Source organism: Manis javanica, chromosome 1, assembly GCF_040802235.1.
Source record: "Manis javanica isolate MJ-LG chromosome 1, MJ_LKY, whole genome shotgun sequence".
NCBI classification, from domain to species: domain Eukaryota; kingdom Metazoa; phylum Chordata; class Mammalia; order Pholidota; family Manidae; genus Manis; species Manis javanica.
In genome coordinates this window covers 41,457,959-42,034,674 of record NC_133156.1, presented here as the reverse complement: position 1 = coordinate 42,034,674, position 576,716 = coordinate 41,457,959, and the positions used below count along the sequence as shown (strand labels likewise).

The 576,716-nt window shown below is 40.5% G+C and overlaps 1 protein-coding gene and 1 long non-coding RNA gene across 7 annotated transcripts; one reads left to right on the top strand and one right to left on the bottom strand.

The window, feature by feature from the left end:
• Positions 1-288,365: 288,365 nt before the first annotated feature.
• ATP10B (ATPase phospholipid transporting 10B (putative)) lies at positions 288,366-567,224 on the top strand. Of its 6 annotated transcripts, none has more exons than XM_073231730.1 (24): positions 288,366-288,566; positions 326,993-327,054; positions 466,072-466,384; positions 467,293-467,487; positions 483,948-484,152; positions 501,231-501,316; positions 505,206-505,312; positions 508,890-509,021; positions 512,127-512,254; positions 513,841-514,093; positions 515,118-515,356; positions 523,677-523,868; positions 525,333-525,933; positions 528,287-528,396; positions 530,449-530,575; positions 533,081-533,265; positions 537,330-537,651; positions 540,490-540,566; positions 541,880-542,005; positions 546,435-546,635; positions 548,029-548,109; positions 549,152-549,256; positions 559,457-559,644; positions 564,469-567,224. In XM_073231730.1, exons 3-24 carry the CDS (start codon positions 466,110-466,112, stop codon positions 564,923-564,925), a joined length of 4,392 nt encoding a protein of 1,463 aa, XP_073087831.1. In that variant the 5' UTR covers positions 288,366-288,566; positions 326,993-327,054; positions 466,072-466,109; the 3' UTR covers positions 564,926-567,224. The 6 variants fall into 6 exon arrangements, with proteins under 6 accessions (XP_073087831.1, XP_073087868.1, XP_073087842.1 ...); XM_073231741.1 differs by lacking the exon at positions 288,366-288,566 and adding an exon at positions 324,788-324,894; XM_073231752.1 differs by lacking the exons at positions 288,366-288,566; positions 326,993-327,054 and adding an exon at positions 334,707-334,995.
• On the bottom strand, positions 515,376-517,315 carry LOC140848407 (uncharacterized). The gene is made up of 3 exons (XR_012129232.1): positions 517,226-517,315; positions 515,563-515,692; positions 515,376-515,422 (listed from the first exon to the last, which is right to left on the bottom strand). It is a non-coding gene; the product is annotated as an uncharacterized lncRNA (long non-coding RNA).
• Positions 567,225-576,716: the final 9,492 nt, after the last annotated feature.

Genomic DNA, 576,716 nt, shown 5'->3' with positions numbered 1-576,716 from the left:
CCTTTTAGGTTCTTTCCATGAGTTCTATTCTCACCACCTTACTCAGTATCATTACCTGCCCTCTACTCCTAACCCCACCCACTCAGGTGCTCCCTACCCCCTACCTTGCTCTGCTTTTTCTTTTCTCCATCCATAATATTATACAGTTAACTTATTTATTGTTTTCTTTGTCCACCCTCTGTCTCCTGTTAAAATGTGTATCTCTAAGTGTATGTGCCCTATCTTTTTTTTTCACCGATACATCCCAATATAGAAAAGTATACCTAGCAGGTATTTTATAAGTAGTAAATGAACAAATGAATGATTTTAACTAAATACTTTTCTGGGGCATGGAGCCCAGTTTGGACAAGCTTATTAAAAAGTATTGCCTTAGCCACAACCAAAGACTATAATTTAGCAAATTTGGGGGTTGGATCCAGTGACCCATGTTTTCCAAAACAATCTAGGTATTGTCATGACCATCAAAGTTTTTGAACATTGCTAAAAATATTATCAGAGTCATGATTCAGCCTGACAGTGTCACTGCCCCTTTAAATTTTCTGAGTTATCACTTTAGGGCTCTGGCTAAAGATTTTACTTTATCCATAAGCCACTAGCTATCCCAAGGGTGTCCTAGGCAGAGGAAACAAAGAAGTTTCTTGATCTGTTCTTCTCTTAAATAATAATAATAAAAGTCATGTGTGAATATGTGCAAAGCTTAATGGGGAAGCTATGTATGCATTTAGTTGGATAGAGATGATCCTCATTTCTCTCAGAAAATGGAGATTCTTCCATTATGGGGACTTTTATCCTGATACTGATTGACCACATACCTCACCTTTCCATGTGCTATATTTATTTTTAATTCATTATTTTTATTTTCTTCTGCCCCTAACACTTGTTAGAAGTAATGGGCTGACAATAAAAGTGAGACCGTGATGTTTGATCTAGAGTATAAATAGTAAAGCCCAAATCTTAGAGAAACTGGCTATAGCTCTTAACTTGCTATCTGACCTCAGGAACTCACTGAAGCTTGGTTTCCTCATCTATGAAACAGAAGGGATCATCTTTGGTATGTATGCAAAAGCACTGTGTATCAAGTGCTGTATGTACTAGGATACTTTTATATTATTAAATAGTCATCGTCATTTTCTGCATCTACATTTGTAATAGACATTGGTTATATTTTCCTGTCTATATGTTCTTAGGGACAATGGTTTACCAAAAACAGTAAGGGTTAGACATGAGAGCAATTCTTCTTGCCTGTAGGTAATAAATGGATACATTGTCTGAAAAAAAAGATTGAAATGATAATAAAACTGACCAAAAGTTGGTTTACAGTTATTATTGTCACCATCAGTCTGCAATGCCTCCACCTGGGGAGTCACCCAGGTCTACTCATAATCCCTGTGATTTACTAGGATTCACCCTGCTGTAGATTCCAGAGAGGATGACTCAGTCCTGACCAACTGCTCGGTTCTCCCCCACCTGGCCGCGGTGACTTTTGGAAGGTTAATAAGTGACCAAGTCAGTGCTATCAATGGCATGCAACCTGGGGTCTCTTGTGTGTGGTGGGAGGAATACCTCTTTAAATCAGCTGGACTTGAGGACAGGGCAAGATATAGTGTGACACTACTGGCAGCCACCCTGCCAGCACGAGATAGTCTGCCGGGGTGTCAGGCCAATACAAATGAAAGCGGAGACAAGACAGAGGGAGAGTGAGGCCATGTCCCAGTGTGCCACTGGGTTCTGCGCAGACACCTTTACCCAGTGTCTAGAACCAGGAAGGCCTGTGTGCGTTTGATTTGAGTTTTTACCACTTACATCCTGAAAATCACTAAGACAAAGTCTTTGTTAAAAGGAGTTTGATTTATACTGGGGGACATGTGAATGGGGGATTAGCTCATGTCAGAACGTAAGTGTGTACTGTGGGCCAGTCACTGAAAGAATCCTGCATTCTGGTGCCAAACACTTCTGAGCCTCAGTTTCACCACCTACAAAGTGAGAAACAGGAAGGTAGAATAGATGATTGCTGGATAATGAAAAGTCTCCAAATACCAGAAGTTTCTAAGCATAGCTCAGTCATACCTTGGTACACAAGGGAAATTTTGGTAACTGGTCCAGATTTAAAAGGACTCTGAATCACCTGCTAAAACATAAAACTAACCATATAAAACATTCTTTCTGTAGCATATGGAAAGATTCTATGGACACTCAAAGGTAATTAACACAACTTGGGCTGCGCAGTATCTCATTTGTTCTTGCTGCTTGTACAACTACATTTTGATGTCAAAAGCACATGAGGCTTCTGTATTTACAGTTGTTCTGTTAATACATTATAATTACAGATGTAATCAAAAAGAGAAGTTTGAAGTTTTGTCCAAATGACACCTTTAATCACTTGTGAATGAGGCATGACTCCACTTAGAGATATAATCAGAAAATCACACCTAATAGCATATTTATTAGAATTCTAAATAGGAGCTCTTTATTTCAATGCCATTTCCCTTTGATGTGTTTTTGTAAGGAAGGGCATGGTTTCTTGCCCTTTACGGCAGAGGGGGAAATTCTTCTGACTGGAGTTCAGGATAGCTGATCCTACACCATAAAAAGCACAGAGCAATTTTTGGTCTCAATTAAATAAACTCAGCAGACAGTTTTGACTACCCACCAAATGCCCAGTAGTATAGAGAAGTGTGGAAGAGAGCAAGTCTTCAAGCCTGTCCACAATAGTTTTAGAATGTAATGGAAGATGCTATTGTGTGAGGGAAGCCCTGGAGCAGCAGGTGACAAGCAGCAGAAGGGAGTGTGTTTCCCACCAGAGGGAGGCCAGAGTGACTCTGGCATCGGAGAGGGGGTGAAGGGACGTTATGTGTAAAATGTAATCAGTTACCGTGAGACCGTACTGGGTTAGGATGGACCTAATCCAATGACTGATGTCCTTCTAAGGAGAAATTTGGACACAGAAACACCAAAGAAGAAGGTCATGTTAAGATGAAGGCAGAGATTGGAGTTATAATGCTGTGAGGCAAGAAATGCTATGGATTGCTGGCAACCACTAGAAGATAGGAAGAAAAGATCCTCCCTAAAGCCCTCAGAGAGCATGACCCCGCTATCCACCATGAGAATAGGATGCCCTTAGAAGTCACTAATACCCAAAAAAGGGGCAAAAACAAACAAAATTAGCTGTAGCAGTTACCTCAGCAGATTAACAAAGACCCTTAGTGAAGAACAAATGGTTGCCACCAATATTTGAGAGTACTTTCTTATAGCACATTATTGCATAAAAAAAACCTATTATGTTGAATTAGTATTTTCCCTTGCTTTTAAGCTTATTTTCCCACACCAATAATCTATTTTTCAGTTTCCTCTGACATTCCAAGAAGAAGCGGCTTTATCTGATAGACAACTTTTTCTCCTTACCTGGTGCATCAACATCTTATTATAGATACTTTAAACAGTTCACAATCTCTGATTTCCAGACACTGAGGATGGAAGGAATTTTTCCTGAGGCTGTGTGCTAACATGCCCCATGAGAGAATTTCCCATAAGCTTCATTATTTCTTTTTTCATGGAAATGCAGTTCTCCCAAAGAGTAAGAACTTTGGCAGAAGTAACCATAGCAACAGTGAAAAAGGTCCAGGTTCTCAGTGTGCCCTTGGTACCTAACATTTATGCCTTGGGCAAGGCAGGAACTCCACCAGTATTCAATAGAGAAATATGTGGACGATAGAATGAGTATGTATTTGCTTTGATTTTAATGCAGGAAATACACAAAAATATCCCAGGTGTCCATTTTAGAAGTTAAATGAAAAAAATTTTTGAAAGGCTTAGAAAGTTAGGCTATTCAAATGTAATAGGATAAGCTCTATAGAACTGCCACAGCTTCAATGGCAAAGACAGGCAAGGGATATAAAATATCTAACAGAAATAAAGTGGCATGATTAAAAGTATGGATGTTAGCATCACAGGCCCTAAAATTGATGTCTAGCTTTGGTCCATGTTAGAGGAGTTTGGGGACAAATTTCCTAATCACTCCTTGCTTTCTTTTCCTTGTCTCTAAAAAGGAAATAATCAATAGCGTTACCAATCTCATGTCTTGCTTTGTGAGGGTGACATGATTTAATTCCTGTAGAATATTCAGCACACAAAATGGGCATGGAGGAAATTTTAGCTACTATAAATGTTGTTATTTATCGTCGCATCACAGTTCAGACACATTCTTTTTCTTTTATTCTCATTAGCATACCTTTTATGACAATATTCTTCTAACAGCCTGATTTCTTGTTTATTCTTAGAGCTTTTGACAATCTGTTTGTTAGAGCTCTTTAGGATGCAAGTAATAGAAACCCAACTCAAATTATTTTGAGCCAAAAAAAGAGAATTTGTTTGCTTATATAGGTAATAGGAATAGATCCTTTTGTTCTCAGACATCTCTGGTGTCCAAACTGATTTTAGCTCACCTTCCATTTACCAAGAGAGACAGAAGTGCTAAAATAGTTGCTCACATTGGGAAAGTAAAAGGCTGTGTTTGTTGATGTGCAAGACTACTGTGCAGCAGCACCAGCTATATGGCTCCTCCCTAAACAGTGGGATGGGAATTTCCCACTATGAAGTATGTGGAAATAGTGGAAAGGATAAAGACAGACTAGAAGTAAAAGATGAAATGTGGTAAAACATGTTATAAATAGTCAAGAACCGAGATTGCTTGGTCAGAGTAGTAACATGCTGGCTTTATTTTACAGTTAACTTTGGAGATTTTTTTTTTTATCGCTAAGAGGATGCTAATCATTTGCCAACTCTCAACAGAGATAAAATAAATGACAACTTAATGAAAGCAAAAAGAAGTTCAATTAGAAAAGAATAGCCCAATTTTTGCCTTAAGAAAGTCTCAGAGTTTATTGCCAAAAGTGAATGAGGAATTTCTGACACTTGCAAATAATCAATAAATACATCATTGTTGTCATCACCACTATCATTTGCCAGGGACCATAAACTGAAAGGTGGACAGCCTCAGTTCTTTTCCCTGTCCTTGAGAAACTCACAGTCTAGAAGGAATCATTACCAATTGTATTCTTATAAAATGCCCTCCTCTAATGCATCTCAGAATTTCATTTTTTGCAGCTATGTAAAATAACAACTAATATGATAGAATTTGCCACATCACTGTGCTTGGGGAAACTCCCCCTCCTTTGTGGCATGATCTGGAGCCTGGGATCCAGCCACATGGTTGTCCAGAACCATTAACTTTAAAGTACTGAGCCAGAACTTGTTTCCATGTAGCTTTTCCATGAAGCTTTCCAGGGTGACAACTTTTTATCTGGTGGCACCTCAGCCTTTGCAAGATCAGTCTTGGACAAGTTAATGCTTACTCTCATCTGTAATACATCACTATAAAGAGAATCGCTAAGTGAAATTATTGAACATTTTTGAGAATTTTATATACATCATCACATTGTGTTTATTATCATCAGTAAATAAGAGTATCTGTTTCCCATTTTGTTCCAGGACTGTTATAATTTTTGCTCTTCTGAAAACATTTACCAACTTGTTATTCATGAAAAACAGCCATTCCATTTTGTATTTCTTTGATGGTTAGTGAGATCAAATATTTTCATATGTTTTTTTGGCCATTTTTACCCTTTTTGTGAGCTGCCTAGAAATGGAAAATTTGAAAATAGACCCGTTTGGAGGCTGTTGGATTAGCAGAACTGAACTCAATGAAATGGCAAGCAGCTTACAATGGAGCCAATACTCTCAAATCATCTTTCCTGAAAGATGTAAAAACATTGTATTGTTACTAATTGCCTATGAATAAGTCTTTTGGTTTTTTTTCTCCTACCAATAAATGACCAATAATACAGCATGCCTATCTTTATCAATAAGCATCCTTTATTCCTATTTTCCCAAAGATTATTATGTACATATTTGTTATAGGTATATATTTAAGAACACTGAAATCCCCATCGTGGTTTCTGAATAATGGAAGAAGCTGGGGAAATAGACCTATACTCAAAATTCTTTCAAAAGAAGTTCATGTAAGCCTGGGAACTATATCCTTCCTTGAGGAAAATAAGTTGCAAGGTTTACAAATGCTGTTCCACTGTAGAATAAAAGTTATGTTTAGAGCTCCTTGGTCAATTGCACCATTCTAGAAGCCAGCATCTCTGATATTCCTCAAGAAAATCTCTGAATTTATATAGTGCTTTAACTTTTCAAAGTGCTGTCACAAAATTTTTATAGTTGCAGAAACAAAGACCAAAAGAAAATTAGAACCCAGGTCTCCTGGCACTTAATCCAATCTGCTATCATTACATCATATCCTTTTCAATGTAATCCAGCAATGATAGATTATGATTACCAAACTTCAGTCTAGCAATGAAGCATGGGGAATGGGACCACACCAAACATGAATCATGTCAGTTCTTAAGTTGTTACACCAAGGTTTTCCGAAATGTTGCCTTCTAGTGCATCACTTTTATCTAAATCACCTGGACTGGTCCCACGCCAGAGCTACCAAAGTATGGTCTCTGTGACTGGAACCAAAAGGAGCTCCTTTTTTTAATGAACATCGGGAGGTTATTCTGGCACATATTGTCCTCTGAATTAATTATTGTCTCTCTTTTTGGAGCAGTTGTTAGGATGAATTCATTTCAGCTTCTCATAGATTTTGTTGATGTATTTATGCACTGATTATTTCAATTCACTAATTAATCTGAGGAGAGTGAAAGGGAAAAAGGATGTGAGGGATTCAAGATGCAGAAACAAATTAACTATTAATGATCCAGAAGATTTGGATGGACACTTTTCCAAAATCTCACCAAAAAAACAGAGCATTCTTTAAGAGGGCCTTCCCTTAGCTGTTTCAATAAGAGCTAGCCAGCTGAAAGAGATCTTTGAACAAATGACAAAGAAACACGGTGTCTCATGCATAAACAATGTCGTGTCTTGAGAGACGGTTGTGTGGGCCTAGAACCAGGAAGTTCTGGATATGAATCGCAGCTTCTCTCTTTATTAGCTCTGTGGTCTTGCTTGGACAATTTAAATGTTCTAATCCTTATTTTCATTGTCTCTAAAATGAGCCTAATACTTACTTTGCTTTACAAATTTGTAAGGTTTCTAGCATTAAGTATACAGTCAGAAAGGCCCAAGATGGGAAATGATTGATCAAAAATGTAGACTATAACCAGTGCCAAAGAATGTGGCATAACATGGAGTTGCTGGGTCTTGTAATGTAGCTTCTGCTTATTTAATATAGACCTTGCTGAGCAGTCTGTTTATGGTTTTATTGATCTGAGAGATGAAAAAAAACAAGAACCTACTTCAATTTCTTCATTTCAGATAACATGATAAGAAACAGAAGAAGCAAGCTTTTATCTTCAGATTGCTTTTTGTGTTACCAAAACTTCCTTTCCTTGGGAAGGATAGATCTGTTGATCCCAAAAAAAGGGAGGCCCCCATTCCTAATAAGTGGGCTCTAGGGGTAAATAAAACAGTTAGAAATGAGCTTCTACCTCTGATGTAACAAGCACAGGGGAGAAGGACAGGGGAATACCTTACTTTGTGTCATGGAAGTAAAAGAAAATACTCTGTGAGGATTGAGCCCTGGTTCTAGGTGGAAACCCTTCAGTACACATCCTGTTCACATGAAGCTGTGAACCCAACTCAACTCCTTCGCTTTCCTCCTTTGGATGAGCGACTGAATGGACTATCAGGAGCCCTATTTCATGTGGCCAGGTGGGACTACCAATCGAGGTGCCCCACATTCCCCACCTCCAGTGTGGGCTTTGTAAAGCAATCAGCCAGTCCTTCTAAACGCAATGATTTGTACTGGGGCAGGCATATCAACCACAGGACACATGGAGTCCTTGGGTGGGGAGATTGACTTGTGATTGAGAAGAGAGAGATCTTTTTTATTCTCAAGCAAAGGAAAGAAAGATTCCTGAGGAGATTGCTTAGTGCCTGTATCTAGCTATGACAAAAGCCCAGGACTTTTCAGTTACAAAAGTCAATAAATAAATGCCTTTTTTGTGCTTGAGCTGATTTGACTTGATAAGTTCATTGGTCTGACATTTGAGGTAGAAAGAACTGGTGCACCCTCCCACACCCCTGTATCTGCCAGCTAACTCTGTGATCTTCAGCAACGGTTTGTTGTTTTAAAGCATTGTAAGTAAATGCTCCAAGATATTGTCATTGCTGCTGCTGTTCTTGTTATTGTGTTAATATAAAACTTGAATGTCATAACTCTGTTTTTCATCCCACTAATTTTGACCTGACCCTGGAAGATGCAAACCTGCAGGCATATGTGTTCTTCTGATTCTGAAGCCTGGGTGAGCTTGACAGCATGCAGTCAGCTGGAAAGGCCATAAACAAGACTGGCTTTCCAAGGAAGAGCCTGCCAGGAATGCTGCTACAAGCATATTGTGTGAGCAGCTGGCCTCAGCAGCAGTGAGAATCTACCAAAAGAGAAGACAGAGAAATAGGTTTGCAGTCAACAGTCTGGGATCAAACTGGTTCAGAAGGAATATAGCCTTTACATGTATCCTCACTGCTTTTAGGATGGGGTTCTCAAGAAAGGAGCCTCAACTCATGGAATGGAGTAAGAGATTTGCTATAAAGCCCATCTACAATTTGAAGGGAATGTATCTTCTACCAAACTTACATGATGATTCTCTCTGCAGTTGGACCTCCTCCACTGAACAGGCTGCGCCATCTCCTAGGCTGCCTGGCCAAGTGGGCAGCTTCCAGGCAGCTTCTTTCCCCCTGCCACCACTCCCTCCATTCTTGAACCTCTTCCAATCAGAAGTGACTGCCTAGGTCACTGGGATCTAGCCCACAGTCCTCAGAGAGATTTGGATTGCAAGGCAGGATGACAATGGAGAGAGTAACTTTTGAAATCAGATAGACCTGGGGTTCAGCCTTGATTCTCCTTGTTCCCTCTTTCTTTCCCTCCCTTCATCATTTAAGGAGTACCTATTATATTCCAGACACTGTATAAGGTACTAGAGATACAGAGATGAACTAAAAAAAAAAAATTGTCTCTGCTTTCTTGAAATACAGAGAAATATTGAATGAGGAGACAACTTAAATAGCTTCTTCTTCAGGTCAAGTCATTTCCCCTGTCTTTGCCTTAGTTTCCTCATCTGTAAAATGGATAGTAAAGTGCCTACCCTGGAACACAGAACCTGGATGATCCTAGAGTGAAAAATGATACACATCTTAAAAGATTATTAAACTAATTAGTATTACCCAGAAACTTCTGTGTGTTTAACTTTGTGATAGGAGAGGCTAAATGGAAGAAAAACCATGAGTCTGTGGCTCAGTTGACCCCATCTGCTCTCAGTCTTGCAGAGCCTCTTCCATAAAACAAAACCGAAATAAAGGTATCTTATACCCCAATGTAAAACACTGTCTCATCCAAAGTTACTTTGGTTGCAAGTAATAAAAGCCCACTCAAACTAAGTCATGTATAAATAGTTCAGGTTTGTTATTGTTGTTGAGGTTTCAGGGTGTCTCTCAGAACCCAAGAGCAAGAAATGCTTCAGGATGAATTAGAGCAGAGGAATCTCTCGGGAAGCAGCACGCTCCCCCATGCTCCCCCTCTTTCTCTGGACACTTAGAAACTCACTGCTTCTTGTTTTATGCTTCTGCCTCATTCTTCTCTCTGTCTTTGTCACATTTTCTGCTGCTCTGTGAACATAATTCAAAAGGACCACACTCACAGCAGCCAAGTTTAAATGCTGAGTTCAAATACTACAAGACTCTCATACCTCTGAATACTAACTCCAAACCCCCCAAGAGAGAATGGGAGGGGCCCAGCTGGCCAGGGCTTCTCTCTGACTCTAGCCAGACGTGGTCAGAGGACCACTTCTAGCAACTGTCAGAGAGAACAGGGTTGAGGTGTCGACCCGATGGGTATCTGTTATCACACCGCATGATGGATTCTCTTTCTTACCTTCCTTTTTCAGAATAGTAGCCCAAACTTTCTTCTCGAAGCTTTTCAAAGAACCAGTGCCATTAGTGGCAGCCCTTCCCAGTACAAAAAGAGTCCTTGGCTTCTGCCAAGGATAGTGGGATGGGGAAGAGTCCATAGCAGTTTGTTGGGGGATCCAAGAGCCTGCAGACGGTCATGAGGCTCATTCACAGGACAGTAGAATGAAGTCTGCTCACCTATGGTGTTACTGATGAACAGAAATCTAGCTCCATTTGGTCCTGTAGCCTGGCAGTTCCCACACAGAAGTCACCACTATTAGTCCCTCTCGAAGCAGTGTCCAAATTATGTAATAACATTTCACAGTTATTAGTTTTTTTCTAAGTCACTGCACCTCGCTTAGTCCTGGCAAGAAACCCATGCTCTGGAGCAGAACTCAACTTTTACACACTATGGTGATTGTCCTTTTTAAATAATGGATTTGCCAATGGAGACAGAGGAATTTTATGATCCTTAAGGAATCATTCATTTATCTATTTTAAATGTTAGGGACTAAATGGTCTTGGTTGATTTAATTTAAGTCAGGGCAGTGATTTCTCTACAAGTGTCAGAATGGTAAAACCACATTTTTGCCTTTTGAGTTCACTGATCTATGAGAATCCAATAACCTAAAAGGAAAATGTTCCTCATAGTAGAAGATAGAGCTCTGGCAGTTACCTGGGAGGGTGTGTTGTAGGAAGGGAGCTTGTACTGTACTGAGAAAGGACAATTTCTGTTATCTTAAGTATCTTATTACTGCCCATAATGATATTAATTCTCTTCTGAATGGCCCAATCAGATCCATTTATATCTGAGTAATATTGGAAAATATCACTCACCTTTCCTAACTCCTTATTCTTGAATCTCAAAGGAGCTTTTGACTGTAGAGAGGTACTCTGTATGAAATATTTTAAGTTTCTCTCAAGGAATGTACTGTGCCTACCTAGGCTAGTGATGACAACCCTCTCTTCCTCACCCATACTTCTCTCCTGTAAAAAATGTCCCATCATGGTTTAGAGAACCAGCCTTTCCCACCTCTGACCCAGAGCCTCTGTCTACAACTGATGAAACACTGAGGTTAACATCTGAACTAACCTGAGTCCATCACATGCTCTCCCTTGGGAACTGGGAATTGCAGCAGAGACTGAAGCACTTAATCTAGGACAACCAAAAACAGGGCAACTGCACAGACTTGAGGGCTTCAGGGGCCACCTACGTGCATGAGCGGATAGAAGAGTTGGCCTTTAAGAGAAAAGAATTAAGCAGGTGTCTATAAAATACATGTGTTGAAGGGAAAGGGAAACAGAGAGAAAATCCCTGAAATCTTGGCAGCTGTCCTCATGAGGTGTGGCTGCACTTAGTAAGTTTTACAAGATACCCAGGATCCTTATAATACACTTCATTGTAGTGACTTAGCTTGAGTCGGCTTCTATTTCTTGCTATTGTTATCTTGAACATTTCCTCTTTATGCATTTTGATTGAGACACATTACATTAACTGGAGATTCATTAGAATAAAGAACAGAGATGTACTTGTATTAGCCAATTCAGGCCCGATCAGTCAAAATAAACTACACACAGAAGTGGTAATCAGAGCCAAAGGGTTCTCACTGACACTACAAAATTTAACCTTCATACTATTCTCTATAAGCAAAACTCATTTTGCCGATAAGAAAAAGGAGGCTCAGAAAGCTTAAATAACTTCTCCAAAACTGCATAAATCATATATGACAGAAACAGAATGAGACGGAAGTCTTCTGGCTTCCATACTCCTGCACATTCCACAGCCTAATATCTCCAGGTGAAGATAATTCTACACCCAAATTCCAGTTGTGTAAAAGGAATCCCTGGTGTCTTATTAGCTACAGTTGTTAATCAAGTCGTCCAACAGCATTCTAATTGTTCCCAGCTAAACCAGTCAGGAGCATATGTGGATTCGGGTGCTGAGTGGTGGTCTCCATCAACCCCAGTCCCCATTTCTAAGCTGCCAGCAAGGCCATGGTGAAGATTAGAGATAAATGAAAAAGACCCAGGACAGTGCCTGGTGCCCAAAAATGTTTTCCCTGACTGTCCTGACTGAGGGTTTCAGCCCTGGGCAAGTTCACTCTGGATGCAGTGAGACCAGAAAATGACAACGGAACATTCTTGGGGTAAAAGGTTTATACCCAGTTTTATTTTTGTGGTGGCAGGCCAAGCACTAGACACCCATCCACCTCAGGAGAAGTCTGCCTGCTGAGCAGGTCTGTGCCTCTGGGCTTCTCTGCCCCTTGCAGTCTAGAACATTGGGCGGAGCACTTTACAAAGAGTCAGTAATAACTTATTGCCCACACGTGTGCAAGCCTGCACCTGTGAGCATTGAACATGGGCAGTAGGCAAGCAGACCAGGGTCAGGCCAGGATCCTGACCATGGAATCTCCATTTTCTCTACACCAACACATTTCCATTATGATATAGAACTACTCGTTCAGGGTAAACGGAACAAGGTAGAAGTGGATCCAGAAGTGTCTGCCTCCTTCTCGTAGCAGATTGTCCAGCAAAGCAGGTAAGTGTTCATGGCCTTCAGAAAGGACTGTTTTTACCTGTGAGTGGGTCTTATGCACCCCTCAAGCTCAGGAATTGATTGTCTTAACTTTGAAGCCTTATCTTAACTATGTTTCTTTTCATAAATCCTCCTTTTTTGAGTCCTGGCTGGCTAATTCCTAACTTCTGTTTCTGCTCATTGTGCATGGCCTTACTTTGGTCTGACCCCCTGTCCTGAATGAATGTTCATCCTGAGGGACCAAGCAGGACTCTCCTCCCGACCTGCTCAAATTCTTCAGGCAGGAATTTCCTTGATTCTGCTCTCTAAGGGAGTCATTTTCGTGAACATATTTCTGTTCCTACTCAACAATCACTTTATCATAGCACCTTCTACACTTTATTTTGTGAAGTCATATTCTGATCACTTTCAATCCCAGCCAAAGTACATAGATATCATAGGTGTTTTCTCTGTCATTTTTAGAAGTTTTCCCTTCCATCCCCTAAATATTGTATGAGTAAACTAATACCAGGAAAACATTCCAAACCTGCCCAATACTTACAGTCTTCATTTCTCTCCTGCTCTATAAATTGCTTTGCCGATTTTTTCGAGTTTCTCCAGTGGTGAAGACTCCCAATTCCTGACCACCTTCATTTTATTTCTTCTCTTGCTCTGTAAAATGTTTGAAACGCTTTGTTTAAGAGACACTAGATGAAAATAAGTGGAATGGCATCTGCATAAATGGCATAGCAGCAAGCAACTTGGGTGTGTATGTAATATGGAAAGTGCTTAGCCTCTCACATCTTGTTTATTTCCTCAAACCCTTATGAAGGAGCAAATGAACATTGGGAAAGGGTAATTGAGATGCTCTACTTAATGCATTCTCATAATTTCTTATTAGGACTGCATTATCCCCTCCCTAGAAGAAAAAGGCAGAGTGTTACATCCTTTTTTGGAAAAATTAACCTCAGATGTCCAGGGTTTGTTCTGCTCCATTCTGGAATCAGTGCTTCCTTTCACCATCACCACAGACTTAATGGGATCTTCCCACTGGTTAAATCTGTCCTGGGAAGGAATGCCAGTTCCATTGCCTTGAGTCCAGCCTGAGAAACAGGTCTCAGGTTGAAGCCTCAACAAAGAAATTAAAAGTCATACTTTATTATGTCTTTGTGAGGCCCCCTGGAATCTTAAACTTAGTGTTAAAGGTCATATTTCTCTCATTTGGGGGGAAAATATGTCATCCAAAATATCTTGGTTTCTCAAAATCAAGCCGAGTGCCTCTACTGGAATGGAGAGATGGAGCTACAAGGGGCTGGAGTCTGTCTTCACTGGTGGCAGTGAATTATTTTGATTTTTAGGTTTTTTTTCTCTGTCCACAGGGGCTTATGGATGGGGTCAAGGAAGAGAGGGAGCAGTGTGTACATATCTTTTTAAAAAGTGGCAGGCCAACATAGAGGAGAAAGAAGTCTAGCTGGGAACCCCCTGAAAAATAGCTGAAGTCAGTAGACCCCAGGAATGGTTGTATTTGGTATCTAGTTGGAAAGGTTGAAGTTTTCCATTGCTGCATTTCAATTCCTGTATGTTATACTTAAGTCTTTAGTAAAATTTGGCCAACAATCATAACCTTCTTTCAGCCATGCTTATGGGAAAAATGATATTTGGTTCATAAGTAGAGTAAAGCAGATTGGAAGGGGGTTCACAATGCAAGGAGAGGCAGTCTCCAGTGGAAGAGCCCTCAGAGTGGCAGGAAACAGGAATAAGAAAGGATTTTAACAACATGTCATTCCTGGAGGATTCACAGAATTACATGCAAGAAATGGGGAGAAAAACTGATAGATTTTCTGCAGGTGTACAGGATGGGGCTCACACTACATTAGCCAATTATTGAAAAATGCTGGAGAAATGAGGACTTTTAGGTTGTATAAAGTCCTCTCTTTTTAAGGCAGCGGGTTTCCTTAGCTGATCTTCAGAATGTTGATAACTGAAGATGTATTACTCTTCCTTTACTCTTCTGATAATCCTGCTTATCTGCTTTACTCTCTTGCAGTCTCACCTCTAAGCAGCGTTTTTATCTGTTTCTGTCTGTTTCTATAATACATGTTTGGATTCAAGATCCATTAGTGGAATCCCTCAGGGAGAAATTCGAAGAAGAAAGGAGGAAGAAAGGTGGAGAAAGTAAGGGAAACTAAAGGCGGAGAGAGAGGGAAGCTGGGAGGTGGAGGAGAGTAGGAAGTACTGCTTAGGCTAAGCTACGCAGCACTGATTCGTCTTAGGATCATCCAGGGCTAAGACATCGCCATTGTCTGACTTAATCCACTGCTACCAACTGTACATGACAGTGATGTGAGCCTGAGAGTTGACCTTTATATGAGGCTGCATCATTATCCAGAAACCAGTGGGGACTGACCTGAAATATCACTCCAAAGATTCATGTTACTGTCAGACAAAGGATGCATGCGAATGGGCATAGGGAAAAGTGCCTTCACTCTGTGGCCTCAGCACAGCCTCTGCTCCTGCAGGGCCCTGGGGGTCATGGCACTGCACCATCACTCAGGTGGCTCGTATGTCCTAAGCACTTAATGAGCACCCAGCCTTGTTCTAAGTGCTTTACCTCCACCACCTGAACCCACCTTTAACCACAGAGGCAGGTCAGTGCTATGATTATCTGTATTTTAAATGAGAAAACTAAGATTTAGAGAGGTTCTGAAACTTGTTCTAGGTCCCAAATAACATAGTACATAGTACAATAACAAATAACATAGTACAGAATGGAGATATGCACATAGCCTGTGCTGCTGACCACTGCCTCCACGTTGTCTCCTGCCAGGCTGTCTTGCCAATGGGTTTCAGCCCCGGGCAAGTTCACTATGGATTCAGTGAGACCAACGAAATGAATGACCAATGAAAACCCCAAGTAGAACATTCTTGGGGTGAAAGGGTTACACCCAACTTTATTTCCATGGTGGCAGGTCAATCACTAAACTCTTGTCCACTCAGAGCGAGTCTGCATGCAGCAAGCCAGTCTCTGACTCTGAGCGGGACGTGTGCTTTACTCATCTCTGGTGACTCTAATTTTTTAAACACCCCCCGCCTACCTTGAGTGGCTACAGCAGAGGACATCATTCATAGCTATCCACATCTGAACTTAACTCTATCCTGCTGAGCTGTCAGCAGCTCTGAGGGGTTTCTCGGGGACACGCAGCAGGCTTCTGATCACCTCGCATCTCCCCTCAGTGGTGATATAGTCAGAGAATGAGAAGCCTTGGGAGTAGATCTGAAATCTGAAAAATCTAAGGATACTCCTCATATAGAAGATCTCCAGAAGGGCCAATTTGTTTAAATCTTTTGGGCCTCTATTTCCTCATCTGTAGCATGAAGCAGATTTAATGCCTACTTCATAAAACTATTGTATGGAACAGGTGAGGTGAAGTTCACAGATAAACACCTGATGTAAAACAGGTGCTCTAGAACTTTATGTCATTACTGTCATTGGTATTATGATTAACTAGGGAATTTTTTAAATCCTTATTTAGCAGAGGAAGATACTGAGACCCAAAAGTGAGATGTCTTGCCTCAAATTTTACAACTAGTCAATGGCAGGGGCAAAAGCCTCTTTCAGTAAGCTTTTACTGAACAGCTACTATGTGGCAGGCTCTGTGGTACATGCTGAGGATACTCAGATTAAAACGCACAATATGACCTTATATTAATTTCTCCCTTTCTAATACAGCACATTTTTCTAGATATTCATGAATAGTCTCAAAGGGAAAAATACTGAGGATACTTTAGTAACAAGTTGTCATCTCAAGGTCAAATGGTAGATGAGGTAGACAGTGGGTACAAAATAATAACTCAGCATCCTGACACCCACACCTGCTGCCCAGCCCCTTCCCCTGGGTTACCTTTAGCTGCATGTAATTAGGAAAATGTATCTTCAGAAAACTAACACCCATTATATAATGCATTCCAACATCAACTATAAATTACTCTCTCCATTAGTGCAGGAAATTGGGTGTTGACTGTGTTTAAGTTAGAGGGGAAAAAATGGTTGATTCAAATCTACATGAGAATATCATTTAGGGAAGGACACCTCAGTAAAAAACGCCAATGACTAAGAATTACAAAATTAGGTTCTAGTCCAGTTTGCTCCTGGTTGTGTTGCTTCCTCCTATGCTGAACTGACTGGGGTTTCATTGCTGGTGCAACTGGAATGTGCGTGTGGGCTGCATTAGGGGGCAGTGGGAAGTGGGTCAGAATGTTCATAAGCTGCCTTTTCTGCTGCCACTGTCTTTATATTCTTTAATTTCACTTTAGTTTTAGTTCTTGGAGAAATGACCACTTAATAGTTTTTAATCCCAAGGAACGTGAGAGGCTTCATTTCTATCCACTGGAAGAGGGTGTGGATAGTGGCCAGTGCCTTCCTGGCTTCAGGAGTCCATCAGCAGAAGGGAGGCTTTCTCCCTCCTGTTTGCACTTCTAGTTCTGGCTCTGCAGATCTCATCCTTGCCAGGCTTGGAAGGAGAGGGCAAGCAGAGGCGAGCTGGAAAAGATGACCCCAGGACATAGGAGGCTGCGAGAGAAGGGAGAGAGGACATGGAAATTTGCAGAGATTGCTATCCCAGGAGTGAGAGACTGATATTAGCAATAATAGTGGCTCCCATTTTCAGTGCTGACCAGATGCCAAGCATTGTTCATAAGTTGTTTCTAATATTTATAACAAGTTAAGTATGACATCTATATTTTAACGATGAGAAAGTGAAGACTAAGAGAGGATAAATAACTTACCCAAGGCTAAACAGTAAATGTTACAGTTTAGATTTAAACTCATCTCTTTCCAAAAGCTATTCACTTGCTACATGCTATGCTGGGATATGGCTGCAGGAGGAGAGAGAGAGAAAGCTGAGAATATTTCTATCTGGTATGCCGTATTCAAAACGAAAATCTCAGTTTCCTCTTCTGTAAAACAGAGATTGAGGACGCATCTGGAAGCATAATTTTGGACAAACAGAGCTTAACACCCTCTGACGTCTGCCTCGGCAAAAGCGCACACATTATAATAACTCAAAAGAAATCTCATCTAATTCACAGTAAATAAAATCCACTTTGGATAAATAGGATAAACAAGATAAGCATAGTAGCCATGTGAGATTCTGCAAGTGGAAATAAATAACTGTAACTAGGAGAGCAAGTTTCAGTTTCTTAAGATTTATGAAGCATAAGCAGTAAAATACAGATAGATGTATGTGTGTAGTGGCCTGACAATAAATCACAGACAGGATTGGTTGGGAGGATATTTTTAAGGTCACTTCTTCTAATGCATCGACTTTCCCTTTATACCCCCAAGTTATCTTCCAGGCTCTGCTTAAACATGTTCAGAAATGTGGAATGTGTCATTGTTTTTAGGAAATTTTTGCATTGAGCTCAACTCACTGCCATGGTAAATCATAGAGAATAGAATGCCTAAATTAATTATTTTCATTGAGAAGTGGTATTCATTTGGCACTGTCTTTGCACTCCTGGCAAACAAGCTGAAATAAAGGAAAGGAAAGGCTTAAACATTTGGTGAAATGTATTCAAGATAACACGCAGAATAACTATGCAAGTGCGAATGTGATATTAGTTTCTGGAAACATTCATCTTATGAAATGAATTGTAATTACAATGGCTTGGCATTAAAAGAAAGGGATGAAAATCTCTTTACAAATTCATCCCCCCTTTTTTTTCAGTAGGATCTAGGCAAATCACTTGGGGTCAGATGTTTCATGAGGTTTATAATCAAAGGTATTCTTTTCAGGCTCTCGCTTTTTTATAAGGCCCCTTTTCTTTGGTGAATTGGTTTGGTGGAAAGAGGGTATTGTATGTAGTCAAATGGCTGTTCTCATAAACAAAATGTGCTTGGGAAAAGTAGAAGGAATGAATTTCTTGGGTGCAATGAACTGAATTGTGCCATGTCCCCTAACCCCATTCCTATGTTGAAGCCTTAATCCCCAATGTGACTATATTTGGAGATAGGACCTTCAGGAAATAATTAAAGCTAAATGAGGTCATCATAAGAGCGGCACCTTGATCCAATGGGAATAGCATGTTTATAAGAAGAGATGCCAGAGAGCTTGTTCCCTCTCTCACACCCTACCCCACATACCCCAGGGAACGGCCTCGGCAAACCACGAGGATCCCTTATGAGAAACTGAACCCCTCTGGACCTTAATTTTGGACTTTCCAGCCTCTAGAATTATGAGGAAGTTAATTTCTGTTGCTGAAACCATGCAGTCTGTGGTATGTTGTCATGGCAGCCCATATCGTTGTCCATCATGGATATATCTTTTCTCATATGATTGCCATATACTGTATGACCTCCTCCTATTTCCCTCTCTAGCCTCACATCTTATCATTCTCTATCCATACTATTCTTGACTTCCAGTAAGACTGAATTATTTTTAATTCATACTTTCTCACTTCTGGCCACTGATAGGTTCTCCACAGTAGTCAGTATAATCTTTTTAGACATCAAATGGATGTCTAATCCTCAGAGGAACATAATTACACTTAGGTTCAACCCTAAATCTGTAATCTGCCCCTAAGGGTTTTTCCCTTATACTTGTCCTTCCTGGAACTCATCACTGTCTATCTGACACATTGATTATTCTTGGGCTTCCTCATTTGAGTGAAAGCTCAGAGACTGTGTGAATTGGTCATCTCTGTATCCTCAGTGTGTATCACAAAGCTTGGCACATAACCTTTCACTTAACAAATATATACCCTCAATTAACTGCTTTTACCTCATGTAATGTTTCTTCCCTACCTCAATCTCCCAAACATCCTTCAGGTCTTATCACAGAAAACATTCTTCCAAAGAGATCCATCCTTTTCCCAACCTTAAACTCATTTCCTGCACCTTAAGGTCTTCCTATCTACTTAACCCTCTCTTTTACTACATCATGATTTATCTAAGGGCACAAGCCATCTTTGTTTTCTCCTGATCATTGGGGCTGAGCAGTGTTTGGCACCAGAACTTCAATAATTTATGTACCTATGATTGAACTACACAGTGCTACCCAGTAGTTATTAGCCAGCCTGACAGTTTTTTTTTTTGTTTTTCATTTTGTTTTCTCATTGTCTTTTTTTTTATTAAGGTATCATTGATATATACTCTTATGAAAGTTTCACAGGAAAAACAATGTGGTTATTACATTCACCCTTATTATCGAGTTCCCCCCTATACACCATTGCAGTCACTGTCCATCAGTGTAGTAAGATGCCACAGAGTCAATACTTGTCTTCTCTGAGCTACACTATCTTCCCCATGACCCCCCACACACTATGTGCACCAATCATGATACCCCACAGTCCCCTTCTCCCTCCCTCCTCACCTACTCTGTCCCACCCCTCCACTTTGGTAACCACTAGTCCCTTCATTGGGTCTGTGAGTCTGCTGCTGTTTTGTTCCTTTCATTTAGCTTCGTTCTTATGGTCCACAAATGAGGAAAATCATTTGGTACTTGACTTTCTGCCTGGCTTATTTCACTGAGCATAATACCCTCTAGCTCCATACATGTTGTTGCAAATGGTAGGATGTTTCTTTGTTATGGCTGAAGGATATTCCATTGTGTATATGTACCCCATCTTTTTTATCCATTATCTACTGATAGACAGGTTGCTTCCATATCTTGGCTATTATAAATAGTGCTGCAATAAACATAGGGGTGCATATGTCTTTTTGAATCTGAGAAGTTGTTTTCTTTGGGTAAATTCCTAGGGGTGGAATTCCCAGATCAAATGGTATTTCTATTTTTAGTTTTTTGAGGAACCTCCGTACTGCTTTCCGCAATGGTTGAACTAGCTTACATTCCCACCAGCAGTGTAGGAGGGGTCCCCTTTCTCCACATCCTCTCCAGCATTTGTTGTTCCTAGTGTTTTCTATGTTGGCCATCCTAGACAGTTGTTTTTAAAAGTGAACAAAGTTCTACTTCTTTAAAAAATGCATCTGTGTGCGATGTATGTGTGCCAGAAGAAATGAAGACTGGGATGTGTCCTTGACATTTTCATGGTGTTGGCACAACTGTCTAAAAAGGCATAGGCAGTAAAGAGGATGCTCAGCATGTCTATGGTTTTGTTTTAACCAAACTGATTTCTTTGTTGGACATCACCTAGCTGTACAGACCTCTCAGAGATTAGCCATTGTGTCTTCATTTGGTTTTGAAAATATGAATAGCTTTAACATTGCTTGGCAGGAATTATCCTCTTCACATTCTCCCTTAGGTAACAAAAATGGGAAAATCTTTTTTAGGAAAGAATGTGGATGGGAAATAATCTTTTCAAAATGGAGAAAAGGATGGTAGATACCTTACAGAGAATGGTCTTCTCAGTCCACACCGCACTGTATATGCCTTCTACCTGCAGAGATCAGGGGAAGGCAGAGGGTGGGGCCTATTTTGTCATATAAATCCCCTCTCCCAGGCAGAAGTTATGGGATCAAGTACATGTTTGGCCCATGTGGGTTAATTCTAATTCCTCTCCAAGAAATTTGGAATAAGCATTTCCAGATGCTGGTCATCTTTTCTTCTTGCTTGAGTTGAGGAGATACAAGCCAGGGACTACAGCTTCCTCCTCCTGAGCAGGGGAGGAAGAGCAAGCAGGCTGCCAAGAGGAAAACCGGGAAGAGACAAAGGAGAGCCCCAGGGATGAATGGTGCTGTGGCTCCAGAGACAGGGACAGCAACCTGGACGAGGGTGGGCGTTGGCTGCCTCGGGGCCGGCACGTTTTCTGTGTCCACCCTTTTTAAGACTGAACTCTGGATGGCAGCTCATGCTTCTTGTGATACACTCGTGCTTCTCTACCTTCTAAAATTGCTCTCAGTATAATTTGAGGGGATTTCTGCTATTTGAAGCCAAAAGTACTTGACCAAGGCAAGAATTTTACACTAATATTGAGTCTCAAGGCATTGAAAAGTGACCTTTAAAAAAATGTAACAATTCCTTCCTAATTACAACCCTTAAATAGAATTCGTGCCTCATATTGAATTTACCGAGTATCATAATTCCTCCAAGTGGTAAAGATACCTCAAGACAAATGCTGGGCATAGAAGCCACAGGGCATAAATCTGCAAAGAAGTAAAAAGCTAATCTTTTCAAACAATATGGCTTCTCTCTCACTTACCAACTTTACATCTCCCTATATGGCCCCAGAAGATGACTGGTTAGCCAGAGGCGGGTAAGATTCCTCAAGGGAGGAACAACCTAAGACAGGCACAGTCGCAGGGGGGCCATCAGGTGAGAAATTGGGGATCAACAGTGGTGAGGCTTAGAACCTCACCCCCCCCTGTTTTGAGAGAAATCTTCTGCATCCGTGGATGTTTTAATGCCCTTGTCTAGCTTGGATTAATACTTAGTCCACAGGCACACACCTGATCATCTACATTTGCTCTCTTACAACACTAAACTATGTTTTCTACCTTTATCTTGCATCTACCTACCACTTCAGCATTTTATTAAAAATAAAAATAATAATAATAATAAAGGGAGAAATGTGGGATCCACATATAAATCAAGTATAAAAATCAAACGAATATTCATATTTGACCTGATTGTTTATAGTTCATGATGCGTGATCAAAACCGAAAGTTTCTGTGATGACCATGTAAGAACTTATTCACTATGTAAGAATTTGTTCACCACGTAAGAACTTGTTCATTATGCTTCAGAAGATTGGAGACTGATGAGAATTAGGCTTGGGGTGGATTAATGATTGTGCATTGAGCATTGACTCCCCTCTACAGAATTTTATTATTGTTAACAACCATTTAATCAATAAATATGGGAGATGCCCTCTCAAAAAAAAAAATGTAAGAAAAGAAAAAGAAAAAAGAAGTGAGACCTATAGGGAAGCGAAGGAAGGGGAAATTGCATGCTAAGGAGGCGATCTTTGGTTCAGCTGGACTGACAGAGGTGCGCAGACTGCCTGACTTGGTATTTGTCAATGCCAGTCCATGCTGTATGGTCTGTACCGTCATAGAGTCTGCGGGTGACCAGAAAGTAATGCTCCAAGTTATGTGGAAAACCATTGCTTACTAAATTATTTTGTTAGTTAAATTACTAAGAAGTTTTTGTCTCCAAAATGCTGTTTTCCTGGCTAATCCTCACCATTTTTGAGTCACAAATAATTTTTTGGGGGGGTTCTAAAGTCAAATGAGGGCACAAATGAGGTGTGAATAAACTGATACCACACGGACATAAAAATCATAATTGAAAAGCAGTAAACTGGCTTACCAGTTGAAAGAACTGGTTTATTAGTTGGTTCTATAGATTGGTCTCATATCTGTGTTGTAACATTTTGAGTAATAACAGCATCATTGGAGTAAGTATAGAACTAAGGTAATTATTTTAAAAAGAGTTATCCTTGAAGTATCTCCATGCTATGTTTAAAGAAGACATAAAGCAATTGCAGTTTATTTCTAGTTAATCTTGAAGTACACACATTTCCCTGTGAGGTTCTGTAAGCCTCATGTGTTAGTAGTTAATGCTGATAATGGCACAATAGCAACCATTTGGGGAGGTTACAGTCTGCTCAGCACTGTGTGAGGGGCTTAATGGATAGTTCATTCAAGACATTCAACAGCCTACGGTGGACATAATTTTGAGAAACAACAGTGGCTAGGTCAAGAGAGTTTATATTTAAATAATCTACATGTTCATGTAGATTCCAACCAGCCATCCTTCTTAACAAATCATTAAATATATAAAAGGCATGTAAAACCAAGCATAGGACGGCACCCAGTACATTTAAGCAGGTTTTGGTTAGAGGCCCTGATGATATATCTGAATGCAGTTATCAGAAAAAGATATTTTAAAGCCTAAAACCCCACATCTAGGTATTAAACACTAGGGAATTTTCAGGGCCTTCTGAAGCTTCAGTATTTTTTTCTTGAAAAGATCTATTATTGAGTATTTTATTGTGTCATTCGAAGTTTATCTCCTACAGAGGAGGAATTTTGCCCATGAAACGGTCCCCCAAATTATTCCCCTAAATTTACCTATTGTGATAATAAGCAAAAAGTAGCATTTATATGTAAACTACTTACAATGTTTCTCCTCTCTCAGTGCTTACAAGGCTCCCCTACTGGATGTGAGTGTGTGTGCACTAGATGGGAAAATGTCACAAAGACATAGGTCTAAATTATAGTTCTATGTTTGAATTTAATTTTCTAGGTATACCTTAACCGTCACTTAACTTCCATTTCCCCATTTTTCTCAGTGGTACAGTTAAATTTAAATGTGCCTGGTCTTGTCGTAAGAATAAAAACACAGAGTCATGGTATTATGCGCTTAATCTTGTGGATATTTTTTCCCTACATGGAGTGATGATCATTCACAAAACATGGGAAGTTTTCTATTAGGAGGTTTTTCCAAAGAGGTGTTGCTTTCTTTTTTTCTGCCCTTGCCTTAGACCCTTAGAAAACATTATTTGAAAGGGAAATGGTACTTTCTTTAGAGGGTTAATGGGAATTTTTGTAGCATAAAATTGTACAAATGTGATTGAAACAAATGGAGCATTTAAATCAATAACAACAAATCATTAGAACAGCTGGTAATTAACCTTTCATCTCTCTAAAGGATTATTTAGACAGCAATACAGTGCAGCATCTTGTATAAGTGCGGTGTTAGGAGAAAACCTGTTGGTCCAAACACTGTTTTAATCATGAGTTAGAATATGAAATAGAGCATAATTTGATTTTAAAACTGGTTTTCAGATGCAAAACTTCCAAGGGTGAATGAAGATAATAGTGCAGTGTTTTCCATTTACATAGCAGTTTTCATCTCTAGGTTACCATATATTTTTATAAACATAATTTATTCGTGCTCTGCATGACTGGAATAAGAAGGAATAGCTTCTGAGAAATAAGAAATATATCGAGAGAAAAGTACTCTTCTAAGCAAGGGATGGGGGCAAATGACTTTTCCTCAAGTCAAATCATGTTAAGAAAGATTACATTAGTTTTCATCCTTCTTAGCTATTCAGCATCAAGTACTTATTCATAATTCAAAGTGTATTATGCCACCAAACCATGGCACATTTCTTGGTATTTCAGACTCATTTGTCTGTCATCTTTAGGGAGATTTCCAAAGCATTCCAAGTTTTATGTGAAATAAACTAGGCTTCATGAAGACAATGGGTGATACCTCAGGAAGGCATAGCAACTGAGTCACCTTCTCAAGCAAATGGTAGAGCAGATCTTAATCTTTTGTCTTAATAAATTCTTAAGAAAAATTATTAAGACCTACCACATACATAGCACTTTGCAAGATATTGGGAGAACACAGTGACCAGTTAGCTTATTCTCTAAACTTCAGGAATACAAACACTAATAAAGGCATAGAGGCAACTCATAACAGCTAAAATAATCACTGGATAAAGTGGGAACACATAAAAAGAACATGCAATTCAGTCCTAGAGGCTGAGGGAGGGCCACCTGTAAAAAGCATCAGCTACGCCAAGATCTGAGAGATGAGTAGGAAGTTCCCTAGGGAGAAGGCGGGACTGGATCTGTGCTTAGAGAAACACCAGTGCAGCAGCCTAGAAATGGGAGAGAACTGTGGTAATGCAAGCATTTCAGTCTAGAAGGAGGTTATATTTCAGTGGAAGTAGAGGAGAAAGATAAAACTGAAGAGATACATAGTAAACATAAAGTTCCTGGTACCCCTACTAAAATTTTTAAGCGTAGCCTCACTGACATGATCTCCACATTCAAGTCTCTGCTTCCAGGCTACCTTGTGGGTTATTTGAGGTGAGTATTGAGGTTTCAGGTAATATTTTACAAAGCCATCTTCACTTCTTGTCCAGAGCCATACTAGCAAACTTTCTCAGCAATCCCAGTTTGCCACAGCATTACCATACATCAGCTCAGTACAAGCGTGCCCACGTGGTCTTATTTCCAGTGTTTTCCATTCTTGATCTGTTGGGGTAACCAAACCTTTCCTGCCTATGTATTGCTACATAAATATTGCTAGCTCATTACATAATGCATTGCTAGCTCATTAATATATCTATCTCACTGGAAGATTCTGTCCCAAGGGCCAGTGCACATCATCCATAAAAACGAGCCAAGAATTTACACTCTGCTGATAAAAGCCAAAAGACAGCCTTCCCTAAGGAAAACTTAACTGGTTCCTAAACTATCAGGGTGCAGAGTTCTTTCTGAGTGCAGAAGAACCTATGGTCATATCATTTTATGACTTATATAAACCAGTTTGACTGGTAGTCATTGAGGAGTTTGAATTAGAAGTATGATATTTTAGGGTAGTTTTTAACCATTCACAATTATGTGAAGGTTTGTGTAAATAGATATAATAGGAGTTCAAGTAACTAGCTTTAACCTGATGTTGATTTTGAAAAAATAATTTAGATCAGCAACTAGGAATGTCAAATTTTTTAAATCTTACCTAAAGGATTCAAAGCAAGTTAAAAATGGGGGAAGAAATTTTGACAAAAGCATCATGATTTCTCTCGAGATAGCCTCTTCACTGTGCCTGTTTTAGGTAGGTGATAAAAAACTCCAACCCAATTGCTCAAGCCTGCTTCATTCTTAGAATCGTAGGAAGGGTGTACTGCCTTAGGAATCTTAAAACTGCTCTTGCTCCTCTCGCATTTGATTTGAACATGACTAAATTCTACATCCGTTGGCACTACCATTTTCAAATTTCTTGCTTTTCTTGAATCCAGTGAGGGTAGGAGTGGAAGGGTCATTCATTCGAATACACTTTGAATTGTGAATAAGTATTTGATGTTGAGTAGCTAAGAAGAATGAAAACTAATGTAATCTTTCTCAACATAGAGGACATGTTCAATGAAATGTTATTATTAGCTACAATAGCCTCTACACCTGTCTGCAGGACTTGGTGATAAAGTCATTATAATAATCCAGAGGAGAGAGGTGTTTATAACTCCGTCTGCAGATGAGAAAAAATAATGCAGAGAGAGATTCGTATTGTGTAGGTTGCTCAGAGTGGTAGAGCCCGCCTATCTCATAGTCCAATCTATTTTCTCTTTTGCCTGGAGAGACACTCAGAGTCAATTTCCCTGCTCTCCTTTTCAGTTGGTTAAAGGCCATGTTCTAGCCTATGCATTGTGAGAGAAGTGAGGTGTGCCACTTCCTGGCTTGACGCACATAAAAATAATATCCCATACCTGATCCTCTGTACTTCCTTCCCCTTCTACCATAAAATTTGGAAGCCATGTTTAAGAATGGCAAAATCACAAGATAGAAGGGACCTTGAATCAGTACTTGGAGGACAACACTAACCAATCAGGAGTGCTTGTTCTGGTCTTTTCATAAGAGAATGAGACACGTCTGTTGTATTAAACAGCTGAGATTTGGGGATTGGTTTGTTGCAGCAGCTATAGCGTTATGCTAACCAATATGTGCAGCTTGCAATGGAGGAAACAGGATTTGAATCAAGGCATGCCTTGTCCCAAACATATGCTCTTAACCACTTCTCAGCTGTCAGACAATATAATGCCTCCAATATGTTGCCTCTGGGATTATTATAATGGGGACACTATGCTGGAAACTAATTACCCGAATCATATGCAAAATAGTCTCCAAGCCTCAAGCCCAGGGATGATTCCATCCAGAAAGTGCATTTATTTTTCCTTCTCTAGGAACTCAGAATCATATAAAATATTATATATTCCTAGTGGATTACAAAATGGGGCAATGGTGATAGCTGTGTACTTATTTATGACACCTTCTTTACTGATTCTGTGGTTTCATTGATTTAGATTATTTTTAACAACTGCATCCAAGAAACACACATTATTTGGGCTTCAGTGACTCAACACAAGCAATTATTTGTCATCTAGTACTATGGAACCTAGGAACTTAAATGTACATAGAATTTGGCAAAATAAAAGGGAAATAAATTCCTGGTTCTGGGTGCATTTATGATAATTGAGGATGATAAAAATCACTATCAATGTGAGATGACACAGCCCATTTATTCTACCTAGAATTTTGGCCTAAGAGACTTTTTGTGGAAATCCCCTCACCAGGAAGAAGAAATTGAGCTGTGATTGGACTCAATGCTTTCTCATATCACACAGTTAGTCCTCTTCTGCCACTCAATCCCTGTGAACTCTGAATAAAGCAATTTGCCGAAGGGTTAAGGAGTAAATTCTGTATTTACAAGGCCTTTGAAAAATCTGTTCTGTTAGGATTTGATCTACCTATTATTTCTCAAATAATGGTACAAAATAAGAAGACACTCTCTTGTCACTCTGAGTTAATATGTTGTTTTGAGCTGCAATATGAAAATTCCTTGGTTATAACAGCAAGACTAAAACCAGGTGAAGTAAGGGGCCCTTACCTTTCATCTAAATATCTTTGTTAGTAAGATCCTTCTAAGAAAATCTCCATCTGTGTTTTAGTACTTGAAGTTATTAATAAGCTACAAAGCCAAAAATCTCAAAAGACATAAAAAAAATACCCTTGGGGCAGGAAGTATAGGGGCCAAAATTTACACTACCTGAAAATTGCTTATTTAGAGCTTTTTCCAAGAGCAGATTTCAATCAGCAAGATGAAAGGCAGTAGTTCAATGCTAGAAAGAGGGCAAACAGTTCAGAAAAAAGAGACTGAGAGCACCCCAAACTTAATTTCTTTCACTTCTCTGCTCTGCCTGAGCCAGCTTGGTAATGAAATGTCATTTCCATGAATGTATGCAAAATGTAGTAATAAAATTCGATAGCATCTTTTGGACATGGCTATGTTGCCTGAACATATTTTTACATCCCTAATATACCTTTTAAAGCCAAGCAACCTAACAATAAAAGCTTTTAAAAAGCTTTAAATTGATAGTATTAATTCATTTACAAACTTAGTTGGTGGTTAACTGTCTCATTTAAAACTCATTTCCATGGTATATGTGTAGGCCTCATTTTTAATATGCAAAGCACTTTGTTTGAATTGAATTTCTGTGTGCTTATTAATCACATACAATATGGGGAATGGAACCTCAAAATAGCACTGCCTCTCAGAGAGTGGCTTTTTCACAGCTTCCCAGAGTACATTAAGTATTAAAATATAGCGTAAGAAATTATTCCTCCATGCTTACCTGTTACGTAAGATATTTCAAAATTTATAGCTTACTGCCTGAGATATTCTGTAATAGCCATGTTTTTATCAACATAATTCCTTTTACCATAGTAGAAGTGACTGAAAAACCAAATGATGAGACTAAATTAAGATGCATTTATCTTTGGTCACACACGTTTCAGATTCCTTATTTGTGCCAGACCACATGGAGGGCGACAGCAGAGGGGAGGGGAGGAGCCGGTAAGAGGCACTCTCTTCTTTCCCCTCAGTGAGATCCTCTCTCACACCCTTCCTTTCTAGACCAAGATGGGAAGATGATTTGGTCAGTTTCTGGAACATTTTTTGGGCATCATTCCTGAGGAAGGAGTGGTATCACCCTGTGCCTTTAGTGGAAGCCAGGTGCTGTCATTAAGCTTACTTACCAGAAAGTTCCACTTCCAGAGTCTCAGCACCATCTCAAAGGAATGCTTGGATTTCAGTATTGCCATTTGTAGTTCTATTCAGAACCTGATAAAGAAAAATGCAAGCTATCATGTGGGACAGAATTACAGTATTCCAGGACCCCTTCACAAAATACTACCTGATTTACTGCTTCTGTGCCAACGACTCACACAGGGCCACATTTGCCTCTTACCTTTCACATAAATAAGTGATACTGATGGCACTGATGAGGCCCAAATTTGACAAAGCAACAAAGAAAAAGGCCGTTATATTTTTAGCAGGTTAGACAGTTCAAGAAATAAATAATAAAGTCTACCTACAGGTTGTTACCTTGGATTTCAATGAGCTGAATTTCTAAAAAACATTTTTACTTGCAAATTCATTATTGTTCCAGAAGAAATCAGCAAGCTGCGTGTATTTCACTTAACTCCATTTCCATGTCCAGATAATACTACCAAAGCTCTCAGTTGGAAAAGTAAAGAGTGTATACACGGTTGAGGTAATTAGAACTGTTTCCTTTTCCTTTGGGCAGCTGTGCACCTACCTAGCTGTTTCATTATTGTGTTTTTTGGTGTTTTAGCAGAGCAGCAGTAAAAACCAAGGCGTTAGTGTTTCAGGTTACCAATGTCAATCTTACAGAATGGAAATTACTTTGAAAACTTTCTCTGGTCAAATCATTGCCACTTAAAACTAAAGGGACCAAAAAATTAGCAAGATGCTGCAAGTTCCCCTGCCTTCATGCTGAATCTCAAAAGAAAAAGTCTATTATATAAAGTTCATAGCAACATTTTGGGAAATTAAGGAAAATGTCTATGTTCCGTATTTGCTTAATGAAGATTACAGAAAAGGACTCATGAAACTAAGATAAAAAGAGACACATAAAGAAAAATATTCATGGAAGCAGAGATTTCCAAATAAGAGATAACCAGGAAAAACAAGATCCTTACAAGAAATCAAACAGTGAGGAAGACTTGAGTTTCTCACTGTACTTGGGATTCAGCCACATTAAAAAGCCAGTGATCAAGATCTCAGCAGTCCGACAGGCTTTGATGCTCCAGGTACCTGAAGTTAGGGTTACAGATACACCTCCCCAGGGCATTAGCTTAAGATCCTGCATAAAGGCAGACCGATTTCCACGTCATACCATAAAGGCAGTTGTCAGGAACGTGTGACTGCAGAGGAGAACAGGATCTAGATTCATGCAGATGATACTGCCCAGAGGTAAGAAAGCAAGTCTGAGGCCTGGCTTGAAGCTATCCCATCGTTACGTAGTTTTTGTGATTCATTTAGCACCTCTGTGCCTCAGTTTCCTTTCAAATGGGGCTCACAGTATCACTGCCACAGTGCGTTGCAGTGAGGGTGTGAGGTAATGCACAATGAGCACTCACTAAGTTGCTCGTACAGGGTTAGAACTCATGGCCGGGTTGCTGCCCTGCCCTGGGCTCTGTGGCACTGGGGACACGTGGAGGTTATCTCATCCACCCAGCTCCCATCGTGGAGATGGAAAACTGAGGCTCAAAACTAACCAGGCTTTTACAAGTAAGCTAGTGATTAAACAAGGAGTTCTAACCCTGTATCACCCAAAGGTCACATAGCCATGTAATGGAAATATGTGGCGCTAAGGAATGCAGTAGAATGATAAGGCAGGGTACACCACCTGCACCTGAAACTACTAACAATCGTTTTCGCAATACCCAAAGGGTAAGAGTGTCTGCTGGGGCCAGCAGGCCATGAGGGCAAAGACTTTCTTTCAAAGGTGAAGCAGAATGTTACTTCAAGCTGTCTGGCAAATCCCCAGGCTCTTCTCAGAGTGGGAAGCTGAGGAGATCTCCTATTTGATGCTCTAATTCTTAAGCAAAAAAAGAAAATTTCTAGGCTTCGTCATTGCTCAAGGTGAGCTGAAATAGGCCACCCCGTGTGCCGCTCCCAGGCAGCTGCACTTACTCGAGTGTGCTTGTCCCAGCTGCACGGTCATGTGTAGGGTTGGGGGGGGGGTGGTCTTGCTGTCTGCAGAGCAGAGGACACTCAGCGAGGCTCCCTTGGATTGTTAAAGCCCTCTCAGTATGGCTGGCAATGATCACCATTGCCAGGCATAAGAGTGTCTCTTTTTAAAACAGTGGAAACATATGACTGTTCTTTTCAACATGATGGTCTTCTGGCTCTGGGCCTGCAGATGGGGACCCTGGAGACTGCCAAAGACATCTTTGTATTCTTGTCCTGTATCTTTAAGAAGGAGATATTAGAGACATAATTAAATTTGTCTGAATTGATTAGACCATGAGCTGGCATCAGAACCCATTTCAGAACACAAAACTCTCTAATTTACATCTGAAATTTAGAATCTTTAGGACATTGAGGAGCTGTCTGTGAGTCCCCTGAAATGAAGCACAAACATATGCTTTGATCTTTTAGGAGAAAGGCTCCAAACTTGTCTCAAGTTTTAAAAGGGATCTGTATCACAAAAGCATCAGGAACCGCTCATGGCAGTCTGCCTCACAGAATACTGGGTGAATCTGAGTTCTGTTCCTGGTCTAGCCCCGTATTACAGGACAGCCAGCCCCTGGTTTGCTAGTGCCTCAAACCAGTTCAAACTCACTTAGGTTCAGGAGAGTATATTACTTCTTGTTATTAAAAAAACATCCAGGGCTATCTTCCTTCAGAAGTGGCTAGATACAGGCCTTTAAACAGATCACCAGGATGAATTGCTTTTCCTTCTCTCTCCATCTTTTGACTCCTCTTTTTCATTTCCAGGAAAGGCCTTGTCACATGATGATAAGATAACCATTGTAGCTCCAGTCTGAAAATCCCCTAGCTGAGCAAGCCCAGTGAAAAGGGTACTTCTCCTATCCAGTAATCCCAGTAATTAACTGTGATTGGACCCACTTGAGTCCTATGTCGTGTCCCTGAGATCACTGCTGTTGTCCAACGGATTTCAATTTTGCACATTTGGCAATGCCTGAAGACGATTTTAGTAGCATTCTACTGTCAGCTAGTGGACAGAGGACAGGGACACCGCTAACTATCCTGAAATGTTCAAGTCAGTCCCGCAAGATAAAGAATTGTCCAGCTCCAGAAGCAGTAGTCCGAAACCTGGAACTCCACTTTAGCCAATGTAATGGGAGGCTGACCAAGGCTGGAGCTCATACCTACCCCTAGAGTGGGACAGGAGGCTCCAAAACTAAAAAGTACAGGAGTGAGGTTCCAAAGGAAAATCAGAATATTTGAGGGTAAGGAGGAATGTGTTCTAGGCAGGCAAAATCTAAAATGTTGTCTGCTGAACAAGTATTTTTAACAGCTTTTGTCATTGAGGACTTATGATGAGTCAGGTACTACACTAAGTATATTCTGGGCTTAATATTTAATTCTCACAAAACAGCAAAGTAGTTATTTTTATTCTCATTTTATAAATAAAGCATTTAAGCCTCACTCAGCTAATAAGATGCAAAGATGTGTATCAAGCCCATCATTTCTGACTCCATAGTCTGAGCTCTCTTACATTATTCTGTGTGATAAGATTGTTTGGTATAGAAAGAGAATAAATGTTTTACTCTTTAAAAAAATAAGAACTGAAAGGATCTTGCCAATTGAAAACTCAGTCTTGTCTTGACTCCAGCAAAAAAGAATACTTGCCTTACAAAGACATGGTATGGGTTGTACATGTTCTGTATATGTGTGCATGTACTGGTTTTCACTTGTGTATCTTAAGTTATTGAGTCTTTTTCTTTTTGCATGCATGAATCGGGTTTATTAAAGAAAAAGAGTAGTGTTTTAGGGTATGTATTTCCTGACTTCTCATCTACTTTTTATCACAAATGTCAAGTTTCAAACTGATTGCCACAAGGCAGTTGTGATTTGCTCTCCCCCAACCTTGGTGAACCGGTAAAATCAGAAGTAATAAACATCCCTTAAAAAGAACATACAAGCAGAGGCAAGCACTGTGGCAGGGAAGCAGGAAACCACTCTGTCCTCCCAGCAGTCACCAGTGCCACTCACCTGCAAACCCTGCCATTGTTCCAGGCCAGCCAGAGAGCAGGGGATTAACCCAGAGGCTGCTCCCTGTGCACCGCTCACTGGCTGTGGCAGCAGAGGCAGGCACTGTGGCCAGGAAAGCAGGAAAGAGCTTGCTCTTTAGGGTAGGCACAGGCACCTCTCACCTGCAACCACTGCTATGGCTACAGGTAGGGAGTAGCTCAAAATAGCAGAGCCTCTGGGCACTAGAGGGCACTACCTACACAAATCTAATATTTCTCACTCTCCAAAAGGATTATGAAAAGGCAGAAGAACCTTCTTTGATCCAAAACCCCTCAAACACCAGAAAGATGGCTCAGTGAAACTGAAATCACCAATATTCCTGAAAAAGAATTAAAATAAAAGTCATAAGCATGTTAATAGAGTTACAGAAAAATATTTAAGAGCTAAGGGATGAATTCAGGAGGGAGATAGACACCTTAAAAATACAGTAGCTGAAATGAAACATATGATGAAGGGATTTAAAAGATTAGATAAGGTAAAGGAGATGGTAAATAGAATAGAAATTAGAGAACAAGAATACAAAGAAATTGAGGCAGAGAGATAAAAAAAGGATCTCTAGGAATGAAAGAATATTAAGAGAACTGTGTGACCAATCCAAATGGAACAATATTTGTATTATAGTGGTACCATTAAAAGAAGAGAGAAAAAGGGATAGAAAGTGTCTCTGAGGAAATTATTGCTGAAAAATTCCCAAATCTGGGAAAGGAAATAATATCTCTGCCCATGGAAGCCCACAGATCTCTGAACACAAGGGATCCAAGGAAAGCAACATCAAGACAAATCAAAATTCAAATGGCAAACTCAAGGACAAGGAAAGAGTATTAAAAGCATCCAGAGAGAGAAAAAAGTTCACCTACAAAGGAAAACCCATCAGGCTATCATCAGACTTCTCAGCAGAAAACTTACAGGCCAGAAGAAATAGCATGATATATTCAATGCAATGAAACATAAGGGCCTAGAACCAAAAATAGTTTACCCAGCAAGAATATCATTTAAATTTGAAAGAGGGATTAAACAATTACCAGATAAGCAAAAGTTGAGGGACTTTACTTCCCACAAACCATCTCTACAGTGTATATTAAAGGGACTGCTGTGGGTGGAAGTGCTCCTAAGGCTAAATATCTGCCACAATAACACCACAGTAAAGGCAGCAGACCAATTAATTACTAACAAAATGTGAAATTAAATCAGCTACACACAAAGTCAGTCAAGAGATATACAAAGAGTATAGAATATGACACCTAACATATGAAGAGTGGAGGAGGAAGGAAAAAGGAAAAAAAATCTTCAGATTGTGTTTATAATAGCATAATAAGGGGATTAAAGTAGACTGCTAGATAGTAAAGAAGCTATCCTTGAACCTTTGATAACCACAAATCAAAAGCCTGCAATGGCAATAAGTACATATCTATCGATAATCACCCTTAATGTAAATGGACTGAATGCACCAATCAAAAGATATAGAGTTAGAGAACAGATTAAAAAGCAAAACCCAACTATATGCTGCATTCAAGGGATTTCAAACACAAAGACATACACAGACTAAAAGTGAGGGGATGGAAAAAGATATTTCATGCAAATAATAGGGAGAAAAGAGCAGAAGTTGCAATACTTGTATCAGAAAAATGGACTTCAAAACAAAGAAAGTAACAAGAGACAAAGAAGGACATTACATAATGATAAATGGGTCAATCTAACAAGAGAATATAACCATCCTAAATATCTATGCACCCAAAACATGATCACCTACATATGTGAAACAAATACTAACAGAATTAAAGGGGGAAGTAGAATGCAATGCATTTATTTTAGGAGGCTTCAACATACCACTTACTACAAAGGGCAGATCAACCTGACAGAAAATAAGTACAGAAACAGAGGCACTGAACAACACATTAGAACAGACGGACCTAACAGATATCTACACAACACTCCACCCAAAAGCAACAGGATACACATTCTCCTCAAAGGCACATAGAACATTTTCCAGAATAGATCACGTACTAGGCCACAAAAAGAGCCTCAGCAAATTCGAAAAGATTGAAATTGTACCAACCAACTTCTCAGATCACAAAGGTATGAAACGAGAAATAAATTGTACAAAGAAAACAAAAAGGCTCACAAACAAATGAGGGCTTAACAACCTGCTTCTAAATAATCAATGAATCAATGACCAAATTAAAACAGAAATCAAGCAATATATGGGGACAAATGAAAACAACAGGTCAGTGCCTCAACTTCTGTGGGATACTGTGAAGACAGTTCTAAGAGGAAACTATTTATCAATTCAGGCTGATTTAAAGAAGGAAGAACAATCCCATATGAACAGTCTAAATTCACAATTATTGAGACTGGAAAAGGAAGAACAATGAGGCCCAAATTCAGTAGAAGGAAGGACATAATAAAGATAATTGAGAAGAAATAAATAAAATCGAGAAGAATGAAACAATAGAAAGAATTAATGAAACCAAGAGCTGGTTCTTTGAGAAAATAAACAAAACAGATAAACCCCTAGCCAAACTTATGAAGAAAAAAAGAGAGTGTACACAGATAAATAGCATCAGAAATGAGGAAGGAAAAATCACTACAGAAACCACCAAAATACAAAGACTTATTAGAGAATACTATGAAAAATTATATGCTAGCAAATTGGATAACCTAGAAGAAATGGAAAACTTTCTAGAGAAATATAACTTTTGAATACTGATCCAGTATGAAACAAAAAATCTGAACAGAACAATTACCAACAATGCAATTGAATCAGTAATCAAAAAATTACCCAAAAAAAAAACACCTGGTCCAGATGGCTTCACTGCTGAATTTTATCAGACATTTAGTGAAGATCTAATACCCATTCTCCTTAAAGTTTTCCAAAAAGTAGAAGAGGAGGGAATATTTCCAAATTAATTCTATGAAGGCAACATCACTTTAATACCAAAACCATGCAAAGAAACCACAAAAAAAGAAAACTACAGACCAATATCCCTGATGAACATAGATGCAAAAATACTCAACAAAATATTAGCAAACTGAATTAAAAGTACATCAAAAAGATCATACATCATGATCATGTGGGATTCATTCCAGGGAGGCTAAGATAGTACAACTTTAGAAAATCTGTCAAAATCATCCACTACATCACCAAAAAGGAGAAAAACCACATGATCATCTCCATAGATGACAAAAAAGCATTTGACAAAATTCACCATACATTCATGATAAAAACTCTCAGCAAAATGGGTATAGAGGGCAAGTACCTCAACATAATAAAGGCCATATATGACAAACCCACAGCAAACATCATACTTAACAGTGAAAAGCTGAAAGCTTTTCCTCTAAGATCAGAAACAAGACAAGTGTGCCCACTCTCACAACTTTTATTCAACGTAGTACTGGAGGTCCTAGCCATGGAAATCAGACAACACAAAGAAATAAAATGCATCCAGATTAGTAAGGAAGAAGTCAAACTGTCCCTGTTAGCAGATGACATGATAGTGTACATAAAAAAACCCTGAATACTCCACTCCAAAACTGCTAGAACTAATATCTGAATTCAGCAAAGTTGCAGGATACAAAATTAATATACAGAAATCTGTTGCATTCCTGTACACTAATGATGAACTAGCAGAGAGGCAGAGAGAGAAATCAGAAAAACAGTTCCATTCACAATTGCATCAAAAAGAATAAAATACATAGGAATAAACCTAACCAAGGAAGTGAAAGACCTATACCCTGAAAACTACAAGACACTCTTAAGAGAAATTAAAGGGGACACTAACAAATGGAAACTCATCCCGTGCTCTCGGCTAGGAAGAATTAATATTGTCAAAATGGCCATCCTGCCTAAAGCAATCTACAGATTCAATGAAATCCCTGTCAAAATCTGACAGCATTCTTCAATGAACTGGAACAAATACTTCTAAAATTCATAAAAGACCCCAAATAGGCAAAACAATCCTTAGAAGAATAAAGCAGGGGGAATTATGCTCCCAATTTCAAGCTCTACTACAAAGCCACAGTAATCAAGACAATTTGGTACTGGCACAAGAACAGACCATTGATCAATGGAATAGAATATAAATGCACACATATATGGCCAATTAATAAATGATAAAGGAGTCATGGACATACAATGGAGAAATGACATTCTCTTCAACAACTGGTGTTGGCATAATTAGATAACTACATGTAAGAGAATGAAATTGTATTACTCTCTAACTTCATACACAAAAGCAAACTCAAAATGTATCAAAGACCTGAATCTAAGTCATGAAACCATAAAACGCTTAGAAGAAAACATAGGCAAAACTCTCTTGAAAATAAATATGAGCAACTTTTTCATGAACATGTCTCCTTGGCCAAGGGAAACAAAAACAAAAGTGAACAAGTGATACTACATCAAACTAAAAAGCTTTTGTACAGCAAAGGAAACCATCAGTAGAGCAAAAGGCAACAAACTGTATGGGAGAATATATTCATAAATGACATATCCAAAAAGGAGTTGACATCCAAAATATAGAAAGAACTCACATGTCTCAACACCGAAAAAGCAAATAACCCAATTAAAAAATGGGCAGAGGATATGAACAGACACTTCTCCAAAGAAGAAATTCAGATGGCCAACAGGCACATGAAAGATGCTCCATGACACTAATCATCAGAGAAGTGCAAATAAAAACGACAGTGAGATATCAGCTCACACTAGTAAGGATGGCCACCATCCAAAAGACAACCAACAACAAATGCTGGTGAGGATGCGGAGAAAGGGGGTCCCTCCTACACTGTTGGTGGGAATGTAAATTAGTTCAACCATTGTGGAAAGCAGTATGGAGGTTCCTCAAAAAAAATAAAAATAGAAACATCATTTGACCCAGGAATCTCTCTCCTAGGAATTTGCCCTAAGAATACAGGCTCACAGATTCAAAAAGAGAGATGCACCCCTATGTTTACTGCAGCACTATTTACAATAGCCAAAAAATGGAAACAACCTAAGTGTCCATCAGTAGATGAATGGATGAAGAAGAGGTGGTACATATAAACAATGGAATATTATTCAGCCATAAGAAGAAAACAAATCCTACCATTTGCAACATGGATGGAGCTAGAGAGTATTATGCTCAGTGAAATAAGCCAGGTTCACTCATTTGTGGAGTATAACAACAAAGCAAAAACTGAAGGAACAAAACAGGAACAGACTCACAGAACCCAAGAATGGACTAGTGGTTACCAATGGGAAAGGGTTTGGAGAGTATAGGTTGAAAGGGAGGTATAATTAAGGGGTGTTATGATGAGCGTACATAATATGGGGGAGCACAGGCAATGATATAGCATGGAGAAGACAAATAGTGACTCTTTATTATCTTACTGCGCTGATGGACAGTGACTGTAATTGGGTATGTGGTGGGGACTTGATAATAGGGGGGAATGTAGTAACCATACTATTGCTCATGTGAAACCTGAGCATAATATTGTATATCAGTGATACCTTAATAGAAAAAAAAAACATACAGTCCTGGATTTGTATATGTGTATATATGTTTTAGGGACTAGATATACGGATTAGTGGCATTTTTAGCAAAGTGTTAAAGACTGATTTTTTATCTGTCTTACCTATTGTGGCTTGTTTGCAAATCACATGAGACAGATTTTATATTTCATTTATTTTTAAAACTCTTTATTCTGGAGATATCTAATCATATCCCAAAACAGAATATACAGCAACTTTTTCCTGAACACATCCTGAATATATGCCTTTTTGAATCTGCCCATCTACCAGTTACCCAACTCCAAAAATCATCAATATTTTTACATTCTTATTTCCTCTAATTTCCCAAGTTTTTTCTGGAATATTTTATAGACAAATATCAAATATACTATCCTTTAACACCCAGATATTTTAATCCGTATCTCAAAAATGACAGTTCTTATATATTCACAATGCCATTATCAACAGAAAACAAAATCAACTCCAATTCCTTTGGCCTAATATCAAATTTATACTCAAATTTTTCTAATGAAATTTGTTTGCATTTGGTTTGTGCAAATTAGTATTTAAGCAGGGTCCACTAATGGTATTAATTACGTTGTTAATGAAGCTGTCATTTAAGTCTCTTTTAAGATGGAACAGTGTCCCCTTTCTGCTCCCATTTTTTATGCCACTGATTTGTTAAAGAATACAGATAAGGTGTGCTGCTGTGCATTCTGGATCTAGCAGAGTGTTTCCTCATGGTGTAGTTGAATTTATTTATCATGACTGTATTTTCTGTAGACTGGAATATGGAACTTAAACTCTCATCAAATTCAGGGAAAATATGAATTTTCAAAAATTCATCATGGTGTTCTATGTAGAGACAGTGTCCAGTTTTTGTGATACTAAGATTGGTCTGTACTTGTAGGTAATGGCAGTCATCAAAGTTCCTCATTAAATTTCACTTTGTGGTTTACCATTATTTGATGACCGTTTACTCAGCTACATTTTTATGGATTGCAAAATTTCTAATATTGTCATCTCTTTTGTATTTATTCTGGAATTTTTTATAAAATATATTTCTCTCATTTACCAGAGCTGATTAATTCTCTTGAGGCAGGGTTCATAGGAAAGAGCAAGATAAGTACTTATTTATTTCCTCTTTAGTTATCAATGATCAGAGTAATGGTTAATATCCTAGCAATCTTTAGTGGTTGGTGCCCAGTGATGTGTATTTTGTGTATTTTGTTTCCATGTATTCTTATTTTGTGGGTAGGGGATACGTTTATGAACTCATGACTTTTAAAATGTATTTGATATCTCCTAATGAATTACAGCCATTATTCATTTTTGTAACCTTTTTATGTACACAATTAAACCTCAAATGTATACAATTACTGAGAAAATAGTAAATAATAGATTCATATATACATCACCCAGCTTCAACAATTAGCAATTTATAGTGATTCATTTTTTAAATAATAGTCACACACTTTGTGCCCCCTAATCCATATTTTAGAAGAATCTAGATATACATTTTTCTACATTTACAATGTATCTCTGATAAAAAAGAGACATTCAAAAATGAAATCATGTCCACAGTAACATTACAACCACCATTACAATTTCTCAAAATCATTGGATAACCAGGTAGTATTCACATTTCCCCAACTCTCTTACAAATGTATGTTATGTTTACATGTTTTTTTTGTTGAGCCAGGATCCAAATATGGACAATGCATTTTATTTGTTTGATATGTATCCTAATTTTCTTTTAATTTTGAGGTTTCCCCTTCATCTCTTTCCTTACTTTGCTGTTTTATTTTATTGCAGGAATTAGCTTTTAAGTCCTTTAGATTTTCCCGAAGCTTGGAGTTTGCCAATTTGATTGCTATTAAACAATTACAAAACAGAATTTCACCTATCATTCTTTTTAATGCTCAGCTATCCCATCTTTAGCCATTGGAAGGAAAAAGTAGTTGTTGATTAATTTCCTTATTCCTTATAGCAGAAAACTATAGAAAGCATTAAAACTAAGGGACTGTGGAAGATAAAAATGCAAACTTTCCTATTAAAATATTTTTTTCCAAAAGAGAATAAACTGCAGTGAAAACTGTGTATTCTAAATCATAAAAATATTCAGAACCAAGAACAAATATTATGTCATGAATATAGTTAATAGACTCATTTTTCCATCAAAATGAAAACATTCCCAATTTGGCTAAGAAAGCAAATATAATTTGACTAGGTATAAGATGCATAATTTGAAGGAGAGCCCAAAAGATAAAAATAAAGGGACAACAAAGATTTACCAAGCAAATTTATATGAAAAAAAAGCATGGGTCGTTATGTTGCTATCAAACAAGAAATGGATTAGGCCAAAAATAAAATCAGACAAAAAAAATATTTTATGATACAGAAAGCCACAAATACAAAGAAGATACAATAATTACTAATATCTATGTACTAAATAATACAGCCACAAATTTCATAAAGATTATAGGCACTGCAAAGAGACATAGACAAAAGATACAAATAATAGCTTACCCATCAGTCTAACATACCCATCAGTCTAAAACGGTTCAAGAAACTATCACTAATAATATAGAAGACCTAAACAACAAACCAATAAACATATGTAATAGATGTAAAATAAAAATATGTACCTTGAAAATAGACATGATAACTTTGCAACTACTTGTAGAATATTTGTGAAAATTGCATATTATGGCACAGTTAACTTCAATACATACTCACTAATGTGAAACCAACAATATTTGATCACAATGTAGTAGTTAGAAATCAATAACAGGATTAAAATCAAAACAAATCACAAAAGGCACTCCCATCTAGATTCAAAACAAACAAAAACCAAGCATAAAACAAAATTAAAATGTGTCCATTAAAACAGATCTGAGTTTAAGTGAAAATCCAAAATAACATTACAAAAGTTCTCTTTTTTTTCCTCTCATTCTCTCATCTGGAATTTCTTCTTGAATAACCACATTTTAATGATATTAATCCATTCTAATTTATTTTTGCTTTATTTTACTAGTTTCTGCTCTTGTATTTATCATTTCCATCTTTCTACTTATTCTGGGTTTAATTTGCTGTTTTGTGTTGACTTTTAATGGATGTTTAGCTTGTTGATTCCATCCTACATTCATGTACTAATATATACATTCAAAGTCATAATTTCCCTATATGCATGGCTTTTACTGTATCTCACAAGTTTTAGTTTGTGGTATATGTATTCTCATTTATTCTAAAATACATTTTCATTTCCATTGTCATTTATGCTTTGATACTTGGGTTATTTAGAAGAATATTTCTCAATTTCTGATATATGAAATATGGCCAGAAAAAATTAATATAAATTTCAATTCATTGAAATTTTTTGACTAATTTTTTTGGCTCAACATTCAGTCAGATTTGAAATTATACTTTTGTTTTTGAAATGAATGGGCATATATTGTTCTATATATGTCAAGTTGAGTTTTGTGGTTGTGCTATTCATATCCTATGGTCTTACTGATTTTTTTGTCTGCTTTTTCTATATATTATTGATACAAGTGATTACTTATTTCCCACAGGGATTGTATATTTGGCTATTTCTTTATTCAAATTTTAAGTATGATTTTTTAACTGTTATATTTTCCTCATGAATTAAAATTTTATTATTAAGAAATACCCCCTCTTTGAAATATACTCTTTTACAGTGCAACTGTATCAATTATTCAGTTAGTTCTGATGTGTGTACATATATATGTATACAGAGAGGGAGAGAGAACTGTATGAGTATATGGTTGACATGTTGAAAATAAAGTGTACACTACTGTAATCAAGGTAATGTTTCCACCATCCACAAAATCTTCTCATGCCCCTTTATAATCAATCTTTACCTCCATCTCTGTTTGTAACAATCACTGATCTGCTTTCTATCATTACAAATCTTTCAGTTTTCTACAGATTCATATTCTTCTTTGGGGGGGCCCAGCTTTTGTAGCTCAGATATGATTTGGGGACTAGTCCTTATTATTAATATCTATATTAATTGATAAATTAATATATCTATTTTTATATAGTTATATATTTATATATAAAGAGAGTGTGTATCTATAGTTCACTCCCTTTTTATTGCTTAGTAGTAGCATTCCACTGTAAGAATGTATCATAAATTATTTATCCACCTACCTATTTATGGAGTTTTAGGTATTTTTCTTTTCAGTTTAGGACTATTACAAAGTCTCATGAACATTTGAGTAGAAGTTGTATAGATGTATAATTCATTTCTCTTGGATTACTACCTTGGGCAAAAACCTTTTAAGATCTTTATCCTATTATGGCTTAATGTCCTCTTTGGCCACCATCATCTTTGCGAATATGGTTTTGTTCTATTCTCATCTTATCTCCTAGGGCATGGCACAGATAATTGACCTTCTCTTCTTTTCAATTTTACTAATCTTTTTGTCTCTGTAGTCCATTCTGGCTATTTTACATATTTATTTATTTATTTTTACATGTTTTCTGGTATGTTGATTTCTCCTTTGGTTGTTTTAATTCTGATTTTCATGTATCCTTTGAACCCTTCATTTCACATAATTTATTATTTAGCTCCTGAATTTTTATTTTTATAGTTTCTATTTGCAAAACCTGTCAATTTCTTATTTCTTTTTGTCTTGGGAGCAATATTTAGTAAATGTCTGTTTTTCAAGACTCCATCCATAACTGAAGGCTCTGTGTGTCTTTTTATATTGTCTGTTTTCCTGAAGCGTCATTAATGTATGGACTACTAACATGCTTTGTTATTTTATAATGTGTCCTAAGCATTGTATTTGAGAAAGTATATATACAAACGGTTTGCACTCAAGAAATATATTGTCTTCCTCTAGGAAGGACTTACATTTGGCCTATGAGAATTTATACTCCAGGATGTGGGGTTCAGGGGGTGGGCATTGGCACCCTGGGCTTACCTCAATGTAATTCCAGTGCAATAGCATAGAAATAAGACTGTGGAGCTGCAAGTACTTCATTCTATTCTGAGTTGCAGTATCTATGAAACTTGTGTAATTCTGCAGTTTCCTGGGGATCTTATTCAAAGTAAGGGAGTTTATCAGAGTAGTTACCTACACTTGGGAGAACTTGTACTCCAAATAACTGTCCTCCTAGCCCCCACTAGGCTGTCAAAAAGCATTTTTCAGCCTCTCACAGACATCTGAAGAATCAGAAAAACAAACCAGACCAAACAAAAGATCCCTGAGGAAGAATGACCCAAACGATTAGTCAATACGGAAAACATGTAGGTAGCAAAAGTGTACCAAGTTAAAATAACACTTTTCAAATTCTTTTAATCATGGAAACCATACATGTTTGGAGGATAAAACGACTGTTGGTGTTTAGGACATATTCTTGGCAAACGTAGCTTACGTTTGTCTTTTGTCTTTCCAGACAAGTAAGATATTTGCAGAAAGTCAAGAACTTCTTTGCTGAATGATGTGCGGTGGTTGCTGCCCACTCACTCAGAAACGAGGAGGTCTTCAGGGCCGCTTCTGAGTGGCGATGAGGAGTGACCCGCTGTGTATTGCTCTTCCAGGAGCTGGAATTGAAGGCTAGGAATACTGGGGGTGGCCACAAGGGGAGTGTTTATCCAGATTCAGAGTACAATTTCGTGGGAAATACAATTATTTACCAAACATTTCAAAAACTGTTACTACAGATTATGTTAAATCAATAATGAGTCTAATAATTTTAACTTTTTATGTAATTGATTAAATATCATTTCCCACTAAGAGTAGCTGTACAGTAGACATGTGATACTTCCTTTGCTGAATCTGTTAAATAATATTCTTCATAAATTATGGTTTCTAGTGAGGAGCCCCTTCCTGCCATGGGCTGCCACAGAAAAATTGCACTTATAGAGTACACAAAAGGTACTCTGCTGGATATTTACAATATGGTCCTGAAGGATGCAGGGACCAGGAAGCATCAGCCAGGCAGTGACAAAAAACAATTGCAAAGCAAGATTCAAGCAAACACGTGGTTAGTTTCTGCTGTCATTCATGTTCATGTCCAAGTATCATGGGTATATGCCATCTTCATTATTCCTAATCCTCAGCATTTTACTCAACATTTTCTTTTCTGGCTTTCCATAATTAGAAACTCTTTCCTGTGTTGTGGGAAATTCTCCTTTTTAGCCTCTGTGGGAGAAACGAGGTTCGATGAGAGCTTTCCCAGGTTCTTTGCAGCTAGACACAAATATGTGACCTAGGTTTCATTTGTTAAAAACAATAACCTAAAACAGAAACTAATGACTCAGAGAAAAAGGGACAAGGGAGCAGTAGCAATAACAGGTTTCCAGTGGAAAAATCACCATCGTCTCTGCTTTGCGGCCTCAAGGCAAGGCATGACATTGTGTTTTCAGTGCTGTCCCTACCAGCCAAAGGTTCTCCAGCATGATTTTGCTTAGGATGTTGGTGACCTAGTGTCTGGTTGCTCTTGCCTATTTTCAGAATCTTATTTTCTAGTCCTTCACCGTGTGCTTTTGTTAGTTGCCAAAATTGTTTTAGTCAATTTCTTTTCAGCTTAAGTCAGCCAGAAGTGATTTCTGTTGTTTATAATTAGGGCTTATAAGCAGTTGCAAAAAATAGCCATTATTACCTTCACTATTCTTAATAACCAAAGGTTAGTTCCATCTGAATTCATATAGCAGTTCAGACATTTCAGATGTTCTAGTGTGGGTAAAATTGTAATTTTTCCAGAATATCTCTCCTAGCTTTAGTACATTTGCATATCCTCAGGGGTTGAAAGAAGTTCATCTCCATATCAATGGGTAATTACCTGGGCAACCGAGGGTGTGTCTGAACCTGAGAGTCTAAAGGGAAGGGCTGGCTGGCTGGCTTGCTGGCTGGCTGGCTTCTTCCAGAGTAGAGGAGAAAGACTGCCTGGGACTGCAGTATGTGAGCAATAAATGGATTTTAAACTTTATTTCTCCCTTTGACTGATACCGGTTTTTAGAGGTATTTTGTCCGGGATTTCCTCCCCTGGACTAACAGCTAGGTACCCTGCTAAACATTCCATGGGCATTTTCTCAAATAAGTCTTTCTGTAAAAATGGTCTTTGAGCAATTCTGAGAGGTAGGTACCACAGTGAGCCTAATTTTAGCCTAATTTTTTTAAAAAACTGAAGCGTGAAGATGCTAAGGAATTTGGCCAAAGTTAATAAGTAGCTAATACTTGAATTTAAACATTTTTAATTCCAATACTGTACTGTTTCTGTTAATAGTAGTCATTTCATTGGTGTTACTACTGTACTTCCTCACTCCATAACAAACCTTATTATTTCTAATCATTTTATCTTATGCTATTTTACTGCTATAACAATGTTTCCAGTCCTCATGAAATAATCATGGAAGGTATTATTAGCCTCATTTTACAGATAAGAAAAGTTAGAGAATACCTGAGTTGTTGAAAGTCACAGGAAGTCAGTAGGTGGTAGAGACTGGGATTCAACCCAGATATTCTGACTCTAATTGAATCCAAATTTTATTATACTAGTAAAATCTTACAATAATTTTGCTCCCATTTCTAGTTAGGGATGACCCCTCTAATAATGGTAACTATGCTGTAAAACTGAGATCAGGGTCCATCTGTTTCTCAGTTAGGTTTGTATTTCTAAAGGATTTGTAATTCTAATTGGCTTTCAATAAATACTTGTTGGGGTGATAAATTGAATCAAGTGATACCATATCCCTCAACCTTAAAGATGACACTGTTGATATTTGTAGTTTTATTTATATATATATATATATGAATGAAGTATGGCTTCCCTGAAAAATACCTCCTTTACTTTAACCCCTTTAGAAAGAAATACTTAAAGCAAAATGCAAACTCCTAGAAAAGAAAAAAAATGGCATATTAAGTTGTGAACAGGGAAAAAAAAACAATGTATCCACAGACTAGGTTCATGGAAGGATTAATTTATAATAGTGAAAAATTGTAAATAACTTAAAATTTCTACATGAGCCAGAATAGCCTCACTTTAATCCATTTTTTAATATTCAGCATTTGTCTTTGGTCATTAAAAGTACTAGCTTATTTAACATTTGGAAGTCCTCCATCCACGTCCATGTAATCACAGGCACAGATCCTTAGCCAGCCTAAATCCTCCCCCAGTTGCCTCTCCCACCTTGTTTCCTAGAACCTTCCACCTGGTTCACCCCATTCCAGCCACACTAGCTTCTCAGTGCTCCTTGAATGTGTCAATCATGCTTCAGCTTCAGGACATTTGTGTTCAGTGAAGAAAGTTTGTTTGGTCTCACGTAAGCTCATTCTTGAATTCCTACGGGATGTTTGCAGATGTCTTACTGAAAAATAAACTCTCTCCTGTGAATAGAATAGCTGAGCCCTGGCTGGGCATCTCTAGGCTTTTTCTACGATTCCACAATGGGCATTCATTCTATTCCTTCTCATACTATGTTTGAATTCAGTGCTTCTTTCTTATACTTCTTGACTCTAGCCTGTGTTATTTGGTCTTCCTTATTAATCACTTCTAATGTTAGCAAGTAGAATGCCATGTATTATATAAAATGGATTTTATGACCCATAGATGAAAATAGGTAGAAAGACATTTTTTAAAAAAAGACTGTAATAACTGGAAGTAAAAGAAAAATGGTGGTTAAATAGCTTTACTTATCTTCTCTCCTATACTATTTAGAAGGAACTAGAATAAGATTAGTACCCATCCCAGTTGTCTTCCCTAGACAGGACTCCTTTCTGCCTTATCCAAGACTGAAAAAGAAATCTGAAAGCTTAACCAAAACTGATGCAAAGTTAGTCTTGAATAGGACTCATATGTAAGCCTATATATTACTTGAAAATGTGAAACTCAGAGCAGAATACAAAACAAAAATTAATTTCATAAACTCAAATTAATTTCATTCAATTCCCAAATCTAAAACCAATATAAGGGCCATAATTGTACACTAATCAGGTAAATGAATTTAAGCAAAACAGAAAAGTAGAATATTGGATTTATAAGCAGACAAACCTATGTGAGATGCGGTGCCTCACCATGTACCAGATGTATGACCTTGGGCAAGATTCCTGGCTGCTCTGAGCAACAGTTCTCATAAACATTGGGTTGCAAAAACAATAAATACCTGCAGAAGAATTAGGTTGTATTATAAAAATATTATTATTTATAAGAAATACGTGTTTGATCTTTGTCCCTATTCCTGGCACAAAGCCCCTAAAACCCTTGGTATTTCCTAAGGACGAGCATGATCAAGGTGTCTTTTTTTACATTAATGAGGTGATCTTCTGACCACATGGAAAAAGGGGGTTATCTGCCAGGAGAAGAACCATGTGACTAGAAGGTGGGAATTTTCAATCCCACACCCTGACTTCAGGGGTGGGGAGAGGGGTGAGGTTTGAATCAATTGCCAGTGACCAGTGATTTAATCAAGTTTGCCTAGGTAATGAAGCCTCAAAAAAACCCAAAAGCAGGGCGTTTGGAGAGCTTCAGAGTTGACAAATGTGTGTTGATACTGGGAAAGTGGGACTTCTGGAGAGAGCATGGGAGCTGCATGCCCTTTGCATACCTTGCCCTATGCATCTCTTCCATCTGGCATTTCCTGAGTCACATCCTTTTATAATAAACTGGTAACCTAGTAAGTAAAATGTTTCTCTGAGTTTTGGGCTGCTCTAGCAAATTAACCAAATCCAAGGAGGTCATAGTGTTAGAATAGCTAGATAGCCAGACATGACCAGGGAGGGGGAGGTGGACTTCAGCCCACTGGTTGTTTACATTCTAAATATTCCACGTAAGGTATTCTCAAGGGATGAGGGGAGTGAGAATACAGATAACAGACTGGCCAAAACTGGCTGGTACCAACATGGAGGAGAAGTTGACCCAAACTCCACCCCAAAAATCCATTATACATTCATTAACATAGTAAAAATCATGTTTTTATGTCATTTGCATGGTAAAAATCACACCTCTCCAGCCATGGTAGTTCAATGAGAGCCAAATATAACCAAAAGTCCCTTTGACTGATGTGAGAATGGAGCAAGTGCAAACTCTGAAAAACTCCACCTGTTCCCTTTGAAACCTAACTCCACTTAGTGAATATTCATCTCCCTTTACAAAGAAAGGCTCCCTATCTATCGATTCCTCAGAGGAATTCCCTCTTGATCTTCCGCACCCAACTCTCAGGCTTGTGCTGTTTTATTGCCTCTCTCTAAACTCTTTAATGGCTTTTTTTTGCATACATTTTTGAATTCTTTCTTGCAGTAAGACCAAGAACCCATATCTGGTAACAGAAACTCTGACCTGGGCTGTGACTGGCATCTGAAATGTGTGTAGGTGGGGTGGGCAGTTTTGCAGAACTGAGCCCTCACCCTGTGGAATTTGATGCTATCTTCCAGTAGTTAGTGTCAGAATTGAGTTTAACTATACAACACTCAGATGGTGTCCAAAAATTACTTCACAGTGTGGGGGCACCCCACCCCCCACCACCACCACCCAACAGTGGAATTGGGCCCTGGAATCCTTATTAGTTATTTATTCGCACATGATACATCCAAAGCATCTTCTCACCTGGTAGTTTGACCTTCCTGCATAGAAATCTGCTACCATAGATACTGACCTATACAACACTCTGTGATTTTAAATTTGTTTCATAAATAGGGCCCTTATAAATTGCCTTTATAATGCATATGTCAACAATCGTCAATCTTTAAAAGCACTCTCCCTCTGGATAAAAAAACGAATCTTATGTCCTCTACCATTGTTTGCAATTTCAAATATATAAAATATTTGATTACCTCAATAATGAGGGCAAAACTTATTGGATAGATTATCTGCCTATCTTCCTTCCTTGTATCCATACATTGTTTTCCTGTATCAGTTTCAGTAAGTTATGATTTTCTAAGAATTTTTCCCTTTCATCTAAATTTTCAAGTTCTTTATTTTATCTCCTTCGATTTTGTTTAATGTCTGTCAAATCTCTAATGAGGTCCCTTTTTCTGTTTTTCATAGTTACTGTGTGGTGTGTGTATGTGTGTGTGTGTGTAGTGCATGCATGTGTACACCTCAGTGGTTCTCCCCTGAAGTCTTATCAATTTTATGGTCTTTTCAAACAACTAACTCTTTGCTTTGTTGATCCTTATGTGATTCGGTTCTCTATTGAATTTCTGCTCATATCTTTACACTGTCCTTGTTATATGTACTTTGGGTTTAATTTGGTGTTATTTTTCTAAATTCTTATGATGGATACTTGGCTCATTAATTCTCAGCTTTTCTTTTGATCTATATGAACTTAAAGCTCATATTTCCCTAAGTACTACATTAGGTGCCTCCCACACATTTCTATATGTATTTTTACTATCTTGCTAAGTATTACATACAGTGTTAAACACTTTGTATAGATCATTTGATTCAATACAATTCTGTGAAATTAAAGAAAGGAAACCAAGACTCAGACGTGATGTAGTCGACCGTAGCCCCGCGTGGTGGTGGGATGGGTGGGGGATCCAAAACCAGTACTGGAATCCAATTCTGAAGTACTTGGAGTTTATACATTTATGGCATTGCCAAAAACCTCTTTAAGGAACAGTTTTATCATGTACATGGCAAATATGTTTTGGTTTTTTTTCCATCCATTTTTTGTTATGCAAAACCCTATGTGTTAATTTCTCCTTACCCAGGAATGATTCTGCATTGGTGTTGCAACTTTGTCCTACAGATCTGAAGAACTAGTGACTGTGTTGCGGTGTTCATAAAAAAAAAGTTGATTTCCTATATTTATTGGAGGAAAAACATCTGACTGGAAATGTGAATTGAGAAGAGATCCCCATTTGTTTGAAAGAGAAGGGAGGAGGAAAGGAAGGCAATAGAAAAAAAAAAATCACACTTGAAAATCATCCAACTCTGGAACACTTTCATTGCCCAGCAAGACGGAAATACTTGAGCAGTCTTACTTTCTAGTATGCTGGTGACTTCTCCACAGGGACTTTATCAAATTTGTTCATTGCTATATCTTTAACACTTAGTACAACATAGGTTCTCTGTAAATATTAATAAATGAATTAATAAACACATATGTAAATTATACTAGTGAAGGAATTACTGACTGGTTTTTATTTAAATCATATAAAGGTAGAAAGAGTAGACAAAACTTTGAGCTTTAAGACTAGTGAACTACAAAATGGACTTCTCTTCTTTGCTTCAAACTTGCTTTCGAACTCAGTTTCCAAGTCTCAGTGAATTAGCTGGTGTTACTGTGTGATAACAAGGCGACCTCACCCTCTGAAATTTCCAACTGGAAATTTATCTTCAGGGTTTCCTCCATAGTTTGCAATCCACAAATCACTTAAATTATACAGGTGCCACTGTGAACTTTAAATGGTCTCCAGAGAGAACCATCCTAATAGCCTTCTTGTACTGCTAGTACAACTCTAAGGAATTATGGTCAGTCCTTTATTGAAAAATGTATGAGACAAGATAATAAAAAGTGGGATTTGTACAATCAATAATTTTGACCAGGTATGGAAGGAATAAACATAGATCAACTAAAAGGCTAGCACATTGACCAACAGCACCATCATCAGTTATTTCTATGGAAACCGCCAGTTCATCTTTTTTGCTGAACATGTGCTATTGCGGAAAACAGAATCATTCTGTCTTATTTGTTGTTGCTTTATTATTATTTCTTTAAATCACAGAAGTTTGAGATTGGCTTGGTAATACAAAAAGCCCAACTTTGAAAGAAATGTAAATACAAATCCTGTGCAGTGACTCTGAAATAACTTTCCATTATTTAAATGATATTTATAATGCTTCAATCATTCAAATAACAGCATGTGAGAAATAAGTAGGTATTGTGCAAACTTTGATATTGAAAGCGTGGGATTTAAATTTAAATTGGCAAAGAACCTTATATAGGCATGAGGACTGAAAATGAAATTGCAGAAATATGTTTAACAACTTTTCAGATCCTTGCCAGTTTTCACTCCTCATATCAGTGAAAAAAGGGGAAGTCATTTAACTGAATAAAAAAACTTCTTAGAGGAGCTTACTGTAGTTGTGGGAAACTGCCTTATTAGATTCTCTAGGCAGCAGATAAATGGGATATCATGGACATTTTGAGCTCTTTTGTTCCCTTTATTAGTCCATATGCTGATTTAGAAGTTTCATTACTGAATCAAATGACAAGAGTTAGAAACATTCAGATTTGTGGTATCTGGAAGCACATAAATGATTCTTTAAAAAAAAAGCTTTATTAAGGTATAATTGTAATGCAGTACACTACACATATTTAAAGTTTATGATTCCATAAGTTTTGACTATACACCCATGAAACCTTAGCACAATCAGATATTTGAATATTTTCATCATCCACAAAAGTTGCCTTGTGCTCTCTTGCAAGCCTTCATGCTCTCCACCACCAGGCAGTAACTAATCTGTTTTCTGTCACTGCTTTGATATGCATTTCTAACTACAGTCATACAATCATACAGTATATATTCTTTGCTGCCTGACTTCTTTCATTCATCATAATTGAGATTCATTCATACTGCATGTATTAATAGTTCATTCCCTTTTATTGTGTTTTCCAAAGTGATTGTACCATTTTATAATCCCAGCAGCAGTATGTGAGTTCCAGATCTCACATATCTTGTCCATACTTGTATGGCCATTTTTTTATCCTTAGCCACCCTAAAAGATATTTATTGGTTTCCCATTGTGCTTTGAATTTGCATTTGCATAATGACTACTGGTATTGTGTATGTTTTCCTGTATTTGTTGATTCAAATTTTCTGTCCAGTTTTTTAAAAATGGGTCATTTCTTTTTTTATTGAGTTTTTAGAATTCTACATATATTCTGTATGCAAGTCCCTTATCAGATACATACTTTACAAATATTTTTCTTCCAGTAGCTTTACTTATCATTCTCTTAACAGATTCTTTTGAAGAGCAAAAAGTTTTTTTTTTAATTTTGATGTTCAAATTAAAAATTTAGCTTTTAATGGATCATGCTTTTTTGATGTTGTATCTAAGAAATCTGCATAACTCGGTCACATAAACTTTCTCCTATGTTTTCTTGTAAAGTTTTATAATTTTAGATTTTATATTTAGTTCTATAGTCCATTTCAAAATAAATGTCTGTATACAGTGTGAGGTATGGATCAAAGCTGTCTTTTTTGCATATGAATATCCAATTGTTCAAGTACAATTTGTTGAAAAATTATCCTTTTTCCACAGAATTGTCTTTTGCATCATTGCCAAAAGTTAGTTAATCATTTATGAGTGGTTTCATTTATGTGTGTTGCTGTTTTGTTCCATTGATCTATCTTAGTGCCCAAACCATACCATCTTGATTACTGTAGCTTTATAATAAGCCTTAAAATTAGATGGTGTCATTTGTCCAACATTTTGTTTTGAAGTTATTTTTTGTCTGTTATAGGTCCATTTTGAGTCAATAGTGATATTAGAATCAGTTTGTCAAATTCTAGAAAAAGTCTTCTGCTATTTTGATTGGAAATGAATCTATAGATTAATTTGCAGATAACTGACATCTAAACAATATTAACTCTTCTGACCTGTGAACAAGACATAGCTCCTTGTTCTTGCAAGTCTTTGTAAATTTTTCCCAGAAATGTCTATAGTTCTCATTATAACAAGGCTTTTACATAAAAAGTCAAATTCATCCCAAAGAATTTCATCTTTTTGTTATTATAAATAGTAATACTTTCTTAATTTCAATTTCTGATTGTTAATTGATTGTATATAGAAATATAATTGATCTTTGTTAATTGTTTTATCCAGCAGACTTGTTAAACTTAATTATTATTTCTGGTAGTTTTTTGTAACTTCCATCAGGTTTCCTACAAAGACTCTTATGTCAGTTGCAAACACAATTTTCCTTTTTCCCTTTCAATCCGAGTGCCTTTTTAAAAATTTTAACCTGATGTCACTGTATAGACCCTGCAATACAGTGTCTCAGTGAAGTGGTGAGAGCAGACATCCCTGTCTTATTGCAGATCTTAGTGGAAAAGCATTGAGTCTTTCATCATTGCATAAAATGTTAGCTATTGAGTTTTTTGTATAATGCCATCATCTTCTGCTGCTTTGCTGAGAATTTCTATCAGGAATGGATCTTGGATTCTGTTAAATCCTTTTCTTAGTCTGTTGAGATGATTGTATTATTTCTTTCTTTTATAGTTAATATAGTGAATTAGCTTGATTGATTTTTATGTTAAACCACCTTAGATTCCTGGGAAAAAAAAAACCCATTTGGTCACAATGGATTAAGCTTTAATGATATTGGACTCAAGTGGCTAAAATTTTGTTTAGAATGTTTGCATTTATGTTTATGAGGGCTATTGGTCTATAGATTTATTTAGGAGGTTTTTTGTCTGGTTTTGGTAACTAGTGTCATAGAATGAGTTGGGAAATATTCCACCCTTCTTCCATTTACTAGATGACTTGGTGTCAAATCCCAGTTAAAAAAACAAAAAAGAGTAAATGGCATGAATACAATTCACAGAAAAGAAATATAAACATTTTAAAAATATTTCATAGATTTTCACCATTACTCATCATTTAAGATACAAAATTCATATTATAAGCTACTGTCATCACCTGTAACATTAATGAAGACCAGAGTTGAATAAATTACTGTGTTAGTGAAGGTATGGGTCAACAGTGACATTCCTCTTTGATTGATGAGGTGGTAATTTGGTTCAACATACATGTAGGTCAATTTCACAATATTTCCTTATTTAAATATGCATATACCTTCACCAGCAATTCCACTCCTAGGATTTATCCAAAAGATGTACTCACAGGCATATTAGGTATAATTTTATCAAAGCATCCTAGTGATAATAAAAGATTAGAAACAGAAATATCCATAAATAAGCACCTGATTAAATAAATAATCCATAAGACAATAGGAAACAAGGAAATAGCTTAAAAGAACTGAACAATTTGCATGTATTAAGATATGACCTCTGTGATATATCAGAAAAGCATTATAAATAGCAATATTCATAGTACATTAATATTCATGTTAAACATTACAGGCATTTCATTTATATGTTTTCATGTATACATTGACAACCTCATCAATAACAATGATGGTCATTAGGTAGAGGTACTGGGTACCAGGGACCAGGGCTAAGAAGAAGGCTCAGTTTTCCTGGATGCCTTTTTTTAACTTCAGATTTACGTTTACATTCATCAAAAACTTATTCAAGTAAATGAAAAATCAAAAAAGAAAATAAGTAATGCATGTATGTATTAGTCATCTATGATCACTCAGGACTTAGAGCCAAATGTCAAGGAATTTATTCATGGGTTTTTTCTTCTATTTCAAGAAAATTGATCCCCGAATTCACTACACTGTGTATGTGTGTGTGAATTTATTTCTCTGCTTAAATAAAGCAGATGTTGTAGTTATTCAACTATATTCAAAGATTTCTTAATCATTGATTTTTCTCAATTAGTAATTCAGACATTTCAAATCAATTACCAACATCAAATCAAATTATTAATTTTGATTAATTATTTGATTAAAAACACCAAATTCCACTTAGTTTTTGTCATTTTATTCTCATGTTTTAGATTTGCTTTTCATTAAAATAAAATTACTTATAAAACTTATAATTAGTAATCAATTGACCAATAAACTACATATATTCAGTGTATAGTTTGATAAATTTTAATGTATGTACACCCATGTAAACATCACTGCTATCAAGATATTAACCATATCCATCATCCTTGAAAGTTTCCCTATCCCCCTTGTGATTCCTCTTTACTCTATGTCTCCTCATTCCCCAAGCAACCTTGATGTGCTTTCTGTCACCATAGATTAGTTTATATTTTCTAGAGTTAAATAGAAATAGAATTCTATTGTATGGGATTTTTTTTGTCTGGCTTCTTTATAGTTAATAATAATACAATTATTTTCAGAGTCTTCTGATGTTGCATGTGCCAATAATCCTTTCTTCTTTATTGTGGAATAATATTCCATTATATGGGTAACCACAATTTATTGATCTGTTCCCCTGTATACAGACATTTGGGTTTGGACCAGTTTTTAGCTATTGCAAACACAGATGCAATGCTGTGAGCATTCATGTCTAAATCTTTGCATGGATATATATGGACATATATTCTGAATGAAAGTCCTTTATAAGACATATATTAAACAAATATTTTACCCCTGTCTCTGGCTTTTTTTTTTCATTCAGCTTGCTTTTCTCATATATTGTGAAGGTTATATGTAAAGGTTATAAATACACAAAAGTCCTATTCTTTTAAGCTATTGCCTTGTTTTTACATCATTAAAAGTACAATGTTTATAGCATGTTAATATTTTCATAAAACATTAAAGGGCCCACATTCATTTGCTCTCATGTACGCACAGACTACCTTACCAGTAATATTGTTGGTCGTTGGGTAGAAGTACTGATACTGGGTGCCAGAACATTCATACCACCTGAAAAACAATATCCACTCCCATTAACAGGCATTGCCTATTACCGCCTCCCTCCAGCCACAGGCCACCATTAACCTACTTCCTACCTCTATATATTTGCCTATTCTGGACATTTCACATAAATGGAATTTTATAATATGTGGCACTCATGTCTGGCTTCTTTCACTTAAGTTAATCTTTTTAAGATTAATCCATGTAGTAGCATGTCTCATACTTAATTCCTTTTTATGGCTGAATAACATACCATTGTATAAATATACTATGTTTTACTTATCAGTTGACATTTATTTTTATTCCACTGTGAGATTTTTATGAATGATGCTTATATAAATACTTGTGTACAAATTTTTGTGTCATATGTTTTTTAGTTCTCTTGGGTATCAACTTAAGAATGAAACTGTAGGTATCCCTATGTTTAATATTTTGAGGAGCTATCAAACTGTTTCTTTCACATTGGCTTCATCATCATGTAACACTAGCAGCGTATGAGGTTTCCAGTCTAGCCGCATCATCTCCAGTACTTGTCATTGTATATGATGATGATGACAGCCATCCTAGTGAGGATGAAGTATTTCACTGTGGTTCGGAATTGTTTCCTTAATGGCTAATGATGTTCAGCATCTTTTGATGTGCTTATTGGTCATTTACGTATCTTCTTTGGAGTAATATCTGTTCAAATTATTTGCCCATTTTTTCATTGCATTGTCTTTTTATGGCTGAGTTGTAATAATACTGAGCATTAGACTCTTCTTATCAGATAAAGGATTTACAAGTATTTTTCCCCATTCTTTGGGCTACCTTTTCATTTTCTTAATAGTAAACTCTGAAGCACAAGTTTTTCATCTTGACGAAGTCCACTTTATTTTTTCTTTGCCTGTGCTTTTGGTGTCATATCTAAGAAATCAGAACCTATATCAAGGTCTTAAAGATGTGTGCCCAAGTTTTCAGACTCTTATACTTCTAGCACTTACTTTTAGGTCTTTGTCCCATTTTGAGGTAATTTTTAAATGTGGCATGATGTAGGGAGGTCCAACTTAAATATGTGGCATGAGACAATCTAGGCATTCCAGCATCATTTGTTGAAAAGACTATTCTTTTTCAGTTGAATTGATTTGGCACCCTCTTATGAAGTAATTTAACCATAAATAAATGGGTTATTTCTGTATTCTTTTCTATTTCATTGATCTATATATGTCTAGCCTTATGACAATACCCTCACAGTCTTGATTTCTGTAGCATTGTAAGTTTTGAAATTGGGAAGTATGACTCCTCCAACTTTGCTCTTTTTTCAAAATCATTTGGCTGCTCAGGGTCTTTTGAATTTCTGTACAAATTTTAGTGCCAGTTTACCAATTTCTGCAAATAAGCAAGATGAGATTTTGATAGGGATTACACTGAAACTGTGGATTAATTTGGGGAGTATTACCATTGTAGCAAGTCTTCCCATCTATGAACATGGGATGTCTTTACTTTAGACATCCCATGTCTAAATAACCCACACAGTAAAAACATTTAGTTTTTCCTTTACTATCTTTCAATGACAATTTGTATTTTTCATTGAACAAGTCTACACATTTGTGGTTATATTTCTAAGTACTTTATTCTGTTTGATTATGTTATAAATGGAATTATTTCATAATATTATTTTCAGAGTGCTATTGTTAGTGTATAGCTATACATTTGATTATTCTATATTTGAACTCATTATTCTATAAACTTGAATTGTTTCATAATAGTTTTCTGTGTTTATTCTTTAGGACTTTAAATATATAAGACCAAATGGAGATTATTTACTTCTTTCTTTCCAATTTGGGTACCTTTTAGTTTACTCATTACACTGGCTAGAACCTCCACTGAAATGTCAAGTAAAAGTGGCAAGAATGGACTTCCTGTCATGGTCCTTATTAAGGGGGAAAGTTGTCAGTCTTTCACCTTTAAGCATGATGCCATCTGTAGGCTTTTTCATAGGTGCCCTTTATCAGGTTGAGGAATTCCTGTTCCTAGTGTGTTGAGTGTTTTATCATGAAAGGGGGTTATGCTTTTCCAAATGCTTATTCTGCATTGACTGAGATGGTCATGTGGTTTTTGTACTTAATTCTGTTAATATGCTGTATTGCATTGGTTGATTTTCATATGCTGAGCCAGTCTTGCATATCTGAAATAAATCTTATTTGGTGGCAGTGTAAAAATCTTTTTTGTGTTGCTGGATTCTGTTTTTTATTACTTGTTGAGGATTTTTGAGTCTATATTCATGAGGGATATTGGTCCACAATGTAATTTCTTTTCTTGTATTGTTCACTGTCTGCTTTTAGTCTCAGGGTAGTAATGTCCTCATAGAATGAGATGGGAAGTATTCCCTACTCTTAGATCTTTTTGAAAGAATTTGTAAAGAACTAGGGTTAATTCATCCTTTTCAATATTTAGCAGAATTTACCACTGAAGCCTTCTGGTCATGGGCTTTTCTTTGTGGAAAATTTTTTTTACCAATTCGATCTCTTTTCTCATTATAGGTCTATTCAGATTTTTTGTCTTTTTTTTCCTAGAATATTTCAGTAATTTGCACCTTTCTAAGAATTTGTACATTTTCTCTAAGTTATCTAATATGTTGATAAACAATCATTCCCTTATAATTCTTTCTATAAAAGAATTTTTTGAAGATACTTTCATTAGGCATAGATTTCTCAGCTGATATTTTTACTTCCAGTACTTCAAATGTCTTTTCAGTTGAATGATTGTATAGTTTCTGCTGAGAAGTCTGCTATTATCTTTAACTTTGATGCATAAGATTTTTCTCTATTATTGGTTTCAAGCAACTTGATTGTGATATGTCTCAATATAGTTTTATGTTTCTTGTTAATTTTTTTTGTTTGTTGCCTGCATCTATGGGTTTATTGGTCCCATTAAATTTGGAAAGTTTTCAATCATAGTTTAATATAAGTTTTTTGCTCCTGACTCTTCCTCTCCTTCAGATGCCTCTACTTACTTAGGCCCCGTCGGTAGTCCCACAGCTCACTGACAGCCTTTGTTTCCTAGTCTTTCTTCTTGCTGTGTTCCATTATGGATGGGTTCCATAGATGCACCTTCAAATTCCCTAACCTGTGCTGAAATATTTAATCTGCCCTTAACAAGTAAGCTTAATGTATTTTTCATCTTAATCATTGTTGTTTTCATTTCTAGAAGTTCTGTTTGATTAGTTTTTGTATCTCCTATGTTTCTACTTAGCTTTTTTGAAAGTGTACACTATAATTATAATTTTAATGTCCTTGTCTGCTGATTCTAAAATCTGTGCCAGTTCTGTCCCTGCTTTTAACTCTGTGTGAGAGTCAGGCACCTTAACTTCTAAATCCTTTTGGTTGGTTCTTTCTCACATCTCAGGTAATATTCTTACATACATGCTCTGGTCAGTACTCTGCTGTATACTCTGTGAAGACCTTCCGCACATCTCTGTCATTGTCTCTCTGTACCATATTTTTTCTCTCTGGTACTCTGTCCTGTAAATTCTAATTGCCTTGGTTTATTTGGACTCTAAACTCTGTCCCCTCAACTCAGGGAATCTGTTGGGTTCTGCCTGAGTTTCTTCTCACTACACTATGGCCTAGAAACTCATCTTAAGGCAATAAGCTGAGTAAATCACAGGATTCACATTATTTGTTTCTTGATTCTCATGGATCACTGTTCCTCATCACGTGATGTTCAGTGTCTTGAAAACTGTTTTTATATATTTTCTGTGGTTATTTTTAAATATTTCAGGTGGGAGGATAAATATGATTCCTGCTATATAATATAGGCTAGAATCAGTTTAAAAAAATAGCTATTTTTGAATAGTATTTCAAACATATCATGGGACCAGGGCCTCCACATTTCAGAAACGTAACATAAACCAAATGCATTTTTATTCCTACAGTTGTATTATCTTTTATTCATCCAAGCATTCATCCATTCAATATTTAATAAACACTTGAGTGTCTATTAGTGTGAGGCCTTCTGATGGTCACTATGAATATAATGGGGGACAAAACCACATCTATCTTTTACCTTATTGAGGCTTATTGCCTAATGAAGGAGAAATATATTTCCAACTTCTAAGATAAATACTCTGAAAAACAGAATATGGTCCTATGAGCCTATTTGTAAAAAATGATTCCACTGTGATGACTTTGTAATGTGTCAATTTGACTAGAGTGAGCCACATTTCCTGCATTCACATGTCAAGCATCTACAGTTAGGGTGCACTACAGGGAAGATTCTGAGAAGGTTGAGGGTAAAAGAAAAGTAGTACCCATTATCGAGTTCTTGCACATATTTTTTTCTGATCTGCTGATTCTGTTTTTATGAAACAGGAGTTGGACCTGAAATTGTTCTGCCTTCCTCTGGATCCATTTTTGCTTCTCCAGCTTCTCAGCAAGGTATGTGTTTAGTTTTGTGCTGAAGGACCCAAGCTCAGACAAGAACTGATGGGGTTTTAGTCTGCCTTGTGTGGTTCCAGCTTAAGTTTGTGGTTTCCAACCTGCTGTACCTCCACTTTACATCCATCTTCCCTTCCCAGGAAACACAAAGACAACAGCCTTACAGAGGCTGCTTAACCGAGTTCCACAATTGCTTAAGGCCAATTCCTTGTTAAAAATCCCCTTATCCTCAACTTTGCCCTTATTAAAATTTCAGAATAACAGGAAAAATCCTTCTCAAGGTCTTGTTAAATTTTATCCTGAAGGCAAGATGGAGCTATTTTAGAAGGATTTGCATTTTAGAAAAATAGCTCTGCCCCCAGTAAGAAAGCCATAATGGAGACAAGTGCCAAGCTGTTTGGTTAAGATACTCTTAGAGCAATCCAGGGCACAATATGAAAAAAGGGCATAGAAAATTAAGAAGCTGTGATAGATGCTAGGAAGTAGACTATGGGTAAAATTGCAATATTTCCAGAATCTCTCACCTGGCCTTAGTGTATCTCCATATCAATAGGTGATTCCATGGGGGAGCGAGGGCCTATCTGGACCAGAGAGATTGGGTGGGACCCCTTTTTACAGCTGGGTTGAAAGAAACACAGGCAAGCGGAAGTGGATGACTGCTTGTGAGCCATAAATGGTTTCTCTCACTTTCTCCCTTTCACTGGTTTCAGTTTCAAAGATAGTTTGCCCTGGGCTGGGAACATATTTTCCCCCCAGAGTTACACAGACTCAACAGATTTTGGTAAACCTTAATGTATTTCAGCTCATGAAGTATTTGCATTTTGAAAGAGAAAATAAGAGGTTGTGGGTAAAATTAAAATATTTTAAGAATCTCTCGCCTCACCTTAGGCCATCTCCATATCAGTAGGTGCTTACAAGGGGCGGGGGAAAAGGCGAGAGTGCAGGTGGGGACCAGAGTGGGTTTTTTTGGTTCTTATTTTCAGCGAGGACAGTGAGAGATGCGGGCAAGCTGTTAGGCAGAAAAGTAGGTAAGGAGAATAGACCAGTAAAACCCACTAAAAGGGACTCAAAGAGTTAACCAGATAATACTAGCGAGCCAGAAAAGACTTACAAAGTTAATGAGTTAATAAGCTAACACTCCAAAGACCAGGAGTAACTTGGAATGCCCAAATATTCCTCAAATAAAGAAAAGGATCTGAGCACAGCCCATTCATTGTGTCAATTATATCATGCGATTGTAAGATTTACTTTATCCTGCTAAAAGGCCCAGCTTATTCTTTTTAACCTTATATGCTGTTTTTTTCCCCCCTCCTCCAGCCCCTAATCAAGTAATTTGCAACCTGGGCAGGAGACAAGCATCATGATTAATTTAGTGAACAAGCCCAGATATAAATAGCATAGTAAAAACAGAAAAGATTTCACATTAAGAGCTAAAATTGCATTTTAAAACCCAAGAAGTTAAGAAGTAAGATTCTTAACATATTCTTTAGCAAACAGACAATAACTCAGCCCCACCTTGAGGGCAAGGCAGGCAGTCTTGATTGATACTTTCCCAGATGGATGCTGCTATCTTGGGAAGGAACCAATCAGTAAATTTCTTGTGTTAATTTTGCAGAATTACCTGGAGGACTGATAATAGAAGAGAAGAGACCACTTAACACCTTAACAAGTCTAACCTCCTAGCCCTTTGTCACATTTCTGAAAAAATTTTTAAAAGGGGGGACTCCCAGCCCTTCAGTGCGACTCCTCTCTGAGGATGCCTGCACTTTCCCTCTCTTTAAGTGCATAACTTAAAACTTACTTTGCTTCACTACTGTGTCTCTGCCCTTCAAGTCTTTGTTATGGCAGGGACAATAACCGAGGAAAATAAACAACCGCCCCCCCCAACAAAGCGGGAGTGGACGAACAGAGCCAGGGTTCTTGTAAGCAATAAAAGGTGCTCTCCCCATAGGTTTTTCCTTTGACTGATTACAGTTCCAGTGGTTTGTGGTTTATTTGCCCCAGGCTGGGAACACATTCCCCTAACAACCTCCACCCTGAGTTACAGAGGTGAAAACATACCTTAGGGGCATGCAGGGCTCCAAGACTTCTAGATAGAAAAAACGTATTTAGGACACAGTTGTCTTACAAATATCACTCAACAGCTCTGCCTCACCCTAATTCTAAAACAGATTACATAGCTTCTAAGAAATTTTGGCTCTTGGACCAGCACCTTCTGCATCAACAACTTGTTAAAATGCAGAATGTCAGGCCCCACCTGTAACTTCCTGAAGCAAAATTGCATCTTAATGAGATCCCCAGATGAGTCACATGCACATTAGTTGGAAAGCTCTGCAAAGATCTTAGCAGGCTGCCATTTGCGACAACATGGATGGACCTTGAGGGCTTTATGCTAAGTGAAATAAGTCAGACAGAAAGACAAATATCCTATGATGCCATTTATATATGGAATCTTTTCAAAAAGCTCATTTTAGTGAGAACAATTTTGTGGTTATCAGATGCAGGGGGAGGTGATAAGTGAAATGGGTAAAAGGCATCAAAAGGTACACATTTCCATTTACAGAAAGATAAGTTCTGGGATGTAATGTATAACATGGTGACTATCGCTAATAGCATTGCATTGCATATTTAAAAGTTGCTGAAAGTAAATCTTTAAAGTTCTCATCACAAGAAAAATAATTTTATAACTATGTGTGGAGACAGATGTTAACTAGACTTACTGTGGTGATCATTTCACAATATATACTAATACCAAATCATTATGTTATACCCCTGAAACTAATAAAATGCTATATGCCTGTTATACCTCAATTAAAAATATAAGTGACATTAAAAAGATGAAAGATTCTAGCAGCCTGAAGAATCCTTTTCTAAATCATATTTTGCTCTCCCAACCACTTAAAATATAACATCCCAGACCAAAGGGGAAATGGCTGGCTATAGAAATGTTTAAAATATTCCCTCCCTACTCTCAGGGCATCAGGGAAAAGCTTCACGTTCTTCTTTACACTTATTATCCTTGAACTATTTTAGCTTCTTCTGACTTGTTGAAGCAGGTGGGACTCCTGCCTGTAATATCACTACTTGTAATTTCCAAACATCACAACAGCCATGGCTGTCAGTGGGATTTTCCAAAGCATTTGGCATCCAGCAGATTTAGCATAACTTTGGTAATGCTAATAATAAAAGCCCTCCCTTTGCAATCTCTCAGAAGCAGATGTAAAACATTACCTAATTATAGCTAGATTAAAGAAGTTTCTGCTGAAGGTGTTTTTCCCCCTTTTGTAATTTCCTTTTCCTAATAGTGAACAGAGACTAGATGAGGCTCCTTGTATCTCTGAATGCTGTTAAACAGACCACAAATGAGGACTGGGTTTAGGATTGAGGATGCTGTGTTGTTGGTCAAGCCCTGGGTCTCCCCTCCCAACTGATAGCAGTGATGCTGGAGTTCTTGTTTATGAAGCTGAAGAATGAGCTTCACAAACACTCAAGGTAGGAGAGCAAGGTACAGGCTTTTATTTAGAGATAAAGTGAAAGGACAGAGCTCCTGGCTCATGCCAGGAGGGGACAAGAGAATCCAGGGTTTTGCATTGTCTAGGGGTTTTATAGGCAGTTAAGGATTTTTGGGAACATGAAAAAAAACTTAGGGATGTGAACTTATTAAGTGGTCCCTGAATATTTAGAATTAACACAAGCAACTTTCTGCTCTGGTGATTTCTCCCTAAGATACCAGCATCTTGGTCTGGGAGCATATCAAACAAGGCTGCCTGCCCTACCCCCAAGGTGGGCTGAGGTATTGTTTGCTAAAGAGTAAGTTAAGAATTTCTAACTTCTTAACTTCTTGGGTATTAAAATGCAATCTTATCTTTAAGATGGAATCCTTCTTGCCTTTTACTATGTTGTTTATGCTTGGGCTTACTTGCTTAATTAGTTGCCCAGTTTGAAAATCACTTCATCAGATCTGAAGGAGGAAAGACAGCACATAGGCCTGGGCCTTTTAGCATGCTAAAGTGAATCTTACACATGATTACAAAAGATTAGCATAATAAAAACATGAGCTACTTTTCTTTATCTGGGGAATATTAACTGATCGCACTGAAGAATGACCCTAGAGCTTAATGTTTAACACAGAGTTTTGGTAGGGGGTTTCCTTGCATGTAGTTACCTCACCCTACTGTGTCTAAACCCAAGGCCCTGTTTCAGCAGCAGCCATTTCTGCAGTGCCCAGATGAGGCTGGCTTCCTTCCGCTGGCCCTGAAGAAGAGCCTCTTGCAGTGCCATCACTAATTCTTAACTGACTGAAATCTAAGTGAAAAAGAACTAAGCTATACCTGGTTAATCTTCAAGCTTACCCAGTGTCTTGCCAATGGTTTCAGCCCCCAGCAAGTTCGCTATGGATTCAGTGTGACCAAAGAAATGGCAGTAGAACATTTCTTTGGGGTGAAAGGGTTTATTACCCGGCTTGTTCTCTGGCGGTAGGTCAAGCACTAGCATCTCTGCCTCTGCCGAGAGCACTGGGCAGAGCCCTCTATATAGCACAATAACAGCTTATTGCCTACAGGTGTGGAAGCGGTAGCCTAGCAACAGGTCAGTTACGTCATCAGGTGGTTTAAGTTCAGTGAGGATCCTGGCCATAGGAACCCCAGCTTCCCCACACCCAGCTAAAAAACTCCATACAATTTCCTGCCAAGCTTTGCCTGACCAACCTGCATTTCCATACTCATCCCAGGCTCTTCTGTGCTCTTTATTCCAGACATGTGACTTTCTTTCATGGCTTCTGCCTTTCCTATGGAGTTCGCACATGTTTCCTCTGCTTGCATCCTCCCCATTGCCTTTCTGAGTGTCATTCCCTTGCTTTAGGTCTTGGCTTAAGTGTCATCCCCTCAGACAAGCCTTTCAAGGCCCTTTGTCCCTGCCTCCCACTTAAAAGTAGGCTGCCTACAATATTTTCTCATACTACCCTGTTCTTTTCTATCATAGTATTTATGAGTTTGTAATTATTTACCTTTTTACTTCTTGGTCCCCTCTGTTAAATAATAAGCTCCATGAGATTAGTTCGGTTTTATCCACCCAGTCCTAGTATTTTATTATTACTCAAATGCAAATATTAGTTGCACAAATATTGCAGGTTATCCTACCACCAAAAATAAGCTCTTGTTCCTATGGATGTCCATAGCTCCCTTTATGTTCTGTTTATTTATGTACTTAACTCTGTACATACTTTGTAACTATCTTGTGCTCATCCAAAATGTATCATTACATTATCAGCTCCTGGAGAAGAAACATGTCTTTGTTCTTTTTTGTATCATCCTATTTGAAATAGTTCCTTGCCTATGGTAGGTTTTAAAAAAGGTTAGCTTAAATTAATAAACTGGTCTACTACACTATAGCTAGTTCGTATCCTACAGGAGAGTTTAACTATTTCAAAACTCAAAGTTTCTTTGTAAAGCAGACCAAGTATTTGCAAAATTTAAGTTAAGCTGAAGGATTTCATTTTCTTTAGACTCTTTTCCTAGTCCAGAAAAATTAAATATTTCTTTTTGACTATGAGATTTGGGAAAGAGAACAGCAGAATATTTATACTTATTAGTTGAATTAAATTATTCTAATAGGTGATTTTTATACTCTGAGTGCTGTCTTTCACTGGAAAGCCAATCAAGAATAGTAGCATGATTTGGGTTGGGGAGTGGAGAGAAGACCTGCAGAGGAATTTAACTTTTGACATTTTTAATTGAATTATCCCTCCAGCATCAAGTGGTGTTGTCCAAAATGGACAAAGAGATACTGATCTGTAGCTTCTGACACTGAAAAAAGTTATAATATCTGCTGTTCTTTTCATGAACTCATTCAACATTTGAGTCTGTATGTCAGGTACTGTTCTAGGCCCTAAAGGCACAGAGACTAAGGAAATCAAGGTCCCTGTCTGCACAGTTATCAGACGGGAGACATGGGTATTCAAGCACCTCAACAAGAACACTTAAATTAAACAGGCATATCTTTTGTTGATGTATTGATTTAATATACTTTCTTTTATTTAGACATTTAAACCTATGCCTTTCTATATATGTGTCCAGGAAGTGACAGCAGTTAAATGCTGTTAAACAACTTAACCATTGTGCCCCTACCTCTTGTGTTTTTCATTTAATATCAGGCCCTGGGCTTAGCAGAGGAATAATGACATTTTATGATCCATAAGTGTGGTATACTCCATAGCTCCTCACTTTTTAAACTTCAGTGGTATCTTTAATGTCACCTAAGAAGAATCAGTAAAAACTTTTCAGAAGTGACAGAAAGATAAGAAGAATGTTTATAAAATTTCTAGTACTTTTCTCATAAGAACCTACAAATAGGTGAACTAGTCAGGATCTCAACTAATTAGCAAATTAGGTGGATTCCTGTGTTTGGCTTTCTTCTTAGCATTCACTCATTTAATAAATATTTGAGTATACAATAACAATTTATATGTAAGAATAGGGAGAACTGGACACTGTTCTGGGTGCTGAGGAAAAGCTAAAGGGATTCTCAGTGTGCCAAAAGGGTATTTTCAGACCTCTTGACTTCTAAACTATTAGTAACAGTAAGAAAATCAACACAATTTTAAGAATAATAACATTTGAGAATGATAACATTTAGTGAGCATATGTTTGTTGCCAAGCTTAAGTTATGTGTTTTCACATTTGAACCTTACAACAACCTCACAAGTGACTACTCTTGTCCCCACTATAATGATGGAAAGTTCTAGAAAGAAATTACCATACTCTTTATCACCATACTCAGTGTAACAGACTTTGATGTAACCTCACTGAGAATCACAGCATTCAGGCTGAAAACTGCCACATAGGACTGATGGATAATAGAGTTAGGTAACATTTCCCATGAATCTGAACTTGACATCAGGTTCTCTAGGCTATGCAATATGTCAGTTCTCCAGTATCAAACATGAGAAAACTTAATGTTGCCTTCAAAGAAAGAGGCAGACAGTCACCTCCAATTATGCAGCAGATAGGTGAGCTTAGCAGGTATACTTTCCTTTTCCAGAAATCAGTCCTCAGTTAAAGAGTTCTTCCACTATTCCACTAGTTCTTAGTTTTATTGCCATTTTTCACATTGTCTCTGAAACCATAGCCACTAATGAGATGAAAGGTCAGAGATTAAGTGTATTTATTATTATAACTAATCTCAGCAAGTGTTTAATCATATTCTCATAACTGGGACCTACTTTCAAAGATTCTGATTTCATTAATCTGGTATGTAGCCTAGGCAATGGGATTTTGTAAAGTTCCACAACAAACATGTAGATTTTAGATTTTGCTTTTGGATTGAGAAGTATTTCCTTATAAAGTCCTGAAAGGAAGTTGAGAATAAAGACAGGCCATCTCAGAAGATTGCTTGGCTCACTTCCTTTATTTGTAGAAGGAGGCCCATTTAAATAATATTTCTTTTCAAATAACATTTAAGGAGCAGATTCTGAGGAGTAAAGAATTTATAAAGCTGGTTAGGTTATGGCTGACCTAATCCTCAGGTTAAAAGTGGGGACAAACAGCCATTGGGGAGGGAAGGAGGATTACTTCAGCCCCAAACCTCCTTTCATAAGCCTGAGCCAAGCTTAAGGCAGCCTTTTCACTTCTGGGCACTAGGAATTGATACACTTGTGCAGTTCACTGAGGCGAATGGACAGGCGGCTGGCAGGATGGGTTGAAAGCTCGTAGAGTGGGGTTTCGGCTGCCACTCCAAGGCTGAAGGGGTGATGATTTGGGCACATCTGAGGCTAATTGATGGCACCCTGCTTGGAAATCACCTCTGCCTTAAGATACAGACATCAGACCAAGGCCTCCTCAGCCATCTTTGGGGCCTGAGAGTGTGTGGCCCAGCACACAACAAATACATATTGATTCATTCATTCATGCAATAAATATGTTTTGATGATCTACAGTGAGAGATATCATAGATGCTGGAGGGACATGGATGAGCAAAACAAACCTCATTCTTGGTCTCAAGGAATTTTCAGTCTGTAACTCCTGGGGGAAACTGTTTTCTCCTATTTTCCCAGCCCAGGGAAAATTACATTTGAAACCAAAATCAGTCATAAGGAGAAGTAAAGTGGTAGAACCATTTATTGCTCACAATCTGTTGTCCACTTCTGCTTGCCAGTGTCTCTTGCCACCCAGCTGCAAAAAGAGACCCCACCCAATCTCTCTGGTCCAGATAGGCCCTCACTTCCCCATGGAATCACCTATTGATATGGAGATGCACTAAGGCCAGGTGAGAGATTCTGGAAATATTGCAATTTTACCCACACATGGTCTAACGGGGAAGAGTACCTAGGGCCAGATCACACTGGGTTTCAGTGTCATGATGAAAGTTTTTAACTCTCTCCTAAGAACATAGAAAGTCATTGGAGGATGAAGACATGTGATATAATTTTAAAGGCTATGGTCACTTTACAGCATGATGGGCAAATTGGAGCGGAATAAGAGTGAAAACAAGAGGTCCATTTAGGTTATCTATTGCAGGAGCCCAAGGAGAGAATTGTGGCTTCTTCTAGGGTTCTGACTTGGATGGAAAGAGGGGGGAGGATTTGAAATTCCCTTTGAGAGCTGAATCCAAAATAATTACCTTAAGGGAAGAGTAAGATAAGAAAACATGCATGAATCCTTCAGTCCCACTATCAAATTTGAAGAGGCACTGAGAAAAAGCCCCATTGACTGCAAGTATCATCCAGTCCCATTATTAGCCTCTGAGAACCACTGATGGAGAACCTGATGGATCTGGATTTTAATCTCCTAATCTGTCTGGAAAGTTGGTATACTTTCAATCCTGATTACATGGGATTATTGGGGAAAAAAAATAGAATCACCCCCATAGGAAGCCTTGATGCAAATATCCAATACAATGGAAATTTCGAAGTGCCAGCTATAGTAATGTCCTAACAGTGGAAGTCACTGGCCTCAATTTCAAAAATTGTCAAGGGTAAATGGACAGATAATATTATACTGAGTTTCAATATCTAGACTATTTACTTCCCAATCAGTATTGATGTCTGGGCCCAGCTCTGTGATTTATTAGCTTGGTAACCTTCAAAATGCCAATATTATCAGGTCACATATTATGAGCCAAATAATATGCTTAGTAAGCACTTTACACATCTTACCTGATTTACGCCTTGAAACAGTAGGTGTGTAGGACATGTTGTCCACATTTAATAGATAAGGAATCTATAGCCCAATGACATTAGGGTCCTTGACCTCATATAGTAACTGGAAGGGGTCTGCAGTAAAGCCAGAACTCTCAGGTTCTCAGTACCAAGCGCAGCTCTCCATGTTTCAATTTCCACATCCTGACACAAATATAATTCTGCCAGGTTTACATGTTGGTTGGAAGAGTAAATTAAATGGCACTGTAGTACATTTTAGCAAATATATGAAGTTTAATACAGGTTATAAACCCATGCTTTCCTCTGCAAGATGGCCATGGATTGGATGGTTAGAAATCTGAGTATCCAGGGTCCTTCTCCTAAGACCTGAAGGCATGCTTTTTCTTTAGTATCTTTGCATACTTTTATGTTTGTCGTTTATTTTATAATCTGTGTTTCCTCTCCTTGGTCCTGTGTAAGATGATCTGCTTGGGAACACATTTTTGTCTGCCTCTGAGTCTGTTATTTTATAGCTGCCATTGATGAACTCACAGCTTTTTAGGCTCTTGAAGTGATATACTTTGAGATTAAGGTCTGTGCCAGCAGCCAATAACTGGAACTTCAAAATTTCTTCATGGATACAAAGTGTCAGTTAAAATAACACCCTATAGGAATTTGTGGGGATAGTTTTTCTCACTTGTGACTGTGTTCAAAAAAGAAAAACAGTTTAGAAAATAGAGAATTACCCAGATAATCCAGGACCAAAGAATTCCCTACTCTTACTGAAAATAGGCAAGGGAAAACAGATTCATTTAAATGAAGCATATAATTAATGCAAAGAGTTAACAAATAAGGCTGTCTTTTCAGATTTAGACATGCAAATAACATCCCTGAGCATTTTCAGATATGTTTGATTGATTGGTAAATGCTACAAAAATGTGCAAACACCCTAATTTATGTTTAGTCCAATCAAGGATATAAAAACTCAACAGCACATGTAGACACAGAATATTTCATCCTAGTTTTCACTGGGTGAGCGGAAGGCTTAGATGTTGATGGCACTTCTTGCAGGGTAAGCCATGTTGGACTTTAAAAAACAACTAATTTGTCACCATTTAGGAAGAACTTGAATTAGTTGTCTGCTACGTCCATTTAAAGGACTATTGACACATTCTAGGCTTTTCTGGTTCTTGAGTTGTGATCAGGTAAGCAAGGGCAAATCCTCATCCATGAAAGAAAACAGTCAATGTTCAGATTTCTTTGGACGAAATCTCTTCCTATGTATCTTCTCTACTCCAAGAAGCTGAACCATAGTCATTTATAAACTGTTCAGATACTTTGGGAAGCCTGACAACAACTGAACTGAAGTTTTCATCAGCAATCAAAATCTCAAGTGAATAAACCTTTTACATGCAAAACTCTCTAACCGGGAGTCTTATACGGTGGCTTTGAGTTATGTAAACTTGAGAATCATACAATGGAGCTTAAGGTAGACATAGTGATTCCAAAGACATCAGTGCCCTTCAACAAAACTCTGCCCAGCTGTAATCATATCTACCACCCACCTAGTCACTAGCAAAAGGTTAATGTCTAACAGTAATCTCTGCACATATGCAGTGTGAAGCAGAAATGGACACAGATCCTGTCCTCAAGATTCTTGAGACCCATCTGCAGAGAGAAGACATGTGCACAAATTAAATCAAGGCAGCATGCAATTAACAAACAAGTGATACAATAAATTCTACTCAATATGAGCTACTCAGTTTACTCTGCTCAATTACTATAAATAGGTGCCTTTTAGTGAGCAGCTTCACAATAACCTTGGACAAACAGAAGTAAGATCAGTTAGAAAAGAAAGCCAACTTCTCACCAAAGCAGATTGTGCTGGCATGATTCTTTCTGGGATGGATGGGAGGAATTGGGTAGAGGGAAAGTAGAAGCAACTTCTCAATAAGAGATTAATTGAAGAAATGAGAGTTTGAGCTCAGGCCAACAGCTTAGAACTAGGACTTAGTTCTAGTGCCTGAACAGACTAGAAGGGGGGGAGTGTGTGATTAGAATGATCTAATCTGTTTTCTCTTGTACGATTTAATATTTGATTTTTCAAAGACATATCAATTTCTCAGTTTTCCTCAGAGAATGATTGTAGCACTATTCTTGCTGGAGCCTGGTCCACACTCGATGCTAATATTTAGACACTGGTGTATCTAGTGAGGTGGGTCTGACAAGTCTCTGCCTGAGATCTAGTAACCTTCAGGAGGTTCTGAGTGAGCATTTGGCTGTCAGGTAGGCCTGACTTCAAATCCTGGCACTACCAAATCCTTGAGCAAGTTACTATACTTTGCTCAACTTCAGTTTTCTCATAAATGAAATGGAGATTTATTCACCTAATATTTATTGAAGAATTACTCTGTTCCAGTCTCTGTTCTGGGTGTTGGGATTATAGCATGGAACAAAACAGACAAAACCATCTACCCTCCAGTAGATAATGACAGTTATCTGTCTTGCAGAATTAAGCTGATATTAAAAGACATAAAGCATTTAGCACAGTGCCACACACACTGATAGCACTCTAAATGTTAGTAGCTCTTATGAGTCAGCAGATATACATGGCTCAATAAGGAGGATTTAGTCATTGGGGGAGGAGTGCAATTATTACTACAATTATTACTCGCATATAGATGCCACTCTGCATTTGTGCAAAAAATCTGAATAGAGGTGAGGATCAGGAAACTTGAGTGAAATCAGAAGCAACTAACTCACCAGGAAACTCTGGAAGACACTAGCCTCTTGGTTGGAGGCCATGTAGCAATGTGGAATCCTAGAAAAGGAGAATCAGTCCTTCTGCCTCTGCCTGAAACCGCATAGCTCTGTCACCTTGCGGGCTATGGTGGGCAGTGGCACTGTTAAACCAGAGTGACAGTGGAGATAGCAGCAGTCTATGGTAGTGCTCAGAGAAAGCCAGAAGATGTGAAGATGCAGAGATAGAACATTCCCTAGCAGGGGAGAAAGAACAAGTGGAGAAAACATGGTTCTTTTTGTGATAACAGAGCAAACTTCTCCAAAAGTTACTGCTGTGGCTTGTGGATCTCTATGAGGGAGAATGTCTCTCTATAAATGGAAGACCTGCAAAGCAGGTAGAAGAAAGAGTGAATTATGCTTGTCTTGATTTCTGCATTACACTACTATAATTTCTTGATTGAACTGCTAAAGCCTTAGTGATGTATGATATCTTCATACAAAATTATATGATAAGCAGCATAAAAATCCCAAACAGTGTTGTACACTGTTTATCTTGTTTAAAATAACTGTGCAGAGAAGAGATATTCATTAGAAGAAATGGCAAGTCCTACAATAAAAATTACCAAATACATTCATTTGGGTGTATTTGGAGCTACAGTATAACAAAATGAACAATAAAAATGATTACAGTGAATATAGAGGTCAGTGTTTGCTGCTACGTGAATGTCTAGTAAATAGTAAATGTCTAAAATGAATGAGATCAATTGTGGAGAAAAATCAATATGACCAGGCTGTGTGAGGCCATTAACTTTAATGGTTCTCATTTTTATGTATAAATTCTACTTTAAAAAGAGCAAAGGAGCAATAAAACAACTAGGCTGGCCTTTTGCTATTTTTCTTACATGGCAGCTATATTTTTGTGGCTCAACCTAATTCTTGGCCGTGTGGAATCAGAAAAACAACAGTATCACGTCATGATTCCAAATAACTGGTTTGATTTCTTTTTATTATGAATTGACCGTTTTAAAATCAAATTATCCATAATCATCCTTGATTTGATGGTTAAGATTAAATTCATCCATTCATCAAATATTTATTGAATTCTTTCTATCTATCTAGCAAGCATTGTTATAGGCACTGAAGATACAGGGGTGAGCAAGGCAGATAAGGTCCCTTCTCCCATGAAGATCATATTTTATGATGTGAGACAGACCATAAAGAAAAAAACAAATAAATAATCCAATGGCTTCATAAATTAGTAAAGCTATAAATAATAAATGTGAAGTAATGCACTAAACAGAGTTTATGTGTAGTAGGATGGTACTCATGCATGTATTATATGAAGTAGGAAGATCCAGGAAATGTTCTTTGAAAAGGTGATAAGCTTTTGAGATCTGAATAATGAGGAACCAGCCATGTGAACAGCTGTAGGAAAAACATTCTAGGCAGAGTCACTGTCAAGTGAAAAGCTCTGGGTCAAAAAGAAAAAAGCTTGGAAAGAATAAATTATTAAAGCAGAAGGCCAGTGAACTGAAGCGTGATGGAAAAAGTGAGAGGCTAGTAAGAAATAAGATTAGAAAGAGGAATAGTCTAGAACATGGTGTACTTTCTAGACATTGGAAATGTATAGCATATAGCAATTTTAACTTCACATGTTTATATTAAAAAAGAAGAAGGGTATGAAATTAATGGTTGAAATTTCTATCTTGTGAAGTTAGAAAAACAGTAAAATTCAACTCAAGAAGCAAGGAAAACTTAACAGAAATTAATAAAACATAATTATGTGTCATGATAGAGGTACTAATTATCACTACAATGGCAATCATATTACAATATATAAAGGTACCAAATATTATACACCTTAAATTTACACAATGTTATATGTCAATATGTTTTAATAAAACATGAAAACGAGACAGAAAATTAGCAGAGAATAAAGCAGCTTTCTAAATTCTACTTTTTATCTTCCCATTAAGGTAAAAAATAAGTGAACTGTAATAAAGATACATGTGTTAACTTATTTTTGCCAGGCACCTAAAATGTTCACGGACAGACTTAAAATAAATTCACAACTTCAGGCTTTTCGAACTATCCAAGTAACATTAATTTGAGCTTCAAAGCCATTCTGGGAAGGCTTACTGTTCCACAGTTCAGAGATTCCTACACTGTAGTTAGCACCAGGAAATATTCACTATTGGAGGTTGAAAGGTTGAAGGAGCCATTTATTTCTGATTCATGACTTACACTAAAGGCATTGCTCTTTTGTCTGCAAGATTTATACAGTGAAATCTATTACAACCTCCTTTTTCAGTTTTGCCAGCAAGATCCTGGAAAATGGAAGCTCAAATTCACCAATTTCAAAATACCCTTAGGTCAGAAGCAGTCTCTGTTTTTCCTACCACTCTGGGTTCTAGCCTGCACTAAAGCAGAAGTCAGCAAACATTTTTTGTAAAGAGTGATATAGTAAGTATTTTACACATTGATTGCAAGTCATAGAGAGTCTCTGACACAACTACTCAGCCCTCACATAATAGCACAAAAGTAGCCACGAACCATAGGTAAATGAATGAGCAGGCTGTGTTTCAATAAAACTTCATTTGTAGAGGTTGAAATTTGAGTTTCACATAAATTTTGTGTTACATTTTTTTCCCTCTATTTAAAACTATTTAAAACTATAAAAATCATTCTTAGCTTAGAGACCATACAAAAACAGGCAGCAGCCCAGATTTGTCTCACAGGATATAGTTGGCCAATCTCTGATTTGCCTGATAAATTTTTGCTTCTTTGTTACTCTTCACTGGTATGTGTATACATATACATATACATATATATACACACTAACACGTATACACATAGCAGAAAGCTATGATCAAATACCTAGGAAACCATGTTAAAGTTGAAGTGTATGCAGAAAAATTTACACTTAGATATACTTACAAATTCCGTTAATTTCCTTACATTGTTCGCAATACTTTGAGATAGTAGGTCCTCATGTATTTAGAACCATATGTTTATTAGAGTTGGAATTAAGAACAGAGTCTGTAGGCCACATTTAATAAAGTATAAATTTAAACAGGCATTTGTGTTTAGTATGAGACTTTAAGTTGAAGATAATCCATTTTATCTTATAAAACAATATATATAAAGTATCAAAATATATCAATTTTAGTATAAAGTTTAAAAATATACAGAAAAATGTTAGATATTTAACATGTTCAGAATATTCAATATTAAAGGTATTTCCCAGACCCCTTTTAAGAACTGTTTTATCGTAACTAATATACATGGAGGATGTTGTAAGTATATTCTTTGGCCTTTAATAAAATGTAAGAACCACGGTAGCAGATAGGGTCCTAAGTCCATTAATAAGTTGGGCTTCTTTGGAAAAAGCCATGATTTTATAATGAAAATAATGAATGGTAGAAAAAAAACACAAGTATATAGTAGTACAGAATTTCAATATTTTACTCAAAAAAGTAAAATGCAGAGGTTGGATTGGTCTCTAAAAACAAAGTATGAAAATTAAATATACCTTTTTTCCATTATCCAAGAACAAAGTAACATTTAGAATATAAAAACATTGGTGAACAAGAATGCATTAGTCCTATACACTTGGGGCCAATTGATTTTTGACAAACATGGAAAGGTCATTCAATGGGGAAAGAATAGTCTCTTTAACAAATGGTGCTTCAATAGTGAATATGTATATGCCAAAGGCTGCAGTTAGGCTCATTCCTCTCTCCATATACACAAATATTAATTCAAAATGGATCAAAATCCAAAATACATAAGCCAAAGCTAAAAATTTTAGAAGACATAGGTTTGGATCTTTATAAACTTGGTTTTAGCAATGGCTACTTAGATATGACACCAAAAACACAAGCAACAAAAGAAAAATAGATGAATTGGACTTCACCAAAATTAAAACTTATGTGCATCAACTGGCACCATGAAGAAAGTAAGGCAACATACAGAAAGGGAGAAAATACTGCAAATAATATATATGATAAATGTCATATATATATATAAACTTTTACAAGTCAACTACAAGGTGGACAACCCATTTTTTTAAATAGGAAAAATCATTGAATAGATATTTCTCCAAAGATGTACAAATAGCCAACAAGCACATGAAATATTCCTCAATATCAAAAGGCATGAAGGAAATGCAAATAAAATTTAATTGACATATCACTTCACATTTACTGGGCTTTAATTTTTAAAATAATAAAATGCAAAATAACAAGTTTGGGTCAAGATATGGAGATAATGGAGTGTACATACTACTGTTTGTAGGAATGTGAAATGGGAGAGCTACTGTGAGAAACATTTTGGTAAATCATCCAAATATTAAATATAGGATTACCATATGACTGGCAATTCCATTCCTAGGTATATATCCAAGATAATTGAAAACATGTATGCAAACAAAAACTTGTACACAATATTCATAATAGTACTATTCACAATAGCCAAAAAGTAGAAACAGATGAAGGATAAACAAATTGTGGTATATACAGTTGACCCTTGAACAATGTAGGGTTTAGGGGCACCAACCCCCATCCAGTTGAAAATGCACATATAACTCTTGACTCCCCTAAAACTTAACTAATAACCTATTGTTGACTAGAAGCTTTATCAATAACATAAACAATCAACAAACACATATTTTGTATGTTATATATATTATATGCTGTATTCTTAGGATAAAGCCAGAGAAATGTTTTTTCAAATTGTCATAAATCTCTAAAAAAATTCCAATATGTTTACATGAAAAAACATCTGTATGCAAGTAGACCCACACAGTTCATACCTGTGTTACTCAAGAGTCAACTCTACATAAAACAGAATATTATTCAGCCATATAAAGGAATGCCCTGCTTATACATGCCACAGTGTGAAAGAAGCCAAACATAAAAGCTTATATATTGTATAATTGATTCCATTTATGTGTAAAATCCCAAACAGGTAACTCCATAGATACTAAAAGCCATTTAGGGCTTGAGGTGAGGGGAGGAAATGAATGGAAATGACTTCTTAATGAGTATGAGTTTTCCTTTTGTGGTGATGAAAGGATTTTGGAACTAAATAGAGGTGATAGCTGTGAATGTATTAAATTTCACTGAATCATACACATTGAAATGGTTATTTAGTTGCATTTTACCACAATAAAAAAAGGTGATGTATTGAATAAAGTTATAAATCCTTATGCTGACATGTTTACAGCACACTTTATCTTTCTTTAGTTCCTATAAAACAAGTGTAAATGAGAAAAAAAATAGAACACATTAGGCCCATTTTTATTACACTTTCCATTTTCATTTATTAACTAAATCTACAAAAATAAATAAGTATATGCCAACAAGTCAGATTTATTCAGTCCTAACTAAAATGAAAGCTGGAATCAGAGACATTTTTAGGGTGGTAATTGAATTCTTTGATTCTGTATTCATGAGATGTAAAAAGGTACTTCTCCCTAACTGTGAAGAGGAGAGAAGAAAAGTTTTTCAAAAAATCTAATTCATTCATCTCACCTACATCTTCCAGAGGGCTTTAATCCATAGGTATATGCATCCATAGCTCCAATCTTGAAACCCAAGTGAAGTGACAAAAGTGCTTTGGGAAAAAAGTGGCATTTTTTTTCTTGCTTAGGAAACTGCATTTGGTGAGGTTAATGGGGTACTCCCAGAACAGAAAAGAGATCTCCAGTTTCTTTCAATCCCTTATAAATCATGGATGGATCTGATATAGATGGTCAGACTCAGAGCAGCTTAACTAAATAAAGACAAAATATCTGGAGATGACAGAAAAAAGTAAGCTAATTTAAAGGTAGATTAATAGAAATTACCTAATTTGAAGAAAGGAGAGAACAAAATTAAATAAAACAGACCTTGAGGACCTGTTAAATAATAACAAGTGGTCGAACGTACATGTAATTGGAATCCCAAAAAGAGAAGAGATAAAAAAATTATGATAGCAAAAGTATTTTTAAAATAATGGCCAAAACTTCTTAAAAGAATTATTTACCAGTAAACATGGTTAAGGTAATTCTATAGACTGAAAAGAAATGATACCACATGGAAATTCAGATACTAATATAACAATGAAGAACATTGCAAATGGTAGATATCTGAAAATACAAAAAAATATTCTTTTTTTACTTTTCCTCGTAATTTCTTTGTAACTTTGTGTAACTGTTTAAAGCAAAATTTAACATTCTTGTAGTATTTATAACATATAGACATACATAAAGGATTATTGTAACAAAGGCTTGGGGATAAAGATGTGTAAAATTACAAAGTTCTGTATTTTGTGTAAAGAAGTACTATATTATCTCTGAGTGGCTATAAAAAAATAAGGATGTATATTGTTTCCCCTAAGGCAACAACTTTAACAAAATGCAATGAAGTATAAAAAGCATTTGAAGTGGCTGCAGGATGCTGAAGAATTCCTTAGGAGATTTTAGGGCTAAACAATAACATGTGAGAAAAGGATTGGAGAACCTCTAATGCATTACTGTAGCTGCCACAGAGGTGTACCATTTGTATCTCCTCTCATGAAATAACTCACAATTCAATTGCAAGGAGTGCAAATAAACTGACAGCTTCCAGCTTTCAGTCTGAAATCATGCTGTTCCTAGGCACCTCCAACCACAGACAAAGCATGGTGGGGTACTAAGGACTGGATGTTTCTTTCCAACACAAGACTCCTCTGATGAAATATTTGCTCCATAGATCCTCCATTGGGTTGGCCAAGAGTTTTGTCATACATCATGGTTGGAAGCTTTCTCTGCTTGGTATTTCTTCTTTTCCATTTATCTTTATCACACAGTAAACCTCTAGTATTCCTAATTCCATCTCTGCATCTGCTTTCAGAGGACTCAATTATTATAGCTCCATTTCAAAGCTGGGATCATGCCTACCTGCTCGGACAGCTTTCCAGAAACCTTTGATTTATCTAAAGCAGAAAAAGGACAGAGTGAAGCACTGCTTTTGCCTGAAGATTATGAGAAGGGATATTTTGCCACATTCTCATACACATGCTTCTCTCCCAAGAAGTTCACGAGCGGTGTAAAAACATGTAGTGTCTACATGCTATAATTGCCAAAGTAAAGGTCATATCTTTTATCCAGCCTTTGCCTGCCCAATAGGGGATATCAGTATTCAAACATTTATAATAAATATTCTCAATGGGTACTCACTGAAATAGACATATGACACATGGAATAAATTCAACTTATTTATACTTACTGTCATAACACATCATTCATGGTAAAGAAGAGAATTTAATGCTATTTTTTTCATTCCTACCCTAGAAGAAGTATGCAACCATTATGCAAAGGTAAAAGTGATAGGAATAAAAATGTGAGAATGAGGCAAATAGGTGTCATGGGTCTAGAGAGAACACTGAAATCAAGAAGTGGTTCTTTGCCTGTTCTGATAAGAAAGAAAATGATAATTTTGAGAGTAGAAACAGGTTTTTAGCAATTTGCATCATTTCAGAAGGCTTGTGATGAGCTCCAAAGAGGAGTTAGTGATTTAATACTTCACTGATCAGAAAGTTGAAACAGGGAGGAGAGTGGTAAGTTGCTCAATATGAAAGAAAGAACAAAGGCCTGAATGTGCTACATATTAACTGTAGTCATAGGTTTGAACTTAATGCTCCCATCTGCAAAATGGACAGAATAACACTTAGGCAGGAAAATGATTGCAGATAAGAGAAAATGGTAAAATAATCTATCACAATTTCTGGCTTCCAAAGGATTCTTAAATGATCATATTATCAATTATATTAGTAACAAATTGATTATTGCAGCCCCTCTACTATTCCCACCTGGAACATTAGAGATAAAGAAGGAAGCAACAGCGATTTGCAGCACTTGAACCAAATTGATGGACTGAAAGAGCAAAGTAAACCACCTGAAAAGAATAACAGCTGAAGTACAACAGCAGAACTAGTGACTTTCCTCTAAGGAGAGGATGTTGAAGGTAGTAGTTCATCTTTGAAACAAAAGCAGAGAAAGAATAAGAAAACAAAAAAAGAACCAGACAAAAGGAATGCTGGACTGTGACAGATTTTACTTTAGAGAGCTGAAAATCACTTAGAGTCTGGGAGAACCATGCACTCTTTGCAGTTCTCAGAGACTGACTGTCCATCCATATATCCACTTATCCATCCTTTCATTTAATATTCATTTTTAACTCTTAAAAAAACCCTTAATTGGGGAGCCTAGTAAACAATGTCCTTCATGTAATTGTAGATTAATGATACCAAAATAAAAAAAAAAAAACAACCCTTAACTGTGGAACTTGTATGAAGAATCCAAAAACAGTCAGTTTCCCTTGAATAGTTCAGGCCTTATAAAATATGGTGACCAGGTAATTAAAGAGCATAGATACTGTTATCAGACTCCTGGGGTTCAAGCTCTAGCTTCAACAGCATGACTTTCGTTAGGTTAGTTAACCTTTCTGTGCCTCATTTCCCTCATAATAACAGTGCCTCATTCAGAGAGTGGAGGTTTAAATGCGATTTTCTTGTGAAGTGCTTAGATCACAATTCTGTAGTGAGCCCAAATTATCTGCTATTGCTATTATCTCACTGATGGTCACCCTCAGTAGGGTGACTGCTACTTTGCCAGAGAAAAAAGATGCTACATGCTTAAGAATTGTTATTGAGGAGGAAACTAACTCTTATATAGTTTCCCTTCCACCAACTATAAACTCAGTCTTGCTTGCTTAGTGGTCTTGAGAGGTAAAGTAAAAGAATTGGAGAAAGCAGGCAGAACAGAAGGAAGAGAGACAATGATTTAAACTTTATTGAGAGCACACTTTCTGCCTAGCAGTATAAGACTTTCCATTTTTAGCTTTTTTTAATCCTTGAAGTCCTGTGTATTAAATGCAGTAATGCCAAGTTTACACATTAGACAACAAAGCCTCAAAAAGTCTCAAAACTGGGGCCATACAACTGGATGTGGCAGAATGGTTTGTCAACCCTATGGCTTGAAACACAGCCTAAGGGAAGAGGGACAGAAAAGAATGCCTCATTGTGTAATAATTCACGGTTTACAGAGTGCTTCCCATATGTGATTTTATTTCAACTTCACAGTTTTGTGAGGAAGTAAATCTGGCAGGTTGGATTTTATAGATGAGGAAAATGGAATCTCAGCAAGGTTACAACATACCCAAGGTTACACAACAAAGCAGAAGAGGTGGGAGTACACAGCAGGCCTTGGGGTCCCCATCTACCTTCGTTCCCTTGCTCCGTTCTGGGTGAATGGAGGACAGGGAGGAAGGTGGAGAGATGTCTGCAACTATCCCAAGGAGGAAGAGTGTATTTGTATCTTCTGACAAGAGACTTGACAATGTCCCTCCCCTTATACAATCTCAATTATAACAAATTGTAAGCTCCATGGGTGCAAGAAAAGAATCTGAATTTATACCACTGTGGCCCCAATACTTGTCACAATGCTGGCATTGGGTGAACAGTTGATACATATTTGTTGAACAAATAAATGAATGAAGTAGACGCAAGGAGAGTGTCAAGGCCTCAATTCCCTTATAATAATGATTTGCTGCTTTGTCAGAGGAAGGCTCACCTATGAAAGCCTTTATCCTCAAGTAAGCTGTGGTACAAATGCTTCTTGAATGCATTTATTATGTTTTCAGTATCTTCGTGGTTTCTATGTATAGCATTTTTCACCTCTAGAAATGAATCTAGATTTGTACTGGCCCCTAACATCCCACATCTCCTTACAGGAAGAAACAGAATATCCCATCAAGCACATGCCCCTTTGGCCTCCTGAGTAAGCCCCACCCCGCAGCATCTGACCTGCAGCCAAAGGACCACAATTTGGAAGTCTGGTGGATGTCTGTGACCACCCGACAGGTAGGATGACTGAGAATGAGAATTTGCTTTTCAGAGTTTAATCGCACAAAGAGTTAAATTCTTCTTCTTCTTTAGCATCAACTTAAAATCAGGTTTGTGTGACTCCTAAGGCTAGAATAATAGCATGAAACAGGTAATAAATAGTGCAAATGTACAATTTTCTTATCAGAGAAAGAGTATGTGAGAGAATCCAATCCATGACAGGGCAAAAATACTTGTTCCTTTAGCTTGCCAGATGGGGAACTGAGGTCCCCAGGGTAGGGATTGAACTGTGGGGGGCCTTCTCCCACTAATGAGGTTTGCCCTAGAATCTGAGGAGACAGATGGATCTGCAGGTGGGAACCCCTCAGCAGTCTCGCTGGGAGTTGGCCTGAGTTAGCTTTCTCTGCCCTCTCTCTTCCACCTCCTCTTCTTGTATTTTATTTGTAGCTTTGGTAATGCTCTTTGCCCCAGGAAATATTCTCCCCTGTGAATATTTCCCTCTGAATCTCACTGACCGACTGCTTTCCTAGCCTCATACATTTTTTTCTCTCCCTCCTTCATTTTTGTCCCCTTTCCTCCCCTGCTCCCCACCCCCAACCTATATTTAGGTCTGTAACAACTCTGTTTTGATCCTTCCTGACCCCATTACATTCTTGTTTATTCACAAGTGTTCTATAAAGAGGTCATGCATGAATTAATGAGAAGGAAAGGAAGATACTATTAGAAATTCTCATTTCTGTTTCTGGTATTCAATTTAAGGATTTTTTTTCTGCTGGAAAAAAATGGAAGAAAATGTTTTGGTCATTTGAAGAAATGTAAGGATCTTCCTTCCCCTTGCTAGCTAGCCTTTAGAATTCTTAAGACCTCAGCTAATATGAATGATCTGATATCACACAATGAGATAGGAGTAAACTTGCATGAACCTTAGCAGATTCACCAAAGAGGATAATTCCCGGGCACCAAGCCTCATGCTGAAAGCATGAGGTACATGAGTTTGGGGAACTGTGGTTAACTGGCCTTTCATATGCAAATGTCTGGACTACAAGGACCACTCTCACTGGTGTAGTTTGCACATCATAGGCCTTCTGTGGACTATTTCATCTCCCTCCAAACTCCACCAATAGCAGCAAGAGTGCTCTTACCAAAATAAAAGTGTACCTTAAGAATACTTAAAGTCATATGGTATATATATATTCAATAGAACGTTAATCAGCCTTAAATAGGAAGGAAATTCTGTCACATGCACTAACGTGGATGAACCTTGATATAAGATATAATGCTAAGTGTATGCAGCTCTAGGGGGAAGGGTGTTCCCAGCTCAGGGCGAGTCCCTCTGTGAGGCAAACCTCATTAGTGGGAAAAGGCCCCCCACAGTTCAATCCCTACCCTGGGGACCTCAGTTCCCCATCTGGCAAGCTAAAGGAACAAGTGTTTTTGCCCTGTCATATGATATGGCTGCTGGCCATATCCTGGTTTCAATAACTCCTCCTCGGTTTGCATGTGTAGTTGTATAGGAGAGGCATCAATGTGTGTTAGCATGTCCACAGCGCTCAATGCCCCCTTCCAGGAAACTGAAATAAGTCAAGAGAAAGGGTAGGTTGGGAGGAAGGCTTTTATTCCTTACAGTCGCTAGCTTGCATCTGTAGATGGCACCATCCATCTCTGGCTGCTGCTCCCATTCTGATTCCCCCACCCGCAGCTTCTGGCAGGAACTCCATGGGCAGGTCCTTGGTGTCTGGCAGGTCCTTCATTATGTACCAGGAATGAAGGGGAGGAGAGAATGGCTGTTTTCTCTCCACCCCTTGCCCCAGAGGCTGCGGGAGGCTGCAGTGGTAAACACCTATTGGTATGTAAATGGACTAAGGTCAGTCAGGAGATTCTGGAAATTCTGCCATTTACCCCACAATCCACCCCTCCAGAATTCTCGCCGCACAATCTTCCACAATGGCCCTCGTGTGAGAAAGCTAGAGCACTGTAACAAGACTAATAACATACAGTAACAACAGAAATACAGGTAACAATAAAGTCATGACAGTCCTCAAGCCTGAGGATCCAGCTGGGTTCAAAGTCCTACTCATATTAAGTCCATACCTTGCCCACAGGAGGCCAGCAGCTGAACTGGTAGGGAACTCCATGCACACTCAGCAAGCAGCAGCCATGGCAAGGAGGCAGGCCCAATCTTCAAGGACTGCAGAAGAAAATAATATTAATGGCAATAAGATCCATGTTTTAATGACACCTTCACAGGAAAATCCTGTCTACCAGGTAGGATGCATGCAATAGAGTGGTCCTGTGATAGGACAATAGCAGGAAGGGGGTCTCATCCTGGTCTAGCACCCCAGACCTTCACCCCTTTTCTCTGTGGGAGTTATGGATAGGTCAATATGTAGGGCTATGGGAGGCACATGAACTGGCCATAAAGACAAAACAAAATTTCTCCATAATATGCTTGTACCTCCCAGCCGTTCTGGATACATTACCATGATCTTTGGGGGTCATTCTGCTGTTACTCCAGGAACACACAGGAGCCTAGCTTCTAGGCCTTAACCCAAAGACACCAGAAATACCAGCCATCACTTGTCCATGTGTTGAAATGTCCAGGGCCACGTCCACTCAACAGAGTCTGCAGGGTTTAGCATGGTTGGTGCTGGCCGCAAGATGTTGCTGCTGGCCATATCCTGGTTTCAATAACTCCTCCTCGGTTTGCATGTGTAGTTGTATAGAAGAGGCATCAATGTGTGTTAGCATGTCCACAGGACTCAATGCCCCCTTCCAGGGCTTCTCATTCAAACTCCATAGCACTGTCCATAAGTGGACTGACCAGCTGTAGACTATTGGTGTCTGGCTTCAGGCTAGATTTCAACAAACCATTATACCTCTCTGTCATGCCTTCCCTGATAGAGTTATATGGAACATGAAACTTTCACTTTATCCCTAATTGTTGCACCCGTTCTTGTAACACATGTCCAGTGGAGTGGGTGCCGTGGTCACTCTCAGTTACCTGTGGTCAGCCATAGGTAGCAAAATGACATTCTAGGCCCCTTTGGGTCATTTGCTGATCTGCACAATGTGCAGGAAAAGCAACCAGTAGTCCAGTAGCTGCATCCACACAAGTCATGGCATCTGATGCCTTCTGATATGGGCAAAGGCCCAATACAGGCTATCTGTTACCTGATGAGGGGTATCAGTCCTTCACTATGGTCTCATGTTGCTGTGGGACTCAGTGTAAGTCACTCTTAGAGCACACAAGGCATTCTTTCCAGGCTCTGCTGACTTCTTTGAAGGTCAAAGGCAAGTCCCACCAATAGGCTATTTTTTCTTTTGCCCACACTGTCTTTTGCCCCACATACAACAAGCACTGATATAACCATTGGCAACATCAGAGGCAGGCTTTCCTTCTACCAGCGCACCTGAGCCAGTGTGTCTGCTTCATCATTCCCTGGGGATGCCAAAGGTAAATGACCAGTCACATGATATATGGTGACTGTTTTAGTCTGACCAGAGGCCCATAGGTCTTGCCATAACTCTTTCCCCCAAAGAGGCCAGTGACCAGCCATACAGTTGGCATGGTACCATGTCAGTAGCCACAGGGTCAAGCCCTGATAGATGCCCCAGCTATCAGTGCAGACGACTGTAGGGGAGGGCTCTTGGGTGATCATGAGTCATACTGCCCATGATTCTGTCCATTGACTGCTCTTTCCCTATGCATCCTCAATCCATATTGTCTCACTCTTAGTATGGAAAGCCACAGCCCTCCACTTAGGGGGCTTCCCATGACTGGAGCCATCTGTATACCAAGTATCTTCAGATATAGGGGCTCTTCCCTCTTGATAGGGCTCTCTGTTACTAATGGCTCGAAAGTAAGATCTTCCTGCTTTTCACTGGCCCCAATATGTCACTGGCCCCAATAAGCACTGGAGTTCTCCAGAGGCTAGTGGAGAGGGCACTACACTGCTGTAGGTATGCACCCCATTTGGCCAGTGTAGGCATCTGTGCCACGGCACTCCGTGGCTTTTGAGTCCAGTTTCACACCCACTCTGGGATGGGATATATGGTCGTTACCTTGGCCAGGGCTGTTCCAGTGATGGGCTCCATGACCAGAAAAGTGTGGTACACAGCAGCCAGTTGCTTCTCTACCAAGGTGTACTGGATGTCCCTTCTGCTCCTTTCCAGAGTCATGACCAGAATCCAATAGGTTGGAGGGTCTGTTCAGACCACTGCCAGAGGCTCCATCTATATAACCATCTTTGGTTACCTAAACATCTAGCTCACAGGACTTTGATGTGTCCATTACACTCAAGACCTGCATGGCCTTGACTGCTGTAGCAGTGGTTAAGACAGATGCACATGTTTCATCCCAGTCCCACCTGATTCCCTTTTGTACCAACCAGTATAAGGAACTCAGAATTTGTGCCCAGTGCAGGATAAACACTCTTCAGTAGCCCAAAAGACTCAAAAACGTTTGTAATATTGCCACAATGTTGGGGTAGGGAAAGCCTGAACCTTATCTATGACTGCTTCCAGGATTACTTTACTCTTACCCAACCAGACAACCCCCAAGAAATTTACAAACCAGGTTCATGAACCTTGGTGCTATTCACAGCCCATCCTTTCTCCTGTAGATATTGCAGCAGTCTAGGAGCTTCTAAATCTGCAAGAGAACCAGGTGTAAGTATAATTTCATCAATATAATGATGCAGCTACACTGTTTGCAATTTCTCCCATGCTGCCAAGTCCTGGGCTACAAGTCTAAGACAGAAGGTAGGATTGTTGAGATATCCCTGTGAAAGAACAGTGAATGTCCACTGCTGACCTTCCCATGTGAAGGCAAACTGTTCCTGACTTTCCTGTGCTATGTCAATAGAGAAGAAAGCATTAGCAAAGTCCACAACATAATGATGCATCCCTAGTTCATGACTGAGGGTATCCATAGGCTACTACAGATGGTACAGCAGCAGAGAGGGTGTGACTTTATTCAATTCTCTGTAATCCAATCATATGCCAGGAGCCATCTGGCTTTTGCACTGGCCACCCAGGAGAATTAAAAGGTCTATGAATGGGCTTAATGATACCTACCTTCTCCAGCTCCTGTAGAGTTTCTCCAATTTCTTTGTGCCCCGCAGGCAATTTATATTACTTAGTATTTGCCACTAACCAAGGTATAGGCAGAGCTACAGGCAAGTGCTTAGCATGTCCCTTCCAAACTGCCACTACCACATGTACCCTCAGTCTGAACTCACCTGCAGTGGTCTGTAACCACAGGCCATGCAGGATACCCAACCCCAAAACTTATTCAGGGATGGGAGAAATGTACATGGTATACTCCTTTGGGGGTAACTGCCCTATTCTTGATGGGACTTGGGCTTTCTCCATTCTAATTGGCTTATCCCCATAGCCATCTATCACAGCAGGGGTCCCAGGAAACCATTCAGGGTTGCCATAAATCAGAGAACATTCAGCTCCTGTTTCTACCAGCACCAGGACATGTTTTACATTTATGGGGGACAAATGAGTTGCTAATTCTATATGTGGCTTCCAGTCCCTACCACCTCCCCCAAGGTGGGGGCCTTGACCACCCCCGCCCAGTCAAATTGCAATGTGCAATCATCTTACTGTGGGAATGGGGGCCCAGGCATTGGGGGCCCAGTGTAAGTATTCTCCCCCAGGCAGTACTGCAGACACACAGGTGGGATATGGGGCTTTGTATTCAGCTTCCGTATCTTGGACCTCAGTGGCTGGAACCGCTGCCCCAGCATTAAATGATATCTGAGCTCTAGCAGGATTCTTTTGGGCTGTCCATCAAGTTTTGCTTTCACTGCCCCTGTCTTTATCAAATCAACCCACATCTGGGTCCTTGAGACCTTCACAGGGTCTTTTGACCATCTTCTTTTAGTCATAGCCTATACTTCCTCTTGTGCTCTTATTATTTCAACCTCCCCTAAGTCTGTTAAAGTGCAAGTAGCCTCACTTATGGGTTTCCCTACACTGGGGGCAAGAATAGTCACTAGAGACCCAAAGAGAGAGAGGGTAGCTTTGTGGAGCACCAGATTTCTCATCCCCACAGTGAACAACTCCTCATTGGGGCCCTGACAGTTACATATTGTAGATGATATTTTTCATGCCCAACTCCTGTAAAACCTTCTGGAGCTCTGCATTCATTTGCCAGCTAGTGGGAGAGTGTGGTAAATCACTCTGATTAGGCCACACTGCTTTGATAGCTGCTTTCAGCCAATCCAAAGATGCATGATTCCTTGGGGTCTGATGGGCATTTTGTAACCTTGATGGAGAGAGGGATGAGTCATTTCTCTACTCCTCAATCCCCAAGACACAAAAACTATCCACCAGTGGCTGATTGACATACTAGTTCCTCCTGTGTGGAGACCTCCACAACCTGGGGAGAGGGCTGCTTCTTTCACTGAGAAACCCACAGCTGTTGTGGCTTTATTTTCTTAATTACAACCAGGCAGGCTTTCCATATGGGAGCAGCTGGTGCCTCAGGGGGCAGCCTCAGCAATAGCTCTGCCCTCAGTTTCACCCCCACATCCTCCCTGACATCTCCTCTACCATCTCCAGGGCTGAAGGTAACCAGCCTTTCCTTCACCTCCCCAGTGGCCTCTTGAAACTTGTATTTTTTTTGCTGCTGCTAGTATGTCTCTCAGCCACACAATGTCATTCTCACTTTCAAAGCATCCCACAACTCACTCCCATTCTTCCAGTTGATGCTAATGTGTGTCTCTCTCCTTTGTAACCCTTTCCAATGCTGTAAGAAATAGTCACCCCACATTTCCTACCACCCCATGGCCATTCAGTCCCCCTAAGGAGTCCCCTATTTTGTGGAGGGCCAACTCCACTGCCACCAACTTCCCCACCTTTCCCCAGTTCTGGGGAAGGGCCCGCTCCTTTAGGGGGCACCTTACCCTAGACCAAATCCCCACTGGGAAATCTCTAGGTGATTCACCACCACCCACAGGGGGATCCCCAGGTGAAGCCACACTGTACCCACAGGGGGTTCGTCAGTGTCTCCCCACCACCCACAGGTGAGTCCAAGGGTATAGCCTCACCACAGAGGCAGTCCACCCAAACATCGCACCCATGAGGACAGATTTTGGGTCCACCAGATCCTGCCAACTATGCCAATGTAGCTCCAGGGGGAGGGGTGTTTGGGGCATGGGGAAAATTTCCCCTCCATTAAACTGGTGAAACTAAAATAAGTCAAGGGAAAGAGTAGGTTGGGAGAAAGGCTTTTATCGCCTACAGTCACTAGCAAGGCTCAGCACCGTCTGTCTCCTCTGGCCGTGGCTCCCGCTCTGCTTCCCGCACATACCCCTTCAAGCAGGAACTCATGGGCAGGTCCTTGGTCACTGGCAGACACCAGACCAATTATGTATCAAGAATGGAGAGGAGGAGAGAATGGCCATATTCTCTTCACCCCTTGCCCTGCAGGCTGTGGGAAGCTACAGTACTAAACACCTATTAATATGTAAATAGACTAAGCCCAGGCAGGAGAGTCTGGAAATTCTGCCATTTACCCCACAGTTTAATAAGCTGGTCACAGAAAGACTAATATTATGTATTCCACTAATATGAGGTATCGAAAGCAGACAAAATCATAGAAACACAAAGTAGAGCGGGATTGACAGGAGTAGCATGTTGGGAAAAATGGAGGGGCTGTCAAATTTAATATATATACTGGGTATAATTTCAGTTTTGCAAGATAAAAAGGTACTGGAGATCTGTGTTACAACAACATGAATATATTTAACACTACTGAGCTATACAATTAATAGTGGGTAAGCTGGTAAATTTCATGTTTTTCGCCACAATTAAAAAAATTTTTTAAAGAATACGTATAGTTGTAAAACTGTAAACAGAAAAGAAAAAAACAAGAGAAGGAAAAACTGAATTTAGGGTAATGATTACTTAAGTTGAGAAGGATGGGGCATGGGCCAGGGAAGTTGGAGGAAACCATGTAAACAGATGAAGGCTGTTATCAGAGCCTCATAGTTTTCATACTGGGTGGTGAGTCCAAAAGTGTTCCTATGTTCTTTAAAAATGACTGAAAAATCAATAAAAGAAGGCTGTATAGAGTTCAACAATGAGACTATGGAAATATGCCAAATATGGAAGAGACCGATTTTATTCAGAAAAAAAAGAAAATAGGTAAAATTTGGTGACATTAATTTCCACTTTAAAATACTTGATTACTCCCTATTTTTCTAAATTGAAAACAATTTCCTTAGATTAACTTTCAAGGCCCCCGTGATATCCCCCTTCATCTTTCTGCCTCATTATGCTCATTATGCACCCTTTGCCCTACACTCTATTCATGCTAAATTTGTTTCAGTTCCTCCTATGCTCTGCATCGTATTGCCTCTGGGGCTTTCGATACGCTGCCCTGCTGCCCAGAACACTGTTTCCCCTGCTCATAATCTGGCTGACTTCCACTCCTTGATATCTTGACTCCAATTCCCCCCTCAGGGAGGCCCTCTCTGACCTCCCAGAAGAAGGTAGTCCTACATCCCTACGAAGCACTGACCACAGTTGCTGTGATGGCCTGTGGAATTGCTCCTCTCCACTGCTGGCAGCAAGGACAAGCCTGTCTTGCTTACCACTTTATCTACAGCCCCTAGCACAGATTTGGGAACTTTATGAATAGTAAAACATGAGGGAAAAATGTGGACCTTGGAGGAAAACTCAGATCACCTTCCCCACGAAGTCACAAACCTCTACTTTGTTGAATACCTGATACTCCTCCCCCCACCCCCAGCTTTGTGAGATTTCAAAAGGGCAAATATACTGATTTTCTTCCTGTAACAGGCATGTTCCCACCATTAGGTCTGTTTAGCCATTCCTTTGCTTAAAATGGTGCCTTCCTCCCAGTTACCTGTTTTGCTAACTCATTCATTTGTTTCAAAGTTTTGCCCAAATACGACCTTTAATCGAGTTTTTATATCCCATTAATCCAGAACTTCCCTCTGCAGCCCTTCAAATCTTCCCCTATTTTACCATTGACTTTTCTCAAAGTGCTTATTGTCTTCTAACATCTGTGTGATTTATTTACTGTATTTCTTGTTGTAGAGGGAGGTGTAAGTTTTAGGAACTCTCTCAATGCAGGTTCTTTGCCTACTTGCAGAGGATAAAGTGAGTCTCGGTCTTTGTCTTCTACAGATAGGGACTCTAGCTGCTGCTAGGGAAAAGGGGCGATGACCGCTCTGGCTGCTTCGTGCTGAGAAGGGGGTGCAGTAAAGGGTGCAGCTAGGTCTCTATTACTGGTCAGTTGAGAGGGCTTCAGAAGGCTGGCGCTTCTATTACTATTTGCAGTTTTGTGGCTTCTAGGCAAGATAAAACAAATTGTGTTATTAGGTTATGTAGCAACATCTGGAGTTGGATTTTCTATTCTGGAGGCTGCAGTTATTGAAACAATACTTTTCTCTAAAATCACCCTCATTTTTATTAGAAGTAACCAGATTAAGAAAATAATTAACAGCTGGCTTGATCATTTGCACAAGTGCAGCAAGAAGAGCAATTGATTACACAGGCTCTTTTAAATATGCTTTGCTGGAACTTTTTATAAGGAATTTCAGATTGAACTTTTAAAGGCCTCTTGAGGCCAGACAGCCAAGCTAGACTCGCCATCAGGCTTTGCCTGCAGTACCTGTAGATTTGGATGAATTCTTCTCTTCTCGAGGTCTCTGAACCTGCCAGGAAGTGACCTTCTTTACTCACCTGGTAAGGCTGCTGGGAACTCTGTAAGCAAGGTACCAGGCCAGTTCTTCCAAGGGGCTTTGTTGGCTTTATAAAGTCAATCTTAGTTCCTTAAAGTTGTTCACATCTGAGTCCATGCACATGTCTCTCAGGTATGACATTCCAGTCAAAGCCCTGGCAGTATAACCAGTGTTCTTAAGTAGTCTTCTCACAAGGAAAGCAGATTCTTATTGAACTCATGCAAATAAACATACTGCCATGGAATACAAAAACAGTCACTGAAAGTTTTTAAACTCTGGAGGGATCAGGTAGAGAGAAGGAAGTTTCAATTCTGCTCATAAAGATAGTCATTTACTAAACTGTTGTCAGTTTAAGAGAACAAGGTTAAAACACTTTATCAGCAACATTTGAAACAAAAAGACACAAAATCATTTTCTTTAGTTTATGTAATCTTATGTAACTAATACCTGTTCTGCTGAAATCTAGTTCTTTACCAGTTTAGGGATAATACTATAAATGACAAAAGACTTACAAATGACAATGGTTAAAGATCTGATGAGAGCTTACTGTAAGACAGTTGACATAAGGAAATTCTGTTATTTCTGTAATACAAAACATTTAGTAACAAAGTTTAGCATCATTCTCTTTGACAGTGCTTTCCTGGTAAATAAATAAATATATATCAGATAAATAAGCCAAATTAGTCAAATACTTTCTCTAATGAGAAAAAAATTCTTCTGACATGTTCCAGGGGCCCTCTGGAAAATATCAGAGTTAACTAGAGGTAAAAGCACTTTTTTTTTGAACTTAGCATAAGTGTCCAAGACCAGATACAAAAAAAGCAGAGAAAGTGCTTAAGTCTACAGGTCTTCTCTGAAAGCTTCAAGAATGTTTTACTCTTTAATAGTAGATATAAGCTGCTATGCAAATTCTATTAAAAGCTCTAAGATCATTTGCATTTAAAAAATATGAAGAGTCCTCTGAAGGACTACTACTAGTAAGATGGCAAACCTCCGGCTTCTCTTCGGGGGTCCTTGGTTTCCGCCGGCGCCACCTGAAGCCCAATCACCTCTCGCTCCCCTCCCAATCCCAGCACCTAGCCAACAGCCACTAGCTCCGTAGAAGTGACACCTCAATCAATTCATGCCCCTTCCTATATAACCTAGCACTTTTCCCTAATAAAGCGGAACTCTCCGGTTAATTGCTGCTATGTGTCGCTCCTTTCCTTTCATCCCCCATGTTTTTTTTTTTTTAAAACATACAGCATATAAATTAAACAAGAAGACCTGGTGGTTGTCAAAAAAATCTATTACAACCTTTCTCAAAAGTGGTCACACGTTTGTCCATTTAAACTTTTACAGTGAAACTTGTTTTTCTGGGAGAAACATAATCTTGTCTAGATTCTAGTTTAATTTTTAAGAATAAATTTTGGTTTGTTAACTAAGTGCATTTAATCAGCTGAAAAAAGCTTTGTTACCATTCTGCTTAGGAGGATAAATTAAGAAAACAAATAATCAGTAACAACTTTAATCATTTGTTGGTTAGAGATTTTTCCACTTATAAAAATATATGGAATAAATAATTCAATTTCTCAGGCCATGCAATCGTTTTCAATAACAAAATATTTCAAAGGCAAATAAAGCTTATACAGTTGTTAACAAACTTTAGCTTTTAGTCTTTTTAATATTACGATTTCATACAGTTGTTAACAAACTTTAGCTTTTAGTCTTTTTAATATTACGATTTCATTTTTTTTTTTTTTTTAATATTCTGGCAACTCACTGAGACTTTAAGCATGAGAAACTGCTTTGATCTTTCAACATTAAGAGCAGACTAACAGTTAAAGAAAACTGTTTAACTAGAAACAAGATTCTAATTTTGCTGTGCACTTGATATCAAGACTCACTTGCTTTAATTTCACTAGGCACGACTATATCTGTAAGAATATAGTAATTTATTCTTCATTTGCCCTATGGTCCCAAGCACATAAGCCGGTGAGAATTAGCCTGGGCTTGCCTGCGGCTTGACTGGGTTTATCTCACTTAATCTCTAAACATCCTGACCCTCCCCCCCAAAGCAACAGGCTGAGCGGGTCTTCTACAACAAAAGGCACCACGCTGTTTTCTCTCTTTAAACAAATAGCTGTACTTTAGAACAAAGTTACTTTCTTTATCACAAAACACATTCTTTAGCATGCAGAAGACTTTTCATTCTTTATACTTTTTCTTATTAAAACATACATTTTTTTAGCATAGAGAAATGTTTTATTACTTTAAATAGTTTTAATTAAAACTTAAAACCATTAGAAACTTTAATTTCCAGTGAACACCAAGAAGCAGGCCATTGTAAACTGTTAAACTAACATTCTTTAGATTGACAAATTTATGAACACATTTTATAATTTCTGTAACCATGAGCTTTACAGCACAATCTCTCATAGAGTATATCTTCTTAACTTAGCAAAACTTTAAGGTTTTAGGTTTCTACAAAGATTCTCAGGCAGTAGGTAGGTATACACACTGTAACACACAATTAAAAAGAGGTTCACTTGCTTCAGTCATTTAGTTCACTCATTCGTAACAACTATTCTAGATTACTTACAAGACCTTTACTGAATATTAGACAAAGCCAAGCCTTTAAGCATTTTATTTTTAAAAGATTTAGCAGATAACATGACTTAAATGACCTCAGGTAAATTTAGGCAGCTGATAACTACAAGGACATGCCTGCCTCAGGCAAACTCAAATTAGCATTAATGCTTAACACTTTTTATCAGGTTTTCTGGAAGTTTTAGAATACCCAATTTTCACAAGCGCTTGTCTTTAAATCAATTTCATTAATACCATCCGGAGGTAGAAAGATATATTCATTTACACACTTAGGGGGTCGTCTGAGTCTGTCTCATGGTGAGAAAGAAGGAAAAAGAATATGAGGGAGACAAAGGCGAAGGATGAAGATGCCACTTCAAACAAAATGACTGTTGTATGTGCTTGTGAACGAGTGCCTGTCGTTGCACAGTTTTCCTTCCACGGGGGACGCGAATTTATCTGGGATTCGCGGCTGTGACCCCCTTATCCTGTCACGGGAGTCTTCTAGCGGCGGGCGCCCTAATGGCTCTTAATTGCCCGACCCGTGCCCGCGGGGAATGATGTAGTGGCAGAAAGGAGGAACGGAGAGAGCAGGAGAACCTTAGAACAAGGAAACTTAAAATGAGAAGCGCAAAAAAATATAAACTGAAACCAAAACACAGTAAAACAGTCAATGATAACACTAAGCACACACACACCACATCTGATCGCACTCATTCGGACCGGTCCTTCTCTCACTCTGGTGCGCACCACACTCACCACTTTCAGGGTCTTCTATTATATATTGACAGTCCCACCACATGCCTCATCTCACTAGAATATAAGCTCACAAGGCAGGAATTTTTTTTAATGGTAAAAAACATGTAACATTTATTATCTTATCTATTTTTAACTATACAGTTCAGTAGTGTTAATATTTACATGGGTTGTGGAACAGATCTCCATGAGTTTTCATCTTGTAGAACTGAAACTCTATCCCCATTTAACAACTCCCGTTTACTCTCTCTGCCCACCCCTGGTTAGCAACATTTAATTCCTACTTCTATGAATTTGGCAATTTTAGATACCTTATATAAGTGGAAACATGCAATGTTTGTCCTTCAGTGTCTAGCTTATTTAATTTAATTTAATGTCCTCAAGGTCCATCCACATTAGGCCTTCCATTTTAAGGCTGATAATATCCCATTGCATGTATATATCACATGTTGTTTACTCATTCTTCCACTGATAAATAGTTGGGTTGATTTCACCTCCTGGATTTTGTGAACAGGAGGCAAGGATTTTTATCAGTTTACTTCATTGATATGTCCCAAGTACCTAGAACAGTGCCTCTTGTGTAGTAGACATTCAATAAAAATTTGTTAGATAAATGAAATATAGGCAGCAAAGTGCAGGCTATTTCTTAATATGATGTATTTCTTAATAAATGACTGAAGTCCTTCAGTAAGCAAGGTAGTTAGGGAGTTTCTAGCTATCCAGACATTTTTTACCAAAGAGCTGCCTAAACAGATAGGTCTTTGGGATGGGCCTGATCCCTATAAAATTACTGGTATGATGTCATTGTATTAACTGGGTGATTATATATACTCTAAGATGTATAAGCATTATATGCGTTCTTGGCCTCTAAAGAGGAAAAGACCTACTGCAGGTGGGTTCTAAGAGGAGGAGAAGAGGCTGGAACAGGTACAAAGGGTTCATAGTGTGGTGGCTCTTCCCAATTTAAGGAGGCTTTAACTGTTGGTACTGGAGGCTGTAATTTTGTTATTTCCTACAACCAGTTCCAACTCCAGTGAGCAGCTAGAGATCAGTATCTGCTATTTCTTTGGAAATTCAGGAAAAGATCCCTTTCCACCCAATGGCCTCACCCCAACTTGACATTTCCCTTTAGAAAGAAAAATCTCCCCAATGTTTTGATGCCTCCAAGACCTTAGCACCAGATCTAAGTTTTTTATGCTTAGCCTCTACAGAGACATTCTGCAGCAGTTGCTACACGCATTCTTGGCTGAAGAACCACTCACCTGTTTAACACCTCCCTGCTACAAACCACTTTTATAGTGCACACAAGAAGGTGCCTTCACAAAATTAAAATGAAGAATCATGGGATATTGGGAGTTCTTAAAACTAATCAAAACCTTGATTGTTAAATCAATGAAGGTCAAGGGTCTATGGCACAGCCTGAAGCAATAAATAAAATAAGCAGAAGCATCAGAGTTATTTGGATGCAAGTTCAAATCCACTCAGTCCTCCTTCCACTCTGTATCCCATTGATTCGACTTATTAACTCAACAGTTCTCATCATGAAATGTAATTATCTTGATAACTTCGAAATGTAATTATCTTGATAATTTGTTTTCTTATCTATTGTCTTTCTCTCCCAGCTAGTATATAACTAAGCTATCTTTTCTGCATGGTTCCATGAATCCCCACTTGTGCTTGACAAATAGTACATGCTCAAGAAATGCTGGTTGACTGGATGGATAGATGGATGGATGAATAAGGATTATGCTACCTACCAGTTGTTGCATTGTATGCACTGTATATGGTAATGCTGTGGTAGAAAAATTATGCCAATCTACATGACAAAGAAAACATCACAAAAAGATAGATGTAATCTCCTTAGGCTGTTCAAAGAAGATGCAACATGAGCTGACCATTAAAAGATGAATGGAATTGTGGTATAGAGAGGAACTTTTAGGAAGTTGTTTAATCTCCAAATATTTGAGATTTTCTTCTTGTCTCTTAAGGGTGGAGAAAGGCTTGCCCCTCATTTATGGGGATGTTCTGGAGCCAGAGATAAAGTAGAAGAGCTGCTGAGTGCTAATTAGCTGTATCTGTCAGGGTGCAGGGAATTCAGCAGGTCTGAGAGGCTGATTGCAAGGTCTGTAGCTGAAAATACTTCTTGCCATCTGTCTGGAGGGGCTGATAAGGAAAATGACTACATTCTGTAAATTAACATATTCTAAGCAGGTCAGAAGGCCCAGCTGTAGATAACAGTGGTAAAGACAGAGGTGAAACCACTCCCGTTTTAGTTACCATACTTGAGTAATGAAGCTGTGAATGCCTTGATGAAGATACTGCCTTGGACTCAGCAGTGTGTGGCAGCTGCAGTTTCATTTTTGGAGGTAGCTACTGGCAAACTAGAAATGAAGCATACTTGTATCCATTGTGCCCCCTTCTTAGCTCTCATCATTTAGCCCTTTCCTATGAGTGATCAGTTCCACACTTCCTCTTCCTCTTCTATTTAAAAGTAGAGTATTGCCTTCTCTGGATAATTTCTCAAGCACCAGATTTCCCCAGACATCGTGGTTTAGGAGAAATCGCCCTGGAGCAGACATCACAAAAGACCAGAACTCTCATTCTGGTCCCTGTTCTGTACGTGTACTAGTCATGACTTCTTTGGTCGGAAGTTAGAGAAACCCAGGTTAAAACAGTTTAAGAAAGAAAACCATTGGTTTACATACTGATGCTGGGGGTTCTTATTTGCGGAGCCGAAGAATGAGCTTCACAAACAGCCAAGGTAGGAGAGCAAGGTACAGGCTTTTATTTAGAGATACAGTGAAAGGACAGAGCTCCCGGCTCACGCCAGGAGAGGACAAGAGAGTCCGTCGTTGGTGCGTTGTCTAGGGGGTTTTATAGGCAGTTGAGCATTTTTTAGAGAATATGAGAACACTTAGGGGTGGGGACTTGTTAAGTGGTCCCTGAATATTAAAAATTAACTTAACTGTAAGGAATTTCCTGTTTTGATTTCTCTCTGGGACACTGGTGCCTGGGTCCGGGAGCATATCAAAAGGCTGCCTGCCCAGCCCCCAAGGTGGGCTGAGGTATTGTCTACTTGTTAAAGAATCTTGCCTCTTGAACTTCCTGGGTGTTAAAATGCAATTTATCTTTAAGATGGAATTCTTCCTGCCTTTTACTATGTCGTCTACAGCTGGGTCCGCATGCTAAGTTAGTTGCTCAGTTTGCAAAATCACCTTGTCAGATCTGAAGGAGGAAAGACAGCACATAGGCCTGGGCCTTTTAGCATGCTAAAGTGAATCTTACACGTGGTTACAAATGATTAGCATAATAAAACATGTGCTACTCTATCTGGGGAACATTAACTGATCTCACTGAAGAATGATTCTAGAGCTCAATGTTTAACACAGAGTTTTAGTAGGGGGGTTTCCTTGCATGTAGTTACATTCCTCTGACTGTAAATATCCCGCCCTGCCCCCTCTGGAGGCCCTCACCCTACTCTGACTACATCCGTGGTCCCTGTCTCAATACCTGAAGTCCCAAGGTGGTGAAGACTTCAGGCATTGGGGGATCCAAGGGCTTATCAGTAACAACAAGTTCAGTCTCTTCTCCTTTTCTCAACCCTCCTTCTTTTGACCTAACCCAGTTAAAATACTTTTGAATTAGGCATTCATCTCATATTGCCTCTTTCCATGTAGTAACAAATAAATAGCTATTGGTAGCTCCAGGCTTTTTGCCTTAACTCACTGTCCAAAAGGAGGGGGAATGTCTCTATTTCTCCCTGGTCCACATACCAAGGAGCCAGGGGTATGGGACCCTCTGAGAACTCAGGCTGATAACATGCACAGCCCAGTGTGTTGGCAGAGTGACAGAGCACAGCAGCTTCTCATGAGTACCATGACCGACGTCCCCCAGAGCACATGAAAAGGGCAAGGAGATATTCACCCAAGGAAAGGATACTTGGCAGAGGGACAACCACCGTTCCTGCTTTTTTATCATCTTTAAAATGTATGCACTAAGATAATAGACGTGGGCATGATTTAAAAACCACAAATCCTAGCACAAATGAATGCTAGTATTGCCATATAAACCTTTCCTCTGCCTTGTGATTCCAAAACCTTTGCTCTGCCAGGCATGAGTTGCTTGTAAAGCTGTTGGAAAGATTCAGTGGGACAACGTATATGAGAGCTTTTCACAGAATACCTGGCAGGAAGTCATTGCCCATTATTAATTTCTCTCCCTCATGCCAGATAATGTGTGATTTGCCAAAAGTTTTACCTGAAGACGAGAATCTAATGGTTAGAATTAGTCATTACTTCTTTTGAGTGGCAAAGACATTTAGGAATGAAGGCTAAAATTGCCAGTATTATTTATATATATATTTTTTCATTTTCTGTCTCTATCTCCCTTCCTACACAATTTTTTTTTTTTTTTTTGGACAGGGAAGGAGTGGGGAGAACTGTGCAGAATTGAATTCATGCATATTAAGTAAGAATATATGTATATGCTATTAGACCATTTGAATTCTTTACCATGTGATGTGTCTGGCACACATTAATGTTAGTTGCGTGGGTTCTGCTGGTAACTTTAATACTAACAACAAGGAGGATAACAGGTGCCAGTTTCATGGCACAAAGCCTTTCGAGTGGAGCCTTTCTAGATATGAGCTACAGCCCCAGATTCAGTGTGTTGATCTCTGCAGTGCCTCCTCGCCGCAGGAGGGGATACTGACTGATATGCTGGTCACTGAGGTCCTGGGACCTCTGGTATGGCTCTCTCACTTGTGTGTTTTATAATCAGTGAGAAATGGGTTCTTTATCAGGAGCTTCCAGAAGGAGACTAGTGGCCTTTCGGACAGCAGCATAAAGCTTCAGTCCACGGATGCCTTGATGCAGTCAGAAGAACATGGGACTAAAAACTGAGAGACCCATGCCCTCACCTCAGCTCTCTTGCTAGCTTGTTTCATCACCTTGGAGAAGACGCTTCCCTCTTTTGGATGTGGAACCTTGTTAATCTAGGAGGTGACCTTTGTTAGCTTTGGAGAACTGGCCCCTATAGAGAAAGTATATAGGGCAAGTTTGTGGATGTTGTTTCCTCTTTTGAAGTCCCCCTAACCTTCACATTGGGATATTTGTCACTTAAGCTTCAGAACAGAAAGTTCAACACAAGTTTGTGGAGCGCTCCTTTCCAACAGATACATATATATATATATATACCAAATATCTCTACCTCTGGGAGGGTATCCACCACTTGAATTGATATATCAAAACTACCTAAGTAGGAGGAATTTTGGACATTACTGTGGGCAGAGCTGTGCTAACTCCACAAAAGGTAATCATTGTAGATCTAGAGAACAGAGATGAAGAATACTAAAAATTATCAGCTTTAGTCTCATGAAAATACAAACTTCTCTTTTTCTATTATCTTTTTCTCTACCTGATCCTTTTACTGTCTCCCATAGTCTACATAGTGACTCAAATTTAATTTCCACCTATAGACACTAACTTACTGGAATATCACTAACCTTCATTCTCAAGGACTTGTTCTGTCTTTCTGTCCACATGCATAGAATAGCATGGTTCTACCACTAGACTACCAGCTCTGTGAGAGCAGGTGTCCTCTTTTATTCATTGCTAAAACCCCAGCTCACACACACTGTATGACATATAATAAATAAATAAATGAACAGATTAGTGAATGAATAAGTGATTGACTGAATGAGTTCTGATGATGAACATGTTAGAAGAAGTATTTCTGGAACTTACCTTTGATATTTCGTGTGGGCTCCCATTGGTTGGAATGCCAATTGCTATGAATTTGGAAGGCCATCTACTATGAAATTCTACATTAGTTGCTACCTTACTGATTTGCACGTATATACAGGAGAACATCTGTTGTGAATTGTTCAAAACTCAACTTCTTAGGCACAACTGGACTGTAAGCTCTTAGCATGCAGGTATATGGATAGACAACTCTCCACATTCAACATTTGTTTCAAAATGGTTTGAGAGTTCCTGGTATAATCTTTCCCATTTTGCAGTTAAGGAACATACAGATCAGAGAAGTTAGGTCACTTGTCTGTATCATAGAAGTAATCTGGGACTTTGATCCCAAATTCAAAAACAGTCAGGTGTGCAGTCTTCCCAAGTGAGAAGTAGTCAGAGACCAGAATAAAAGGTCTTGCATATGAATGAAGGGACAGTATGACCTCAGAGAATTCTCAGAGATCTTGGATTTTACCTTCTACCTAGCTTTTATCTCTGAGTCCACACTAAGAAAGATCAGCTCCTTCAAATGTCCCATCAAGGTCTTCAGTTTCTTATTTACATTTCCTCATCTCCAAATCATCAGATCTTTGCATCTAGAGACTATAAATACCTTTGAGTGAATGACTGTAGTTGTTTCTATTGTCTGAACTCCTTGTAGAAGAATTCTTATGAAGCTGAGTTGGTCCAAAGCAGTGTTTCTCAAACCACAATGGATTAAACTTATCTTTAGAATTTAAGAAAATAAAAAATAAAGATTCCTGCCAGTAATTCTGATAAATTAGGTAAAGTAGACATGTGCCTGGAGTATGCATTTTGATAAGACACCTAGGAGACTCTCAGGCAGGTGTCCATAGACTACACTTAGGAAAAACTAATGGCTTAGGAGCAAAAGAAGAGAAAGGCCCAAACAAGATCCACAGCCATAAATGTGCAGTTCCTGATTGAGCTACACTTAGTGTAGGTGCTCAGTAAATATTCATAGATCACTAGGTGGCTGGGCAGATGGATGGAGAGATGGGTGGGTAGGTGGATGGATAGATAGATGGAATATAATGATGGATAAATATTTGGATATATAGTTGAAGGAACTTGTTTTCTTCTTTTTTTAAACAAACTAAATAGTGACCTTACCATATCACCAACACAGCTCTCCTCAAGTAAGGTGAGATTCATTACCCTGTGTGAAGACATTAGAATATACAATAAGTGGACATTTGTTCTTCCAGATTTTTGTTGCACATTGAGTGGATCTCTATAACTGATAATATTACTTATGTGCTAATTTTTGAGGTGGTAATGGGGTAATGTAAATATCAGTGCTATTTTGCTTGCCCTGAGTATTCAGTGTTCTGGGTTCTAGACAACACATTATGTTTCTATTATTTACAAATCACTATGATACTACAGCTATTGCCCTTTCTGGGTGAGATCACATAAAAACACAAGTTGTTGTGTAAGGTTGTTAATTATGAGGCTAAAGCATACCCATTAAAGGCATTTACCTTGTAATTTTTGATAAGAGACTGAGTGAATTAGAGCGTGGAAAATTATTATTATGACTGAAGATATAAGGATATAGAGTCACTTATTTATTTTAGGACTGGGAATTAATTTAGCATGATGTGTTCACTTTAGAAAGAGGACTGCCACAGAGCAAAGCTCTTTCTGCCACCTCTTCTGAACCAGGGGTATTTGTCTAGCCTCTTAACTGCCCTGTCCCACCTCCTTCCCTCTCTCTCCCTTATCTTAGACCTAGAAACTCTAATGCTCTGGACTTCTTTCTCTCACTAGATTCAACCATTCAAAAGCAGACTATTGGAGGTGTTCAATGTATGGTCTCTGGAAAAAGAATGCCTGGCTTTAAATCCTGATTCTGCCACTTACTAGTATTAACCTCTAAGGTACTCAGTTCCCTTATCTGGGAAATAACAATAGCAATGAATTCACAAGACTGCTTAGGAATTAAATGATCTAACTGCACATGAAGTATTTCGACCTCAATGGTAAGTTTTCAATAAATATTGTATAATTTTTTTCATCACAAATGCAATTAATAACATTACAGAAAGCATAAAAATAGAAAAAAAAAAGAAAATGCACTCATAACGCTAACAGTGCAACCCATGCCTGGTATTTTTTATTTTAATGCACTAGCTTTTGAAAGTGAAGTTTGGTCTTCTGGATCCTTCTCACGCTTTGGGGAAACCACAAACATGATCATTGCTTTTCACACTTTTCTCTTACAAAAAAGCTTTATTACACATCTAACTAAAAGCTAAAAACTCACTTCCCAATTTGAGATCTCTGTAGTTCAATAGTGTTTGTTATGATTTAAGTACATTGCCAGAGAGAAGTTCTTTATTAAGCCAGTAGCTAATCTTTGAATAGGATTTTAAGTCAAGTTATTTCCGTATTCTGTAAAGTTTTGTCTGCTCCATAGGACACATAGGAATTTACTGTATTAGAATCATAGGCTTGTGCTTTGAGATCAGCCAAACCTTGATTCAGATCCTGAATCTGGACCTGTGATCTTGGGCACATGAATGAGCTTCTCAGTGCCTCATCCTGAGAATTAAGTTAATGACACTATATAGCATTGTGAGAATTACAATCAGAATATGGAATAATCCTTGGTTTAGCTATCACAGTGGAAGACAACGGACTTTCCCTGAGGGAATAGTAGTACAAGGAGATGGACTTTCCTGGAGGGAAAAAAGCTGCAAGCAGAGATATTCATCAGGGACTCTGGGCAGTGACTGCGCTTTTTCAAGGATGGCACTGATGTTAGAGAACAAGCAGTGCTGTGTTTGTTGAGTTTTCCTTAAACCAGAAGTACTAAATAACAGAATCCTAAGTGTTAAAAGAGAGTGACATGGCAAGACTGGAGCCTTCAGACCCAGCAAGATCCCTTGTGTATGGACAGGCCACTGTCAGCTGCAGTTCCATCACAGACCTTCAGGGCTGCTTAGCCTGCTGGGGCTCCTCTGACAGGCTACCACAGACTGGGTGATTGAGCAACAGAAATTTATTTCTCACAGTTCCAGAAGCTAGTTAGTCCAAGATCAAGGTGCCAGCCTATTTAGTATCTGATGAGAGCCCTCTTCCTGGCTTGTACATGGCCACCTTCTTCCTGTGTCCTCATGCAACCTTTCCTAGGTGTGGGTGTGGGTACTGGTGTGGGAACATGTAAACTCACTGATGTCTCTTCTTATAAGGACACTAATCCCATTGGGATCAGAGACCCACACTTATCATCTCTGCTCAACTTTACTACTGCTTTATAGGCTCTATCTCCAAATGCAGTCACATTGGGGGTTAGAGCTTCAATGTATGAATTTGAGTGGGGGGACACAATTCAGTGTCTAGCAGGGGCCCAGGGAGGAGATACTGAGCTACGTTGCATCTGCTCTTCCCTATGAGAGTTACGTCAGGGTCAGCTTAATAGGGGTGTTTGTATGTGTATGTGTCCCTCCTACCAAACTATAAGCCCTGGGTGCTGCTGCGGGGGTCTGTTACTTCCCCTCCCTACCAATGTTTGAATCTAAGAAGTCCAAGTGAGCAGTCTTACCTTATTGGAGTCAAGGGCTGGAACTAAAGTGATGGAAGGAGAGGCCATGGCCCTAGTTTCTCTCTACAACCACCAAGATAATTCAGTAGTGCCAGGCAGAAGCCACACCTGCTTGTTTTCTGTTAAATGTGCCTCTGGAAAGCTATAGTAACCCAGGATGTTGGAGTTACTGAGAGGCATATTATGCATTGAGATTTCTAATCACAAGTCCTTTTAAGAGTTTGCAAAGTGACTTTCCTGCCTGTGTCTTGATGACTTGTGTTCTTCAAAATCACTTCTTGCTAATGTATGACACCACACTTGGCTTCCTGGAGAGAAGTGATCAAGGAGTACATGCCCCTTGCTGAGAAACACATTAGCACAATTTCTAAAATATGTCCTTTGAACTCATTTGATCTATGATTCATGTTATCATTTAATAAATATTGGGCTATGTTCTGCCTTCATGTTGTAGAAACCTTTGTTGCCATGCTCTTTTAAGCAAGACAAAATAGTTACTCTGGGAATTGCTTCCAAGTTTTTGTTGTTTTTTTTCCAAATTAAGCTGTGATTCAAGAAACTTAAATGACATAAATACAAACTGTGCATTGAGAATGAGTTCATTCCTCCTTAAAAGTATTAATTGGGTCCTTCTTAATCTCTATCACAGATCTTATTTTGAACTTGTTTTCTTCCAACTGCCTCTTTGATTATGCATAAAGAGGATGTAATTTCATATGGGGGGAAGGTTATTATATACAAATATGTTCAGAAATTATGTGAATAAAATGCACAATAGGCTTTAGTATTCTTATAAAATGATACAGATTAGGAACAAATAAGCAATTTGCTCTCTTAGTATCCACCTCGTCTACTCCTTTTTTATATTTCTGCTGTGGGGCATGTTAGGGAATAGAAAGAAAACAATTAGTCATTTTGACCTCTGAAAGAAAATTTGGTTGCTTTGCATATTTTCTTAATAGGTGAGCTCACTCACCTATTGCTATTATCTCTATCTGCTTTGCAACTTCTGTCAGCAATTCAGTTTGAACATTAAGATGTATCTCTAAACCTAAATTCTATTTTCAAGGGAAGAGTGAAAGAAAGAATGTTTAAGGGACAGTTGAAAATATTACCATTTTTAGTAATGCTTGTCCATACAATAAATATTTTTTTCCTTGAAAAGTTTCACAATACAATTTTAAGAACATTCTACAAATTGATTTCCTTTCCTTATGCTATTGCAGCAAGAGGACTCCAGCTTGAAACTGTGTGTGGATGTGTGTATGTGTGATAAACAGCTAATTACCCATCACTTCCCATAGCAGTGTTTGTAGGAAGACTAAGAAGCTCACATAGCTCTGTTACCCAGTGTGAGAGAGGAAACCCTGTGTAATTTCTTCCTTTCAATCCCAACTGGAGTTTCTGGCAGCAATGTTTGAATGTCTTCACTTGTAAGTTCTTATGTGACCCATGTAGCTTCTTTCCTTAGAGACTGTATTGATTCGAGTGAAAGGCAGAGAGAATCAACTTTGAAGAGGCTTTGAAATGCTAACAAAATATGCCCATGACTTAGCTCTGTAGAGTTCTGCTAGAAACAGTTGGTATAGTACTGGCTCAGCATGGGGCCTTCTTCAGAGCTCTGCCTAGCCTCATGAATTCTCAAAAAAAAATAAATAAATCCTCTATAGATCACCAGGAAAGCACAGTACTTTATTCTCCCAACAATACTTCTGAGCACCTACTGTAGGTCAACACAGTACTAGTCTCAGGCGATATCGTAGTGAGCTGGGTATTAATGTCCCTAATTTGGGAGAGACAGCCATTTACTCAACACACAGTTGTTCTTGAGCATTTACCATGTGCCAAGAACAATGCTGGGTGATCTGGAAATGAAAAGAGAAAGGCACAACCCAGATTTAGAAAAGAGGTAAGCAGTAGGGAAAATTACGTAGGAGGAAATTAGCTAGGAAAGATGAGGAGGATGGGAGAAAGTAATGGGGAAGTATATTGGGGGAAGGAATGTCAATGGGCCATAATAGGTGGTCCCATGAACAAGATCAAAGGCAAGTAAATATGGTAGGGGCAAGAGGCTACCCTGGAGAGCAGAGTTCAAATCAGGTCAGAGCAATGCTACAGAGATGTGAGCAGGATCAAATTCTGAAATACCTTAAGGAAATTGTGGCAGATTGTGTTTTCAAAAGATGACTACAATATCTCCCATTCCGCATGCTCTTCTAAAATGTGAGTTTTCTGTGTATCTTCTTCTCCCCTGGAACCTGGGTGGACAGTTTGATTTCTGAGAATAGATTATATCATGTAACACACTTCTATCTTATCCTCTGAGGACTTCTGCTTTTGATATTCAGCCACCATACAGTGAGGAAGCCCTATATACTCTATGCAAATAGAACATAAAGAGAAGTCACACATAAGCATTTTGGGAAATTTCTGACTTTGATGTCCAGCCAACAGCTCTCATTAGTCACCAGACATATGAGTGGATTCTCCTCTTGATGATACCAGTCCTCAGCTGTTGAGTTATTCCCAGTCTTCAAGTATGCCCAGATAAGATCCCAGACATTTTGGAGCACAGACAAGCTGTCACCATTGTGCCCTATCTGAAATCCTAACCTTGGGTGGTTTGTTATGCATCAGTACTAATTTGACACTTCATAAGGAGTTTGTCCCTTTTTTTCTGAGGCAATGGAGATCCAGGGAAGTGTTTTAAGCAGATAACTGATAGGAAAAGATTAGCATAGTAGAAAGATCATTCTAGTTCTGATGTGTGAGACACATTACTGAGGGTAGACTCTGAAGTCAGGGAGGCTGTTTGGGAAGATACTGCATAAATTCAGGCAATATGACTGAAGTGATGGTCAGAAGGATTAAAAGACTTAGTCAAGAGTTATACAGTTACATAGGCTTGGTGCTAGATTGGATATGGAGGTAGAGGGGAAGAACAAAGGAAAACAGATTGTGGTAGGGTAACTGTCTTGATAACAGAGTGCCTGATGGTCCCTTTTACTATGATGGGAAACAGGACAAGGAGTTGCACATTTAGGTGAAGGGACATACTGGGGAATCACAAAGTGGGAGATGATTCATTCTTTGGGTTCCCTATGGATCTCTCATACTCACAGCAACAACTGAAAATGTCTAGGAAGGATTAGCCAATGCATGGCATTCAAGATGTCTTCTTCTGTTCTCCTGAGGGAAATAGCAAAAAGTGGAGCATCCTCTCTCAAATTACTAAAAATTAGTTAGAGGCCAATGACTGGCAAGCTCATGTGTAAAGCCTGCCTGGTTTTAAGGCCCTGTACTGACAACTATGGGGACCACACTGACGAATTAGATTGAATTCCAAATCCAGTCCTAGATCCAGGAGTCTGGTAGGAAGGTAAAACTTGCAATGATAATACATGTAAGGAATGATATATCATTTAAAAGGGTAAGAACAGGGGAAAGATGGCACCATGAGTAGAGTGGTGGAAATCTCCTTCCAAAACCACATATATTTTGAAAATACAGTAAATACAACTATTCCTAAAAGAGTGACCAGAAATAATAGTACACCAGCCATTCTACATCTGGGAGAAGTTAACTTCTCATGAAAAAGGGTAAAGTTAAGAGCTGTGACCTGGCAGGCCCTGAGCACTCCCCTCACCCCAGCTCACCAGCAGGAGGAAGAGAATCAGAGCAGGGAGGGAGTGGAAGCACAGGGCTGCTAACTACCCAGCCCTAGTAATCTGCATGAGGAGCACAGACACACATTGCATGGTGCTCTAGAGATTAGAGTTGCTGAAAAGCGAAGTCTGAGACTAAGACTGTGAACAAGTTCCCACAATCAGCTGCCCTGAGACAAAAGTAAAGCAGGTGCTTTAAAAGTCTTAAAGGTGCAAGAGTTTAAGAGAAGGAACAGGTGGACAAAATTATCCTGGCACACTCAGCCCAGTAGGCTGGGAACTTTCAGGAGCTTCAGGTGCCCTAACCCCCAGGTTGGCAATGCAGTCCCGAGGCCCCTCACCACCATAAGCAGCCTGCAGTTCCTTCCTCCCGGCCAGCACCTGTATGCAAACTGGCCTTCCCCACCATTACTGCAGACCAGCTGAAGGACAGTCCCACCTACAGCAGCTACACAGCTTAATTCAAAGGCTTCTCCCTGTGCACGGCTAACCAGCCTAGACCCAGAGGCTGCTCCCTGTGTGTGGTTGACCAGCACAGATAGCAGAGATGGGAGCTGAGACTGGGAGCCACTAAGGGGCTTTATTCTTGTGGCAGAATCGATGCCACTAATCTGTGATGCTCACCAACACCCTAGGCAATCCAGAGGGCCACCCACCCACAACAGCTTAGGGGATTAACCTAGAGGCTTCTCTCAGCATGTGGTAAACTGGCACAGACAGCAGAGACAGGTGCTGAGACCAGGAGGCACGAAAGGGATTTGTCCTCGTGGCAGACACGTGTGCTACTTGCCTGCAACCCTTGCCAGCACCCTAGCCTATCCTGAGGGCCACCCCACCCATGAAAGTTTAGGAGATCAACCCAGAGGCCACTCCATGTGTATGGTTAACCAGCACAGACAGTGGAGACAGGCACAGCAACCGCAAGCAGGAAGGGACTTTCTCCTCCCAGCTGATACCCGTGCCACTTGCCGGCGACCACTCCCATCACTCCAGGACTATGAAAAGGCAGAAGAACCTTGTTCAGTCCAAAATTCCTCAAATATCAGAAAGAGGGCTTGCTGAGACTGAAATCACCAATTTTCCTGAAAAATATTTCAAAATAAAAGTCATAAGCATACTGATGGAGCTACAGGAAACTATTCAAGAGCTAAGGGATGAATTCAGGTGGGAGATAACAAAAATGAAACAAACAATGGAGGGATTTAAGAGCAGAGTGGATGAAGTGGAAGAGACTATTAATGGAATAGAAATCAGAGAACAGGAATACAGAAAAGCTGAGGCAGAGATAGAAAAAAGGATTGCTAGGAATGAAAGAATATTAAGAGAACTGGGGGACCAATCCATACAAAACACTATTCACATTATAGGGGTACCAGAAGAAGAAGAAGAGAGTAAAAGGGATAGAAAGTGTCTTTGAAGGAAATAATTGCTGAAAAATTCCCATATCTGGGGAAGGAAATAGTCTTTCAGGCCATGGAGGTAAACAGATCTCCCAACACAAGGGACCCAAGAAGGACAACACCAAGACATAATAATTAAAATGGCAAGGACCAAAGACAAGGACAGAGAGAGAGAAAAGAAAAACCCATCAGGCTATCAGACTTCTCAGGAGAAACCTTACAGGCTAAAAGGGAGTGGCAAGATAAATTCAATGCAGTGAAAGAGAAGGGCCTCAGACCAAGAATACTCTACCCAGCAAGATTATCATTTATATTTAAAAGAGGGATTCAACAATTTCCAGATAAGCAAAAGTTGAGGGAATTTACCTCCCACAAACAATCTCTACAGTGTATTTTAAAGAGGCTTCTCTAGATAGGAGGGTGCCTAAGGCTAAAAAGCTGTCCTCAGAAAAAATAAAACCATAGCAAAGGAAGCAGACCAACTAAATACTAACCAAATGCAAAATTAAATCAATTACCCACAAAATCAGTCAAGGGATACACAAAGAGTACAGAATATGACACCTAACATATGAAGAGTGGAGGAGGAAGAAAAGGAAGGGAGATAAAAAAGAATCATCAGACTTTGTTTATAATAGCGTAATAAGTGAGTTAAGGTAGAGTGCTAGATAGTAAAGAGTTGCCCTTGAACCTTCGGTAACCATGAATCCAAAGCCTGCAATGGCAATAAGTGCATATATATTGATAATCACCCTAAATGTAAATGGACTTAATGCACCAATCAAAAGACATGCAATTAGGGAATGGATTAAAAAAGTAAAACCCATCTATAATCTGCCTACAAGAGACTCACTTCAAACCCAAACACATACACAGATTAAAAGTGAAGAGATGAAAAAAGATATTTCATGCAAACAATAGGGAGAAAAAAATCAAGAGTTGCAATACTTGTATCAGACAAAATAGACTTCAAAACAGAGACAGTCACAAGAGACAAAGAAGGACATTACATAATGATAAAGGGGTCAATCTAACAATATAATGGAGATAACCAATAAATATCTATGCATCCAACACAGGGACACCTACATATGTGAAACAAATACTAACAGAATGAAAGGGGGAAATAAAGTGCAATGCATTCATTTTAGGAGACTTCAACACACCACTCACTCCAAAGGACAAATCAACCAGACAGAAAATAAGTAAGGACACAGAGGCACTGAAAAACACACTAGAACAGATGGACCTAACAGGCATCTACAGAACTCTACATCCAAAAGCAGCAGGATACACATTCTTCTCAAGTGCACATGGAACATTTTCCAGAATAGACCACATACTAGACCACAAAAAGAGCCTCAGTAAACTCAAAACAATTGAAATTGTACCAACCAACTTCTCAGATCAGAAAGGTATGAAACTGGAAATAAATTGTACAAAGAAAACAAAAAGGTGCATAAACACATGGAGGCTTAACAACATGCTCCTGAATAATTAATCAATCAATGACCAAATTAAAACAGATCAAGCAATATATGGAGACAAATGAATGAAAACAACAGTGCAACACCCCAACCTCTGTGGAATGCAACGAAGGCAGTCCTAAGAGGAAAGTATATAGCAATCCAGGCTTATTTAAAGAAGGAACAGTCCCAAAAGAATAATCTAAATTCACAATTATTGAAAATGGAAAAAGAACAAATGAGGCCCAAAGTCAGTAGAAGGAGGGACATAATAAAAATCAGAGAAGAAATAAACAAAATTGAGAAGAATAAAACAATAGAAAAAATTGATGAAACCGATAGCTGGTTCTTTGAGAAAATAAACAAAATAGATAAACCCCTAGCCAGAGGTATCAACAAAAAAGAATCTACACACATAAACAAAATTAGAAATGAGAAAGGAAAAATCACTATGGGCACCACAGAAATATAAAGAATATAGAGAATACTATGAAAATTTATATGCTAACAAACTGGATAACCTAGAAGAAATGGCAACTCTCTAGAAAAATACAACCTTCCCAGACTGACCCAGGAAGAAACAGAAAATCTAAACAGACCAATTGTCAACAATGAATTTGAATTGGTAATCAAAAAACTACCCAAGAACAAAATACCCAGACCAAATGTCTTCACCACTGAATTTTATCAGACATTTAGAGAAGACATAATATCCATCCTCCTTAAAGTTTTCAAAAAATAGAAGAGGGAATACTTCCAAACACATTCTATGAAGTCAGCATCAGTCTAATACCAAAACCAGGCAAAGACACCATAAAAAAAGAAAACTACAGACCAATATCCCTGCTGAACATAGATGCAAAAATACTCAACAAAATATTAGCAAAACCATTAAACTCTTAGAAGAAAACACTGGTAAAACTCTCTTGAATATAAACATGAGCAAATTCTTCATGAACATATCTCCCTGGGCAAGGGAAATGAAAGCAAAAATGAACAAATGGGCACTATCCAACTAAAAAGCTTCTGTACAGCAAAGGACACCATCAGTAGAACAAAAAGGCATCCTACAATATGGGAGAACATATTTATAAATTACATATCTGATAAGAGATCGACATCCAAAATATACAAAGAGCTCATGTGCCTCAACAACCAAAAAGCAAATAATCCAATTAAAAAATGGGCAGAGGATCTGAACAGACATTTCTCCAAAGAAGAAATTCAGATGACCAATAGGCACATGAAAAGATATTCCACATAGCTAATCATTAGAGAAATGCAAATTAAAACTACAATGAGATATCACCTCACACCAGGTAGGATGGCCAACATCCAAAAGACAAACAACAACAAATGTTGGCGAGGCTGTGGAGAAAGGGGAACCCTCCTACACTGCTGGTGGGAATGTAAATGAGTTCAACCATTGTGGAAAGCAGTATGGAGGTTCCTCAGAATGCTCAAAATAGAAATATCATTTGACCCAGGAATTCCACTCCTAGGAATTTACCCTAAGAATGCAGGAACCCAGATTCAAAAAGATATATGCACCCCTATGTTTATCACAACACTATTCACAATAGCCAAGATATGGAAGCAACCTATGTGTCCATCAGTAGATGAATGGATAAAGAAGATGTGGTACATATACACAATGGAATATTATTCAGCCATAAGAAGAAAACAAATCCTACCATTTGCAACAACATGGATGGAGCTAGAGGGTATTATGCTCAGTGAAATACAGGCAGAGAAAGACAAGTACCAAATGATATTCATCTGTGTAGCATAACAACAAAGCAAAAACTGAAGGAACAAAGCAGCAGCAGACTCACAGAACCAAAGAATGGACTAACAGTTACCAATGGGAAAGGGACTGGGGAGGGTGTGTGGGCAGGGAGGGATAAGGGGACTAGGGTCATATGATTAGCACATATAATGTAGGGGGGTCATGGGGAAGGCAGTATAGCACAGAGAAGACAAGTAGTGACACTTAGTATGCTGATGGATAGTCACTGTATAGGGGTATATGTTGGGAACGTGATAATGGGGGGAGTCTAGTAACTACAGTGTTGCTCATGTGATTATACATTAATGACACCATAATAATAATTTTAAAACAGGGCAAGAACAAAGTTTTAAAAAGACATCAGTGCTGAACTTAGGTCTTCAAAACTTCAGTGCCAGATAGTTGTTAGAATTTGGTGTCAGTCGTCATAATAAAGAAGGGGAAAGTGAGACCATGGAAGGCTGGACAACTTACCTGGGAAGTGCAGAGGCTAGATTTATTGTGGTCCTAGGACCGTGCCAAATTGCGGTAACATTTGGAGAGTATGAATCTTTTCTTCTTGGAATAGACATCGACTTTTTTGAAAAGGAAAAGCCATTTGCAAATAATGTTGATTCACTAGGCTAAGAATTGCTTCAATCTGTGTATTTATTAGAAAATGATATCAAAAATCTGTACCATCTCCCATCTTTGTTGGAAAACGAACAAGAGGGATGCATCCCAGAGTCGTGGGAGAGAGAAGGAAGAGGATACTATCATTGGGCCTATAAATTTGATCATTTGGCTTAACAAATAGAACAATATTTATGTCTGTATATCTATACATACATGAATACATTTTTAAGTATTTTTATTTAGACACTTCACAAAGTAGATAGGGTTAATCACAATTTTTATAAGAGAGGTAGGATAGTGAAGTCATTAAGAACTTGAGTTTCGAATTTAAATGATCCTGTGTTCAAATTCCCACTCTGCTACTATGCGGCCATATAACTTCACAAGTGTGTACAGTGAGGACACTAACGGCCTTCTCATAGCTTCCTTACGGGAATTCCTGCATACGTACATGAGAAAACGCTGACCGTGATGTTTGGCACAGTAGAACTGTGGGGGCATGGCCCTCCGTTCTGCTACACCCATCCCATCACGTGGCTTGTCTGTGTCTTCTCTGCAAATATCATCCTATTACTGCCTTGTTTCCTGACCTCCTGTCAACCAGCAGTTATTTTTTGAATACTTAACATATGCACAGATTTTTGCTAGATTTTGAAGAAAATGGAAGAGATAGATTATCCCCTTGGTAAATAAAAAAGTTTCTTATATTTAGTAATCCAGGAAGGAATTTGAATATTTTCCCATTTTTTTACCAGATAAAGAAACTTTTCAATAAAAAGTTTACCCTTCACTTTGGGCTATGTCATGTTTTTTCAGCAGGTGACACGCCTCACCCCCAAACAGACATTTTTTAAAGGAAATATAATGGTTATGTATTTAATTAAAATAATTCAAAGAGGAGGATAAGGTCATGAGTAGAGACCCAACTTGTAAAAATTCTGAGGCTATAGCGATAATTCTGGAGAGGAAAACTGAACCAATGCAAAATAGTCACCTATCTTGTTAAAAGCCTATAAACTACCCCAATCCATTGCTTCAGATGTACAGCTCTCTAGGGGCCAAATGCGTCAGTTCATTACCACATAGAAAGAATTAGAAAATGCTATTTTTCTACTAAATGATTGCAGATTTTAACTCATAAATGCTTCTATTACTGCCACATACTGAAAATTAGTCTACAATGTAATATGCCGGGATTCTGTGCTGATTGATATTCCCACTGCTTTCTGCCCTGGGCAGCCCTTTAGATTATACTCACCAGCTCATCTATTGTCCCTGAGCTTGCCCTGAATGCTAGAACACTGGTCTCAAAAACCACCTTTTCTCTGCCTGAGTTAGCTGTCCCATCATGACTGCTAGATTTCCCTTTCCTTGTGAATTCCCTTTTGAGGTATTATTTGATAGAAAACCTTTTTTAAAACTGTTTTAATATATCAGAGAATTTCTAATGGGTTTCCATCCTCTTTCTCCCACAAGGCCCATTCAAAGCTACAGAAATCAACCAGCTTGCTCCCTAGCTGGGCTCAAGCGCTATCAATATCATGTTAAACAGTTTCCGTAAGTACTATGGACCACACCTTCTAGCTTTCCCTCAGATGAGCCAGTCAGATTCTTCCCAGAACAAAGGAAACTGCTCTAAGAAGATCTGACATCATCATGGAAAGCCACTGGAAACTTCAAAATGGCAGTTTTTCTTTTAAACCAAATAAACACTTTATAACAATTAAGACCAGCAGGGATTTAATGAAGCTTACAAACAGGAGGTTTTGAACAAGTGAAAGGTTTTTCTGGTTTTCAAACTGGGAATTAAATATACGGAATTTTCTTGAAGCTGAGCCTCTAAGTTGAAATCATGTTCAAGAAGACAGACTCCAAATGGAGATGAGCTAGGCTTCTGGGAAATGGTTTCACACTGACTGAAACTGAAAGGGACAATCCACATCACCAACAGACAGAATGTTAGACTGAATGTGATCCAAATTGAGTTAATATTATTGAGACAGACTTGGCACAAGTTCTGTCCCAGGCACTGGGCCCAAATAAAGACAGCAGAAACGCCATGCTAGTGAGCCTTACGGAGTCAGCATTGGATAATTCCAGTAACTAAGTAAATAAAACTGCAGAGACTCTGCAAAAAGAAGGGAACTGTCTTTCTCAAAGTTTATTGTCGATTGTTATAATGTTAGCAAAGTAATTTTAGGTACTTTGGATTTAGCAAAAGTAAACAGGTTTCTTTACTGTGAGGCTTTGTAATACATTTTGCAAATCTCCAAGTTAAATGTAGAGTGCAAAGTTTTCTGCATGTACTGAGAAATTGTTTTATCTTTGGAGCGTCCCTCAGCTCTGGGAAGTGATCTGCAGAACCCTCTTTAGGAATTGCTGGAGTCGTGTCTTTCTCCCCAGCTCTAACATCCTGGGACAGAGAGGATGGCACTGGTACAGACCCTGAGCTTGTTACTCATGCCTGTAAAGAGAGTGTACAGCAATATGCTCATATCCATTAACTTCTTTGCCTCATTATGCAGTTACTTCCAGGTTTTGATTAATGGAAGCATTATTGGAAACAACAGTACTTGGTTCTTTCTCAGGCAGGCAGCCCATTATTCCTGAAGGTGGGCACATTAATCTTCCTTATTTTGTTTACTTTTACCGTCCTTCTTCTTTATAAATGGCTACCTGTACTATTTTTGGAATATCTTACATATGGATGAATTTGACCTCAAGAAAATACCCTTTAGTAAGGAAGGATTTATGATTAGTACCTATGACTTCCTCATGTGTATACATGTACTCCTAACATACTTCTCTAGCTATGAGATCCACCTTGTATAAAGCAAGCGATTTCAAATTTGGGTTTAAAAGAGATGGAACTGAGAAGTTAAGTAGCTTGAAGACTATGAAATTAAAGTATACAAACTGTTGTTTGGTTTGTTGCCTGAAAAGGGCAGGAAAATGCAAGATAATAATGTTAAAGTGAGAGGACAAGGAATAGAACCCCAGGTCTGACTTCAGGAACCAGGACTACTCTTCTTGTGGGAAAACAGGAGCCTAGAGGTGTCGGACTGTGGAGAAGCAGGTGTTACTGTAAGTCAGAAAGTGAAAAACTGGGAAGAAACTTAGAAACAATCTAGGCTAAACCATTCACCTAATGAATGAAAAATGTACAACTTCTTTGGGCACATTTAGGGAGAATGTCTGGGATCATTTGTATACTCAACAAGACACTTAGGGGTAGACATATGTTCTCCTAATGCACAGCGAATTGTTCTTTTGCCTTCACTACAACTACCTGAAAGGATTTGCTACCCCATTTCCCTGCAACTAGAGACTCTGGTCTTTCTCCAGTCAGTTCCACCCAGTACTTTCTCACTTTGGTAAATGTCATCACCATCCACTTTGTTGAACAAATCTGAAACCAATGACATTTACTTGGTTTCTCTATTTTCCTCAGTACTGTCCCTCAATCCATCCTCAAGTCCTATTAGCTCACCTTTCAAAACAGGTCCTTCAAAATATAGTCATTTCTATGGATGACACCATGCTTCTTGGACTATTTCTAGCCGGTCTCCTTCCTTCCATATGTGATCCTGCCAATCTATATACCCAGCAATCAGACTGATATTTTCAAATATAAATATCATGTCACACCACTACTTAAAATTACCATTGGCTTTCCATAGCCCTTAGAATATAATAAAACTTTCTTATTGTTCATAGAGTTTATGATCTGGCCCCTGACTACCTCTCTGACATCATTTTGATGTCAGAGCCACATTGATCTTCTTTCTTTTCCTCAGAAAAACCAAACACATTCTTGAGTCAGGGACTTCACCCTCAGTTTCCCTCTGCTTGGAATGTTCTCTCCCTCCAGGACTTTGAACCGCTCTTTCCTTATCATGAAACCTCAGTCCAAAAGCCTCCTCTTTAGAGAAGTCTTCCATGATTATACAGCCCTACTCCCCAAAGTCATCTGTACCACATAAACCTGTTTCATTTTTTATAAACAGCTTCCCACTATGCACAGTTCGGTTTATTCCATTTCTTCATTGTCTGTGTTCTCCCCACTCTTCATTAAACTACAAGCTCCGTAAGACCAGAGACTCGTCTGGCTTGTTCACCACTGTACCTTCAGAGACTAGAAGATTATCTGCCTAATAAAGTATCCTCAATAAATATTGGCTGATTGAATGTGTACTCAGAAAATTACACCATAAAAAGCAATGCTATTCATTGTTAAACATCGTAAATCATAATAAGAAAACAAGAAAAAGTTCATAGAAGATTATTAGCTTGTGGGTTGTTAGCAATAAGATTTAAATTTGGCAAGGGAGCAAATAAGCCCCAGGATAGTTAAAGATCCTACCTAAAGTTGTTCATCTAGTGATGGTAAATAGTCATTAAACAACATAAAAATATTTCCATGGTAGAAAAAGTATTTCTTAAAAATGTTCCTTAAAAGAGATGAGTCTAGAGGTCTAGAGGTTCATGAAGGGGAAAAAAAGGCTGAGATTTGAGTTGGAAGATCTTAATTTTCCAATACTAGTGGCCAAGTCTACTAATAGCCAGCCTCAGTTTCCTTACATATTATGAAATTGTTTGACATAGCAAACCATGAGGAGGAATGTCATGACAGATGTCTGCCTGAATCTTTCTGAAATAAGGAAGAAATTTATTTTAGCATGTGAGTATCTGTGTGTGTGTGTATAATATATATATATAGTGTATATATTATATATATATATGTTCTAAATGTATATCAATATAAACATTTCAAAAATTTTATAATCAAGAGAATTTGTTTCTAGAATTTTTTATGAATTCACAGCAAATATGAGTTGAGTACCTACCACATCTATTCAGTATATATAAAAACAACAATGCTTTGTTTATTTTTTTAAACATGGGTTGACCAATAAGAGGGGGAGAAAAATGGAGAAATTTTGGGATATTTAGCCTGGAAATATATGGAGATGGAGAGTAACAGAGAGGATGATGTACAAAGAGTTGTACTCAAATATTGGGGGTTAATCACAGAGAAGAGTGACTAGAATAGGTCTGTGTTGCTGCAGCGAGGAGAATGATAACCAAAAAGTGAAATGCTTTGGGAGGCAAACTGCAGAAGCTGTACTGTGACTAAGAACTCACAGTGGTGACAGCTGGGCCACACTGGCTGAGGCCGGTTTAGAGGTCAGGGAGAGCCCCTTTCCTGGAACTATTCAAATAGCTGTAGATACACAGTGGTACACTGGGAATCATTTAAATCTAGCTCTCCAGGGAGGTTCCAAAAAAAGGCCCTGTTTGTTGAGTTTGCCAATTGCCTTGGTGTAAATATTCCCATCATGCCGAACTTCAAATGAAGATTACAAGTAGAAATAAGCACATTCTGTTCTCACAAGCTAGTGTAAGACAGCTCTAGCTAAAGTCAGAACTCTTTCATCTGCAAGGTGCAGGAAATTAAACTCAAATGTAAGTTTAAAGGAGATGATTTTTTTGGTTCATGGAACTGAGAAGTTGGATTCAGGTACTCCAAAGTTGTATCAGGAATTTTATAATTTTCATTGACTCAGGTGTTCATTGATTTGTTCAAATATTTTTATTGAATTCCAGTCTTTGTCAGACGCTATTCTGAGCGCTAAGTATACAGTGGAAAGATAGACATAGTTCGGCTTTGATGAAATTCTAGTAATAGAGACAATCAACCAATAAATATGTAATATCATAGGGAGTGATAAGTGCTCTGAAGAAAACACAAGCCCTAAGAGTATGGCATGATGGTGGGGTTTGAGGAGCGACTCTAACGGGTCAGTGGTCAGGGAGGTGACAATGATCAGGAGGTGAGCTATATGAATACCCACTGCAGCACATTTCACTAGAGCAAACAGCAAGTTCTTAGGTGCTGAGACTGGAGCATGCTTCTGTATTTGAGTCTAGGAGTGTCAGGAAGTTCTGCAGTGTTGGAGTCATGTGAGTGAGAGTATGAAGGGAGCAAGACACACTAAGAAGCAGGGCACCAGTGAGGGGACTCTGGTTATGATCCAAGTGAGAGTGGCTTGGACTAAGGTAAAGCTGTAAAGGTGGAGAGAGGTGGTCAGGTTTGTCACCAACATGATTTAATGATGAACTATTTATGTGGTGTAAATAAATGAAAGGAATAAAGAATGACTTGAGTATTTTAGAGCCTGTGCAGAAAAACATTCATGCACGTAAATTTTGAGACTCACAGAGATGCATATAAGGCCTTCTCAAGGGAGAAGTAAGGGCTAAAGTTAAAGCTACCCATTAGTAAGATGATATTTAAAGCCATGCACAGCAAGTGTATGTGGAGAAGAGAGGATCTGGAACTGAGCTCTATTCTAACAGAAGAAGATCCAGCCACAAAAAGGAGAAAGCAATAGCCAATGACAAGGGAAAAACAGATGTTCTCAAAGTCTGGAGGTGGGAGTGATCTAACACTGGTGAGTACTGAGACATTGAGGCAGGTGAGAACATGATAAAAACACTTTTAGTGTGAAGATGGGATCATAATCCTGATTGTTGTGGGTCAAAAGGAGATGAGAGAGAAAAGACAGAGAGCAGAGATGATACTCTGAATTCACTATAAGGAATGATTGAGAATAGGGCAGAACATGAAGGAAGACATGAAAGTAAGGATGAAATGGTTTTCGTTTGTGTTTTTGTTTTCAAGTTGGGAACAGTCAGAGAGTTTATAAATTGGTGGCAATAACATAGTAAAGAGAAGAACTTTGATTAATGATGGAGAGCAAGGGGGAAACACCAAACAAGCTCCTTGAGCCATAGGTGCTAAGTAGGGTTTGGTGCACACAGCAGGGGTTGTTAACAGAGGGGCACAGGGACAGGTCACTATTATAATGAAGAAAAATATGTGGCTACAAAAGCTGGAAGGTTGATAGTTTTGTCAGTGGAAATTCTCATCTGACTGTTTGTATTTTCTCACTGAAATAAAAAGCAGGATTGTTAGATGCAGATGGATGGTGAGGGGAACATGTTGGAAGTCTGAAGAGGAAGGAGAAGTTTTGAGGTGGACCTCTCAGAAAACAAGTAGCTTGACCAGGAAGATATATTACGTTGTCAGACTTGACAAAAATGTATTGTCAAGCATTGCCAATGGCTCACTTGAGGTTTGCATATTTCTGGAGTTTGCCTTCCATTGGCCCTATGTCCTACCATCTTAGCAAATGCATTGGAAAGAAAGAGCCTCTTTGCCAAGAGTTGCAGTAAAAATTGAAGTGAGCTCTGGTGTGTCGGGCTTCAGCCCTTGCTGAGGCTTGGCCTCCTTGCTGGGGTTGCATTGATCTCAGTGCTGTGTTCCAACTAGCTGGGTCAAGCGCCCTCCCAGGAGCCTGGTGTCAGGGTGGATTCAGCCCCAGTCAAACACAAGGATATGATGGGGGAGGATGGCTTACAGGAGAAAATCTTAGTGCACATTAGCATATGAAGGAGGAATAGAAACTGAAGGAAAACAGCCAATACCCACCACTGTATATTAGTGGCATATCATTTAATGGAAAATTTAGGGGAAAGTCAGCCATCATAAATGACCTCTAAAAGCTCTTTCTATACTAATAGTCTTTCATTCTCTAACTTTGAAACTCCCAAATTGGGCACATTTAGCTGGGGAAGGAAATTATCCAGCAATTACCATATGGATGATTTTTATCAGTCCTTTGAAATTTTCACCAGCTACTCCTATTAGGTACATTTTTTACCTGCTTCTAATATGCAAACGATTCCTGCAGCCCTCTGTCTTACATTGCTATACAAGTACTATTTTCTTCAGGATATTTTTATACCTGTCACATTGCATTGAATTTTCCTTACAGAGTTTCTCATATTTAAAAAATAAAATAAGATTCATTTTTAATACTTTATGCACCATCACCTCAAAAAACACAATTATGTTTTTATTGAATTCTAGCTATATATGTGTTAAAAAAAAGTTTCCTTCCCAACAATTTTGTTGTGGATTTATGTTCTCAGTATCTGTGCAATCACAGAAGTTGCTATGGTAATATAAAATTATTCCAAATCACGAGGCTTCCCTGAAACCACGCATGCTGGATTTGGAAATAACACTGCTGAGAAACCCTGTATTTCAGATAAGAAAGCCCCAGATAAGCAGAGACTCAACTAGGTTTACTGTCCTGATTTTTCTCCTTAACTTTACCATTAAGTTCTTGGTTTTGTAGAGGAAAAATGATCCACTGCTCACCAAAAAATAAATTAGTCTTGAAAGAGAGCTATGTCAGTATTTAGAAGTAATCCTGTTAACCAAACATAAGGTAGATTTTATTTCTTCTTCTGCCATATACATGCTTACAGAAGCCCAGGCAAATCACCTGCCTTGCTTTAGGTTGCTCATTTATACAATGAGGATGAAAATATCAAACTTCCTTTTAGGCTTATTAGAATGTATTTCTTTTTTTGTGGTAAGAAAATATGAGATCTACACTCTTAATAAATTTTAAGTGTGCAGTAGAGTATTGTTAACTACGGGCATAATGATGTACAGGGTCTCTAGAATTTACTCATGTAGCATAAATGAAACTTTATACCCATTGAACAACTCCCCATTTCTCTCTCCTTACTTCCTCTAGCAACTACCATTCTATTTACTCTTTCTATGGGATTGATTATTTTAGATACTTCATGTAAGTGAAATCATGAATTGTTTTCCTTCTGGGACTAGCTTGTTTCATTTAACATAGAGTCCTCTGGATTCACTTAGCAGTATTCACAATAGCGAAGACAGGGACACCACCTAATGTCCACCAGTGGATGAATGGATAAAGAAAATGTGGTATATATCCATACAATGGAATATTACACAGCTTTGAAAAAGAAGGAACAATATCATATGCAACAAATGGATGAACATGGAGGACATATGCTAGGCTTATTAGAATTTAAATAGGATAAGGTATACATAGGTTTGAACATAGTATCTGAGACTGAGACTAAACGAGATTGAGTTCCCTCCTTCTCTATTTCCCCATCCCTACAGCCTTGAGACCTCATAGCCAGCTACAAAAGGTTCACTCTGTGCTCTTGGCCATTCATTCTCCAATCTGTCAGCTGAAAGCAAAAACACATTGTTGATTCTGGACTAGCCCTCTAAGCTAAGAGGCAGGACATGGGGAGGGCATTTGTCATGACTGGTTGTTATCTTAGGTCAGATTCTTTGGAAGCAGAGCCTTAGATGGCAGTTCTTATATAGGTGAGTCACTCAGGAAAGGCTGTCAAGTGCAATCAGTTTGGGGGTGAGGAAGCAGGACCAGGCAGAGGCAGAGGCTTGGCCTGTTCCCCAGGGAGCTGCATGCAGCAAAGGCACCACCAGAGCTCCCACCATGGAACAAGAGAGCCAGGCTTTTATTCTTCCATATCGGTCAGCTGAGAGCTGCTGCTGTGGTTGGGGCAGGCTGGGAGAGCACTGGCCTATCCTCTCAGTCCTCCCAAGCATGGCGGCTGCCACTGGGCGAGTCTCGTCCCATGGCAAGCTTCTGAGAAAAGAGCCATTCGCAGCCAACACACACAGCAACTGGATCCAGTAACAGAGGATCTGGGCTGAACTTTTAACTTCTCCTTCATATTCTTACTCATCAAATGATTTTTCCCCTTAAGAATCGGTCCCCACTTTCCCTCCCACAGAGGTACAGTTTCCTGTCTCCACAGTGGAAAGGAGAATGTTCTTTGGTAGGAATTACTATTAAGCTTGGGGTAATTGAAGGCTAAAATGTGGTAATGCCATGCTGCCCAAGGACCAAGGTAATGAGAGTTTTTGCCAGAAAGATTTCGGTTTAAAACTTTGTTGGAATCACTACCAGGACCACCATTTACTTATGAGCAGCAATCATAGGTCAAAACTGCTTTTTTATGTTCGTTATTATATATAATTACTTAATATTGTATACAATTTCATATGCAATACTGCATATAAACATTATGTCATTCCATCTTCACAGTACTACCGTGGGGTTGGTATCACTGAGCACATTGTTCAAGACCACAAAGCTATTGAGACAGAGCCGGAGTCCCAGCCCCAGCCTCAGCGAGGACTCTGGGGTTGCAGTTCTGACCACTGTCCTGACCCCCTTGCTTCCTGAGGACCAGGGGTGAAGTGTCTGCGTTGCCCCCCGCCCCAGCACTCACAGAGTAAGCACTCACATTTGTTCATTGGAGAGGAATGGAGAAAAAGGGCATAACATTGGTTAAAACTATCAGAAGAACTACCACCAAAAAGACAAACACTTTCCTGAGATCAGGGACACCACAGAGTGGTCAAGAGCCTTGACTACAGGTTCTTAACTAAGTGATTACCATCTGGGACGGAAGTATCTCTATTCGATGACCTTCTCACACTCTGGATTTGGAAAGTGGCATTGTCCTTGCTTCTTACCCCCAAGCCCCAGCTCATTCAGAGAAAATTTTACTCAATGCAACAAGGCCACTCCAGGCCATCCCGCTCTGTGGCAGGACGAGGGGGGTGCGACCCTCCTTTACCCAAGCTTGTCTGTCCGGAAGCAAAATTTTGAAGTTGAACTGGAGAGCCAGAGCAGATGGGTGGAAGCGTTTCGATCCTGGAGAGGCTCTGCTCAAGCTCTGCACCAGACACCCTCCACTTTCTTTTCTCCTCTTGAACAATAAGAGACCTAATCAGTCTCCTCAGACAGGCCTGTTGGAGGAGACTGTCTCCCCCTCTGACTCACCTCACTTCAATCTCATCTCCAGTCCTTTCACAGTATGTGGAAATTACTTTCAATTTGAGGATTCAAAAGGAAAAATTTGACAGATAGTTTTCCCCACTGAGGCAGCCCTCCCACTCCCACCCCCTCCTCCACCTCCACCATCCTTAACTGCAGCTTTTGCCTGATCACTGACAGAAATGATAAGAAAAAAAAAAAGACTTCATGGATGGGTTCGAAGGATCTGGTTGGACTTTTAGTTTGGTAATTTTTGAGAAACGAATTTTCAGTATGGTACATTAGGATGAAGGGATGAAGAAATATTTTTCTGACAAATAGAAACCAAGGATATTTATAAACCATTACCAAAGCCTCCAATAGACTATCACTGATATGGAGCTCCAAGTCAACTAAGCACTCTTGGTACTTAGGAATTTGTAGGTAGGAAAGCTTTCTCTGCTTTTTTTGTTTCTCTGCTTGTTAGTGATGAATTACTGATGTAACTCTGATGTACCAAGGAGGATTTCTGAGGTCTTCATGCTTCCTCTCCAGGGGCACTGCTGCTGAGATGAGCTTGCCTAATGAGATCTCATCTGATCATTTATGCATTTATTGAACACTTACTATCTATCAAGCTATAAGAGAATATAGCCATAGAAAACCCAGTGCTTGCCCTCAAAGAACAGTAGACAAGAATCAATAACAATGCCCTGTGTTAAATGATAGAGGAGCAAAGTGCTCCCAGAGATGGAGGACAGAGCCCTGAGTATCTCACCCAGGCTGGCTAGAGGCACAGACCAGGGATCTGGGCAAAAGTTTTGAAAAAGAGAAGAACTCTAGGTGGTCTGTAAAGTGTAGGTGAGATTCAGTAGGTCGAGAGGAGTAGGGCTTTAAAAACCTGAGAAAGAGCATTGTGGTGGGAATGGAAGCAAAAAATGCCATAAACCATAAAGGGAATGTCCTGGTTAGAATAATGTTGGATGCAAGTTATTGAATACTTTATAAGTACCAGATATTAGGCATAGCTCCATGTATACGCTGACTCATTTAACTGCATGCAAACTATTATCACTTAGGAATAGTTAGGTAGCAAGTGACAGAAAAAAGTCTAGCTCCGAAAGACTTAATTACAATAGGGAATTTATGGATTTGTGTAATTCAGTAGTCCAAAGTTATATCTTGGGTGTGAGAAGGCTGATTCACTCTTGTAAGCAACTGGAGAAGGGATCCTGATATACCTTCCATCTAGAATGATAAAGCTTTATTTTCTCTATTATCTTTAAACACCTTGGCTGGTTTTATATCCTGGCTCTTCCACAAGCCAGCTGTGTGACCTTAGGAAAGTTGCTTAACTTCTCCATGCCTTAGTTTCTTCACTGGCAAAATGAGAATAATAATAGAACCTACTTTACCAGGTAGCCTTGAGTATTTCATGAATTAATTCACATAAAGCACTTTGAAAAGTGTTTGGCACAAAGTAAGTACAAAGTAAATATTAGCAGCTATTAACTGTATTGCCTCAGATGTCCTGGCCACATCTCAAACCAGAGGTATTTTCACTGACCCAGAGAAACATATCAAGCTCCCTGTCACCTGACATTCTTGCCTACTATTAACTGGCACATCTTGCCCTGAGAATTATCATGACTGTCAAGGACCCATAAAAATCACAAGAACTTGCATGTCTGGAGAAGAACTGAGAAAAGATTCTATTATATTTACTGTGATTGTATTGTTAAATATATTCTCTTCAGTTTTGGTGTTTATGAACAGAACACCAGTACTGTAGACCAAATTAATCACTCCTGAATGAGATAATTATTCAAATGCTTAGTTAGCTGTACTGCAGTTTCTTCATGTATACAATTAAAGAGTTAAACTAGAAAAACCTCAAGAAATCCTCTCCAGTGGTAATGTCTTTTACCCCTACTCACTGATTACTTATGTGTCCAGGCTATGGGAACAAGAATAGCTCTATATACTTTGATATTTCCATAACTCAACTAATTTATTCCATTTATTGATTTTTTCTTGAGTAGTGATTTCTTCTTATTGATTAAAGTCACTGGAGTAGGTGCCAGGGATACATTAATGAACACAAAAGCCTAGTGCTTGCCTTTAGGGATGGGAGTATACAGGCTACTGTAACACCCCGCGCACTGAAAGTCGGGACAGTGAAGAACTCTTGACTCTTTGACCTGGATGGAAAGTTTGTAGAATGTTAGCAGAATCAGGAAATATCTTGTTCCAACACCATAATTTAGAAACAGAAGCCAGAGAAAAATTGGGGGAGAGCTTAAATAGCAAACAGATAAGGATCTATTGGAACTGGGGGTTATAATGGGCTCCCTTTCCAAGTGGTGACAAGTCTACTCTGATGAAAATTCTCTTCTCTTTGTTCTTCAGGACCAAGGTACTGCTCTAAGTGATGTTTCTCTCTCTTTTCTTGCCTGTGAGACTTGTGTGGGATGCCTAGCAATAGTCTGCACTCCATTATTATCCTAGGGTGCTTTTAAACTTACCCCCAGCTGATATGTAGGATCTATAAAATTTGGCATTCAGATGACATATTAAAGCTGAACATGAAGATCCAACCTATGATTTAGGAATCAAGATATCTAGGTAAGCCCAATCCTTCTGTGCATATCAGCAAGTGCTAAAAATCAGAAGATGCAAGAGGCAAAGTGAAAAACCAGAAAAAAAGCACTGAAAGACCAACACCTCTGAACTGGTGGCAAAGACTTCCCCCTGGAATGCTCTGACAAGGTTCCACCTCATTCTTATAATCTATAGGTAATTATGGTGGTGTGTTAGGAGTGGATTAGAATATATATGTTGGAAAAAATGTAAACATTTCATTCATGCATGCATTCAGCAAACAGCAACAGAACAAGAGCTATGGACCAGTCAATGTATTGTACCAGGCGACATAACGTAAGACATGATGGACAAAGTCCTTACCCTCAGGGAGTTTACAATCCAGTGAAAAAATAGGTAATAAATGAGGAAACAATAAGTAAATTGGTTGCATATTGTGATTCATGATTTATAAGATACTTTCAGACTTTTGTGATAGAGAATATCGAAGATCTGTTTAGGCCACATAGTCACTCACAAGTCAGATCTGGATCTCACTTTTCCTGCTTTACTGTGTGCTTCTTTATCTTCATAAGAAAAATAAATGACTAAAATCCATGGTGATTTTTTTCTGTAGCTCATCCCTGATAAAAACACATCCTAAAATTTGTAATAAAGTTACTTGCACAGCCAGTTAATGGCAGAGGGGAGATAAGAATCTAGGCCTCTTTTCTTGCATCTATTTGTAAGACGGCAGAGGGTTGACCTTTGCAGTTAGAATCCAAAAGCTGCCTGGCCCTCTCATTTCACAGAAGTGAATTCCTTCTAGAAATGGACTCCCGAGTTGTCTACTTTTTAATAAGGTGCTCTTCATTTATGCATTGTCCTGCAAATGTTTGGAAGGGCTATCCTTGCGAGCAAAAACGCAATATGCTGGGAATGTGGCTTGGTGTTTCATGATGAAAGATCCTACAGTCTTTTTGTAGGAATGTTGACCCATAAGAGTGACAGAATGAAATATCTTTTCAAGGGGCATCCAGTGTGACTCTAAGGACTGTGGTAATTCAGAGGAAGGATCAGTTTCTGAGTGAGAAGCAAAAAGGGCTTCATGGGAGATGAGCAAAAAGAGGAAGATGAAAATGAGGAGGAAGAAGAGAAGAGAAGGAGGAGAGAGGAAAAAAACAGGAGGAGACAGGGAGAGGGAGCCTTTGAAGCAAGGGTAGAAGTTAGGTACCATTAGCAACTTCTCTGGGGCTTGATTTCCTCCCCTATAAAATGGCATGGCTGAATACATGGCCTCCCAAATCCCTTTGAGCTCTGATAACCTATGAGTCATAGCCAAGCTACAATGATATATTGTCTGGAATATTGCCAAAGATTCTTTACAGATTCTCTGAGATCTAGTCTTGCCAATTTTCGTTCATCTCCCAAGTCAGCTGGTGTGGTTGTTCAAAAAGAGACATATGACCATGTCCCCTACCCTGTTTATAACCCCAGCATGGTTTGCCATTTCTCTAAAGAAATAGTCAAAAACTAAATACGACATACAAAGCTGTATAGGATCTGGGCCCTGATTCCTTCTCAGTCTTCTTAAGCATCTGACCCCATCTTATTCCTTATGTACCAACTACATTGATTGTATTTCATTTTCTCAAACAAGTATTTCATTTCACATCTCCCCCAAACACACCCAAACACACACACAGACACACACTCACATACATCCTTCATATCACCCAGTCTGAGTTCTTCATACCCATTACACCTCAACTAAAATGGTCTTATATTGGATAAACCTTTGATACCTTAATTGAGATTCATTTCTTATTTAATCTCTCTCATAAATCCCTGTATGTTCACCACACTGATCACAGTTTGTCAATTTTTATGTTTGACTGTTTAATTAATATTTGCCTCATGCATTAGACTTCAAATTCCATTAAGAGAGAAATGTGTTTTGTTTATCATCGTATCTATTGTGTCTCCCCCACTACGTGGAACCTGGTAACTATTCAACAAAAAAAAAGAATTAATTCATAACTTCAAGACTTATTATAAAGCTACAGTAATCAAAACAGTGTGGCACTGGCAAAAGTCTAGACAAATAGATCAATAGAACAGAAAAAAGCCACACAAATACAGTCAACTGACCTTTGGCAAAGGAGCAAAGATAGTCTTTTCACAAATTGTGCTAGAATGAATGGACCTCCATGTGCAAAAAAATGAGTTGACATAGACCTTACACTCCTAACAAAAATTAATTCAAAATGGATTATAGACCTAAATGTAAAACACAAAAGCATAAAACTCCTAGAAGACCACATCAAAGAAAACCTAAATTATCCTGTGTATGGTGATACCTTTTTAGATATAACACCAGAGACATGATCTCTGAAAGAAATAATTGATTAGCTGTACTTCATTCAAGTTAAAAACTGTGCAAAAGACAATGTCAAGAGAATGAGATGACAAGCCACTGACTGAGAGAAAATATTTGCAAAAGATATATCTGATAAAGGGTTTTGTTATCCAAAATATAAAAGACCTTTTAAATGTAATAAGAAAAAGTAACGATTAAAAAATAGGCCAAAGACCTTGACAGACAGCTCCATAAAGAATATATACACATGGCATATAGTGAGCATATGAAAAGATGTTCCACATGATACACCATCAGGGAAATGCAAATTAAAACAGCGAGATACCACTACATACCTATTAGAATGGCCAGGTCTGAAACACTGACAGCACCAAATGCTGGGGAGGATGTGGAGCAATAGGAACTTTTGTACATGGCTAATGGAAATGGACAATAATGCAGCCACTTTAGAAGACAATTAGCAATTTCTTGCAAAGCTGAACATATTCTAGCCCCACAATCCAGCAGTCATGCTCCTTGTTATTTGCCCAAATGAATTGAAAACGTATGCCCACACAAAAACCTGCACACAGAGTTTTACATCAGATTTATTCATGATTATCAAAACTTGGAAGCAACTAAGATATGCATTAATAGGTGAGTGGATAAACATAAACTGTGGAATATTATTTAGTGCAAAAAAGAAGTGAGCAATCAATTCATGAAAAGATATGGAGGAAACAAATGTATATTACTAAGTGAAAGAAGCCAGTGTAAAAAGGCTACAATACTATACAGTCCCAACTATTTGGCATCCTGGAAAAGGCAAAACTATGGGGAAAGTAAAAAGATCAGTGGTCATCAAGGGTTGTGGGGAAAGGAGGAGATAAATAAGCAGAGCACAGAGGATTTTTAGGGCGCTGAAACTATTTTGTTTGATACTCTAATGGTAAAACCATGTCATTATTCATTTGTCAGAAAACATAAATGGTGTAACACCAAGGGTGAACTGTAATCTAAACTATAGACTTTGGATGGAAATAAGATGTTAGTGTAGGTTCATTGACTATAACAGATGCCACACCATGGTGGGGGATGTTGATAGTGAAGGAAACTGTGCATGTGTCCAGGCGGGGGGTACACGGGGAATCTGTATTTTCCGCTCAGTTTTGCTGTGAACCTAACGCTACTATAAAAAAATAAGCTTTCTTAATTAAAAAAAGGGACAAATCATTTATCTGTAAATGAATCAGAGAGGACATGATGTTAGAAAAGGCTCAGATGTAGGAATATGTGTTTTAAGAAACAGGAAAAACAATTTGGCTGGAGTAGAAGCTATTCTAGGGTAAGAGTGAAAAATGAGAACGTCGACAGAGTACTTTTGCTTTCTCCAGTGAGCGCAGGGAACTACCTAATATTCTCGAAGAGGAGGGAGCCTAGAGCGATGCACTGCTGTAGAGAGGTCTTATCAGCCAGGGCATAGAGCATGGACTGAAAACTCCGTTTGGGTTGTCACAACAAAGAAAAACCACGTGGTTATTCGTATTCTTACCCCTGCCAGTGGATGAAGCAGCACATGCTTGCTCCTTGTGTCAGACCTGCTCACAATTTCAGGCCCTGGAAAAGTGGGTTCTGGGTCAGCTCCTAAAGTGGCAGCTGCATAGCAAGGTGTTGCTAACAATAAATTTGCTGCATTTAGAGCTAGTTCTAAGATGTGATGTGACCACCTGAGTAAGAAAGAAGTTTGTTTTTTGCCCTTGGAATAGGGACTCTTAAGCTGGATCCATAAACATTGGGTTCATGGCTTGGCTTCAGGGAGTTCTCTGAGCCATTTGAAATGATGTGCAAAAATTTGTGAGTGTATAGTTTTTGGTAGGCTTTTACGTGATTCTCAATGAAATGTGCAATCCCCTCAAAGCTTAAGTGTTCCAGATCTAGAGGAAGGAATTATATCTATTGTGGCAGGAATATAGGATCCTCTGAACTATCATCCATCCACCTGAAGGCTGAGAAGGTAAATACAATCTTTTTTGCCGACTTGCACTGACATTGAAAGACAAACCAATAATGCAATCATTTCTTCATTCTTCACATCTTTCTCAGAATTTCCTTGACTTATTATTCTTCCTAAATAACTATGTACATGACCTAACCTAAGCAATGAAATACTACCCAAATTCAGACTAACTTCTCTACCTGTATTAGTTTCCTATTGCTGCTGTAACAAATCCCCGCAAGCTTGTGGGGTACAATGACATGTATTTATTCTTCCAGTTCTGGCTGTCAGAAGTTGAAGAGCAGTCTCGTTAAGCTGAAGTCAATTATTGATAGAGCTGGTTTCCTCCTGGAGGCCCCAGTGCAGAAACTATTTCCTTGCCTCTTCCAGCTTTTGGAAAACACCTGAATTCCTGGCCTCATGGCCATCTCCTCTACCTCACAGTCAGCAGAGTAACATCATCCAATCTCTCTGCTTCTGCTACCACATTACCATCTATCTGACTCAAAAACTAATGCTTCCCCCTGATAAGGACACTTGGGATTACACTGGGATCACCCAGATAATCTTGGTTAATGTCCCATTTTATAATCCTCATTTTAGTCACATCTATGAAACCCCCTTTGCCAAGCAAATTAATATAACCACAGATTCTATGGATTATGACATGGACATATTTGGAGTCCATTGTTCAGTTGGCCACATACCCAACTGGACATAAAATTCTTTGATTTAAGATATGGAATATTCTGTTAATCTTGATGCCTTTAGAGAAATAGCAAACTGTGTTACAACTGATCTTGGGAGTCAGTTAGCTTTTGTGATAGCCCTAAAGTGATGTTGAAGAAATGGGACACTGGACAGTTAAAATTTTGTATTAAAAAAATGTTTGTATTTTCTTTTAATTGTGAGTGTACTCCTTTCAAATTTTGTAAAATTACCAAAGAGTATTTTTTAAAATGAAGTTAACATAATTTTCTCACCCAGAGGCAACCACAATTAATATTTTAGTGTATTTCCTTAGTCTTTCTACCATGAGTAGGTGAGTACATATATATTCAAATTATACACATATAAACACACACTTTTTTTCCTACACATTTGATATCATAGGATAAAGAATTCAGCATCTTCTTTTTTCCCACTTAACATTTTATCATAAGCACTTCCATGTCACCAAATATTTATTGATAGCACAACTTGAAAGCCATAATATTCTTTAATATAACTACCCCAAATTGTTAACCAGTCTGCTATTTTAAAAAGCTCTTTATTAAATGCTAATAGAGCTTTATAGAGCTATGGTTAAGTAAATGCACAAATATTAACTTATTGACCTCCATAAACATTCAGACTAAGGTGTAGGACATTTCTGTCATTCTAAAAAGCTCCCCTTTGCTTCTTTCCAGTCAATCCCCCATCCCAAGACAAGAAGCATTCTTATTTTTATCACTATAGGTTAGTTTTGCATGTTCTTGAGCTGCATATAAATTACTTCATACTGAATGTACAATGTGTTTCTTTTCTGGCTCTTCTAATCAACAGACTGATTTTGAAATTAGTTCATATTGTCCCATGAATCACTGTTTTTTTAAAAATTGCTGAGAAGTATTCCATTATATAAATTGCCACAATTTTGATGTTGAACACTGTTGATGGATATTTGAATTTTTTTCTCATTTGGAGCTGCTATGAATAAAGTACTTTTGAATATTCTGGTAGATATTTTCTATGGCCATGTGCACTCATTTCTCTTTCATATATACCTAGGGATGGAACTGCTAGGCTACTGAGTTGCTTTCAATTTACTAAAAACTGCCAAGTAGTCTTCTAAGTGGTTGTACCATTTCACATACTCAGTAATAATATATGAGTTTTCGTTGCTCCACATCCTCACCAATACAGGATCTTTTTCATTTTAGCTATTCTAATAGGTGTAGTAGCATCTCATTGTGCTTTTAAGAGGCATTTACCTACTATTAATGATTTTCAAATGCTTTTTGATCATTCAAAAGTCGTCTTCTGTGGGGTGATTGGTAAAAGTCCTTTGTTCTGGGTATGAATTCTTTGTCAGACATATATATATATTACAAGTATTTCTTATCAGTATGTGGCTTGTTTTTTCACTTTGTTAATGGTATCTTCTGATGAGCAAAAGTTCTAAATTTTGGTGAAGTCCAATCGTGATTTTTTTTTGTTTATAGTTAGTTTTGTTTGTATTCTCCTTAAAAATTTTTGACTGCCTCACATTCATAAATATATTCTCATAAGTTTGTTTTTAAGAAAGCTTATAGCTCTAACTTTCACTTTTAGGTCTATGATCCATCTTATATTAAGATAATTTTGTTTTACATGACTATCCACTTGTTTCAGGATCATTTATTGGAAAGACATTCCTTTTGCTATTGAACCATATTGGTGTCTTTGTCAAATATCAGTTGATCATATTTTAAAACATAATTATTTCCAAATTTTAAAATAAATTATTCACAACTATTTTATTATCTGATTTTATTCTTTTTAAAATTTTTGTTTATTTTATTAAAGGATAGCTGACACTATATTAGGTTCAGATGTACAACATACTGATTTAACATTTATATACATTACAAAATGCTCACCACAATACATACAGTTACCATGTGTCACCACACAAAATTATTACAATATTATGGACTATATTCCCCATGCTGTACCATTCATTCCCCATCTTTAATTTATTTTATAACTGAAAGTTTGTATCTCTCTATCTCCTTCACCTATATATCCTATGTCCCCCACCCTCAAGGTTGCTTTGACTATTTGGGGTCTTTTGTGGTACCATACAAATTTTAGGATCATTTGTTCTGGTTCTGTGAAAAATGTCCATTAGTGTTCTGATAGGCAGTACACTGAATCTGTCAATAGCTTTGGGTAGTATGGACAATTTAGCAATATTAATTCCTTCAATCCATGAGCATAATATATCTTTACATTTTTTATGCCCTCTTCAGTTTCTCTCATCAATGTCTTACAGTTTTTAGGGTACAGGTCTTTTACCTCCGTGGTTATTCTTAGATATTTTATGATTTTTGATGCAATTATAAACAGAATTGTTTTCTTAATTTCTCTGATATTTGGTTTTTAGTATATAGAAACAATGGGTATCTGTATACTGATTTTGTATCCTGCAGCTTTACTGAATTCATTTATTAGTTCTAATAGTTTTTTGGGTGAAGTCTTTAGGACTCTATTTATTATCATATAATCTACAAATAGTGACAATTTTACTTTCTTAAAATTTGGATGCCTTTTACTTATTTTTCTTGTCTGATTGCTATGCTAGGATTTCTAGTATTAAACAGGAGTGGTGACAGTGGATATCCATCTTGCTCCTGATCTTAGAGGAAAAGCTTTTTTGCCACTGAGTATGTTAACTATAGGTTTGTCATATATGACCTTTATTATCTTAAGGTATTACATTCCCTCTATACCCACTTTATTGAGAGTTTTTATAATGAATAGATACTGAACTTTGTCAGATGATTTTTCTGCACCTATTGAGATGATCCTTCCTCCTGTTAATGTAGCATACTATGTTGATTGATTTGCAAATATTGAACCATACTTATATCCTTAAAATAAATTGTACTTGATCATGGTGAATAATCCTTTTAATGTATTTTTGAATTCCATTTGTGAATATTTTATGGAGAATTTTTGCATCTATGTTCATCAAAGATATTGGTCTATAATTTTCTTTTCTTGTAGTATCTTTGCTTTTGATATCAGAATAGTTGTGGTTTCCTAGAATGAATTTGGAAGCACTCACCCCTCTTCTATTTTTTGGAATAGTTTGGGACAGGTGGATATTAGCTTCTCTTCAAATATTTGAAAGAATTCACCTGTGAAAGGAACCACCAGGTCCTGGACTTTTGTGTTTTGGGAGTTGTTTTGATTATTGGTTCAATTTCATTACTGGTAACTGGTCTGTTCAGATTTTCTATTTCTTTCAGGTTCAGTCTTGGAAGAGTTTATGTTTCTAGGGATAAAAAAAATAAAAATAAAACTTCAGCTACTTCAAAAACTTGGCTTGAGGCAGTCTTAGAAATATCTACAAATCTCATTTGAAGCAATGCTTCTTAACCTGAAATTCTAGGCAATATTTTCAAGACCATTCATACGCACACATGCATTTTCTAGAAAGAAGAACAACACTTTTTTTAGAGTCTCTAAAAGGCAGTTTTACTTTACTTGTAAAAGCCTTTGTTGCAGCTACTCTTTAAATTAAAGGGTCAGCTATCATGGTTTTCTTTTGGGAAGCCCTTGGACATGAAACATTAGCCCTGAGTGGTCATTTAAAAGTTCTCTACTATACAGTTTACATGAAGGTAAACTGAGGAGAGAAAGGACTAGCTGAAATGTATAGAGCTGCTTAATGGTAGACCCGGCATTAAAACATGTAGTCGTTGCTTCCTGTTGAGTAACTTCTTTTGTTATACCGAGCCAATGTCTCCCCAGGCAAATCCTGCAGCTTCCAGCAGCGGCACATTTCCCACTGATGGCCCATAAAGGTTATGGTCATTAACAACTTATTTTCGAAGTAGAAGAGTCATGGGTTAAAGCAAAGTGTGATTGTGAAAGAAAAAAAAATAGGCATCGAAAATGATGAGAACATACACTTTATTTCTTTGATAAATAGTTCTTGAGCCCTAAACCTAACAGACACTCTGCTAGGCATTGATGTAGCAGTGGTTCATAAGATACCCATAGACTTTGGCCTCACTGAAATTACAGTAGAGCAGGGAAAATGATGTTAAATGAGAGTTAAAATGGCAATGAATATCATAAAGATATGTGGTATGTGAATGAAATCATAAAACAGAGTTCTAACCTAGAATAAGAGATTTTAGAAAGCTTCTGGAATAAGTAATATTTAAGATGAAATTTGAAGTATGGATAGGAATCAGCTAATGAAAGATGGTGGACCAGTGTTTTAGTCAGAGGGAACAACATGTGTAAAGGACATGAGGAGGACACTCATGTTACTTCTAGAGATATCGAGGAAGTCTGGTGTGGCTCAAGTGCAATACTTGAGAGGAGAGTAGCAGAGATGAGCCTAAGAGAGGCAGACTGAGTTCAGCTCATTCAAGGCCTTTGAAGCCATATTAGAGGTATTGCGTGTTACTAGTAAGAAGATACTGAAGGATTTGAAACAGAAGTAGCATGATCACAGCTGTACCCTTCAAATGGACAGCTGCAAGGGTGGAGAAATGGGGGCTAGACTGTTGCAGTTATCCAAGTTAGAGATGGGTTGTGGCCACATGAAAGGGAAATGAACAGATTTTAGGGATGTTTTAGAGTGAAAAATCAATATGATTTGGTATTGAATTGAATGTGAGGGCATAAGTAGAAAGAGAAAAATCAACGGTGATCCCTGGGTCCTGTCAAAGGCAAGAGGAAGGGCTGCTTGACAGCTGGGCACTCTATCTAGATATGTGGTAAGCAAGGATCTGAAAACACGCTGCTGCTTATTGTGTAGACTTTGAGCACTCTTTGAAGACAGTTACACCCAGAACTCCTAGTCTAACATACAGATACTCCTTGCTAAAAGGAGAAAAAGTGATAGCCCTTGGCCCTAGGGATGCTCAGGTTTTTTGCCACAGGTCTTTGGAGGGCTGTTTCCAGGTGACATCAAGAAGCTGATGATATTTTTGGTGAGCTTGATAACTCCCTATACATTACCCAATATCCTTCCAGAGGAGACAGTCTATCCTTAGATAGTACACACACTTAAAAGTGACACTGAATGAAAACATTCATTCATTCATTTCATTCATTGAACAAGTATTTATTGATCTCTGCTATGTTCCTGGCCATGTCTGAATCTAGAAATACAGATAGCACACAGCTAAAGTATTTGGGTTTTAATCTAAAGTCAACAGCTCTTGGAGCTTATTCAACACATCTGGACTGTAGAAATTTAACAGAAAAAGTAATGGTTTATATCTATGCAACAATTACTAGCTGAATAAACACGTAGAAGTTTTCCTGGAGGGCCTTTATATTTCTGCTTTCCTCTTTTTGAAGGATGGGGATGGCAAACTCAATATAAACTGTCCATGGAATGGATGACAGGTCCTCAAAGACTTAATTTCAATTAAAACCAAGGTAAGGGAAAAAGGCTTGTATTGCTAGGTGGATAGAATATTCCCTACTGGCTCATTTACTATGTGCCTTATAAATCTTGCCTAAGAAAAGCTATCTGTCAAACCTACTCAAAGTTATGTCGTATCCCTTTTAGGTATGCAACAGTTGAGTAGCTTGAAAATGTGAACAATGAATTCCTTTTACATAACAATTTGATTATTTCAAGGAACAATTGGATTATTTCAATAAATACTCATAGAGCATCTCCTTTATGTAAACCAAAGTATGAGTGGAAGATACTGAAAAGAATAAGTTTTTCTATATCCCAGGATCTTATTACCTTTTCAGTAAAAGCGGAATTAGAAATAACTAACTCTAAAGTAAGGCTGAGTATATAGTATACTGGAGTAGGTAGAGAGAAGTGTTTCTCTGTTCATAGGTGGAAGGTGCATCTAATCCATTCATTCTCTGAAAGATAGCAATATTGGAATGAACAACTTTAGCCCATCTCTCCATCTTATTATTCATTTCTCCCCACAGAGAAAGAAGTATTTATCCATTGGTGATCTCAGAGAAATCTAGGTATATAGGGAGGAAAAGGCTACTGCTTTGAAAAGTCCATGGTAAACCAATATAATTTCCTGGTTTTGTTATTGTACTATAATTAAAGAAGACATCAATATTAAGAGAGACAAGGTGAAGCACTCATGGAAACTTATTTTCATTTCTTTGGAATTACTTGTCAATCTATTATTACTTCAAAATAAAGATTTGTTTTTAAAAGGTAATAATGGCCTCTATTTTTCTAAGGCTTTGCTATCTAATATAAATAGCCATTAGCTACATGTAGCTACTGAGCACTTGAGGTGTCTTTTAAGTATAAAATACATAGCAGATTTAATATGACAGAAAAGGCAAAATATCAGTAATTTTTATATTGATGCTGTGCTGCAATGATAATTTTTTGGGTATATTGGCTTAAATAAAATATATTACTAAAATTAGTTTTGCCCTTGTAATTTTTTATGTGGTTACTGAGAAATTTAAATTGTGTATGTGGCTAATACTATACTTATTTGCACAGTGCTGTTCTAAGTCATTTTCTCAAATGAGATTGTGAAGAAAGCTACAGTTTTGCTATAAATTTGTCTCTATAAGCATCTTTTCAGTAGACTCAACTTTTCTCATATGAGATGTAGACCTGGGAAAGAGTGGAGGAAGCAGGGAATCCCTTAGGTCTAAGCCATGTTTAACAATCCTGGATTTGTCATTTATAAGATTTTAAGCCTCATTTGCTAATTATTCCTTTGGGCTTCTTGGGTCCGTTTCAATGGCTAGAACTGAGACAGAGGACAAGGGTGATGAGATTTCTCTAAACCTCCAGCATAAAGGGATGAATGAACTTAGATGAACTACTAAGATCACATAGAAGAGGAAGAGACCATTTTTAATCCAGGGTATATAAAAAACACTAATAACAAAATGGCATTTATGTTAACCTATGCATGTAGAAATATTCTAGGAAAAGAGCATATTAGAGATAAAATTTGGAAATGTGGGAGAGGTTTAGGAGATAGCTAATCATCCCATTTGGTTGGATATTAGGATATTTGTTTGGTCAGTGCATGGTGTTTTAAGGTTTCTTAGGACAGATTATGGAGGGGCTTGAATAAAACCTGAGTTTTAGGATTACTCGACAGGCAATGAGGAGTCAAATAATAATTTTTTGGGAGACCAAGTACCCAATTGTCCAATATTCTATATGTAAAGAATATAATTTAATTATATTTATAAATTAACTCTGGACATCAAAGGTGAAGAAAGTCAAATTGGTATCTATAATTTTTCTATCTGAATTCTGTTAGTATTTGTTGAAAATATTCTCAAACCCAGCCCTGTATAAGGAAAATGGGTTACCTGTCCTCATCAAGCATATAGCCTACTGGGGAAAATAGACATTGAATAAATATTTAAAAGTGTGTTAGTGAGAATTATGAAAGTCAAGTGCAAAGTACTTCTAGCACATTAAATCTCAGAGTTCAAACCTAACTTAACCTGGGAATCAGTAAGTGACATTTTAACTGAGCCCAGCAAAATAAATCACCAGTGGGGACTTGGTGAATCAGGGAGGAAGGAGAGTGAGTATGTCAGACTGCAGAAGCATAAATGCAAAGAAGCTGAGATGAGAAAGAACATGAGGCTTTTAAAGAACATAAAGTCTGCCTAGAATGTGAGCACAGCATGGAAGAGAGGGAGGGGTCAAGTGTGAGAGCATGCACAGCTGATGTCCTGAGACTGCAGTCCATGTCCTAACAAAAAGTTCCAAGGCACTGGAGGGTCTCATACAGGGGTTGGAGACAATTAGGAACAAATGCAGTATCAGAACGGGAAGGTAGGTGGAATCCACCTAACCACATGGTTGAGAGGTCAGGAGGAGAGATGTGCTACTGTGTATAGAAAACACTATACACAGAACGCAGGAAAATCCAAAGCTAAATCTGCAAGATCATTCTTTATAGCCAGAAGACAAATACATTTATTTTCCTTTTTCCTTTATGTAGCTCAGCACCATAAATCTCAATTCTGTGTTAAGTAAAAAGAACTATTCCTGGCCATGCCAGGAGGCTGCTTTTATTATTTTGAAAAAGAAAGGTTAAAAATCTCAGCTCCTTTTCCCATGACAGAAGGTGTAATTGATTATAGCCATGAGCTCAAAATACATTCAATCTATTTTTAACGACTTAAATTGCTCTTAAGGATAAAGATAACATAAGTTGATCCCTTAGATGTTGCTGGCTTTGTAACTCATCCTTGATGCCAATCTGATTAATTCCAGACAGACCTCTTGTTCCCAATTATTTGTATGGGGAAAGAACATGTTCTTTGCTCTCAGAAGCGATGGATACAGTTCTGCTGTTCTGTACAAGTCTTCAGGATATTTAAATGGTTTTCATAGAAACTGTTTTGATTTACATTCAGATCAAATTTTTCAGACTCAGGTGATTGGTTCATTCTTTAATCTAGGCATAGAAGTAGGATAAACTTTTGTTATCTGTTTCCATATCTTGCCCCCCCACCACCCCAGTAAAATATGACTTCCTTTCCTTTCCTCTTATAATTTCCTTCTTAAAAACTCTAACTGAGAGGTGGGTGGAGCCAGGATGGCGGCGTGAGTAGAGCAGAGGAACTCTCCTCCCAAAACCACATAGAATTATGAAAATGAAACAAAGACAACTTCCTAAAATAGACACCAGAGGACACAGGACAACATCCAGACCACATCCACACCTGCGAGAACCCAGCGCCTTGCGAAGGGGGTAAGATACAAGCCCTGGCCCGGTGGGACCCGAGCACCCCTCCCCCCAGCTCCCGGCGGGTGGAAAGAAACCGGAGCGGTTTTTTCCTTTTCTTTGGCGAGTGCTTTTTGGAAGCCTTAAAGGGACAGGGACCCCAATACTAGGGAAACAGGGCACCAAGACTGGTGAGCAGGTGCCTGAGACCAGCGCCTGTGGACAAAGAAAATCACACGTTTTTTCCTTTTTTTTTTTTCTTTTCCTCTTTCGTTGTTGCTGTTGTTGTTTTGGTTTGGAGAGTGCTTTTTGGAAGTCTTAAAGGGGCAGGACAGGCCACTTAGCCCAGAGGCAGGGAACCTGGGGATCTCTGGGCACTCTAACACCCTGGGCAACAGGGAGCACAGAGGCCCATTACAGAGATAAATAGCCTCCCGGCCGCTCCCCCTCCAACAGGGCTCCATGATTTTGGAGGAGCAGCCCCAGTCAGGCCACCCCCCTGGCAAGAGTGGATATAAACTCCATAGCAACCGGGCAGGTAGCAGAAGCCCTGTCTGCGCACAGCTGCCAAGCATAAGCTACTAGAGGTCGCTATTCTCCCAGGAGAGGAAGGCCACAAACCAACAAGAAGGGAAGCTCTTCCAGCTGTCACTCGTACCAGCTCTGCAAACTATCTCTATCACCATGAAAAGGCAAAACTACAGGCAGACAAAGATCACAGAGACAACACCTGAGAAGGAGACAGACCTAAACAGTCCTCCTGAAAAAGAATTCAAAATAAAAATCATGAACATGCTGACAGACATGCAGAGAAAAATGCAAGAACAATGGGATGAAGTCCGGAGGGAGATCACAGATGTCAGGAAGGAGATCACAGAAGTGAAACAATCCCTGGAAGGATTTATAAGCAGAATGGATAAGATGCAAGAGGCCATTGAAGGAATAGAAACCAGAGAACAGGAATGTATAGAAGCTGACATAGAGAGAGATAAAAGGATCTCCAGGAATGAAACAACACTAAGAGAACTATGTGACCAATCCAAAAGGAATAATATTCATATTATAGGGGTACCAGAAGAAGAAGAAAGAGGAAAAGGGATAGAAAGTCTCTTTGAAGAAATAATTGCTGAAAACTTCCCCAAATGGGGGAGGAAATAATCGAACAGACCACGGAAATACACAGAACCCCCAACAGAAAGGATCCAAGGAGGACAACACCAAGACACATAGTAATTAAAATGGCAAGGATCAAGGACAAGGAAAGAGTTTTAAAGGCAGCTAGAGAGAAAAAGGTCACCTATAAAGGAAAACCCATCAGGCTAACATCAGACTTCTCAACAGAAACCCTACAGGCCAGAAGAGAATGGCATGATATACTTAATGCAATGAAACAGAAGGGCCTTGAACCAAGGATACTGTATCCAGCATGACTATCATTTAAATATGATGGTGGGATTAAACAATTCCCAGACATGCAAAAGCTGAGGGAATTTTGCTTCCCACAAACCACCTCTACAGGGCATCTTGCAGGGACTGCTCTAGATGGGAGCACCCCTAAAAAGAGCACAGAACAAAACACACAACATATGAAGAATGGAGGAGGAGGAATAAGAAGGGAGAGAAGAAAAGAATCTCCAGACAGTGTATATAACAGCTCAATAAGCGAGCTAAGTTAGGCAGTAAGATACTAAAGAAGTTAACCTTGAACCTTTGGTAACCACGAATCTAAAGCCTGCAATGGCAATAAGCACATATTTCTCAATAGTCACCCTAAATTAAATAGACTTAATGCACCAATCAAAAGACACAGAGTAATAGAATGGATAAAAAAGCAAGACCCATCTATATGCTGCTTACAAGAAACTCACCTCAAACCCAAAGACAAGCACAGACTAAAAGTCAAAGGATGGAAAAACATATTTCAGGCAAACAACAGTGAGAAGAAAGCAGGGGTTGCAGTACTAATATCAGACAAAATAGACTTCAAAACAGAGAAAGTAACAAGAGATAAAGAAGGACACCACATAATGATAGAGGGCTCAGTCCAACAAGAGGATATAACCATTCTAAATATATATGCACCCAACACAGGAGCACCAGCATTTGTGAAACAAAAACTAACAGAACTAAAGAGGGAAATAGACTGCAATGCATTTATCTTAGGAGACTTCAACACAGCACTTACCCCAAAGGATAGATCCACTGGGCAGAAAATAAGTAAGGACACACAGGCATTGAAGAACACCCTAGAACAGATGGACCTAACAGACATCTATAGAACTCTACATCCAAAAGCAACAGGATATACATTCTTCTCAAGTGCACATGGAACATACTCCAGAATAGACCACATACTAGCTCACAAAAAGAGCCTCAGTAAATTCCAAAATATTGAATTCTACCAAGCAATTTTTCAGACCACAAAGGTATAAAAGTAGAAATAAATTCTACAAAGAAAACAAAAAGGCTCACAAACACATGGAAGCTTAACAACATGCTTCTAAATAATCAATGAATCAATGAACAAATCAAATTATTAAGAGAAAAAGAGAATCAACACAGATCAACAAAATCAGAAATGAGAATGGAAAAATCACGACAGACCCCACAGAAATACAAAGAATTATTAAAGACTACTATGAAAACCGATATGCCAACAAGCGGGAAAACCTAGAAGAAATGGACAACTTCCTAGAAAAATACAACCTCCCAAGACTGACCAAGGAAGAAACACAAAAGTTAAACAAACCAATTATGAGCAAAGAAATTGAAACGGTAATCAAAAAACTACCCAAGAACAAAACCCTGGGGCCAGACGGATTTACCTCGGAATTTTATCAGACACACAGAGACATAATACCCATTCTCCTTAAAGTGTTCCAAAAAATAGAAAAGGAGGGAATACTCCCAAACTCATTCTATGAAGCCAACATCACCCTAATACCAAAACCAGGCAAAAACCCCCCAAAAAAAGAAAATTACAGACCAATATCCCTGATGAATGTAGATGCAAAAATACTCAATAAAATATTAGCAAACAGAATTCAATTCAACAGTATATCAAAAGGATCATACACCATGACCAAGTGGGATTCATTCCAGGGATGCAAGGATGGTACAACATTCGAAAATCCATCAACATCATCCACCACATCAACAAAAAGAAAGACAAAAACCACATGATCGTCTCCATAGATGCTGAAAAAGCATTTGACAAAATTCAACATCCATGATAAAAACACTCAGCAAAATGGGAATAGAGGGCAAGTACTTCAACATAATAAAGGCCATATATGATAAACCCACAGCCAGCATTATACTGAACAGCAAGAAGCTGAAAGCATTTCCTCTGAGATCGGGAACCAGACAGGGATGCCCACTCTCCCCATTGTTATTTAACATAGTACTGGAGGTCCTAGCCACGGCAATCAGACAAAACAAAGAAATACAAGGAATCCAGATTGGTAAAGAAGAAGTTAAACTGTCACTATTTGCAGATGACATGATATTGTACGTAAAAAACCCTAAAGACTGCACTCCAAAACTGCTAGAACTGATATCGGAATACAGCAAAGTTGCAGGATACAAAATTAACACACAGAAATCTGTAGCTTTCCTATACACTAACAATGAACCAATAGAAAGAGAAATCAGGAAAACAATTCCATTCACAATTGCATCAAAAAGAATGAAATACCTAGGAATAAACCTAACCAAAGAAGTGAAAGACTTAATACTCTGAAACTACAAGTCACTCTTAAGAGAAATTAAAGGGGACACTAACAAATGGAAACTCATCCCATGCTCATGGCTAGGATGAATTAATATCATCAAAATGGCCATCCTGCCTAAAGCAACATACAGATTTGATGCAATCCCTATCAAATTACCAGCAACATTCTTCAGTGAATTGGAACAAATAGTTCAAAAATTCATATGGAAACACCAAAGACCCCGAATAGTCAAAGCAATCCTGAGAAAGAAGAATAAAGTAGGGGGATCTCACTCCCCAACTTCAAGCTCTACTACAAAGCCATAGTAATCAAGACAATTTGGTACTGGCACAAGAACAGAGCCACAGACCAGTGGAACAGATTAGAGACTCCAGAAATTAACCCAAACATATATGGTCAATTAATATTTGATAAAAGAGCCATGGACATAAAATGGCAAAATTACAGTCTCTTCAACAGATGGTGCTGGCAAAACTGGACAGCTACATGTAGGAGAATGAAATTGGACCTTTGTCTAATCCCATATATAAAGGTAAACTCAAAATGGATCAAAGACCTGAATGTAAGTCATGAAACCATTAAACTCTTAGAAAAAAACATAGGCAAAGACCTCTTAGACATAAACATGAGTGACGCCTTCTTGAACATATCTCCCTGGGCAAGGAAAACAACAGCAAAAATGAGCAAGTGGGACTACATTAAGCTGAAAAGTTTCTGTACAGCGAAAGACACCATCAATAGAACAAAAAGGAACCCTACAGTATGGGAGAATATATTTGAAAATGACAGATCCGATAAAGGCTTGACGTCCAGAATATATAAAGAGCTCACACGCCTCAACAAACAAAAAACAAATAACCCAATTAAAAAATGGGCAGAGGAACTGAACAGACAGTTCTCTAAAAAAGAAGTACAGATGGCCAACAGACACATGAAAAGATGCTCCACATCGCTAATTATCATAGAAATGCAAATTAAAACTACAATGAGGTATCACCTCACACCAGTAAGGATAGCTGCCATCCAAAAGACAAACAACAACAAATGTTGGCGAGGCTGTGGAGAAAGGGGAACCCTCCTACACTGCTGGTGGGAACGTAAATTAGTTCAACCATTGTGGAAAGCAGTATGGAGGTTCATCAAAATGCTCAAAACAGACCTACCATTTGACCCAGGAATTCCACTCCTAGGAATTCACCCTAAGAACACAGCAATCAAGTTTGAGAACGACAGATGCACCCCTATGTTTATCACAGCGCTATTTACAATAGCCAAGAATTGGAAGCAATCTAAATGTCCATCGGTAGATGAATGGATAAAGAAGATTTGGTACATATACACAATGGAATACTACTCAGCCATAAGAAGAGGAAAAATCCTACCATCTGCAGCAACATGGATGGAGCTGGAGAGTATTATGCTCAGTGAAATAAGCCAAGCGGAGAAAGAGAAATACCAAATGATTTCACTCATCTGAGGAGTATAAGAACAAAGGAAAAACTGAAGGAACAAAACAGCAGCGGAATTACAGAACCCAAAAATGGACTAACAGGTACCAAAGGGAAAGGAACTGGGGAGGATGGGTGGGCAGGGGGGGATAAGGGAGGGAAGAAGAAGGGGGGTATTAAGATTAGCATGCATAGTGGGGGGAGGGAGAAAGGGGAGGGAGGGCTGTACAACACAGAGAGGACAAGTAGTGTTTCTACATTTTGCTATGCTGATGGACAGTGACCGTAATGTGGTTGTTAGGGGGGACCTGATATAGGGGAGAGCATAGTAAACATAGTATTCTTCATGTAAGTGTAGATTAAAGATAAAAAAAAAAAGCAGTTCCTGTGTGCTGACCTCCAATGAGTTCTACACAGTGGTATAGAGGGCATGTCAAAGTGTGGGCAAAGGGTCTGTTTGTTTCTATGCAGAAGATCAAGGCCTAGCTTGGCTACCCAGAAAATGAACTAAGATACGATATGAGGAGGAGCTTCCAGCATCAGCACTCTCTGGAGGACTCATGCTGGGGGATGATCATCAGAAAGCCTCCACAGGGATCCGGACGATGCTGCGGTTGTGGCTGCATCCACCCCACCGTTCCCTGGACTTGCCATTGGAATGAGGAGTGAGATGTCTAGGCTGGCATGTGCATACAGTGAGACAACGAATTTGACCGGATCTGTACTGTTGGAACTCAATCAGGAGTTGGGAGGGGTGCAAGTTGTAGTGCTCCAAAATCTTACGACTATAGACTATCTACGGTTAAAAGAACATATGGGATGTGAACAGATCCCAGAAATGGGTTGCTTTAATTTGTCTGACTTCTGTCAGACTGTTCAAGTACAGTTGGACAATATCCATCATATCATAGACTAATTTTCACAAATGCCTAGGGTGCCTAAATGGTTTTCTTGGCTTCACTGGAGATGGCTGGTAATTATAGATTTGCTTTGTTTATGCCACCGTATTCCTATTATATTAATATGTATGTGCAAGTTAGTTAGTAGTTTAAAACCTATACATACTTAAGGTACTCTACAAGAAGATATGTCAAAGAAATAATCAGTCCTCCCATGTTTTCTTCCATATCCTACCTCTATAGCTTTTCTTCTTCCTTCCTAATTACAACCCTTAAATAGAATTCGTGCCTCATATCGAATTTACCGAGTATCATAATTCCTCCAGGTGTTAAAGATACCTCGAGACAAGTGCTGGGCATAGAAGCCACAGGGCATAAATCTGCAAAGAAGTAAAAAGCTAACCTTTTCAAACAATATGGCTTCTCTCTCACTTACCAACTTTACATTTACCTGTATGGCCCCGGAAGATGACTGGTTAGCAAGAGACAGGTAAGATTCCTCAAGGGAGGAACAACCTAAGACAGACACAGTCGCAGGGGGGCCATCAGGTGAGAATTTGGGGATCAACAGAGGTGAGGCTCAGAACCTTACCCCCCCTGCTTTGAGAGAAATCTTCTGCATCTGTGGATGTTTTGCTGCCCTTGTCTAGCCTGGATTAATACTTAGTCCATAGGCACACACCTGATCATCTGATCATCTACATTTGCCCTCTTACATCACTAAACTATGTTTTTTACCTTTATCTTGCATCTACCTACCACTTCAGCATTTTATTAAAAATAAAAATAATAATAATAATAAAGGGAGAAATGTGGGATCAACATATAAGTCAAGTACAAAAATCAGACGAATATTCATATTTGACCTGATTGTTTATAGTTCATAACGTATGATCAAAACCAAAAGTTTCTGTGATGAATGCCCTTGTACTGTTCACCATGTAAGAACTTATTCACTATGTAAGAATTCGTTCACCATGTAAGAACTTGTTCATTATGCTTCAGAAGATTGGAGACTGAAGAGAATTAGGCTTGAGCTGGATTAATGATTGTACATTGAGCATTGACCCCCCTATACTGAATTTTATTGTTGTTAACAACCATTTGATCAATAAATATGAGAGATGCCCTCTCAAAAAAAATAAATAAATAAATAAATATAAAAATAAAAAAAAAATAATAATAAAGGGAGAAATGTGGGATCCACATATAAATCAAGTATAAAAATCAAACGAATATTCATATTTGACCTGATTGTTTATAGTTCATAATGCGTGATCAAAACCAAAAGTTTCTGTGATGAATGCCCTTGTACTGTTCACCATGTAAGAACTTATTCACTGTGTAAGAATTCGTTCACCATGTAAGAACTTGTTCGTTGTGCTTCAGAAGATTGGAGACTGGTGAGAACTAGGCTTGAGATGGATTAATGACTGTGCATTGAGCATTGACCCCCCCTATACAGAATTTTACTGTTGTTAACACCCATTTGATCAATAAATATGAGAGATGCCCTCTCAAAAAAAAAAAAAACCTCTAACTCAGTCCATTTCTTCTAGTGCTCCAGTTTCTTACCTGAAAGAAACCAGGTCTTCATTCAACCTGCAACACAGAGCTTGTATTTCCAAAACATAGGGAGTCTTCTGAAAGCAGAGCGTGGTCTTATTTGTTTTGGTTCCTCAGAACCTGCACGGTGTATTTTCATTCTACAAATTCCCCTGAAAAGAAGTGACAGAAAGAAACCCAAACCAAACAGGCTTAAGCATTAATTTACAAAGCCAAAAAGTCCAGATTATGTTCTGAATTGAGGGAAAACCTTGATTCAGTTTGAACCCACTGAAATCACCAAAGCCCAGGTATCTTCTCTTCACAACATAATGGCTTCATTAGTTCAGGGCTCCGCATCTTCACATCACACCATCAGAGAAGGACAGAGAATCTGATCTAGTTGGTCTCCTGGAATAAAGAGGTAACTGCTGTTTCCAAGAGGCCCAGTAGCTTCTTCTCGTTTTTTAACTGGCTGTGGTGTGCCTCCCCCTGAATCCACCATGGTGTCAAGGGCTGTGGACGATGTTGATTGGCTTAAGCCAACCTAGGGCACTCATGAAGTTAGGGGGCTGTGATAGAGGCCACCTGGGTATGTGTACCAGTGAGGCTACGTATACTACAGTCAAATTTCAAAGATGGGCCATGGAGTAGGGCAGGAAACTAAACATTTCTATTTGTTGAATAAATAAATGAAGAGTTGAATTCGTATTGATTTTAAATGCCTTACCACAGAACCCCACCTTAAAATGCAATCCAAGTGGTAAAGATTCTTTCTTGGATAATTTCTAAGAGGGTAGAATAGTATCAAAATTCTTTTAGTACTCAAATTATCCATATTTCTATACTTCTTCATATTAATTTATCCTCTCCTGATCTCTCTTGCCCTCTACATGCAGATCTTCTTTTTCTAGAAGATCATCCCCTGTGGTTCTGTTCTGGTCACAATGTGACTGAATCCTGCCACTCACTAACTTTGCTGTTGTTCTGAGATTTGGGGTTTATTCACTTTCAGCTCAAAACTAATCTCAAATGCCATTTCATTATTAGTTTATCTTTCTTTCTCTTCAAAAGCCAAAGATTAAATATCACAGGAGCAATCTCCTTATTTCTTCATTTGCCTTCATGCTCTCTGTTCTACAGCTGAACTCATTCATGTGGCATCAGTTATAGACTACCATCCCAGCTGTGTATCCCTTTGGTCTGGCAGTACATCAGTTCAACATGGATTGAGGCACCATCTATTAGAAATTCAATAACAATGGTTTGTCAACTTAGATTTGTGGCCCTTCCTCTTTATCGTTATCTTTCTTTAAGTTAGTGGTTAAAACTTGCTATCACTTACAGTTCTCAAAAATAGCTTCCTAGAGCCTTGACATAGGTCCTGGCAATGATTTTTTTAATCTGACACCAAAATCAAAAACAATAAAGGTAAAAATAAACAAGTGGAACTACATCAAACTAAGAAACTTCTTCATAACAAATTCAGCCATCTACAAAGTGAGTAAGGCAACCTACTGAAAGAGAGAAAATATTTGTAAATCATGTATCTGATAAGGGCTAATACCCGAAATATATAAAGAACTTATATAACTCAATAGCAAAAATACCCAACCTAATTAAAAAAATGGGCAGAAGGTCTGAACAGACATTTTCCCAAAGTGATCATACAGATAGCTAAATACATGAAAAGATGGTCACCATCATTAATCATCAAGGAAATGCCAATCGATGAGATATCACTGCACACCTGTTAGAATGGCTGTTATCAAAAAGACTAGAAGTAAGAAGTGTTGATGAGAATGTGGAGAAAAGGTAACCCTCATGCTCTGTTGGTGGGAATGGGAACTACTGCAGCTACCATGGAAAACAGTTTGGGAGTTCCTCAAAAAATTAAGAATAGAAATATTACATGATCCAACAATCAACTTCTGGGTATTTATCAGAAGACAGTGAAGACACTAATTCAAAAATATATATGTAACCCCATGTTCACTGCAGCATTAGTACAATAGCCAAGATATGGAAACAACCTATTGGTCCATTGATGGATAAAGAATTTGTCACACACACACACACACACACACACACACACACACACACACACACACATACACACCAGAATATTAGTCAGCCATAAAAAAAAGAATATTATCTTGCTATTTGTGAAAACGTGTATGGACCTCAAGGGCATTATGCTAAGTGAATAAGTCAGAGAAAGACAAATACCATATGAACTCTCTTATATGTGAAATCTAAAGCAAAACAAAACAAAAACAAAAATAAAATGCTCATTGATACAGAAAACAGGTGGTTGCCAGAAGCAGGGAGTATAGAGTAGGAAAAATGGGTGAACTATTGTTTTTAGTTTAAGTAAATTGAATTATTTTGATACCATAAAAATAGCTTGTTGTTATTTAGCTGGATAATACATATCCTTTATACCTTTCTAAAGAACTAGTATGAAATTACATATGAAGGTGAGTCCTCTTAACAGAGCAGAACTCTGGATTGCCATTTTGTTGTTTTTTAAATTTGTTGCCCTTCTAATTAGCTGCTGTTTCAGTAACAGTTGCCAACTGCTATAAATATACTGTGAGTTTGAATATAAATTATTTAAATGTCCATATATGAAATTTCATGCTTTGCTTCATTCTTGGACCATTCCCAAAGAACTAATAATGAAAATCCAATTTTAAAAATTACTACAGCATACTAAGACTGTGTTCTACATGATGGTACTAACATATTTGGGATATATGTAAGATTGTGGAATTTGCCCTTTACTCCAAAAACTTGCTGAATATTTTGACAGAGAATGGTAGATACGATCTCTTTAGACAACCACACTAGTATTTCCTCCACTCCTGACTTAGACTCCATATACTGATATGTAACATGCTATGCCATAGAAGAGAATTGTGGTCCTAAGAGGATATACTTTGGAGATGGGTTTGAATTCAATTCTCAAGTGCAACTTACTTTCTGGGAGGATGTAGGCAGATTATCTAGACTTTGTAACCTCAGTCTCTGAAAAATAAATAAGCGAATGCAGAACACTTAAGTAAAGGCCAGCAACATAGTAGGCATTCATGAATGCTATTATTAGCCCACAAGTCCTCAGACATTTATCTTGAGCCCTTCCTAGAATCAGTGTATTTCAGTCTGCATGGGGAGGGGAGCAGGGGTGAGGAGAGAAGAAAGAATAGAAATATATGGAGACATATTTGGTTATTGTAAAGTAAATGTTTTGAGAGAAGCATCACTAGAGAGTAAAATTAGGATTAATAACTTTTTAACGTGTGCCTGGAAAATGTCTAAAATTACATATTATATCTTTATTGCAAGCCTACACCTGCCACATGTAAAATAAAGACTTATTGAAACATGGCCACACCCCTTCTTTTACTTTGTCACCTTTGACTGCTTCCATGCTACAGCGGTGCAGTCAGGGGCTTGCAGCATAGATCACCTGGGCTGCAAAGCCTGAAATATTTACTATCAGTCCCTTCACAGGAAAAGTTTGCTGACAGCTGGGCTAAGATATCAATTCTGAGCTAGGATATATATTGATTAGATGACTACAGAATATATCATTAAGCAGGATCTAGAGAAGCATTCAATGGATTGGTATAAGTTACCTTCAAGATCCATTTTAGCAATCTTCTGATACCATAAAAATGCCTTAACATAATTCTTCAAAGACAGAACCTAAGAGACAAAATATATTCATTTATCTTAAGCTCAAAGCCACACATTATAACATTCTAAGTCACCCTGAAAGCAGAACAGGAGACAAGCACTTATGTGCAGGTGGTTTGTTCAGGCAGTGATCCTAGGAAACAGCAGTTGGAGATTGAAAGGATTAAAATAGGATCTGAGAGGAAGGATGTGTTATCCAGCTGATTACTGCTGTAGACAACTGGGGCTCAACCTTGCAAAGACCTGAAGAGCTGTACACCTGAAGAATGGAAGAAGAGAGCATCTGTCCCCCAGCTTCAGTCTTTCACTGGGCAAGCCCCCATCTGGGGCTAACTCCCTTAAGCTTCCAGACTCACACATGCACCAGTGCTAAGGGATTTCCATATATATACTTCAAATGAGCCACATAGAAGGTCAAGGGTCAGAAGATCAGAAACACAGTGAAGCCGTGATGAGATTGGTGAGGTGCTGTTGGGCTGCTCCAACATGAAGCCAGTTGCCTGGCAATGACAGAAATAGAAGGCAGGCCAAGATGTGAGAGGGCACGGGAGGTACCCAAGATAGTACATGGTATTTATTGAGTGCTTAGGCTGTGCAAATCACTAGGTGAGAAATGCTTTCTTTGCATTATCCCATTACCTTTGATACCAACACAATAAAGAATGGGCTCCTAACCACTTTGTATGGTTTAAGAAACTAATAAAGGAACTTAAGCTAGAGACTAAACAAATAATAACCAGAAAGGTAGTTAATATTTATCCCTTAAATTTTGATATACTAGCTACTGCTGAAATCCCTTTACTTGAATTGACTCATTTAATCCCCATGATAGACACTGGAGGTAGGGGAAATTTTTATCTGTATTTATTAGATGGACACTAAGGTTTAGAGATGTTAAGCAATTTGCCTAAAGACACATAGCTAGTAAGTGGCAGAGCTAAGTCAGGACTCAAACCCAGGTCTCCCTGACTCCAGAGTCCATGCTCTGAAACATTTCCTTAATGTGCTTTCCTAAATTTTATGATTTCCTCTTGGCCAAATAAGTCTGTCATTGCATACATTTTCTGTTACAATTTCATGAGCATTTTAATGATTGCTACATGGTGACTAAGCCAAACGCTCAATCTAGACTGTCAATGAAAAGGTTGAAAATTCTGACATGTTTATCATTTAATCAGTTATTTAAATCACTTTTTATTGATTAGATGACTGGGAAATGGTGTACACCCAAGCTAAATTATAATCAATAAATATACTGGATGGAGTCTTATCCAAGCCATTGTGGGCTTTTACATTTTCATCACTTAGCTTCTAGGTGATAGAAAAATGATCCAAGTCTGTACATAGTATTTAAAAGCACATTAATGCATTTTAAAGTAATTTTCATTGCACCAAGGACAGTGGCTCTACATATAACGACAGGCAAAAGGCAGCATCTCACTGATGAACAGATAAATTAGGTCTCACAACAGCCTGGGGCACTGAGAATAATCCTGAATCTAGAATTTGAAGTCAAGAATTCAAGGTTTAGCTCTGCCACATGTGACCCAAGGCAAATCTGTTGAACCCACAAAGTCAGTTCCTTGATTTTCACACTGAGGATATATTATAAGGTTTGGATGAGATCATACACCTGAGACCACTCAGAAAATCTTAAAACTGAGATAATGTAAAGGAAGGGTAACAGGATAGAAGTCTATTTCAGCTGGGTGTTTGCAGGAACAGCTGGGCTGATGTTAAATGTGACTTTTGGTACCTTTGAATACAACCGACTAATTTTTCCTATCAAAATTGATATACCTACAGTAATAAAGCCAAGAGCCTAGAAGTACTGGAATTTACAAACTGCCTGAAAATCTGTTAGAGACTCTGGATGAACTTGATTCCTAGATGTATTTTAGCTGACGTTGGTCAATGATCTTGCTGCTTGAGAATATTAGTATTTTTTGCCAAGGAAATAGTAAAGTTTTGAACAAGTCCTTTTTTTTTCAGTCGAATATGCACATAACTTTGGGACAATTTCTGAAGTTTTTATAAGACTACATTTCTCAGTTAAATGAACAAAAATTGCAATAAGGTACAAAATATTTCTTGAATTAAGTCATGATAAAAATCAAGGACCTTTATTGGATGCTTGCCATGTACCAGACATTTAGCTAAACATTTTTCTTCCTTCCCATATTATTGGGGAATCTACCTCTATCAAAAGTTAAAAAATGCCACAGAAGAATTGACTTCCTTCAATTTTTCCTTGTACTCACAAACTTACTCAGTCATTGGATAATATTTTTTTCCTTCTATTTCTGGGTAGGATGTTCTGCTAAATGATTCTAGAACATGAATCTTCTAGATTCAGATTTCTATTTAGATTCAGATTCAGATTTAGATTCAGATTCATCCATGGCCTGTGTAAGGGGGGTAAGTGAGTCAAAACATGCCTACAGACGTGTGACAACATGGAAGAACCTGGAGAAAATTATGCTTAGTGAAATAAGGCAGTTACAGAAGGAAAAATACTGCATTATTCCACTTACATAAGGCATCTCAACTAGTCAAACTCATAGACTCAGAAAGTAGAACAAGTGTTTACCAGGGGCAGGAGGTAGGAGGAGTTAATTATTTAATTGGTGCAGACTCTCAGTTATGCAAGATGAACTAGTTTTAGAAATGTGCCCTACAACAAAGTGCCTATAGTTAACAATACTGCACTTAAAAATTCATTAAGAGTGTAGGTCTCAAGTTCAGTGTTCTTACTGCAATTATCAATCAGTCAGCCAATAAACATTGCCTGTAGAATAGCAATGTCTACATACTGCAAGAGGACCAATTGACAAGTGGGATAGAACTTAATCTCCTTTGCAAGAAACTCCTCCAAAAAGCTTAGACTTGCTTTATCCCTGTCTTTGAAGCTTCAAAGGAAAAGCTTCCCCTGCCAAAGCTCCAGGACAAAGGAGAAATGACCTGACCATTCTCCAAGTCAGAGCAAGCTGCAAAGAGCCTGAAGGGAAGTGGCATTGGTTGAAATAAATTTTATGTAATGTTTTTACAGGAAGGTACATACTGACACTGACATTGCTCTTGACTCTTTTGTCACATTCTTCTTGTACTTCCCAACAGTTAGTGATTAAATTCCTTGTTTCCTTTCCAGGATCCTTTACAAGATTTCTGGCCCCCTTCATGCTATGCTCTGCTAGATTTGGAATAGAGGCCTCTAGCGATATGTTCCTCCACTGCAATCACAGTGCTAACTGCTGGATTTCTAATTGTTCCACCTCATCACATGCAAACACACACACACACACACATACACACACAGGAGGATACAAATGACAGCATGTACACATACCCTAACAGATATGTGTGGGGTTTTTAAATTGTGGTAAGAATACTTGCTATGAGATCTTCCCTCTTAACAAACATCTAAGTGTACAAAACAATATTGTTAGCTATAGAGACAATGTTGTACCACAGATCTCAAGAATGTGCTCCTCTTTGTACCTGTTGATTAGTAACCCCCTATGTCCCTTCCCCTTAGCCCTTGGCAACCACCATTCTATTCTCTGATTCTAGTTAGAAACTTCATACAAGTGAAATCATGCAGCATTTTTGAAATACTATTCAGCCTTCAAATAAATATTTTTTTAATCGGCAGAGTTTTGGGGTATTTTTTTGTTGTTTTTACTTTGAATCAACTTTCCAAAATTTACAAAATTGAGTATTTCCCCCCTCCCCTCAAAGAAAAAAAACGATTTCTGCCTTCTCTTGAAAAATTGTTAGTTTTATAACACTGCTTCACACTTAAATATAGTGACAGCCCATGAGAGGTGAGAAAGGCCTGCCGGACTGGATACAAACTCTTTAATACACCACAGTCACCTCCTGACCCACTTTCTGTTACACTTCATGGCATGGCCCTGTAATATGAAACTTAACTTTCACATCTCTTGGTTAATAGACTTCATTTTCACCTCCAGAAGCTACATGTCCTTTTGTCTGAGTGATCAACCCCCAAGAGAGAACAAAGTTAGTTACATGCCTGCTTGTCCCTTGCTAGGCACTAAGTTTTTTTATATCACCCAGACTGACTTAAGTCCCTTTTGATAAAATATGAGAATCCAGAATGTTCTAGAATATGTTCTATATAAGAATATAAGATCTGTTTTCTTTACTACTGTATCTTCAGTGCCTATACACAGGAGGTATTCAATAAATATTGTTGAATGACTGAAAGAACCGAATTCTCATGATGTCTGTAGGTCTTCCAACTTATTGAGGAAGAAGAGGAAATTCTATGACCTCAATCCTATATGTTGGCCAAGGGATAAAACTGAAGGTCTAGGCCGTTTTATTTCTAGAAGAGGGGAGTTAATGGTTAAGGCAATGGGGCGTTAAACTGGTTAAGTTCAAATTCCAGTTCACCAGTAACAGCTGTGTGGCCTTAGACAGTTTCCTTATCCTCTGTATACCTCAGAATATCTGTAAAATGGTATTTCCCTCCTAGAGTCATGAGGTTAAATGAGATATTTACAGAAAAGCATTTAGCAGAATATGTAGCGCATAGATGGGCTTGATAAATGCTAGATCTAAATGTTGAACCTTGAAACTAATTTTAGAGTAGAGGCTAATAAGTCATTGTGTCTGGAGCAGAGAATTCGTGCACGTCAGTAATGGGAGATGATGCTGGTGCTAAATAGAAGGCCCAGAATTTAGTGCTAAACAGTCTAAGCAGTGAGAGTTATGCAGTGTGAGTAAGTGGGGAACTGATTTAATTTCCCCCCGACTATGCATTAGAAAAAGCTAATCTATTATTAGCAGACATTACTCATGGTCTCTGTATGCACTGACACATGAAATCCAGATTTTCTTTCACTGATTTTCTTGTCACATATGTAGAAATTATTCTTATTTTCTTCAGTTTGGGACATTTGACAGAGTTCTAAAAGATTAGTCAGTTCCAGGGTCTGTAAATTGGGCAAAGCCAGGAGCTCAGGCTCCTCCCCTCCGAAGCAGAACAGTCTGCATCAGCACTTCTGGAAACAATGCCCCAGTCCGGGAAGGACATTCTGCCTTCTCGCTTTGCTCTCCGCGGTACTGAAGCCTTTCAGAATAACAGGCTCTGTGACCGAAAGGTCATCTGAGAAGCTATCTTGGGAACTCTTCAGAGTCAGCACTCTCAACATGCTTCTCTAGGACCTAGTGAGAGCGGGGAGCAAAGGATATACTGTCTTGAGGTTATTTTCAAGCCCTGTTCCACTTGGACTCTCTCCATCTGTAGGTGGGAAATTCAGTTAGTTTCCAGTTTGGGGCTATTTCTCTATAACTAGTAAACAGTATTTTCTAGAATGTCAAATTATTAGACTGAAGTCATCCTAGCAGTTTTTCCAGCTAAATACCCAAGGAAAGAAACCACTTAACAGCATCCTGAGAGGTGATCTGGTTTTGTGAAGAAAATAAGGTTAATTCTATTTTACATGCAGATCATTAGACGTTTGTTTGTGCATGCATTTATTTACCCATTAAACAAATATTTATTAAGTGTCAACTTTATTCCTGATCCTAGCTATATGTTATTGAACAACACAATGTACCAGTCACCGTGGAACACACACACACACACACACGCACACCTACCCTATATGTCATAATACAAGTTATACAAGTCCCTCTCTAATGCCTGTGGAGTCTGTATAGAATAACAGTTTTAATTCCTGAGTCATACAGACCTGGGCTGGAATTCCATGCTAGTTAGATGGTCCTGGCCAAATTACTTAATATCTCTAAGCAGCCACTACTTTATCAGTAAAATAGAGAAAGTAACAGAACCTCATAACTTGTTTTAAAGATCAAATGAGATAGCACATGTAAAGTAATTACCATCATGCCGGGCGCATAGTAAGTGCTCAATAAATGCACTAACTTATTTTTAGTAACAGATTCCATCCTTGCGACCACTGATCTGTTCCTATACAACCATTGGCATATTTAGTAAACTTACCTGCCCATAGGCAAAAAATAATAAAGGAAAGAACACCCACGCTCTTGGACTTGGCATAAAAGTGGTAGGTCCACTCTGTAAATTTGTCTTCATCAATATTATCAAACAGCTACTGAAGTGTGAGCTAACATATTAAAATGATTGATTCCCTTAAGAGTTTCCATTTTTAATTTGGGATGGTAGTGATAATAAATAAAGTATATAACATCTAATCAGTTAGGCACTTGCAATCATTAGAAAGGCAAAAATAAAATTATCTGTCCCTAAGTAATATTTATAATTGTCAAAATATTGTGTCAGTGAAAATTACTTTATTCATACTCAAAAACTGAACAGTCTGGAAGGTACAGAATAAGAAAATGATTTAGAGTAACCCCTAACTTACAGATTTCTAAACTGTCTTCATCATTCCTATAATGCCAGGGGAAAAATATGTTCCTAGCCTGGGGCAAAGGAAGAAATAAACTGGGAGAAACTCGCTTATTGCTTACAGGCAGTCATCCACTTCTGCTCACCCATGCCTCTCACAACCCAGCTGCAAAAAAGGGACCCCCTCAACCTCTCTGGTCCAGATATGCCCTCACTCCCCCATTGGTATGGAGATTGACTATTCTCTCCACCCCTTGGAAACACCTACTGATATGGAGATGCACTAAGGCCAGGTGAGAGATTCTGGAAATATTGCAATTTTACCCACAGTTCCATTCAGAATTAATGGCATATATTTTTATTATTATATTAATAAATGCCTCACCTTTTTCTGAAGGTTTATCTTTTGCCTATTTAATGGCTACTATGCTTGGGAGAAAGACTAGTTTTAGAAATAGTTAAAAATTGACCATCTATAGATATGATATTAGAGGCCAAGGAGTTTGCAAATATCATTTTTTTCCCTTTCTTACCTGGAATTTTAGTCAATTCCATTAATTAGTATTTGAAACTCAAATTCTCATGGGGACAGTAAACATGTAAGCTGTTATTAAGTATTCATATTTTGACATGTGTAAATTTATTAGCATGTTAATATGTGATTATATGCTCATTGACCATTATTCAAACTTCCTTTTTAACTCCATCATTATATTTAAAAAGAATAATTTCCCTGACAAACTCAGAGTCAGAGGGAGTGCCCAGGTAAGGTGATGTTCAAAGATTCTTTGGTAAAACCAGTGCCAGCTCAGGTGTGCCATACTGGCTAACATTCAGAATTACCTAAGGATCATACTCACATACTCAATGCTCCTAATCCTCTCAATTCTCAAGATTATGATGCAGTAATTTATTTTTTTCCCTAGTAAGGGCTGTACTTAATATCAACCTTCAGGTTGGTACCAGCAAATCATCATCCTTGCTGGGGTGGTTTCTCTCTTCAGAAGCTGAAAGAAAGTATTTGTAGAAAAGAAAATAACAAAAGCAGGGGAGTTGAATTCCAATAAAACGTAGACTTTAAGATAGAAGTTGAGTAATGTGTTCTAATCAAATGAATCAATAGATTACAATGTAGGTAAGCAGTGTATGTATTTTACAGGTTTTCCAAGCATAAGTGAGCAAAACTAATGCACTTAACATTACTCTCTATTTAAAACAAATTAAATGAATTTGATCTCTGGTATAAATGAATGTCCAGTGCAATTTGTCTGTTTTAAATAAATATAATTTGTGCTATACTTAGTGCATCAAGGGAAAGTCTGAGTGATGTTTAGAATTCTAAAAATCTCTATATCCATCTTTGGGAAAATTCAATGGGAATGTTAAAAGATTTACTGGTCTAATTTGCCATATCTCTTATCCCATTCTTTGTAATAAAAACTAACCTTCCTCAGGGGGTATTACTCTCCCCAACTTCAAGCACTATGACAAAACCACAGTAATCAAGACAATTTGGTCCTGGCACAAGAACAGACCTATAGATCAATGGAATACAATAGGGAGTCCAGATATAAATCCACACACATATGGTCAATTAATATATGATAAAGGAGCCATGGATATTCAATGGGGAAATGACAGCCTCTTCAACAACTGGTATTAACAAAACTGGACAGCTACATGTAAGAAAATGAAACTGTATTACTCTCTAATGTCATACACAAAAGTAATCTCAAAATGGATAAAAGACCTGAATGTAACTCATGAAACCATAGAACTCTTAGAAGAAAACTTAGGTAAAAATCTCTTGAGTATAAACATGAGAAACTTTTTCCTGAATGCATCTCCTCAGGCAAGGGAAACAAAAGCAAAAATGAACAAACAGGACTACATCAAACTAAAAAGCTTCTGTGCAGCAAAGGATACCATCAGCAGAACAAAAAGGCACCCTGCAGTACAGGAGAATATATTCATAAATATCCAATCAGGGGTTGACATCCAAAATATATAAAGAGCTCACACACCTCAACACCCAAAAAGCAAATAATCTAATTAAAAAATGGGAGAGGACCTGAACAGACACTTCTCCAAAGAAGATATTCAGATGGCCAACAGACACATGAAAAGATGCTCCATTGTCACTAATTATTAGAGAAATGCAAATTAAAACCACAATGAGATATCACCTCACACCAGTTAGGATGGCCAGCATCGAAAAGACTAGGAACAACAAATGCTGGTGAGGATACGGAGTAAAGGGAACCCCCCTACACTGCTGGTGGGAATGTAAATTAGTTCAGCCATTGTGGAAAGCAATATGGAGGTTCCTCAAAAAACTATAAATAGAAATACCATTTGACTCAGGAATTCCACTTCTAGAAATTTACCCAAAGAAAACAACATCACAGGTTCAAAAGACATATGCACCCCTATGTTATCACACTATTTACAATAGCCAAGATATGGAAGGAACCTAGGTGTCCATCAATAGATGGATGGATAAAGATGTGGTACACGTACACAGTGGAATACTATTCAGCCATAAGAAGAAGAATCCTACCATTTGCAACAATATGGATGGAGCTGGAGGGTATTATGTTCAGTGAAATAAACCAGGCAGAGAAAGATAAGTACAAATGGTTTCACTCAGTTGTGGAGTGTAACGCCCAAGCAAAACTGAAGGAACAAAACAGCAGCAGACTCACAGACTCCAAGAAGGGACTAGCGGTTACCAAAGGGAAAGGGGTTGGGGAGGGCAGGCATAAAGGGAGGGAGAAGGGGATTAAGGGGCATTATGATTTGCACATATAATATAGGGGGGTCATGGGGAAGGCAGTATAGCTCACAGAAGTAAAGTAGTGGCTCTATAGCATCTTACTATGTTGATGGACCGTGACTGTAATGGGGTATGTGGTGGGGACTTGATAATACAAGGGGAATGTAATAACCACAATGTTGTTCATGTGAAACCTTCATAAGATTTTATATCAATGATACCTTAATTAAAAAATTCTACCATTTGTTACATAAAAAAAAGAAACAAAATAACATTCCTCTAGTTACCTAAGGACTTTAGGTGGGAGAAATTGTACATAATTAACAACAGCTGTCTTTCCCAACAGCATGCAGAAGTTAAAGATGTAGGCATTGGAGACAGACTGCTTGAGCTGGAATTCCAACTCTAGTACTTACTATCTACATGTCCTCAGGTAAAGCTATCATCCTCTCAGTGTCTCAAGTTCCTTTCAGGCAAAGTGGGAGCCATAATAGTATATATCACATAGGGTTTGTGCATACTTAATGAGTTAAGACCTGTAAACACATTTATGCCTGTTATATAGTAAGCATTCAAAAATTTGACCATTGACAACAGCACATTTCCTCCTAAACATCACAGATAGCCCCCAGCAAATTATTAAGCTCATGTTTTTATGTACCATCCCTCTATGTAGGATAAAGTAAAAACACTTGAGATGTTATAGTACAACTTTTCAAATCTTTGAGATTAAAATACAGATCTATGAATACCAATCTTCTGTGTTGTTCAATGGTTAATGCGTCCCTCAATAATTCTCTCAGTTGTCTATTGCTGCAAAACAAATTATCCCAAAGCCTTATGGCTAAAAAGAAACACAATATATTATTTCCTACAATTCTGGGAGTTTGTAGAGCTGTCCTTCTGCCCGTCTCATGTGGGCTCACCCATGAAGGCATTCTACTGGAGAATCAGCTGAGTGCTGGACTCAGCTGGGATAGCTGGGACCTCTTGCCCTTTTTTTCCATGTGGTTCTCCTCCCAGCCTTTATCATGGAAAATGATCTCAAGACATCATCCCAAGAGGATGAAAAAAGCCTTCTTGGCTTCATCTGATCCAGCATTGAAAGTCATCTGCCACATTTTTCTGGTCAAAGCAAGCTATGTAATGTTTGGGAAAACTAGACTCTACCTCCTGATGGGACTAGTTTCAAAGTCACATTGCAAAACAGGGGAAGAATTCTTGCAACTATGAAAATAATCTACCTCACACCAGGATGTTGCCTATTAATGCTAATAATATCATCATAAGTGAATGAAATGAAAAAGAAGTTGGTTTGCTGTGTTCTTTTTTATGTATTATCAAAAAGGCTTATTTATTTTGATTTTATGATTTTTCTGTGAAGAGATACCTTAGGGATATGAGTTTACAGATGAGGAAACTGAGGTGTAGAGAGATTAAGCTGTTAATCACTCCTTGCCACTTAAAAGAAAAATCCCTTACAGAATTCTATCATAACTGTTGGGCATCACAGGGAGAGATTCTTAGTTGTGTAGAAGAAAGATGAGGAAAAAAAACTGTTGCAGAGGTAAGAGCAAGCAGATAGGTGACTGAGGAAATAAGCTGCTCATTTCATGATTAGACTAGAATCTGCTCTATTTTTTAGCTTAAGGAATTATTGATTGGGAGGAAACTGGACATCTACTATAGCACAGAGCCTAGCATCTTGCAGACCAATGAACAAGCCAATGTAATAACAGCCAAACTTGTTGAGTAACTTGTTCAATACAAGCAACCAGCAAAATTTGTCTGCCAGTGTACTGACTCTAAAAGATAGTGCACAAAAGCATTAGCTACTGTAAACAACAAAGTGAACAAAACTGTTTAGATTATTTTTTAGATAAGTCACATAGGTGTGTTTGGAATGATAAAGCTCAATGATCCAGGAATATAAACATGGGAAGAACTGCCTTGGTTCAGACAATTCATTTTTACTGATAATTTCTACTTTCTCCACCCACCATGCAGTTCCACCCCACGTTCACTCCGCCATCAATTAACATTCAATCTGCCATCAATTAACTTTCTTACCTGTCCTCCCTCAAAGCCTGACACCATCCAATTTATGAAACAAGAGAAGCAGATAAGGAAAGAGTCTCCTCAGAGACTCAAAGAAAGACAAAATATATTAGAAAGTTAGATTATAAACTCATTAGTATCAGCCTCAAGGATCTGAAGATTCAGAAAGATTAGCTGTTTGTTGATAAAAACCTTCACATCCTAAGTAAGAATTGGCTTTTCTTGGAACGAGCTGTCTCTCAGGGACTCAGATGTTGAGACAAATCGGCATGGAGGGGTTGCAGAGATCTTAACAGCTTACAAATGCTAATGATACATATTTTTATCAGAGGGTGTTTGCTTGGAGTTGAATGAATATGCTGCTGAGGAAAAGAAAGATTGTTTTTGATTATTGAAATGGTTTGTTGACAATAACAAATACAGTGCTTAAGATATAGCCTTCTATATCAGACATGCAAGGAAAAATAAAAATCACTTATGTGCTACACCAAGAGTAGAATTAATGAAAGAAATTTCTGGTCTTGTCAGAGATGCCAAAGTGATGTTTCTGAAAAAGTGGTCACAGAGTTCCCTCTCTGATGTTGGGGACCACAGTCGTATTGAACACATAGATATCTCAATGCCCCAGGGGCCAACCTGTTCTAATTATTATGTAGTAGTGGAATTAAAGTATTGGAAACCACATTCGGAAAGACAGATAATTTATTTTCAGTCATGAGAGATGTCTAGTGTCTCCTGGGAATGGAATTACTTAGAAAAACAAATGAAATTGTATATGGTAGCTTTATAAGTTTAATTTATGTCTATAATTTAATTGAGCTGACTGATTGCCAAGATTGTTGAGCCGCTTGGGCACACAACAGCTTCAGCAGTATTGGTCAACGTTTCACGTCACCCTTGTTCAAAACAGAATCCTATTTGGGATTTACAAGTCTCCATTTTACAACTCACCAAAATCATTTGGTGCTATATTTTGTGGATGCAATTAACTAACATTACAAAACCCTGATTAAACACTGTGATTAATTCAAACATATTCATATCCACCTCATTGGTTCTGTTCACTTGAATCTGTGCTCAATGCATCTTTTTAACCACTGCTTTTTTCTTTAAATAAAAAAATCAAAGTGTCTTCTGTATGCCAGTAGCAGAGAGGGAGAAAACTGGGATGCCGTAGGGTTATGTTTTGATCTTTTGCAGGTTCTTCCAGAACCAGGTGCCTGTAAATTTATTTATGCTGAGAATATTTTTAGACAAGATTTCTATCAAATGTGGATTTCAAAGAAACTGTAAACAGCACGTTTCTCCCTCATTGAAGTATCAAATATCAAAATGATATTTGATGTCCAAGGAGCTTGTAAAGCCTTCAGTTTCCTTTAAGCAAAGAAGGGCATAATTTTCTACCATCAAAAAGAATTCAAAGTCCCAGTTTCTCTATTTTCCTCACAGACATCCTCCTCCACTTTGTTTTCCCCCTAGCTTCTCTTCTCTTTCTTAAAGCTTTTCTATTCCCAGATTTCTTAGATTTCTTCATTAAAGTCCCCTTGTACCTGTGCATGGCCATATATCCTCAATGAAGAAGAGCAAATTTGTCTTAGGGATAAAGGACTGAGGATTTAGCTGGAAATGGATCTGATAAACTGATCTTGAGAAAGATAAAGAAGCCAGAAAATGAGCTTCTCCACAAAGGAATGTGCGGGGATGGGGATGTTTCAGCCAGTTTCTCATGTGTACTAACCCTTCCTGATTTCCCCACTGTGGTCTGCCATGTTGAGCCACGTTGTGTTTGCTCCAGTCCTTAAAATGTGGCACTTTGAGAAGCCAGTAATTGCTGATGCTGTGAAGATTATGCTCAGGACATTTTCAACATTGAAGAAGCTATTCACTCAGAATGTATTCAATCTGATACTACTATTAACTCCCCTCCTCTTCCACCAAGAAGACCTGAAATGATTGAAGGAGGAAATTACACCAGAAAAATGGCAACGTTGAAAACTGTTCCAGTCATGATTATATGCCCTGGTGTGTGTTACTAACCATCTGTAACATTTTAGTGAATAAATAACATAACTATTGTATCATATTGTCACTGTGTGACTTCTGCTACTCCCAGACATTTAAACAAACCATAAAAGAAAAGTATGTTGACACCATCAAACCATTAAATCCAATAGAATAAGCTGTCTGAAAGTGACTTCAAGAAAGAAAGTTTTGAGACATGCTTCAATAAAATGCATGAGTATGCTTGTATATATACGTGTGGGTACAGGGGTGAGGGTGACTCAGAAGACTTAAATCACTTAAAGGACTATTCTTTTTTAAAAACCGTATTTTCCGTAATTCATGCACCAGTATTTTTGATGTCATCAAACAGTTCAGTAGGTGGTAATCTACGTGGTGAAATATTAAGGTGTTCAGATAGGCTGGTTGAATCTCTAGAAGAAGCCTATACTGTCCCAAATCACCTATACTTAGGATCTGGAAGGAAAGCAAACATTTTCATTAGGTTAAGATACAATATTATCAAAGAGCAAATATTATATGGTATACTACTGCACACACACACAGTACTGTGTGTACATACACACATTGCAGTACATCTAAATATTATATATATGCTGTATTTATGATCTAGCTAGAATGTACTCAGAAGTTTATTATCCACTACCGCATAGGAATGAGTTTGCAGGAGAGAGAATATTGGATTTGCAGATGAACAACTCCTATATAAATTCAAATTCTGCCCTTAACTTTCCAAATGGCCATTATCATTCTAAATATCAATCAACATTCCCACTGGAAAGTAGACATGCATAAGACAATTTGAATCCCATGAGGATCACCTTGGAGACCCAAAAGAGACAATAACTGGAGGAATTTTGTGCAGTACTGTCTCATTTTACATAAGGATTGGTCTCTAAAATCAGTACATGAAGTGAAAATCAGTTAAAGTCAAAATTACCTGTGAAATAAATCCTGTAACTATTCCTTAAAGCATAGGTTTATGGTAGGGTTGGAAAATCTAGCAAAAAAGCAAACAAACAAAAAACTTACACTAAAAAAGTTTTCGTTGCTAATCTGCAATTCAAATTTAACTGGGGGTCCAGTATTTTATCTGGCAACCCTAATTCATGGTCATCCTCACATACTATAAGAGAGTGAATGCATTCTCTCAGTGCAATACAGCTGGGTTTCCTCCAGAACTGGACAGGATATCTGTTTCTTGAGAACCAGGTAGAAAAAGTTGGCTTAAGAGCTAGATTGTATGAAAAATCTGCAGCTTTGAACAGTAGACTCACATTCACTGAGATGAGGGTTTATACACAGAGAGCCACATAGGACCCAAGAGAGCAGAGCGAATTTACTTCTCTCATCTCCTGCTCCCTTAGGGCATAAGCTAAATGAATGAAAGGGGAGAATGAAGTACAGTTTTTGTTTTGCTTTTGTTTTGGCAGTTCAGTAAAATTATTATAATGCACAACTTTACACAACTTTAAGGGTTATATAAAGTGCCTTAGAATATCAGAAAATATTATTGTGGTAGCTACTCATAAAAAACCCCACATGTAACCTCCAAAGAGAGAGAAACTTTGCTTTAAAATGTTAACTGTCTGAGATTTCAGTGGGTCAAAATCTTTTTTTGGTTGATGGAAGGTCTGGTCTTTGATGTTGATGGCTGCTGACTGATCAGGGTGGTAGCTGCTAAATTGGGGCGGCTGCAGCAATTCCTGAAAAGAAAACGACAATGAAGTTGTTGCACCAGCTGACTCTTCCTTTCATGATGATTTCTCTGTAGCATGCAATGCTCTTTGTTAGCATTTTATCCACAGTAGAACTTCTGTCAAAATTGGAGTCATTCCTCTCAAACCCTGATGCTGTTTTATCAACTATATTTATTTAATATTCTAAATTTTTTTTGTTATCTCAACAATCTTCATAGCATCTTCACCAGGAGTAGATTCCATCTCAAGAAACCACTTTCCTTACTCAGTCATAAGAAGCAACTCCTCATCCACTCAAGTTTTATCATGAGATTGCAGCCATTCAGTCACCTCTTCAGACTCCCATTCTAATTCTAGTTCTCCTATTATTTCCACCACATCTGCAGTTAGTTCCCCCACTGAAATCTTGAACCCCTGAAAGTCATTCTTCATGACTGTTGGAATCAACTGATGTTTGGAATCAACTTCTTCTGGACTACTGTTCATGGTGATATTTTGACTTCTTCCTATGAATCATGAATGTTCTTAATGGGATCTAGAATGGTGAATCCTTTCCAAAATGTTTTCAATTTATTTTGCCCAGATTCATCAGAAGAATCACTATCTATGGAAGCTATAGCCTTAAGAAATGTATTTCTTAATAATAAGACTTGAAAGTAAAAATTATTCCTTGATCCATGGGCTGCAGTAATGATGTTGTGTTAGCAGGCATGCAAACATTAGTCTCATTGTCCATCTCCAAAAGAGCTCTTGGGTAACCAGATGCATTGCCAATGAGCAGTAATATTTTGAAATGAATCTTTTTTCTAAGCAGTAGGACTCAACAGTAGGCTTAAAATATTGAGGAAACCATGCTGTCAACAGATGTGGTGTCATCCAGGCTTTGTTTTTCTACTTAGACAACACAAGCAGAGTAGCATTTGCAGCATTCTTAAGGGATTTTCAGAATGGTAAATGAGCATTGGCTTCAACTGTAAGTCACCAGCTGCATTAGCCCCTAACAAGAGAGTCAGTCTGTCTTGAACCTTTGAAGCCAGGCATTGGCTTCTTCTCTCTAGCTATGAAAGTCCTAATGGCATCTTCCTCCAGTAGAGGGTTATTTCATCTACACTGAAATCTATTGTTTAGTGTAGCCACCTTCATTATCTTAGTAAGACCTTCTGGTATAAAACTTGGTGCAGTTTCTACACCAGCACTTGCTGCTTCACCTTGCATTTTTTCCATTATGGAGATGGCTTCTTTCTTTAAACTTCATGATTCAACCTCTGAAAACTTCTAAGTTTTCTTCTGCAGCTTCCTCACCTCTCTCAGCCTTCAAAGAATTAAGAGAATTAGGGCCTTGCTCTGGGTTAGGCTTTGGCTTAAGGGATTTCAAATGGCTGGTTTGATCTTCTACCCAGACCACTATAACTTTCTCCACATCAGCAATAAGGCTGTTTTACTTTCTTTTCACTGGTGTGTATCATTCATTCTAGTATCACTTTTAATTTCCTTCAAGAACTTTTCTTTTGCATTCAGAGCTCCACTAACGGTGCCAGAGTCCTAGCTTCAGCTCATCTCAGCTTTTGTCATGCCTTCCTGCTAAACTGAATCATTTATAGCTTTTGATTTGAAATGAGAGAAGTATGGCTCTTCCTCTCACTTGAACACTTAGGGGCCACTGTAGGGTTATCAACTGACCTAATTTTGGTATTGTTGTCTTTAGGGAATAAGGAGGCCTGAGAAAAGGGAGCTAGAACAGCCAGTGGTGGAGTGGTCCAAACATATCCACATTTATTGATTGAATTCACAGTGTTACAGGAACATGGTTTGTGGTGCCCCATAATACCAACTGTAACATCACAGGTTACTATAACCAATATAATAATAAAGTTTGAAATATGGTGAGAATTACCAAAATGTGACAGAGAGACAGAAAATGAAATGCTGTTGCAAAAAGAGTGCTGACAGATTGCTCCATGCAGAGTTGCCACAAATCTTCAATTTGTAAAAAACGGTATCTGCAAAGTGCAATAAAATGAGGTCTGCCTATGTATTCCATTGAGTTAGCAAAATGTCCCCTCTTCAGTACCCAGATAGTAGATTATTTACATAATCTATTATAATAAACAAATAAGGTAGAACAAAATATCTTCATAAAGGTGTTCATTGCTATTGTCCCTGTTTAAAAAAAAAATCTCCTGTATTTTGAAACCAAATTACTGCAATTAAAGACTTACCCAAGGGTGGATAAAATGCATTAAAATTAATAGTGTAGATGAACAGTGGGAGATCCCTAATTTGTTAGAATTTTTTAGACCTGGGTTATTTGATTTATAATTCAAAATGTTCATTATACATTTTAAAACTCATTCATGTAACTTACTCATATAGTTAATGTGTATCTATGTCAGATTTCTTTTTTATTTGATTCTATTTGTTCTATTGTTAAAATATCCACAGCAGCTACAATGGTTTCCATGTGAGGGAATTCCCAACAACTGAGAAGCTGCCATGATCTGAAAAGTGCCTTATAATAATTTCTATTCTAAAGTCAGGGTCCTGTGTCATCCCTGCCCAGTGGGTCAGGTGGCACGTACTTGGCGCTGCTCCCAGTACATCGTGAACCAGGGAGTCACTTGCAGCAGCTCTGGAGAGCATCCACTAGCAGCTGTATGTTTCTTGAAATTTAACTAAGTTAACTGATTTGCACCCTAATTGTTGGAGTTTTTCCAGGAATATATACACAGTGAATATACACAGTGGATTTCCAAATGCCCTTTTATGGGTTCTTCTTCTTACTAAGAATGTATCTACATGACCTAAGGGATAGCAACCACAGGGATGGGGAAATGGTTTGGGGGATTCAGACATGCGGGAGAACCACAGCAGAGCAGCCAGTATGACTAAATTCCCCTTGAACTGACATTTGGGCTGGAAATGTAGGTGGAAGAGATAAGGAATCAGGGTGATGCCCATTTCGTTCTTTCTCCTTACTTTCCGCCATCATGATCCGAATATTCAGCTCAGAAAATGCAAAGGTTTTGAGTTGTTTCAATATCCTGTTTCTGCTTTATGAAACTGTTCTCTCACTCTGCCATTCTCTCTCTCTCCCATCTCCCTCCCTCATGTGTGTGTGTGTGTGTGCACGCACATGTTTAAAGATCATTGATAAATCAGGGATTGAACCAGAAATAAGAAGGTGCTGCCCTGAGCTCACCTCTCCATTTCTCTGGGCCTTCCACAAATATAAAATGAAAGAATCAGAGTGTAGGATTATGTTCTAAATTCTCTCATTTCTAACAATCTATAAAGAAAATTGTTGAAGTTAGTTCCAAGCTAAATGTCTGAGTCTAGATAGTGTCACAGCTAGACTTATCAAGCATTTTAGGAGATGCAAAAATAGGCTTGCAGATACAAGTCAAAACAGTACTTTTGCATCAGAATGCTGTCTTTTACAAATCAAGTTCAATGATAGGTTCCACAAGCACCTTATTTTCTCATAGGCTAAGCATGCTGCCTATAATAGACTGTAGTAAATGTATTTTATTTTCTCAGAATAGCTACAAAAGGATGTACATGCGTGTGTGTGTGTGTGTGTTGAGAGAGAGAGAGAGAGAGAGAGAGAGAGAGAGATTAAAACTGACTGATGAGTTCTATTTTTTTGCTAATTTATTTTCATCACATTTTAATGACTTGGGAGTCTCAAATGACCCACTGTCTCCATGGCCGGTTTGCTTCTTCCACTGCTCAAACTTCTTTTACATTGCAGCAGTCTTTTCATGCTCAGTAAAAACACTGACAGCATCTGCCTCACAATACTTGATTAAAGGTGTGCAGCCTTGAGAAACAACCTGCTACATGAAACCATTCTGTAAGGTTCTCTTGATTGGTAAGCTGAAAAATGTTACCTGACCCATTTCCTTTCTCTTTGTGTTGTGATCAATTTATTTCTTCTCACGAAGAACAGCAAAGATAATTTCTGTATTTGTTTTTACTGATCAACCCCTTCTGCTGGCTAATGCAGGAAATAATGGGGTGGAAGGTGAGGTATGTGATTGTTAATTTTTTTAAAGAGACATATATTCAAAATACATTTTTTAACTAATTTGAGGTAGCCTGTTGTACACATTGAAACATCAAGAGAGAAACACAGTGAAGTCCATGGATGAAGTCAGAAAGCCTGAAAGCCACAATCATGTCTCCTCTTATCCAGCAGCCTGTTATCAGCTCAACCTCATCTACAGGTCTAGTCAGCTTTCCCGGCCAATCACATGTGCATGAAAATGCAGTGTACATCATGTTGAAAATGTCTTTAATAATTATTTTATCATGAATCACTTTCCAAATTAACAGAATTTCCAACTTCATCACTCTAAGGAATACTTAAGACACCTTTATGAAATGACAATATCATGAAGATTCTTATTTTAAATAATAGTAAGGAAAGAATTAGGTGACCTTCAGCTTCTCAAGCTGTTGAGGAAGTTTATTCTATATTGTGTGTACACTGAAATGTACCATATCATGGTTTGGGTTAAATGTTCCTCTTCAAGATTGTCTATTACCTTTAACCCACAAACTTCTACCAAGCAGGGCATTTTGTCCTATACATAGTAAGCTTCACATTTTAAAATGATTATGAAATAGAAGATTGAGATATTTATTTTTTATTTTTTATTAAGATATCATTGATACACAATCTTATGAAGGTTTCACATAAGCAACATTGTGGTTAAAACATTCACCCATATTATCAAGTCCCCCAAACACACCCCATTGCAGTCACTGTCCATCAGCATAGTAAGATGCTATAAGTCACTACTTGTCTTCTCTGTGCTATACCACCTTCCCTATGCCCCCGCCTACATTAACTGTGCTAATCATAATGCCCCTTAATCCCCTTCTCCATCGCTCCCCACCCATTCTCCCCACTCTTTGGTAACCACTAGTCCCTTCTTGGAGTCTGTGAGTCTGCTGCTGTTTTGTTTTGTTGTTATACTCCAAGTATCAGTGAAATCATTTGGTACTTGTCTTTCTCTGCCTGGCTTATTTCACTGAGCATAATACCCTCCAGCTACATCCATGTTGTTGCAAATGGTAGGATTTATTTTCTTCTTATGCATGAATAATATTCCATTGTGTATATGTACCACCTCTTCTTTATCCATTCATTTACTGATGGACATCTAGGTTGCTTCCATGTCTTGGCTACTGTAAATAGTACTTCGATAAACAAAGGGGTGCATATGTCTTTTTGAATCTGTGATCTTGTTTTCTTTGGGTAAATTCCTAGGAGTGGAACTCCTGGATCAAATGGTATTTCTATTTTTAGTTCTTTGAGGAACCTCCATATTGCTTTCCACAGTGGCTGAACTAATTTACCTTACCACTAGCAGTGTGTGAGGGTTCCCCTTTCTCCACATCCTCGCCAGCATTTTTTGTTCCTTGGCTTTTGGATGTGGGCCATCCTTACTGGTGTGAGGTGATATCACATTGTGGTTTCACTTTGCATTTGCCTTATAATTGGCGATGTGGAGCATCTTTTCATGTACATGTTCACCATCTGAATTTCTTCTTTGGAGAACTGTCTGTTCAGATCCTCTGCCAATTTTTCAATTGGGTTATTTGCTTTTTGAGTGTTGAAGTGTGTAAGCTCTTTATATATTTTGGATGTCAACCCCTTATCAGATATGTCATTTATGAATATATTCTCCCATATTGTAGGATGCCTTTTTGTTCAATTGATGGTGTCCTTTGTTGTACAGAAGCTTTCTAGTTTGTTATAGTCCCAGTTGTTCATTTCTGCTTTTGTTTCCCTTGCCCAAGGAGATATATTTATGAAAAAGTTGCTCATGTTTATATTCAAGAGATTTTTCTTTTTTTTTCTTCTAAGATTTATGGTTTCATGAGTTACATTCAGGTTTTTGATCCACTTTGAGATTACTTTTGTATATGGAGTTAGACAGTAATCCAGTTTCATTGTCTCACATGTAGCTGTCCAGTCTCACATGTAGCCAACACCAGTTGTTGAAGAGGCTATCATTCCCCCATAGTATATCCATGTCTCCTTTATTGTATATTAATTGGCCTTTTATGTGTGGGTTTATACCTGGGCTCTCTATTCTATTCCGTTGATCTGTGGGTCTGTTCTTATGCCAGTACCAAATTGTCTTGATTACTGTGGTTTTGTATCAGAGCTTGAAATTGAGAAGCATAATCCCCCTAGCTTTATTCTTCCTTCTCAGGATTACTTTGGCTACTCAGGGGTCTTTTGTGCTTCCATATGAATTTTAGAACTATTTGTTCTAGTTCATTGAAGAATGCTGTTGGTATTTTGATAGGGATTGCATTGAATCTGTAGATTGCTTTAGGCAGGATAGCCATTTTGACAGCATTAATTCTTCCTAACCATGAGCATGGGATGTATTTCCATTTATTGGTGTCTTCTTTAGTTTCTCTCATTACTATTTTGTACTTTTCAGGGTATAGGTCTTTCACATCCTTGGTTGGGTTTATTCCTAGGTATTTTATTCTTTTTGATGCAATTGTGAATGAAATTGTTCTCCTCATTTCTCTTTCTGCTAGTTTATCATTATTACATAGGAATGCCACAGATTTCTGGGTATTAATTTTGTATCCTACAACTTTGCTGAATTCAGATAATAGTTCTAATGGTTTTGGAGTGAATTCTTTAGGTGTGTTATGTACAATACCATGTCATCTGCAAATAGTGACCTTTTAACTTTTTCCTTACCAATCTGGATGCCTTTTATTTCTTTGTGTTGTCTGATTGCCATGGCTAGGACCTCCAGTACTATGCTGAGTAAAAGTGGTAGAATGGGCATCCTTGTCTTGTTCCTGATCTTAGGGGAAAAGCTTTCAGCTTTTCACTGTTAAGTATGATGTTGGCTGTGGGTTTGTCTTGTGTGGCCTTTATTATGTTGAGGTGCTTGCCCTCTATACACATTTTGTTGAGAGTTTTTATCATGAATGGATGTTGAATTTTGTCAAATGCTTTTTCAGCATCTATGGAGATGATCATGTGGTTTTTGCCCTTCTTTTTATTGATGTGGTTTATGATGTTGATGGATTTTAAAATATTGTACCACATGTATCCCTGGAATAAATTCCACTTGATCATGATGGATGATCTTTTCTGATGTATTTTTGAATTCGGTTTGCTAATATTTTGTTGCTAATATTTTTTGCATCTATGTTCATCAGGGATATTGGTCTATAGTTTTCTTTTTTGTGGTGTCTTTGCCTGGTTTTGGTATTAGAGTGATCCTGGCTTTATAGAATGAGTTTGGAAAACTTCTAGTTTTTGGAAAACTTTAAGGAAGATGGGTATCAGGTTTTCCCTAAATGTTTGATAAAATTCAGTGGAGAAGCCATCTGGTCTGGTGGTTTTGTTCTTAGGTAGTTTTTTGATTACCACTTCAATTTCATTACTGTAATTAGTCTGTTCAGATTTTCTGTTTCTTCCTGGATAAGTCTTGGAAGGTTGTATTTTTCTAGAAAGTTGTCCATTTCTTCTAGGTTATTCAATTTGTTAGTATATAATTTTTCAAAGTATTCTCTGTTTATGTGTGTACACTCTTTTTCTCTCTTGGTAAGTCTGGCTAGGGGTTTATCTAATTTGTTTATTTTCTCCAAGAACCAGCTCTTGGTTTCATTAATTCTTTCTATTTTTTTATTCTTCTGAATTTTATTTATTTCTGCTCTGATCTTTATTATGTCCCTCCTTCTACTGATTTTGGGCTTCATTTGTGCTTCTTCTTCTAGTTTCATTAATTGTGAGTTTAGACTGTTCATTTGGGATGGTTCTTCTTTCTTGAGATAGACCTGTGTTGCTATATGGTTTCCTCTTAGAACTGACTTTGCTGCATCCCACAGAAGTTGAGGTGTTGTGCTATTATTTTCATTTGTCTCCATATATTGCTTGACCTCTGTTTTTATTTGGTCATTGATCCATTCATTATTTAGGAGCATGTTGTTAAGCCTCCATGTGTTTCAGGGCTTTTTTTGTTTTCTTTGCATAATTTATTTCTAGTTTCATACCTTTGTGATCTGAGAAGTTGGTTGGTACAATTTTAATCCTTCTGAATTTACTGAGTTTTTTTCATGGCCTAGTTTGTAATTTATTCTTGTAAATGTTCCTTGTACATTTGAGAAGGATGTGTATCCTGCTGCTTTTCGGTGGAGTGTTCTGTAAATGTCTGTTAGGGCCATCTGTTCTAATGTGTTGTTCAGTGCCTCTGTGTCCTTACTCATTTTCTGTCTGGTTGATCTGTCCTTTGGAGTGAGTGCTGTCTTGAAGTCTCCTAAAATGAATGCATTGCCTTCTATTTGCCCCTTCAATTCTGTTAGTATTTGTTTCATATATAGGGGTGCTCCTGTGTTGGGTGCATAGATATATTATATAGTGTCCTTCTTTGACTTTTGTTACTTTGTTTTGAAGTGTATTTTGTATGATACAAGTATTGCAACTGCTGTTCTTTTTCTCCCTATTAGTTGCATAAAATATCTTTTTCCATCACTTGACTTTTAGTCTATATATGTCTTTGGGTTTGAAGTGAGTCTCTTGTAGGCAGCATATAAATGGGTTTTGCTTTTTATCCATTCTGTAACTCTATGTCTTTTGGTTCGTGCATTGAGTCCATTTACATTTAGGGTGATTATCAATAGGTGTATACTTAATGCAATTGTAGGCTTCATATACATGGTTACAAAATGTTCAAGGGTAGCTTCTTTACTAACAGTTTAACTTAACTCACTTGTTACACTATTACACAATCTGAAGGTTCAATTTTCATTTTCTTTTTCTCCCTTCTTTTTCTTCCTCCTCCACTCTTTATATGTTAGTATCATATTCTGTATTCTTTGTCTTTTGTTTTCTTTGTTGACAGCTCTTTAGCCTTAGGAGCACTTCCATCTACAGCAGTCCCTTTAAAATATACTGCAGAGATGGTTTCTGGAATATAAGCTTCCTCAACTTTTGCTTATCTGGAAATTGTCTAACACCTGCTTCAAATGTAAGTGATAATCTTGCCATGTAGAGTATTCTTGGTTCAAGTCACTTCTGTTTCATTGCATTAAAAATATCATGGCACTCCCTTCTGGCCTGTAAGGTTTCTGCTGAGAAGTCTGATGATAACCTGATGGGTTTTCCTTTGTAGGTGATCTTTTTTCTCTCTCTGCCTGCTTTTAATACTCCGTCCTTGTCTTGATCTTTGCTATTTTAATTATTATATGTCTTGGTTTTGTGTTCCTTGGGTCCTTATGTTGGGAGATTGGTGGACTTCCATGGCCTGAGAGACTATTTCCTTCCTCAGACTGGAAAGCTTTCAGCAATTATTTCCTCAAAGGGACTTTCTATACCTTTTCCTCTCTAATTCCTCTTCTGATACCCCTATAATGCAAATATTGTTCTGTTTGGATTGGTTGCAGAATTATTCTTCTCCATTCCTAGAGATTCTGTTTTTTCTTTGGGTCTCAGCTTCTTTGTATTGCTGTTCTCTAATTTCTATATCCTTTACCCTCTCCTCTACCTCTTCTAATCTGCTTTTAAATCCCTCCATTGTATGTTTCATTCAGATACTGTATTTTTCAAAGCTTCTATCTCTTTCTTACAGCTGTCTTTGAGATCTTGAATATTTTTCTGTAGCTCTGTGAGCATGTTTATGATTTTTTTTTGAAATATTTATCAGGAAGATTGGTGATTTCTGTTTTACTGAGCCCTCTTTCTGGTGTTTGACAGATTTTGGTCTGAATAATTTTCTTTTGTGGCTTCATATTGCTAATGAATAATATGAAATTATAACTTTGTGTAGGTGGCACCCTCTAGTTTCCAGAAGCTCTACTCTCTGGAGCTGCCCAGCACCTGGAGCGATGTGGGAATCACAGGCAAGTGGTGCTGGTGCTTGTCAGAAGGAAAGAGCTCTTTCTTGCGGCCAGACTGCAGTGCCTGCCTCCACTGCCAGGGTCAGTGGGCTGAGCAGACAGGGAGGAGTCTCTACATTATGCCCCTGTAGCTGCCATAGGCAGAGCTGCCCTCTGGCTGGCCAGGCACAATGGTGGGGACAACAGGTTTGTGAGCAGGTGCCTACTGGGAGGAAGGCAAGCAAGCTGCTTATCACAGTTGGGGGCCTCAGGGCTGTGTTGCCAGCCAGCGGGATGGAGTGCCTGAAGCTCCTGAAAGTTCCCCACCTGCTAGGCTGAGTGCTTGGACAACTTTGTCCACCTTTCCTTTCTCCTGAGCAGCAAGTTCTGTGTAATCCTTGCCCCTTTAGCAGCCCTCTCACTGTTGGAAAGTCTTTCAAAGAGCCCAACTTTCTTTTGTCCTGGAGTGGTTGATTGTAGGTACCTGTTCTCCACAAGGAGCTAGAATCTCAGTCTTCCTGAGTATTCCACCTGTCTTTGCTTTCTAACACCTCTAATCTCCAGAGCACCATGTAATGTGGGTTCGTGCTCCTGAAGTATATCTCCAGGCCTGGGTATTTAGCAGTCCTGGGCTTCTACTCCTTTACCACTTCATTTCTATCTCTCCAACTGATGAGTTGGTGTGGGGGGAGGGATAGCGTTCTGCCAAATTATGTCTTTGCTACTTTACCCTTTCTGTAAGGTCTTCTCTTTTCCCCAGATATAAGCCATCTGTTGCAGTCCTCTTTCTCATCACTGTTTCAGGATTAGCTGTATTTGCTATATTTTTGTTTTATATATATATATATTCATGTTATATGTGGTTTTGGGAGGAGGCTTCTACCTCACTTCTCATGTTGTCATCTTTTTCCCAGTACAATCTTTACTTTTTAAAGTTACTTTTGTTGAACTGTTTTCAGTCAAGACCTCTGTAGTGAGATCTAATATTATATGCAAGTGTTTTCTTTTTCTAAGTTGTTTTGTTTATGTAAAAACTGGATATATGCAAAAATAACATGTATAATATATGCAGTTTATTTGGAATAACAACAATTTTAACAGTCATATACCCACCACCAGTTTAGAGTTCAAAACATTAACAGCTGCATATAAACCCTATCTCATTGTCTCCTTGCACAACCCCCTGAATTAACCATTATCCTCAATTTCATGTCTACCATTGCTTCATGTTTTAAAATGTTACCCTATATGTATATCACCAAACAGTAGATCATTTCATTTTTCATGTTTTTGAAATTATATGGAATAGTACAGCAGGAATTCTTTGGTAACTTTTTCTTCTCTTGATGCTATGTTCTTGAGATTCATACATATGGACGAATACAGTTTTAATTCACTTATTTTCAATTCTGTCTAGAATTACTTTAATAGATGCCACTTATTTTTCCATTTTCCTCCCAGTGGATGTTTGAGTGATTCTACATTTTTTTTTATTTTTGATATTGCAAATGAACATACTTGGGCTTAATTCCTAAAACACATATGTAAAACTTCTCAAACAATTACTACTTTTTAGGTAATAGGCATTTCAGCATCACAAAACATTGCCAAATTGTTTCTAAAGTAGTTGTACTAATTGATATTATGAATAATGCCATCAGTGTATGAGCAGTCCAGTTGCTCCACAATTCTTTTTATTGCTCAACTTTTCAATTGTTGCCTATTTCATGGATGCAAAATGGAAGCTCATTGTCTTTTGCATTTGTATTTTGAAGATTGCTAATAATATTGAACATATTTTCATATACTTTTTAGCCATTTGTGTTTCGTCTGAAATGTTCAAGGCCTTTATCCATTTTGATTGGATTGTTTACTTTTTTTCTTGCTAATTTGTAGAATTTCATCACATATTCAGTAAAAAAAACCTCTCGCCTTACAATGGCTAGTTTATATTTTGACATTCCTTATATCTTTGTGAATAAGCATTTTAACGTTAATGAGGTTATATTTGTCAATCTTTTATAATTGCATTTTTATATTTTTTAAAAAGATCTTTGCCCAGCCCCAGGTTATAAAAAATTCTTGTGTATTTTCCCCGGCAAGCTTTAAGGTGCATTTTTTTTAATGTGGTTTGAGGGCTCTACTTTTTCCTTATTGATAACAAATTGTTCCAGCATTCGTTTTTGAATACTCTCTTCTTTCTCCATGATGTATAACTTCAATTTTGTCATAATCAAATTTCCTTATATGCTTTCTGTTGTTTCATTGGTCTATTTTTCATTCTCAACCACAATATCATTATATTAATGCTTAGACCTTGATTCTAAGTCTTCATTTCTGCTAGTGTACTTGCTTTACCTTTTTGATCTTCAAAAATAACTTGGCTGTCTTCCGGCCCTTTGTTCTTACCCAGAAATCTCAGAATCAGCTTGTCAGTTTTCAAAACACATGCTGTTGGGATTTTGATTAGAAATACATCAGATCTGTAAATCAATATGAGGAACATTGATATCTTTATAATATTTGGATTCCAATTCATGGGCACAATATACCTTCCTCAGTGTGTTTGAATGAAGTTTTAAATTCTTTTCTCCATAACTGATTTGCACAATATTTTAGATTAAGAACATAGTGTTATATCCAGTTAATATACAAAATAAATTATGTATTTTACATATGTTTACTGTTTTTTGGAGGTTTAAGAAATTTATTTGAAATTTGTACATTAAATTTCTTTTTTAATCCACAACTATTGAATTCTTATATTAGTTCTAATAATATATCTTTACATCCTTTGGTTTTTCTATGTAGACAATTTTATCATCTGCATGTAATTCAAGCACACATTAAACATTTAAAATTAATATGTGCTAGGTCATAAATTAAATCTCAGCAAATTTCAAAGAATTGGTAATATGCAGATCACATTCTTTGAACACAATTCAACTTAAAGAAATCAGTAATAAAAAAATAACAAGAACAATCTCTTATGATTGGAAATTAGAAACAAAATACATACTTAACAATGCATGGGTCACAAACAAAATCTAAAAGGAAAACAAAATATATTAATAATTTGACTACAGCAGAAGTACTACATATCAAAACATGTGGGCTGCAAGTAATTTAAGTTCTTCCTTTCCAATATTATACCTTTAAAAAAAATTCCCACCTTATTCTATAGTTTGAATTCCCAGTACAATGTTGAATTTTACAGTGAGTATCCTTGGCATTTTTCCTGAACATAAAGAAGTGTTTTAAGTATGCCATTATTATGTAATGTTTGCTATAGATATTTTGCAGATGCCCATAATCAAGTTAAATATTTTCTGTTCTCTTGTATTTTCAGTTGTTACATTTTTTCTCATTTATGGAGATTGAATTTTTTTGAACCTATTTTCCTTCTCTGTAAGATGATACTGTTTTTCTTTTTAATATGTTCATGTGGTGAGTTGTATTGTTAGGATTGTTAAGTTATTGAACTAATATTCATCTTTGACGGGAACCTATCTTTTTTATTCTCTGCTAGATTCAAATCACTAATAATTATTTATTTATGTATGTATTATGTGTGTATTTATTTATTTACATATTTATTTACTACTTATCATTTTTTATTTTTTATTAAGGCATTATTGATATACACTCTTATGAAGCTTTCACATGAAAAAACAATGTGGTTACTACATTCACCTATGTTATCATGTCCCCCCGCCCATAACCCATTGCAGTCACTGTCCAGCAGTGTGAGTAAGATGCCACAGATTCACTATTTGCCCTCTCTGTGCTACACTGTCTTCCCCATGATCCTCCCCATACTGTGTGTGCCAATCATAATATGCCTCAATCCTCTTCTCCCTCCCTCCCCACCCGCCCGCCCCCTTGGCAACCCTAGTCCCTTCTTGGAGTCTATAAGTCTACTGCTATTTTGTTCCTTCAGTTTTGCTTCATTGTTATACTCCACAAATGATGGAAATGATTTGGTACGTGTCTTTTTCCACATGGCTTATTTCACTGACCATAATATCCTCCAGCTCCATCTATGTTATTGCAAGTGGCAGAATTTGTTTCTTTCTTATGGCTCAATAGTATTCCATTGTGCATATGTACCACCTCTTCTTTACCCATTCATCTACCGATGGACACTTAGGTTGCTTCGATATATTGGCTATTGTAAATAGTGCTGCAATAAACATAGGGGTGCATATATCCTTTTGAATCTGAGAAATTATATTCTTTGGATAAATTCCTAGGAGTGGAATTCCCGGGTCAAATGGTATTTCTATTTTTAGTTTTTTGAGGAACCTCCATACTGCTTTCTGCAATGGTTGAACTACCTTACATTCCCACCAGCAATGTAGGAGGGTTTCCCCTTTCTCCACATCCTTGCCAGGATTTGTTGTTCTTAGTCTTTTTGATGATAGCCATCCTAACTGGTGTGAGGTGGCATCTCATTGTGGTATTAATTTGCATTTCCCTGATAATTAGTGATGTGGAGATCTTTCATGTGCCTGTTGGCCATCTGAATTTCTTCTTTGGTGAATTGTCTGTTCATATCCTCCACCCATTTTTTTAACAGGTTATTTGTTTTTTGGGTATTGAGGCATGTGAGTTCTTTATATATTTTGGATGTTAATCCCTTGTTGGATATGTCATTTACAAATATATTCTCCCATACTTTAGGATGCCTTTTTGTTCTGTTGATGGTGTCCTTTGCTGTATAGAAACTTTTTAGTTTGATATAGTCCTGTGTGTTCATTTTTGCTGTTTCTGAGGAGATGCATTCAGAAAAACGTTTGTTTATATTGAGGAGATTGTTTTCCTATGTTGTCTTCTAAGATTTTTATGGTTTCATGACTTGCATTCAGGTCTTTGATCCATTTCAAGTTTACTTTTGTGTATGGGGATAGACAATAATCCCATTTCATTCTCTTGAATGTAGCTGTCCAGTTTTGCCAACACCAGTTGTTGAAGAGGGTGTTATTTTTTTTTGTCCATGGCTCCTTTATCATATATTAATTGAACATATATGCTTGGGTTTATATCTGGGCTCTCTAGTCTGTTCCATTGGCCTATGGATCTATTCTTGTGTGAGTACGAAGTTGTCTTGATTACTGTGACTTTGTAGTAGAGGTTGAAGTCAGGGAATGTAATCTCCCCCCAGCTTTATTCTTTCTTCTCAGAATCACTTTGTCTATTTGGGGTCTTTTGTGGTTCCACATGTATCTTAGAATTATTTCCTCTAGTTCATTGAAGAATGCTGTTGGTATTTGGATAGGGATTGCATTGAATCTGTAGATTGCTTTAGGCAAGATGGCCATTTTGACAATATTAATTCTTCCTATCCATGAGCATGGGATATGTTTCCATTTATTGGTATCTCCTTTAATTCCTCTCATGAGTGTCTTATAGCTTTCAGAGTATAGGTCTTTCACTTCTTTGGTTAGGTTTATTCCTAGGTATTTTATTCTTTTTGATACAATTGTGAATGGAATTGTTTTCCTGATTTCTCTCTTTCTGCTGGTTCATCATTAGTGTATAGGAATACCACAGATTTCTGTGTATTAATTTTGTATCCTGCAATAAATTCAGATATTAGTTCTAGTAGTTTGGGAGTGGATTCTTTAGGGTTTTTTATATGCAATATCAAATCATCTGCAAACAGGAACATTTTAACTTCCTTACCAATCAGGATATCTTTTATTTCTTTGTGTTGTCTGATTGCCATGGCTAGGACACCCAGAATTATGTTGAATAAAAGTAGGGAGATGGGGTATTCTTGTCTTGTTTCCGATTTTAAAGGAAGATCTTTCAGCTTCTCACTATTAAGTATGATGTTGGATGTGGGTTTATCATACATGGCCTTTATTATGTTGAGGTACTTGCCCTCTATATCCATTTTGTTGAGAGTTCTTATCATGAATGGATGTTGAATTTTGTCAAATGCTTTTTCAGGATCTATGGAGATGATCATGTGGTTTTTGTCCTTCTTTTTTGTTGATGCAGTGGATAATGTTGATGGATTTTCAAATGTTCTACCATCCTTGCATCACTGGAATAAATCCTACTTGATCATGATGGATGATCTTCTGATGTATTTTTGAACTCAGTTTGTTAATATTTTGTTGAGTATTTTTGCATCTTTTTGCATCTATGTTCATCAGGGATAATGGTCTGTAATTTTCTTTTTTTGTGGTGTCTTTACCTGGTTTTGGTATTAGAGTGATGCTAGCCTCATTGAGTGAGTTTGGAAATATTCCCTCTTCTTCTACTTTTTGGAAAACTTTAAGGAGGATGGGTATTATGTCTTCACTAAATGTTTCATAAAATTCAGCATTGAAGCCTTCTGGTCTAGGGATTTTGTTCTTAGGTAATTTTTTGATTGCCAGTTTGATTTTGTTGCTTATAGTCTGTCTCTTCAGATTTTCTGTTTCTTTCTGAGTCAGTCTTGGAAGGTTGTGTTTTTCTAGAAAGTTTCCATTTCTTCTAGGTTATCCTATTTGTTAGCATATAATTTTTCATACTATTCTCTAATAATTCTTTGTATTTCTGTGGTGCTTGCAGTGATTTTTCCTTTCTCATTTTTGATTCTGTTTATGTGTGTAGACTCTCTTTTTTTTTCTTGATAAGGCTGCCTAGGGGTTTATCTATTTTGTTTATTGTCTTGAAGAACCAGCTCCTGCTTTCATTGATTTTTCCTATTGTTTTATTCTTCTTGATTTTACTTATTTCTGCTCTGATCTTTATTATGTCCCTCCTTCTACTGACTCTGGGCCTCATTTGTTCTTATTTTTCTAGTTTCATTAATTGTGAGTTTAGACTGTTCATATGGGATTGTTCTTCTTTCCTAAAGTAGTCCTGTATTGCAATAGACTTCCCTTTTAGCATGGCCTTCATGTGCCCCTCAGATTTTGCAGTGTTGGATTATTGTTGTGATTTGTCTCCATATGTTGCTTGATCTCTGTTTTTATTTGGTCATTGATCCATTGGTTATTTAGGAGCATGTTGTTAAGCCTCCATGTGTATGTGGGCTTTTTCCTTTTCTTTGCATAATTTATTTCTAGTTTCATACTTTTGTGGTCTGAGAAGTTGGTTAATACAATTTCAATCTTTTTGAATTTACTGAGGCTCTTTTTGTGGTCTAGTATAAGATCTTTTCTTGAAAATGATCCATGTGCACTTGAGAAGGATGTGTGTCCTGCTGCTTTTGGGTGGAAAGTTCTGTATATGTCTGTTAGGTCCGTCTTTTCTAATATGTTCAATGCCTCTGTCTCCTTACTTATTTTCTGTCTGGTTGATCTGTCCTTCAGAGTGAGTGAAGTGTTGAAGTCTCCTAGAATGAATGCATTGCATTCTATTTCCCCTTTTAATTCTATCAGTATTTGTTTCACATATGTAGGTGCTCCTGTGTTGGGTGCATAGATATTTATAATGGTTATGTCCTCTGTTGGATTGACCCCTTTATCATTATGTAATGTCCTTCTTTGTCTCTTATGACTTTCTTTGTTTTAAAGTCTGCTTTGTCTGATACAAGTACTGAAACACCTGCTTTTTTCTCCCTATTTAGTTGCATGAAATACCTTTTTCCATCATTTCACTTTTAGTCTGTATATGTCTTTGGGTTTGAAGTGAGTCTCTTGTAGGCAGTATATAGTTGGGTCTTTTTTAATCTATTCAGTGCCTCTATGTCTTTTGATTGGTGCATTCATATCATTTACATTTAGAGTGATTATCAATAAGTATGTACTTATTGCCATTGCAGGCTTTAGATTCATGGTTACCAAAGGTTCAAGGTTAACTTTCTTACTATCTAACAGTCTAACTTAAATCACATAGGTTCTTTTCTTCTCCTTTTTCTTCCACCTCCATTCATTATACATTAGTTATCATATTCTGTACTCTCTGTCTTTCCCCTGATTTACCTTGGGGGTAGTTGATTTAATTTTGCATCTACTTAGTAATTAATTTTTCTATTTACTGTGATTTTATTACTTCTGGTGACAACTATTTAGCCTTAGAAACACTTCCATCTATAGCAGTCCCTCAAAATACACTGTAGAGATGGTTTGTAGGAGGTATCAAATTCTCTAAGCTTTTGCCTATCTGGAAATTGTTTTATCCCTTCTTCAAATTTAAATGATAATCTTGCCTGATAGAGTATTCTTGATTCAAGGCTCTCTGCTTCATTGCATTAAATATATTATGCCACTCCCTTCTGGCCTGTAAGGTTTCTTCTGAGAAGTCTGGTGATGGCCTGATGAGTTTTCCTTTGTATTTGATCTTTTTTCTCTCTCTGGATGCTTTTGATAGTCTGTCTTTATCCTTGATCTTTTCCATTTTAATTATTATATGTTCTTCATTTTGTCCTCCTTGGGTCCCTTGTGTTGGGAGATCTGTGTACCTCCATGGCCTAAGAGAGTATCTCCTTCCCCAGGCTGGGGAAGTTTTCAGCAATTACTTCCTCAAAGACACTTTCTATACCTTTTTCTCTCTCTTCTTCTTCTGGTACCCTTATAATATGAATATTGTCCCATTTGGATTGGTCACACAGTTCTCTCAGGATTCTTTCATTTTTAGAGATCTTTTTTCTCTCTGTGCTTCCATGTCTCTGTATTCCTCTTCTCTAACTTCTGTTTCATTTATAGTCTCCTCCACAGTATCTAATCTGCTTTTAATTCCCTCCATTGTGTTCCTCAATGATTGGATCTCTGCCCTAAATTTATTCCTGAGTTCTTGATTATTTTTCTTTATCTCCAGGAGCATGTTAACGATTTTTATTTTCAAATCTCTTTCATGAAGATTTATTAGTTCAGTCCCACTCAATCCTTTTTCTGGTGTTGAAATTGTGCTTTGAACCAGGTTACTTTGATGCTTCATGTTTGTATGTGGTGCCCTCTAGTGCCCAGATGCTCTACTCTCTGGAGCTGCTCAGTCCCTGAAGTGATGTCGGGGGTTGCAGGGGAGTGGTGCTGGTGCCTGGAGGGAGGAAATAGCTGTTTCCTGCTTCCCAGCTGCTATGCCTGTCTCCACTGCCAGAACCAGTGGGTTAAACATACAGGTGTAAGCCTCTATGCTTCGTGTTTGTAGGCTGCTGTAGGCAGGGCTTCCCTAAGGCTGGCCTGTTACCAGGGCAGGGTTTGCCGGTTTATAAGCCAGGTGTGGGCTGGCCAGTAGGAAGGTGCAGCAGGCTGTATATCACAGTGGGGGCCTTGGAGTTGCATAGTCAGCCTGGGGTATAGAGCATCTCAAGATCATGAACGTTCCTAACCTGCTGGGCAGAGTGCACCCAGAAAATTCTGTCTACCTTTCCTTTCTCCTGAGCATTAAGCTCTGTGCCATCCTTGCCCCTTTAGCAGCCCTCCGGCTTTTAAGAAGTCTCTCAACAGTGTAGCACAGAGAAAGCACATAGTGGATCTGTTGCATCTTACTACACTGATGGACAGTGACTGCATTGGGGTATGGGTGGGGACTTGATAATATGGGTAAATGTAGTAACCACATTGTTTTTTCATGTGAAACCTTCATAAGAGTGTATATCAATCATAACTTAATAAAAAATGTAAAAAAAAAGTCTCTCAGGCTGCCCATCCAGATAAGCCAGATATGAATCCCTGTTTTCCACAAGCAGCTGGAATCTCAGTCTCTCCAGGCATTCCACCTGTCTTAGCTTTCCAACCCCAGTAATCACCAGAGCACCATGCAATGTAGGTTCATGCTCCCAGAACAGATCTCCAGGGCTGGGTGTTCAGCAGTCCTGGGCCTCCACTCCCTCCCCACTCTGTTTCTCTTGCTCCTGCTGCTGAGCTGGGGTGGGGGAAGGGCTTGGGTCCCGCTGGGTCATGGCTTTGGTATGTTACCCTATTCTGTGAGTTGTGTTCTTTCCTCCAGTTTTATGCAGTCTGGCTCAGCCTTCCTTCTTGTTGCTCTTTCAGGATTAGGGTATTAATTATACTTTCATATTATATGTGGTTTTAGGAATAGGTCTCTATCTCACCTCCTATGCCACCATCTTTAATGCTATCTCCAATCACTAATTTGGTTTAGGATTTTTGCACTGACATTCATGAGTGAAACTGGACTGTAAGTTCCCTTTCTCTTACTTTCTTCATTAGCTTTTGGTATCAAGATTATGCTAACCTTATAGAAAAGGAACTGGAGTTAAAGTCCTTTTTCTATTAACTGAAATTACTTGTGTGAGATTGGGGTCATCTGTTCCTTGCATGATTCTTAGAACTTGCCTGAAAGGCCATCTGAGTTTTGGTGAAACGTTTTAGTGGGAAGATTTTTTATTAAATATTTAATTAGTTTGGAAGTTACAGGACTAAGCAAAAATTCTTTCTTTAATAAGTTTGACTAAGTTATATTTTCTAGGAATGTATCTATTTTCAAATACACTGACCTGAAATTGTTCTCATAATCCTTACATAATATATTTTTAAATATCTGTAGGATCTGTGGTTATGTCCTCTTTTCCCATTTTTAATTTTATTTGTTCCTCCTCTTCTCTCTCTGATAGGATAAGCCCCAGCAGAAGTTTACTGATTTTATTAATTTTTCTAAAGAATGAAACTTTAGCTTTGTAGATTATTTCTATTGTATCTTCCCATTTTGCTAAGTTTTGCTCTATCTTTATTATTGATGTTGATATTAAATTTCTTTGTGTTTATTCTTTTTCTAATACTTTTCATTATCCTTAACTTATTGATCTCTGGCTTCCCTCTTTTCAAAAGTGAGCATTCAAATGTACAAATTCAACTTAAATTACTTGCAGCCCACAAGTTTTAGTATGTAGCTCTTCTATTATAGTCAAATTATGAATATATTCTATTTTCCTTTCAGATTTCTTTTGTAACCCATGCATTGTTGAGAGGATGTATTTTGTTTCTAATTTCTAATCATAAGGGATTGTTCTTGTTATTTTTTTATTACTCATTTGTTAATAAGCTGATTTTTGTGCAAGGAATATGATCTGGATGATTCTCTTTGAAGTTGAGATTTATTTATGGCATAGCATATATTCACTTTAAGTATGTAACGTGTGCTTGAAAAGAATACATATTCTCAATTTTTGTTACAATTATTCATTACACAAACATTAATTTCGCTCTTAAATCTTCACTGTCCTTTGTGACTTTCTGTCTGCTCAGTCTGCCCATTACTAAGAAAGGAGCACATGGAGTTGTATTTGCAGTTGGGATTTGCTAGTGTCTTTTCCACTGTTAAGTTCATTATGGTATTTTCAATGTCAGTATTGTTTTTTACCAAAGCATTAGTGATTCAAGATTACTCTGAATGTCCTTCATTGTCTTGAATAATTTCACTGGTTGTAAACATATGCTTCAAACATCCTCTTTTTCAACAATTTGTGCTCCTTTTTGCAAGTGAAATTATCTTCATTTTAGATAAAGGAAGAAGAAAATAAAGATCTCAATACCCAAAAATGTAGGGGTTCTTTTGTTACCTAGGAACTGAAACTGAATAGAACCTTGTTTGTGAATAAAACATTTGAATGTATATCTAGGAAGTCTGTGCTTTTTTGTATTTGTAGTGAGTGTAGGGTTGAAAAAAAAGCAAACCTGAATTTCAAAGATGGCAAAGGGACTTTTCAAAACAGTCTTTGCTCATCTATTGCAGCTGGCTAGTGATATTGGTATGCTGTTTTATGATCGGAATTATGAGCTCCCTCATACCCTCACTTTGATTTAATATAGCACAAACAGCACGTTTGTGAAAGCACAGGAGTATAAAATCTAGTTACTCATGCATAAGAGTGTTCTGTTCTTTGGATTTGCATGGAACCCAAGGGTGAAAACATAATACTGGTCAGTGTAGAAAAGAGAAATGTTGATTTACTTGTCCATATCTGGAGCAAATGCCTATAAGAGAGAGAAAGACATTTCATTTCCTCTGAAAATTCTTCTAATAAAAACTTACAGTGTAAGAAGACCTTTCATGTTTATTCCTCTGCTTCCTGATTTACACAATCTTGTTTGAAATAAGTCATTCAGTGAAGAGAAAGGAAATTTTCCTTGACTTTATTTAGAACAGAACTTTTTTACATGATAAAATCTATGAACTTTCTGAGAAAATAACTAGACTTTCTGATAAAATGCCTGAATGAAGATGATCTGATTAATAACTCCCTAAGGAAAGTGAAGGCTACCCACCCCTCTATCTATACTGCCTAACCAGACTTTTAAAGATACAACAATGTCAGGCAGTCAGACGTGTGACTCTCTCCTCACAATCCTTAACTGGACATTTCTTTTAAATTATTTTCTTTAGGCGGCCATCAAGAGAGGAATCTTTGAATTAGTTCCATCTGGAACCTCTTCCTTTAAGGATAGCTAAATATAAGTATTTTTCTTATGTTTTTAATCAGTTTATCTGAGAAGTTAACAGGGTTTCTGAAGAGAAAGATATTATTTATATCTGGACAAATATAAGACCTTCAAGGATATGCAGTTAACATGTTGGAACTTAAAGATGAGTAAGATTTTTACATGCAGAATTGAGAAAGAGAATTTCAAAGAGGATGAAAGTCCAAAAATGGAAATCAGTTTTATAATTTGTATACCTTTTTTCTCATCCCACCTTTCCACTTGAAGTAACATAGGACACTCTAACAGAGGGTCTGAAATGCCTGTCTACAGTCACAGGAGAAAACACTAATTTTGGATACTTCAAATAATCCTGGAAAGATAAGTAAATAGTTACTTTAAAGTACATAATTTACCTGTTTAAATGCACAAGTTAATACAATAATTTGATAAGAGATTATAATTACTAACTGGTTCAATCAGTACATTAATTACAAAGATAAATTCCCCTAAATATCCTGTATTATGTGTTTGCTTATTATATTGAAGTTCCAAGTCTCATTCTTTCAATAATTTATTGAAGTATTAGATGGGTTTAAACATTAGTATTATTAGAAGCAAAGCTCAAACTTTAGAAACAGGTGTTTTTAATATACAAAAATACACAAGCCAAAAGATTCACGGGGATTGTCTTTTACAACATACTTCATATAAAAAGGACTTCAAATCAGATCTGTACACATAGAGTTGGTATGTTCCTTTTCCAGTAAATACGAACTCTGGTAATACAGTGAAACAGAAAGAGCTGATATACTGGGTGCAAAAGTACACAAACAGCTCCCTATGCCAAAGTGTTTTTTCTCTCTCTTCAATGAAAACCTTAAAGTGTTAAAACCAATATAGCTGAAACATGTACTAAGTTATAAATACTCATTTTTCTTTTTTCACAAAACAGTTCCTAATGTTGGCAAGCTGTTAGTACTATGAGTGGGCAAGTCAAAGAAAGGAAATATTTTGGGTACTAACTTCACGTGCTGACCCCCGCCCATTAAACTACAAATGACAAAGCTGTTCTACAGAAGCTAACTTTTTGTTCAGAGGCCATTATTCTGGAAGCATCTCAGCAAATGCACATCTGATCACTTAAGTCCAAATATGCTAACAGATGTCTCTAAAGCAAGAGCATTATAAAACCATGTTTCCCTTCAGTTAGAAAACATTTTCCATTCTGTTTTAAATAACCTTTTTATCTTACAGTAGTTTAAGATTTACAGAAAAATTGTAAAGATAGTATAGAGTGTCCCTGGACCCTACAACCAGGTGCCCCTATTATAAACATCTTATATCAGTTAGTATGGCATAGTTGTCTCAATTGATGAACCAATACCAATACACTATTGTTAATGAAAGTCTATTCAAATTTCCTTATTTTTTTTTTACCTAGTGTCCTTTTTCTGTTCTAGGACCCCATCAAAAATATGTTACATCTAGTCGTCATGTCTCCTTAGGCACCTACTGGCTATGACAGTTTCCTTTTTTAATGACCTTGACAGTTTTGAGACATAATGACCAACTAATTTGTAGGATGTCCCCTAGTTGGGATTTGGTGAGTTGGGGAGGAAGATCCTAGAGGTGAAAGGCCATCTTATCACATTGTTTATCACACTTGATGTTGATCTTGATCACCTTACCTAGGTAGTATTTGTCAGTTTTCTCCACTGTAAAAAGTTATTGTTTGTCTCCCTTTCTACACTGTATATTTGGAAGGAACTCACTGTGAGCAGCTCAAACTTAAGGAATAGAGAATTATGTTCCACCTCTTTGAATGCAGAATATCAAAATAAATTCTTTGAAATTCTTCCGGCCAAGAGATTTGTCTATTTTCCTCCACTTATTTATTATTTATATCATTATTTGTTTACTTATACCTGTTTGGACTCATGGGTATTTATTTTATACTTTGAGTTATAATCTAATACTAATTTATTTACTTTGTTGTTCAAATTGTTCTGACTTTAGCTATTAGGGTCCTTTTAGTTGGTTCCTATGTCCTGGCATAATCCCATCACTGTGGGTGTTTTAGCACTTCCGTTTTCTGGCACTCTAAGATGTTCTAGGCCCCTCTATATATTTCCCTCCCTAATTCTAAAATCAGTCATTTCTCCAAGAAGCTCCACTTCCTTGTAATGGAGAATAATATTAGAAACAAAAATCTGGGGCAAGTTGTGCTGGTTTCTATGGGAGTGTGTTTGCTTGTAGATCCTCTCAGCTGACAGAGCAAGAAAATATGTGTGTATACTAACCCATATGTATCTGTATTTCTGTGTGTAACCATTAGTACCTGTATTTCTGTATGATACTCTGTATGAATTGCTCCAAATGATGTGTAGATGCTTCAATTTGTAACTAACGTCTCCAACTTTAAACCACTATCACATGGATTATTTTAGCTTTTTTACCTTGCTTACCTCCAGCCTCCCACTCCGCTAGTGAGAAACCTGGCTCCCACAACCCACCACCTATTTATTTAATTGTTCAGTTTCACTATACATGTAACATGTTTTCAACATTATTAAACCATGCTCCCATGGGAAACAAACAGCAGTCTGAATATGGTGCTTGTGTGTAGTTTCTTTTGCCTTATAGACTCTACTCATTTTCAAAGTTAGGTCAATGCCTTATGCCCCCACCCCCTCATGTAAAATTATTTCATACATTTATAACATTGTTAAATGATTTTGTCATATTCCACACTCCATCCTGAGATCCCCCAGTCTTATAATTTTTTTTAAATTTGCATATATGAAGGTTTACTTCTTGTGCTACAAAATTGTGTATACTTAAACAAATTCATAGTGTTACAAATCCACTATTACAATATCATACAGAATAATATCACCACCCAGAAAACATCTGTTTTTCACCTATTGAACATCCTTTTCCCTGATTTTTTTTCAAATTAAGGTATTTCAGCCTACAACCTTTAGTTAAGAAGCAATTTTGTGTGCAAAAGTCATTTTCTCAAACTAATATAAATTGCAAATGAACTTGGAAACATGGGTGCTTCTCTCTGAAGAGTCAGGGTCTGTGTAGGGCAAGTCTAAGGAGATAGGACCACTGGAACAGAAAGGAGGACACAAGGAAAACATGAGAGTGCCCACCACAAATTTCACTCACTTAATAATTTGTCTTATACAAACTATGGTGTACAGTTGCTTCACTTTATAAAAAGCCAAGTTCATTCATTCAATAAATGTTTTCTGAGCACCTACCATGAATGAGACCATATTAGACAAAGGGAACTTAGCATATCTAATGCACACCTTGCTTTAAAAGGACTTCATCTCATTGCCCTTTGTCTTCAGATTTTCATTGCCTTCCAGAGATGTTCAAGGAATGGTAGAAAGAGCTTCATAGCAGTTAAAGTAGAATTTCAAATGCTGTGACATTTATTAAATCATTGACAAATGACTTTGGGCAAATGACTTATGATTTTTTTTTGTTTCCTCATCTATAAAATAAGATAAGAACATAGAATTATTGGAGAGGCTATACAAGCCTCTGTCCTGTAGAGTCTCTGATATGTCATGACTCCATGGTATGTAATCTTCCAGTCTCCTCCAGTCTCCAGTGGAATAGGACCCAGTCACCCTTCCTTCAAAAGTAGCACCTTTTTGTTCTCTTCTCTCTCTTCCCTTTCCCCCCATCATATTTGGGGAGATAGCCTTGTGAGATGAAAGCCTCTGTCTAAGCGATCTCCTTGGTCATTTTTAGAACCAAACTCCTGGTCCCCAATCCAGATCTATTGCACCATAACTTCCAGTGTGAGGGATCAGGGTTGAAGGGCCCAATGGCCTGTATTAACAAGTATAGTAGGTAATTCTCATCACGGAAGTTAGGAAAGACACTGTCCACATCTTTCTAGATTGCATTCACTGTTGAGAGGAACTATGCCTGGGACCTCACAAAAGGAAATGGTAAGGAAATTTAGTGTAGTGATAATGACAATAAAAACCTAATGCTGATGGTGGTGATGGCAGCGAATATTCTACTGTGTGCTTGGCTCTGAACTGAGCCCTTTACAGGAATTATTCAACTTTGTCCTCATAACATCTTTTTCTTTTTATAGTTGACTACATGAGCCTTAGACTAATTAACTGATTCATCCAAGGTCATTGCTAATAAGTAGTGAAACCCTGTTTTGCCTGCCTTCAGAGCCATTTCTCTCAACCACCACAACAAAAACAGTTATGGACAAAATGCCCAAGACTGGAGACTTGGGTGCCAGGCCAAGCTTTAGTCTTGTTCAGGTACTCCACAAGAGCATAAAACTCAGAGTTGGATAAAAGGAATGGTTTAAAGTCAGTCCTTTCTCACACCTCAGTTTCCCTCTGTATAAAATGAGTGGGAGCTCTAACATGCTCTCATTCCCACATTTGCCTGCTTTCCTTCCATGTTTTTGTTTGTTTCAGGCATGATTTGCATGTTTTCTCTTGGAGAAAAATGTGAGTCTGTAGTCTTCACTTCGATTTTCACACTACAACCTTTTGATTAAATCATTTAGATATGTCTTCAATAGGAAATGGAGTTCTGATTCTGAAGATACACAGTTAGAACAAATAAACTGTTAAAACCAAGTCACTTGCCTCCCATTCTGCCCAGCTTCTACCAGTGTGACCATGAAGTGTAATGTATCACAGAGTTATCTCTTCAACCAGAGTGAAAACTCACAGAGGAAAGACTTTTTGTCAAGCAGAAGATAAAGAGGCCATGGTCACCATCATCAAGCTACCTATATTCTAGGGAGCCAGTGAGGCACAGCTATGTCAAATGCGACAGTAGAGACAGTGTTCTGGGAGAAATGGGACTCTGGGAGCCTGGAATGATTTCACAGGGGAGCATCAAGATTTCATCAACGTTGGCCTCAAAGAATGTAGGGGAATTGGGAGGACCATTCACCGAATAGCACGGACCAAAGCAGGAAAGTGAGGAGTTAGAGGGCATACATTACATAGAATAGAAACTGAATGTCTCAACAGAAAAGAGGAGGTGGGAAAGGCAATGTGGGGCTAGCTGAGATTGTGTTCTGAATGTGACACGGCAATGATTGTGGTGCTGCTGTTTTAGTAAAGAGGTGACGCATTCCAGGCTGTGCTTCAGGAAACCTAAGTGGGACGGCCATACACACAAGGATAATTTTGAGGCTCCCTGGAGTTAGGGACATTAGTTAGGAGATTTTTATTAAAGTCCTGTGAAAGGACCTAGAGGCTTGAATAATGGGAATAGCAGAGAATGGCAAGAAAGGATGGATGCAGGGGAGGGCTGTGGGTGGCTACCAAGCTGGCCTCCTCCACGGAGGACAGAGTGCCAGTGCTGGGAGCTTCTCAGAGAAGACAGGCAGGGAGTCTCAGCCTGTACTCAGGATGCTGCAGCATTTCATTCACCCTGCCTCTCTACCCAATAGCTCTAAATAAGCAAATACGTCTTTAGCAGAAAGAGGTGGAATTTCAATTCAGCCAACTTGGATTTGTTTCTTGGTTCACCCATTTACAGCTATGGGTAAAGAGCTGTAGAGCAAGGTTTGATTTCCTCATAGGCCTCTCTGCTTGCTCGTGGTTGGCCAGTGTCTTGCTGTATCTTCATACAACCTTTCCTCTGGGCAAATGCATCCCTGGTATTTCTTGGTCCTTCTGTAGAAGGCAAAGCCGCAGAGCCCTCTGAAACTCAGAGCAAGTCACATAACCCCTATGAAACTCAGTTTCCTATTTTTAGTAGGTTTTCTTCAGAAAAAAAAAATTTAGAGTGTGTGGGATATAGTATGTATTCAGTAAAGGGCAGTTCTTGTTGACATTCGTATGATAGGTATTCTCTTGGGATAGAAAGGGTGGTAGAGACCTCAGAAGGCAATGTCAAAAAACTTGTCCAGGTTACATTTCCATACTGATTAAAGCATTTAGATATTTCTTCAGTAGGAAAATTTCTCCTCTTACTCTCAACTAAAATGGAACTTACAACCTTTTTCACCCTCCTGCTTATACATATTTATTCCATAATTACCAAATAACCTGTTAGTAAAAAATCAATTTTTCCTAGCATACTGTACTCTTTTCTGAAGGAGAGAAGACTTTCATAGACATTTAGATAAGAGTTAAAATGAAATGAAACATGTTTTCTTACTCCAAGGCTCAAGACCAATTCTTTCTGTTGTAAGTCAGCAGGCCTTCTAACCCCCACTTGCCTTCATGCTTCTGGAAACTGACTTGATAATACAGCACCATACATTTCTAGTAGCTACATTTTAAACAAATACAGCTCCTCAGCCTCTACTTCCCTTTTCTTTACAAAACCAACAGCAGAGCTCAGAAATAATAATTATGTGACTCTTACTGAATGCTTGTTATATTTTACATATGCTGAAGTCATATGTGATTGTTTCATTTTAATCATCAAGAAAATTCCAACAATAACTATGTAACAAATGTTATTGGCTAGTAGTATTATCGTTGCTACTCTTTGTGGTCTTCTTACTACTGACAATAGCCCATTTTTAGAGGGTTTTTTTTCCCTGGACCTCTGTTTTTCCAAAAAGTTTCCTTTCATTCTTCAACTTTTGCACCATCTCTAAAGGTGTGGAGAGGCCAGGCAAGACCTTTCCATCCGATAGACATAATGGACTCAATTATGCTCCCCCATCAAAAAACATATGTTGAAGTCTTAACCCCCAATACCTCATAATGCAACTGCATTTGGAGATAAGGTCTTTAAACAAGTAATTAAGGTTCAGTGAGGTTATACAGTCAGACCCTAATCCAACATGACTGGTCTGTATAAAGATCAAGAGTACCAGGAATGCACGTCACGGAGGAAAGGCAAGACACAGCAAGAGAGTGACCATCTGCAAACCGAGGAGAGAGGTCTAAGAAGAAACCAAACCTGCCAGCACGTTGATCTTGGACTTCCAGCCTGCAGTACTGTGAGGAAATAAATTTCTGTGATTTAAGCCACACATACACAGCCTTAGCAAATGAATATACCATTTGACCACAGGATTTTTCCATTTCACTTGTCCTTCTGAAAATGTTTAACTATGCAGAGTCTGACTATCAAGTAATTTTTAATGAATTTATGTCATTTTTCTATTTTTATTCAATTTCAAAATAGTTCCTAGTTTTCATTGCAACTTCTTCTTTGACCAATGGGGGTACTAAGAAGTATACTACTTAATTTCTGAGTATTTGGGAATAGCCTAGGTATCTTTCTGTTGTTGATTCCTCTAATTTAATTCTACTCTGGTAGGAGACTATATACTGTATAATTTCAGAATTTTGAAATTTTTTGGCCCAGACAAGAATCTATTTAATAAATATAACATAAGCACATAAAAAGAATTTGTATTCTGCCCTTGTTGGTAAAATTAATATGAAACATTAATTTTATATCAAAATTGATTTCTTGTTCTCTTATTCAGCACTTAGTAAGAAACACATTCTAAAATTTCCAACTAAGATTGTGATTTTACCTATTTCTCTTCATAATTCTGTTGGTTTTCCTTTATATATTTTAAAGCTATGTTATAAGTGCATAGACAGTTTGGGTAATTATATCTGCCTGTTTAATTAACTCTTTTTATTATTACACAATATCCTTTTTAATGTTTAGTAGTACCTCTATCCTTAAAGCTTTATTTGTCTGATGCTAATATAACCATACAGTTCCTTTTAGTTAATGTTTGCACATTATATCTTTCCCATATGTTTTAAGTCAAGCTCTTCATGAGCTTATATTTAGAATGTAGCTCTGGTAAACAGATTCAGCTGTCAACTTTGTGGCTTTTTTTTTGTTTAGTCTGGCAATCTTTGTCTTTTACTCGGAATGCTAAGTCCATTGTTGTGTAATGTAATTATTGCTTTATTTTAGTGTCAGCCTACCATATTGGTATTCATTTTCTTTCTGTTCCATTTGTTTTTTTGTTTCTTTATTCCTTTAGTCCTGCATTCCATTTTATTAATTGGGTGTTTTTTATTCCATTTTATTTTAGTATTCCATATTTTATCTCTTTCATTAACTTTTTGGTTATACCATTTTGCTTTATTATTTTAGTGGTTACCCTAGAAATTACAATTGGCATCCTGAACTTAAATATACTTTCTTAAATCATTAGTAGAGCTCAAATATTGAAAGGACCTTACAACAGTTTCACTTTTTTACTCTTCTACCCTCTGAGCTATTGTTTTTATGTCTTTTTACTTCTATGTGGTATAAACTCCATAATGCAATTATTATTGTTGATTAAAAACAGTCAATATTCATATAAATTTTCTGATTCTACAGTCAATATTCATATAAATTTTCTGATTCTCTTCATCCTTTCATAAAGTTTTATGCTTCCTCTAGGATAGTTTTCCTTCATCCTAAAAATTTTTTTTCAGTGTTGCTTTTGGTGTCATGAGCTAGTGACCCATTTTCTCAGCTTTTTTCTTAATATCTCTTAATTATGCATTCATCAATGTTTTGATAGATAAAGCTTCTTTTTTTCTTTATCATATAAAGGTAATCCATTTTCATGGCTTTCATAGTTCTCACTGTGAAATTACTATTATTTTGTTTTGCTTTGTTTTTTATCTCCTCTTGCTTAAATATTTTTTTTTTTGTCTTTGGTTTCAGCACTGGAGTGCTTTGTACCACAGTGCAATTTATTTTCATGTTACTTGGTATTTGCTTCTTGAGCATGTAAGTTGAAGTATTTAACTGGTTGTGGGAATTTTTTATCATTAATTCTTCATATGTGGCTTCTGCACCTTTGTTTATTTCATCTACTTTTTCTGAGTCACTGACATGATTGTTAAAACTTAAATCTCGTCTCAAATGTCTCTTATGCTCTGCTCATGCTCCTTTCATCTTTTTTCTACCCAAGCTTCAGATGCATATTTTCTATTGACCTGTTTTGAGTTTATTAATAGCCAACTAAACAGTCTGCAGCTGTTTACCACCATGTAGTGAGTTCTTAGTTTCAAGTACTGTTATTTTTTAATTCTAGAATTCTGAATTCCACTTATTTGTAAATTGGAAATCTCTATTGAATGTTTTTCTTTTTTTCATCTATATTGTCCATCTTCTATTCTCTTTGACTTATTTATCACAGTTATTTTAAATTATTTGTCTTCTCTAACCTCTGGCTTTATCAGTTGGTCTGCTTTTATTAATGTTTTTTTTCTCTCCAAAAATCATTACTCATCTTAACTGTCATACTATCCTGAAACTCCTTGTGTCTAGTAATTTTTTATTGCATATCAGATTTGTGTATAAAAGAGTTATAGAGACTGAGATTGGTGTTACTTTTCCCTAAAGAGTATTTTCTTTTCCTCTTTCAGGCATAGTCAAAAGGTCTGATCACCTCAACCCAACTAATAGTTGAGGAGAGTCAGGACTGGTTGCAGCTTTAGTTATATTTAAACTCTGATTTTAAGGTCTCATGGGTTAGACCACTCTTTATTCATTCTAGGTACCTCTTAGTGGACTTTGTCTCCTAAACATTGTAAGATTACCCAAGATTGAATTATTCCATTCCTGCCCAGATCATGATATGCTCCCACATCACTTCAGCCTGCTACAAATGTCCTGTTGGATAAACAAAAGGAAAAATTAAAGGAATTGAAGCATACCATTATAGAAAATCATGAACTCACAAAGGAAGACAACAAGAGAGGAAGAATGAATAAAGGAACTACAAAACAGACTGAAACAATGAACAAAATAGTAATAATAAGTTCTTACTTATTAGTAACTACTTTAAATGTAAATAGATTGAATTCTCCAATCAAAAACCAGAGTGATTGAATGGATAAAAAGCAAGATGCAACTATATGCTGCCTACATGAGACTCCCTTCAGATTTAATAGCACACAAAGGATGAATGAGTGAAGGGATAGAAAATAAATACTATGCAAATGGGAATCAAGAGAAGTGAAATAACTACACTTACATCAGACAAAGTTAGCAGAAGGAAGAAAATAACAAAGATCAGAACTGAAATAAATACCAGAAAACCAATAGAAAAGATCAATGAAAATAAGCTGTTTTTTTAATATAAACAAAAATTGACAAACTTTTAGGTATACTAACTGAAAGGAAAGAGAGAGGGAGAGAAGTCAAATAAAATCAGAAGTGAAAGAGGAGACATTACAACCAATACCATAGAAACACAAAGGGTCACAAGAGAGTTCTGTGAACAATTACAAGCCAACAAATTGCTAGAAGAATGGATCAATGCCCAGAAACATACACCTACCAAATCTGAGTCATGAAGAAAGAAAACCTGAATAGACAAATAACAAATCAGAAGATTGAGTCAGTGGTAAAAAAATCTCCCAACAAAGAAAAGTCCAGGACAAGATGGCTTTTATGAATTCTACAAATCATTTAAAATGAATTAATACTCCTTAAGCTTCCAAATACTGAAGAGAAAGGAACACTTCCAAACTCATTTTGTGAGATCAGCTTTACTCTGAGATAAGGCCACAACAAGAAAATTGCAGCCCAGTATCCCTGATGAGCATATATGCAAAAATTCTCAACAAAGTACTAGCAAACTGAATTCAGCAGCACGTTAAAAAAGTCTTACATCATGATCATTTGGCATTCGCCCCTCAGGTACAATGATGGTTTGACATACACAAATTAGCAAATGTGATATGCCACTGTAATAGAAAGAAGGATAAAAATCAAATCACACAATCATCTCAATAGATTAGAAAAGGCACTTAACAAAATTCAACAGCCATTTATGACAAAAACTGGTATCATATTGGTCATAGAAAGAAAGAACCTCAACATAATACAGGACATATAGGACAAGCCCACAGATAACATTATATTCAACAGTGAAATGTTGAAACTTTTTCCTCTAACATCAGGAACAGGACAAGTGTGCCTACTCTCATCATATTCAGTGGAGTACTGGAAGTCCTCAGCAGAGCAATCAAGTGGAAACAAGAAATAAAAGGCATCTAAATCAAAAAGTAGGAAGTAAGTTGTCTCTGTTTGCATTTGGCATAATTTTATATATAGGAAACTCCAATGACTTCACCAAAACACTGGTAGAACTAATACACAAATTCAATAAAGTTGCAGGAAGAAAATCAACATACAAAAGTCAGCTGCATTTCTATGTACTAACAAATTATCAAAATAGAAATTAAAACAACCACCTCATTTACTCTAACACCAAGAAGAATAAAACACTTATGAATAAATTTAACTAAAGAGGTGAAATAGCCTTACTGAAAACTATAAAGTATTTATGAAAGACATTGAAAAAGACATAAATAAATGGAAATATATCCCTTGTCATGGATTGGAAGTATTAATATTGTGAAAATGTCCATACTACTTAAGGCAATCTATAAACTCAATGCAATCACTATCAAAGTTCCAATGGAATTTTGACAGAATTAGAACAAACAATCCTAAAATTTGTATGGAACTGCAAAAAAACCTTGAATAACTAAATCAATATTTAACAAAAAGAACTAAATGGGAGGCATCATACTTCCTGGTTTCAAATTATATTATGAAGCTATAGTAATCAAAAAAGCATGGTACTTGTATAAAAATAAATATACTAACCAGTGGAACAGAATAGAGAGACCAAAATGAAACCACACATAGACAGTCAACTAATCTTTGAGAAGAGCCCCAGGAATATAAATTGAGAAAGAACAGCTTCTCTTAAATGGTTCTGGAAATCCTGAATATCCACATGCAAAAAATGAAACTGGACCCCTATCTTATACCACTCCTGAAAATTAACTCAAAATGGATTAAAGCCTTAAATGTAATGCCTAAAACCATAAATTACCTTGAAGGAAACAGTATAAAAGCTTATTGACATTGGCTTTAGCAATGACTTTAGATATGACAGTAAAAGGACAAGCCACAAAACCATGTATTAACAAGTGGGACTACATCAAACTAAAAAGCCTCTGCACATCAAAAGAAACATCAACAAAATGAAAAGGCAACCTATGGAGTGGGAAAACAAACCTGGAAATCATATATCTGATAAGGAGTTAATATCTAAAATATACAAAGTACTCACATAACTCAATAGCCAATGAGAAGGTCTGATTAAAAAATAGGCAGAAGAACTGAACAGACGTTTTTCCAAAGAAATCATAAAAATGGCCAACAGATACATGAAAAGGTGATCAATATTACTAATCATCAGAGAAATGCAAATCAGATCCACAATGAGATATCAGTCACTTCAAGTCTGTTAAAATGGCTATCCCCAAAAAGATAAGAGATGACAAGCATTGGTGGGGCTGTAGAGAAAAGGGAACTCTGTACTATAGGTGGGAATGCAAACTGGCTCAGCCACTCTGGAAACCAGTATGGGCAGGCCTGAGAAAATTAAAAATAGAAGAACCATAAGATCCAGCAATCCCACTTCTTGTTATATATCCAAAGAAAATGAAATCAGTATTTTGAAGAGATTTCTGCATTCACATATTCATTGCATCATTATTCACAATCTCAAGATTTAGAATCAACCCAAGTTTCCACTGTTGGATGAATAAATAAAGAAAATGTCAGACACACACACACACACACACATATACACATACTGGACTATTACTCAGCCTTCAAAAAAGAAGTAAATCCTGCCATTTGCAACAACCTGGATTAACCCAAAGGATATTATGCCTAGTGAAATAAGCCAGACACACAAATACTGTGTAAGGTCTCCTTGATGTGAAATCTACAAAAGTCAAAATAATAGTAAAAAAGAGTAGAATAGTGCTTACCAGGGTCTAATATTGGGAGGAAGAGTTGTAATGAGTAGATGTTAGTCAAAGTTTTAGTTATAATATAAACAAGTCGACCTAAGTATGGCGACTCTAGTTAATAATACTACATTGCATACTTGAAATTTTCTGAAAGAGGTCTCAAATGTCCTCACCACACACAACACACACACACACACACACACACACACACACACACACACACACACACACGTCACACATTGTGAAATAATGCTGGGTATGTTAATTAGCTTTATTTGGTGACTATTTCCCAATGTATATCAAACCTCACATTGTACACTTTTAATACAAACAATTGTTATTTTTAAATTATACCTCAAATTAAAGCATTATTTTTAAATTGTATCTCAAAAAAAAAAAGAAAGCCAGGCATAGAATAGAAAGTCTCCTAGATTTCATGTTGCTACAGCAGCATGACCATCAGGAGCTCCACTGGTCTCCCGTCCTCCCAGAAGTGTGCCTCTGACAATAGCAAGCTTGATTGACAGACTACTTGCAGATTTTGCAAATGCCTCCAGAAAAAAGAAAAGGACTTTGGTCTCAGCTCACATAGAAGGGAGTCTTTCTCCCTAGGAATTTTAGTAATCTTTTTCTTCTATACCTTTCCAATATCTTTAAAATATATATATATTTCTAAGTATTGATTCCAAGCATGGTTGCTACATAGAAGCAATGGCTTCTTACTATTTATTACAAATTGGAAACAGAATTTTTACAATAAATTTGAGGTGGGAAATTTCTCCAAAATTTCCCTCTCAGCTCCTCCCCAGGTCCCCATCTTGAAAATCACAAACACTTAGTGAGTTTTTATTAAATACTAGATACAGTATTAGGTGTTCAGGTGATTTAAACATGCACTATATATATATATATATATATATATATATATATATATATATATATGGCCCTTGCCTTTATAGAGCTTACAACTGAGTGGGAGAGTGACATATGTGTTTTTAAAAAATCAGTGCACAATTTAAGAAGTTAAGTGCTGTGAAAGAATAACATGAGGTAAAACATTAAAAGAGCTACTTTTTTAATGAGGTAAACGAGGCTACTGATTCAGATCCCAGGGTCAAGTAAATCCCCTGAGGTGACAACTGAGACCTGAAAAATAAAAACTTATTCCAGAAAAAAAGTAGAAATGAGGTAATTTCAGAGAGAAGCAGCATTATATGTGATAATGTGAAGTGGGAAAGTGTGATACTGAGATTCGTAATAAGAAATACATGTTTAGTCTCCATCCCTGTTTCTGGCACAGAGCTCCTAAAACCCTTGAAATTTCCTAGATGATGATCAAGGGAGGCCTCTTCTGTTATATTAATGAGGTTACTTATTGATCACCTAAGGGTGGGGCTGGAAGTCAGGAGAATCAACCAGGTGATTAGAGGATGCAACTTGCACTCCCAACCCTGACTCAGAGAAGGGAAAGGATCTAGAGATTGAGCTCAAGCACCAATGGCCAATGAGTTAATTATTCCTGTGTAATGAAGCCTCTATAAAAAAACCAAAAGAACTGGGTTTGAGAGCTTCTGGGTTGATGTGTCTGTGATGATTCGAGGAAAGCCATGACCTCTGAAAGGGTGTGGGTAATCTGTGCCCTTCCCCGTATCTTGCCCTGTGCTTCTTATCCATCTAGCTATTTCTGATTAATAGCGTTCATAACACATCAGCAATCTAGTAAGTAAAACGTTTCTATGAGTTCTGTGAGCTGCTCTAGGAAATTAATAGAACCCAAGAAGAGAAGGTCATTGGAACCTACAATCTGTGGAAGGTTGGTCAGAAACACAAGTGAGAAACTGGGTGTGTGACTGGTGTCTGAAGTGTGTGTGTGGCAGGGGTCTTGCAAGACTGATGCTATTTTCTGGTAGATGTGGCATTGAGTTAAGTTGTAGGACACCCAGCTGGTGTGCATTGCTTGGTGTGGGGTAAAACCTCACATGTTTGGTGACCAGAAGTATCAGAAATGTTCTGTGTGAGTAATAAAGGAGACACAGGAGGTATAAAACTGAGTTTTTCCAATACAGAATGATAGTGTTTTTATCAAGTATCTGAAAACATATACACACAAGTTTGAGAAAGAGCATATTGCCAGATGAGGCTAACATGGGAGGCAAAGGCTAGGTCATATAAAGCTTTATGATCATGTTAGGTTTTATATTTTATCCATAGAATGGTTTTAAGCAATGAAGTGCCAAATTGCTCAGTGGAAAACAGGTCAGAAAAGAGTAAGACAGAACAAAGGAGATGGCTTAGGAGGCTATTGAAGGTGTCCAGGTGGAAAATGACTGACCTGGATGAAGATGGGGGCTGCAGAGGTAGAAAACTAGTTGGATTTGAGATATATTTTCAAGGCCTAATCAATAGAACTCAGCAGCAGAACAAACAGGGAAATGAGAGAAAAGGAGGTATCAAAAGTTTTGGTTTTACAAAATACTTCACATGTATTATCTGATTTGATCCTCACAATACCACACTGGGATCAACAACATTACCCCTTCTACAGACAAAGAAAAGGCAACTCAAGGGAATCAAGTGGGTTGTCTGTTGTTAATCCAGTAATTACTCCACAGCTGAGACCAGAACCAAATTCTGTAATACTGGTCTGGGTCTCTTTTTCTGTATGTACTTTGATGTGTTTAAGAAATATAAGAAAGGACTCCTAGGCAATTATCACAGAGTTGATGTTTCTGTCGTGTCCTCAATCACTACAAAGGCCCCAGCCAAATCCATCACCAAGTAATTCAAAGCCAATAATCTGGAGCCTATAATAATATTAATATTAGATGGATCTTATTGACATCTTCACAATCTTTCAAATCTTTAACATACATTACATCATTTAATTGTCATAATAATCTTTGGAATGCATACTAGTATTAACCCGTTTTAGGGTGAAGGAACTGAGAGGCACAGAAAGATTAAATAATTTGCCTGAGATGACAGACTAGTAATTGGCCAAGCCAAGATAGGCCAGAGTCTACAATATGCTGCCTATTATGAATTCCAGAAGAAAATTTTAACAGTGAAAGCATGGGTAATAAGACCATATAATTGTAAGAAAACTGAATTCTGACTCAAAAAGCAGCATTCCAGGGCTGGCTTTGTTACTTACTGACTTTCCAACCTTCAGTCCATTCCTCCTGACTCAACCCCTGCCCCACCCCTCACCTCACTTTCTACCTGTAAAATGAAAGGTTTTTATTACATTATTTCTAGGGCTATTTCTGATTCCTGTTCCTTTTGTCTTTTCTGTTTGCAAGGAATCGCATTTGCAAGAGTTGGTTAATATAGTTTGTATTACTGCCAGACAATCCTCACCCAATTTTCTCTTCAGGCTTGAAGCTCCCCATGACCCCAGAGCCCTGAGTTTCTTTCAACAGTTCTCAGCTGGCTTCCAGGATTCTCAGAAACATCAGTTAGGTTGATAGCCTGGCAATTAACTCGTCTTGGTAGCACACTCTCTGTGTTAAAGTGCTAAATGGCAGAGGGTGTTTATCACATGTCAGGCTGACAGCCTCCTGCTGTCGACTTTGATTTGCTAAATACCTGCAAAAGATTTGGTGACTGGAACACCTGGTCGACAGAACACTGCATCTCAAAGCTGCAGGCAGCATCTCAAGAGGATCCTGGGTGCCCTGCTTACACTTCCGGCCCACCTCTGCTTTTCAGAAACAAGTGAAGAGAAAGGGGCAGCATCTGAATGAACTAAGACAGACCTTAATCTGGACCGAAATGGTTAAGCTTTTGCCTGACTGATGCTATAATGATAAACTAATGAGCATACTGATTATTACGTACCAGGGTCTATGCCAAATACATCACCTGTATAAACATATTTAATCTTTACTGCACCCCAGGAGTTTAACTTGCCCTGGGTCATCCAGCAGGTGGGTAGTATAGCAGAATTAGGTTTGCCAGGTTCGGATCTCAGCTCAGCCCAGTAATTTTCCATCAGGTCTCCCAACCCCTCTTCCAACTACCCTGTTCCACACCCCAGGCATCACTATGATTTCTGAAAGGTAGTAAGGAGTTATCAAGCAAAGTACTTCCTGCTGTGTTTTCTTCTCTTGGTTATATAATTCCACTGTTTAAATAAAGGGCAGTAGTCCTTAACCAAGCTGTGAAGGGACAATGGCATGTTAGTGACTTCTTAGTCTCTTGATTAGACAGTAGGAGAAAGAGGTGTGATGAGTGGCTAATCAGAGGGTACTTTAGCGACTGCTGTCTCTTCTATCCTTATAAGAGTGGCAAATCTGGTTTGATTCAGCCCCAGTCTTTCAATTTGTAAGTTGCAAGTCAATGGTCAATTGGCTAAAGTATTTTATTTAAACTAAAATACCCCAAACCAGACACCACTGCTAATGTTTAAAATTTTGAGTCAAACATACAGGAATGAGTATTTTATTTTTATTTTAATTAACTTTTTTCAAGCCTCAGTGTCCTCATTTGTAAAGTGGAGGTAATAATGGTATTTACATCAAAGGCTTGTATGATGTTACTTCACTGGGGAGAGGATGCATGGGAGTGGGAAAATGTGCACTTGTATCTGGTTTATGAAACTTTAAGATATTGAATGTCACTCAGTGTCTTGCCAGTGGGTTTCAGCACCAGGCAAGTTCACTATGGATTCAATGTGACCAAAGAAAATGACAGCAAACGTTCTTTGGGGTGAAAGAATTTATTACCTGGCTTGTTCTTCTGGCAGTAGGTGAAGCACTAGCATCTGCCTCCACCCAGAGCACTGGGCTGAGCTCTCTATATAGTGAGTTTATTGCCTAAAGGTGTGGAAGCAGTAGCCTAGCACCAGGCCAGTTACATCATCAGGAGGTTTAAGTTCAGTGAGGATCCTGGCCATAGGAACCCCAACTTCCCCACACTCCACCCCTCCAGGATTCTTGCCTTACAGTCTACATGCTCTCAATCTTCTGCAATGCTCCCTGTGCGAGGAAGCTGGAACACTGTTACCAGATTCCACAACAGCAACAGAGGATAACAATTTAGAGATAATAACAAAAATTAAGATACAACAAGATTTTGATACAGGTAACAAAAATTATAATAATCCTCAAGACAGAGGAGGTTCCTAATAACAAAAACTTATAATAATCATCAAGCCAGAGTAAGTTCCCAATCCACAAAGACCTTAGGGGTGATAAGACACATGTTTTAATGACACCAACATAGGCAAATATTGTCCATCAGGTAGGATGCATGCAAGAGAGTGGTCCTGTGATAGGACTGTAGCAGGAAGGGGGTCCCTTCTGGGTCTAGTATACCATACTTTTACTCCTTTTCCCCATGGGGGTTACTGAAGGGTCTATATATAGTGCTACTGTAGGTGCATGCACTGGCCATAATGATAAAACTCCCCAGTAAGATGCTCCTACCTTCTGGCCATTCAGGATAGACTACTGTGACCTTTGGGGGCCACTCTGTTGTTATTCCAGTAATACACAGGAGGCCAGCTTCTAGGCCTTGTCCCCAAGGTGCCAGGAGAGCCAGTCATCATTGGTCCATGTGTCAAAAGGTCCAAGGCCACGTCTACTCAATGGAGTCTCCGGGGTTTGGTGCAGTTGGTGCTGGCAGTAAGATTTTATTCTGGTGCCTTGGTTTGTACTTGCAGTTGTATATGGGAGGCAGCAATATGTGTTAACATGTCTACAGGGCTCAGGGCTCCCTTTTGGGGTCTCTCATTCAAACTCCATAGCACAGTCCTTAAGTGGACTCACCATCCCCACAGACTATTGGTATCTGACTTTAGTCTGGATTTTAACAAGCCATTGTGCCTCTCTGTCATGCGTGTTGTGGTAGGATTGTATGGCGCATGAAACTTCATTTGATGCCCAGCTGTTGCACCCATTCTTGTGGTGTATGTCCAGTAAAATGGGTGCCCTGATCCCTCAGTTACCTGTGGTCAGCCATAAGTGGCAAAGAGACACTCCAGGTCTCTGCTGGCCTACACAACAGGTAGGAAAAGCAACCAGAAGTCCAGTAACTGTGTCCACACAAGTCATGGCATACTGATATCCTTCTGACACAGGTAGAGACCCAATATAATTTATCTGCTACCAGACGAGGGGTATAGGCCCCTTAGCTATTGTCCAATATTGCTGTGGAAATCGGTGTAAGTCCCTTTTGGAGTGCATGACACGCTCTACCGGGCTCTACTAACTTCTTCAAAGGTCAGAGGCAAGCCCCACTGAAGGGCTAGAGCCTACATTGTCTTTTGCCCCACATGCAACAAACGCTGATGTAACCATTGGGCTACATCAGAGGCAGGCTTTCCTTATAACCAATGTATCTCGGCCAATTTATCTGCCTCATCATTTCCTGGGGATGCCAGTGGCAAATGACCTGTAATTATTTTAGCCTGACCACAGGCATATAAGTCTTGCAACAATTCTTGCCCCTAAAGAGGTCAGGGACCAACCAGTCAGTTGGCATGGTAGCAGGTTGGTAGCCACAGGGTCAAGCCCCAATAGACAGCCCAGCTTTCAGTTCAGACAAGAATAGGGGAGGGCTCCTGGCTGATCACAAGCCACATGGCCTGCAATTCTGCCCATTGGCTGCTCTTCCCCTCACCATCTTCCATCCATATTGTCTCAGTCTTAGGATGGAAAGCTATAGCCCTCCATTTTGGGGGTTGCTGGAGTCATCTGTGTATCATGCATCTTCGGGTATAGGGGCTCTTCCTCCCAATAGGGACTCTCTTCTACTAATGGTTCAAAAGCAAGTTCTTCCTGCTTTTCACTAGTATATATCATCAGCCCCAATAAGCGTTGGAGTTCTTCATGCAAGGGGCTACTAGAGAGGGCACCACGCTGCTATAGGTAAGCACCCCACTTGGCTAGTGTGGACATTTGTGCCACTCCTTGGCTTTCGGGTCCAGTCTTGTATCCACGCCAAGATGGGATAGGTGGTTATTAGCTTTATCGGGGGCCATTCCAGTGATGGCGTGATACATGGCAGCCAGTTGTATTTCTATCAAAGAGTATCATACCTCTGCCCCTTTCCAGAGTTATGACCAGAATCCAATGGGTTGGCAAGTTCGTTCAAGCTGCTGCCAGAGACCCCAGCCATAACCATCTTTGGTCACATAAACATCCAGCTCACAGGGCCTTGATGGGTCTATAACATTCAAGGCCTGCACTGCCTTGACTGTCTGTTTTGCTGTAGTAAATGCAGATGCACTCGTCTCATCCCAGTCCCATCTGATGCCCTTTCATACCAACTGGTATAAGGGCTTCAGAATTTGTGCCAAGTGCAGAATAAACACTCTCCAGTAGCCTAGAAGACCCAGAAACTCCTGTAGCAATGCTACAGTTGTAGGGGTAGGAAAGGCCTAGACTTTATTTATAACTGCTTCTGGTATAACTTTGGTCTTACCCCACCAGACAACCCCCAAGAATTTGACAGACAAACCAGGTCTCTCATCCTGGGTACTGTTCACAGCCCCTCCTTTCTCCTGTAGATGTTGCAGCAGTCTAGGTGCTGCACCTTCTGGATCTGAAAGAGAATTGGATGTGAGCATGATGTCATCAATATAATGCTACAGCTGCACCATTGGTGGTTACTCTCATGTAGCCAAGTCCTGGGCTACAAGTCCATGAGAGATGGTGGGGCTGTGAAGGTGTCCTGTGGAAGGACAGTGAAAGTCCATTGCCATCCTCCCACATGAAGGCAAACTGTTTCTCACCTTCCTGCTCAATGTCAATGGAAAAGAAGGCATTAGCAAGATCTACCACATAATGGTATGTTCCTAGTTCATGGCTGAGTGTATCCATCAAGTCTGCAATAGAGGGGACAGCAGCATGCATACAGAGTATGACTTAATCCAATTCTCTGTAATCCACAGTCATATGCCAGGAGCCATCTGGCTTTTTTACTGGCCACACTGGGGAACTGAAAGGACTATGGGTGGGCTTTATAATACCCACCATTTCTATCTTCTGGAGAGTATCGCCAATCTCTTTATGCCCTCCAAGCAGTTTGTATTGTTTAGTATTAGTCACCCGCCGAGGCAAAGGAAAAGCTATGGGTGGGTGCCTAGCATGTTACCTCAGAACTGCCTTCACCACACGTACTCTCAGTCTGAACTCATCTGCAGTGGTCTGCAAACATAAACCCTGCAGGATATCAGTCCCCAAAATATACTCAGGAATAGGAGATATATACAAAGTATACTCTTTTGGAGGTAGACATCCTATTACTAAAGGAATTTGGGCTTGTTTCACTCTGATAGCCTTACACCCCGTATCCATCTATGATAATGGGAGTCCCAGGGAACCACCCAGGGTTACTATGAATCAGTGAACATTCAGCCCCTGTGTCCACCAGAGCCAGGACACATTGTATGTTCACTGGAAACCAATGGATAGCTACTTCAACATGTGGCCTCCAATCCCCCCTCATCCCTCAAGGCAGGTACCTCAACCTTCCCCTCAGTTGAACCTTGTTCCCCAGTCATCTTCCTGTGTGGGCTTAAGTGAAGTTGGCTCACTCTCCAGCAGGAAGTCTTGCAAACACACAGGCTGGACTTGTGGCTCTGTCTCTGACCTCTTCCTCTTTGGTCTTAATGGCTGGGACTACTGCTCTGGTTTCAGTTGTTGCCATAGCTCTAGTAAGATCCTATTTGACTTCCCATCTAATTTCCTTCCATCTGCTCCTGCCCATATTAAATCAGCCCACATCTGGGTCCTCATAACCTTCATGGGGCCCTTTAAATTCTTGTGAGTAGCAGACCTTATTTATTTCTGTGATCTCATTGCTTCAGCCTCTCCTAAGTCTCCTACTGTATGTGTCACCTTACTTATGGGCTTCCCTAAGTGAGGGCAAAGAATAGTCACTAGAGACCCAAAGAGGGATGTAGAAGCCGTTTGCAGCACAATATTTCTCATTCCAGTAGTGAAAATTTCTTCATCTGGGCCATACCTCTCTGAACTATAGATGGCATTTCTTATGCCTACCTCTCATAACACCTGTTGGAGCTCAGCACACGTCTGCCATCTAACAGGAGAGTATGGTAGATCACCCTGATTGGGCCACACAGTGTGAAGTGCAGCCATAAACCAATTGAGGAGGGAGTGACTCCCTGGGGTCTGATGTGCATTTTGTAATTGCTGCCTCAAGGCAGGCTGCACTGTCAGGGAAGACAGCTTTTCCATCTTCGATCCCAACAGAACAATTCCATCCACTGCAAAGTCCCACAGACGCAGGAGCCAAGCTGATATTGACTCAGAGGGCTTCTACCTAAACCGGGAGCCCAAATCCACCAGCTCAGCCTGAGTATAGGGGCTGAGCATAGAGTGCTCCATGACCTGGGCATGGGGCTGCTCTTCTCCTTGGGGAACTTTTAGCTGCTGGGTCTTTATTTTCATTACAACCATTGGGCCTGCTTTCAATAAGAGGATGGGTCAGTGTCTCCAGCACCACCCCTCATCCTTCCCCAGCTCCTCCATTTCCGGGGCTGATGGCACCTTTCTCTCCCCTCCCCTAAGTGCCTCCTCTGCTACAACCTTTACCTTTTCTACCGTGCCTCACAGCAATGCCAGCTCAGTCTTCAGCAGCTCTCTTACCTTCATCTCAATGCTTTGCAGCTGGCATTCTCATGTCACCTCTGCCTGTGCTTCCCTCAGGAGTTCATATTTTTCCTTGATGGCCTTTTTCTCCTTCAGAGCACCTAGCAGCACTGCTGTCTCATTCTGTAAAGTATATTTTACCTCTTCAACAGCACCTCACTGCCAGCGTTCTTGTGCTGCCTCATCTCACATCAATGCCATTTCCTTCTTTAGGGAATCCATAGAAGTTTGTGGCTTGTGTTCACATGCTGCCATTTCTTGGGGTCTTTTTCAGGAGTGTGTCCTTCTCTTCTGTAGACTTTTTAATACTGTGAGAAGCAGTCAAACCCCAGTCTCCACTGCCTCATGGGCACTCTGTCTCTCAAAAGACCTACTTACTACACCAAGGGCCACCACTACACCCTCAGGTATCACCTCCACTTGCCTTCAGTCCTGAGGTGGGGCCCAGTCCTCTAGAAGGCAAGCCACCTCAGACCACATACCCATTGGGGGACAATCCACTGTCTCCCCATTCACAGGGGCAGCCCCCTGAAGCACTCCTCCCATAAGGGCAGCCTGTCTTTTTTCTTGGTCAACAGTGAACCCTGCCAGACCTCACCAATTGTCTTGCCAATGAATTTCAGCCCCAGGCAAGTTCACTATGGATTCAATGTGATCAAAGAAAATGACAGCAAACGTTCTTTGGAGTGAAAGGGTTTATTACCTGGCTTGTTCTCACAGCTATAGGTCAAGCACTAGCATCTCTGCCTCCGCCCCAAGCACTGGGCCGAGCTCTTTGTATAGTGCAATGATAGCTTATTGCCTAAAGGTGTGAAAGCAGTAGGCTAAAACAGGCCAGTTACATCATCAGGTGGTTTAAGTTCAGTGACGATTCTGGCCATAGGAACCCCAACTTCCCCACACCCAGTGTCTGAGAGTCCACATTCTTCACCTATTAAGGGAGTAACAACACTGCTTTAAGGGGTTTTGTCTTGCCAGTCTTGTCATGCCTTTGTATTTTGATTAATTTTTTTTATTCATCTATAAAGAGGATGAATTTACTAAATCAATAGAGGAAGGAATATTAATTAGGTTGATGAACATCACTCAAGGATTCATTAGGTTTAATATCTTTATAGACCAATTAGTTTCTCCCAACTTCTATAGTCAGGAGTTATGGACTCAGCCACAGCAATGCAGATGAGTCAGAAATAAGACAGCAAAATGATGTGGTTGAAAGGCACCAACCTGCAGAATAGTAACAAAAATAGCTCATGAATGCTGGAGAGGGGATACTGTCACAGCCTGCTGATTATGTGTGTGCAGAGCAGTGTGATTTTTCTCTCAGATTTGTTTAGCTGGAGTTGGGGATGCACCAAGGCCATGTGTGTCCTCAGGATCTGGGGCTTTCACTGGGGGCAGGTAGGGTCCTGCAGTGTCTGCCCTTCCCAAATTGGGGCTCTTGTACCGGGACCTCAAGATCCTACACTTGACAAAATACTTTCCACTATTTCCAAGTTCTTTTTCTTCCCTTAAGTATAGTGATTTGACTTAATTCTTCAATTGGGAATAGGTGACTGTAGCTTTTGAAGTATCAAAAAAAGAATGCTTCTGTGCTGGATTTATATAAAAATTTAGTTGTAATAGCCTTTGAGGAAAGGGGGCTGGGATTTAGAGAATTCATGCACAGACCACTCTAAAAAGTCTATCCTGAATAGGTGCATGGACAACTATTTCCTCCAGGAAATGCCTGCACATATGAGGAAACTGGAAACAGGCAGGTACTTATTCTCATAAACTAACTTCTAGACTAAGAGAGGAATACGGTAACCCCAGATCTCTGGTACAAGAGGACTAGTAGATCACAGAGGCTAATACCCAAATAACAAGTGAAATACCTATAATTTGAACCATTTAAGCATTGTAGCAAAATAAGAGGATCTGTTGAAAAAGAGACAAGTGATGAGCTGAAAAAAGTACTGGGGTTAGTCAGAGAGATCTTGATGAAGCTCCTAGCTGTGTGACCTGGAATAAGTTACCCATTCTCCCTAGACAGGAACTTAGTTTTCTGTAAGAGGAGATATTGATGTCTGTCTCAGCAGGGTTTTGTGAGGATTAAGTGAAATAATATACACAATCAGTAGACTAATTTCTGGCTCAGAGCAGGCACAAATACATGGTCTTTTCTTTCATTCTTCATTTCTTTGAGGGAAAGTGGATTCTTTCAAAATGTTGTGGATCCTTAAGTTTGTCCTCTGCCCTTCATATTTAGAAGGAACACTCAAACTAGGGTATTAAGTGGTAATAAGGCCCTTTAATTTACTTGCTATGTGCAGCCATGAAGCCACATGATTGATAATATTCAGCATCAAGAAGTCCCTTTCCTTATCACCTCTTTTTTACAGATTAACTTCAGCAGAGTCAGGGCACCATCCAGGTCTGCTAAGAGAACCAATACACAACAGCTGCGCCTTTCAGCTACACTAAATTCTTGGCTATGGAGCCTCATTTGCCCCTATGCTCTTTCCTCCTCCCTGACCTCTTTTCTGTATCTTTTCTACAGTAAAGCCTCAACTCGCTTGGGATTTGTAGGCATTCTGATGTTGCAGTGACCACAGGACATTATTCAGCACACACTTTTTTCATATCCAGTGCAAACATGAGTGGTGCTATGAGTGTGTTTGAATTCCTTGAGGAAGTGAACTGCCCTCAAGCATCCTCTGGGCTTGCAGTTCTCAGCCACATACATAGGCGACGTATCACTCTTCTTATTGACTCATTAAACCAAGTCAGCTCAATGGGACAAACATGAGTCAATCCTAACTCAGTTCCTATCTGTTTGTAATAATGAGCTAGAAGAAGCTTTAGGGTTTGCCTTGTCTGTCTTTTCCATTTTCCAGAAAATGACACAGGGAGCTGAGAGCTTCCTATTAGTAGTACAGAGGCGGGAGCAGTAACAGGATCAATGGAAGCAGCTCTCAGTGCTCCCTGAACTGAGGAGCGGGCTCTGCGTTTTATTTGCATTTAATCTTCACAAAGCTGTGAAAAACACATCATTTTTAATCCTCATCTTACAGGTAAAGAAACAGAGGTTAGATATTTTGCTCAAAGTTAATTAGCCAGGAAGTAATGATATTACATCTAAAATGTTAACAGCATTGTTGCACTGGATCCCCTCTTGCTACCCTACATGAGTCTGTGGGTGATTATTTTCTGAAATGTGCTAAAGCCATACAAGTAAGGCAGATATAAATTATAAAGCACAGAAATGCAGAGAGCAACTGTGAATGAGGCCTTTGATCTGTGAAGAATTAGAATGGATCAGCACCCTGTGGCCTGGAGGCTAAATCCAGTCCACCCCTTGTTTTTGCAGATAAAGTTCTATGGACACAGCCAAGCCCATTCATTTATATATTGTCTGTGGCTGCTTTCAGGCAACAACAGCAAAGATGAAGAGTTGCAAAAATGACTTTACTGCAAAAGCAAAAATATTTACTATTTGTCTTTTGACAGAAAAAGTTGGCTGACCCCTGGTCTAAACCATCACCAGTTCTCAAGTCCTACATTCCTCTAAGATAACATGCCAGCCTCCCACTGCTCCTCAAAGGTAACCACTATGCTAAATTTTGGGTATATAATTATCTTGCTTCTTTTAAAAGAAAAAGTTTTAGCACAAATGTACAATGTTTTACAAAATTGTGCTTGCTTTTTTTAAAGGGCATTTTTCAAATTACACACATAAAGAAGTACACAAACTATAGGTTTCTTGCAGCATGTTAAATACTTACAAAATAAAGGTAGTCCTAGTGATAGTAGTTGTGGTAGCAGAGGTATTACCCCCATGTAACCACTACACAGGTCACTTTATAGAACATTATTAGGACCTCAGATGACACCCTCATGCACCTCCCGCAGTCACTATCTCTTACTGAAAGTATGATTCGGCCATCTGTTACCATTCATTAGTTTTGCCTCTTTTTCATCTTTATAAAGGTGAAATAATTGTATAAACTCTATTTGGCTTCTTTGCTCATTTTTATGTTGGTGAGATATATCTATGTGATAATATGTAGTGGCAACTTGTCAATTTTCATTACACTATACAGTCATATGACTATACCCCAGTATGCTAATTATCATTCAGTTGAATTTTTTATTTCTGTTATGATTTTCTTTTTCTTGATCTTGAGACAAATTTCAAGGTGCTTTTCTTTTAAATTTTCTTTTAGTGCTTTAAATATATCTTTTTAAAAGTTATTTCTGAATTAGCTATGATTATATGATTTTTTCTAATAATATGCATGTTCTGAAATTTACTGACATTTGCTTTATGGCTGGGTATTAATCTCTTTTATAGATGTTCCATATATGTTATATGTGCTTAAAAAAATTATTATTCCCTAGTTGTTAGAGTTAGAGGCAGAGTTCTCTGTACATTTATCATATCTACCTTGTTATGTGTATATTCAAATTTCTGAATCCTAATTTTCCATGTTGTCTTAAAATTGAGAAACACATATTGCAAATTTCCACCATGATGGTGGATCTACCAGGGTGCTCATGCAGTCTCATCATATTACATATTATATATACACACAAACATATATGCAATCTTTGTACATTTACCTATATTTAAATATTTACATGTATGTAATATACATAATGTATATTTTATATAAGATACACATAATTTTATAATTATGTCTTCCTGGTAAGTTGAACCTCTCAACAGCATTTCAATGATAAAGTAAATCACTTTATCACTAATCATGCTCTTTATCTTAAAGTATGATTTGTCTTATAATTCAGCTTTCTCATTGTTATTACTAAGCCTGTTTCCATCATATTTTCTTTCAATCTTCCCACAGTTATAAATATCTTTAAATACCAGAGTTGAATTTAAAAAAATTTTATCTGATAGTGTGTCTCCTAATTGACAGGCATAATCCATTTAATCAATTGTGATTATTAATGTATTAGATATCTACCATCTCATTTTATGCTATTTTTTCTTTTTTCTATGATTTTTATTCTATCTCCTTTACTGCTAATATTTTTAATTGAATGCATTATTTGTTTTTCTACTCCATTTCTCCTTTTTTGATAATTATATACTCTTTTTTCTTTTCTTTTACTCTTAACATTTTACTTTGAATACTTAACTCCTGACATTTACTTTGCATACGTAACCTAGAATTTAATCAATAGAACACAACAATAAAAAGTCTTCCCAGCTACCAAAATCCACCCTGTTTGAAAAGCCATTAGGTTATAAATCTTGATTTTTTTTTTTTTTTGGTCTACAGTAATAATTTAGAGTACACTTCTGAAGGGAATCCCTACTGTCTGCTCTCAGAGCCCAACAGTAATAAGAACACAGGAATATGTATTCCATCCCAGATTGTATCTTTCAAGGTACTGGTCCATTTCATCTAGGTTATCAAATTTGTGGGCACAGAATTGTTCATAGTGTTCCTTTTCTACCCTTATAATGTACATGGAATCTGTACTGGCATCTCCTCTTTCATTTCTGATATTAACCATTCATGTCCTCTCTTTTTCTTTGCTACTCTGTCTAAAAGCTTATTGATTTTATTGATTTTTTTAAAGAACTACCTTTGGTTTCATTGATTTTCTTTTTCTCTAATGATTTTCTGTTTTCAATTTCATTGAATTATATTCTAGTTCTTTTTTCTTTTCTTCTGCTTATTTGAATTTAATTTGGTCTTCTTCTAGTTTCCTAAGGTGGAAACTTAGATTATTGAATTTAGAATTTCTTCTTTTCTACTATATGCCTTAAATACTTTAAATTTCCCTCTAAGCACTGATTTCTGTGTATCCCACAAACTTTGATAAGCTGTTTTTATTTTCATTTAGTTAAAATATTTTAAATTTCTCTTGAGATTTCTTCTTTGACTCATGTACTATTTAGAACAATGTTCTTTAATCTCCACATATTTTGAGATTTTTCTAGCTGTCTTTCTACAATTGATTCCTGGTTTAATTCTACTGTGATCTGAAGACAGATACTTACATATTTTCTACTCTTTTAAGTTTGTTGAACTGTGTATTTTGGCCCAGAAGGTGGTCTAATTTGGTGAATGTTCCATGTAACCTTGAAGAATGCATACTCTGCTGTGTTGGGTGCAGTAGATGTCTTCATCTGTACATGTCCATTATATCCAGTTGATTGATATTGTTGAATTCAATTATATCCTTGCTGAATTTCTCCCTGCTGGATCTGTCCATTTCTGACAGAAGGGTGTTGAAGTCTCCACTATGATAATGGAGTCATCCATTTTTTCCCTGCAGTTCCATCAATTTTTGTCTCACATAGTTTGATACTGTTGTTAGACCTATATACACTAAGAATCGTTATGTTTCTTGAAAAATTAACCCCTTTACTATTATGTAATGCCCTTCTTTATCTCTGTTAACTTTCCTTGATTTGAAATCTGCTTTGTTTAAAATTAATATAGCTACTCCAATGTTCTTTTAATTAGTGTTAGCATGGCATATTTTTCTCCATATTTAAAGTAGGTTCTTACAGGCAATGTATGCTTGGGTCTTGTTTTTTTGATTCACTCTCAAAATCTCTATTTTTGAATTGTGCATTTAGGCCATTAGGATTCAAATTTATTATTGATATAGTTGGATTAGTATCTACCATATTTTTTACTGTATTCTAATTTTCACCCTTATTCTTTGTTCTTATTTTTATCTTCTGCTCTTTTTCTGCTTTTGTGGTTTTAAGTGAGCATCTGTATGATTCCATTTTCTCTCCTTCCTTAATGTATTAAGGAAGTATTATTTTTTTAACTATTTACAGTGGTTGCCCTAACGTTTTCAATATACATTTACATTGATCCAAGTCCACTTTTAAATAACACTATAAAACTTCATGGGTTGTGTGAGTACTTTATAATAATAAAATAACCCTAATTCCTCCCCTCCATCCCCTGTGTCATTGCTGTCATTCATTTCACTTATATGTAAATGCATATATACCTATATATGCACACACTAAGATATATACTAAGAATACAAAATCAAATATATTATGCTATTACTATTTCGAACAAGCTGTTAGAAAAATAAGTGTTTTACCTGCACTTAATTTCTTCTTTGATGCATTCCTTTCTTTAGGTAGATATGTGTTTCTGACCTATGTTATTTCCTTTCTCTCTAAAGAACTTTAACATTTCCACAAGACAAGTTCTCTCAGTTTTTGTTTGAATTAGTTTTTATTTCTCCTTCACTTTTGAGGTCACAGGGTATAGAATTCCACATTGATAGGTTGTTCCCCTCAACATTTTTTCTTTTCTTGCTTGCATCATTTCTGAGAAATTAAATGTAATTCTAATCCTTGTTCCTCTATAGGTAAGGTGTTTTTTTTTTCTCCTCTGGCTTTTTCAGGATTCTTTATCTTTGATTTTTCTATAGTTTGAAAGTGATATGCCTAACTGTAGTTCTTTTTGCATATATATTGCCAAGTATACTCTGAGTTTCCTGGATCTGTGTTTTGGTGTCCAACATTGATTTGGGTGAAATTCTCAGTCATTGTTGTAAATATTTCTTCTGTCAATTTCTCTTTCTTCTCCCTCTAGTATTCCCACTATGCATGTTACACCTTTTATGGTTGTCCCACAGTCCTTGTATATTCTGTTCTGTTGTTTTCTTTCTTTGTTTTCTTATCAGTCTTTGTTTTCTTTACCTTTTAGTTTTGGAGGCATATATTGAAAAATCCTCAAGCTCACAGAGCTTTCTTCAGCTATGTCAGTCTACCAATAGTCCCATCAAAGATGGTCTTCATTTCTGTTACAGTGTTTTTGTTCTCTAGCAAATTTTTTTTTGGTTGTTTCTTTCTTAGGATTTCCATATCTTTGCTTACATTGCCCATCTATTCTTGCATACTTTCTAGTTTATCAATTAAAACCCTGTCCTTTTAATCATAGTTGTTTAAATTCCCAGTCTGATAATTCCAATATCCCTGCCAAATCTGGTTCCTATACTTTGTCTTTTCAAATTGTGTTTTTGCCTCATAGTATCCTTTATAATATTTTCTTGGTTATGATATACTTGGCAGAAGAAACTATTGGAAATAAGTCTTTAGTAACAAGGCAGCAAGGTGTGTATGTGTGTATTGCGGGGGTGGGGGTGGTCTGTAGTTCTGTGAATAGGTCTCAGTCTTTTAGTAAGTCTGTTCCTCTGGATGGTGAAATTCATGTGTGTTTTTCAGGTTTTCTCCCCTCTTAGGTGGGTGTAACTCTGGCGGGAAAATGTGTTCCCAGCCAGGAGCAAATGAACCTTTGAAGCTGAAATCACCCAAAGGGAAAAATAAAGTGGGAGGAATTCGTTTATTGGTTACAAGCAGTCGCTTACTCCTGCTCGCCTGTGTCTCTCACCATCCAGCTGCCAAGGCCCCACCAAACCTCTCCTGTCCAGGTGAACACTTGCTCCCCACCCCTCTTCTAATCACCTATTGATATGGGGATGGACTAAGGCCAGGCGAGAGATTCTGGAAATACTGCAATTTTACCCACAGTGGAACAGAATGACTAGAGCGGATTAGAGTTGAGCATTTCCCTTCTCCCACATAGGATCTAGAGCTGACTGGAGTTGGGAATTTCCTTTTCCCTTGGTCTGATGGTACAGCGTGTTGGGTTCTGGTTGACTAGTTTCTCCTGAGGGCAGGCGTCACTATGAACAGAGTGCTCTGGCATATTTGAAAATGGTTGTTTTTTTCCCTTATGCCTGCTGGAATCATGAGGGGATTTTTTTTCAAGTATTTATTGTGAGAACCCTGGTAGAGGTCCAGGAGGTAAAACCCACAAAAGGGTGGGCCTCCCCTAGGACTTGGTTCCCCTGGAGTTTTTAACTTTCAGAGTTGGCCACACTCAACCTCTAGCAATTTGTCAATTAGATTCAGGTTTCCCTACCCTGGCACTGGTTCCTGGGGCATTTTCTACTTAAGAGTATCTGCTCTGGTAAGCTGTGACCCCCTGTATTCACCACTCTCTCTCCAGTTTCTGGGGCAGCAATTTGTCCTGTGTCCTCACCTCTCTTACGGATCCGAGAAGAGCTGATATTTCAATCTGTTCAGCTATTTACTCATTAGCAGAGTGGTGACTTCCAATCTCCGTTCAGGCTGATCTAGAACCTGGAAGTTCTGTTGATTACTTTTTAAATAAATGCATATGTATTTTAAATAGAGGCATTTATTTGAAGAAAAATATAAAGTAAATATTAGTATCTATGGTAGATGTAAATGACCCCAAATCCTAAATGTGGTCATTAATGACCATTGTCTGGTAAATGTTGCATTATGCAATGTGTGCATAGGTGTTAGACTCTTACTAACCACCCTGCTACTCTGCCCCTGGAGCATTCCAGTCATTGCCCCTGGGGAGAATTCCAGAGGGAAGGAGAGGGAGGAGGCCAACATGCTGTATGTGACAATTGCCTGTGCATCCCAAAGAACCCCTGGAGGACACTGAGTAGAGATCAGGGGCTACTTAAGAGATCGATATTATGCTAATGAGTGTGTGAAACCGTCTAGGAAGCCGATCTACTTCACAGGCTGGAAGAAGAGAGTGGTCATTTGGGGATCCAGAAATAAGAAAGGCGGGTTTTTAAATAAAGCGTAACTGAATATTTTTCTGAGAACTGCTTCATCCCCCTGCCACACACACACTGTTGTAGATGCTAGAAGCCATGTTTGGGTTATATGATTCCTTATCTATAGTTCATTGTAGCAGAGGTCAAAAACCAACCAAGCTGAGCCCAATTTAAAAATCTCTGCCATAGAAATTTAGAATTAAAACAAGACATACTCTTAAATTCCCATTATGTCTTGAACTAGAAGTATATGTAAACTGCCATGCACATGCAGAGCTGTGCATGGCCAATTTCTGCCATATGCACAGAGAAATGGAGAAGAATGGCACAGGTACCTAGCAAAAAAAGGGAGTGGAAGGCCTTGCAGCCTCATAGAACAGATTATGTAACTGGAAATTACAGTTACCATTGCTGTGCCAGATTAACTTAAAAACTAGTGCCTTAAACAAAACCATTTTATTATACCATGATTTTGTGGGTTAGGAATTAGGACAGAGCTTAGGGGGCGGGTGTCCTGTTTCCTATGCCACTGACTGAAGTTGCTCACTGGTATGCAGCTGGAAGACAGACTAGTCTAGAGGACTGGTGAGGCTTCACTCATGTCTGTTGCCTTGGCGAAGTTAGTAGGAGGGGAGGCTCAGCTGGACTGTCACCTGACATCTCTTGTGACCTCTGCAGCATGTCAGTCTCAGGCTAGTTGGACGTGTTTCAGAACAGCCCAGGACTTTCCCAGAAAGTGTTCCAAAAGAGAAGAGGAAGTTGCCCATCTCTTAATGTTCTGGGCTGGAAACTGGCACTGCTTTGACCTCTCGGTGAAAGGGGTAGAAAGGCATGTGCAGCCGTCCTTAAGCAGCATGCTGGATGCCTGAACTTGGGTTTCCTAAGAAATCTGTGTGCCGCCACAGGAAGTAGCCCATTTTGAATAGGCCAGTTTGAGCTACTTTTAGCTATTTGTAGTTTTACCAATGAAGAAGTTATAAGGACAATGCTTTGTATTTAGTTGGACCTCAAAAAGTTCTTTGCATGTAGCACACTGAGAGAAAAACTGAAGATTCAGTAGAAAACAGGTTTATGAGTTTAGGCTCTCCTACAAGGAAGACCAAGGTTCAAATGCTGACTTTGCAACTTCCTAGTTTTGTGACCTCAGACGGCTGACTTTCAGTCTCTAAGTTTCAGCTTCCTTGTGTGGAAAGGAGAAAGATTAACAGTGCCTACTTTCTACAGTAATGGTAAGGAATCAAGTGAGATCATAAATACAGAACTTTCAGCACAGCGCTAGGCACATAGTAAGCACCACATAAACATTGCTGTTATTCTTTCTATAAATTGTTGTTAGAGTTTCAAGTCAAAGAAATTGAGAGAAATGTTATACTTTCAAGGAATATACAACCTAGGATATTTCTAGTAATAGAGAAATGACATTATAGCTAGCAAGCATTAAATTAAAAGGAGAGAATGGCAATGAGAGCAAGTCCTTATATGTTATTAGAGGAGAAGAAAATACTATATATATATATATATAAACTGAACAATCATAAAAGGTCCCAAAACAGAGGTCAGGTTTGAGACAGAATGTAAAGGATATAGTAGGGCTAGCCAAGAGTATGGCATCTACTATGCACTGTCTTGTCAGGAGATTTTCTAGTACCCCACCTTCACCATCTGCAACTGTAGTAGCATGATATTTCTTCTACCTGCTCTCTAGTCCAGCAAGGGGTTGTCAGGAGATTCAAGAGTGGCCAATCAGAAGACCTCTCCCCGGACCCTGAATCTTGACCTACCACTGACAACAGACACAGCAGTGACCATAACAGGTTCTTCCTGACCAGGATCTTCTGACAACCAGACAGCCTTGGTTCCCTGCTTTCCTCTTCTTTTTCTTCCAGGGGTTCCCTGTTTCCAGTGAGGCCAAGGCACTATCCCCACTTGGAGCCCAACCAGCCCACTGGGGTTACCCAGAGTCCCAACATTCCTTGCTTGCATAACCACAGCCTGCATCTAGGGCTTCCCCACATTCACACTCCAGATGGTAGACCATGCCACCACTGGTGCACACACCTCGGACCTAAGGTGGGCTAAGGGATGGCTTACAGCAAGGGGGTGGTAGAGTGCAAATGAAACTTGATTTGGGGTGCCCATAAGTGCACTGGCAAGGCCTGCCTAGGACATGTGACAGGATGAGAACAGAGGAGTGAGAGGTTCCTTTGAGAAACCTGAAAGCAATCAAAGCAGGGTCTGGGGGGTGGCTGGGGAACTTTGTGGGCAGAGGTTGCCCATTTTGAAGTGTGTAGGGGGAAGAGAAACCTTATGGCTTAGGGAGTGCCTAGAATGGGGGAAAGGGGTTTCCAGTGGGCAAGCAGCTGAACATGCAAATAAAGAGGTCCTCAAAGCACCTCAAAGAGGAAGAAAATGAGGAAGCTTATATCAGAGATTTCCTGAGTCATCAGAAGAGAAAACCGAGGGAGAGAGCCAGCAAACCAGGGAGAAATTCTCTGTCATCGGTCGCCCTTCCTGCCTGGCCTCTGCTGCGTCTGCGCATCCTGGAGGCAAAATGCAGGCTCTCCACAGTTACTTGGAAGTAACTGTTGCTTTGCACACTTTTTGTTGTTGTTGTCAAGGGCAAAGTAGAGAACATATTTCATGTAATAGTTTGTTAGTTTGATTTAGAACTCATAAATATTTAAACATATAGTTAACGGGCCTTCATTTGTTCTGTTTCCCTGGCACACAAATGTTCTGGGTAGCTTCCCTGTCCTTCTGTGACTTTATATTCAGGCTTCTCACTAACTGGATAAGCCCCAGGTCTATTTCAACAACCACTTTTTGCTTATTGCATCAGGATCAGCTTCTGCTGTTTGTAACTAGGAACCTCCCAGATATACCTGGCATTAAAGGTATGACTTCATGTGGTCTTTTGGTCTAATAAGCCCCTAAGCCTTATTTCTCCTTCTTTTGCTACCTGGTAGTTATTATTTGGAGGTGCATGTGTGCATATGTGTGTGTTTTAAATACAGGAAATATAAAGAAAGAAGAAAGCACCCAAAATTCGATGAATATTTTTGTACAGTCTTTTTCAGTATTTCATTTTTTGGCAGAACTGTTATAATCACATGGTTTTATATCTATCCTTTTCACCTATCATAATCACTTCCTCATCATTAAAAATTCTGCAGGGACAGTATTTTAGTAACACATTCCATTTGTATGGATTATTCAAAAGTAACAAATCTCTATGTTTTGAACATTGTTATAAATGATGCTGAGATGCAGATCCTTGGGCATGGCTTTTCTATATTTCTCATGATTTCTTTAAAAATAGATTGCAAACAGAAGAACTGTACATTTTTAAGATAACTGTTAAGTATTAACAGATTATCTTTAAGCAATGGTCTATAAATTTGCTTTCCAGCCAACAGAGTTGGAGAATGCCTAATTTCTTTACAGCTTCGCTATCCAGGTCTATTTTTCATTAAATGCCCTCAGGGCCATTATTGGCTGCACAACAGAGAGACCCCTACACACACACACACACACACACACACACACACACACACACACACACACTCCCCACCACACCTCACTTCACCATCAAGGTAAAGAAGGTGCCGTGATAAAGTTTAAGGAGAAAATGGAGGAGCTAGACTGTGAGTTGAACTAAATAGGATAGAATTTTCTCTTCCCTTTTGGTATTGTTTGATTCTTTTGGTCCTCTGCAGTTAGAGAGCCAGGTCTTCACTCTAGAAGCCTAAAGGACTTCTTCCTCTCGACTTGGAAAGCCATCAGGCAACAGGATGGTAGGAAGGGGACCCTTAGGCCAGCCACTACCAGTCTAGGCAAAGAACACATCAGTGGGTTTCAGGCCAGTTCTGAAGATGTGTAGAATATGAAGGAGTTGGAACCAGAATCTGAAGAGTATTAATAAAGAGCATTTGGCTGAATTACCTTCTGAATATCTCCCTTTGTTGATGAGACAACAGGGTAATAGGGTTAGTAGGGGCTGTGTTAGACAGACAGCCATGCATTTGACGATTTAGGATCTCACCATCAGAGAAGCATGAAGAACTTTTCAGATTCATTTCTAACAGGCATTTGCCACAATACAGATTAATCAGATGGTGTTGAGATCTGGTTGTCTGCTTAACTGGTATAAAATAAAGTGAAATGATGCCTCTCACAGAGAACTCAGCAAGAACAAAGGGATGCCAACTAAGTCTGATACAGCTGGGAGCTTCCCAGAGGCTGGGGTGGGAGGGAACCAAGTGATTTCCCAGCATGGATCAGTGTGGGAAAAGTCAGAGGTCAAGTGTAGGTTGTATGGAAAAGAGGAGCAACCTGGAAAGTCAAATCCACCTAAAGATGGTTGGAAATGGAAGAAAGTTCCCCTGAGGGCTGGGCTGATGTGAAAAGTCAGAGGAGTGCATGAAAGTGAAGAGTTGTCATGACAGTAGCCATAGGAGGCCTGTTATGCAGAGGGGACTACCCCAAAGTGGGTTCCCTGAACTGGTTCAAAGAGCCACTTTCTTGCAGACATAGCTTTGGATCCCTCTCCACAAAAGTATTAATGTGTCTTTAAATAATTAAGCATACTACTAAACTAAGGTGGAACGATTTATTTAAACTGTATACTTCATAATACTGCACTCTCACCACCCACCCAGCTCCTATTTACCACTAGGAATTTCATTGTTTAAGGCAGATGACTCAAAAATCCCATCTGTGCATTTTGAGGCCATCCCTGTTCATCCCTTTTATCATGAACTTTTTATGACTCTAATGTGGACCCAGATTTACTTCTTGTATAAAAAACTATTATCATGAACTTTTTATGACTCTAATGTGGACCCAGATTTACTTCTTGTATAAAAAACTAGACAGCCTGGGTCTTTAAAAGTGAAATTCTAGTCTTTGTTTCAGAATATCTGAGATAGTTGGAAAAATCCCAAATTTATATTCACTGGGAATGCCAGAAAGATTATATATATACAGAGTAGGTATATGTCACTTAGGAAATGACAAACACTCTGGAAATGCCTCTGCCCTCACTGTGCCTTAGGGTGGGAGGATTTCTGTGGTTTATGTAAACCAGAAACAGTTTCTACTCTTTTAAGGAGGCTTAAGCTGTCACCATGCTTTCTCTAGTTCAAATTCCCTTATCTTTTCTAAACTATCTTGGTACTCTCAGAAAGCCAAAACTGCTGGGAGGGAATGTCCCAAATTATAGCAGACCAATTAGAGAAGCCTGATCACACTGATTTAAAATAAGCTGCCAGCAGCTCTGAATTAAATGTTAGAAGGCATCAGGGTTCCAATATTTATTTGGTTTCTGTCCTAAAGAAGACAGATGGTAGAGAGGCTGCCAGGCCTTAGACAAGGAAACAGAATCCCTTCCTTCCCTAAGGATTGGTAGATTGGCAGACCCTAAGCTAAGAAGATGTATGTCCTGCCGTAGAAAAACCTGAAAGGAATCTGTACACTTTCTGCATTTGTGAATGTTCCCGTTCCACGTTTCCAAGTAGAGGGGTCAAGGGACAGTGGAAGTAGTAGAAAAAAAGTCAGTTACACCCCTTCCGAGCACGCCAGATTTGGAGGCTAATCTTTGAAACTGCATTTGCCTTTTCTTCTTGACTTAAGTTAATGAGATGAAAATAGCTTCAGAACACATCATTTCTTTTCCAATTTCACATAGCTGCAAACCCTTTATTATGGAGAACAGACCTTCCGCACTCTAGTGAATGTGTTTTGTTCTCTTAATTTCACCAGCAAGCAGATAACCAGTCCAATATCACTCACCAAACCTAGCATAGGACAGAGAGCCTTTAATTAGCTCTGTGTTGCTATAAATTGGACAAAACCATCACTGAAGGGAAAATAGCTTTCCAAAAGCACAGAATTCTTCAGATTTGTGATTTTCTATCTCCCCATGGAATGTTCTAGGTGTAGAGAGCAATTCAAAGGGTGTCTGTGCCTGGGGCTGCTCTTGGGAGGCTTGTTTGAAGTTGCTCTGAAGGATCATCAACAAAGATGATGAAGCAAAATGCAGACTTTGGATTCAGACAAACCCAGATCAAGCACTGGTCCCTTCGTTGGCAGGATAACCTTAGCCTGGTGACTGAACGCCGATGTGTTACTTGATCGCCCATCAGAATCACTTGGGCTTCAGCCACAGCATCTGCTTCAACGACCAGGTCAGATGATGCAGATGCAGGGGCCTCTCACCTCATTCTCTCCACCTCAGCTTCCCCATTCATGAGACACAGTTCAGTACCACCCCATGTGTGAGTGCCCAGGGAGACAAGGAGCATGAGCCCGTTTCATTGTCCAGCACTCAACACGTATTATTCTCTTTGAATTGTGCTTTTCACTGATTTCCTTCAGAAGATTCCAGCTTGCTTTTAGGAGGTGACCTATTTATCATAACTACCATGTAATTGTTATTTTTTTACCATACAAGATAGTTACAGCAGTATTGCTGCTAAAGACACCCAACCAATCATAAGCCAACATTTCCCATCAGAGATGCCTGAGGATAAAGTCAGAGAAACATTTATTTTTTTCTTTTTAACCAAAGGTTTAACTCTGCAAAATTAGTAAAAAAAAAAGAATCTGAAAGATCAGGATTATGTGTCCTTTCCCCATTTTCTTTTCATCTGACAGCAAATGGAGAGGCGAGACCACTTTGCAGCAGATGATCATGCTAATTTTCTGGGTCATTCCTCAAAGTGTCCTTAAAAGTAGCAATCATCTTTGTTCAAAGCAATTCCCTCCCATTAGATCCGTCAGCTCCCCAAATGTTTGACACCTTTGAATAGCTGCTTTCTGTTGCCTCCAGAAGCATCTCCTGTGTGGGTTGGCTTTTTCTCCAGCCTCGTCCCCTATGAAAAACAGCATTCAGCTCTCACTCTGGCAGTTTTTTTCAGGTTAGATGTTCCAAGTTGATGTCCATGTGTCTATATGGCACTGTTTTTACTTTCAAATCCCTTTCATAGCCCCATCATCTCAGCACTCACAACATCAGAGGAAGGTAAAGTAGGCATGGCTGCTGCCTTTTGAAGATGAAAAAACAAGAACCTGAGATACAGAAGGTTACAGGGCTGGTTGAGTGACCACAAATGGAGCCAGAAAGGCCAGATTCTTCGTCTGCATTCTTCAGGATGCAAAGGACTGAAGCATGCTGGCTCTTAAGACCAGGAAATTCAACAAACAGATACTATTTGAGACACAGATGGTTGCAACAATTCTAATGATGGCATCAAGTGTCAGTGTCCTTCTGATTCTCCACATGTATCTTTGTGTTTGTGTGTATCTGTGTGTTTTGCTCCCAGCCTTTTTGTATGTCTGCATCTGTGGGATTGGTATGTATGTGTGCCTCAGATAACTCTTCTTTCTCTGATTTAATCTCTGTCTTTTGTCTCTTTCTGCCTTTTTCTATTAGTATGTCTCTGCCTGTGTCTCTGTCTCTTCTTTTAGATTTTTCTCCCCATTTCTCTCCCCTCTGTTACAAGCTATTTTCTTTTTAAACTTCATGCTCACATCAGGTTATTCCACATGGTAGCAAGATGGTTCCTTGAAGTTTCAAGCTTCCATGCTTACAGGAAGATGAAATTTAAGAAATCTCAAGTCCAAGCCAAACCTCTAAAACTGACTCCAGTCGACCTCACTTGGGCCATGTACCCTCAGGTGGACCACACGGGGCCTCCACTGGCCAGCCTGAGTCACAGGCTGACCCTCTGAAGGGCACCTTTTTGATTCAGTTCCATTGGAATCACTTGGAGGAAATAACACTTCTCTAAAGGAAAAGCAGGAGGCTCTTACCAAAAAAGGGAGAAGTCTGCTGAATTGGTGAAAACAACACATATCCGTACAGACTTCATTTTACTGCACTGTTTGTTGCCTCCTGTGTGTGGTATTAAGGATTCTTACTCCTTTGAAGTTAGGTCCAAAAGAGAATTCCATATGTTCCCTGAAATAATACCACATGATAACAATCACTGAGGATAAAAGCTATGTGAACGCAAGCTACGTAACTACAGAACAGTAGCCACATATGCTACTGTTTCTTATAAACCTCATCCACTGTGGACTTTTATGAGAACATGTTACCTGTACAAAAAGAATATGATAGAAGAAATGCTTAAACAAGTCACATCATCTGAACCTCAGTTTCCCCATTTGTCAACTGGGGTAACTAAGTCATAGGCACTTTTATAGACACAGATCCACTCTCGTTAGTTCAAACAGAAGCCGATTTATTACAAGCTCATATAATTTCTGGGAACCTTACTGGGCTACTCTTTGACCAGGGTCAAGAGCAGTTAGGGGAAATGCCTGGTCATCCCGTGAGCTGTTCTGTAGGAGCTCCATTGCTAATATCTCCTACAGTATGTGAACCAAAGATGTTGGAGATGGAGAATAGAAGTTTCATCCCAGCTTTGCAAGAAGACCCTCCTCCATACACACAGCCACCACGTCTTGTTCATTTCCCATAGGCAAATAGAGTAGCCATAACACAAGCCTATTACTGGATCCCAGAGGAAGGTCTGAAATTGTGCTTTATCAATGGCGTGGATGCTCTGAGCACTAGTAGGTCAAAAAGCATGGACTTTTAAGTCAGGCCACACTGGACTCAAAGATGTGATTTTATTTTAATCTGTTTAAATTCTCCCTTCTACCCCTTGTTAAATAGGAATGCCTATAAATAGAGATCAATGGCAGAGCACCTGGCACATAATATGTTCGACCCAGGTAGCATTTTCTACCTTATTAGCATTTTCTTTATGAAATTCAAAAATGCATGAAAATATATAATAGACATGCCTTTTCTTTCCCTCTCATGATTATCTCCTTGACCCATCTGCCTATGTACAACTACACTGAATATATTTCTCTGTGTTTGTTGTGAAAACCCCCCCAGACTAAATGTTAGTAATTGGCAGGCTTTATTTCCAGTTTCTCACACCCCCACACTGAGCCCTTCCCCTGCAGCCCCCACAACAGCCCAGCCACCTCCTACCACACACAGGCTGGGCCCCGAAGCAGAGACAGCCCTACCCCCGGCCCTGGACTGGGAATCATGAGGCACTCCAGGACAGACTGCTGAGATCTCTGCTTCCTGGACACCAGGCCCATCTCCATAGCATCATTTAGCTGAAAATAGACTAGAGGTTTATTTCAAGATCTATAGAGAAGGAACAGCAAGATGGGGTGATGATTAAAAAGAGAGAGTGGCAATTCTTTCTGCACATTCCCAAGCCAGCCCCATTCCTCTTGCAGCTTTTGGGCCATCACAGTCCTACTGTCCCCCCATTCCTCCTGGCCCACAGCTAAACCTCATATCTTGAACCAGAATTTTAGTTCAATTTTTGCTATTTCCTTCCATTGCTTTCTGTATTCTTTGTAAGACAAAGATTGCAGAGTGGAGGAGTCAAGATCTATTAATTTTCTATATTTCTGCAGTGCCTAGATCAAAAGTGTGGCTTTAAACAGACTTGTCTCAGCTATTTTCTAGCTATGTGGTATTAGGCAAGTCACAACTTCCCTCAATTTTAGTATTTTGTGGGGAGATGTTTAAATAAGGTAGTTTTAAAAATTCAACATTGATAGCTGTCACAACAAGAGGCAGCTCTCACTGGGCACCGTCCCTAAAAATGTGGACATAAACCCAGGCTGTCTGGGATTTGTATTGGTTCCAGCACTTATTAGTAGTTTGATGTAACTTCATTGTGTATCATTTATGCATCTTTGAAAATGAGTCCAGTGATAGTCCATAATATACAGTGTTGTTGTGGAGGTTGAGTGAGACAAGCCATAAAAAGTGCTTAGCAAAGTGTCTGGCCCAGAGTAAACTTCAGCAAAATTATCCATTGCTTTCTCATCACAGGCTAAATTCAGACTAACTGAAAGAATATACACCATCTGAATCTTCTCAGTCTTTCAGAAATATGTTTTGGTTCTCTTTTTAAGTTAACTAAATATTTCTCCATTATGTACTCTCATTCTTTTATCACTATACCCCTCCTTCATCAGTAGAATATCATTTGCACTTGATGGTTACAAAACACATAGGTGGAGCTATTTGTGCTAAAGTAGTTGTTAGGGAGCATCAGGGCTTTTAAATATAGCAAGTGCATACATATTTCTCTAAGGACCCTGTATTTTCCCCTCCTTACGCCAATGGCCAAAGAGCAGAGATGGTCCATTCAGGCAGCATGGCTCTCCCTGCTGGAGGAAGGACAGTTGGGCCCTCTTTTGGCCCTCAGTTGAAAGGAAAGAGACAATGCAACATATAAGAGCTCTCCCAGCTTCCCACACTAAAAATTCAGCTACTGGTCTGAAGGATGTTCTCTTCTACACAAGGCTCTGGTGGCTGAATGACACATGAGGCTCCAACCCACAGTCCTCGTCCCCTTCTCTGAATTTTTATCATGCTGCTCATCCAGCTCGGAATGGCTTAGATCTTGCTTACATGCTAACTTTGTCTCATTCTGTATAGTTTGCTCAACTACCCCTGTGATCATCACTCTAGTCTATATCAGGTTTTCCACTTACAAATTACTCATGAAAATCTACACCTAAAAGATGGCCTTAAAGTTCACCTTCTCTTCCATCCTGTTTCTGAGCCTGCAAAAGAAACTCTAGGAGGATTTTTTTCAAGATGAAGGCAGTGAAAACCAGAGATGTGTGAAGAGAATGTTTAATAAAGGAAAACATTCATTAAATATCTGATCTGAGCCCTAAAGTTATCACAATAAGGCGAGGAAGACAGACATAAAGCACACATTCTGCTATGACCCAAGAAGCCACAGCCAAGTCCTGGACCTGAGGGGAATGAGCCAGTGTGTTAATGGCTCACAACACCTCAGAGATCGTGAATGTATCCATTCATGAGAATCAACTATGTTTTCAGTCTGTTCCCTTCATGAACATCCCGTCCCTTTCATTTGACGATCACTCACTTCTCAGGAGGGCGTGCAGAAACAGGGAGGCCATTTCATTCATCTGAACCTCTGCCCCTTCCCACACTTCCACCTATGGATACATTTTCTCTTCCCCACTCATTAGTGTTTGGGTCCTCTCATCGTAGTCCCCCCTTTTCTGAGGTGTTCCTGTTTGACTCAAACGGTGACAGGATGATACTGGGCTATAGTGTGCTTTGGCTGGGACAGGAGTTTTTCACTACTTTTCTTTGTCGGTGGGCAGGGAAGACAAGCTCAAGGTCATAGAGTGTTCTTTTCTATGATTTGAAGAGACAGCAACTTTTCATCACAGATTCTCGGAATAACAGATAGACATGCGGAGGATCTCTCAGGTAACAAGCTTCTGGGGGCATCAAGAAGAGGCACACTAGAGCTCTTATATTTTGAATGTTAGGCATAAAACATGAAGACAAATCCAGCTAATGCAACGGCCAAAAGAAATCCTGCATGAGAAAGTAAAAGTTTCAAATTTCTAAACTGGGAATGAGCCAGATTGTTCCTTTCTTTCTGATCTACCAAGTGGCTGATGAGCAAGCAGATTCTAGAAAGCTTTTTCTCTTCTCCTGTGCACACAAGAAAGGGAAGCATACTAAATAGGCTGAAACAATATAAAATTTGGATGCAGCTTTGAGATTATTATTATTACCTACACATGTTTTCAGTGATGAAATCAAGTAACTCCCAGACACTCTAACATGCCTGGTGCCTATCCATCAATGGCAAACTAAGATTCAATCTCAGGACCTTTGACCTCTTATCACTGCTCTTTGAAGTCTACACAACTCCTATTTAGGAGGAAATATTTGTAGTTGGTCCTCATAGTTAGAGGAATCTTAAATATTGCCACTTAAAAAAACTGCCAGTTTTATATAACATGTTGTCAGTTTTATAAGAATCTCAAATATTGCCCATCATCCAGGTATGTATTTTCCTGGTGATACAGTTTGAATAAGGTTAGAAAGTCACTAGTTGCAGTTAACGTACATGATGCTTGGCCACATTAAAGCCAGAGAAAGCAAATTGGACATTGACTATACACTGCAGAAATCAACAGGGGGACCTCACATCCCAACGGGGGGTTAGGATTGCAAGTCAGCTTCTAAAGCAAACATCACAAATAGTCAAAAATGAGCCTTCAGTCCGCCTTAGAAGGCACCACAGTACTGACTCTCAGCATATCCAACACAGACTACATTTGCTCCTGTTTTGGAACAGATTGCTCTTTCTTTGGTTGAGCACCAGATGAAGTGGTGAGTTGGCTTGCATTCAGGGGCAATGTTGTATGAAAAATATGTATCTTTAAACACTAAACACTCAGCAGAGTGAGATGCTCCCTCCACGGGAAGCAGAAGACAACTTACTACCAAGGGAGGAGCAGCAGATCTGCAGCTCCAGGGTCAGGCTGCCTCAGGCAGCATGTTGGAGCTGAGTGACTGGCAAGTCACCTGTGTGATTTGAACTCTTCCTGCCCTGTTTGCCTCACCCTTTCACTGCTGTGCTCCTGGAATTAAGTTTGCCCAAATTAAATGTATCCAGAGACTTCACTGAACTTATTTGTGAAATTTAGCCAGGTTGGCTATCATAAACCACTGACTCAGAATAATGATGCTACATAGAGACACATATGTACTTATTCTTGCTGATTTCTCTGTCAAAGAGTCTCTGTGCTTCCATCTCAACTGCATTTCTCATCACAGCAATTGTGTGGTGAACATTTTTCAAAGATGGAGTGATTGGAAGTCAAGAGAAGTAGGACCTCATCCTGGTTCTATAATTAGCCAGCTGATAAACCTTGTAATATTTGTCTGACCTCTGAATCTCAAATCCCTCATTTTCAAAGAGAGGGCTCAGACAAGAGAGCCAAGAGGACTTTCAATTCTGAACTTACGTTAGGAGTTTACACAGCTGCCTACTGCAAGAACGAGGACCTCAACCAAAAACAGAAGACTACAAATCGGTAAAATCAGTAATATGCCTTTCCTTCCCTTCTTCCCTCCTCCTCTTCGTTTCGCTCCTTCCTTTCTTAGTCTCCTTCTGATCCCTCACCTCTTGTGACTTTCCCTCCCTCCTTCCTTTCTTGGCTTCCTTTCTAACTGTGCTTAGGGTTTATTCTGTGTTAGAGCCTACATACGCCTAGAGATACAAAGGTAAATTTGAAAGTAGGCTATGTTGTCTCTTACACATTGAAAAGTCTTTTCCCTTCACTTATCCTAAATGCAGCTGAGCAAATCCAGTCTGATACTGTTGTCATTGAATAATTCAGTCTGAAGTTTCTTTGGAAAATCACAACCTTTATCCAATTTTGATAAGCAAAAAATACTTTTTAGGTTCCAGCAAGGAGTCACACAAATCTTTCTCAATTACTGAAATATTTCCTGAAGCTGACTGAGCTCTATTTATTGATAAAGAAGGAAAAGGGACTAAAAGCTCCTCTAGCACTGTATTCGGGACCACAGGGAAACTTTCTTCCATTAAACTCCATTCATTTCCAGTGTCAGGACAGGAAAACTGTTCACAAGAGCCCAAGTGTGGAATTAGACAGTCTTAGTTCATATTGTAGCCCTACCACTTCCTAGCTGCGTCACCCTAAATGCATCATTTCTCATCTCAGAGTTGGTGATTCTGCATCTATAAATGCAAGTGCTGATATCTACTTCGCAGGACTGTGATGAGGAATGACATCATGCAGGCAAAGAACCTCAGAGAGTGCTGCACACATTATAGATATGAAAGAGAAAGTAACTGAGCATAATTATGAGCATAATTCAAAGGAAAGGGACTCACATTTGCCAAGCACCACCATGTGTGATTGTATCATTAGGCTGGGTCAGGCTGCAATAACAAATCTATCTCAAAGTATATAATGACCCAAACAAAAGAGAAGTTCATTTATCACTCAGCTCACAATGTGGGGGGATGTACCTGGTTGGCAGCTAACTTTCTGCATATGGTGATTCTGAGACCCAGCCACCTTTCATCTTGTGGCTCAGTCGCCCTCGGCACATGCATTCAGCTGACAGAAAAGGAAAGAGGCATCCCTGCTCCCTGAAAGCTCAAGGCTCAAAGTGATATATCTCACTTCCGTTCTCATTCCCTTAGTGAGAACTACTCACCAGGCCACAGCCAGCTGTGAGCACTGGATGTGTAGTCTCTCCTGGGAAGCCACTGCCCAGAAATGACCATATCCCATGGAAGGACAACAGAAGGTCGAGGGACAGCTGTCTCTGCTCAGCAACTTTGCACAGCCACTTAAATCTTTGAGGTAGATCATTATCATTATTGATAAGGAAGCTTCAAGTCAGTTATCAAATAACCTCTGGGTAACTGGGATCCAAGTCCAGGTATCAGACTCTGAAGCTGGAGTTTCCAATCTCGCCTCACTGTAGGTCTACACGGAAGAGTTCACAGACTCCTGAATAGTGGGTTGGATTATACCCACACAGCATGGCCCAAAGGCTATTCATTTACATACAAAATGTGATTTTTTTTTTAAGATTTTTTTAATGATTAGAACATCTGGCAACTCTGGATCCCCATTCTAGTAAGGAAATGACCTCCTGAAGGCAAGACAGCTCTCGGCTTCAGTGCCGTAGGTGGCGCAGGGACTCCTGGCTCACTCACCACCATCTCCCATCTCTCCGGTGCGTGCGTCCCTGTCCAACTCCACACACTGATATCATCTACCTAGACTCTCTAGGCTTTTGAATTGATTACCTCTGTGATATGGGATATCTTCATTATTTTATTTCTTGGCAGGGAGAATTAACCTTTTGCTCTAGATCTTGTAATTCAAAGGAATTAAATATATATTTCTTCATGAAACTGTCAGAGGCTATTTAATACTTTGTGCCTCTTCAAATTTTGTGCTTCTCACCCCCTGTCTCTCCCCTCAAATTTATTATCCAGTCCTGACACACAAACCCATCTCAATAAATGTCCCTGCAGCCTGGCCCCTTCAGGCATAGAAGAGCTCTCCTATGCAAGAGTGGTTTTGTGTCTCTTTTCCTAGTTCCCTCCCTCTCTGTGCTTATCTACAGTCCTCATTCCACTTCCAACAACAGCTCTGCTTCTATCACTTCCATCCATCTAATCAATCCATCAGCTGTTTGTCAACAGAGCCCAGAGAGTTTTGACTCCATGTTCTCAAGATTAGAGTTCAGTAAAGATACTGGAAAGCAGAGGACAAAGGACTGAGAGGAAAGATGGGCACCGATTGGAGAGCAGGGAAGCACAGCACAAGCTGATAATCTAGCCTCCTGTGGGCTTGTCCCCTAGCCCTGAAAATCAACTCCAACTTTGTCGTCTGAAGCATGGCACCTCAGAGGATGGGGAGTGTCCAGCCAGGCCAGTCTCATCATGTTTAATTAAGTGTAATTTTAACTCAAAGTCATAATTCTCTGATTCATCAGTCAGCTTTGACATTGAAGTGATGTGCAGCATGGAAGTTATTCACAGAGTTCTCAATTTCTAAATTTATTATGTGGGCTTCCCAAGGGCATGATTTCTTAAATAGTTGCCTCACTATGTGCACTTTCTAAAATCTACTGGGCTGTTCACTCAAATTTCTAATTGACCATTCTTCTGCCCTTACTGCCTCAATCCTTCTTCAACTCCCCAAGCAACCCTTCTTAGCAAAAGATCAAGAAAATTGTGTTCTCATGATTCCACACAGTATGTCCTGAATTGGGTCCCCTACAACACTAGTTCAACAAGAAGTTCGTAAGACGAAAGTTTCATGCTCCTGTAAGTTTTTCTAAAGCCACCTACTATGCTGACTTTTAACATATTTGTGACATAAGTTAACTGAAAATGCCTCAGTTAACAAGATCAAACCATTTAAATGTAACTCTTTTTCTCATACTTATTCTACCATCCTACCCCACCTCACCTTTATTGTGAAACATCTGCTGAAATTAGTGTTCAATGACGATTATTTTAAGAAATGTTTTTCCAGCACCAAGATGTGTTTTGTTATGCTCATTTGCTTTCTGTTGCCTTTTCAACCCTACTACACATGTGCTAGAATGAATTACTGGTTATAGTTCTTCATCACTTCCTACACCCATAACCTTTGCCATGTAACTTTTCAGTTCTTCTCATAAAAGATGACTTTGGTCTTGACCATGTGGTTTGCTCTGCCCAATGGTACGTAATAGACACAGCATAAGACACGGCTTAGAATGGGCTTGCCTGGTTGAGCTTGTCCTCTTGCATCTCTGCAATGATCATGAGAAAGACATGCTCCACCTAATCTACTGTCCCAGAAGGAGGACGAGAGACACATGAACAGAGGAGCTCCAACCAACCCACAGACCTGCAGCCTGCAGCAGGATTCCCCCAGCTGACCCACAAAGCATAATCAAAGAATCAAGGCCTATTTTGTATGCTTCTGAGATTTGGAGGCTGATTGTTCTACAGCAAGAGTTGATTAATTTGACATACTAGGTTCCATTCTAAAACATGTCTGGTTACAAATCAGGGGGGAGAAAAGTAATGTCTACCTTCAGTGACCTCATAATAGGAGAGAAGATAAATAAATACCTAGTTATAGTTCAGGACAAAATAAAATGAAGATGCCTACATAAGTATCAATAATATGCTATAGGAATTTAAAAGTAAAACTGATGCTATCCGTAACTTCTTAAGAAGGTAGAATTTTTGCTGGTTCCTAAAAGAGTAAAAGGATTACATTAGAAGAATCAACAGGAAAGGCATTCCAGGTCCTCCTTGCAGAACAGCATGCACAAAGAGAAGTGCAAATGCTTCCCTCTCAGGGAATGGTAGTGTTCTTTGGTGTGCATGTATTGTCATGCCCTGTTTGTAACTGAGAAAACTAGTTGGCTACCCAAGACCACATAGCTAGTATGTGGCATAACTGGGTCTTAAAACCTAGGATTCCTGACTCAAATTCTAGACCCTGGTTCTCTAGGTATTTACATAGCCTGGTATAAAATGGAAAAGGAAAATTAGAAAATTAGCTTGCTGTTGTGCCTTGGAGTAACCACAGGATCCTGGGGTCCAGGTGTAGGCAAATAAAGTGTGTATATCACACTGGTATCATCATCATGATGAGCCTAACAACACCCCCCCAACCCCAATAAGAACAAAAATTGCATAGCGATAATAGTTGGTATTTATTACAACCTACCATGTGTGAAATACTAGTTGCTTTTTACATATCTGTTCTTCATAATAATAACTCTATGAAGACAGTACTAGTAGTAACCCCATTAAAGTAAAATGAGAAGCATAGAAGTTATACCACTTTCCCATGGTTACACAGTAAGGGAGCCAGGACACGAAGCCATCCCTGTTTCTCCCAGGAGCCTGAGAGCTAACCACTGTGTTCAACTTCAGCAAAAAATTGAAATCCTCTCTGGGAGCCTTTAAAAAATACTGATGCCCAGGTCCTCCCCACACTAAATAAATTGGAACCTCTGCTAATGGAGTCCCAGGCACCAAACAGTCTTAAAAGCTTCCATGTGATTCCATGGAGCAGCCAGTGTTCAGAGCCACGGTTGGAGCAGGGCTGAAGTCAGAGGGTGTGTAAGCTAGATTCAGAGTATCTCAAAGAGCAGAAAACGAAGCAAGCCAATCAGACAGAAGCCAAATAGGGTAAAGCTGCCAAACAGTTTGTTCATAAGTTGAAAAATCAATTGGGAAAACCTTGGAATTAACTTACTGATAAAGGCAATGTCCTAAATGGAGAAAGAGTCCCAGAATAGCCCCCTGGGGCATAACTAACCCGTATAATGAGCAATGTAACGTTCCAATAATACTGGAATGCATTTGGGCTCCTCAGCGGAAGAGGAAGCAAAAGAGATGACAGAGTCTGCTCTCTCCTGATCTAATTCTAACTAAAATTTTGAAATGGTTCAGGTCTGGCATTCTCTCACGGTACTTTTCTGAATTGTCCTGTATGCCTTTTCCCTGGTGCCTGAGACCTCCGTATGTCCCTCAGCTTCCCACAACAGCAGACTCACTCGGGCGCCTGAGGCAGCTTGATCTGTAATATGTCTTCTCCTAAAAGTCATCGCTTCTCTGAGCAATCCTTGTTTCACATAAACTCCTCACTGAGGCTGGACACAGACTCAGATCCTTCTCAGCTTCAGGCAGACCCTGAGAAGCAGTCAATACCGGTGCTTGCTGTGGGGAGAAATCAGTTTGCCATCCCTGGTCTGAGAGCCAGATGTGGTGGTAGAGTGTGGCTGCCGGGCAGTTCCAGGACCAGGAAAGGTTAAGTTAGGGCGAAAAAATGCAGCTTCTGGATGCAAATGCTTCTCCTGCTGCCTTCGTCTATTTAACTGCTCCTTAGATCTTTCCGTTAATTACAAGGGATATTCTTCTGTTTCCTTTGCCAAATCAGACCTTTCATTTGCATGTTTCCTTGTTCACTAAATTGTGTGACAACTTCACTGGCTAGACGTCCAGCAGCACGTGGTGAAGATCAAGTCCCTCCCATATATGCTCTTTATAAAAATCCACATCCAAGTGCAGTGTCATTTTGATCCTCCTCAAAACCCTGTGAGTGATGCAAGGCAACTGATAGTCCTCTCATTTCTCAGATGATAAAATTGAAGCTCAAGTGGAAAGTGTTAAGATTTTGGAGGGAAAATTGTCTCAACTCATGCCATAGTTTATATGAGGATTGGAATCATCTTTTAAGCCAACAACATTTTCTGAACACCTACCATGTGCTAGGCATCAAGTTAGTGCCTGACTTAGATATTTTAGAAAGAGATTTCTTAAAAATCATGGTATTTTGAAGAGTCTATAATTCAGAACAGGGATTAACAAACTACAGACAATGGGCCAAATTTGGCCCCATGCCTGTTTTGCTAAATCAAGTTTTATTGAAACACAGCCATGCCCAGTCCTTTACATACCACCTATGGCAGCAGAGTTCAGTAGTTGTTAACAGAAGCTGCAGGGCCCACAAAACTGAAAATATTTATTGCCTGAGCCTTTAAGAAAAAGTTTGCTAACACCCAGTGTAGTAGAAGGAGACTTAAGTGAAATCAAATGTTGCAGGTGTTAGTAGAGAATTTTGTATAGGGCATAATGTATAGGCTCAAATGAAGTAGGGGGTGACATCTCAAAAGACGATGTCTTGGAAGATATCTAAGCCAATGGGAAGGATATAGAAATGCAGGCAGAGGTAACAGTGTGAGCAAAACAATGGAGACAAGAAACAGCAAGGCTCATGAGGAACATGTCCACAGCCCTCCAGCTGGTACTTAAGGTGTGGGTGGCAGAGGAGGAAGAGTAAGCTAAAGTGGTGGCCAGGGACCACCTCAGAAGGGCTTCTATGCGAACGTAAAGCCACTGAGTGTAGGCGCAGTGACCACCGTGATTTGCATGTGTGTGTAGCAGATAAGGCTATACTAGAAACAGAATCCTGCATTTCTCTTGTGAACTGAGCAGCCACCCCACCTCCCCCAGGAGCATTTAGGATTTAGTAACTGTGTGCTATTATAGAATAAAATCAAGAAGAGTTTCAACTGAATAATTCAAAGCTCTATAAAATGGATTTCCCGCTATTTCCTTCCCTTATAATAGTTTATAGCAGCTAGGGCAATAGCAAGAAGGGTACTGTAGGGGCAGATGATCTGGAGACCTGGCTTAATCTAGGGCAGTTGAGAAGGTTGTCCCAAGGAAGTGACATTGAAGGCAAGATCAAAAAGCTGAGTAAATAGCCAAAGAAAGTGTCAGAGTCACATGAGAATTTTGTCTTATATTTCAAAAACCTGCAAAACTGAGTTATTTCAAGATGGTACTCCTCTTTTGTGGTGTGTGTGTGTGTTGTGTGTGTGTGTGTGTGTGTATGTGTGTGTGTGTGTCATTGGGTAAAAATATCACAGGGTCCTCCTGTAACATGGATTTAATAACGGCACCCACGTCACAGGGTGACTCCAAGGACAAAAGAAATTAATGCATGAAAGGTGCTCACCATAAGGTCTAGCACACTGTACACATGTACGAATGCTAGCCATCCATCTTAGTATCTGTTTTTTTCTTGTTCTCTAAAAATGGCAAGCCTTTCTTTTTTATTTTATACCCTTCACAGAGACTAGACATAAAAAAATATTGTAGAATGTCAGTGAATACAGTTTTTTGCTGATTCAGCAGATCTCAGAGTCAGAAACAATGGAACTCAACCTCTTGCTAAGGGCAGGAATCCCGGTTTCCAAATCCCTACCAGAGGGTCTTTCCATACCCACTTGGATGAGACCAGTGACCACTTGATGCCTAACTGGGCAGTTCTGATCACAGGAAAATTCTTCTCCATATGGAGTCCGAATTAACATTACTAAAAAAGCCACCCATTGGCCTTAATTATGTCCTCTGGATCACAGAACATGGCTTCTGCCCCTTCCACAGGACAACCCTTCAGATCTCCTCATGATAGCCTTCCCACAGAGGTGCCAGACCTCAGGATGGGATTCCTTCATTACACTGTGGTGAAGACAGAAGTCCGTCACCACAAAGTTCATGTCTCTCTATCCAAGCACCCAACACTAAGCAAATATTTGTGATAAAGGAAAGCATGCCTATTTTGAAGCATATTATTCTTTAAAAAGCAAATAAAATTGAACAGTCTCTCAGCTAATCTTATTCTAAATGCTAGTGTGCATCAGAAAACATCATGGAGAAATAAGCCAAGATGTAGGTTGCTGGACTACACTTTCAGAGACCGATTCAATCAATTTGGAGTTTTCCTGGCATTTTCATTTTTATTAGGCTTTTTTGAGAATATGTGAGTCAGGTGGTCTACTACCATCCTTGGAGAAACACTGCTTTAAGTAATCCAGACATCAAATCAAACAACTTTTATTAAACTTGATATTTGCAATAAACGCATTCATGTTTTTCTACCTTAAACTTTTCATTGGCTCTCATTTTTTTCTCCTTAAAGCATTTTGTTTTTTCTGGGTTACCCAGCTGTAGCTCCCCTCCCATGCTGAGAGGTAAGTATGCTCCATCTATTACATTCTTTCCAGACCTCCTCAGGAGGTAATTAGGCATTGCAATTGATTGCAATTTATTAATCAGAGCAGGATGTTACAGAGTTGGGGGTACTGGGAGGGAGGCCAGAGCTGGAGTCTAGTATAAATGCAAGGGAAGGGCGCAGAATGACAGGAGAATGAGGCAAAAATAACCACCAAATCACAGGATGTTTTAAGCTGATTTCCTATTTTATACTGTGGTGTCCTGATCTATAGAAAGGTGATATTAAAACCTGGTTGGTCTACACCACAGCCAGGCGTGACTATTCTTCTATAACTATTTATTGAGTGCCTATGATGTAGCAAGTATTACCCTCGGTGCTAAGGACACATCAGGGAGCAAGATCAAATTCTTGCCTCACAGACAGATTAAAAAAACCATGTTGCACATGCATTTATATTATACTCTATTATACTACATAGGAAATAAGTAGAACTGACTAATGGGATGGAGAGGAAGAGAGAGAAGGGTGGAGGTGAGGTTTCCTATTACACAGGAAGGTCAGGGAAGGACTCTCTAAGGAGGCCATATTTAAGCAGAAGTCTACGTGATGTGACAGAGCAAGAGTCATTGAAGATCTGGCGGGAGCAGACTTCAGGAAGGGGGAATGGCGATGCAGAAGGCCAAGGTGGCGTCAGGATGAGGAATGGTCTCCACGCATGGAGGTGACAGCCAGGAGGCATGAATGATGGGCTGAGAGAGTGAGCGAGGGGAGTGCCAGACACAAACAAGGTAACAGAGATGCAAGCATGTTGAAAGTCGTCTGAATAGGATACTCTTGTTTTTACAGGATATAAGCCACCAAGGAGCTAAGCAATCACCTAGTCCTGTCCATTCATTGAACAGGCGGGCAAGCAAACCCAGAGAGGTTAACAGATCCCTCTGAAGTAGGAGACTCTTGATCAGGTCCTGTGAGGTGTGACACAGCTTTTGTTGTCATCTTTCCTGGTCTTCTGCTTGCTCTTCCTCCATTTATCTTTTCCTTCCTTCCTTCTCTTCCCTTTCTGCTACCTCTTCCTCTGAACTCCCTTATTTCTTTTCCCTTTTTTCCTCCTTTTTTCAAGCCTCTCCTGTCTCTGGCCTGCTGCCTCTCTCTTCCTCCTCATGACCTCAGTCTTTCCTAACCATGGATCGTGGTCAGTGTTAGATCAAGGCAGCATAATTCATCCCTATATGAAAACAGTTCTGACTGGCAACACCCTCAGACAATTTCTAATCCGGACATCTAAAACCTCGAAACATCACTCCCTTAGGCCTGTCTTCATTCTCTGTAAAAGCTACTTATTATTTTAGCTAAAAAGAATTCCCTTTTTCCTAGTGTCTGATATACAAGCCACCTTCATGATTACAGAAGTTGTAGATCTGCACCTCATGCCAGATATTTGATACAGAAGGTGCAAAACACGACCCAGGTGTGGCAAAATCCAAACAGAGCATCTACTCTAATGGGACAGACATTAAGTACAAGTCTGCCACTAGGTATGAAGGAGGACGCAGACTATAGCCAAGCCATAGGAAATAGCTGCCTCATTTAAAGGGGGCTGTTTGGTCAAGTCTAGCCCACTTCTGGAAGCAGTGTCTTATTTCAGACCAGAATCTTTTGAGAGATACTAGGTAATGGTGGTACCCTGAGTATTGATATCAGTGACCCAAAGAGATGTCTGATTTATAAGCTATGAGTGTAGAAGAAATGCAGTGTGAGTTTGTCATATCCACTCCCCAGCACACATCCCCAAGTGAGTCCTAATACAAATCTTGACCATTCTTTTTCAATTTCACATATCCAACCACATAGCTAGAGAATGCAGAGCTGACATCTGTAGAAATTGATTTTTCTTTTTCTGCAGAAAGAGCCCTTTGCTGTCACAACAAAGCATATTCTTTTCCTTAGAAAGAAAGTAAGAGGAATTACTGGGAGTCCTTTTATCCTGCCAAACAGCCAACATCAGTCTTTCCATAGCTTTTCAACTCCTCCAACTCTATCGACCACTGTTAGAAAGTAATAGTTACATACATATAACAGTCTCCAAAAAGTGACAATCCGGGATTTCCTCCCAAAGCTTATCTCCCTGAGACTCAGTTTGCTCATCTGTAAAATAAGCGATTAGAATAAGTGATGCTTATATCTGTGACAATTCTACCATCCTATTCCTTCTAGCTTCTCAATTCCTCACCTTAGCAGTGACACTACACAGGAAATAGAATAAATCTAAGATTTTTTCCTTCTTTCTCTCCTTATCAATGATCAAAGAAAAAAGTACTCTATGTCTTTTAATCTTGATAATATTAAAATGACATATTGCTCATGAAATTTCAGGGGAGTAATAAGAAAATTTGGTTATGGGTGCTGTGGGATGTTGGACAGTACCTCATGATGGTTTCGGGATTCAGCTTCAGGGCTTTTTATGTTTATAAATGGTGTTTACGTGTAAAATGGAATTTGCTTTATGAAATGTATATGCTTAGACAAGGAACCACAAAATGTCAGAGAAGAGATTTGGCAAGTCCTCACCCCAAAAAGTAATAGAACTGGACAGACTTATTAAAAGTGATTAATGTAAGACTCTGGGAATTGATCAGTGGCATCCAATAAATTGAGAAGTGTTTATTCAAGAAAAACCACTAACCATCTATAAGGGCAGTGAGACTCTATGACATTTTAGTCAGCTCCCATCCCTCCTTCAAGCTCCATGTCATGATAGCTCTACCATGCCTGGTAGAGTGTGAGGACAGACAGCTAGCTCTATTCCCATGGAAGGCTGACTTGACGTGGAGTGGAGCAGAGAGAAGCCGCATGTCCAAGGGCTTTGCTGAAGATAATAGCACTCTCAGCGCCAATCTATGAGGGCAAACATCGTATCTTCCAGAGGATGCAATATTCACTGAGAACTACCCAGAATATAATAGGGAAATACAAGGAACAAGGTGGGCCTTATGGGTTTCAATAATAACCCAGATGTTTCAGATGTTCTGGAAAGTCATGTGTCTGCTCAGGAGAGCCCAATAAAGCCCTACCTGTCTGCATGTGTCCAGCTGAATGTGAGGCCTTGCACAAGCAGAAAGTAAAACCTGGGGCATATTTGACAACTTCTTTGAGCTTTGATGGTGTTCTGCAATCTGCACACAGAGCCATCAGCAAAAAGTGAAAGTCTCAAAATGTTTAAGCACAGCTTCTGACCTATATTTGCCTGACCACTAAGCTATGCTGACCACAGGAAAACCCAAGAAAGCCAGTCTTAAAATTAAAACAAACAAATATAAGAAAAATATTTTTCTTATCACATAAGAAAAATAGAGACATCAGTTGTCACTTAATGCAGACTTGACAAAATTAGTCCAGACAAATCACTAAACAAACAAAATAACAATTAAAGCAACAAAAACATCCCCTGGGAGTGGGAAAATCAGAATTCTAAGTACTCCCATATATTACCTAAAATGCTCAGTTTTCAGCAAAAAAAATATAGTGAAAAAATGCAACTTAATTTGGAAGTTTGGCCAATACACAGAAAAAGAGCATAAATAGAAATTATCTCTGAGGAGATCTAGATGTTTACTTTAGCAGACAAAGACTATAATGTAGCTGTTGTAATAAATGCATTCAAGAGAATAGGAAGCTATGTTTAAAGAATTAAAGGAAAATATGACACTAACATCACCAAATAGAGACAATCAGCAACGATATAGAAAATGTAAGAAAGAACAAAACCAAGATTCTGAGTTCAATGTACAATTACCAAAAAAAAAAAATACATTTAAGAAGCTCAATATAGGGTGTGAGCTGGCAGGAAAATCAGCAAACTTGAGAATAGATCAATTGAAACTATACAATCTGAGAAAAAAAGGACAAAATATAAAGAAAATGAACAGGATCTCAGAGACCTGTTGAACAACTTCAGAAGTACCAACATGTGCACAATGGGAGTGCTGAAAAAAGGGGAAAAAGAGCAGAAAAAATATTTAAAGAAATAATGGCTGTAAACTTATAAAAGTTATGAAAAACATTAATCTATGCACTCAAGAAACACAACAAACAAACTACACATATGATAAAGACACAAAAGGCCAACATCTAGAAATGCCATACCCGGTTAAAATCTAAAACAGAGTATCTTGACAGGAATCACAATAAGAATAATAGTGTATTTTTCATCAGAAATATAGAAGCTATAAAGCAATGAGGTGGCATATCTAACATGCTGAAAAAAAAGTTGACAAGTAGTTCTATATCCATCAAAGTATCCTGTAAGAAATAAATGTGAAATACAAATATGGGAAGTTTCAGTTCCTAGCAAATCTGCCTTAAAAAAAATCTGAAAGGAAATCCTTCAGGTTAAAAGGAAATGGCATCAGATGGTAACATGAGTCCACAAAGAAATGAAGAATACTGGTTAAGGTACAACTGACCTTTGATCAATATGGGGGTTTGGGGCACTGACCTCCTACATAGTCAAAAATCTGTATAATTTTTGTCTCCCCAAATACTTAACAACAAATAGCCTACTATTGAATAAAAGCCTTACCAATGACATAAATAGTCCATCAATATGTATTTTGTGTTATATGTATTGTTTATAGTCTCTTGGCTGAAGATAGTGCCATGTATGGACTTTGTTTATGTACATTTTTTGATAATTTTAATTTTTTATAAGAGATTTGTGTATACAGCAGTAAATGATAAATAGATTAATATCCACATATATTTTATACACTCATGACATACCTTTTTCAATATTTTTTCAATATTTCTAGGCAATGAGTTTCATTCCTAAGTTTTTCAAGTTTTTGCAAATTTCCAAAAAGATTTCCAATGTGACCTACACAGTTCAAAGTTGCACTGTTCAAGGATGAACTCTAACTACAAAAATATGCATAAAAATTATAAACATCTTTTCCTTTCATCTCTCAACTGATTTAAAGGCAACTGTACTTACTACAAACTTTTTAAAACTGTCTTACCAAGTTTATAATATATGAATATGTGATATCTATATAAATAAATGCTCAAAGACAGGAAGGGAATGGAGCTATAGTGGAAAAATTTTTCTTTTTTTACTGGATTTAAGTTTGTATAAATCTGAAGTTAACTGTAATAGAGATACATATTTTAATACCTAAAGCAACCACAAAGAAAATAGCTTTTAAAATATACAACAAAAATACCAACAAAGGAGTTTAAATGGTAAAGAGAAAAAATCTAACACAAAAAAAGGCAATAATGAAAGACCACAGGGACACAAAGAGGCATAAAACATCAAAAATAGTAAAATGATAAAAGTAAATTGAACCATATTAAACATTAAATATAAATAAGCACTCCAAAAAATAGCAGATGCTATCAGACTGAATAAAACAGACACAGATCTGATAATATGCTACCTGCAGGAGCTTTAGATACAAAGACACTTAGATACAAATACCTCACATACCAAGAGTACATAAATAAGTTTAAGCACAAATAAGTTTAAAGCAAAAGGATGGAGAAAGATACATGATGCAAACAATAACAGTAAGAAAGCTGGAGGACGACCTCTATTAATATCAGACAGACTTGAAGACAGAAAATGTTGGTGGAGTCAAAGGGGCTATTTTATATTAAGAGTATTAACTAACCAGAAATATATAACAGTTATAAATATATTTGCATGTAACAACAGTGTTCCAAAATACATGAAGCAAACCTGGCAGAACTGAAAAGAGAAATAGACAATTAAGCAATAATAATCATTGGAAATTTAAAAACCCTTCTCTCAAAAATTGTTATAAAAACTAGACAGAAAATTATCAACAATATATATGCCTTAAACAACACTATCAGCTATCAACCAACCTGACCTAATTGACACATAGGGCACAAACCACCTAATAGAGAAATTCACGTTCTTTTCAAATGCACATGGAACATTCTCTAGTATAAACCATTTTCTAGGCCATGAAGCAGTATCGATACATTGAACAAGTATTCATGTTATACAAAGATGTTCTCACAGTGGAATTAAAGGAGAAATTAACAACAAAAGGAAAATGGGAAATCCATAGGCAATTGAAAATTCAACAACACACTTCTAAATAACCCATAGGTCTAAGAAGAAATCATAAAGAAAGTTAGAAAATAGTTGGAACTGAATGAAAATGAAAGCACAGCATGTAAAAATTTATGAGATGTTAGTGAAGCAATGCTTGGGGAAAATTTCTTGGCTTTAAATGCCTATTTTGGAAAAGAAGAAAAACCTCAAATCAATAACCTAAGCTTTGATCTTTAGAAAATAGAAAAAGAGTAAGCCCCAAAGCAAGAAAACAGAAGGTAAAAATATTAGAGTATAAATCAATGAAATAAGAAAAAGAAAATAAAAATAAAAATATGACCAAATGATGAACTTTTATCTATATTGACAAAGAATAAAAAAGACACCAATTACCAAAATAAAAAATGAAAAGTGTGGCATAACTGCCAAACTGACAGAAGTTTAAAGAATTTTCATAAATACTATGATCTTCATGCCAACAAATTATACAACTTAGATGAAAGGAAATTAATAGTTACAAATTACCAAAACTGACCCAAAATAGATTGAAAATCTAATAGGCCAATAACAAGCAAGAAAATTGTACTATTAATTAAGTATATTCCCACAAAGTAAATCCCAAGTCCAATTGGCTTCACTGGTGAATTCTTTTAAACATTTAAAGGAGCAATAACAGCAATACTACACAAACTCTTCCAGAAAATGGGAAGAGGGAGCAATTGATTCTATACCAAGAAAATAAAGATGGCACTCATAAAAAGGAAAAAAAAATTGTAGACCAATATTCTACATATTTATAGATGGCAGAAATTCCTCAGTAAATACTAGCAAATCCAATTAAAACATGTAAAAGGTTTATACACTATAACCAAGTGGGATGTACCCCAGGAATGTGAGATTAAATTATCATCTAAAAATCATATAATGTAATATACCATATTTATTTAAAAAGCAAAAACCACCTGATCAACTTAACCAATGCAGAAAAGGCATTTAAAACATCCAAATCCCACTCATGATTTTTTTAAATGTCAACAACTAAGAATAGAATGGGATTTCTCCAACCTGACAAAAAGCATTTACAAAAAAAACCCCTACAGCTAATATTATATGTAATAATGAAAGTCTGAATTTTTTCGTCTTAACACCAAGAACATCAAGGTAAAAGTATCCACCCTTGCCACTCTATTCAGCAATGAAAGTTTTAGCTAGTGGACCAGGCAATAAACATGCTAAGGGCGTCAAAATTGGAAGGAGAGAAGTAAAATGATACATACTTTCACAGACATATGATCCTGTATGTAGAAAATCTAATGAATACACACACACCAAAACTATAATAAGTGAATTCAACAAGGTCATGGGATAAAAGATCAACATATGAAATCAATTTATTTCTATAAGCAAACACTGAACAATCCAGAAATGAAATCTTTTAAAATTACATTTATGATAACATCAAAATAATAAAATATATATGACTACATTTAATAAAAGAAGATCAAAATTTATAAAACATCATGGAAATAAATTAAAGAAGACCTAATTAACAGAGAGATATTCCTTGTTCATGGGTTGGCAGATTCAATATTGTTAAGATGGAAATTCTCCCCAAACTGATGTATACAGATTAAATGCAAGTCTTACCAATAACTCAGCAAGCTTTTTCTTTTTTTTTTTTGCAAAATTAACAAGCTGACCAAAGATTTATACAGGAGTGCAAAAGACCCAGAATAGCATAGACATTTTTAAAGAAAACAAAATTACAGGACTCAGATTTCCCGATTTCAAAGTTACATACAGTGAAACTATAATTATCAAGATATTGTGGTTTTGGCATAAAGATAGATGTATAGATCGATGGAACAGAATTGAAAATGTAGGAATACACACTTACATTTAGACTCTAATGCTTTCAACAAAGGAGTCAGAGCAATTCAGTGAGAGAAAGGATAGGCTTTTCAACAAACGGTACTAGAACAATTAAGTATCCACATGAAAAAGATGTATTTAGACCCTTAATTCAAAATACCACCATAAACAGAATTAACTCAAAATAGATCACAAAGCTAAACGCAAGACTTAAAATTATACAACTTTTAGAAGAAAAAAATCTTTGTGTCTGCATGTTGCTACATCAAAGTGTATCCCTAAAAGAAAAAAAAATGATACAGCAGTCTTCATCAAATTACAAATTTGTACTTCAAAAAATACCATTAATGAATAAATAAGCTACAGATTAGAAAGAGCTTATATCCAGAATATATAAAGAATAACTTAATCATAAGACAAACCAATTTTTTTAAACCAGCTTTTTGAAGAAACAGTCTCTCAATATGCTAAACACAGATTACCCATCTGATTCAGAAAGTCTATCAAGAGAGGAAAATATGTCCCCACAAAATCTTGTATGTGAAAGTGTATAGTGGCCTTACTCAAGTAGTCAAGAGGTGGAAACAATCTGAATAGCCATCACCTAGTGCATGGATAAACTGGTGTATCCTGCAATGGGATACTATTCAGAAATAAAAAGAATGAGCCACTGATACATGTAATGATATAGATGAAACTCTAATGCATAAATGAGTCATACAGGCCAGGTGGAGAGGAAATGGTGTATCTAAGGTAGCCAGTTACTGTCTTATGGGAATATTGTCAAATGGGCCCACTGTTGATGGATATTCAGATTTTACAAAAGGACTAATAAAGCACGTTTGTATGTGAATTCTCTTCAGTAGTTATCTGCAGATTCCATCTGGCTGTTTTGCTGTCTATTGGTTTATGCCAGGGGCCAGAACCTTGGGCCATCTTTGCATTCTGCCTCCCTCCTATATGATACCCTCAAATTTGCCTCTTGGTCCATAAAGTCAAAAATATTAACTATCTGGCCCTTTCCAGAAAAGGTTTGTCTACTCCTATTCTAGCTGACTTTCTTCAATATATAATTTCAGTTGTGCATGCCCATCCTGATTCTCATAGCCAAAAGTGTGTGCACAGGAGGAGGTGTATCTCCAAACAGAATTGTGGGCTCTTTCTGTGGATGCAGAAATAGAACCCCTGTGCCTGCCCATCTTACATCGATCCTCAGTTTTCTCCTGTATGAGCCCTTTGCTGGCATTCTCCATTAGCATTTTCGATAGAAAAATCAGGGCAAAGGTCAGATATTCCTGATCCATCATTCTGAGAATCCCTTTCTCCTCAGCATCTCATTTCTCTCAACAGAACATAGTGACTGTAACTTCCTCCCAACAATTTGAAATGCCCTTTGCTTCAAACACAGAATTTCTTTCAGAGTTGAAATTGATTTCTGGACTATGCTCTGTTTCATTGTTTTCCTGTCCAGCCTTGTATTGGTACCATTCTGCTTCCACTATAATAGATTGATGTTTTCCTGACAAAGGCTAGTTTTCTATTTATACACTTCTTTTTCATGCATCCTTTTTGTGTGGGGTACCTGTTTTTTACCACTTACACTAGTGCATTTAACCCCACACTTAGGTCAGAGAACTGAAGAGCAAAGAGATGCAGTGTCCTGCCCTGGGCATGTGTCAGCAGGGACTGGATCTCAGGAACGCCAGCCTCTTTGTATTTTGTATGTGTGTAGATGTTCTATTCCATTTGATTTTTGCCCTTTTTCCAGTATTTTGTTGGGGAAAAAAAACCCTAAAACAACCACCAAACAAAACAACCCTGTTTGAAATGTTCAAACTTCAATTACGGTAAGTGTATCCCAGACATTTGCCTGAGACAGCTCCGCATACAAAGGGTTTACAGTTGGATTACCATATCTCTGGGGCCCTTGTATAATGGTGGCAGTTATGGAAAGCAGAGGTTAGAGAATCTCAAAGTGGGGGTAATATTTAGGAAACAGGGTCAAGGGCCATGGTATAAGACTTCCCATTTAAAAATAGTTTCCAGCATACAGAGAAGTTGCATGAGAGTAAAGAGCACACCATTTACCCAGATTTACCTTGCTTTAATATTTTGTTTCATTACCTTCTCTCTACACATACCCATAATGACTCTTTTTCTTCCATGTTGGAAAGTAAGTTGCATACATTCTTGCACTTTATCCCTAGATACTTGAGTGTGTATTTCCTAAGGAGAGGGATATCCTCTTCTATACCAACAGTACAGTTCTCAGCTTTAGTGGATTGAACATAAAAATAGAACTTTAATCTGCTAACTGCAATTTTTGCCGATTTACCCAATAATGTCTTTTATTGCATTGTTTCCTCCAGTACAGATCTTGTCTAGGATCAAATGTTATATTTGGCTACCATGTCTGAAGTATCCTTTAATGTATGAAAGTTTGTCACCCTTTCTCTACTTTATGACATAACCATTTTTGAATAATGAAGAGTTTGGGCCTTCTCAGGAAAAATGAGGATGTTTTCCATGAGGGAACTTGGTGAGCAAGCCCAGGAACCTCCCTCGTTGGAGAGATACAGGGCACCCTCTGAGGATGGAGGATCAGCACAGACCCTGAAATCCCAGTTCTTACCCCAGAAGAGACAGGCACCCAGAAGAGACAGGAAAGCAAACACCAAAGCCGGAGGAGCCACTTGTGAAGATGGATTTATCCAAAAAGAAAAGAAAAAAGTGAGCCATCTTGAAACTTACTAGGTCAGCGTCAGCCTCCTGTACCTTCCTCCCTTCCCTCCCTCCCAGCAATCCTGGGTCTCCCGCGGGGACCCACCAGCAGGTGCCAGAGCATGGCCATTTGCTCTCTATGACAGGGTGTGCTTCCCCCACTGAGCCCTAAAGTCTCCCTCCAGTCATGCAGCAGCTTTTATGAAGAAGTTGACTTTGTTTTCCTACTCTGCCCCCAAAAGTGTTCTTTAAAAATATGTGTTTGGATAGGAGAGTAGCATCCTCTGTGTCTGTAGCATTCAGGTTGGGGGTTAGGATATCCCAGGAGCCTCTGCTTAGATCAGTGGGAGCAGCACCAGCTCTGAGGGAGTATCTGCTTTGGCCCCCAAAAGAAGACCCTGTGTATGGAGGGACATTGACAGGGACATTGCATAGCCACTGCCATCTGGAATGCCTTCATTTTCATCTACCTAGTTGATCTTTAAAATATTCTTTTCTTTATTTTTTCATTTTAAAATTACCAGAAAAAGAAAAGCAATGAAAGTCTCTAGAAACCAGTGGGGACAAAGAAATTCATAAAAGTTCCAAGGTCAGGGCAAGGGTCAAGGAGCCCTTCTCCCTGCTCCCACCTTCCTCTGCAGGCTACTCAGATGTGACTAGGAAGGGATAGAGCTGGAAATTCCCTATGGAAAGTCAAAGACAAAGTGGCCTCGCATAGCACCAGTGTGAGCATTGGCTGTTTGGGGAAACTGAGTTCAGAAGGGTGGGATGAACACTGTGTCCCTCAGTGTCTTGGTGGAAAGAGCTGTCACCTTCACCCAGGCTTCTTCCCCTTCCTGACCAGTCTGGGGAGATGGGCCCCATCCCCACCTCTTAGCGTAGCCTTAATGAAACAGAGGGCACTCCACAGCCACCTCTCCCCACCTTGTGCACGCTCCGGAGCTCCAGGAACACAGACCTTCCAGGTGACATGTGTGAGAGAGGTGGGGGGTTGGGGGGGGAGAGAAAGAAGGGGAAAGGGAGGGGCCAGAGAGGGTCAAACCACAATGTAACTGTGTGGTGACCTTGGCTATTGAGTGTTGGGACACGGTGGACCAAGGGAGCGGCAGAGAGCCATTTCCTTTCATGTTTTATTTCTCCTCTAACTTGGAGAATACAAGAGGGAAGGTGTAAGAGGGTTCAGAGGGAAGTTGCCAGCAAAACTAGGAGAAGCAGCGAGACATGAAATTCACAGACTTGGATGACATCTCTGCATATTCAAGCACCTCTGAGGTCTGTCTCCCACTGTGGTGTGGGAACTGGATTCAAAAGTGGGAGCATCAGAATGGACCGCAAGCTTAGGTTGGGTCTCCCCCACCTTCCCCATGTGACAAAACAACTCCACTGTTAAGTGGTTCAGGGATCTGAACAGTAACTTTTGTATTTTAGAAACGCACAGACAGAGCACATGGCCATGGAGCCTGGGATGGCTTTGGTATCAAGCTGAGCATCAATGTTGCTGCCTAAGGATCTTAAAGTCTGGGGTGTTCATATCTCTAGAAAAAAACTTGGAACCTGGCAATGGTGATTCTCTACTGGATAGGTTCCTTCTGGAAAGGAAAGCCCTCCCCATGGAATCTTTGCCCTTGCCTGGGTGAATTTCTTCTCTGCAGGCAAAGAAATCACCCAGCCATCAGTGGTGCCAGTGTTCTCAGCATAGTTATCAGTGCCTGGGGAAAAATGAGACAGGCCAAGAAGAGTGTGGGTACAGTGAGTGGCAAGTGGGGAAACAGGATGAAGAAGGGAAAGCCCCCACCAGCTGGTCGCAAGGAACAGAATGTCTCCATTTTCTCTATTATAGACTCCTGCCCTGGGATCTTTGACTGGTTTAGTACACTGACTGCTGGCAAAAACCTTTTTAAGGAGGTGGGAAACACCAAAGAAAAGGGTGGAAGTCTCATGGGAAGTCTCTAGGAATAGCATGGTAAAACAAGTCCAGGGGCCTTCCGACACACCACCGCTGGTCTTCACGCCCAGACAAATGCACAAGGCAGGGGCACCGGGGCTCAGCCTGACCCTACCCTAATACCTCACACTATCCTCCATGCTGAATCCTGGGGCTAGAAAGAAATGGTTCTACTATCAAGTTTTTTGCTTGTTATCTCCAGAGCCCCCTTGCAGCTCAGTTTAAGTAACTGAGAGATTTGTGTCCTGAATTTGAGAACTTCCCTTGCCCCTCTGTCCTGTATTCCCAGATCTTTCTCCATCAGGGCATGGATCCCCATTGTGTCACCTGCTCTAGGAGCAGAGGGAACACAGCCAAGTACAGAGTAAATGTTCAAAGCTCAGAACCTTTGCCTGAGCTGGTCTGCTGCTTTCTGCCCTCCCATCTGTCAGTCAAATAAGGACCTGTGGGGCTGCCATCCGTACTGGAAGGCGTGCCTGTTTCCATGAGAATGAAACAACCAGAGGTGACTGGCCTGGGTGGGTTTTTAATGTAACATTGATAGCAAGCTTTCATGTTTCAGGTTCCTTTTTATATGAGCATTGCTGCTCCTTGGAGGGCTGGGTACTTGCATCCTGAAGCAACACACGAATGTCCCTGGATTTAAATTTCGTGACTGCTTTGCAGAGATGTCACGAGCAGGAACAGGATCCCCAGGTTTGAGGGGTTATGATATGTAGCTTTTCCACTTCTGAAGCTGAATAGTCCCTGACTCCTTGCACCTCCTCAGAGGGCTGCAAACTATGCAGTGATGATTGTCACGCCTGGGGAAGGACAGGGTTCCTTCTCGTTAGACACAGTCACTCAGAAGGATTCTTATTTGTAGTTTTCACTTCTCATTTGGCTTCTGCTCAGGTCAAAGAGATTAAAATGAAGAACCTAAGAGAGGAATCAAAATATTAACAGCTTTTTGTTTGTTTTAGTATTTCCTCTGGCCTCTTCTGATGACAGTTTAAGGTCATAGAAAAAAGAAGGTGCAGGCTGAGGGGACCTGGTTTGTCCTGACACCCAGGTTTGTCATTATTCCCTGTATGACATTCAGCAAATTAATATCTCACAGTTACCATATCTTCAGCCATTAGAGGGAAATATCATCTGACCTGATGGGCTGCTTTAAATGAAAGGGAAACCCACTCATCAGTTGTCCTCTGGTCCTGGGGAGCCTTCGTCTCAGTGGGCTGACTACGTGATCACCCAGCACCCACTCGGATGCAGATCTCAGCACCTTCCCCAGCCCTTCTAAGGAACCAACTCATTCTTGTGTCTTCATGTCAGATCTACTGAAGCTTTTATGAGATTGTGGAGAAAGATTATATTACATATATGATTTTTTTTCGACTTTCATTACTCATTTTTGTTCTCCTAAAGTTTTTTGCTGAGCTGACTTAGGTATGATGGGGGGAGGCAATCTCTCTGATACCCCCTCCTCAGAGGGACTAGTCTGCCTGGTCCCACCCATTCCCTTCCTGGGGAGCTTGAACTCTTTACCTATTAATACACAGAATAGCTTTCTACCCTCTTAAGCTCCTGAGGTCCTGAAACCCTAAGGGACTTACAAAAGAAAATTTCAAAAACTAAGCAAGTATCTTTAATAAGAGAGTGGTGTCCTTGTAAAGAAAATGTTTAAATCTCCCTAGGGTCAAACTGCTTGGACTAAATTATGGTTCTGCAATTTACTAGCTTGTGACCTAGGGCAAGTTGTTTTCTCTTGGTAAACTTTAATTCCCTATCTGTAAAATAGGAATAAAAGAATTTTCATTATACTGTTATGATTAAATAAGATGGTCCCCAAAAAAGTGCTTAGCATAGGAACAGGCTTATAACCCCACAAACACAAGGAAATAAATATGCAACATGCTTAGTATCTAGTAAGCTTTCAATAAGGAGTGGTTATTGCTATTTCATAGACTTTTATATGAGTCAGATGATGTCATGTCATGCGTAATGTGTTAAAATGGTAGAGATTTCAGGCACTATAGCAGAAATGTTTTGAGTATGTGGTCAGATGAGAAGCATTTCTATACTCAGCAGATCGAAGCTGTCTATCAAGAGAACAGTCCGGGATGGATTTTGGAAATGTAAGTTTTCCTATGTGTCCAGCAGCCTCTTAAATTTGGGGGAATGCGTTATCTGCCCCATATCATCCCTAGACCAAGTTATCGTTGCTACTTTTTCTGTATTAGGTGGAGTCTGGGTTCATAGGGTGGGCTTTCAGCTTAACCAGAAGTCTGGCCAAGGGGTTCAGTTCCATCGATATTTATCGAACTTTAATCTTAGGCTTTTATTGAGTGCTGCCACCTACTTAATCGTAGGCAAGGAGACATGCCATGCAGATTCCCCCTCATGGGAGGACTTGCTGCCCAGCTGTTAGGAGTCAGCCTCAGCTGACAGCTCCTCTAAGCCTTGCTTGGGTGGCAGAAAGCCACCCAAGAACAAGGCCTCCTAGGGGAGCCTTGCATGCAATGTTTGATCAAGGCAGGGGCTGGAGGTATATAGGCCTGTCATTTTGGTGCTTCGTGAAACAACTCTGTGGGCTTGGCTGAGGCTCTGTTGGGTCTGCATCCCAGCTGGACATCTCCATCTGCCCAGCCCTTCTTTCCCGCCTTTCTTGCCTATGCAATGATCCCTAACAAATATCTTGCAAGCCAAACTTAACTCAGTGTCCTCTTCTGGAAGACCCAACACACACCCTGTTGTTACGGGACCAACATCTTTGACCTCCTAAGGAAGGTCTATGGCTGTGCTAAGGACTGTGGAGCTTATACAGGAAATACACATGTTCTTGTTGTCAGGGAACCCCATAGGGAGACACAGTACACACTCCTAAAATAAATAATCAACTCTAGTCATGAGATAATGTGGAATTTACATGATTATGTGACAAAGTGAGAAGTAGAGAGGATATACACAGACAATGAACAATAGGCCAGGTCAGTTCAGGGAGTTTTCAGAGGGGAGACAGGCGTGTGTGCACTGAAGTTTAAGGGGAATTCGGATAAGCACTCTAACGTGTAATTTAAAAATGTTTTCCCTTTTAGAAGGAAATAGCCAGACTGGCCTTCTCAGTTCGTGATAAACAAACAGATTAAATTCAGCTACTAATCCCAAGAGTCCATGCAGTTCCTCTGGAATTGAAAAACCAGAGCCTAGAAATCACTGGGACTGCAGCAAGCCCAGGAACCCATGCTCGTTTTAATACAGCTGACCTGGCAGCTTAAAGGGTCATCATGATGCTCTGGGTATGGAACATGTTGGGCTGCCTTAAGGAGATTCTGGAAGGTCAGAGATAAGAAGGTTTGGCAAAGCCTAAGTCTGTGCTCAGTTGCTATGCTCCAAAACTGTCTTGCAGACAGCTCCCTATTCAGCTTTAATGTCAGATGGCAGGGCCTATGTCAAATCGAACCTGGGCCTCCTTAATGCACATGCAAGGGGGTGAGACTTAATAGACATTTGTAAAACGGGCAGGTAAATAAGCTGAGCACAGGCAGAAAAGAACACTCTTCCATGCTGCCTTGCTCATTCACTCATTCAAACATACATTCAGTACCATTTATCGAAAGCCCATGATGTGCCAGGAACCACAGTAAGCTCTGTCCTCAGAACTTAATAAGGTCTAGGCGGAGCTAGAGACCGTAAACAGTGATGTTAATACAGAAGGCCAAATGGAGAACAGACTCTCCAACAAAGGGTAGTGGGAAGGGCTTTTCAAGAGAGGAGACAAATTAGTGAGAACCATAGAACCAGAAAAAGTTGTCCAGGTGGAAAGGTAGCAGGTGGGATGGGGGCGGGTAATTTCAGGCAGGGAGAAGAGCATGTGGCAGGACTCTGGGACAGAAGGTGACATGTCTCATTTGATGAACTACAAAGAAGCCAGGTGGCCAGAACAGATCGAAGGAGGGAGCAGGTAACTCAGGTGAGGATAAAAAAAGTCAGGGGCAGATCTCTCAGAAACATGTCCAGGACTTTGGATTTTTGACCCAAGAGCAAATGGAAGCTAGAAAATCTTTAATAATAATTCAACTAAATTTGAAAGCACATTCCTTCTGCAGAGTGGAGAAAAGCTGCTCCCAGGTGACTCGACCAAAACTCTTAGAAGGCCAGTGATTATGGAGATATTCCCTGTCTTTTTGTCTTTGGTTCCTTTGTCTGTTCTTTCTTCCCATGGGAGCCTCCAGTCCCAGGATGGAATCGTGGAGCTGATGCTGCCAGTGAAGCTGGTGATGCTGGTCAAACTGTTTTGGGGAAGGTGAATCAGAGGCAATGGCACCCATCAAGAACGAACATGAGTGTTGGTACCAGATATGTGGCAGGTTGAGTTCTGAGTGATCGTTTCACCTTTCTGGGTCTCAATTTTATTCATCTTTAATGAAAATTGATGAACATCTTCCCTACTCTCTTTATATAAGAAAGGTGAGGATACATGAGATAATAGGTGACTTAGAGGCATAATATTTTAAATAGAATCATTTTCTTTGTAAGTTATTAGTACTAAATAACCAGGAAGACATGTTGACTGCATTTGGAGAGAAGGCAGAAGTACAGAATCTGAAAGAAAAGACACAATTTTGCTATTTTTAAGCACATATGGTTATAAGTAGTAGAGAAAAATTTGTTCTCACTGGTATGCTACAGAATTCCTCTTGAGGAGCAAACCACATTTCTTGGAAGAATGCCATGAATCGCTCTCATTGAGTGGTTGCAGGGAATGTACGACAGCTTCCATGGAGCCTTCAGAGAAGGTCAGAGCCATCTGCTAGTGGCAGGAAGGGGAATTTGTTCCTAAGAAGGAAAGTGAGAAAAAAGAGGAGAAAGATCAGGGAGAAGAACAGAGAGGGCAGAAAACTAAGCAGGACACAATGTAAGCTCTCCCCTGACCTCTCAAATTTTCAGTAAGGGGATCTAACTCACAAAATTGGCGTGGCTTTACTTCCCTGGGAACAGGAGAATGGGCCAACACCATGGTGGCTGCAGGAGCTGGGGACGGACTTCCTCAGGAGGAGGCAAGCCTAGAACTCATAGAAATCTCATGGTTCAGCCTCCCTAGAGCCAGGGAAACAGCCATTCAAATGAAGGTCGGTTATTCTCCAAAAGGTAAGGAGGCTGCTATTATCACCTTGATTATAGGGGAAAGCAAACAAAGGCTATTTGGACAAAGTACATTTAAGTGGACAGGCAACTTGGAAATGAAAACATTTTGGAGAGCTGCCAACTTAACAACTTACTTCAGACCAGTTTTATTATGCAAACTATACTTAAGTCTATCTTATCTACATCACTATTTTATTTAGCTAAAGTAACTCTTTCTTCCCTGAGCATGCAAGCTTGCTTTTATCCTAGTTTCTTCTCTAAACCATGTAATTCCATTATGGATGAAATTATTGTGTTCACAGAGTTCTTGTAAAGGTTAAATGTGTGTGAGTTCTCAGCATAGTGCCTGGTACTGTGTAAACACTTAGTAAATGTTATCTACCTTTATTTCTATAATTATTATCTTTAATATATGGGCTTTTTGTCACTGCTACCCAAAGCTAAAATTAGATTAATGAAACATTAATTATACAATGTCTCACTAAACTTGTCAAAACCAAACTTTAAAGAAGGCAAGTATAATGTTGAGAGTTCCATATTTGACATTTTTCTTTCTGATCCTTATTTTTATTGGCTCTTCTTTGTCAAAATATGTCATCAAAACATATCTGTCCTATTGTCACATTCCTCTGCTAAGGCCAAGAAACAATCCTACTCAATCAAATTTGTTAATGGCTGATAATGACTGTGGGTAAAACTGCAATATTTCTAGAATCTCTCGCCTGGCCTTAGGGCATCTCCATATCAATAGGTGTTTCCAAGGGGTGGAGAAAAGTAGTCCATCTCCACATCAATACTTGATTACAAGGCAGGTGGAGAGTGAGCTGCACTTGGACCTGACAGGTTTGGTGGGGTCTATTTTGCAGCTAGGTCACAAGAGACAAGTGGTTTCTCCCACTTTATTTCTCCCTTTGACTGATTTCAGCTTCAAAGGTTTATTTGTCCCGGGCTGGGAACATATTTCTGCCCGCCCCCCAGCCCTGGAGTTACAATGACCTACATATAGAATGACTTAGATGTAATCTTCTTCATTCTTAATTCAAAGGCATGGGGTAAAGTGGACAGAAAACATGCCTATCGGACCATCCCTGGACAGACATTGAGCAAATTCACCTCTTACCTCTAGTTCTGCTTGTACTTAGTTGTGGACCTTGACAAATTCAACCTGAGTCTCACTTCGTTCATTAGTACAATAACATTCAGCAGCAATGACTAGGTCCATTTTTGTTTTAAAATGTGTGTAATTCATATTACATTTTGAAAAATTGTACAGTATGTTCTAGATTTGGATCTGGAATTAGAATGTATGGGGAAAAAACAACAGGGCTCAAAGCCAAGAGATACAGGGTTCTGAGAGTCCCATTCTGCCCCTATGTTTTTACTGTGACTAAATTCTTGACTCTCTTCTAGACAAAACTCTTTTTTTTCATTATATAAAAAATAAAATGGTTCGATTAGACTGTATCCTGCAAAGCATTCCATGGCTTTGCAAAACAATGGGTTGTAAAAAACATAGGGTCCCTTAGTGTCAGAATTGCAGAGTTAAATTTCTAATGTGCCCTGTGACTAAGTTGAGTAGTCTCTCGAGTCTCTCTTAAACTTCCTTAATTAAAGAACCGTTTCTTTTTCCCGCAGAAACTGTTATTTCATGGAACACCCTTTGAAAGAGTCAGGCAACTAGCTAAGTCCTTTGACAGCCCTAGTTCTGTAGATTTGGATGAGGAGAGTAGTGAAGGTGAAAGACAGATTTCAAATCCCAGGATCAGTGCAGCCTCCTTTGATGTCCATAGTAGAGCAGGAATGCTCTCAAAGAGTTAGACCTGCTTCCTCTGCACCTGAATTCAGGAGCCAGAGGAGCTTGGGCTCTGAAGGCATTATCCCTCTCATTTTATTAAGACTTAGAGATAGAAATATGGGGAAAAATTCTATGACATTGTCAAGTATTATAAGCCTCTGTTCAGAGGGCTCTTCTGCAGTGGAGGTAAAAGCAATCTGGAAAATAGAAACTTTAAAGAAGTCTCTTTTGCAGAACTGGACAAGAGAGTTGAGGGCTCCTCACCTGTCTAATGCTGATAATTATCTGTGAAGACCTCTCTTACTTTCTCAGATGAGTTTCTCTAGGTTTCAAAGAAACTCATTCTACAACAGCTTGAAAAGATAGAAAAGAGGTTGTCAGCCGCTAAAGTTGTTTGGCTTGAAATAAAAGATCCTGAGACTCGGTAGAAGAACAAATGCCTCTAACAGTTCTTCTTTAACAATAAAAATTAGAATTGGCCAAAATCATAATAATGTTTTATAGGAAGTATTTTATAAACAAACCAATGGTTAAGTTTGGTCCTTATTAACCAATTCAGTGATGAGAGTATTATAAAACTTATAATTTAAACACATTAATGATTGAAATAAAATTTTAACTATTAGAAGTAAAAAGACCTTAGAAGACTGTCTAGTTTGCTTCCCTTTTTCATTTCAAAGAAGTCATCAGCCCAGAGAGGGAAAGTGACTTATGCAAGGTCACATAACCATGTCAGAGCTCAGGTTAGAAATTGGGTCTCAAATCTCCATTCTCTTTTTTAGGTTAAGCTAGATTTGGAAGGCATGCATCTGGATGTCTTATCTTAAAATCCAGCTTTTGTTTTAGAATCTTCACTATTCTCGTCCATGGAAATGCAGGTGTTTACATTTCCAAGGAGCTTATTACTATCCCTTTAAGAATAACAGCAGGAGCAGTTTCCTCTCATGAGCACAATAGCAATACTGCTTTAATAAAATGCCACCTAGTGGAGCTCCGGAGGCAAAACACTTCCTCCACATATTCCTTTCCAAGAGAAATTACCTTTCTTTGGCTCACATTTTAATCAATATCATTATCTCTCTCAGTGCTACATGATTAAAAATAACACTAAAAATTGTCCTACTTCCAGAGCACAGCAGGAAAGATGAGACTGCACAAAAGTAAGTTGGTTCACAAGAAGGAAGATATATGGGGTCAAATTGAAAGCCATGAGCTAGGGACCCCATTTTATTGTAATGGAAAACACAAGAATTAAATGGAAGTTTGTTATGCTTCTACCTTTCATTGGTTTGGGGCATCTAAGTCTGCATGCAAGAATGAGGAAACTTTTATCATGAACAGCCTACCAGAAAAAACTTTCTGGACAGAAGACCTCAGCACTGGGAACCACCTAAAATGTTGTCTGGTCCAGCTCTCTGACCGGGGTGAGGTCCTCATGGATCTAGTGTAAAGAGTCCACCAGAGAGTAATGTGGACAGCTGTCACGGGAGAATGAGTGGGTCACTCTGGCGAGTTCCACGTGGCAAACTAAGAACTGTACAGATATCAGGCAGGCTGATTTCCACTCATTAAGAGGAAGAACTCACAAAACTAGAAGTGTCCAACATGGAATGAAAAGACTGTCCCTGGATGGCTTGATAAGCATTAAGTCAGGACTATTCTGACAAAAATCACTGGTTGTTGAGTTTAAAGAGGCTTAATATGAACTATGGAGACCTATATTTGAAAGGTATTGGAGTGTATTGTGCTGAATGGTGGAAGGTTTAGGAGTCTGTCTTAAATTGACTGCTCTGGGAAACAGGACTCGGAGAGATTTGGGTGTGGGGTGCTGATTGACAAGTTCCCTCAGAATCCACACTGCAGAGAGTGAAGGAAGCAGGGCTGGGCAGAGGGAGGTATTGAGCAATTATGCGAATGGAAGAAAGGCTTCCTCAGATCCCCTGGGGAGGTTTAGAACTGGATGGCCTTTCAGCATGTTCCTGCCTTGAGGCAAAGCCTGCTAACAGGTCCCGGCTTTGGGCTGACCCAGGGGAGGACGAGTGACCTGAAATTAGATGCTTTTTTTAAGAGTAATTCCCAGAGCGGTGCTCGCTGAGAGCAGTCCGCTGTGAATACCTGAATTCCTTAGCACTGAGGGCATGTGCACAGCACAGGACTGCACACCCCAGCCTTCTCTCCCTGTCTCTCTAGAACTTCACCCGGAAGTTACTCTTGTCATCCTCCAAGGCTGAGTAATCCTGAACCCGGAGTTTGTGCAAGACTGTTCCTTGAGCCCCTTTGTTTTCTATCTCCCTGCTTTAGAATACCCTCACAACAGCTTGCATTAGAAACCTGCTTTGTCCCTTTCTGATATTTGTCATAGAAATTGGGCCTCACTCTGAGTTTTAACCTCTCTGTGTTTTGTTTCTTAATCTGTAAAATGGGTATAATCATAGTATCTCCTCTCATAAATTATTATGGTGATTAAGTGAAACTATAACTGCAAATAGTATAGCATCAAAGTCACAGTAAACCCTTAATGTGCTATCATTACTGCCAAAAGAGGAGAGTGACATTCACGTATATTCACACACACACACACACACACATTCAGCTTCTAATCTCCAATGTCCTTTCCTAGACCAATAGCTCTCAAAGATCTCCAAGACCTTTTTAGAAGTTCATAAGATCAAAATTATTTTTATAATAATACTAATATTAATTGCTTTTTCACTCTCTTTTTTGAGTGTAGAATGGAGTTTTCCAGAGGCTACATGACATGTACTGATGTTATCACTTTGATATTATAGCTAATTATTGCTATTTTTAAATAAACTTACAAAAATGTAACTTCTAAGTTCTAATTGGAATAACTAGTAATATAATCCACATAAACCAAACCTTTTTGGAGTCCTCAATAATTTTTACAAGTACAAAGGAGTCTTGAGATTGAAATGTTTGAGAATCACTGGCCTGAACAGACTCTTCCCTCCTCCTCAATCTCTGACCAACCCTCATTCCCGCCACAAAGTCTGCCTGGTAGCCTCCCCTGACTCTTTCCCAGCTGCTTTCTTTTTAATTAAGATCTACTCTGAATATGATTTTGGAGATGGAGGCATGAAATGGGGTCAGAGAGTACAGTGTGTTTTGCCCTTAGGGATAGGCAGATGGAAGGTTCTGGAATATCACAGGAGGTACCAGAGCACTAGACACTGAAGTTAGAACTTGCAGAGAAGATGCTGAGTGGTGCCAAATGGATCACAAAGTGACTGACATCCTGCTGCTCAGTTGCTGACTGTATTTTAGGACAGGCATGTGCCGAGCAATGTGGATTCCACCATTAAATAAATTACCATGTGTGGTTTTCTCTAATGATTACCATAGAGATGACAGACTCAAGTCAATTTGACAGTGGAACAGAAAATTGCAGCAATGCCTCTTCAAACTGTCAGAATTCAGGAAAGGAATAGCCTTTCCAATATTTGCACGGACCTTAGTTTCTTCCTTCCAGTCCTTGATTATTGTGAGTTCTGAATACGAGGAGGAGGACACAAATAAGAGGAACAAGGCCACTCTGTGCTCAGAGGACAATTCCATGTGAAAGAGAAAAGAAAATGGTAGGAAAGATGATCCTCGTTCTGTGCAACCCTGTCCTGCACCAGCAGGGGCTTCTCTCCGTTTTCCTCCCAGCAGCCTCTGAGTAGGAGACGGCCACCCACACTCCACAGATAAGAAGCCTGTGGATGGAGAGGGTTTAAATGACTTGCCTGAGGCCACACCTCAATTTCATGACAGAACTGGGTTATTCACCCACATCTTTCCACCAGGAAACATAATATTATGCCTTTTGTGTTCAGAAAGACCCAGTTTCAAACTTAATGTTTATGAATTGCCTCAGTACACACTGAGATAGAATCAGTGAGGTCTTCAAAGGTAGGAAGCTGCACCCACACAGGCCCTGCCCTCAACAGAGCCACAGGACAGGCTGAGAACAAAGCAGCCCTTGTGAGTGGAGAGTCGTGCAGAAACCCAGAGGGTGAGAGAAAGGAAGAATTTTCTGCAGCACTACTGCATGCTGTTCACCTGGCAGTTCACAAGCAGCCTCTCGTTTCATCTGACAGCTCTCTGGGGAAGGTATAACTATTGTCCCTATTTTATAGACAAGGACACAGAGGCCCAAAGTGATAAAACAACATGTCTAAAGGTCATAACTAGTAACTTCTAGTATCTGGATTAAATCCAAGTCTTTGTGAATCATGAAGCCCAAGGCTGTCCACTGCCTAGGCAGGGAGCCCTCCCAGTCTCGAGGAATTGGGAAAGAACTCAGATGACTTCGGATAACAGCATATACCACAGACCGTGCTGCTTTGTCCACCTCCCAGTTAGAATTAACCCTTCCCTGCAGGCACTGTGGTCGAATGGATGGGGTGAGGGTGTTGTGGCTCAGACAGAGACTCTGAAAGTTAGTGTTAACTGTTTGCTCATGCAGGAGTGCTCTGGATGGGAAGTTTTGGGTGTGAAAGAGTTTTATCTTTTTCATGACAACACTTCTGTGCTTTTATTATTATACCACCTGCAAGTATTCTTCAGTGAAAAGAAGAGCCAATTACAGAGGGAAGGAAGGAAGAGAAAGAGGAAGGGGCTTTTGAGAGGGACTAACTGATGCACAGGATTTTTAAAGAAAATAAGACATTCTAGGAGGCAAAAATCTGAGCAAAGTCTGTGAGGTGGTGTTATGGCCTGAACTGTGTCCCCCAAAATTCATAGCATGAAGGCCTAACCCTCCCAGTGCCTCAGAATAAGACTGTATTTGAAGATAGGGTCTTTAAAGAGAGGATTAAGGTAAAATGAGGCCATGAAGGTGGGGCCCTGATCCAATATGAGTGGTGCCCTTATAAGAGGAAGAGGAGACACAGGGATGCCTGTGCATAGAGAGGAGGCCTTGCGGGGATGCAGCGAGAAGGTGGCCCCCTGCAGGCCACGGGGCAAGGCCAGGGAAAAGCCAAACCCGCTGACACCTTCGCCTTGGATTTCTAGCCTCCAAAACCGAGGCCAAACAAAGTCTGTGATTAAGCCCCCCAGTCTGTGGTATTTTATTGATGCAGCCTGAGTAAACTAAGACAGAGAACAAAGTATAAAGTCTTTGTGAGGAGGTGGCCTCAATAATGCAAGAAGGGACTTTAGAGAAAGAAAGCAGAAAATGAAGCTAGGACAGATGTCATTAAAGATCACATTTTCAGATCAGGTTTGAAGAGGAAGGAAGAGGGAAAAAGATTTCTCATCTATACTTCACAGCTCAAAATACTTGTAGCGGAGGAGAGTCTGCTGAGAATTTCTAACAATACTTTTCTTTCCCTGGCCACTTGTTAAGTTACTATGTCTAACCAAATTTATGATTTTCCATACTCTAATTGGTGCTTTTCTTGCCCAATTCTTTTTATTCCTTTCTTGATGCCATCTTCTACCTTATTTTTGTATCCCAGTTTTACTCTAGATCTAAACTTCTTGAGGATTATGCAACAGCAAAACCATATTGGCCTGCAACTTTGCTAAAGAGAGTATCAGAGTGAGGTGGTCTTTCAGATTATCTTGTCTAGTCCCCTTTGTTCACAAATAAACAGAGTGAAGCCAGAGAGGGCAGGGACTCTCCCAAGGTCACACAGGCACACTTGCAATCCAGGGCCCTTCTCGTCAGTTCACTGTGCCTGGCCCCTTACCTGTTTGCCTGCTCACCTTGTTTCAGGGTCCCAGTTTTTGCTGAAGTCAGAATAGTTCCCAAACCACATTACCTTTTCTCTACATCCAGAGAATTCATTCCCCTGCATGCAGGTGGCAGGAGGGAGCACACAGAGGGCAGCAGTTGACCCGAGGTCACACACTCAGCCCTGGCCGGGACCGACTCCATGATCCTCATCTCCCCACAGTCCCCTCTCACCTCCATTTTCTATACCCTGCAATTTCAGCATGAAATTTTAGATGGGCAAACAAACAATCGATGTCCCACACTACAGTACCCATTGCCAAACCCCACCTGGCCAACTTTCATCCAAGAGGCCATGTGTGATAAATATCAGGGTCCCTCGGTCCCATCCCGGAAGCTCTTGCTGCCTGACAGTAGACCAGAGCTGTAGTCTGAGGAGAATGGAGCAGGCTTTAGAAGTTAATCTACACTTGAGTCTCCAGCAGACTGTCTCTGAGGTTCTTGTCATATCAAATGACAAGCTACTAACTTCTTTATCAGGCAGTTTTTCCCATTTTCAGTCAACTGTTTTAAAGTTGTGCTTTTAAATGGAGTCATTAAAATCCAGGGACCCAGGAAGATAAGTCCTAGAGGGGCTTTATGCTTTAAAAGTATAGTCAATATCCATATATATGTTTTCATATATATGAAAGATATTATATAGTGATAAAACTGAACAAATAAAAATAAAAATAAAAGCTGAGATAGTTACCAGGACTTGGGGTTCCATTAGCTGCAGTGCTCAGGGAAGGCCTATGGAGGCTGTGACATCAGAGGCAAGACCTGAGTAATCTGCAGGGTGCAGCCTGTGACAAACTAGAAGCCTGGTACAGAGGCCTCCAGACAGGCATGTTCAAGGGGAAGAACAGCACCCCTGGTGGATGAGGGCAGCGAATGGGGGTGAGAACAATGGGACGTCGTGGCAGACAGTCCAGGGGATAAGCAAAGGGGTGCATTTGACTCCAGGTGAAAGGCTGTGTGAGGATTTGAGCCAGGGAATGATGACTGATTTTGTCTTTAAAATTCACGTGGCTGCTCTGTGGAGAACAAGCAGATGAGAGGCAGGAGGGAAGGCCACACCACCAGGATGGAGAGGTCCAGGCAGGAGGTGAGGGGGCCTCAGCTGAGTTTGTAGGAGTGGAAATGATGAGCATGGTTCGGGTCTGTGATGTATTTTGAACCAACAGATCTTGGTTTTCTTGATAAACTGCCTTGGCCTGCAGTAAAAACCAGGCCCACATAAGCTTCCTGAAGGCTGCTATTGTGGTCTTGACATCTGCGGGCTACCATTCGCATAAAAATACATCACCCTAGAGTGAGCTACCGATTTTACATGTAAGTCTAACAGACTTACAAAGTAAAGTCATCCCCTCTAGAAATATAGTCTGAAAATACGTACCCCTACCTACAACAGAAAATGACTTGTATGATCACAGACCAGTTTAAATCCTTCATTCTCTGGTAGTTCCAACCTTCTGCCTCCTACTTCGGTCCCATTTACACTGTATAACAAACTGCTACCTTGCCCATGACTGGCTTTAGAACCAGGGAATACCAGGACTGTTAGTTTGACTCCAGAGCTCAAGGGTTTGGACACTTATGGATGCCTCTTCTGTCTCTGTGCCACTCAAAATGGTTAGTTTAAGCAAGGTCAGGTAATGCCATATCCCTTGCTCATGACTGACTCTGAAATGTGCATGTGACCCACCTGGCTAACAAAATGCTAGAAGACAGTCCTCTGGGGACTTCTGAAGGGTTTCTTACCCCTAGGAAGGAAACACAGAAAGAGACCATCTGCTTCTTCTGGATGTTATCATGTCTGAACATGAGGCCTGCAAATTCTGCGGCTTGGAGCTCATAATCATCCAGTAACGAAAGCCCATGCTTAAGATGATAAACTAAAGAGATGGGAAGAATTTGGGTCCTTGGTGACATTACTAAGGCACTGATCAAAAATACCTATCACCTATGGCAGTGCTAGGCTTCTGGTTTTGGGGGAGAGCAAATTTCCTTGTTGCTGAAGCCAGTTTGCATTGTAGTTCTCGGTTACTTTCAGCCAAATTCATTCGATACATGAGGTTCATTTTGGTTTTAATTTAATAAATATGTCTTGAGCTTCCACAAAGTGCCATGCACTGTTCTGAGTCCTGGTAAAACAGAGGCGAGTATGACAACACTGCCTACTCTTGTGACACTTAATATTCCAATTTGGGGACACAGGAAGGGAGTAGACATAAATGGGTTATCTTGGATAATAAAAATGAAGCAGGGTAAGGTGCTAAAGTATTACTGGGAACAAGGATACAAGTAGTCTTTCAAAAACTTGGAGATGCTCACAGCTCAACGTTTGTAATAGAACTAATGACAGCCATGAGAAATAACTCAACTACCCATCTACAGGGCCCTAATGAAATAAATTTTGGTACGTTTGTGTGATGGAATAATATAGTGCTGATAAAGACTAGAGTATAAAATTATATTGCTTATATGACACTATCTTTAAGATAAGTTATTAATAAAAAGCAGATTGCCAAATAGTATATACAGTATTAACCCAATTCTGGTAATTAGTTAAGAAGATAGATGGATATAGAGATAGGCAGAGATGTATTTCTGGATGGGTATATATGAAAGGTTATCAGTGTCTTTTAGGAGAAATAAAGAGAGAAGACACTCTTTTTTTTTTTTATTTCATGCCTTTCTGTACATTTTAAGAATTTACCAGGTGCTTTTTTAATTTGTAAAATAAATACATTTAAAAACTTTTAATGACATCTAAATTTTCTTCCAGAGCAAATCTGAGTTCAGGAATACTTAATGTAAGTAAATATTATTGCTTAGGATGAGTGGTTTTTGAGACACAAGACGTCAGAGGAGTAGAGCCTGACTTTAAATAGGAACCAGGCAAGAAATGAGGCCATCTGTTCTGCCTGGCATCCCCTGGCATACACTTTGCCCACCATCAGGGGTAAAAGCCACAGGAAGAGATTCTGCCGCCAGAAGCTCTGTGACCACCAAGAGCAGCCTCGCCTGAAACTAGCTGCCAGAGTCATCCACAAGGTAACGTCAGGGTGGAGAGATGATGGGGGAGGATGGTAGCAAAATACTTGAGAATGCCAGAGAGGGATCACCCCAGGAAGGGCACCCGTGGCGAGCGACCTCTGAAGTCCCAAAGGCTGATGAGGGGGTGAACGTTATCACTAAGTGTGTGCATAATGATCTTCCAGGGGATTTTTCTCCCCAGGTCCTTTGATCTGAGCCAGGCCAGGAACCTGTGCTGATTTCACTTAAGCTGTGACCTCCCTCTTCACTGAACATGTGTTTTGAAAAATCCTCATCTGCTACATGTCAAACTCATACTTGTAATGTGATCAGCAGGTCTCCAAAGGAGGCTTACTCAAAGCCAACTTCAAGAGCAGAACGGATTGGACAGTTCACTGAAATGATAAACATTAGTGGAGGGTGCTTTTCTGGATGACTGATGGGTTTTTTGTTGTTGTTGTTTGTTTTTTTGCTTTCAGCATTGTCTTCTTGTCTTATCAATAACCATCACATCTTTGGTGACTCTGAAAGAAGAGCCAATTTTCTGATAAATAACAAATGTGGTAAGAAATGATAGATCAGCATGAGGAAAATAGGGTTTTGTTCATCCATGGAAGCTCTCATACGCTCAAAGGACTCTTCCTGAAATGCCTCCTCCTCATGTACCAAAGGCAGTCGCTTAATGATAGCCAGAGTTGCTGTACACTTTGGGACTTTTTGCGGTTCCCTACATTAACTGTGCAGGTTCAACCGGATCCTTTAACCTCTAACTTGCTTTCTATGTCCCCAACATAGGATATTAGACATGCTGGCAATTCATGACAGAGAAGGGGATGTAAAATAATGGTGGTTCTCATTAAAGGTTGCTTTGCAAATTCTAATCTCTAAAATGTTTTCTCTAACTCAAAGTAAGCAAGATTATGACATGTAGCTTTCCTCAGCCCACAGCCAGCATCACTAATTCAGTAAAACAACACTTTCTCCTACTGCTTCTAGATGAGGCCTTCGAGTTTCAGGCAACTACTTTAGAACTGACAGGTGAGCTTGACTCTCTGCCATCCCTGCAGATGCTCTGGTCAAGCCCGTGCTTTGAATCCTATCTATGGTTTGGGCCCCAGGGCTTTCAATTTCTCTTGCATTTGAACCGTGCAATGTGTGTGTGTGCGTGGTGTAGTATATCATGCCGTTACTAATGGATGACTGCTGGGAAGCTTTCAATTCACATAAAATATATCCTTATGCTGAAGGGGAAGCTAAACTTTGCTCATGGATCATCATTTGTCATTGAAAGACTGAAAATGGATGGGTTCCTCATTAAATCATTTCCTTGAGAGTTTTCTGAAAAGTTTAAAATAATCCAATATAGGGGAAAGAAATTTTAACTCATTTCTCCATCCACCCCCTTTCCAGGTCTCCTTTCAAGGGAAAGGAGGAAAATTGCTAACGTAAGTGATCAGAGATCAAGAATTAATTGTGCCATGAATATTAATGCATAGGGCCGCTGCATTTAAAGTCCTTAACCCATGTGCTGCTGCTCTTTCCATGCCTTCCTCTGTCCACAGCTTGGTTACTAAGTCAAATCAGGACTTGCCCTTGGCAGGCCTTGTCAGCATCCTCTCCTCTTCTTCACTTAACAGAACAATCCCTTAGCTGAGTCAGGTTCTCCTGGGAGCCCTGCCATCGAGCTTTGCCTGCATGCCAGATCATGTTGGCCATTCCCTGCAACTCCTTCCAGTTAAAAAAATATTCTGAACACCTACTATGTGCAAGCACCATGGTAGGTGGTAGGTATATAGCGTTCTTTTAAATAAAACCCAGAGTTCACCAGATGGTGATAAGTGCATTGGAAAAAATTAAGGCAGGTAAACAGGACAGGGAATGAAGGGATAAAAAGGAGATGTTGTTCTGATTCCAAGCAGAATGATGGTCAAGAAGCCCTCACTGAGGAGGTGACAGCTGAACACCATCCAAGGAAGTGAGGAGCAGATCGTGTGACTGTGTTGGGCTAAGGGCACTTCGAGTATGGAAAGGAGTGAAAGCAAAGAGCAGGGGGTGTTCCTGGGGGTTGCGGAACAGCAAGGAGGCCAAGCTGCCAGGAACAAAGTGAGCAAAGGGGAGAGTGACAGATGAGGCCAGAGCCATGAGGTGGATGGTGGGGAGCAGATTGCACGGTGCCTATAGGTCACCGTGATGACCTCAGGCTGCACTCAGGATGAGCGGAAATAAAGCGGAGCTGTCTTAGTTTCCTATTACTGCTGTTACAAATTACCACAAACTTGACAGCTTAAAACAACACAAATTTATTATCTTATAGTTCTGGAAATCTGAAGTCCAAAATCAGTTTCACTGGACTGAGGTCAAGGTGTTGGCAGGGATGGTTTCTTCTGGAAGTGTGAGGAGAGAGTCTGCTTCCTCGACTTTTTTCAGGGTCCAGTAGCCACCTGTGTTCCTTTGTCTGGGGCCCCTTTCTCCACCTTCAAAGCATTTTGCTCCCGTCTCTGTTCCTGTCACCATCACCTTCTCCTCTGAGTCTGACTGTTCCAGCTTCCTCCTGTAAAGACCATTGTAGTTACCTCAGTCCCATCCAGATAATCCACGGTAATCTCTTCATCTCAAAATCCTTAATTTATTCATATCTGCAACATCTCTTTTGCCATATAAGGTAACATAACTTTTGGGAATTAGAACATGGATATATTGGGGAGGGACATTTTTCAGCCTACCATAGACACAATATCTTGATTTGACTCAGGTTTCTAAAGGATTCTCTGGCTGCTCTGTTGAGGACAGACTTTTGGAAGCACAAGAGCAGAAACAAGGAAACCAGTTGGGTGGCTCTTGCAACACTTCAGACAAAAGACGATGGTTCAGTTCAGGGTGGTGGCAGCAGGGTTGTTGAGGAGTCAGATCTTGGATACATACATCATCAGAGAAACAGAAGAGAAACTGATTTGCTCCAGGATTTTCATTCTGAACAATTGGAAGGATACATATGCTTTTTCCTGACATAGGAAAGGTAACTGAAGGAGTATATTTAGAGGAAATATAATGAATTTGGTTTCATACTTATCAAGTGTGAAATGCCTATTGAAGATTCAAACTGAGGTGTCAACATTTGATTTAAATGTTAGGACTTGAACCCAAACCAGGGAATCAAACTAGCCTTTACCATAATTGTGCACTGAGAGTTATTACACATTGTACCTTAAATGCCATTTGGCAATTATGTCTTACATGTAATTCACACAGGAACATTGTAAGAGCAGGCCAGGGTTCATGTGCTACCAAAACCCTGGCTGTATTACCAACAAAATAACATTGAAAAGACCCAAAATCCTATTTAACTATAACACTGTATATTTGCAAATACAGTTGCCATTTCCAAGGTTGACAATGAAATCTACTGAGACTTTCTTGTATCTTGGTGTCTCCTCTGTTTCAGTTTAAATTCTAGTTTTAAGTTCTAGTTTGCATCAGAATCAGTAGTTAGGGGTGGGGGTGTTAAAATGCATCTTCCTAGATTCTGTCTTCACAGCATGACTCAGGAGGTCTGGATGGTGGTAGGGTCTGTAACCCAGATAATAGAGGGGATGGAGAGAGGAAGCAGTGATGGGTGGCAGTACATGAGTGCACACACAAGGGGTTTGGCTTGAGTTAATGACTCATTGAATGCTCACCACAGGCAGGTATATCACTTTATTTTACCAACACCCTCGGTGGAAGGAAAGTACTATTATTAGTCTCATTTTACAGATGAGAAAACTGAAGCCCTAAGGAATTAGATGGCTTTCCCAGGTCATAGCCAGTCAAGGCAGACCTGAGATTTTAATCTGACTGCCACATCCATTCTGGTACCCAATGTTCTGTGCTGCAAATAAGAACACAGATAGATGAGTGGCTGGACATGTGAAAGGAGATGATTCTAAGGTACATGATAATATCTGGATTTTATTGGGATCAGTAGAACAATTTCTGCAGCCAAGCAGCCTGGGTTCAAATCTGGACTCTGCCACTTGCCAGTGATGTAAACCTGGTGCTGCTACCTTACCTCAAAAATGTCACTTTTCTCCTCTGCAAATAGGGATACAAACAGCACCTATGCCATAGGGATCTTGTGTTGGGAAAGAAGATCGTGCGTTGAAGTCTTACTCATCATGGCCCACAGCATCTCTGCATGATCTGCCAAAGGCTTTCCTCTCCACTTCATGTCTGTACTATTCTCTCCCATTGTGCATCTTGCTCCAGAGAGGGTGGCTTCTTTTATTCCACAAATGAGTCTGGTTCATTTGGTACATTTATCCTGGGATGTTCATCTGCCTGGAAAACTCCCCCCTACAGACTGTTTCATGGCAATTTATTTCTTACTAATGGAAGGAATGTCAGTTCAGACTTTGTCCCATAGAGGTTTTCCCCGTGCACACAAAGAAAACTAGTTCTTACTCCCCAGGTCACTGTCATATTAGTTTGTTTTATTTACTTTTTCATAGTATATTAACACTATCTGAAGTTATATTGTTTGTTTACTTGATTATTATTTGTGTCCCTCCAATTAGGTGCATAACCTCACTGTTCACTGGTATAGCCAGAGCTCTTAAGCAGAGTATCTGATGATAGAGGAACTCAATGAATATTGGTGGAAAGAAAGGAAAGGAGGGAGGGAAGGAAGGATGGGATGTGGGGAAGAGGAAGGAGAAAGAAAAGTACTTAGCATATCACTGGATGCATAGAAATACTAAAAACATACAATTATTATTATTATTATTATTATTATTAAAGAAATAGTTATTAAATACCTACTTTAAGCCAGACTCCTTATAGCAGAGTATATCCCTTTAAACCAGTGCTGTGGATGGAATGAAAAGGCTGGGGTGGGGGGGTACAATGGAAATACCTAACTCTTAGGCCTCATAGAGCTCAGGACTCACAACCACATTTTCAATATTTTTAGGAAATTCAAACTTAACTGGAACCTCTCCCATGCATACAACTCATTCTCCAAGCCCACACCAAACAGATGGCTTCTGCATGGTACTTAGGAGCCCAGCCAACTCTGACTGTGCTGGCTGTGTTGGAGAATCTTACAGAAATAGGGTAGAGTTTCCACTCCAGGGGGGTGAGGTCCCACGTCCCACTTCCAATTTTGAGTCATACAGGTTATGGGTTTTAAATGGACCTTTCACTGTTTATCTTCACTTCACGTTCCTTCCTCCTCCATGTGGGATGATGGCCATCACCTAATGTCTCTGCCAACCTCCTTATCACCTTTACCTGCCTGGCAGAGGATGGCCAATTTCAGCTGATGCCAGGAAAAGGTACAGCTGCTCTAGAGAGTCAAACATTCACACCCCTCTTCTGTAAGGTTATGGGCATTGGTGAGGGAACAACGGAAAGGTTCTGTGTGTTCGGAGAACTTTGGGGATCTCTCTTTCACCAGCTTGAATCAGCAGCTGGGCAGAAACGCCCTTCAGCTGGGGCTGAAACAGGGTCAGTTTCAAAAGCAGAAGCACGGTCTGCATTAGAATGTTCGAGGGTCCTCTTAGGCATCTGCAATGAGATTTGCAAGAGGGCAGCACTAATAAACTTGCTCATCTTGAAAAACCACTCTATGCAGGCTGGAGCCTGTCAACCTAAAAGTCGGGCCTATACTATCCTCCCTGTTTTGGCAAAATAAGTGTTGGAAGCCAGACCACTTCACAAAGACTTACAGCACATTTACTATGTGCCAAGGCACATGTGTTGACATCATGATGGTAAACAAACAACTTCCGTCACAGAGCTCAAAGTCCAGTGGAAAATAAAGTCAAGGAAATAATTCATTACAAATCGATGTGATAAGAGCTAGGATGTTGTATGGTATTTCATGGAGCCCAGAGATGTTTACCTACTCTAGAGGAGGTAGACAGAAAAGCCTGCCAGAGGAAGAGGTACCTTAATCTGAATCCTGAATAATAAGATGTAACCAAAAGAATCTTGAACCAAAAAAGTCAGTGGATCTGGGATCCAGGTTCCCCATCACTTTTTTTTTTGAGTTATTAGCCTTGCAAACATGGGCAAGTCATTTAAAATCAAAGCATGTCAGTCTCTTCACCTTGGAAAGGCAGATAATAATACATCTCATAGGATAAAGGAACAAAATAAATGCGCAAGCTACTGGTAAATGCTAAAACATTCTATAAAGTACAAGGCAAGGTATTATATGAGGCATACTGCTGTCCATTCTCCAGCACCCCAGGCTGTGTGTGCATGGGTTGGGGCCAGAAAGTTTGGCTTCATCTTTTCCCAGCATCATCTATCTTTGAAAGTGCTGAAGTTATCTTATAACCAAGCTCCACAAATGGAAACCCAAATTTACTGCCAGCTTAACTCTACTGATATTCAATCTTATCTCTGACCACACCCCAAGTTCTGACCCCATAAAGCTTTTTTTCCACTCTTCATACTTTCCAAGGAAAAAGGAGCATGATCCATGAATATTTACCGACATGATTTGTGATCTGTAAGCAGATTTGAGGACAAAATGTTGGTATTTCAAGCATCAAGGTTGAATATCTCTCAAACTAAAACAGAGCTATATTCCAAAGCAAATATGAGGAACAAGCTCTTACATAGTATTATAGCAAGATTTATTTTTATGTCTTAACTTTCATAAAGAATAACAGTATTCTCAACTTGTAGAGCCTTGCACTTTGTAGAATATTTTAGCCTTTACCAATAGCTTGCACATTAATTTTGTTACTGTATCCTGTGAGAGGTATTATTATCCCCCTTTCCAAGGTGAAGAGACTGACACACTTCTCACCCATCATCTCGGAGGCACCAGAGTTAAAGATTTCTTCTCCTAAACTGAAATACAGTTTCCCAGTAATGAATGTAACAGTGACCAATGTGTCATCTCCAAGTGTGATACCTGGAATAACCTATGAGATAGAAAGCCAGACTCCAGAAACCCTGTGCCCAATGCCAGGAAACAGATGTCAATTCCTGAGGTATATTTGGACAAAAGAAAACATCAAAATGAAGAGTGAGATGAAAAAGCAAAAGGTCATCTGAGAGAGAACAAGAGAAGCCACCATGTATTAATCTGTGGAGACAGTGCTTGTAGCCTGTCCCACACTGTTTTAGCTCATGAGAGGCAACTACTCTTTCTTAGAGAAAGACTTTTCAAGAAAGCCTTTGACTTGGATGGGGAATTCATATCCTAATATTGGACCTCAGCAAGCTAGGATAAAGGCTGTCTCTCAATACAACCTTGACACTTGCATGATTTGACTAATGACTCAAAGTGCTAAAATAAAGCTAAAGTTGCAGGTTGAGGCAAGGGATAATGGAGGGATTTGTTTTGTTTTTCAGAAGAGGTTGCCATTCACTAAAATCCAGCTGAGGACTTCAAGGACTAGATGTTTCCACCAGGGTTTCCCTTAAGAGCTTATAGTAAAACAGTTAAGAACCTGAATCCTGGTGTCTTACTATCTTAACTTCAGTTTTACCAGAATTTTTTGTCTTCCCACTGTCTGCATTTTAAGATAACAGGAAAAAGCAAAAAAGGCTGAAATCTTACGAGGAGGAGCAATGTCTTGAGAAGGAGGGAAAGATGGGAATCACAGAAGCTTCTTCCTGGTGCCAGGTAACAGGAGGCAGTGATGGAGTAGTATGGACAAGGTGAGTTGAGGATGCTTTCATTCAAGCAAGGCCCTCTTGGCATGACTGACACAGAACACCTATTTGTCCTCAATCCCAAAGATGATTTCAAGGCAATTAATTTCTCAGGCTACATTTTCTCTAAAAGAGGTAAATATCCCTTCTTCCTAAACTTGAAGGTAGAGTCAGAGAGGTGACACAGAGATGCCTCTGAAACAGGGTTGACAGCATTGGAATTTATCATTTCCTCCCCCACCAGCCCTCACTCTTAACACACTCCTCTCTTACAGACATAATTAATTCTGCCTTATTTTGCATCCTTTAGACATGTTTCCCCCCTTCTCTATTAGGAATTTAACAAAGGGTGAGACCAAACACTGTACCTCTCTTTCTTCTTCACCCCCGCTGCCCACCAAATCCTGTACATAGTGAAGTGCTCACAAAGTGTCTGGTGAAAAAAAAAATACATGAATGAAGTGCAATTTTCAAAGATTCATAGTTTTTTTCTATCTAGTCTGCCTCTGTACAAAATAAAGGAGAAGTGTAAATTGTGTGAAAGTGCCCTTAGGTCTGTCCCTTTAGTACTCACTTCTCCCCACAGGGCACCTCATAGCGCCGGCTGCCCTCACTGGACACATGACATATGTCCCAAACATCTGTGCATCAAAACTTACTCATCTTGCTTCCCATCTATGAAAGGAATTATATTTTCAGACTTTTAAGGAAATTCTGGTTTCCTGTTAAACTAACCCGTGAGCCACTAGCTGAGGATGCCTGGTGGTCCAGGTATCTTAGTCCTGATTATACTTTATAGGAGGTTCCTGGAAACAAATGCCTTCATGATAAGGATTGCATGTCAGATTCTAGATTGTTTAGTAGGAGAATGGAAATACAATATGGAGTGTATATATAATATAATATAGCTTTCTAGTCCTCAAATCACTCGGCCTGAAACTTAGATCTAGTTAGGAGTAGGAATTCATACGATGAGTATTAAAAATTGAGAGTAAAGAGAGCATGAATCATTTGACTTTCAAAAACTCAAGCCTAGGCAACTGATGTGCCAAAAACCTCAGAAATGAGCAGCTGCTTGAGATGAGCATTGTATTTTATGTATTTAAATGCACCAGTCTCAGAAAAATGAACAAGAAGTCAGGGAAGCTGAGTGTTTCCTTATTCTTTGAAAGGCCATGTCTTGAGAGCGCCCTCCTCCACTGGATTTTCCCGCATCTGTTATTTTGTTGTAGGCTGCCAGGATGCCAAGACGTAAGCGATCATTACCAGTTAAATAGGCCATTTTGGCTAAAGAGAAATACCAAAGGGGAGATGAAAAGGGGAAAGAATCTGCTATATGTACACGAAAAGAGGTGACTATGAAGGACAAGATTCTAAGTGGGGGAAATTGAAGGAAGACAGCTTAATGTTTTAGTCCATCTTTGATTTTTAGAGGAGGATGAATACTTAGTCTAACACAAATGGAGGAAAAAGAATAGCAGAAAAGTAGGAAAACCTGGTGGAAAAAGCAGGTCTTTGAGTAAAGACACCTGCTCTGCCACTGATAGGACACTTTTGTGAAAAAAAGTCACTTTACTTTTGAGGACCCAAATTGACCCATATGAAAAATGAAGATGTTGGGCCAAATGATCCCCAAAGTGCCTTGGAGGAATGCTCCAGTGCTTGAGGAGTTTAGAAAGCTGCTTGGGACGCTTTGAACCTATAAACTCTATGATTAAAATCTTCACTTATACCCACTTTTACTTCACTTATATAGTCCTGTTATGCAATCTCAGGGCGCTACGCAGTAGATCAGGCAGAGAGGTCAATTCCTAGGCTTTTGGATCTGAAAAATGCGTTGTCACTTTCTCATCTTTGATTCCAATTGTCTGTTTTGATTTGGGATGCATAACACATCCCAATGTCAGAAGCAAATGACATTATGAAAATGCATAACAGATTATGAAAAATAAATTCTAGCTGTAATTCAGAACCATTAGATACTGCATTTCATCAGCAGGTAAAGTTTCCCAGAGGATTTGTCTACAGTTATACCATGGAGGCCAACCACAGTGAAGTGAGGTACTGGGGATCTTTCAAAAGGGCCACATTTCTAGTGGAGAGGCAGCTCAACCAGGCTCTGACCTTTAGAAATGGAAATTGTGCAGAGCTTGGAAAAGCCCTGCAGTTAGCATGGGGCCCTCTGTATCAGTCATTCTTTTATTCAACAAATATCTATGGAGTATCTATGATGCACCTGCCACTGTGCTAGGCACTGGGGAAGTAGAGTAAGGTGAACTTGGTACTTACCCCAGTGACACAGTTTAGAGGTTCTGTGACAGTGTCAGGGGAGATGGCCTTGACTGGATACCAAGCTCTCCTTTAATAATAGCAATTGAGCATTCAAAGAGAATTCTTGCCTTTTGTAAGCCTTCCAGTTCTTTTAGACATTCTCATGTGAGATGTGTCCATTTCCTACCCCTAAACACACTACAGCTTATCAGGGTCCTCTTTAAGTGGGGCCATCAGTCGTGAACCCCATATGTATTGAATCTGAGAAGAGGGGAATAGGATTCTCCGTTCTCCCTCTTCTGAATAGTTACATTAATACAGCCTGTGATGCTGTTGACTCTAATAATGATGCCAATGATGGCGACAAAAGTAGTGAGGGTGCCCAGACTTGGAATGCCTGGACTAAAGTCTGCATTCCGTCCCTGCCTTGGTTTAGGTTCCATCAAGAACAAAGACAGTTTGGGGAACAATTACAAAGCCTAGATGGCCTGACTGTGCAGTATGCTCCTCAGGCGTCCTTCCTTCTGCTGAGAGCTCCTTTTCTGCATGCCTACTCCCCAGCTGGTAGTGCCTGGAAGTCCATCCACTCTTCTGTCAAGCCTAGATCATCTCTACAGTCATTAGTTTAATCTCTCTATCAGATAGATTGCTTAACAGTGTTTCATTTTGCTCTTCTTCTGAAGTTTTGTAATGTTCTTTTGTTTCAAGCATATTCCTCTCTCTCCTCCTTTTGTTTGACTTTCTGTGTTTGTTACTGTAGGTTAAGTGAAAGGGCTACCTCTCCCAGTTTTGAAGGCATGGCCTTGTGTAGAAGCATCCCCTAGTGGACTGTGTCTGCCTAGCGCTTCTGGCTGGCTGGCTGGAGGACAGCTGGGCATGGCTGGGTGTCCCAGTGTCCAGGGAATCCCAGAGTGTGGGCCAGGGTGTCAGTCGGCCATGCTTGTGGAGCAGCCAGCGTCAAAGGGGACTCCTAGGTCAGCAACTGGTCAGGGCCTCACAGGTGGGGCGACGGGGTGGGAAGGCGCAGTCCATGGGTCTCCCTGGCTTGCACCAGGCCAGGGCCATGCAAATGGGATGGCTGGGGATGGAAAGGCCACAGGTGGGGTGAATCCACGTGAGCATCGCACTAGTGCTGCTGTGGTGGGACTGCTGGATCTCTGACAGGCGTGTTTGTGTGCAGGCGCGATCTGTGAGGCCCCCGTCACGTCTGGAGCTCGTGTGTGCACCCTGCTCCTGCTCCTGCCCACACGGTCAGTGCGTGCAGGGACCGTGAGTGATATAGCCCACCCTGCTCCCATCCACACCAGCAGTGCCTGGGGGGAGTGTCAGCACTGGCACCCACCAGCCCTCTGGGCCCAGAGAAAGTTTGAGTGGTTTCCCTGCCATTTGGTGGTGTTTTAGTTCTGAAAACTGGTTTCCTCAGTTATAGTCATGGTTGACCTTTAAATGCAAAGCCGTTTTCTGTGCCCCAGGGCAGGTGAATCTGTGCTCTGGTCACTCAGTGATACCCCTCAGGCACCAGGGCTGCCCTCGGGTGGGGCTTCCTCCCTTTTGTGTCCCCATCTCGTTTGCTGTTTTTTAATGTGGTCTTTTTATTGCTCATTGTGCAGAGGTGTTCACTCAGGTCTCAGCTTTTCCTCAGGATGAGCTGCTCTGTGTGTAGGTGTAGAGTCAGTGTGTACATGGGAGGAGGTGGGCTCTTTCTGCACTGCCATCTTAGACCCGCCTCAAGAAAGCCTGTGGTTTTTAAAGACTTTGGTGGATGCAAAGGGTAACAACCCTGCAACAATCAGGCTGCCTCTGGAGCCTGGAAGTTCCAGATAATCCCTCCAAACCAGTCTGGATGGTGTGTTCAGGGAACTAGTCAGATCTCAAGGCCCACAGGGCAGATGTCCTCCTGAGGATGCTATTGGTGATGCAAGAAGACACAGAGACTGTGTTACTTCTTTTAAAAAGCTCTGAGAAGGGTCCTCATGCAACCCAGTAAAAGAAAAGCCAGGGCCTAGATGATCAGTAGCAGCATAAGGAAGAGCCTGGGCATTAGTGCCTAAGAGATCTTGAATTAAACCCCTGCTCTGTCCATTATCAGCTTGCACAATCTCACACAAGTCACTTATAGCCTATGAGCCTCAGTCTCCTCTGCTGTAAAATGGGGTTATTGCTTCCTTTTCCTGAAACCATGTCTGGGATTTAACATATCCTGACCTTAAAAGATATATAGTAGTATATAGACCAAAAATATCCCATTTGAAGTGTGTGTGTGGGTGGGGAGGGGAGCAGCAGATTGCTACTCTTCAGAAGCAAATGACTTTTGAGAAAATATCTTTAATACTGTAAAAGGGTTTCTCAAACTGTAGCATGCATCAGGCTCACCTGCAGGACTTGTTAAAATAAAGGTAGGTCTGACCCTGGAGTTTCTGATCCAGTAGGTATGAGGTGGGCCAGGCACTGTGCTGACCCTGAAGTTATGGGAGTGAACTCATCTGGTCCCCGTCTTCACAAATCTGCCATTTAATGGAGGAGACAAACGTAAAACAATATTCTGATACATGAAATTTTAAGAAGACACTATACATTCACACTCCCCCAGAATATATATTTAAGCCCAGTGTTGGCTCTCTAGTTTTGGGGTACACAGAAGCTGTCTGGAGTGATGGTGTTAAAATGAAGATTCCAGACCCAGCCTTCAGAGAGTTCAGTAGGTTGAGGGTGGAGCCAAGAACCTGAATTTTTCACAAGTTCCCCAAATCATCCCAATGTGGATGGTCTTCATATGACACTCTGGAAATTTCTATTATAGAGCATCATTCTTTGCTTATGGGTTTTTAATGCAGTCTCCTAAATTGAAGTCAGCCAGATTGTATTCCATTCCATTTTAATAAAAGAGTTACTCAAAATTAAATCTCTCTGCTTCACTCTCTTTCTCTGGTTACTCAACATCCTTTAGGGAACTACTTTAATTAAGTAACTCATGGAGAGAACACCTGGTCAGGTATGCTTTGGTTTTATTTGGAAACTAATAATTAAAAACCAAAATCTTGCTATTCCTGGAAGGCGTCAGGCATCTATCTGTTTGAAGGTATAGATAATATTTGTAAAATGGGAGAGAGCACTGAGAATGTGTGTTAAAATGTATAATAGACTCAACACCATCTGATAATGTGGATGCATGCAGGGAATGTAAATAGGTTTCAACTCATGTAACATTTTAGTCACTGAAGGGGGCTGCGTGGAACTGTGAGAAAAATCCTAAAACTATTTCTGGGTTCAGTGGCACAGAATGAGAGTAGAAGGCGTGACATGATGGAACAAATGCTTGGCAGGCTTTAGTCCCTGCTCCTGCAAGACAAGGATACAAGTTAGCGACAGGCCCCAGATAAAGCAGAGCCAATTGTAGTAGAATGATGGCAACAGAGATAACTCATTATGAACCCAATCCACTTGAGGCCTCAGAGATTTTCAAGCACTGAATCCATAACCCCAGGAATCAAGGCGTTGTCAACAAGGGTTGCCCTTTCCTCATATTCTGCCCTGACGCAGTGGGATGTTCTGTCAAAGGCTTTTTTCATATTATAAAGCTTTATTCCCTCTCAGCAACATGAGAAAAGGAACATGAAGGTACAATTTACATTGTCGGACTAGTTTGACAAGACATTAGTGCAACCTGTAACAGAAGGAAAAGAATCCCCTCAAATCCTTAATAAATTAACTAGAAATCCATGTCACATATTGAGTGGATAGAAGTTCTTTGATTCTGGCTAGAAGGAAAAAAAATATATCAGAGAGAGAGGAAATAATTGGGCTTCTGTCAAATCAGAGTACCCTATGTTGCTAACCTGTGTTATGAAAGTTGAAAATTGGTGTTAGATTACAATCTAAAAAGAGATCCTGAATAACATTCACAATGGCTTTTGGCCCACAGTCTTTTATTACTGTAGCCATATGTCTGTCTCCACAACCAAGTCCTCCATCAAGTCAAAAATTACCCACCCATTGTGCCATTATGCCTTTTCTAAGTACTCACCCACAAATACTTATGGACCATAATGCACACAGAGCACAAAGTGAGACACTGTACACGGGCACAAAGTTCAGTCACAGGAGGGCACCCTGTTCATTAGGGGAGACAAGGTGCATGTGAACCACATCATCCCACCATATACAAGGAACCCACTGTTGATCTCCTTCCTGGGAGCCCCCACAGGGAGGGAGGGGCTGCAGCAATCAGAGAAGACTTCTGGTAGGAAGCCAAAAAAAAAAAAAATCCTTGTAATGACTCATAGGGAACAAAGTAGTTACAATTTGCTGAGAGGAAAGAAGAGTGCATTCTAAGCAGAAGATCCAAAAGGCCCAGATTTTTTAAGTAAGTCTTTCCTTGGAAATCATTGGGAATTACATAAAATAAGGTCTGTCCTTAATTATCAAATAAATGCGAAGTAAAAGCAAGATATCTTCTACTGATTTAACTGGCAATATAAAATAATTATCAACAGAGTTGACAAGTCCTGCTCTTGGTTTGTGTGATTTGCTACAACTTTTTCTTGAGGGACAACTGGCAATGTGCACCAATGGTCTTAAAAGTTTTCATCCCCTTTAAGATAAAAACATCACATCTATGAAATGATATTGACGTTGCTAAATATAAAGGGCTTCTACAGGATTTTTATAAAATGGAAAAATTATAAAAATGTATATGTCCAATAGTTGGAAATTAAATTATGGTACATCCATATGATGATGATAATGGGGAGAATATTTGATAACTTGGCAATATCATAACTGATGAAAAGTATGATCCAATGTTGGTCCTAAAAATACATTTTTAAAATACATTAAAAACCATCTAAAAGTCTAGAAACATATTCACCAAAGTATCAATCAGAGTTCTGAGTTAAAAGTTAAAGGTGATTTATATTTTCTTTTTATTTACCTGTCATTTCCACATTTTTTATAATGAACATATATTACTGAAGAAATCAGAAAAACATGAAAAGTGTTCTTTTAACAACTAAGGAAAGAGGTTGAATGGGTAAAGGTCAGCATTTTCCCATTGCTCGCCATACAAAGGTGAGATGCCCTTACACCCCACTGCAGCCTCTCCCTGGATGCTCCCAGCACCTCTCTCAGCACTGGTCACACAGGCTCCAGGTTTGGCCATGTGCCATCTGCCTTCATAGAGTAGCTTATATTTTTGCAATGATTCATCCCCCCACCACCTGCCCTGTAAGAAGATCATATTCCTGCCCACTGCCGTGTGCTGTGCTATGTCCCAGTGTTGAGGACCGTCCATCCTGTCGCATTGGCTCCAGTTCTAAGGCTTCCTATGGATTTGTCACCCAAAGATGACATGACGTAAGCAGACATGACAGGGCTACGTCCAAACAGAAGCCTCAGAGTCACCCAAGTTTCCACTGGTGCTCTGGACTTTTCTTTCTGCCACAGGAATAGCATATCCCACATCGGGATGTTCTTTCAGTTTGAGTCCCTGAATGAGAAATAGAGTCACAGCCCGAGCAGAGCTGCAGTCAACCCACAGCCCCTATTGTATGTGAGTAACACACTGTTAAGGTGTTAGATTTGGAGGTTGTTTGTTACCACAAGAAACTGACTAGTACACATGGCATGTGGCATTTCCTTATCTGGAATATTCTGACAGGACACCCCTACTCCACATAGTTAACTCCATCTCTTCCTTCACATCCTAGTTACACCCTCACCCCTTAACCAGGTCAGACCCCTTTTCATATGCTTTCTCACACCAGGTACCACTCCTTAACATGATCATAATTTCAGTTTTTGTATGATCGTTCAATCCGTATCTGGTGTGCCAATGGACTGTAAACTCGTCAGAGCAGGGACGGTGGCAATATGTTCACTTGTATCCCAGGACCCAGTACTGTTCTCGGCACATAGTATATGTTCACTTACAAAAAAATTAAATGAGTACATGAAGGAAAGCATGTTCAAATAATAAAGACTCTTGAACATAGGAATCGAGAAGCATAAATCAAATGAAGACATCATTAGTCTTCAGGTGAGAAAACATTATGGATCTTTTGTAGAGCAAATAAATACATGGTAAGTGTTCAGGATCTCCTGAATGATAGTGACATTTAAGCACTTTTGCTGTTACAATCACTAAGCACTTTATACATATTCCCTGATATTCTGGTAACAGCCCTGTGGTCCAAGTGCTACCACTTTCCCTAGGGAGGTTGAGCATTTTGCCCAAAATCCCACAGCTAAGAGCCGGTGGAGAAAGAGTTTGAAGCCAAGCAGCCTCAGGCCAAGGTCCATGCTGCAGCCGTTAGACTCTGCTGCTGTTCATTTTGCCTGCAGGTTATGAGTACTGGGAAAGCCTAGTGGAACTTCACTGGCCTAGCAAGAAAACATTTAATTTTAGTTTCCCTAATGCATCACATGAGATCACCTGAGCTACTGACAGGGTCGACGTGGGCAGCGTGAAGCAAGCATTTCCCCTCGGGCAAATACAGCACCCTGCTCCCCCTTAGTCTCACTGTGTGGTTCCCATTCAGTGCTCTCTGCCCAATTCACCAGGGAGCCAATGCCAATAATATCCTCAACACCTTTTGGTCCCCTGCATGCCTCTTGTTGTACCTAGCACAATGCCCTGCACGTATCAGGTGCTTAGTTAACAGGTTTTGAATCAAATGAGTCCTGTAGTTCTTGCCATGCCAATGATTAAAATGATTAGCATGCAGTAACAGTCACTAGATCTAGTTTCCTATATGATAATTCCATTTGGGGGAGCAGGTAGAATGTGGGAATATCATTTTTAAAAACTAAACTTGACTCAAGAAATAAGGAACCTGAAAACAGACTGCTTCAGCCATGGAGCCCGGAGAGGAATTGGTTGTGCCCATGCACCTGGCTGCTTCTCCAGAGGCAATGGTACTATGAGGGAGAGAGAGCCCGGGAGAGGCTGGCATGGGGGGAGGCAGCTTTGGGACAGGCAGGGGGCCCATGGCAACAGTGTGTGCTCTGGGCCTCACGTGGGAGGAAGGGAAGAACTAGGGCTTGCTCTCTCGGCTGGTGTGATGAGAAAGGGTTCAATGACATCATGTCTAAGGCCTCTTACAGCTGGATTATCTGTGAGTTTAGAACTCTCTAACAAAGCTCATTTGTATGTTAAAGGAAGAAGGAAGATACTGGAGTCACCTGGAAAATGCCTGAGGGCCGGGGTAGAAGAATGAATTGGAAACAATGGAGAACAGCTGATCCTCACTGCGTTTCAAGTCACTGAGGAAATGCCAGGCTGGAACCAGAGAATTCAGACCTATTCTAGGGCAATGTCACTTAAGTACGGGTGCCAGTCCACCCACATCAGAATCACCTGTTTTAAAATACAGACTCTGGAGTCCTCCTGGAATGTGAGTTTCATGCATTTTTACTACTCCAGATAATTCCTGTGAATCCTGAAGTCTAGAAATCTCTGGACTGGAGAGAGAGAAAATTTAACTTGCCAGAGGAGGAAAATACCAACCCAAAGGCTTAGATTTGGGACCTGAGCAATGATTGTCATTTTTCAAGGATCATTTAACTCCTTAAGACCATCTGTGGATTCAGTAGAAAAGCCATTGATTGGTAGGGTGAGGTGCTTTTTCATCACAGATATGGGGGCGCACTGCTAAACATCCCCAGTTAATGTCCGCACCACTTCAGAGGGGAAGGAAAGCAGTGCCCTTTGGCCTTGGTGGCAGATCGCCCCTAGCTGGAGGCTCTGTCCCTCACCTTCCTGCTGAGAACAACGGTGGCCGCGGCACCTGTCAGGAGAACAGTTGGAGCCCCCAAAGTAAAGGTGCGGGAGAGCCAGGCACCTGCACGGGAATGTAGCTCCTTCGCCTGGACTGAAGCAGCTAGACAGAGCCCCATCTCTGGACAGCCAGCCTTCAAAGTCCTATGTTTTAAATTAATCACCAGGAAATGGCTTCTCTTCACTTCCCACAGCTGGGCCAGTGTTCCCAGTTCTGGCTCAAACCGGGTGCTTTCTCTGAAAAGAAACTGGATGGTCCAGAGCCGGACTGGTGGAGACCAAGCCAACTGCTCACCAGCTCCCAACACAGGTAGCCTCTCTGGGTGATCTGGGCACCTGAGCCGGTTAGGCCAGCCCTGCCAGGGAGCCTCCGAGGAGGAGGGTGGAGGTGCAGGGCTGGGGAGCGGGGCCTCAGAGCCTTGGGGGGTGGAGCTAGGCAGGTTTCTGCAGCCAGCCAGGAGGGGAGGAGACGGGGTGGAGGAACTGTGTTCAGGTGTGGGACTCTGAAGGTTGGGCTCCTGAAGGGCTGGGACTGGTGCTCCAGCCAGAGAGGAGGAGGACGTCCTCCCATTGGCTGTTACTCTCCGTCCCTGGGATGCTTGGAGGCAGTAGCAGCCCAGCCTCCCTCCCTAGTGCCCCACCAGCATGAGAGGCTCAAGGGGCGCTGACTCCCGGTCGGGTCCGAGAGCCTGTGCCAGGAGGGAGCAGGTAAGATTGGGGGTGCTCTTTTCTCCTTAGCCCTGTCTGCGGTGCTGGCCTCAGACAAGGCTGCTGCTTCAAAGGGGGCTTCTGAGGCCACCACTGGCCTCACCCTCAGTAGTAGCCTGGGTCCCCACCAACCACCAGCAGCTCCAGACTCCCAGGGAACCTCATTCCTCTGCTTACTGGAGAAGCTCCTCACCTAGGCTGGAAGGCATTGTGCTTCAGTTGGCTGGGCTATGGGGGCAGCTGTGTACAGTTATGGTGATCACACTACTTGGTCTTGGCTTCTGCTGTGTGCTGATAAGCAGACAGCTTCTGCTGCTTGGAATGAATTGCCTCTGTGGAGAGCCCATGATATGCAGGCTTTGGTCATTACTTGCACTATTTCAGTGCCTCTTTACAAAAGTTTACAAAGCTATGATGTAGAGTTTTGAAAGAAGTAAGTGTGTGTAAAGTAGAGAGAGAGATTTGTGTTTTGTTGATGGTGACTACTAAACATAGCAATGGTGAGAGTTTACTGAAAGCTTAAGATTCTCAAAGCATGAGGATGCAGTGAGCCCTTCCTATGGTGTCTGAAGCCTGCGACGCAAGTGTCAGATTTATCCACCCTTGTTGATAGGATGCTGAGACTCAGTGAGGTTAATTGACCCCATGCAAGGTTTGCTGACCCTGGTCCATGCTCTTGACTTAGATCAATGAGGTGGGCCTGTGTACCTGGTCTTCCCTCTGCTTGGCACATGTTCCCCTGGCTTTTCCTATGTTTGGCACCCTCTCTTCAGTCAGATTGCAGCTCAAGTGTTGTCTATTCAAGAAGGCTTCCTAGCCCACAGCATCTAAAATGGACATACCACCACCACCAGTTACACTCCCTCCAGTGTTATTTCCATAATATTCTTGTTTATTGTACACCTTCCTACTAGAACATAACTTCCATGAGGGTAGGAAACTTCTGTGTCTTCCACCTGCTGGACACCACCGGGTCCCCAGGGCTTAGCAGATCTCTGAATACTAACAGGAACTTGGTCAGTGTTTGTTGAGTGAATGACTAACAGAAGGGATCAGGAGATACGACCATCAGGTTGCCGCCTCCTCTTCCAACACCTCCATTCAGTCTCCCTTGGGAAGGGAAACATCTTGGTCTAGAAACTGAATTAAAGAGCACCTGGGTTTCCATGTGCTCAAGGGGCATCTGATTTCATTCTTGAGGCAACAAGGGAAAAAAGGCTAAATGGCATCAAATGGATTGAATTCCCCGGGAAACAGCGATGACAGGGCTGGCTGTGCTGACCAGCCTCAGTGAGCAGCAGCGCCTGTGACTCACCCCGGCGTGCTCTTCGGGACAGGTACGGTGTTGCTCCTTGCCATGACTGTGGTATTTACCAGGCCAATATGACTTCAGAAAACTGAGAGTGCACCTTCCCGCCCTGCTTCATCAAGCCACTCATTCAAATTCTCACTGGGCTTTGCTTACATGTCTTTAACTATTTTGGGTGTCATTCACTCATAGGATGGGAAAAAGGCCCATGTTTGGGATCAAGGAGTACAAACTGTTTTTATGGGCTCTACCACTCTCTGCAGCTGTGGGCAAGTGTCTACTTCTGTTTCCTGCTTGTAAAATGGAATGATAGCAGCTGCCTTCTATAGCCTGGGACCGTTGGTTGTGAGGTACATGCCTGATGCCAGCCCTTCACAGAGTATTCTGTGTGATAGGGATGTAGAAACCTGCACACTCTATCTCTTGCTCACAAGCGCCTGGCACTGTCAGCAATGGGGAGCAGAGAATACACGGGGGAAGGGGGGAGAGAGCGGGGGTGGTTATGTGTTCGCCATAAGTTGACTTGCAGAAAACCGACAATTTCTAAATAAATCAGAGGAAGAGGCTCCTCTGCAGGATTCCTTCTCCCAGGCAGCTACCTCAAGAATCAACTTACATCTTTAATTAACACGCAGCCTATTTGCTTTGCAGTGAAGAGCATTAGAGTCTACCCTACTGATGCTTTCTCCTTGGCAAGCATACAGCATTTGGCAGTATTTCACATGCTGGTGGTTTTTATGAGCCCCTTCCTGCACTTATGTGTGCTTCATTATAATATGTGTTAAGCCCTGGCCCTGGCACTGTTTGATTTAAGAGACACCTAATTTTTATATCTGATCCTCAGGTGTTTTTTTAAGGCACTGCTTATCTCATTCTATTCCCTTGTGCAGATTTTTTCAAATGCCTTTTTTGAAAGAAAATACAGTTTTGAGTCAGGAGCCAACCAGTGTCCTGATCATTTTCTGGGGAGGAAGGGTCCTCTAAGCAAAGTTAGATCACAGAAAGAGAATTGCACTCTGTGCCTGGAGACCTGAGCTTCAATCTTGGCCATGCTTCTCAGTAATCCTTTTTCAGCTCTTTTGGCCACAATGGGAATAATAGCAGTATTGGCAGTGGACTTTTACTGAGCAATTACTAAGTGCTGAGAGAATACCTTGAATAGCTTCATTTCATGTTCATGCTGACTATCTCTGGGGAAACAGGGAATGTGAGACCTACACAGATATATCAGGTAGCAAGTGATGGCACCCAGATTTGAATGCACTCTGGTTGACTCACCAGCACATGCTTTCATCTTCCAGGCACATTGCCTTCTACTCAGTTACACTACCCTAGAATCTTTCTTTCTATACAATTCAGCATTACCCAGCCTGCCCTTTTTACAGCATGTCATCCAATGAGAAGATGCCTATGAAGAGGCATCGAAATTGTGCAGTTTTATTTCACCATTATCTATGTATCTTGTTTACCACGATTTAGAGTATGTTCTACTGGGACTCCTTTTCTCCAAGTGGCCTTTAAAGAAAATGATAAATATTTTCATAAAGGGAGTAAAATCGTGCATCTTGCCAACAGGGAGTGTGAAAATCATCAGCCCTAACCCAGAGCTTATACTGGACACTAACAGAACCCAAACTGTTTTAAATTCTTAAAATCTTTAAGAGAACTTGCAAATACCATAATGATATGCTGGGGACTAATGATATGATAATGATAATCAGTGTTTATTAACTACTTCATACTTCATACATGAGGAAACATTTTCCTCATGCTAATCTTGTGACAGGCAGTTTGCTGCAGCGGCGTGGGCATGGGCTAATGGCTGAGAGGGCTTGGCTCTGTCATTTGCTGGCCTTGTGACCCTGGATAACTCTCTCAACAACCCCATGTTTCTGATTCCCCATATAAGTAGGGATGGTACTGAACATACCCCTTAGTGTTGTGGTGAGTGTTACATAAGTAGATAGATATAAAGTGTCAAAACATTCTGGAATGAGAGTTAGTTTCAGATATTTGCTGTTGCTGTTACTTTGCCCTGAGCCCTGCTATGAACAAGATCCTCTCACTCCTGTAAGTGTAGAAACTGAAGAGTCAGGTCACATGGGGAGAACCAGAATTTGAACTGCCAGCTTTTTCTTCTACATCGTATTTCCTTGATACACTCTATAAAACACACATATTTTTCTGAGAACTCACTGTTTGATGGGAATTCTTCAAGACCCAACCTACTCTCTCTCTATGCATGCACCTAAAGGTACTTCCTGACCTCCTGTCATCTTTAGGCTGGTGAGTGAAGTCTTACTGAAAATGACTTAAGTGTTTCTCTAGGATATCATCAAGCCAGCCAGAACTTTCTCCACTGTTCAGTATTCTGTGAGCAGACAACCACCCTGGCCTAGGAGTAACATGTCTGTTCAGTAAAAGCAATCAATGGTGCTATTGTTCCCCAGAGCGCTGATCAGACGGGTAGGGGTCTTCTTTCAGCTTGGTGATCACATCATCCTATGCCAGCTTAAATCCGCCAACATAAAGTCTCTTGACTTAGTACCAATGTTGGGATAAGTGACCAGAAGAAATTGTGCAAGGTCTGCCCTGGGCTGGTCAAAGACAGATGCCCACACTTGTGCTCTGTGCCATGGTATCCAGTTAGATGTGAGAGTTATTTACAGGCTCATTTTCTCCTGGGTGGGGACTCACTTCTGCCAGGATCCCAGCATGCAGTGTAAGAGCACCCTGCCTCCTGCAAAGCATTCAGCCTTTCCCCTGAGCAGGCTTGGCTCTGAGCTGCCCCTCCAATAACGGCAGTAGTTAATAATTAACAGCTTCTTTTTATTAAGTACTTGCTCTGTGTGAGTTTATGTAATTAGTCTATATACCACAACAACTCTGGCAGTAGGTTCCAGTATTATCCTCCCTATTTGGAGGAAGAGGAAGACGAACTTTGGGAACTCATGCACTTGGCCAGGGACCCCCAGCTGAACATGACCCCACTAGGACATAAACCCACACCTGGGTGATGAAACACATGCCCTTCACCTCTGTGCTTAACTTCCCTAAACTCCTTCTACCTGAATCACCCTCTCTGAGATGCTTTGATAACATATTACTGATTAGCCATGGAAAAACCTGTCCTGCTGGGCCGCCCAACAGGGGATGTGGGCAAACCTGCCTCACCCGGTTTCCTGGTCCTACCAGCCCTGACCCCAGCGTGAGCCTGTTTGTTTTCTTTTGCTTCATCTTATCTGGACACAGCTGAGCTCCTTACCTACTCAGTTCGGCTCCCCTCTCCCCTAGTATACCACTAGTCACTGGAACCTCACCCTAGGTGAGGGCGGAGTTTTTCTCTCCCAGGCCCCCTCAGCCTGTTCCTTGCTCTTTTGAACAGTAACCTTTATTTGTGTGTTTTCCAATGTTTCTTTCCTTCCTTTTTCTCTCTACAGACTGGTTTAAGAGCAAGCCAGATTTGATCACAGATCAGAAAGCCTATTTTCAATGCTGTGAGGTACTTCAGTAATTGGCATCTTAGCTGGGAGACTGGCCTGTGAATTCCATCACTTACAAAAACAGGCAAAGTGGTGGTGTGCACTGTGACTGCACATCAAAGCAGTGCTGTCCTTCAGAAGTGGTGCTTATGCAACCCGGCTGCTGTTACCAGGGGGGAAGGCAGAAAGGGGCTGGAGAAATCTAATTAAGTCTTGATACCATGCCCTTTGATATCTATGTGATCTCTCACAACTTGATTATTTTCCACAGTAGCATAACACTGTATCATTTCATTCAACTCTGCATCCTTTACTGAAAACAATTCCCCAAGGTCCCAAGCTCTGTACTGCCCCCTGTATGTATACCACTTCACTTGATTCTTCCCCAGCATAATGAGGTATTATGATCTTCACTTTACAGATTAGGAAACTAGGGTTGGTAAGGTTAAGCACTTAATAAGTAACTGGTGGAGGTATGATGCCTTCTAGGTCAGAGTCCATCACCCGGACCAGCATCATGCACTGGTTGATGGTCCGATGTTAAATTCTTCCTTTTCTACCACAAGATTACATACAAGTCTCTCCTGTGCACAGGTCTGCTTTTGCAGCTGATGATGAGGACATTTTTCCCGGCCCCGTCAAACTGCACTACTCCTCCCCATTTGCCAACCTGCCCAGTCGATGACCTGACGGACTGGAGCAGCTCCAGCCGGGGCCCCAGGGCATGGCTCATTATCCCTTCAGCTCAGTCTGCTCGCCCCATCACCTGAAGACACCTCATCAATTAGAGTGAATCTGTTTTGTTTCCTAACAATTGAGAGATCTTCCAAACAAATACAGGTGCTTACCTGTGAAAATAAAACCATCTATTTCCTCTTCTTCTGCATGGCAGAAGAATCATCAGACACGGTGGCACTTCCAGGACGGCTCAGAGAGAAGCAGGCACTGGGTGTGGATGAGCTGAATGGCTGCCGAGTCGGGGGCATGGCAGAGGCCCCTGAGGACCTGGGCCCATGGGTGCAGGGGTCTCCTCCAGCCTGCTGGTCGCTGCCCGTGACATCCAGAGCACGTGCACTAACATAGGACAGACTCCAGTGTTAGTCACGGGATCAGTGTGTCAGCTTCTAAGGAAAGTATGTATCTCAGGGAGAATTTTTTTTCCCAGATTTTTTTGTTTGTTTTGCCTAAAAGTAAAAAAAAAAGAAGGAAGAAGGCTGAATGTTGTGTGATTGGAATTTTGACATCTGGAGACATGTTTCATCAGCTCAGTGGAGTGTTTCTCTACCCAGCTATGCTTTGGCTTAGTTTCAACACTGTCTTCGATGGAGCCTGTCATTTCCCACCCAGCTAATAATGCCATTTCTCCTGTTGGCTCACACTGTACACTGTGGGGCCAGTCACATACTACCGCTTTCAGCCCCACGTGGAAGTGTGGCTGGGCAGTGACCATCTGAGTGTCCCTGGGCTCCACTTTTGCCTACATCCTCCTCCTGGCTTCACTTTGCTTTCAGTGAAGAGTCAGGACTATTCGATTTCCACTTACCAAATGCTAACAATATGCCAGGCTGGATGCAAAATGCCTCCAATACACTATGACATTTAATCTTCACAAGATGTCCTCAGCATTTTGCAGATGACAAAAACCCTGATAATCAGGGGAAATGACTTGCCACAGGTCAGAGAGCTGGTTGGGGGTGAGCCCCAGCCTGCATGCCAAGTCTGTGGCTCCCATTTCCAAGCTCCTCCCTCTGTGGGCTGCACAGCGAGTCCACCTCTTGCCCTCAGCCGAGATCTGTCGTGTGGCCTCCCAGATGTGAGGGAGGCTGGTCCTTCTGACCTTTCCCAAGCCAGATATCCACCACATGGTGTCATTTTCTAAACGTAATCTCTGATGTACCCATCCGGTAAAGTGCCTGGGGTTGCGTTCCCTGTCTCTGTCAGGGGACATAGAGTCCCATCGGGGGCCTGAGCCTTCATCCTTGGTTCCCATCCGTTAAGGATGAGAGGAGGGACTGCTGAGTGGCCTGGGAGACAGGGCCCCAGCTCTTAGGGAAGGCTGCCTTCTGGTACAAGTCCCGAGCCCCTAAGGCAAGGCCGTATCTGCTGCCCAGTGTGCAGAGGTAAAAGTCAGTAGGAGCCCAGGAGTGGGGCAGGGGATGTCCTGGGCTTCCATGATTCACCATGTGCCACTATGACACCTCGGGGCCCAGCCAGGGACAGCCTTCATTGGAATTTACCAGACACTGTTTTTTCAAGGGAAATCAGATTTGTTTACAGAAGGAACTACTTTCAGTGGAAATTTAGTATTTCCTCTCACAGAGTGTAGCTATAAAATTAGATACAACCATCACTGAGCAACACGAGCAAACTCTAGCCAGACACGGCTGTCTGCTGGAAGCTTTGCCCTGAGAACAGCTCTTGCTTTGTTTAAAAGGAGAATTAAATATTTAAATACTAGCTGGCACTATTTTGTGGGCACGGAGTTTCAGTTTGGGATTTTTCGGGAGATGGATGGTGGTGATATTGTCCAACAATGTGCATGTACTTAATGCCATTGGCCTCTACACTTAATGGTTAATACGGGAAATTGTATGTTATATGATATTCTACCACAATAAGAAAAGGAACAAGGCAGCTCTTAATGTACAGATATGAAACAATCTCCAAGATAGATTTCTTAAGCAAAAAAGCAAAGTGCTGAACAGTGTGATCAGAATGCTGGCGTTTGTGTTTGTGGATTTTTTAAGGATATATACACATGAACGTATCCATTCTTGTATATGCAAGGATCTGGAAGAATAACCCTATTTGATTCTATAGAGGGAAAGGGTTCTGGCAGCTGGGAATAAAGAAGGAATGAGAGTTATTGTTTGCTGTTTGATTTGTGTCCCATGTGCATATGGAATTCATTCTAAATGATTGATAATTTTTAAACCCTAAAAAAAAATAGGATTAACTAGCACAGACTGAATCTGTCTTCTGAAAGCAGTGGTGCTCAGCCTTGGCTACATGCTAGTCTGTGGCTGCTCAGAGTGAGGTCCCCATCCAGCAGCATTACCTGGGTACAAGTGCTGGCCCTCGAGCCCCACCAGACCCACAGGATGGAATCCGTACTGTGCCAAAGTCTCCAAGTGGCTTGCAGGACATGAGGTGTGAGAAGCCCTGCATAGGACTAATTAAATAGGAACCTCTGAGGTGGGGCTTGCACCTGGGAGTTTATTAAAGCTCCCCAGAGGATTCCACAGGGCAGCTGATGTGAAGAACCACTGACATAATGTAACTGGGGAAATTGAAGGGGTTGAAATAGGACTAATTTTCTTGTAACGTGATTCAGTTTTACTCAGCAGGGACTCCGTGTGCCTCTTAAAAGTCAGTAAATGTCCCATGCTTGGGAGCACCAGCCACAATCTCAGATCTTACGAACATCACATGGGAACATACAATACTGAGATTGTCCTGAGCTTGGTGGGAAAGATGTTCTTCCTTATCAGCTCTGAGCACAGTTCCCTTATATAAAATGGACTTCCTAAGTCTATGCCAAAACATGCCAGTTAAGAGATTTTTTAATCCAGGGATGGAACATAACATCTGGCCATCGTAAAAGCATACTTTGGAGGTAGGAAGATATGGATTTGAATTCACTTGCCTGATCCCCACGTCAAATTTGTCATAGAGCTATTATAGTTAAATGAGATGGCTTAGATGGTGCTTGATCACTGTTAGGTGGTCGTTATGCTGTGTGTGTCCACTGTCCTGTCCACTCCCCCCGCATCATGTCCTGGGCTGCTCTCACTGTCACTGCTCCTTCCACATTTGCTTATTCTGCCCTGAGCATCTCATGTACAGATGACACTTCTCACATTGTAGTTGAAGCCAAGGAACTAGAGTTCCACCTCCCCCATCTCTTGACAAACAGAAAAATACTCTGCTGTCTCTTACCAACTTATCTGACACATTTCTAAAATACAACTGAAACCTCATTACATGGATAAACAGCTTTCCATCAGCTCATTCCTAGCAATGTAATTGTTGCTGAGACACTGTGGTTGGCCTCTGAGTCATCGTAGTCACAACCCCAGAGGGCTGCAAGTGTGGGGAGTGGGTGGAAGCTGCTGGGGTTTCTGTGTGCATAGACTTTGCTGTGGCATGGATTTCACGGTTCCTGTCCATTGCCATGTTAGATATCAGCTGCGGGCGGAGAGGCTGTCCATGTCATAGAAGAGATGTCCTTCCTCCCCAGCACCTAGAATCATCTTTTCAAAATGCAAATCTGAACATGTTTAAAACCCTTTGAGAGCTTCTCACTACTTTGAGAATGAAGACCAACATCCTTAATAGGATCCAATAATCTGGCTCCTAGCTACTCCTCCCGGTCATCACCTGAACTCCTATCTGTCTGATTATTGGGTTGTCTTCCTTACCTGATTAAGTTGTGTGAGTCATGATTCCCAGGCCTTAGACCAAGTCTGGTTTTGTGCAGTATCATAGCCCCAAGGCCTACTTTATAGCAGATGCTCAATAAACATGGAAAGAATAAATGCAGGAAAAGATGTCCTATAAGGGGTTCCTGCTTTATCTGTCACCTCATGAATTGCAATGTATCTTCCAGTAACACCAGAAAACTGGCTGTTGCCTATATAGGGAAATAGGCTGTTTTCTACCTTTACCTTTTGTTTGACTGAGATGATCGCCTTATTCCTCACTCACTTTGTCTAGGAAATCTTAGAGTTTTCTCCCCCAATATATTTCCCTTGACTCACCAGCCTTCTAGGCTCTCTTTTTGGTCCCCATTATGCTCCATATAAAACCTCTCATTTCACTTAACTGGGTCCCATGTTTGTGTCTACCTCCCTAAAACCTTGGGAAAGAAGAAATGAGGAAGTGTAGAGTGTGTGTGGTGCAGCAGGTAGTGAGTACATAGGTGTGTTCTGTGTGAGCATGTCATTGATATTTCCTGGTGAGCACTGTATGGCTTGTAGCCTCAGTGCTTTTGCACTTGCTGTTCCCTCCATCTGGACGCCCTTTCTGACTCATCCTCTGGTCTCTTTATCTGTCCTTCAGGCCTCAGGTCAATTGTTCCACTGCCACAGGGAAGTCTTCCCTGCCCAAGCCCTGGACTCAGTCAAGCCCCTGCTGTATGTTCCGGCCTCTCATGCTCCCTCCATGAAACGAATGACCTTTTCTAATGACAAGCTGTATTCTTATTTGGCTTTCCTCCTCCTTTATACCGGCAGCTCCAGAAGGAATGGCTTTCCCTCCATTTTCCCCCAGCACCTAGCACAGTGTCTGTCAACACGTAGGTGCTCCCTGGCATGAACAGTTGATCACCCACAGCCCTCATTAGAACACTGGAGTGTGAAAAGAGAGGGCGAGAATGCCCAGCTTCCCTTTCTCACTGTGGTCCTGTGAGGATGCCCCGCAGTTGACTGTGCATACAAACTCCACCCAGTCGTTCAGCAGCACGGGTGTACCTGGTCCCCACCCTGCCCCAGTGCTCCCCTCCCTGCTTAAATCAGGCCAGCTTTCCCCTGAGAGCCTGTTCCGTGGGACACTCAGCCGGGTCCAGCTGCCAACTGCTAAGGCAGCAAAGGGGCATGACGGCAAATCCAGAAGGGGAGACAGGTGGCAGGGAGGACAGCAAAACTGTAAGTAGGTCTGCCCTCTGCAGACATGTTCTGTCTGGAAAAGTGAGCCTTAGCAGATTCTAGGGGCTGGCAGGGCAGAGCTGTTCTCTTCCCCCTCCCAACTGTTGCTCTCAAAGCAGATAAGTGGTGTGTCTTGACTGGAGTAAAAATCTTCTAGGTGACACCCACCCCCCACCCAGATTGTACCCCTTGCTGCTGAGCTTTTCCCTGTCATTGACATTGACAGGACACTGACATTCCTGACATTGCCAAAGCTTATCTCCCATTTGTCCTGCCCTGGAAAGCCTTCTGGTGACTGTCCCCAGACAGCTAGAAGGTGGAAACATTCAAACACCCAGGCAGCCCAGGGAGAGGTTTGGAAGGAGTTTATGTGAGTGTGTTTGCCCTTGACTGGTGTGGGCCATGGGTTGGACATGACCTGGTCACAGCAGGAGACCAGGCAGAAGGAGAAAAGTGCCCGCCCCACACAGCCAGCTACGTGCTCTCTGCGCCTCATTTCACCCCCTGTGAAATGAATAACACTATGAATGATCTTCACATTATGTTCTCTGGATTTGTAGCACTTGGAAGAGATGATATGGAGCCATTGTGGAGGGCAGAGGGGAAGGACTCAGACACTCATCCCACACACTTACTGCTGCATGTCACACACGTGCACACAAGCACACAAACACGCTCCCGTGTATATGCATAGCCATGACATACACTCCTGTTCCATCTCCTTCCTTAGAGAAGCTGGCATCTATTTTATGTACTGGTTTTATATACACTGCACAGGATACATGGCACTGTACTTGATAAAAAAAATAGAGTTCAGTGAAGTATGAAAAGGTTTGGAAGCCACTGAACTGGATGATATCTGAGCTGTACCAGCCCCTTGAACCTTCAGCTATAATATTGGGATGTACAGTCAGTCCTCTTCTGGATGCCTATTAGAAACTAACCAATGTGTTGTGGTTAAAGAGTATGGGCTCTGGACCTGGACATCTGGGTTTGAATCTGGCCATTTACTGTGTGTCCTTAAGAAAGTTATTTAACCTTCCTGTGCTTTCATTTCCTCATCTCAAAATAGGTATACAGTAGTACCTTCCTCATAGAGTTATTGTGAGGATTAGAGTTTAAGAGGTAAAATGCATAAAATAATTCTGAATATAAAATAAATTATAAGCATTGGAATTAATAATTGCATTGCTTAGCATTATTAAACTAGTGGTTCTCAACATTTTGGGGGCTCATGTATCCCTCTGTATGTCCATTAAAGTTATGGACCCTTTCCTTGGAAAGCTATATACCAAAACATTCATGCATTCAATTCACAGAGCAGTTAGCTCACTGCCTTCAGGGAAACACTGAGGCCTGAGACAGAGAAGAGCTTTGCCCAAGATCATATAATGAAGCGGCAGCGAAGCAAGGACTAGACTGCAAGTTTTCAAGTCCCTGCCTGTTGGTCTCTTCAGTGCATGAACCATTCCTCCCCAAACACAGACATAGTAAGATGGTCACAAAGACTTGGATCCCAACCCTGCTCTTCCACCTACGTGTTGTATGACTCTGGCAAGTTTCTGAATATCTCTGAGCCTCAGTTGACTTGTCTGTGGAATAGGAATGCACTGTACCTCAGGGTTGTTTAAGTCCCCGGCTCAGTGGGAGCAGAGTAGCTGAGCCACCCCTCCTGCCCCATTTCAGTGCTAACAAAAGGCTGTTCTGGGAAGTGGATTCTGTCCTCCACACAGATGGCAGGCTAAGGGAATGGGATGGTTTTGTCTCCCAAACCTGGGCTAGTGCTAGAAACTAAGCCACTATACTTCAGGGACACCCTGGGGAATGAGTTCTGTGTCCTTGTGCCTCCACCTTGCTGAGATATCCAAGGAGTTCGTTCTCTCTAGGGCACAGCCTCCAAACAAGCGTCCCTCTCCACCTTCAAATGTTACCTCATCATACTTTAAAAAGCTTTTAAGGGCAGAGTTTAATATGATTTGGAAAAGGTTCCGTGACTCGCTCAAGGAGGGAGTTACTGTGAGGCTGGCATGAGAGCCCCAGGCTCTGGACTCACAGAATCCCACCCCTAGGCCCCTGAACCGGGCACCAGCCTCAGTGGAACCCCCTCCCAGGCTTTGTGAAATACCTTTGACTTGCCTGAGATCCCTGTCGTCATCCTGTTTCTCAGGAGTGAGGCAGGCTGTTGCCTAGGGCTAAAACCTAAAAGGAATTTTTCTCCTGGTCCTTTAAGGGAGAATAAGCAACTTCACTAACCTTTTATTAAAATTGCAGAAAGTCTATCTCCTCCATCCTCTTTCCCTGAACAGCTGTATAATGAGCCTCTGGGCATATAATCACAGCCACATATAGCCTTGCAGTTTTCATCTAGTTGGTTCAGGTTTATAAATCTTAACTCCCCAATTAGATTTGTAAAGTGTTTTGGGAGTAGTGTATTGTTTTAGAACCTTTTTTGCCATTGAATCTAATACAATTCTGGACATAGAAGAAAGCTTAGTTTAACTATTTTTTTACTTAACCAAGCAAAACACAAAAACCTACTTAATTTTCTTTCATAAGTCAATATAGGTGTGTGTGTATTTATATATGTATATATTTAAGTGGAACATAGCTTGTGTTTTTGGAGAAGCATTGTGGTGATTCAACCTAAACTGTCAAACAATGGTCAGGTAATTAACAGGTTCTAATAAATGATTGCTAATTAAATTTAATGACAAATGGAGCAATCTATGTTCATATTAAAAAGAACTCAATATGTGTTTTGAAGGACTGCAAATCTCTCAAACAAGATATACATTTACTTAAGCACTGTCCAAAGGGACCTAGTTTCAGGGCTTGCAATTTGCTAAGAGATTGGACTGGGTATTTCCATGGCAAATAATCCCATTTACATTACACCCAGGCCCAGCCACGCGGCATGCCTTGAATAACTCATTAGTGTCAGAGTGAGGCTTCCAACCCCATAAAAGGTGTAAGAGCATAAAGACAGAACATTCAGGTTCTTTACATTTCTTCAGCTTTTTTGCCAGCACTCTCTTCTTAAGGGCCCTTAGCTAGAAGGAAATGAAAGAAATGAGTTGCACAGCCAAATTAGGATGGGAGATTTGGGCCAATGGAGACAGTGGACAGCCTGGGATAATGAGCTCAGGGAGGCCGGCTTGCAGACGCACACAGTAAGCGTACGCAGCGTTCGTTTTCCTGAAGCCTGTCTTGTGAGGCTGCAGTCCCACAGCAAATGCCTCTGGTGCTGCCTCAGCCTCCATGATGCAACAGAGTTCTGAGGAAGGGGAGAAAATAGCGAAAGGGACTCTCCCTAGGGTCCCATTTTCTCCATTAATCTTAGCTCCTGGGACTGAAGAAGTAGAGGGGTACCAGGGAGCAGTGAGTGCCACAGAGTTTTATGGAGTGGTTAAGAATCCTGTGGCAAGGTGAAAAAGGCATGGAGTTGGTGCTAGATCTCAGATCTAATTCTCATACTGATGCGAGTGCTGTAGAAAGATGAGGAAGAGATCCCTTATCTGCCTAACTACCTGGAGATCTTTTAGAAGGAGTTCTTGTACGTTGCATATGTGTTTTATAATTGACACACAACATATTATTTTCACATGTACAATGATTTGATAGTTGTATATATTGCTAAATGAGCACCACTAGTATAAGTCTAGTTAATATCCATCACCATATACATAGGATCTACTCTCTTAGCGACTTTCAAATATCAATACAGTTTTATCAGGTATGGTCACCACACTGTATACTTTATCACCAAAACTTTATTTTTAACTGGAACTTTGTACCTTTTGACCAACCTTCATCCATTTCATTCACCTGCCCCCTAACCCCCTGGTTCTGGCAACCACCAATTTGTTCTCTGTTTCTATAAGCTTAGGTTTTTGTTTTGTTTTGCTTCAATTTTTGTTGTTGTCGTTCTGATTCCACATGTAAGTGAGAACATATGGTATTTTGGTATTTGCCTTTTTCTGTTGGACTTATTTCATTTAGAAAATGCCCTCAGGGTCTATCCATGTTGTAGCAAATGGCATGATTTCCTCCTTTTTATAGCTGAGTAATACTCCATTGTGTTTGTGTGTATTCCACAACTTCCTTATCCATTCATCTGTGGATGAACCCAGGTTGCTTCCATGTCTTGGCTTCATGGCCTTATTTAATAGAGCTAAATTTTTTTCTCAAATCAAGAATCTGTCACAATCTGAAGGACAGCTATAGCATGAGAGATAACAGGATACTGTCCTGGAATTGTGTCATGGACCATCTTGTTCTCTTGCCCGTAGTGAGCTGGTGGCCTCAATTTCCATTCTCCCTCACCTGAAGGACTGCCCTTTTTCAATACCCATCTCTCAAGAAGCAGGGGAATGCACCTTTGAATCATGCAATCCCGATCGTTAGGTCTCAGAGAGCACAGAGAACTGCAGCGTGAGGTCAAATGGCCCAACCGAATCATCCCACCTGGTAACCTTAGCATCTTAAGAGATAGGAAAACCATAATTATTTAATAGCACCTAGAATCTTAAAAAGAGTTACAAAGGAGTGTCCTCACCCCACCAAAGTGCCATATTTCCTTGTGATCTACCTGAGAACGTGGATTCGCTTGCTACACTTTGCCTGGCGGGTGCTCACAGTCTTTCCCAACACCAGTGGAAGCCATCTCTCCCCCTACAGGGTGCGCATCCCTGAGCAGTGGTTACTTTTTCCTTGTCTTTCTCTTGGGTCTTTACACACAATGTTATTTAAATATTCGTTGACTAGAATAGATTCAAAATGATAATGCTAACCAAAATGTCTTCATACTTACTGTTTGTCAGACCCAGGGCCAAGAGCTCTACATGCATTATATTTAGCGAGCAGGTCACTGCCGCCTCATAGGCTAAATGGGAATATTACTACATATCTTGTGTCTGAAAAAAACCAGGCTGGGTCCGATGGCCCCTTGAGGTGAATTTCATCCCTGAAAGTTTAGTCCTCTGGAAACCTCCCCTCTCTGGCTTACTGAAGAAAAAGAAGTTTATCTTTTCTTCAGTCTTGTTAAAGGGAGAATATCTCCCATACTTTGCTTTTTGAGACACTGTTTTACCAACTTCACAGGCTACTGATGCATCAAACTCGCACACACCTGGGGGAGAGTTTCAGTGTACCTGCACAAGTGCACCGGGCCAACCTAAAACCATGTGCTAAGGTGAAGGGACTGGGAGAGGGACGCGGTGCAGCCTCCAGCCGGCTCTTCGCACTGGTGAAGGGTAGCCGCCTTCTTCTAGTTGTCCTGTTCTCTCACCAGTTCTTTCCAGGTTGACGGAAGCTCGGGGTCCTCCTTTTCAGTTCTTAGCCATTGTCTCAAAGCTGGGGTGTGTGCAGGTGGGGCTGAGGGAAGATGTTTGTGGAATTGTAAGTTTTCCAGATGTAGCAGAAGAGTTGGCTTTAAGTTATATCTTCCTTGGTCCTCCGTGCCTTGAAGAGATGAATAACAGAGATTATGCCAGCCCTGGGTATTAAACCTGGAATACAAAAAAAAACTATCAGAAGGAAAATTAGTTTGAAAACCAGTCTCTGTGACCAGCCAACTTCAGGACACTGGGAAAATTACTTTCCCATTTTGAAAATAGTAATAATAATATTTCCTTGATTCTAAGTCAAACTTTTCTTTTGTCATCAAAATTTCTAAGGAGATTCAGTCTTATAAATTATAAGTGCTTTCAAGGTAGTGTTTTTCCTCTTTCCCTTTAACACTCCTAAAAATTATTGAATTGACTATCTTACCACCAAAAGAAAATCATCTTGGTACCAAAATATATTAATTTTTGCTTAATTTACAAGATAGTGAAAACTGAACGAGACTAAATTTGGTATTTTGAAAACTATCAAGACCTATATAAAGCACTTACTATTATTAAATTGGCTTCTCCATATTTACTGAGCATCTGCTATGTACCAGACTTTGTTCTCCATAGAAAGACCAGAGGATTGAAACAAAATTAAAAGTCCCTGCTCTGATGGATCTTTCCTTCTACTGGGAAAAGATTGAGAATATGCACACAAGTAAGGGAGATTTCAGAAAGTGATGAATACTATGAATAAAATAAGGTAACAAAGAAGTACTTAAGTAGGAAGGACCATTTTAGCTAAGAGAGTCAAGGAAAGCCTGTCTGAGCTGAAATTTGAATGTCAAAAAGTAACCAGCCCCATCTTAAAGGAAAAAGGATAGGAAAACATTTCCAACAAACAAAAGAACAAATGCCAAGGCCTTGGTACAAGCCTGTCCAGAGGAGAGACTGGTTGGAGCACAGTGGGCACGGAGGAAGAAGGGACAGAAAGGGAAACGAGCAAAGGGCAGTTTGCATACGGCCTCTTAGGCTATGGTAAGGTGCCTGGATTTGAATTTAACCAGCCCCAGCTTTTAACAAATTCAGGAACTAAAGCCCAAAGGTGACGTGACTTGTTCAAGGGCATGGAAACACTAAGGTTTCAGAAATTCGATCTCGTCACTTCCTGACAGTTGTTCTGCTTTACTGAGCTGCTTGGGAACAGCAGCTTTTGCGTGGGCCAGCTAAGGTCTTGGAGATGGAACCTGATACTCCGCTGCACTTTTTCAATTGCAATTCTTTTCCCCACAGTCTTTCTAATATGTTATTTTCCTCCTAGTAAAATGAATATATTCTCACCATGCAGCTATTTTATAAACAAAGGCAGAAACAGAAGTGATTCCAAACTCTGTAAGTTAACATAAGTTATTAAAATACTGAAATAGTCAAGAAGGAAATAAGACCTGGTGGGTGGCTCTGCAAACCAGCGCATCTGAGCTGTTCCACTGGGACGGTACAGCTGCACACTGAATCTAACAGGACCTGCTCCTGGATTTGGGGCAGGCATTGTCTCAAGAGTTGGGTCTGTTAAAGCCATCCATAGATGGTAGGGGCCTCTACCAGGCCCCTCTGTTAATATCTCGGAGAAAACTCACCAGGCCTGGGACCTGTGTCATAGAGGACACAGCCTTGGCATGATCAATGGGGTAACCAGTGTGATATGTGATGAGACCAAGTCTCTGGTATCATATTTTAATTTGAATCATTTTCCAATGCTCTGTTATTTCTCTTTTTATATAATATCAATATAACAGTACTTAACTCAAAAGGGTTATCATAATCAGGAAAAGTAGACAAGAGTGACTATCAAAGTATTGGCTTCATAATGCCCCTTCCCTTCCCACAACATCTTCTAGAATCAAGGGCTCTTTGTCCCAGATCAACATTCTGTATATAATATGCTGGTCCAAAAACTATTTAATGAGCACCTATTGAATGCCTTGAATTGTACTACATGCACGCAAACAATTAATATTTAGGGAGTGTCTACTAAGCACCAATCATTGTACCAAGTATGATATACCAACAGTGAGACATAGTTTCTGTCCTAAAAAGCCAAACACTTAAAGGGACAATTTCAAATTAGAATATTATTTAGGATCCTATTACTTTCAAATGCCAGAATGTATTCTCTTGGGAGGAAGAGAGGAGACAGGGATGCAAACTGGAGTAACCATAAGATTTCTTGGAAAAGGATGAGAGGAGAGAGGAGAGGGGGTGCTTGAGCTGGGCAGGATGAGGGTAAACCAAGAAGAGAGGTGGTGGCATTTCTGGCTGGGACAACAGCAGTGTGGGCACAGGTGGAGTGCAGGTGTAGAAAGGCAGAGGATGGTGGGGAGATAACAGCCCTGCCCCTGCATGGATGAAGTGCCTTGTGAGGAAAAGGACTGTTTAAGGGACTGGAGGCAAAAAAGACTGGGGGAGGTCAGACACCTGGGTACCAACTCTGCTTTGTCCCTATGATGAGAAAGTGGTCTTGTTGCTACCAGGTTGAAGAGCCTGGGAAGACTGATACTTGTTTAATTGTCTCATTGTTCTTACATTTTTCAGAATGTTCATAAAAGCCCCAGATACAAAAGGGCAGTAATGTGGCAGAATCCTCTCTAGCCTTTGTGTCTGTACTGAGGAGTCCCAGACAGCTGCATGTCCTGTTTGGAACCAGGAATTCAGGAAGAATAGCCAACATTCCTTGCATCTTATTTGATTCACCTCTTCCGTCAGCATTGTGAGTTTTTGGCTCCTTATAATGCTGAGAAAGCCTTCCTGCTAGTTCAGGCTGCGGTGTCTCTGCTAGGGGGTCCCCAGAGCCTCCTCTGCAAGCCCCTGTCAAAGCCCTCATCCCACTATATTGTGATTGCCTGTTGGGTCTGGCCCTCTAAGCCATTTGGTGATTACTGTTTCTGCCGCAACCACTTTCTTGCTGTATGTATGACATTGGTGGGGTCATGTCACTTCTTTAAACCTCAGTTTTCCCAAGTCTGAAATGGGCCTAATAGTTCCTGCTGCATGGAGCTTTGTAATATTTACATGAATCAAAGTGTTTAGCACACTATCTTGCACAGTATCAATGTTTTTGTATAAATTAGTAAGTACTAAGGAGAGTTCTTTGGCTGCAGGCAACAGAAACAAGCCCTAACTTCAGAAACTATAGAATTGATTGGAAGGATTTCTGATAAGTTTTTAGAATAAAATTTGAGTCTGAAGAACTAGACTGTAAAAGATAGTCCTCTGGGGCTCTGGTAGAAACTACAGGAAACTATCTGGGTTGGTGCCAACCCCTTGGTAAATCAAAGACTACGCAGCATCCTGGCAGCCCTCCCACCTCTCCACATGTGGAAGAGAGAGTTCTTCAGGAGAAAATCTGCATGTTATTGCTAGAAGAGAGTCAAAAGAGCCTGAGTAACCACAAATAAATACATTGTATCAGTTAGAAATAAGTCAGATACAAATAAGACCCAATTACAGTGGTTTAAACAAGAAGTGCAGAGGGAAGCAGTCCATGGCTGGCACACTGACCCCAGGATGCCCGCAGGGTCCCATGCTTTCTAGCCTTCCTCTCTGCCTCTTTCGCACACGGGTTTCTCAGCCCCACACCTTGTAGCCACATGTCTTATAGTCCCAGCATGGCTGCTCCACGTGCAGCAGGAAAAAGGAGAGTAGTCTCCTCTGATGTCCACTCCACCTCTTTGGATGAAACTGTAACACCTCACTTCTCCTAGCCACAGAGGAGCCTGGGGGGATTTTTTCAGTTTTTAAATATCCTTTGGTAGGTTTAAGCAAAGAAGGTGGGCATGGTTATCTATAGTGTCTGCTAACTGTCCACAGTTTAACGTTAATCTTAATAAACATTGACAGGAGGGAGGACATTCCAACTGGCCTGATCCTGAGGAATTTCTTGCCCTGACTCTTCCCTCCAAGGTGCTTATGAAAGTTGCAAAGGTATGGAAATCACTCCTTGGGGTCTGCAGAACCCTCTTCTGGCTCAGGAGAACCTGAGTCGCATTGGACACAGAGAATGAACTGGTTGACAGATGCTTTCCCAGAAGATGATTCTGGATAGTTCTCCATAGACAAAACTCCTTCTGCAGGGAAATGTCTCAGATGCCAGCACAACCCACTTCAATGGTCACACAGTAACAACAGAGGGAGAAAGAGAATATGTTACAATATGAACATGTCTTCCTAAGTGCCTGATTCCTTCTAAGTTCTCAATAAATGGAAGCTATTGTCTAAAGTCCTTCAGATCTACCTTTCTCAGCTTTCAATATTCAAAATCTAAAATCCAAGTAAGCCAGGTTCTTACACCGTTCCAGATAACAGCCCTCCACTGGGGCAGGGTCCCACGAGCAATCGCGGTGAAAGGTGCAGAGGAAGGAGTGAGGGGCTGGTCAGTCTCTGGGGACAGTTAGAAGTCCTCAGGTAAGAAAAATTGCCCCATTTCTTTCTCAACCCTCTTGCCACCCCTCCTCTAACCCCAAATACATTATTGTTCTTTCCAGTGAAACTATGTAAGCTTCAGACAGAAGCCTAGGCATAAACTGCCATGCTTTTTAATATTTTACAAAAGGGCTCAGTTTACCATCCATTTACTAGCCAGATTTTGTTGCATGTCAGCAATGTGTCACATGCTTTTGACGGGGGATTATATATATTATAATAAGTAAAACTGTGGTTAATGTTCAGAAAGTGCTCCTTGAGCCCCAGGCTCTGTGCTAGTGCTTTACATGAATGACCTTTCTTTTGGTTTTGTTTTGTTTTTTATATACAATACTATATTGGTTTCAAGTATATAACATAGTGATTTGCTAGTGACCTACATTATCAAATGCTCAACCTGAACCACTGTAATTACTCTCTATCAACATAGAAAGATGTTACAGATTTAATGGCTACATTCTCTATGCTGTATTTTCATCCCTGTGGCTAATTTATATACGATTGAGATTTTGTGCCTTTTTTATCCCCCTGGCCTATTTCACCCATCCACCCCTAACCCCTTCCCCATGGTAACCAGTCACTTCTCAGTGTCTATGAAGTCTATTGCTATTTTTTTTTGTTTGGTTTGTTTTATTTAGATTCCATATATAAGTGAAATCATGTGGCATTTGTCTTTCTCTGCCTGAATTATTTCGCTTAGCGTGGATCTATGTGTGAATGATCTTTTTCACTCAAACACAAAAACTCTACCATGTAAAAAAAGGTGCTGCCACTTGGTTTTACATGGGGGAGGGAATTAAAGATGAGGCAAGCTATGAAGTATGTCAAATATTGTAGCTCCAGATGGTAAAGCTGTGAGTCAGATACTCTCTTAATCACTAAACATACTGCTATCAATTTTTCTCAGCAGCCCTGAGACTCACATTGTCTTAACCTCATGCCTGAGGAACCCAGGACTCAAGGAAGTTGGTAACTTGACTTGCCCAAGGCCAGCAGCAGAGCTATGAAATGGCAGAGCTGGGATCAAACTCAGGCCATTTGAATCTTGAATGCAAAGCTGGGCTATCCCACAAGAGGGAATATCTTTAGCGCATTAACTCCCTGCCTGTAGCTCCGCTATCCAGATTAATGTACAATGTATAGTATAGTAAAGTGCACACACTCTGAAACCAAACTAGCTCTCTGATATCAGGCAGGTTTCTTAGCTCTCTAAGCCTCAGCTTATTTACCCATAAAAACAGAAGTAGCACCTACTCTATGGGTTTGTTGGACGCTTTTGATATATTAACCATTCTAGAGTTACTGTTCAATAACTATTGTTATTTTTCTCAAGCGTCTTTGCATCTCATTCATTTTCTAACTCACTGTATAGCCTTAAGGAATCTCCCCCTCTTTCTGGGTCTCAGTTCCCCCATATGCAAAATAGGAGGAAGTTGTCTCAATGGTCTCCAAGTTCTAGATGTCATTCCTTGCTTCTCACAATTCAGTCAGGCGTCAAGTGAGGCCACACTGTCTTGAGTGGCACCTAAGGCAACCATAAGGGGTCCTGAAAATAAGCACCTGGCTAATGTGAGTGATGGAAGTGCCACCAGCCCCAGGTTCTTATGATTAGTGTGGCTGTCAGTGGCTGAGTGCTCGCTACATGCCAGTTGCTCTGCAGAGCATTACAGATATGTTATCATATGTAATTCAAGAATCTGCTCATCCTTTTCCTTTTCTCTCTTGCTGACATGGCAAAATATTATATTTTACCTAAAAATATATATTGCAACATGGGCAGACAGGTGTGATGAAGTATCACATTAGCTAAAATAGATCTTGCAGCTAATGTGGGTGATAAGTACGCACAGGCACACACTGCTCATGCATATACTGAGGGAGAGAAGCCAGTGTGATCACCTTGTCAGGACCATCCACCCACTTCATACCTGTCTACACTGTTGACCCAGAAGAGGAAGATCTAACATGTATTGGGTAACAACTAAATTCCAGGCACTGCTATATGCACTTCCCATGGGCAGCCTCATCTACTCTTCATGTAGCTGTATGCAGGTACTATTATTATCTTTATTTATAGGTAAATATATGAGGCTCAAAGAGATTAAGTAGTTTGTTCAGCTAGGAAGTAGGAACCCTACTTGGCAATCTAACTCCAGAGCCTTTATAGTATTAACCACCACTCTTTAAATTTTCTATAGTTTCTGAACTTAAGCCCCTTTTTAAGAGCGGGAGACCATGTCCAGCTCCCTGAATAGTGGATCTTCCCTGGTCCTGGGGAAGTGCACAGGGGTGGTGTCCTCAGCAGGAAACCTAGCCCCTCAGTCCTCAAATCTTTGGTGACAGAGCTACCAGGTGAGGCTGCCCCATGGATATTTTGACTTCCCATATGTCACCAGGCAGACGTTAACTGGACCACTAGTCAGAGATGACCTCCTAGTCCAGAGACATGGCCTCCTACAGCCTGCTCCAGCCCTTGCTGACCTCGGGTATGGGGAGAGATGAGCATACAGCCACTCAGCCTGCCTTCACTCCTTTCAGAACAAATATGAAAACACGAGGCTGGCAGGGTCATGCTCCACTCCTGTTACGCTGTTGTGGGATCCGTGACCCCTGCAGGGAGCAGCCAGGCTGCAGCCTCGTCCAGCTTGTGACAGACACTGGTTCAATGATGCCTGGGTTTGTCCGCAGAAAGCAAAATGGGATGTATCAAGGCTTTGGTAATATTTCATTTGCAGTGGACCATCAGATGCTTAGGTATTTAGCATTTTGTGCAAAAGGAAAGGGTGGATTCATGTCATTACAAGCTTTCCACTTAGTGGATCTACTGTGGCTCTGGTGCCTCAATGGTTCTACAAAGCCCACTCACAACTCAGACAATAAAATGTGTTTGGGCCTGTAAAAGCCTGTATGCTGAGGTCTGCAGTAAGCACATGTCTCTCTCTCTGCTAGGGATGGTGAGCTGAGGACCGCGGGTGATATGCCTTCAAGTCGTGGCACCTGCCAGCCCCTCAGTCTCACTGCAGTACAATTGGCAACAGACTTCTCTGAGCACCAGCCTAATGACTTAGAAACTTGGAATCTGCAGACCAGCCTCCTCCAGTCTTTGATCTGACACAAGCTGCAAAGGCCTGAGCAAGGTGGCCTTCTGGGTCTCAGCCTTCTCTCTATAGGATGTGATGTCCAGACCAGATGGTATCTAAGATTCCTTCTTCTTCAGAATGCCACTTGGCAAATAAAACATTCTCAGCCATAAGCTGCTTTTGCTAATAGCCATTCATAGTATTAATTTTTGAGGCAAGGTAGCTGATCTATGAGGTTGTAGTCTCAAAGAGGACAGATTTGTTTTGTTCAAGATTCTATCTCCAGCATCTGACAGTACCTGGTAAAGAGTGGGTGTTTAATAAACATCAGATGTGTGGACAGGTCAATTTCTCTTCTGAATTAAATATGGCCTTCCATGGATACTCACGTGTTCACATGTAGCCAGCAGGGCTGAACTCATCCTCTGGTGTAGACTCCCTCACACAAAGCATGTCCACGCTGACTGCTGGTGACAAACTCCTGAAGCTAACACAGTGGATCCCCTTAGTCATCTGACTTTATGTTCCCCTCATTTCCTCTATCACTTACAGTTGACACATCTTTGCAGCAACAATGTCCTTTCCCATCTCTCAGAATGTTCCAAATCAGTTGTCTGGTTACCTAATATGCGCTAGGGTTTTCTCACAGGTCCTACAGGGAAAAAGTTTAGGACAATCTGGGCACTGACATCGGGAGTCTATGGCTCTTTGGGAAAAGAAAAGATGCTCTATTTTTCTCTGTCAATTGCAGTTCTTGCCCTGATATTCTTTTTTTTTCTCCATCATGGAGTGTCCATTCCTTTTCCCAGAGCCGATTTAAAAGCTCTGTTCCACTCTCCCATTCTTTATCTCCCAAAATGCCTGACATTTTTTCATTTTCAGGGAACTTTGACCCTACTAGTTCTCACCCACACTTATGCCACCATCCTTTACCTTGGTGAATGTTTAATAGAGTGTTGTAGGGGACCCTGGAGTCAGGAGGGGCCTATTTGTTTCTCTAAGGTCACACAGCAAATCAATCCCAGGGCCAGTCTGGGAAATTGAATGCCCAGGCTTACTCGGTTAGTGTCTCCTGCCCACGAGAATATTTTTGGAAATCTTAGCATCTGTCTGAGGTGTTACCAAAGCAAAAAGATTTTTCTTATAAAAACAATGGTCTTTTTTCTAGAATTTTATCTCACACTTAAAAATGGCAAAGAACTTCTATAAAACATTTGAATCTGAACTTTCACTCTGTGAACAGGAATGTGCTTATTTTTAGTTATCGTATTAAACTCTTTTGCATATGATCTCATATCTTCACGCTTTCAAGGATTAGTGGAAACAGGTGTATTTTAGAGACTGACCAACAGATGTGGGCTTTGATCTTGGTTCTGTTACTCACCAGCAATGTAGCCTTGAGCAAGTTCACTGAACATTTTTTCATCAGCAGAATGTGGGTCCTTTATATAAAGAACTATTTTTCATGTGGTCACTGGGAAAATGGAGTGAGTGGGATTCATGGAAGGTAATGCTTAGCAGATAACAGGAGTTCAATAACTTACTGCCTAAATCAAGTTCAACAATTGGTTTCTGGCTGTGCATAAGGTCCTGTGGCAGGCTACAGAAAAAGCTGACCCTGCAGATGCATTCATTCCCAAAGCAAATATTTGATATGCATGTGCTTCCTGTCCTGTCCCCTTATTTCCAAGTCTCAGCACATGTATCGCCACGGAGAGGACTTCCCTTCCACTGTATCTAAAATCAGCCCCTAGGCACTCTTCACTCTTCACCATGTCACACCTTGTACATTTCCTTCACGGTATAGCAATGTCTTGTTGGTTTAAGTGTATGTTGGCTGCTGCTTCATTTTCCCCGTCTGTGAAATAGGAATAGTGATGACAAGGGTTCTCTGGGGTGGTTTAAGGATTCAATAAAATAATGTAAGGAAAGTGGTTGAGTCCACAGAGTTCAACAACTGTTGATTTATTTTCACATACAAAAGGGAAGTAGAATAAGCAGAGAAGAGAAAGTAACGTGAGCAGGGGGAAAGGGAGGGAAGGAAAGAGATTTGCAGGGAGGAGATGGCTTGTCTGTAACTGGAGGTGCCCATAGTTGAGGGCAGGAGATGGAGGGCAGCGGCCAGTGGCAGGTGCTCTACAGGAGCTGCTGGCCTGTGTGTCTGAGCTCCTTGCTGCTTCAGGAAAGAACAAAACGATGACAGCAGAGCCCTCTGCTCCCTGTCTGGGCTGTGGGCTTCCCGCTTAGAGCGCCGGGTGCAGCTCCTCGCCTCTGCTCCCTGGGAGGGGAGCCCCCTCGAGGCCTGCAGGGCAACAGTCGCCCCCTGGTTCCTTCTTTCCCTCCCTCTCACCGCTGTGAAGTGACCTCACCAGCGTCCCATTCCAGAATACCCAGAGTCAGTGGGCTGCATCATCCCCACCTTCGGAAGCTCTGATTCTGAGCTCACCAGCCAGAGGAAATCCATGGCTGCCACTTTGTTGTGGGGTCGCTGTTGTTTTCCATATAATTTTGTCATTGCTCTTAACAGCCTTTTTGAGGTAGAAGTGCCATACAATTTAGGCTGTGACGTATGTGTACACTGGGAAGCCACCACACAACCCACCTAATAAACACCCCCTCATCCCCAGATTTCCTCAGCCCCTCCTAGTCTCTCCCACCACCACCATTCCTGCCCCCAAAAGCTGTCTGCTTGGCTGCATCTTCTGTTCCCTTTTCACCTTCTTGTTTTCAGTAACTAGACAATCTGATGTTACCCCAGGGTTCCTTTTTTTCTGGGAGTGAGTCCTCATGGTATTCTTTTCCACATCCCCCAATGCCTGAGCAGCTTCTGGAAGGCAGCGGTGCCTCTCATTGTTCCCCACTCACATGGAAATGCTCCCGTGCTGACTGCCTGTCACCTTCGGTTTTCCTACGGAAGCGGAAGTAAGGCACCCAGGAGCTGATTTGGGCACCAAGACGGAACAGAAATCGCGGCTTCATTCATTCAGCAGAAGGGAGGCTCTTCTGTAGGAGGCTTTGTGTGTGCGGGGGACGGCAGCACAGACAGGTTCCTTGCCTTGCAAAGCTTACAGCCTAGAAGGAGGAACTGAGCACTTCCAGGGGAAAGAAATAGTTTTTGAAGGAAAGCGAAAAGCATGCAGTGACAAAAAAACTGAGTTTGTTTTCCTTTGGAATATAAAGCGTAAGGAAAGTGCTGCCAGAATGGAAGCAGTTGATTGAAGTTTCCTTCTTACCTGAAAGTCTGGGGAAGCCTAGGGAGCCAGGTTCCAGGTTGGGTTCTCAGCAGATGCTAAGGACCTGAGACAGAAAAGAAACTGAGGCCTCAAGGGGCCAGCAGGCCAGCAGGGCTGGAGCATGAGAGAAACAGCAAGAGGCCTGGGAATGCAGCTGGAGGGACAGGCAGGGGCCAGATCGCAGAGTCCATGAGGGCCTTGGAAGGAGTTTGGGTTTTATTCTAAATGTAATGAGAGGCCATGGGAAAGGCTCAGTCAGAGAAGTGGTATAATTTGATTTGTTAAAGATTATGGTTTCTCATTAATTGGACATAAATGATGATAATGCTAATTTTCTGATTAAAACAATTACGAAGTAATTGTGAAAATACTAGTCATAATCTCTGTCCTATGGCACTTTGGCTCAGAGAAAAATAACAAATGGCTATTTTACATTGAAGCATGCTGTCTGCCAAGCACAACTCCGGGCATTTATCTATATTTCTCATTTACCTTTACAAAACATGTATTCCTATTTTGCAGATGAGAAAATTGGATGAGAAGTCAAATAATTTTCCCAAGCTTACCAAACTTTGAGACTAGCTTACTGAAGTAAATCAACAGCCAGGAGAAAGTCTCTTTCTTATCAAAAGTCACCTCAACTTTTTTCTTTTTAAACCTGTTTCCCAGCCTTTGTGGAGGCTAATGGCTTTTAGAAAGAAAAGTAGGTCATGCACTGAAAGGAAACAGTAGTGGAGAGAATCCTGGGGGTGTAGGACGGATGCTGGTGAGACTGCAGGCAAATGACAGAGTGCCACAAGGTCACCCAGCATGCCTGGAAGGTTATGTCCACCTGGTGAAGTAACGCAGGGGCGAGTCACAGAAATGAGACCATTCTGGCAACACAAAACATTTGGCAAAGAGGATCACACCTCAGCAACTACACAGACATAGATATATCTTCCAACACAAAAGACCTTGAAAAATTGAATGTAAAATTACCATGTGACGCAGCAATTCCACTCCTCAGTATACAGCCCCTAAAAATGAAAATAAGTATTAAAAAATATATATTTAAGGGAAAGGTCACAGCAGCATTAGGCACAGTCCTCAAAAGGTGAAAACAACCCACACATCCATCAAATGATGCACAGATAGGTAAAATGAGGCATGTGGAGACAATGGAAATTAGTCATTTTATGAGTTTGTGGTACACACTGCAGTGCAAATGAGCCTTGAAAATATGTTAAGTGAAAGAAACCAGACATAAAACATCACATATTGTGTGATTCTACTTCCATTAAATATCCAGAACAGACAAATCCATAGAGATAGAAAGGAGATGCATGGTGGCTGGGGGCTGGGAGCAGTGTGGACTAGCGAGTGACTTAATGGGTGCAGTTTTCCCCCTTGGCATGATGAAAATCTTGAAACTGGACAAAGGTGATGGTTGCAAAACTTTGTGATTGTACTAAATGGCACTGTTTGTACACTTAAAGATGACTGATTTTAAGTTCTGTAAGGGATGTATGTTTTACCTCAGAAAAACTCAGTGTAGTCATGGGTAACACCCAAGATCCCTAGCTGAGAAACCCTTAACAGCCCATAAAGAGAATCTCTAGGTAATCTTTACTTAATCCTTGTACATCTGTGAAACACCTACTATGTTAGGTATCAGCTTGAGCCCAATAATACCTGGTCTCTGCCTTCAAAGAGTTTATGGTCTAGTGGAGGAAACAGACATCAGTCAAGTAATCACAAGAGTATAAATTATGAATGTGATAAATGCTCTAAAGGAGAAAATGCCAGGAAAGGGTCAGAGAAGACTTCCCTGAGTAAGTGGCATTTGAATCTCCTGAAGGAATTTATTAGGGGCCGGGGAGGCAGTTTGAGGTGGAGAGGGAAAACGCTGAGGAAACAGCATGTGCCAAGGCCCAGTGGCAGGAGATTTCATGGTAGAGGTCAGAACCTTGAAGCTCTTCTGGTGGGTTGTAAAAGTGAGAACTCCAGGATAAGTTAAGTCTAGAAGGCAGTGTGGAACCTGGAGGGAGTCAGCTCACACAGAGCCCTGAAGGCCGCATTCAGGATTTTGGCCTGAGTCCTTAGAAAAGTAAGAAGAAAACAGCCCCCAAACACACACCCTGTGTGTCTTCATTCTGTGCTCTGCCTTTCCTGTCCTCACAGTTCTTACCATGCCTGCCATGTCTTTGCCTACTGTCTGTCTCCCACCACTTCTCCATAAGCTCTGGAAGGGTGGGGACTGTCTGTTCCCTGATACATTTACAGCACACAGCAGGTACTAGGTGCTCAAAGACTAGTTGAATCAATTCATGGATTTCCATTTTGAAAATACCACTCACACTACAGTGTGAAGAATGGGTTGGTTTGGGATGATAGACGAGGCAGGGCAGCTGGCTGCTCTATCCTAGAGTAAAAAGAAGCGCTGGGGTTGGGTTATATCCCCTGAGAAGCCCTGTGTGTGCCGCCCTGTCTGGGGTGGGCAGCAGCTGGCTTGTCTGCAAAAAGCAAGTCCTATCCTGAAGACTAAGACCCTCTTCTCAGCTGAGCATTCTGGCCCCTTATTTCAGATGGCATTACCAAGAGGGTAAAAGGTCAGAGGTCAGAGGGTAGGAGAACAACCATTCAGGGAGCAGTGTGGGAGGGCTGGAGCCATCTGTCAGAGTTGTGCAGTTGCTGGGGGAGCTCTGGGATAGGCATCCAGAAACATGGGTGTACCCCAGTCCCCAGATGTTTCTCCATGAGACTTTCCCTGTTAACCTCTCTGGTTCTCCATCATATTAAGGAAGTAAATGATGAATTTCATCCAGATAACTTATCTTTAGCCTATTTTTTTATCACAGATGATTTTTATCTACTGTTTTGATAATAGCAACTTATGCTTATTTATTTGAGCTACTGCGACAAACAGTTACTGTGTTATGAGTGATAATGAATTGTACTGTGAATTCAGTAACACTTTTAATAGGATTTCTATTTCATTATTCCCAGTAACACCTACATCTCAAAAATAGTATATACGTGTACACAAAATCTGATACTTATTCAACCTAGAGATAATGACAAATGCTCACATATTTGCAGGCCCCGAACACCTAGTCCACAGCCTCATGAAGTAGGAATCACTGGAATGAAAAATGTCAAAGATCATAATCTCGGAAAAAAGCAAAACAAAGCAGACTACAGAAAGGCAAATGGAATGGCTTCACAGACTACACTGACATTGAGCTGCTTTTTCTGCTCCCCTCTGCTTCCTGGTTCCAGACAGGTGATGATACCTAGCACAAAGGCCCCCTGGGAGAAAGGGCCACCCAGGTTCATGAAGCACATCGCCTTACTCGCTGGCCAGGTGAAACGTTCTTTCACCAGCATGCAGGCCCTGGGCTGATTTCCAAAATGGCTCACAACATGAGGAAAGTTCAAAGAAGCTGCCTGGGCATCAGTGGGATTCTGTTGGCTGCTTAAGAAAGTTTATCAGAAGCAGAACTTGGGTCTGTGAAGCAGAGAGACATGAGTTTGGAAACTGGTGTTGCCCTCTCTCTTGGCCTCTGTTGCATTTATGCTTTTCTAATAGATTCCTTTGTCAGAGGCACTGATTTTCTTCTCCCCAAGCTCATTAATTTCTCGACATTAATACATTTCCCTGGTCCTCTAATTAGGCACCACTTCTCACATATTTATGGTAGCAAATGCCCATGGGCTCGTACTGCCCCTTCATATACACAGAGGCCAGTCCACACTTGTGATCTGTGCTCCAAATGCATGTGTAGGCATGCAGGAGCCACTTACCAAGTGTGATTCACGGAGGACTCCTTTGCCCATAGCTTTTTATTCAATACATTAAACAAATCTTTGAGCAACTACTGCATTCCAGGTGCTCTTCTAGGTGCCTGAGATTTCTGCAGAGAACAAAAGACAAAAATCTCTGCTTCCTAGCATAAGTAAATTATATCACAGCCCGGCAGTTTAAAAATGCCTACTAGGAAAAAACAAAGAGTGGAATACTAGAGGCTAGGGTGCTCCAGTGTGGCAGTGGGGTGGGTGTGTCTGTAAATTGGTCATTGAGAAATTGACTCTTAACAGTAACTTGTTTCAGGGAAGAGTTAGCCATGCATATGTGTGGGGGCAGAGTGCTCCAGACCTCGGGGACAGCGAGTAAGAGACCCAAATGACTGGTATGTGTCCAAAGATGAGTGAGGAGGTCGATGTGGCTGAAGTTTCGGGAGTGAGAGAGGGTCGGGTCATAGCGAAGTGGAGGTCAGAGAAGTAATAGGTGCAGATGGTCTGAAACCACAGAGACCTCCGTGGGACGTGGGGTCTGCCCGGGAGTAAAATGGGGGCCGATGCCGAGGTTTGATCAGAGGAGTGATGAGATCTCACTTTGTGTTTTATTCGTTACTTGCTTGTACTTCTGTTCCCCAAATAGTTTTAACGCCAATTGAAAATTGGTGCTTAAATCAGTTGCATTAGAGCTTGCAAAATGCTTTTTCCAATTCTGTCCCTCATTCTACCTTTATCAGCTGACATTTCTAAAGTAGAGCTTTCTCTCATCAACTCTGGATATTTGATTGTCTGGGAATACCTTTCTTGCTGGAAAGTTAAAAAAAATGCTCTGGTTGTTCTCTTTAATAGAAAAATTTCAAGGAAATTTGTTGTTGTTTTTAAATAGCCACCTCAGATAGAGACAAAATTGCCTTATGCTCTAGGTCTCTCCCACTGTATCCTTCCTACGTTGTCCTTCCTTAGTATTGGGGATGAAATTCCAGCAGGGAGCCATTCCTGGAGTTAGCGCTCATTGTTTGGGGTCCCCTTTTGGACGGTGCCCCCATGATGCCTGGAAGGATAAAGGATGACCCTGGAGGAGGGGGCATAATAACTCTCCCCCGGATGGTTGGTTAGAGGAACCAATTGTGCCCAGATCCTATAAACGATAGTGCCATGCCCCTGCTTAACGACTTCCATTACTCAGTTCGATCCAAATGGCTTCACCCAGCTTTTAAGTCTCTGTGAAATACGTGCTCAGACTGTCTTGATTCCTTGATTCCTTCCTGTTTCCCCCCTCCTCTTCTTTCCCTCTTCTCTGTCTATCCCTCTGTCACGCTGTAACAAACACACGCACGCACACACCCCTACAATCTGGATACTTACAGCCCCTCTAAACTGCCCAGTATCCCAAACCACACTCTATTCTATCCTATCTCAGGATTCTTTCTATGGTATAATTTTCCCTGGGGATGTCCTTCTCCAGAGTTATCTATACCTGTTGAATTTCATCCTTCCGATCTTCCATCAAACGCTCTTTCCCTGCTCCCCACCCTAAGCAGACCCCAAAGCTGAAATCCGATCCCTCCTGTGCTGCGCCCCCACACCACTTTGCCCATCCCCCTCGCTTTGTTTCTCATGTTCTCGCCTGTATGAAAGTTACTTGTTTTCCTGGCTCTACCAGCCACTGATTTACAAACGTCTTGAAACATGAGGCAGTTGCACTTATTTTGAAATTTCTCCCAGTGGCTACGAATGGTGTCTGGGTCACGGTATGTGCTCAAACACTTGTGTAAAGGAATGTATACAGCAGCTCTAGGACTTTTGAAGTGCTTTCATTCATACATTTAACCAATGCATACCAAGCACCTCAAATAATGGGTACCATGGAGAAGAGAAAAGTGAGTCAAAGAGTAGATCCTGCCTTCTGGGCATCCAGTGTAGGAGAGAGAGGACATGTATGTAACTCCTTAAATTATAAACTAAGAAGAGCTCGAAGCTACAGAGGCAAGAACTATACGTCAAATTCACTCTGGTGTTTCTCTTTGCACTGCCACTGTATTTTCTCCAACAGATTATGAATCAGACCATCAGCTAGGATGGAAACTTCCATAAATTCACCAGGGATTTTCTCTTCTGCCCCAAAGACCTCTCAGTGCCATGCTGACACCCATGCTAAGCAAAGAATAAAGAGATGCCATGTTTTTTCTCTCTCTTCCTATTTCAGATTGGAGTCCCACTTAAATTGGATTTTAAGTCTTCGCTTGCCACCAACAACCAGGACTTTTATTTTCATGATTCCTATAAATTAGGAATCAGTACTATTAATCCTGAGGTTTAGCCAAGGTGACCATAAACTCCAGCTTCCTCTGGCTTGCCTGAAAAGTCATTTCTGGGTATGTTGTTTACATGGGGTTATCAGCCAGCCTTGCAAAAGCACCTGGAGAGAAGACAGATACTCACTAAGGAGTGTTTTCTCTTATTTCCTGCCAGTTCAGACTCTCCGTTCCCCATCTGGGCCATGCAGGGTGTTACCTTTCTTGTTAGAATCACAGTGTGCTCCTTGCATTAACCCTCCTTATTAAAACAGAGAGTGAAGAACAATCAGAGCTTTGCAGTTCTCCCTCTCAGCTCATCAGTTTTCTCTGTTTACTTACTCATTCACTTATGTATTCATTTATTCAACAAATACTGATTAACCACCTCCCTTTTTATATACTCTGCCTATTTCCAAAAGAATCAGAGGTGGCTTGCAGGATTAAACATATGCAAAACAGAGAAGCCAGGGCTAAAGACAGAAAGGAAGGGGGAGGCATGGCCCCTAGCTCCAAAGGTGGTTGGAATTCCACCCTGGCTCTATTCTAGCAAATGAGATTTGTTGTACTTCTGAGTTTTTTTCTTTCTGCCCAACCAAAACATGCAAATTTGTATGCGGAGTGTAACTTTTTGCTGCTACTAAATACATTTATTGAGCATCCAGTGGAATGCTTTGTTCTTATTGCCAAATGCCTTTAGAATAAATGGAAGAATGAATTCACTGGTACCCAAATTTTAGTCATTTGCATGCCACCTTTCAAATGTTTACTTAACTATATTACTGCTATTTATTTTGTAGTTTTTAAGAACTTAACATTGAAATTTATTTAAATAATACTTATCCCTTCCATAAATGGAATATCTGCATCAAACGTCATAACTAGAAAGTAATGACAATGTAAATTAAAAATGAGATCACATTGCAGGTAAACAATGGCATTTACCTAAATCTCTGAGCTGTGGTGTCTTTCTTGGTGTTACAGGGCATAGTAACATGTGTTAAGGATTAAAATCATGCAAACTCCAAATTGAAATAGGCAATTCTTTTGATCATATCAGTAGGAAAGGAAACTGAAAAAGGTACAATGTTATATTATTACTTGTAAGCAGCATCTCGCATTATCTCATGCTGCCCAAGACCCTTTTTAGGTATCATCCCCCTCCCTTGAGAAACATTGATCACCTAATTAAAGCTGGAATTTGTGGGTAGAGTTGCTTTGCTACCTGGAAGATATGAAAGTACTTTGCTGATACACACATGGGGTTCATTCAAGTATAACATCAAGCCACTGTCACCTACACCCTTTGTTACCAACAAGGAATTACTGCAATATGGTTGAGTTGGCCCGGGAACACAGTGCGTGTCTCTGAGGGGTTCATAGTCCAGATGAGAGTTTGAAAGGCTTGCTCGGTTCCAGCAGCAGTGAATGTGTATTACTTAACAGTATTCGGTTGCATATAAACAGTATGCTGGACAGCAAAGGGAACAATTAGTAAATTTGGAAAGTCTTAAAAATTCAAAATGTTTCGTTCACTTATTAGATGGCTAGTTTCAAAGTGCTTAGATTTGAATACTGATTACTTCTTCTCATACTCTACTGTATTCATCAACCTTTCACATCAGTGATACACCAATGAGATCACTGGCCTCTGACCTCCAGATCAGAGACAGAGAGTTATGCTTTTGTTTGGTTTTATAAGAAAAACTATATAAGATGGTAGGTTTTCATAATAGAATATGAACTTTTTCTGATCAGATGTTCATCTGGCTTAGAAGTGGGGTTCTTATTGGAAAACAGAGAGGGTTTTTTGTTAAGAAAATCCCACAGTTCACATCAGAGGTTTCAGCAGAGGAAACGTTAATGCAGGTGGAAAAATTGAGTAAAGCCTCATTGTGCCCCCTGTGATGTTCACTTGTAAATTTAAATAAGTGAAAAAGAGTAAAAACAATGAAATGAGCTAAACGACTGTAGGTTTTCCCTGAGATAATAACCATTGTTCAACATGTTCAGGCTGATCAGGGAGACAGAAGAATTGGGACACAAAGTCAAACAGGCATGAACTCTTCGTGTAAAATCAGCCACTCCTCCACCTTGGGGGTGATGTTGGCAGTGGGGCAGCTTCTCCTGAGAAGGAAAGGTGGTGGTAGTTTCCGTACAGGAGCTTCAGGGGCCAGGCCAAACATGTCTGTGCAAACCAGGCTTAATACTCCTCCAGCCTTGTCCTGCTCAGGATTTGGTCAGTTTCCACACTTCTTAGGGATATTACCCTTTAGGTCTGTTAAATGGCATGTGTGCAGTGCAAAATGAAGCCAGAGCCACAGGTGTGCTTGAGAACCTCTGATATGAGGAGTAATATTACCATATGCCTTGAGTTCTGAGATGTCAGCAATTATATACCTTCTTGTAAATTAAGTGACAGCCTTTGGGGATTAAAAATATTTCATTAAAGGCGCACATCAAGTGTAAGATATACCATGATTTCACAAACATTAGTATGTGAAAACTATATCATAATATGCCCTTTGGTCTTATGAAACTAATTTGAATAGAATTAATAGAAACTAATTCCCACAGAATTACCCAGAAAATAAAAAAGCTACCAAGACATATATACAATAGAATATTATTCAGCCATAAGAAGAAAAGAAATTCTCCATTTCAACAACATGGATGGAGCTAGAGGGTATTATGCTTAATAAGCCAGGCAGAGAAAGACAAGTACCAAATGATTTCCCTCGTTTGTGGAGTCTAACAACAAAGTAAAACCAAAGGAACAAAACAGCAGCAGACTCACAGACTCCAAGAAGGGACTAGGGGTTACCAAAAGGAAGGTCTAGGAGGCGGGGGTGGGGAGGGAGGGAGAAGAGGAATAAAGGGTATTATAATTAGCATACATGATGTGGGGTGGGGGTGGGTCACAGGAAGACAGTGTAGCACAGAGAAGACAATAGTGACTCTATAGCATCTTACTACACTGATGGACAGTGACTGCAATGGGGTGGGGGGGGGACTTGTAACCACAATATTGCTCATGTGAAACCTTCATAAGATTGTATATCAATGATACCCTTAAAAAAACGCTACCAAGGATAATGGAGTATTAATCACTGATGAGGTTGATGGAAAATCAAACATGAACCTGTCCTCCTATTATTGTCTTTGTCCCACTTCAAAGTAATTATAATGTAGGATTGTGGGAAGGGCCACTTATGGACACAGAGTTGGGAAACGTCTACATTATGTTACTGCTGTGATTGCAGAGATGGGGTTCATTCCCTGCACAGGCACCCTAAGTCCTGGCAGACTTAGGAGATCAGAAATAAGGACTGTCAGATCAATGTGATACACTGGTGAGAAAGTGGAGATGGAAAATGAAAGAGGCAGTGAATTGACAGCAAGCAATGTGGCTGCTGACTACAAGGAGTATTAGAATGGAGACAAATTCTGAAGATGTTCAACAAGATTTTGGAAGTCTTTCCCAAGACTACTGAGATGCAAGCATGTCCCAGGCAAGCATATGGTGCCTGGGCTCTTCCTGTTGAGCTACAGCCTGAGATACCCTCACATCTGATACCTCTGCCTCCACCAGGCCATTCAGAAGAGGTACCAGGGAAACAACACTGGACAATCAAATATTTGAGTCTAGCACCATGGTATCCAGAGCCTGCTGTTCTTGGACCAGCACCCTAAGAGGTACTTTAGACACCTACTACTCATAGTCACAGATTGCATGATGCTCTTGCTCCAGCCTCGGGCCAAGCCAAGATGTCAAAGATGACATTTCACCATGGGTACTGGGGTTATCAGAAAGCCCATCTTCCATTATATGTTTGTCCCAAATCTTTCATAAAAAAGAATAGTAAAACCTAAGAGAAACAAGGTATATAGGCTTATTTGGGCTCTTGTAGAGAATGAGTGAATAAGAATTTGGGATTTATGGGCTTTAGATACATATGTATAAAAGGAGAGCTTGGGAAGAGTTGAAGCATTTTAAGACAGGTTCAAACCCAGTTAATACGCCCATGATAGCTGGGTCTACTGCCCACTGACGTAAGGCAAGAGTTTGGGATTTAAAAGGTTTGGAGGAAAGAAACAAGTTCCTTTCCCTGGTCAATCCATTGACTCATTATTTATTGACTCATTATTGTAACCTCACGATGGCGATCAAGAAATATATAAAAAACAAGGTTTGATTCCTGCAGAAAAGTTACTGAAATTCCATTTGGAGAGAAGACTAATGCTACAGCTTATGTTGCAAACAGTTACTAATTAGGAGTTAAATTGTGTTTGTGATTGTAAAGAATCCAAAAGGAGACAGATCAATGAGAACAAACAAATTGGGGAAGTCTTGGAGGAAATGTAGAAGATAGGTGTCTCTATCACTAAAAATCAATCATTTTTTTCCACAAACATACATGTTTCCCACTATATGCTAAGAACTGCAGTAGATGGAATTTCTGTGCTTACTTTCGTTCATTGTCCATACATAAATTATTTGATTATGACTGTCATAACAACAGTTAATCTTTATTTAGAGCTTAAAGAGTACCACACACTGTATGCATATTATCTATGAATTAGGTGGTGGGGGGGTCCCCGTATTACAGGTGAGATGATTAAGGCTGAAGGAGATAAAGTAACTTGCCTAAGGCCACATAGCTGGTAAGAAGTCAGCATTTAAACAGAGAGCTGTTTAACTGAAAAGCCTAGCTCCTAACCATGACCATATATTACCTCTTTGACCTCTTCAGAAATTAAACAAGTGACAATTTCTTACAATTTCTTAGGAATTTGTGTTGCACTTAAGTCTTTGATTTTCTGCAAAAGTGATTTTGTGGAAACTTAATTTTACCAGATTCCACAGTGTCTTTAGCTATGTCATAAAATTCTCAAAGCAATAATTACCAAAGTTCATGGCAATTGAAATTAATAAGAAAATGAGAATAATATTGAGAGCATAATGATAAGTGAAATAAGTCAAAGAAAAAAATGAATGCCAAATGATCTCACTTATAAGTGGCATCAAAACAAACAAGCAAAAACCAAACTCACAGATACAGCAGATTGGAGGTTGCCCAAGGTAGGGGGAATGGGTGCAGGGGGTCAGAAGGTACAAACTTGCAGTCATAAAATAAGTCATGTAATATATACCATGGTGACTATAGGTAACAGCATATTGCATATTTGAGAGTTGCTAAGAGAGTAGATCTTAAAAGCCCTCATCACAGGAAAAATAAATGTATTGCTATGTATGGAGACAGACTTTAACTAGGCTTATTATGACCATTTTAATGTATACAAATATCAAATCATGTACACCTGAAATTAAAGTCATATGACATTTACACCTCAGGTAAAAAAAAAGTCAGAATAATGCAAATCCCACCACAGTGTGAAGAAGGTTGGGAGTAATTGCTGTAAAATCACAAAGAACAATGGTAGGGCATTTGAGAATTGTGGCATCCAAAAACACATTGAAAACTAATAATGTGAAACAGTTTATAGTATATCATCTTTTAATTGAGACTTTGTGACATAAATGACGCTGACAGTCAGGTGACAAAAGGTGATGATGGTGGCCTTGGAACAACAAATCAAGTGAACAATTATAAGTGGACTCTCCATATGTGCAAAATTCTTTAAGTGTCAGACACTGTTCCAAGAGATGTATATCTAACACTGCATCTGTTAAGAGTGTGTATGAAAGCAATTATCCTGTTGTAAACTTTAGTGAATCAGTCTTTTCTTGCATCTCCAGAAACGAGATTTTTCTTTATCTTTGTCATTACAGGTATTGACACAAGTTATTTAGAAGAACAGCAACACCATTGGCATAGTCAGTATTCCTCTTTGGTAAGTTTCTGCTTTTAGATATTCTTTACATGAGGTTGCATTTTAGAAGACGAATGTGTTTACTCTTTGTGCCTACTGAGAATCCCTAACTTCCTTCTGACAACCTCATTCTTGTGAATAACACATTCTGTGTGATTAAAAGGGATGGTCTTGGCACACAGGTGTGTGTATGAGTTGGTGAATCAGAGTTTCCATCCCTGTGGCAACAGCAATTGGTCCAGGGATGAGCAGCCACCCTAAAGCAAGCCACTCAGAGGCTTTCCCAGGACTTTGGCAAAATAAAATGTGTCAAGAAAGAAAGGCTTTCTAAGGAGGCTTCTAGACTGAGTCAGTGTGTGTGCTTGGAGGTTCCATGGGCCATCTGACCTACCACACAGGGCAAAGCAGCTGAAAACATGCAAGGAGAGAGCTTATGACACTGTTGGAACCCTCAGATCTCTAGATGTTCTAGCCCCGTGAACCAGTGAATTCCCCTTTTTGCTTGAGTGGTTTCAGTTGGGTAGAAATGCAGTGATGGAGGTGACTTCCATACAACAGTGTGAAGGGGCAGAAGCACTGTGGTGCTGACACTGATCTGTGACCTCACACAAACCACTCCATCTTCCCAAATCTCCATCTCCTTTATCAGTGATATGCTCATGTTGAATCACATAAAATCTAAGGCCATGTTTCATATTCTGATTTTATTACAGATTCCATCACTGTAACTTCATTACTTTGTAGTTATCTCTCACCTTGAAGTCATAGGGAATGGTGAGACATGCACAAGGCTTACGAGCACATCCAGCTAATGCAGGCTTTTATTTCTAGATAAAGATCACATCTCTCTGTTCCCAGGTTTTACTCCGTCTCTAACTAAGCAGCACCTAGCAAATGTGTGATGTTCGACAGCCACAGGGCCTGCACAGCAGTGCATGTATGGCTCCGAGAAAATCCATCCCTTCCCTCTGGGAAATCAACTTGAGTCTTTGCATTCAGTGCATAGAAAATCATGTACAAAAGGCACTATGTGATGTCTCTTACTTCATGTCTTTATCCTTTCCTTTATATTCCTATAATACCTATTCTAATCAATGATTTCTGTTCAAGTACACAATGAAAACTTCTAATACTTTTGAAAAGGAGATTCATGTCTATTACATCAAACACAAACATATATGTCAACAGACTCTGAGACTAGAAATTCCACTTTAAGCTAGCAGCTATATCATAATTCTGCCGAATGTTCTCCACTATTTGTCATATACCTCCTGAACTGGCAAAAGTATTATATATGGGTTTAGATTTCAATGTGTACAGATCATTAAAATTGTGTAATTTTCTAGGTTCATCCTACTGACATTCTGCTATACGGCCAGCTCAGGAAGAGTCCCAGTTCTGTATCTTATAAAAAAAAATTAAGCCTCACACTAAGGCCAAAGACATGCATGAAATTTAAAAGATGTCATTATTACTTATTGGATACAAAGATAAATAAGACCAATTCTGTAGATTGGCAAGTGAGTTCTCCTAGTTCGCTTTTGTTACAACTATCTGTCTTCAGTTGAATTAACCTCCAGTGTACCCCAGTATTAAGTGGGTTTCATCGAGTGAATAGCCACCATTTGTAAGCTCTGTAGATACTTTCATACCCAGCTACATGTGACTTCTATAAGATCCTATACATACAAAGAGAGATTTATGTGACTTGTATACAGTTCTTTTTAACCCTAGACTGGTGCTGTTACCCTGGACTGGTCTCCTTAGCAATTAATTTTCTGGGACCCTCTAGTTAATTTGACATGTAAGCAGTGAGAATTTGGAGGCCTAATACCTATGTCAGGGAGTCTCACATTCTCCAAAAGCTGCAACTTTCAAATTTTTAAATCTGCCCCTAAATCTGATCAATGACATACTTAGATATGCTAAATTTATAGTTTCTCATTTACCAACTATACATATGGAGAGACCTTTTGCTCCTGTTTAGAATAAACCACCAATGTCAGTTCCATAGCTTATGTAATGATTCAGTGAAAGGACACTGGGCTAGGTATCCCTTACCTCTATCATTTCTTTGTGCTTGGACTATTAATGTAACCTTCTAACTGATTGCTCTGGCTCCAGGATTTTCCCTTGATGATTCATTTTAAATACCATTAAACATATTTTCCAAACTGGCAGGTGTCCCATATCCCTATCCTAGTTAAAAACCTATTTGGCTGCCTGTTGCCTCTAGGATTAACAGCAATACTAGTAATAACATTAACAGTTATGAGAGTCAACACTTACTAGATTTGATCTATGCTAGGCACTAGGTGATATACTTTACAAACATTTTCCTAATTAATTTTCATAATAGCTCTCTGAAAGTTTACAGTTGTGGAAACTGAGGCCCAAAGAGGTTAGGTAATTTCTGCAAGATCGCAACTAGAGCATGATGGAACTGAGACTCAAACTCAGATCTGTCAGACTGAAGTTCACACTCTCAGCTGTGATCCTATTCTGCCTCTTCTTCCTCATAAAAGCAGGCTTCTTGGACAGGCTTTCATAAAATAGAAACACTTTATCTGTTCTCATAAATCTCTTGCCACTCCTTAACATACACTCTCTTCTCCAGCTCAGTTTTCTTGTCGCTGTCTTTTAAAAAGTCGTGTTCCATCACTCAGTTCTTTGGTTCCCCATTTCTCCCAAGTTTTCCATTTTTCCCTTCCATCATGTCTTTATGTATTGTACCCATCTCTGCATTGTCAGTCATTCAATGAATAGGTCATCATTATTGAGCACCTGGTGACTGGTCATTATCCCTGTTTCCCATACACTCACTAATGAGTGGAGGCACCAGACAGGAGGAGGAGCCATTCCGTGATAGAAGCAGCTGCAAGAGATGAAAGTGATTCTATTCCAATGCCTAGTGCTCAAAATTGTATTGGTAAAGAATCAAAGTCCTAATCACTTTATTAAATCATCTTAGGTCATCCAGATAAAGTATAAGCTCCTCAAGCATAAAACCAAGCCCTGTGTTTCTTTTGTATCACTTTCATTCATAGCTTAGATATAAATTTTATGTCCTGCCAACTTTTTCTAAGGACTTTGTGGCATGTGTGCACTAAGTAATATGAATGTCTATATCTGCAAGTATATTTCCAAATATATAGAAGGTTGTTATGCTGAAAGATAAAGATCCCTGGAATAGGAACTAGGACTAAAGATCAAGACTTAGAGCCACTGATGGATGTGTGTCATTTCAAAAATATTCTCTCTGAGGATAGAAGTGATGATTTCTACAATACTGGCTTCATAGAATTATACTAAGCCAATTAGTGATATGAAAGGCTTTACAAAGTATATTCTCAAGTGTAGTCTGAGGACTCTTAGGGATGTCTGCATCAGAGTTTGGCCAGAGAAACAGAACAAGTAGAGGTGTATATTAAGCCATGTATTGTAAGGATTTGGCTTACATGATTGTTGAGCAAGTGTGGTATCCACAAGGTAGGCCAGGCTTGACTTCTCAAGTATAAGCTGAAGCTGCTGTCTACAGATAGAATTTCTTCTTTAGAGAAGATGCAGCAGTACTTCTAAGGCCTTTCAACTGAATCAGACCCATCCGCATTATCCAGGATGATCTCTCCTATTTAAAACCAACCGACTATGGACTTAAATCATATCTACAAAACTCCTTCACAGCAACACCTAGACTAGTGTTTGAATAACTGGGGACTGTAGTCTAGTCAAGTTGATACATAAAACTAACTATCGAGTCCCCAAAACACTCTCAGGAGGCCCATAAATTTTCCCTTTTCTAACTGTGTATGAGATTGGACTTTTCTTCATAGTGCAACAGATTGAATGCCTGAGCAGATACGAGAACCCAGCTGTCTTCTGCAGATCCCAGTAAGCTGTCCCTGCCAAGTTTCCTTACATCGTGATCACAATATTTATTTGGGGGATATTTTTATTCATGTTTCCTATACTAAAAATTAGTAAGCTAACAAAGTGGGTAGGAGGGGAATTATAGGAAGGGAATTTCTATCTCAGTGGGTAAACATCAAGTTATTCTTCACTATTTAGTCACCTTTTGATTAACCAGAAAAACTGGAGGAAAGAAAGTCATGGAAAAGCCAAAGTCATCATTGAAAACAAAAATAGCTTAAAAAAGGTGATGCGAAACTGATTTGATGAAAATTTAGGTGAAACTGCTTACCACATTCCAAAACACATTATCATTACATAGTGTACCTCAAAAACTAAAGCAAAAGTAGTATAAATATAATCTTTTAAGACAGAAGTTGCCCACTAATATTGCTACAGAGATGAGGCAGGTAATGTAACCACCACTGAAGCACTTCAAATGAGGAATGGAGATAGCTGAGCAAAGTGGGTGACCGTTACTCAGCAGCGGTCATCTCTTGTCTGTGGGAGTATGTATCCATTGTTGCTGGTCCTTTGACTTGTTTCACAAAAAAAAAAAAAAAAAATCTATGTTACTATTAGAAATATTCCAATGTTTAAATGCTGTCAACGAATCTAAAATTTAGATCTGTGCAGGCCAAAAAAAATATTTCTGCACATCATTAGCATGTGACATATGGTTTAGGGACGATGAATATAACATACATTACATGGTAACAAAAGACCAAGAAGTTACTATCACAAAGGTAGTCTGAAGTTGCTGATGTTTTTCAGCTGAGCCTGTCTCTGGCCCCTCAATACTGCTTCCTATAAAGGTTCCTCGTGATTTTTTTGTCTTTGCTTTCTAATTTACTTCAGAAATCAAATGGTGGAGGTCCAGAGTAGACTTCAAATTGTTCATCTTTAAAAGTGTACTCAACATCTGGTGAATGAGCCAAGCTTAGGTTGGAGAAGTGTGAGCAAGATTCACCAAACTCACCTCATTTACTCAATGAATCCGTCCATCACCTGGGAGTTCAGGAAATATCTAAGGCAGGATTCTTACCCTGAGCACTGTTGACATTTGGGGCCAGCTAAACCTTTGTTGTAGGAGCTGTCCTGTGCAGCATATGGTAGGATGGTTAACAGCATCCCTGGCTTTACCCACCAGAGGCCAGAGGCATAATCAAGTGATGAAATCAAAGGTGTTATATAATCAAAGGTGTGTCCAGATATTGCCGAATGTTCCCTAAGGGCAAAACCACCCCTTGTTGCAAACCTCTGATGCATGGTATTCATAAATGTCCCTTGGGGGTCTGTCACCTCTTCTCAGGCTGCTTACACTGTACTCATAAGAAGAGTTCTGGTAAATGAAATGTGTTCCATCATGTTACATTTCAACAGACGCCTCATGTCCTCAGCAACTGCCCTGCCTCGGTCCTGAAGGAATTAGTTTTATGGCTAGTATCTAAAGTTACCAATCTGTCATGTTTCTGATATTTGCTCAATATTTCTTTAAACTTTTGCTCATTAACCCTACACCAGTGTTTGCATCTGGTTAACCAGATAAAAGTCTTCAAGTTACTTTCCATACCAAGTACTTAAAACATCGTGGTGCTTGTTCAGTGAAGATTGATCTAGACCCTTGCCTTTCTCATGACTAAAACTAAGACTAATAAGCATTAACTTATCAAAGCTGTACTTCAATTAGTTTGAAGAATTGTATGACCCTGTTTTTTTCCTTAAATGGGAACAATTGTATCAATCTGATAAGATTGTCAGGGGAATTAAATCACTCCAATTATGTGGAGTGTTTAACACAGTGCTTGGCATAAAGTGATCGATAATATTTGCAACAACTGCCACTAGTAAAATTTTCACAGCTTGCAGTAAATAACTGGTCTTCAGCTTATGAAATTCACCCTGGTTATATAGTACTGGTGGTGGGAAGTGGGGGTAAAAGCTTCTATCAACAACTGTTTCTTTGATCAGCAAGTTTGAGCACCAAGAACATAAAGTCTAAACCTGACAGACTGTCTAAAAGTCATAAATGAAAAGCATGATGTAGCAATGAGAATTGCAAATACATACAGAATGCTAAATTCACTTTAGTATAAAAAAGTTGACTGTGGGAAAGGGGAACTATAGAAAGCTCTGTGATGTATGATCTTTTAATATAGTCAAGTAGGGAATTCCTGCAGACAGACAAAAGAAACATGGCCTCTAACAAAACTTGAACATAGAATTTCTTATCTATTATTTGTTATTAGGGTTCTAATTAGACAGAGACATTTAATTTCAACTTCAGGATATAAATGATTTGTCACATACCTGTTGGTATTTACCATTGCTAAGCAGCTTGGACAATGGGCCTATGCTCTGGGGTCTCTACCCTTTGATCAGCACAATAGTCCAAGTGATAGTCTATACTCACTTGTCCCAAAATCATATGTGCTCTGCTTACTGGCAAAGCAGTGAGGGGAAAGAGCACTGTTGTAGCAGTGAGGCGATGTGGTTTGTGGTCCACGTCTGCCACCAACTTCCTGTGTGGCCCTGAGCAGACTTCCTAACTTCCCTAAGCTCAGTATCCTCACCCAACACAAGGAACAGCGCTAATCAACCTCTCACTACCTCCTGGCACTTAACGTTCTGTCACAAGCCAGATCTGTGACTCTGGGTCACACATGTGCCAAGAAACCATGCGACTCTGAGAAAAAAGGAGTAAAAGGAACAAACACTTGCAAAGCATTCTTCTCTTTAACAGATGGAAAACTGTGAAATGCCAAGTGCCTTTTAAAAAAATTCTAGACTACGGAAAGTGTTAGGCAAATTTCATGTTCTCAAAGTTTCTAGCTGCATCTTACAGTTACTGCTATTCAGATTTTAGATGTGTGGGTGTTCATCCCTTCTAAAATGTTTCCTATGTCCATGTTTCTTCTTAGCAGTCTGGTAGGATCCAGCAGAATACATACGCTCACACAATTACCCTAGCAACCCACCAAGATCCTATGGAAAAATTTTCATGAAGTTAGATATTATGTTCATTTCTCTCCACCTCCTTTTATTTCCAAGTTTGGTAATATTCTCTATTTGCTACCCTCAAAATAGGCTTGTTGCTTGCTCTACCTTCACTTTTATTTACGGACCCACCAGTAACAATCTATCATTAAGGCAAATGGCTCATGACATGTATCCCAATTAGCAGAGTTATAAGCAACTCAGTAAAAGGATTTTATGTGAAGATTTCCTTTTAGGGCATGACTTAAAGCTCTCAATAAGCCCACAGATAAGTCTGATTTTCTGTATGTTTGAAGTGTTCACCTAATCTGTAAGAATAATATATTGGTCCCACTTTCCTTATTTTGTATAACCAAATAGTCATGGATAAGAAATATGACTAGTGCAAAAATGAGGTTTCTGAAGCTTTAAGGGCACACTCATCAGCATCACACACAGAAAAATCCCTGCAGAGGGTCTTTTCTTTCTTAAGTATCCTTGAAACCCAGCGATTGAATTATATTCTAGGCCCCCAAGGAGAGCTACAAGGTTCTAATTGTCTCACACTTAATTACATGCATTGCAAAAGGTAAATGGACAAAGTCATTTTTGTACAAAGTATACAGAATAAAATCACTTATGAGTTTTTCTATTGCTGGCTCATGATTTGCAGAAAGTAGAAATTTACGCCAGAGCCATGTCTAACAGTGATGGTGCCATGTGAATGCGTAGCCACGCTGAGAACACTGCCTTCACTGTTCTGAGACTGGCCCCACACTCACAACCATGCTATTCTTTCCTTTCTCTCAGGGCCTTAGAGAGGCAGCTAATTTCTCCCTTTTCCTTACTGGCCACAGTTGTTTCTTTCCAGGCCGTCTTATTCTCTGAGTTTCCAAAGGAATGTTAGCTTAAGGTCCTGCCTGGACACCAGCAGATATAATCAGATAAATGAAAAATGCCAAAGGAAAAGAAATGATATTTTAGCAAAGCTGTGCAAGAGAAATAGTGCCACTTTCAAGCCCTGTTTTCCATAGCTTCTAATGGAGCCTGCTCAGAAAGGACGTCAGCTTTTCTGGGGTAAGTAAAAGCAAACTAGCTCTGCCCATGAAATGGGGGATGATCACCTGCTGTGATCTCTGATTCTAAGATTTGAATCAGGCCTAGGATATAACTATCCTTTATTCCACATTTGAAATTTCATTTAGTTTGCTGGCTGTGAGACCCACATTCCTTTTGTAACAGAATGCTGTATTTTTCTTCAGCTGATTTCATTAGGATAAGCTGATGGCAAATGCTCCTTCCTTATGCAATAGAGCTTACACCCTGAATGTACCTGAATATGTTTTATGATAAATAATATATCCTGCATTCATCCAATACAGCCCGAAGGAACAGATGGAGTTAATGTCTTGTTCTCAAAGCAGAAAGAAACCACAGCTTTGAGGAAGGGAGTGAAATGATTATATGGCTTCCCAATTTCATCTTGATAAACTTGGAAGCTGGCACATGACAGTGGTTTTCACCTATAGGTGGGAATTTTAGATTTCTTTTGATTTCAAAGGAGAAAACTCATGCTAAAGAAGAGTGTGTTTACTCCTTGAGCATTAACTAGTCCCTCTAGAAGAAGCCTCATGCATGCAGGTGGATCTGTGACGAACACTTAGTACAATCCTTATGGTGTACAGTCCTTTGTGGTACACTGTTGAGGCTGGGATAAAACATCTCCAACTACAAGGTGAAAAGTAAATTTTTTTAAATCACTCTGAGCAGGAAATTGTTTAGCCTACAGGAGTTCCTATACATGGTGGAACTCACTGGTCCTCTGAATTCGCTATGCAATTCTGGTCACGGAAGCCAAAGGGAAGTTCAAAATTCTGAGGAAGAATGTGACCTCCAGGAGCCAACGTGGCAGCCTGCTCCTTTCTTCTCTGACAGTCCTTTCTCTGTTTCCAGATCTTACAAACACACAGTCAAGAGTGCTAGCAGTGTTATTCCATTAACAGATGCACTGTTGCATTAAGCCATTAATCAGGCAAATCACAGATGTTGTTTTCTTTCTAGATGTTACTATAAGTACTCATAACACCTACTGATTTTGTCATTTCATTGCCATTGAGTTTTCAAAAATGTATCAGGTAATTCATTTCTTAAATACTATTTATATGGATCTCAGGAGTATTCCTACCTTGGAGGGTCCAGGATGACCATATATTTCCCAAGGAATGCAGCAGAGCAACCTTGAATATGGGGTTGGCTCTTGAGAGAATGGAGGTTGGAACCCACATGCTGAGTATATAGTCAAACGTGTTTTCCTTATGTTAAAACAAAGGCACTATTGTTTTGAGGCATATTGTGCTAATAAATCCAGTTGAAGGAACCTGCCATTCTCAGAGGCAGAGAGCTAGGAAGGGGGCTTCGTCCATGGCCTGGTTTACAGTTTGTGAAACTAGGACCCAGAGAGATGGAGTCTCAGTGACTGAGACAAAACAGTGACCAGAACCCAAGGCTCGTGGCTCTCAGTCCAGTGCTGGTTCTTCTACCAAACTTGTTTTCCCAATGGCCCTTGCCAGGTCAGATGCAAATAAAAATCTTCTTGACTCAAATGTAAACTAAAACAGTTTGGACTTCAGAGAGAGGTTCTAACCACTTACCCACTTTCCTAAAAGTAAAACTTGGCCAGACTTCCTTAAATCCTGGTTTGAGCCTAGGAAGCTTTATCTTCATTGCTGATTAAATAGCACTGAGTTCTCTTTTTCCAGTGACATTGTTTCAAAATTTTCTTCTAAAAATTTGAGCTTCTGGAGTCTTATCTCCTCATCTTTTAGGTCTTATAAAACACATGTGTATTAAGACACTGATAAATGGGTAGCAGCAATAGCGTGGTGTGGCTTAGCAGGAAAGAAAATGGGCATTGGAATCAAACACAAAATTGAATTCCTGTTCTACTGACTGTGTGACCTCAGACAAGTGACTTCTCACATCCTTGTTGGGGAATTGCCTAGTACACACAATGACTGGCTTACAGACGGCATTTAACAATCATTAGTGATTACTGTTAGTTGGCACCATATGAGAGAAAATGTTAGGTGTCATGGCATTTTTTTTAAATGTTACACAGTGTCTTCATGTCTAGAGGAAAGGGGGAGAATCTCATTTTCTACTTTTGGTATTAATGGTCACTGGCTGCCACTGCCAGTTGAGGGAGCTTTGCAGGTAGTTAGCAGCCCGCAAACAAACCATATTTGGGGGGAAGGAGGTACTTTAATGTCTCAGCTGTGGTTGCAGGTTGCTCTGGTGTGGTGTAGTAACCGTTCGAACTCACTAGATTGAAGAAATACCACAAGAAGGCATTGAGTGTTTCTTTGCCTCATCTGTCTGGTTAAATAAAAATTCCAAATCCCTGCAGTCACTAGCAAGCCTGGTGGAGAAATTCCCACACACATGCCACCTTGTTCACTACCTCCTCCTCCCTGAGTGTAAACCGGAGCAGTAGTCTCAAGCCCTGGTTCCGGAGCTAGCTGAATCAGCTTTACTCGGGGACGTGTTAGAAAGCAAGTTCCTGGGCCTTACCCAGATCTTCTGAGTCAGAAACTCAGGAAGATTCAAAAATCTGTTTCTAACAAGCCTCCAGGTAATTCTGACATTCGCTCAGGGAACCATGGGCTGGAGAATCTGCCGGGGGACAATGGGTACTGCAGTTTCTCAAAGTGAGGAGAAGGTACCAGGACAGTATCCAAAATGATCTGAGATAGGACAAAGTCTGCTTCAGGTGACACTCTGATGGGACATCGAACAACCGAGTCACAGTGAAAGTTTACCGCTTGATTCTCTTTCAATTCTTCAGTCTTGGTTTGATGTTAATAGGCCATTAATACCTCTCTAGCCATTACTAATCTCCTTTTTCAATAAAGAGAGTAGGATGCAAGCCTATTGACTTTAGGGAGCAGGAACGTCTAGGTAGAATTTAGTGCGTCATGTTTTAGTTTCTTTGTATTTACTTTTACAAATACCTTCAATTTATGGCACATTATATTTGTTTTACATCTAATTAAAGATATAAAGTTTCCTTTATAAACATTTACATTAGTCAGTTGAAAGAAATGGTTAAAGCAAACAATACAGGTAGTATGTGGATATGGCAAAAATGAGTGATGTGCGAGTGAATACGTTCAGAGAAATGCTGGCATCCTAGCGAGAAACTAGTTCCATCAGCACTCCAATGCCTTTAGTGACATTTATTAGCTCTACTACTTTTCTTAGCCTCAGTTTGCTCATCTACCAAATCAGAATGATGATACTGATACAGCGATGGTATGAGAGTTGATGCATGGAAAATGCTTGCTTTGGTCCTCAGACGATGGTAGGTACTTGCTGCATTCTCATTCCCTCAAGCTTTGTTTGGAAGCCAGTTTGGTGTATAGTCTTAAGAATACCATTTCTCTGGGCTTCAAAGTCCTAGTGTGTAAGACAACGAAAAGAGACTCAGTGATCTCAAAGGCCTCTTTCAGTTCTTAATACATATATATATATATATACACATATATATATATATGTATATATATATAGTGTGTGTGTATATACATACACATTTATAATAAATTCTGTATTCCCTACCTTCATATAAGCCTGGCATAGGCATAAGTAATTGTATTCCCCAGACATATACTTTGAGAGCAGTGCTTAGGAATAATATTGAGAGTGGGTGAGCTGTGTTGGAAAAATAAAAAATCAAATCATGAGGAATGTGCGAGCTGATGTACATTTCAGAGCTCAAAGGTAATTTCATTGTGTTTGATTATCATCTGTCAACCTTAAAGTAATGCTGAGACTGGAAAATAGATAGTCATGGAGGTTTCTGAGGACAATGGTTTCCATGAGTTGGTGTAAATATATTCAGAGAGACTTGTTCCTACTTAATAACCCGCGTTTTTCCTTCTGAAGTGCTGATGTGTTCACTTACAGCATTTGGAAGGCAGCTTGTCCTTTGCTGTCAAGTGAACCTGATAGAATAATAGAAAACTTGAAAAATTCAGCCAGATCTTGTTGCTTCTCAAGAGAATTTCTTTTCTACTTACTCTGTTTAAGGAGAAAAAGAGACAACAGTTTCTTTGGTCTTGTTCAAAACACGGACCAAGTTTAACAGCACAGGCTCCTTAGCAGGTGACACATCGAGTTTCCCCTTCTCAGCATTCCAGGAGACCAGGCTGGGGTTTGGTGACCCTTTGAAAGGTGAAAGAAATACCTGAGGGGTGACTACAAGACTGCATGGTCACGAAATCAGAGGTGCTAATCATCAGCTTGTTTATTGCTTATAACATTCTTGTCAATTGGGAGACCTTAAAATAAGAAAAAATGGTGAAATTAGTTTCTCTTAATCAGAATGTAAAGTAGTTTGCACTGTCTTTAAGGAGCTGACTATTAAGGAGTCCCTGGAGTTAGATCCTCTTAAACAATGATGAATCTGATGAAACACCCCAGTGGGACTGTTTGACTCATTTCAGCTGTCACTCAATTGAAAATTACGTGTAAGGTACAGGGAATGTGCTGGAAGTCAGACAGACAAAAGTTCAAGTTACTGTCTTACTATCTCTATTAAGCTCTGATCTCTATGTCTATAAACTGAGAATAAAATGTTCCTACTTTACAAGATTGTTCTGAGAATGAATCAAGGAGGTGATGCTAGAAATAATGAGAGAAGCTAATATTCACTGAGTACTGACTACCTGCCAAGTGCCGTTCCAAGGGTTCAGATCATGTAAGTCTCCATGAACTCTAAGGTCGGGGCTGTTATTAGTTTCAGGTTATAGATGTGCGAATAAACCCCAGAGAGAATTTAACTAACTTGCCGAACCTTATGTAGTCTGGCCCCAGCTGCCTCTTCTTTAAGCTTAAAAACACTTGACGTTGTTGCTAGTATTTTTTATGTGTCACACCATGAGAAATTACAGTTATTTGACCACTTTTTACCTATAAAAATAGCAATTGTGTGTGTTTCTACCTAATAAGCATTGAACATAGATTACCAGTAGCTGTAGGTGTTAATGCTAATAGTAGCAATAATACTGACTTCATCTTTGAAACTCCTCATTGATGTAAGGAATACAGGGGGCATTGTGCTGTGAGGGGCACTTGGCCATAAGAAGCTGGGCAAACTCTAGTTCTTAACTTCCCCATTTGTAAAGTAACAGGGCTCATCTTTTCTAGCTCTGATAGAGCTAGAACTAAATATGGCAGAGCTTTCAAACTAAATATGGAAAAGGGTATTTTTTTTGTCTAATTCATCTTAAACTAATAACTAGTTCTACCAGGAATGATTAGTACATAGATAGTGTCATACAGAAGGTGAGCTTACTAATCATATGTTTAGATATCATAGTAGGGTCAAATTGAAATACTCTTTTCTGAGCACATACTCAGTTTCTGTACTCAACTTGTAACCATTAATGAACAGTTCATGCACTGGTGCTGGTTCATGGCCTAAGAGTAGCATCAGAACTCTATGATATATATAAATAAATTCTTAAAGGAAAACGAAGTGTGTGTGTGTGTGTGTGTGTGTGTGTCTATGAGAGTGTGTGTCTATGTGTGTTCCCTTCCCTTTAAAAATGTATTTTTTGGAGATGAGAAATGAATATCAAAAAGGGATTTTTAAAAAGAAGACCACACACGTGTGATACAAACAATATTACTCAGGGTTTTTGGATAAAATGGAGAAAAGTTGACTTGGCCCCAACGTTCAGAAGCTCATTGTCTACCAGAGATTCCAGCACATTAGCAGATAATTGTAGGATGGTAGATAATGCCCTACAGAAAGACAAAGGAAAAGTATTTAATTTGGCTAGGGTACCAGAAGGAGCTTCACCCCTAAGGTACAATTTCCTATATTTTGTTGTTCATAATGGCTTTTTTTACTAAAAAAAAAATTCATATTCACAAGGGACTGATCTTGAGTATATGGCTTCATGAATTATAACAAAGTGAACACATCCATGTAGGAAGTAACAAAAGGTCACCACACGAACAAGAAATAGAACATTTTCCAGAAGATCCTGATGTGCCCTTTCTCAGTTATTGCCCTCTCTCTTCACAAATAGAACCACAGTCATCATTTCTAACACCAAGGAATAGGTCTGCCCATTCAATCCCATTTACTATTGCATCAAAAAGCATAAAATACCTAGGAATAAACTTAACCCAAGGAGGAGAACAACTCGTGCATTGAAAACTCCAAGACATTAATGGAAGAAATTGAGGAGAGCACAAATAAATGGAAAGCTACTCAGTGCTCATGGGTTGGAATAATCAGTATAGTTGAAATGTTACTATCCAAAACAATTCACAGATTCAACACAATCCCTACCAATATTCCAATGTATTTTTCACAGAAATAGAATGATAATCTTAACATTTTAATGGATCTATGAGAGACTCTGAATATCCAAAGCAATCTTAAGAGACAACAAAGCTAGAGGTATCACACTCCCTCATTCCAAACTATATTACAAAGCTATAGTAATTAAAACAATATGGTTTGGCACAGAAACATATAGATCAACACAACAGGATAGAGCCCAGAGATAAGCCATACATTTCCAATTAATTTATGACAAAGTTTACAAGAAAATTTATGAGAGTTTATAAAGGAAGACCTAATCACAGGGCACAGCAAATTCAGGGGACTGAATGCTGGGTTTTTAACTTAGCACTATTGTTAGCATCTTGCCCTTAGTTTTCTACTCCTTAAAGTCATAAAAAAAGTTACCTATTTTTTGAAATCTTATATGAATGAAATTACCCTGATATAGTCCCTTGTGCCTGACTACTTTGTTTAATGTGATGTCAACAATCACAGTTCTCAAACTGTGGACTGGGATATTTTTAAATTCTAGAGAAATATAGTAAAGCCAAACATCTATCAGACACTGAAGAAAGTAAATGCCCATGAGAGCTCACGGTTTCAACATTAGATTGCACTACATTCCTCTCCATGGTGTCCTAACTTTGGAAACATTCAAGGGTTCCTGTGATTAAAAGTAAATGCATGCCAAAATCAATGTAGGACAAAAAATGAGTGTGGCAGTATCCAATCGAATTTCAAGATATGAGAAGCTGTGCAGTGCCTAGAGGACACACACATATCCCATCAATAAGTTACTATGGTTATTTAAGAATGAAATTAAAATATTAGTTTTCCTCCCTTTCAATTTATGTGTACTTTTTTAATATAGCTGCTAAGTTGTTAGAACATAAATATTTATTAAGTTGTTGGGACCTAACTAATTAATAATTGGAACTGTTAGGTATTTCATTTGGTGGAGCAGCTTTATGAAAAAGTTCCTTTATTAAAAAAACCTGAGAAAATTTGGAGATGTCTGATTTATGAAATTCTTTCATATTGTGTATATGAGTCATTTTTTAATTTTCATTTCTGTTCAGTTTTCTATTTGAATACACCACAGTTTATGCATTCTGCTGTTGACAGAAATTTGGGCTGTTTCCGTTTCAGGGCTGTTATGGATAATTCTCCTATGAACAACTTTGAACATACCTTTTTGTACATGTATTTCTGTGAAGTATATAGGAATGGAATCACTGAGTCATAGGATATGGATATTTCAAGTTTTAATAGATACTGCTAAATAGTTTTCTAAAGTGGTCACTCCAATTTAAAGTCCCACCAGGGTTGTATGAGAGCATCAGTTGTTCCACATCCTACTAACTCTTAATATTTTTAGTCATTTTTATATAAGCCAATTCTAGTGAGTATAGGCAAATCCAGATTTTTTGTGCTGCCTGTAGCTTAATTCAATTTTGGGGATCTTTCCTGAGCAAAAATAAATTATAAATACAAGCTTGAGTTTAAGAAAAAATCATTATTGGGTAGGAGAAAATTAATTGCAGCAAATTAAATTTCAAAGCTGAAAAAAACCCCAAATAACACAAAATCAGGAAAAATAGAGAAAAATTATATAAATTCACTGTCCATCACACACCCACTACAATTTTCTGTTTCTATACTTTTTAGTTGCATATTCTCGAATTATCTCTTCACATGGGAGCAATTTTATCGCTTTTTAGAGAAAAAAACAGAAAAATAACCCAATCTTTCTTACAGTATATTTGGTAAAAACTTGTATCACATTTATGACAAGTATGTGTCTCAGTCTTTCCTGTCCATTTTGATGTGTGTGATAGAAGAATTTTCTCTTTTTGCCTAATTGCTCAGCTAGTTTTTGGACTTCTTTCAGAGAATTGCTCTATGAGTAACTGTACATTTGTAGATTTAATATGTCCAGGAGGTGAGTTCAGGGGGATCCTTTGTCACCACCTTGGACCAGAACTCCAATAATATTCTTGGATTGTTTGTTTCTTTCTTTTCATATTAAGTGTTCATCTGGTGTTAGTATCAAGGCTTTCCTGGTCCCATAAAATAAATTGTGAAGTGTTTCCTGTTTTTCCTATTTTTTGGAATAACTTATAAGATCAGTGTTATTTATTCTTTAAATTTGGAAGAAATCACCAGTGAAGCCACAAGCTCCCTAACTTGTCTTGTGGGAATGTTTTCTATGATAAATTCAACTGCTTTAATAGCTATAAGGCTATTCATATTTTCTCTTTCTTCTTGTGTCAACTGGTATGTTTTATTTTTATAAGAATGTATCCATATCATCTAATTTTTAAAATTGCATTGATATAAAGTTGTTCATATCTTCCAATAGTATTTTTTTTTGTCATTTGAATCTTTCATGATATTCCGTTAATTCCCTTCATGTTATTGGTTATATGTATTCTTTCTCTCTCTTTTTATTAGCTTTTCCAGGGGCTTATCACTTCTGTTAGTTTTTTCTAAGTGACTCCTTTTGGATTTTTAAAACTACCTACTTTACATTTTTTTAAATTTTATTCACTTACATTCATTGGATTTCATTTGCTTTCCCCCGCCTTAATGTCCTTGAGGAAGACACTTAATAATTGATTTTCAGTCTTTCTTCCTTTCTAATATATGAATTCAAGGTCGTAATTTTCCACTAAGCATGGATTTAGCTGCATCTCACAAATTATCATTCAGTTAAAAATATTTTCTAAACTTCCACTGTGATTTCTTCTTTGGCCCATGGATTGTTTAGTCATCTTATTTAGTAGCTTAGTTTTCAGATTTGAGAAAAATATTTCCTAGTTATTTTTCTCTCTTTTTTTTATTTCTAGCTTGTATTTACTGATATAGATATGGCCTGAGAGCATACTTTCTATGATGTCAATCCTCTGAAATTTGTTGAGAACTGCGTTATGGCCAGTATAGGGTCTGCTTTGGTAAATGTTTTACATGCCCTTGGAATCCTGTGCAAGAGTAAGAGTGTATCACCGAATGCTCTGTGAATTCACTTGATTAGTCCTTTCTCCCCATCCCTTTTAGTGTGTTTCTATTAGTTATTTAAAATAGAGTTAGATTCACTTACTTTCAGTCTTTCAATTTTAAGTTTTTCTTCTTCCCATCCTTCTTAGTTTAATTTTTTGAATATGTAGAACATTAAACTACCTCTAAAAATCAAAATCATATAAAAAGTATATTCAGAAAAGTATATCCAGCATTTCCTCCACCTCATTCCCTCTACCTCATGTACGTAATCAACATTATTGTTTCCTGGTTTATTTTTCCTGTGTTTGTTTAAGATGAGTAGATGTACATATGTTCTCTTCCTCTTCTACAAGGGTGCATTTAAGCTCTTTCGCAATTTGCCTTTTTCATTTAATAGTATTTCCCAGAGACCACTCCACGTTGGTTCACAGAGATCTTCCTCATTCTTTGTCTTCAGCTGCATAGTTCTCCATTGAATAGTCATAGTCTAATCAGTCTTCTACACTTAGACATTTAGGTAGTTCCCTAAAAATAATACTGCAATCAGTAGCTTTCTGTATTTGTATTTTCGTACTGTTGGGAGTGTATCTTCAGGATAAATTTCTACAAGTAGGACTGGTGGATGAAAGGCTAGATGCACATATACATTTATTAGCTGGTGCTAAATTACCCTCAAAAAGGATTTTCTATTTCTGCTAGTAATGTATGAGAGTACCTGTTTTCCACAGCCATGGGAAAGAAATGTACTGTCAAAGCTCTTGATTTTTACCAATGTGATGTTGAAATATATCTCAGTGAGTTTTAACTTGCATTTGTCTTAGTATGAGTGAACTTGAATATCTTATGTTCAAAGTTCATGTTTATATCCTTTTATAAAATGTGTCTTCTGTCTTTTATCCCGTCTTTCAGGAGTATTTATAATTGCCTGTGTTTATTGTTGATGTACAATATTATATTAGTTTCATGAGTAAACATAGTGATTTTACATTTATATATATATATATATTACAAAATGATCACCAAGATAATTACTATAATTATGTCACAATACATAATTATTACAATATATTGAATATATTCCCTATACTGTACTGATTTATTTTATAACTGGAAGATTGTACTTACTAATCCTCTTCACCTATTTCACTCACTCCTCCACCTCCCTTCCCTTTAGCAACCACCTGTTTGTTCTCTTTATTTATTAGTCTCTTTCTGCTTTGTTTTCTTTTTATTTTTTTATTGGATATAGTTGAGATACAATGTTATATTTAGTTTCATGTATAAAATATAGTGATTTAGCAATTATATACATTATGAAATGTTCACCATGATTAAGTATAGTTATCATCTGTCACCATACAAAGTTGTTAAAATATTCATATTATGGACTATATTTTCCTATGCTGTATTTCATCCCTATGACTTACTTATTTTATTACTGGAAGTTTGTACCTCTTAATCTCCTTTACCTATTTTGCCCATCCCCCCACCCCACTCCTTGTCATTGGAATATTGATAGGGATTGCATTAAATCTGTAGATTGCTTTGGTTAGTATGGACATTTCAACAATACTAATTCTTCCAGTACATGAGCCCTGAAAATCTTTGCATTTCTTTGTGTCATCAATTTCTTTCTCAATGTCATAGTTTTTTCTAGTACAAGTCTTTTACCTCCGTAGTTAAATCAATTTCTAGGGTTTTTTTTTTTTGATGCACTTATAAAAAGGATTGTTTTCTTAATTTCTCTTTCTGATAGTTCATTATTAGTGTGTAGAAATACAACATATTTCTGTATATTATTTTATATCTTGCAACTTTACCAAATTTATTTATTCTAATAGCTTTTTGGTGTAGTTTTTAGGGTATTCTATACAGAGTATCATGTCATCTGCAAAGAGTGACAGTTTTACTTCTGATTTCCCATCTGATTGCTGTTGCTAGGACTTTCAGTACTATGTTGAATAAAATTGGCAAGAATGGGCATCCTTGTCTTGTTCTGATTTCAAAGAAAAAGCTTTCAGCTTTTCACCATTGAGTGATCTTAGCTGTGGGTTTGTCATATATGGCCTTTATTATGATCTTAGCTGTGGGTTTGTTATATATGGCCTTTATTATGTTGAGATATGTTTCCTCTATACCAACTTTGTTAAGAAATCATAAATGGATGTTGGATTTTGTCACATGCTTTTTCTGCAGCTTTTCAGATGATCACGTTTTTTATCCTCCTTTTTATTAATGTAGTGTATCACACTGATTTGAAAATGTTGAGCCATCCTTGCATCCTGGGATAAATCCTTCTTTCTCGTGTTTGAAGATCCTTTTAATGTATTGTTGAATTCAATCTGCTAATATTATGTTTAGGAATTTTGCATCTATTTCATATCAAGTATTGGCTTTTAATTTTCTTTTTTCAAATGTCTGCATCTGGTTTTGGTATTAGGTAATGCTGATCTTGTAGAATGAGTTTGGAAGTATTCCTTCCTTTTCAATTTTTTTTTAAGTTTGAGAAATATAGTTATTAACTTCTCTCTATATGTTTGGTAGAATTCAGCCATGAGGTCATCTCTTGAAGTGCACATGGTTTATTGGGAGTTTTTGGTTACCAATTCAATTTCTTTACTAGTAATTGGTCTGTTAAGATTTTTCTATTCCTGGTTTGCTCTCAGAAGATTGTATGTTTCTAGGAAATTATCCATTTCTTCTAGATGGTCCAATTTGTTAGCATACCATTTTTCATAGTAATATCTTATAATCCTATGCATTTCTGTGGTGTCAATTGTAACTTCTTTTTCGTTACTGATTTTGAGTTGTCTCTCTTTTTCATGGTAAGTCTGGCTAAAGATTTTTCAATTTTGTTTGTCTCTTCAAAGAACTAGACTTAATTTCATTGATCCTTTGTACCATTTTTTCAGTCCCTATTTCATTTATTTCTGCTCTTAACTTTATTATTTCCTTCCTTCTACTGATTTTGGTTTTTGTTCTTTTTCTCTTTCTTTAGGTACAAGGTTAGATTGAGATTTTTCTAGTTTCTTAGAGTAGGCCTTTTTTACTATAAACTTCCCTCTTAGAACTGCTTTTACTGCATCTCATAGACTCTGGAACATTGTAATACCATTCTCCTCTATCTCAAAATATGTTTTTATTTCCTTTTTAATTTCTTCATTGACCCATTGGTTGTTTGGTAGTATGCTGTTTAGCCTCCACGTGTTTGTGTTTTTTTTCCAGTTTCTTTCTTGTAATAGATTTCTAACTTCATACTGTTATACTTAGAAAAGATACTAGATCTGATTTCAGTCTTGTTAAATTTATTGAGATTTGTGTTATGTGATCTATCCTGGAGAATGTTCCATGTGCACTTGAAAAGAAAATGTGTTCTGCTATTCTGGGATGTAATGTTCTGAATATTTCAAGTCCATTTTGTCCAAGGTGTCATTCAAGCCACTGTTTCCTTATTTATTTTCTGCCTGGATGATCCATCCACTGATGATATATGGGTGTTAAAGTTCCCTACTATTACTGTGTTACTGTCAATTTCTCCCTTTATGTCTGTTAATATTTGCTTTGTATATTTAAGTACACCTCTTTTTTATACATATATTTACAACTTTTATATATTCTTGCTGTATTGAGCCCTTAATCATTATATAATGTCTTCCTTTGCTCTTGTTATAGTCTTTGTTTTAAAGTCTTTTTAGTTTGATGTAAGTATTGCTACTCCAGCTTTTTAAATTTCTGTTTTGCAAGGAATATCTTTTTCCATCCTCTCAGCTTCATGCTGTGTGTATCCTTAGATCTGAAGTGAGTCTCTTGTAGGTAACATATAGATGGGTCTCATTTTCTTTTTTCATTCAGTCACCCTTTGTCTTTTGACTAGAGCATTTAGTCCACTTTCATTTAAAGTAGTTATTGATAGTTATGTACTTATTAACATTTTGTTAGCTGTTTTCTGGTTGTTTTGGTAGTTCTCTATTCTTTTCCTCTTGCTCTCTTTCCTTGTGATTTGATGACTTTCTTTAGTGTTGTGTTTGAAATCCTTTTTCTTTGTGTGTGTGTGTATGTGTCTCTATTATAGTTTTTCTTTGGTTATCATGAAGTTCATACATAGCACTTTCTATATATAGCAGTCTTTTAGGTTGATGGTTGCTAAAGTTTAAATACATTCTAAAAGCATTACATTTTGACTTCTCTCCCCCACATTTTATGTATTTGAAATCATATTTTACATATTTTTATCTGTGTATCCCTTAACTACCTATTGTAGTTGATTTTACTACTTTTTTTAAACCTTCCACTAGCTTTATAAGTCATTGATCCACTGCTTTACTATGTGTTTGTTTTACCAGTGAGGTTCTTTCTTTCACAGTTTTCTTCTAGTTATGACCTTTTCTGCTTAAAGAAGCCCTTTTAATATTTCTTGTAAGGGTGGTTTAGTAGTGACCAACACCTGTAATTTTTTTTTCCAGACCACTGTTCACCTCTCCTTCAATTATGAATGATGAAATTTCCAGGTAGAGTATTCTTGGTTGCTTTTTCCTTTCTGCACTTGAATATATCATAAATATATCATACTACTCCTGACCTGCAAAGTTTCTACTGAAAAATCAGCTAATAGTCTTATGGAAGTTCCCTTGTACATAACCAGTTGCTTTTCTCTTGCTGCTTTAAAGATCTCTTTTTATCTTTAACATTTTACATTTTAATTATTATGTGCCTTGGTGTGGATCTCTTTGGTTCATCTTGTTTGGGACTCTCTGCTTCCTGCACCTGGATGTTTTCTTTCAGGTTAGAGAAGTTTTCAGCTATTATTTTTTTTACTCTATTTTCTGTCCCTTTATCTCTCTTCTTTTTCTGGGAATCCTGTAATGCAAATGTTAGTATGCTTGTCATTTTTCAAGAGGTTACTTAAACTGTACTCTCTTTTCTCTTTTTGTGGCTCAGCTCATATGATCTCTACTACCCTGCTGTCCAGATTGCTGTTCTATTCTTTGACATCCTCTAATGTGCTGCTCATTTCCTCTAGTGTATTTCAGTTATTGCATTCTTTAGTTCTGAGTCATTCCTTTTTATATTTTCTATCCCTTTGTTCAAGTTCTCATTGTGTTCATCCATTGTTCTGAGTTTGGTGGGCATCTTTATGAGCATTACTTTGAACTTATTATCAGGTACATGGCTTATCTTTTTTTTTAGTTCTTTTTCTAAGTTTTTGTTTTGTTCTTTTGTTTGAAATATATTCCTTTATCACCTTATTTTTCCTCACTCTCTGTATTTGCTTCTGTGTATTAGGTAGATAATTTATGTCTCCTGCTTTAGGAGGAAGGGCCCTATGTAAAAGGCACCCTATAGAGACAAGAAACATAATCCTCCCCTGGGTACCAGAATCAGGTGCTACAGGTTGAAAAGTCAAACTGCTTCCTGCACACCACACCACTGTGGCTGGCGCCAACTGCTGTTGCTACACTGATGGGCAGGGCTGGCTCCCAGATGAGCTGACGGCCATGCCTGGCTGTGATTCTACAGGTGCATTGGTGGGTGGGGCCAGTCTTCAGTGCGGCTGGCTGTAAGGCCCCACTATGACTGTTACAGGTACACTGGTGGGTGGTCTAGCCCTTCTCCCTGTCTTGTAGGAGCTGTTTTGGAGGGGTACTATTCCTTGGTGAGGCTGCCCACCAGGCATGGCAGGATAGGAGTTGCCTTGAAGAGGCACTTACCAGGGTGAGTGGGCTTCATGGGTGTCTTCAGGGGAATATCAGGACAAGGTGAGCAGTGCTAACAAGATAGAAGAAGAAGGCCAGTACTTGTGTCTGCCAGCATCAATCAGCTAGGCAGAAGAAAGGCATGAAAAATGGCACCTATGAGCATTTCCATTACTTGAGAAAGTTCCTACAGATCCCTGCCTTTCCAGTATATGCCCTCAATAAGTAAATCAAGCAATACATCTTCTTCACATGGCCCAGGCACTTTTGAAACTGCTGGTTCTGTTCTGGGTCTTGGAGCAAGTGACTTTGTGTACGGATACTTTAAGAGCAGAGTGTTAATTTCCTAAAGCCCTCTTGCTCTCCCAGAGTTGAGCCCTACTGATTTTCAAAGCTCCTAATGTTAAGACCTGCTGACTTTTAAAGCCACACCTTTGGGGACTCATTTTCCCAGTGCAGTTCCCCAGGATGGGGAGTCCAATGCGGGGCTTAAGTCCCTTACCCCACACCTGTGATACCACTCCTGCTGTGGAGTGCCAGGCCAGGGGTATGGGTCCTGTCCTTCTCAGTGTTGCATTTTCATTTGCATCTTTACCTGTAGAAGAGTTGTTCTGCTGGTTTTCAGGTTGTTCTCATAAGAGTTGCTCTGTATGTAATTGTAATTTAACCCAGGTGTGTCTGTGGGAGGAGGTGAGCTCAGGATTTACCTACTCTGCATTATTGTTCAGGATCCCCTCCATAATTTTCTTCATACAGGTTTTGAGTATTTCTTATATTTGTTATTAAATATTTTATCTTTTTTGTTACTGTAAGATTTTCTCTTTCATTATGTCTTCTAACTGGCTATTATTTGTGTATATGAATACTACTGAGATTTGTTATGTTATCATAAAATATGGTTTTATCATTATAAACTGTCTTCAGTTTCATTTTATGCTTTTGGCTGAAATTTTAATTTGTCTGATATGTGGATTTTAATTCCTGCTTTCTTATTGTTTTCATTTGCCTGGTAAATTCCTTTCTTACAGCATTTTTTATTATTTTGTTATCATTAATCTACAATTACATGAAGAACATTATGTTTAGTAGATTCCCCCCTTCACCAAGTCCCTCCCACAAACCCCATTACAGTCACTGTCCATCAGTATAGTAAGATGTTGTAGAATCACTACTTGTCTTCTCTGTGTTGTACAGCCCTCCCCATGCCCACCCCTACATTATACATGCTAATCATAATGCCCTCTTCCTTTTCCCCGCCCTTGTCCCTCCCTTCCCACCCATCCTCCTCAGTCCCTTTCCCTTTGGTAACTGTTAGTCCATTCTTGGGTTCTGTGATTCTGCTGCTGTTTTGTTCCTTCAGTTTTTCTTTGTTCTTATACTCCACAGATGAGTGAAATCGTTTGGTATGTCTTTCTCCGCCTGGCTTATTTCACTGAGCATAATACCCTCTAGCTACATCCATGTTGTTGCAAATGGTAGGATTTGTTTTCTTCTTACAGCTGAACAATATTCCATTGTGTATATGTACCACATCTTTATCCATTCATCTATTGATGGACACTTAGGTTGCTTCCTTTTCTTGGCTATTGTAAATAGTGCTTCAATAAACAGAGGGGTGCATCTGTCTTTTTCAAACTGGGCTGCTACATTCTTAGGGTAAATTCCTAGAAGTGGAATTCCTGGTATTTCTAGTTTGAGCTTTTTGAGGAACCTCCATATTGCTTTCCACAATGGTTGAACTAATTTACATTCCCACCAGCAGTGTAGGAGGGTTCCCCTTTCTCCACAATGTCGCCAACATTTGTTGTTGTTTGTCTTTTGGATCTTATAGCATTTTTTAACCACTGTAGTTTAGATATGTCTCTTATATGTAACAGAGTTTGGATTTTCATTGAAGGATAATTTTGAGAATCATTTATTTTAATGGATGAGTTAAATTCATTCATAAGCTCATTCATGTTTATTGATATGACAGTTATATTTGGTTCCAAGTCTGTCATCTTATGATTTCTGTATCTTATTGATTGTGTTTCCTTCTCTTTTTGATGTGTCAAAGTTGTTTTTCTCTTCTTTTCTGTTACCTATTTATGAAGTTCTATATTTCTGTTATAGTGCTTAGCTTGTTATTTATAGAATCTTTGATTCCTTTTGTATTATTTAACCTTTTACTATTTCAAAACTTTCAATAGCAACCCCATCTTAGAATAAAATCCGATATCTTTGCTATGACCCATAAGGCCCTCCATGACCTGTTTTCTGACTGTTTCTCTGAAGTTGATTCCTTCCACTCACTCACCAAACTCCAGAAACATGACTTTATTGGTCTTCCTGAAACATGTTTCCATCTCAAGCACTTATCTCTGTCTAAAGGTCCTTCCCTCAAATTTTTATACTGTTTAGTCTGTCAGTTCATTCAAGTTTGGGCTCAAATTTTATCAAGATTCCCTGTGCCCCATGTTTAAAAGATCATAACTATATCAATCTCTAGCCCCTTATCATATACTTGCCATTGTTAACATAAGTCACAGATTCTAAAGGCCAAAGAAAATATTCTAATGGCCCCTTCAACTAAAGAACATATTTTTCATGGTTGGTATTATTAGACTGCTGTCAAGCTAAAATTGTAAAACTTGAAAACCTGGGTTGAGAATATTGAAGCTCTTGAATAGACAATAGAGCTGGAAAGGTATTTTCCACCAAAGATGGAAATGGCTGACTTCCTGACAATCAGATGACAGCCCTGCCTGTTGAAGTTTTTCTCTAGGCTATTGCTGTATCACAATTTGGAAGTTGCATCCCATCTTATTTTTATGGTATGTGTGGGCCTGATTTCTTATGTTCCCTGGAACAGTCTAACAGAAATCTAGAATAAGCGTCCATCTGAACCTGTGTGTAAAACTGTACAATGTGACAACCCCCAGGATGGAAGCCTAGCACCAGCTGTCCCATGAAAATCATCCAACTTCATGCTACATAAATCAGAGAAGAGAGGCATCACAAATCGATGAGGAATACCACATAACCTGGGGCTACAGAATTTGTGCTGGATGAGAAGGCACTTGGAGTGGGCTTCTAAGCAACAGCTTAATCTTGTTATTCTGGCAAAGTTTGTAAGTGAGAGATAGCCTGGTCCCAAATGGTGCCTGCAGTCTGTGGCTGCATTGTAGAATTCTGGTATGGAAAAATTTGGTTCTGATAACTTTGCTCAAACTTCTATGAAGTAATTAATACATTTCTAAATAGTAATGGTTACTATATCCTGGTGAGCTAACAGGAATATCTCCAGAGCAAGAATGAGATAAAGAATGGATCATGAGGAAATAAGTCTAAAAATGGTTTTCCAAGGCTAAGGGATAAACCAGATGGTACTATATTTGAAAAATGGGAGAGAACAAATTATAGCTATTTACATTTCTGCTCTGAAGGCAACGCCTGTATTTTTTTGTAAGATGGTTTCTTTGCTAAGGACTATTAACTTGAGTAGGGAGAACTACCATCAAATGATATTTTAATGGCCAGCATAAAAAATGTGTTATTCCCTGTCATTTCCCTGAAAAAAAAAAACATATCTTGGTATAGAAACCTTGATCATACTTTAGAAGCCCTGTTGGATCTGTCTCATGAAATAAAATAGTAAAAACATTTTAGGAAGAGAAACACTAACATGTAATTTTCTTTCAGAAACTGTTCAATTCAACAAATGCTTAACAAGCTCTTGCTATGTTTGTGTACCACATGAGGCACCAAGGGAATATAAAGATGAGTAAAATATATCCCTTGACCTCAAAACATTTGTGATTTTGTGAAGAATATTCCAACAGCTAAATCTTCTGTATTGTATAATAAGAGGTAGTAACAATATATAAATGACCTACCTCACCCACATCTGTATCAACCCATTTTTTTTATCCTTGCTTTTAAAGAACCTTTCTAGTTTAGAAAAGAAAACCCCACGAAACTCTTGGAACAGCCAAACAACTTCCAACATTAGGCAAAGGTAATCAGCAGTAATGAAGAAACCAGACACACTGACTGATGGCATGGATGTGTGATACGACAGTGGACCCGTATGCCCAGAACTCAAAAGGATTTTTCCAAAAGGTTGTCCTACTGAAAAACTCTTAAAAGACAAGTGAGGCCTTAAAGGAAGACACTTTCAGCTTGAGGAAGGGAATAGTTGGTAACTTCAGAAGGAGAATCTATTGACATAACTTCAATAGGTACAAGGAATAATGGAACTATGGAATAAAAGGAGGAGGAAACACTGGGTAGAGATGGAGTGTGAAGGAGGGATCCTTGGAGGAGGTGGCATTTAATCTTAGTCCAGAAGGGTATAGTTTGGGTTGAGTCTCTGTGAAAGAATGATTGAGTCAGAACCAAAGTGAGCAGACCTATGAAGCCTTGAATTTGCAAGGAATTTTGTGGCAGGAACATTTATTGGGTTGTTAAGAGTTGAGAAAGCAAAGATAATGTGCCACTAGTTCATAGAGGGTGTCCATTTGAACTTTAGTCAGCAATGAAGAAAATGTAGAATGTGAAGAATAACGCAATGAGATCAGGGTTTTAGCAAGATAACTCTGGAGGAGCAATGTAAAGGACAAGTGCAGTATGCGTGGCAGTAGTCCATACCACAGAGTAGGAAGCCCACAGACTCTCTGTGTCACTGGGTCCTCTTCAAATAACCAGCATGTTATGGAGGACATGGCAGTCTTTCCAAAAATATTTCATTCACTCAGCCTATCATTACAGCATGTCTACCACAGTCCCTTACATAGAAGCATCTGTGGAAAATAGAGAAATGGAGAAATGTTCCATCGTTTCAAAGAAACTTAAAATCTTTATTGATTAGTCATGAATTTATAAGATTTGAGGGTCCTCCAAGGTTTAGTTGCCCAACTGTTTTGAAATGGTTTGCATTCCACTCTCAAGGATATCAGCAATCCGAACCAAACTCACGAATAAGCCAAACGAAAGTTAACAAAAGTCATGAAACAAACAAACTTGGCTCTCTGTTACATCCTCATATTGCTCTTTTCTCTGAGACTGAAATGATATCTAGGAAACCAGAACTGGAAAAATCAGGTCTGACTAAAGGGGGCAATTAAGAACATTATGGAGGACCCATTCTTTTTTGTATTTCTGAAGCATGACAAAAAAATCTCTACCTAGAAGCCAAACATCCTAAACCATTGTCAATCTGAATTTTTAGACATTATCCAAATGTGTATGGTATAGGCAACAGCTGTTTGACAGAGCATTTAGGATCGTGAAAAAAAAAGACATTTTGTTTGGAAATGACATAGTAATATTTATCTTCATAATGCTATGTATGCCCCAAGCTTGCCTTCATCATTAACCCCAAAGGAGGGAAATAAACTGGATGCAAGCCAGTGGGTCAAGATCCAAATGTAGCACATGAGCTTATTCCTGATGCAGTAGGAGGTCCCAGAGAACAGCATGTTCTATAAAACCTTGGGCAGTGGAGAGAGACGACCATATGCTCCTCTTGCCACTTCTACTTGTCATTTTCCACTCCTCCTCTCCCTGCAGGTGACTGACAAGCAAAACCTTAACGTTCCTTCCAACAAAAAACCACCACAAGCTATACATCTCAGCCTGTACTTCAACAAGCACAGGCTGTTTCTGGGGCAATGTTTGCAACTGGAAGTTATAACCCCAGAATTTTACTCTCCTCTTTCTCAATCTCAAATTATTTTTATTTACTTTTTTTGGCCACATCTTAATCCAGGGTGTAAGAAACAGGGCTATCATAGAATGAAAAAAAGTCTTGCTGAGGCGTTCTCTCTCCTCAGCTCTACAACATCACTTTTGGATATTCTCCCACTGAGCATGTGTTCAGAGGGATTTCTCACCTCATTAGTAATCTCTATCTCAACTGCCACTTCCTTTTGAGGAAAACCTTCATTTTCAGTTTCTAGGGAGCACATAAATAAAATCTTATAAGGAACTGGAGAGTGTGGGAGTTGAATGAGGCAGCCATAAATTTCTGGTCAAGGGATGCTTGATTCATACAGACTAAGCTTGCTGCAGACATCAATCACCTTTACTGAAAAGAATTGATGAGGACTTATGCGTGCGTGTCCAGAAGCATGCTGTAAACTAAGATGCATCGGCACTTAAGCCTTCTGATTAAGGTTTTATTTCACTGAATTTTGAGCATGGTTCACCCTAATGACACATCTTTCTACTTTTGCAGTTGCATCCATGTTTATTTCCACCAAAAGCATCTTATAAAGAATGTTGCCCTAGAAAGGCAACATTCTTTTGTACAGATTCATCAAATACGTCTTCTAAAAATCAACATTTATTGTTTTCTGCCACATCCAGCCCAATACAGAACTTGACCGATCTGGACAACTTTCCCATTGATTGGTCTGTAACAGCATTATGTCCACAAACACCATGAGAATCTGCTGTGGCTCCTTGGAAAGATGGAAGTACAAAAGTCTCGTTCCAAAAAAAGTGCTTATCCCTTTCCTCTAGGGACAGATTTTTTTCCTGGAATCATACTGCTGGAACTGAAAAGTCTCCTTCCCACACACAGACTTTTAGAAGCACTGTTCCTATGGCCACCATTTTAATTTCTAGATGTCCATCTGGAGACTTTGATTGTATGACTGCCTCCAATATGCTAGAGCAAGTATTGCCAGTGAACCTCAGGTTGTACATAGATCGATATCAAAGTCTTTTCGAAGCATTGAAGCTTCCCTTTAAAATATTTGAATTATACCTTAACAATTTTACAAGGAAACATTTGGAAATTTGTTTTTAATGCCACTTCTTTAAAATCTCCAAACACATCTTCTCACTGCCAAATGTAAATGATACAAAATCACATAATATAAAAATGTTTCTTTTTTTAGAGTTTCCATTTGTTGCTTAAAATTCTCCATCTTTGTAAGTGGTCCACTTGTTGCCACTAGATTCCTTAACATATTTACTATAATTACTTTAAAGTCTTTATCTTCTAATCTCAACATGTGGCCTGCTCCTGTTGAAGACTTTTTCTCTTGATTACGAATCACCTTTTTCTGTTTCCTTGCTCATCCCATAATTTTTGGCTTGCAAAGAACCAGGAAAAGGTGATTCATAATCACCTTTACAGCAAACTACAGTCTATTAAGTGTGCAATATCATACATCTAAAAAAATTAAGTATTTAAAAATACTTTATTGCTACAAGTGCTCACCATCACCTGAGCTTTCAGTGAATCGTAACCTTTTAGCTGATGAAGGGTCTTGCCTTAAAGTTGATGGCTGTTGACTGGTCAGGGTGGGAGTTGCTGAAGGCTGGGGTGGCTGTGGCAATTTTTTTAAAAAGATAACAATGAAGTTTACCACTTGGATTGACTCTTCCTTTCATGAATAATTTCTCTGTAGCCTGCCATGCTGTGTAATAATATTTTATCCATAGTAGAGCTTCTTTCAAGATTGGAGTCAACCCCTTCAAACTCTCCTACTGTTTTATCAATGAAGTTTATGCAATATTCTTAATCTTCTGTTACCATTTCAACCATCTTCAAAGCATCTTTACCAGGAGTAGATTACATCTCAAGGACCCACTTTCTTCATTCATAAGTAGCAATAAGGCTGTTCTGCTTTATCATTAGTGTGTTCACCAGAGTAGAAATTTTAACTTTCTTCAAGAACCTTTCCTTTGTAAACATAACTTGGCTATTTGGTGCAAGAGGCCTAGCTTTACAGCTATCATGGGTTTCCATATATGACTTCTTCACTAAGCTCAGTCATTTCTAGCTTTTGATTTAAAATGACAGACATGTGGTTCTTCCTTTCACTTGAACACTTAGAGGCCATTATAGGGTTACTAACTGGCCTGATTTTTCAGTATTGTTGTGTCTCAGGGAACAGGAAGTCCTGCAGAGAGGAAGAGAGATGGAGGAATAGCTGTGTGGTGGAGCGGTCAGAACACATACAAACGCTTGGATTAAGTTCACCATCTTATATGGGCACAGTTCATGATACCCCAAGATAATTATAATAGTCACATCAAAGATCACCAATCACAGTTCACCATAATAAATGTAAATAATAATGAAAGTTTCACATATTGTAAGAATTACCAAGATGTGACATGGAGACACAAAGTGAGCAAATGCTGTTGGAAAAATGGTGCTGATAGACTGGCTCAGTGCAGTTACCACAAAACTTCAATTCTTAAAAAACACAGTATCTGAAAAGTGCAATGAAGCAAGGTAAGACAAGGTATGCTTGTACTCCTTTCAGAAGATGACATAAGACACAACCACATCTCTTCATATCATTCTGTGACACATTATGACTCTCGTCACTATGTTTCTGGGATGTCATGATCATTTGTTGACAAGTGTTTTGTTGTTCGACTCCACACATGAAGGCCTGAGACCAGAGCAACCCATCGTAGGTTTTATGGAACACTAGAGCTGTGAATATTCCATAGAATATTTAGTTTAGATTGGGCTACCCAGGTTCCTAATCCTACACATCCACCTTTCTTAGAGAGTCAGAAAGTACTTCAGTAGATAAAAGACTTTGGTAAAGCCGTGCAGGAGAGGGATCCATCTCCCTTTATTTAACCCGGTGTTTCCCATACCCATCAATTAAGAAATTCTTTTATGCTGATCATATGTTCACATCCTATAGAAAAACACAATTTGGGAAATGCTGCTCTATATAATTTTGTTCCTTTAACAATAAACCCAAATGTTTCTGTTCTTCTGGTTCTTCCCTTGTGATTAGGATTTCAGCACTTTAACACTGAGTTACCATTTTCACTTCCTCTCTGAATCTCCTAGTCCAGAAAGGCTACTATACCCCTCACAGATGGGGAACCTCCATACTCGTTAGAATTGTTTATCAACTAAAGATAAGAAAACTTTAAGAGAGGGCTTGATGAGCTCTCCCTTGTGGCAGTAATGAGAACATTTAGTGCCTGAACTTGAATTTATTTGGCCTTCACCATAGCTCTTCTTTCAAGATTCTCGTCTTGTCTTTTCCCATAGGTAAAGTACAATGTACTTGTCTGTCTTCTGAATTACTGATTTAGGGGAGTCTTAGGCAAGGGGAATATATCCTTACCAGAAGAGGAAAAGTAGGAAAGTCAATAATCTTTTTCATCATAAGGTATCTGAAGTGAGCTGTGCAGTTAAACAGAGACCGTATGCTAGACGGAGTCCCCATTAACTGTGAACTTACATATGCCAGCCATGGTGCTGAGCTTGCCTCAATCATCTCATTTACTTGGCTCAACACAGACTAAGAAAATACTATCGTTATCTCCATTGAATGAATAAAGAATCTTGGACCCAGTGAAACAAAAAAAAAAATAATTCATTTGATGTAACAAGGTAAATGAAAAAATAACTGGCAAAGCTGAGATTTAAACTAAGTCTGCTTAATTTCAAGGTCTGTTTTTAACCACTGTACTATGCCATTGCTATGTGATAGAGAGAGTGCATGTGTGTGTGTGAGAGAGAGAGACAGAGGCACAGACAGAAACAAAATGAGAATGAAATCAAAGTTCTTGCTCTGATATGTCAGAAACTAAAATGGGAGTCAGAGATCAAAGGCCAGGCCAACCTAGGGTAAAATTTCCACTTGAACCCATTCTATATTCTGTCCTCATGTCTCTTCTGGAGCTTCCACTGATCTCAGTTGTAAGATATGCAGTATAAATCTGTGCTGCACACAAAGGGACTATAGAGCATCTTTGGACTAAGAAAAAACCCAACTGTGGAGAGTTTCATATACAGAAATTTGGCTCAATTCCTAATGAATCTGGATTACATGAAGTCAACACTGTTTTCTCTGTGGAAAACCAATCAATACAAATACAAAGAAAGCTTAGATTAATTTGCTGCTGGAAGCACAATTGAGAAAGCAAAGCACAGGTTTTCAAAGCTCAAAAAACCTTAGGCCTATTTGATCTAGTGTCATGATTACAATCTGTCACATGCAGAAAACATTTATTCAGCAAACGCGTATTGAGCACTTCATTTCCAAGTACCCTGTCAATTGTCACAATGCCTACACAAACAACAGTGACTGGAAAAAATTAAGTGAATTGCTTGAGGACATCTGGGAAAATTATAAAAACAGAACTTAGAGAAAATACAAAAATGTGTGCTACTAACTTATGTACAAATAAACATTAGCAGGAACTAATTTAAATGGCATTAATAAATCAAATTTATATTTGAAATTTCATATTCATTCAACAAATACTTGGTGAACAACACTTTTATGCTCAATACCTGCTATGTCCTGGGAATGTGAGGGATGCATAGGACAGTCTGACCTCAACGAGCTTAGAGCTGAGTGGGAAAGAAAGACATAAAAGAAGGAAGAACCACACAACTTATTAAGAGATAGAATAGTGGCGTGAACAAAGTGAAGAAAAAAATCCTAAAGAATTGGTTAACCTTTGTGAAAATGCGTAAAGCTAGTTGACATTATATTTAGGCTCTGGAAATGTTAGAAACCATTTTGGGAATCATAGGCAAATGCCTTCTTTTACCAAAGAGGAAACCAGGCACAGAGAGAGAAGGTGGCTTGTCCAAAGCTAGCAGCTGGTGGAGTGGGACTAGGAGAATCATGGACAGCCAGGCTACTGTCCTTTTGCACCCAGTTGAGAAGCCTTTGTTAGAAATATTGAAAGAAGATGTGTGACCTTTTCTTGTACACTTCTCACCTGGGAAGCAGTTGTACCTATTGATTTTCTACTCCTGAGCTTCTGAGGTTAGAATGAACATTTGTGAGCATGCCAAAGTACTTGCCCAGAAACTAGAGGAAAATATAAGCAGTTTGAAATTAACATTTTCATTACAAAATGTGACAGGGGGTGCTTTTTTGTGGACTATTTTACATTAGAACCACTTTCATCAAAGTGGGAACTGCTGGTGTTTACTGAAAAAAAAAAAACTTTTTGGCATAACAGGAATGCAAATAAACAGCTGCTGCATTTTTGCAAAGTCATTGCTCAGAGGTTTGTTAAAGTACTTTATTGTATGTGTTGGATGTATCTCCAGGCCACAAAGAGCTACTATTTTTTCCAGGAATTAGTTTAACCTAATCATAAAATAATGAAAATGGATATCTAGCAGCTATTCAGTCTGAATTCTCTTTCTGTTTTATTATTGGATTACTGAGATAGAGAGCAAGAAAGCTTTATAGGAACTAGGTGGGAATCTTAAAGATGTCCATGTTCTTCAGACTGAAACTTCTAAGTTTACCTAAGAGATGTTACTCAAAAGAAGAAAACAGTTCACTGTACTGAACACATTTTTAAGAGAATTGGTTATAATAGTAAAAATTATACAAATACCCTACATGTCAGAGAAAAGCTAGATAAATTAGATCCATTAGACCAACCTTTGAACTATTATAAGGCCATTAGAAATGTTAAAGCTATATAGCTGCATTAAAAAATGCTCAATATAATGTTTGTTTTCATTTCTGACACTATGGCTAATTAGATAAACTAAAAATCTTCTATGACAATTTGACTACATCCTCTGAAAGTCACCTGGAAGTGAAAGTATAATATCACTAAGCACTAGCTAAGCTCTTAAGAAAGTAAAATCCCAAAGGGACAAAAACAAAAGGGGCACAGAAAATTAGTTAACTCATGGCTATTGTCACTCTGAGTACCTGAAGTGTGTTTTGGGGCTGGCACATAGGGCTGATAGTCTCCATGAGCATAAGAACTTCAGTTTTTTAAACACACACCTAGTGGGCAGGAGCCAAAATCTTAGGCATCAATTATTTGAGGAATTCTGAATTAAGTTACCTATATAAAATCAGAAATATCAAAGGATTACAACTGCAGTGAAAGACTAGAATTGTAGAAGAAAGAGTTCCCATCAACAAAGGGACACTAGAAAGTTGTATCCCATGTCCTAAGTTCAAGGAAAGGTATGAAGAAACCTCTTCTGAAAGTCTATAATGAGTCTGTCTTCACCTGTGTTTGGAGTTTGATTTTTATACCATCTGCTTGGTCTAGGAATTATTAAGCCGTAAAATATGCATGCACACATGGTCTTGGGATTGTCTGCTTTTGGCCCTGATGGAGTAACTTGCCTCCTTCCATGAATGATTAGAAAACTGGGCAGAGTGTATGAAATCATTCTTTTCAAACAATAAACAAAAAAGCAGTGTAGGGCTGTGATCCCAAAGAGAAGGAATAAAAATGAGGTGAGCTTTTGATTGCCCTAACTTCTTCCTGTAGGCACTTTCCAGCCCGTAGCGCCAGGAAAGAGAACCCTAGTAGAACTCTCCAGACCCGGTGATTTGAGCAGACCACAGGAAGGCTAAGGGACTTGTAGGGCCAGGGGACCAGAGGAGAGAAAACAACACCAAGAAAGAGCTCCTGAAAATTACATAGGGGCCCCTTTGATTCTGTTGCTGACTATTAAAGGGCACATGTGCAGCATGAAATAGCATGAGACAGCCAAAGAAAAATCTGGGAACATAGACTGTTCATTGCACAGAGCTCACCCAGGAATGGGATATATTTGAAGTCTGAAAAGTTAGAATACGAGTAATTATTGGACATTAAGGACACTCCATAGCAACCCAATAAGACCACACCTTACACAGCTTGGTAGGTGAGCTAAATTAACAGAGTAAAAGCTGCTTTAGACTAATTTCAGAGAATCTTAAAATATGATTCAAAAGATCAAAGTGACCTACAAATAATTTACCTGACTGCTAGAGCAAAGTCCAGTACTCTTTAATGGAAGAAAAGATATCCAGACACTCAACAATGTATAATATTCATAATGTCCAGCATGCAATCAAACACTACTAGATTTACAATGATGCAGGAAAATATAATCCATATACAGAAGAAAAATCGGTTCATAGAAATGGACCCAGAAATGATAGCGGTGGTAGAATTAGCAAAGACCTTCAAATAGCTGTCATAAATAGTCTTAGTGATTTAAAAGAAATTTGAACATAATGAGGAGAGAATTAAAAGACATCTAAAAGAATCAAATGGATCTTTTATATCTGAAAACTACATATAATGTACAAACAAAAGTTTACTAGGTACAAATCCACATTGCAGAAGAAAAGATTACTATCTTAAAGACAAAAGAATAAAACTAAACAAACTAAAGCAAAGAGAGAAAATTTTGAAGGGGAAAAAAGAAATTTAGTGACTTGTGAAGCAACAATAAGTCTACTAATTTTGTGTACTTAGAGTCCCAGAGGGAGAATAGGCCCAAAAAAAAAACAGTTTTGAAGTAATCATGGCTGAAAACTTTTCAGAACTGAAAATGATAAAACTAAAAATCCAATAAGCACAACAAACCCCACATGGGATAAACATAAGAACAACCACACTACAACAATAATAATTAAATTGATAAAAACCAATAATAAAAAAGATCTTAAAAACAGCAAGAGGACAAAAGACATATTACCTAGAAAGGAATTAAATGACGATTTATTAGTTATTCATAGAAAGTGTGACTTTGTCCATGATATGGACAAGCCTAAAAACTTCTGGAACAATTAGTACATCTAGGAAGGTCATAGGGGTAAATATTAAAAAATAATTTGTTTTTATGAGCTGGAAAAAAGTTATTGATAGTGATATTTTAAATACCATAATTTAGCACAAAAAAATCCCATTAAGCAAAATGTTACCTACAAAACCCTGTTGAGAGAAATTTTTAAAAACCTAAGTAAATAGAAAGATACACTAAATTCACATAAGACTCAATGTTGTTGATGTAACTTCTACTGAAATTTGTCTATGAATTCCACACAATCCCAATGAAAATCCAAGCAGGGTTTATTACAGAACTTACAAGATGATTTTAAGATTTATGTGGAAATGCAAAGATCTCTCATAGCTAAAGAAAAATTTTTAAATGAGAGAGTTGGAGAACTTATACTATCTGATTTCAAGAATACTATACAATGGTTGTAATCAAGATAGTGTCCTATTGACATGTATATGGACATACAGATCAGTAAAACAGACTACAGACAGCAAAAATAGCCACTCACATAGGTGACTGTTTTTTAATAGAGCAGCCAAGGTTATTCAACAGGGAAAAGATAGTCATTTCAATAAATGGTGCTAGAACAACTGGCTATCCACATGTAAAAACAACCTTGAAAAATGAACTTGCACCAGACCTTAATGTTAAGGCTACAACTATAAAACTGTGAAGAAAATATTCTTCTATGTTCAAAATGCTCAAAGTAAAAAACAAATGTGAAAACAGTTTGTCAAGAATAAGTTATTGCCACAACAAATATTAGAAATAGACAAGAACTTCAGATACTAGAACTAGCAAAGGCTATATAGTATGAATCATGAAAGACCTAAGGAATCAAAATATGAAAAAAGGAATAAGACACTATCAAAAATGACCAGGCAGATTTTAAAAGAACCAATTAGGACTTACGGAATTAAAAAAAAAAAGAAAAGAGTCAATGATTTTTTTTAAATTCGTTGATGTGTTAACACACTAGACATGGGGAATGGAGAAATGGTGAACTAGAATATAAAGAAATTCTTCAAAGAAAACAATGAGTTAATGAGTTAGACAGTATGAGGGAATAAAAGACATAGAAAATGCAAATGAAAGATCAGTCAGAACTGTTGTTCTGATATCTCAGATTAACTAGAATGAGATTCAGAGATTGAAGTCTGGGCCATATCTGAACACCAAGTAAAATGCAGAGTAATAGACAATTACCTCAAACATGAAAACTATGTAATTTGCAAAGATATAAATGGACAGACCTCTCACTGCAAAAACAGAAAAGAAAATGGTGCTAGAGAAAAATAACATTTAACCTCAAAGTATATACATCCAGCTAAAGTTGCACTTACGCATGAAAACAAAAATGATGTTTTCAAAGACTTAAAGAACTTTACTAAGAGATTCCCACTAAGACTATTAGTAAAGAAATTAAACCAGTAGGAAAAAAAATTGGAATGAAAGAGAAATGCTAAGTGAAAAGAACATTTGGGGAAAATCTAAACAAATATTGACTATGTGGGAGAACAATAGTATCACTTGATTTAGGGGTTATAAAAATAAAGGTAGAATTCACCTGGATAACAACTGGTAAGACATGGATGGAGGCAGGACAGGGAGATGATCAGAGCTAAAGAACTCTAAGTTCCACAGGGGAGGGAAAGATATGAGTAATTTCAACTTAATTCTTAAAAATTTACTATGCCAATATAACAATAAAGAGATGAAAATAAATGAATAATTTCCAAACCAATAGAAGACAGAAAATAGAGACATAAGAATAGAAAATGTTTTACTAGAAAGTACTAAGATGGCAAAATAAATCAAAGTATATCAAATCACAAAAACATAGATAAGTTAAAATTGCCTTCAAAGAGAGAGGTTAGCATATTGTATTAAAAGTACTCAAACCATTTTGAAGATATTTAAAAAATAAAGGACACAAAATGGTGGAAAGTACAATGTTATAAAGCGATTTTTCAGACAGATTCTAACCAAACAAAAATTGGCATAGCATGATCAACATCATATGAAATAGATATTAAAGCAATATTATTGTTAGAACTAAAGAGGTTTACAATATTGGTAAAAGTTACTATTCACCAGGAAATCTAAACATTTCATACACCTAAGGGCATAGCCTCATAATATGTATAAACAAATTTACACCATTGCAAAGCCACAATCTAAATGGGAAATCATAATTGCTTTCTGATTAATTGCAAACTTAAGCACATAAAAATTTAATAAGAATATTCAAATATTTGAAGAATATTTTTAGCAATCTTGATGAAATGAACACACAAAGAACCCAGCATCCAAATTACACAATAATCATTCTCTTTAAGGACACACAGATATTTACAGAATTGTCCATGCACTAACCATACATTTCAATAAATGCTAAGCAATTGGTTTCTGCACCAAACAATTTCATTAGAATAATTACATGATCAAGCAATAACAAAAAGATAACTATTCAAAATTTTCATATATTTAGAAATATAAAAATCTATTAGGTAAAAAAACAGGAATTTTAAAATACTTAGAACTAAAAAATTATGAAAATGCTACATATCAAATTGTAAACTTTTATAAGAAGGAAAAGTAATGCTTGAAATTCTCATATTTGACAAAAGGCATAATTAATAAGTTAACAAAAGAGCTAGCATGAAAGAGGGAAATAATAAAAATTTTAAAAACAAACTGATAAACCAAAAAACAAAATGGAACAAAAGTCAATAAATGCTTCTTTGAAAAGACTTAATAAACCATATATACTCCTGGCAAGTTGATCAAAAAAAGAAAGAGAAGATACTGTAGAGGTTAAAAAAAGAATACAGAATATTATTTGAAACTTTAGGTCAATAATTGTGAAGACTTTAATTATATAATCAAATTATTTTTAAAATATTATCAACCTGACCTGATTCAAGGAAAAAATATAGGAAAACTGAATGATCATTAAAAAACCTAATACATAATAAAAGACCTTAACCACTGAAGAAAATTAAATTAGTAGTTATAAATCTTTTCCCCAGTCCCCAGTCACTTGTATATGTACCAAGGCAGTTTTTCAGGTGAGTTTGACTGTATGTTCAAAAAACATGTAATATCCTACTGCACTGTTCCACAAAAGGAAATAACACTTCCTATTCATATTTAAAGCAAAACATAACCTTGAAGTCAAAATCAGACAAACACAGTAAAAATTATTCGCCATCTCACAAATGAGCATATGGGAAATCTGAAATTGATAAAATTTAAGCTGTCAGTGGGCTTTGAAAAGACATCTCAAAGGTTAAAAAGCAAGTCACAGACTTGGAAACATATTTAAAATTCATATGAACACCAAGCATTATTATCCAGAGTAAATTAAGAAAGCTTAAAATCAACAACAGTATAAGACAAGCTGATAGAAATTAAGGCAGATTTGTATTATGTACATGACTCTGTGGTGAGACTCAGTCTATAACAGGGAAGGAAAAATAAAATCCTTACCCACAGGGTGCTCACAGCTTAGTGAGCAGACAAGGTACAATGAACAGGTAAGCAAATCAAGTTGAATAAATTTAGTTATTTATTGATTGAATTATGTCCCCCCAAATTCATGTGTTGAAGTCCTCAGCCACAGAACCTCAAAATGTGACCTTGATTGGAAATAGGGTCATCGCAGATGTAACTAGTTAAGATGAAGTCATTAGGGTGAGCCCTAATCTGCTGTGACTAGTGTCCTAATAAAAAGGGGTAACTTGGATACAGAGACAGGAGCACAGACAGAACATCACATGAAGATGAAGGTAGATATGAGGGTGGAGCTTTTACAAGCCAACAAATACCAAAGATTGCCGGCAACCTACCAGACCCTAGGGCAGACGCCGGGGACAGACCCTCCCCACAGCCCCAGAAGGAACCAGCCCCCCTGACACCCTCCTCTTGGGCTTCCAGCCCCCAGAACTGTGAGCAAATAAATTTCTGTTGTTTAAGTGGCACTTTGTTACAACAGCTGTAATAAGCAAATACACATTTCTTTAAAGTAAATAAGTGATGTACTATCTTGATCATTATCTCTGGAGCCCTTGGTAATATATTAGAGAACAGTGGAGGACGTGCCTAGAAAAAAGGATCAAGGAAAATCTTCCTGGGACTATCTTGTTTAAGCAGATGTTGGAAGGATAAGAAGGATGTGGGCGCGCCAAGAGTTGGGGACAGAACATACCAGTGAGACAAAATGAGGTACCAGCCCAGCGGAGGAGGGGAAAAGCTTCTTTACAACTTACTGAAAGGGAACATGATTGTGAGATGCAGTGGCACGAAATGATAGAATATAGGTTTCTACGCCTTTTGAAGGATGAAGATTACCTTTTGAAGATCACCAAAGACAGAACATTCAAAGTCAAGTTTGTTCTTACATGTTAGGGGTCACCAAGGCCATGTTCACCTTCCAGGATCCACTGACAATCCTCAGGCTGAGATGACTTGCCAGCCTCATAGTGTTACCCTCATAGAGAATATGGTGAAATGGCCATTTCCAAGAATGTTAGAATGATAAAACCACAGATTCATTAGAATGTCTCCAGGCCCCAATCTGCCCGTCCAAGTATCTTGACACCATCTCTGATATCTTCACTGTTTGAATATTCCATCTGCTCACTGCCTAGAAGCACAGCCCATTCTGTTTCTTAGCTCTAACTTACAAGTTCATTTTGAATAATAGTATAAGCACATGGCACAAAACTAAAGGTTAAAAAAAAATGGTTTATAGTAAAAATTGTCTCTCTCCCCTGCTCCCTCCTAAACAGGTTTCCTTACAGAGGCCATCACTATTACCAGCAGGATCTATGCATTTATAAACATACATGAACACTTTCTTTTTGCAACACAGTGCAGCTGAGCACAGCCTTCCTGCACCTTGTGTTTTCCTTTTTGGAGCTTCTGTGATCAGGAGAACTGCTCATTCTTTCTTAACAGCTATATGTATAGTTTTCTTTTGTGGTTCTAATTTGCTGCTAGGTTCTTTTACTGAGTTGAACTCTTGATCTCTGTAAATTTTCCTCATTCATCTTTTCTCTGGAGCCCTTGAAAGGGGAGTTTATCCCAAGTGCACTCCACTAAATTCCTGCATGAAGTAAGGAAAATTTCTCTGTACTACCTGGAAACTGGCAGAGTGCTACGCTGCCATAAACAGCTACAACAGTCATGGTGAATTTGGAAGGCACGATGGGCATTGGTTAAGAAGGCAGATTTCCCATGTTCAAATCTGGACTCTGCCATTTACAGCTAAGTGACTCTGTATCAGTCTTCTGTATTCAGCTCTCTGTCTTCTCAATTTCTTCAACTATAAAATGGGAATAAGAATAGCATCTGTGTAAACAGGGTTTTTGTGTGTATTAAATGATGTTTGTCAAATGCCTAGCACATGGTAGGAGTTCAAGCAGTGCAAATTGTCTTCATTATTACCATCTTTCTCAAAGGACAGAGATCAGCCTCCCAAGACCTCTTGGACAGCACTCAGAGGCAAAGACACACACAATGAAGAGAAACCTGCACTCTTAGCTTGCATTTCTTTCTCCTGAACCTTATCCTCTCTACTCTGAGGAATAGTTGTGTGTGTGTGCATGCACATGTATACCCATGCACATGTTCTTATTAGGGAAAGATGGCAGTGCCTAGTTGCCCTCTGAATCTCTGCTTGGTGGCTTGTTTTCAGTTCCTATCCTTACTGGCAGCAAGAGCAGTTGCCCTTGGTCTGTGTCAGGGGAGTGTCATGTGACTTGCAACTATCTTCCCACAGAATCCTCCCACCTCAAACATGAGACCATCTGCTCACACACACAGCTGCCAAACTCCAAGGAACCAGCAAGAGCCTCTGAGGCATTCAGGGCTGCTGCAAACCCTGGGTAAATGCTCTTAAGTGCCTTATATTTCACTGTACCTGGGAGCTTGGCATGTAGTGAGACAGGTTTCTGGCTCTGGAGAGTGGCTGAGTCCCCAGTGGCCCTTCTAGGTGGGTGTGACCTCGTTAGCATAGTGACCCAGAAAAGTCCATGTGTGCTTACCAATCCCTAAATCAACAGCATTGCAGGCGGCTTTGGTTCAGTTTCTAAAATGAACAGACAGCTTAAAAACCTTAGTGATGATCTAAATGGTTTCTTCAAGACACATTTAACAAGACAGTTAAATTTAAAAAGATGCCGTTAAATACCAGTGATTGTTTAATATGGATATGTAAAGGAGCTGCCATGTAGACAACACACATTATATTAATTACTGCTAAATGATTTAACCAGCACTTCAATTTCAATATCTTTTATCAAACTGGATTCTTATGGGCAGAATCCTAAATACAATATAGCTCTTCTTCTAAAAAGGAGAATAAAAGCTAATAATGCAAGTATGTGGGCAGAAACCAAGCACTGTTCTAAGCCCCTTACAAATAACCCTCACAGTTACACCTTGAGGTACTCCTGTTTGTAACTTTATTTTATAAGGAAGTGAGGCACAAAACAGAGACATGACCCTAGTTCAAACACCCTTAGGTGGAGGGTGATGGAGCCAAGATTTGAACCCAAGCATACTGAACCTGGAACCCAGAAGCTTAAATGCTGACCATTCTGTACTCCTAAATGATTTCAGGCTGCAAATGTCTTGTTTTCAAACTCTACTCCAGTCTAATACTGAAGGGACCTGGGTCTTTAGAGCCAGATAAGCTTGGATTAGAATCCTAACTGCTCACTTAATATCTGTGTGGCTATGTTAGCTAAGCCTGGAAAATGTCAGCACTTCCATTCATGATAAAAACTCTCAACAAAATGGGTATAGAGGGCATATACCTGAACATAATAAAGGCATATACAACAAACCCACAGCTGGCATTATACTAATGGCAAAAAGCTGAAAGAGTTTCCTCTAAGATCAGGAACAAGACAAGGATGCCCACTCTCACCACTTTTATTCACATAGTATTGGAGGTCCTAGCTGTGGCAATCAGACAAAATAAAGAGATAAAAAGCATCCAGATTGGTAAGGAAGAAGTAAAATTATCAGTATTTGCATATGACATGATACTATATATAGAAAACACTAAAGGCTCCACCAAAAAGCTGTTAGAACTAATAACTGGATTCATTAATTAGTCACAAAAGTATTACAAAAGTAATACACAGAAATCTATTGCATTCCTATATACTAATGATGAACTAGCAGAGAAATTAGGAAAACAATTCCATTTACAATTACATCAAAAAAAATAAAATACCTAGGAATAAATCTAACCAAGGAGGTGAAAGACCTATACTCTGAAAGCTGTAAGACTCATGAGAGAAATTAGACACAGATAAATGGAAATCTGTCCCATGCTCATGAATAGAAAGAATATTGTCAAAATGATCATCCTGTCCAAAGCAATTTACAGATTCAACACAATCCCTATCAAAATTCCAACAGCATTTTTCAATGAACTAGAACAAATAATCCTAAAATTCATATGGAACAGCAAAAGACCCCAAATAGCCAAAGCCATCCTAAGAAAGAACAAAACTAGGGGTATTATGCCCCCTGACTTCAAGTTATACTACAAAGCTACAGTAATCAAAACAGTTTGGTACTGGCACAAGAACAGACCCATAGATCAATGGGACAGAATAGAGAGCCCAGATAAAAACCCATGCAAAATGTTCAATATATAATAAAAGGAGCCATGAATATACAATGGGGAAAGACAGTCTCTTCAATAACTGGCGTTGGGAAAACTGGGCAGATACATGCAAGAGAATGAAACTGAATTACTGTGTAACACCATACACAAAGAAAACTCGGATTAAAGACCTAAATGTAAGATATGAAACCATAAAATTCCTGGAAGAAAATATGCAAAAAATCTCTTGAACTAAGCATGAGCAATTTTTTTCTGGAAACATCTCCTCAGGCAAGGGAAACAAGATCAAAACAGAACAAGTGGGACTACATCAAGCTAAAATATTCTATACAGCAAAGGATGCTGACATTTTGTGTTGCTCACATTGTAATGCACATTGAGTGCCTCTCATGAGGACTGGCACGCAGCAGGAACTCAGTTGCTCTCTCTAGGCTTATCTGAGCACTCTCAATGTACCATCCCTGTGGAAGGTACAGGGCAAACACGGCAGACAAAAACAGTCCAATGGAGTTCATGTTCTTATCACACACATAAATGAGCATGGAGAAATGCTGAGAAGGACAAGGTATATGCTATTGTGAGACTGTATAAGGGGGTCTTTGGCCAGCCCAGAAAAAGATTCCCCTGAGAAGGTGACAAGCACCTGTAATCTCATCCTTTATACAAGTAGTTCTTTGGACAAAGAGATCAGCTCATCTTTATGCATGGGCCCAGGTATAGGACTCTTGATAGTTTGCTGTTATTAGCTTTTTTTTTTTTTTTTTTTTTTACTGTGATTTGAGCATTTGAACTCAGGAGGCATCAAAGAATGATAGACTGGGTCAGGGACTGGCATTAGACATTTGATGTCAGCCTCCCTGTGAATTCTACAGGGACAGTGAGGAGGAAACCTCAGCCCTGCCCTCCAGCAGAGCCTCTGCCACACAAGAGGTGTTCAGTAAATATTAGTTAAAGAATAAAGAACAAATGCAAAGCATGGGGAGATGGAGATTGAGATTTGTTCGGTGGCACGCATTAACCAGAGCTCTGTTTCTATTGTTAAAGGAGAGCTCAGTGATTTGATGACTAGGTTTTAATTATTCTACCACCCAAATGGGTCATGTGACCTTGAGCAAGTAACCTCTTTTTATGCCTCAGTTTACTTCTCTGAAGAATGGGTTACAGTAAGAATTAAACTAGATGATGTGTAAAAGCACTCAGCACATTTCCTGGCACATGGCGATCCTAGGCACTGTTAAGGAAGATAGTAGTGGTCCGTGATACGTGATGGTGTGGTGGTTCAACCCACATAGCACAACCAGAGGGCTGACCACACCATTCACCTTTATGTAAAAGGACAAACTGAAGTTCAGAGGTCTAATTTTACATTGCTAGTCAAAGTTAGGTCAGCAGGATCCAAACCCACCAGGCCATGTGACCGCAGAACCCTTAGAGCAGGGGCGTGCCACGGGGAAAGCATTAAAGAAAAGGTGGCTCAGGGGGACGTGCTGGAGCGTGAGGTCAGCTAGTAACCCCTTCCTTCCGGATGTGCAGTGAGCGCCCCTTGATTCCCAGTTGCTTCCCCTCCTTCCTTTTTCTGGAGTCGGGTGGAGGATGAAGAATTGTGGAACTGCAGTGAAACTCCCCTCCTCCAGGAACTCAGCAGGAAGAGGGTGAGAAGCCCGATAAAGGAGCACCCTCTCCTCTGGCACTCCTGGCGCTGCGGGCACCAGGGGCTGAGTCCGAAACAGAGCCTCCCCAGAAGTGCACACCCCCTGTTCAGGCTGCAGTGGGCGGGGAGAGGTGCTGCGGGCGTGAGCCACCAGCATCAGGCAAGAAGAGAGGCCAAAGGACTCGCATGACTTCCGCAGAAGGCTCTGGGCTCTGTTGATTCAGCAGAGGACTTGCCCCGTTTCGGATTTAGGTAGGCCACGGTTCTCAACGTCAGCACTGGTGAATTTGTGGACTGAGTCATTCTCTATTGTGGAGGTGGTTTCTTGCATTCATTGGAGATGTTTAGCAATGTCCCTGGCCTCTTCGTGGAGACACCAGTATAGCTCCCCAGTGTGACAACCAAAAGTGTCTCTAGACATTGCTGAATGTCTTTCCGGGGACAGAACTGCCCCCGTGGTTTGAAAATAGGCTGTGGCTGGGGGTTAAGCATGTTCCTGGCTTTCATTTAGAGGCAGAGCCTAGAGTTTGTGGCCTGACATTAGCTGAGGAAAAAAACCACGTACCATTAGGCTAGATATTTTTGTCCCATTCTTGCAAATTAAGGCAAATCAGGAAGCACAGTTTCCTCCCCTGGCCTAGTGCAGAAGAAGGCAGTCATGAGGTGCTCATTTCCCTCAGCTTATTTTAGGCTTTCTAAAGTCCAGGTATATTTTTAGGAAATACTTTCTCAGTATGTGGTGTGAGGTGGTATGAACCATGTCCAGAGAAGTGAGTCTAAGGATAAAGTTGTTGCAGAATTCCTTCCCTGCCTCCACCCCCACAGACATGGCTGGCAGGCAGCAGTAGATCAGTGGGGACTCTGACAAGCTGGCAACTGTCAGGCTTGGCCATAGCCAACGAGTATTTCTTGGGGATGCCTATGTTGGGCATTATGCTAGATGACATGAAAGGTTCCAAGGTAAAGAAGGGATTGTTGCCAGCTCTAACGCTTCCAATCTATTTGGAAGGACCATGAAGACTGTGTATCTTCTAAGCTCAAGACACAAAATTACAATGCAGGTTTGGACTCTGATTCACTGGTGAACTTGGGGTATATATAGCCAGGGCCAGGGTGGGTGGCTGGAGTCCTGCTTGGCATTGATTTGCATTAGAGCTTCTGTCTTCCTTGCCTGGATCCCTGATTTAGAGGAGGGTGGGTTCAGGAGAACTGAAGAGTCATTCATTCAATACATATTTACTGAGCATTATTGTGTTCAAGACTGTACTACTCTGCTATGAGGTGGTGAGCAAAATATACTTCATTCCCTCCTGGAGTTTACAGTCTAATGGAGAAGATGGGCATTAGGCAGAAAGGCCACATAATTATGTATGCATAATCACTATTAGTCAAACAAGAGCTACAGGGGAAAAAATCAGGCATCCCCCTGGCTCTCAGCCTGGCTGTCGTCTGAGGCTAATAGGGAGGGGAGCTACCAGCAGAGGCTAAAGGTGCTGGTAATATGAAGGGCTTTGTGAGATATGAGCATAGGCAGAGAGACTACAAGATCCATGAGACAAGGTGAAACACAGATCGCAGAGGGGCCAATATCCGCATTTCGGTTCTTGGAGGGTCTTACGGCTTTGGAAGCTCCCTGAGCAGGGAACCAGTACTCACAAAGAGGAGCTAAGGTTCAGGGTGGTGGGTAATTACATCACTAGTGGATTCCTGGGCCACAGAAATCAAGGAGGAGGCCAGAGTGGCAGAAGTCCACATGAAACTCCTCTAAAACCTCCTGGAAGGAACTCTGGGATGTTCTGAGGGCTGACCAAGGTCCTACAGCATGAAAATGGAACTGCTAGTCAGCAAACTGCATTACAACCCTCTTTCGTAAGAGGCGTGAGAAAGGCCTGGGCTCTGAGAGACCAGTAGGCCCCAGATGACAGGGAAGTTTCAAAGCTGCTTGGGAGAGATAGGCCTTTCCTTAAGCTTTGAAATATGGGTGGTTTGAATTTGTTCCCTAAGCTGGTATCAATACCCCCAAATGAGAATTAGAAAATATTTCTTGCTCAGCCTGAGCAAATACTGACAAACAAAAGGGAATGGCTTGTCTCTGCTGAACCCAGTGGAAGAATAAAAGAAACCAATTGTATTAGGAGCCAAATCAAATACATAAAGAGACTCTAAGCAAGATCTGAGATTCTTCTTTGGCAGGAATATATTGCCCATAATTTGTCAACCCACAAATATTGTCCAGCATGTATTTTGTGCAAACCACTGTAGTAGGAACTCTAGATCACAATGCCACCATTGGTTCACATTAAAGGATCAAATCCCACCTCTCCCACATTTTAGCTGTGTGAAAAGGGCAAGTTCCTTAATCTCTCTACTTTTCAATTTTCTCATCTATAAAACAGGAATAATAATACCTGTGTGTAGAAGCATGTGTGGCATATAACAGAAGCTATACAACTGTTGCTATCATTATAAGTTTTGTCATTATTATAGTTCAGAACTTCACATAATCCTGATAAAATAGACTCTTTTGTTATTTCTATTTATTTCCAAGATGAGGAAACTGAGGCCTAGAAAGATTAAGCAACTAAGTCACTTAGCTACTATGGCAGAGCCAGGGTATATACCCAGTTTATGGGACTCCAAGTTCATACTTTAATTACTACTGTACAATGATGGGATTATAAGACATCATGTATATGAAATCTCAATTAATATTTTTGACACTCAATAAATGATAGCTATTAGCATTTTCATCATTATCAGTGACACACAATTCCCTTCTTAAATGAGATAATGAATATACAACGTTTGGTTCAATAACTGGCACATTGATAGTGCTCCACCTCAAATGTCCTTGTTATAGTTGGCAAGGAGTGGGGTTCAAACTCCTAATCAGGCAACTTTGTATCTTGAATGAATAAGAATTTTGGGTGACCCATTAGTTGTAAGGAAGATAGAAAATTATTTCCTCCCAGACTCTATGAAACTGAGAACTCTCAACCTTGTCAAGTTGCGTAAAGCGGTGCACTCCAGAACATTCTCCCTTCTGCCCCATGTTTCCATTTGGCTGTTCTTTCCCCCCAAGGGATTTGTTTTTCCACAAGCATCAGACAGCTAGCACTCATGAATGGCTTAATTCAAGCTGTAATTGGGCACCTGAATCCAGTCACCCATTGATTTTCAGGCTTATACTGAAAGTTGTGTTCAGAATTAAACTAATCCTTCATCCCTTAAATAAGCACTTTTTACAGCAATGTCAGCAACGCAAACATCAGCATTAATTAACAGTGACTTCGAAATGTGTGATGTTTTCCATTAGATCTGAAGGGGCTAGAGAGAGGGGAATAAAAGGCAGCACATGTCAACACCACGGGTCCGGGAAAAAGCTAAATTCAGAATGCAGAATCCTAGTTGCTTAAAAATAGAAAGGAAATGTTCAGAAACCACAAGTGGTTAGTGGTGGAGACCATTAAACCAGATGACAAGTCCCCTGGAGTGCCACGCTGTGCCTGGTCAGTGGGCAGCACGTGGCAAGGACACTGGGAGTGGCAGAGGCATCTCAGCCTTTACGACAAGGGAAGGTGTTCTGAGCACGTAGACTTTTCATTCACTTGATATATCGTTTTAAAACACAAATCTAGGGGGGAAAATCAGTTCTTGTTTGCTAACACCCCTCCATGGATCTCTACTTCACTAATAATAAAACTGTCTTTTCATTGTTCCTGTATCAGTGTCCTAGGGCTGCCTTAACAAATCACCACAATTAGAAACTTTAAACAACAGAAGTCTGTTCTCTCATGGTTCTGAAGGCTAGTAGCCCAAAATTAAGGTGTGGACAGGGCCATTCTCTCTCCGAAGGCTCTGGGGAGGACCCTCCCTTGCTTCCCCCTTGGCTTCTGGTGATGGCAGGCAATCCTTGGCTTTGCTGAGCTTGCAGTCTGAAGTCTACATCCAGTAGACTGAAGATAAGGCTTTCTTCCCTGTGTGTCTGTTTTCTCCTCTTATAAGGATACCAGCCTTTGGCTAGGGCCACCCTACTTCAGCACAATCTCCTCTTAACTGGTTATGTCTGCAAAGACCTATTTCCAAATAAGGTCACATGATGAGGTTCCAGGTGGACCTGGATTTTAGGGGGACACCATTCAATCCAGTACACTCCCTCCCTCCTCCCACACTTTACCAGCTGAGCTCTAGCCAAAGGGGTCTCCCCTTGGTTCTCTGAATATGCCAAACACTTTCCCACTTTAGTCCCTTAGAATTTCCAAGTCCATTCAGACTAGAATGCTCTCCTAACTGCTGTCTCTCGGCCTGGCTGGCTCCTTCCCGCCCTTCAACGCTTGGTTTAAATGTCACCACCTCAGAGACACCTTCCTTTGCCCAAGTTAAGTTCCTTGATTATCTCTTCTCAGTCTCTATACTTCTTTCTTACTGTTTAGCACCGTGCTAATGCTTTGTGTATGTACATATGTGCATTTTCTTCATTTTCTCACTAAAATGTAAGATTATCCACCAAGAATTCAACAGTGTTTCTTCCTAGTTTTTCACCCAGCACCAGTAAAGACCCTGTCATGTACCAAAAAGTCATGTACTAAATGAATAGCTGTTTATTTAAAAAAATAAAAATAAAAACACCACCACCTGATTACCTGTTGTATGCAAGGCCAAATGCTGAGCACCGGGGGACCTGAAATATAATACCTGCCTTTAAAGAACTTAGGCTGACAGTAAAATTAGAGGCAGACATAAGTAATTCTAGGACACGATGTGTTGAGTTCAAACAGAAGGACTGAAAAAGTGCCACACGACCTCAGAGCAAACCATCTAGCACAGCTGGCGGTGTCTGGAGAGTGAGGGACGCAGGTGGGGATAAAGTGGAATGCTGCTCTCAGAGCAAAATGGAGCTGGTACTGATGCAAAAACGAGAGTAAGTCAGGGTATGTGCATCTGTGGGTAATCTCCAGGGTATTTGTGCTTCTGTGGGCCTGACTCAGCCGAGCCATGGGGAGTGGGTGTCTGAACCCTTCCCTAGAGCCTTGGAAGCCATATGTGTTCAGTGAGTTTTGAAACAGGCTGGAGAATCGAGGTGGGAGGTAGGGGGGAATTGCCACCCACCCCTGGGTGCCCCTGGCAGCTGGAGCAGATTCTGCAAAGCAGTTTTCTTTAGGTTTCTGCCTCTCTCCCTCCCCTCCAGTTTCCACCTAAAAAGATTGTTTGTTTGAGCTCCAGGCTAAACTAAATCCTGATGCTCCTGGAGGAATGACCCTTGACCTTTTACTCCAAGAGACAACTGGCGCAGAAGAACCACTTTTTCTCCCACTCCTCCAGGTGCCAGGGGTGGTACCAGGTGAAATGTTCAGTCTCAAGATTCCCACTCCTGCAAGTGTCTATAATAGACAATATGTCACAGAAGAAGAGAATCACTTACTGTGCAGTAAATATAAAATAGAAAGTGTTCTCTGCGGTTTGCTGGTCTGGAGGAAGGAGACCTTTGGGAAGGGCACGTGTAAAGGTGTGAAGCAAGGCAACACTAGCTAGGGCCCCTGAGGATGTGCTGGTGGACTTGGGTCCCAAGTACACTTATGAAGAAATCCATTCAGCAGGTGCTGCTTTGGGAGGTGGGAAGAAGTAATGCATGAGGAAGTGCTTAGCATCCTCAGTGCCGCATCGAAGCACCAGTTACTGTTAGCTGCTATTACTACTATGGTTACTATTACTATTTTCACATTGCTTATGAAAATGGAAATCTCCATAGCACCTAGAACAAGGCTGGGCCTCTTTACACACTCGCTGATGTATTGGCTCAGGGGAGTTAGAGAATAAGGATGAACAGAGAGGAAATTCCATGCGGTTGAAGGCAAGTGGTCATGGAGAAAGGAGCAAGAGAAAAGAGGAGGAATAGCAGCAGCCATTGAAGTAGAATGTGAACATTGACTATTTAAGAAGGCTTTGAGGCACAGTGTGGATAAGACTGTCTTCCTTATCTCTTTTTATTTGACTAGACATTGATTGTTGAAGCTTCCAGAATGGGCTTGGTGGGTCACTAGAAGAGATGTCAGAGATTGGCCTCAGTGTTCACTCTGGGCTAAGGAGGCCCAGGGACCTTGTCAGCTATAGCACAGGTGAGTGCTGTGCTAGTTTCCTAGGGCTGCTGTAGCCATTACCACAAACTTGGTAGCTTAAAAACAACATAAATATATTCCTTCATGGTTCTGGAGGCCAGACGTCCAAAATCCCAGAGCCACACATCCTCTGGAGGTCCCCGGGGAGAATCTGTGATTTGCCTCTTGCAGGTTCTTGGGGCTCCTGGCATTCCTTGACTTGTGGCCACATCACTTCCCATCTCTGTGTCTGTGATCGCACTGCCTTTGTCTCAAATATCCCTCTGCCTTTCTCTTATAAAGACACTTGTCATTGGATTTAGGGCCCACCTGAATAATCCAGGGTGATCTCCTCATCTGAAGATCCTTGAGTTAATCACATTTGCGAAGACCCATTTTCCAAATAAGGGAACAGTCACTGGTTCAAGGAATTTAGACACAGACATATCTTTTGGGGGACTCTTCAGTTCACACCAAGTACCCTAGAGCTCAGGTTGGGTAACCTGCTGAAGTCTTAGAGTTAGAAAGAAAAGCTGAAAGAAATCTCAGCACATGGAACCTGAAGAACAGAGATGGAAAATGACTTACTTGAGACAGTACAGTCAAATACCAAGCAGAGTCAGGACTTCTCTCTACAACAGTCTTCAATGGTTTTACCTGAAGACATGAGAAATAGTGGACTTTCCTATAATGTTTAGGAGATATTTTTGTCTGGGTAACTGGGAAACTTCAAGGAAGAATATTTTTGCTATTGCAATATCCAATCTGAGACTCAACTTAAGAAATCTTTTTTAATGAGGACTTTTTTAAAAGATGGTTTATAAGAAGATAAAGAAATGGAGTAGCCAATGTACCACAACAGTGTTGAAATGGAAAGGGGAGTGATGTCTGTATAACATGAGCCTCCATCCTTATGAAAAGAAAAAAACACATTCATCTGTTTATGCAGCCATTTGTTTAGTCATTCAACAAATATTGAGGATCTACCCTGTGTCTGGCAGTGTGCTTAGGGCTGGAGAGACAACAATGAACAAGATGAATGTATTTCTTGCATTTATGGAACATAACATGAGGAAGACAGCAGCAATGATAACAAAACAAAATAACTATTTTGAAATTGGAAAATTACTGCAAATGAGAAAAAGCGCTGTGAACAAGCCTATTGCTGATGATGCTACTGTAGGTAGAGGAATTATGGAAGGTCTCTGAAACATAGGTGAGATTTGGAGAAGCCCACTATGCAGAGGAGAGGGAAGGTATTCCATTCCAAACACAATGCCCTAAGGGCCCAGTGAGCTTGGCGTATTCATGGAACAGTCAGAAGGCCAGTGTGGCCACAACTTAGAGCTGGATGGGAAGGTGAGTGGTATGAGATTGAAGAGGTAAGCAGGTACTACCCGCACCTTGCAGTCCAGGAGAAAAGTGTGCATAACATTCAAAGTAAAATCAATTGAAGTGTTTTAAGTATGTGTGTTGTGGTGCAAGCAGGGAGCATCTAAGTTGCATTTTTCAACATCTCTCTATGGAAAACAAATTATGGGAGGGCAAGAGGGAAGCAAGAACCTATTAGGACTCTGTAGCACTGGTCTAGGCAGCAGATGGTGGACGTTTGGGCTTGAGTAGCAACTGTGCATATGGAAAATGAGAAGATGAATCTGAGATATCATTAGGAAGTAGATCCTACAAGAGTTGGTTGATGTACTCGATGTTGGACATGAGGAAAAAGATAGATCAGGAGCTAATTGATAGATGGTGGTGCCATTTACAGAGATGGTGGAGAACAAGGAAGGAACAGAATGCCTAGGAGGGCAAGTAGGACTAGATTATGAAGAGTTATTGTAGAGCCATGTTAAGTTGGAGAAGCCTATGAAACACCCAGGGAGATGTATCATATCAAATATTGAATGCCTGTGTCTAGAGCTCAAGGGCATGGTATAAGATGGCGATGTAATTTAAGAATTATCAGCCTATAGATGATATTTAAAGCCATGGGAATGGACAGGAGAGCAGAATCAGATACTTTGGCAGAAAATGGATTGGCATCCATTCTGCCCTGATTTAAGTCTGAGTTCTGATCAATTTTGTATTTTGCCCTTTTCCAGGTTATAGATGAATTTCTCTCCTCTGATCTGAGCCCTCTAGACCCTCTGAGTTCACATAACTAAAACATTGCAATACCTGCAAATGATTTTATATAGAGAAATCAGAAAATGTCTAAGGACAGCTAGTGTGTAAAGTGCTTGGGCATGACTTGTAGTGTAATACCTCCCAAGAATGGAGTTTAACTGACCACGGGAGGTTCTGATGGCTGTATCATCATTTCTCTTCCTCCAAAACATTGCATGTATTCATGCAGATGAAATTTGTACTTGATCAGGTGTAATTACACTAATACACTGATTTCTTTCATGTGGGCAAATTCATATAACTGCCTCCTGCTTGCTCCGTGGAGAAAACCTGATGCAGAACTCTCCACTACCTCTAACCCAGGTAGACTGGCAAGTAGGTATGAGATAATGGTCAAAATGTGGCTATGCAAAATTCAGCTCACCTGAAACCTCTATTAACAAAATTTGTTGAGATTAGATAGATGAGAACTTTTTCAGCCAGTTTTTGCCTTTTCCTTCTTGTGTTCTTGGTTCCTAACATAGTGCCTGCCCCACAGGACACACCAGTCTAGATGGCTGGGGAATTAGGCCTCCCTCTCTGACTTTTCCTCCCACTACGTCCTTTGTCAATCTTTATACCCTACTACCCAGCCTTCTTTCAATTTCTCAAACATATCAAGTTCATTCCAACCTCAGGGCCTTTGCACTTACATTTCCTCTGCCTGGAGCCTTCCTGTCCATGCCTTTATATGGCTGGCTCATTTTTGGATTCAGCTCAAATGCCATCTTCCCTTCAAGACCACCTCTGGCCACCCAGTCTAGAGGAGGCTCTGTCCATGGCATGTACTACTTCTTCAAATTGCTTGTTTGCTTATTTGCTTTTTACTCATTACCATCTCACTCCATGCAAACCAAAGCTCCTTGAGGATAAGGCCCACATCAGTCTCATCCTCCTGTATCCCCAGGAGTCAGACAGTGCCTGGCCCATAGAAGATACCGTCTTAGTAAACACTGCTTTAATAAATATAGGTAGCATTAAAACTTTGATTATATGTCAACTGCTCTGCTTAAAGCTTTACACTTACCTCTGTATATCCTCATCCAAAACCTTAGGAGGGGTTGGTTATTATTTCTCAGCATCATACAGCTGGTTGTTGATGAAGCCAGAAATGAAAGCCAGGCCTACCTGATATCTAAGCCCTTTTTCTTCACTACCACTCTGCTTTGCAGTACTTTGAGAAACTAGGTGAAAATTATGATGAAATAAGATGATGGGAGTTTTTTTCAACCTTGAACTCCTTTCCACTTCCCCAAAGATGTAGTCATTATAGCGCCATTTATTCATTCATTCACCCATACAAGAAATACATCCTGAGCATCTTTATTTGCTCAATACACTGTACTAGTTAATATTCAACAAATAAGCAGTGAGCACTACTATGCCCAAATCATTGTTTTAGTATCTGATCCAACTAGTCTGTCTCCTTCCAAATTTCTGAGACTCCTGTCCCTCAATACGTGCCTCTCCATCTCTCCATGACCTATGTTTCTTTATTCCACTTCTGTATTGCAAAAAAGCTTTCTCCATGTGGCAAAAGATACTGCCATGGTTGGTTTCAAGATTATGTCATCCCAGCCCAGTGATGACAAATCAAAGAGCCTCTATCTCTTTCTGTTCCCTAAATTACAAATCCCAGAAAAGATTTTGATTGGCTTAGGTTTGGGCCCTGCGACTTCACTTGAACCAATCACTGTTGCCAGAGGAAAATGGTCTTCTGAAAAGCCAGGCCTGGGCCACCTGCCTTCCTTTGTAGTCAGCAACTCTATCAGAATCACATGGCTGGAGCAGCAGGGAAGCAGTTGCCCAGAAGAAGGGGGTGATGCAGGACAGATGAGGCAGTAGATGTCCACCATCTTGATTCTTCAACATCCCACCAGATCCTTTGGATCAGAGATAGGTCTGTTTTATTCACCACTGTTTTCCCCATTCTAAAGACTCTTCCAAGGACATAGCAACTCAAAACTGTCTATTGTAGTTATAGGATGAATTGAAAGAATGACATTTTATTATCTGTAAAGAAAGACAATTTGCAATACAACATACTTCACAATGGTTATTTAAATACTACTGTTATACCACATGGCTGTTGAGGACAGTTGACCTAGAGAGTAGGAATACTAATACTTCTGCTGCATAACTTATTAGGCTTCCCTGCTGATTAAGTGATATTAGATTGTGAAAAGGCTTTGAAAAGTATTAAACTACATACAAATACAAGGCATTTTGTTGCTAATAGTTAGCTAAGAAATGAATGCTCAGCAGAATTGTCTAAATAGACACTTGAAGGGGTATGGCAAAAAATGGAACTTTGTAGAGAAAGTTTCAAATGGCAAGAAACACTTAGGAAGCAAAAGACAATTTTCTAAAATGATGGGTTTGAGAAGAATGAATCAGCAATGAATGTCAATACAAAAGTCTGGACATACTTCTGATGAAAGATGTTTTCAAAAGTGGCTCCAGCAGAAATAACAAAATGCTAGGCACAAGCCTATTCGCTTAATTCTCCTAGCTAGCCAGGAGCAGAGAGCCTGAGCACACACCTACCATCAATGCCCTTGGCTGCTTTCAAGGCATGCATATGTACTTCAGATGTACGTTCAGTATTTCAGGTCTCATCATTTAAGGCTAGGTGCCATCCTCCTGGAAAAAGACAAATGGAAAGGAAGCCAGACTCTGTTCACAAATCAAGAGACCAATTCCACTAATCATGTAAATGACTTAAGGCACAGATAAACTACTGTCATGAAGACCAAGTACAACAACTTAGAAGAGCAAATCTATATCCCTGAAGCCCAAATGTGTGGGAGCAGTCTGTGACAGGTAGGCTGCTTCATGAGGTCAATCTGAGTCACAGGCTGGCTAGCTGGCTCTGCCATCCTCAACAAGGGGCTTCCATCTCGGTTGCCAAGGAGACTTCTGTACTGTCTGCCCTAACTTAGTCACATGGTCACACATAACCCTAAGGGAGACTGAGCAATGATATACCTAGTTGGACAGATATCACTTAAAGGAAGGGAGGGGAATTATTTCTAATAGGAAAAGGGGACTATGAATACTGGAGGGCAATCTAGCAATCTCTGCTATATTGTGCAAATATTGAATTCATGTCATGTTTGAGACTTTCAACTATAAGACAATAGCCTGCATTCCAGAAGGCAAGAGCCATTCTCACACATAGCAATAACTCTCATATAAGGTGGAGTGTGTCAAGAAGTAAATATAAATCCAGGGTTATGAAATTTTAAGGAAGGGAGGGATATTTTTTTCCCTCTGAGTGGAATTTAGGAAAAATTCTTGGAGGGGGAAGATTTGAAATGAGTCCTTAAGATTGGATAGGACTAGTACAGACTGGAATTTGAACTTAGGCAAATGGGCAGGGAAGAGGGTGAGAGAAGCCCTTAGTCAATGTGGAAAAGAGCTTGCATCCCAGCCAATCATTTTCACAGGTATGGCCTTTTGAGAACCATCCACCAATCGCCTCCCTCAAATAATAACTACATGAAGGTAGATATTGTTTGGTCATCTCTCTAAATCCATTCTTTCTTATTTCCTTAGTGATGACAATATTAACTTTTAGTTGAGCATATTGCCTCCTTAGCCTTCTTTAGAGCTATATGTGCTTATGTGATCAAGTTCTAGCCAAAGAGATGTAAGTGGAAGGATTGTATGCAATTCCTGAGAAACATTCTTAAAAAAAAAAAGCTTCACTTTGCACTTCCTCCATCCTGCAGCCTGGAATTCAGATGTAATGGCTAGTGCTCTGGTAGCCTTATTGGGTCAGAAGAATAAGAGCCAATCCTGAAAGTGGCAGAACAGAAAGTTGGAATCAGTCTGCCTTCTTGAAGACTCTATAAAACCACCTTAGTAGAGAGCCCTGGACTGTCTGCCTCCAGACTGTTTTAAAGCAAAAAAAAAAAAAGACTATAGGTGTTGAAGCCACTGTTATTTGGGGCTTTATGCACACTCGGTCACACAAAGTCTTAACTGGCACAGGCAGCTTTCAAGCCCCACCTGCTGCTATATCAAACTAAACAACAGAAGGAGGTTAAACCCAAAGTCAGCGTATTAGTTTCCTGTTATTACCATAGCGCATTACCACAGACTTAGAGGCTTAAAGAAACACCACTTTATTATCTTATTGTTCTGTAAGAAGTCCAACACAGGTCCTAGTAAGCTAAAATTAGGGTTCTGGGCAGAACTATGTTCCTTCCTGGAAGCTCTAAGAGAAAAACCATCTCCTTTTCTTTCGTTCAGGTTATTGGCTGAATTTGGTTCCTTGCAGTTGTAAGACTACACCCCCCATTTCTTTGCAAGTTTTTGGCTGAGGACAAATCCTAGCTTTTAGAGACTGCCCACATTTCTTGGCTCCTGGCCCCCTTCCTCCACCTTCAAGACAGCAGCCGTGGATAGAGTCCTTACATTTCAAACCTCTACTACCTCTTCTTCCATCATCACATAATTCTGACTGACCCTCTGCCTTCCTCTTCCACTTTTAAGGATTCATGCGACTATACTGGGCCCACCCAGATGATCTGGGATAAACACCTTATCGAATGTCTGAAACCTTAATCCTATCTGTAGAATTCCTTTTGCCGGTAATGCAACATAGTTACATGTTCCAGGGAGTAGTGCCTGGATATCTTTGGAGGCTAGTGTTCTGTCTGCCAGTCAAGAATATGGACTTCCCTTTGAAGGTGTGAGCCTTCAACTGTCAGTTCAAAATCGTGTTTCAGCTGTCATTTTGCCTTGGATGCTTGGGGTTCTATATAGCCTTGACACAGGTGAGGAATCCTGCCCTCCTCTAATTCTCAGGAATAAATACAGTGTCGTTGCCCAGTGTCCCAAAAAAAACTGAGGGTGCAACAACTCCATAAAAGCTCTAGTAGATGTTTGAGGGGTCAAGGTGCAGGCCAAATTTGGTGAACACTAGAAGTTTTCTCAGGTTGGTGGAACAGGGGATGCAGGGGGTGCGGGTGCAGGCACCAGGGTTAAGATTAGTGTCTGTGTCTAACTTTCCTCAAAGCCTGAACCTGAAAGAGCCTGTGAAACTGGAAAATTACTTCGGTCTGTTGAGTGGGTTGCAAAAAGCAAGTTCTTTACAGATTCTTTCAGGTGAGATTTGAGGATAGAACTGGAAAATGGGTGAATCATTCCTAATGGAGGTATTTCAGTGAAAAGAGAAAAGAAAAGAAAGAGAAATGCCCCTAAAAAAAAAATGAGGAGATGGGATACCATCTAAATTGCCTGGGCGGAGCTGGGAAAAGTGGTCTGATAGGTAGTGCTCTCCTTACAGACCAATTCTGGCTTGATTTTTGTGCTTTCTCCCTCGTGCACTTGGCAGGAGGGAGGCACTTCAGAGTGAGGCCCTTGGGACATAAGCTCCAGAAGGACAAAGACGTTATCTGTGCTGTTTTCTTTACCCCCAGCTCACAGAGTGCTGTTTTGCCCAAAGTCCTTCTTTAGTCTTTCCCCACTGGGCAGCACAGCCTTATGGTTAAAAGCTTATGCCTGAAGTCACAGATGGACCCAGGTCCCACTTCTGCCATTTGTCCTGCCCTTATATTCTTTGGGAACTGACCTGAGTCTGTTTCCTGTTGATAGCATGTAACCAGTAACTGGTACTTGGCTTTGTGAGGCTTCATGGAGAGATAATAGATAAAAAAGTGCTTAGCCAAGTTCCCCATAGTCAATGAGCATGAGCTTTTAATGCTAGTTCAAACCTTCTGCTAATGCCAAAGTGGCCTCCCCTTGATCATCAAACTTAATTTCTAGCCTACATGCCTTTGCTTGCATCAGTTATCCCATACCTCCAGCATTTTAGGCACACATATAAGTTTATGTGCACACATACGCATATACACAAATACTTCAGGGGTCAAAACCAATTTATTGTTATCGTTTCCATGAAGCCAACTATTGTGGCCCTAGGCAGAAGTCCTCTCTTCACTGTAGATTGGATGCTGATTAAGTCCTATTTGCATTTATCACATACCAATGCCTAACATAATGTCTGGCAATAATATAGAAACCTAACATTTTTGGATGGATGGATGGATGGAAGGAAAATCAACTCATGTTCTCTGGCAGCTCCACAGAAGTTTATTTATCTTTATACCCACCACTGATCAGCACTGGATCTCAGCCCCTGTAAGGGTTCACTGAATGTTGCATGACGATAAAGGAAAAGAAAAACCAGAAAAAGAGAACATCAAGACCAGTGCCCACCTAGATCCATCCTCCTTTCAGGGCATCCTGATGAACGGAGTTGTTGAGAAGAGAAGCCGGGAGTTGACAGCCACTCTCTGGACTCTAGCCCAGGGCCCTTTTAGAACAGGAAAGTTAATTATGGAACCAGATTAACAGTTTCTTTTTTGATACAGTCAAAGTAAAACCAGCAGGATGCAATTTAGCTCTTCCCCACGTTCCAAATAGCAGCAAATTTTCATACAAAACAAAGAGACACTTGAATTGCAAATTACTTAGAGAATCAGCTAGCAACCCCAATGGAAGAATATTTCTGCTACTTTCAAAGTTCTGCTACTTTCAAAGCCCGGCTGTTGCCTTTTCAGGCTTAACCATGTAGTGGGATGTTCACAAAGGCCTGGGCATCTTGCTGTTTCAACTCCGGGCCGAGCGGGGAAGAGGAGTGCTTTATGGAGGTTTACTGGAGGGCCGCACGAGCTCTTCTTGCTCAGAGCATTTTCTCTCCTCCAGATCGTCTCTACCTCTCAGATCACCAGCCTCTACTCACAGAACTGAGGCTGATGGGTTCCTCGAGGTCATCTCGTTCTGGGGTGGCAAGAGCAAATGCCTTCGAGGGCAGGCAGGGATGTAAAAGAACAAAGCAGTTGGTCAGGGTATGTGCGTATGTCCACTAGGAAGAACAAAGCAGGTGGTCAGGGTATGTGTGTAGGTCCACTAGGAAGAGGGTGAGGACTGCAGTGAACTCAGAACCCCCACGGAACCACCGCGGTCATGTGAGAATGCTGGCCCGTTGTTGATTGTTGCTAGAGCATTCAGACAAGGCCGTGATCTGGATTCTTACTTGAAATATCCTTCTTTTTAGCTGTTGACATATAACTGATAAAATAAACAATACCCACCAATTGGCCAGATATGGCATGTGTACCACTTGTTTACACCTTCTGATCTAGCTCAACTTCTCAAATGGGGAAACTGAGGTAGAGAAGGAAATCATTTATAAAAGGTGACAGAGTGACAAAGCTTTCCGACTTCTCATCCAGTGCCTAGCTGACACCACACAGCCTCCCTCAAGTCCCTGTCCCTTGCAGGACACAGGGCAGCTTCATTTTCACAAGACCATTTATAAACATTTTTTTATTCCTGATTCAAATAAATTCTCTTTTTTGCAGAGATACAGCAAGAAGAAAGAAAAATAAACTCATAGTGGTATCACTGTGTGATTTCCTTTCTGGAGGGCCTGGGGGCCAGGGTGGGAACCTGGCTAGAAACGGGCTGCTTCCACACACAGCCACTGGAGGGCGAGGTGGCATCTCGGTTGCGTTAGCCCCAAATGGGTCCTAGGAATGTTAGGACAGGGGTTGAAAGTATGTATGCTCACAGCAGCCAGGCTTGTGGCAGAAATGAATGAAGGGTGGGAATAAGGTGAAGGAAGAGAATAAGTCTAAGGGCCTTGAGCACCACAGGAGCTCAGCCTGCATCACCATGTGGAAATGCACAGTGTTGGTGGCCTTTGATGTTTTACAAGTGACACTTGAAATCTAAGTTTTTATTTAGATTTCCTCAATGTTTAAACATAGCTCAATTTTTTTTGAAATGTGAATCAAACAAAACACACAAAGGATCAGGATTTGAGCTGCCGGCTTCCTCTTTGTGATGCCTGCTTACTGACTTATCCCAAGTAGACCAGGCACTGGGCAGGTTAGCTAGGTGGAAAGTTTGTGATCAGGCCAGTCATAAGCCAGCAGCACAGCAGGCATGGGTGGATGATGGAGTCAGAAATACGAGACTGAGATCATGTATAGACTTGGAGCAGCAGTCTCCTTGGGGGAGAAGATCTGTGCAAATCTAACGCACCTACTATGACCTTTTATAGTGTGGTGTGTATGTGTTTGTGTGTGACAATCTTTGCTAAAATAATAAAGATTATCTCCCTTGGCAACCCTGTGGAAAACTTCTCCATTTTACCCAAAGTGGAACTGTTAAAAATCAGCAAAGACAGCAATGGGTGTCAGTTCCCTCTGTTACTGTCATGGTCATTGCTGAATGAGTAGACCAGGGACAGGGACAGGAAGAGCCCTTGAGTGGAGGTCTTGGACCTCCCCACCCTAGTCTTTTCTGAGCCTCCCTTTCATACTTTGTAAAATGAGAATTACAATTCCTGCCCTGCCTGCCTGCCTTAATGAGGATTTTTGTTTGGAAGACAGAGAAAACTCAACTAATTAAAGCAAAAACACCAGCTTAAGGCAAAAAGAGAATGTATTGGTTCATATAACTGGAAAGTTGAAGCATTTCAATCATAGCTGCATCCAGGTGCCCAAATAATATCAGGGTTTGGTGCCCTGCACTCAGAGCTCTGGGTGGGCAGCCTCCCCAGCCTTGGGCAGTAGAAAGAGATCTTCTCTTCTTATGTTTTCAACAAGTTTCATTGGCCCGAATCAGGTCCCAGAGCCCATTCCTGACCCTGTCAATGTGGCAAAGGAGATGAAGTCTCTGAGCGCCTGGACCAGCACACATTTTATAGAGCAGTTAGGCATTTACCTTGAGTCTCTGGGAACATGATACGCATTCCGGAGGGGAGCAGATGAAGTAGTAAACCTGACTGCCTGGTAGGAACAAACCATTCCTATTGGAACAGCTTCCTGGGAAAATGTCCAGCCTGACCTATAGGGTTTAAAGCTGGAGTCATCCAGCTGGAGAGCAAGCAAAATACTTATGACTGACTGATGACAAAATGAGATTGTAGACCTTCTACTTAGTTTCTCTCCTGTGTCTTGCACGCTTGCTTCAGTAGAAGGATTGACACTGATGCCATTTGTTTCAGTGAAAGCAACAGTGTGAATAGTGAGTAGCTTTTCCTGTTATTCATTAGTTATTGGATATGGTCTCCTCTCTGGTGCCAAGATGAGCTTTATTAAACTACCATTCCGACTTCCAACCCATTTAAACAAATGTCAGTTGGCCTCATTGGTTAATCAGATGCCAAGTATATGGCTTAACATTTCTCTATTGTATATATATTCTCTAGAGCAACATAGAAACTGTCAAGGTGCAGATTACTTAAGATATGTTCTTGGCTGCAAGTAACAGAAAACACAGACTCAAAGTGGCTTGAAAAATAAGAAAAAGTTTAGTTCTCATAACGGGAAATCCTAAAGTAAGAAAGGTCAGTAGTTTGTTAATTGAGTAGCTCAAAAATATAACCAAGATCTGGGTTCTAACATCTTCAGTGGACTGTCTCATTTATATCATTTATCAGTGTTTCTAGAAATCCCCCCCAACAGACTTTCACTCACATTCATTGGTCATAACTGTGTCACATAACCTTGTTTAAATCAATTCCTGGCAACGCAGAGGGACCACCATGATTGGGTTAGACCAGTCATTAGTCCCTTCCTGGGATGAGGGACGGGACCCACATCCCCTGTAGCACATGGTTGCATAGAGAAGCGTGAATAAAAAATTAAAATCTTGTTAGAAAGGAGAAAGCAAGGGTGAGTGGGTATTCTAAAGACAATCAACAGTATCTGCTGTAAGGCGATACTATGCAAATCTCAGTGGGCAAATGAAAGCTTGCCCAGGTGTCTAAGTTCCAAGATATCATATACTCCATCACTGAAGAAAAAGCAGGAATCTGGCCTTAGCTAACCTCTCCCCAAGGCATGATAAAACTGAAGAAATATTTAGAAATTAGAAATACGTTTGACTCTGGATATAAAACCCAAGGCATTATCATTATACCATATGCAGACTGTTTCTCCAATTTACATAATTATAAACTCCCTCTCAAAGAGTAAACATTGCTGCCAACTTTAAAAAAAACTACAAAGCAGTATTAAATATGCATTGCTAATTTGACTTTTTAATTTGTCTGGGATCTTCACAAAATGTGCACAACTCTTTAGATACTGGGTGTTTAATAAAACCTTCCTGCGTGAATAGAAATCAAAAGGAAAAGAAAAAGCTAAAACCTAATTTTTTTAGCTGAAGAATTTGAGCTAATGCCTGAAAATTACTAGTAGGAGTTCATTCTATTAAAATAACTCTCAAATTCATTATTCTGTGCATTGACCACCATCATTCAGTTCTAGGCAATTGCTTTCAGCAGTCAAAGGAAGATAACATTTCCTCACATGTCTCCATTCAGTTTTAAGAGCCCCTGTGAGCTATGTGTGGTGTTATGTTTGAATATTATAGGAAGTGAAGAGTGCAGAAAGATGTACTTGCACCCAAATCTCTCTCTTATTGATCTGCTCAAAATATTCACACCAGTCCCTGACTTGGGTCTTGAAGTCTCAGCTAGAATCCAGCTGTGCTACCTGGCCAAGGTGGACTGTTTTTACACATCTCAATTTAAGTTCATTAGTTAGCCCCTGTGATGACTGAAGCACAGAATACAGATGTGTACATGCAGAGGGAGAAGCCCTCCTGGAGCTATACTGCAAATTATATGTGTGTGTGTGTATTATATGCAAAATAGTTATTAAGGTTATGTATAAACATACAAAACACAAATGTGATGCTAATAAGTGAATTCCTTTTAATACAAGCTTTTCTATAACTTTTGTAAACTCAACGACATTGACATTACAGTGTATGTGTGTTTGCATACATCATTTTATACTATGGATTAGTATTACATCTCAGGAATGAAAGGTAACATTTATTCAATTCCCTCTTCAAGGATATCTGTCACTGCTAGTTTATATTTTTACTACTTAATTCCAAACATTTATGTGCACAGAGATCTTTCTCCGCATGTATGGTTATTCTCTGCAGTTAAGTTCCATGAAGGGCAATCACTGGGTCAATGAGAAGCCAGCCAGCTGTGTTAAGGGGAGAGCCATAAATGACTGGAACCTTGACAATGCCCACAGGCGGCCAGAGCACAGACCCTCGGGGAGCTCTGGATATGTCTGTGAAGCCTTGAGCTCCTACGGAAGGGAGACGCTGAAAGAAATTGGGGACAAAGTGCACCACCTGTGAACTTTGCTAATGTCACATTTCTATCCTGTGCTGTCACAGAACAATAAGGGAAGTATTTTCATTAGGTAATCATATTTATTTTTGTGTTTACTTGAGTAAAGTCTGTCTCTCTTTTTCTAGACTGTAAAAAATGCCTTTGGGTGGGAGACAGGTCTGGTTTTCTGTTGTTCATTAACATATATTGAATGTCTGATATAGTTTAATAATTGTAAGGGTTTATTTGGGGTGGTGAAAGAATGAATGAATTGTACAGAAAATACTTCATGATGGAAAAGAATTTGGAAGGGCATTCCTGGAAAATAAAGTGTTCTAGGGATTCTGTTCTCCTCCCAATCTTCTCACCCAACCCCCAGGGTCACTTTTGTCTATTCTACTCTCTATCCCACAGTAGTGGAAATAGAGAGCTGCATAACTCCAGATATATCCACTATCTTAGAACAAAAGATGATTCTGTCTCAGTAAGGGCTCTGAAGGAGCAGGTTGTCATGAATGGGCCATCCCTGTCAGTCAAGAGTTTACTGTTAATGTACTTCACTCAACCCCTGACCTTAGGGTCAATCTAATTTTTATGACCAGCATTTGATTCATTTTTCCCTTTTACTTCCCTTTCTAAACAAAATGAGGTTCTGTGAGAATATGAAAATCAAAGAAAGGATGGACTTAAGAGATGTGACTTTATACTAAATTCTGTCCATTGCAAAATGGATGGGTTCTGTAATGTTGGACCAGTTTGATTTGCTTCAACACACACTGGAAAGATGAGATATTTTTTCTCTTTCCATAAATGATATTTATTTGCCTTTTCCATTTCCAAAAAAATGTTTCCTGACATGTCATTCAGGGTTTTATCTAAATTTGTTGAATTCTTGTTATCCTTCCCAGAGCAGCGAGGGTGGTTTTCACGCTCCTAACTCACTTAGTGTCTGTCTGCAGTTCTGTGCCCAGCAAAAGAGCAACCTAACCAAGATGCCCTCCACCCACTGCCAGTGGCTCCTGGGCTTAGAGTAGTATTGACCTGGCTTTAACCAACAAAATGAAGCACTTGTGAAGTAAACAACTAGAAGTCCATTATTCCAATAACTCCCACAAATATCATGTCTTTCATACCTATTTGAAGAACATTTTTTCTATTTAAAAGCAACTATTTACTCCTTAGAACATTCCATCATTTCAAAGCAGTTCCTCCTCCTTCGTTTGTGTAAAACGGCAGACCTACAATTAAGCCAAATCACGATAAAAATGAGGGATAGAGTGCCATGCTTTGGTGCTCCCAGCCCCTCATTCTGGGCTGATCTCCTTTTTTCTCTTGAGGTTTCCAGTACTCTCAGACTCTTTCTAACCCTTACCTCAAGCAAATTCTATTCTTGGGATGACATATGATGCCAGTCATTTCTATTTTATACAGTTTCATAGATTTGTTCTAATAATTTGTAATCATATCTCTCATGATGATTGTGGTCTCAACAATTGGTCCCCGTGAGGGAACATTACACAGGAGGAAGAGTACAGAGAGAAGTATTGACAGGATAAGGATTGACTAAATGAGAGTTGGCAAGTAAGTTTCATCTGAACAATTGACAGCTTCCTGGAGCTCTGTATTAAGAAGGATTCTGAGGTCGCATCTGAATTCTCCAGGGAAAAATATTTTGTGAGCGATCAGTGATGCCCACTTTTGGTATGGGATAAAGACAGAGCCTGCATGAGCCCTATAATGTGCCAGGTCAATATCTACTAGGTCTTTACATGACATGCATTGTCAAGCTACTTGCTTGGTGTCTTAGTCACCTATTGCTGAGTAACAAGTTACCCCAAAATTTAGTGGCTTTAAAGAATAATATTTATTATCTCATAGTTTCTGAGCATCAGGAATCTTAAAGCAGTTTTCCTGAGTTCTCTGACTCAGGATTTCCCCCAGGACACAATCAAGGTATCAGCCACGTCTGCATTTTTACTCAAAGGCTCAAATGGGGAAGGACCACTTCCAAGCTCAGTGGTAATTGGTAGCACTGAGTACCTCGAGGCCTGTTGAGCTGAGGGCCTCAGTTCTTCCCTGGCCATTATTCAAAGACTGCTCTCAGTTCCTTGACAGACTGTCCTCTCCATAGGGCAGGTATGAGACAGAATGTTAGCAAGAGGGATATCACAGTATTTTGTAACTTAGTTATAGAAGTGTTACCCCATCACCTTTGCTTATTATATTCATTCAGTGTGAGTCACTGTGTCCACTCAAGGGGGGAGGATTGCAAAAGGGTGTGAATACTAGAAGGTGGAAATCACTGGGAGCCATCTCACACAGTCTATCATACATACTTTATCCCATTTAAACTTTACCATGACCTCTTAAGATGCTTGCTAGTATTGTCACATTTTTATAAGCAAGGACGGAGATACTCGTTTATTCAAGGTGACACAAGTAATAAGGAATTTAGGATTTTGAACCAGGTCCATCTGACTTTAAATCTGATGTTATTGTCACTGTGCCTTTTGTCATCTCTACAGAGTGGTCATCATGTTTGACCATGAGCCTCTATCAGCTAAAACTTTCAAAATGCATACTTACTATAGAAAAATGCATTTATAAAGTGTACTTAATCTGTAATTAAATATGTGTAAGCCTCTTAAAGTGATTATGAATAAAAATTCTTTTATTCACACCACAGTGGATTGTCTTACCCTCCCCTGAAATCACTCCCAATTGGAAACTACCGAGCTAACACCCTTCTAGCTATGGTCCATGACTCCCTAGCAGACAGTCAGGTGGGCTGATTGGAGGTGCAGTTGGAAGCTTCTGCTGCCCACCCACTTAATAGAAACATAGAGAAACTGGCTGTCAGCCTCCTCCTCACCCCATGATGAGTGTTAGGAGAAATATTGAATGAGTTGGAGTTTGGACAACTCCTTCCTCTCATTTGGTGTCATCAAGTCAATTAGGAAAGGATATTGTAAGATGAGAACAGCCTTCTACCAGCCTTGGAGTAGTGTGGCTTCACTCTGGAAGAGAGAAACAAAAAACAAAAAAACCTTTCAATCTGCCTCCTCATCAGGCTTACGGGATGGCAAAAAGTTGAGATGCAGCTCCAAACTGAGGCTGTATAAACTTGATAAAGACCTATTTATTATTGCCTAAAAATTAATGTATGTATCTTACATTGGTAGTTCATGCATATGGTAAAACATGTTTAATGCACTATGTATATTTAGTGATGATTAAGCTTTCTGCAGAGCCAGCCTTCATTCACTCTGCTCTCCTCCCCTAAAATAACCACTTTCCATCTGTATATCCTTCCAAGTAGAGTCTGTATCTATTCAAACACACATGTGATGCTCCTTATTTTTTTTTAACCCAAATGGTATATGCACTGTTCTATACCTTGGTGTTTTTTTCACTTATTGTGTCTTGGAGATAGTGTTATATTAGTACACAGAATACTTTATTCTTAATGGCCACATAATATTCTGTAGTGTGAATACATCAAAATATATGTAAGCAGTCTCCTGGTTACATAATACAGAGAAGGATACTTAGGTTGATCCTAGTCTTGCTTCTACAAACAATGCTGCAATAATATATCATTCAGAGAATTGTTTGGGAAAGCATTTGGCTTTCACTGTTAGTGTCTAACAGCTTTTTTCTGACCACTTAGGAACATGTAGTCATTGTTTGGGCCAGGTTGGGGGAGTAACTTAAATAAAAGGGACATGTAACCACTGTACTCTTCCTCTGTAATTCTCCGGCTCTCATACTTGACACCTTAGCTGAATAAACTCCATAATGCTACTCAGAAAAGTATGTGACTTTCCCGAAAACTAGAGAAACTAAGGGTCCGTCTCTAAATTTCCCAGTGCCATCCTGGGAAACAAGTGTAAGAACTCTGCCATGGACTAGCTAACAGGATTTACCTGGGGTGCCAGAGGCGGGGCTTGAACAGTGGGAGCCTGGTGTGGGAGAGCACGAGCTTTCAGGTCAGTGTCCTTGAACTGTGTAGGTAGTTCCCCAAGTCAGGATACCTTCACCAGAAAAAGGGGGATAGGATGCTGGCCAGGCACAAACCATAGGTGCCCACTCTAAGCGAGGGTTCAAGCAGACCCTTTATCAGTGACACGTTGTCACCATCTCTGCCAAGGCCCTGAGTCTCCCTGGTCCTCTTTCATCAGCGAGACTAGATGCTCTCTGAGGTCCCATCCATCTCAAGCTTTCTCTAGCCTGTGATTTGCCCTCACATATGAGGGGTCAGGCTCAGGCACCTGACTCCATTTTGTTTGATCCCCATCTTGTCAGACCATCCAGAACTCAGCAGATGTGGAAATCTGCCTTCCTTTTGCCTTCCTGACCAGCTGCATGTGGGAATTATTTACAGTTGCCCAACTGAAATGTCTTCTAAACATGTGTTTGCTTTGATTTGCAGATCAGTACTCTGGCCAGGGTGACAGACACACGCACTGAAATCTCAGCCTCTGCATTCTGAGCGGGCCACCCAAGGGCAGCCTGTTATAAGCATGCTGATGGCTAGGCTGACTACAGTGTTCCCTTCCGCAAAGCATCACAGGGCAGAAAAATCCCTAATAATGATAGCATCAGCAAGAGCTACATTTGCATTCCTGTTTTATCCTGGAGTCTATGAGACATGGAGCACTGTGATGAACAGTAAGGGACCAGAAGTCAGTCTAACGAGAACGAACCCCATTTTCATCTCTCAGTACCTAAGTCACCCTAGCACATTCTTGACCACTCTGAACATCAGTCACACAATATAAATGCATACATACATACACACATACATACATACCACAATAGCTACACCTACCTCAAAAGGGCTGTTGTGAAGGTCAAATGAGACAGCACATTGAAAATACTTAGTTCAGTGTCTGGCTCATAGTAAGTCACTGATCAGTTGGCTATTCTTATAACTGCCTTTGCAAGACTTTCTCCTTTTATCATAAATGGGAAAAATCAGAAGCAGAGAAGGTAAATAACTTGCCCAAGACCAAAAGTAGCAGAACTGGGTTTTAAACTTGGGCCCACCTGCCTCATTAATACCTCAAATATTTTTGGGAGCCTCCCATGTTCCAAGCACTGGGAATAGAGCAACAGGTGAGCCAGGCACCATCATGATCCTCACGGAGCTGATACTCTAATGAGATGCATGGAGCTCCTTGACGTATCTGCCTCCCACTGCCTTTGAGAAGCTGCCCAAGGGACACCTAGTTAAAATGCCTCCAGATACTCCTGACAGTAACTGCAATGCCTAACATTTGTTGGGTATTGCTGGGTATTCATTTATCTCCCCTGCAGCCCTGTGAGACAGCTACTATTATTAATGTCATTTTACAGATTCGAAGTTAGGGGCTTGAAGAAGGCAGAGTGATTTGTCAAGGTCATGAGTCTAGAGGATGGTGGCGCTGGGATCTGAAGCCAGGCAGCATGCTGACACAGTTCATCACTTCCAAGGAGGCATAGTGACTAGTAACTTGTGACTGGGATGGGAGCTAGAACAAAACGCTGTGTCACTGCACAGCCCACACCTAATCACATATAAGGTGTGTCCCATTTTTGTGTGCCCTGGGCTCCTATAGCTAGCCTCTGAGGGTAAAAAATATTACAAGGATCTTTAGCCATGAAAACAAAGAAATCAAGCACTCTCTAATTAAACTCAGGCAGCAGATTCATGCTAACTCTGCTCTCCTAAGGACTATTCAGTTGCATCTTTGAGGAACCCTCCATCAAGGGCAAGCTCCCCTTAGGTCAGCCAGTGACACATACTGGCCCCCTTCAGCCAGTAAAAATGGAGCTTGACTTGGCTGGGCACAGACTGGGGGCAGCCTGAGAAGCCACGGGCAGGAGCAGAGCCGAGGCGTCAAGGTGAGGAGCACAGCCACAGCCTGGTGACTCCTGCAGAGCTGGCTGCAGGTCGCAGACAGAGCTGTGTTCAGAGGAGCCAGACGAACTTAGTTCTGCCTCCCAGATTCCAAAGATTCCTCCAAATCTCCACAGACACCTGGTGGGTCTGGGGAGCCAGTGATGCTGGCAGTAAATAAAATGCTGCCAGCATGATTTTCCCCCATTCGCTGCCTTTATTCGTGGCTCACAGTTAGCAGCCAGCGAGAAAGGGTCTGCACACCCCTAAGGCACTGTGAGATGGTTGACCAAGAGCAAGAACAAGCAGAGAAGAGAGGCTCCCTGCAGAAAACAAAGAGGCCTTGCTTGCCTTTCACTAGCAGACAAGCCAAACACAGCTGCAGCCTGGGTTCAAGGCTGTGTTCCTTACAAAGGAGAACGCCCAGCCAAAGCAGGGGTTGAGATGCGGGTTCTTGTTCCCAGCCTGGAATCAGGAAATCTAAAGACGTAAGTCCTTCATGAACCAACTCCCCAGCTGCCTCCCAAGGTGGACAGTCACCCCAGGGAAAGAAAGCCCATCCAGGACTGTGCCAGAAAGGGTAAGCCAGCCGAGAGCCAGATGGGTGTTGGTAAGGGATGCCATCCCCTCGCAAGGGCTTGCTGATGGAGTGGGTGTCTTATTTGAACCTCTCAGCCATGGAAGGGACACATGACATTTTAAGTCCCTTTATGAGTGTACAAACTATGAATGTCCAGACAGGTTATAAGATCTGCCTGAAGTCACACAGCAATTTGATCAAAGAAACAGAGCCAGAATTCCACTCTGTCAGCTCCTAGTGTGTGCTGAGATTGCAGTGGCACTGCCAGGGGAAACATGAGTGTGCATGCAGGACACCCAGTACAGGCACAAACTGAGAAGCCCTCCATCCTGATTAGCTGCCATTAGGTTGTCAGGACCTCTAGTTACTCTTTCCATGGTGCCACTATGAAGACCAACATTGTTTACTTTGTATGTCCACCTCCTGGAGTTACACCGGCCAAGCTGCTCATGAACCACAGTGGAAGGAAACATCCTCCTCAAAGCCCTTAAGAAAGTCTGCTGCATCTTCCTACCTGTGGAAGAAAACACTACATCAAGAGTCTAGTATGAATAATAAGAAAGTAAAACTTATATCTGTATTGTAATGTGAGTCTTTGCAAAGGCAACTGGCCCAAGAGCCTTCAGATCCACCATCTAGAGTTTTTATATAATAGCTTGCACCATTGCTAATGGAAACACTGTACTTTTACCTGGAGATTCTGCAATTGCACATCCAAAAAGCTGGGAGGTCAGGCTGCATAGGATAGAGATACCTGCCACCATGTGACGGCTTGCTGCAGCAGACGCAGATGTTCTGGCACCCTGAAACTCTCACCCAGAATTTGCCAGTTCATTGCTGAAGAATAAACTGGAGCAGGGTGGTCAGGAGTCATAGAACGGGATTCAACACCTAGACCTGCCACTGTCCAGCTGTGGGATGCTGGAGAAATACTAACTGCTCTGTGTCCATAATTCCTCACCTGCAAGATGGAGCTGCTCATGTACCTAACGAATGGCACAAAGAGTATCTAGCTGAATAAATGGGCCATCTTAGGAGTAGTAGAGTAGTCGGGATACATTTTAATAGAGCTGGAAGTGACTCCAGACAGCACCTCACCCAGAGGTTCCCAAATCTGGATGAACATCAGCACCACATGAGGTGCTTTCTAAAAATGCGTATAGCTGGGCCCCAGACATTCCTATCCCATGAAACCTGTGTTCATGCTCTCGGCCTCACAGACCGCCCACCCCATTGATATGCAATTCGAGTTTGCCTAGGGCAAAAGTAAGGTGCTTCCATTAGCAGAGACTATAACTATTCAAAAACTGAGGGTAGAGACCAGGCTTTGGTGTTTTTCAAAGCTCTACAGGTGCCTCTTAAGCAGTAAGAGCAGCATCAATCAGTCCTTAAAATGATATTGGGGAGCCACTGACCTGACTGTGAGAGAGACTAAGAAACCTGAGAGTCCCAGAACTACAGAACTAATTCACAAGTAAGAACAATAACAAAACCCCTCAGTTTTTCTGATTTCCAGTCTAATGACCTTCTCACCAAATCAGTGAAAAAAACTAAGGTCAGAACAATCCTGGTTGATTGTCTCAAGTGTGTGCCATGCGGTCCTCGTCTCCGATGTGTTAGCAACTGTTGAGAGTAGTGACAGATTTCTCCTGAAGGACTTCCTCTGTGGCTTCCAGTTAGAACCACAAACCCAGTGAGATGCGAGGGTCTGTCTGAGTGCAAGAGCATCGCTGACTTGCCCCAAGGAAGGCTGGTTTTTTAGGGCACAAGGCCACAGCACAGACATCACAGCTCCATCTCACAGATGCCATTTCCAGGTGGCTTCCTGGATGACAGGCTTTGTGCCCAGAAGGAAATGATCCAATGATAAGGGCAAACCAGGCCTAAGCCAGTAAGGGGTGGCATGTGCAGGCATAACCTGAGGTTAGCATTAAGACCTACTTTTCATTGAGAGCTGACCATGTGCCAGGAAATGTGCTGAGTCCTGAGATAACTCACTTCAGCAGTCGTCGGGGGATAACACTCTTGTTTATCCTTTATCCTTATTTATCATTGCTTTTCATTTATCATCATTGCAAGGATGAGGAAATGTAAGTTGTAGGGGATGGAAATCATAGGACTGACATGAGCATAAAGGCATGTAAAAAAGAAAGATGGAGTATTCATACCTTTGCTAAAGGAAGCAAAATGTGTTTTTAATAAAGGCCATAACTGTTAATAATGACTTTTCCTTTAAATTGCATATTTCTTGCCCACAATATTTCTCTGTGCACCAGTTTTCTCAGCTGTAAAATAAGGATTCATAATGTGCCTACTTCCTATGGTTGTAAAGATTAGTTTAATGCATGAAAAACACTTGGCACAATGAACACATGGTAATTATTCAATGAATGGTAGATATTGTTACAATTACTATTAGACTGTGGATTTGTCTTTTATAAGCAGTGAAGTTGATGCAAATCTAAGGGTGAAAAATAGAGTGAATGATTCAGTTGAGTCCATTTATATAAGAAGTTCACATTTATATAATATCGCTTCCATTTAGGGCTTTAGCTACTGTCAGTCTTTCTATTGCTGTGTAACAAATTACCAGAAACTGAGCTTGAAGCAGCATTCATTTATTATGTTACAGTTTCTGTAGGTCAAGAGTCCAGGCAAGGGGTGGCTGGGTTCTCTCCTCAGGGTTTTGCAAGGCTGAAATCAAGGTATCAATCAGGCTGTGTTCGTTTCCGGAGCCACTTCTAAGTTTATTCAGATTTTTGGTGAAATTCAATTCCTTACAGCTGTAGTGCTACAGTATACTTCTTTGCTCGTTGTCAGAGCTTTCCTCAGTTCCTAGAAGTCACCAGCTTTCTTGCCACGTGAACCCTTCCATCCATCCACCTGCAAAGCCAGCAGTGGAAAACCCCTCTCCCATCAAATCCTCCTCACATTTCCAGTATCTCTTGCCAGTTCCTCTGAGGGGCTCACGATTAGTTAAACTCACCCAGGGTAATTGTGTATCTGTAGGTTCATGTTTTGGGACCTGAATCACATCTGCCAAACCCCTCCCCAGCGGTATTAGAACAGTATTTGATTGAATGACTGGGAGAAGGCATGTGTAGACCAGGGACTAGGAGCCTTGGGGACCATGGAATTCTTCCAACAACAGATACATTTGCTCATCAACTCGTCTGTATCAAAACAAGATAGAGCAATAAAATAATGGGAGTGAAATTTTTAAATTGTACATTATAAAATAGTTCTTTAAAAATCATTCTCATTATTTTATAATCATACCCACATGCAGGGACACCTAACACCTTTGGCTAGCACTTAGCAGGAATGAGGGTTAAAGATGCTAATGGTAATGTATTATTAGATCTGCTTGGAACAATCCCAAATATTCCTCAATACTGGCTGTAAGCCACTTAACCTTTTTATACCTATTTTATCACCTGTAAAAGGAAGAGATGAACATTTACCTCATGGGGCTGGTATGAGAATTTAAGGATATGTTTTACATAAATGACAATGCTGATGAACAGCAGTCATTCCTCACAAGCTTACCAGGTGCAGGCACTGAGCATACTTCCAGGGTTGGTATAATTGAATGTGTGTGGCTCCAGAACAGAGGCCAGAGCCATAATTCAATCCCAGGTCTATCTCCTTGGGTTTCTTTCTTAACTACTCAGAGTCTCAGTAACTTTAGAGAATGGCAACAGAAAGTATAGGTAACAGATGACAACATAAGTGTGGACCTGGTGTATGTTATCCACCCAATATATAGGTAGTATGTAAATCCAGACCCTACAGAAACACTTTTTTTTCTAAAACTGCAGTCATTCAAGTACTACCTTTGTGATTTTTGCCCTACCTGCATACCGTCTTTTCATACTACCTGCACACCATATATTTTGTTAAATCAAATTATTTTCTTATCTATGAGATCATGGTTTTGATACACTCATTTCACTTTTTTCTAAGCTCATGTTCAAATAAATGCATAACTTACAGATGTACCAAGCAAAATTACCAAGTGCATGGCTAACGGGAAAAGCACCGCATTGAGAAATGCCACAGGAGGGCTAGGGAAAGGCCCCTTCGAAATGAAGGACAGCCCCTTGAGGTTGCCAAGGAAGTGCACTGAGAGCTACTCAGACTTCAAACAACTTAGCTTCTGTTTTTGAGAGAGTACCTTGGAACTGAATTCATCTGATGTTTAAGTCTGGGGAATAGAAAAAAAATTTTTTTTTTCAGTTAAAACAAAATAAAAATATGCCAGGGCCAGAAGTCACATTCAGATCTTTCTAGTTCCAAGGCCCACATTTTTTCACATCACAACAAGAAACGAGGGCAATGGGCAGGAGGCAGCTGAGGAAGTGGGTGGGGAGAAAGAAGACATGGAAAGAGAAATGCAGAGGAAGAGGGACTGGCAAATGGGCCTTCAGAGAGAGACAGGTGGACAGAGAGTGCATTAAGAAAGGAGTAGGGATTTGGAAGGATTTGGTCAATGCTGAAGTGAACTATAAACCTTTCCTATTGCTCATACTTGGGCCGCTTAGATTTGAAAATGCAGTTACCTCCTGTCACTGCTCTTTGTGTGTTATTTGGGTGATTGACAGCTCTTCAGGTGTGTTTTCTCTGAAACCTTTAGAACCCCTCTCAGAATCGACATGAAATGGCTGCCCACTAGGGCAAAATTATGAATGGTGCCATCTGCTCATAGTCAGAGACGTGTGATTCCAGGATCTGAAAATCAAGTTGGGATCCTTAAGTCTCCTTGGTCTAAAAATTACCCACACTAATTGTATCGCGGTAACCGACTGAAATGATGTTGAACAAGAGAATGAGATGGTTCCAGTGTTCTGTTTTTTTACTTTCCACTCCTTGCTTAGTGGTTCTCAGGAGGTAGATTTCTTGTGGCCATTTGCTTCTACAACTGGAATTAAATTCTCTGCTGTTGCCACTTCCTGTCCCAAGAAGTACCGCAGCACTGACTGCTCTATACCTAGGGAAGAGCACTTTCATTCTATATTTTAATTAGGCCCTGACATCTGGCATGGACTGAGTGCTTATTTGCACACCTGCAGGCTATTGGCTGTAAAGAAGCCTAGCCTATCGGGAGATTACTAGTGCAGATGGAGACTGCAGTCATTTTAATTTAATAGAGCAACTGTGTGGGCCTTGTAGAATGTGCCGCAGTTGTGAAATGTGGCCCCATCTCAATTCCGGGTACTCTGAGCTATTCCTCATGTAACACATTTCACCTCTCCTGTCAATCTCCATAACAAACACAATTAGAAGAGAAACTTGGCAACAAAGCAGACTCAGAAACCTTTCCAGAGAGAGGAAAAAGTGGTGGGGCTCTAGGAAGCAACTGAATTTTTAAAGACAATGAAATTTGAGGTGGGGCTGTAGGAAGCAATTGAATTTATAAAGACAGTGAAATTTGCCAAGGATTTAAATGATCATCTCCTCTCCGCTGTTAAACATATGGGCTGGGTACCACTCCAAGCTCATCTAATGAGCCTCAGTGTGCAGCAGGAGGTACACATCTGGCACCCAGAGGCAAATGTGACAGGAGATGGTCAGAGTGGCCTCACAAGCACTTGTGTTGCCATGACATTGGGGGCGATCTCTTTGCCCCAACTGGAGAGAACCTACTCAAGACTGAAGTTTGTGTTTTACGAAACCTCACCTGTAACAACTGTCTTATTTTCCACCAAATCTCCTATATTTCTTACAATATCTGACTGGTTTACATTCTCAGTAAACATCAGTGGAAAGAATGAATGAATAATTAGCCAGCTAAGGTAGAATTGCCAAACTACTAAGAGCCATCGACTTCCTGAATGTATCCTCTGGATGTCTCAGAGCTCTGGGCCCTCCCTGGGTAACTTGCTGGAAAATTCCACCTATCAGGATGTTCACTAACTAGTAAAATGGGGGTGCTCTTGGTTGGTTTACACTGTTTCCTGATTATCTCTTGCACACATCCAGAACCCCAGCTAGCTTACCTTTTAGTTGCGAACATAGGGCACTTACAGTGGTGGCAAATATACAAAACAGAATAAGGCCTGAGTTGTGGTACTGATTAAATGTTGGAGGAGTTCAGAGAGGAAATTCCTGTGACCCAGGAAAATGAGGAAGACCTTGCTTTAGGTCTTGAACATGGGTAGTAAGAGAAACTGTCGAAAGCCTTCCAGATGAAGAGAAAAGGACACGTGAAGTGTTTAATAGCATAGATGACAGACAAGCCTGGCTTATGGTCCCAGTTCACCATTTTCAAGCCATATGAATTTATGCCATGTGAATTTAACAGTCTGTCTAAACTTAGTCTTCTCTTTTAAAAAATGAGAACAATTGTGAGTATGACAACATGCATTCCAGAAACAATTAGGAGTGAAGGAGGCAGTACATGTAAAGGATTTAGAAAAATTCCAGACATATAGAAAATGCTTAATAAATAACAGTGGTGAGGGGAGCAGGAGGAAGATGGTGATGGCAGTGCAAATGCCCAAGAGCCCACAGTAGAAGGCTGGCCTAATGAAAAGCAAACAAAGAGTGCTTGGGTACTTGGGGAGAGAACTGGGGGGAATAGCATCAGATAGGGTAGGGAACTGATTTCAAGAAAACCTAGAAAACTGAAGCAACAAAGAAATATGGAAGGAAGCATTCGAGATAGGAAAAGAAAAGTTCACTTGCAAGGATTGCAAGGAAATCAAATTTCTGAAGGTCAAGTTCACCAAATGCAAAACACAAGTATAGAAACGAATATATACAAGCAAAATCACCAAGGATACCAAGCTTATGTGCGTCTGCTCATGGTAGGAAAGCAGCATTTTTCTCATATAATTACCATTTTCATAAAGGTCAGGACATTTCCACAGACATCAGCATAGCAAACATCTGGGATTAAATTGCTTTGTTTAGGTTTCGAGGTTTATGTGACATAATCAAAGGTCTAACATTTTAGGACATTTTAGGGACCAGTACCAGTAAGAGTACAGGTTGCTGAGGATGAGGTTTCCCTACCCCTATACTGGAAGCAGAGTATGCATTTCTGCTTCTCCTGAAGAAACAGCCATAATCCATGTCACAGCTATGGATATTTAATTCCAAATCGAGCATTTCAGAGTCAGACGGACATGGGTTCAAATCCCAGAATTATCATTAAATTGCGCTGTGATCTCAGTTACTTCCATCTCTCTGTAGTACAAGCTAATCATTTGTAAAAAGGGGATAAAAATACCTTTGTTATTTCTTTTTATGAATTAAACTATAGGTTAGCACTAAGTGCAGTGCCTGACACATTAGGAAGATCCAGTCAGGAGAACTGATTTTCTCACAGGCCCAGGGCAGCGCTTCCTCAGATTGCCCAAGTACCTCAGAGAAAATGCAAAGGGGAGAATATGATCCCTATGATCCCGGGAGCCTGGAACCTCTCTACTAAGCTTGGAATATTCCCAGGAGACTGAGTGGGAGCAGGTGTCAAACTCTGCTGTTTTTTGCGGCATTCTGGGTGAATGTGTCTGTGCCAATGCAATGGCATCATTGCTGCTATCCAGTCAGTCTTCTGTAAAATGTGAAAAATAAAATGTAATATATTTTTCATAAAGTTAAAGTTACTTCAGGGACTATCTTTACCCTAAGATCATGTCCTTCTTAAGGTTCTTAACACAGTAAACCTATGGTGAGTTTGGGGTTTGTTTTTTGCTAAATTGGAAAGGTAAAAACTTGACCATCATAGATCAGCTCACGAAATTTCTTGAAAGTTTTATTATTACTGTATAATCCCAAGGATGGGAACCCTAGTCTGGAAAGGAGAAAATCTTCATTTTGCTGATTGTCACTCGAGACCATCAGTAGTACCTTTTATCCAGGGATATTGTGTCTTCGGGTATTTGCAGAAGCTGGGTCTTGGGGAAAGGATGCTAGCCTGCTTGATCATTGATTGTTTCAAGCCCCACACACAGTTTTAAAACCCAGTCACACCTCCTTCCACTGAGGCACCAACACTGCTGTTCTTGGTTTTGTAAAGTGCCCCTTAGTAGGAAGTAAATGGAGGTGTTTGACACAGGGGAGCAGGTATTCAGCCTGCCTGATTTGCTTAGAATAAGAATACAGTTTGAACCTTCTCTTGATGTCTAGAATTTGCAAGCCATACCTAAAATAGCTGGTGCTTTCTGTTACCTAAGGATGCGGCTCTGAGAACACTTGTGAAGTGCTGAAGTCCCAGCCCGACCCCTTCTGACTATGACTTTGATGCTGCCTCTGCAGTCGTGGCTATGGTGGAAATGTGAGCACTTACCCAAGGACTCCAGAATACTATTAAACAAGCATATTCTGGAACAGAGACAGCAAACATGGGGGTAAGGTCCTATATTTACACAGGAAACAGAATTTAAAAATAGGCACCACATTCAGATATTCTCTCTTGAGGAAGTTTCTTCTAAAAGGAAAACAATTTGCCTTTGGTAAGGGTGGAAGGGTAAGAATGAAACATTTGCACGAAGGTGGTGAATAGAGGTGGTGATGGGAGGTGCAGGAAAAAGCAGACAGATGGATATTCCTTTGGGTACAGACATATGGACTGTTCTTACACAGCTTATCATCACAGGTGTCTATAAAACATATGCTCTGATGTTTTTAGAAAGACCTCAGATGCTCACCCATGCTTTACTGAGTTCAGTAAAACACATGGAGAAGCAATGATCTTTTAAAAAAAGAAGACTGGCTCTGATTTCTTTTGGTACATTCAGTGAAAGATAATTATAGACACATCATTCATGGTGACAAAGCTATTCTCTTATTATCAGGGGTAGAGCCTCGGAATAGGCTATTGTGCTTACCTGTGTTTCCTTCATGATACAATTTAAAGACTGAAGTGTTATTCAAAATTGTCACTCCAGAGGAGCTTTGGAAAAAATTATAATATAGAATGATCCACCAGGCAGATACCAGGCAAAGCTTTCCTTATCGTGAAGGTTGCAAAACATTTAATAATGTCTGTGCCTACAATTCTATGCAGAGTCAGATAACAAGGCAAACTCAGAGAAAATAATTAGAGCTTAGAAGGACCCAAAAAGGCAAGTCTGACATTCTTTTACAGTCACCATTCTTGAATCATAATTTTTTTTTATTTTTAAAGAAACTCTAAAGATCATAATTTAAATGATTATGGATTGAGGTACTGAATTGATGGTTATTTTGTGGTTATATAATCTGGGACCCTTGGAGGCCCAAATCCAGCTCTGCGAATCATCCTACCACTGTCTGGGTTTCCCAAGGAAGTCATAATGGTCAACAGTGCATGCTAGTCCTACATTATTGATAGCTGTAGAAATATTGCCGAGCTCTGATGGAAAGGTGAGATCGGCTCACAGGGCTCAGTTATTACTCTTACGTGGCCCCCTTCTCTCTATACCCCATCTACATCTTGACCCCAATATTCTACAACATACTAGTAGGAAAAGAATAGTGTCCAGGCCCCTAGAGGAGCCCTGTCCAACTCAGCCATAGGAATATTGAATCAGAAAAAGAAAGGAGAGATGCCGCCACCCCCACCCCCACCGCGCCCCAGCAGGTGCAGGCCTGCCTCGACCTGCTCACTGCACAGAGATAAGAAAGCAGAAGTGTAAGAGACTGTGCAATGACCTTGAACATTAGTGACCTTCTTGTCAATGATTTGATCAGTCAGGTAAGCATCTTTTCCTGCCTTTACAGAGGAACTGGGAAGAGAATGGACAGGTCAAAACATTCCTGATGTAGGAAAGTGATTCTGGAGTGTAAGTACTTCTGCCTCCATAATAATAACAATATCCCCCATGTATTAAGTATGTACTATATGCTAGGTGCTGTTCAGAGGCCTTTAGGTGCATCATCTCATTTAATCTTCACAGACCCCTGTAGTGTTGCCATTATTGCTGAGGCTTACAAAGTTCAGGTTTCACCTACGTCAACTGTCTAGTCAGCATTTAAGTACTCACTGTGATGTATAGACACTGACTATTGATATATAATAACAGAAAATTCACTTTGACCAACCACACCACTCTAGGCAGCTTGAGTCTATCATTAATAATTCTGAGCATGATTAAGTTCCTCCTTGATCATGAAAAAGTTGTCTCTCTATAGGCTCCTACACTGAAAACTATTGTACCCTCTGTAACAGCGGATCTCACATGGTGGTATTGCCCCCATAGACATTTGACAATGTTTGGAGATGTTTTTTGTTTGTCACACTTGAGAGGCAGTGCTAAGTGTTGGGTCATACCGTGCATAGACTAGCCCCCTACAACAACATACATGGCCTAACCTTAAACACCAATAGTGCTGAGACTGAGAAATCTTGCTTTGCTGCCATTCATAGTAAACTGAACCAACTACTCTCTACTTTAGTCTTTAGATGTCTGGAGAGAGCAATAATATCATGTCTAGCCCCTCCACCTTTTATATGCCCCATCCTTATTACACTGACATTCCAGTCTTCTGTTACCTGTTTTAATATCCCCCCAAAATTGAGGCTTAGATAACAATGCAAACTACTTAAGATCCAGTACTCATGAACAACAAAGCCAGAACTAGATCTAAGATTTCCTAATTACTATTTCAACTATTTTCCAATTATATTATGTCTAATCTTTCAACCCTTTCACTGGGAGAAAGGGTGAATGATACAAAGTCTCTACTCTCACAAAGCTTATAACCTAGGGAACTTAATCCAATATGTTCTCTACCGTGTCTGAACTATACCCTCTATCGTCATTTGATTAAGTTGTGTCTACTTCACACCATAAACAAAAATTAAATTGACTAATTATTTGAGATCCAATATTATAAAAATTCCAGGAAAAAACATAAGGAAATCTTAGTGACCTGGGACTTGGCAAAGAATTTTTTAAATCTGACACAAAAGCATGAACTGAAAAAGAAAAAAAAAATCAATAATTCAGATTTCATAAAATCAAAAACTTTGCACTTGAAAAGACACTGTTGAAAAAATAAAAATGCAAGCTATAGGCTGGGAGAAAATATTTGCATGACATCCCCCATGTAGGATTTATATCTAAAGTATGTAAAGAACTCTTATTACAACTTCATACGCAGACGAACAATCCATTAAAAACATTGGGAAAAGATTTGAAAAGACATTTCACACACACAAAATTTACAGATGGCAAAAAAACACATGGAAAAATGTGCAGCACCTTCTGTCATTAAGGAAATGTGATTAAAACTGCAGGGAGACACCGCTTAAACCCACTAGGATGGTTAAAAATTAAAGACTAACCATCTCCCAGGAAGTCAAGAATGTAGAGCAACTGTAATTCTCATACACTGCTAGTGACAACACAAAATGGTAAAAAAAAATCACTTTGTAAAGTACCTTCTTAAAAAAATTAAACATATACCCACTGTTTGACCTAGCCATTCCCCTCCTAAGTATTTACCCAAGAAAAAAGAAACATATACCCACCCATACAGACATATTTTCGGAGCAGCTTTATTTATAATAGCCAAAAACTAGAAACAACCCAAATACCCATCAACACATAAAATAAATAAATTGTGGTACATCCATACAGCAAAAAGGAACACATTACTGAAGTACCAAGATAGATGAACCTCAAAATAATTATGCTGAGTGAAAAAAGCCAGACACCCACACACACACACAAGCATGTACTATATGATTCCATTTATATAAAATTCTAGAAAATGCAAATAATCTATAGGACAGCAAACCAGTGGTTGCCAGGAAGACAGGGCAGTGAGACCCAGGGACTTCTGAGGAAGCAATAGGAAACATTGGGGTGACATATTCATTATGTTGATTAGAGTGATGATTTCATGAATGGATACTTAAGTCAAACTCATCAAAGTGTGCATTTTACATATGCATAATTTTTTGTACATCAAATGTACCTCAATAAAAGCACAGGAAAATGAAATAAAATCCAGTAAAATAAATAGATCCATGGCAAAAAGTACAGATCAGGTACATCAGCTCCCTTTCCCCACCTGGGGGGCTGCCGCCCCCTGGCTAGCATGTTTCTATCCCTGTAGTTCTACCTACAGACCTACAGTGGCCACAGGACTGCCTGCTTCCTTGATTGCCAGCCTGGTGAGGGCTCCTGACCTCGGTCATCTCTTGGAAGGTTCTCTTGGTGCAGTCATTCAGCAGTCAACCAGCCCATCCTCAAAGAACTGAAAAGGCAACAATTGCCTAGAAATTTCACACTGGTGACATCGGTGGCCTCACTGTGAATAATGTTCGTCATTAAGTGTGGACTGAGTTACAACAATCACTGGAAAGCCAAAGGCATAGCTCAGAGGTCAGAAGAGTCCCAATTGCTAAAACACAGTGTCTGAGCACATCTTTCATTTCCACAGAAACTTACAATACATCGTCCTTGAGTTTCAGTCCCTGTTTTCATTTGTAGCCCTGATTACATGTCTTTGAAAGCTTGTTTGTTTGGACTTTTCCTTACCTCTTTCTTGACCAAAAAACCAGGAGATTCCAAGCCACATACAGATCACAGTTCATCAAGATATTCATTTCCCAGCAGCCTTCCTCTCAGGTGCAGATCACACGTGTCTGAGAACCAGGAACTCACATGGCTCGCGTTGGGCAAGATGACGTCTAGGCTCTTTGACAAATTTTGTCATCTTACCTTCAGTTTTCTCTGTGTCCATATACATTAAACAGAAAATGGCCATAATTTATAGTGTACTTGAGAGGCTGCCTCCTCTAGCAGAAATTGCCTCCAACCTTGGACTCATCTGAACTCAAAGCCTGTTTGTTTAATGTCCTAGCTATAGGACCTTAGGCAAGTGTCTTTTGTGAACCCCCATTTTCTTTTCTGTAAAATGGAATAATGATTGTAAGGGTTTAATATGGTATTTTCTTTATATGTTATATTAAAATAACTTTATATACTAAGAGGACATAGTATAGTTATTCAGATCATGTAATCTGAAGCCAGATCGATGACATTTCAATCCTGCCTTCACCACTTACTTTGTAACACTCTGTGCCTAGGTTTCCTCTACTGTAAAATGGGCATAATATGAGCATTACCCCATAGGCTAGTATGTGGGTTAAATTAACTAATATATGTAAAACATTAACCACAGTAGCTGGCATAAGATGAGGACTTAATAAATGTTAGCTGTCAACATGATTATTGCAGTTAATTGTTATGATGTGAGCCACATAATACTGTTGAATAAATGGTAAGCATTGTTCAGTTAAAATCCTCTGTCTCTTCCGGTTTTCAAAACAAAATCTGTCTCCTACATCAATGCCTGAAATACTTCCAAGAAAACCCAAACATTCTTCAGATCATAGTGTGAATGGCTCCTTTTCCCATGTGTGTGTGTATGTGTGTGTGTTGTTCAGCAAAGCAAATAGAATAATAACTAAGGCAAGATTTTAATTGTCATGTGTGTCAGGGAGTGATGCTGCTTTGTACATCAAAGGTAATTAATTCTGAGTGCTTGCTACTTCTTCAGTCCTCCTACCAGCTCAGGAGCAAGCGTGCTATTTTCTGTGTGAACAATCAGAGTGCTTCTAGAAAGGGTATTCAGAAAAAGCAGGGTGCCATCTATGCAAGAGCAATTTCAAGGTTGGGAATTTAGATTTATACTGAGTTCCACGCAAAGTGTATATCCTAGAAGGGGGTATTTCCTCAGTGTAATGTAGGCTAGAACACAGCTTCCTCCAACAGCAGTCTTTGGGCTTATCTTCCAGAAAATGGTCCAGATTTTCTGAATCAATGATTTTGTCTTAATAGTCCTCTGAAGCACTCTTTAATATAATGGGTTCAGTCATTTATTTGCCTGCTCTGTGAAAGAGTATTTCCTTTTATCTAAAAGCATGATTAACAAATGTATGTTTGCTTACATGAAATCTTGCATGGAAATATAATTCACAAAGCAGAAAATGAGAGGACCTGAGAGGTGTAGGTTGAGAAATAAAGACAGTGGTCACCCAGCCAAATCCCATACACACTTCCGTGCCCTACAGATGCCCCTGAAGTAATTCCAAGAAATACCAAATGTTCTTCAGATCACACCTTGAAAACTTGTACCCTCATGTAATTTTCTTCACTCCATTTTCGAAAGGAGCCTCTTCATCACTGTTTTTGGGTATTCCATGAAAAGCCCATAATGCCATTGCCTTCATTGGTTGGACTTTTATCCATTTCAATCATGTTGACTTTATGTTGCCTACTTTGCAAAGTGAAAAACTTAAATTTTTCAATAAATGAAGAATTCCCTCTTTCTATTCTACCATTATTCTTCTAATCCTTGTATTGATTAAGCAAAAGGAGATTGAAGTCTTTAAGATTCTTTAATCTATAAAGACACAAGCAAAACTTTGGGAAATCTGAAGCCTATGAAATCATCAACAGGCTAGAGAAGAGGAAGATGGGTTTGTTCAGCAAATTCTTCACTAGTGGACAAGGGGATTTTTCCTTGCAGCTTGCCAGTAAAGATCCATACAGAGAATAAGAACTTATTACTGTAGCAAATACAGATCAAAAATAAAAATCGCTTAGCAAGAGACAGTGGATAAAACGATAAAGGTTTACTATTCCTCAGTCTGGAATGGCAAATCTGACCTGTGCTCCCACTCCCACCTCCAGTGGCCAAAGCAGAGATCACCTACATGATTATGGCATAGATGAAGCCTTGCTGTAAGTTATTGAAATCCCGCATTCCAGGCAGCCACTGCCAATAAATTAATCACCATTGGCATGTTATTTGAAAGTTTTCTACTAAAATTGACATAGTCCAATGACCAGATTTCACATATGGGAAAGCAAAGGCCCAGAAGGTGGACAATTTGCCCAATGTCACACAACTAATTCGTGGTGGATAGCCATGCCCTTTAGCCAGCACAGCTCTGGGGCTGCTACACTGACATGCTGGAACATTTGTTGGATCCCATTTGAGAATGCCTGTTTGTGCTCCCCACATTCACGTACAGGGAGCTAGCAGCATCTCCTAGCCTTCTTTCAGTCCTGGAGTTGTTTCCCAGTGTTCATTCCCCTGTAGCCTTTCAGAACTGATGTCACTGGTGGGCTGGTCTCTTGTGAAGGTTAAGAGCTCAGTCTTTGCCTGACCAGGAAGAATGGGGCTGATATTCCTGCCTGGTTCCTTACTTGCTGTGTTACTTCTGGAATATAATCTAACTTCTTTAAACCTCAGTTTTCTTATGCATAGAATAAATATCCCCCTCACAGGGATTCTATGAGATTAAATCCAAGACTGTATGTGAAAGTGCCCAGCACAGGTCCAGAACCTAGGAGGTAAAAGATTTACCCGTAAGAGCCTTCCTCTCTTCCCTTCCTTCTTTCCTTGTCTCTTCATAGTTGGTTCCACAAGTTATTAACTCCTTGACCTTGGACAAGGACTTGACTTTTCTGTGCCTCTTTCCTCATTTTTAACATGAGGCTTCACATTAGCACTTTCTACACTGAGTTTCTGTGAAGAGTGAATGGGATTAGAGCAGCAATAGAAACAAAACTCACAACATGGGGATAGCCTCTGTACAGAGAATCTTCTAGAAGACTAACCAGCTTCCTTGTGCATAAATTTCTAGCCCTAAATCCTTTTTTTTCCATGAATGTTTATGTTATGGCCAATGGAGATACAATGCAAAGGCGACGGCTCCTCAGCTCTCTCTTCAGAGAGAACGCTTGCATAGCAATTAAGGTAGTCATTGGATTTCATGTTTGCAGACTCGATTCTCACTGAGCCTGTCAGGAGTTCGCTCTGTAACCTCTGGTAGATGACTTAGTCTCCCTGGACTCCAGGGTAACCCACCATGCCTGCCTCACAGCATTGGTAGCCCTAATGAGAAATCACCCAGGGAAACCTAAAGGTTCTACAAATAAATGGAAGGAATCATATTTTTTTCTTTTGTCCTGGAACAAAAAATGGGGGACATGGGAGGGCTGCTGCCTGGAGTTTGAATTGACTTGTTTATTCTCTTACATGCACAAATGCCTTTTTATATAAAGGTCCTTTTTTTCCCTTAAAAATTGGAAATGTGGCTGCCTGACTTAGAGTTATGAATGTCTGTAAGCAGCCATCTTTACATCTACACATACAGCCAATTAGAGGATACACACTGATCCCAGGCCTCAAAGGATCTTCTGATCTTCATAGGAAAGAACTTTGTATTCAGAGTCCCTGAGTTATTACAGCTAATGACCTAGTTCAGCCAGAACAAAAAATGTAAAACATATCTTCCCTTTTAGCTGTCTCCCACCACAGACACATAGGTATATATACATACACACACACACACACACACACACACACACACACACACACTCTCACGTTCCTTCCTCCAGACCCCTTCAGTCAGACAATTCATCATTCTTCCTGCCAAGCCTTTATAAGCATCCAGAGCGACAACCAGGAGGATGACACCAGGGAGGGTACTGGTTCTGACAGATCCTTTTGACCAGCAGCAAAGAGTTTCCGGAATGGATTGGCAGCACTAGATAATTGAGAACTACTCCTTTGGACTATTAGGTATCTAGAAGACAGTGAGATAAATACTCATCCCTTGCTAGTTATAGCAAAAGAGATATATTTTCCCCCTATAAAGAAAGTGAAAGGATTAGACCATTATCAGTTACCATGGCAACTCAGATCCACTACATGTTCAGTTCATCCTGTCACTGTGAGGACTAGAAGAAAAAAAGAAAGCAACACTAAGCTTCTGTCTGTTTTTTTGTCAAATATTTTGAAGGGACATTTCATGGCATGAGCCTGAAACAACTTTTTCTGAGTGGAAAGGAGAGAAGAACATGAGAGGGAGATAAAGGGGGAGCAAGGAGCACGGGGATGCTGGGGACGTGTTTGAGAGAACGAGCTGTGGCAGACGGGGTCAGTACCAATGGAACAGGGGTTGGGGGGGAGAAGAAAGCAATAAACACTGAGTGCTCACCACACTCCTGGTGCTGTGCTTTAATGAACAGTCTGAAACCTCTGAGAAAGACAACTAAACAAGCAGTTATGATAGAAGGGGCAAATTATTCCAGGACATGAGCAGGGGGCGCTGGAAGGAGGTGGCAGATGTTACTGACACACGTATTTGAGGGGCTGGGGTGGGGAGATTTCCCACAAGAAATGTCTTTGCTGGCATCTGAAGAATGAGTAAGGGAGAACAAGTGAAAAAGTCCTGCGACATTCCTGGTGAAAGGGGGGAAATACAGAGAGGCCTTGAGGAGGGAGAAACCTGGGCCTGGGAACTCCAAGAAGCTCATTATGGCTGGAGTGGAGCATGAGACGCCTCATGAGGAAGGGTGAGCTTGGCTGCAGAAGTCAGCAGGGGCTACACTGTGACATACTAAGTCATATTTAAGGGTTTGGAATTTATCTGGAAAGGAAGGAAGAGCTGTTACAGTGCTTTAAGCAGGTTTGTGACATAAAGTCATGCTAGCAGCCGCACAGAATATGGTTCTGTAGCCAAACAATGATGGTGGAAGGAATGAGGGAGACACTCTCAAGTCACAAGTGTGTGATGATGGATTAGACAAGACTAGTGGCAGTGGACAGGCATGAACGGATTCTAGAAATTCTTTAGATTGGAATCAACAGAACTTACAGAAGAGAGAAGTGAAAGATGAGGCCTAAATTGCTGGGCAATGGAGTGAATGGGAGGGCCAGTCACCACATGGGGTCAATGATGGGGGAGTGATTGGGGGACATTTTGGTTGGTTACAAAGAAGGCAAATTGAGAAACCATGTTAAGCCTTTAGAATGTCATTTGTCAAGCTTTTGTGTGAGATCGTATGTGGGTATGCTCAATATGAAACAAATATGGAACACTATGAGTAGTAACATGGTTAGCATAGAACATGAGAAGGATTCTAGAATAAGATCCTGTGTAGACCCCACAATCACGTGCATAAGAGCCACCATGGCAGAACAATCTGGAGCCTCTTCTTGGTTTCCATATCTCATTACAAGCTGTGTTCCTTCTGCATCTTTCATTACTGCTACCTGCATGTGAAAGATTGGAGGTCATCCTTAGCCTTGGAGGAAGAAAAGAAATTAATTCCCCTATTGCTATTTGCACCACTGCCCAGGAACTTAGCTCTGGTGGAGCTCAACAAACTTAGTTTTGGAGAAATGTATGGTGAGCCTACAGTGGAACATGATGGAGTCTGATAAGAAGAGGATGTGCCCTATAAGATTGGTCTCTAGTGTGGTCAGTCAGCTGACTGGCTAGAGGCTCCATCTGTGAACCTCATGTGTGCACAGTTGTGCTCTATCTTCTCTTCCAGCAAGTCCAGTACTGAGCTCATCTTCTTCTAGTGGTCTATGGGCTTGCTTCAGAGGCTGAACTGACCTCTACATATAGCCGCACAAGATCTTGGCTTCGGTCTTTTTCATTGCCAAAAATGTGCATGAAGTCAGAGGCTTTGGATTTGAGACCTGGCATCACAATAGCTGATCTATTTATCTTGAACAAGTTTCTGAATTCTCAGAGAATGTCCTTCTTTGTGTTGGAGGGATAATAGTGACCTTAGTGAGCCTTCCCCCACTAGGCAGTAGTGAGGGATAAATAAGACAAGACCTAGGAAAGAGGTCTAGAAATTGAGGCATGAGTGGGGCTTACTCTCAGAGCATGGAGAGGGCACTGGATTGTAGAAACGGGAGGAGAAAACCTCCCAACTCCTCCTTCCTGTTGCTATATCTAGACCTCTGTGGGAGGCATTGTCTCAGAGTAGCCTTGAATCTTCATGTAGGAGGGTACTGAGATCTGAAAAGATAGAATTTGGGGTGTGTAATGGAGTTACCACCCCCGGACATTTCTTCTCCCATATGAATAAACTCTCCTCTGCACCTTTACCATTTGTCGACCTTCTAAGGTAGCCTTGAGCACAGACCCCAAGGACGGTTGCTGAGTTCATGCTCCCTCCAGGAAGCAGCAACAAGCCTCTCTCAGAGTGGAGGACAGACCATGGCTTTGGATTCAGACTACCTAGATTCAGCTCTGACATTCACTAGGCATGTGGTCTTGGGTATGTCATTTAACTTCTATGAGTGCCATCTGTTTCCTTGTCTGTAGAGCACAGATAATCCTTCTAAAACATTCTTAGAAGAATTAGAGATAATTTATGTAAGCGATCAAGCACAGACCCTAACACAGAGTAGGCACTTAACAAGCAATAGCTGTATTATTTCATTTCTAATAATTTATAGTCATAAAGTAAGAGGATATGCTTCCCCAGACCCTTAGCCTACCGTCTATCAAATTATCTGTCAATTACTATGGCCGCATGATAATTTCACCCCATCCTGAAGGAAGCGTCAGAATTCAGTGATCATGAAACCTGCTGACATCAGGATGGGGAAAAATCCTGTCTCTGAGTCTAGCCCTGTGATTGCTCCAAAATCGCAGCCAGCATCAGTCTAGGGGGCATCTACAAGTCCCTCTCGCCTCTCAGGAGCCCGACCCTGTGAGGGGGGCGTATCTCCGCAGGCAGAGGGGGTAGGAGGCAGGAGAACCAGGGAGAGACGTCCAGCTAGGCCTAAGCTCCCCTGTGCGCCTTCATAGCCCCATGGTGTGTAAAGGGTGGATGAAGGGTATTTGGCTTTAATTGGGAAATGCTATCAATTGTCCTAGGCTCATTTAAAAATCCATTAGTATCAGGAAGTGGACAGATTAAGCAATGAGGATGAGAAACGAAAAAAAGCTGTCAGCGCCCTGCTTTGTAGGGAGCGAACGGCCTGTCTAAGCCTCAGCAGCGAGGGCTGCTCTGAATGCTAAGGAGCTGCTAGAGTCAATTTCTAGATGCCGGGGAGGGAGAGGAGGTGTCTGGGCCAATTCACACGAAGTCCTGGGCAAGCTTGTTGTTCCTGCAGCTTCCCAGGGCAGTACCGATTGATCTGCACCGCACATCCCTGATTCCTGCAGCCGTTCCGGTGGCCCGGGGACTCTGCCACCCAGCTGTCAGCCGTACCAACACCCGCAGACCGTCCTCCCCGTTGGCACCTCCCTCTTCGCCAAACTCTGAACGTGGCCCGGCGATCTCTTCATCTGGGGAGTCTTCAGTCGGGCTCAGAGCCCGTAGCGGATCAGAGGCAGGCAGGGAGAAGGACGGGAGACATGCTCCAGAGGATGGACAGGAAGGGAGGAGGGAACAGAAGAGAAAGGAGGTCAGAGACGGAGGCGCGCTCTGAGAACAAAAGAGGGGCGCGTGTGGGAGGGCTGGGTGCTGGGTCCCTAGGGCCGCCATGGCAGCGCACCACCAACGGGGGACTTAGACCACAGGAGCTATTCACTTACAGGTCTGGAGACTAGAAGGCTAAAATGAAGGTGTCTGCAGAACCGTAATTCCCCTGAATCCTCTGGGGCAGGCACCCTCCTCACCTCTTCCAACTTCCGAAAGCCCCAGACACTCCCTGGCTTGTGGCAAAAAAAACTCCAGCCCTGCCTGCACCTTCCCAGGGCCATCTCCATCTGGGACTGTATCTCCATCTCTCCTTTTCATATGAGGACACAGATAACCTCATCTTAACTTGATTACATCTGTGAAAACACTGTTTCCAAATTTCACATTCACAGGTCCTGGGGGTTAGCACTTCAATGTATCTTTCTAGGATACACAGTTGAACCCATTAAGCCAGTTCAGAGGGCTGCAGTCTGTTACTTTGGGTCCAGTACTGTAGAAGGCACTGGGAAAGGCTGGAAAAGCACCAGTCAGGAAATCAAGGCCACAAATTCAAATGCCTGCAGAGGCCAGGCTGGTACCAGAAAAGGCTGTGGGCTCTGTCATAGCCTGGAGTCCCCGGGACTGCAGGGGACAGGAGTGCTTGCCCCGGCTAAGGGCAAGGACTGCTTGGCTCCAGCGACTGTTGCATTGTGGGACTGAAGCCCAGGGAGGTCAGGCCTAATGATGGGCCAAGAATCCCTGTTTGTATGTGAAATCTCACAATTTTTTAAGACTTGAGCAACTAACTTTTTTCCATAACAGGGTACAGGCCACACTAAGCCCCTCTGCAAACTTTACTATCCTGAGGAGAGATTTTGCCACCTCTGGTAAAGCACCTCAGTCCCAGGCTTGTCACTTGCTCTGTGACCTTAAGCGATCACTTCCCATTCTGGGCCACAATTTCCTAACAGTGATGAAACGATCTTGATGAAGAGCACAGAGTACAGTGGTGAATGTTCACAGAGGTATGGGGTGGCAAGCTCACACTAGAAATGCTTACAGATTAGTTTGAGAAACAAGACTCACACACTAGAAAACTTGAGGGACTGCATGCAGTTGTTCTGAGGATTATATAAGTGGATCAATTTAAAGCCACTAGAAAGTGCCTGCCCAGCCTGATGCTGAGTAATTCCTCTCCTCATGCTTAACTCTTTCAGGGCTCCTCTCTGAGTGAGACTTAGTAGCTATTTCAGTACAGTGGTTGAAAGCATAGACTCTGAATGCAGAGACCTCTGAGAGATATAATCAGGTGGGTAAGAAAGGCAGCCATAGAATGGAGACTGACAGAAAGCTTCAAATCTGGACTTTACCACTGCTGATGAAAGCCATTCGTTGTCCCTGTTCTATATGTGAGGTACTGTATACTCAGAGCTTATGTGGATTATTTGCAATTAGTTTTCATGCCAACCCTGCAAGGTAAATATTATAATGACCCCTATTTCATTGACAAGGAAGCAGAAGCAGGAACTCTAAAATTTTAGGTGAAATCCCCCATTTCCCTTCAGTTGTGGCAGCTAAACAAAATATTGTTCCAAACAGCATGCACCCTGAAGAAAGCCCGTCTGCCAGCTGTGGCTGGCCCATGAGCAGCTAGCCTTGGATTCCAGTCCTAGCTTTGCCATTTTCTCTGACCTTGGGTAAGTTTCATACCCTCTCTGGGCCATGATTGAGATGTTCAATAACATACCATTGTTAAGAGCTCGTGAGTAGCAAAACACAGAATTTGAACTCAGGCAATCCAGGGTCACTAAATGTAATCATTGTGCTACAGTCTTCAGTTAAGTGTTTCTGATACCAACCAAGCTACCCAGACCTAGGTGGGAGCCAGAATGCCAGCCCACTTGCACTGGCTGATAGTCAACAAACTCCACTGGTGGACAGTGAGAACAAAAGTAAATGCCTGCAGGATTGCACAGATCTGTAAATGTGAAGGGCAAAGGAGATGCAGGAAGGCCCCCCTCAGCGCTGCATCATTTTGCCTAAGATTTCATTATTGAGCTTTTTTTTCTGGTCCTCTGTCATGTGACAATTTTAATTCGTGCTTCAAAATAAGAGGAACCCGGCTTTCCTATTGGTTGTCATTTAGTCTTAAAAGCTCTTGATGTGAAAATGAAGCTGCCCGGTGGTTTTTCATATTTATTTTTAGCAGAAAACCTTTTTTTTTTTTTTAAAGAAACTTACACAGAATGCCAGCATATAAAATAGAATCAGCTGGTGTCGATTATGACCTGCTAAGGCGTAATAATGATGATGATGGTAATGATAGCCCCAGCTAATCTTTGCTGGGAACTTGCTGCATGCCAGACGCTCTTTATTCCAAGACCTGCCCCATGGTAACTTATATAACAGCCCTAGGAGGAAACTAAGGCACAGAGCTGTTTAATAATTTGCCAAAAGTCACAGAGCTCAGCGTGGGAGTCAGGCAGACTGTACTGAGGCCCATGACCTTCCTGTCCTGCTCTGCTCTGCCTCCTGCTTCGCCAGAGAGGTGTCCGTGTAAGAAGTAGCCATTTGCAATGAGAGCCAGCACTGCAGAGCCATGCCTTTGTCGCTTGTGATTCAGGGTCATGTTGAAACCTTTGTTCAATTTTACTACCCATAGGGGATTTAATACATTTGAAATGTCTCTCCCGATTGATAGTTACACAGGCCTGTCATTGTACCTCAGTCTTAGCTAATGTGTCTTTGAGGTGCTTCAGAGGATCTTTCAAAGAGATATTCACATCTGCCTCAAAGCATAAATTTTAAGGCATAATGACTCAAATGTTACTCTCGAAATTTGGTGCAAATCTGTCCAGCTTTAGAGAGGTTAGGAGCAAATAGTCCTCAAACTCACTCTGTTCATCCAGGTCACAGAAGAACTACACGGATCTGAGGCAGACGGGGGCCAGCAGCAGCCTGTGAGGCGTCTTTGGAAAACTTTAGGCTCTGGGATCCCAGTCAGAAAGCCATGGTTGTAACCAGGAAGAGACATGATTATCTGCATTTCCCGGGAAAGGCAGAGAGTCATGCCCTGGGCAGGAGAGAAACAACCACACTTGGAAGTCAGGTCAGCTTGTGGGAGTGCAGGGTTGGGGTCAGCAAGGCCGGTGGGCCCTGCGACACCCCCTTCCACCCCCACCCCCCTAGCCACATGGTCAGAGCCTACCTCAGACCTGCAGAGATGCTGCTGATATCTGGTTTATCCAGGGGCCAAACAAAAGGGATTTAATTTGCAAGATTAGGTTGGGACTGATGGTATAAGTAATAAAAAGTTCAACCTTTCTTGAGCTTTATTTTCTTTACACTTTGCTGATAAAATGTAACTTTTAAATGAAACGCAAGACTTTACCCTCAAGCTTTGAGACGGTTGAGCCGGAATATACTTCTCATCGTCCGCATTACTGACAGTCTGGGCTGGGTGATTCTTTGTTGTAGGGCATGTGCTGGGCACTGTAGGATCATAGAAACAGTCTTGGCCTCTTCCCATTACAGGCCATTAGCATGAGCCTCCCCACCTACCCACCCACAATCTGTTACAATCAGAACTATCTCCAGACGTTGCCAAATGACCCCTGGAGGGCCAGGTCAGTCCCAGGGAGAACACTGAATTAGATGATTTCAGAGGTAACCTTTGGCTGCAGTCCGATGATCCCTCTGACATTTTTGTGAAGTTTTAAATATAAACTTTAACTCAATATAATTTTTCTCCTGCTGAACTTGTCCTGTGCCTAGCTGTGCTGGTTGATAGGTTGAGACCAAGGTGGCAGTGATTTGCAGCCACTCCAGCTACTTGACCTCAAATCAGTTACTGAAAAACTTCAGCTTAATAATCCTCTGTAGACTGACTTCCCTCACCACCTTCTGCTGCTTCCAGCAGTACTGACCATCCCTCAAACATGAAACTGGGAGAAAAATGAAAAATAAACATCAAGTGCCTTGACTTAAGGCAGTGTAGCTCACCGAGACAGGCTTTTTCCTTCTAAGGGCATTACTTGTTTTTTACTTTATATTTTAAATTATCTTTTTCTCCTCACATTTCTCCAGTAATTACTACTTGTTTACAGGCTTCAGTCACACACTTTATGAAAGCAGAGTGGTTAAGAGATTGAACTCCACAATCAGAACACAGTCTAGGTTTGAAGGCTGCTCACCCAACCATCTGCTAGTTTCAGGTTGTGAATGAGTTGAAACCCTTAACTTGAGTTCTATTATCTACAAAATGGGGGCAGTAATAGTACCAGCCCCACAGGGGTATCTTGAGGATTTAATAAAATACTGTATGTAATGTGTTTAGCAAAGTGCTATGTGTATAGTAAGCATTCAGTACACACTATTACTACTGTCATCACCACTATAATTATTTTTAATTGTGCCTTCATTCCCTTTCCTCCTGTTTCAGCTAGAAGTATCTGGAGGTAATGACTTCAGGTAGCCAGGGGATTGCTTTAGGAACTTTTGTAGATACAAACATTTTAAAAAGCAAATTCAAAATTTATTGCATCATCCTTTTCCATCACTCAGAGATCACCAGCCAAGATGTCCACAGGATGTCCACAGTGAACTCAGAACCAGAAACCAGGAAGTCCCAAAAGAACCCCCCAAATCACTCTTCCCTTCTTCCTTTTCTCTAGGCAGCTCCACAGGGCCTCCCCAACTCCTTCCACCTTTCTTTTTCCAAAAATAGCAAATGCCATCATTTGAAGTCATGTCACTTGGGTTCAGAATGACGGGAAAAAAGATCTCATTTCCTTGGTGATATTTATTTGCACAGCAGGTGAAAAGCAAAGACCTGCAAAAAAAAGAGGTGAATCTCAGGTACAGACAGAGAAGCTATGGTCCCTTTCTCATCACGTACCCTTAACTCCTTGCTGCATATGTGTCCAGAATCCAGTCCTTCAGGATTTTAAAGATTCAAAAGGCTTGCTGAACTTTTTTATTTTTTTAATAAATGAAGACTTAAGCATTTACCATGGAGTCTATTTCTTCTGGTAGGTGATCAGCAAATAGGATTCTGGGTAATGGCTTTTATTTTCTTGTATGTAGTTAGTATACAGTGTAGCAACATGTGTATGCTCTCCGTCTGGAAACACATAGACCTGATTTGAATCCCAGTTCTGCCATTTACTAGCTGTGATAAAAGGATTGCCATCTCACACATTAGCACACATGGTCCCCATGCCAGCTAACCTTTGGGATACCAGGTGTCAGAGAGGTGGTCAGTCCTTAAGATGACGTGTCAGGTTATCATGGATCCGAGAGTAAGTCTGGCAAGGTATTTGACTTGTTTGAGCTTCAGTGTTCATACCTGTATTTCTTCTGCATGGGGTTGTTTAATGATTCTGTTTTTAAACAATGCTGTGACACACTCATCTCAAAGCCTGGTATCTAATAAGTGCTCAGTAAATAGTTCTGAAAATAATTGTCATTTCCATGAAGATAATGGTGGTCTATGCAGAACAGTACATGAAAAGACCCTGTTCTAGCAATGAAGAGCCCTGACCTGTGAGTCCGCAGATCTGTCCCTAATTGTTAAGTTATGTTGAGCAATAATCTCAGCCTCTGCAGAATAGTTTCCAATCAAGCTAAAATGAAGTTAATATTATCTGCTTCGAATTGCTTAGAAAAATATGGAAGGCTCAACTGCATTGTAGAGAAGAAAGTATCCTTGAAAAAATGTAAAATGCAGAACAGATTTAACCAATAATAATTTTCTCATTCTGTGCATGCTGCCACTTTATTGTTGCATTTGATCCTGGCAATGGCAGTCGACAGGCTGGTTACCCATAGGCTCTTCTAGCACGTTCCTAGATGAGGAGAGACTGCTAGAAATCATTGCTGAAGGCAACTCAAGACAGAGTCGGAATAGGGACCCAAGCTTCTGACCTCCCATCCGGTTTCTTCTCACTCACTGAATGGGAAGGGTTCCTATAGAAACTGCTCCCATCCTCCCTCTGCACCTCACAGGGAGGCTGAATATGTCAACTCTTGGCATCAACACAATGAGCGGCATCAGGTGATTCTTTGTAGCCATTCTATTTGATAAATTTACAGAAGCCTTTCTTCGGAGCTATTTGTTCTTCCTTCCTTTTTTAGCTCTTCTGGGTAAAAGAGTGTTCAGCTGCTGACAGCGGTGATGTGCTTACCCTGAGAACAGTTCATAAAGCAGGACTGCTTCCAGGAGAGCTGTTTGTACAAGCCTGGGAGAGGGCTCAATCCGCCAATAGAGGCAGCAGAGATTGCCTGCAGAATAAACATGCACCTTCTTAGAGATCATTACTGTGTATTGAATAGCTCCCTGATGGAGGCTGGGGCAAGAGAAGTCAGGATAAGGGAGGCCACTTCTATGCTGCGAGCTTATAAAGTCCCAATGAGATAGAAGCTGAGCAGGTTAGAGAGTTGTCAAGGATGTGATCTTCCAAAGTAGATCAAAGACATGTCGGGAATAGAGGTTAGGCAAGGGTGCAAAGATTTTCACCCCTGCTGCTCCATATTGCAGAACTCAGCTGGACAAATGTAACTAGTGCAGGAACTCTTGATATTCCAGGACCTCCTGTGTTTTGCAAGAGCTGAAATTAAGTAACTTGAAGACACATTGTGCCAACATACCATTGCCTAATTTGGCATTTCTTTTGGATTGAAGTCACAGGCCATTGCTGGACTAATTACAGAAGGGAAGTAAAAGCAATCTAGTACTGCAAATTTTTAGTATTAGAAAGAGAAGGCCAGAGGTGGGCCAGAGAGCACTGCCATTATTTGAAGAGAACTCTCAGGAAAAAGATGCCAATTTTTTTCAACATGGCTTCACAGAGCAGAGCCAGGGCCAGTAAGTGGAGGTCATGCCAAGATGACCCCACATTTGGAAAATTGACAGTTCAGTGGCCCAAATGGAATGGAATGCTTTGTGACATAACAAAAGTTTCCTCTCAAAGTGTTCAGAGTAACACACAGTAGTTTAAAAGTGTTCTGTATAGCTGTAGCTTTCTCCTAAAGTTCAATCCAGTCACAGCATATGTGGGAATTAGCTTTGACAGTTGGTCCTGAAACAAAAACCGTGTTTGGTCAAAATTACTTTGGAAAATCCTTTAAATTGTCCATAAAATATGACATGTATCATTTTATTTTTCACAACCCTGGGCAGTTAAAGGTGGATTGCCCTGAGAACCATGTCATTGAAAATGAACCTTTATACACTAGATGCACTGTCAGTAGTCAGAGGCTTCAGGATTGGAGCAATTGCAGCAATTCGTGTCTCTCACCAGGACACGTGCTCCATGAGTGGATGGAATGGCAGGAGGAACCCCCTAGATTATTTATACTGATGTACATTTAGATATGTGATATATGGCACATATGGTTGAGGGTGCCAGTTTAAAATGAAGTGTGTTGCTGGTTTATGAATCTCCCAGGATGAAGGCAGGGGTGAAATCTGGACCCTCGCATCTTGCTCTAATTTTAAAGGGTTTTCTTATCTCTGTCTTGCATGCTAGGATTTTCTTTCCCAAATTTTACTGGGGGTATAATTAGAACATAATAAAATTTATCCATTATAGATGTACAGTCAAAGTTTTACTAGTAGTTCTGAAACCATCACCACAATCAAGATGCAGCACATTTCCGTCACCACCAAAAGTCCCTTTGCAGTCCATCCCTCTCCTTTCCCTTGGCCGCTGGAAACCACTGATCTGCTTTCTGTCACCATAGTTTCCTCTTTTTTGAAAATGCATATAAATGGAACCACCCAGTGTATAACAGTGTTTTGTGTTTGACCTCTTTTACTCAGCACAGCGTTTTTGAGATGCAGTGACATTGCTGAGTTTATCAATAATTTATTCCTTTTTATGGCTGAGTACCAGTCCATGGTACAAATATATGACAACTTTTTATCTGTTCACCTGTTAATGGACATTATTAGTTGTTTCTAGTTTTTGGCTATTATGAATATCATTACTACAAATACATACATTCAAGTCTTTGTGTAAATGTTTTCTTTTCTCTTGGGTTTATACCAGAGTTCTGTTTCCCTCTATTAACTACAGGAGTTTGTGTAAGATTGGTCCTTGCTTTCCTGAAATGTTAGGTAGAATCAACCAGCAAATACATCTATACCTGGTTCTTCTTTGGAGGAAGGTTTCTTTTCAATTCAAACTTTTAATTGACATAGGAATGTTGTTTTATTTCCAAATATTTGGGATTTTCATGGATACCTTATTGCTATTGCTTTTTAACTTATTTCCATTGTGATCAGAGAACATACTCTATGATTTCAGAAGTTTTAGATTTATTGAGATTTATTTTATGGCCTAACATATCCTAGGGAGCACATGCCCTTGAAACGAATGTGTATGCAAACAGTTGTTAGGTTTAGTTTTATCAATGTCAACCAAATAAAGATGGTTGATAATAATGTTCATATATTGTAACTTCACTAATTTTTTTGGCTAGTTCTATCAATTGCCAAGAGAAAGATATTAAATCTCCAACTATAATTGTGGAATTGTCTATTTTCTCCTTTAATTTTGTAATTGTTTGCTTCTTATGTTTTGAAAGTTTGTTCTTAGACTCGTATCTATATATGCATGATTGTCCTGTCTTCTTAGTGAATTGATCCTTTAAATATTATATGTTTCTTTCCTTTGTCTTAAAATTTTCTTTTTCCCTGATATTATTATAGCCACTCCAGGGTTCTTACCATTTGCATGGTGTATCTCTTCCCACCCACTTACATTCATCCTATCTGTGTCTTTTTCACTTACTTTTAATTTTTATTTTTTATTTATTTTTAGTTTATTGATTTTTATCCATTTTATAATTTATGCATTTTAATTGGAAAATCAGATTCTATAATATATTTAATGTAACTTTATATGATTATGTTTTAGTCTACTATTTTGTTATTTATTTTCAAAGTGCCCCCCTGCTTTTGTTTTGTTGCTGTTGTTCCTCTGTTCCTGAAAATTTTTAGATTATTTTAATAATCTTTAAAATTACATTTTAATTTTTTTTCTCTTGGATTTTTTTTAGATACACTTCTGCTTTTGATTGTTTTACTAAATCTTAAAATATAGATCCTTAACTTGTAGTTGTCTAAGATTGTACCACTTCACATGAAATGTAAAAGCTTTGCAATCATATAAATCCACTTATTCTCCTTCTTCCATCTTTATGTTATCAAATTGTTTTATGTATTACATCTACTTACACAAAAATCCCAGAAGGCAATGTTATTTTTGTCCTTTGTATAGGCACATGTATTAGAAACAAACTAAGAAGAAAAGGGCAAAAATAGTCTTTTTTTTTAGCATTTGCACAGAGATTTATCACTTCTGATGTTTTTTATTCCTTTCCTGGAATTTTAGTTTCCATCTGGTGTCACTCTGCTTTAGCCTGAAGGTGTTCCTTTAGTGTTTCTTGTGGTGCGGATCAAGTGACAACAAATTCTCATATTTTTCTTTTTGCTGAAAATGTCTGTTTTGCCATTATTCTTGAAGGTTTATTTTTGCTGCTTACATGACTCTTTAAAAATGTCCCAATCCCTTTTGACCTTTAATTAAATCATCCTGTTCTTGAATGTACTATGTCATTTTTCTGTGATTCCTTTCAAGATTTTCTCTCTTCCTTGACTTTTTAAAGTCACTGACACATGTATGTACCTATGGCCTTTGTCATTTATTTTGCTTGTGATTTATTGAGCATCTTGAATCTGTAAACTTGTGTCTTTTATCAGATGAGGGAAGGTTTTGGCCATTGTTTCTTTACACATTTTTAGACCCCATTATCTCATTCCTGTCCTTTGAGATTTCTGTAACATAGATATTAGACTGTTTTGTATTATCTAACAAGCCCCTGAGCCTCTGCTCACTTTCTCTCTGTTCTTAACATTTGATAATTTCTATTGATCTATCTTAAGGTTCACTAACTTTTTGCTCTGTTATTTCTATTCTCCAGGTAAAATTATCCAGTGAATTTTCTATTTCAGATATTTTATTTTTGGCTACAAAATATTAATTTTGTGCATTTTCATTGTCCCCATATACCTGCTAAGATTTTTTATCTTTTCATTCATTGCAAGCATATTTTTCTTTTATATCATTTTGCTTATAACAGCTCCTTTAAATTTCATGTCTGCTAATTCCAAAATCTGGATCGTCTTGGGATTAGTCTTAATTGATGGTCTTTTCCTTTGAGTATCTGTCACATTTTCCCTATATGTGGAGAGTCCTGGACATTATAAATGCTATGCACAAAGACTCTGGATCCTGTTATTTTTCTACAAAATGTAGTTTCTTTTCTTTAATTGGCTAAAATTAAAGAGTGACAATATCAAGTGGTGGGAAGAATTTGAAATAATTAGGACCCTTTATAGTGCTGTTGCCAGCACAAAATATGACAGCTGGCTTGAAACCCAGTTTGGCAGTTTCTTAAATAGAAACTACAAACAGGCACTTAACTTGGCTCAAATTGAACTGCGAAGTTTTTTCTTGGTCAGCCACTTCCATTTCAATTCAAATCTGTTTGTTTTTAGGTGAGATTCTCGGAGTCTGCTCCATCATGCATAGTTTCAGCATCATCCAGAGATATGGGCAGACAGAACTTGGGGTCCCCCTCTCTGTCCTTTCCTCCTGGAATTATTCCCCCTTCTTTCTACAAGTGGGTATGGTTCCCCCATACTCAGGCCTCTGGTTACCCAAGCTATAAAGACAGATTTTTCCACCGGCACCTTTACCAACTGCTCTTCATCAACTGGCCTGTCCCCTCCCTACAACTCCTCCACCTGTGCACCTTGTCTTTTCAGTGTTAAAATTATCTCCATTGATAGGAAAACTTGTTAATAAAGTTGTATGGGTACTGAGCTCTGCTCAGGTTGGGTGTGACAGCACTCTAGTCCTTAAGCATTCCTTTATCATTTCCACCTCTTCTCTTTCTTTTTGATCTAGCTCTCACTTTGAGTGCCTTTTCTAGTGCTTCTTCGGTTATCTGATCCTACCATCTAAATCCTAACTCTAGTCCCGCCATGAAACCCTCCTCCATTCTATTTCACGTTAACATTGTCTCCTTTGAGTAAGGTTTTTCTAGAATTTCAGGGGTTATATCACATATAATTTCTTCAGCTGTTATTTACCTTTTGAAGTAAAGGCATTTTTATCTCCCTCATAATTAGCTTAAACCCCATGGCTACAAGAAATATGTCTTATGCAATTATTAAGGGCACAATAATTAAGGGCAGACAAGTCAAGATTAAATCCAAATTCTGCTACTTATTTGCTACATATTTCTGACAACTTATTTACCTCTGTAACTTCAGTATACTAATCCATAGATTTCATAATATCTGATTTATGGGGCTATTTTGAGAAAAATAAAATTATTTCCCTAGCACAAATACTCTACTATTCCTCTTTAGGAGTGTTTTATACCTTATCTTTCCTCAAACTCCCAGTGCCTTTCTTCCCCTTCTTCACATTCAGCCAATAAATTTTTGCATCTTATTTTACTGAGAAACCTGTGAAATCAATAGCAATCAGAAGGAAACTTCCACAGACTCCCACCAACTAATCTACCTTCCTACCTACATCTGTCCCCATTTTCTCTTCTCTCTTGTTAAATGTCATCACTCCTATCTAGGCTAATTCCTTTATTTGTGTACTTTATGTCTTTTCCTTCTTTCTATTCAGTAATGTTCCTATGATTATTCCCTCTCTCCTAGATTATGAGTTTTCCACTTCTACTCAGTCACCCGCATCAACATGCAGTCATGTTATGACGACTCCACTCCTTAAAATAAAATGAACTTCTTTTCTGGACTCCACATCCTTTCCATGGTCCTACTCAGTATTAAAAGTTAAGTGCTGTCTGGATTCACTCCCTCCCTCTCCTTGCCCCTCACTTTTTCCTAGATCAATATAATCAGGCTTTTGTATCTATCAATTCAAGGACAACATTTCTTGTTAAGAGCCATATTTTGGCAAATCCAATGGCTAGTTGTCACTCCTCATTCTTCACTTTCTTCTCAGGCTTCTATTCTATTCTCCTATAATTCTCCTATTTTATTGACGACTTCTTTTCAGTCTCTGATGATTTAGTTCTTAGGTCACCTCTGCTTTCACTGTGTACTTGATCTCATATTATCTGATGGCTTTAAATACTATCTACATGTGGATAGCTTGAAAATGTACACTCCCAACCTAGATCTCTCCCTGAGTTCCAGATTCAAATACCTAGTTGTCTACTAGTTATCACCACATGGATAATTAATTATTATCTCAAACCTACATATCCAAAACTGAACTCCTGGCCTTATAGCCTAAGCCAGCTCTTTCCAGAGTCTTGCCATCTCAATATATAATAACCCCATCTTTCCATTTACTTGTATCAAATATAGCACTTTGGTTGTTGATTCCTGCTTCTATTTTACCCTTCGTTCAATACATCAGGAAATACTTTGGGCTCTTCTAAATATATTGATAATCTGACCATTTATCACCTCCAACACTAGCTTACTGGTCTAAACCACCAAAATTCCTCAAGTGGCAGTATTATTTCAGTAACCCCCGAACTGCTCTTTCTACTTCCATTTGTTTCTCCAGCTACACTGGTTTCCTTGTTCTTCTCAAAAAATGACAAGCATGCTTCTGTTTCAGGGCCTTACACTGGTTCTTGTCACTTCCTATAATTCTTCCCAAGATATCCCCATGGTTTTACTGCCTTACTTTCAGTCTCTGTTCAGATGTCACCTTCTCTGACCTCCTGCACAAAATAGCTACCATCTGCCATTACCTTCTTTCCCTATTCTGCTTATTTTGCTTCATAATACCACCATCTGAACTATTATATAATTGTTTCTCTTGCTCTCTCTCTCTCTCTTGCTCTCTCTCTCTCTCTTGCTCTCTCTCTCTCTTGCTCTCTCTCTCTCTCTCACACACACACACACACACGCACACACGCACACCCTTTGGGAAAGGGGTTTGGTTTGGTTTTGCTGTTGTGTATATATATCCCCAGGGCCTAAAACACCTGACATCTAACAAATGCTCAGTAATTATTTGTTACTGGATGCATACATGAAAAAATTGAGGTCTTATCACAGTGTCTGGAATTTAGTTAGCACTTAATAAATTGTAGGTTTTATTATCAGACAATTCATAAACGTGTTGAATAAACGAATTTTTTCAAAGGTAGCAAAAAGAACTTTATGTTGAGCCAGGATCATCTGTCTCTTGATCTTGTGTCTCACCTCCTAATCACTTCCCCAGATTATCCATCCAGATGCTAGGTACCCAGGGCTAAGAAAGCCAAACAACCATGCTCATGAAAGACTCTGTTGATATAACCTTACCCCAAACACTTGGCAAAAGTGTCAGGAGCAGCTACCTGCTGACTTGTCAAAACTCATCTACAAAGGATCAGCTAAAGTATGGCCTGACTGGTCATTATGACAGAAGGCTGGGTAGGGACCACATGGCTGCTCTGTTCTTAGTAGGAGCATTTTATTCCCAGTATTTTCCTGAGAGCCACAAAGTGCAAACAAGGTTGGTTCATCTCAGTAAGTATCCTAACTTTATGACTTTCAATATTTAAAATGAACTGAATTAAGTCTACATTTAATCAAAAAAAGAAAAAAACATGAACTGAATATAATAATGAGACTACTGTTGAGTAAAATAGGGCCCTTCTATATCTTCCCTATAATCAGAATTATGCTCTTGCTTAAATTTCTTTGGTTCACTTACTTCAAGCTAGAGAAAATGTTAAAAAGGCATTTATGGAGGGTAGTGGAGTCTCACACAGAATCTGAAGAATGGCTGAACCCAGGCTCCACGGAGGGCAGAGGCCAGAACAGCCCAGGCACCTTGGCAGCAGGGTCTAGGACCCTTTCCACCAGTGTTCTCCCATCACAGTGACCGCCTGTCCACTCCAAGTCTGGAAAGAAATTGGCCCCACTGATTTTGAGAGTGCCCTCAGGTCCAACCAATTGACATGGGCATGGATCATACAGTGGAAACATGGTGCCAGTGGTAGGAAGCTTGGAGTTTTCAGGAAAGGAAGAATACCTGGACAAATACCCTAGGAAGTATCTAGAACACATAGGGAAGAGAGAGGGCAGTTGCTTTGTGAGCAACATACACACATAAGAGAAAAATGCTTTCCAGACTCAGTCTTCCAGTCCAACAGTGAAAAAAAATATTGAATTTTCCCAGCACATCATTTAGCCTTAAGCATATGCAACAGCTGTGCAAACTGTATCTAACATGTATCATTACAACTCCCATCAAGCAGGGAAACACATTAGGAAGCCAAAGAATTAATTTCCATCTTCGCTGTGTGGCCTTGGGTCCATGACTCAATTTTTTTTGCTTCAGGTTCCTCATCTATAAAATGGGAAGAGTAGTGTTTGCCCACACAGAGTAAGAATGAAGTGGGATAGTGGGTGGTACGGTGCAGAAGTTAAGAGAACAGATTTGAGTCCAAATGACACACTCAAGGCTGGCCCTGTGCAAGCCTTTCTTCTCAGAGCTGCACCCTCCTCAGCTCTGAAACAAGGACAGGTGGACAGGTTTGCCCAACGTGGGCTTTGTCAGCATGAAATGGTTTATACAAAACACTGTGCATAGCGCCTAAGTTCCTAGACCTCTTGCAGTCTCTGTCATTGTCCCCCACTGAGTTATCTGTTCACTCCTTCAAACTTTGTTTGCACCTCTGCTCATTGTTAGCCCTTATTTTATTTAGATATTCTATCTAGTTGCTTACATGACCCAACCTCCCACCCTATTAAAAGCCCTCTTAGGGCAAGAGGGCAGGACTATGTCATGATTATTTTTGTAATCCCTGTTAGCTAGTACAGTGGCTGACATATAGGTAAACACGAGTCTTGGAAGGGAGGGAAGAAGAAAGGCAGGAAGGCAGAGCACTGCAAACTGCTTCCTGCAGAGCTCAGAGCTACGATCATAATAAGCATTAGTAGGGTCCTAACCAATCTAGCTGCCTGGCCCAGCAAGAATGCCCAGAAATGGAAAAATAAGCTTCTTTTTATAAGGCTCCTGAGGGTTTTTACACCTCGCATGCTGGCAGATCACAGAATCCCAGATATCCAAAGCTCTAAAGAATCTAGTGATAATTTAATTATCTCCATATTATAGATGAAGAAACTTAGGCCCAGAGAGCGTTAAACTAAGGCCAGCCTCCAAAGGCATTAAACAAACAAGCGGCAGAGCTGAAGCTAGGATCAGGGACCCTCTGTGACTGACAGGTCCAGACAGCCCCTTCATTAGCTCCTACCTGCCATTCCCAGGCTTTGCCTGATTTTCATTTTCCTGGGCTTGACCCCTAGAAATGTCCCCAGGCCTTTGCTGGCCCAACTGGGTGTGACAGTGGTTCATTCCAGGGGCTTGTTAGCTCAGACAAGGAGAAAGAGGGGAACACAGTCCAGAAGAATGAAGCTGCCAGCAACAGGGCTGAGTGAGCCCACAAAGTCAGAGGGAGCACGGTACATGAGCCCTGCGCCCCTTCCTCTGATACCAGTTGCAAGTTTAGGGCTTGTCAAGACCATCTTTGGAGCTGATAACTCACTAGCAGGACTTAGAACTCCCTGAAAGCTGTTATGGTTATGGTTTCCAACAGGGAAAGGACACAGCTGAGACTCAGCCAAGGGAAGAGCCTCCTGGCGTGGACTGCAGGCAAGTTCCACTGCAGTTTCCCCTGTCCTCTCCCACGGAGTCATGGACGGTGTTGCTTATGGCATCAGCGTGTGACAGATGCACTGAGTATTGCCAGCCAGGGATGCTCCCCTCATCTTGATGCCCAGAGCTTTCTGGGGCTCCATCGTGGAGACACAGCTGACTCCCCATAGGGCTGGTCTCCACCTCCAGCCCCTCTGGATGGTGAACTGACGCCACAGGACCCAAAGCCCCCACCCTAAGTCACATTGTCACACAGGGTTATGTGATCCAGTATCCCCAGGCAAACAAAAACACTCTCAGACAGGACTTTCCAAGGCCTTACAGATTACTTCCCAGGAGCCAGGTCTGAAAGGGCAGACCTCTTTCAGGCAGGGTTAAACTCTTTTACTGTAGCACAGATACTGCTCCTGACCCTCCTCACCCTCACTTCAGCAAATGGCATGAACTTTGGCGTCAGACATCCCTGTGCAGGCTCTGTCATTTATACCTGTGTGACCTCAGCCAGCCACCTGTGCCTCTAAGCCTGAGTTTTTCCCTTTGGAAAATGGAGATAAAGATGCCTATCCTTTGCAGTGTTTGTAAAGATCAGAGTTAATGTTTTTAATGCACTTATAATGCTGCTATGTAGTAGATTCCCAATGAGAACTGCTGTTAATAACCTCCTCCTATACTTCATCCTTCTTTCCCTCCCTCCCTCTCCCCCTCTCCCACCCCGCTCCAACCCTCCCCGTTCACTATTTCATTTTCCAGCTTCCACCTTCTCTCAGGATAGGCCGTCACTCAGAGTGCTGGGAATAAGGAAACGCCAAACTGAAGGGAACCGCATCGGGCAGCAGCCTCGGCATGTGCTGCCCGCTAGGGACGGCCGCCGATGGCATCTGTTGAACAAAGCCACTGTGCACGGCTGGGATGACCGGGGAGCTAACACGTTATGATGACTTAGCTCCACTCCATATCTGGTGTAAATTGAAGATGAAAATGTGTTTTCCAAAAATACCCGAGCTGCTACAGAGGTTTGGGCCTGTTTCCCCTTTGGTTAACGCAGTCGTCTTGCCTGGGCTTCTATTCTGGGCTCGCCTGCCAGGAAATTTTACTGAGAAAAACTCCGCCCCCTCGCCAGCGTTAGCAAACTGCCTGGGAAAACTTCCCTAGACTCATCTTCTGTTCTAAGAGTTTTGTGGTTTCATGACTTACATTCAGGTCTTTGATCCATTTTGAGTTTACTTTTGTGTATGGGGTTAGACCATAACCCAATTTCATTCTCTTGCATGTAGCTGTCCAGTTTTGCCAATGCCAGTTGTTGAAGAGGCTGTCATTTCCCCATTGTATGTCTACAGCTACTTTATCATATATTCATTGACCATATATGCCTGGGTTTATATCTGGGCTCTCTAGTCTGTTCCATTGGTCTATAGGTCTGTTCTTCTGCAACTACCAAATCGTCTTGATAATTGTGGTTTCATAGTAAAGCTTGAAGTCAGGAACCATAATCCCCCCTACTTTATTCTTCTCAGGATTGCTTTGGCTATTCAGGGTCTTTTGTGGTTCCATATGAATTTTAGATCTATTTGCTCTAGTTCATTGAAGAATGCTGTTGGTATTTTGATAGGGATTTAATTTCATGCATTGAATCTGTAGATTGCTTTAGATAGGATGGCCATTTTGACAATATTAATTCTTCCTATCCATGAGCATGGGATGTATTTCCATTTATTGGTATCCTCTTTAATTTCTCTCATGAGTGTCTTGTAGTTTTCAAGGTATAAGTCTTTCACTTCCTTGGTTAGGTTTATTCCTAGGTATTTTATTTTTTTTGATGCAATTGCGAATAGAATTGTTCTCCTGATTTCTCTTTCTGCTAGTTCATCATTTATTTATAAGAATGCAACAGATTTCTGTGTATTAATTTTGTATCCTGCAACTTTGGTGAATTCAGATATTAGTTCTAGCAGTTTTGGAGTGGATTCTTTAGGGTTTTTTATCTACAATATCATCTCATCTGCAAGCAGTGACAGTTTAACTTCTTCTTTACCAATCTGGATGCCTTTTATTTCTTTGTGTTGTCTGACTGCTGGGCTAGGACCTCCAGAACTATGTTGAAAAAGTAGGGAGAGTGGGCATCCTTGTCTTGTTCCCAATCTTAAAGGAAAAGTTTTCAACTTCTCGCTATTAAGTGTGATATTTGCTGTGGTTTTGTCATATATGGCCTTTATTATGTTGAGGTACTTGTCCTCTATACCCATTTGGTTGAGAATTTTTATCATGATTGGATGTTGAATTTTGTCAAACACTTTTTCAGCATCTATGGAAATGATCATGTGGTTTTTGTCCTTCTTTTTGTTGATATGGTGGATGATGTTGATGGATTTTTTAATATTGTACCATCCTTGCATCCCTAGAATAAGTCCTACTTGATCATGATGGATGATGTTTTTGATTTATTTTTTAATTTGGTTTGCTAATATTTTGTTGAATCTATGTTCATCGGGGATATTGGCCTGTAATTTTCTTTTTTGGGGGGTGTTCTTGCCTGGTTTTGGTATTAGAGTGATGCTGGCCTCATAGAATGAGTTTGGAAGTATTCCCTCCTCTTCTACTTTTTGGAAAACTTTAAGGAGGATGGGTATTAGGTCTTCACTAAATGTTTGATAAAATTCAGCTGTAAAGCCATCTGGACCAGGGGTTTTGTTCTTAGGTAGTTTTTCGATTACCAGTTCAATTTTGCTGCTGGTAATTGGTCTGTTCAGATTTTCTGTTTCTTCCTGGGTCAGCCTTAGGAGGTTGTATTTTTCTAGAAAGTTGTCCATTTCTTCTAGGCCTGTCCAATTTGTTAGCATATAATTTTTCATAGTATTCTCTTATAATTCTTTGTATTTCTGTGGTATCCATAGTGATTTTTCCTTTCTCATTTCTGATTCTGTTTATGTGAGTAGACTCTTTTTTTCTTGATAAGTCTGGCTAGAGGTTTATCTATTTTGTTTATATTCTCAAAGAACCAGCTCCTACTTTCATTGATTCTCTCTATTGTTTTATTCTTCTCAATTTTATTTATTTCTGCTTTAATCTTTATTATGTCCCTCCTTCTGCTGACTTTGGGCCTCATTTCTTCTTTTTCTAGTTTCATTACTTGTGAGTTTAGACTGTTCATTTGGGATTGTTCTACTTTCCTGAAGTAGGCCTGTATTGCAATATACTTCCCTCTTAATATGGCCTTCACTGCATCCCTCAGATTTTTCACTGTTGAATTATTGTTGTCATTTGTCTCCATATATTGCTTGATCTCTGTTTTTATTTGGTGATTGATCCATTGGTTATTTAGGAGCATGTTGTTAAGCTTCCATGTGTTTGTGGGCTTTTTCATTTTCTTTATATAATTTATTTCTAGCTTCATACCTTTGTGATCTGAGAAGCTGGTTGGTACAATTTCAGTCTTTTTGAATTTACTGAGGCTCTTTTTGCAGCCTAGTATGTGATCTATTCTTGAAAATGTTCCATGTGCACTTGAGAAGAATGTGTATCCTGCTGTTTTAAGTGGAATGCTCTGTAGATGTCTGTTAGGTCCATTTATTCTAATGTGTTGTTCAGTGCCTCTTTCTTATTATTTGTTTTCTGTCTGGTTGATCTGTCCTTTGGAGTGAGTGGTGTGTTGAAGTCTCCTAAAATGAATGCATTGAATTCTATTTCCCCCTTTAATTCTGTTAGTATTTGTTTCACATATGTAGGTGCTCCTTGCCAGATAGAGTATTCTTGGTTCAAGGCCCTTCTGCTTCATTGCATTAAATATATCATGCCACTGCTTTCTGGCCTGTAAGGTTTCTGTTGAGAAATCTGAAGATAGCCTGATGGGTTTTCCTTTGTATGTGATCTTTTTTCTCTCTCTGGCTGCTTTTAATAGTCTGTCCTTATCTTTGATCTTTGCCATTTTAATTATTATAAGTCTTGGTGTTGTCTTCCTTGGGTCCCTTGTGTTGGGAGATCTTTGCACTTCCTTGAGCTGACAGACTATTTCTGTCCCAGGTTGGGGAAGTTTTCAGCAATTACTTCCTCAAAGACACTTTCTATCCCTTTTTCTCTTTCTTCTTTTTCTTCTGGTACTCTTGTAATGTGAATATTGTTCCATTTGGATTGGTCACACAGTGTTCTCAATATTCTTTCATTCCTAGAGATCCTTTTTCTCTCTGTGCCTCAGCTTCTTTGTATTCCTCTTTTATAATTTCTGTTCCATTGACCATGTCCTCCACTATATCAAATCTACTTTTAAATCCCTCCATTGTATGTTTCATTTCTGATATTGTCTTCTGTAATGATTGTTCTCTATTTGGAATTCTTCCCTAAGTTCTTGAATATTTTTCTGTACCTCCATGAGCATGTTTATGATTTTTATTTTGAAATCTCTTTCAGGAATATTGATGAGTTCAGTTTCACTTGCCCCTTTTCCTGGTGTTTGTGCCTTTGACATTTCGTATTTTTATGTGGCATCCTCTAGCGCCCAGAAGCTCTACTCTCTGGAGCAATGTCGGGGTCACAGGATAGTGGCACTGGTGCCTGGGGGAAAGAAAGAGCTGTTTCCTGCTTCCCAGCTGCTATGACTGTCTCCAATGGCAGAACCAGTGAGCTGAGCACACAGGTGTAAGCCTCTATGCTTTGCATTTGTAGCTGCCATATGCAGGGCTTCCCTCTGACTGACCTGATGCCAGGGCAAGGGCTGCCAGTTTATGAGCCGGTGAGGACTGGCCGGGAGGAAGGCACAGCAGGGTGCATATCATGGTGGGGGGCCTTAGAGCTGCCTAGCCAGCCAGGTGGATGGAGTGCCTGAAGCTCCTGAAAGTTCCCAACCTGCTGGGCAGAGTGTGCCCAGACAGTTTTGTCCACCTGTCCTTTCTCCTGACCAGCAAGTTCTGTGCAATCCTTGCCCCTTTAGCAGCACTCTTGCTGACAGGAAGTCTCTCAGACTGCCTACCTTTCTTTTGTCCCATAGCAGCCAGATGTGGATCCCTGTTTTCCACAAATGGCTATAATCTCAGTCTCCCCAGGTATTCTGCCTGTCTTAGCTTTCCAACCCCACTAATCTCCAGAGCACCATGCAATGTAGGTTCGTGCTCCCAGAGCGGATCTCCAGGGCTGGGTGTTCAGCAGTCCTAGGCTACCACCACCCCCCTGCTCCATTTCTCTTCATCCCACCAGTGACCTGGGGTGTGGGAAGGGCTTGGTTCCTGCCATATCAAGGCTTTGGTACGTTACCATGTTCCATGAGGTCCGTTCTTTTCTCCAGGTATATGCAGTTTGTTGCTCTTTCAGGATTAGTTGTGTTAATTATATTTTCATATTATATATGGTTTGGGGAAGAAGCCTCTGTCTCACCTCATGCACCATCTTTAATCCTCTGCCCTCTTCCTTCATCTTATTTGTAGTCATTCTTCTTCCTCTTACTCTTCTAGATCAAGCATCATTATTTTTTTCAATATTAATTATTTTTAATGATCAAGTCAAAGGAACAGGTCCTCTTCCTTAATCCATTAATTCAGCAGATACTTATTAAATGGCGCCTACATACAAGGAACATTCCTAGGCAATCTAGAAACTGGGATGTACAGGCAGATGTTCCTAACCTCATACTTTAGAAGCAGGAAGCAAGCAATAAGCAACAAAATAGTAAAAATATATATGAAATCCATATATAAATGCTTTGGAGGAAAAAAATGTAAGGAAGAGGAATAGAGTATTGGGGGGTAGAAGGCTTGCAGTTTAGGGTAGTCAGGGAAGTTCCCAACAGAAAGATGACATTTAAGCAAGAACCAAAGGAGGAGATCAGAGAGCCAGTGTCTATCAAGATCAAAATAACATGTCCTTGGGCTCTGAGGTGGCATATGCTGGGAGTGTCCTAAGAACAACAAGGAGGACCCTGTGACTAGAACAGAGTAAGCAGGAAGGAAGGGGGCTCAGAAAGGTGGTCAGAGAACAGAGGAGTGGCCAGAATGTGTAGCACCTTCTGTGGCAACTGCAGAGTAAGGAAGGACCACAAGCACAGAGGAACTTCATTTACTTTTGCTTTTACTATGAGCATATAGGAAGCCATTGGAGAATTCTCAGCAGAGTTATGAACTCACTTGATCTATATTTTCAAGAATGACTATGGCTACTCTTTTACAAACAGACTCTAAGGAACAAGAGTAGAAGTGCTATCAGTTAGGAATTAATTGCAACAAACAAGTTAAGAAATGATGGTGGCTCAGACCAGGGCATATCAGTGGAGGTGGTAAGAAGTCATTATGTGCTGTGTATATATTGAGATAGAAAGGAAGGTGCTATTTCCTGATTCATTGTCGTGACTGGATACAGGGTTACATCTGAGAGAGACAGACAAAGAGAAATAAAAATGACACAAAAGTACTTGGCCCGAAACTAGAAGGATGGAGAAGTAATTTAGGAACAAAGTATGATTAACCTCTCTTTGCCTCAGTTTTCTCATCTGCCAGAGGGGTAGGTATATTAATCAGAATGATAAGCTTGTAAAAGTTAAATGAGTTATTACAACCAAAATGCTTAGAATTATTCCTTGAGCATAAACAGCAAGTGTTAGCTACTATTCTCATGATTCTCCTCTGCAATGCTAATTTCCATCAGAGAACTAAGCATAGTTTGATATGATCTTATTTATCTATTTTTCTGTCATGTAACCCTTCAACCAAAATGTAAGCTGCATGAAGGCAAAGATCTTATCTGTCAAGTTCATGCTGTATAATCAGCTTCTACAACAGTGTTCAACCTTAATATATGCTTGATAAATATTTATAAGTGTGAAGGATATAACATTCAGCCTGGATTTTCCACAGTGTCTCTGCTTGACATATGTACTGTCTGTCTCATACCCTCATACTTGTCCTGTTGAGGCTCATAAATTTGGTCACTAGCATTAAGGAGGGCCTTAAAAGGTGGACTTACACATAGGTTAGACAGTTCACTCAGAAAAATCTCTTTGTCCTATGCCTTGATGAAGGAAAACATTCTACCTAAAAGCAGCTATCAGCAGGAGCTCCAAGATCCCAGGCACTAAGGTCTATGCTGGCTTCTTATGAAGCTGAAATCAATGTACCCAGGTGTTCTTTAATTAGCAGAGCAGCTGCCCCCTGCCTCCGCCCTCTGGTTCTTTTGTCAAGATGTTGCACATCTCTGAGCTGGCTTTCCATCCCAGGATGGTTTAGCTTGCTGCGCCTGGCTGGAGGAAGGCAGGAAAAGGGCAGGGAGCCAATCAGATTGAAATGGAATCTGGTCTTTGGAGGCCCCTTGTCAGGATGCAGAGTATTGGATATTCCCAAAGATGACAGATACTTCTTTATTTGGACTGATCTCAGGGGTTGGAAGTCATTTGTAAATAAGATTTGCTCCATTTGGTATGGCAAGTTCTGTTCTCTGTTCTTTACTTTTTTTAGTCCGTGAGTCTTTTTCTCTGTGGTGTGAAGTGCTCACTGCCTGCAGGAAGGCTGTGTGGTCTAGAATGAATATTTAAAATCCTTGGGAGCAGCTGACATAGCAGCCAACAGTTGGACAGGTGAGGGTACCAATGATCAGTTCACAGAGTGCTAAAAACAACCCGTTGGGAAGAGAAAAGGTAGAACAACTGGTGTGAAGAATGAATTTGTGAGTGAGTGAGTGAAACCAAGTTATTCCTCTGATTTTAGCTGAGAGGAGAGGAACTAGATACATTCTACTATTTAGTCTTTATTTTGGTAGTCTAAGTAAAATTAGTCTTTATTTAGATGATATTCCATGGAATATAATCTTCAAGTAAATAACAACTCATTCTGAGTATAAACACACATTTTAATCCAAATCAGGAAATTTTTAACCCAGGTCAGTGGACTCATAAGTAACTGTGAGCTGCCTGAAATGTGGCTTTTTTTAGTATGTTTATTTAACAGTATGTTTATAAGGAAATCAATTCATTTGGGGCAGTCAGTGTCCTAATGTTTTAGAAATATTATCTCATGTAATCCCCACAACCTTAGGAGGTGACCCCACAAATAAGATCACTGAGATATTAAGAGGAAAAGTATGATTCATAGCTAATAAGCAGTAGAGCTGGGGTTAAACTCAGCTGGTCTGGATCTAAGACTATACACAGTGTCCTGATAGGTCACAGAGAGGGCATGGACTTGGGGTTGTATTTTGGTTTTGTTTTATAAAGGAGGTATACTGAAAGGAATCAGAGCATCTCATAGAATCCAAAAGCAAAGAGAGCAGCTAGCCTCAGCAGGGATTAGACCCAGAGAATGTCAAATCATCAGGAGCCTTTGCAATCATCTCTCCAGTCTCTTAGCCTTTCTTTTGTTTTCTCTGCAAGACTAGCCCAAGAACCCACTCATCAGCTTGAATGTGGCCCATTGTAGCTGACCACACTGCCCAGCCTCTTAGCCTCTTCCACCTGGCTCTCACATCTTCCTCTCTTCTGTGGCTCTAATGATAATAATAACTAGCCTAAATGGATAGAGTTTAAAATTTCAATTTCCAAAAGCTTCATTGCAAATCTTGCATTGCACTGCAGCAGCCTGTTCCCTGTTCAGCAGTCTGTTCCCCTTCCATATTTCTTCCTTTGCACCGTGATACTCATGGCAATGGACCTGGGCTTAGCAGGGACAAATGGGGTGGGCTCAGCCCAGGGATGACAGAGTTGAAAATCTAGCAGAACCCATTTTATACATAGCAACCTTATTGTCCCTTTTGATAAAGTTAACATAAATTAGGTCAACATCACCATAATTACCTATGGGCGCTCAGCACTCAGGAAGTGTTAACATGTGAGGGGGAACAGAATATGCCATCCCAGAATGTGCTACTTTGACATGTGGACTATTTTGAGCTGAAGATAATTGCAGCCCAGCAGACTAACGAAGAGTTTTTACCTCCTCTTTAACTTCCCAAAAGAATTTAGAGAGGGGGCTTATACCAGGAAAAGAGCTATTACCAAAGAGAACTCTCTATATAAGAAAAACTTTCCTGCATGGCATGGCAAACATTTGTTTACCAAACAGTTGCTCTTCTCATCTTCCTGTGAATTAATATTCCTCCCCTTTGAAGCCTCAGACTCCTGCCCCCTTCTCCTTAGCTTGGGATGGGATATAAGCCTCAATTACCTGACTGCCAGGGAATCTCATATTTTTAATGGAGCTCATCCATACGAAATTTGTTTTTCTGCTATTATTCTGTCTTATGTCAATTTAATTGTTAGACCAGCCAGAGTACCTAGAAGGGATGAAAGTGTTGGGAGGGTTGAGTTTATTTTTTTTTATTCTTGTTCCCACAACAACAAAGAATTGAAGGACAGAGACACAGTAGTGAAACAGAGTAAAAGTTTTATTTGAATACACTCCAAGGGAGGAGCAGGCCAGACTCAAGGTAGATAAAGGCAGGTTTTACTTGAATAAAGCAGAGAGAAAGGAGAAACAGAGGGAGGAAAGGAAAACTCATTGAACTGCTGCTCAGCATAGGGCAAATCCCTTGCCAACTCCTAAAGCCAGTGTCACCTGGTGTCCAGTGTCCGCTTGGATCTGCACAGCATGGGACCTGAGTCCCTACCACCCCAGGATTTGGGGGAGCCACAGAGCACTGGATGGAGTAAGATTATATTCTAAGAACTTCCAAAGGCAAAGAAAAGAGATTTTCAGACAGGCTGCTAAACAGCATAATTGTATAGCTGCAGTTCCATCTGGGTCACCCAGGCGACAGGAACTTGCAAGCCCAGATCAGAGCTCCCAGCAGCCCCTTCCTGCTTATCTGAAGTAGGACAGAGAGAGTGACACACTTGAAAAAAGGGGAGTCTGGGCAACCTCAGAGAGGAGGCATGCTTAAGGGCACAGGGTCTGGGGTTTATAAGGCCTTTTTGGGTAGGGGTCAGCATAAAACATGATGTATACAGGTAATTTATAATTCCTTTGGAGTTTTGTCTTAAGAATAGGATTACTTAGGTGGCTGTGTTGGTTTGAGACTTCAGCATTCTCTGTCCACGCAGGTTTATTTACACTTCTGAGGTCTGTCTCCTGGTTACAAGGTTACATGATTAGGGGCTGGAAGCAGAGGAAAAAACAGCATATAGGTTAAGTTAAAGAATAAGATGGGCCTTCTAGCAGGCTAAAGTAAATTTTACAATGGCATGATTAATTGATACAATGAAGATGTGGGCTGTGCTCAGATACTTTTCTTTATCTGGGGAATATCCAGACATTCTAAATTACTCCTGGCCTTTGGAACTTCAGCTGATTTAACTCATTAACTCTGTGAGTCCTTTATGGCACTCTAGTTCTATGTGGTTAACTCCTTGAGTCCCTTTTAGTGGGCTTTACTGGCTTTATTCTTTCTCCAACCCTCTCATGTCTATTTTTCTGCCTAACAAAAGGAAAAGTTTTCTGCCTCCACACATTCCCAAGGACAGAGCACCACTGGCAGGAATCCTAGTCTCTGATGCATCCTATCCCATGGTTCACAAAGAGCAGTATGTGCACACTGTGTTTCAACTTATGAAGGCCCAACTGGCAACTTTCCACATTTACACTGCTCTTATCATGAGTATCTCACACTCACTCACTCCTTGGCACCCACAACTTGTCTTAAAACTGGCCTACTTTCTCCAACCAGTGTAGACACATGCCAATTATTGGCTGAGTGAACTGACACCAACAATAAGAAGAAGAAACAATGGGCTGAGTCGTAAACTGGAGTAACTGGGTGGAATGTCTTTATGAGCAGACATGCAAATCATTAGCTTCTCCCCCAAAGTTACCCTTGTCCACGGCAACATCTCTCTTTGAAAAGCTGACAACAGATGTGGTGAGACATCAAAAGGAGTGTTCAGCATGAGTAAAGGATAGCTTGAAAAAGTGAGGGAAGAATCTTCCAGAAGGCTGAGCTGAAACTATTGAAGAGGCTAGTAATTGCAGAACATTTTACATCACAAAACCCTGGTCAAAGCTTGATTGCAGAGGTTTTCAGGCATATTGACTCCCAAGAGAAGTTGAAGAGTTGACTTGAAGTTGAAATCAGTTCAAAGGACCCTAGAGCAAAGAAGAGTACTTGAGAAGCTTGTTAGAGAGAGGTTTGCCCGGAAAGAAACTAGCATTTTCATGTCAAACTTCATTGCACTCTGGTTTGTGTAAAGCTTCTTTAAAAAAAGAAAAAAAGAAAAAATAGAATGTAGCCTTTACATTCACTATTTGATTTTTGCATCTTAATAAATATTTGCAAAAGCACGTATTTAGGGGTTACTTTTCCCTTCATTCATTTTCCTGATTAGTTGCTAGTATTTTTAAGGCAGACAAAGTTTCCCAAGCATTACCAATTCATAACATCACTCCTGTGGGAAATAAGGGCTTCCATTATGCCAACTAGATTTGCCAGCAGAAAGCAATTAGGTTAGTAGTAGCAGCTCAAGTATATTCAGAGTAGCCATAAGGTCACCAGTGCCTTGGGAGGAGTTACATATAGGACATTCCAGATTCTGTCCTCAAGGAGAAATACACCTTCACTACCTTTTGTCGATGCTGCAGTGTGTCAATGCAGTGTGAAAAGAAAAATGTCTGGTCCCCACAAGAGCAGACGTCGGAGCCTACGGGAACTGCGTTTAAATCTTAACTGGGCCCCTTATGATCTGTTTGACCTTCAGGAAGTCACTTCACCTTCCGGAACTGGGTCTTTTCATCATGACATGGTGAAAATAATACCTGCCTTACAAGGTAGGTATAATAAGTTTTCAAGATAATCCACTCAGCAGCACCTGACACCTGTTACACAGGAGACCAAGTAAACAGTATTGAGATTTTGACGATAAAGATGATGTTTTCCTTAGGGGTTTGGGATCCGCTTCAAACAACTTCCTGGCTCTTTAGGTATGGCTCTCTGGAATGCCCTATACAATTCCAGTCCTTTGTTATAAGTCCCTGTTTTTACTTGATAATTCCTCTCGAGTCCACTCAACAGCTATCACAAACCCTGCAGTGGATCCCGTGCTGGGGCGGGTGTGCCAATGAGGAAAGCCCTGGCCTTTGCCCTCAGGGGACCTACGCCAGTTTGGCGCTTCCTGTCCCCAGTGCTCAGGCCCAGTTCTGAGGACTCCACCCACTCTGACCCCTATTCAGTTCACTTAATCACGTGTTTATTCTTTTTTTTTTATTCAACAAGTATTTATGTTCCTACTGTGTGCCAGCAGTGTGGCAGGTCTTAAACCAGACACAGTCTGTGCCCTCAAGGTGCCCTCGAGGGAGGAAATAAAGTGAACAGGCATGAGATGCAGGGGGTGCTGTACTCAGTTCAATTTCCGTGAGAAATGCTGCCAGGGATACCAGTGTCTGCATACTCACCCTGGCCAAATTTCCACCTTGAGTGTCTCACTGCTCCCTACCCTGCAGGGCAAGACTGGAAAATACCAGCCCGTTCAAAGGCCCTCCTATTTCTTTAGCTTCCAGACCAAGTTCACTGCTCTGAGCCCTTGATCCCTTGCTTGCTCCTTCCTCTCAGCCTGGCCCTATGCAGCCTCCCCAGATGGAGACCCCACCAAGTATAGCGTAAACCCAGCCCATTTTTCCCTTCCAGACCCAGCATCCCACCTTTATCCTGGGGTCTTGTTTTGGAAATGTTGGGGAGTTGAGTTTGTTCTCCTTGATTCCTGTCCCCACCATAACAAAAAATTGAAGGGCAGGGACACAGTAGTGAGGTGGAGCAGGAGTTTTATCTGAATACACTCCAAGGGAGGAATGGGACAGAGACAGGCAAAGGCAGCTTTGCTTGAATAAATCAGAGGGGAAGGGGAAGCTCATTGATGGAAACTTGGAAACTCAAACCAGAGGTCTCAGTAGCTCCTCCCTACTTATCTGAAGCAGGATAGAGAGAGTGGAGACTTGTGCTTAAGGTCTAGAAAATAGAATGAAATAGCTAAGAGGCAAAGACACCATGGGAAGTGCACAGAGACAAAACATAGTAACTCAGTAAGACGTCTTTTGAAAATACACACTCCAAGAAAGGGAAGTGCGGGCACCCTCAGAGAGGAGGCGCACTTAAGGGCTTAGGATTCCATCTTTTAAGGATTCCAAGAATGGGATAAAGGTAAAAGGTTAGGGGGGCATAGGCTTGTCATGTGGTCTCATGATGTCTATCTCCAGTGAGAGACAATATGTCATTATCCATAGTCAGTACTCTAGATAATTCTGTAGGATAAACTGCCTGTTCCTCTCTAAGATAGTAACTACCCCTAAGCACTGGGAACATACCAGGTAAGACTGCTTGCCTTGTCTTAAGATGGGATATTGGCTGATTACCAAAGAATATGCCAGGAATCTAACTTCCCAACTCTCTTTTAAAATGTAATCTTAGCCTTAAGATAAGTCTCTCCTGTTCTTATAATGCTGTTCATATCTAAGCATTTTTTGGAAAATTAATCATGATGCTTGTCTCATGTCTGCCCTATCTCACCTGCATTAGCTGAAGCAAGTCTCAAGGTCAGCTCAGATTCAGAGATTGTGGAATGAACTCACATTGCAAAGGGCATTAACTCTGAGTCCTTTCTGGCTCTCTGACTTTATACAATTAACTCCCTGAGTTCTCAGTGGGCCCCAACCTCTTTTCATCCTGCTTTTATCTGTCTTTCTGCCTAGCAGATACATATCAGAGAGCCAGGACAGGGTGTGTGACTGTACATGGCAAGAGCTCATTAAGTGTCTCAGGACAGCAAGGTGGTCATGAGCCCAGGTTCAGAGGTAAGACAGGTGTGGGTTCTAATCCAGACTCTGCCCCTGTGAACTGTGGGATCTTTGCAAAGATATTCAACCTCTCTGAGCTCTACCTTCCTCTTTTGTAATATGCAAATAACAATAGTTCTTAGCCCCCCCGGGCTCTTGTGAGGATTAAATAAATTAATGCTTGCAAGGCCTTAGCTTGGTGCTTGACATTTGATAAACCCTCAATTTGCTCCTGTTAAAGTTGGAATTCTCCAAAAAGTTCGCACTGTGGAACAAACTGTCCCAAGTTCAGTGAGGCTTGAGTTTTCAGTGAGACAGTTCTGGAGGATCTAGACCCTTCTCTGCAAGAAGAGAGGAAAATGAGGAGGGAGTGGCCTACAAGAGGGAAGAACTAGAAACACACACACACACACCCCCAAAGAAACACCAGGTCTTACCCTCCACCCAACTTACAAAATTTTAACATTATGTCATTTTTCCTTTAGGTTTTTTTTCAAGGTTAGAGATAGAGTTGAAGTTTATTGTGTATGACTCTCTAATCCCTCTCTTTCACTCCTTCTCCAAATGTAACTTCTGTCCTAAATTCCCATGCATGTTTTTATACTCTATTTAAGTATATAAACAATATGTAGTATTTTTTTAAACCTTACATAAATGGCACTTATGATATAAACTCTTAGTTGCCTACTCAGTATTTGTTAGTTGGCTTATTCAATATTTTCTTTATGGGACATACAGTTTATTCTGGTCAACAAAGCACCCAACCAAAAGCCTAGATTTCCCACCTGCTCGTGCACCTAGTTATAAAGGCAGACAGAAAGATGAAAGCAAAGGTCACTGGGCAGGGCTTTTGGGTGACCCTTTAAAGGGATTCAGTTGGCAGGTGTACCTTTTATTCCTCCCCCCATTGTCCTTCCTCCTGTTTAGGACATGACTGCAGTGGATGAAGCTCCAATAGCTCTTTGGTTCATGATCCCACCTTAGGTTGGAAACCAGTGATAAGAAGGTAAGAAGGTGGAACAAAAAGGACTGGATCCTCATGGCCTTGGAGCCTCTGATCAGCCTTAGACTACCTACTTCAAGATTTGTTTCATGTCATAAATAAATAGTCTTGTTTAAGGCACTTTTTGTTATTGTTGCTAAACATACTTGAACATAATCTTAAATAATGGAGAATCATACTATATATGTCATTTTCCAAGTTGAATTTTTGCTCACCATTGTATTTTTGTTGCTCAGCATTGTTTATTTGTGAGGCAGGTGTAGTGCTTACCTCACCAGTTCTGGAATTAGACTAGCTGGTTCACAGCCCCACTCTGCGACTGACAGCAATGAGACCTTAGGTAACTACTTAAACTTCTCTGTTCCTTAGTTTGCTCATCTGTAAAATAGAGAGGATAATAGTTCCCCCATCAAAGGACTGTCAAGAGGATTAAATGAGTTATTACTCACAAACAATGTGTTTATTTTAGTACCTACAGCAAAACAGTTATTAGACCCATAGAGACTTAATTACTACTATTTTGCTATTTATCTACGGTGATATAGTTCCATTCTAAATACCATGTAATATTGCAGTTTATAAACATGATACAATTTTTTCATTCCATGATGGACATTTAAGTTTCTAGTTTTTCACTTTTACTAAGTAATGATGCATTGAACATTTCCAAATATGTCTTCCTGTGCACACGTGCACAAGTATGTCCAGGGTATCTACCTAGATACCTAGATACCTAGATACCTAGAAAACTGAGCGTAGGGGCAGGAGTATTTTCAGCCTGGCTTGATAAAGGTAAATTGCTTCCACAATGGGGTCGTAACAATTCTTATAAGAAAGTGCCCACAGCATCTCATCTTTGCCAAATATCAACATACTTAGACTTATTTTTTGCCAATCTGATGGTATAACAGGGTATCATGTTGTTGTTTTAATTTGCATTTCCCTGATTCCTAGTGAAGCTGGAAATAATTTCATGTGATTTGGCCCCACTGGGGTTTCCTCTACTGAGAACAATCTATTCCTACCATTTCTTATTTTTTTACTGGGTTCTTTATCTTTCCATTTTTGAATTTGCATATGTAATAATTTTACAGACATCTTTTGCCAATCTGTAACTTGCCTGTCCACATTCTTTAGGGCACAGAAATTTTAATGTAGTCAAATTACCAATCTTTAATGATTGATGTCTATGCCTAAAGAGTTCCCTTCCTACTACAAGTCATAAAGATATTCTGTTACATTTTGTTGTAAATATCCTCTCCTGAGGAAGGAGGTCTGTAATGCACGTAGAGTTTACTTTTTGTGTACAACAGAGGAGACATTTGTTGTTGTTTGCACGAGCTGACAGTGACCTCAGTGGTGTTGATGGAGTAGTCCGTCTGTCCACACTGATCTCTAAGACCACATCTGTCACGTAGCAAGTTCCCATACGTGCCTGAGTCTGTTGCCCATTGCTCTGTTGTGTGTCATTTGTCTGTTTGCTATCCTGGTGCCCATACTCACTGTCTGAGTCTCAGTCTCTAAGGATCTTTAATCCATGAGATAATTCAGGAACTGTGGTTGGTTGGCATCATACAGATAAATCAAATCATAGGATAGATTTTTACCCCGTTCAGACAGCTCTACTGGCACTGTATATGACAAATCTCAGAGCCACAAGAACACAGCAGAAGGGAGGAACAGATTTAACTCAGACTTGCCTTTTACCTCGCTTCTCAATATATACCCTGCGGTGTTTCAGACTCCAAAACCCACATGCACATCCTGCCGCCATCAGAGCTCACTCTATGCGATGCTGTATTCAACAATCCCCCTCCCCACCATTGCTGGACAGCAAAGCTATTTGTCTTTCCAATGGTCCAAAGAAAGGGAAAGGTGTCTAGATACAATATTTATAGTCTGGATAATTATGAAGCACTTAAAACAGAGACCATGATACTGGAGATGTAACACATCACCAAATCCCTATGTGCGCAACTGTAAAAAGATTGAGAAAATTGGAAATGAATTACCTACTCACCAGATGGGGTGTTATCTCCTTGACTCTTTCATGAAAGGTCAGAAATAAATTATTAGAGGGTGGGAGGGAGGGGGATGAGGGTAGCTATATAAGTGTGTTAATTTGCTTTTCTCTCAATATCCTGTATTATTATAAGAAGCCAAAGTGCCCCAGAGAGAATGCTAATTTTGATTTATAAATCAGATAACAAGACACCTGCAATACCCTAAAAATGTTTAAATGGTTGCCAACCCCCTTGGGCACCAGGAAATGTCAGTGGGTTGGCCTCCGGAGGCTCAGTTAGAATCAGTCAGACAGGACGTAACATGCAAGGCCCAGCGGTTTTTCTAAGCATGTGGGACCTCTCACCAAGGACTGAGGTTTAAAGAACAGGGAGAGCTGGGCCACAGGGTCTAAGTCTTCAGAAGGGAAGTTTTCCTAGAGGCCTAGGCAGCCCCCAGCCCCCAGCTGGCAGCCCAGCCAGGGGTGTCATTTTGTCATTCTTCCTCCAGCTGGTGGAGGCTGAGAGGTTTATCATGATGCTGCTCCATTATCTCCACCGGCCTTTGCCAATAAGCCAAAAAAAATATTTAAGTGGTAAAACCTGCTTCTCTATTTTCTTCTCCTTTTTTGTGTGTCTTTTCTCTCTCCTGTCTCTAGGTTTGTGGGTTTATGTTCTTGTTGGAGGAGACCACGCTCATATTCTCCCCTACAGTCTTACAGCCCTTTTTCCTCTCATCCAATATTAATAAACTTTTCTTTACATAGGAAACTGATTAACAATGGTGGTATGTTGCTCTTCAGAAAGTCATATGTGGATCTTTTAGCTACTATCCTGAAGATAAAATGTGCATATTGCAATCAAGGAGAGAGTGTGTGATGTTGTCACATGGTAAAGCCAAGTCTCTGCCCAGAAATTTGCTTGCTTGCAGTTTAATGAGTCTCTCTAATGCTCTAAAAAAAAGGAAAGGTACCTAGATGCAATTGATAACAAGCAGAGAACCCTTTCAGAGTCTCAAATGAGGCAGGAAAGCTTTGATCGGCTGTCATGAGCCCAGGGCTCCTGCCTGAATAGCCAGACCCTGCCCACCCACACTGGTTCATGCCTCTTACTACAGTGGGACAGCTAGAAATAATTTGGGTTACACCAGAAAGTCACTTTTGTTTCAGATAGGAGTAAAGTGACGTTAAACAAACAAATCATCCACAGACCTTTGACTGATGGAGTCTCTTGGTGCCAATGACCAAGCATCGTCACAGCACTGGGGCTTTAATTTGAATTTCTTTGTGACTTAAGAAATTAAAAATGCCCAAGTGAATCCCAAATAAAGTATGTGACTTAGTTCATTGCACTAATGTTCATTTCTTTCTTTGAAAAAGTACCTGTTCCTGTAAAATTAAGAGAGCCTCAGGGTAGGACCTCTCTGTACTATCTCTGCAACTATTCTGTAAACCTAAAATTATTCCGAAATCAAAAGTTTATTTTTAAATAAGTCAAGCAGGGCAATAACAGATGTCTAAGGTTATAGGAATAAACATAAATGGCTCACACTAAGGGAGAAAAACTCAAACTGTCTAGGCTCTGCATTAGGAAACTGATGTTAACTCTACAACTGATTATCCTTGTAACTTCAAGCAAGTCACTGAAACTTTCTTTGCTTTATTTGTTGTTCCAAAGAAAGGGGGCAATCAGAGTGATCTGCAAAATACGGAAAAATTCATTTTTCAGATGAAAAATTATCCACAGCCATACCTCCAAGCCACAGTTTCAGCAAAAGTGAAAATTCATAAACAAATTGACTCCTGCAGAGTCAATTTCACCCAATTTCAATTCCAATTATATACAAATATTGAGTCATTTCTAAGAAAACAGAGCTAAAGAGCTAGGAATAAAGACATTATATTGAAAGTGGAGATTTGCATAAAATAACGTTGGAAGATAAGAAGTATTGAAAGTATGTGAATTGTGATCTTAAAACTTCACCCTAGGGTCTGCAGGGGGACTTTGCTGAGAGGTGTGAAAGAATCATTTTACAAGTACTTTAGTCAGAAATCTTCCTGAGCAGAGTTAAGGGCATGTAGTCCTGTGTCATGGGAAGGCAATTTCAGAAACTTCCCCAGTAACTTACTCATCCCAAAAAGCCAATTATTCAGAGTCACTGAGACCTGAGGAAGCTGAAATCAAAAGACCTGAGTCTTAAACCAAAACAATTTTATTTTAATGCTACATAAAAGACGTTAGCTACAAACAAAATTAATTTCAAGTTTCTTGTATCAGGAGAGGCAAGCATTTAAAAGTGCTAGGGAACAGATACTAAGTGGAATTGTGCTGTACCTACTGTTATTTTAAAAGGATAAGTGTCACTTATATTGACATTATTTAGTATGTTACTTTGGTTGTTTTGTTCAAAATATTTTTTAATTATCTCAAAATTTGGTCCCAGGGAAAGGGAATTTGCACGAGTTCTCAAGTTCCTTAACCCCAGATTCTTCTAAATGGGTACATTGAGAACTGAACACTTACAGCTGGGGAGAAACTATTATAATACCTCAAAGGACTGCTGGAGGGGAAAATGGGTTAATAGGATTGAAGTTCATTGAAATTTTTAAAAATAATATTGAAATACCAAGTTTGTATTCGTCAAAGTAATCAAGCATGTATTAGTATCTATCATTGCACTGGGAAAGGTGTAAAGTGCCGACTTGCAGGAGGCACTGGGATGAGGAGACCCTGGGGAGCAGAGTGTGACTGCACCCAGCAGTCATGAGGGTATAGATGTATGACTGCCCTGTGGAGGCCCTCAATCCAGACAAGTACGTAGGTTCAATACACAGAGCTAGGAGCTGAAATGGGATAGGGACAGAGCACTGTGAAGCGTATGAGTAGCCCTTCAATCACACTTCAGGCTTTCTGGGGGAGGTAACATCTCAGTTCTAAAAAATGAGTGGAAAACTTTGCAGGAATGCAAGTAGCGTCCTGGTGGTCTTGGTTGTGACAATGAGATAGATGCAAAAGGAAATAAAATAATTTCCTATGACTAGAGTAGAGCATGAAGACAAGATTAACAAATGATGAGGCTGAAAAGAGAGTCTGTATCCAGCTCATGGAGGGAAGGAGGTGTAAATTATGGCAAAGGTTAGTACCTTATCCTGTCTAAGGGAAATCGAGAGCCAAAGGCGTTCTGGGCAAAGGGATGACATGAATGGATTTACAGTTGGATGACATCGTTCTGATTTCACTGTGGAAAAACAGCAAAATTGGAAGCAGGCAGACAAACGATGTAACTGTTCAAGTAATCGAGGCAAGAGATGTGAGCAGCCTAGACTGGTGTGGTGGCAGTGGGACCAGAGAAAAGTGGACAGACTGACGGATTTATATAGGAGACATTGGGTGAGAGGGGAATCAAAAGCTTGGGCGGCTGCAAGGGCAGCTTTGCCATTCCGTGAGATGGGAAGTACGGCAAGAGCAGGTCTAGTGTAAAGAGAATGGGTCTGTTTGGAGGCAAACTGAGATTGATATTCTTAAAGGACATCCAAATGGTGATGTCCAGTAGACACAGTTGGATCTTTCTTGAAATTCCTCCCTACTTCAGAAATAGAAGTTTGGAAGATGTGGAGACCTTTTGAGAACCTTGTTATTTCTATAATACTCTAATAAAAGAGAAATAATAAAGATAAGAGGGTTCAGTTATTTCTTTGGAAATATAAGAATGTTCAGCCCAAAGCATGTATAAGAGAGTAAATCAAAACAGATAGATGGCAAAGGCTACATATCTGAAAAGAGAAAGGATCTGCTACTTACTGAATATGTGCTGAGGTTACTTACCTTTTCTGAATAAGCTGTCATCTAGGGAGGAAAAAAACCTGTCCTTGGCAAAGTCCCTCATCAGGGTAACTCAGGAAAGTCAGGGCAACTGAACTATTAGAGATGTACGTGGACCTTAGTGATTACCTGGTTCAATTCTCTCATCTTATACAGGAAGGAATTAAGGTCCAAAGAGAATGACGGACTTGTCCGTGGTCACGCAGCTGAATAATGAGATATGCAAGTCAGATGTCAGCCTCTCTTGGCTTACCCTGCCCTTTAAAATCTAGATGGGATCATCTTGAACCCCCATCCCACAACCTATGGAAAACCGTATGCCACCACTTCCCCCCAGCTTCTGTAAATTCCTATGGATTTTATGTTTCCTCCAGTCATCTCTGGTTCTAATTTCCAGAATTTGCTAAGTTTCTCATTCTCCACTCTTTCATGTGGCTCTTCTTTTATCTTCTCCTATTGGCACAGAGCCAAATAATGGAGACACCTCCTTGACTCCTAGACCTCTACCACTAACCAAATGATATTTTCATATAAGATCATTCTGTGTTGCAATGTTTTCTAACAATTTTAAAGTAATATAGAAGGACATTATATCATATTACAGTATAATACATATTTCTAAGTTATCTGAGCTTTTTTTTAGGTACATATGTTCCATAAAAACATGGGAATATTAGCCACAAAAAGAAGGAAATCTTGCCATTTGCTACAACATGGATGGATTTTCAGGGCATTATGCTAAGTGACATTAGACAAAGAAAGACAAATACCAAATAATCTCACTTACATGTGAGATTAAAATTTTTTTTAAAAAACAGGCTCACAGATACAGAGAACAGATAGGTGCGGGAGTCGGGGGTGGGCAAAAGTGGTGAAGGGAGTCAAAAGGTACAAACTTCCATTGCAAAATAAGTGAGTCATGGCAATGTACTGTACAGCACGGTGACTGCAGTTCATGATACTGCTGAATAGTCAACAGCTGCTAAGAGAGTAGATCTTAAGAGTTCTCAGCACAAAAAAAAATAATGTATTACCAGGTATGGTGAGGGATGTTAATTAGACCAATTGTGGTGATCATTTTGGCATATACACAAATATTGAATATTATATTGTATACTTGAAACTAATAAGATTCTAAATTACCCCGAAGAACTAAACTGCCCTTTTCTGACAACTCAAGCACCACTCTGCTACCATCTTAATCTCAGTTTCTCAAGTTTTCCCCCTCATTTCCCTCTTCTCCCTATTCCTCTTCCCTTTAATTCTTCCCTTTGTCTTCACTCCCTCCCTGAGCAAACTCCGGAGGCAACTGCTGCAATATTAGTTTCTCTCGCCCCGCTTCACAAATCAGATCCCACGCTCTTTTTACTAAGCCAGTTTCCTAGTCCACTTGATCTTGAGAAAGCTCTTCCCAAATCTCCCAGGTCCTGCTCCCTGCCTGACCCCCTCTGTCTTCCCTGGTGTATTTGTCAGCATGTAACTCACATAAGCATGCATATGTGTTGAGTAAGTTGAACTGAGCCCATCAGTGTGTGCTGTTATCTTTTAATTGCTTTCAGCTCTGAAGACTTTGAGCAACTTTTTTCGCTGGGGCTCAGTGCTGATTTATTCAGCTTCTCCAAGCAATTTATTCATTTTTAATTAGACCCAACTTAATTATTTTGTCAGTAAAACAAACCAAAAGAATCTATAAAACAACTTTTAAGTGAAATCACATCTCTGCCTGGAGGGATATGAAAAATGAAATTATGCATTTCATTTTACCTGCCTCTTACAAAGAAAATATTGTCCAAATTGTCTTTTTATTTCCCTAGATCTTCTGCCTTTCAATAAGAAAATGCTAGGAAAATCAGGCTTGGAATAGAGGGAAGAAAATGGGAAAAAGTTTTCAATGGGGAGTGTATATGTGAGCACATAAGACAGGGTCTCTCTAGGTTTGTTCATTAGCAACTCCTACTTTAGAATGATCTGGAAGCTGGTTAGGAGTGCAGAGAGCCCACCCCCTCCCCAGAGCTTCTGACTCGGTAGTTCTGAGAGGTGAGGATGAGAGATGGAGTTTATCACTTGTCTATTCTTGCATCTTCTGGGATTAATGCCTGCTTCTGGATACCTAAGCCCTCTTGTTCATCAATTGGCCACTTATACTTCAGGAAGTTTGCTTTGTCCTGCCCCATCATGCATGTCTTCTTCCATCTCTGACAACTTCCAGTGCTTGTTGTCCTTATTTATTCAATTACTTGTCTATCCAGTTATCTGTCCTATGTACTGTCAGGAGCTATGCATTACCGTCTCTCTCTCTGCACTTAGCCAAATATCCTACATTCAGTTCTGGGCTCCCTCTACTACACCAATATTTCCAACCTCAGAGCCCAAAGATCCCTCTGTCATCAAAGAATTTCCTACTCTCCACATGAGAGTTACTTAATTTTAGTATTCATGGATCTAGAACATGCATAATAGCAAAATTGTACAATGAAATTAGTAATGCTTTTAAACAAATTTGCAGTATATCCATCCCAACAGTGTTTGCTACACTTAAAAGTAGTGGCTCACATATGTATACAGAATATAATGAGATCCATCTACAGACCATCCCAGGAGCACATATGAATTCTCTGACATCTTGCTATCAGCATCCAATCTCAAAGCAACATTTAAGGGCCAGAGTTTAGGGTCTACTCTCTTGGTCTCAGATTTGAAGCAGGATACCCAAATAGAAGGCATCAGAGTATTTGGAAAGTAAAGAATCCCATTATTCAGCTAAGAAAGCAATAATGACAGATCTGACCATATCCTATTGCCATGCTGCCACATTACTCCAGTAGCCCTTAACGCATTAATCCCATACTCAACTCTCTGAGAAAATGTCATTTAGTCTAGGATCTGGCAGAGACAGCCAAAGCTCACCAAGGATTCCATGTGCTCCTCACATAGCCCAGCCTACCTTGTAGTTGGAATGAGAAAGACCATGTAGCTGATTCTGGCTGTTTGACTACAAGCAAAACAATACAGTTCACTTCTGTGTCCCTGTTATGGCTGTAATTAAAGCCACACGTGAGATCAGGAGGTAGAGGGAGCCTGAATCTCTGAGTCACTGGATGGTGGAGATTACTTGGACCTAAAAACTGTTCATGGATTTTGCTAAGCCACTGATATTTGGGGCTTTATCTGTTTCACAGCCTAGCCTATCCTTAGCCTAGCCTGACTAATATACTAGGCAAAATGTGAAGTAAGGCCTTTCAAGGTAGAGGATCTACTACTACAAGCCCAGAACTGTGGGGGAGGAGGGGGTGCGGGGGGGGGGGGAGGAGAGGGGAGGTGAGAGAGAGAGAAAGAAAGAGCTGGGAGTGTTTGAAAAAAATCACATGAACAAAGAGGTAGGCAGAAGCTGGATCATATGGAGTAATGTAGGCCCCAGTGAGAACTCTGGCTTTTATACAAAGGCAATCACAATCATTATGAGAATTAAGAAGAGAGCTGACATGACCTGATTTACATGTTAGAAAAACAACGTTGGCTGTTTTGTGAAGACTAGATTGGAAAAGGAACAAATAAGGATGCAGGAACCTGTTAGAAGTGTTGCAATCATCCAGACAAGAGATAATAATTCATTTTATTAAATTGGAAACAGTAGAGATAATGAGAAAAAGATGGATTTGAAAATGATTTAGAAGGTGAAAATGGATAGAACTTTAAAATAAATAAGCTGCAGTACGTAAAGTAGAAATCAAAGATTTCCAGGTCTTTTGGTAAATGGAGATGCTATTCTTAGAAATAGGGACTATTTGAACCAAAGTGAATTTTTAAGAGAAACCAAGAGTTTTAGAAATCTTAAAGTTGAGAAGCCTAGAAAAAAAGTGAAGCTGGCAAATAAGCAGTGGGATACACTTGTAGAAAGCTCATGAGAGGGTCCTGAGCTCCAAATACACTAACAGGAGATGTTCTAGCTGGGGAACTGGAGCTGCCCTACATGCTAATGAACTTGAGAAGTAGTCATGAAGTATAGCGTGGCAGACCACAGAAATACCTCCTTGTGTGTTTAAAAATAGCTGCCCTTGAAAATCTGTTGGAGTAAGGCTCTTATAACTGAGGTGCTAGGCAAAAATCAATCAGGGGTAAAATGTGTTCATGAAAAGGACTAGTGATGGAGGCTGAGTATGTTACGCTGATGTTTAAGTTCTATAAAAATCAACCCATTGATCATTCCATTCCCACAAAGGCCCTTTCTGTAGTATTTCATTTATTTCATTTCATTTCCATGAAAAACTTCACATTTTCATTATCTTCTACCTTTGGTTAATTTTATTTAAGGTGATTGATACTTCCTTTCACTCTGCCTCTGCTTTTACACTAGTCCCTTTCCTCCAAAGACAACGACCCTCACCCCACACTTTGCATGGGCCTACAGACTAATTTCTCATTCAGTGTCTCCTCCTCACTAAAGGAAGTCAGCCTCTGGCAATCTAATTATAAGTGTGGGTAAAATTGCAGTATTTCCAGAATCTCTCACCTGGCCTTAGCACATCTCCATATCAATAGGTGTTGTTTCCCAGGGGTAGAGAGAAGTAGTCATCTCCATATCAATAGGTAATTACAAGGGGGAGCAGGGCTTATCTGGACGGGAGAGGTTGGGTGGGGTCCCTTTTTGCAGCCTGTTGGGAGAGACTTTGGGAGCAGAAGTGGATGAAGCAATAAACAGGATTCTCCTACTTTATTTCTCCCTTTCACTTATTTCGGTTTCAAGGGTATTTTGCTCCGGGCTGGGAAGGTATATTTCCCCACTCCCACACCGCCACCGCTCCCTACCTGGAGTTACAACAAGACACACTGCAGTCTGTGGATGAGGCACCATCACAGTTCTTGCTCTTCCCGTTGGGAAAGACAAAGCACCTTCTGGCTCTTACAAGAACTGACTGCACACAGCAGCTCTATGGAGGCTCCTGTGACTCGCACAGGCAGACAAAGCCCTGAAGTTCACCTTACTGAACTACTCTGAGCAGGCCTCAGAACTAGAAACCTGAATGGGGAGCTTTCAAACTGTGGTTTCTGTTTTCTGGCCTGCAATTAAACATAATTCCTTGAATCTAAAATGTCATCAATTTAATAATATGTTCTGAGGGCAAAAAGAAAAAAAGAAACATGATTGTATCGATTATGTGACACATTCCACTTTCAGAACAGTAAAATGTGAAGAAAATAAAAAAGTACATCTTGGAGTCTAGTACATGTAGGTTTTCTTGAAAGGGAGCAGGAAGAATGACAGGTTCTAGAGATGAATTATTCCATTCATGTTACTTTTGGTTTCTTTGTCTATAAAATGAATATGGGTAAAATAGGTAGAACATAAAAGTGATAGGCATTTCCTCAAGCAGATCCAATCAGAATAGGTGAAAAAAGCAAAGTGAATAAGAAGTTGCTAATAAGATTGCTTTATTGCAAATCTTCCCTTGATCTAGTTGCATGTTTAGGGAGTACATAGAAATCTGTTTGCCTGGATTTTTATTTAATTCAGGGTTGATGAAAAAGCCTTTGTTGTTGTTTTGACACTTGAGTAGGGAATAAAAATCTTGTAAAACCTGTTAGCCGCCTTTCCTGCTTAATAGATAAGCCTTGAATAATGGAAGTGACTGACACTTTCTGGGTGATTGTTGATGTTTCTGAACCTGGTTCTCAGAACAGCAAATAGAGATACAGAAGGTTTAGGACAATGTTGGAATAACAGGCCAACAGTTTTTATTTTACTATAAGTAGGTCTTGTCGGTGCCTATTAAAAAAAGTAATAACAAGAGTCTCAAACCTCTAATTTCAGAATGCTTGAGCAGAAAGCCAAAGTTGACATTTAAGCTTTTTAAAAGTGAGTTAACTTATAATAAAATATATTGCATTCAATAAAACAAATGTTATTCAGATGTGACAAAAATTAAAAAGGCAATTTAAGAATGATTACAGTTTGGGGAAAACTGATATGTATATTGATTGATTAGAGGATACACTAACTCCAGACTATTTCTTCTAAGGGAGTTATTGTTTGTTCAGTAGATGGATCACAGAAAATTGTTTCTGTGAGATTTATACATTTTCTCCTCTTCGGGTAGAGTGCTTTAAAAAGCCCATGGTTAATTTGAAGGCCAAACTTTCTTAGATTATAATAAATTCTAATATCAGGATGGTGTACTATTTATCAAGAATCCAAGTGTAGATTAAATTTAATTTTATAGATTTTTTTTTCCCCCACAGTCCTGAACAACTAGTGCTTTTTTAGAGAACTGTATGCCAGGGGGAAAAAATTATCCAGTCACTACATATTCCTCCTTGGGTTCTCTTGGCCCTACTTGGGTTTTCTTTCCATTCTTAAAATCAACATGTTTGCTCTCGCCATGGGATACTAGCAAATGGGGCTTCTTCCCAGGATACTCACTTACTTCCAGACACTCATACACACCACATATTCACATACACATACCACACACATGCACAGCAAACAGTACACACACACACACACATACTGCACACAAATGTACACAACACACAAATACACACACTATATACACACTATTCCCTGCTGTGTAACAGGCCTCACTCAGCCCATGATTTTAGCTCAAGCCCCATTTCTTCAGGGACAAGGTCACATCCCTCTGTAACACAATCACACTGCACCCTGTTCTCCTTTGTGGCACTTACCCTGGTTGGTAAATATATATTTTTCTAGCTCTCAGCCTCACTAGAGTGCAAGCTCCAGGTGAAGGGGAGTGGATGTGTAGGTTTTACTCACCTGGTATAAAACAAGGGTGCAGTAAGTATTTTTTGATTCATTGAACGACTGGTTGACTGACCCCTTAAATGGAATTTGTTAGAGGTGGGGTTTACTTGGATTCATGAAAATAAAAAAACAACTGGGGTTGATTAAAAATATGGGCCAGGCAGGATGGAGGAGGTTCAGGTATAGAACAGGATTTCTAAGCAAACTAATTAACCCCATATATTAAGCTAATGGTCCACCATAAAGGAATGCCCCACACCCACCATTTAGGGGATAGTCTGCCCAGGAAAATAAGATTGGCTAGAGACAATTAATGTTTCAAGCTAGAGGCAATCTGAGTGTGAATTAGCAAAACTAGAAAATCCTCAGGTTTATTGTTAGTGGAAGGTGCCATTTCAATGAAAGAATAAGAGAAAGACTTTATAACAGGAAGAACTGAAGAGTTGCTTCAGGCATGCCCCTCCCTTCCTGAAAGCAATAATAAACCACACCTCATATTAAAGGATTACATAATCCCCCTTTGTGTGTTGTTCACTTTTGGAAATAAGTAATTGATTTGGAGGAAAGAGGAAGCCGTGGGTCAAAGAGCTGCCTCCTGTCCCCAGTGTTGCCCACCCTCAAGCCCATCCCTCTGTGCTGCTGCCAGAACAAAGCCTGGGATCCCCAGCTCTGACCATGCTGCCTCCCTACCTAAAACTTTTCAAGACGCCCTAATCTCAACATGATGAATAGGCCATCTATCTAGCCCTTGTCTCTCCAGTTCAACTCCCGCTGCTCTTTGTTCCCCACTTCATGTACTCTGTAGGACATTCCTGTGAACTTTCTGTTTCTAGAACTGTTGCCAGGCAGCTGTGTCTGGGGAGGTCTTTCCCTGTATACCAGGTGAAACTTCAACCTGGACTAGGGAGGGTTCTTGACTCTGAATGAAAAAGAATTCTCCAGCAGGTTGTAAGAGTGTAGGTAAGGAAGGAATTCATTAAGGAGAGAGTATCAGGGAAGGGCAGCGGCCTTGCAGGCAGCAGAGAGCAAGGAAGAACAGAGGGAGGAAAGGGAAGCTCACTGAACTCCAGTTTAGTATTGGGCAGATCCTTTGCCAACTCCTAAAGCCAGGCTCATGTGGTGTCCAATGTCCACTTGGATCTGTAATGGCATGGGAACTAAGCCCCTACCACCCCAGGATTTGGGGGAGCTGCAGAGCACTGGATAGAGTGAGATTATGTTCTGAGACCTTCCCAAAGGCAAAGAAAGGAGATTCTCAGAGCATGATTGCACAGCTGCAGCCTTGTCCAGGTCAATCAGGCAACAGGAACTTGCAAGCCCAAGTCAGAGCTCTCAGTAGCCCCTCCCTACTTATCTGGAGTAGAACAGAGTGAAGGCTTGCGCTTAAGTCTGGAAAATAGAAATAGCAAGGTAACAAAGGCACTACTGAAAGGGCACAGGGACAAAATGCAATAAGTTGAGCAGTGAGAAGGCTTTATTTTAAAAGTACACACTGAAAGAAAGGGAGTGTGGGCAACCTCAGAGAGGAGGCGCACTTAAGGGTTTGGTGTTTGGGGTTTTATAGGGTCTTCCCAGTAGAGGTCAGCATAAGACATGATATATACAGGTGATTCCTATTTTATTTGAAGTTTTGTCTTATGAATAGGGTTATTTAGATGACTGTCTTGGTCCAGATCTCAGCATTCTTTATCCACATTGGTTCATTTACACTTTGGAGGTCTATTTCCTGTCCTGGTTACAAAGTCACTTAATTGATTAAGGGGAGGTAAGAAGAGGAAGAACAGCCTATAAAGTTAAAGAATAAGCTAGGCCTTTTTCTCAGGTTAAGTATATTTTACAAGGGCATGACCCTTGTCTCATTCCCTTGGCCTACCTCAGAACCAACTCTTCTACCTGGAACAGCCTTCCACAACCCCCCTTCCTAGCTAACTGTATATATGTATGTATGTATACAGACACATATACAAATGTGTATATTATTTTCTGAACCACTGAGATGTCTTGCCCCTTTACTCCTAATTACTTTAGGATGGTTTTCCTATGAATAAGAACATTTTATTATATAACCACCATATCATCATCATCATCATAATCAGGCAATTTGACATTATTAAGACATTACTAATCCACAATTCATATTCAAATTTTGCCCACAGTCTAATAATGTCTTTTATATATTAGATCTTCTCCTAGTCATGGATACAATCCAGGATCACATATTACATCTAGTTATCATAGCTTTTTAGTCTCCTTTAATCAGAAACACTTTGACCTTTGAGATTTGAAAAACATAAGCCAGTTATTTTGTAGAATAGCCCCAGTTTGAGGTTTTCAGTGTTTCCTTGTGATTACCACAGAAATGATGTCATGTCCTTCTCAGTATGTTATATCAGGAGACACAAGAGGTCAAGTTATCCCAATATTGGTCATGTTTGCTTTGATCTCTTCGGTAAGGTGATTTTTGCCATATGTCTCCACTACAAAATGATTCTTTTTTGCCATTATAATTAATAATTTTGGGGGAGGTTACTTTGAAACAATGGAAATATCCAGTTCCTCATCAAATTTTCATCTGCTAATTTGGCATCCACTTTGCATCTGCTTTATTTTTAAGGAAGCTTATTTCATATTGTTAATAAAGAAAAATAAAGACTCTCATTATGATAAATGGTTTTTCTAAACCAACAACCCCACCTAAAATGCCTGCATCTCCCATACAAGCCCAACCTTCCTTTATGAAGATCTTATCACCTCAGATTGAGAGAAGCCTGATGTATATGGCATTAACCAAGGCAAGATTTCTCATTTGTATTTCCAACTCTATTTATGAATTAGGTTTTCATTTCTTTTTCTTTCACAAATATAATAATAATATTAGAATCCATGACAGGGGCATATTTTTTTATAATGAGGAAAAATATACACACATTATTTCTGGTTTACCAAACTACCATATTATTGCTTTGGTCACATTATGGTGGGCATCAGTAACTGCATGAACTTTTTCATGCTTGCAACAAGGATTCACTCAGGACCCTGAAGAGCTTTTTATATCCTCAGGGTCTGTGAATTGAAAATCATACAGATTAATTAAAGTCATGAGGAGAATTATGATCAGGGTCAGATCATATAGGCATCAGGAAGGTAAAATATTACCATTTAATCTAGAAATGGAACTTTTTCTCTTTTAAAGAATCATATTTTCAGTAACAGATGGGGTTTCTCATTGTAAGCAATACCTGACATTCACTCATCCATTTATTCAATAGAAAAACATCCTGTGAGCCTACTGGGTGAGAAGCACCATTATATACAGCTTTTGACCTTACAAAGTATATCTCTGAATAATATCTTCCTGAGTCTTCAAGCAAGATTTGGCCCAAAGGAAACTTGAGGGCTTGCTTATGGGTCCTATTAAAAGAGCTCAGAAATAGGAATATCCTAGATAAAGCAGCATTCTTCCACCATCTAGAAAGATCATCTGCTTGACTAAGTGTTCAGTTTCAGACACTGCTGAATGGAGTGGAGAAGAAGGAAGGGACCTTCCACCCCCAGGTCCAATCAGCCAGATGAGAAAAAGCTACCATGTCCAAGGAACAACATCCATGGTCCAGTGAACTCCGGCCCCAATGTCTTAGGAAGGAGACTCTCCTCTCTCCATCTGTCACTCCCCTTCAAGGTTCTGACCATGAATGAGGTTCTCCAAATATCATCAGCATCAGAAAACTGTAGAGCTGGAGAAACCCTAAACAACAAATACTTCTCCCTTTAAGACGTGTCTCAGCATATTTTTATGTACTGTCCAATTTTTGTCACAGAAAACATAGAGTAAGACTAAATCTCCTCATATTACAGTGAGGAAATTGAAGACCAGCAAGGTGAAAGGACAGTTCAGTGCTAGAAATGAGCCAGAGCCAGGATGTGGGCCCCTGGGTCCTAACCCACCAGGCCATACTTTTGCTGATAGCCCCAACTAGGTCATCAAAATTAATTTCTCCAAATTAAATTCTCTCATGGAACTTATCACAGTGTTAGTTGCATATTACTTAGAGGATTATTTCTTCATGTCTATCACCCTAGAACATAGGATTAGAGGGACTGAACCTATTTTTCTCACATTGAATCCCAGAATCTACCTTGGATGGATGGGTGGACAAGTGGATTAGCTGATATGCCGTATGTTTCTCCTGACCATAGAGACTTCATGTGTCTGCAGACCATAGCTGGCCGCTGGAATGGCGCTCTCAGTGGACTCCTCTTGGCCCAGGTGGCAGTGGCGAATCAGAGACGGCCTCCTCCAGTCTCCATCAGAAGCCGCTCCATTGCTGTCCCAAGAGAAGGGAAGGCAGAGCTACAACCTGACGCGGCAGCGGGTCGTGTTCCCCAACAACAGCATATGCCACCGGGATTGGGCAAAGATCTCCAGGAGATACCCTGGGAACAGAATCTGCACAACCAAATATACCCTCCTCACCTTCCTGCCCCAGAATCTCTTTGAGCAGTTCCAGAGGTACAACCACTTAGGTGAACAGCAGACACTGTAACCAAGTATTTGCTGGTATTTCTGAAAAGAACTTGAGATGCTGTCCTCTGGGCCGCCTCCTTTCCTTTAATATCCAAACCCATATGCCTTGAGAAGGCTTGTCATTCATTTGTGCATTCAGTCATTCAACAAATATTTATCAGATTCTACTCTGTTAGGTCATATGTTGGATGCTAGAGATACATTAGGAAAAAAGAGAGATTGTCCTGACTGTATTTTCTAGTGAAAGAGACAAACATTAATTTTAAGAATTATATAAATTGATGTAAAATTATAACTCAGATACTTCCAAAAAGAGGTATGTGGTGCTATTAGAGTGAGTAAGAGAGAAATTTGGCCCCATTAAGTCTGGGAAGACTTCTAGGAGGAAGTGACAATTGAAGTATAACCTGAAAGTAGAGAATGCATTAATCAAGTGAAGAGAGACAAAAGTCAGGGAAGGGAGCCAGGAGAATGTTCTTGTAGACAGAACTTCATGTGCAAAGGCACTGTGGCAAAAGAGAGCAAGACGCATTTGGAAAACTAAAAACTTGTAAGCCACTCTTTTGAGATAATATGCAAAACTATCTTTTAATTATAAACCAAAATGTACATTTATGTATCATCCTAAATTTTGTAATTATTACTATAAGCTACCATTTACTGAACAACTACTATGCTCCAGAACCCTCTATTGTGTGTGTAACAAATATTATCCCATTTCATGTTTATAAGATTTCTTTGAAGTAGGTATTGCTATCCCCATTTTATGCAATTTGACAGAGATTCAGGAATGTCACTTTATTTGGTAAGGGCCAACAGTAGGGAAGAAATAGTACAGAGAGTGTATTTTTCTTCTCAGGGATTTTCACTCATACCTTGCTTGCCCCCCCCAGATGGGCCAACCTTTATTTCCTGTTCCTGGCCATTCTGAACTGGATACCCTCCATGGAAGTTTTCCACAGGGAAATCACCATGTTACCATTGGCCATTGTGCTGTTCACCATCATGGTCAAGGACGGCATGGAGGACTTTAGGAAACACCGCTTTGACAGAGAGATAAACTGCTCCAACATCCAGATGTATGAGAGGTAAGAGAAATCATTCTTCTGTTTTCTCTCTTGCAAACAGGTTGTACAAACTCAAAAGCATTTTTAAAGGATTGGTCTCCTCATATTATGTTTTCCTAAGCTCATTTAATTCAGTGATTCTAAACCAGGGTAATTTTGCCCTGCAGGAGACATTTGACAGTGTCTGAAGACATATTTGTTTGCCAAATTGGGAAGGAGGTTCTACTGGCATCTGGCAAGAAAAGGCCAAGGAGATGCTATACATCTTACAATACACAGGACAGCCCCCCACACTCACACACACACAACAAACAATTATTATTCAACTTAAAATATCAGTAGTGCTGAGATTTAGAAACCTTAATTTACCCTGTGTAAACATATTATTAAGCACAAGGATGTAATGTCATTAAGAGTTATTAAGGGTGGAAAGCTCAAGAATTAAACTCAAGAATTATCTGGATCATTTCAGGAGCCCAAGTTTAAGAGTAGTTCTTTGTAGGGTGACAGGTGGTATCTCCCAAACAAGGAAACATATACCATTTTTTAAGCCTCTGAGGCACTTAGCTAAAAACCACTGTTTTAGAACTGAAACTAGGTCGGTTTTAGGACCCAGAGTTGGCGCACCTGTTCTTGGCTGCCTGGGGTGTGAAAGGAAGATACCTGGGTGACGTCTACATTCCAACAGGTAGAGGCTCAACAAGTAAGAAGGAAGTGGCCCAGCTGGGTGCACACCTGTTCTCCGCAAGCTATTTCCTTGTCATATTTCTCCTCTGGAGTATACAGGCTCTTTACCTTTACTTTTCCTTGGGAAAGAGAGAAATTTCCCACAGAGAAGGCAAGTAAAAGATGCCAGGGACATGATTCGCTGGCAGCTGAACAATGGAACTAATCAGGGAAAAACCTCTTCTACGGAAAACTCAAGTGTCATCCTATGAAAATTAAAGAGACAGATTGAAAATTGAGAGATGAGAAAGGAAGGGAAGAGGAGACAGAAAAGGAAAGAAGACAAGAAGCGAGTCGTGGTCTCCAACCTGTCCTTTGAAAGATGGTCCCACAAAGAGAACCCCAACAGACATTATTGTGGCAATCAAATTAAGACCAGCAAATACACCGTGTTGTCCTTCATACCCAAGAACATCTTTGAGCAGCTGCACCGGTTTGCCAATCTCTATTTTGTGGGTATTGTGATTCTGAATTTTGTCCCTGTGGTCAATGCTTTCCAGCCTGAGATGAGCACGATCCCAGTCTGTGTCATCCTGGCAGTCACTGCCATCAAGGATGCTTGGGAAGACCTCCGGAGGTACAAATCTGATAAACTGATCAATAACAGTGAGTGCTTCATCTATAACAGGTAAGGCAAAATACTGCGGGGACATAGTACAGCTCCAGCTCTGATCTGTGTGTGGCTGCTCTCATCACAGCTGCTGTCTAGAGAGGGGATGAACTAGGGAGATGGCATTATTGATCTCAGTGAAGCTGTACAATTCTCCACAGTGAGGAAAGGCTAAAAAAAACCAACAAACAAAAAAGTAGGAGCTCGAGTCAATAATCTATTAAAATTAGGAAGTCTTTACTGTATGACATTTCTTTGCAGTTTCATATGTGTTCAACATTTAAGAATTTTGCTTAAACTCTCACCCATTCTTAGCCCAGTGTGACCATGAGCATATTTGAGTGTGTCTGGAGACCATTGGAGGGCAGAGGCATCACTGTTTTCAGGGGAGCAGTGGAGCACTGTATTAGGAGAACCAGCCCTGGGGGCACACTGCCTGGGTGGAACACTGTCTCCGTCACTCATTAACCACATGGCCTGAAGCAAGTGATCTAACCTCTCTGAGCCTTGTTTGATCATTCGTAAAATTGGAACATTTCCTGGGACGGTAGTGAAAATCGCATGCCATAATCTTTGCGTAGCACTATGCCCAACATGTAATAAAGGCTCAGTGTGTGATCTGTGATTGCTTTATTTTTAGAATGTAGAACTCGTGGTAGCTCCCCACCATCAAGCTTGTCCTTACTCTTTCTCTCTGATGTTGTCCCAACCGAAGCAAGAATTGCACACCACCTTTCTGACCACATTACTGAATGTTATTTTACAAACATTGTTTAACAAAGATTCCTTTGAGCAATTGACCAAACTGGGTTGTTAGGGAAAAGACATGTTCTCAGTCAGAAGAAGATAGAATTATTGTGGGTTTCAACTTTGTGACAACTCCTGTAGCCCAGAAAGAAGTAAGGGAGTTGAGTCTGGACTCACAGAGAGACTGCCGGGACTGAGGGCTTTCCAGGTGAGCAATTAGAGAAGCCTTTGGTAATTAAATCACCAGCAGGTAAGGGCTTGACTTCTTGGAAAATCAGGGAAACATCCATCTCTGTCAAGGAACAACATCCCTCTGGCTTTTTCCCTCTGACTTTATCAACCCCGATTGAGCAGAAGTTCGCAGCTGCTCTGACCATTCTTAGAAAGAAAAGGGCTGCCTCAAGGAGTCCACTGCAGCTACTTAGAGACTGCTTCCTTCTGAGGAGAGCTTCTCTTCTCGGGAGGAGAAGGTGACCAACTTGGAGCTGGATGACGAGGGTTTATGAGCCAAACTCCACTTGGAAAGTAGTAGTCTGAGGAAGCCTCTAAATAGACCGTGAATGCAGGGGACTCATTTGTCTCCAGGGCACCCCTAGGGGGAACTCTGTACCCTCCCTCACCAGCAAATGAGCTTCTGGCCTCTTTGCTTGCAGGACCACAACTACATGTCTGAAAGAGTTAATCTGAAGGACTTTGTTGGTTGCAGCTAGATCCAACCGTCTTCAATGTTGTTAACACACTGAACACCTTGAGTTGAGATTTAGTCATTCTTCACCTCTGAATAAAGAAATTATAAAGAGAGAGAAAATATGCCTTTTGGGTTCTGATGCCTGTCTTCAAAGAGACTGTTTTTTAAGAAAGCACTATTTTTCTTTGTCACCAAACCACACCATCACTTTTTGTTCTCTACCTTTCTCCTTCATTGTTTTTTTTCCAGAGAAGATGCACAGTGGTGAGTCAGAAAGCTGGTTCCTTGAGGAGGGATGTGTGTGGGCCTCAGTTAGCCTGGTCCTGTTCTGCCAGATTAATGAGCCTGTTCTTGAGATAAAATCAGTGTTGATCAGACCACAGACTGACCCGAGCTGGGTGCTGGACTGATGTCAGCCAGGCTGTTGTTCTGTCCTCAAAATAGCTTCCAGGAAACAGTGGAAAACTGAGGTAATAACAATCCTAGCAAAAAGAGACATTAATGCACAGGCTTAATGGAAGAGAGGGACATAAGGGGTTTTCATGGCAGAATTTCCCAAAGTGTATTCAGTGGAACAATAGTGACAAAGAGTCTCTAATAAAAGACATGGCCAAAAAAATGTGTGCTGTCCCTCCTGACCTTTGGTCCATGAACAACTAAGAAAAGGTACATAGTACAGAAAACTATTTACCCTTAATTAATTCAGTGTTGTTCCAAACCTACCAAACTTTGGAAATGTTTAATGTCTATAACATCTCAATTTGGGAAATTTTACTTTTTCTAGTAGAGCAATATAATTGACTACAGGGCCAGGAAGGTAATAGAATGAAATAGACTGCATACAAAGGGGAAGCAGTGTTATAGGTGCACTGATAAGTGGCAACTGGCACTTGGCATCAGTGTTAGGATATAGTAGTGGGGGCAGGAACTGTGGCAAAGGGGGTACCTATGCATTCATCTCAGAAGGCAGAGCTGGCCGCACAGCTCTAGATAGTTATCATGTGGAAATCCAGGCTTAGTGTTGTCAGAATGTCTGAGGAAGCTAGAAATTAATAGTTTTTATTTGAAAGAAACTGAATATTAAATGTTGGTAACTGATGTGATTTTTCCAAAAACTCCAGATCTATTTTATTTGACCCAATGTTCTTATTTTGCCTGTGAGCCCCCTAATTTGCAACCTGGGCTATATAATATACTAGGAATCTGAAGTCTCTGCAAATGAATAATTAGATTCTCCTTTTGAGATCCCCCTTCAATCCCTCTATAGCTGTTTGGGCAGAGAAGGAATATGACCTTGAAGCAAGAATGCAGGCCTGAGAGTCTATGCCCAGACCTGGACTAGCTACAATAATGGCTTAGAAAAGTCACTTATATCTCTAGATCTCAGTTTCCACTTTTGTAAAACTTGGGAGTCAGACTTGATCTTGTCCTGTGAGGTGAACGAATGAAACTGCAGCCAGATAAATTTGGGAAATAGTACATATTCAATGCTTTTCTTCAGTCCAGCAGTGCACATTAATAAAGGTTCTGGGAGAACCTTCGGTAACCAAGCTATCCAACTTTGTTTAACAGTTGGGTCTGTTGAAATGCTCTCTGCTGCAAGCAGCAGAGACCTCAACTCAAACAAGTTTTAACCACAAAGAGACTTGTTGGCTTAAATCACTATAAATGTCCTGAGTTTGGCAGGTGATCAGGCATGATTCAGCCGGCACTCTGCGTACAGCACTTACTTCTCCTTTTCGTTCAGTCTCCCCGTGTCATCTTCACCCTCGGGCAGACTTCCCTCATAGCAATGTGATGGCTGTAGCTGCTCCAGCCCTCACATCTACACATGTTAATTCACAAAGGAAGAAAGAAAGTCACTTCTGGAAGCATTCTGGGATGGTCAAAGGAAACTTATTCCCTACACCCTCCTCATACCCTAGTGACCCCAATGGGCCACATGCCCATCTCTGAACCAATCCGTGTGAGCAGGAGATGGGGATTTTGCTAATTACATAAGCCTGAGCCACATAGTCCAGCATGAAGTCCACTTCCCTACAAGCATATGAGCTATGCAGAGAATATGTAAAACCAAATTAAAAAATGAAATAGTTTCTGAGAAAAGAGAGAACAGATGTTGGACAGGGGCCACCTCCAAGTCCTCAACACTAGCACCGTAAAATATTTTTTAACCTGAACTCTATAAACTGCTTTCCATGTATTAACAAGACCATACCCACTTTGGGATATTCTGTACCATATAGCCCTAAGGTTCCTCCAACTCTGTAATGGATTGACTCTATGAAAGACCCTAGAATAGGAAGCTAGGAAATGCTAGGTAAGTGTTAGTTATTATTCTAATTGATGCTGAAGGATATTCCCTTTTGCCAAATATCAGTGATACATGGTGGGGTGTCAGACAAAGAATACAAGATCTGAGAGGGCAATTTTTTTTTTCCTGAGAAGCAACATGAAAGCTTATCTCTCAAGCACTAGCTCTATCCATTTTGTCTCAGATTCACACATTTGAGAAACTGATGTCCTTTTTCTTTTCATCTTCATGTAATTGAATATGAATGAGGGCCCTAGAACTTTGCTCGGCCTAATCCCATGCATCATCCAGACTAGACCTGTTTATACTGCAAGATAACCTTTTTGCAAACCGCAGAAGCCTTGTTAACAGAATTACAATCCTGTTAGAACGTTTCTTTTACTATAGCAACAGTGCTTGTCGTCTAAAGGTGACCCATTAATCAGATTTATGGAATGACTTCAAGGAGAGATTAGCTTCAGAATTGTATTAGTTTAGTTTCTCCCAGGGCTCAGTTTAATGAATCTAGAAACCATACCCAGCAAGAGATTTGTATCTTTCCATCCAACTTAGTAAGTTTTTATTTGTCCTCAAAATACATGCAGTAAGGAAGCAGGAGTGTGAACCAAGGGACTCCACAAAGGTGGTATTTTGTGATGAAACAAAAGCCCTCCAATGGTTCAGCAGCCAAGCACTCGGTCATCTGTTCAGCAAATATTAATTCTGGACGTGTGTGGCCGCTGGCATGACAGGCTCTGGGTACTGTGGAGGGGTTCTCAGTTCAGGGATCACTAGGATCTTGTAAACAGCTACAATGTCCCCTGTCAGAGTACAAAGGGTCACAGTCACGCAGGGGATGCAGTGACACATCAGCCTGCAAAAAATATCACAGCTGAGGGAAGCCTTCCTTGAAGAGGTGACGTTCCAGGAAGGCATTGAAGGATGAGCAGCCTATAAACAGGCAGAGGGAACATGTTTCAGCTCACAGGCTGTTCATGTGTCAACTAAAGGTCATATGTGTGGCTTTTGCTGGCATCAGAAAAACCAGGATCAAGAAATCGCAGAAACAGGGAAAGAACTGCTGAGATGAGAAGTTTTTTAATTGTGACTTTTTACCAAGACTTGGAGATTCTCTTTTCTGCAAGTCAGGTGGCCACTATAACATGAAAGTAATTCTGCTACAGTTAGAAGCTATGGGGCCCTGGCCAGTCTTCTGACAGCCCTGCACTGAGGGCCTCCCTTCCCAGTGGTGGTGAGCTCTGCTGGAGGAGAAAAAAGCCTGGTGTGCAGCCTACTGTCATCTGTCAGTGCCTTTCAGGCCAGTGCCCCCACTGGAAAGCCCAAGAATGAGGAAGCCAGAGGTCCTCACCCTGGGCCTGTCACTGTTATCTACATGATGAACTAAATGAAGCCACTTAAGCAGTTGGGACCCCTTTGGCTCATCTTTAGTGATCATTATCTCTCTATGGAATATTTTGTGGAAAAATGTACAGATGACACGCATGAGGGCTTGAAAATAACAGAGCTTTAGAAACAAACTATACAACGCAGTGCCAAAGGAGGGTGAGCAGAGCAATCTCAGCAATGACATTTAAAAGGTGACATCTTACTGGATGTTTGGCATCAAGGACTTTGGCCTCAGACCTGAGGTTGTCCCCAGACTGCCACCTGCTAAATGTGTGGGCATATGTAGTTATTCAATCACTTGAGCCTTCATTTCAACATCTGAAAATGCAGACAATACTAGCACCTATTCCCCAGGGTCCTGTGGATTGAATGACATAATCCTTATAAACCATTTAATTCAGGGTCTGCACCATAAGTAGCACTAAATAATTTCTTGTTTAAATTTCCAGTCACTTCAATTCTAATGTTTTCAGTGTCAGGCCCAACCTGAGTCTTCAACTTGCTTGCTACATTCTCCACACATACAAGAGAGAAATTGCTTATTTTATTGGTAAAAATCAAGGACATTCACTGAGCCACATTCCCAGTAAGCAGGGTTACAATGTTTTAAGAGCAAATACCTGTACTATGATCTCACTTATTTATTTTCTAGTCTATGGAACAGAATTTAAAATCTGAATTCAGGAAACCCCTCTGGAGCCTGGCCCTCTTTCCCCACCTCCCTTTCCACAGCATATCTGAGCACAGCCATACCAAGACTTAGATTCAAGCAAAGGACTTAGGTGGCCTCATACAGCTCGGAGCCTAAGCCACTTCGTCCAACCCAACCTCTCACAGAGAGTGTACATTAGAATAGCATTCTTGTATGGCTATTAATGAGGCAGCTATTTGGACCCCATTCTTCTGTTATTTCCTCTGAATAACCACTCTCTGGGAAACCCAAAGGAGTTGAGATGGTTGATAAAGCAGAATTTAGGCTTTGCCAGGGTCATCCTAACTTCAAAAATAGTCATAACCCACCTTCACCCTAAAGCTGCATCCCAGGGTTGCTATAGGTATTCGATGAGATAATGCATGTATAAGGCTTAGCAAGTGCCTGATGTCTGGTAGCACTCAGGAAAAGTTAGCTAAAATATTGCTAAGGAGAGCTCTGTAACCTTGGAAGCCAGGAGCCACCATGGGCTGACCAAAGGGGAGTAAGAAAGACCATGGCTGGAGCTGGGAACCACATGAGAGAAGAGAAACTCTTTAGCCAAAGAACTTGACCCCAAGCTCTAATAACACAGCAAAATGGGCCTGGGGGAAGAATCTGAAAAATGCAGACAACAGAGAAACATCTTGTGTCATTTGAAGCATAACCACAAAAAGCACCACTGACTGGAGTTTACAGGCCAACAGACCATTGCATCCATCCTGCACATCTTTGCTCTGCATTTGGCATCAGCAAATGAGGCTCCTCTCTGAAGCATCAATTTTGCAAGTGCCCACCCTACTCACACTGCCTGACCCTGTGCTCACAGAAGGCCATAAACTATTTGGGCCAATTCAACTTGTCATTTCAGGGTAGAATGTAATAGGTCCTCCCCCAAACTCAATGGATAGAGGAGTAATAAAACAAGAATTCAGCTGTCCCTGAAGTTCTGCCCTTGTGTCAACAGGCATAATTTGTATTTTGGTGGGCGAAGATTTACAGCCTCTCTTTTGCCTTAAGGAGATCAGAATTCCAAAAGGTGAGACTCCTGTTTGCAGCCAAGCTTCAGTTATTTTATGTCACCAGTGTCTGAGGCTTTCTCTGTTTAGCACCTCACTCCCAACCAGAACCCAGAGACCACACTGAACCATGAAGCTCTTGTGGCTGTCACTTATGTGTCCTGGTAGACACCTCTGTGACCTTACCCAAGTTAATAACCTTTCTAGGCCTGTTCCCTGAGCTATAAAACACAGATAATAGTAATAGTAAAGATTGTCTCATTATTAGGCAGCTAAATGGTAATGTAGGTTAAGTGCAGGATCAATATAGAGAAATTCATGTTATATGAAGTTTCCATTGCTGAGTCCTTAACAAAAAGAAATAGAGTGGATGTTAAAATGGCTGAAGGTTAGGAAAAGCTTCCCTTCCACCACCTAATGTTCAAGATAAATCTATAAGGAGTTAGTTACTAAATATTCACTGAGGACTTCCTCATGTGTTAGATACCAGGCCTCTAGGTACCAAGGTCATCCCAGCTCTGAGAAAGCTTGTTACATAGTTGAAAATAGAAGATGTATGCAACAGGAAATAAAACTATAATATGTAAGGAAATGGGGCAACAAGGTACACCACTGATGCTCAATGCCAAGAGCAAAAAGCAGAATGTAGGACTGGAATCTACAAAGGCTACAAGAAAGGCATTCTGGGTAACCAGCTCATGCTTTCAAGTGCCCCAAGCTCCTTCTCCATCATCTGCAGGCATGACCCTACCCATTGCCTCTGTGTATCTCCTGGCCTCTAAGCATGGTATTTCCCTGGCCATCACTACTTGATGCCATTCTATGCTCAGTTCTGCTTTCTGTATGCAGCAGCCATCTGCACAAGGAGGTCCAGGGTGGGCTACCCCAGAGCTAGGGTTTCAACCACTTCTCTGTGTAAAGGAGGACTTTGAGCTGTACAAATGTGACCCAGATGACCTGGTCTCACCAGCCTCTGGGTGATAATGTCACATTAATGTAAATGCCCCAATGACACTGAGCTCCTAACTACTGATTTGAGACTTGGCATCCTCCCCAGACACACCTGGGCAGCTTCAGGCATGGTGAATATCACTTGTGTCCCCAGTTATTTCTGGCCAAGCCAGGACTCCAGGCCCCCCTCTGGCTTCAACTGTCCCTTCTGTCCCCGTCTGGTACTTTCCTCAATCTTCCAAGTCTGAAGCCCCCTCACTGTGGTCCGAACCTGACAGGTAAGCACAGGGAGCAAAGAATAGCCAGGTTGGGGGAGCGCATTTGCACTCACTGCCCTCTGCCCCAGGCCCAGGCTGTCTGCTATGTAACTGCTTTAGTTTCTGTTCCATTTCCTGGGGCCAGGTTGGGGTCAGGGCACACACAACTCCTTCTTCCTTCTCAGTTCCTATCCCTTCTTGACAGGCTCTTCTTCCAGCCAAAAAAACCCCACACATCAGTCATATTAGCTCATGAAAAGTTATGCAGTTTCTAGTCTGCTGGCTCCCCAGCAATAGTCCTGTTTGCTCTAAGCTAATAATAACTATGGTGAAGATAATGCCAACAGTAAATGCTCTTTGCTGTGAGGTCATTGGAACCTTTTCATATATTATTTAACTCCTACGTTAACCTGCGGAATAGATTTTATTTGTCCCATTTGATAGATGAATAAACTGAACATCAGCCAGTTAGTAGTGAGTGCAAAGTCATGCCACATATAAGGGGTAACCCCAAGTTTCAAATCAAGCTCACCTGACTCCAAGACTTTTAACCACTGCACGATACTGCCCCTACCTCAGCATCCCACTGCCAAAACAGCTGGGCATCACAGGCTTTCCTGAGCCAGGCACAGGACCCTTGGTTCTCCTTCTTGATGCCACAGAAAGAATAGATGTTCAGAGCAAGCTTTGGTACTGTGTACCTTGGCCAGGTCACTCCTAGCCTCAGTTTCCTTATCTGAATAAGGGGAGTTGAATTTGAGATCCATCAAACCCCTCCATTCCTGATTTTTTTTTAATTAAGACTATTTTTTTAGAGCAGTCTTGGGTTCACAGCAAAATTAAGGGAAAGGTACAGAGATTTTCCATATGCCCCCTGCCCCCACACATACACAGTGCCCCCCCACCCCACCATTATCATCCTCCCCCACCAGAGTAGTGCATTTGTTACAATGGATGAACCTACATAGATACATCTCAATTATCCCAAGTCCATAGGTTACATTACCATTACTCTCCTGTTGTAATTCTATTGGTTTGGACAAATGTATAATGTGCATATATCCACCGTTATACCAAGTAGTTTCACTGCCCTAAAAACCCTCTATGCTCCACTTTTTCATCATTCCCAACCCCTACCTACCCCTGGCAACCAATATTCTTTTTACCAGCTCCATAGTTTTGCCTTTTCCAGAATGCCATATAGCTGGAATCACACAATATGTAGCCTTCTCAGATTGGCTTCTTTCACTAAATAATATGCATTTATGGTTCTTCCATGTCTTTTCATGGCTTAATAGTTCATCTCTTTTTACACCAGTGTCTGGATATACCACAGTTTATTTATCCATTTACCTATGGAAGGTATCTTGATTGCCTCCAAGTTTTGGCAGTCATGAATAAAGGAATAAAGCTGCTATAAACATCCATGTGCAGATTTTTGTGTGGATGGAACCTCTTTGGGTAAATACTAAGAAACATGACTGCTGGATTGCATGTTTGTTTGGTTTTGTAAGAAACTGTCAAACTACCTAACACAGAGGCTGCATCATTTTGCATTCCCACCAGCAGTGAATGAGATTCCCTAATGCTCTATATCCTTGTCAGCATTTGGTGCTGTCGATGATCTGGATTTGCGCCATTCTTATAAGTGTGTAGTGGTATCACATAGTTTAAATTTGCATTTTCTGGAGACATATAATATGGAGCATCTTTCCATATGTTTATTTGTCATCTGTATATTTTCTTTGATGAGATGTTTGTTCAAATCTCCTGCCCATTTTTTAATTGGGCTCTTTTACGGATGGTGCCTTTGGTGTTGTATCTAGAGAGTCATTGCCATATGCAAAGTCATCTGGGATTTCTCCTGTTATTCTGTCAGAGTTCTATAGTTTTACATTCTGCATTTAGGTTTGTGATCCATTTGGGGTTATTTTGGGGAAAACTGTAAGGTCTGTGACTAAGTTCATTTTTTTGCATGTGGATATCTAGTTATTCCGCACCATTTGTGGAAAGGCCAATCTTTGCCCCATTGTACCCTTTGCTACTTTGTCAAAGATTAGTTGACTGAATTTATGTAAGCCTGTTTCAGAGCTCTGCCCTGAAAACCCTCTGTGCTCCACTCTTTCATCATTCCCAACCCCTACCCACCCCTGGCAACCAATGCTCTTTTTACCAGCTCCATAGTTTTGCCTTTTCCCAAATGTTCTCTATTCTGTTCCATTGATCTATTGGTCTGTTCTTTCACCAATACCACATTGTCTTGATGACCATAGTAGCTTTATAGTAAGTCTTGAAATCAGATAATGTCAACCCTCAACTTTGTTCTCCTCCAATATCGTGTTGGCTATCTAGGTGTTTGGCCTCTCTACATAAATTTTAGGATCTGTTTCTCAACATCCATAAATGAACTTGCTGGGCACCCTTAATTTCAATGATATATTTTTCTGGGAGTTTGTCCCAGTAGCCAGTGGCAAGAGTCCTAAATTCATTTGGCTGAGTTGGGGTCCCTCTTTGCAGTACTGAAGAAAAGGTTTGGCTTTTCAGAGTTTCTTGTGTTTGTACATTGTGTGCCTGGGCCTAAGCCATGAAATGTAATCACGGGCATAAAATTGGGTGTCCCAATAGCATGAAGAAGAAAATTCTGGAGCTGGCAGAGTGGTGGTTAGCCTTCTCCACGGCATTAACAGTCACTGTGGTCATCATCATCATAATCATAAAAGAAGCTTGTATTCACTGAGCTAAGTGCAAAGCCCTCAACTCCATCCCTAATGCAGTGCCTAAGAGTCATGTCACCAATCCTTTCAACAACCCTCTGAGGCAAATGCACATACTACCTTCAACAGAAAAAACAGGCTCAAAGAGGTTAAGTAACTTGCCCAACGCCATACAGATAATATGCCATAAAGCTGGAATCCAAATTCCCCCTTACCCTCCTACACTGCATTTATTCTCACTAGAATTCCCCCCTTTCACCTGGGGTAGTGACACTGACCATTTGGGGCATGACATTTGAACTTCCGGAAGGACAGCTCAGGTCAGCTCATCATCTTATTTTGAATGAGTCCCACAGGCAACCAATCCTCCAGATAAATCCCTTCTACTCAAGTTTATTGAAACCATTTTATAAAACCCACATCTTGGGGATAAAAGGAGCCTTAAGCATCCTCTTCTCTTCCATTTCCCTACTTTCACCTGCTTCCCCACAGCATCCGGTTGGTTACAAACCTCTCTTGCTGTTTATTTACCTCTTAATAAGCCCTATCTCCTCTCAGAAAGCCATTTAGCACTGCACCGCTTAATTTCTCCTCAAGGCAGAATCTGCCAGATGGAGTCTTCGTCCCAAGCCACGTTGATTTGTCTTATTTTTAAACAGCAGTGAACATCCCATGAAACTAAAATAGCAGTCAGTTCCCTGTGGACTCGTGCAGGGAGGTGATCAAAAGTGCACAGACGTGTTCACCTGGGGCAGCTGTTCTAAACGGGCTGGATTAACGAGGGAATGGCTTCCTCAGGTGGCTCCCAGCCAGCTGCTGGCCACATCTGGGCGTCATTCAATGCAAGAGCACACTGATTGTCCGCGTCAGCTGGATTCAGCCATTCATCGCCTCCTGGAGCTGGACGCCCTCGAGCTATGCATCCTTGCCTTTTCCACAAACATGCTCCTGCAGCTGAGGAGACACAGTGGACCCCAGAGGATCAGGAGACTACCGCAGAGTAGTCCAGTACAAGAAGAAAATGTCCCTGATTCTTTTTTTTTTTATCTCTCAAATTCCATGAAATTTGACTCTGATTCCACAGCAAAACTATGTTTAGAATAATATGAATATAATTCTTCAAATTATATACCAGCTAAACTACTAAACCACATGACCTCCCCAAAAAATCATTTTTTAAGCTAACACCCCAGAATCATGTTGCTCCCATGGCTTCCGTACTCCCAGGCACACATGAATGGGGATGTGGCTGGAGGCACGTGTGCCTCTGTTTGAGAGGCACACTCCCAGGGGTGGGCAGTCTCTATCTTGAGGAGGCTAAGCCTACCACAGGGACTAAGAATGTCCCTTCACCACCACATGTCATCCTAAGGGAGAGAGGATTACATCTAAAGGAAAGACAAAGACAATTGTTACCAGTACAGCAGTGACCTCCCTGGGATCCAGGAAATAATGGAAGACAGTTCAGTCTGATTTACAGCTTCCTGGGGAGTTCCATTGACCTCGTGACACCTATGAGCATGACGGGAACTGACAAGACAACATGCGAGCCCAGCTCACAGAAGCGACTGTTCATGAAAGTGTATCTATACCAGGAGCTCATTTCCATAACCTTCTATCTCCCATCACCTTAATAACCCACATCCCATAATCAGCAGTGAAATCCCTTTATCAGAAGAGGGAAGGTTGAGATTCAGTGTTTTGGGTGTTGGTGTGTTGGCATTGCTTGTGATACGCCTGTGTGTGCAGCAGTCCCAACTGGCATTTGCAAATCTTCTGAACAGTGTGCTCTGGAAGTATTGACAATCCAGATATTGTTCAGTCAAACGTGTTCCCAGTAAATATGATCTCGAAGACCAGGCAGAACGCTGGGATGATGGCAATCTGCTGATACCCAGCATCCTCAGAGGCATTATCCAAAAGCACACAGAAGTCCAAGAGAAAGGGGGGGAAGAAGGTAGACAAGCTGAGTGATAATGCTTTGTCCCTTGGAGCAATTTTGCGGTAATATTTAAGAATCCCTTTTTTTAAGCACTCTCTCAAAAAGAAAGAAAGGGTAAAAAAGCCATAGAGAAAGCCAGCCCCTCCTTCACTCTCTGAGATTTCTTTTCTCATGGAGAGTCCCTTTCCATTCCAATTCCTTTAAGTAGATTCTTACCTGGACTTTTAGCAGGTGTTCCCAAGGGTGCTCTAAAGTAAAAAACACAAATCCCTCCCTGAATCAGCACGGAGACAATGAATTATTTGCCAGTAATGTTCACACTCCTGATGCGGGAGTGTCAACCCAAAATACATCAATAAACAAACAGATAAGCGTTTTTCTGAAATGGCACTGAGAAACAAATGTGGAGGGGCCATCCCTAGTCTCCATGGGTGAAAAAGTGATGTGGAGCAGACAGGGAGCAAAGGTGCTGATGGAATGGAAAAGTGCTTAGAAACCTGTTACATGCTTTTGCATGGAAATAAAATTAATTCTAAAATAATGCAGATGCATTCCCCCCAAAAGCCTCAGAAATGGTCTCCATCACCATCTGGATGATATTGCCCATGTATTGTTTTAACCAATGACTGCCTCCCTTGCTCTCTGGAGCTGCAGGTACTTCCACAGATCTCTGCGGGTCTTTAGAGCTGCTCCCCAGTTCCCCAGTTCTAATGCCCCTCATTATTTAATAGGCCTTCACCAGATCTTCCCTTGGTTGGCCTTCCGAATGGTAGTATATTTGTTTCAGGGGCTGGGGAAGTCCTCTTACAACAAGGAAAAGGGGGTCTTAGGAGGGCTTGCTTGGGGTTCTCCAGAGGGCCCCAAAGAAGGGAGGAAGATGGGTATAATAATATCAAACACTCATCCTCCTCAGGGGCTTCAATAAAGTCAAAGAAGAAAGTGAAATTCCAGTCATGTCTTTCTCTCTGTGGAAGAGTGGCCTTGTCGTGCCCTGGGCAGCCAGATTCTAACAGAAACAGAAGCAGTAACATGCCCAGAGGGGCTTTGCAGTGGAGAAAAACAGCAAAGCAGGGCCTTCCTCTGCAAGCCTGGCTGGGTGGGGAGACATCTGGCTGCTGTAAGCCAGCTGGGCTCGTTTAGAAAGGCCACATGTGGAGTATTGGTTTGGTGCCAAATCCCAATTGGTTTGGTGTTAAAGAGGGTTGTTTCCATACTCCGTCTTAGAAGAGCCCACGCCTCCAGGATAGATCTTGAAACTGTGTCACACAAGAATAATTAGGGCACTCAGAAAGTTAAATTTGACATGGCAAGTCCAAAAGTCTTCACAGGACACCTGATGAATGCCTTAAAATATTTTTTAAATGGTAGAAGTTGGGATAGACCTGATTGCCTGGGAAAGCAGAACAATAGTTGGCTAAGCAGAAGGAAGACTTGCTAAAATGAGAGCTCTGTGAGATGGAGCTCACTCCTGGGGAAGTTGGCAGTCCTCTTCCTTTTACTGATGGTGGAAAAGCTAAGGCTGCCCTACCCCGTGTGGGGAGAGAGGGGAATGCTGTCAAGGAGGCACAGTGGTTACGCAGTGAGAACAGTGGGATTTGGTGTCAGGTTGACCCAGGCTCAGATTTCAGCTCTGTTTTTGTAAGACCTTGGGAAGTTTTTCTTGGACCCTCAATTTCCTCATTTGTGAAATGACTGTAATAATATCTACTCCAATGGGTGTTATGCAAGTAAATTATGTATTAGTTAACAGTAATGATTGGCATGGTAAAAGTGCTAAATCTGTAGTCATTGCTGCAACTGTTATTATCTGAGCTTGACAAATTGGATGTGAAGAGAAATGCATAATGTCCTCAGGTTTTTTTAGTCCTCCGATTGTCTGATCACTCTGGGTGCCAGCCCATCAGACTTCCTGGTGGCATCTTCCTGAGTCCCTGGCCGCCCAGAGTTTTCTATTTCAGCCCTCCTCCAGATCCACCTAGACAGTGGGCCGTACCCTGCCTTTCCTATCATCACTCTCCTCCCATAATCAGAAACAATCTGTCCTATACCCAGTTCCTTGCAACCCTGCTTTCTAATGTGAGGACTGGCTATTCTGGGAAGTGGTATATGTCCACAGTGTCATATTACTATGACTATATAGTCACCACCTTCTTCAATTTTTTTCTCTCTAAGAAGCAAGGGCTGAGCGTCTTTGCAGCTAAGGCTGTCAACGTCTGGCAGTCAATCAAAATTCTAAATGAATCATAAGGATAAACCCTTCACTAGCGGGATTCTATAGATCATGTTAACTTTTGTAGAGATTATGATGGTGTATTTTAGAGAGTCCAGAGCTGACTGGGGGATATTTAGGTGCAGGTGAGACTTTCTTGCATTCACTCATTAATTTTCTGGAGAACCTTGAAATTCACTCTGCCCCCTGTCTTTGTCCCACCCAAGAAAGGAGCAGAGCTACGTGCAGAAGTGCTGGAAGGATGTGCGTGTGGGAGACTTCATCCAAATGCAGTGCAACGAGATCATCCCCGCAGACATACTCCTCCTCTTTTCCTCGGACCCCAGTGGGATTTGCCACCTGGAAACCGCCAACTTGGATGGAGAGACAAACCTCAAGCAAAGACGTGTCGTGAAGGGCTTCTCACAGCAGGTAGGGCCATGGTAAGGTCAAAGGCAAGAAGCAAGCCAGCTCTACTGGAAAACTGAACTTAATCTGGTGGGTAGAGGGGACACTAGGGGTGCCACCTTTTCCCAACATTTAGGTACACTTCATCTTCCCATCAACCCTTTCGTTGGGTATTATCCCCTTGTCACAGCTGGGGAAACTGAGACTTAGGAAAGTTGAATGACCTGTCGAAGGCCTCAGAGTTCCTAAAAGGAGACCCACACTCAGTTTGACTGAGGAAACTATGCTGTCTGCTCTAAACCAAGGAGTCTAATGTCTGTTCAGTTAGCGTTGGGACCACCTACTTTCCCACGCTCCTCCAGTCCCTGCTCATCCTGCCCAACTCAGCTCCAGCAATCTCGCCCTCCATGAAGCTTCTCTGCACTCCTTTGACCCCAGCATAAAAAGCAGAAGGTATTGTTAACTACTTTTCCATTTGTATGTATCTTACCTTCTCACCAGTACTGAAGCCTCTTTGAGGACAGACAGCAATTGTTCACACTTTATTTAATCCCCACACTTCCATGTATGGTACCCTGGACATCATGGAGAAATCATTAGTACTTGATATTAAGTGCCGGGGCTCTGGAGGCTGACAGAGCAGAGGCTCCAGAAAAAAAAGTCTAACCCCACCATTTAGTAGCTGTCTTGCCTTAAGAAAGTTATTACCCTCTCACACCTTCATTCCTTCTCTATAAAATGGGTACAAAAATAGTACCCTCTCCATAGGGTGATTCTGAAGACTACATCATTTGCATAGCGTTACTTGGCGGGAAGTAAGCATGTAGTAAGAAACCAATAAATAGTGGCAGTAAATATCAATGGTGTTTGCAGACAATATGCATTAACTGGGTGTCATATTCCAATTTCCAATTAAAATTCCCCTCAGAGGGTTGATTTCCAACCTGGTACCTTTCTCTACCCATGGAAAAGGATAAAATCCTATAATTTTTCTTAGCTGGGAAGAAACTGGATGAGTCAGGGGATTTAGGAGAAAGAAGGCCAGAGCTTCATTCTTCAGAGATTCTCACGAGCTAGAGTTCTGTCATCCAGATTGAAACTTCTCAAGAGAAGGTGACTCATCACACCTCGCCCTGCCCCTCTCAAAACACTGGCTGAACAGTTCCATGAAATCCCTTTCGTATGATTGCTTCAGTCCTCAGAAGTCTAGTCTCTCATTCTTGCAATGGGAATAACAATAGCTCTCCCATAGTTTTGCTGTGAGATTCAAATGAGATAAAGAAAAGAACAAAATATAGGGTTTGGTGTATAGTAGATACAAAATAAATGGTCTGTTGCAGCTCCCTCAGCTGCAGATCCAGGGAATGGAAACCACCACAGCCACATCACGTGGCCTTGCTTTTTACTGTTGATCCCATAGCTGCCTTCCCACTGGGCTCCAGGCTCTTATGCAGTCAGTCACTGCCCTGGGGATGGGTGTCTTGAGTTTTCTCTTCTTTGCTTGTCCTCGCCACATTCACCAAATCACCCAGTGATACAAGAAGGCAAGGCAGAATCTGGGGTCACTTCACAAAGCCATTCTCGACAGGCAACAGCCATCTGTGTCTTGGCTTGGGGCCCAGGGGCCTGCCCTCTAGAGCAGAGGCTTTCAACATTTTAAACCGTAACTCACGGTAAGAAATATACATTACATACACACACACACACACACACACACACACACACACATACACGTGTGCATGCATGTGTAAAAAAACCTGCTGCCTCAGTGCTACACGCAAGCACTCGGAGACTGTCCATTCTATTTCATTTCATTTTGTTAGAGAGCTGGAGGAGCAGTGAAACTGGCATTTGCTTACTAATCTCCCATTCAGCCTCCCCACCTTCACTCCCTCATCACAGTGCTGAGTCCTCTGCACTCTCTGCGGCAGTTATGGCAGCGTTGGTGAGTTTCAACCTGTCACTTTTCTGTCTTTGGCAGCAGCTCCCAAGCTGTTTCTTGTATATTAATTAGCTAGATAGTTTGGGATTTGACTGAAATAAGGAGGCAGATGAAAGGGTCATTCACCCTACAGTGCTGTAGAACAGCCAATTTAATCTCTCAAACTCTAACCCTGAATTCTCACAGGTACTTGGTATAAAGATTTACCAAAAAAAAAGGTAAATTTATTTGCGAAAGAAAGAAAATGTATTTGAGGTTCAAGGTTTTCATAGTTCTCTATTCTGTTTCAATTGAATTCTTCCCTTCACTTTCCTTAAGTGGGTTTTCCATTTCTATCCTAATAGTAATAACAATGATAATCACTTTTATTAAGCCCTTAGTACGGGGTTTGCATGAGTATCTCACTTACCTCACAAAAAAACCAATACAATAGGGGCTGCTATTATTGTCCCCATTATACACAGGGGGGCAGGGAGGCAGAGAGAGGTTGTGTAACTTGCCCAAGGTCACTGAGCCAGGAAGTGTTGAACCAAGATTCAAAGCCAAGTTTGTCCAGAATCTCATCTCAAGGTTTACAGTAGCTCATCTCCCTGACCCTTTGACTATTATTCAGAATCTACCCAGAGATGCTTACTTGAAAGCTCACATTCATCATTTTCAATACCCTTTCCACCTGTAAGTAGCAAGTGATAGGAAAAATAAAAGTAGGCTTAGCCAGCTCCCTAGGGAGGAGGAATTTTGGCTGCTCTTTTCTGCCTTGAGTCTCTCTTATGTCTTTAGTACAAAAAAATCTGAATATTGATAGAATTCTCTTCTGACTGCAAGAATCTGCCAACTTACTTTGTGCTATAGTATTTCTCAAATGTGTTGGGCAAAGATGGTGAGGTGAGTTGCAGGAAACACATGTGACCAAGTCAGATCAGCTCAGAATACAATGGGTTACAAGCTTCCCTCATAATTTAATAAGAGGAGGTGGGTACTACCATGTAGCATTTCTAAACGCTTAACCCCAGAATCCTTTCATTCCAAGGAACATATCCCAGAACTACTACAAGAGAGGGGAATCACAATTTAGGGATTTACTACAAATGCATTACAAGTGTTTAGAGTATACCTCAATCCCCAAGGGAAGAAGCTTTTTAAAAACATGCGTGCATCCTTCCCTATCATCACTCATTCATGATTCACCAGGACTGAGTAGAGGGCTGGATGTGCACATTTTAAAACTGTTCCTCTGGAAGATTTTGACATGAAGCTATCACCACCTTCCTTGAAAACCTGTTCAACAAAAGGGAGGTGCCACCTCAAGTACTTCCAAAAATGCTTATCATAGAATTGGGAACAAAACTGCCATCCATGTGCTTCCCACACGTGCATGTGCTTTTGCAGGCATTGTCTGTTTCAGTCCTTGCAACCGCCCTGTGAGGTGGACATTACTATCCCCATTTTACAGATGATAACTCTGAGGTATAGAAAAGGCAAATTTTACCAATTTTCTCAGAGACTTTGGACACCTACAAATATGGTTTGTTTGGGCAGTGGATATCTTAAATAGGAAGTGTTAATGGCTTTTGTTAACTTGTTTTCCCTCAAATTATGGCTATGAGAACTTTGATTTGCCAAAAGGATTTTTACTAACCACAGAGATTTCTAGAAACTTTACACCCATTTTCACCATTTTATGGATGGCGAGAGATTACTATATTCTGTTAATTCAAAGGCAACAAGACAAACATCGAGATCAGCATTTCTCAAGGTAGAGTCTGCCAAACCCATATCTCCAGAGAGTTTTTAAAAATCAAGGACCATGGTCAAATCCAGCTGGGGGCTCTGTCCCACAGACACCTTGTGGAGGCTCCAATATACATTATCCTATCGAGGGCTGAGAAAAGCTGGAGGCAATGGGCCTATTAAACTTCCTATACCCCTGAGCTTTCCAGACCTATTTAACCTCAGAAATATTTTTCAGCACAGTAATCTTTAGCGTTCCTATGGAAATTTGGGGAAAATGTTAAACCTAGATTGTGAATCACACATGATTGCAACAGGTGAGGAGTGACAGAGAAGTTTGCAATGCTCACAGCTTAGGCAGTTCATTCTTTCCTTTCTTGTGTGGGTCAAAGTTGATATTATTAACATGAATGCTTCTCGAAAAGCCCTCCCTCCTAAGACCTGGCACATCGTTCTCAAGGTTGCCAAAGATTTCATTTCCAAAGCCTTTTCTCAGAATTCCACTTGGAATAAGCCAACTTTTTTTTCAATTCAAACTTTTATCATGAAGGGCCATCTTTGAATTTACAAAATCACTGACCTGTTCATGAAATATTTATTTCCATCTCCCATTGCTGGAATAAGGTAAGCGAGGGGAGGAATCCAAAATTAGGATTCTGCTAAAATCCACTGAGCAGGCAAGAGGATTTCATTAGAGAATTAAATTGTACATTTTTCTCTTTGGTGACATTCTGATACCTGAAAACTCTTCTTTAAAAGGGTTTCCAAGGGGGCACTGCGGATTTAACACCTGAAAGGGAGTATGTGCCATTTATTTTGGTACATGAAACAGTTACTTAAGACAGAGAATCAGAAATGAAGTCTTGCAATGAGTATTTCAGAGCAAACATATTCTTGCTTATCTGTTATCCAAACCGTTGAAGCCTGGGTACTACTCAAGCATGTGTCAGATCACTTCCCAGCGTCAACCAGGTACTTGCCATGCCAAAAATGAGACAAGGACTGGCCTCCTCAGCATCACCTGAAAGCTTGTCAGAAATGTGAAATCTCAGGCCTTACCCCAAAATAAACGAAATATGCAGTTTAACAAGATCTCCAGGTAATCTGTGCACACAGTAAAGTTTGAAAGCCCTGGCCTAGGGCATCATGAACTAATATAATAATTGTGCTTATCTGCTTATTGCCCAAGTTAAAGATTCTTACTTGACTCTCCCTTTTAACTAGATTGTAGCCCAGTGATTTTAAGCCATTTCTCAATTAGGAAGAGCCATTGTAGATTGGGCCCTCTGCAGTGAACGTGTGCACTGACTTTAACATATTTAGGAGCACTTGTCTGCAGACTTGAGGTGGGCTGGGAAGTCATTTATCACCATCCCAGTTCAGCAATGATGTACCTCAAATGAAGCAAAAGATAGCTGCCTGTCCTCTCAGCCCTGCCTGTCCTGGAAATCACAGAAAAATTCTCTTTCCTGATGAATTTTATAATAGGAACTCCTCCCAAGAGAACAGGCTGTTCCGTATTTCCTTTAAGAAGCATAGTGTTTCTACCTATTGAGTACTGCTTAAATGTTGAGCAGGGATCACATTTTCCAGGATCCTTTTAATATGGGATCTACATAACAATGTATAAGAATCATAATATGTAATATCAATAGGTTAACTGGATTGAGCACATATTATGTGCTCTAAGTGTTTTATACCTATTACCTCTTTCTACTCCTCATAAATAACCCTATCAGATAGACACTTTGATTACCCCCATTTGACAAATGATACAAGAACATTATAACCCTGTTATCAATGGACTAAGCTCAGATTTAAACTTACGCAGAGTTATTTCTTTTTAACTTTTTATCATGTAAACTTTCAAGTGTATACAAATGTAGAATGAATACTATGATAAGATTATATGTACCTCTCGCCTAATTTCAACAATAAACTCATCATCAATCTTCTTTTATCTATAGCCTCACCCTCTTCTCTCTGCAAATTATTTTGAAGCAAATCTTCAATGTTGCAACATTTCACCTGTAAATATTTTAATATTATTTCTCAACATGGGATATTTTTAAATACACCATTACACCATTGCCATGCCTAAAATATTAGCAACAATTTCTTGGTATCAATTTTTAAGTCAGTGCTCAGTATTTTCTGGTTTGTTTAAATCATGATCCAAATAGGGCCAAATATTGAGACTAGTTTCTTAAATCTCTTTATGGGTTCCATTCAGCCTTTTTTTCCTTGTTTATTTAGTTTTTGTTGGTTTATTCACCAATAGTCTTTCGCCCACATCACTGGATTTGTGTTTGCACGTGTATAAGTCAATGTCACATGAGATGATTTGATGCCCTAGCATCCTACAGAAGTGACCAATGAGGTTTTTTTCTGTAGCATCCATATGAGCTCACAGACTTGAACATATTTGATTTATATCAAATCAGTAAAGTTGTTATCTTTATTGATTACCCCATTTTTTGCCATGGGACCTTCATGAGCTCCATGACCTCAGTAGTCTGATAGATCTAGTCCCTTTCAATGGAAAATGACATTTAGAAATTACAATAAGTACGTGTTATGGGTATGTCTTGCTATTGGGTTGATGACTGTTTTAATGCCACTTAAATGGAGAGAACTAGGATATTTTTTGAGATTCAATACCTCAGGAGTTATGCCAATACTTCCAATTTAGGGCTTGAGGTTTTTACTCAGACTCATTAGTAAGAACTATGTAAATCCTTCTTCCACATGAGGCAAAGTCCTTAACCGCTGTACTATAGGGCCCCCTTTTGATCTTTGGCACTCACAGCAAACCCTTAGAAGTAGAAAAGGAATGAATCAACAACATCTTGGGGATTGAGCATATATTATGTGCTCTAAGTGTTTTATACCTATTACCTCTTTCTACTCCTCATAAATAACCCTATCAGATAAACACTTTGATTACCCCCATTTGACAAATGATACAAGAACATTATAACCCTGTTATCAATGGACTAAGCTCAGATTTAAACTTAGGCAGAGTTATTTCTTTTTAACTTTTTATCATGTAAACTTTCAAGTGCATACAAATGTAGAATGAAACTTAATTTCATACAAATGGGATCTTGTTGAATATTACCCAGCTAATATCATGTTGGGCCAGAACTGGAACTCAATTCTGATGTCCCTGATTATTTTTCCCATTGCTGAAGTAATTTTTAGATCCCTTTACATGTATTTTATCTCAAACAATATATTTTTCATACATACAAAAATACCAGTTATATGTGTTTTTTGGTTATGATTACTTGCAATAATAATATGACTGTGATGGATGCAACCCTATGAAAAGCTTACCTTTACTTTTTACAGCCCTCTGACCCCTTTTTGGTGACACCTCCTCCAGAGTTCTTTCAGGGCCTGGCTGCACACACACAACAGAGACACGGTCGATACTCCCACTTTCCAGTGTATAGCACTAGTTGCAAATGTCTATTAAAAAATCTTTTTTCCATTTTCATCCCTTCAGGGCCTTCAGAGGAAGCGCTGCTAGGTTATATGAAAGATGTAACCACATTAAATTGTCCACAGATGGTAGGTTAAAGTTTTCCTCTTTCCCCCTATCTCCTTCACCCATGGTAACATATCTACATTTCACAGTGGCTTTCACTGTCTTAACCATTAAGGATAATTATTGTTTAGACCAATGTGGAAAATACTTGGTGTCTCAGAGGAGAACTGGACCAATGTAGTATATGGACTAGTCAAGACTATAATGTTGCATGTGAGAGAACTTCAAAGTAGGATGGACAAAAAGGAAACTTAGCAGAAAAACAAGGTGACTTGGGACTTAAGGTCCTGTTGAACCAGAAACTGGAATCCATCATTTTAATCCCCATCTCTTGTCAGTGATTCTGTCCATGTTTGGCTTCCATCTATCAAACCAGTCTCCTTTATGTAGCACGAACATGGCACCATTAAACCCAGGTCCATACCTTCACCCCCAGAGAGAGACTGGGAACCTTCCCTAATGCCTAGATTGACACATGTCCCAAGGAGAGACTGATTAGCCTGGTTGGAATCCTGTTTCCACCCCTAGACCAATTGTCTCGGACCAGAGGAGAAAGACTGTTAGTGGCATCCTCTACTTCAACTTCATGGTTAGAATTGTTCTATGGGGTAGGAGAATTTTGAGCAGCACAGAAATAAATATCCATTACATCTATTATGCTTTGGGGCTATGTAGTCCTAGCTTGTTTGACCAAGGTCATAGACCCTTAAAGGAGAGGGGGCTTGTCCTCTGTCTCTCTCCTTTAGTCCCCAGTGTTATTCCTTCGCCAAAAGCCCTTCCCTGTCTGCCCTTTATCTGCCTCGGTAGCGCTCTCTATGATGAACCCAGAGGGAATCACTCCTTTCTCTGTGTTCCTGTAGACTTTGTTCTTGCCATTCTAGACCACTGTGTTCATTCAGTAAATTCAATTACTATGTCAACATCTAGTCAGGTCCCCCTGTTGTCAGATACTGGGCTAGGATATTGTGTTGTTGTTTATCAGAAGGGGTAGCACATTATGATCACATCTTCTGTGAAGCTTAGCATAGAGTTTCTCAGACTGGAATTCTTTTTTGTGGCCTCTTTTGACAAAAATGAGATGCAAAACATTAGCTCTCATGTCACTTTCTTGTGTCTTGGTTACCACAGCAAGAAAAATGTGTGCAGAAAAGATCTGTGCAATGCTCACTGAAGTCACTGCTGTCCATCTGGTGGCAGCTTCCATATTTCAGGCATCATTCATTCACTCATTCATTCACCAAATACTGGTTGAATACCTTCTTTGTGCCAGGTGCTCTGGGGATCCAGGTGTAAACAAGAGATATACAGGCTGTGACTCTACACTCTAACAGAATTCCACAGGCAGTTGTTAACAATCCCACAAACACTTAATTGATTCCTTTTTTGAAATGACAAGAGAAGTCATCCTTTTTCCAATATTCGCGAGGCATGCCAAACCCATGCCTTAAATGTTAGAAAATATCATTGCAAAATTTCAAGATTAACTTCAGTTTTATTCTTAAATAAGAATCAGAATATTTGTCCATTTAAAGAAAGGAAACACAGACTGTAAGGAATCCTTAGAGAGAATCTTCCACCCACAGCCCTCCAGCCCAATCTGTGTGCTTTTGTGGGAAGCCCTCGGGTGGGCAGGGAGATCGGGGTGGCTGCAGACGCTGACCATTTCCTCATTCCAAGTCAGGCAGGAAAGTAACTGCCAGTCACTCTGCTGCGGGTTATCTTGAAAAGAACTCTGACCAGGAGCAAAAAGGTTATATGCTGGTAACTGTCATTAGTTTTCAGATAGGCTTCTCAGAAATCAAAGGATTGTTTAATTTGTATGCCAAAATGGAAACCTTCGGTCACCTGGCTCAGCAGCTGGGGCGTGAAGGATGTTTTATTCTAGCATTTATCAAAATCAGTAAGTTAAAAAAAAAATTTAAATACTGTTCTTGTAAGATTGCAGTGTATATCCTATGTAGCCAGTGGGTTGGCATGGTTTGTGGGCCTGGTAACCTCACCCAAGCCAGGTGAGCCTCCCCGACTCCCCATGACTTACTAGGCTGCTCTGTCATTCTCAGTGGGCAGGGGGTGGTTCTCTAATCGTCTGGCCTGAGGGTCATGAAGAAGCATTCTAATTGCTGCACAGGAGCTCTGTAATCCCTGGTTCAACTCTTCTTTTTCACAAATATTCCTGACTCAAAGTAAAAACTCAATACATAAATGCATTTTGTTTGAGAAAATACTTGAGCTGATTTCTCTTTTTTCAATTAACAGAATCTTTCTTGAATACTTCCTAATGGCTAGGAAGGTATTTCCAAGTAGTCTAAGATGGACTTCCTATCCTCTAGGAGTTTAGGATTATGTGAACCTATTTTTTTAATATAAAGACCCTTTGTGGCTCTCAAAAATGGTCGGTAACCTTAACCCCCATGCCCTCCTCCCTGAAAACAGTTGTCCTTTTAATGTCCATTATTTAAGAAAACAAATTAAAACAAAAAGCTATTATGAATTAGGTGAACTTTTTAAATATATTTTTAGTTTATTTAAGTTTTATTGACTCAAGAAGTCCTACAGAAATTGGAAAACCATGTATGTGTGAGACTTATTTTTACTCTATCTACAAGACAGAATTTTGCTGCATATGGGGATTTATGGGCAAGTTGCAATGTTCAATCTACCAAGTGGCTTATAGAAATAGCTTGATATTTGACAATTAAAAGTGTAAGAAAGTCCAAGTTCCAAGTATGTGCTATGGATATTAAGGAAGGAGAGATTGCTATGGCCTGTGGTAGACAGATAGGTCCCTAAGAGGTGTAACCCTCAAGCTTGGCAATGAGTTTAAGAGACCTGTGAATATGGAAAACTTGCAAAGAAAGCATGAAAAAGGCCCAGGAGGTGTGCTCTGTGGGCAGACAGCCTTAAAGGCTTACATTAAGCAAAAAACAAGTGCAACCTTTAGAATCAGACAAACCAGCATGCTCATGAACTATATGACGTTGAGTAAGTTACTTAGCATAATCAGCACTCAGTTGTCTCTCCAGTAAAATGGAGCTTACCTGTCTAGAACACATCAAAGGAGAATTGGGAAGATCAAATGAAATCAAGTAAATAAGGGGCAGCATTTGTGAGCTGTAGTTTTATCAATTAAGTATCATTATTTTTTAAAAACCCAGATATGCCCTTTGGACTCAGTATACCACTGTGTTGATTATGACTCCTTGTTTGCAAGCAACAGAAATGATTCTCATTAACTTTAGCAAAACAGAATTATTGCAAAAATGTAGTGGGAGGTGGGGTGGAAGGGGATAAGTAAACAATACTGCTCACAATTTTGTGAAAAAAATCTGAGTACCCAGGCTCAGAAACAAGAACCAGGAAACCTCAGTGTAGTGGGAGAATATTGGTAGCAGTAATTATTTAATGATCTCCCTTGTTTGTCCTTCCTTGAATCATCCCACTCAAGTCAAGCAGGATAATCCAGTGGGTAGGGCTGCTTGACTTACAGTCCCATCAAGATTATAAACCACAGCGAACAGGTGGCTTCCCAAAATGAAGTTAAAAGGTTGTTAATAAAAACAGAATAGAATAGAAAGTGGGTATCCAGAAAACAACTGTCTACTATAAATACTTTCAAGAGCTCATTTATACAGTTAGGTAACTGATCATATTTATTGATCAACTTGAATTTCATATCTAAAGAAGAGTAGAAAATAAGCCTAAAAAAGTAAAAGTTGAGGCTAATACAAGGGAAATGGCCTATTCTAGATAGTGGAATGCACTTCAGCCTGTTGCTTCACCTTGGCTTTCCCAGCAGCCCTGGGAGGATGCATCTTGCTGGTTGGGCTCTAGGTCAGCGAGGAGGCCCTTAACCCCAGAGACTCATTATGCACTAGCACTTAGCCGTCTTCCCTTTTACTTTCATAGATACGGCCATTGCTATACCAGTGCTATGAACTTTGAGTTGTTTTATGACTGGAGTAATTGATTTTGTCGGTATCCTCTCCCTTCTCTGATTGTCTCTCACTTCCCCCATGGCTCATGCAAGTACTCAATAAATGCTTGAATGAATGAGAGATAAGTCTGGTCCATGTTGAGATGTAGGATTTTGCTGCCTTTTTTTTTTTTTTCAGTTAGTTGAGCCAAAGAATTTCCTTGCACAAAGCAGTCTTATTCTTAAAAGTGAAGATTTGTACTTGGGACTTTTTCTAATTGCAGGGGTCAATCTCTACAGAGAGGTCTTCCTTCCTTGCCTCAGTCCATCACCTTTCAATATATTTGTGAGAAGGATATATTCTCTACTATCACCCTCTGTACTAACCATATCTCAATAAATCTTGATGGTCTTCTTGTTAATATACGTATTTATGGGAGATGTCCTAGAAGAAGCATAGATCTAGACACGTAAGTGTTAAATGGAGACATGAGCAATGGAAGCATACAAACAGGAGACACTCTTGTTGGCTGGGTTGAACAGGTCTATGGGGATTTGGGTGGGCTTCATAGAGGAGGTGGCAAAAGAAAACCTCTTAAATGCTAATAAAAAAATAAATAAAATAAAATCTTCAAAAGAATATCGTCTATCTAGGTAATATAGTGTCAACCTCTACCCTTTGAAAGTATCCTACTTTAAAATGCAAAATATGCTTAGAAGAAGATACATGTTACATTGCTTATCAGTCATAGTAATTTGTATACATTTTATACTATACATTAGATGATTCATTGTTTTTCATTATCAATCCCCTTTTATTTTTAACCCTAGGATAAGTACATATATTGCAAGGAACTCCTCTCCATACTTCTGCAATAGTTTCTACACACGGATTTCCCTTATTACAGGTTATTGGGAATCCCTGATCATAAAACAACCTTTGTTTTCCAGCTGAAAAGAAGTCAATGAGGAAAAAAAATCCTATCACGTCCTCTCTGATGGACAGATAAGTCAGAGGGAATCCTCAGTCCAGACGACTTCATCTCACATTAGCCTGGAATTTCTTCCAGAGCAGTTCTCAACTCTGTTCCCCAGGGGACATTTGGCAATATCTGTAAACATTTTTTGGCAGTCACAACTGGGGAAGGGGTGAGGTGCTACTGTCATCAAGCTAGTAAAGGCCAGAAATGCTGCTAAACATCAAAGAATTATCCAGGCCAAAATGCCAAGTGTGCCGAGGCTGAAACACCTGGTCTGGAAATGCCTCGACCTGTGTAGATACTAGAAAAAATGATGAGCTCCAGCTAATGCTGTTAGGCAAAACCTTTCATAAAATATAAAAATCTTTTAGAAACAAAGAAATAAAAACATTGATCAAGAAATCAAATGTCAGTATGACAATGTTCTGTAACTCAGTTTTTGATGCTTCATTATTTGACACAAGTTAAGAAAATTGATTCAGATAATTGAGATAATGATGATTTCTAGGTGCTGGGTTTGCTTATTTTTTGTTGAAATATAGTTGGCATATAATGTTATATCGGACTCAGGTGTACAGCATAGTGATTCGGTATTTGCATATATTGCAAAATGATCCCCACACTAAGTCTGGTTAATGTCCATCACCACACATAGTTACAAATTTTTCTTGTGATGAGAACGTTTAAGATCTACTCTCTTAGCAACTTTCAAATATATATACAATATTATTAACTATATTTCCCCCTTCACCCATTTCACCCACCCCTACTTCCCCCCTCTGGCAGCCACTGCTCTTTCTCAATGAGTTTTTTTTTTTTAAGATTCCACATAGATGAATTTATTACATCAGCTACTTCAGTAATAGGAAGTGAAAAAGTAACAAAGTAAAGGAAATGGAACCAAAAGGAGATATTAAATCCTAATCTCTACTTGTGCATCAAAATAACACTGTGGTTGAAGAAGGCAAACTGCATGGTGTCAGCAGTCCTAAGGTTAAAGCCTGTGTTCCTGCTTTGCTAGCTGTATGTCATTGGAAAAGTCACCGAATCTCCCTAAGCCTTAACTCCTTCATTCGTGAAATAGGGATAATAATAGTACTTACCTGATACAGTTATTGTATGGATTAAGAGAAATAGCATGTATAAAATATTTAGTTGGTTCTTGTTGTTGGGCAGCTGTGTCTGGGGGGGGGTCTCTCCTTGCTTACTAGGTGAGACCTCAACCTGGACAGGGGAGGGTTTTTGACTCTAATTAAGAAAATATTCTCGAACAGGTCAGACGAATGTAGGTAAGGAAGGAATTTATTAAAATGAGAGTAGCAGTGAATGTCAGTAGGCATGCAGGCAGCAGAGAGCAAAAAAGTACAAGAAGGAGGAAAGGGAACCTCATTGAACTTCTGCTCGGCATAGGCAAATCTCTTGCCAACTCCTGAAGCCAGGGTCACCAGGCATCCAGGGTCTGCTTGAATTTTCAGGGCATGGAAACTAAGACACTATCATCCCAGGATCTGGAGTTGCTCTGGAACACTGGATGAAGTGAGATTATGTTCTGAGAACTTCCCAAAGACAAAAAAAAGGAGATGTGGGGGCACACTACTAAAAAGCATGTTTGTACAACTGCAGCCCCATCTGGGTCCCCCAGGCAATGGGAACTTGCAAGCCCAAATCAGAGATCTTAGCAGCCTTTCCCTACTTGTTTGAAGTAGGACAGAGAGACTGAAGACTTCTGCTTAAGTATAGAAAACTGAATTAAATATCAAAGTAGCAAAGACACTTACCACTGGAAGAGCACAGACACAAAGTGCAGTAAGTTGAGTGGTGAGGAGGCTTTATTTAAGGCAAAGTACACGCTTGAAGAAAGGGGAGTGAGGGCAGCCTTAAAGAGGCAGTGCACTTAAAGCTTAGGTTTTGTGTCTTTTAAGGATTTCAAGAATAGGGCAAAAGGTGGGAGTGGGGTGCCTAGGCTTGACTTGTGGTCTCATGATTTCTCTCTCCAGTGAGACACATTATGTTGCCATCTACAGTCAGTCCTCAAGATGATCTGTAAGATAAACTTAACACAAGGAATTTCTTGATCCTGTTCTTCTCCAAGATTGTGGTTACCCTCAAGCCCTGGGAACATGTCATTTAGGACTGCTTGCCCTGCCTTAAGATAGGTTATTGGCTGATTGCCATAAAATGTTAGAAATCTTATTTCCTAACTCCCTGACTTTTAAAATGGTAATTAGCCTTAAGATGGAGTTCCTCCTGTTCTTATTATACTGTTTATATCTCAGCATTTGTCATCATAGGAAAAATTAATTATAATGTTTTTCCCATGTCTCTGTCCTACCTCACTGTCACATAGAAGCATTCAGTAAGTGCTGCAGCAATAATAATAATAATAACAGAATAAATGTATTGACAGCAATAGGGATGGTGACAATGCCCAAGATGATGAAGGCTGGCTTTGGATCCAATGACATGAATCGCGATGGGTTGTCTCTGTTACTTGCCAGCCAAAGGATAATTGTCTTACTTCAGTCTCCATTTGCCCATCTGTCAAAATCTCTGAAGGCTACTGTGGGAATTTAATGACAGGAGCCTGGCACATAGTACGTGTTCAAAGTGGGTGGGTCTAGCCTTAAAAACTGCAGAGACACACACACCCCTCTCTGAAAAGGGTTTCTCTTTCCCTGGACCCTGATGGCTCCCCAGGCCTCTCTGCCCATAGTGGAACTTTCATCAAAGACAGTGCCTTAGATAAAAGCCTGGGTCAGAAAGAAAAGTCAGTTAGGTGAGCTTCATCTGCAAGCAAAGAAAGGCTGCAGGGTAGTGAATCAGAAGGGAACCAAAACTCCTGAACTAGGTTAAAATAAAGACCCTGACATTTATAAGGCTTGGCAATTCCCCCTACCCCTTCCCAGCCTCGGGCTCTTCTCTCTACAGCAAATCCATAAAAGCAAGTCATCCTGAGGGCTCATTTCTGGAGACAGCAAACCCCACCTGCCCCTGTCCACAGCCCATCTTAGGGATGGAAGAAAGAGACCTAAAGGACAGGTTGCTAGAAAGACCGAGGTCACCTCTCCCTGAGGAGAGGGAAACAGGGGACCCAATGCCAGTGCCAGGAGGAAAAGGAGAACAAAGGACTCGTCCGGGGGAAGGTCACCAGGAATCTCCAGCCGAGGGACAAGAGAAGCACATTTCACCATTGCCAGGAATCCTCCAGGCATGATTAAACAGGCACCCGGGACTCACCACCACAGGAGCTTTAGCTCTCAGGCCCCGCCGCCACTCCTATCTGAAATGAGTTTGGATTTAGAAAGCCCGAGCTGAGCCGAGTGGTATGGATCGGGCATGAAGCACACGGCTTAATCAGGGGCATGAAAGCAGCTGACAAATTACAGCATGATTTGTCATCATCTCAGAACGCGGCAAGTGTTTGTCCCTGAAAGAATCAATACCTAGAGGCAAAAGGGCTGTATTTTTAGAAACTCCTGGATGGGTAATTTATTTCAAGAGTGGAGAGTTTATTTATGTTGGTACCCCTGCAGATCCAAAGGAGAGTATATTTACACGAAGCTGGAAAATGCTGTCATTTCTTCTAATCAATTTGCCCCTTTGAGCAGCTGAACGTAGAAGCTTTCAATGATAAATGCACTCCCTGTGCTAAAAGCTCTACCCAGGGAGTCATTTCCAATCCCACCTGGGCACAAATGAGACAGACAGCATTGTTGGTATTAATCCCATTCTACAGATGACAACGCTGAGGCTCAAGAGCTGAACTTAGTATCAGCCAATGTGGGGTAGAATTAGAAAAATTCCTAATTAAAAAATTAGGAAAAATGCCCTACCCCCAGTTTTTCCCCTCCATTGGGCTATAAGAGATTGCACAACCTCAATACCTAATGAAAGAGAAAAAGTCAAGAAAAAGTCAAGGATGTGTTTAAACTACTTTGCTGCAAGACTGTTCACTGGGGGACAGGATGCTGTTCAAGAGCAGAGGGTCTACAGTCAGACTTGGATTCAAATCCCAGTGCTCCTAGGGCCATGAGCAGCCTATTTACCATTCTGAGTCATTTTTCCCATCTCCATAGTGGGGATAATTAAAATTCCAACTGCATAGAATAATTGCAAGCTTGAAAATCAGTAATATGTTTAAAGTTCTCATTGTAGAAATTGAAAGTACAGTAAATGCTCCTTACCGTTTGATTAACTATTTTCACAGCACTTTTACAATAGAAACACAAATTGAGAATATAAATGTTCACTAGTGAAATGATTAAATGAAATATGGTGGCATTCATACAATAGATTTCTATGCAGGAGTTAATAAAGATCCAGAAAAAATTTAATAACAAAAATATTTAACATATATGAATGCTAAATCCCATTTTTAAAGTACATAAATGTATATGTGTCCATACATAAAAGTGTGTGCATATGTGTGTGTTTTAAACCCTTGAAGTATTATATATACAACATTTATTGCAGCTGTCTTTAGATGGTGTGATTTATAACCTCTTCTTTTTGACCTTCTATTTCTGTGCTGTCCAGTGGGATAGCCACTAGCCCCATGTAGCTATTTAACTTTACTTAAAATTAAATAAAATTTAAAAATTAGTTCCTCGGGCATACTGCCACATTTCCATAGCCACACACGATGTGTGGCTTCCATATTGGACAGTAGAGATTCAGAATATTTCTATCATTATAGTCAGTTCTGTTGGAAAATGCTGGACTAGAGACTCAAACCCAGGCCTGCCAGAGAGATGTGGTCAGGGCAGGGACCTCCCTGGGCCATGTGTCCAAGTTTTTTCATGGGCATCTACTTTCTCTTCCATAATGAAGATTTAACTTTCTAACATGTTACAGCTATCACAGTGTGACAAAGCAGAGATTATTTTATTTGCAATGGTTCTAACAGTGATTAGCTCTCCTGATGACCCTATTAAAGCTAGATCCTCTGGACTTAATAACCTCATAACGTCCTGTCTCTCACAGGATGTACAGTTTGAACCGGAACGTTTCTGCAACACAATCGTGTGTGAGAAACCCAACAACCACCTCAACAAATTTAAAGGATATATGTAAGTATCTCATGCCAAGTGCTGCTAGTAAACATCTCCTCTGCAGCTAGAAAATACTTTTTTACTTGAAATGGCCAAACAAGTAAGCATCCAGGTCCTGGGAAAGTTTATCCCTTTTTATCATTAAAAAAGGGCTAGAGAAACAAAGCTAAGTTGGAAAACTTTTCCAATTCTTTGCCGCCAAGGTGACAGTTAATTATCTGGCAGGGTGAAATTTGCTAATGGGCTTTTTTTTTAGAACTTTGGGGAAATAGCATCAAAATCAAGACCACGCTCTGGGGAGGCAAGTATGATTTAATTAAGGTCGGTTTTCTGAAAGGGTCTGCATTGCATTGCCGGTAAGAACAGCAGCTTTGGAGTCTGACAGACTTGGGTTTGAAACCAGATTTTATCTCCGACAAGCTGTGACCTTGAGTAAATTAATTAACCTCTCTGGGCCTTGGCTTCCACATCCAATAAACAAAAATTATAACATTTTACATCGTAGGACTTTTCTTTTCTGAGAATTAAAGTGTTCATTTATGCAAAGCCCTTAGCACGGCCCCTGGCACAGGGGAAACGTCAGTCACAGGTGGCTCCATTCTTGCAATTGTTATTCTTACTCCTCAACTTTGGTTTGGCCTGAGAATGATACTGTAACTCTGTTCCCACATCAGCTACTGGTCTTCCTGCAAGAAAGGTCCCAGAAAAGCAATGGTAATAGGCGGGACTAAATGCCTCATACAGAGCTCTATCAGGTTTCAGAGGACTTTCTCAGAGCATCATCTGATTTAATCTGCACAGCTATCTAGGCAAGTTAGTGGTATCCCCATTTTTCAGACAGGCGATCTCATGATGCAGAACTTTGCAAGATTCATACGAAAGCAAACAGCAGTTACAGACACAGCCAGGAGGTAAATCGGGTCTTTTTCCTCCACTGCCTGTGTGTTTTCCATTGCTGTGCGGTGCAGAGCTCAGCCTGCTTACACTTCCTGAAAGACAGATGTCTATGCTCTCTCTCCCCACAATCCCAGGCCAGCTGGGATGTCAGGAGGAGCAAGAGGGGAGAGGAAAGGATAAGATGCAAGATAAATATCAGCTTTTAAATGCCAATTACTTTAAAATGGGTAGAGAAAAGAAAGAGGGACAGGCGGAGAAGAGCCTCGGTGCCCAGGGGAGAGGGTTCGGTGCAGGCATCTGGCAAGGTCACTTTCCCCAGCCCGGAGCCTACCCTCGGTCTGAGGTCTGTGGCTTTGGTTCATCCCAAATCACCCGTGCCCTGATTCTATTCTCCTTCCTTTCAGAGAACAGTCCCATTCTAAGTTTCTATTTGATTCTTTCTCCCCCAAACAACTTGGGCCAGCAGCCGGTTTCTGAGCTTTCAACCTGGACTCTTACCCCCCATCTCAGACAGAGCTTGCCTGGTGCCGCTCAACCCCCAGCACCTTGTCTTCCTGATTGCTGCCCCTACAGATGCCTTCCCCTACTCACCTGGGCCCCAGGGGGAAGCCGAGCAGCCAGCCCATGGGATGATGGAGAATTCTCCCCTGTGGACCAACATCCCTGCCCTGCTCAGCAGAGGTCCTCAGGCTCAGCACCCCCAGATGATCTGTACTCCTTTCCCAAGCAAGCGCATGGGTTTGATGCCTCCAGATTTCCAGAAGCTTCTTTGGGTTCCCTGAATCTAGGAGCTCTCCTGTGACTGCCCATGCTCACTAGAAAATGAACAGCTTTAAGGCTCTGTTTGAAGATGAGGAGTGTCAGATTTGAAAAGGCAACTTCTGAACAGTAAGTTCTCTAGAGAGCAGGGGTTCTCAACCCACTCTGCTACCCCCACCAGGGGACCTTTGGCAACGTCTGGAGGCATTTTGGCTGTCACAGCTGGGGAGGGGTGCTACCGGCATCTAGGGGCTGGAGGTCAGGAATGCTATGAAACATTCAGCTGGACAGTCCCCACAACAAAGAATGATCCCACCCAAAATGTTAGTGGTGTCAAGGGGGAGAAATGCACTCCAGAACCAATTAAATAAAGCATCCCTGTAAACATCACCATCTAGAAGAGCGGCTATGAGAAAGCAAAGCCTATTCTGTCACCCACTGCAAAGGGAGCACTACCACCAAGAGCAGTAGAAGCGTGCAACATATGCTATCATGAAAATGTTCTTTAATCCACTAGCAACTGATCAGTCAAAATTCTATTCCCATATTCTATCCACAGCCAGCCCCATCCTTGATAAAGAGAGGTGGGTCCTAAACTTCAGCCATTCTTGGACCTCCTATATGATTTGTATCATAATCATAAAACAGCCATACCGAATGTTTAATTGGCTCTTTTTTTTTCTTAATTTCAAAAGGAAAATGTGTATCACTGGCCTATGGAAAACCAGTATCACTTGCCATATATAGAAAGTAATAGCCAAATGAGTTAAACGAGATTCCAAAAGTTTTTGTTAGGTTCTACCCACAGACTTTTACTTGCCGAAGCTGCCTGTGTTGAAAAGTAGGATAAACCAGTTTTAGAAAAGTGTTATAAAATACTGAGACATCTCCTTGTTAGAGTCAAAAGAATTGCAAATGGAAATGACTCTCTGATTTAGTGTAAGTTACTGGGCCATTGCTTTGGGGGCCCTACTGTAGAGCAAACAGCATGAGGGCTGGCTGCTGAAGTCCGAGGGTATCCCATGGACTAGGTGTGAGGCCTTGGAAAAATCTCTCACCCTCTCTGAGCTGCATCTTTTTCATGCAGAAGGATATATATATATATATATATATATATATATATATATATATATATATTCACAGTGTATATATACACTTAGTATTTATTCCCTTAAATACTAATGAAAATTAGTATTTAAAGGCTTATTCAGTGGCAGTATAGCACTGTGGAGCCACATTTTGTTTCTGAATCCCCATTCTGCCACTTACTAGTTCAAGGAACTTGCCTCAGTTTCCCCATCTACAAAGCAAAGATGATAATATGACCTATCTTACACGCTTGCCGTGATGGTTAATTGAGTTAATATGTGGAAAACACAACAGGCCCAAGAGAAATAAGTGGCAGAATGAGGATTCAAATCAAGAAAAAAGATTAAAAGCGCTAAGGGTTCAGATTGTTATTTTCTGTTCTCCCCAACGTTTGGGGAAGCTATATTTAAAATCCTGAAAATCCCAAAGGACGATCATCAGGATAGAATAAGGGCTGGCCCCCAGCTAATAAATGGTGTTGGTTGGACTTAGAAGTTCTAGTGTGCAGTGGAAACTGCAAAGCTCCCTGAGGCTAGAGCGAGGAAAAACTGCCCCCCTGCTTTAAGAAGCTACCTCCCAGCCCACTGCACAAAGGGCCACAGCCACCTGTGAGGCGTGTGTACTAGATGGGACCGAGCGGGAGGGGAATGGCGCAGGAGGGAGCCTGAGGGGGTGGCAGCTCCGGGAGAGGAGCCTCTCCAGCTCACAGCATGAGGTGAGGCTGGCAGTGTCTTGGTGGACTAGGACATTCCACATGCACAGTCCCAGCAGCAAGATGAGTGAGCATGTGGAGACTCCTAAAGAGACCCCAGTGCAATCTCGAAGGGCCAGAAGCCAGTTCCCCCACACTTTGCCCTTAAAACCATTTTGAGTGTGAAAACTGAAGCCAATGCCTTTTCAGCAAAGTTCTACATTTTAGGTGGGAAAATGGTGGTCTCTACAGGGATGAGTAATTCCCTTCTAATGATCCATCCTCCACCAGCCTCCCAAGAGCAATGAAGAGTTGCTCTGGAATGTGGAGATTAGATTCCGAGTTCATATTGTTCTTCTGGAGAGGAGGGAAGAGAGGGCTTGTGTTCATCCCCTACTTCTAGTTCTGTGACGCTACCGGTGACAGCATGGAGAGGCCACCAAACCACTCCCTGTCTTTTCTCATCCCCAGGGAGCATCCGGACCAGACCAGGACTGGCTTCAGCAGTGAGAGTCTTCTGCTTCGAGGCTGCACCATCAGAAACACTGAGGTGGCTGTTGGCATTGTCATCTATGCAGGTCACTGACCCTAAACAGCTTTATTTATCCCTTTCCTTTATCCTTCCTCAGCCTCCCCTCCTCCAAACCCATCTTCAGTCAGTGGGAACTTACAGCAGTTCTAACGGGGGACAGAGTCATATAACTTCCCATTTCTCAGCTAAGCAAACTGAGGCTAAAACCACAGCAGCTCACTTGGTCTACAGGAAATACTATCGGATTCCAAGTTAACATCCCTCATCTGAACAAGAAAGCAAGAGGGTTTCAGACTCTTTCACCTCTAGTGGTTTTGTGACACTAACTAAAGGCAGAACACAGAGAATCTTCTTGAGCCTGACAAGTAACCTCACCAGACTTAACAATTTCACATTTTTGCCCCAGTCTCCTCATCTGTGCAATGGGAAGAATATTTAGGTCTCTCTCATGGAGTTCATGAAGACTGAATGACCCAACACATGAAAATACCCAGCACTGTGTCTAACAAAGTGAGGGCTCAATGGATTTTAGTTGTTTTCACAGTTATGTTTTATCATTATCTTTATTCACATTATGGTGACCTCTCTTTCCTTCCACTTTGATTTTACTTTCCAATGGAAAAAAAATAGGACTTCTCACAATGAGTCTGAAGTCTTCTAGGCAGTCTCGGGACTGCTGCATCCCCAGTACCTGATGCCCAGCACTCGGTTGGTACTCAGAAATGATCCATTTTTACATCAACAAGAAGAGGAGACGTCTTCCTCTGTAGGAAAACAGTCTTCCTGGATTGTCTGCCTTCACCAGAAGACTCCAGAACACATTTCCATGGGTCTCCCACTCACTGGAACACCTTAGAATATTTTGCTCATGTGTTATTTTGTTTGATTTGCTTTGTTTCGGAATTAGAAGAACCCCACTTGTGATAGACATAGAGGAGCATTTTAAATACCAGGACCCTAAGGTTCACTTTGGGGGACTTCAAAGAAAAATGGGTTTAAAACAAAAAGTCACAGTCTAGCTACCTTTTCCTCATTTGGTGGAAGGGGGATTATATTTGTCAGCTCAAGTTGATTTTTTTGAAGGGTCCTTGGCAATGGAATTTAGTGCCATCTGGTAGACCTACTAAAATTGAGCTCTAAGGCAGTCCCTGCCCCACCAAAATCCCACTCAGGCTTGGAGTTTGCTCCTCTGCCTGATCAGAAGCCAAACTGTGTGAATGACAGGAGCGGTATATGAGGGGGCAGATTTAGAGAGAGCGTTAATTCCGGCTCTGCGAAGTCAGGATGTCTGGGGGTGAAATCCACTCCCTGGCTGCATGTTCCTGAGCATATGGGTTAATTTCAACACAAACTAATAGTTCCTACTTCATACGGTTATTAGGTTCAAATGAAAATTATCTGTAAAAAAAGCTTAATACAATGCCTGGTATGTATTAGGCTCTCAAGAAGTGTAAGCAAAAACAACACTAATTGTTTTTAGTGTTATTATCTCAGGCAGGGGTCCTCAACCTTGGCACTATTGACACTTCGGTCCAGATTGTTCTTCGTGGGAGAGGGCTATACAGTAAGATATTAAGCAGCATGCTTGGCCTCTACTGACAAGATGCCATTAATACCACCTCCTCAAGACGTGACAACCAAAACTTTCTCAAGACATTGCCAAATGTCCCCTGTGGAATAAAATAACCCCTGATTGAGAGCGACTGGTCTAGAGTCATCTTCTCTTCCTTGATAACATGGATGTCAAAATAGTAATACCTCAAAGTTAAAGGCTAAAAAGTCTAGTTGAACCTTCCAGAAGGAAGAGATCCAGTGTGGAGGGATGTGCTCCTCACAGCAAACATTTACTGAGCCCCCATTGTGTGTAAGAAAATAATTTAGGAACTTTGTGTCTATTAATTCATTCTCCCACCCCAAACACACAGCCATTATCTCCCATTCTGCACAGTAATTCATCCAAGGTCAGTGGTCTCCTGAGATTAGTTCCCTGAAACCCAAGGTCAAGACTTGCCTGGTCTAGTTCTGACTCTAGAGCCCAGATGCTAACCACTGCACCATACTGCATCCCCATCCCAGTTAAGCAGCAGGATGTCAGAGCGTGGGGAGCAGGTAGGTGTGCAGGGAGAGCCTGAGGCAGGGAGGCCACGGTGCTGTCGGTGCGGCTGACCTTTGCCTGCTGTGTGTGGAAACGCCCCTCACAACTACAGCGACTTGAGTCTAACTGAATAAGCCTAAAGTTTGTTCACTCCTACTGTTCTGTTGCCACTTTAAAGCTGTAAGGCAACTGGCCAAACAGCATTAAAGCCATTCACTGCTGTAGCTGATACATTGATTTTTTTTAATTTTGCATGGAGAATATATGACTGGCATTTTTTAAATTTGACTGCTGAGGAATACAGCATGGCAGTTAAAATTCAGCAGCCCCAAAGGACAGGCTCCGTCCAAAGACAGCCTCAGTTTGACTCTCAGCACTTAGCTGTGTGGTTTGGATATTGAAGTTTGGTGGAAAGAGAAATCGACTAGGAATCAGAATCCTGGGTTCTCGATGTGACTGTGATGTTAATTGTGTGTTTAGGGCCAGTCCCTTCTACTCTTTGGCCCTCAGTATCTGTAACAAAAAAAGGGGATGACTGATGAGACTGGTAGTTTTCAAATTTGGTTGTCCTTTCTTTGAACAAAATGTAATGCGGAACTCCAAGATAGAAGTGGAGCTGCCCAAGGCTAATGCTGGGTAGAGGCCTACTACTCATTTTTTTAATTAAGCTATCATTGATATACTATCTTATGAAGATTTCACATGAGCACCATTGTGGTTTCAACATTCACCCATATTATCAAGTCCCCCCCCATCCAACTGTCCATCAGCATAGTAAGATGCTAGAGAGTCAATAACTGTCTTCTCCATGATATCCTGAGAGGCCTAGCACGCTTGCACAAGCAGCACCAACACCTTAAGCAAAGAAACACTGTTCTGCCACAGGACCTTGGCATGTGCTATTCCCCCAGCCTAACACCCTGTTCTCCCAACTCTTCTCTCTCTCTTCGGGGCTCCCTTAAGTGTTACCTCCTCTGAGAAGTCTCCTCTCATCATGCTTTCTAACACCACCTCATATTTGTTAGTCCCTTGTTCATTGTTTATTTCATGGTACTGTTTACTAACAGTTTATTTGTTTCTTTGTGCATTGTCACCAGAATGTGAGTCATCTGTTGTACATTGTTCCACCACCAAAAGCCCACTGAGCCCCTTTGAGCAAATTAGAAAAAGAGCTCTTTTTCAAGATAACTTACTATTATTTGTGAGATTATGTCATAATAAACCTATAAACCTATGACAACTACAAAACGAGGGGTACCTCTAGAGCTGGGCAGTGTGCCCGCGTGTATTATAGCCCTGTCAATGCCCATCAAATGTCCAGCATTCAGGGGATGCTCGATAAATATCTGCTGACAAATTGTGTGAGGACTCTACAGCTTTTCTCAGCAATCACCCTGAGGCAGGACAGATTTGAGTTAGAGAATGAAGCCTGTTTTTTATTATAAGCTTCTGTAAGAAGAGTCAGCAGTATGACCCAGGCCAGAGGCAGACATTGGCCAAGAACTGATTTCCTCATTTTCTCCCAAAGGCCATGAGACAAAAGCCATGCTGAACAACAGCGGCCCACGGTACAAACGCAGCAAGATAGAGCGGCGCATGAACACAGACATCTTCTTCTGCATCGGGCTCCTATTCTTCATGTGCCTCATTGGAGCTATAGGTATGGAATGTTCTGGAAAGAACATCACCACAGTAATCTCTGTTTCTCTGGGCAAGTTGTTCCAATTCTCTGAGTGAGCCTTATTTTCCTCATCTATAAAACAGAGTTAATGAAAAATAAAGCCCATCCTGAACTTTAACAGGATGGCAATGAATTAAAAATGCATGTGAAAATCTCAAAATATTATATACTCTAAAATAAAGAATATCATCTACCATTTGTTTGTTCAAGAAACACTTACTGAACCCAGGCACTCTCTTAGCATGAGAAGATAACAAGATAAATCAATTTGAAGACTGGTCCTCAAAGAGTTCATAGTCTAGCAGGAAGGAGTCCAAACATGCGAACAGAATCAGTGACACAGCCTGCCCTGCACAGTACCATGTTAATCTCCTATTGCTGCCATAAAAAGTTAACACAAATTTACCAGTTTAAAACAACACCACTTTATTGTTACAGCTCTGGAGGTCAGAAATCCAAGATTAATTTCACTGCATTAAGATCAAGGTGTCAGCAGGGCTGGGCTCCTTCTGGAGGCGGTGAGGAGAGTCTCAGTCCCTTCTCTTTTTGAGCTTCAAATGGTTCTTTCCTCCATCAAAGTATACTATTCCAATCTCTGCTCGTATTTCCTTCTCCTTTTCTGTAGTGGTATTTCCATCTGCTTCCCTTTTATGAGGACGTTTGTAACTATATCATTGGATCCACCTGGATAATCCAGGCTACTCTTCCCCTTCTCAGAATCCTTAACTTAGTCACAATATCTGCAAAGTTGCTTTTACCATTGAATAAGACAGCATATTTCCAGGGCCTGGGGATTAGGATGTGGACACCCTAGGGGGTCATTATTACCCTACTATGGTATGATGAGGGTATCAAGGGAGAAGTCTTCCTTGAAGAGGTAGCAGCTGCTAGAACCGTTTCCCCAGTGCATAGGTGTTCATCAGAGAAAGTAGGTGGCAGGGGTGGGATGGACAAGCATGTGTGCAAAGAAAGAAAGAGGTCACTCTTAGCTGCAGGACCAGCCCAATAGGAAAGAGAATTGTTTTGCACAGAGGAGCATTTGGCTGTTCGGTGTGACAAGAGCAAGGCCAGGAATGGAGACCTGTTTAGGATCGGACTGTGGCGAGTTCAGCAACTGCATGTGGAGAGTGGTGGGAAGTACAGAAACAAGTGATCTGAGCCATTTAAAGGTTGGTCTCTGGAGTGTAGGCAACGAGGGTCCCTCGCTCTTCACCCACTCTCCCTGAGAATGATTCTCAGGACCCTGATGGAGGCCCAAAAAGAACCAGAGAAGATCGAGAGGAAGAACTCGTGTGCCGAGTCCAGAGCCCCCACCACCCCCAGGCCAGCGAGCAGCAGGGTGGTGTGCTCTTTACTTGCCATGGTCAGAACCACACTCATCACAGTTTCTAAAAGATAGTGTCTGAAAGGCTAAGACCTTCCTAGGGCCCAGGCAGATTTTGTGTGCCGCCTCCATGAAGATGATGGGATCTAGTCTTGTGGGTGGCCTGGAGCTTTTAATTAATATGCTCGCAGGAGTGTGTGTCTCGTGGCACTCCACGTGAGGTGCCTCACAGCTGCAAGGCCAGGACCTGGAGGGCGGGAAGCAGTGAACCAGGTGCCCTCAGAGACCCAGCAGGAACCGTGGCCTCTGCCTTGGGGAGTGCCAGAGCTAGAAAGGATGTTTGAGATCATGTCAACTGTCTCCAGAGAAAGGAACTTAATGATTAAAAGGTCACTGAGAGATAAGGTACAGAAAAGCAGAATCAGCTTGGCAGATTGCCCAAAATAATAAACTGAGAAAGTAATGGGAAGGGGCAGAATTCTACACTATCTGAGAATTACAGCTCATATGCAGTGACAGGCCTCTCTTGGCTCCTAAGCACAGCCGCCGCAGGAAGTAGAGGTTCTCAAGTGAGCACCATCCCAAGGTTCTCTATCAGAGACTGTGTGAAGATGGTGTTTCTTTTCTTCTTTGCCCAGAATGCCCTCCTCCCCAGGCCTTTCTGATCACCCAACCCCTGCCTGGGCTTCAGGACCCCACAAGGCCTCCTCCTCCACGCAGCCTTCTCTGGCTTCTCCCATGGTCTCTGGATCCTCTGAAGTCCAGTGGCCCTTACTCTGTGCCATGTATTTGCCCTTAGTCATTTGTTCTATAATATTGCCTTCAAATAACCTCATATCTGTAATTTTCCTTTCTTCTGCCACATATGATGGCATTTGGCCCAAATTCCTGGGCAAAGGAGCATCTTAGAGGCAGGGCGGCAGCTCCTATGCCTTTTTTTCCCTGTAGCTCCTACCCTGGGGCTGGGAGCATTATGCACATTCAGTCATTCTATTCTCACACTAATCCTGTGGAGAAGGCATTACTACTGATTGACAGATGGGGACCCTGAGGTTCAGAGAGCTCTACTAGCAGGTGCTGGGTGCACTTCGTCTTATTACCCTCACATGACGGGTGTCGTTATCCCCATTAGTTAGGAAACAGAGGGCTCAGTCTGCACCCGGAGATGTTCCTATGGGCTCCCACAGCATAGTACCTCTCACACTTCATGGGATTTCCCTTTTTATTTGGCTCCCTGACTTGTTAGGAATCTTCTCAAAGAGAAGAACTAGGACCAAGTCCTTCTCGAATTAGTAGATGTTGCATGAAGGGAGGCAGGGAAGGAAACAGGGAGGAGTGGGCAAACAGAGACATGGACGGATGGGTGGGTATGGGCATGGGCAAGGCGGAGGGGTCAGGGTGCAGTCCCAGCAGACCCCCCAGCCATGCACTTCCCACCACACAACTGAACAGAACATGTGTCCTTTTCTCTGTCCAACCTCTATATAACAGTTCATCAAAATGTAAGTAATCGGCATGCTAGCTTCCTCTGTGTAGGGCAGATCTAGTGTCTCTCAGGAGATTGAAATGTAGGGTGTAGGAAGGACCACTTTAGAGCTAAGTGAGCACACACACACACAAGCACACAGAGCTGTCGCTCAGAGTAATGATGGGCTCTTCCAAAGCACATGCAACTCCAGGATTAGGGCAAGGTGGATGAAATTGATCAAATTAGGATTAAGCTGAGATTCTGCCTCATCTCTGACCTTGCCTCCTCTCAGGTCACAGCCTCTGGAATGGGACCTTTGAAGAACACCCTCCCTTTGATGTGCCAGATGCCGAGGGCAGCTTCCTGCCCCTTGCCCTTGGGGGCTTCTACATGTTCCTCACAATGATAATCCTGCTCCAGGTAGGAAGCTCTCCCACCTAGGGGCTCGGGAAGACCTGTGGCCAAAATCTGTACAGTGTGGTGAAGTAAGGAAAAATCAGTGCTGAACCCAAGAAAGAACTAACTGGACTGAGATGGGGACAAGGTCATTGCTTTCTTTTGGGTCTGTGAAAGTATTCACATTCGGGGTAATGTCAGCACCAGCTCTGCCTTGTGAAGCAGACCTGCCCCCAAATGGCAGTGGAAGAACATATGTATCAGGCTTTAATGTTTAAGAGTAAGATGGTAGTAGTGATTCACATGGCCAGTCTGTTTGCCAGATATAGTAAAACAGGTGAAATCCTAAAGACCTAGGAACAACAGAAGGCCAAATAACACAGTGGCTAGAGAGAACCGGCAGGACCCAAGCATTGAGAGACAGGAACTACAGTCAGTGTGTTAGCATCTAATAGATGGAGAGGGAAAAAACAAAACAGAGCTGGCCCATTATAGGCGAAAAAAACAAAAACACAGAGCACAGATGAGAGAGGCAGTAAGGGATAAAGAGAGGAATTAAAAAATCTTCAGGCTCTATAAGAAATCACGATCTATGAAAAGGTGAGGGAAGTTGTGATTTCATTTTGAAGAGTGTCCATCTACACTCAATTTCTTGTAGTATTTGTGGGTGTTTCATTGTCCCCTGACTGGTGTGAACTATCTTCAATTATTACTTCACGCATTTAGCATAGTGACCCTTTCTCGGTGTGAGTCAGATCACACCCCTCTGCACAGAGCCCTCTGAGGCCTTCATGTTGCTCAAGTGAAATCCAGAGTCCTTACCACAGCCAAGGCCCTAAGTGACTGCACCCTGACTTCTCCTGCCCCCCAGCCTCCTCTGCTAGCCAGGTGCTGCTCACTCATGTCCAAGGCCTGCTTCATCTTACCCCTGACACCCACCGCCCCCACTGCCTGGCCTTTGCCCAGAACATTCCTCCACCAGATAACCTAGCTCACACCCTCATTTCTTCAGGCCTCTGCTCAAAGGTCACAGTTTATAAAGAGTCCCTCCCAGCCATCACCCTCTTCACTCTTTACTTTTCTTTTTCTTGATGAGACTTACCACCACCTGATATATATTTGTCTACTGCAATGTGAGGTCTTAAAGGCCAGGGATTTTGTTCTGCTTACTGCCATGTCCAGGACCTGGAACAGCATGTCACCCAGAGCAAGCACTCAATAGCTATCAGGTATTGAACCAGTGGACAGTTGATCAACAATGAATCTGAATACCTGTGAAGTGGGCAGCAGCCCTTGGGGGAACAGAGACCTGAAAGGAGCCAGGAAACTGACCAAGGCACCAGAGGTCCCCAGCCCCTTCCCCTCAGTCACCCGACAACCAGTGGTGAGTGTGCCTCACACCAGATGTCCCTTGCTGAGGAAGGCGTGTCTTTTTCACATTCCCCTAACAATTCCAAGGGAGGGTGAAGTCATTTGACCTTTAGATTCTCAGAGAAAATCCACCATGGGAGCCGACCTCAGCTGTCCATGAAGTAGTGCGTTTGCAATGAGGGTCTGGTGACAGGGAACCGGCCTGGTTTCTGATGTGGTGGGAATCTGTCTCCCCACAGGTGCTGATCCCAATCTCCCTGTACGTGTCCATTGAGCTAGTGAAGCTTGGGCAGGTCTTCTTCCTGCACAATGACCTTGACCTGTATGATGAAGAATCAGATTTGTCCATTCAGTGTCGAGCCCTCAACATCACTGAGGACCTGGGCCAGATCCAGTACATCTTCTCCGACAAGACGGGAACCCTGACTGAGAACAAGATGGTGTTCCGGTGCTGCACCATCATGGGCAGCGAGTATTCACACCAAGAGAATGGTACGGGGGCCCCAGGGCCACAGCCCTCCTCCCAGAAGAGTCCCCTCGCTTTCCTGAGAGAATGATAACAGAAGGCTCCCCTTGGAGGCAGGTGGCTTTGTAGCTGGCTGCTTCCTACAGTCCTGTGAGCTTCCTCATCACAGATCATCACCTGTAAAAAGTTCAGTTGTTCACAGAGGCTGTCGGGTGTTTCCTGTGTGGTGACCCTCCGGTCTGTCTTTGTCTGGGGCATTTACACACAGGACTTTACCTGTCAGGCGTGGACTGAGGATGTGTCTCAGTGATGTGCCCATCATCCAGCCAAAGTTTAAGAATTTCTCAGGTCACTTTACCTGACCAGTTAGGACAGGCCTGGGTCTGGGTGCGTGGTCAGATTCAATACATCTAGGAAATGCTTCCCATACCAACTGACCTTTTGGATTTTTACTGAGGCAAAGCTTTGGCTGAGGAGGTACAGCTGAAAGATGTCTGAACTGTCATCCTGCGTAGACTGAAGGGAGCCCATAAACCTGACCTGATTTCTGCAGCCTGCCACCAGCACACATGCTTTCTATTTAAGGGGAAACTCTCTCAAGAGAGCAGCATTCATCCTTTTGAATGGGAGTTCTGGAGAAAAGAAAGGAGGTGATATTATGGGTAACCCAGTCACCTGTCCCATGGTGGTATCCATTCACCTGGGCACGTCTGGTCTCTCTTTAACAATGGTAACAGCTACCCTTACTGGTACCTAGAGTATGCTGATTACTGTGGCACATCATATCATGAAGTTTTCAAAACAACTCTATGAGTTAGGTAATTTTTTTTTAAATCCCTAATTGAGGAAACAGAAGCGTGGGTTTACTCATAGCTGAAGTTAGATTTGAACCTGAGGTGGAATTGCACCATCTTTCTCCAGCCAGGGTAGCCCAGCTGCCTATTTTCCAGGGAGCTCTTCCTCTGACCTCCACCAGCAAAGCCTGGGACCTCCCCAGCCATGATTTGGCCAAGGTATAATTGGTGCCATACGAGGACTCCTTTCTTTTAGCCAAGCGACTGGAGACCGCAAAGGAGCTGGACTCAGACAGTGAGGAGTGGACCCAACAGCAGTTCCTGTCCTTCCCAGCCAGATGGTCCCAGGGCCTAGCCACAAGGAGGAGCCAGGGAGGGGCCCACCCCCTGAGGAGATGCCAGAGTGCCCAGCTACCCATCCAGGGCCACTGCCGACAGCGGTCCGTAGGGCACTGTGACAGCTCACCACCTCCTGTGGCCTTCAGCAGCTCCATTGTAAGTCCCTGCCTTTTCCTCTTTGAACTGCAAGTGGCCTCTGTTGGGAAGAGATGGGAGAAGGTTCTGGGGTATGAAAGAGAAAAGACTGTATAAACCCTAAGGAGCTCTCCAAATGGAACCCTCAATCTTATGTGTAATACACACAGGTGTTTTCTTTCAGAATTTAGAGATTGAGGGAGTTCATATAAACACATAGTACTCACTTCTATTTAAAAACTGGAGTTGGAAAAAATTCTCCACAGTAAGCCAACATTTTCTTGTGGCAATAATTGACTCAAGTTAATGTAGGTGATGCTCCTTAGACAGGCAAGCAGTCTTCAGTTGGTCAAGCCCCTGTTGTGTTATTGTCATACACAAAAATGAACATGAGCAAGGAAAAACCAAAACAGTGTGTTAAGACATATGATGCTCATAACAAACAAGAGGAAGGATCCATAGATGCCCTGGGGAAGATTTTTGGCTTTTTTCCTTTTGATTTTCCCAAGTGAAGTAACTCTAGAATGTACATATTGTCAATTCTTCCTCTCCTTCCATTTAGTTCTGTCCCCTTTGAATGTAATGCTCTTCCCCCAGCTCTTTACCTAATATTGGAACAGTGGGTATAGTGAATTCTCACCAGGCACAGATTCTAAGTCTTGCACTACTTAACTCTTTCAGCACCTTCCAGTTCTAGATACCATGGGCATCCCACATGCCTAAGGACACAACGGGACAGGGGACAAAGCAGGCTTTCCTTGGTAGATCTCCGTTGGAATGCACAAGTTTGCTGACCCTTGTTCACCTGACAAATTTCAGAAGCCCAGAAAAAACTGCAGCCTTGAACCAGCCAGTGTGACTTTCAATTCAGGGCCCTTTGCTAACAGTTCAGAGAAAGGGACTCATTAACCTCTGCACAATCTCCAGGCCCTGGATGTTACTGTTCTGCCCTAGCCAACACTTTCAAAGGCAAAATCTCATGAAGTCTGTTCAAGAACAATAAGGGGACACATAGATTAAGGCCCAATTCTTGTTGCCCAGGCAGGTGGGGAGGGTGACATGTTCTCTTTATGAACTACCATTCTACAGTCAGGCTGCTTGAAAATCGGGGGTTAGTGGGACAATAGGTCTGTGCATATTTGTTAGTGGGGGCACTGGGCTAATAGTCAGTAAATGTAGGATCTGATTTCACCTCTGCTGCTGGCCTGCGTGGATAGCCTTATGCAACAATGTTAAATAAACTTCTTCCTATCTGGGTTTCATCACCTGAAAATACTTTGTTTACAACTCTCACCAGCTTTTTTAAAAGTCAAAGAACTTGATGTTTGTTCTGACCTGCAAGGTCTCTTCCAGCTATGAATTAGGCACTTTGGGGTTGGAGGGGGGCAGCGCTGGGCAAATGCCCCAAGGGTTCATCTCAGCTCTACCATGTTTTAGTTCTGTGACTTAATGAGCTGGAAGCCTCATTGTCTCCATCTTTAGAAAGGATTATTGTTCTGCCTCATGAGTTTATTTTGAGGACTTATTCTTAAAATCATGTGTTCTAGATGTAAAGATAACTAATAGAAGTTTTAAATGACCTTTCTAAAGGAGAGCTGTGTTTGCCTTGCACAAATTTTACATTATCTGATGACAGAGGGGGAAATGGGATTTTTCATAAAACACAATGTCTAACCCTGTCCCCTGAGATTCTGGTATATTTGCTCTAGGGTAGGGCCTGAACATTTATTTGTTTTATTTCTGGCGGTTCTAGTGAATGACAAACATTGAGAACATCTCTGAACATACCATCACCCCTCTAGGAAACAGTCTTTGTGGCTCAGATGGCACCTTCCATAATTTGGGAGGCATTAGGTGACTCACATTGCCTTAAAGGGCTCTGACACTAACCTTTAAACATCTGGAGTGACAGGTCCTTGAATCAGCCCAGGGAGAATGTCTGCAGCAGCCCCAGGAAGATCTCCTGACTCTCGCCCCCACCTGTTTAGGGCAGACTTTCTGAGCTTGCCTCATCTTATACCTGCCCATCTGGCATCCAGTCTGGTCTGATAATCTCTTGGCACCACCAGTTCCTTCCCTTCCCTTTGTAAACTCAGTCAGAACCTGCCTCTGAAACCCCTGGGGTGCTGGGTCTGCAAGCATCCCACCACGTTCCCAAAAAGCTGGCTGCTGGTTTCCTTGGACGTCTGCTCTAACCAAACAAAATAAGCATCAACAATACCAACAGTAACAGGAGCTAGCTTTCCTCTTTCACCACAAAGAACAAGGAATCATCATTATTGTCTCCTAATTGGCTGCTATAAAATCTGCGGCTTTAGGGTGGAGGTAATATATTTATAAAAGTGGTGAGTTCTGAGCCAATATTTAATAGTACTTGCAGATGGCAAATGAAATGCCTTTTTTTTTTCCTGGTCTGTAAGCAGCCAAGATTTGAGCAGAGACTCCTTGCTTAGAAGTGCCACTTGCAGAATGTTTTCCAGAACCATCAGACCAAAGAATATCTTCCCAGTCACAAAATTTACATTTGGACCGGTTGGGCTCTCCCAGACTTCACCACCACTCCCTCCTGTGGCCGTGGCCCTTCCTGCCTGTCTGGAAAGACTGCGGTAGAGAAAAGTAAAGGAGGTGTCTTTGGCCCCCTGCCTCCTTTCCTTAATCTTAGTCTTCCTTTCTTTCTTTGGAAGAGAGTGTACAATGCTTGCAGGCGGCTCCAGGCTGGCGAAGACAGCCCACAGACACGCACTCCCACTAGACGGTTAGACGGGGGCCCAAGGTAATGAGTCGAGCACACAAAATCTTTTGAGAAGCACTGTGACCCGCCCCCTCCAAGGCAGAAACAGATGACGCCTATCTCAGCTGTGCTTCCCTGAGTCCCCACGGTCCCAAATGGGGGCACACAGCTGCGGTGACCCTTTTCACAAGGGTGGGGGCTTACAAGGCCTGGAAAACTCCCTTCTTGGTAAGCCACCGAGTTTTCTTTCCTTGGGGCTTATGTTCCTTTGGGGAAAAGCTTGACAATCCATGTGCTTCTATTTAAGCACATACTAAAGTTGGGCTCTCTCTGTTCTTGAGGCAAACTCAGTGTTATCAGGGTGATGGCATCAGGCAAGGCAAAAACCCCACTGCCCTAAAACAGCTTGTCAGCCTCCCCAGCAACCAGGGAAGTTTGTTTCCATGGTAGGGTACAGCCACGGTCAGAAGGAACCACAGGTCAGTGGCAGAAAGTAGGTCTCCCTCCCTCCTCTGCCCCCCACCCCAACCCAGAGACAACCTCTAGCTGCAGTTTCCTGTGCCCTTCCCGAGGTGTTTTACCTCTGGAGAGCACACCAGTGTGGTGTACCCAGGGGCACATCCTTTGTCACGAACAGGAGCCTACTATGTACAAGGGTGCGGACTGTTTTTAACCAAGTGAGTCCAGGGGAGTATTTCATATACGTAGACAGACCCACTGGTATTCAGTGGAGAGCTGCCTCATTCTTTTTTCATGGCTGTTAGAATTTGGATACTTGGGCCATCATCTGTTCACACAGGTACAGGAGGTTTTTAACAGTATTCTTAAGAGCGTAGTTTTCTATAAGACTCATTCTTAGAGCACTGTAAATTGCATTTTTTTCATTTGTTGATACATCCCAAGAGGACGTACCAGTTTAGACATTCACCAGCAACACACAGAAGGGTCTGCTTCCTCCCACCTCTGCCAGTTGTATGTATTCTCCGTAGCTGCATTTCTTTAAAATAGGCTTCCATTCTCAGTCGGTCTGTCACTCAGCACAGACTAAACACCCACCATATGGCATATACTTACAGCCCAGTGAGAGGAAGAGAGACCGCAGTGAGTACAGGGCAGTGCTCTCAGGGCTGAGGCGTGGGGGTGCACAGGAGCCCAGAAGAGGTGCATTGACATCAGACTAGGGGTCAGAGGACTTCCTGGAAGGGCTAGCACCTGGGCTGAATTGGAGACAAAATTCAAGGTGAACGAGAGCAAACAGAAGCCCATCTTGTGAGGGAAGGAGAGGGGTGCAGGTTGCTGTAGGGGGAGACAATGTCCTGCACAAGCAAAATTGATGTCTGAGGAGTAGCTGGGATAAAAGGGGCAGATCAGAGAGAGGTGGAGGAGGAGATAGAGGCATCGGAGGAACCAAGCCACAGAGGTTTCTCCCAGGCCCTGGCACCAGGGTTCCTGTTTGTTACCACTACTGACTCTGTGGATTCCTATAATGACAAACAGTGTCGCCCTATCGGTGACAGCCACCAATGAAAACTTGAATCATTGTTAAAACATTAGAAATATGGAGAAAGAGTAGTGGGTTGGAGCCTGGCCCACCTTTTCCCAGCCTTCAGTGCGGAACACACCACGGCCAGAAAGGAAGTGGGAGTGTAGGGCAGCTGTGTAGCATAGACCCTTGCTACTAGAACTGTGGTCCTTGGCCCAGCAGCATAAGCACAACTTGGGAGCCTATAGACATGCAGATTCTCAGGCCCCACTCTAGACTTACTGAGTCAGTGCCAGCATTTAAATGAGATGCCCAGTTGATTTATGTGCACATTAAAGTTTGGGAAGTGCTGACATAGTGTCTAAGGGTTCAGGTTTTGGCATCAGGCAGCAGTGGATTCAAGACGCAGGTCTTATATTGATTTTGTGACCTTGGACAAGTTACTTAACTTCAAAAAGCCTCATAATTAACATGAGAGAATGATAGTGCTATTTTAATGTGTTGTGATGATTAAATGATATACATGAAAGCACTTAGCAAAGCACCAGACTTGGCTGTAAGTTGTCAATAAATGTAATCTAATGATAATAGGAGGATCGTTGAGGATGTAGTGTGAGGTCATGGATTACCTTCCTTGAAGTATGAGCTCTAGATATTCTTCAGTAGAAAGAAATCTGGCCAACTGGATGCTTCAGCCACAAAGCTCTAATCTGAACTCATGGCCCCACAAATTATTTGTTGTCTCTCAGACAAACAGACTAGCCAAAGAGCCCAGAAGTGAGTGGAGACATTGCTTTCTACCCTAATGTCCTAAGTGCCAAGCTCCTAAATGTTAATGGACCTCACAGGAAACCAGCGGGCTGCGGGAAAAGGGAACCATGAAGGACCTTGCCCTGCAGAAACAAATGTGTGGTGGCTGGGGACAAAGCTTAGTTGACATCTGCTGCTGACACCTGCAGGCTGGGCCAGCTGCCAGTGCCAGAGAGAAGCAGGCCCTTTGCAGACATTTCTTTTCCAATGCATTGCTGTATGATTGGGTTGAAATACACTAAAGAAGAGTTTTAACAAAAAGACCTCATGAATCAATCAGTAGTGAGCCACTGTGGTGTCCTAGATAGGAGTCAGTCAACAAACATTTGAGGGCCTACAGTAGACCAGGCACTTGGGACAGTCTCTGCTCTTATGGCATTTATAGACTGGAGGGTAAATGGAAAGGCAATAGATAACCATGAAATCATTTTAACTGTGTCGCCATTTGGAAATACACAATGCATAGCTTGAAGCAAAGCAGTGTGTTGTCAGAGCCTGGGTGTCACGTGATGTGAAAGCTGCCCTATTTCTGACCCTAATGCAATGTGCTATCTTGAGTAGTTCCTCCCCTCCTCCCTAGCTCTCAGTTTTATCATCAGTAAAAAAGATTTGACTTTGATGCCTTTAAGCCTGTTCCCAACTCTGGGTATCTATGGTAAGGGTTGAGAGTATCTAATTCGAGTGCACTCCCCCGTCCCCCCACCCAAAAAAATGAAATCTATTTCCTAAAAAGGCATGATTCCCACAATCCCCTTTATAATCTCATGGAGTATCTGTGGACTCCTAACAATTAGATATTCAAGAAAGCCCATCACTTGTGATTGGGATGTTCAGACACTGAAGGCTCTGGCTGTCAGCAAGTATCAAAAGCCAGTTCCTTCTCATGGAGCATCTTGCCTAGCAGAGAGGTTAAGAACATGAGTATTTGAGTCAGACCATCTCAAATCAACAAGAAGAACTTTCTCACACTTACTGTGTGACCTTGGGCAGGACACTTCTCTCCATGGATAGCGATTTCTTCATCTGAAATACAGAGGTAACTTGGGGGGGTAATAGTACTCAAAAGATAATGTTGCTATGGGGAAGCAACAATATAATAGGTGCACCCAGAACATGAGAAGATGAATAGCGACTATCATATTATAAGAAATGGACTGAGTTTCCTTGAATGGTGTTGGTAAACTGCCGACAGGCATGGGACAGAGCCAGGAATCTGGTTAGAGAAGTTTGCAGAGGAGCAATAAGGGAACATAGCTACTTTACCATGACCACAGAAACGAAAGCCCTAGGCTCACAATCAAGGGGTCTGACATTTGAGTTTGGCTTCACACTGGCTCACTGTGTGACACTGGTCAGTTCAGCTCATCTCTCTGGGTCTCAGTTAAGCTGGGACTAGTTTCACTCTCCATTTCAGACTGTGAGAACCCAGTGAAGTCACATAAATGCCATTGGAAAGGTAGGGAGAGCTTCATGAATGTGAGTTCCTGCATTAAAGACTGCACTCAAAGGCAGAGAGATTGGATGGTGTGTGCTCCCTCCCTAGGTGTTCTGAAAGTGGTGCCACCATTTCGTATTATGGATGGATAGCTCACCATTATAGCTCACAGGGCAATGAAAGAGAATGTGGACTTGATGAAGTTTTACTAGGACACTTCCTTCTTATAAGTACTTTTTTCTGGATGTTGTCTTTTTGAGATAATACAAACAAGATGGAAGGACAGTGCTGACTCCAGGAGAGCATTTCCAGTGATGGTGGGACCGCTTTGTAGAGCGTGCGCTCCACCGTATCTCTAGTCCTGTTCCTTGGATCCCCCAGCAGCTGAGACCCACCTCTCACCCCTCCAGGCATCCAGCACCTATGCTTTGTGCCTAAGTTTCCTCCCTTGTGTCACTTCACCTATGGGAGGATGGAATCTGACTTCTAGAGTCATTGCATTTGGTGGTCAGAGAAGACACAGTCTGAGGACTCTTTCCTTATGGGTTTTTTTTTTTGTTATCTCAGCTCGGACTCTTATTTATGAAACCTGCTAAATCACTGGCCTCAGTCTTCACTCTGCATGAATCAATCAGGATTCCTTCTGTCCATCTTTTTCAACCATTCTAAACTTTAATTAACCTATAAATTCCAAACACTGATAGAAATGATTTTATGTGGAAACTTCTTTGCAGAATGGCTTCTACCATAAGAACCAATGTTTACTGCACTTCTGCTTCAAAAAAAGCAGTAGTTGAGGGTCTAGAAAATATAACTTTGTGACAAACACTATCTCTATCTTTGAGGCTCTTGAGTTATTTCTAAAGAGATTAAACATGGACATAAGAAAATTGAATTTAAAATACAGGTCAATAGGAATTTCCAAAGGGATGGTGCAAGCAGCAACTTCTGCCACAATGTGAAAAATTGAAAACCTCGGAGTCAGATCCAGCTCACAAATTTTAAAAAAGAGGGAGGAATTCTCACATTACCTCTGCTTCATCTTGAAAAATGGAGAGAATTGGCAAACTGGACTAGCATGGAGCATTTGACTAACAGAGCAGCCACCATCCTTTAGGTGTGGTAGGACTTGCTGGGTCTCACAGACCCCACCATCCCATGGTGGCCTCATTCATATCTTGACCCACTTCATTCATTCACCTTATCTGCGTGACTCCTGTAGACATTCTGAGTTCAAGAACCTTCTATTGTGGTTCAGGAGACAAAGAACTCATTGTGGGCTGGCTAAGAACTTCTCATGGTTATTGAAGTCTAGGTAGGATTTTGGTAGACAGGAGAGAACTTTTCAAACGAGGTGTTGTCAGTGGCAGAGAAGGGGCATACACATCCTAGAGGCAGTGAACTGACTACGCAGCTGAGCCAAAGGTCTGCATGGAGAAGTGGTGGGAGTGAAGAGTAGAAATGCAACTGTGAAAGAATTTAGATGCCAGACTGAACTGATCATGCTGACAGTAATCTCCTGAGCTTTTCCAGCTGAGCGAAGTCATGTTTTAGGAGGATGCACAGGCAATACACATGAAAGGTCAGAAAGAAGTGAGGGGCAGCAACTTCATGCAGAATTCCAAGATTGAGGATAGTGGGTCCAAGCCCAGCTGGAAGCATCAGCATGAAGGACAGTTGGTGGGGAGACATTGCAGGGGAAGAGAGCCTATAACTGATGGACGTGTGGGCTTGAAGGACAGGGAGGGATCAAGTAAGAATCTGCAGTGACCTGGGGAGGGGAGACTGTGCTGTCCTTTCCCCAGCCATGCAGAGTCCACTGGAGGGACCCTTCTCCCTGGTCCCTTCAGGAAAGATTCTCACCTGGACCTTTCTCTCCCAGGAAAAAGATGTGACTCCAGACAAAAATCTACTGACCAAGGTGCAAGATGCTGCCCTGTGGCTGGAGAACTTGTCAGACACCAGACCTGCCGAGCCTTCCCTGTCTGCCACCTCCTCCATTGCTGACTTCTTCCTTGCCCTAACCATCTGCAACTCTGTCGTGGTCTCCATGACCACCGAGCCCAGGCAGAGGGTAAGGACCGGTGATGGTGGTGGTGGGATGGATGAGAAGAGAGGTAGGGGTGAGGAGGAAATCCCTGAACAGGGAGACCAGACACTTGGGACCTAGCCAGTGTCACCAGTTCATCACCATGAGAAACCTTGAGCAGATCTCTCATCTTTTCTGGGCCTTAGTTTCCTCATTTTTAAATAAAATTATAAAAGTTATAGATCATCTATCTAACTTTCAAATTTTGTGTCTGCAGGATATTAAGAATTAATATTTATAGAGCACTGGCTAAGTGCCAGGCTCCAAGCCCCAAACATGTCTCCTGCTTTATTATTTCATCCTCACAACCCAACCCTATGAGCTAAGTCTTCAGATTTAACCTGCTAAGAAACAGTGCTCAGAGAGTTGGAGTGATTTACTGGGGCTGTATGGTTCATTCATTGGCAGAACCATGTGTACTGCTCCATTTTAATTCCACGTTACACTGGTCTCTGCATTTATATGGGGATTAAAAAAAATTAACACCATTTGTGAAAGTCTGTCAATTTGGGAATAATGCAGCTGCATGGCCACTTAAAGAAGATTATACTTTAAATTATTTTTTGGTGCTGAAGATCAGTTTATATTCAATTATCCACAAACTCACCCAGGCTCCTTTGTGAATGAGTGATGAGAATAATAGTATGTTACAATTTGGTGGCTATGAAATCAAGAAGATGAGAGTTTACCCAGGTACCAAACCAGAGCCTCCCAGATCCCAAACCACCCAAAAAGCCACTTCAGCCACTAAAAAGTCACCAAGTTATCAGATGTCTTCAGGGACCTCTGAGAGGCAGGAAGCGTCATCTGAGCAATTAACTCTATTTTCAAGAAAGGAAGAAGCACCATTTGGGGAGAGATCATCCATCTCTCAATTTTCAAGTTAGTGGGGTGGCTCTAGTGGGCATGTAGCTCAAGCGCCCAGTCTCTGAAGTCAGACCCAGATTTGAGCTGCAAATCTACTACCTACACTCTGGGTAATCATGGCCAATTTACTTAACCTCTTTGTGTTTGATTTTCCTCATCCATAAATTGGGATAATGACAGCATCCCCAGGAGTTGCTGGAAGGCTGGATGAGATGCTGCTGCAAAGATAAAGCAAAAAAGGCTACAGCAAGGGATTAGGGAATGTGAACTCTTATTATGGGTCTGGCTTTTGTCTCCTTTTCTTTCCTTTGTCTGTGATCAGAGTAGGATGGCCAAAAAGTAGAGGAAAATGAGCATTGCCAATCACTAGAATGTCAGGTCTGGAAGGAAATGTCTGACCTAACTCCCTTACAGTCTAGGTGGGTAAACTGAGGCTCAGAGAGTGGTAAAGACTAGCCCATAATCACTGATGACCAAGATAATCCACTTACTGCAAAATGAACTTCATATTCTGCCGTAAGACAGACTGGCATTTTTTCCAACATTGAGAGTAATGTTCCACTCCCCTCCTTTGACCACAAGGTCACCATGCCACCCTCAACCAAGGCTCTAGGGACGTCCCTGGAGAAGATTCAGCAGCTCTTCCACAAGCTGAAGCTTTCGAGCCTCAGCCACTCATTCTCATCCACTGCACCCTCCGACCCTGACCTGGGGGAGAGCGTAGGGACCAACATGCCTACCACAGACTCCGAAGAGAAAGACGATGTGTCTGTGAGCAGTGACGGTTACTCCACCGATGGCGGCTACAAGAGTAGCACGTGGGACCAGGGAGACAGCCTGAGGTCTGGGTCGGACGCTTCCTCGGAGGAAGTGCTGGAGGCCCCAAGTTTCGGCCTGGCCAGCCCCGAACTCTGCTATGAGGCCGAGAGCCCTGATGAGGCGGCACTGGTGCACGCTGCCCAGGCCTACAGCTTCACGCTGCTGTCCCGGACGCCTGAGCAGGTGACCGTGCGCCTGCCCCAGGGCACCTGCCTCACCTTCGATGTCCTCTGCACGCTGGGCTTTGATTCTGTCAGGAAGAGAATGTCCGTGGTTGTGAGGCACCCGCTGACCGGTGAGATCATCGTATACACCAAGGGTGCTGACTCGGTTATCATGGACCTGCTGGAAGATCCGGCATGCGGTGAGTCCCGCCCCACCAGGGCTCCAGGGAAGGAGGGCTCCGCAGTTTGAGAGGCAGCACGGAATGGTCAAGTTACCGTGCCTCTTGGTCCAGCAGGTTCCAACTGAAAACTCTCTTCAAAGCAAATTCTTAAAACATGGCTGCATTCGCCATCTCCTCAGCCTGGGGAATTACAGGGCTCCTTAGCCCTGAAAGATTTCAGACAGTTGTGTAATAGATAAACCTCTTTAATTGTATTCATTCTAGTTTCTAGTTTCCCACACTCATTTAAACTTGGATTCTCATACAGTTTTTTCACCAGGACATCTATTAACATGCCCTAGAACAAACACACGGTGGTCCCCACTCTTAGTTTTGGCAAGAAGCCAATTGAACCCAGAGAGAGAAGTGACTTCAGAAAGGCAGCACAGCTAACTGGTGGTAAGCCTAGGCCCAGGCTGGATAAGCCCAAATCCCTGTTCAGGGCTCTTTCCGTGCTGCCAGAATTCTGAGCCAGGCTCAGTTCGCTCTGGGAAGCCTCAGGTATCCCTCTTTATCATCCTTTTCCCTAGCCTCCCCCAAATGGATTTTCGTAAATTTGTGCCAAACCAGAGAAGTGTTCCAAAGTCCCTACATATCAGCGTCCAATTTGGGAGCAGCATGAATTAGTGTGCAGCCACTTCCTGATTACTAACAAGGAAAAGACAGTTATGGGGCTGTGATTCTCCCAGGGTAGTAGATTCCAGCCAAGCTTTAGAATTGCCCAGGCAGCCCTGCGCCTCCTGCATTATCAGCTGTGGATCAGAGCCAAGAGGTTCACGGGGCCTGATGAGTGTTTAGAATGGGGAGGGAGCTAATTAGGTCTCTTCATCCCCAGACTCTGGCAGACAAGTGAATTCAGTGTTTCTGAGTCAGAGGAGTCATGGGTACAGCATCCCTGGGCAACAGCCACCCTAGCTGCCCTGGAAATAGTTTTATGTTTATTTTTTTCATTTGAACCACACCTGATTCCAAAATGGATTGGAGATGCTTCCAATAAGACACATATACAATGGTTACCCTAAGAATTGAGAAGCAAAGCTTTGAGAAGGAGACCAAAAAAATGACTCACGGTTTAATGTAATTACAGTGTTTGAGTGTTCAGTTTGATGCTGGTAGCCTGAGCAAGAATGTAAACTCAAAGGCACACAGGCAGAAGGCAAAGGGATTTAATCTCAGTCACTGATGTGTTTGAAAATAAAAATATTGTAGATAGTGCCCAATAAAACAGTGTACAGAGACCAAGAAAACAGGAGCAGCTGAAAAAACAGAAAATATATCTTGAAAGGATTTTTATATGGCACCAAAAACCCTTAGAATAGCATCACAGGAAAAATCAGAGCTTTGTTGGACTTCCTTACACTTACTTTACTGTTAAAAATTATATTTTTAATTTTGCATTAAATGAAGGGATGGATGAGGTAGACAAAATCCATCTACTATTTAGGGTCTCTAAAGGCGTCGATCCAGCCCTGGTAAAAACGGATCCTGAAGCTTTTTCCAAGCTCAGCTTTGGAAAGTGCAGTGGTTGATGAGGGATGTGAGTGATGTCTTAGCCAAAGGAAGTGGTGGAGGCGCCAATCTGACCCATACCCACCAACCCAGGCCAAAAAACACTTTTTATCCGACAGATAAAAGTACTGGAATTTCAAGAGAAAAAGATGAATTTCTTCTTAAAGAAACATGTTATGTAGGACTTTGTAAAGGGGACTTTGAGCAACACAATGAAATTTTTTCACACTAGATTTATAGGAAATGCAAAAAATACTTCTTCTAAGACCATTTCTTTCAGAGAAAGAAAGCCTTACTCAGCAAACCCGATGTGGTGAAGAACTTAGCAATGAGATTGAGCTCTGTGCTATCTTAGGACACAAACTTGACACTAGGACTGAAGTAGATGACAGAAAAGGTGATGGGCAGTATGTCTAAGACTTGGTGAACAGTTGACCATCCGGGGCTAAACTGGCTGCATGGAAAACCCCTTAGGTAACAAAGATGCAGACTTCTGCTCCCCTGATTCAGCAGGGCTTCAGCTGCACCTGGGGAACTCTATTATCTAAGTTCCCAGGTGATGCTGATAGAAACAGATGTTTGGGAACAGTACCTTAGACCACCTACCTTCCTTAAATAATACTTCTTTCAACCAAGCTTTTGATGATCACACACAAGAGAGAAGACAATTTAAGGACTTCTGGGCATCCTGCCCTGGAGAGCTCCTCCATGTTCCTGGGGTGTGCTGTAAGGGGCTTCCTCCTTTAAAGATTCCAGAGCGTTAGAAAACAAGATCCCTAAGCATGTGTATGTGACCTCATGGGGAACAATGACTATTTGACAGCAACTGACACTGATGTGGAAAAGGAGTTGAGGAAAACCCGGGCCAGGACCCAGAAGCATCTAGATTTGTATGCAAGAGATGGCCTTCGAACACTGTGCATCACCAAGAAGGTAAGGACAAATCCCTCACTTAGTAGCTGAAAGGCCTCGACCCTGCTTCTGTCTTTTCTCTTTCTTTTTAGAAGACCCTTAATGTTCATTGTTTTAATATTTTTGAAATTAGCTATTTTGGCTCACCACAAAGACGCATGACTTTGACCACTTTCCTGGGGCATATATCTGAATTGCAAAGTTCCATATTAGGGTGGCTTTGTCATTTTTTTCTTTTTTTTTATTTTTTTGCTTTTCGTTGTATTTATAATTGTAACCTACAACTCATAAAATAATTTTATAATGTTATAATTTTGCCTTCAACATATCCTTTTAAAATTTGCATTATTTGCCTAGATTTGAAATTTGGGAGATTTTATGTGATCACATAAAAATCTAGATTACTGGTTTCCTTGAAAATCTGGAGATTTGGCAAACTGGGTTCCCATTCTTGAATGGTAGCAAATAGCTTGAGCTTGTAGCAGCTGATCCCTTTATGAGGGATCTGCTCTGCTGCATTCCTGCTTGGTCACAGTCCCTGGTATATTGCCCTTGGCCCGCATAAGGTCATATAGTTTATCTACCTCACAGCCTGCAGGTCTTTGACTTTGCGGTCCCTGCAAGGGAGGTAGGCAAAGAGGGACATGAACCCCAGAGCAGGGGCATCTGATGAGGCACCTAGAATCAGATAGGGGAGCTCAGATAGGCACACATTCCTAGATGCTTAGAAGTGCTTTCTCTTCCATAAATCACTGGAGCTCATCATCTCTAAAGTAACACATGTAAGGTGCCTGGGAGAGTAACAAGAGCTTACTACCCTATAAATTGTAATTATACCCTTATCACCTTCTATTTTCCATTGGAATTATTTATGCCTTTTTTGCCTCCTCTAATTAGAGCATCACTTTAAAGTCAGACCTTCCTGGGTCCAGGTCCCAGTCCCACCACTTACACTTGTGTGATCTTTGGCAAGTTTATTCACCTGTCTGAGTTTTGCGTTTTCTTATCTGTAAGATGGTGCTAATGCACTCTACCTCATTCAGATGGTTGGAGATCACTAAAGTAACACATGTAAGGTGCCTGGGAGAGTGACAAGAGCTTACTACCCTGTAAATTGTAATTATACCCTTATCACCTTCTATTTTCCATTGGAATTATTTATGCCTTTTTTACCTCCTCTAATTAGACTTGAATTCCTCAAGGACAAAGGCCTACATGTTTCCCCTTGATTTTCCCTATAGTGCCCTGTGCAGAGGGAAAAGCAAGGGATATTTGATGCTTGAACAAAGGTATCATTCATTGCTATAAGACACAGGACGTGAGTAATGCCAACAGAGGGATCTCTCAGTGCTATGGGACTCTAAGGGAGGAAGATATGCCCTCTTGTTGGATTCGTCCAGCTCCTGGGTTCCTCCAATAACCGAAGGAGCAAGCAGCCTATGAGGCTGTGCAAGATCTGGCAGCTGCTTACCTTTCCAGCCTCACTGATGCTGCCTCTCTACCTGGCTCTTCATCCTTTAGCCAATGGGTGTCTTCAAGGGATGGAAAGAAATCCAAGTTCATTGCTGTTTCATGGCCTCTGCAGTCACTCTTCCCCTGACTGAACATTTCTCATCATTGGATCTCAACTGGCATGTCACCCTGTCTAAGAAACCTGAAGATATAAATGAAATAATAGCCCCTTCCAACAGTTACCCTCCTACCCAGCCACACTCTGTTATATCACCTTCTTTACTTTCCATATAGAACTCCTTAAAACAATCTGTTGCTTTAAATTATTTACCTGGGTTCATGTCTCTTGCCCTCTACTAGCACAAAGCCCAACACACAGTGATCTTGTCTGTCTTGAGAACTGTGTTATCTCCAGTGCCCGGGGCATAAGTAGGGGCTCACAGATATTTGATGATAATGGAACTTGAGGGTCAATTCTTTATTGGTTCATGCTTTAAAAAAAAAAATTGTGGAGGAGAAAGCCCCCTCTAAGTGTGTTGTAAACCTCAGATAGAAGGCCCAGCACTTGGGAAGGGGCGGAGTTCACCCAGAGTTTTGAACTGGCTGCTTCCTGTCCCATAGGTCATAAGTGAAGAGAACTTCCAGCAATGGGCCGGTTTCTGGCGTGAGGCTGAGGCATCCCTCGAGAACCGAGACGAGCTTCTAATGCAGACAGCACAGCATCTGGAGAATCAACTCACCTTACTCGGTAGCTAAAAATAAGTCACTGTTAAATGAAGAAAAGGAATGCTGTGAGCAGGATAGGGAGTTCTTATCCCTGATGCTGACACTGCTACAAATGTGTCTCAATTAGGAGCCTTCCCAGGGGTGCCCTTCTAGACATCTGGCACAAATGGCTGTGCCCATCCTCCACACAGTCTCCACACGCAGCTTCCTGAGATGCCCAGGAACATTCCTGCACTCCCTGCTGGACAGAGCCTAGGAGCTTGGTTGCTCCCCCTCCATTCATTCAAGTGTTTATTGAGCATTGAGCACCTACTAGGTGCCAAGTAGCACCTAGTAGCATTGGGGCTATAAAAGGAACAAAAGCCACAGGCGCAGCACCCTGCCACCCCCAGAACTCAGAATCTAGAAAGAAAACTGGATAATTAGACAACTAATTTCAACAGAGCATGATGGGGCTGGGCTGGAAGATGTATCTGGTGGGATGGAAGCACAAAGTACAAGGTGTGCCAACCTAGCCTGGGGCCAAGGACAGAGCAGGCAGGCGGAACTGAGCATAGGAGAGGCGCTGGTCAGCAAAGCGGGAGAGTGTTCCAGGCAGGGGGGTGCCCGACTGAGGGCTGCAGGTGAGAAAGCTCTGTGCACCACTCTGAGCCTTCACTTTTCTTCTGGATACATCATATCCTCCGAGCTCCCAGGCAAAGACGCAAGGGGAGAGACCCGGGGTTCCTGTAAAGAGACAGGGGCAGCTTTACATAAAAGGCTGCAGCAAGATTTGGAAGGATGGGTGGCAAGCAGAGGGAGGGGCAGTCTTGCTCCCTGCCTCCTCCGGCTGTAGGGTTCCTGTGTTCTAACTGCAGGTGTTTCAGGGCCTGTGGCGGTTGCCTCCACAGACCCCCTTGAAAGCTGGAACCTGGCCACAAGAACTCATTAAAGGGAGCCAGAGAGTATCTGGGTCAGACAGCTCTACTCACTACCCAGGGCCACGGGCCTGTCACTCCATTAGGGCACCTGGCCCCCTTCTTGCCCCCTGAGGCTCCTTTTACTTCAGGGAGCACACTAATCCGGTCAGGGAGAAGTGCTCCTCAGCCGGTCCTGACGCACTTGTCAGGACCTGTCTGCTGCTTTGGCTGTGAAAGGCTTCCACAACCTTCCTGTTTCATTTTCTCTTTCACACAAATAAATGTGTTTTTCCTCCTCCCTCCTCCACTCTGCCGCTCTGTAATATAAATCAGCTTCAGAGTCTCACCTTCTGGGCTAACCCTCGGAGGGAAAAGATATGAGTCCAACCGTCACTTTTCATGGGTTTTTTTTTACCTGTGCATGTGGGCCTGAAAAGCAAAACAGGCACATTTTGGGGTAGAAAGTTTTCTCTTCCCTCAAGGTGGCTTGGGAAGGAGAGGGCTGTGGCTGGGAAGAGATTTCATCTGACTACCGAGAAACTGCCATGCCTTTGAAAAGCTGCACTACATTCACACTAGGTCCCCAGTATGAAATCTTTTCAATATGCATCCAACGTACCTACTTTGCCAACCTATCATCACTCGGGATTATTAAAAGAAATGAACTGCCTTACTCCTCCCAGAGTGAAATGGGTTAGCCATTAGTCTGTGATCAGAAGTGAATCTCAATTTAAATGCAGATTTACATTTCCTTAGTGACTTAGCAACTATCCAGAATTTGGGTATATATTCATCAGGGTTGGTGCAAAATTTGAGATTATTCAAAAATTATGGAGTGTGCATGTTTAATTCCTGCTGAGAGTATTATCAAAACCTGAGTGTCAATTCATTCTCCTCTGAGCAGTTGCAGAGCAAAGATTTCTCTCTCTACTTCTCTCCGCTCCTCTCCACTGTTGCCTCTGGGCTGGTCCAGGCCACCATCAACTCAGCCTTTAACTGTTAGCCCTGAATCTCATTCTTCTTCCAATCACCAATCTGTTCTCTAAAATCATCTTCTTAAAACTCAGAACTGATCCTGCCACTCTACAACTTAACTCCCTCTAATAGCTTTCTTTGGTACCAAGTAACTCTAAATCCTTTAATGCCCTGACAAGGTTCTGCATGATCCAGCAGCCTTACCTCCCTTCCTGGCCTTCTCTCACCCCATTCTGACTCCCTTTCTTCTACTCTGACCTCTGGGCCTTTGTATATGCTGATCCCACTACCTGGAATTCTCCTTCACCACTTCTTGCTTTACGTTCCAGGTCTGAGCTTAAATGGCACTTCTTCACCAAGCCTTTCCCTGACCTTCCAGATGAAGTTTGAGTCTCCTGGTATATGTTCCCAAGGCACCCTTGGCTTCTGTCCTCATAGAGCTCAGTTAAAAATCCTTATTCAGCAGGGCTCTGAACTCCAAGAGGGTAGGGATCAGCTCTTTCTATTTCACTGTCATATTCTGGGTGCTAAGCATAGCCTTGAACATGGAAGACATTTTAATAATCATTGTCCAGCTTGACAAGGCTTTGGGGAAATGAAGCAGCTATTTTTGTCACTATAAATGTGAACTCTGGTGTGTTTGATCACTCCAGGAGCTACTGGGATCGAAGACAGGCTGCAGGAAGGAGTTCCAGACACAATCACTGCTCTGCGGGAGGCCGGGATCCAACTCTGGGTCTTGACTGGAGATAAGCAGGAGACAGCGGTCAACATCGCCTATTCCTGCAGATTGCTAGATCAGACAGGCGCTGTTTATTCCATTAACACAGAAAATCAGGTGAGGCCATAGAATGGACCAGATGTCCAAATGAAGAACAGCTCCTAAGAACAACAGGAGACACACTTCTGGGTGAAATCTGGGTTCGCCCAGAAAAAGCCCTACCCCAAAACATCACTTGAAGCTCACAGGATCCTAGAAGTCATCTGCTCCAACATCTTCCCACTCATCCCCACACGTGGTTGACCAGTCTATTTATATCTGGTAGTATGTCTTAGAAAGTTTGGATCTCCCAAATTCCACTGTTGACACAATCTCTCCATTTTACAGATGAGGAAACTGAAGACCACATGGGGTTAATTCACCTGCCCGGGGTCACCCTGGCAGCTCCAGATACAGAACTAAGTCTAGACCAATGTTCTCCTGCCAGGCCAGCACAAATTGCATCACACTACACTCTTCTCACAGGATCTTAACTGTTAGTTTCTTGTATTTTGGGTTAGCTCATTTCTTGAAAAAGCCCCAGTTAAACTGAAATTATTCTGAATTTAAATTTTCAGCTCCAATTTTTATGCTAAACTGGTTTGCACCAAATGAAACCTGAAGGCCATACCAGTATGTTTTGATGGTATGGAAGAGAAAGAGATAAGCCAAGTCCTGAAACGTGCAGTTTTCAATCCAAATAAGTTGTGGGTGGTACGGAATGAGATTTGAGACAGAATCTCAAGGAGCATATTCAAAGTTATAATATAATTTTATACTTAGGAGAAAAAAAGTCTATTTTCACATTGCAAAGTGCAGAAAGGTAAGTCCCACTAATTTAGTGGCTGATGAATATGGAAGTAGGTGTTGAGAGGTATGCTCCTACAAAAGGGGAGCAGGAAAAGCACTGCATTGCAGGGGGTGGCGGGTGGAGGGTGCCTGGAGATTGGGGCGTACCATGGGAAGGATGGAGAAGAGAGAGGAAGACGGGAAAGGGAAAGGACAAGGAAAGCGGAGTCAGGCAGGCTGCTGAACTCCCTCTTTCAGTCTTGCCTGAGACTGACCTGGACCCAGAATAGAAATTTTGGAGAATAAAATTTGATTTTTTTTCCATGAAGGATCTACACACACAATTTTTTAAAAAAGAAAAGGTAGTATATATTATGAAAAATGCTTGAGGCTCTTTAGATGAATTGGAAAAATCATTTACTTTCTTGTCAGGTACACAGATTATGCTATGATTAAATAAAACCCCAATGAATTTTCAAAATGAAAATAATCTTGGGGAAGTCTTTGGTGTTAATATTATACTTAGGGAAGTAATTTGCAGCTTGCTCAAGTGCTTGGTCTCCATAATAGTGTTGATGTCTGCCTGCCCCACTTGCAGTGGAAATTGTTTGCAATGATCATTTCACTCCAGGTGATTCCAGAAGGAGGACATCAGCAAACCTTAGTCAGCCAGCCAGGCTGAGGGGGTGGAGTGGGCTTCTGTGGGTTCTGTTAAAAGCAATATATTCATGTAGGTGTTTGTTGATTAATTAGCCAAAGTTCCTAAGGGACAGTGGGACACATTCTATGCTTAGTTCCATCACTGTCAACCCGTTGAAGCTGTCTGGGACCCTCCATGATGGTGCCTGAATGTTGGGTGTCCTGCCTGCTCCCCGGGCCCACTACACCTGTAAGATTAGTTTTTCTCATCCCCTTACCTGGGAAAAAGTGGTGGGTGTATAGATGATGTTAAGCCAGAAACTGAGGAAATCCATTCTAAATCTGATTTATTTAAGACCTCAGTTTAGTATAATTACGTATTCAGTGAATACTTTATCCAAGGTTTTAGTCTGCCTAATTCATTATAAACTGATTTAGAGCTGCTGTTTCTTTGTTATGTACCTTAAAGCTAAAAGCAAGTTACGGGCCCTATCTAGACCTTATGGTTCTCATCCATAAGATGAGAGAATTACTTACCCGTACCTGGAAGTGTTGATCTGTCAAGGAATTGTAGGAGAGACTACAGTATTAGATAGGAACTAATTACAACAATGATTATTGTTGTTACTAACATATACTGAAGACTTAATGTGATCTAGATACCATCCCTCTCTGAATTACATTCTCCTCATCTGTAATATAGGGATTAAATAGATTTATTTCAGAGACTATTGGGAGGATTAAAGAGGATTAAAGGTCATAGAAGAAGACTACTTACTAGCACAGCATTTATATTAGTTAACAAATTACCCCAAACCTGAGTGGCTGAAAACAACAGACCTGTATTATCCCACAGTCTCTATGGGTTAGGCATCCACGAGCAGCTTAGATGGGTACCTCTGGTTTGAGGTCTCTCTGGAGGTTGCAGTCAAGCTGTCAGTCAGGGCTGCAGGCTCATCCGAAGGCTCAACTGGTTGGGTTGTTTGCGGTGGAGAGGAGGCCTGCTTCCAAGTTCACAGACATGGCTGTAAGCAGGCCTCAGTTCCCCACCATGGCGGCCTCTCCACAGAGCTGCTTCACAGTGCAGCTGGTTTCCCCCAGAGCAGACCATCCAAGATAAAGTGTAGAGTGTTAAATTGGAAGCCACAGTCTTTTTATAAGCTAATCTTAGAAGTGACATCCCACCACTTTTGCAGAACTCCTTCCTTTAGAAAGGAGTCACTAGGTCTCACCCACACTCCTGGGGAAAGCTTACACTCAGGCATGAATACCAAAAGGTGGGGATCACTGAGAACCATTCTAGAGGCTGCCTACCCTACTTGATGCATGCTAAATGTTAAATGAATGGGAACTGCTATGATTTTTACATGGAAAATTTGAAATAAGTAAATTCAGAGATTTTACTTTGAAGCTTATAAATCCAATGACTTGCTGCAATCATATATTAGAGGAATTTGTATAATTTGTGCCAGCCCCAACTTCCAGCAAGGACTCTCTTGATCTCCTCCCAAAATAAAAATCTCAGGTATGTATAACCCATTCTTGGAACTACTTTGTGGGGCCCCTCTACTTTCTGTGCACACCCTGTTGCTTGCAGCACTCAGTTCCCTAATGGAGAATTCTGGAATAATGAACTGCAGTTCTACTTATGCCAGAAGAAATTCTTCCAAAATTCTCAGAAGCTTCTAGATCCATGGTTCATAGACCTGTCATTTCAGAACAATCTTCTCAATTTTTACCTAAATCCACATATTACCTGTACACTTATTTAATAATTTTATTTAAATTGACTCACTTTGAGTGTTTTTAAGTTATTTTAGATGAATTTTTGAGCACTACAGTAAATGCAAAAGTATCTTCCCTTGCCATGGATAAAAGAACACTGCTAAATAAAGACCATGTGAACAAAACAATGGTAATAAAATGGGTAATATAGTTGACCACCACAGCTTTTCACTACTTTTATGTAAAAGTGATATTTAGGACCAAAATCTGACTTTATCTTCAATATAAGCAAAAGTAATGGAGAAGAGAAATGATATAAGGAAATAACTTCTGTACAATTTCAAGGTTAACATCAGTAAAGAATACAGTTTCAAGGTAAAAATAAGAAAGTCCTACTTTAAATCAGTAAGACTTTCATAGCCATGTCAGTAGTAACCAACATGACCAACACATTCACACCAATGGATAAACATGCAGTCAATGTATTTTTTTCAACTAAGCAGCCACAATTCAAGTAGTAGTAATCTGCCTCCCATACGAAGCTGGATGACCTTGGCAAGTTACTAAGGATTTGTTTCAGTCTCCTCATCTCTAAGCTAATAGGCAATACCCACCTTACCTACCGCACAGGGATGTTTGGAGGATCAAAGAACTGAAATGGTTCATGCGACATGACATGCTGTCATTATTTACCATCCTGTTAGTGTTATCTTATACTGTCCCTATATCATTCCCCATCTTGTTGAGCTATTTCTGTTCCCCTTCCCAAGGAGTCTCTCCTGTTCTAGCCATTTATTTGATCCCAAATTAATACTGCTTTGGGGCTACTTGAAATATTGTAGAGAAATGTAAAGCTTGGAGAATGATTCCTTGGTAGTCTATATAGTGGTAGAGTTTTATAATTATTTTACTAAAGGATGAAATAAGATTTTTAACCTACATTTCCAGTGTTGCCTACTAATACTTTATTTATTATTCTGTCTCTATAGGAAACCTGTGAATACATCCTCAACAGTGCATTGGAAGAAGTAAAGCAATTTTATGGACCACGGAAGCCAGACCACAAGCTCTTTGGGTTCCATCTACCTTTTAAGACAACACCCCCCGCCTCAGGAGCTGCAGCTCCAGAAGTTGGATTGGTCATCGATGGGAAGACGCTGAGTGCCATCTTCCAGGGAAAGCTGGAGAAGAAATTTCTGGAGTTGACTCAGTACTGCCAGTCTGTCCTGTGCTGCCGCTCCACCCCCCTCCAAAAAAGCATGATAGTCAAGCTGGTGCGAGACAAGCTGAGCGTCATGACCCTTTCCATAGGTACCCATCATGCTGAGATGTGGGTGGCACTTTGGCAAGGCTGATCTGACAACAGGCCTGAACTAGAGATGGGGGGGCAGGTATCAAAGTTGAAATGTTGAAGCTGAGGGTCATTCATTGTCTTAGAGGAAGTAACTTCAAAGTGACAGTCAAGATGTGGCAGCCAGCAGATAAAGCAGAAGCTAAGCAGAGTGGGAGAGTGAATCGAATTCTCAGGAGTAGTAGGTCAGCTATGAAAAAATCAGGACTTAAATGGAAGTCAGAGCCAAAAGGGGCCTGAAATTCAGAACATTCAGTTGACTTAATAATATACACTCAGGCTAATTCAGTTCTGAGAGGCAGACCATCTCCTTTTTGATACTTAACACATGGTACAATACTATGAACCTCATGTTTTTGTGAATTTGATCATCTGCTGTGAGTTGATGGCTCACAAGGAGATTTTAAAAGTTGGGCCTGTCCGTATTTAATGTTATGTTAATTTCTGACTACAAGGCCCTGCCCAAAGCATACCATCAATAGATGTTGGCTTGTTAGTTAGTTCATGAAGAATTCCTCATAGGAAACTAAACTTGAAATATGGCTGAAGCAGAGAAATAAAAACTGTACTTCCTACAAACCTTCTAGGAACAACCAAACCTGATTTACAAGAATCTCCATGATCTGGTCTCCATTAACCCTCTAGCCATCTCTCCCCACAGCCAGCTTCTCTCTCCAGTCTCAGCATTCCTGTTCCAACCAGATGAAAGTGCGCGAGCCTTGTCCTGTCTCTCTCACGTCCAGGCCTTTGCACAGCTGTTTCCCCCGTAAAGCATTCATCCTTCCACTCCTACCCAATCTTCCTTTCCTCTGGGAGCCTCCACAGCACACAGCCCTCATCCCTCCAAAGCACTGTTATGCTTTCTATGCTGGCCTGCTCTGCAGACCACAAGTTCCTTGAGTTGAGAGACAGTCTCACTCTTATTCACCATTTTATCCTGTGCCCAGCACATACCAAACTCATAGTAAATATTGCCTTCATTTAGGGACATTTCTTAGATGGTTCCAGGTCCTCTTCCTCCTCCACACACATGGAAATAGAGTTTGTTTCCTGGCATTTCAAGTAAGAAGACAACTACACATTGTTTTTTCTCCTGGTCTTCAGGTAAAATCAGTTCAAAACAAGCAAACAAAAACAGAGGCAGTGGGCAGAAAAAATACAGGAAGAGGAACTTTAGCAAAGCAGCATCATAATTTTATTCCCTGAATTGTCCTTTTCAAAACTTCCAACAAACACAAGGCAATAGCCCAAGACTGATTCCCTAAGGTAAGAGATTGACTTCACGACACAGCAGCAAAAACAAAACAAACAGGACAAGAATAGCACGATTCCACACCTCTATGTCCACTGGTTTGCTAAGAGGTTAAAGAATAGATTTGTTCTGCCATGGGGAAGATTAAAATTCGGCCCTGCTGTGCTACCAAGAAAAAAATAATCATCCTAAGAATACTGGTACTTAACAATGACAAAATTTTTGAGTTCAATAAAATTTGTTGCCAAATAATTAGGGAAAGAAAATTCACTCCCCTGATTCCATATTCTCTGTGATTTCTAATATATTATTAACTATAACTACAAACTATTATGAGAACCTACTGGAAAAAGAGGTGGGGCCAGGAGGAGCATGAGGACAACACAGCCCGCCGACCTACAGGCTGAATCCATCCCACTGCGTGTTTCCACAGGGATGCTAAGGATGGTTTTATGTTCTTAAATGTTAAATGTGTAAAAGACTATTCCCTCTCAGCAAGAACAGTTGTTCAGTTTTGCTTCTTGGCCCACAAAGCCTAAAATATTTACTATCTGGCCCTTTACAGAATAAGTTTGCTAAACTCTAGTCTGAAAGATAAAGCATTGAGAAAAGCGAGGCTTGGGAAGAGGCCTTCCTGTACAGAACTGCATTGTCTAAAGTGGTTGCCACCTAGTTGTGTGTGGCTATTTAATTTCAAATTAATTAAAATTTAACAGAATTTCCCCAGCCACATTTCAATAGCCACATGTGGCACGTGATTTCCATATTTGACAGGTAAGATAAAGGACATGTCCTTCCTCACAGAAAAATCAATTTGACAGTGCTGATATAAAATGAGGTTGTATATATGTGTATTTCTAAACCTTAATCTAAACCTCAAATTTCTTGAAACTTAGCTCACTGATTAGGAACTCAATGTGACTAAATGTACCTTAACCAAAAAAACTAGTTGATCCCATTTTTCTGTATTCAGAAACAAAAATGAAGGCTGTCCCCGTGCTTGCACACCACTGACAACCTGATGATTTAGCTGTCCAAACACTGCAGTTATGGTCAGTATTTTAAATTATACTGCATTAGGAAAGGTATACTGGCCCTAGAATCAGCAATATCTTAATTCCAATTCTCCTGGGTGCCTTCATTAGCTGGATTACCCTTACCAAGTCCATATGTTGCTCAAAATCCCCATTTGCTCATCAGGGAAGCCCACTGTGGCATTTGTGAAGGCCTTTTTTTGTACACTGTAGAGCAGGACCCAAGTCTCACTTACTCACCATTGTATTCCCAATAGTTAACATGATGCCTAGAAAAAGAAATGCAGTAAGTATTTGTTGCATGATAAAGAAAAAGTAGAATTCTTGTCCAAAGAAAGGATATCTCTCAGGCCAAATACTGTAGCAATGACTTTTCCTATAGGTCTACTCAAAGCAATGTTAAAAGCATTCGATTCTGTACAAATGGAGACACTTTAGAGGCACTCAAATAAAACCTGTCACACAGCAACTGGGCCAGAAATAAAGACACCTTGTGACCTCTCTTCTTTCAGGCGATGGAGCAAATGATGTGAGCATGATTCAAGCTGCTGATATCGGAGTTGGAATATCTGGACAGGAAGGCATGCAGGTATTGTTCCCTTCAACTCTTTCTGCTTCTTCCTTAACTCTTTTATCCTTAATGGAAAGTTCAGGAATTCCCTGCAGAGTTGGAGGAACTGTTCCCTGAGAGCTTTGCAGAACTACCACCTGAAAGTCAGGGAGCTCCCACGCCTGTTCGTAACCTCCGTCAGCCCAACGCTACTACTCAGTTGTTCAGAACAGAGCAGGAAACTGAAGAGCACGTGGTTTTCTACAGGCAGTTGGCAATACCTGTATTCTAAAGCCAAGTACTACTGACTGTTCGTGGGAGACAAGCCTTCCTCTGAGCCCCATGCTTCCTCCCTATTACCTCTACCCACATCCAAAGATGCAATGTCGTCCTTCAGCAGTGACAGATGTAAGCACCTTTGAAAAATATTTTCAATTGCTGTTTTAGTCTTGATGGCTAGCTTGACCTACAAATTGCTTGGTATGCTTTAATACTGTACCTAATTTAGTCACAGTTCAGCTTGGAACAAGCATACTAACTTGAGCTGCTAATGTTTCCCATTAAAATAGACCCCATGTTGTGGTTTTGAACCTTTAACAACTGCATCCTGCCCTCCAGTGCAGACATTGGGCATTGCCTAAATCTGTTGTTGAGGTTGAAAAAACAGTTACCTTCACAGTATCTACCCTATACCAGCATTCTACTCAGCACCTTCACATTTAGTATCCCAGTTAATTTATTCAGCACAAGCCTGTGTTATAGATTGTTTTCCACTGTTTTCAGATGAGGAAATTGAGGCTAAGAGAGGTTAAAATAGCCAGACCAAGACTCACACCAGAATTTACAGCAAGGCAGGTCCAAACTTCATACTCTTAAAGAGTACTATGAGCTGAGTCTTGTTCTGAGCAATCCCACGGGCATTTAAGCTGCATGTAAAAGAAGAGCTGTCCAGTCACTGGCTCCGTCTGAGAGTGGAGAGAATGGCCTGTGCAGGGAGGTGGCCACAGGTGTTCAGAGGCCTGAGGCTCACTCACGTGGAGGCCCCTACTCGGGATGCCGGGTACCCACCACTCCCCAGTACCTGACACATACCAGGCCACGGGAAATGCTTGTTGGAGAACTAGAAGGAGGTGAAGGGCCAGACAGGACCACTGGTCTCTTCAGATTCTAGTGAGATTTGGATTTCTCAGAAGAGGGGGCGGGGTGTCAGGGTCCAAAGAGCCACCCAGGGGTGCCTCCTAGTGACAAGGGGTCTTTCAGACCCGGCCAGCTGCGGGCCCAGAGCAGAGCCCACCCCTGAGGGTGCGTGGCAGCCACGGAAGGAAGCTCTCATGCCTGCTCTGCCCTCCCAGGCCGTCATGTCCAGCGACTTCGCCATCTCCCGCTTCAGGCACCTCAAGAAGCTGCTGCTCGTGCACGGCCACTGGTGTTACTCGCGCCTGGCCAGGATGGTGGTGTACTACTTCTACAAAAATGTGGTGAGTGTCCCTACAGCAACCTCTCCCCGAGGCCTTGGGAGTCCTTGTGGGGGGACCAGCTCTCCTCACACTGCTAGACACAGCATCTCGGCATAAAGGAATGAGGCTGACCTGGATTTAAATCCTAAAACTGCTCCTTATTAGCTCTGTGACCTTGGGTAAGACCACTCACTTCTCTGGGCCTCAGTTTCTTCTCTGATAAAAGGGGCCTCCTCTGTGAAGTCACCGTGAGGACTGGCAACACCGCATGGAAAGCCCTGAGCACATGGTAGGCAGCACGAGTAGCTATAAGCATGGACTCTGCAGTCAGACCCAACTGGTTCAATCGAGGCTCCTACATGTAGCAATGGCCTACATGTGACCTACATGTGACCTCACTTTCACCACCTGTAAGAGGGGATGCTAATAATACCTTTCTCAAGTATTTGCTATGGGGCTTCAATGGGAACGTGTATGTAAAATGGCTGGTATGTAGTAGCCACCCTTTAGCCGCTATTTTTTATTATTGCCACAGGGTCATTATTCTTAGAGGTGTTCCATAAAAAAGATTGCTTTTCTGACTGCAAAGTGGATTTGAAGAATAACTAGCTGGACTTGTATCTTGCTTTCCTCCCCAGATAGAGCCACCCCAATGCACAGGCCATATCCCACCCCTTAGGAGAGTAAAGGTTTAGGACAGGAGTCCCTAGCTTCCTTCTGAGCCCCTGTATATCCCTTCAGTGTTGCCAGCCTTCCCAGTGGGGAGATTGCCTGGGTTTTCCTCTTGCTTGACTCTAGCTTGCTGTGTGAACTTGGACTAGTCACTTAACCTCTCTGAGCCTTGGTTGCCTCATCAATAATATGGCGAGATTATAACTCTCTCCCTCAATGTATTAGCAAGAGGCTTTAGTGTCAGAGTTCTGGAAAGCACTAATATTCATTTCTATCTTATTGCTAAGAGCCCCAAACAGGCACACACCAACTGAGGTATTAAAACTGTCAGAGGCTCTGGTTTGGGAAGCCCTCGACTAACAACAGGTATAGGAAGAAGCCATACCCTTGCTGTACTAAGGGAGGGAACAGGGCCTGAGTTTTTCATTATCTAGTTCAAGGACCTTTGAATAATATCCAAGAGTCTGCAAATAGAACCTGATGCCTGTTTGCATTAGTAAAAAGGGAAGGTTAAGACCAGGTGATGGAAGAGAAACACATTATCCAAGCAGCAGCTATAAAATGGAATTTTCTTCCTCTTGTTCCATTCGCCCAGTCCTCCTCTCTCCTGTCACAGTTACCCTGGCTCAGGAGTAAGTATTTTTATCCAAAGTTCAATGCATGTGTAAGTAAACAGCACGACAAAAAACAATGTAAATTTGGTAAACTGGATGGTAATATTATTTCAGCAAGTCTACACAAACAAGTCACTCTATTTAACTTGAAACTCACTCTGAGCATGAAAGACTGTTTATTTAGAATTCAAAATGCCCTGTTTAATTTTTTTTCTTGCCTCCAAAGAAATCATTCTTTTGAATAAGCACAACCTCTTCTGTGCATTAAATTTGTGAAATAGAAAAGGAAACGTTTCCAGCCAGTCATGCTTTCAAAACTTAAATGATATTTATTTCCAGCCTGATACCATGCTTGAAATTGCAATCCTGGTACTGTATTATCTCCCATTGCAATTAGAGGGTGGAGAACTATGACTTCCACATCCGAAACCAATTTCAGAGGGGATTAAAACCCTGCCTGCTCTGAAATTGAACAATGAATTAATTGCTGCACTGTAGCTTCTTGGAAGGAAAAGCAGGCTCCTAATCTCAGCGATACCATCCCTGCATTCTGTGCACCCCTCCTGCAGGGCAGAGATGCCAGCCAAGCAGGGGAAGCAGCACCGAGGTCCTAACAGGGTCTGTGGAGGAAGAAACGCTCTTTAGTGTTAAAACCCCAGGATACTTCATCTATTCAAGTCCCTATGGAACATCTTCTGTGTCAGGAACATTATCCCGCACTGGGTATAGAGCAGAGATCTAGACAGACAGGGTCTGTGCCCTCCCAAGACTGACGGTGTAAATCAAGGCTCAGTCAGCTGATTCTGCAAAGAGCCAGATAATAAATATTTTCAGCTTTGTGGGCCATACAGCCTCTGCCAGACCTACTTAACTCACTGTAGTGACTTCAGAGCAGCTATAGAAAATGTGTAACTGAATCAATGTGGCTGTGTCCCCATAAAACCTGATTGACAGCTGGATTCAGCCTGCAGGATGTAGTCTGTCACCTCCTGGTCTCAACAGACCTCGCTCCTCAAAATGTGTCTCTGGAGCAGCTCAATGCTAGTTAGAAATGGAAATCCTCAGACTGCACCCCAGGCCTACCAACTCAAAATCTGCATTCTTAGTGGACTGTGAAACCAGAATACCTGGGTTTGAACTGCATGACTTGACCTCTCTCAGTCGTAAAATGAGGATAGTAGTGACTGCCTTGGAGGGCTGTCCAGCAGACTGAATGGCTCACAACAAGAGCTTGGAGCACAGTAAGTACTTCATGAGTTTCAGTTGCTATTATTACCGCTCTTGTTGCTACTATCGGCCTCACCTGTGAGACAGCGTCACCTGCAGCTGTGGCACCCTAGGATTCTACAGCTCTGACTCACAGTTCCAGCCCAAGCTGGCCAGGGTCTTTGGTGTGCCGCTTACACCACCTGAGCCACTCCACTGCCTCTGTGTAAATGGAGGTAAGAGTTACAGTCTATCTAGTTGGGGAGAAGCAAGGCAGGAAGACAGAACCCAGAGAAGTGAACCCCTCACACAGCTGCTGAACACTGGTCTCATGGAGGCTTTAGTCCCTCAGTTCCTTAAACCCACCATGGCAAGTGGCTGATGTCACTTAAGGACTCAAAGTCAGCCCGCCATGTACTTCAAACCTTGGACCTCAGTAAACAGATCAAGCCCTCTCCCTCATAAATCTCCCCTGCTCAGAAATAACTTCACCAAAACTTGTAGGAGAAAACCCTCACAGCATCACAGGACTGCTGTGGGAGGAGGTGAGCCAAAGCTCCAAAGCGCCAATGGAGGGGTCGGCCTCCCAGCAGAGAGATACAAGGCCCAGGAGAGCTCAGAGCTCCACGGTGGCTCTCAGAGCCAGGAAATGTCCCACTAGTCATCTGGGCAGAAAAGCCAAAGGATGGATCTCCTGGGCTGGTAAACATTTTTCCAATCAGCATTGTTATTGCATAATCCAAAAATAGGACCAAGATAGAGCTTTGAAAATTTAAATGCTGGTTGTACCATTTCTAGCTCTCAACTGGGGCAAGAGGTAATTATCATAGAGCCTCAGACCCCTCAGCTGTAGAGTGGGGCTAATATTATTATAGTAGATAGTTAAATTTTTAGATATAACATGTTAATATAACAAATATACTATTATTCTGTTAGCAATGATATGTAATTTATCCCAACAAACTTTTAAGATTACTATTATAATACACTAATTGACAGACAATAGACATCACACTCCTGGAACAAATAGAAGCTCAAATAATAATTATTGGTGTTACAACAATAATAACATGTTCATCTTATAATAAATAGCCTCTTCATAATACCAGCCCAGCAGTTAGAGAATGAAAATTGTAGCTTGAACACAAATTTGCTGAATCATTTCTTACAATCCCCTGCACCCCTCTGTGTCTAGCCGCACAGAGCTGAGAAGTTCCAGTACTAACTCCAGGACCAGCTGCTTAAAGTGACTTTGGTCAAATCCCAAAACACATCACAAGATAGTAGACAGTAAGAGTGACCCAGCCTATCTAAGTTGGGAGATCTCAAGTGGGAAACAGCTTTCGAAAGCATAAAGCAGATTGAGGTGGAAGATTCTTGTTCATGCTCTTGACTTGCACAACTACTAGGAAAGTGTTGTGAGCGAAACCTTCCCCTGAGTTCCTCTTCTCTCCAGCTCCCTGCCCACAGTCTGGTTTTTCTGTCATTGTGCCTCAAAGATACCCCTTTCTCTTACCACACTGCTAACAGTAACGACTGCTTTTCAGTATCATGTGCCAGAGGCTAGGTACTACTCTTACCATTTGAAAGATGGCAAGATGATGTTGAGAATGGTTAAGCAATTCGCCGAAGCTCACACAGCTAGTAAAGGTCAGAACTGGGGACTCGAAAGCCGTCCTAACTTCTTCCAAAACCTGTGCTCTTAACCACCATTGTACACTTACTTTAACAAGCTGGTGGACTTTCCCTGAGGTCCTGAGAACATTAATAGCAGTAGTATTAGCAGCTGCTGCTCTAAGGATTAGGGTTCTCTCCAGTCCTTACACAACTCTGCGTGTCATAAGGGAGGAAGCTGAAGCTCCAGGTCGGCATAGGGGCTTGTCCAAGGCTCCTAAGCAGCAGGTGATGGCCAGCTGCCCCTGGGTCCTCACTCATGAGGCCGCTCCCTCTGCTCGCAGTGCTACGTCAACCTGCTCTTCTGGTACCAGTTCTTCTGTGGTTTCTCTGGCTCCACCATGATCGACTACTGGCAGATGATATTCTTCAACCTCTTCTTCACCTCCTTACCTCCTCTTGTCTTCGGAATCCTCGATAAAGACATCTCTGCAGAAACACTCCTGGCGTTGCCTGAGCTATACAAGAGCGGCCAGAACTCCAAGGTGAGGGGCTCAGCAGGTGGAGGGAGGTGGTCTCAGCTTCTCGCTGACCTCAGACTCCTCCCTGGAGGGGTGAGAAAAACCACTGAGCTGGGCATGAGGACTCCTGCATCCTGGTAGCCACACTGTGCCACTTACCTCCCTACGTAATTCTACTCCCCTTTCCCAGCCTAGTTCTCATTTGCTATTAAGGGTGATGGGCCAGAGGACCAGACCAGGGCATTTTTCTTCTTAGTTACTTCTTAATTTAATTATACATTAATATGGGACTGCCCCAGTTGAAGAAGAGAGGACATGTAGAAAGATCACATCCCCTTAGCCAGTTCCTCTCTCCAGGCCTTTGCCAGAACCCCAAGGTTCAGTTTGGGAAACCCTGGGACTCATCACTGAGTGAGGCATTCATAAATGAGGGCTTTTACCTCACATCAGGGAAGGCAAAACTCAGAACTCAAAATCATATACAATCTAGAAATGCTGGTATCAAGTACAAGGCCACCATCAGGATGGTTTCTTAGGTGTCACCAAGAGACCATGCTGACACCATGGATGACCTGGGGCCAGACGAGCACAGATGCACCCAGGAGGTTGGATGGAGGTGAGGGAGCCTGGTTGCCTTGAGGGAGGAGCTCTGGGAAAAGGAACATCAAAATGTCATGAGGCTGCCTTTGCCCCTGGGAAGGAGGGCAAAGCAAGATGTGGTATTTAAGAGCTGGTCATATTTTGTGGACAGAACCAAGCCCAGTCCTAACCAAGAGAGGACACATGCACATCTAGGGCTCTTCTCACTTTCCCCTTCCCCTAGGCACACTGGCTGTATAATATATATTCCTTAAGTATCTAACATTAAAATAAATTAATGTAGCAAAAAACATAAACTGTAAATGGTTTCACTCATCCCAGGGGAGGCAGGAGTGAAGCACAAAATGAGGATTCTCTCTTGAGAACCTGTGATCCCGGACTGTGACTGAGCGCTCCCTTTCAGATGCTACTCAGAAACCTTAGAATCTCTAAACTTACTAAGTCTGTATTAGCACTAGTAAGGTGCTAATGAATAGTAATCATTAATAACTGATCATTTACTAGGTACTAAAGCACAATTGCATTGAGACCTCTGAAAACCCAAGGAACAGTTGTTGTTGTTATCCACTTTTTATGGAAAAAGAACCAGCTCTCAAGGCAGTTTAGTGATGCACAAGATCACAAAGGGACAGAGCTGGGACTTGAACTGGTCTATCACCCCCAGGTTCATGCTCTTAATTGTTCCATTCCACTGCCTCTAAGATAAGTAGCTTTGTAAGTGCCATATTATTTGCCCCGCCTATGCACGAGAAAGCTGCTTGCAAAGACAGAAGCTTGCTTTAACGGTGGTAACTTTTGATATGTTCTTTCATGGCAGTGCTATAACCTGTTGACTTTCTGGATTTCCATAGTGGATGCATTCTACCAGAGCTTCATCTGTTTCTTTATTCCTTACCTGGTAAGTCACATTGTCCATTCTAACCATATAAATTATAGGGTGGAACTGGTCCTGTTTGTTTATATGAAACCCTAGACTAGTAGTGTCTTTCTGGACATTTCAGAGCAGAGGTTCCAAATACGTAGCCTGCAGACTACATCCAACCCATGGTATTTAAAGTCAGAATGCTTTACCAAAACGTCTTAATTTTGGCCAGCTTCTGTAAAACTGAAAGCTATCATTACACTGGGTCATTTTTCCTTTATGGCAAAATCCAGAGTTCACTGCTCAGCTTAGAAGGGGCCCATGTTCTCTAGTTTGCCATAGTCTCCACCATTCCCTTTTATATTATACCCGGCCTTCTTCATTCATTTACTGTTTCTTACTTAAGCACTGAAAGTATTTGAATTTACAACTCTTAATTTATACTTGGATTTGTGCTTCCAAGGTCAGGGTAGCATACATTCAGGCAACAATTTTTGTTAATAAAGAATATTATATTATCTGAAATAAAAGCAAGGGTGCAGATAGCAAATGCTACCAGCCCCATCTCTATTTGGTTATGCAGTCTTAAATAGTGAGAATTTAGACAGCAAAGAATATCTTTATTCCTCCTGGGCAGGGACCCAGGAGGTAGGTTTGCTACCAGGTACTCAGCCTCTGGACTCACATTCTGTTGAATTAGCGTCAATATAGGTGTTGAGGAGGCAGGCATTTTGTGCATTTGAGTTTCCTGGCTTATAACACCCTTCCTGGCCAGGCCTCTGCTTGCCTTTCCTGCTTCATCTTTTGCCCCACGTCCCCAACAGCCCCACCATCTGGGATTCTTCAGACTTTTCACCCTAAGTTTTGACCTTTTACTGGTCAACCTTGCCTCTCTCTTTTCAAGAGATTAGCTGCTTATTATGGTCTCAGCTGATAAATTCCCTCTTCTGTACTCCCAGGGGCCTTGCATTTGCCCCCACTAAAGCATTTACCCCATAATACCACACTGCTCTTCCTAGTAAGTGCTCAATAAATTCTTTATTCATTCATACCACAATGTTCATGGCTTCCTCTGCAGACCTACAAAGACTCTGACATTGATGTCTTTACCTTTGGGACACCCATTAACACCATCTCCCTCATCACAATCCTCTTGCATCAAGCAATGGAAATGAAAACCTGGGTAAGTGCCCCAGCGCACTTTTGGCCTAAAAATTGTCTTTCTGTCCATCTACCACATTCATAATTTTGAGCTGTTTGATCCACATAAATACATACTGAACTCCTACCTGTGTCCTACTTGGAGAGGGATGAAAGAGGTGTAAGTATAACATTTCTGGCTTCAACTTGCTTATCTAGCCAGGATGATTAAGACATATAAAACACTGAGACACAATTTTTTGTAAAAATAGATATTTTTTATTTTAAAAAATTCAGGGGTGTTTCAAAGACAAGGAAAACATTATTCAAGACTGTGGTAGGGAGCAATGCTCCCCATTTAATTTGGGGGTAAGAGAAGACTGCTTTCATGTATGTACACCTCAAGAATGCACAAATATCACATTTAAAGTATCTAAAAAGGTAATGGCAGCTTTCACATTAAATTATTCTAATCATTGATAATTATAAAACTCAAAGAGCTTAAAATGACATGCCAGGGACCTATCTACATGATTTTAATATATCATTTAACCTCCCACAGTCCTTTGTGTTGCGTGGCTTTTTTTTCTTTTTCAGTTTTATTGAGATATAATTAACATACAGAGTACTGTATAATAAGTTTAAGGTGCACAGCATAGTAACTTGATGTATACATCTATTTTGAAGTGTTAGATGTTAGCTAAATTTATCATGGTAATCATTTTGCAATATATGCACGTGTTAGGCATTTTTTTTAATCCCCATTTTATAGAAATAGATACAATGAGGTTAAGACACTTTCCCCAAGTAGGTCAAGATAGAAGCAAGTTTGAACCCTGACAGTCTGAATGTGCAAGGAGTCCACTTGACAGAAACATTTCTCCTTAGCTAAGTGAAGATGGCTCTTTCTGAAATCATATGCATAAAAAATTTGAAAAAGTGCCCCAAACAGGCTCTGTGTGTTCCCTACATTCTGCAGTAGAACTTCCTCTCCATCCACCCCTACCACCATCACAAGCAAGACCAGGCCCTAACATGCTGGACAGTGACTGAAAGAGCCACGCAAGGGATGTTCTGGTACAGAGTTACTATTTTGAAAAGCCCCCTCTGCTCCAGTTCATGCCAATGACAGAACAAAGTAATAAAACCAAAAGGGCATAGCCAAGCTTAAATACAGGATAAATTTCTTTAAGAATGCCCAATACCAGAAGAGGCTGAAACATAATGGGGTGAGAGAGGAGAAAGAGGAAGACACGAACACTTCCAAACTGAAGGCTTCCTGGAATCTAGGACAGGAAACAGACCATGGCAGTGGGGAGTCTGGCTCCTGGGGGGTAAGGAAGACTGAAGGCCATTTATTGTTGAGCTCAAAGTCTGGGCTGGAGCTCCCCCACTCAGAAAAGAAGGCTGAAGAACAAATGAGAGTTACAGGCTGTTTGAAGTTAGTTTTACCAGAAACTGTGAGTAAGGCAGCCAAGAGTCAGAGATACAGCTTTAGCTGAGCCAAGCTAGGAAACATTTAGAACTGTTGAAAAGTTTTGCCAATGAAATTTAAAATGCAATTTGTGGGGTCCACTCTAGATTGGACATGGGCAAAGAGTAAACTACCAAATTGGAAGGTACTGGGAACTCATTCAGAATGTCACACAGATAAGAAAAAGTAACGAAGAGGAATGTTGGCTAGAAAAAATGGCTCCAGCATCACACAAGAAAATTGATAGAGGAAGAAAGAAGAAAGAATGGTAGAGCAACACCTGAGGAAATCATCACTGAGAATGAAAATTAAAATCTGGATATATCAGAGTGAAACTACATAGTAGAAAAACAGAGAAGATCTTAAAGTCTACTGGACACTATGGACAAATTACTTGAAAAGAAATAGTAATTAAACTGACAGACAACAGAGGCCAGAAAACAATGGAATAATTACCTTCAAAGACTGGAAGGGAAATAGATACAGTTCCACTGTCACTTAAGAGGGCAGAATGACATTTTCAGATAAACCTGGTTAAGATTTACCACACAGACACTCACTAAAAGAAGAAACACACCACTGCAAGAACATAAAAGCTGAAACTGTAAGAAGCAACATAATGGTGTGGAGGGCTGTGCAATGGGTCATTCATGCAAAACAGCATGGAAATACACATTCAACTATACATTTTTCCATAAAAGTCCACATTTATTTAGTATCTCTTAAAACTTAAGGTACCTTGAAGTTAAGCATAAAGGAATAGAAAGAAATAAGAGGAATGCAGGAAACATTCAGTGATGTAGGGAAGATGAAAAGATCAGAACAAAGGAAATGATGACGAACAAAAAAATACAAAGTAACATGTTCAAAATAAATCCAAATACTGTATATCAGTACTCATAATAAATGTAAAGAGATTTAACTCACCTACCGAGAGCAAAAATAAGGTTGGATTTTTTTCATCCAGTAAGTATAAGGAGAAATGAACGAATTCACAGTTGTGTGAAATTTTTAACAACTCTACCAGAAACATACATAGATCAAAGAGAAAGGATATAGAAGCTTGAATAAGCTATCACATTGTATCTAATAGTTAATATAAAATCCTGCTCAAAACAAACATGCATCTTTTCAAATACACATAAACCACATAGCAAAAATTAAAAGACCAAATTCTGAATCACAAAGGAATTTGAAAGAATCAGTATCATAAAGACCATGTTGTCTGCCAAGAATGTATTTAAATTAAAAATGAACATTAAAAAGAAAGCCAAACAAACCTGCTTGAAAATTATACAATAAAATTCTAAATAACTCATGAAGTCAAGAGTAAAACGTGATGGAAATTATACTTATTGCTGAATGATGATGAAACTACTACACATGAAAACTTGTGAGATGCAGCTAAAACTTATTATCAGAAACAAGAATTCAACTCGAGGAACTTTAAAAAGGTGAGAGAAAAATCAAGAAAACACTAGAAAGCATCAATAAGACCAAAATTGCTCAAAACCCTGATGAAAACAAATCTCTAGCAAAACTGATCAGCAGAAGACAAAAAGAGAAGACCACAAAAATGATACTAGGAATGAAAAAGACTGTAATTATAGATAGCTATAATCAACATTACAAAACATTTTCTCGAAAATTTAAACAAAGTTCATCATTTCTTTACTAAAACATAGTCCAGATCATTTGACAAACCGGAATAAACCAATTGCCATTAAAGAAACTGAATTAGTCAAGTCATCTTGTCCCCAAAGACACCAAGCCCAGAGGATTATAAAGGTAAGTTTGACCAATTTTCTCATTAGAAAAATAGTCAATTCATTCTTCAAGGCTACAATAATTCTGATACCAAAATGGGCACAGGCAGTTCAAAGAAAGAAAATTACAGGCCAACCTCACTAAATGAACATAGATGTAAAAATTCTATTGGCAAACCAACTCAAGCAGTCTGTTAATAAAGCCCAACTAAGGAACTTTCATATCCTGGTAGTAGACTATAAACTAATATTACCACTCTAGAGAGCAATTTGAGAATAGCTGGAGTTGTTTAACTACTCATGCTATGACACAATTCCACATCTAGGTTTGCACTCTGGGTATGCATGGAGGCATGTACAAGAATGTTTGTACATTTTTCTTACTAACAAGAAGAAAAAACTGGAAAGAACCTAAATGTTCATTAACAGGAAATTAAGTGAATTGTGGTATATTCATATGATAGAAGAGTTCAAATGAATTATCTATGTTGATAGATACAGGTCTAGTTTAAACTCCAAAGCATAATCTCTAAAAAAAAGTTACAGGACACATGATAAAGTAAAAAAATATCCATAAACATGTATGGATAAAATGTGCATAAGAATGAACACTGAATATTTATAAGGAGTATATGGGTGCTATAATATTTTAATAAAAATCAGGCAAATATGACAGAAGGCTATAATTGTTAGATATTGGATATATGAGGTTTATTACCTATATGTTTGAAATATTTCACAATAATTTTATTTTTAAAAATTAGCCCAAGATACTTCCCAAGAGGAACTCATTACGACCTTCTTAACATTAGGTTTTTAACTTTTCATAACCAGGCTGTGATTGTGTATTAAATCAGTTATAAGACTAAAGTTTCTGTATACTCTCTGATAGGTGGCTCAGCCCACTTTCTCAAAGCACTGCATCCATTTGCTTTGAAAGAGGGAACCTGTTCCTTTCACTGATCATTCAGCATTATTAATCCACCCACAGAATCTCTACACCAGTTCTCCCAATAATAACTGGTGATTTCTGGTACTTTTGGAAAAGGAGTCAGCTACTAGACTCATGAAAGTTGTATTTACTTTTGCAAGTGCTTGAAGTAAGGGGAGGGTCTATTTCTTCCCTGAGTGGAAATCTAACATGAATTTTATGTCAGTTTTCACAGACCCCACCAAAGCAACTGAAAGTTAGCTAATTGATTTCATCTTTGGTAACAGGGGCTGGATTATTCATATCACCTCTCCCACTGAAAAGAACTAAAGTAATGGATATTTCTTTAAAAAAAAAACTAAAGTATTAAAAAGCTGACAGGATAGTGAAGATAAAAACCTCTGGGTAAGGAGGGTTCTAGAGAAGCAAGCTGAGCCACAGCCTGCTTCCTTCAGGGTGTTTGCAACCCTGCCCAAAATGAACTTTGTTTTTGGCAGACTTGGCTGAGCAAAAAGCTCAGCATCAAAACACAGGCACCCAAGGCTAAACCTTCAGGGTCAGGGGTACACCCAGAAATGTACCTGCCCAACCATATTCCCCAGGAGGGAGTGCAGAAATTGTTCCTATATGCTGAACAAAGAAGAGCAAAATCAGTATAAAGGACCTGTCCTGGGAAACAGACCATGGGCTGGCCTCATACAGATTTGCAGTAAGATTTGAGAGTGGATATCATGCGGGCAACCAAATTTTGAGCTGTGAATTCATTTTAAAGTGACTGACGACTGACAGTGACAAGAACATTGTAAAATATACAGTGAACATACACCCTCTCTAAAGAAAGATATCTCATCCGAAGCCTTGAGAAGTCCCTACTAACTTTTCAAAGGCAATAAGCATCACATATTCAAAAATCACCAAGCACTCAAGGAAACACACCTATTAGGATAATATATATATTTCAAGTGTCAATATTATCAGCTATAAATTATAGAAAAGCTACATTTACTAAATAAAAAATAAGCTTTAAAATATCTGCAGGGATTGGTAAACTATATAAAGTAACCCAGCAGAGATGAAGAGATCGATAAAACATTTAGAAGTAAAAAAATATAACTGTAACTTAAGTTTCAGTGGAAGGCTTAACAGCAAATTAGACAGCTAAAAGTGAAAATTGGTGAACTGACATGAAGAGATTATTCAGAATATCAAATAGTGGAACAGTAATGAAAATTAAGGAAGAGGTATAAAAACATAGACAATGTAGTAGTGTATGAAGAGGTCTAACATACAATTGATCAGAATCTTGGAAAAGGAAGAGAAAGGCAATATCTGAAAAGATAGAGACTTGAGAATTTTGCAGAAGTGATGAAAAATCAATCCACAGACTCAAGGTTGGCAAAATCCAAGCAAGATAAGTAAAAAGAAATCCACACATATTACATCATAAGGAAACTATAGAGCGCTAAAGACAAACATCATAAAAGCAGCCAGATTTTAAGAGAAAGATTTCCTTATAAGGAACAACAAATAGAGTTGCTAACTCCTCAATAACAACAATAGAACCAGAAGACAGAATGTACCATCAATATATTAAAAGAAAATAACTGCTGAACAAGAATTCTATATCCAACAAAAACAGCTTTCAAGAATGAGAATGAAATTAAGCATCAGAACACAGATCACTAGAAGACTCCCACGAAAGACAATTCTAAAGATTGTTAAAAGGAAAGAAATCTCATATGGAAAGCCCAAGATGCAAGAAGGAATGAAAGCATAGAAAACCTTAATGAATATTGACTATATTAAACTATAATAATGACTTGTGTGCTTTAAAAAGATGATAGAATTAAAATATACAATCACAATAAGATGTAAATCAGGAAGGAGACAAAGTGCTCTAAAGCCCTTGTGTAATTCAAGAGGGAAAAGTAGTTATAAACTTTACACTTTGTTATGATTGCCTATCATTTACTGAGTAATCATTGGAAGAACAGAAATAGAGTGTATAACTTTTTTTTTTTTGAGAGGCCATCTCTCATTTTTATTGATCAAATGGTTGTTAACAGTTAACAACAATAAAATTCTGTACAGGGGACTCAATGCACAATCATTAATTCACCCCAAGCCTAATTCTCATCAGTCTCAGATCTTCTGAAGCAGAACGAACAAGTTCTTACATGGTGTACAAATTCTTACATAGTGAATAAGTTCTTACATGGTGAACAGTACAAGGACAGTCATCACAGAAACTTTCAGTTTTGATCATGCATTATGAACTATAAACAATCAGGTCAAACATGTATATACATTTGATTTTTATACTTGATTTATATGTGAATCCCACATTTCTCCCTTATTATTATTATTTTTTTTAATAAAGTGATGAAGTGGTAGGTAGATGCAAGATAAAGGTAGAAAACATAGTTTAGTGCTCTAAGAGGGCAAATGTAGATGATCAGGTGTGTGCCTATAGGCTAAGTATTAATCCAAGCTAGACAAGGGCAACAAAACATCCACGGATGCAGAAGATTTCTCTCAAAACAGGGGGCGGTGAGGTTCTAAGCCTCACCTCTGTTGATCCCCAATTTCTCACCTGATGGCCCCCCTGCGACTGTGCCTGTCTTAGGTTGTTCCTCCCTTGAGGAATCTTACCCGTCTCTGGCTAACCAGTCATCTTCCAGGGCCATACAGGGAAATGTAAAGTTGGTAAGTGAGAGAGAAGCAATATTGTTTGAAAAGGTTAGCTTTTTACTTCTTTGCCCTGTGGGTTTTATGCCCAGCATTTGTCTTGAGGTATCTTTACCACTTGGAAGAATTATGATACTTGGTAAATTCGATATGAGGCACGAATTCTATTTAAGGGTTGTAATTAGGAAGGAAGAAAAAAAGCTATAGAAGTAGCAGACAGAAGAAAACATGGGGTTTGACATATCTTCTTGTAGAGTAACTTAAGCATGTATAGGTTTTAAACTACTAATTAAGTTGCGCACATACATTAACATAATAGGAATACAGTTACATAACCAAAGCAGACCTACAATTACCAGCCATCTCCAGTGAAACCAAGAAAACCAGTTAGGCACCCTAAGCATTTGTGAAAGCTTATCTATGATATGATGGATATTGTCTAACTGAATTTGAATAGTTTGAGAAAAATCAGACAATTTAAAACAACACATTCCTGGGAACTGTTCACATCCTATATGTTCTTTTAACAGTAGATAGTCTGTAGTCTCAAGATTTTGGAGCACTTCAACTTGCACTTCTCCTAATTCTTGGTTGAGTTCCAACAGTATAGATCTAGTCAAATTTGTTATTTTACTGTATGCACAGGCCAGCTTAGATATCTCCTTCTTCATTCCAATGGCAATTCCAGGAACCAGTAGGGTGAATGCAGCTACAACTGCAACAGCGCCAGGATCTTTGTTGACGTTTTTTGATGATCATCTTCTGGAATGACTCTTCCAGAGTATGTTGATGTTGGAACTTCTCTTCATATCGTATCTTAATTGTTTTCTGAGTAGCCAAATTAGGCTTTGATCCTCTGTATAAACACAAACAAACCCTTTGCCCACACTTTGATATGCCCTTTATACCATTGTGAAGAACTTATTGAAGGTCACCACACAGGAACTGCTTTTTTTTTAAGAAAAAGGAATATTATCAGAAAAATATACTTCCATAGCTGATCATCTGACCCCCTTTAAATGATCAAAATTAAGGATATTTAAAGCATGCATTAATCATTGATTTACAGTTAGTTTTATCCTATCAGGGAGTAATCCCCCTTTCTTTCTTTTTTTTTGTTATCATTAATCTACAATTACATGAAGAATATTGTGTTTACTAGGCTCTCCCCTATACCAGGTCCCCCCTATAAACCCCTTTACAGTCACTGTCCATCAGCATAGCAAAATGTTGCAGAATCACTACTTGTCTTCTCTGTGTTGTACAGCCCTCCCCTTTCTCTCTCCCCCCCTTTATGCATGCTAATCTTAATACCCCCATTCATCTACCCCCCCACTTATCCCTCCCTACCCACCCATCCTTCCCAGTCCCTTTCCCTTTGGTACCTGTTAGTCCATTCTTGGGTCCTGTGATTCTGCTGCTGTTTTGTTCCTTCAGTTTTTCCTTTGTTCTTATACTTCACAGATGAGTGGTATTTCTCTTTCTCCACTTAGCTTATTTCACTGACCATAATACCCGCTAGCTCCATCCATGTTGTTGCAAATGGTAGGATTTGTTTTCTTCTTATGGCTGAGTAATATTCCATTGTGTATATGTACCACATCTTCTTTATCCAATCATCTACTGATGGACACTTAGGTTGCTTCCAATTCTTGGCTATTGTAAATAGTGCTGTGATAAACATAGGGGTGCATCTGTCTTTTTCAAACTTGAGTGCTGCATTCTTGGGGTAAATTCCTAGGAGTGGAATTCCTGGGTCAAATGGTAAGTTTATTTTGAGCATTTTGAGGAACCTCTTGTGCTGGGCAGCTGCACACAGACAGGGCTTCTGCTTCCTGCCTGGCTGCTATGGAGTTTATCTCTGCTGTTGCTGTGGGCATGGCCTGGCTCGGGGTGCTGCTCCAAAATGGTGGAGCCCCATTGGATGGGGAGCGGCTGGGAGGCTATTTATCTCGGTAAGGCACCTCCGTGTTCCCTGCTGCCCAGGGGGTTAGAGTGCTCAGAGATCCCCAGATTCCCTACCTCTGTACTAAGTGTCCCGCCTGCCACTTTAAGACTTCCAAAAAGCATTTGCCAAAACAAAACAACAACAACAAAAAAATTTTAATAATTTAAAAAAAAACAAAAAACCACTCGCTTGTCTTTGTCCTCAAGCACCGTCCTCAGGCATCCACTCACCGGTCTTGCTGCCCTGTTTCCCTAGCATTGGGGTCCCTGTCCCTTTAAGACTTCCAAAAAGCACTCACCAAAAAAAGAAGAAAAAAGAAAAATAAAATAATATAAAATAAAAATGGCCGCTCATGTTTCTTTGTTCTCCGGCACCGGCCTCAGCCACCCGCTCACCGGTCTTGCTGCCCTGTTTCCCTAGTATTGGGGTCCCTGTCCCTTTAACGCTTCCAAAAAGCACTCGCAAAAAAAAAAAAAAATGGCCACTCGCTTTTGTTCATTCTCCAGCGCCGGCCTCCGGTACCCACTCACCAGTCTTGCTGCCCTGTTTCCCTAGTATCCAGGACCCCATGCATGCACTGTGTCTGCGCTCTGGTCTGGATGGCTGGGGCTGGGTGTTCAGCAGTCCTGGGCTCCTTCTCCCTCCCTGCTGACTCCTCTCCTCCTGCTGGGAGCTGGAGGGAGGGGCACTCAGGTCCCGCAGGGCCGGGGCTTGTATCTTACCCTCTTCCGAGGTGCTGGGTTCTTGTAGGTGTGGATGTGGTCTGGATGTTGTCCTGTGTCCTCTGGTCTCTATTCTAGGAAGAGTTGTCTTTGTTATATTTTCATAGATATATGTGGTTTTGGGAGGAGATTTCCACTGCTCTACTCACGCCACCATCTTGGCTCTGCTGAGTGTATAACTTTTAAAGTAGTAAAGGTGGAAAACAAAATTATACCAACTAGTCAATAAGTTTAAAAGAGGACAAGAATGGGAAAAGAAAGAAGCACAAAACAGGAAAAAATAAGATCAGATGATAGCACACTGCACTGCTCTGAAAATGAACAGTCACGTGGAAAAAATGGATTCATCACACACATAATATTGAGTGAAAAAAGACAATCACATAAAATATTCTCTTGATCTAATATTTAAAAAACAGCTACATAGGGAAGCACAGATAAGTAATAAAACTACAAAGGATAGCTTGAAATTTATTGCCCAAATCAAGGGTGAGACAGGAGATTTAGGGGCTCTTGGGGTATGTGTTCTGGGTGGCAGCAACATGGATATTTGCTTTATAGTGACTCATTAAACTGCAACCTTTTCTGAATTTATTATATGTGTCTTGCATTTCCAAAGAAAAGTTTAAAACAAAGTTAACCAAGTAGCATGACTGCACTGTCCTCCTAATCTAAGCTACACCTTCAACAGTGTTTGCTACTTTCCTTCCACAGACCATTATCCATGGGCTTGTTCTCGCAGGCAGCTTCCTGATGTACTTCGTGGTGTCCCTCATATACAGTGCCACCTGTGTCACCTGCAACAGCCCCACCAACCCCTACTGGGTGATGGAAGGCCAGCTCTCTGACCCTACTTTCTACCTCATCTGCTTCCTCACACCGGCTGCAGCTCTTCTCCCAAGGTTTGAGCGTGGGGTCTGTTTTCTTCCTGAAACTCTTAATTTCCCCTTACTAAGCCATCTTCATCACCCAGGAGTCAGGAGTTTGACTCCTCCTGGGATCCCTGAGACTACCATTTCAGAGACAGACCAGGCCAGGACAGAAAGGGCAATAAGCTAGGAGGCAAGTAAATGGACCCAAGTCCCAGGTCAGCCAGAGTAACAAAGCCACCAAATCTGGCATGGCCTAAGTTGTGACATCTGTCAAAAACGGGAGTGATCATTCCTACCCTCTGTGACCTTACAAACTTTGTTTTGTGTAAGGAATCATTTTGAAAAGCTCTGTAGTCCTTTACTTATTATTAGCCCATGAGTCTCATGCTCAGATGCCTACACAGACAGGTGAGCAACTGCAGGAAAACAGGCAAAATACAGACAGAGGGAAAAAGACCTTCTCAGCCCCACCCTCTCATTGCCACCAGGAAAGATCAAGTCTAGGATTCCAGAGCTTCCAATTTTTCCCAAAAATACAAATTTTGCATGAAATAGCCAACTTTTTAATGTTACTCAAAACACATACACACACACACACACACACACACACACACACACACACACACATGTATTAGCCAAATCAATCATTCATGCCCAGGGACTATTTCTAACATTTCCAGCCTAACCCCTCGGCATTTGCCTTTTCCAGAAAAACAGTAGCAACAAAAACAATGCCTTGCATTTCCCTAAAGCAAGCTCTTGACATGCACTCTCCTATCGAGTCCCTTGTTTTGCTGTGTTCATCACCTAGAAATTAGGCAAAGCTGTGGTCTAGTCCCACTTACTGATGGGACAGCTCTGGTCCACAAGCCCACCACAAATCACAATGGGAGCAGGATTCTCCAGCCCATACTCTCTAGGCAAAGAAATCCATGAATTTGGTCATGTACCCACAGGCAAGACTTAGCTCCTCTCCATTCTCAGGATCTCACCACTCTGAACATCAAAATTTAGCCACTTTATAAACTGTAGTAAACAGGCCACTGCAACATTGTGCATAACTTTTTCAAATCCAAGATTAGGCAGAGAGCCATCAGCAGGCTTGCTTCCTTTAATAAATTTGGCAACTTGCTTAACCTAGGTTGTCTCCATTTCCTCTTCCTAAGCTACCTCAGAACCTTGACCTATGATGCGGGGTTGGAGACAAGACAGCAAACACAAATGTTAGTTGGGTTCTAAGTATTTGCTGTGTGCCCGGTCCCAACTCACGTGCACTCCGTGCCTCAAACGCTGGGCTCCACACCACCAAGCTTCTTGTACTTTCCTAAAGGCCCATGCCCTTTCACCTTCCCCTCTATGTTCGTTCTATTTATAATACCCCTCCCACTACCAAACCTCCTCACCCTTTGACATCATTTCAGAAGTGACCAACTCCAACCTTTCCATGACTTCACCCACATTCTTCAGGTGGAAACATATCTACCTCTGGTTCTGGGTCTACCCCCCGCATCCCCATCACCTGGGTGTATCTCTGTCACTTCCTTTATCCCATTTGTTATAAATTTTCTGTTTCTCTCTGACCATTAACTTTTGAACAGAACATATTCTCCTTATCATTATATGGCAAACACCTAGCACAGTTCCTGTCATATAGGCAGAGCTTAGATAAATGAGCAATGTTAAAGGAACAGAAAGGTGAATAAAATAGGACCCTTACTATCAAGAAGCTTGCAATCCAGTGACTGATTCAGACGTAAGTTTAACCATAATACAGTTGAAAGTGACTAGTCTGAGGGGAGAGCCCTGAGAGTGAAGAGTGGGAAGCAAGTAAGAAAAAGCACAAGCCTCAAAGGACATATTCCCCACCCCAATCCTTCTTCGGCCCAAGCCCCTGGGAGATGGACCCTGGGAGAGACATGAAGACTGGGCATTAAATATGTGGGTTTTGTCCACACTTTTGTGTCATGGTCACAAAACAGTCATGATCTGTTCTCTATCTTATTTAGAGCATGGCAAGACAATTATCAGTCCCATATTGTCTTACCCATGGCTAGAAAACACACTTGAAGCTAAAGGCTACAGCTTGGTGAGGATCCTTGAAAAGTCAGAAGAACCTGTTGACACATGCTTTGAAAAGACAAACATTTAATATTACAGCTTGCTAAACAGATGAGACAATAGGTAAAAATTAGCAATTATTTACTTGCCAGTTGCCAAAGAATATAAATTAAATGTTAGCTTATTCTATATTATCATCATGAAGTTTTGGATTTCTGATTGCTATTCTTGGTAAACAGAATTAGAGAGATTTTTTTCTCTGTAGAGAAAGAATTATTTTAATAGTTTCAAAGATGGGTGACTTGTAACTTTGGAACAATTAATGTTTGCTTTAGAAAACCAAGATGATAGAATGTTTGCTTTAGAAAACCGCATTTGTTCACTGAAGTTGTGAGCTGTATTTATCATAATGGAGATTGATTTCACTCACCAAGCTTGTGATAATTAGCCCACTAACCATGACCTCACTAATCTTGGTCTAATTAATTCAAGCAGTATAAATGAACTTTACAGATTCTCTTAAACTAGGAGCATGTAAATTATCTACAGATAAAGCAAAAGAAACTAACACACTAACTTTAAAACACAGAGCAGCATCTTAATGAGCCTCAGTGGAGGACAACAGCCTTGGAGAGCCTTCCCTGGGCTTCAGTAGCACAACACTCTCTTGGTTTTCTCTGACTGCTCCTTCTTTTCCTTCGCTGGTTCATGTCCTTAATACGTTATAAGTCCAGCCTTGGTTCTAAGTCCTTTTGTCTTCTAACTTTACATTCACTCCATAGACATAACAACCACTATTATGAAGTTAAATACCATTTGTAACAGACGAATTTCCATTATAAGTTCCCAGCCCAGACCTCTCTTCTGAATTCTGGGTACATCTTTCTAGTTACTTATTCACAACCTCCACTTGGCATGTTAGGTCTAAGGACACTTGTAGACATTTATAATTTAATGCGTGATCCACCCTCTATCACCACCACCATCCAAAGCATTTGGGTCTCTTCCAGAGTGTTTTTCATGCACTGCCACCTAACTGAGGGCCAAGGTCCCCCTGGGAGTCAGCCACGATACTGCCCACAACCTCATGTCCATATCTAGATTATCACTGAGACCTGACAGTTTTATCTGCTATTTCTCAGATCCATCTGCTAATTCCATTTCTATGGCCACCACTATGGATACATTATAATCCTTTTACCCCAAATTACTTCAATAGTCTTCTATTGAGTTTTACTCTAACCCATTATTATTGTGTCAGAGTACAGTTATGCCACCTGTTTATAACCCTCCCAGGGCTTCCCAAAGCTTAACAATAAAGCACAAACAACAAAACCTGGCCGCCAGCCCCTGCCTGCCCTGGTCCTACCAATCCATTCCGTGTCATATTTCCCCAATCCCCACCCTTCAGCCATTGCTCTCCGGACTCTGTTCCTACCCCACCTGTGCCCTAACTACCTCCGAGGCATCCCTCCTTCCTCAGCTTATTTCTTCCTCAGGGAAGAGCTCCCTCATAAGATCGGGTGTTTGACACCCACCTTGCTCCCTCCGTTTACACCTGTTCAGGTTCTATATGAGAACAAGAACACTGTCTGGGCCACATCTCAATCCTTGGGGCCTGGCCCACGGTAGGGACCTGACAAGTATTGGTTGAATAAATGGACAGAGAAGGAAAGTGGTAGCTTGGGAGAAAGGTTTAAACTGAGAAAATTCCAGTTTCCAGGAAAGAAGTTGAATCTTCCCTGAAACACATACATGGCCATGGGTACTACCCCATCCCCCACCTGGGCTGAGATGGGAAAGAATCTGATTCCATGGGGCCTCCTGCAGTCTTCAGAAACCCCTTGCCCAGGGTGAGGTCACCTGGAAGCTTTTAGATATAAGCAGAGAGTTGCCCATCCTTCCACTATAATGCTTTAGGGAGAAAAAAATGTAAGGATTATTTTTGGAAAAGAGTTTAGACGTCCTTTGGACCAAGTGGATATTTTTTAGTATAAAGAAACTGACACCCAGAGAGGGGACATGAGTTGCCCAGTGTCACAACATGGTGTATGCCTTCTCCATACACCACAGCTTCCCTCACCTTCTCATTCCCTTCCTACACTTGCAACAGAGAAAAGATTCTAGGCACAGATAGAGACTCCCAATTCCCAAGTCAGCTACAGGCTGCATGCAGTTTAGTAGCGAGAAAGGAACCCTTACTTAACCATCGCAGAGCTCAAGAAACTTATCAGGAGACCTTGGAAAACCCATCCCAGCACCTGGGGCCTCAGTTTCTTCATCTGGAAAATAGTGATAATACAGGCCTGCTATGACATCAGCCCATAGATTCAATAAAAAATATATTTTTAGAAACCACTTCAGTTCCACAAACAGTTGGCATTACAAAGCAAGTAACTTTGCCTAAATTAGAACAGCCCAGAACTAAGAGAAAAGCCTCAGACTCCAGAGCACTTGTTTCTGACCACAGCTCGGCCACTGGGTGTGTCTGCCCAAATCCCTAAATCTCTCAGTGTCTCACCTGTACAGAGGGGGAAACCAAAGTACCAACCAGATGGGAGCATAAGATGAGTTAATAATGTGTAAAATGCTTAGGATGGTCCTGGTACATAATAAATGTTAGCTGTCATAGTTTGTTATTACCCCCCCAATACAGGCGGTGCCCAGCCAGCAGTCAGGAGTGCAGCAGGGAGGATCTTGCCCTGGATGGGGAGTTGGAGTCAAAGGCCCCTTGTAATGCTGAAATTCAAGAAGTCAATAAAAATAAGATACCTTTATTCTGTTGTTTCCAACCAGGTACTTTTTCTTGTCGCTACAAGGGACTTACGGAAAGTCTCTGATCTCCAAAGCCCAGAAAATTGACAAACTCCCTGTGGACAAAAGAGACCTAGAAATCCAGAGCTGGAAAAGCAGACAAAGGCCTGCCCCTGTCCCTGGAGGAGCTCAGCCCTCACACTGCCCTGTAACACCTGTCCCAGAAGAGGTCTTGGGAGCCAGCTGTCCAGGGAGCTCTAGCCCTCCCAAACGGGAGCGCAAGGAGGACCGGGTGCTGCATGGAGAGAGAGACAGCAGAGACCATGTGAGGGGTGAGCCACACTCAGGGGACCCCTCAGCTAAACTCTCACCTGGCGCACACCTTCTGGGGCCCAGTAGGACGACAGCTTCCGGAGCCTACTCAAGCAGACAGACTGATGCACGCTGGCCCTCCAGCAGGGGCAGTCATCGCCGATCCCAGAGCTCACTGACCATATGAGGGGACTGCAGAAATCTGTACACATTCAGAGAAGGCCACCCAATCACTGGCCTAATGAACTCATGTCTCTTCTTCTTCATGGAGGAAAGAATTTTTCAGTCATTCTTTTTTCACCACCAGGCTTGACTTCCTTAGAGCAGGTGCTGGCCCCAAGGGGTTTGACAAAAAAGGACTGGGAACCAGTCAACCTCTAGTTTTCTCCTGCTGCCAGGCAGCACCTCTTGAAAACATAACTTTTGCAAGGAGGCTATGTTTCTACTGCCATGAGTTTTCAAATTTTTTAGTCCAAAGACACTCTTCAGACCCTCTAGATAAGTACAGCCTGCAGCCTGACACAAGTGGTACATAAATGTTCAAGATCCCAAAAAGTGTATGAACGCAGGCAATCTCTCAGGGTACAAGTTTTTCCAGACTTTTCAAATCATCACCTCCCCTCTCAGTGCCAGGAGTTAAAGTATCAGAAGAGAGCCAGACACAAAGGTGCTTCATATCAAGTGGATTGCAGCAGTGGCCACGTCGTGGTCAACAACCCTCCCATTCACAGAGAACTGGGTCTCTTTCAGTTTCTAAGCCAAAGAAAAACCAAATCTGAAGATTAAAACTAGATTGGAACCCAGAGCCACAGACGCTTCTGAGGGTTGTAGGGCCCCAGCTAGGGTAAGAGGCAGAAAGAACACAAGCATGCTAAAGGGAACTGGTGCGCCGGAAAAGCCCCTGCTTTAACCTCCGCAGTCTGGGGACTCTACAAGAGGACATGGGCAGCACTCCTTTTTTTAAGCTATTTATTTACTTTTCAATAAAAGGACCCATCCTCATTCAGCTCTCAGAAGAGGAGAACTCTAAAATCAGTAGATCTTAGTACACATGCACCCAGAATAGACCCATGTGATAGAGCAACTCAGAGTCCAAACAGTGATATCTTAAGGGGTACAGTCAGTGTTAAACCCTGTTCATTAAGCTAATCCCAGAAGATCTCCATCTGGAAAACACTGGGACCTGCTTCAGTACAGTTAGAGAGAGTGAGAGGACGTCTCACATCACAAGGAAACGGATTACATAAATTTATCCTGGAGGTCACAACTGCCAAAAATGTGAAAGAACAGCAAACAGTGTTGAAAAAAAAGCATGGGTAATAGAATTCTAACAAGCTATCCAGAAGTTATGTCCACCATGGGCAAGGATAGCCTATTCCTACTCTTTTAAAATAAGGCAGGGTGGGCTACAGAACACCCACCCTCCTGACGGTGGTGCCTATATATTAGGCAAAATCCCTATATGTTAGGGATGGATGCACAAGTGTGACAAGTCTTTGAGCCCAAGAATCATAGAAACCCCATGATTTGACTTATCACTTGAGTAACTTCTCAGCAAAGATGCTCAAAAGACCTCAGCCATTAAGATGATAAGTGGCAGACCAAGCTCATCCTCTGACCAACCTGCTACCAAACCTGCACCCAAGAGGCAATTCAGGGCATCCTCCTGCAGCTGACACACTGGGTGTCCCACTGACTCTGCCACATAATGATGCCAGCACTGGCCAGCTGGTGGGTATTCATGGGAGTTCTACTTGAGGACTGTAAAGGAGGAGCAGGTAAACATGCCAGACAAAGTAGTAATGAACTGTCCTGAATGAGGGGATTGAGCCCGAACTAGAATCTCAGGGTCCTCTCTATCCCTGTAAGATTCCTGCTCACTCCTGAAAGCCAGCTGAGACATGTAGAATGGTTCAGGGAAACCTATAGTGGAAAGGACACTGGCCTCAGGAGGGGCCTGAAGCAGGTGTCACACCTGCGAATTAGGCAAGAAGTACCCTCCTTCCCGGGCATGGCATAAGGTTCAAGTCAAGTTAAGCTTACGTGGCGGATGTGAAAACCCTTTGAAAGCGGTAGCACCCTTACTAACACAGGGATTTTTATTTCAGAGCCAATAGGAAACAAGGTAGGGGGAAATCGAGATAACGTCTGACCCCTGTACATAAATGCCAGACCAGACCCAGCACTATGCTGCTTTCATCTCGCATGACCGACCATCCCAGCTTGCTTGGGATTTTCCCAGGTTTGGCACTGAAAGTCCCTCTTCCAGGGAAATGCCTCAGTGCTGAGCCAGCGGAAACAACTGGTCACCTATTCTTGCCACTCTTTGTAAACCAGATCAACTGTGACCATCCAACACGGCATCTTAGGGAAAAAGGTTATAACAACTATTTACTCATTACAGTTTTATATTTTTATGATATTTTACTGATTAACAAGAAATGCATCATCCTTTATTAGGAAAAAAATAAACAATATTTTCCATAGTTGCCTGCAGTCTGAGTACTGTTATCCTAATTTATGCATCCACTTATCCAGTAAACTTCTGTGACGGCCCAACTAGATGCCTGGCAATGTGCAAAGGGCAGTGAGGAACTCAATCCCTGTCTTAAAGAGGGTCACAGTCTTGCCAGACATAGAGTATTAGGGACATACCGGATTCAGCGTAACAGTGTGATACAAACTAAAATAGCCATGAGAATTAGAAGTACATACAATCCCCCTGTCTCTGAAACTCTAACCCTGCTACTCTCCTCTTCCGGGAAGCCTGCCACCCACCTCAAACCCAGACTGATTTCAGGTGCTTCTTTTCCATCACTCACTCAAAACAATCCAGGAAACAATCCTTGCCTACACAGCAAGGACAAAATGGGGAACAAACATAGGCCCAGCTCTGCCCTCAGGGGATTTTCAATCTAGAGGGAGAAACAGACAATACTCGGCAAGTCAGTACTTGCCATCATCATACACATGAGGAAAGTAGAGAGAGGAGGAAGGGAGGGGTGGCTCCAGGTTGATCAGAGAGGGCCTCCCAAGGAAGAGAGGTTTCAGCTGGGATCTTAACCATGACACGCCGCAGGGAAAGGCCATTCCAGATGCAGAGAATGAAGTATGAACCCCTGGGGGAGAGAGAGAGAGAGAAGAGAAGGGAAAGAAAGAAAGGAGGTCCATGTGACCAGCCCCCAATAAGCAAGAGGGAGTGCGCCATGACAGTCCTAGCTCAGTGTGCTCAGCCCCAGCCTGAGTGCACATCATCACCTAAACCTCTGCAACCCTGTGAAGTAGGTACTCCTCTGTTTCAGGGAGCTTCTATGACATTACAAACTGCCCCCAAAGTGTAGTGAATTAACACAATTATGTGTGTGCTCACAATGCTCAGAGTGTGCAACTGGGGCTGGGATGGCTGGGCTCCCCCTCCATATGGTCTCTCACCTCGAGGTCATCAGCCACCTTGTCACATGGCAGCAATGTTCTGGGAGTGAATGCAGAATATGCAAAGCCTCTTGAGACGTAGGCTCAGAACTCACACATCAGTGTGACCACGTTCTGCAGAAGCGAGTCAGAAGGCCAGCCCAGTTTCAAGGGGATGGGAAATATACTCCACATTTAATAGAAGGAGCTACAAAGAGACTTGAGGCCATCCACATTCTACCGCATCCTGTGTACAAAGGGAGAAAGTGAGGTGGAGAGCAGTTATGTAAATACGGCACAGAGCACACAGGTAACAACTGAGGAAACTGTGTTCTAATCCCAGGTCCGAAACCAGGCCCTACACTCTCGGCCTCAGAGCCACACAACTGTGATATGTGCTGGAGGGGCAGATGGAGACCAGAAGAGAGAGGTCTCAACATCCTCCTGATAGGCAAGGTGGCAATGTGCTTAGTGAGCAGGAAGACCACCCCAGCTGCATCACAGACTGGCAACGGGACCCAGGGAAGACCACAGCCACATCAGGCCAGGTTGCTCACCCAGACAGAAGCTGACATAAGGGAGACACCAACACCCAGGCGCACCGGAACTCATGCTGCGCTGCCCTAAAAAATCTCCCCCTGAACTGGCCACCAGAACTTTCCTTTATGCCCAGACACCCCAGGGGAAATCAATCACACAGGAGCTAATTCTCCCAGGTAACCAGAGAACTGACCCCCCAGGAGGGTCTGGGCCCCAGGCAAGATTTGGCCTCTGAAGAAGGTAGGGTGGATGAGCAGGGGCAATGTCCCCACAGGTAGTCCCTGGAGAGTGCCACAGAGGAGTGCCACCCAGCCCAGACTTCAGGATGCCCGCCAGGAGGATTCGGATGTTTTCAGACAGGAGCTGAGCCGTACAGCCTCTTTGTTCAAAGGTGCTCTGGTGCCCCCTAACATCCGTGGAGGGCCCACCTGAGGGCTTTTCCTGCCGCCAGAGCAGACAAAGCAGGATGGAGGGGTTGCCGAGCCCTAGGGAGCCCGGATTTCAAGTCCGGCTCTGCCAGCAGTTCCCACTGAGTCTCTGGACAAATCCCTTCACCTGGTTTCAACCTCAAACTGAGGCCCACTCAGTTTCCCCAAACGTTTGTGGTGGGAACTAGACTGGCTCTAACATTCTGTGATTCCAGGAGGTATTTGGGGGAGGTGACAGTGTACAATGCCCTGGTGCACTCCAGCCCTTTCAATTTACTATTTGTGCAGTTGTTTGATTTTCTATCACGTACTCTCTTTCTCTCTGTCTCACACACTCGCACACGGTCCCCTGAGGGAGGGAGCTGATCCCCGCTGGGTCCCCAGGGCATGGCACACAGCGGTGCTCAATAATGCTGTGACTCTTGCTGTTGAAGAAAATCATGGATGGGACAGGTCTCAGGGAAAGTGTAGCAGGCAGGAGGGCAGCATCGCTATTTGGGAAGACAGTGGACCTCCTAAGCCTCTCTGAGGCCCGCAGTTGCCTTTCTCAGATCAGTAGATAGTAAGGAGCTGCAAAGAATTAGGAGGGGCCGCAGCCGCCAGCATTTCCAGCTGTCACGAAGGAAGCTACAGCAAGGCCGTCCTCTTCCCTGACCCAGGCATAGACTCACTCCAGTGCAGAGGTGTGCTAAGGAGCAGGGGAAGAGGAGATTTATCCTATAATCTCCATCAACACGTCCACCCCCTTCAATAACCACAACTGCTTACTAGGTAAACACAACACTGAGTCAGTCCCAGTGCCCCTTCCTATGCATTGCTGCCCCTACGCCCCTCCTCTGCTGATACTCCCACCACAGCCATCCCTCTCCTGACTCTCAGTCCAGAAGAGGGGCTGGCCCTTCACGGGTAAGGCCCTGGGAAAGGCGAGCCCCCAGAGCCTCAAGATCCGAGAGTCGTCTGGAGGCAGCGGTGCCTTCCGAGCCTGCCCCAGACCCAACTCAGCAAAGGGAGGCTTGGCTGGCCAGGCACTTGATGAAACTTGGAGGAAGATGTGTTTTCTGCAGAGTCAGGAGTCCTCCCTCCCCGAGCCCAGCCCACCTGTGCTCCCACAAGCAGAGGTGAAAGCTCTTCCTGAAGATGCAGGTGACAAAATTCAGGTAAGACGTAAGCGGACGATCCCAAGTTCACCGAGTAATTTTGAATTAGAGCTGAAACTGAAATTGGGGTCTTCTGACACCACTCAGTGAAGGCTCTTCAACCATCTCATCAGCCAGAGATTAACTGGTAATCCTTTCCAGGGCTGCTTGGACATTTCAAAATGAGAATATTAACCCAAAAGGGTAAAATAACAAAGCATCAGGCCACGTGGCAGGTGAGTCAAGGTAGATATGTTTGACTCTAGAATCCTTCCAGAACTCCTTATATCACCCTGTTTGCAAAAGAACAGCCTAAGGGTGAAGGATGGGGTTGTATCAGCAAGAAACTACCTCTCAGAATGTTCTCTCATCTGCAGAGGCGGAAACGAATTCTGAAGCCCACTAACTGCTGCTTCTGAGCCTCCAATCCTGCCTTTTAAACAACCTATTTTTTTCTACAAAAAAAAAATGTTTATAAGCATCTGTCCTTTTTACAGAAACAAACATTTGAAAGGTCATACATTTGCTTTTCCATTTACAGCAGACTGGTATGTTGGACAGTAAGAATTCTCTTTCAAGAAGGGAGTGTGAGAACCCTGGGCAGCTTAATGTTTGCGAGGCTCCCCAGCAAGCTCTCCTCTTTTTCAAGAGCAAGAAACCAGAGAGGCAGTGTGATTTCGCCAGAGGCTGCAAGTCACCTCTGCTCGTCAATTGCCCCATAAGCCTGCCCCCAGTGGCTGGAGATTGATTTAGAAGGTCTGTTTCATGTTGAAAATGGAACCTCTGGGATACGTGCTTTTGCCAAACGGGCCCATTGTTCCCTTCTCAAGCAGGACCTCATACCTCCAAGTGGGACCTGATACAATATGGCACCGACTCAGGATAATCAGAGGACATCTTTCAGGTGACAGTCTCAGTGAACATCACAGCTTAACATCAGACCTCACCTTGACAGCTCATCTACGCCAACATTCAGTTTTGGGTGCTTTAGCCCGACACGACAGCAGGCTTGGGAGTTTGGGCTGGGTGGCAGGCCAGAAGGGGGACAGAGACACCTTTAGCCCAAATGCCCTTTCTTTAGCAGACCCTTGCCTCACCCCTTGGTGTCAGGCAGCCCTTGCTGCAACAGGACAAACAAGGAACATATGTTGATTTTCTGTTCCCTGCAAATGTTAATGTGTTTTTCCATTTGGTTTCCTTGTCCCATGTTAGAGATGAGCAAACTGGGGCTTGACAGCTTTCCCAAAGTCAACAGGCAAGTATGTGGCTGAGAACCAAGATTCAACCTCCGTCACCCAAAGTCAGGGCCCAAAATATTAGCTGCCAGGCTATACTTCTTCCACAGCTGGTGAAAAGAGCCCTGACAATTTAGAGCTGGGAGAGGTGGGCTCCCAAATCTGCAGGTTTCTTACTGTGAGACTTTCCTTCCCCTCTCCTTCTTCTCCATCTGTAAAATGAGTGGACTGGCCTGGAGACTTCTAAGGCCTCCAGATTTTTCTGAATTCTAGATTCTCATCTGTGAGAGCACATAACTCAATTCACTGCTAAATGACCTTGAAGCTTTCACTCAGCCTATCAGAAATCTTTTTTCCAGGTAGGTATGTTAGAAACCAGACTGATCAGTTCTTGAAAAGGATAATTAAAGCCACGGGAAGTCAACTGAAAACCTGCTGACTGGCTAAGCATTAGCAAATCACAAATATAATTTGGGGGTAAGGGGCAGAAAAAGTGAGCCTGTAGTAAGGAAAGAATCTAAATGATACTGAGATAACTTCCAAAGGAAATAAGCAGGAGCCATGTGCTCTGATTATAGGTCAACTCTTGAACTAGGTGTACACTAGACCCCCGTCACCTGACCGGGCTCAGAGCCCATGCTCAAGAAAACCTAATTGCCATTCTGAATACATTTTACTTTCCAATACTGAATACTTTCCAACACCTGGGCCTTTGTTCAGGCTGCTCTCTACCTAGAATGCCTGTTCAAAGCCTAAGTCTCAAGTTCAGACCTCTAAATAGACTACTTCTTCCGTAAGCTATCCCTAGTCACGGAACTCCCAAAGCTCTTTGCACACCACATATGGAAGTCAATACAAACTAATTTCTACTTACTTCCAATTACCCTTTTTTTTTTTTAATAAATAAATTCACAGCCTGAAGTAACAGGTCATGAATGACTGAACTTGAAGTCATCCCAGGTCTAGAACCAAGCCTTGGCCCAAAGATGATAGTGAACTGGCTCATAATTATGTTCTCTCATCCAGTCCTGACCACAAATCCAGGAGGCAGAAGTAGAGAGAAGCATCTCCTCTGCCTCTCCCCTTACCAGGTCTCTGTCTTGGCCTACACTTCCACTCTTCCCCACAAAGTCCTGAGGATGGTCCACGCACAAAGTCTGACGAAAATTAGTGGTTCTTGAAGGCCTATGTCTTAAAGGGGCCCCAGGCATATTCTAGGCTTTCTGTCTCTGTCTCGCATTTCTTCCTTCCAGGTCATCCAGCACAACTAAGCTGAGACTAGCCTCAGGAAGAAGCTCAGCCTCTCTTCTGCTCCATTTTCTCTCATCTACTTTGAGCCATTGGGCTCAATTATAATTACTTTTGGTCCCATTCTGCAAATGTTCCTATGGTACTAGCCTGAGAAGGGAGTAGAAGAATGGGGAAGTGGAGACCCACAAAGGGGAGAAGTGAGTGTCCATGTGGGATGCAGACATTCCTGAGCTCTGTGTCCATGATGTCACCAAAATACCATTATTACAATTTCAAATGACATTTTATTCCCATTTTATAGGTAAGCAAACTGAGGCTCAAAAGGTAAGCACTTACACCAAAGAGGCACTGTTCAGAGGCAGAATGAGAAATCCAAACCCAGGTCAGAGTCCCAGCCCACTGGGTTGTAATTAACAACCAAGGTGTCTGTTGTTCAGGAAGCAGAACGTGTGGTGTTCCAGAACAGTCCTGTGTCACAAACTCCCTCAGGGTCTGGGCTGTACCTCCAGATACTCAAGCCTCCCCACCTCCCCACAGGCACACCCTCCCCAGAGCCTGGGAGAAGGGCTGGCACCCTGGAAGGCATGTTGACACTGGTCTAGCTCTAGTTACAGCTCCAGCAGCCTGCACCGTATCTAGTAGCACATTAACCCTACGAGAGGCATAGTATCTGCTGCCCCAGCCGGCTCCCACCCCGGGCATGCTCACATTGGTGGGCTCAGAGGAGCCCTGGATGAAGCCCTGACGTGGGAGGAATGCCCCCAGCCCTGCCTCTCTTCTTGTTTTTAATTAGAAGTTCCATTAAAACCACTACAGCAATGAGGCCCACACCAGGCAGCGTACTTCAGGACAATTAGCACACTCCTCAGGCGGCCCTAGTCCAGGCCGACGTAATTGCACCAAAACACACAGCTTACCAGGAGGCTCCATTTTAAGTGGAAAGAAACAATTTGTCACACAATCTATCAGGCAGTTAGAGCTGTAGGGAATTATTTAGTGTGTATAATTTAAAAGTTTGCCAGGGGTTGAGATACATGGAAATGATCTGTTGCCTATGGCTTAGGCAGTCCTCTATCCCAGCCCCGCCCCAGGCCCATGCCATTAATGCTCTGTGTTGATAGCGTTCAGGCGCGCCTACTGGGTAGAAACTAGTTGTAATTGTATGTCTGGATCACTGTAGACAGGAGCGTTCCATTCCTAGAATATAGGAAATTTTCAGTGGGGCAGAGAGGTTACAGAACCCCTGCCTGCCTCCCTGCAACTCTCTGAATCCCCGAGCCACTAATTAAAACCTGCCCTTAAGATAGCTTCTAGCCCAGTCATCCTAGTGATTGTGAAGAGTAAATAAAAGAACAAATCAGAAGACCAGAAAGACTTCTCTGAACACCAGGAGAACTGCAGAAAACCACCCGAGGCTCCCCGGACTCCATTTGCAGCCACACTCTCCGTCGCTCCAAACAGAAGCCCCTCCTCCGCATGCGAGATCACCCCTAGCCAGCTCTCCTTGCCGAACCGCCTCACCCTCACAGGCCAGCAGTGCCGCTATAATTAACATGCACCTGGCATTCCCACTGCGCATTCAAAACGTGTTCTCTCAGCCTTTTCAAATCCATCTCAGGCCAAAGCAATCTCTGCCCTTGCATTCTGGTTCGGGCAGCAGTGACTATTAGGACTGCAGATCACAGTTTATTAGCATTTACTGAACAGCAAAGAAGCCCTGCATGACAGCAGTTGTCACTAGGTCTGACTCCCAGATGAAAATTAGCAAGCCAGCAGGACGTAAAATAAATACTGGGGAGGTAGGAGTCTGTTTCAGGGAGAATTGTTATTTATGATTTTTCATACAAAACTGTGGACAGAAAGGAAGTTTGTGAGGCTGTAATAGAAGAGGGTGATCAGACTAACTGCAGGCAGCCACTGTCTGATCACTTGCTTTATAATTTCCACAATTACCCTTCAGGCATCAGCATTTGTGAATCTAAAGGAAGTGGTAAAGTGTAAGGAGGCCTTGATTCAAATCCTGAACTAATCTCCTGTATGACCTTATGCAAATTACTTTCCCTCTCTGGGACTCAGCCCTTCATGTTCCAAATGAGAGTTAAAAGCAATAAGTGGTGTCTAAAACCATCTCCCTGAGATGTAAACAGGGTGGAAACTGTCAAATTCCATTCCCACATTACCCAGAGCACTCTCACCCTACTTGCTCCACATATCAAGCTTTCCCCAAGATTTTGCTTAAACAAATTTCTTTTTAATCTGTAGAATACAAGTTTGAAGCCACTAAATGATCTCTAAAATCCATCAAAGCTTTAGAATCTATGAAGTAGTAAGAATTGAAACGGTGTAAGGAACCCACCATGCTAGCACAGGAAGCAGCTGTATATTTTGAGTAGCCCAAGAGATGCAAGAAGACAGAAGGAAGTATATTAACATGGGATCCCAGCAAAGCAGGAAAACCACCCAGAGATGATACTAATAATTGTAGATACATAAACACAGGACACAGGGGACCTGAAAACTGTGACTTTGAGGGTAGAAGGGTATACGCTTTCTTTAATAACTGACTAGCTCATCAATATTCTGTAGCAGATTTCCTGGGCAGATGGAAGGCCCCTGGTCCAGGCGGATAGCCCCAGGTGGTTAAGGCTTTCTGCCCCTTTTCTCTTGAATGGATGCACTACCCACCTATGCATGCTTTGAAAATAGTGAAGGTATCAACTTCTTGGATGGAAATCTTCTAAAGACAAATTCTGAAATACAGAAAATTTCCATGGGTCTTCTGAGATGAAACCAAATGACTCTGGTTAATGAGAGCCTGGCAAACCCAAATACCAACCATGGCAGACCAACTTCTGAAACATAAAAAAAAAAAAAAATCAGCTCAACTTCCAGTTAAATATGGTAGATTGACAGACGTGTTTATCTCCAGTCTCTCCTAAAATCCTACTAGAATATGAATTAAGGGAGTAGAAAGGTACAAAACCTCAAGAACAAAGGAAAAAGGAAAGAAACAGAACCAACAGAGGAAAATAGAAGAGCAATGAAGGAGTGGTTACTGAATTAGATTTTAGCTTTCTTCTCTCTGCGAAGGACCACCAGGGTAAGAAGGGAAGGTGAATCCAGGAAATGTCTGCCAAAGACCTCAGAAAGCCTGAGGAATCAGAGGCACCAGGTAACTCCAGGGTGCAAAAGCTAGGCATTTTAAAACCTGAGCCAGGTCCCCACCTCTAACCAGTGCAAGTGATGACTGCTGCACCCCAGACCAGGTGGGAGGCTTCCTCTCTGGGGAGGCTGTAACAAAGGCTTTGCAAGAGCAAACACCAGCAGAGCCCAGGCTGAGCACAAGGCCCCCCTGAACAAAAGGTTAGACCCTTAGCTTCTAGAATGCTGGCACCCCCAAAGCCCCCAAGGCCCCTCCTAAGCAGAAGCTCAGAGAATTCTTCTTTGGAAAGCTGACCAGACCACAAGAAAAGATTTCAAGTACTACCATCAAAAGAGGGCAGGCAGATCATCATTTTGGAAGCCCACTGTGTTCAAGACCCCACTCTTTCCTTCAGCCTACACCTAGAAAGTCAAAGCCCAGCACCCTTATATTTGGAATCCCCCACCAATCATCATTAGCTTAGCCCCACTCTTCTCACTCCCCCTGGAATACAGTGAACAGAGACTTTAATTGCATCTATCCTAATTCATTGGGGGGGGGTGGGTAGGGGATTGGAATCAGTAACATACCTCGTTGTGGTGGGGGGTTTGATGAGTGGAGGTATGTAAGTCCAGACAGGGGGGAAATGGCTCAGAGAAGAGACTTTTTTTTAATACTGGAGATTTGTGCTAAAAAAGAAGGGAGGCAAAAGGTGTCTTGCAAGGAATACTAGAGAAAAGGATCACATGCATGAAGGAAATTCATGTGAGGTTTTGCCCTAGAGCATGTAAGGTAAAATCCTCTTCTAACTGCCATGCACAAACTTCAGTTAATG

Bases quoted from the DNA above. Each gene is read 5' to 3' on its own strand.
- ATP10B (XM_073231730.1), top strand. From the start codon at position 466,110: ATGGCGCTCTCAGTGGACTCCTCTTGGCCCAGGTGGCAGTGGCGAATC. The intron at 512,255-513,840 runs GTAGGAAGCTCT...GTCTCCCCACAG, and splicing joins CAATGATAATCCTGCTCCAG to GTGCTGATCCCAATCTCCCT. The intron at 533,266-537,329 runs GTGAGGCCATAG...CTGTCTCTATAG, and splicing joins CCATTAACACAGAAAATCAG to GAAACCTGTGAATACATCCT.